Source organism: Mycena indigotica, assembly GCF_014461135.1.
Source record: "Mycena indigotica strain 171206Taipei chromosome Unknown Mind.scaff0007, whole genome shotgun sequence".
Classification (NCBI taxonomy): Eukaryota; Fungi; Basidiomycota; class Agaricomycetes; order Agaricales; family Mycenaceae; genus Mycena; species Mycena indigotica.
In genome coordinates this window covers 1,429,449-1,891,364 of record NW_023503006.1, presented here as the reverse complement: position 1 = coordinate 1,891,364, position 461,916 = coordinate 1,429,449, and the positions used below count along the sequence as shown (strand labels likewise).

The 461,916-nt window shown below is 52.1% G+C and overlaps 141 protein-coding genes across 141 annotated transcripts; 60 read left to right on the top strand and 81 right to left on the bottom strand.

Moving 5' to 3' along the window:
* Positions 1–661: 661 nt before the first annotated feature.
* MIND_00832400 (Smg4-UPF3 domain-containing protein) lies at positions 662–1,914 on the top strand (the record flags this gene model as incomplete). Its single annotated transcript, XM_037364992.1, has 5 exons — positions 662–933; positions 993–1,102; positions 1,154–1,249; positions 1,295–1,372; positions 1,424–1,914. The coding sequence occupies exons 1-5, from the start codon at positions 695–697 to the stop codon at positions 1,912–1,914; spliced, it is 1,014 nt and encodes a 337-aa protein (XP_037218234.1). The 5' UTR covers positions 662–694.
* Positions 1,915–2,694: 780 nt separating this feature from the next.
* On the bottom strand, positions 2,695–4,868 carry MIND_00832300 (Type I phosphodiesterase nucleotide pyrophosphatase; the record flags this gene model as incomplete). Its single annotated transcript, XM_037364991.1, has 12 exons — positions 2,695–2,979; positions 3,036–3,464; positions 3,515–3,576; positions 3,628–3,712; positions 3,759–3,816; positions 3,863–3,912; positions 3,961–4,047; positions 4,100–4,139; positions 4,189–4,206; positions 4,264–4,277; positions 4,326–4,416; positions 4,492–4,868. 12 exons carry the CDS (start codon positions 4,866–4,868, stop codon positions 2,695–2,697), a joined length of 1,596 nt encoding a protein of 531 aa, XP_037218233.1.
* A 959-nt stretch (positions 4,869–5,827) lies between these two features.
* MIND_00832100 (Cyclin-domain-containing protein) lies at positions 5,828–7,137 on the bottom strand (the record flags this gene model as incomplete). The annotated part of the gene is made up of 3 exons (XM_037364990.1): positions 6,130–7,137; positions 6,004–6,075; positions 5,828–5,950 (listed from the first exon to the last, which is right to left on the bottom strand). The coding sequence occupies exons 1-3, from the start codon at positions 6,865–6,867 to the stop codon at positions 5,828–5,830; spliced, it is 933 nt and encodes a 310-aa protein (XP_037218232.1). The 5' UTR covers positions 6,868–7,137.
* Positions 7,138–16,952: 9,815 nt separating this feature from the next.
* Positions 16,953–17,935, top strand: MIND_00832000 (Ysc84 domain-containing protein; the record flags this gene model as incomplete). Its single annotated transcript, XM_037364989.1, has 4 exons — positions 16,953–17,124; positions 17,175–17,240; positions 17,295–17,630; positions 17,679–17,935. 4 exons carry the CDS (start codon positions 16,953–16,955, stop codon positions 17,933–17,935), a joined length of 831 nt encoding a protein of 276 aa, XP_037218231.1.
* Positions 17,936–18,518: 583 nt separating this feature from the next.
* On the top strand, positions 18,519–19,402 carry MIND_00831900 (uncharacterized protein; the record flags this gene model as incomplete). The annotated part of the gene is made up of 2 exons (XM_037364988.1): positions 18,519–18,874; positions 18,925–19,402. Exons 1-2 carry the CDS (start codon positions 18,693–18,695, stop codon positions 19,400–19,402), a joined length of 660 nt encoding a protein of 219 aa, XP_037218230.1. The 5' UTR covers positions 18,519–18,692.
* Positions 19,403–20,607: 1,205 nt separating this feature from the next.
* MIND_00831800 (uncharacterized protein) lies at positions 20,608–27,884 on the bottom strand (the record flags this gene model as incomplete). The annotated part of the gene is made up of 22 exons (XM_037364987.1): positions 20,608–21,491; positions 21,539–21,698; positions 21,746–21,982; positions 22,033–22,173; positions 22,222–22,524; positions 22,570–22,869; positions 22,918–23,373; positions 23,420–23,579; positions 23,630–23,850; positions 23,909–24,014; positions 24,061–24,227; positions 24,281–24,489; positions 24,534–25,368; positions 25,417–26,160; positions 26,208–26,311; positions 26,357–26,527; positions 26,579–27,113; positions 27,151–27,199; positions 27,257–27,310; positions 27,358–27,603; positions 27,657–27,668; positions 27,715–27,884. 22 exons carry the CDS (start codon positions 27,882–27,884, stop codon positions 20,608–20,610), a joined length of 6,264 nt encoding a protein of 2,087 aa, XP_037218229.1.
* Positions 27,885–28,777: 893 nt separating this feature from the next.
* MIND_00831700 (Sugar transporter) lies at positions 28,778–30,750 on the bottom strand (the record flags this gene model as incomplete). Its single annotated transcript, XM_037364986.1, has 9 exons — positions 28,778–29,036; positions 29,083–29,393; positions 29,458–29,598; positions 29,644–29,926; positions 29,973–30,045; positions 30,089–30,225; positions 30,272–30,430; positions 30,479–30,604; positions 30,650–30,750. The coding sequence occupies 9 exons, from the start codon at positions 30,748–30,750 to the stop codon at positions 28,778–28,780; spliced, it is 1,590 nt and encodes a 529-aa protein (XP_037218228.1).
* A 97-nt stretch (positions 30,751–30,847) lies between these two features.
* Positions 30,848–31,384, top strand: MIND_00831600 (uncharacterized protein; the record flags this gene model as incomplete). The annotated part of the gene is made up of 4 exons (XM_037364985.1): positions 30,848–30,967; positions 31,021–31,120; positions 31,170–31,230; positions 31,276–31,384. The coding sequence occupies exons 1-4, from the start codon at positions 30,860–30,862 to the stop codon at positions 31,382–31,384; spliced, it is 378 nt and encodes a 125-aa protein (XP_037218227.1). The 5' UTR covers positions 30,848–30,859.
* Positions 31,385–31,404: 20 nt separating this feature from the next.
* Positions 31,405–32,150, bottom strand: MIND_00831500 (Rhodanese domain-containing protein; the record flags this gene model as incomplete). Its single annotated transcript, XM_037364984.1, has 4 exons — positions 31,405–31,687; positions 31,750–31,859; positions 31,902–32,000; positions 32,052–32,150. The coding sequence occupies 4 exons, from the start codon at positions 32,148–32,150 to the stop codon at positions 31,405–31,407; spliced, it is 591 nt and encodes a 196-aa protein (XP_037218226.1).
* Positions 32,151–32,572: 422 nt separating this feature from the next.
* MIND_00831400 (Beta-lactamase class penicillin binding protein) lies at positions 32,573–33,751 on the bottom strand (the record flags this gene model as incomplete). The annotated part of the gene is made up of 5 exons (XM_037364983.1): positions 33,658–33,751; positions 33,573–33,608; positions 33,034–33,522; positions 32,799–32,986; positions 32,573–32,752 (listed from the first exon to the last, which is right to left on the bottom strand). The coding sequence occupies exons 1-5, from the start codon at positions 33,740–33,742 to the stop codon at positions 32,573–32,575; spliced, it is 978 nt and encodes a 325-aa protein (XP_037218225.1). The 5' UTR covers positions 33,743–33,751.
* Positions 33,752–33,826: 75 nt separating this feature from the next.
* On the bottom strand, positions 33,827–34,503 carry MIND_00831300 (uncharacterized protein; the record flags this gene model as incomplete). The annotated part of the gene is made up of 3 exons (XM_037364982.1): positions 33,827–34,111; positions 34,161–34,298; positions 34,354–34,503. The coding sequence occupies 3 exons, from the start codon at positions 34,501–34,503 to the stop codon at positions 33,827–33,829; spliced, it is 573 nt and encodes a 190-aa protein (XP_037218224.1).
* Positions 34,504–34,922: 419 nt separating this feature from the next.
* Positions 34,923–35,283, top strand: MIND_00831200 (uncharacterized protein; the record flags this gene model as incomplete). The annotated part of the gene is made up of 2 exons (XM_037364981.1): positions 34,923–35,006; positions 35,059–35,283. The coding sequence occupies exons 1-2, from the start codon at positions 34,974–34,976 to the stop codon at positions 35,281–35,283; spliced, it is 258 nt and encodes an 85-aa protein (XP_037218223.1). The 5' UTR covers positions 34,923–34,973.
* Positions 35,284–35,436: 153 nt separating this feature from the next.
* On the bottom strand, positions 35,437–37,194 carry MIND_00831100 (uncharacterized protein; the record flags this gene model as incomplete). The annotated part of the gene is made up of 3 exons (XM_037364980.1): positions 35,437–36,316; positions 36,366–36,498; positions 36,558–37,194. 3 exons carry the CDS (start codon positions 37,192–37,194, stop codon positions 35,437–35,439), a joined length of 1,650 nt encoding a protein of 549 aa, XP_037218222.1.
* A 2,231-nt stretch (positions 37,195–39,425) lies between these two features.
* On the bottom strand, positions 39,426–41,156 carry MIND_00830900 (F-box domain-containing protein; the record flags this gene model as incomplete). The annotated part of the gene is made up of 4 exons (XM_037364979.1): positions 39,426–40,580; positions 40,627–40,711; positions 40,760–40,813; positions 40,870–41,156. 4 exons carry the CDS (start codon positions 41,154–41,156, stop codon positions 39,426–39,428), a joined length of 1,581 nt encoding a protein of 526 aa, XP_037218221.1.
* An 824-nt stretch (positions 41,157–41,980) lies between these two features.
* MIND_00830800 (p-loop containing nucleoside triphosphate hydrolase protein) lies at positions 41,981–43,064 on the bottom strand (the record flags this gene model as incomplete). Its single annotated transcript, XM_037364978.1, has 5 exons — positions 41,981–42,207; positions 42,260–42,309; positions 42,365–42,582; positions 42,632–42,793; positions 42,840–43,064. The coding sequence occupies 5 exons, from the start codon at positions 43,062–43,064 to the stop codon at positions 41,981–41,983; spliced, it is 882 nt and encodes a 293-aa protein (XP_037218220.1).
* A 119-nt stretch (positions 43,065–43,183) lies between these two features.
* MIND_00830700 (p-loop containing nucleoside triphosphate hydrolase protein) lies at positions 43,184–47,610 on the bottom strand (the record flags this gene model as incomplete). The annotated part of the gene is made up of 21 exons (XM_037364977.1): positions 47,311–47,610; positions 47,155–47,257; positions 47,088–47,099; positions 46,929–47,034; positions 46,652–46,881; positions 46,552–46,601; positions 46,184–46,504; positions 45,987–46,130; positions 45,374–45,933; positions 45,220–45,316; positions 45,016–45,170; positions 44,880–44,963; positions 44,713–44,827; positions 44,545–44,664; positions 44,337–44,492; positions 44,152–44,289; positions 43,986–44,101; positions 43,835–43,937; positions 43,484–43,787; positions 43,377–43,432; positions 43,184–43,330 (listed from the first exon to the last, which is right to left on the bottom strand). Exons 1-21 carry the CDS (start codon positions 47,593–47,595, stop codon positions 43,184–43,186), a joined length of 3,402 nt encoding a protein of 1,133 aa, XP_037218219.1. The 5' UTR covers positions 47,596–47,610.
* A 98-nt stretch (positions 47,611–47,708) lies between these two features.
* MIND_00830600 (Protein AIM2) lies at positions 47,709–48,862 on the bottom strand (the record flags this gene model as incomplete). The annotated part of the gene is made up of 8 exons (XM_037364976.1): positions 47,709–47,786; positions 47,837–47,851; positions 47,901–48,099; positions 48,147–48,204; positions 48,254–48,431; positions 48,494–48,523; positions 48,573–48,578; positions 48,626–48,862. 8 exons carry the CDS (start codon positions 48,860–48,862, stop codon positions 47,709–47,711), a joined length of 801 nt encoding a protein of 266 aa, XP_037218218.1.
* A 303-nt stretch (positions 48,863–49,165) lies between these two features.
* MIND_00830500 (uncharacterized protein) lies at positions 49,166–51,329 on the bottom strand (the record flags this gene model as incomplete). The annotated part of the gene is made up of 15 exons (XM_037364975.1): positions 49,166–49,447; positions 49,622–49,697; positions 49,757–49,858; positions 49,908–49,916; positions 49,970–50,020; positions 50,074–50,162; positions 50,215–50,340; positions 50,392–50,466; positions 50,552–50,623; positions 50,672–50,742; positions 50,795–50,859; positions 50,909–50,916; positions 50,974–51,076; positions 51,125–51,145; positions 51,196–51,329. The coding sequence occupies 15 exons, from the start codon at positions 51,327–51,329 to the stop codon at positions 49,166–49,168; spliced, it is 1,284 nt and encodes a 427-aa protein (XP_037218217.1).
* Positions 51,330–52,452: 1,123 nt separating this feature from the next.
* On the bottom strand, positions 52,453–54,740 carry MIND_00830400 (uncharacterized protein; the record flags this gene model as incomplete). The annotated part of the gene is made up of 12 exons (XM_037364974.1): positions 52,453–52,582; positions 52,627–52,662; positions 52,711–52,763; positions 53,081–53,329; positions 53,376–53,465; positions 53,513–53,731; positions 53,780–53,880; positions 53,929–54,005; positions 54,053–54,138; positions 54,191–54,328; positions 54,379–54,463; positions 54,526–54,740. The coding sequence occupies 12 exons, from the start codon at positions 54,738–54,740 to the stop codon at positions 52,453–52,455; spliced, it is 1,479 nt and encodes a 492-aa protein (XP_037218216.1).
* Positions 54,741–55,200: 460 nt separating this feature from the next.
* MIND_00830300 (uncharacterized protein) lies at positions 55,201–56,563 on the top strand (the record flags this gene model as incomplete). Its single annotated transcript, XM_037364973.1, has 3 exons — positions 55,201–55,515; positions 55,561–55,830; positions 55,883–56,563. 3 exons carry the CDS (start codon positions 55,201–55,203, stop codon positions 56,561–56,563), a joined length of 1,266 nt encoding a protein of 421 aa, XP_037218215.1.
* A 591-nt stretch (positions 56,564–57,154) lies between these two features.
* Positions 57,155–58,724, top strand: MIND_00830200 (putative glycosidase C21B10.07; the record flags this gene model as incomplete). Its single annotated transcript, XM_037364972.1, has 10 exons — positions 57,155–57,474; positions 57,524–57,724; positions 57,775–57,823; positions 57,871–57,891; positions 57,945–58,027; positions 58,081–58,228; positions 58,277–58,357; positions 58,405–58,492; positions 58,546–58,602; positions 58,651–58,724. The coding sequence occupies 10 exons, from the start codon at positions 57,155–57,157 to the stop codon at positions 58,722–58,724; spliced, it is 1,122 nt and encodes a 373-aa protein (XP_037218214.1).
* A 93-nt stretch (positions 58,725–58,817) lies between these two features.
* Positions 58,818–59,162, top strand: MIND_00830100 (uncharacterized protein; the record flags this gene model as incomplete). The annotated part of the gene is made up of 1 exon (XM_037364971.1): positions 58,818–59,162. Exon 1 carries the CDS (start codon positions 58,833–58,835, stop codon positions 59,160–59,162), a length of 330 nt encoding a protein of 109 aa, XP_037218213.1. The 5' UTR covers positions 58,818–58,832.
* Positions 59,163–60,313: 1,151 nt separating this feature from the next.
* On the bottom strand, positions 60,314–61,131 carry MIND_00830000 (uncharacterized protein; the record flags this gene model as incomplete). The annotated part of the gene is made up of 4 exons (XM_037364970.1): positions 60,314–60,610; positions 60,661–60,852; positions 60,906–60,921; positions 60,983–61,131. The coding sequence occupies 4 exons, from the start codon at positions 61,129–61,131 to the stop codon at positions 60,314–60,316; spliced, it is 654 nt and encodes a 217-aa protein (XP_037218212.1).
* Positions 61,132–61,646: 515 nt separating this feature from the next.
* MIND_00829900 (Hexose transporter protein) lies at positions 61,647–63,487 on the bottom strand (the record flags this gene model as incomplete). The annotated part of the gene is made up of 8 exons (XM_037364969.1): positions 61,647–61,893; positions 61,941–62,121; positions 62,166–62,307; positions 62,354–62,433; positions 62,481–62,859; positions 62,905–63,256; positions 63,305–63,330; positions 63,377–63,487. 8 exons carry the CDS (start codon positions 63,485–63,487, stop codon positions 61,647–61,649), a joined length of 1,518 nt encoding a protein of 505 aa, XP_037218211.1.
* Positions 63,488–63,743: 256 nt separating this feature from the next.
* On the bottom strand, positions 63,744–65,059 carry MIND_00829800 (uncharacterized protein; the record flags this gene model as incomplete). Its single annotated transcript, XM_037364968.1, has 3 exons — positions 63,744–64,565; positions 64,612–64,690; positions 64,743–65,059. The coding sequence occupies 3 exons, from the start codon at positions 65,057–65,059 to the stop codon at positions 63,744–63,746; spliced, it is 1,218 nt and encodes a 405-aa protein (XP_037218210.1).
* Positions 65,060–65,179: 120 nt separating this feature from the next.
* On the bottom strand, positions 65,180–67,350 carry MIND_00829700 (Major facilitator superfamily protein; the record flags this gene model as incomplete). The annotated part of the gene is made up of 12 exons (XM_037364967.1): positions 65,180–65,612; positions 65,665–65,720; positions 65,776–65,824; positions 65,870–66,003; positions 66,050–66,107; positions 66,156–66,259; positions 66,314–66,557; positions 66,605–66,749; positions 66,798–67,026; positions 67,079–67,104; positions 67,151–67,194; positions 67,241–67,350. 12 exons carry the CDS (start codon positions 67,348–67,350, stop codon positions 65,180–65,182), a joined length of 1,632 nt encoding a protein of 543 aa, XP_037218209.1.
* A 714-nt stretch (positions 67,351–68,064) lies between these two features.
* MIND_00829600 (Cytosine-purine permease) lies at positions 68,065–70,010 on the top strand (the record flags this gene model as incomplete). The annotated part of the gene is made up of 8 exons (XM_037364966.1): positions 68,065–68,336; positions 68,384–68,455; positions 68,520–68,684; positions 68,735–68,862; positions 68,911–69,101; positions 69,151–69,410; positions 69,457–69,886; positions 69,939–70,010. The coding sequence occupies 8 exons, from the start codon at positions 68,065–68,067 to the stop codon at positions 70,008–70,010; spliced, it is 1,590 nt and encodes a 529-aa protein (XP_037218208.1).
* A 308-nt stretch (positions 70,011–70,318) lies between these two features.
* Positions 70,319–70,867, bottom strand: MIND_00829500 (uncharacterized protein; the record flags this gene model as incomplete). The annotated part of the gene is made up of 1 exon (XM_037364965.1): positions 70,319–70,867. One exon carries the CDS (start codon positions 70,865–70,867, stop codon positions 70,319–70,321), a length of 549 nt encoding a protein of 182 aa, XP_037218207.1.
* Positions 70,868–72,536: 1,669 nt separating this feature from the next.
* On the top strand, positions 72,537–73,376 carry MIND_00829400 (Cyanate hydratase; the record flags this gene model as incomplete). The annotated part of the gene is made up of 8 exons (XM_037364964.1): positions 72,537–72,545; positions 72,596–72,674; positions 72,730–72,803; positions 72,854–73,006; positions 73,061–73,108; positions 73,157–73,192; positions 73,243–73,298; positions 73,346–73,376. 8 exons carry the CDS (start codon positions 72,537–72,539, stop codon positions 73,374–73,376), a joined length of 486 nt encoding a protein of 161 aa, XP_037218206.1.
* An 87-nt stretch (positions 73,377–73,463) lies between these two features.
* MIND_00829300 (Dienelactone hydrolase endo-1,3,1,4-beta-D-glucanase) lies at positions 73,464–74,974 on the top strand (the record flags this gene model as incomplete). The annotated part of the gene is made up of 6 exons (XM_037364963.1): positions 73,464–73,839; positions 73,892–73,951; positions 74,069–74,190; positions 74,231–74,531; positions 74,582–74,673; positions 74,720–74,974. The coding sequence occupies 6 exons, from the start codon at positions 73,464–73,466 to the stop codon at positions 74,972–74,974; spliced, it is 1,206 nt and encodes a 401-aa protein (XP_037218205.1).
* A 92-nt stretch (positions 74,975–75,066) lies between these two features.
* MIND_00829200 (uncharacterized protein) lies at positions 75,067–75,534 on the bottom strand (the record flags this gene model as incomplete). Its single annotated transcript, XM_037364962.1, has 1 exon — positions 75,067–75,534. The coding sequence occupies one exon, from the start codon at positions 75,532–75,534 to the stop codon at positions 75,067–75,069; it is 468 nt and encodes a 155-aa protein (XP_037218204.1).
* A 244-nt stretch (positions 75,535–75,778) lies between these two features.
* On the bottom strand, positions 75,779–76,386 carry MIND_00829100 (Mediator of RNA polymerase II transcription subunit 21; the record flags this gene model as incomplete). The annotated part of the gene is made up of 4 exons (XM_037364961.1): positions 75,779–75,867; positions 75,923–75,998; positions 76,045–76,142; positions 76,197–76,386. 4 exons carry the CDS (start codon positions 76,384–76,386, stop codon positions 75,779–75,781), a joined length of 453 nt encoding a protein of 150 aa, XP_037218203.1.
* A 50-nt stretch (positions 76,387–76,436) lies between these two features.
* On the top strand, positions 76,437–77,774 carry MIND_00829000 (uncharacterized protein; the record flags this gene model as incomplete). Its single annotated transcript, XM_037364960.1, has 2 exons — positions 76,437–77,313; positions 77,368–77,774. The coding sequence occupies exons 1-2, from the start codon at positions 76,497–76,499 to the stop codon at positions 77,772–77,774; spliced, it is 1,224 nt and encodes a 407-aa protein (XP_037218202.1). The 5' UTR covers positions 76,437–76,496.
* A 154-nt stretch (positions 77,775–77,928) lies between these two features.
* On the top strand, positions 77,929–78,852 carry MIND_00828900 (Bax Inhibitor family protein; the record flags this gene model as incomplete). Its single annotated transcript, XM_037364959.1, has 2 exons — positions 77,929–78,462; positions 78,514–78,852. Exons 1-2 carry the CDS (start codon positions 77,947–77,949, stop codon positions 78,850–78,852), a joined length of 855 nt encoding a protein of 284 aa, XP_037218201.1. The 5' UTR covers positions 77,929–77,946.
* Positions 78,853–79,124: 272 nt separating this feature from the next.
* Positions 79,125–81,234, bottom strand: MIND_00828800 (FAD/NAD(P)-binding domain-containing protein; the record flags this gene model as incomplete). The annotated part of the gene is made up of 10 exons (XM_037364958.1): positions 79,125–79,284; positions 79,332–79,370; positions 79,419–79,582; positions 79,628–79,842; positions 79,888–80,170; positions 80,218–80,338; positions 80,375–80,500; positions 80,549–80,715; positions 80,768–81,020; positions 81,068–81,234. 10 exons carry the CDS (start codon positions 81,232–81,234, stop codon positions 79,125–79,127), a joined length of 1,695 nt encoding a protein of 564 aa, XP_037218200.1.
* A 194-nt stretch (positions 81,235–81,428) lies between these two features.
* MIND_00828700 (FAD/NAD(P)-binding domain-containing protein) lies at positions 81,429–82,390 on the bottom strand (the record flags this gene model as incomplete). Its single annotated transcript, XM_037364957.1, has 7 exons — positions 81,429–81,554; positions 81,607–81,733; positions 81,774–81,975; positions 82,033–82,129; positions 82,174–82,187; positions 82,245–82,255; positions 82,302–82,390. The coding sequence occupies 7 exons, from the start codon at positions 82,388–82,390 to the stop codon at positions 81,429–81,431; spliced, it is 666 nt and encodes a 221-aa protein (XP_037218199.1).
* A 346-nt stretch (positions 82,391–82,736) lies between these two features.
* MIND_00828600 (uncharacterized protein) lies at positions 82,737–83,345 on the bottom strand (the record flags this gene model as incomplete). Its single annotated transcript, XM_037364956.1, has 1 exon — positions 82,737–83,345. The coding sequence occupies one exon, from the start codon at positions 83,343–83,345 to the stop codon at positions 82,737–82,739; it is 609 nt and encodes a 202-aa protein (XP_037218198.1).
* A 1,375-nt stretch (positions 83,346–84,720) lies between these two features.
* MIND_00828500 (uncharacterized protein) lies at positions 84,721–86,234 on the top strand (the record flags this gene model as incomplete). Its single annotated transcript, XM_037364955.1, has 5 exons — positions 84,721–84,965; positions 85,015–85,073; positions 85,123–85,141; positions 85,199–86,019; positions 86,071–86,234. The coding sequence occupies 5 exons, from the start codon at positions 84,721–84,723 to the stop codon at positions 86,232–86,234; spliced, it is 1,308 nt and encodes a 435-aa protein (XP_037218197.1).
* A 1,079-nt stretch (positions 86,235–87,313) lies between these two features.
* MIND_00828400 (uncharacterized protein) lies at positions 87,314–88,522 on the bottom strand (the record flags this gene model as incomplete). Its single annotated transcript, XM_037364954.1, has 3 exons — positions 88,048–88,522; positions 87,381–88,000; positions 87,314–87,328 (listed from the first exon to the last, which is right to left on the bottom strand). The coding sequence occupies exons 1-3, from the start codon at positions 88,484–88,486 to the stop codon at positions 87,314–87,316; spliced, it is 1,074 nt and encodes a 357-aa protein (XP_037218196.1). The 5' UTR covers positions 88,487–88,522.
* An 892-nt stretch (positions 88,523–89,414) lies between these two features.
* MIND_00828300 (MAGE domain-containing protein) lies at positions 89,415–90,821 on the bottom strand (the record flags this gene model as incomplete). The annotated part of the gene is made up of 5 exons (XM_037364953.1): positions 90,627–90,821; positions 90,486–90,579; positions 90,259–90,435; positions 89,947–90,207; positions 89,415–89,893 (listed from the first exon to the last, which is right to left on the bottom strand). Exons 1-5 carry the CDS (start codon positions 90,804–90,806, stop codon positions 89,415–89,417), a joined length of 1,191 nt encoding a protein of 396 aa, XP_037218195.1. The 5' UTR covers positions 90,807–90,821.
* A 9,584-nt stretch (positions 90,822–100,405) lies between these two features.
* Positions 100,406–101,671, bottom strand: MIND_00828200 (Metallo-beta-lactamase superfamily protein; the record flags this gene model as incomplete). The annotated part of the gene is made up of 4 exons (XM_037364952.1): positions 100,406–100,921; positions 100,971–101,073; positions 101,130–101,261; positions 101,313–101,671. 4 exons carry the CDS (start codon positions 101,669–101,671, stop codon positions 100,406–100,408), a joined length of 1,110 nt encoding a protein of 369 aa, XP_037218194.1.
* Positions 101,672–102,052: 381 nt separating this feature from the next.
* Positions 102,053–103,130, top strand: MIND_00828100 (Methylthioribulose-1-phosphate dehydratase; the record flags this gene model as incomplete). Its single annotated transcript, XM_037364951.1, has 8 exons — positions 102,053–102,121; positions 102,172–102,213; positions 102,262–102,308; positions 102,355–102,513; positions 102,575–102,680; positions 102,739–102,922; positions 102,973–103,007; positions 103,059–103,130. Exons 1-8 carry the CDS (start codon positions 102,068–102,070, stop codon positions 103,128–103,130), a joined length of 699 nt encoding a protein of 232 aa, XP_037218193.1. The 5' UTR covers positions 102,053–102,067.
* A 105-nt stretch (positions 103,131–103,235) lies between these two features.
* MIND_00828000 (uncharacterized protein) lies at positions 103,236–104,183 on the bottom strand (the record flags this gene model as incomplete). Its single annotated transcript, XM_037364950.1, has 5 exons — positions 103,236–103,510; positions 103,566–103,690; positions 103,743–103,836; positions 103,893–104,119; positions 104,167–104,183. 5 exons carry the CDS (start codon positions 104,181–104,183, stop codon positions 103,236–103,238), a joined length of 738 nt encoding a protein of 245 aa, XP_037218192.1.
* Positions 104,184–104,317: 134 nt separating this feature from the next.
* Positions 104,318–105,299, bottom strand: MIND_00827900 (uncharacterized protein; the record flags this gene model as incomplete). Its single annotated transcript, XM_037364949.1, has 5 exons — positions 104,318–104,717; positions 104,773–104,866; positions 104,919–104,932; positions 104,976–105,221; positions 105,277–105,299. 5 exons carry the CDS (start codon positions 105,297–105,299, stop codon positions 104,318–104,320), a joined length of 777 nt encoding a protein of 258 aa, XP_037218191.1.
* A 413-nt stretch (positions 105,300–105,712) lies between these two features.
* Positions 105,713–106,648, bottom strand: MIND_00827800 (Short-chain dehydrogenase/reductase family protein; the record flags this gene model as incomplete). Its single annotated transcript, XM_037364948.1, has 5 exons — positions 105,713–105,852; positions 105,895–106,181; positions 106,241–106,427; positions 106,484–106,543; positions 106,594–106,648. The coding sequence occupies 5 exons, from the start codon at positions 106,646–106,648 to the stop codon at positions 105,713–105,715; spliced, it is 729 nt and encodes a 242-aa protein (XP_037218190.1).
* Positions 106,649–106,876: 228 nt separating this feature from the next.
* Positions 106,877–108,659, bottom strand: MIND_00827700 (FAD-dependent protein; the record flags this gene model as incomplete). The annotated part of the gene is made up of 4 exons (XM_037364947.1): positions 106,877–107,741; positions 107,791–107,909; positions 107,958–108,249; positions 108,301–108,659. 4 exons carry the CDS (start codon positions 108,657–108,659, stop codon positions 106,877–106,879), a joined length of 1,635 nt encoding a protein of 544 aa, XP_037218189.1.
* A 1,067-nt stretch (positions 108,660–109,726) lies between these two features.
* Positions 109,727–111,038, bottom strand: MIND_00827600 (uncharacterized protein; the record flags this gene model as incomplete). The annotated part of the gene is made up of 2 exons (XM_037364946.1): positions 110,237–111,038; positions 109,727–110,181 (listed from the first exon to the last, which is right to left on the bottom strand). Exons 1-2 carry the CDS (start codon positions 111,018–111,020, stop codon positions 109,727–109,729), a joined length of 1,239 nt encoding a protein of 412 aa, XP_037218188.1. The 5' UTR covers positions 111,021–111,038.
* A 416-nt stretch (positions 111,039–111,454) lies between these two features.
* Positions 111,455–112,168, bottom strand: MIND_00827500 (uncharacterized protein; the record flags this gene model as incomplete). The annotated part of the gene is made up of 3 exons (XM_037364945.1): positions 111,455–111,762; positions 111,814–112,096; positions 112,148–112,168. 3 exons carry the CDS (start codon positions 112,166–112,168, stop codon positions 111,455–111,457), a joined length of 612 nt encoding a protein of 203 aa, XP_037218187.1.
* A 198-nt stretch (positions 112,169–112,366) lies between these two features.
* MIND_00827400 (uncharacterized protein) lies at positions 112,367–114,395 on the bottom strand (the record flags this gene model as incomplete). The annotated part of the gene is made up of 5 exons (XM_037364944.1): positions 112,367–112,576; positions 112,632–113,331; positions 113,383–113,842; positions 113,881–114,092; positions 114,142–114,395. 5 exons carry the CDS (start codon positions 114,393–114,395, stop codon positions 112,367–112,369), a joined length of 1,836 nt encoding a protein of 611 aa, XP_037218186.1.
* A 1,615-nt stretch (positions 114,396–116,010) lies between these two features.
* On the bottom strand, positions 116,011–117,251 carry MIND_00827300 (Hemolysin-III channel protein Izh2; the record flags this gene model as incomplete). The annotated part of the gene is made up of 7 exons (XM_037364943.1): positions 117,059–117,251; positions 116,987–117,008; positions 116,747–116,957; positions 116,630–116,684; positions 116,496–116,585; positions 116,242–116,449; positions 116,011–116,191 (listed from the first exon to the last, which is right to left on the bottom strand). The coding sequence occupies exons 1-7, from the start codon at positions 117,234–117,236 to the stop codon at positions 116,011–116,013; spliced, it is 945 nt and encodes a 314-aa protein (XP_037218185.1). The 5' UTR covers positions 117,237–117,251.
* A 1,710-nt stretch (positions 117,252–118,961) lies between these two features.
* Positions 118,962–121,152, bottom strand: MIND_00827200 (Glucoamylase; the record flags this gene model as incomplete). Its single annotated transcript, XM_037364942.1, has 9 exons — positions 118,962–118,984; positions 119,033–119,158; positions 119,206–119,491; positions 119,532–119,816; positions 119,873–120,301; positions 120,349–120,494; positions 120,548–120,599; positions 120,649–120,873; positions 120,925–121,152. 9 exons carry the CDS (start codon positions 121,150–121,152, stop codon positions 118,962–118,964), a joined length of 1,800 nt encoding a protein of 599 aa, XP_037218184.1.
* A 1,374-nt stretch (positions 121,153–122,526) lies between these two features.
* MIND_00827100 (Epimerase domain-containing protein) lies at positions 122,527–123,923 on the bottom strand (the record flags this gene model as incomplete). The annotated part of the gene is made up of 6 exons (XM_037364941.1): positions 122,527–122,584; positions 122,636–122,649; positions 122,690–123,372; positions 123,422–123,720; positions 123,769–123,842; positions 123,900–123,923. 6 exons carry the CDS (start codon positions 123,921–123,923, stop codon positions 122,527–122,529), a joined length of 1,152 nt encoding a protein of 383 aa, XP_037218183.1.
* A 480-nt stretch (positions 123,924–124,403) lies between these two features.
* MIND_00827000 (Epimerase domain-containing protein) lies at positions 124,404–125,760 on the bottom strand (the record flags this gene model as incomplete). The annotated part of the gene is made up of 5 exons (XM_037364940.1): positions 125,635–125,760; positions 125,505–125,578; positions 125,158–125,456; positions 124,979–125,110; positions 124,404–124,927 (listed from the first exon to the last, which is right to left on the bottom strand). Exons 1-5 carry the CDS (start codon positions 125,656–125,658, stop codon positions 124,404–124,406), a joined length of 1,053 nt encoding a protein of 350 aa, XP_037218182.1. The 5' UTR covers positions 125,659–125,760.
* Positions 125,761–126,277: 517 nt separating this feature from the next.
* Positions 126,278–126,836, bottom strand: MIND_00826900 (uncharacterized protein; the record flags this gene model as incomplete). Its single annotated transcript, XM_037364939.1, has 3 exons — positions 126,278–126,334; positions 126,391–126,645; positions 126,696–126,836. 3 exons carry the CDS (start codon positions 126,834–126,836, stop codon positions 126,278–126,280), a joined length of 453 nt encoding a protein of 150 aa, XP_037218181.1.
* Positions 126,837–127,116: 280 nt separating this feature from the next.
* Positions 127,117–128,514, bottom strand: MIND_00826800 (Actin-binding protein; the record flags this gene model as incomplete). Its single annotated transcript, XM_037364938.1, has 6 exons — positions 127,117–127,523; positions 127,573–127,658; positions 127,707–128,004; positions 128,055–128,175; positions 128,229–128,396; positions 128,446–128,514. 6 exons carry the CDS (start codon positions 128,512–128,514, stop codon positions 127,117–127,119), a joined length of 1,149 nt encoding a protein of 382 aa, XP_037218180.1.
* Positions 128,515–128,770: 256 nt separating this feature from the next.
* On the bottom strand, positions 128,771–130,374 carry MIND_00826700 (DNA polymerase; the record flags this gene model as incomplete). Its single annotated transcript, XM_037364937.1, has 7 exons — positions 130,263–130,374; positions 130,081–130,202; positions 129,870–130,036; positions 129,656–129,818; positions 129,550–129,605; positions 129,182–129,502; positions 128,771–129,131 (listed from the first exon to the last, which is right to left on the bottom strand). Exons 1-7 carry the CDS (start codon positions 130,363–130,365, stop codon positions 128,771–128,773), a joined length of 1,293 nt encoding a protein of 430 aa, XP_037218179.1. The 5' UTR covers positions 130,366–130,374.
* A 758-nt stretch (positions 130,375–131,132) lies between these two features.
* Positions 131,133–132,106, bottom strand: MIND_00826600 (uncharacterized protein; the record flags this gene model as incomplete). The annotated part of the gene is made up of 4 exons (XM_037364936.1): positions 131,133–131,158; positions 131,218–131,635; positions 131,688–131,785; positions 131,833–132,106. The coding sequence occupies 4 exons, from the start codon at positions 132,104–132,106 to the stop codon at positions 131,133–131,135; spliced, it is 816 nt and encodes a 271-aa protein (XP_037218178.1).
* Positions 132,107–133,565: 1,459 nt separating this feature from the next.
* On the top strand, positions 133,566–134,889 carry MIND_00826500 (Epimerase domain-containing protein; the record flags this gene model as incomplete). Its single annotated transcript, XM_037364935.1, has 7 exons — positions 133,566–133,589; positions 133,642–133,653; positions 133,712–133,785; positions 133,837–134,135; positions 134,183–134,314; positions 134,365–134,522; positions 134,554–134,889. The coding sequence occupies 7 exons, from the start codon at positions 133,566–133,568 to the stop codon at positions 134,887–134,889; spliced, it is 1,035 nt and encodes a 344-aa protein (XP_037218177.1).
* Positions 134,890–134,985: 96 nt separating this feature from the next.
* Positions 134,986–136,758, top strand: MIND_00826400 (SWI/SNF chromatin remodeling complex; the record flags this gene model as incomplete). Its single annotated transcript, XM_037364934.1, has 3 exons — positions 134,986–135,875; positions 135,928–136,243; positions 136,294–136,758. The coding sequence occupies exons 1-3, from the start codon at positions 135,016–135,018 to the stop codon at positions 136,756–136,758; spliced, it is 1,641 nt and encodes a 546-aa protein (XP_037218176.1). The 5' UTR covers positions 134,986–135,015.
* A 272-nt stretch (positions 136,759–137,030) lies between these two features.
* MIND_00826300 (uncharacterized protein) lies at positions 137,031–139,239 on the bottom strand (the record flags this gene model as incomplete). The annotated part of the gene is made up of 3 exons (XM_037364933.1): positions 137,031–137,628; positions 137,681–137,785; positions 137,834–139,239. The coding sequence occupies 3 exons, from the start codon at positions 139,237–139,239 to the stop codon at positions 137,031–137,033; spliced, it is 2,109 nt and encodes a 702-aa protein (XP_037218175.1).
* A 275-nt stretch (positions 139,240–139,514) lies between these two features.
* Positions 139,515–140,766, top strand: MIND_00826200 (uncharacterized protein; the record flags this gene model as incomplete). The annotated part of the gene is made up of 4 exons (XM_037364932.1): positions 139,515–139,820; positions 139,866–140,092; positions 140,145–140,449; positions 140,498–140,766. 4 exons carry the CDS (start codon positions 139,515–139,517, stop codon positions 140,764–140,766), a joined length of 1,107 nt encoding a protein of 368 aa, XP_037218174.1.
* A 1,922-nt stretch (positions 140,767–142,688) lies between these two features.
* MIND_00826100 (Glucoamylase) lies at positions 142,689–143,792 on the top strand (the record flags this gene model as incomplete). Its single annotated transcript, XM_037364931.1, has 6 exons — positions 142,689–142,838; positions 142,896–143,126; positions 143,172–143,217; positions 143,264–143,458; positions 143,504–143,599; positions 143,644–143,792. The coding sequence occupies 6 exons, from the start codon at positions 142,689–142,691 to the stop codon at positions 143,790–143,792; spliced, it is 867 nt and encodes a 288-aa protein (XP_037218173.1).
* Positions 143,793–143,834: 42 nt separating this feature from the next.
* On the bottom strand, positions 143,835–144,999 carry MIND_00826000 (MYND finger domain-like protein; the record flags this gene model as incomplete). Its single annotated transcript, XM_037364930.1, has 3 exons — positions 143,835–144,449; positions 144,498–144,784; positions 144,828–144,999. 3 exons carry the CDS (start codon positions 144,997–144,999, stop codon positions 143,835–143,837), a joined length of 1,074 nt encoding a protein of 357 aa, XP_037218172.1.
* A 156-nt stretch (positions 145,000–145,155) lies between these two features.
* On the bottom strand, positions 145,156–146,299 carry MIND_00825900 (MYND finger domain-like protein; the record flags this gene model as incomplete). The annotated part of the gene is made up of 2 exons (XM_037364929.1): positions 145,156–145,884; positions 145,937–146,299. 2 exons carry the CDS (start codon positions 146,297–146,299, stop codon positions 145,156–145,158), a joined length of 1,092 nt encoding a protein of 363 aa, XP_037218171.1.
* Positions 146,300–147,394: 1,095 nt separating this feature from the next.
* On the top strand, positions 147,395–150,207 carry MIND_00825800 (UDENN domain-containing protein; the record flags this gene model as incomplete). The annotated part of the gene is made up of 7 exons (XM_037364928.1): positions 147,395–147,835; positions 147,881–147,979; positions 148,033–148,220; positions 148,269–148,482; positions 148,530–148,868; positions 148,920–149,065; positions 149,118–150,207. The coding sequence occupies 7 exons, from the start codon at positions 147,395–147,397 to the stop codon at positions 150,205–150,207; spliced, it is 2,517 nt and encodes an 838-aa protein (XP_037218170.1).
* A 247-nt stretch (positions 150,208–150,454) lies between these two features.
* MIND_00825700 (MYND-type domain-containing protein) lies at positions 150,455–151,879 on the top strand (the record flags this gene model as incomplete). Its single annotated transcript, XM_037364927.1, has 3 exons — positions 150,455–150,577; positions 150,625–150,685; positions 150,735–151,879. The coding sequence occupies exons 1-3, from the start codon at positions 150,473–150,475 to the stop codon at positions 151,877–151,879; spliced, it is 1,311 nt and encodes a 436-aa protein (XP_037218169.1). The 5' UTR covers positions 150,455–150,472.
* Positions 151,880–152,000: 121 nt separating this feature from the next.
* On the top strand, positions 152,001–153,436 carry MIND_00825600 (MYND-type domain-containing protein; the record flags this gene model as incomplete). The annotated part of the gene is made up of 3 exons (XM_037364926.1): positions 152,001–152,117; positions 152,164–152,224; positions 152,274–153,436. The coding sequence occupies 3 exons, from the start codon at positions 152,001–152,003 to the stop codon at positions 153,434–153,436; spliced, it is 1,341 nt and encodes a 446-aa protein (XP_037218168.1).
* Positions 153,437–153,844: 408 nt separating this feature from the next.
* On the bottom strand, positions 153,845–155,292 carry MIND_00825500 (uncharacterized protein; the record flags this gene model as incomplete). Its single annotated transcript, XM_037364925.1, has 4 exons — positions 153,845–153,897; positions 153,948–154,641; positions 154,688–154,909; positions 154,960–155,292. The coding sequence occupies 4 exons, from the start codon at positions 155,290–155,292 to the stop codon at positions 153,845–153,847; spliced, it is 1,302 nt and encodes a 433-aa protein (XP_037218167.1).
* A 338-nt stretch (positions 155,293–155,630) lies between these two features.
* On the top strand, positions 155,631–156,667 carry MIND_00825400 (uncharacterized protein; the record flags this gene model as incomplete). The annotated part of the gene is made up of 3 exons (XM_037364924.1): positions 155,631–155,797; positions 155,856–156,334; positions 156,384–156,667. The coding sequence occupies 3 exons, from the start codon at positions 155,631–155,633 to the stop codon at positions 156,665–156,667; spliced, it is 930 nt and encodes a 309-aa protein (XP_037218166.1).
* Positions 156,668–157,406: 739 nt separating this feature from the next.
* MIND_00825300 (MFS general substrate transporter) lies at positions 157,407–159,254 on the bottom strand (the record flags this gene model as incomplete). The annotated part of the gene is made up of 11 exons (XM_037364923.1): positions 157,407–157,605; positions 157,659–157,716; positions 157,764–157,822; positions 157,876–158,106; positions 158,156–158,336; positions 158,384–158,424; positions 158,468–158,626; positions 158,673–158,792; positions 158,852–158,900; positions 158,942–158,997; positions 159,043–159,254. 11 exons carry the CDS (start codon positions 159,252–159,254, stop codon positions 157,407–157,409), a joined length of 1,365 nt encoding a protein of 454 aa, XP_037218165.1.
* An 838-nt stretch (positions 159,255–160,092) lies between these two features.
* Positions 160,093–162,044, bottom strand: MIND_00825200 (Peptidase A1 domain-containing protein; the record flags this gene model as incomplete). Its single annotated transcript, XM_037364922.1, has 7 exons — positions 160,093–160,595; positions 160,646–160,779; positions 160,828–160,986; positions 161,037–161,319; positions 161,368–161,562; positions 161,614–161,762; positions 161,815–162,044. The coding sequence occupies 7 exons, from the start codon at positions 162,042–162,044 to the stop codon at positions 160,093–160,095; spliced, it is 1,653 nt and encodes a 550-aa protein (XP_037218164.1).
* Positions 162,045–162,690: 646 nt separating this feature from the next.
* Positions 162,691–164,969, top strand: MIND_00825100 (Aspartic peptidase A1; the record flags this gene model as incomplete). The annotated part of the gene is made up of 11 exons (XM_037364921.1): positions 162,691–162,962; positions 163,009–163,103; positions 163,154–163,213; positions 163,261–163,308; positions 163,357–163,511; positions 163,559–163,664; positions 163,711–163,986; positions 164,034–164,107; positions 164,158–164,224; positions 164,277–164,282; positions 164,332–164,969. Exons 1-11 carry the CDS (start codon positions 162,745–162,747, stop codon positions 164,967–164,969), a joined length of 1,743 nt encoding a protein of 580 aa, XP_037218163.1. The 5' UTR covers positions 162,691–162,744.
* A 392-nt stretch (positions 164,970–165,361) lies between these two features.
* Positions 165,362–172,207, top strand: MIND_00825000 (ATP-binding cassette transporter; the record flags this gene model as incomplete). Its single annotated transcript, XM_037364920.1, has 39 exons — positions 165,362–165,754; positions 165,810–166,064; positions 166,118–166,294; positions 166,341–166,492; positions 166,542–166,627; positions 166,675–166,709; positions 166,768–166,823; positions 166,877–167,196; positions 167,229–167,432; positions 167,482–167,556; positions 167,613–167,632; positions 167,681–167,731; positions 167,776–167,840; positions 167,900–167,916; positions 167,961–167,992; positions 168,037–168,132; positions 168,182–168,207; positions 168,257–168,272; positions 168,316–168,387; positions 168,438–168,657; positions 168,716–168,745; positions 168,794–169,027; positions 169,075–169,127; positions 169,178–169,227; positions 169,282–169,622; positions 169,673–169,841; positions 169,890–169,914; positions 169,957–170,036; positions 170,135–170,410; positions 170,459–170,795; positions 170,842–171,073; positions 171,122–171,144; positions 171,194–171,319; positions 171,388–171,593; positions 171,642–171,687; positions 171,729–171,743; positions 171,805–171,966; positions 172,013–172,036; positions 172,082–172,207. 39 exons carry the CDS (start codon positions 165,362–165,364, stop codon positions 172,205–172,207), a joined length of 4,923 nt encoding a protein of 1,640 aa, XP_037218162.1.
* Positions 172,208–172,219: 12 nt separating this feature from the next.
* On the bottom strand, positions 172,220–173,062 carry MIND_00824900 (uncharacterized protein; the record flags this gene model as incomplete). Its single annotated transcript, XM_037364919.1, has 1 exon — positions 172,220–173,062. Exon 1 carries the CDS (start codon positions 173,045–173,047, stop codon positions 172,220–172,222), a length of 828 nt encoding a protein of 275 aa, XP_037218161.1. The 5' UTR covers positions 173,048–173,062.
* An 868-nt stretch (positions 173,063–173,930) lies between these two features.
* On the top strand, positions 173,931–174,496 carry MIND_00824800 (uncharacterized protein; the record flags this gene model as incomplete). Its single annotated transcript, XM_037364918.1, has 6 exons — positions 173,931–174,015; positions 174,073–174,147; positions 174,195–174,205; positions 174,266–174,280; positions 174,346–174,357; positions 174,410–174,496. The coding sequence occupies 6 exons, from the start codon at positions 173,931–173,933 to the stop codon at positions 174,494–174,496; spliced, it is 285 nt and encodes a 94-aa protein (XP_037218160.1).
* Positions 174,497–174,659: 163 nt separating this feature from the next.
* On the top strand, positions 174,660–177,596 carry MIND_00824700 (uncharacterized protein; the record flags this gene model as incomplete). Its single annotated transcript, XM_037364917.1, has 11 exons — positions 174,660–174,706; positions 174,757–174,991; positions 175,048–175,274; positions 175,323–175,349; positions 175,397–175,556; positions 175,603–176,070; positions 176,122–176,228; positions 176,288–176,705; positions 176,752–176,978; positions 177,029–177,321; positions 177,370–177,596. 11 exons carry the CDS (start codon positions 174,660–174,662, stop codon positions 177,594–177,596), a joined length of 2,436 nt encoding a protein of 811 aa, XP_037218159.1.
* A 345-nt stretch (positions 177,597–177,941) lies between these two features.
* MIND_00824600 (uncharacterized protein) lies at positions 177,942–180,123 on the bottom strand (the record flags this gene model as incomplete). Its single annotated transcript, XM_037364916.1, has 2 exons — positions 177,942–178,488; positions 178,544–180,123. 2 exons carry the CDS (start codon positions 180,121–180,123, stop codon positions 177,942–177,944), a joined length of 2,127 nt encoding a protein of 708 aa, XP_037218158.1.
* Positions 180,124–180,520: 397 nt separating this feature from the next.
* MIND_00824500 (uncharacterized protein) lies at positions 180,521–181,767 on the top strand (the record flags this gene model as incomplete). Its single annotated transcript, XM_037364915.1, has 4 exons — positions 180,521–180,823; positions 180,875–181,101; positions 181,148–181,443; positions 181,490–181,767. 4 exons carry the CDS (start codon positions 180,521–180,523, stop codon positions 181,765–181,767), a joined length of 1,104 nt encoding a protein of 367 aa, XP_037218157.1.
* Positions 181,768–183,337: 1,570 nt separating this feature from the next.
* On the top strand, positions 183,338–185,084 carry MIND_00824400 (Glycoside hydrolase family 5 protein; the record flags this gene model as incomplete). Its single annotated transcript, XM_037364914.1, has 8 exons — positions 183,338–183,429; positions 183,477–183,496; positions 183,546–183,628; positions 183,681–183,777; positions 183,826–183,990; positions 184,040–184,563; positions 184,610–184,658; positions 184,705–185,084. 8 exons carry the CDS (start codon positions 183,338–183,340, stop codon positions 185,082–185,084), a joined length of 1,410 nt encoding a protein of 469 aa, XP_037218156.1.
* A 2,547-nt stretch (positions 185,085–187,631) lies between these two features.
* Positions 187,632–189,627, top strand: MIND_00824300 (Fungal-trans domain-containing protein; the record flags this gene model as incomplete). Its single annotated transcript, XM_037364913.1, has 7 exons — positions 187,632–187,692; positions 187,746–187,910; positions 187,959–188,002; positions 188,056–188,084; positions 188,133–188,926; positions 188,981–189,514; positions 189,572–189,627. 7 exons carry the CDS (start codon positions 187,632–187,634, stop codon positions 189,625–189,627), a joined length of 1,683 nt encoding a protein of 560 aa, XP_037218155.1.
* Positions 189,628–190,161: 534 nt separating this feature from the next.
* On the top strand, positions 190,162–192,937 carry MIND_00824200 (Flavonol synthase; the record flags this gene model as incomplete). Its single annotated transcript, XM_037364912.1, has 12 exons — positions 190,162–190,451; positions 190,502–190,568; positions 190,617–190,829; positions 190,874–190,943; positions 190,996–191,038; positions 191,088–191,187; positions 191,232–191,433; positions 191,480–191,544; positions 191,720–191,794; positions 191,845–191,911; positions 191,949–192,610; positions 192,659–192,937. 12 exons carry the CDS (start codon positions 190,162–190,164, stop codon positions 192,935–192,937), a joined length of 2,133 nt encoding a protein of 710 aa, XP_037218154.1.
* Positions 192,938–192,972: 35 nt separating this feature from the next.
* On the top strand, positions 192,973–195,325 carry MIND_00824100 (Sodium/hydrogen exchanger; the record flags this gene model as incomplete). The annotated part of the gene is made up of 4 exons (XM_037364911.1): positions 192,973–193,281; positions 193,380–193,531; positions 193,583–193,789; positions 193,840–195,325. The coding sequence occupies 4 exons, from the start codon at positions 192,973–192,975 to the stop codon at positions 195,323–195,325; spliced, it is 2,154 nt and encodes a 717-aa protein (XP_037218153.1).
* An 821-nt stretch (positions 195,326–196,146) lies between these two features.
* MIND_00824000 (uncharacterized protein) lies at positions 196,147–197,674 on the top strand (the record flags this gene model as incomplete). Its single annotated transcript, XM_037364910.1, has 6 exons — positions 196,147–196,404; positions 196,452–196,479; positions 196,538–196,602; positions 196,655–197,151; positions 197,208–197,346; positions 197,396–197,674. The coding sequence occupies 6 exons, from the start codon at positions 196,147–196,149 to the stop codon at positions 197,672–197,674; spliced, it is 1,266 nt and encodes a 421-aa protein (XP_037218152.1).
* Positions 197,675–201,141: 3,467 nt separating this feature from the next.
* MIND_00823800 (uncharacterized protein) lies at positions 201,142–202,005 on the top strand (the record flags this gene model as incomplete). The annotated part of the gene is made up of 4 exons (XM_037364909.1): positions 201,142–201,288; positions 201,343–201,407; positions 201,460–201,509; positions 201,563–202,005. Exons 1-4 carry the CDS (start codon positions 201,157–201,159, stop codon positions 202,003–202,005), a joined length of 690 nt encoding a protein of 229 aa, XP_037218151.1. The 5' UTR covers positions 201,142–201,156.
* Positions 202,006–202,098: 93 nt separating this feature from the next.
* Positions 202,099–203,040, bottom strand: MIND_00823700 (uncharacterized protein; the record flags this gene model as incomplete). Its single annotated transcript, XM_037364908.1, has 4 exons — positions 202,099–202,573; positions 202,625–202,661; positions 202,712–202,958; positions 203,014–203,040. 4 exons carry the CDS (start codon positions 203,038–203,040, stop codon positions 202,099–202,101), a joined length of 786 nt encoding a protein of 261 aa, XP_037218150.1.
* A 107-nt stretch (positions 203,041–203,147) lies between these two features.
* On the bottom strand, positions 203,148–204,581 carry MIND_00823600 (uncharacterized protein; the record flags this gene model as incomplete). Its single annotated transcript, XM_037364907.1, has 1 exon — positions 203,148–204,581. The coding sequence occupies one exon, from the start codon at positions 204,579–204,581 to the stop codon at positions 203,148–203,150; it is 1,434 nt and encodes a 477-aa protein (XP_037218149.1).
* Positions 204,582–204,700: 119 nt separating this feature from the next.
* MIND_00823500 (uncharacterized protein) lies at positions 204,701–205,784 on the bottom strand (the record flags this gene model as incomplete). Its single annotated transcript, XM_037364906.1, has 2 exons — positions 205,513–205,784; positions 204,701–205,460 (listed from the first exon to the last, which is right to left on the bottom strand). The coding sequence occupies exons 1-2, from the start codon at positions 205,761–205,763 to the stop codon at positions 204,701–204,703; spliced, it is 1,011 nt and encodes a 336-aa protein (XP_037218148.1). The 5' UTR covers positions 205,764–205,784.
* Positions 205,785–205,935: 151 nt separating this feature from the next.
* Positions 205,936–207,793, bottom strand: MIND_00823400 (Acid protease; the record flags this gene model as incomplete). Its single annotated transcript, XM_037364905.1, has 14 exons — positions 205,936–206,036; positions 206,084–206,219; positions 206,267–206,339; positions 206,389–206,471; positions 206,517–206,559; positions 206,607–206,633; positions 206,683–206,922; positions 206,969–207,086; positions 207,128–207,143; positions 207,201–207,224; positions 207,272–207,289; positions 207,341–207,399; positions 207,452–207,520; positions 207,571–207,793. 14 exons carry the CDS (start codon positions 207,791–207,793, stop codon positions 205,936–205,938), a joined length of 1,230 nt encoding a protein of 409 aa, XP_037218147.1.
* Positions 207,794–209,067: 1,274 nt separating this feature from the next.
* MIND_00823300 (uncharacterized protein) lies at positions 209,068–209,698 on the bottom strand (the record flags this gene model as incomplete). The annotated part of the gene is made up of 2 exons (XM_037364904.1): positions 209,068–209,429; positions 209,485–209,698. The coding sequence occupies 2 exons, from the start codon at positions 209,696–209,698 to the stop codon at positions 209,068–209,070; spliced, it is 576 nt and encodes a 191-aa protein (XP_037218146.1).
* Positions 209,699–209,914: 216 nt separating this feature from the next.
* On the top strand, positions 209,915–211,167 carry MIND_00823200 (Epimerase domain-containing protein; the record flags this gene model as incomplete). Its single annotated transcript, XM_037364903.1, has 5 exons — positions 209,915–209,938; positions 209,990–210,063; positions 210,113–210,417; positions 210,466–210,597; positions 210,644–211,167. The coding sequence occupies 5 exons, from the start codon at positions 209,915–209,917 to the stop codon at positions 211,165–211,167; spliced, it is 1,059 nt and encodes a 352-aa protein (XP_037218145.1).
* Positions 211,168–211,923: 756 nt separating this feature from the next.
* Positions 211,924–214,142, top strand: MIND_00823100 (Carboxylic ester hydrolase; the record flags this gene model as incomplete). The annotated part of the gene is made up of 10 exons (XM_037364902.1): positions 211,924–212,216; positions 212,271–212,461; positions 212,517–212,581; positions 212,630–212,819; positions 212,868–212,937; positions 212,984–213,123; positions 213,176–213,303; positions 213,350–213,507; positions 213,559–213,809; positions 213,862–214,142. The coding sequence occupies 10 exons, from the start codon at positions 211,924–211,926 to the stop codon at positions 214,140–214,142; spliced, it is 1,767 nt and encodes a 588-aa protein (XP_037218144.1).
* Positions 214,143–214,982: 840 nt separating this feature from the next.
* On the top strand, positions 214,983–216,641 carry MIND_00823000 (uncharacterized protein; the record flags this gene model as incomplete). The annotated part of the gene is made up of 6 exons (XM_037364901.1): positions 214,983–215,043; positions 215,106–215,391; positions 215,445–215,633; positions 215,882–216,039; positions 216,101–216,395; positions 216,458–216,641. The coding sequence occupies 6 exons, from the start codon at positions 214,983–214,985 to the stop codon at positions 216,639–216,641; spliced, it is 1,173 nt and encodes a 390-aa protein (XP_037218143.1).
* Positions 216,642–216,712: 71 nt separating this feature from the next.
* Positions 216,713–218,137, bottom strand: MIND_00822900 (uncharacterized protein; the record flags this gene model as incomplete). The annotated part of the gene is made up of 5 exons (XM_037364900.1): positions 216,713–217,395; positions 217,445–217,501; positions 217,550–217,649; positions 217,698–217,749; positions 217,803–218,137. The coding sequence occupies 5 exons, from the start codon at positions 218,135–218,137 to the stop codon at positions 216,713–216,715; spliced, it is 1,227 nt and encodes a 408-aa protein (XP_037218142.1).
* Positions 218,138–218,209: 72 nt separating this feature from the next.
* MIND_00822800 (uncharacterized protein) lies at positions 218,210–219,006 on the top strand (the record flags this gene model as incomplete). Its single annotated transcript, XM_037364899.1, has 6 exons — positions 218,210–218,283; positions 218,332–218,427; positions 218,477–218,552; positions 218,608–218,794; positions 218,845–218,931; positions 218,981–219,006. The coding sequence occupies 6 exons, from the start codon at positions 218,210–218,212 to the stop codon at positions 219,004–219,006; spliced, it is 546 nt and encodes a 181-aa protein (XP_037218141.1).
* A 157-nt stretch (positions 219,007–219,163) lies between these two features.
* Positions 219,164–220,453, bottom strand: MIND_00822700 (Aldo-keto reductase; the record flags this gene model as incomplete). Its single annotated transcript, XM_037364898.1, has 8 exons — positions 219,164–219,327; positions 219,373–219,425; positions 219,476–219,778; positions 219,829–220,096; positions 220,144–220,158; positions 220,203–220,286; positions 220,336–220,360; positions 220,415–220,453. The coding sequence occupies 8 exons, from the start codon at positions 220,451–220,453 to the stop codon at positions 219,164–219,166; spliced, it is 951 nt and encodes a 316-aa protein (XP_037218140.1).
* A 385-nt stretch (positions 220,454–220,838) lies between these two features.
* Positions 220,839–222,100, bottom strand: MIND_00822600 (uncharacterized protein; the record flags this gene model as incomplete). The annotated part of the gene is made up of 7 exons (XM_037364897.1): positions 220,839–221,050; positions 221,111–221,146; positions 221,196–221,264; positions 221,308–221,622; positions 221,673–221,821; positions 221,872–221,998; positions 222,049–222,100. 7 exons carry the CDS (start codon positions 222,098–222,100, stop codon positions 220,839–220,841), a joined length of 960 nt encoding a protein of 319 aa, XP_037218139.1.
* A 1,293-nt stretch (positions 222,101–223,393) lies between these two features.
* Positions 223,394–224,738, top strand: MIND_00822500 (Lipase-3 domain-containing protein; the record flags this gene model as incomplete). Its single annotated transcript, XM_037364896.1, has 6 exons — positions 223,394–223,720; positions 223,784–223,886; positions 223,934–224,194; positions 224,244–224,424; positions 224,478–224,629; positions 224,698–224,738. The coding sequence occupies exons 1-6, from the start codon at positions 223,553–223,555 to the stop codon at positions 224,736–224,738; spliced, it is 906 nt and encodes a 301-aa protein (XP_037218138.1). The 5' UTR covers positions 223,394–223,552.
* Positions 224,739–225,404: 666 nt separating this feature from the next.
* Positions 225,405–228,396, bottom strand: MIND_00822400 (Fungal-trans domain-containing protein; the record flags this gene model as incomplete). The annotated part of the gene is made up of 15 exons (XM_037364895.1): positions 225,405–225,429; positions 225,473–225,506; positions 225,552–225,847; positions 225,900–226,015; positions 226,065–226,175; positions 226,224–226,279; positions 226,362–226,463; positions 226,511–226,652; positions 226,702–226,813; positions 226,862–227,085; positions 227,132–227,479; positions 227,527–228,000; positions 228,066–228,160; positions 228,209–228,222; positions 228,254–228,396. 15 exons carry the CDS (start codon positions 228,394–228,396, stop codon positions 225,405–225,407), a joined length of 2,292 nt encoding a protein of 763 aa, XP_037218137.1.
* Positions 228,397–228,688: 292 nt separating this feature from the next.
* MIND_00822300 (PHP domain-like protein) lies at positions 228,689–229,895 on the bottom strand (the record flags this gene model as incomplete). Its single annotated transcript, XM_037364894.1, has 4 exons — positions 228,689–228,936; positions 228,988–229,067; positions 229,111–229,696; positions 229,739–229,895. 4 exons carry the CDS (start codon positions 229,893–229,895, stop codon positions 228,689–228,691), a joined length of 1,071 nt encoding a protein of 356 aa, XP_037218136.1.
* Positions 229,896–230,013: 118 nt separating this feature from the next.
* MIND_00822200 (Zn(2)-C6 fungal-type domain-containing protein) lies at positions 230,014–233,226 on the top strand (the record flags this gene model as incomplete). Its single annotated transcript, XM_037364893.1, has 17 exons — positions 230,014–230,063; positions 230,106–230,157; positions 230,201–230,226; positions 230,272–230,297; positions 230,355–230,369; positions 230,418–230,794; positions 230,838–231,052; positions 231,097–231,159; positions 231,210–231,399; positions 231,457–231,561; positions 231,608–231,617; positions 231,675–231,766; positions 231,822–231,930; positions 231,982–232,203; positions 232,258–232,463; positions 232,516–232,647; positions 232,699–233,226. 17 exons carry the CDS (start codon positions 230,014–230,016, stop codon positions 233,224–233,226), a joined length of 2,418 nt encoding a protein of 805 aa, XP_037218135.1.
* Positions 233,227–233,931: 705 nt separating this feature from the next.
* MIND_00822100 (Lipase-3 domain-containing protein) lies at positions 233,932–235,147 on the top strand (the record flags this gene model as incomplete). Its single annotated transcript, XM_037364892.1, has 7 exons — positions 233,932–234,105; positions 234,158–234,260; positions 234,314–234,709; positions 234,758–234,803; positions 234,862–234,968; positions 235,017–235,061; positions 235,116–235,147. The coding sequence occupies 7 exons, from the start codon at positions 233,932–233,934 to the stop codon at positions 235,145–235,147; spliced, it is 903 nt and encodes a 300-aa protein (XP_037218134.1).
* Positions 235,148–235,255: 108 nt separating this feature from the next.
* On the top strand, positions 235,256–236,730 carry MIND_00822000 (BTB domain-containing protein; the record flags this gene model as incomplete). The annotated part of the gene is made up of 4 exons (XM_037364891.1): positions 235,256–235,486; positions 235,538–235,562; positions 235,612–235,750; positions 235,797–236,730. The coding sequence occupies 4 exons, from the start codon at positions 235,256–235,258 to the stop codon at positions 236,728–236,730; spliced, it is 1,329 nt and encodes a 442-aa protein (XP_037218133.1).
* A 55-nt stretch (positions 236,731–236,785) lies between these two features.
* Positions 236,786–237,414, bottom strand: MIND_00821900 (uncharacterized protein; the record flags this gene model as incomplete). The annotated part of the gene is made up of 2 exons (XM_037364890.1): positions 237,150–237,414; positions 236,786–237,099 (listed from the first exon to the last, which is right to left on the bottom strand). Exons 1-2 carry the CDS (start codon positions 237,397–237,399, stop codon positions 236,786–236,788), a joined length of 564 nt encoding a protein of 187 aa, XP_037218132.1. The 5' UTR covers positions 237,400–237,414.
* A 129-nt stretch (positions 237,415–237,543) lies between these two features.
* On the top strand, positions 237,544–244,478 carry MIND_00821800 (ATP-dependent bile acid permease; the record flags this gene model as incomplete). Its single annotated transcript, XM_037364889.1, has 42 exons — positions 237,544–237,555; positions 237,599–237,756; positions 237,820–237,913; positions 237,972–238,436; positions 238,489–238,569; positions 238,624–238,715; positions 238,770–238,820; positions 238,870–239,010; positions 239,065–239,231; positions 239,282–239,343; positions 239,393–239,461; positions 239,507–239,744; positions 239,793–239,820; positions 239,870–239,963; positions 240,010–240,035; positions 240,089–240,102; positions 240,148–240,179; positions 240,232–240,292; positions 240,341–240,624; positions 240,669–240,800; positions 240,857–241,039; positions 241,092–241,142; positions 241,187–241,255; positions 241,302–241,557; positions 241,604–241,994; positions 242,044–242,079; positions 242,129–242,151; positions 242,204–242,321; positions 242,372–242,544; positions 242,591–242,669; positions 242,722–242,762; positions 242,816–242,823; positions 242,874–242,945; positions 242,992–243,062; positions 243,116–243,339; positions 243,389–243,429; positions 243,482–243,497; positions 243,551–243,598; positions 243,649–243,665; positions 243,709–243,772; positions 243,822–244,229; positions 244,285–244,478. The coding sequence occupies 42 exons, from the start codon at positions 237,544–237,546 to the stop codon at positions 244,476–244,478; spliced, it is 4,884 nt and encodes a 1,627-aa protein (XP_037218131.1).
* Positions 244,479–246,884: 2,406 nt separating this feature from the next.
* On the top strand, positions 246,885–248,136 carry MIND_00821700 (Epimerase domain-containing protein; the record flags this gene model as incomplete). Its single annotated transcript, XM_037364888.1, has 5 exons — positions 246,885–246,914; positions 246,968–247,041; positions 247,089–247,387; positions 247,435–247,566; positions 247,613–248,136. 5 exons carry the CDS (start codon positions 246,885–246,887, stop codon positions 248,134–248,136), a joined length of 1,059 nt encoding a protein of 352 aa, XP_037218130.1.
* A 146-nt stretch (positions 248,137–248,282) lies between these two features.
* On the top strand, positions 248,283–249,195 carry MIND_00821600 (uncharacterized protein; the record flags this gene model as incomplete). Its single annotated transcript, XM_037364887.1, has 3 exons — positions 248,283–248,496; positions 248,552–249,090; positions 249,136–249,195. 3 exons carry the CDS (start codon positions 248,283–248,285, stop codon positions 249,193–249,195), a joined length of 813 nt encoding a protein of 270 aa, XP_037218129.1.
* A 214-nt stretch (positions 249,196–249,409) lies between these two features.
* MIND_00821500 (Flavonol synthase/flavanone 3-hydroxylase) lies at positions 249,410–250,963 on the bottom strand (the record flags this gene model as incomplete). Its single annotated transcript, XM_037364886.1, has 10 exons — positions 249,410–249,491; positions 249,533–249,748; positions 249,803–249,985; positions 250,028–250,093; positions 250,131–250,151; positions 250,204–250,390; positions 250,441–250,483; positions 250,535–250,660; positions 250,710–250,852; positions 250,900–250,963. 10 exons carry the CDS (start codon positions 250,961–250,963, stop codon positions 249,410–249,412), a joined length of 1,131 nt encoding a protein of 376 aa, XP_037218128.1.
* A 241-nt stretch (positions 250,964–251,204) lies between these two features.
* Positions 251,205–252,707, bottom strand: MIND_00821400 (Flavonol synthase/flavanone 3-hydroxylase; the record flags this gene model as incomplete). Its single annotated transcript, XM_037364885.1, has 9 exons — positions 251,205–251,499; positions 251,547–251,715; positions 251,768–251,829; positions 251,877–251,892; positions 251,941–252,132; positions 252,182–252,224; positions 252,272–252,397; positions 252,448–252,590; positions 252,644–252,707. The coding sequence occupies 9 exons, from the start codon at positions 252,705–252,707 to the stop codon at positions 251,205–251,207; spliced, it is 1,110 nt and encodes a 369-aa protein (XP_037218127.1).
* Positions 252,708–253,092: 385 nt separating this feature from the next.
* MIND_00821300 (NAD-dependent protein deacetylase) lies at positions 253,093–254,391 on the top strand (the record flags this gene model as incomplete). Its single annotated transcript, XM_037364884.1, has 5 exons — positions 253,093–253,114; positions 253,164–253,219; positions 253,273–253,320; positions 253,366–253,444; positions 253,496–254,391. The coding sequence occupies 5 exons, from the start codon at positions 253,093–253,095 to the stop codon at positions 254,389–254,391; spliced, it is 1,101 nt and encodes a 366-aa protein (XP_037218126.1).
* A 717-nt stretch (positions 254,392–255,108) lies between these two features.
* Positions 255,109–256,413, top strand: MIND_00821200 (BZIP domain-containing protein; the record flags this gene model as incomplete). The annotated part of the gene is made up of 1 exon (XM_037364883.1): positions 255,109–256,413. The coding sequence occupies one exon, from the start codon at positions 255,109–255,111 to the stop codon at positions 256,411–256,413; it is 1,305 nt and encodes a 434-aa protein (XP_037218125.1).
* A 389-nt stretch (positions 256,414–256,802) lies between these two features.
* Positions 256,803–257,644, top strand: MIND_00821100 (Protein kinase domain-containing protein; the record flags this gene model as incomplete). The annotated part of the gene is made up of 2 exons (XM_037364882.1): positions 256,803–257,400; positions 257,451–257,644. 2 exons carry the CDS (start codon positions 256,803–256,805, stop codon positions 257,642–257,644), a joined length of 792 nt encoding a protein of 263 aa, XP_037218124.1.
* Positions 257,645–298,148: 40,504 nt separating this feature from the next.
* MIND_00821000 (Kinase-like protein) lies at positions 298,149–298,979 on the top strand (the record flags this gene model as incomplete). Its single annotated transcript, XM_037364881.1, has 2 exons — positions 298,149–298,743; positions 298,795–298,979. The coding sequence occupies 2 exons, from the start codon at positions 298,149–298,151 to the stop codon at positions 298,977–298,979; spliced, it is 780 nt and encodes a 259-aa protein (XP_037218123.1).
* A 1,162-nt stretch (positions 298,980–300,141) lies between these two features.
* On the bottom strand, positions 300,142–303,267 carry MIND_00820900 (uncharacterized protein; the record flags this gene model as incomplete). Its single annotated transcript, XM_037364880.1, has 10 exons — positions 300,142–300,186; positions 300,232–300,285; positions 300,333–300,532; positions 300,585–300,642; positions 300,699–301,154; positions 301,206–301,231; positions 301,282–301,591; positions 301,640–301,797; positions 301,846–303,123; positions 303,168–303,267. 10 exons carry the CDS (start codon positions 303,265–303,267, stop codon positions 300,142–300,144), a joined length of 2,685 nt encoding a protein of 894 aa, XP_037218122.1.
* A 690-nt stretch (positions 303,268–303,957) lies between these two features.
* Positions 303,958–305,509, bottom strand: MIND_00820800 (uncharacterized protein; the record flags this gene model as incomplete). The annotated part of the gene is made up of 2 exons (XM_037364879.1): positions 303,958–304,866; positions 304,916–305,509. The coding sequence occupies 2 exons, from the start codon at positions 305,507–305,509 to the stop codon at positions 303,958–303,960; spliced, it is 1,503 nt and encodes a 500-aa protein (XP_037218121.1).
* Positions 305,510–305,790: 281 nt separating this feature from the next.
* MIND_00820700 (ADP-ribosylation factor) lies at positions 305,791–307,386 on the bottom strand (the record flags this gene model as incomplete). The annotated part of the gene is made up of 6 exons (XM_037364878.1): positions 305,791–306,074; positions 306,116–306,250; positions 306,304–306,541; positions 306,687–306,918; positions 306,970–307,150; positions 307,203–307,386. The coding sequence occupies 6 exons, from the start codon at positions 307,384–307,386 to the stop codon at positions 305,791–305,793; spliced, it is 1,254 nt and encodes a 417-aa protein (XP_037218120.1).
* A 368-nt stretch (positions 307,387–307,754) lies between these two features.
* Positions 307,755–309,935, bottom strand: MIND_00820600 (uncharacterized protein; the record flags this gene model as incomplete). Its single annotated transcript, XM_037364877.1, has 10 exons — positions 307,755–307,903; positions 307,958–308,044; positions 308,098–308,308; positions 308,362–308,706; positions 308,760–308,959; positions 309,014–309,092; positions 309,148–309,305; positions 309,356–309,421; positions 309,477–309,501; positions 309,549–309,935. 10 exons carry the CDS (start codon positions 309,933–309,935, stop codon positions 307,755–307,757), a joined length of 1,707 nt encoding a protein of 568 aa, XP_037218119.1.
* Positions 309,936–310,029: 94 nt separating this feature from the next.
* On the top strand, positions 310,030–312,019 carry MIND_00820500 (uncharacterized protein; the record flags this gene model as incomplete). The annotated part of the gene is made up of 6 exons (XM_037364876.1): positions 310,030–310,076; positions 310,126–310,405; positions 310,455–310,991; positions 311,041–311,172; positions 311,228–311,768; positions 311,823–312,019. The coding sequence occupies 6 exons, from the start codon at positions 310,030–310,032 to the stop codon at positions 312,017–312,019; spliced, it is 1,734 nt and encodes a 577-aa protein (XP_037218118.1).
* A 559-nt stretch (positions 312,020–312,578) lies between these two features.
* Positions 312,579–314,177, top strand: MIND_00820400 (uncharacterized protein; the record flags this gene model as incomplete). The annotated part of the gene is made up of 1 exon (XM_037364875.1): positions 312,579–314,177. The coding sequence occupies one exon, from the start codon at positions 312,579–312,581 to the stop codon at positions 314,175–314,177; it is 1,599 nt and encodes a 532-aa protein (XP_037218117.1).
* Positions 314,178–314,720: 543 nt separating this feature from the next.
* MIND_00820300 (uncharacterized protein) lies at positions 314,721–315,907 on the top strand (the record flags this gene model as incomplete). Its single annotated transcript, XM_037364874.1, has 6 exons — positions 314,721–314,815; positions 314,866–314,979; positions 315,047–315,086; positions 315,140–315,219; positions 315,270–315,443; positions 315,568–315,907. Exons 1-6 carry the CDS (start codon positions 314,793–314,795, stop codon positions 315,905–315,907), a joined length of 771 nt encoding a protein of 256 aa, XP_037218116.1. The 5' UTR covers positions 314,721–314,792.
* Positions 315,908–317,128: 1,221 nt separating this feature from the next.
* MIND_00820200 (Cutinase) lies at positions 317,129–318,094 on the top strand (the record flags this gene model as incomplete). Its single annotated transcript, XM_037364873.1, has 7 exons — positions 317,129–317,278; positions 317,333–317,521; positions 317,575–317,604; positions 317,652–317,759; positions 317,812–317,868; positions 317,921–317,979; positions 318,040–318,094. Exons 1-7 carry the CDS (start codon positions 317,177–317,179, stop codon positions 318,092–318,094), a joined length of 600 nt encoding a protein of 199 aa, XP_037218115.1. The 5' UTR covers positions 317,129–317,176.
* A 1,193-nt stretch (positions 318,095–319,287) lies between these two features.
* On the top strand, positions 319,288–320,964 carry MIND_00820100 (uncharacterized protein; the record flags this gene model as incomplete). The annotated part of the gene is made up of 1 exon (XM_037364872.1): positions 319,288–320,964. The coding sequence occupies one exon, from the start codon at positions 319,288–319,290 to the stop codon at positions 320,962–320,964; it is 1,677 nt and encodes a 558-aa protein (XP_037218114.1).
* A 10,464-nt stretch (positions 320,965–331,428) lies between these two features.
* Positions 331,429–332,748, bottom strand: MIND_00820000 (Peptidyl-Lys metalloendopeptidase; the record flags this gene model as incomplete). Its single annotated transcript, XM_037364871.1, has 5 exons — positions 331,429–331,492; positions 331,552–331,784; positions 331,843–332,294; positions 332,346–332,603; positions 332,661–332,748. The coding sequence occupies 5 exons, from the start codon at positions 332,746–332,748 to the stop codon at positions 331,429–331,431; spliced, it is 1,095 nt and encodes a 364-aa protein (XP_037218113.1).
* Positions 332,749–351,099: 18,351 nt separating this feature from the next.
* MIND_00819900 (uncharacterized protein) lies at positions 351,100–351,757 on the bottom strand (the record flags this gene model as incomplete). Its single annotated transcript, XM_037364870.1, has 4 exons — positions 351,100–351,198; positions 351,248–351,389; positions 351,440–351,561; positions 351,614–351,757. 4 exons carry the CDS (start codon positions 351,755–351,757, stop codon positions 351,100–351,102), a joined length of 507 nt encoding a protein of 168 aa, XP_037218112.1.
* A 1,044-nt stretch (positions 351,758–352,801) lies between these two features.
* On the bottom strand, positions 352,802–353,985 carry MIND_00819800 (uncharacterized protein; the record flags this gene model as incomplete). The annotated part of the gene is made up of 5 exons (XM_037364869.1): positions 352,802–352,884; positions 352,936–353,213; positions 353,373–353,553; positions 353,601–353,739; positions 353,806–353,985. 5 exons carry the CDS (start codon positions 353,983–353,985, stop codon positions 352,802–352,804), a joined length of 861 nt encoding a protein of 286 aa, XP_037218111.1.
* Positions 353,986–356,262: 2,277 nt separating this feature from the next.
* Positions 356,263–357,709, top strand: MIND_00819700 (uncharacterized protein; the record flags this gene model as incomplete). The annotated part of the gene is made up of 2 exons (XM_037364868.1): positions 356,263–356,412; positions 356,504–357,709. The coding sequence occupies exons 1-2, from the start codon at positions 356,317–356,319 to the stop codon at positions 357,707–357,709; spliced, it is 1,302 nt and encodes a 433-aa protein (XP_037218110.1). The 5' UTR covers positions 356,263–356,316.
* Positions 357,710–359,260: 1,551 nt separating this feature from the next.
* On the bottom strand, positions 359,261–360,751 carry MIND_00819600 (F-box domain-containing protein; the record flags this gene model as incomplete). Its single annotated transcript, XM_037364867.1, has 1 exon — positions 359,261–360,751. Exon 1 carries the CDS (start codon positions 360,692–360,694, stop codon positions 359,261–359,263), a length of 1,434 nt encoding a protein of 477 aa, XP_037218109.1. The 5' UTR covers positions 360,695–360,751.
* A 3,817-nt stretch (positions 360,752–364,568) lies between these two features.
* MIND_00819500 (uncharacterized protein) lies at positions 364,569–365,752 on the bottom strand (the record flags this gene model as incomplete). Its single annotated transcript, XM_037364866.1, has 2 exons — positions 364,569–365,626; positions 365,695–365,752. The coding sequence occupies 2 exons, from the start codon at positions 365,750–365,752 to the stop codon at positions 364,569–364,571; spliced, it is 1,116 nt and encodes a 371-aa protein (XP_037218108.1).
* A 5,017-nt stretch (positions 365,753–370,769) lies between these two features.
* MIND_00819400 (uncharacterized protein) lies at positions 370,770–372,558 on the top strand (the record flags this gene model as incomplete). The annotated part of the gene is made up of 8 exons (XM_037364865.1): positions 370,770–370,899; positions 370,946–370,956; positions 371,004–371,245; positions 371,295–371,847; positions 371,890–372,044; positions 372,091–372,138; positions 372,182–372,341; positions 372,388–372,558. 8 exons carry the CDS (start codon positions 370,770–370,772, stop codon positions 372,556–372,558), a joined length of 1,470 nt encoding a protein of 489 aa, XP_037218107.1.
* Positions 372,559–375,496: 2,938 nt separating this feature from the next.
* Positions 375,497–376,598, top strand: MIND_00819300 (Extracellular metalloprotease SMAC-06893; the record flags this gene model as incomplete). The annotated part of the gene is made up of 5 exons (XM_037364864.1): positions 375,497–375,582; positions 375,630–375,809; positions 375,862–376,222; positions 376,273–376,351; positions 376,408–376,598. The coding sequence occupies 5 exons, from the start codon at positions 375,497–375,499 to the stop codon at positions 376,596–376,598; spliced, it is 897 nt and encodes a 298-aa protein (XP_037218106.1).
* An 8,116-nt stretch (positions 376,599–384,714) lies between these two features.
* MIND_00819200 (Metalloprotease) lies at positions 384,715–385,762 on the top strand (the record flags this gene model as incomplete). The annotated part of the gene is made up of 4 exons (XM_037364863.1): positions 384,715–384,794; positions 384,843–385,010; positions 385,060–385,511; positions 385,572–385,762. The coding sequence occupies 4 exons, from the start codon at positions 384,715–384,717 to the stop codon at positions 385,760–385,762; spliced, it is 891 nt and encodes a 296-aa protein (XP_037218105.1).
* Positions 385,763–388,847: 3,085 nt separating this feature from the next.
* MIND_00819100 (F-box domain-containing protein) lies at positions 388,848–390,503 on the bottom strand (the record flags this gene model as incomplete). The annotated part of the gene is made up of 4 exons (XM_037364862.1): positions 388,848–389,838; positions 389,895–389,922; positions 389,960–390,362; positions 390,417–390,503. 4 exons carry the CDS (start codon positions 390,501–390,503, stop codon positions 388,848–388,850), a joined length of 1,509 nt encoding a protein of 502 aa, XP_037218104.1.
* A 4,607-nt stretch (positions 390,504–395,110) lies between these two features.
* MIND_00819000 (uncharacterized protein) lies at positions 395,111–396,200 on the bottom strand (the record flags this gene model as incomplete). The annotated part of the gene is made up of 4 exons (XM_037364861.1): positions 395,111–395,266; positions 395,322–395,553; positions 395,620–396,053; positions 396,114–396,200. 4 exons carry the CDS (start codon positions 396,198–396,200, stop codon positions 395,111–395,113), a joined length of 909 nt encoding a protein of 302 aa, XP_037218103.1.
* Positions 396,201–396,598: 398 nt separating this feature from the next.
* MIND_00818900 (Extracellular metalloprotease 1) lies at positions 396,599–397,720 on the bottom strand (the record flags this gene model as incomplete). The annotated part of the gene is made up of 5 exons (XM_037364860.1): positions 396,599–396,789; positions 396,841–396,919; positions 396,970–397,342; positions 397,404–397,580; positions 397,641–397,720. 5 exons carry the CDS (start codon positions 397,718–397,720, stop codon positions 396,599–396,601), a joined length of 900 nt encoding a protein of 299 aa, XP_037218102.1.
* Positions 397,721–398,750: 1,030 nt separating this feature from the next.
* On the bottom strand, positions 398,751–400,428 carry MIND_00818800 (F-box domain-containing protein; the record flags this gene model as incomplete). Its single annotated transcript, XM_037364859.1, has 5 exons — positions 398,751–399,527; positions 399,574–399,796; positions 399,845–399,939; positions 400,010–400,282; positions 400,342–400,428. 5 exons carry the CDS (start codon positions 400,426–400,428, stop codon positions 398,751–398,753), a joined length of 1,455 nt encoding a protein of 484 aa, XP_037218101.1.
* A 21,052-nt stretch (positions 400,429–421,480) lies between these two features.
* Positions 421,481–422,151, bottom strand: MIND_00818700 (uncharacterized protein; the record flags this gene model as incomplete). Its single annotated transcript, XM_037364858.1, has 3 exons — positions 422,002–422,151; positions 421,680–421,953; positions 421,481–421,629 (listed from the first exon to the last, which is right to left on the bottom strand). The coding sequence occupies exons 1-3, from the start codon at positions 422,113–422,115 to the stop codon at positions 421,481–421,483; spliced, it is 537 nt and encodes a 178-aa protein (XP_037218100.1). The 5' UTR covers positions 422,116–422,151.
* Positions 422,152–422,682: 531 nt separating this feature from the next.
* On the top strand, positions 422,683–424,452 carry MIND_00818600 (Metalloprotease; the record flags this gene model as incomplete). Its single annotated transcript, XM_037364857.1, has 6 exons — positions 422,683–423,237; positions 423,285–423,436; positions 423,497–423,661; positions 423,710–424,082; positions 424,130–424,208; positions 424,262–424,452. The coding sequence occupies 6 exons, from the start codon at positions 422,683–422,685 to the stop codon at positions 424,450–424,452; spliced, it is 1,515 nt and encodes a 504-aa protein (XP_037218099.1).
* A 350-nt stretch (positions 424,453–424,802) lies between these two features.
* On the top strand, positions 424,803–426,380 carry MIND_00818500 (F-box domain-containing protein; the record flags this gene model as incomplete). Its single annotated transcript, XM_037364856.1, has 4 exons — positions 424,803–424,910; positions 424,961–425,391; positions 425,457–425,679; positions 425,727–426,380. Exons 1-4 carry the CDS (start codon positions 424,824–424,826, stop codon positions 426,378–426,380), a joined length of 1,395 nt encoding a protein of 464 aa, XP_037218098.1. The 5' UTR covers positions 424,803–424,823.
* A 330-nt stretch (positions 426,381–426,710) lies between these two features.
* MIND_00818400 (F-box domain-containing protein) lies at positions 426,711–428,496 on the bottom strand (the record flags this gene model as incomplete). The annotated part of the gene is made up of 3 exons (XM_037364855.1): positions 426,711–427,523; positions 427,582–427,849; positions 427,907–428,496. The coding sequence occupies 3 exons, from the start codon at positions 428,494–428,496 to the stop codon at positions 426,711–426,713; spliced, it is 1,671 nt and encodes a 556-aa protein (XP_037218097.1).
* A 17,764-nt stretch (positions 428,497–446,260) lies between these two features.
* On the bottom strand, positions 446,261–447,219 carry MIND_00818200 (uncharacterized protein; the record flags this gene model as incomplete). The annotated part of the gene is made up of 2 exons (XM_037364854.1): positions 446,261–446,950; positions 447,013–447,219. The coding sequence occupies 2 exons, from the start codon at positions 447,217–447,219 to the stop codon at positions 446,261–446,263; spliced, it is 897 nt and encodes a 298-aa protein (XP_037218096.1).
* Positions 447,220–448,640: 1,421 nt separating this feature from the next.
* On the bottom strand, positions 448,641–449,955 carry MIND_00818100 (uncharacterized protein; the record flags this gene model as incomplete). The annotated part of the gene is made up of 5 exons (XM_037364853.1): positions 449,827–449,955; positions 449,734–449,783; positions 449,635–449,687; positions 448,920–449,591; positions 448,641–448,816 (listed from the first exon to the last, which is right to left on the bottom strand). Exons 1-5 carry the CDS (start codon positions 449,908–449,910, stop codon positions 448,641–448,643), a joined length of 1,035 nt encoding a protein of 344 aa, XP_037218095.1. The 5' UTR covers positions 449,911–449,955.
* A 3,868-nt stretch (positions 449,956–453,823) lies between these two features.
* Positions 453,824–457,496, bottom strand: MIND_00818000 (SNF1 kinase complex beta-subunit; the record flags this gene model as incomplete). Its single annotated transcript, XM_037364852.1, has 6 exons — positions 456,685–457,496; positions 456,096–456,637; positions 455,938–456,043; positions 454,263–455,489; positions 453,976–454,065; positions 453,824–453,920 (listed from the first exon to the last, which is right to left on the bottom strand). Exons 1-6 carry the CDS (start codon positions 456,738–456,740, stop codon positions 453,824–453,826), a joined length of 2,118 nt encoding a protein of 705 aa, XP_037218094.1. The 5' UTR covers positions 456,741–457,496.
* Positions 457,497–461,916: the final 4,420 nt, after the last annotated feature.

Sequence of the window (461,916 nt, the reverse complement as noted above, 5' to 3'; positions counted from 1 at the left end):
GTTCCTTCCTGACGGCGTCTACCAAGTGCCTCAATGGTCGTATTATTTTCCACATGTTTGCTGAAGACATTTGAGTTGTTGGACCAGAATAGCATGATGTACTGTACGGAGAGCTAATGTACTCGTGGATCTACCATCGGGATAAATGGGGCATCGATCGAGACCGTCCAGTCTAAACACAAGGAACGAGAGTAATTTTCGTTGCCTTCCAAGTTCCCACCCTGCGGGCTCTGACAAAAAGACGGATAACAGTTGCTGTGAACTGCATCTAACCCAGACCGCAGAGTCAACGCAAATCCTGAAACACTGAACGTTGGCGCCTATTTCCATCAGAACTCTCAAGTCTTAAAAAGCATCGACAAAGAAAATTGCATTGGAGGTAGTAGCGATATGGTAAAGCAAATGACTGGCAAGTGGAATCTAAAAGAAGGTGGTCAGTATAAGAATGAGAGGACGACGGAGGAAGAAGAAGAAAGTCAGAATTGCAGAAGGAGAATCATCAAGTGGACAAGTCCAATATGACTGTTGAGCTTGATAATGTGATATGTTGTTCATCAAGGAGAGAGCCTCAGAAGGCCAGGCAAGAGAGCAAGTACTCACCAGAAGTTTGCATCGTCGTGGTGAAAAGGAAAAAAAGTGATGACCGTGACAGTCACATTTGCTACTACGTCACGTTTACGGATCGGCTCCGTCAATGTCGACCTCCAAGCCTCCACCGACCAAGTCGCGGAAGGAGCGCGAGCGGGAGAAGAAGGAGCGCCAGTCACAAGCTGCCGCGACCGCCGTGCCGACCCCAACTGAACGCCTGAAGATCGTGGTCCGCCGCTTACCACCCAACTTGCCAGAGGAAGTGTTCTGGTCCAGCGTCCAAGAATGGGTCACCGACGATACTACCTCATGGAAGATGTTTTACCCTGGCAAGCTGCGTAAACGGTACATATCCCACCCCTTCGAGCGCCCGAATCATCAGAGAGTAACCACATCGCCCAAAGCCTGAACAAGGAGAGCATCTCCTCCCGCGCGTATATTCTATTCAAAACCGAAGAACAACTCGCCCAGTTCGCCAGAGACTACGATGGCCATCTCTTCCGCGACAAGGCTGGTGCGTTTGGGTATCATCGCTCTCGCTTTTGCTATGTCTAAACACATCTAGGAAACGAGGCTTATGCGGTAGTGGAGTTTGCTCCGTACCAGAAAGTGGCTTCTGAGAAGAAGAAGGTTGATGCCCGCAGTGGCACTATCGATAAAGGTGTGCTCATGTTTTACGAGCTCTAGCACTATTCAACGTTGGTAGATGAGGACTATATGTCGTTCCTCGAGTCTCTCAAACCTCCAGAAGGTGGCACTGAAACTTCGTCACTGGAGGCCCTCAGTCAGTGCAAGCAGATCCATATTTTAGGTCTCCGATTTAACCATTATCTAGTTGCCGCCAGTCAACCTCCCCCACCTCCCAAGACGACCCCTCTTCTCGAAGCTCTTAAGGCGGAGAAAGCCGCACAGAAAGAGAAGGAAGCTGCCGCCCGCCAGATCGCTCAACAGAAGCGCGAAGAACTGAAGAAGAAGAATGCTGTCCAGGCACAGGCGAACGGTGCACCGCTCAGCAAGAAGGCTGCGAAAAAAGCGGCAGCAGCAGCACAAGCAGCCCAAGGGTCATCCACCAACAAGTCGGGCTCAAGTGTGACCGCTGGACCTTCACAGCAAAAACCCACTCAACAACAAGGTCCCGCCAACAATAAACAACAACAACCACCCAAGGTAGCCAAGGGTCCCAAGACAGTAGCAGCACCACAACCTCCACCTTCTACACCCGCTGCCAACGGAAGTGGTCAGCCTCCAATTGTGATCAACGACTCTGCCGCCCCCAAAACGGACTCGTCCCGTGATCGGCATCGGACTCGCATCGCGCCAATTTGAAGCAGCACTAAGCGGTGCTGGCGTTGCACCTGGAGAACGTAAATCACGTCGAGAAAGGGAACGGGAACGAGTAGCGGCCACTTCCACAGCAGCAGCTGTACCTACATCAACTGCAGAAGAAGGTCCTTCCAGTCCGAAGAAGGAGAAACATGTCCGCCGCAAGGGGAGTGATGCCGGAGTAGCTGTATCGCCCGTCGTGCCCGGAAGCTCTACTTCATCCGTTCCAGCCCCAGTTATCATCCATCGTATCGACGGTGATGTCCAAATCCAACCACAACCACAACCACAGCAGCCCCCACAAGCTGGATTGATCTCCGTCAATATCCATGCCCTCACGAATAACAATAGTCGTGGGAGCGGTCGACGCGGTGGCCGAGGTGGTGGACCAATTCGCGGACGAGGCGGAAACGTTGTTGGAAATCGAGTCCATGGAGGGGGCTAGTCATCTCCTCTGAGCTGCCTTTCACAACTCAAAGTCGAACACGACTCCTGACAGCATCTGCAACCTCGATGATGATGACGTTACAACTTTCCGTCCCAACAACCCAGGCGGTTACAGCCGCATTTTGCGCCAGCAGTCGGGACGACAAAATGCTCGTGCCAATGCCTGCCTGCGCTTTTCCCCTGACCGCTTTTCGCTCTATTGCTTTCACGCCACAAGAACACAGTGAACAGAGGTTGTTCTTAGACATTCAATTAGCTGGTACATACAGTTGTGTGTAAAATCGTGCTATCGTATCGTATAAAAAACAGACGTACTTGTCTAACTTTATGCAAAATTCAAAAGTACTTGTCCCAAAACGCTGTAGATCCGTTGGTTGGCGCAACTTTGTCCACACCCAACAACCGCATGACTAAACTGTAGATTTGCACATTCTCGAACGGCTCCATCACATACGTGTCGGCAGACGTTGAATGCCAGCCTTTGTTAGGTCGCGATAAACCGAAAATGCGCTTCAAGTGACTTGAGCGACCTTGATGAAGAACTTTGACGACAGAAGAGAACGGTCCGTGGGCAACAAACATCGCCTGCATGGAATGTGCGGTATTGTCATAGCCGTGGTTCTGTTATCAAGAATCACTGTCAGCCTCCGAGAGAAACAAGAGTAAATATGACTCACGCCTTTGCTCATCCCCACATCACCCTCCTTCTTCGATGTCAAGACATAACCGATCTTGGGGACCACGTAAATCGGGGCAATGCGCTCATTGTTTGCAAAATGCCATCTTTTCGGCATCTCCGCCTTCGTGAACACCTCGAATTTCCGACCGCCATTCTTGGCCGACTCGGCACGTAAGAGCTCGAGATTGTGGGATACGTTGGCCGAGGCAGAGAACCGCAGACCCATTGCTGGCCAGCCGTCTTCGTGTTCTATCGAGGCGTAACCAGACGAGCCGAGAATATCGTCCATGTAGATGAGCTCTGGATGGCTTGTGTCCGTCATACCATGATCAGAAACGAACACGATGTCGACGATTTCGGTCAGGTTACGGGCCACAAGGGCATTATGGAGGTCTTTTGCGAAGATATCAACTTGTGCGAGGGTTTTCTAGATATTCAAGTTAGGGAAATCATGCCAAGTGATAATCGACTGCATACGTTCACGAGCGCAGACATTGGTCCTGCTTTGTGACCAGCTTGGTCTAGAGAGGGCTCGTATGCTGGATGAAGGCTCAGATGGTAATTGAAAGTTGCTTCCAAAAACAACTGACCCATAAGGAGTTGTGGTCGGGTTTCTAGAGGTAAATCAATCCACGCAAGAAGTTGGTCCAGCTTCTCCGCGAGAGGTACTTTGTCCTGTACTAATGATCAAATTGATTGAAATCCACTTATTGGTCCAGACCTTCCAGGGAACAAAATATGTTGAGCTTGCGCTAGAGGTAGTCTTGGGTGGACCCGGCCTGATTGGTCAGGCCCATATACTTCTAATACACTCTCTCGACGCACCACATCAGGTTAGCTGTGATGATCTTGGCCTTTCCAGCAGTCTCCCACATCTAGTTCTTCTGATCAGTAGAAGTAACCTATCAAATGAAAGGTCGTACTGGTTCGCCTAGCCACCATGTCGGATTCCAAACAGACGAGATTTGATTGTAGTGGAATTCAGAGTTGGAGATCGGGTCCCAGAAATTCTGGAAATATGAAGAAGATAAGGGATGGTTGGGACAAAATAACTGAGCGCACATTGCCAACAATTCCATGCGATTCGGCGTATAGACCAGTCCTTAGTGCTGTGAGCGTGAAGGTATACACGAGAGTAGAAGGTCCCGCACATTAATGCCCAATGATTTCTTTGGAACAAATTAATTATATCAGTTGGGGCGGGGAACCCTACACGGCGAGCTTACGGGAAAGTTAGAGTCTAACGAAAACACTTAGTGTTACATCGGCAAACACAACGAGAACCCACAGGAAAGATAGGTATGAGAGATTTGGCTCGGAGTCCCTGTTTGCTGATATCGAGAAGGTGTGGGGTTAGACCTCGGTCGAGGTAGTCTGCCCTATTGGATTTACGTATTGTCAGTTGGCCAAAAACGAGGCACTTGAGTTTAGACGCGTCAGCTAGAGGAGCTCACCGGAGCCCGTCGATGGAGACTATCAGCACCGTCCGCTTGAAGTCGTGCGTTCCATTGGACCGCAAACCGTCGCCGTGGAAGAGTAAGTTTGGGTGAGTGTCTTCTGGACGGTGGTTGTTCCGGTTGGTGAGGAGAAATGTGCGCGCCGTTACGCCAGTGATGAGTAGGAACATGAGCGCGACGGCAGAAAATATAATTTTCTTGCGAGACCAGCCACGGTCTGTGTCGAGGTCGTCAAGTTCGGGCTCTGTTTTCCAGTCTTCCTCGGCGGGATTGAAAGCATCTTCAGTGTTGGACAAGAGCCCTTTGCGTTCTTCTTTGTCCGACTTTCTAAGAGGTTTATAAGAGGCAGAGCGAGCTGAGCCTGAGGAGCTCATGGTCGGAGTCGAGAGCAAGCCTAATTGAATTTGAGACTCGGAGCGTGACCGCAAATCCATTTCCTCTCAACTTCCATCCGTCAGTAAGTCCAAGCTGTCTTCTTCTCGTGCTGGGTCTTAGCCATACGAATAGTGGATACATTACGCGCCTCGACATCATCCCTGCCCAATGGTGCACCACAAACTGCGTCAACATCGACACCTGGTGTTTCTCCAGAACTCGAACAGACTTTGTCCTTGCTCTCTTCACACCGTGCTGTCCTCGGCTACATACTCATCAGCCGCGGACATCCCGTGAGCATAGTCCGACATGCAGGCGTCGTCTTCGATGGCGAGCAGGGAAAGAAATATGCTGCAGCGATTGGCAAGATCGTAGAGAGCGTTCAATCGGGGCTGGAGGAGGTTCACCCTGGCGAAGGAGAATCGGTGCGCTCCTGTCAATTGGAATATTCTTTGTGATTATGACACTAAGTGCAGGAGGACTTGCGATTTCTCAGAATTCGGACAAAACGGCATGAAATAATGATTTCGCCTGGTGCGTGGTTTTCTGGCGCGAGTCGGCTTTTATCTGGCTCACCAGGACTTTCATTAGACGACAGATATCTTCTCGCCGTACTGCACGACCCCTCAACATGAGGTTTTCATCCGTCGTCTTCGCATTTCTCTGTACATCTATGGGACTATCTGTATCTACGACTTTGACAACCCGCAAACACTCTAAGGGGTTCACTTCGCTCGTCGTGGGACATGAATCATTAAGCCGTAAATCGCAGCCCAACCAAGACATAAACAGCTATTTTATAACTGGACCACCTTGCGTACAGGTGCATACTTGTCGCAAGTATTCTCGAAAATCGTGTCAATATCAATGCTTACTACTCCTCGATAATTCGCAAATGAGTTCCAAGTCAGTGAAGCGAAGACACCTGGTTCTACGCTAAACCTCAGCTCGCGCGACATTATTTCGGCCAATTCTTGACCAAGTTTCTAGCCCATATGCCAATCTTGAAGTCGCCCTGGTCCGATGGTATCTCGACCATTGCAAGATGTTCTAAACTCTGTCGCAGTATTGGGAGTTGAGCCTATAAGAAACAGTCAAGGCCAGAGACAACTCAACCAAGTTAGAGGGACCGACCTGGATTGCCTTTGCGACATCTGATGACATGTATGCAATCTCGTGCAACGAGTCTGAAAGTGCTTTCAAGTCCTAAAAGGTATTTGCTTCAGCTGACGAAACCAGAAAATAGAAATAAAAACATACATCCCGAGTAAGGGTCCTTTTCCCCTTGGCGACTACTTGAATTTGAGAAATCCATCTCCGGGCTTGATCATTCATTGCTTGCACAATGTCGACTGCTTCCTTCTCCCCATATTCACTCCCTTCCTCCATCTCAATAAATTCTTCACCACGGAGGGGGTCTCCAAGTCCAAACCATGCCTCCAACCTTTGCAGATACTCAGCAGCTGGGGCCCGTTGTGGTCGAATATATGAGAACCACAGTGCCTCCTTAGACCCTTCTTGTTTGTCCCTATTTGCTGCTTTGTGTATTTCTTGCAGGAATATATTTCCTCCATCCACACCTATAGACAGACCACCTCGAATTGCACCCACTGGAGCTGGTTCAATCTCCAGAAGCTCTTTCAATGATTGCCCCAAGTCGCTTGGTGTTTCTGCTCGTTGGCCAGGTGGCTGATAAGTTTTCCTGAACTGAGTGGTCCGCCCAAGAGTTTTTCTGGGAGATGGGAGAAGCAAGAGTTCATCATCTGTACTGAGTGCCATCCAGGTCTCCTTGGTAGTTCCCATATTATAGCCTATGAGATCAATGCTGCTGGAGCGGGAACGAGACCTTGCATGCATTGGGGAGATAGGATAGGAGATGTGGGCTGAAGCAGATATCACCATAGAGGAGGTTGACAGTGAAGGCAGAGAAGCAGGAGCCATTACTTTTCCATTGGGCACAGATTGAGTGATCACCAGCTGTGAAGAGCTAGCTGACATATCCAAGTTTACAGCTCGAAAAGAGAGATTCAAGTCCTGCTGGTGTAAGGGAAGCATTAATATAAATATGTCAGACTTGAGAGAGAGAGAGAGAGAGAGAGAGAAAATTGAAATATAAAATGTAGAAAGGAAAAGTTCAAGTTTTGAGGTGAAAGATATGGCATATTACAATGCAAGATGTAGCAAGAAGGTAGAATTGAAAGAGACTCATACCTTCAAAGTGGAAATGTAATAAGGCTTTAACCTGTTTCTATTAGTGTGGCCACTTTGTTGAATAGTGGTTATAAAGGAGTATGTGACTCTTAAGTCACTGTTGATCTAAATCACATCGATAGTGGCTAGCCCTAGGAAGCTCCTGCCAAGGATAGGATAGAAAAGAGTTTTAGGCCAAATTTATGGAATCCTCTTTTTAAGGGCCAAATCTAACCAAATCATTGAGACACAGTAAGCAGCTCTTTCCTATAAATGATGTTTACTGAATTTGACCTCAAGTGCTGACATGACTGACAAATCCAGCCATGTTTAGTAAACAATATCAGCCATCTATGCTGCAGGCCAGAAAACTACCATTTTAGACAATACCATAATGCTCTGAAACTATTTTTTACAGCTAGAAAAATGTTTTTTAAGGTCAAAAATGTTATGGATAATGTCAGACTGCAGGTCGGGCCATGCAAGGTCTTCTCCTAAGAATGCGCGCCCAGAACAGAACAGACGGATCGTCGGGCCCACGAGTACGGCGAGCGGAGTAGATTGAAACCGAAAGGGCCCGTTAACTCGGTCCCTTGTGCGGTCGGTAGTCGAGGGTTCGAATCGGGTCGTGTTGGGCCCGATGAGTCAGTGGTTCCTCCTTGTACGGAGAGAAGTAGTTCTTCAGATGATCTAAGCGATAGAGTACATGGTACACTATCGCGCATTATATATGCGGGTCCGCAAAGGGGTGATCGGACACCCTGGCCTCTCCTGCCTCTCCTCGCCCCCCGTTCCTGGCCGTAGAGGGGACGATCGTACATCCCTTGCAGGCCAAGCGCTACTCCTAACCTTCTAGCACTCCTCCCCAGTCCCCCTGGTGTCGAGTTGGGCTCGGCAACGGCTCAACACATCGTTCTCGGTCACGTGCTTCCCACGTGTGCGTTCCTCCTACTGGGGCACATGTTCCCGTCGTCACGTGCTGCGTGTTGCGGGCCCACGATGGCCCGACACCAGCGCCGGAGCAGATGGGCCGGGTCTTATCCGTGACAGATAAGACCCAGCCCATTTGCTTGGGTGCTGGTGCCAGGCCACTGAGGGCTCAGGACATGCAGCACTGTGACCAAGAATATCATGTTGAGCCTGATACTAAGCCTAACACGGGGCAACAGGGGATTGGGAGAAATGCTAGAAGGATTAAGAGTGGCACCTAGACCGGACAAGATATACAATAATATTACAATCGTTACCTCTACAGCCAGGGACAGGAACAAGGGAAGGAGCAGAAGAGGTTAGGGTGTCTGATTACCCTCAGTGGGGCCATATATATAAGGTGTGATAGTGTACCTATGTACTTTATCACTTAGATCATCTATTGTACTACTTCTCTCTATACAAGAAGGTGCCAACAACGCATTGGGCCCATTCGACTTGACTCTGACCCTGCCTGCTTCACTTGTGGGCCTAACAGACTGTCTGTTCTGTTCTGGGTATATGTTTCTAAGAAGGGCCCAAGTCCCCCGATGCCTGACCCAAAGCCTGACAGGCCCAGCACCAGTCCTACCTCAGAGGATGGGCTGGGTCTTATCCATAATGCTGGCATTGTATCTGTTCTGCCCTGGGTGTATGTGATTATTGAAGCAGCCCTACATAGCTCAACCCAAAGCCTGACATGGCTTACCTTAACTTGTCAAGTAGCATCCTCTGAATTGGTGTTGTTTGTGACAAAAACTCATTTAGGAACATCAAATATTTTGGCTGTAAAAATCTTTTTCCACTAGCCACGTAAGCAGTTTTACGCTGAAAAAACTAATAAACTAATAAACAATTTAAAACAAATAAACAAGGTTACAGCTGTTACCTATATTGATGAGAATGGCAAAAAAATGTATGCCTTCGTAAAAAAAATGGACCGGAGATATGTCGATCGTTTAGAGTACCCGAGACATCGCTTCCTCTGTTGCAGGCAAGTTTTTCTCAGCGAAGTGCTCGACAAATGGACGGCCTGAGCTATGTACGATGAAGTTGGCGACTGGTGGCAGGCTGCCGACTTGCCCAACTCTTCCCTTTCCCGACTCCCGAGAACTTCCACTGAGCTCAACTCATTCGGAAGATCAGAACACTTGAACAGGAACTTCCGTCGTCATGTAGCCTGTTTCCCAGAGCCATCGAGCCCTCTCCTTGAAGTCCTTGCTGATGGTTAGACCATAGTAGGCAGACAACGACGCGCAAATGAATACGGGCTGCGAAGTGGGTTGCAAGCTTGTTAACTTTAGGCAATGCCGCTACGCGACGTCTCGGGTACTCGAAAGGATCGACATATCTCCGGTACATTTTTTTTTACAAACAAGTATATTTTTTTGCCATTCTCATCAATATAGGTAACAGCTGTAATTTCAAACTACAAGTTTTACCACAAACTTTATTTACTTAGCAGAATATTTTTGAATCACAATAGTGATTTGGCTTAGGTATCACATGTCACTAACTAAGTTAAAGGCTCACCAGAAAAGAATCTGCTAACCTTACTTTGATGTGATATTTGAGAAGTATGAAAATTTCACTCCAGATTATGTTTTAATTAGTTCTTAGTGACCTGGAATTTAGAAATGTCCAAAATTGTCTTTTTAGAGTTCTGTAAGGGCAACCCCGGAAGGCCTGAGATCAAGGTCCTAGCAGGGGAGGATCCAAAGCGTGAACATTGGTAAGCAAATACAAATGAAGCTGACCTAGCAGGGGAGGATCCAAAGAGAAGAAACTCTAAGGGTCCGCCTGCTAGGTAGCTGACTATATACTGCTTGTCCGTAGCTGCCGCTGTCGGGCACAGAAGGCTTGGGCGGCGTCGCAGGCAAGGTCCCAGGGCGACCGTCGGGAGGGCGTTGACGGATCGGTGATTGTGCGGGCGAGATGGAGGGCCGGACCGGAGTCGGAACCGGAGTCGGACCGGAATCGGGCGCGTCTCCGGGCCGAAAGGGAGGTTCCCCTGACATCACCCCCCCCTTTGAATGCGGCGTCCCGACGCATAGACCGGAACGGAATCGAGTCGAAGGTCGCGGAGGCGATGTGTCGTGGCTTGCCAGGGTACTTACGATAGAACTCCGCAATTTTCTCCGGGGCGAAGACGCGGTCGAAGCGGACCCATTGGTCGTGCGATGCGTCGTAGCCTTTCCATCTGACGAAGTAGTTCAGCCGTTTATACCTCACCCTTGCGTCCAGGATTTCCTCTACTTCCCACTCCGGGACTCCGTCCTCGAGGTCCGGAGGGGGCTGGTCATAGCCAGGGCGTCCGTCGAAGGGGTCGTCCTGGGCGAGCTCGAGCTTGACGATGGGGAAGACCGGGTGGAGCTTCGAGTAGCACGGAGGGAGGTCGAGCTTGTAGGCACCTTTGCTGATCTCCGCGACTATCTTGAACGGTCCGAGGCGGCGATGGGAGAACTTTTCCGAGGGGCGAGTCGTCCTGATGTCAGAGGCATCCAGCCAAACACGGTCGCCAACCTTAAACTCCGGAGACGGACTCCGTCTCCGGTTGTAGTAGTGCTTGTACTCCTCTTTGGCCTTTGTGAGCGCGGCCTTGGCTTCAGCAACACCAGTGGCGATCCGGTCGCGGAACTCGTTCACCGACTCCATGGCGGAACGGACTCCGGGTTCGAAGCCCATGCGCGGGAGCCGTCCCGTGTCCGTCATGAAGGGGACCTGCTGCGTGGAGGAGTGAACATGGTTGTTGTAGGCGAACTCCGCAGCCGGAATCAGCTCATCCCAGTCGTCCTGCTGATAGTTGGTGAAGATCCGCAAGTACTGCTCCAACTCTTGGTTGACGCGCTCTGTCTGACCGTCTGTCTGCGGGTGGTACGCGGTGGACGTGGCGGGCTTGATGCCGATTAGACGCCAAAGTTCTCGGGTGAAGTCCGCGATGAACTGCGAGCCGCGGTCGGAGACGTACTTCTCCGGAGTCCCATGGTGCCGCCAGACATTCCGGTAGTAGAGGCGGGCTGCCCCTACTACATCGACCGTCGTATGACACTCCGAGAAGTGGGCGCGCTTTCCGAGGGTGTCAACGACGACCATGATCGCGTCGTACCCATGGGCTTCGGGAAGCTCTACGATGAAGTCGACGGAGACGGTATGCCAGCGTTCCGGGGGCGTTTCCGTGGGGTGCAGCTCTCTGTGGGGCAGTCTCCGGAGTGCCTTGGTGCGACAGCACAAGTCACAGGTCGCAACATACCGGCCGATATGGCGAGACATCTGAGGCCACCAGTAGTTCCGGGAGACCAACTCCAAGGTCTTGAAACGACCTGCGTGTCCGGCGACTCGGGTGTCATGGCAGAGCTCGATGATGCGTCTCCGGAGGTCCTTGTCCTTTGGTACAACGATCTTTCCTCGGAAATGGAGAAGACCGCCGGAGACGGCCCACTCGTCAGACCGCGAGGAGCGGGGGCCTCGAGCTTGACCTTGGACCTTAAGAAGTTGCCGGGCCGCTAGTGCGACGGGCTCCTCCAGGTCAGGCTCACCGGAGAGGGCATCACGGATGTCGCGGAGGAGTTCAGAGCCGGGACCGGAAACGGAAACGCCCTCGAGTGCGCGGACGTGGAAGAGTTCAGGCCGCAGAAGGACGACATCGGAGTTGTCGGAATCGACTCCATGGTCGGGTCTCCGGGAGAGGGCGTCAGGTCGACCCATATCGCGGCCAGGCTTGTGGTGCAGCGTGAAGTCAAACCGGGAGAGGTACAGGGACCACCGGGCCTGTCTCCGGTTGAGGTGCTGCGTCTTCCTGAAGTACTCCAAATTCTTATGGTCAGTCCAAATCTCGACAGGGTGCGCGGCGCCCTCGAGGAAGTGTCTATACTCCTCGAGTGCGCGGATGATCGCAAGCATCTCCTTGTCGTGGATTTCGTAGTTGCGCTGGACATCATTTAAGCTTTTGGAATAGAATGCTACAGGGTGCCACTTCCCGTCCGGGGCAGATTGTGAAAGAACCGCCCCCGTCGCATAATCAGAGCTGTCCGCCTCAAGTCGGAAAGGCCGTGCGTCGTCCGGAATCGCCAGGACCGGTTCCGAGGTGACCGTGTCCTTGATCGCTTGGAACGCGGAGGCCTCCGCGTCGCCCCAAGTCCATTGCTGGTCCTTCTTGGTGAGCACGAAAAGAGGGCGCGCAAGGGTTGAGAAGTCCCGGATGAACCTGCGGTAGAAATTAGCGAACCCAAGGAACTGCTGAATGTCCTTCTTGTTTTCCGGAGTCGGCCAAGCGGAGACGCCTGCGACCTTGACGGGGTCCATTTCGACGTGGTTGTGGGAGATGATGACTCCGAGGTACTCGATTGACGATTTTTCAAAGTCGCACTTCTCCGCTCGAAGGTACAACTTGTGCTCCCGGAGTCGCCGTAAGACCTCCTGGACAATCTGCCGGTGTTTCCGGAGGTCGGAGTGGGCAATCAGGATGTCATCAAGGTAGATCATGACGTCTCCGGAGAGGATAAGGTTCTGAAAAATGTCATTCATCATCGTTTGGAACGTCGCGGGAGAGTTTGTCAGGCCGAAATACATCACCAAGGGCTCGAACAGGCCTCGGTTAGTCCGGAAAGCCGCTTTCCACTCGTCACCTTCCTTGATCCGGACGTTGTTGAAGCCCCAACGGACGTCGAGTTTGGTGAAGTAATGAGCGCCTTTGAGCCGGTTGATGAGGTCGTTGATCAGCGGAAGGGGGTACCGGTTTTTGACAGTCATCGCGTTGAGAGCACGGTAGTCCTGGACGAAGCGGAGTCCGCCGTCCTTCTTCTTGACGAAGAAGACCGGAGACGCCATCGGAGACTTGGAGGGGCGAATCCGGCCCGTCGAAAGCCCTTCCTCGATGAACGCGTCGAGCTCGCGTTGCTCGAGGGGCAAGATGGGGTACACCTTGCAGTTGGTGGGCTTAGCGTCGGGGACAAGCTCAATGGCGTGGTCCCAGGCTCTCCGCTCCGGTAGTGTGTCGAAGGACTCCTTGTTGAAGACGTCCTGGAACTCCTTAGCCCAGTCTGGGATCTCGGAGGGCGGTGGGGCGGAGTTCATGGCGAAGGCTTCGGCCAGACGCTGTGAGACGGTGCTACCTGCGCGTATCTCCTCTGAGGGACGGAACGAGGTGTAGAAGATGCGGTCACCATCTTCGAGCTGGTCGTCTTCGTCGTCGTCGTCGGAGTCCGGCATCAGATCAGGCAGGCCGGAGTCGTCACCGGAGACGGAATCGTCTCCGTCCTCAGGGCCAGAGAGGTCCATAATGCAAACCGAGGGGAACGGGCCGGAGCGGAGACGCTTCTGAAGCAACCGGAGTCGCCGCGGCTCGGTCCGTTCGACGCGCTCTTCCTCACGGCAGGTCGAGCAATTGCGGGGGCACCGTGTCATCTTGACCTCCTTGGTTTCCCAATTGATCTCTGGGTTATATTTCCGCAACCAGGAGTACCCCAGGATGAGGTCTTGCTTGCCAAGATGGGTGATGGCCAGTTGAACTCGTTCGGCATGGCCCTTGTAGCGCAGGACCAAGTCCGCGATCTGTTTGATGGAGCCAGCGTCATTGGGGGTGCCATCGACATTGAAAACCGGAATCGGCTGATCGAGGGTGCGGACCGGAATGCCATTCCGAGCAACATAGTTCGTGTCAATGAAGTCAGAGGTGGCACCACAGTCGACAAGCCCAGAGAGCGAGAGCTGGGGCGCGCTGGTAGTGGACTCGAGCTCCAACGGGAGGTGGAGGGAGTTCGCCCCAGGGGCAGCGGCAACGGTGTACTGCTTGGGCAGTTTCTTTTCCCAGCCAGTGAGGCGGCGAAGGACGATGACCGGAGTCCCGGGCGGAGTCGGAGACGGGGTCGAGGCGGGGGCAGGAGAGGGTGTGTCTTTCGTTTCGGGCTCATTGTAGGGCAAGGAACTGCATTCATCATACAAAGAGGCAAAACGATTTATAGACGCGAACGAGGGCACACCAGTCACTCGTCGCGGGGGACAAAATCCTCTCCGGCCATCGACTCCGCTGCCGTCTCCGGCAGGGCAGCTGTGTCCGTGTAGCGGGCGATCAACTCCGCTAGCATCTCGTCACCAAGTTGTTGGATCACCTCGTCGAGGATGTCCATCGAGCGGACATCGGCGGGGAGGGGGCAATCCCGGGCGAGATGGTTTGGGTCGCCGCACCTAAAGCAGGCGCGACGAGGGGCACCCCAAGCCCTGGTGCGATCCAACTCCATAGGGACGGGAGCTGGAGGCGCCGGAGCGGGGGCGCGGGCCGCGGGTGGCACGACCGGAGCCACCGGGCGGAAGGGGGCCGGAGCCGGGATGCGGTTGACCGGAAACGGAGTCCGAATCAGACCGCCAGGCGTCTTGGGGGCGGCTGACTTGATCAGCTTGGCCCGGACCAGGGCCTCGTATTGACGGAAGGCCCAGGTACGCCAGCTAAGGTAATCCCGGAGGTCCGGGGGGTCGTTCGAGGACGTGATTCCGTTGTTGATCAAGGGGTCAAGTCCGTGGCGGAACTTGGTCACCTTGACCAGTGCGTCTTCGAATCCGGCGAGGTCCATCAGGTCCTCGAAGTCGTCGGTGTACTGGTAGACATCCTTTGTACCCATGTGATAGGCGGAAGTCTCCAGCTTGGAGAGAGCATGATCTTGCTCGTTCTCCTCGACGAACCGGAGTCGAAACTCAGAAACGAACGAGCCCCAGGACGGAAACGGAAACGGGGCTTTGCTTCCATGGCGCTCCGCCCATTGCTGAGCGGGTCCTTCTGCCATAAACGACATGGCATAGCGGACAGCCTTTTCCTCGCTCGCCTCTCCGTTGACCACGAAGGCCTCAGGGGCAAGGCGGGCGTAGGTGCGGACCGCGTAAAGGAACGCCGGCCGTTTCCGGTCGCCGTTGAAGGTGAACGGGGGTTTGGTCGCAAGACCAATTTTGAGGCGAGGTTGATGTCGCCAAAAAGGGCTTCGGAGTCGCCCTGGACCGGAGTCGGAGTCGGAATCGACGTCTCCGGCGAAGGTGTTTGGGGTCCGCCAGCATTATTAGCGGCGGCAGCGGCAGTGGAAGCCTGGTTGGTGAGTAAAGCAAGGAGTTAGGCTATCGATTTTCGCCTCGAGTGAGTCCAGCCGGGCGTCTGCGGTAGGAGTGACTCCGGACGGCATGACGGGTGCGGGGACCACAGGAGTAGAGGAGGAGGGGACAAGTGGCAGGGGCGGTGACGAGGGCGGAACGGACTCGTACTCCGAGCCTGAGTCAGCGCCGAACCTGGCAATCTTGTCTGGTTGATCCCGTAAGAGTTTCTTCTGCTGTAAGGGCAACCCCGGAGGCCTGAGATCAAGGTCCTAGCAGGGGAGGATCCAAAGCGTGAACATTGGTAAGCGAATACAAATGAAGCTGACCTAGCAGGGGAGGATCCAAAGAGAAGAAACTCTAAGGGTCCGCCTGCTAGGTAGCTGACTATATACTGCTTGTCCGTCGCTGCCGCTGTCGGGCACAGAAGGCTTGGGCGGCGTCGCAGGCGAGGTCCCAGGGCGACCGTCGGGAGGGCGTTGACGGATCGGTGATTGTGCGGGCGAGATGGAGGGCCGGACCGGAGTCGGAACCGGAGTCGGACCGGAATCGGGCGCGTCTCCGGGCCGAAAGGGAGGTTCCCCTGACAAGTTCAAAAATCTCAACTATCAGATTAGATTATCCTGACTCCATATGTGCACACTGTGCACATAAGTCACAGATGCTTTCAGCCGAATCATCCACATTACAGTCAAGTCCACAGATCAAGAGTATAATCGGTGCAGAGAGTCCATATCTACACTACAAGCCCCAAGGTTTCCATCCTGACCGTCTCGGTGACGCGAGCGATACACATTGTTCTACACAAACTCGGCCATAGGCATTTTCGACCATTTACCTGGTCCACGACAAACAAACTGATGACTATAAATCGCTCAGAATTGTCGCTGCACGGAAGTCAGAGAGCGAGGTGTCAGTACTCAAACATGTAGAGTCCCAATCCGATGCGCAAGAGGAAGGAAGCAATCATGTTGCGCAAATGGAGATACCTGCACTTACATTGTCTGCGAAGCAATTGGTACTAGCCTCAATGAGCACGTCGCCATTTGGTTTTGGGAAAGCAAATCCTTACCAAAAGGCATGGCTAGCCGACTATTTGGACAAGTTGCCTTGGGCGTGCATCTCCCTCTCCACATGTTCCAGAATATCTTGTTCCAACCCGCCTCGACGAAGCAAAGTTGATTAGACGCTGCTTAATGAGTCCCCATGTTGAAATTTACGACTTCAGCTAATCAAGTATCGCTGGTATGACTGACCGAGCCACCATGGAAAGGGACATCTGGGCGCTCGCCGTGCTCTGCTGTATGTCATTCTCCGGCGGCGTTGGTTTTTTTTTTATGGCAGCGCATCTCTGTTAAACAACTCCAAACACAACCCAGATGCCATATCGAAAGAAGATAGTGCGGAAACTGGGCAAATTCCCAGAGCCGATGTGGTCGAGCCGGGCGGAGTTCGACGATGGCAGTGTTGCCGGAGGGATGGTAGGACGGGCGACGTCGACGACTTCACAGCCCTGGACACATTGCTGAGGTCAATGCTGCATTATGATGCAAGCAGTCGAGTGGCTGCTGAAAGTTGTGGCGAGTGGATGGGTGGAGCGGTATTGTCTGAATCGCCCGCAGATGGGGACAAAAAAGACTTTTGAGGTTGAGTACACCGAGGTCTGATACTGCGTCGATTACGGAGGATTCAATGAGTGTTTTGTGTCCTTGAGACTTGAGTTTTTGTTTGAGTGTGTTTGAGTGAGTTCAAGTTGCTCAAATGATGTCATCACATTCCTCTTTCGGCGCCTGTCTTCTCTCCATCTTCCAACGACCTAACGAGCGCCTTGATAGGTACCCTACGAAGGAAATATGTCTCTGCTAGACAAATTCAGGAAGGGCGCGCAGAAGGCGGGCATACAAGCGACGGCATTCGCCCAAACCAGCGGAAATAAGATTGCGAGTGGGTCCAGAGACCTGGTGCAGGGCTTCAGCCTTCCAGGAGAAGCTGAGAAGGCAGCTAAGATTCTGGATAGCTTCTTAGGCACGTCTCTAACGTCTTCTGTCGTCATCTGTGCTGACTGTATAATGTAGCGGACCCTGACCGACCCGAGTCCGCACTCAACGCCATACCAAAAGCTGTTTTGCAGTCCGCTCGGGGTGCGTCTCAACGCTCTGCATATACTCTACAGCTTTCTTATTCTCACAATCTAGGTCTCGCTATATTCCAAATTCTGAAAGCCGGCTTCGTATTTTCCGGCAAAGCGGGCTCAGGCATTGTCATTGCCCGACTTCCAGATGGCTCATGGTCTGCGCCGTCATGTATAGCGACTGGCGGTGTCGGCTGGGGACTCCAAATTGGCGCCGACATCACGGACTTCGTTATCGTGCTCCGCAATGAGGACGCTGTCCGTGCCTTTTCACAGGGCGGCAATTTCACAATTGGCGGTAATGTGAGCGCGACGGCTGGGCCAATTGGAACTGGTGGCAGCGTAGAATCCGCCATTGCGACAGCGCCGACACCAATGTTCTCTTACTCGAAGTCTAAGGGTGTGTGCTTTCTTCTCTTTCATTATATATTCTCAAAGCTTTCTCCAGGCTTGTTTGCGGGGCTTTCGCTGGAGGGAACGGTACTCATCGAGCGCAAAGACGCCAACCGCGATTTCTACGGTTCTCCAGTGCCTGCAAGGGATATTCTCGGTGGCCGAGTACCACCTCCTGAGGTTGCGTCTAGGTTATATGAGGTTATCGAGGCAGCAGAGGGCCTTGATGAGACTGGGTTGCCGCAACAAGCATATGTACCAAACGCAGATGGAGGCCATGATCACATGGTATTTGACGCGGACGGCCACTGAAGTGACTAAGGATACACAAACGTGGTTTTCTTCTGTATGATAATCCAGCATCTGTAACAAGTGGGTTCAAGATAAGAGAGGATATGAGAAGCGGTGACTGTCACGGTGACTCATCCTCATCCACACCTCCAAGTCGCAATGCCGAAGCTCAAGCTATCATTTTTACTCGTTGCAATTCAACGGTGCTATGGTCTCTCTCCGCGTTTATATCAAGCCCAACAATCCTGGAAAACCTTTTTCTTGGTCAATATATAATCTTGTCGCGGTGAGAACTCTGTTCGCCATGCAACTGAGGTCAACGAGACTCGTACAACAAATTCTACGCGATCTAGGAACTAGAAGGAGCCCTCGACACAAGAAATCTTTAGTCTGGTTCACGTTAGACGCTCTTCTGGGGCGCTAACGACATGGCTGCCTGGTATCTGCTTAAATGCAAGCGACTTCAACCGAGATGTCCTGCACCTCGTCTGTGTCGTCCGCAAAGGGTTCAAAAGGGCTTTGTCGATTTATTGGTGCACTGCAAAAGCTGTCAGATACCTCCCTCCCCGTATGAGTCCCGTGGGTTTATTATTTCTTCGTGCCTCGAGGTTTGCACAGGATTGATCGATTTCCCTTTCTGGTGACTGGCAGTGTTGTTGGTTGGCGCACTTTTTCTTGGCGGGGCGCAGGCGCAGGGCGCGTCTCCGTATGGGAAGGAAAAGGCGCCTGGGTATATATATACGGCCTCTGCTCTTTCCATCGATTCTTCATTCCCCCAATGTCCAGCTCTTCTGCCGCACCCTCCTCTCAGCCCAAAAAACATCACTGTCTTAACTGCGACGCTTCTTTCTCCACCAACAGCCACTTGCGCCGCCATGAACGAACCCATACGGGCCAGAGGAACCACAAATGCCCTTACTGTGAAGCAACCTCGGCGCGACAAGACAATCTGAACGCGCAGTCGGGTGCTTTTCTTCTTGTCTGGTCGTCGCTGACAACAATGATCACAGTATTCAGTCGGTTCACATCAATCCGCATCCCCGCCAACCGAGAGGCAGCGGCAGTCGTCGACGGGGGAGAAGCGTCGATCCGGGCTCACCAGTCGACTCGTCATCGTCCGGGAGTCCGATCTCAGCTGGCAATAGCCCTCAGATGATGATCCCTTCTCCCCTTCCGCTAGTGCCCGCTCCATATTTCCCAGGCTCAACTGCATATTCAAGTCCGGCTGCTCCCACTCCTGTCACCCCATATGGCTATCGCCAACAACATGGCTCGTACGTCCCACAAGGGCATCAAGCTGGGTCATCTTCCGTTTATGCCAACCCCAATTCTCCTTACGGCAATCCGGCCCACCCCCAAACCGCATCGTACGCGCCTACTGCTCCCCCTCCGATGTACGGCAATCCGAACACCAGCTATGGCCACAACAACGTTAACAGCACTTCTGGATACACCTCTGGCACTCCATACTACCCACCGCCTCCATAGATGCTTCCCAACATGACTCACCCCTAACAACCAACCACCGCTCGTCCGATTTCTAGTAAACATCTGTCATTGCGCCCCATTTCTCTCTGATTTGGTCACTGTAACACTCCAACCCCTACTTTCTAGTATTTACTGCCATCTTGTATCCACACACACATTCTCTCCACTCGCGACAACAAATGCCTATCCATATAATGTAACCCCGAACATAACCCCTCGTATCATCCTAGCTGATTGCGCTCCAAATTCTCGGTGTCGGCTCAAAAGGTAATCTCCGAGGCTCGGAATCGCTCCGTTGATCCGCGCAGAATCTAGTCCCGGTGGGCGCAGTATCAACAGCAGTCAACAGCCAGATTGGCACTTCAAGTTGAGCCCTATCCTGCTATCACTGCTCCGCCATGGTGATGTACGTGCTGTGAATACGATCGGCGGCTGTCTCTCTCTCATTTATTATTATATGAACTCCGTTGCTTGACATCGCTGGCGCTAACAACCATTCGAATCTGCCACGATTGTACATAGTGGTGTTGGCTAGCGCTTGTGCCATCATGAAGGTGAACAGTCAGAGATCGTTCATCATTGACAAAGTTAGTCGACAAAAGTTTCATTCACAAGAGGAAAACACAAGGGAAAACAGAAACGAACCTCGAGCTATCCGCAATTTGTACTGCTAATGGATGTAGTAAGTGTCTCCCGTTTAGCCGAGTGAAGAACAAATTTCAACAAAATGATCAAATATGCCTGCGACATGAGTGCTTTCCTCTTCCGTATCGAAGCGTTCAAGCACCCACCCCATCCATGCAGCGATAATTTTGATTCGTTCGTTTCTCATGAACCAACCAGCGTGGCCAAGTTTGTGGGAAAAAGTATATCGTCCGTTTGTTGAAACAGTGTTGAAACAGTCTCAACCAGCAATGGGCGATTATAACACGAGATTTACCCAGTCCTGCGAGATGCAAAATCAACCCAGCCATGTTCTGGGTGATTCATAATCGAGGAGAAACTAATAGACGGCTTCAACAAAAGAGTTTGTATGTGAGTGAGTTACAAAGTGGTCTGATGAGTACAAAATGCAGTGACAACAAGCAAGTGCGACAAGAATTAGGTAGTGGGAGGTGGGGGTTGTGTAGACGATGCCGGTACTGGTCTCCGTATTTGTACCGGTTTGGATCCAGCGGCCGGGCCTTCAGCTTTTAGCCGTTTGGCTAATGAAGAGCCTGACGAATCGTCGGACCCCACGCTTTCTTCTCGGGGTCGCTTGGCAGCACCCGCAATAGAAAGCCCTTCGGGAGTGTTTGCACTTGTCGAAGCGGCAGCAGCGTTGGTGGAAGCAACAATAGCCCGAGCAGCTCCTGCTGCCGCTCCGCCCCGGCCCGGAGCCACGGTCCGACCACGAGTGCCTCTTGCAGCAACGGCCCCCCCCTTGGAGCTGCTCCACCCCGGTTAGCAGCAGGCGCCGCTGAAGTTGAAGCAACAGGTGCTGTAGGTGCTGTTGTTGAGGGAACAGAAGTAGCAGTTGACAGAGTTGTTGGTGAAACGGTAATCGGTGAATCGGCAGGGATGATGCCCTTTTCTCGATAAGACTGTAGCAAAGTCTCGAGATCCTTGACTTTTTTCTGCGATTTGACTAGTTGAGAGTCTTTTAGTTTCGCTTTGGCATTAGCTTCTTGCCGTCCACGATCCACAGCCGCGTTGATCTCCTCCTTGCGAGCAGCGGCCAACGACTCATCGTGCTTGGCAATCGCCTCCTTAATTAACGCGTCAACATTAGGCGCAGTTCCAGTTGCCCCGGCATTCTCCATCCTAGCAGCTTGAACAGCCGCCTGCATTTCAGTCTTGATCAAGTCCACAGCGGCCTTCAACTCAGCAGCGTGTTTCGACGACAGAGTCTCTTCCAATGCCTTCAACTCCGCCGTGTGCTTCTGGACAAGTTCTTCGGAGAGGGTGGCATCGGTCGTTGCAGGTTGCATTTCACTCTTGGTTTGGGCAATGGCAGCGGCGACTGCAGCATTCTTCTCCTCTGTGAACTTGGTCTTCTCCCGGGCCAAAGCCTGAGCACGCTGGAGCAGACTGTTATGCCTTTGGTCCGCTTCCTGAACTGATATCAGACCAACTTGCAGTAAATGGACAATATACATTCCTTAATCTTGGCTTCGGCAGCAGCGCGGTCCGTTTTCTCCTTCTCTAACGCAGTTTTGAGCTGCTCCACGTCAGGGGATATAGACGCAACACCAGCGTTTGCAGTTAAGGTGGCCTTTTCGTTTCGTAGGCCTTCCAATTCAGTATTCAACCGCAACTAAAGGATGATCAGTAGGCTAATGAGTCTGGAGTAATATTGCGCACGATTGTGGCCGCATCGTCTGACGATGTCACAGGCTCTTGAGAGGCTGCTGGTGTTGGAGCAGCCTTCAATGCTTCAACCTCAGCAGTCAACGAAGTGACTTGGGCCATCAAATCACTCTTCTCCGTTTGTAGTGTCGAGCGTGCTTGGTTTGCTTGACCCATGCGTTCCTTGAAGTTAGCGTTTATCCTGAGTTGGTGCTCTTTGTGAGTGCGAAGACTGCTCTCCAGGTCTCCGATCTGCAACGCTTGAGAAAAGTTGTTAGACAGGGAAAGAAAAAAAAACTCACCCGTTTGGTCGATGCTTCCAAGTTTTGTGCTTGTGAGCTTTCGATTTCCACCTTTGCCTTCTCTGCATCAGCAAGTTGAGCCTTTAGTCGCTCGGCCTCATCCTTGAGCGCTTGCATTTCTGCCGGATCGACACGATCATACTTGGATTTGATTCAGCGCATCATAGTTGGAGGGACCTCATCACGCACCTTGACCAGAAGTTGAGAATTGCGCTCCTGCCACCTGCGGTTCTCATCCTCCATCCGCTTAATTTGAGCGTCTCGCGCTTCAAGTTCCGCCTTGTAGGCGCGGTTCTCTTCTTTGAGAGGAGCATTCTCGCCCATGAAAGTCTTGAGCTTAGTCTCTAGTTCTCGGGCTTTCTTGGCATTATTCTCCGACTCGACACGCAAAGTAGCGTTGCTCTCGCGCAGAACATTGATTTGATTCGTCCGCTCGAGGAGTTCAGCGTGTTGAGCCTCCGAGGCCGCTGCTTCGACCGCCCGTTCACGTTCCTGAAAATATAAGAAACCTAAAATGCACCACAAAATCAGCGCTACCTCGGACAAAGTCGCCCGCACATCCTTGAGCGATTGGTTAAGATGCTCGTTCTGCGCCTTCAACCTCGTTGACTCCTGCTTGGTGACATTCAGTTGAAGTTCCACAATCTCTTTCTCGTGGCGCAGATAAGTCACAACGGAACGGAGTTCAGCCAGCTTAGTGTCTGCGTCCTCAGTCGAAGTATCCCTTTCAGCAGGTGCTGAGGCAGACGAATCAGCGGCTGCCTGGCGGATACGACTAGCTTGTGAAGTGACACTCTCAAGATGTTGATGAAGCACTGAATTCTGCGATGTCAGTTCCTGGCAGCTATAGCGTCTATATTAGCGTCAGCTTCCAACATAACGAACAACTTGCCGTCGATTAAGGTCAGAAAGTTCCTTGTCCAAAGTCTCCTTTTGCAACCCCCAGCTACTTTCGGATGACGCCAGTTTGACTTGTGCGGTTTCAGCAGCTGTTTGGCGTTCACGGGCTGTTGTCTGAGCTGTAGCAAGTTGCTCCTTCAAACTGTCGACCAGCTTGAACGAATCTCCATGTGCGATTACTTCCTGACGATATTTCGCTTCCGCAGCCTTGGCACGATCTTCAAGTTCTCGGATCTGATGCTCACGAGAGCTGCGGTCATTGGCGGAAGTCTGTTCAGAAGAACTGATTTCGGCGATGGTGTCCTCGAGCACTTTCTTGTCTTCCTTCCAAGCTTTGCGTTCTTCCTCCGTCGTTTTCAAGAGCTCATTATACTTGGCGGTAAATTGTGCGAGATCCTGTTGGACTGCCTTCAATCGCTCTTGGATGGAATCGTACTCGGACTAGCAGTTCATCAGCTTTTGTTTAGCCTTCGGAGACGCTCCAAACCTCGTGTCTCGCGATCTGGGCTTCAGTAGATGCCTTGTATTCGTCATATGTCGCGTTAAGACTGTTTAATGCCTCCTCGTTTGCCTCGGATATTTGACGGAATTGCTCGACATGATTGCGGGCATTGGCCAAGTCGACTTCAGCAATCTTCAGGGCCGATCTAAAAATTTCGTTGGAAATCACAGGTTTTCGGTGAACAAGAAATTGTACCTTAGTTCCGCGACTTCAGCTTCCAGTTGTTGTTCGCGTGGCAAATCCTGATCCATAGCTTGGGTGATACCAGTCACTGTGCTCGAGCGACGTTCATAGACTGAAAGTTTTTCTTCGCTGCCCTTCAACAGTCGTGTAAGCTCTTCCACGCGCTGTTCGAGATGTGTTTTGCTTGTCTCGGCTCCGACAAGGGACTCTCGGGTTTTGGCGAATTCTTGAGTCTACGCATAACATAAAATATCAATATATGATTATAGAATGAGGTCAGGTCAGGCTTACGAGCTTATCAAGGCGAACTTGCAACTCCTTCATCTCAAGCTCTTTCTGCAGAGAGAGGTGTCGGACCGATTCACGTTCCTTTGTGAGTTGATGCCGGAGATCCTGACTAAAGAATTTCAGCAGCCAACTCACGATAACTGCGAAAGGTTTACTTTTGTGTCTCGAGCATTTGCAGCTGATTTTCCAGGCGTCGTCGATCGTTTTCGCCGGACCTCTCCAAGTCATTATGCATCTTTTGAACGTTACCCATTAAGTCAGACAGATGCGACCGCTCCAACGCAAGAGTTTTATTCTCGTCGACAAGCCGGCCTTGGACAGTCTGTAGGACGGGTCATTGTTCGAGTCATAGGAGCATAGGATCAAGTATCCAACCTCCCATATTTTCTTCTCAGCGCGAAGATTGGCACACTCATTCCTCAGTTGTTCGATCCGGGCGTTCGCGGTTTGTAGATCCTCAGTTACACGACTGCACTCAATGTCGAGTCTGGTCCATTGGTCGAAAAGTTGCTGATTGCGCTTCGTAAGATCGTCAACTTCACGAGAACGGACGGAAGATAAATCCTCAGTCATTCGATGTCGTTCTAAGAGAAATTAATTCCAGAGAATGAAACGCTAGATGACACACCGTTCAACAGATCATTCTTGGCGCTGGCTTTGGCCAATGCGGCACTAAGTTGACCAACCTCCCGTTGCGACGCGATCAAGTCTTCCCGTAAACGAACAGAATCGACACCCATTTCGGTGCGATAGGCTTCAAATTCGCTCTGGACATCGGCCAGCTCCTTTGCCAAGTCTCCGGATGTTGGAGGTAAGTTGTTGCTGTCGAACCCATTGATCTCGGAGTGGATGCCGTTTGTGCTAGATCCACCCCGTTCAGTACGAGCGAGCAGAGCCTTATACGTGTCGCGTTCTTTGACGTAGGCTTTAATGATGTTTTCGCTGCTGGTTTTTTGACGTTCCAGCTGTTCAGCCAACTCTTGCATTGCTTCATGTGCCTCGCGAATTGCTTCCCCTTGTTCTCTCTCGATCGCTTCTCGATACTCCTTCTCTTCATTCTCCATCTTGTCGCCCAACTCCCGAACGACTCTGAGGAGTTTTTGGTTCTGGGCTTGGAGCTCTGGGATGGACCTATACAGAACAAGTTGATCGGTGATGACATGACCAATCGTCTCTGAGGCCATAGGTTCGAGGGCTTCAAGTTCAAGGTCAGATGGAAGAGACGTATTGTCGCGTCGGCCAATTTCACGCAACAAATGTTGGACTTGACGACCAAGGTCTGTGAGCTGCTGTTGGAGAACTTCATTCTCTCGAATGGATGCAGAGAACTTCTGGGAACTGTCCTGGGCTTGCTTCGCTTGGGTGTCGCGATCGGATATGGCTTGAGACAATTGAGAAGCTAGATGAGACGCTTCGGACTGGAGGCGTTCATATTCCGCGCGTTGTTGAGTGATGATAGGGGCCTAGAAAGGCTCAAGAAATGGCGATGAAAAAAAAAAACAGCGACGTACTCGTTCCTCGATTTGGGATAGAACTGCGGATAGAGTTTGGTCCATGCGGTCGTACTCAGTACATTTCTTGGCGTAGTCTTCCTGCAAACGGACATAGTCGGTGTAGACTTCGGTGAATGTTTTGCCACTCTTTTGTGCTTTGCTAACCATGGCCACCGTTGGACTAATGTTGACAATACCGTCGTTCAAGATGTCTGCTGCTCTTGGGGCAGGGAGATCGCCTCTACCCATTCGCTCCACCACTTCTTCAAGTTGGTCGACCCTCTTTTCTGCCTCTCCTCGAGCTACGCGTTCCATCCTGAGTTCTTCTTTGAGCGCAGCCTCGCGTCGATCTGCCTTGTCGTTAACCATTGCCATTTGATCTTCGATTCCATCGACAACCTCTTGAGTCCTGGCCTCGCGTGCCTGCATTGCCGCGACGAGCCTATTCAAGTGACTGGCCTCAGCGGCATAGTTGGATTCTTGTTCGGCAAGCTGCCCAGTGAGGTCTTGTACTCTAGTGAGCGCTTGGGTGAGCTGATGGGATTGGGCCGTATGCGCAGACTGTAATGATTTGAGAGTGGCTTGGGTAGTGGCGTGGGTTTGCGTTAAAGCATCGAAATTGGCTTGTAAGGTGACCAGCTCAGCATGTTTGGTCCGACGCTGTTTGGAGTATTCTTCTGACTTGGCCAGCAACTCCGCATTTGCGCGTTCAGCCTCAGATTGGGATAAAGCAAGTTGTTGACTCAATGAGTCGAGTTTGAACTTCGCTCGCATTAGACTCCAAAAGATCGTGAACGTATTGGGCATACCTTGACTGATGTTTCCGAAGACCGAAGTTCCCGCAATTGACTTTCCAGCGTTTGGTGTTCCTGTCGTGCCTCCTTGAGGTTGGCACGAAGGGTGTGAACTTCCTCTATTGCGCGTTAGATAGTGAAGAAGACGCGTGTACATGTCTCACCTTCCCTCTGACTACTATCCTGTTTGAGACGGCTAATGACGCCCACGAGGTCGCGTTTTTCTCGTTCCGTGTCATCAAGCTTATGTCTCAAATTTTCCACTTCGGTAGAAGAGGACGACTGCGACGTGGACAGCGTTGAAATCTGTGCCGATAAAGCGGCTTTCGCAGATGCTATAAAGACAATCAACAAAGGGGAGTTGTAGTTTTGGGATGGCGACACACCAAGTTCATCCCGTTCCTGCTTCACTTGCGCCAACTCGCGTTGCGAATGCTCTGTAGAGCCCTCTAACTGCCTCGAAATGCTCTCTTTGTCTTGCAGGGCCTGGTCCAACTCGACCTCCATCCTCTCCACCGTGGCCTGGTCTTCGTCTCGTTGTCGGACTGCGGCATCGAGGTCGGCTGCCAACTGAGCGAGGCGACGATACAGCGCCACTATTCCGTCATTACTTTGAGATTCAAGGCTTGCTTCAGGCAAGAGGGCGGAAAGCGCATCGACATCCAGGTCTTCAGGAATAGAAATAAGGAGAGTGTCCTTAGCGGCGCCAGGAGAAGAATGTTCGCCTTCTTCTGCGAGACCAGATGCCTTGCTTTTCCGACGAGTCTTCGCAGACATCGTCGCCGAATTATTGTTGAGTGCGACGCGACTCACAAGTTTGAAGTCAGTCACAAACACAAGGAAGAAGTGGCGATGCAGTGAGTTGTCTGTGTTTGGCAGCAGTGCTGATCGGATCAGACGGCCAATCTCAAATTTGCGCAACTAAAAAAATCTCGTATCAACACTATAGACGTGCTACCTCTGGATTCGCATGTCGCCAGTCCATTGCCTTTAACAACGCATACACGCTATGGAATTCTATCAGCTGACAGGCAAATAAGTAATTAAAGTCTAATAGGACGAACATGGTCAAGGTTGGTGCTGGGATGCCTAGTCGTCTGGCTTCACGCAGGGGATAGCTAGGAGATTATGAGAATATTGAAACGTAAGAAATGTGAGTAAATACCCGATAATGCTCTCAACCTCTGTCGGTTTCTTGGCCATTGCATCAACCAACATGGAGCTTTTGGCACCTTTCAAGGTCTGATATCTGGTCATAACATCCTGCAGTGTGTCCTCCGGAATTTCGAGACCTTTGGCCTTCCCTATTTCGATGGTCTCCTCGAATACTGACCGCGCGACGGAGACTGCTTCGCTCGAAGTCTGAATGAAATCACTTGTCCGCATGAGTGAAAGCGCAGTCAATGAATTCCTGTTGAATGCAGTCAGGACTCAGAATGCTTGAATCTCACTGAGGTAATATACCAAGCTGCGTTCCTGTGCACGGATTAGTCTGTTCCAGGCACTGGTAAACTTCGCCCACCAGATTAATTTAATCCATCGCTCTGCCCTGATATCTTCTTTCACAACAATCGTTGCTTTAGACTTGAGCAGAATATCCACCAGACCGTCGCGGTCTTTTCTTTGTCGTTCTTGCGACAATTTGTCTGTCCAATCTACTCCTACTCCTAAATTGTCGGTCCGCGTGAACATTTCCACGACGCCTTCCGCGATATTTACAGCCCCGGTCCATCCCTGATTAGTTTTCAATGTACAACGATATTTCGGAGTTAAGACCCACCACTGAAGTGATAATTGTTGTCTGAGGAAATAATTTATGCAACCCTTCTTCCTCTCCAAACCCGTTTTGAATCAGCAAAATAGTTGTTGTAGGTCCAATTACTGGTTTGAGTAGTTCCCCAATGAAGGCTTCGCATCCAAGATCGCCTTGTTGGCACAGATGACTATCAATTTGTTAGGATGCACCTCAGGTCCTCAGCATCAAACCATAAGAAAAAATGCGTCCAGATTGAGCAGCCTGGTCGCAGTTTGTATAGACTTGGTCAAGAAAATCGCCATTTGAGGTTCAGAGATCCATCGTTCGGTTTATGGCGCACCGGCATCGAAACGGATTCCGTCGTGGTTTCCGAACTTGTGTGTTCTTATGCTGAGCCCCTGTGAGGGTCGTACAGCCTGAGGCACGTGGGACTTGGAAGTCGAAAGTGACCTGCCTTTTCTCTAATGACTGCCGCATTCGATCGAGCGACAACGCTGACGCGGACATGTTTTCCAGCTGGAATTTATGAGAAATTTATTACAATATGTTTTTGAATGTGGGCGCACTCTGCAGGAGGAAAGCGTAGACAGATCCAACCCTAGACCAAGTACTTAGAGAATTTGCAAGGCCGACGCTAACCGTTGCCTTACGAGCCAAGTCCAAATATCAGCACGTCGAGCATGCAGTCCAGAGTGGTGATGGGCGGCGCAGAAGCAAGCGTTGTCTCACGCTTTCAATACTTGGATTGAAGCAATGCCAAATAGTAATATTATACGCCGTGCCGAGCACAACACCCGATAGAGCACTGGCAATGAATGGGGGCTTGAATCTATGTACTCGATAATAAACTTTGGGTTGCATCCGCGTTCTCATCATCAAGTTCCTCCGCATCTCGTCTCCTCCGTTTGGAATTTTCGCCCTCAAATAATGTTCCAATCTCCTCCAACCCTAATCCTGCGGTCTCTGGCAGGAATAACCACGCCCAAAGAGCCATAACGAAGCAACATCCGCTAAATACGAGGAATGTGCCATAGCGAATCGAATGGAGCAGGATAGGCGTCAGTTTAGATATTGTCAATGAAAATAGCCTGTGAAACAGTTTAGCGCGGATTAGCCCAGACTACACGCGCATACCAGCTGACTCCAATCGAGACTGACATGATCGTTGTCCTCAGATGGTTTGGGGCGACTTCTCCCGCAACGACCCAAGGCATGGGACCCCAACCGACATTGTAGAAAATTGCATAAAAGTAGACGGTGCTGATGGAAAAATAGCCGAGTGTGCTGGGGGCGGATTCTCCGGGATGCTCGGTTGGTGGATGTAGAGAACTATATATTCCCATCCAAGCCATCATCGCACTTTGTCCTAAACCGCCAACGATAAGAGATTTGCGGCGTCCAAAGGTCTCTACGGCAAGAGCCAGAACAGTCGCAACGGAGATAACCTAAGTTCGTTGTCAGACAGCCGTTCCTGAAGGCAAAGGCACACGCCTTGACGACCCCATATACGCCTATAGTCGGTGTCCATAAGTTCACAATGGGCACAAGCGAGGACATACCAGTTGCGAAGAGCTCTGATGTCGTCTCCCCAATGCCTAGATTAGCAAATATGATTGGAGAATAATAGTTTATTGCATTGGTCCCAGTTACCTATAATGAAGTCAGCTTGAACAAAATGTCTAATGAGCAGCTCACTTGCTGGAAAAACATCACCAATGGTGGGATGCCGCACCGTACTAACAAGCTCCGCGACTCCGTAACTGCTATCACTTGTTCAGCAAATGAAAGGTGCGTTCTCCCCGCAAAGTCGGCCTTGACCTCACGCATCATCTCAGCAACAGCGTCCTCATTGGCGTTGAGATTGTTGAGATAAGCAAAAGTGTCAGCTGCTTGAGAATACTTCTCGTTCTCGATTAGATATCGTGGAGATTCAGGTTGCATGGGAGTAAGCAGCAGGAACAGTACCCCCGGCACAATCCTGTCGCCATGTTCATAGAGGTTTATCAAAATGAACATGGCCTTACTGCATCGCAAACGGTATGCGCCATTGTCTTTCCGTTGGCTGAATGTTCTTCGAGGCGAAATAGTTCACCCAAACTAGACGCCGTGAACCCAGGTGAAATGAAGGAAAGTGACGAACAAGAAAGCATGATTCCAATGTTGTTCGCCAGCTGAATGAGACCCGTACACCTCCCACGAATGGTGCGCGGGGTCGACTCAGACAGATATGAGGGGACCAGGGCAGTCACCATTCCCACACCAACACCGCCCACAAAGCTAATACGACCTTCAGAAGATGGATTAGATGTGAATGAGTGCTTACCGCCCCACATAAAGCAATGGCAGGGCATATTCTCTGCTTGGACCAAGACCGACGACGACTTGTATCGCACTTCCGACGACAAAGATGAATCCTGAAGCAAGAAGGCAAGGCTTGCGACCATAACGGCTTGAGAATGGACTTATGCCGATGGCGCCAATACTGAAACAGGTTCATTCACAGATAGACACCAGAGAACTTGCCCCATACAAGCATCCGACTTGCAAAACCGCGACAATATTGCCAGAGATGGAGGCTCTCTCGCTTGGGGACATTTTATCAAGGCCGAAGTATTTCTGAAAGGACTCTAGAGCCAGGACACCACCAATAAGGCCGCTATTGGCAAGTTAAACTGAATTCAGGCTTTAGGTATATCATTACATATCATAGCCGAAGAAAACGCTGCCCATGGCGACAGCGAATGCAAGAAAGTAGGCATTGCGGTATTCCCTGATTTCGTCTAGTTGAGCCTTGAGGACCATCTACATGAAGGGAGAGTGAGAGAACGTGCCGTGGCAGGTCCGTTGTTGACGGTCCGATTTGAGTTCAACTTGAGTGACAGACCAATTTTGTTGTTCCCTAACCACTACGATGCCGGATCCCAAAGCTTCGTCTGGGCTCGTTGAGAGTCCAGAAAATATTCCTCCGCCGCAACTTGGCCCAGCATCAACAGGAAACCTTATTACGGACTCTTTCCGAGTGAGAAATTCGTTCAATGGCTTTCAAAACTTGGCTCATTTCGGCTAGTAAAGAGTGCATTTCACATCGGCGAAGTACCTTGCGCACGGAACAGCTTACTGAGCGGTATTGCGAGTGGTGTAGGCATTGGAATCATCCGAGGGATTTCCGTCAGTGAGTATAGCTTTTAAGAGCACCCAAATTTGCAGTTCACATCTGGAAGATCCCGTCGTTGCGGGAAACTGGGCGATGGGGACTTTTGCATTGGTCTCAACAGTCTCTTGGTGCGTCATCCGTCTTGCAGCCCATGAGACACTGAACTACTTTAGGATGATGTGCGTCAACAAAATCGAGAATGAGCAACAAGTGACGCGAAAAGCGATCCAGGGACTGCCTAAACAGCTTGGACTCAAGAAGGAAGAGAGTTCTAAAGAATGAGATTCAACTTGACATATTTTTCAACTCCAATCCTCTGCATTCTGCCATATTTCTGGGTCCCATTTCTCGACAAGGACAGGATCATCCTGATTATGAGAGTGAGGAGTGGTTCGGTCTGCGATATGATGACGCGCCTTGTACTTGAGTTGAAACTCAGTGAACCCATTTCGAAGGATTAATACCTCTTGCTCTCCATGTTGGGCTGGAATATTTAGATTCTGACGGATTTCCTCATATATCTGTTGACTCTGGCGTAAGTTTGCAAGAATACGGAAGGATCGTACCCGTGCCGCCTTTGGCCCACTATACGATTGTGTCAGCTCCATACTAGTCCATAGCTCAACTCAAGCGGGACAACGGCACACCGGACTTGCGATAATGCACAATGGAATACCATAGTCCCAATTTCCTTGGATTTTTGTGCCAGATCGTAAACACCAACAGAAAACTCTCGCGAAGGAATATTTCTAGCATTCTACCCTTCGTTCAGCCAGAGTAATGTGGATGGAAAACTTACCGTTATATTTCCGCCGACAAAGTCGTCATCGCGCACATCTACGACGAGATAGTCGACCCCGGAGTTCTTGCCTTCGGTCTTAATCAAGGTCGCCAAATCCTATCAACTCCGAAATCGGAAGCTGCGGGGGCCAAGCGTATCGCAACATACTTCGCTGGAGATGTATTTGACCATATGAGCTCGTCGTGATGAAGAGAGGGAGCGTGCGACTTGGACAAATCGTGACCGCGACAGAGAAAAGGGTGCCATCCTGTGTCATCCCTGTCACACCTCGATGAGCAGTTAACTGTACTGCAGGGGATATGTACTTTTATCTAGACAGATGGGATTTCGGGTCATAATTAAGGTTCGAAAAAGATGCCCCAAGTGGATCGTAGAAGGGATCTGTTGCATTTATAGCCATGCACCAATGTGAATGTTAAAAAAAACACTTGCAATAGCCCAGCAGCCATAATCGAGCACATCAAGGTTTAGAAGAAGACGCGGACAGTCACGATCCACATGACTTGTTACAGGGACCCACAACAAATTCGAGCGAAAGGGTTCTCTGGGAGTTGACTAAATGATTATTGAATTATGGCGAATGCTACGCAATACGAGGCTAACGAATTTACAACTACAAGGTACACTTCGGAGCTCGTCCCATTGTCCTTTATGACCCTCAACCTCCCTTAATGCACATCTGGTAGCAAAACATGGCCAATGAGATAGGGCGTGACCATCCCCGCCGCTATTAGCAACACACGCATGGACGGAGTCAAGTCTTTGCTCGTTGTCGGACCCACTTCTTCAGGAGGATGCGAATGTGAGACGGGCTGGAGGACCGTGGCAACATAGAGAAAGGTTCCGCCCTATAGATATGTTAGAGATGCCACGAGAAACAAGCGTCAGACCTACTGAGAGCAGGAGTGCGATGCCAGTCCAGCCTGCCTGTGTCGAACCAGCCGAGAAGAGCGAGAGGAAGAGATAGGAAAGAATGGCACCGACAGGTGTAGAAGCGGCAAATACAGCGAGGTGGTTACGGCAGTCTGGTCGTGGAAGGGAGGTGTTCAACAATGCAGTTGTTAACGCAAGAGACGTTGGGGCTACATCCCATAAGGAATCGACATACGGAAGTTGATGAAAAACTCACCTTTATGGATTATAAGTGCAAGAAAAACAATAAAAGAGAGGTCGCGGTGGCTGTCAGAGGTAGAGTCGGGCTTCGAAATGGAGCTGACGCCCAAAGCCAGCCCATCTGCCAAAGCGTGCACAACCAAACCGAAAGTCAATGGATACGCGCGTGCTCTACTCAATCTCGCATCCTCGGAAACCATATCGACTTGCATAAAACCCGCGCCAGGAGGCTCTGGAGCCCCAGGCTCAAGTTCCTCGCCCAGGTCGGCGTCAAATTCGACGGTACTCGGTCCTGTTCGGGCGTGAATCGGGAGAGGAATGTCGTTTCCATGGTGGGAATGAGCCCCTGGAGCGATAAGCTGCTCAACAAACAGCATGAAAGTGAAGCCAGCAAGCAGAGAAAGCGCGACTTGGTCGGTGGGCAGTCGGGAAGTAGGATGGGCTTCAGCAAGCGTGTCTATCCCCTCTGGAATAATGATTCCTAGTGCTGTCCCAACGAGAATCCCTTAGTTTGCTTGTCAGCGAGGGACGAAGCCGGCTCAACAAACGAAATACCAGAGCCAAAGGTGGAGAAACGTGAAATATGGTGTTCTGCAAACGATGTTCGTTGAGAGGGGCGAGCAGAACGCTTGCTACGCACTTGAGAGAGTAAACGAGAGAGGTATCATCCCGCACAGAAACGAGGCGGCGCCGAGGAGGACCGACATTACGATGAGGGCGAACATGGTCGTGTTGGTGACACGTTTGGGGTCACAACATTTTCTCTAAAGATTATTTCTGGAAGAACTATGTACTGGTACAAAAAAAAGTTACAAAACCCTTGATACTATGACTATCTGCAGGTCGTCCTCCTCTGAATCATCCGAGTCGTCACTATTGTACCCCAGTCCTAGGCTTGCCATCTGGTTGAGCTTATTGCGTTCCATCGCTGCCGTCCACTTGAGATGCTGGTGGCGCAGTACTTGGATACGAAGCGGGTCAAGATAATGCGGGTAACGGGCGCCGTGTACGTTGGCAACTACCTGCTGTCTCATTGCGCGCCGTTCTTGTGGCGAGCAAGGATCACTTGGAGGAGGTGGAGGGGGTTCGCTTCGCTGGACAACTTTGAGTAAATATGAGTAGATTAGGGCGAAGAACACCGACCAGGCCAGCCAGCGCTCGACACAACACGGTAGACACAGCAGAGAAGTAAAGATTATTCTCAGAGACGTCCGGGTCGCCGTCCAGGACGTCTCGAGCAGCGCAAAAAAATATCCATAGGCCATATAGAGCCATTTGGAGCTAATAATGGTTCCACACTGGTCTTCTTTAGCGGGTGAGATGCAAGTTAGTGCACATACTGCTCAGAGGTCATCGCACGGAAGACCACTTCCTCAATTAGATCACGGTGAGCAGGTCTTAAGAGTGAGTCATAGTCGTCAAGCATTACGTTGCGCTTGGGGGTCGTTGCAGGGTCGTATCGGTAGCTGGACAAGGTCGCCGACATTACGGGTCGTAACGGGTCGTCAGTTGTTCCACGCGAGGGGGAATTGAGGTCCCAGAAAGTATGGCATATATAGGGCCGGATCTGAGGGAGGTTTGACATTTCTTGCCATTGAGGAGGTTGGAGTGCCTGAATTCATTACCCGATTGTCTGAGGTCTACCTCGCGTGTCCACAGTGAACTTGATCGGAAGGTTTACGTTGGTGTCAATGGCTAGGAGGAGAGTCATTTGTGGCTCAAGGTGATGCTACCGAAAATGCGAGGCTCAATATCTCCATTGAACAAAACCATTATCAGAGGCTTGCAGGAGACCGGTCACCGGAGGTAAACTCTGGCTATAAGACTTGCGGGCGGATAAAATGCGGGTGACGGTAGAACAACGGATGAGGAGGTTTTGTCCAGGATTCAATGAGCACGTGTTGACTTTGTCTCAGACTCTCATCTCGGCCCGCTGCTCGCGCGCTGTGCGCCAACATGGGAAAGAGTGCGAAGTTGCACAAACGAACTGTACGCGCCGTTTGACGTTTGTAACCCCAGCTTATCAAATTTCACCCACTAGCAGAAAAAGACTGCTAAAACCGCATCAAATCCTGGCGCTACAGTCGTCAATAAGCCCCATGCTCAAGCGCAGACAGCGAAGAAAAAGGCCGTCTTAAAGCAAGGCCAGAAGTCCAAGGCATCCACGAGTCACGTTCTGGGCGGGGCAGACTACGTCGATCTCATGATGGGTAGTCGTAAACGCGCTCGTGAAGAGGCAGCCAGATTACCCCAAGACACTGAGTAGTCATTGGGTTGATTCAGCTCTCCCTGTTCTTCTATGGTACAAATAAACAGTACAACCCCACCATTTTGAATGTTTCAACTATCGCTAAAAGATGAAGAAGATTGAAGATAGCTGACTGGAAAGGCATCAAGCCAATTCCAACTCTGGTATATTCTATCGTACAATTACGTCTCCCAGACTAGCCCCGCCTTGACTGCGAGCAATTCCCTGACCATCGAGTCCATCGGAAGCCCTTGGTGTGCCAATCGCAATCCCGCTTCCATAGTTGTCGTCTCCTGGACCCAGATTGAGGTATGACTCTGGCACCCCTTTGATAGCAACAGCAGCAGAGTTGTTGCGCGAAATTGGCGAAATGCCTTGTGGCAAGTCTGGCCGGGTGCTCACCCGACCAGTTCCCCGAGTTGGGATGAGCCGAGCAGCGGCAGGTTTGGCGACATCGAATGTGGTAGTGGTCCCGGCTGTTGAAGGTTGGGGTGTACGCTTCGTATATGCAGATGGGGCCGTTGACGAGTTGCGATGAACAGTCGCGATTTGGAGTATGTTTTGGATGTCGACCGTGTTCATAGACAATCTGCTGTCAGAGCCTGCGCTGTTACGTCGCATAGCTGCTTCTGACTCAGGCTCCATCACTCCAGGGCTTCGTTGGTCTTCGGGAACAAACTGGTTCCAAGAAGATATGCTGGTGCGGACACTAACATTTCCGTCGTCAGTCATCGCGGACCTCCTCCATTTGTCGTTGGTGTAGATTGGATCGCGAATAACACCACCCCCGCCGAAGGAGCTGCTGATAGACCCCCGTTGCTCAATGAGATCGGCGTCACTCTTCTCGTCTGCGTTCGAATACCAAGTCTGAGTAGTTGGCATCCTCTTTTCGGCATCTGATGATGGCCATCGTCGGTTCAGGAGAGCAGGATCAAAAAGCAAGCTAGAGGCTCGTCTTCGTCGCCTGCGGACGCGCAAGAAATACCATAAAAGTAGCATGATTGCAAACACCAAAAGGGCGGCTCCGATTGCTATCCCAATAACAGCACCCCTGGAAGATGATTCAGGTTGCGAGCCACATTTATAACGTTCCTTCTTACTTGGGCAATCCTGTTTGGGTGACTGCACCATCGGCACTGGAATTTTGAGACTTGCCGTCATTATTGCTATCATTACCGTTGTTGTTCCTGTTAGATGCCAAGCAGTCCTTTGAGCTTCCCGAGTCGCCTGAAACTGCAAAAACAAGTGAGGAAGCCTAAAAAAATGCAATGACACAAAGAGAGAAAACGTACCAGTCATGAGAGCTGTTGTTACTAATTTGTTGGTTGCGGGATCGTTGAAGAGTAGGGCTACTTCATTGCCACGATTACTAGTCATGGTATACCGAGCCAAACCGTTGGCAGCGGACGAGGGGAGGAGTGTAGCTCTTCCATTTGGCTGGAAAGCGGTGATACTTGGGGGCCTCGTTGCGAACGCAACAGAGAAGCTCTCGCATTGACCGATGGAAGATGGTATTTCGAAAAGGTTGAGGGTGGAGACGGTGAGGGACGAAAGGCAAGTATTGGACCCTGTAGTAATATTCGGCGGTAGTACTCTTGTGACATCGGACACCTTGGAAGCTGGGCCATCTGGATTGTCGAGGGTCGCGATGAAGGTGGTATCTGCTGGCAGGGGAATGAAAGAAAGCGCTATGCCTGTCGAGTTGGACGACCCAGGGGGGATGGGAATTTGTATTGGGATGGCATTATTGACCAGAGGAAGGATAGTGAGAGTAGTTGGTACCGAGTGATTGCTGGAATCAGTCCCCGAAAACGAGATGGTGACTGGTGAGCATTGAACGATTGGGGAGAACTTGAATTTGAACGAGCCCTGGACGACCTGCGGACCCAGCGCTACCAGCACGGCCAAAGTAAAGGCAGACTTGAACATGAAATAAGGCAAAGACCCGGCCCTATGTCATGAGCAAGGTGAACGCCTGCGTGCGCACAAGGTGGACTAGCCACACAGAGATGGTCGTAGTCAGTAGGAGACGACTACAACTTTCAGTATGTCATCTTGGCATGTCATTGATGAAATCAAATCAATTTTTCTGGTTGCAAGCTTGTTCAAGAGTCTGGATGAGTGGTTACAAAGAAGACGGTCCAGACAGCGGTTCATGCAAGAGAGATACACAGCGTTGTCCTAAAATACGCGTCAAAACGCGTGATTGGCGCTCGAAATGAGTTCCGATTTAGATTCTGAACTCGCAGCATCCATCAATTCCAGGCTTGGTAACTACTTCCATGTTCCGGCCACTGTCTCGACGCCTCCACCGTCGCTGCACTCACAGTCTGGGCTACCTACCCAATTCTACATCCCCCATTGTTCCAACACTCACCTTCTTCAACTCTGTGACCGGTTCAGATGCTAAAATTCCAACATTCCGCGTTCTCGACGGCATCGGCAAGCCTGTAGACGGTGCTCAATTACCTGAGGTATTTGTATTCTCCCTCTCGATGGCCGCAGTAACTCAACCGGGTCATTCAGATCGACGAAGCATTCGCTAGAAGATTGTACGAGAAGATGCAACTTCTCCCCACCCTTGACAGTGTGCTCTATAACGTCCAGCGTCAGGGCAAGATCAGCTTCCATGTCTGTCTTTGGTTTACCACCAGTTTGTGAATACTGAATATTGCTAAGTAGATGACCTCTGTACGTACTGTTTCGGTCTGGGGGCGCGAACTCTGACAGTTCACTCGAAAGTATGGAGAGGAGGGCACAATCATCGGTGCTGCTGCTGCACTCGAGATGGATGACGAGTAAGTCACGAATCGGTCAGCTAGTTATCATACTAACAACCGGCTAGAGTCCTAGGTATTTCAAGTCAGAATGCACAGGTAGACGACATGTTTATCATACATATGCGCAGGTCAATACCGAGAAATGGGTGTTCTTCTTTGGCGTGGATTCAGTTTGGACAACGTCATGGCTCAATGCTTCGGCAACCAAGAAGACACCTCGGGGAAAGGCCGCCAAATGCCTGTTGTAAGGTCAAAGAATTCTCGTTACCGGCCCTACTCACGCGTCCACAGCACTTTGGTTCACCAAAGCACCACTTTCACACAATCTCTTCGCCTCTAGCCACACAAATTCCGCAAGCAGCTGGAGTCGGATATGCCTTGAAGCGTTCTCCAGATCGGCGTGGTCGAAATATCGCTGCGTGTTTCTTCGGAGAAGGTGCTGCCTCTGAAGGCGGTGAGTCTCTTTTGTAAAAAATAAAAATTATTTCCCAAATAATAATCAAAATAGATTTCCACGCTGGTATGCTGTTAGCATCGACGATTCCTTCTCCTACATTATTCATTGCACGAAATAACGGCTTCGCAATCAGCACACCCAGTTCAGAACAGTACTATGGCGACGGGATCGCCAGTCGGGGACCAGGATATGGTATCGATACAGTTCGAGTGGACGGAAACGACGTGTTAGCAGTTCTTTCTGCCGTTCGTGAAGCGCGCAGACGAACTCTTGAACAAGGACGAGCCGTTTTGGTGGAGGCCATGAGTTACCGGTCAGCATTTTCCTGTTTTTTATGTCTCCTTTTGATCCATTTTCAGTGTCGGTCACCATAGCACCTCCGACGACTCTTTTGCCTACCGTCAACGCTCAGAAGTTGAAGATCGCAAACGCATTGACAATCCCATCGTCCGTTTCCGTCTGTTCATGGAGTCTCAGGGGTGGTGGAACGCCGAAGAGGAGGAGACCCTCAAGGCGCGTCTGAAAGCTGACGTCATGAAAGCGTTCAAACGCGCCGATGCCCTGCCTCGCTGGGAATTGAGCGAGCTGTTCACAGACGTGTATGGAGGCGAAGAGCCATGGAACATCGTGTGTCTTTTACGATTCGACTTGGGTCATGTCTGATTCTGTTGCAGAAGGAGCAGCGTGAAGAGCTGAAAGCCTTGTTAAAGAAATACGGGGCAACTTGGGAACCCTGGAAAGCTGAACTAGGGAAGTTCAAGAACAAAGGAGCCGATTTGCTGGGGTGAAGGCGAGCCATCATAACTGTACATTGTGTAACTCTTACCTGCAGCAATCCTAAACTGGGAGTCGCTTGATGAACTTCAACGGAGTGATAGTTTGGGACCATGTTATACTACCCATCGAGCAAATAAGCCAACTTATTAATCATTGGAGTCTACAGAGTCATTCGTACCCGACCCCGCATCCATTGAGCCATCTGAATTACTTCCATCATCGTCCTCTTCCAATTCGTCATATTTTTCTTCCATGTACTCGACCTTGCAGTTCTCCACGAGCTCATCCAGTACCTTGTCCCTCTCTTTCCCGGGTCCGGGTGACCACCGCACAACGAAGCGAGGTAGAGGCACATGGTTTGCGCAACTGCACTTGAAGCCCGACCGAAAGGCTATCAGGTCCCTCAACTTCGTGCCATCCAATCCGAACAGCCGCACTTCCTTTAGATGAGGGAAGATCGGGATCCGGCGTCGCTGGCGTTTGCAACTACAACCTGAGTCTTCGTCTTCGTCCTCGTCCGAAACCACAGTTGCCTCGAACAAGATATCGAGCAACACGTGACGTGGACTGATCGCAGAGAAATCGAGCTCGAGGACGCGTAAAGCGGAAGCCGCACGGATGAGCTTGGCCAATATCTCCGCTTGACATTCGAGCGCTGCAATCCGGAGGGTGTGAAGCCCCGCCAGTTGGATGGGGGGACACTCTGACTCCTCCGTCAAGAGTTGCATGGCGCTGGTGTAGTCTTGATCTGGGAGGTCCATCGACAGAGTGGTAAGGTGGGGGAGGTCAAGCGTTTTGAGCATCGTTGTCAAGTGCTCAGGATCAAGGTCCGTAAGCGAAAGCTCTTCTAGTGTAGGGACGGAAATCCGACTATCGGGTGATTTAGATGCCACACGCGGGCCAGAATAGTGTAGCAGCAGTCGACGAAGACGAGGAGACTCTCTGAGCATCGCATCCCAGACATCGAATGGTGGTCTGATGTTGTCCGGATGCAAAGCGAGCTCCAGCGCGTCGAGTTGCTTCAGGTACGGCGAGTGTGCCCATGGCAAGTTGACGCCAATGAGTGACACATTCTTCAGCGAAGGGAGCACGTTATTGAATATCATGACCGGGTCGCGGTAGGTTGCGATGTAGAGGTTATGGGCCGTTCGGTAGTCCTCAAAGTGGTACAGCTGCAGCGTCTCCAGCCTGGGGGCAGGCCCACATGTAGACAAAGCTTGCCGGGCAATAAGTTTGCATTCGTCTGCGCGGACCTGTAAACAGTGTGAGAATCGATTCCAAACCTCGTGCGGTACAAGCTCCTGAAATAATCTTTGCCTCGATAGTGGTCATGGCTGCAGCACCAACCTTGAGATGAAATGCTCTCCACCGCGCAACATGAGGCGTTATTAATTCGAATATTGTCCGCATCTCTTCGCGACATAGGGTTACTCTAGCTGGTTTCAGTACTATTTGCCTCGCCCACGACAGAACAAATTACCCAGGAATGTGTTCCTCCGGCGAAACGGTGTCCACCAGAATATCAAGTGGATAACTGACGGCAAGCCGGTTAGTCTACAACTTCTCTTCCTGCGCTCAAAAAGAACTTACTTTGGCGAAGCCCTGCTGAGGAATGCCTCAGCCCTTGTGATATGGACTGGTTCACGGAAATGCAGCGATGTCCACAGAGAAGAAGTTCGGATTGCAATTTGCCGCCAATGCTGGCAAACTTGCGAGGAGATTAACTGGAAGTCAGCCGACGCAGTAGAGCAGTAGTCTTCATCTGGTCGAAGAAGGAATGGAGAGTCGCTGTACTGGTCAGCAGCGCCTAAAACAAATATGCGTGCAATGAGCTCGACGGGGAGGGAATGGATGGTCATAGCTGGTAACGAAACCATGGTCGTGGGATGGAGCAGGCTCGGCTTTAGCCTTGTATTCTTGTTACTTAAGGTACGCTGCTATGATCGACTCCGAATGCCGAGGCAGCAGAATGCTCTGCGTGTTGGGAGAAGCTAGTCGGACGCTACCTCCACATTATGTCCCCTACAAAAGATTTGCCATGTCCAGCTGGAATTTTTGGTGTGCCATTCCGATTTGCCACTGATCTACGAGAAAATTCCAGTTAGCCCGATTCCATAGATCTGGAATCTGAAATCTTCCTTGACGCGTTACTGCCGCCACCAACTTCCGATTCCGTCGCCAGTTTCCCCACAGTGTGCAGACTGCAAGTATCGATGATGCCGTACATTGTAACTGGTTGTCGTCTACTGTTCAGAATTTTTATGAACGGCTTCAAGCAAACCTTCCATCTCGTTTCCACCTCGCGGCCAGCCTATTCTTCAGTTCTCCAGGGATGCCACAGTCAGTCTTGAGAGGGCCGCAATGCGATTAACCGGCTCCTGCGTGGTCTGTCCCGAGACAGCTTCTTTAGGTAAAAGATGCAAGGTCGCCATGCCTTGGGCCGCCACACTCAAAAAAAAGCACCTTGCGGAGCGAAGGCTACATATGCCAAGTGGGGAAGACACTGATTTCATGAACCGTCAGTTTCGCTGAGCCTATTAGCGTATATTGGCAGCAGTACGGTACAAACCACTCGAAGTGGCGTTTAACAATATTGTACCTGCGCAAGGTTATCCCTCGAAGGAAATGCAAAAAAAGCGCACTTAATTAGCCTTTCCAGTTGTACAACACTCTCTCTCACTCATGGACAGATCCTTTGATACTACTTTGAGCGGTTTCGAACTTGTTCGTATGCACGAATGATATCTTTGGAGTCGTCAGGACTCATTTCCAGCGTCCGCATGGCGTTTCCGAGCGAGTTACGGCTAACGATGAGGTTTCCCTCTTCAGTGGTCGGCGTTTCATAGACGGAGTCTAGCTCCATAAGCGATTGTGGTACAATCTTGCCGGTCTTCAACAAGCCGTCTATATAGCGAGCGCCTTGTAAAGCTTAAAGGCATTAGTTACTGGCACTTCTCGCGCCGCAAGCAGAGGGAAATACCTTGATAGTGCGACCATGCTCTCCAAGCGCAGAAAAAGAAGGGGATATTACTGCGTTGGCGTGATGGTGAAAAAATTCTTGAGTCCATGACGAAAACATACATACGGAATGACGGCTTCAAAGAAAAGCAACATTAGCCTCAGCCACAGCGTCAGTAAATGAAGCGGCATACGAATGATAACGAATGGCGCCGTTAACGGCGCGATCAGAAGATAGGTCCAAAAGCCTTTGCTGTGTATTGGGATTCGGTTCTGGATAAAAGCTTGGAGGTTGGAGATGGCTTCTGGCGCCGAAGTGACTTTCGGCGCGTAAAGTAACGGAATCTAGCAGCCTGTTAGCACACTACTGTAATGCATTTTGACCGGTCTCCACCTTTAACTGAGCCAAAGCTGCTTCCGCCTCTTCTCGTTCTACGCCGACCAACCCACTCGGCGGTTTCGTTGGCGGTGCGTGTTCGACGTCTATGCGCTTCAATACTCCCTCCTCGAAATCTAAGCGATCCAAGAATCGTTCGCCGAATTCAAACACTCTAAACTAGAGCAAGCTCAAAACATATGCGTTCAAAGGACTGTCAACCTACGCGCACTGTTCCAGGTTTAGCCTGTCCCCATGACGTCCATGTCGAATCGACCTTGTAAACAGCCCATTTTACGATACCCTCCCGCGGAAGCCAGCCTGATTTCGGCGGTTCGATATGTGGTGGAGGCGGTGGCCGTTGCATTCGTAAGCTATAGTATGTTATTGGTGGTCGGCCACGAGTGAGAGGAAGAGCAGCAATACGCATGGAACCCCAACGGGAGGTCATGGTGGAGAGAGCAAACAAAAAATGAGGTTATGTCATTGATGGCGATGATTCTCAAAATATACAATAAAAATTAGACGACCGATAGGTAGCATTAGAAAAGTAGTTTTGGGTATGCCTGCCTAGCTTGCGAATTGTAAAATTCCCTGGTTTCGTTCGGGGTCAGACATCCGTTGTACTCGCACGGTTGGTCCTGGAGCGATGTTGTTCATATCTTGCGGAGTGATTAGAATATACTGCTTCTTGTCCGAGCTATTAGCGGTGTCGATCTAATCGCAAATGAGTAGCTGGTCTCGAGTTCAACAGCCAACATACCATCATTTTCATACTAATCCGTCGGTTGACAGCGTCCATGAACACATCGAACTCATCTAGCAAGCGATTTAACCCCGTGCAAACTGTTCAAGTTTGTAACAACGTACCAAGGCATCTAATCGGGCAGCCAATCGACTCCCAGAGCGAGAGCAACAAACATATGGTCGAGAAGGACTTCTCGCCTCCACTCAGAGACCGTGGGTCCTTATCGCGACTAGCTCCTTGAGTCGCCGCCTGATCGTCAGTTTGAACCTTGAGCTGGAGTGTTTCCTTGTCGTGGTCGAACATGACCTTGCCGTAGTAACCACGCTGTGACAGGTGCAAACTAAAGACAATCTTGCAGCGAAGAGCGATATGACGCCGGAATTCCTGCCATCGAGCCAAGCGAGCATTCAGTGACTCTTTGAGAGCCTATAACTGTGCTAAATACCAAAATAGCAAGATAAAAGAGTGCGTACCTTGTTTAGTGTCATCATTTGCTTAAGATCACTATCGGCCTTCTCAAGTCGATCCTTGGCCTTGTTGACCTCGACTGTCATCTCTTCGACCGTTGCACCTTGTCTATAATGGTGTCAGTCAAAGGGGAGTCGTTACAAGGAAGAGTCGCACTGTTTTTCGCGATCTTGCAAAGCCGCTTGGACAGAATGAAGATTTCTCTGGACTATTTCTGGAGAGCGCCGAGTTTCAACGCGCTCACAATACTGTTCTGCTTTAGCAGTCCATTGCTAGAAAGTATATAAGCGACCATAGTTCAACATTAGAACTGAGAGCAAACCTTAAACTCCTCCACTACCACTTCAGCTGCTTCTTTGGCTGTATCGACGCTTTTTGTTTCCTCCGTCAATTTCTTCTCCCAGTGAAAAACATCCTTATTCAGCACAGTGCGATTGTCGACCGCCCTCATGATTTTCTCCTGTAGAAAAATCAGCGGGGCGACAGGCGCGGCAGTGGTTGTATCACTTTGGCTGCTTGTTTCACGGTGTCAAACTCGTTTATCTCGTGCTGGATCTTGTCCTTCTCCGTCGTGAGTTTGATATTTTCTGCGTCGAGTTCGTTCCTCCGTGGCGCGATGGCCTCCGCCTGTTTGAGAAGGGTTGCTCTCTCTCCTTGCGATATCTGGTTGCGATGGCCTCGGTTTGGTGGTGACGAGAATGACAAGACAACACACCTCCATTGCACCTTGAATGGCTCCCATATGTATTGGGATGTCGGCGTTAAGCTCATTCTGCAATTGAGTTGCACGAGTCCGAGCTCTGTGTCGACGCTCGTCTACTTCCCGTTGTTGACGCTGGAGGATGTGTTAGTGATGGATCAAAATCTCGGAGCATCAGCAAACGTTGAGATGGTCAACCTCCTTCCGAAGAGTGGTCCATTGAGCAGTGAGGTTCTTGACCGACATTGTTGCTGTCTGATAATCGGCCTCGTGTTGGGCCTTTTGTTCGCGGTATTGTCTGGGTTGATAAACGGATTAATGAGTGAAATGCGCGGGAGAGGAACCCTGACTGGATTTCGAGAGTAGCTTGAGCAGCAAGCAACATGGGATTAACTTGCCCACCGCCAGCGGGAACTGAAGATTCTCCTCCCTCTCTAAATAAGCCATATCAGCAAGAAACAGTATAGGGGGACAATATTGACGCACTTCCAGCGAACTAGATTGAACCCATCCTTGGTCCACGCATAACCATGGCCAAGATCACGAAGCGTCTGCTCTCCTTCTTTGCGATTGGGGGCTAGGACGCGACTCTCAATAGACATCTTGTTTATCAATATGCGTAAGACATGGGGGTTATCGATCTGGCATATAACATTCAGCAAGAAAAGGCTTCAATGTAAGAGGATTGACCTCAAGAGCACGAAGAACGGTCAGAACACCGTCAGGAGGTTCCCCGTGACGATAATCGAAGAGATCGGGTGAAAACGTGTGGATAACCGTCTGAGGACTACACAACGCACCACGTCAGGTACAATTGAGTAGGTTGAACCGCACATGCACGCACTTTTTTGCATCTTGAAGAATTTTCTTCAGAGTGCTCAAGTCGCGGGGATGTGTAACCGCGAAAGAGGTCAATTGCTGGCCAAGCTGCTGACGCAAAAGTTGTCCGTATTCGGGTTTGAGGAGTTTCACATGTATCCCAAGCGGGCCAAGAGGCTTCTGACCCTGCCAGCGAGTCTGTTCGATTCGTTGAATGACTTCCTTGATATTGTTCCCATAGGCAGCATAGCGATCGCTTTCAGCTTTCTCGCAATTCTGGATGGCGCTATCGCACTGCATAATTTGTCCTCGCAAGTCGTTGGCTTTACGCTCAGCCATGTTGCCCTCCTTCTTGAGCTGACCGAGTTGTGTATCCGCATCGCTTATCTTTTGACGAATTTGCTCGAGCTCGTTCTCAGCAGCGGTCTGTTGTTCACGCGCTTTAATGATTTTGTCCTGCGTTTCCTGGCGCGCTGATTCGGTATCCGCCTGCAGTCGCTTCATTTCTGCATCGATCTGGTCCTGGTAGCCCTTGATAGTTGAGTCGACTTGTGCTATTTCTCGATTGATGCCCTTCATCTCCTCCTAAGTACAGAGAACGATTGAGTTGGGCAAAGCGGATCAATACGGAGACGGACATGGAATCGACGGAGCTCTTCTCCATTCGTGCGAATCTTTGCCTGAACCTCTTTCTTTTTAGTCTGAAGATGATCAGGACTGCCGATCGCATCATGCTCCTCTTCGAGGGCAATCATTGCCTCGTCAATCTCCTCTAGCTTACCCTAGAGTACAGCGTAGGTCAAACAAAGCAAGAAAAATCGTAGAATCCCCGAACCTTTGCAAGCTTGAGGTTCTCTTGGATTTTAGGAAGACGACGCTCCTGTTTGGCAACTTCATCTTGCTTGCCTTCCATCTCTGCTTGTTTCGTGTTGACATGTGCCCAGGCAAGCTCCTTCTTGAGTTCGTCTACTTTGCGAGCTTGATCACGAGCTTTCGTAGCTTCTTGGAATCGAGCTGTGGCCTCTTTGAGATTGGCCTTAAGATCTGGGATTGCCTCCTTCTTTTGGACGAGGACACGGCTTGTGGCACTGACGTTTGCGAGGCAAGCAGTGTACTCGTCTGAAAGCTGCGAAAGCTGGGTTCCACGAAGGAAAAACTATCTTGTGTTAGGTAATCCGCCAAGATGAATGGCAAATACGGTACCTTGTATTTATCTCCAGGAGAGGAAGCGCTAAGAAACTGCCTCGCCGAGTCTGTCCATTGAATATTAAGAGGTCCAAATAAGATGAAAGTGGGGTTGAACCTTGGGTCAGCACATTCATGGGATTGTCGACCTGGATGTTCATGTGGTCACAGATGGCCGCAAGCTCTTCCTTCTTCGTGCTGATAACGCGTCCATCCTTGCTCTTGATTTTCCAGGAGCTGTTCCCTTCTTTCGTGAAGCGACGATTGATAACAATGGATTTCCCATATTCTTTGGGTTTGTATGCCTCTTCGCCCTGGTTCTTGAGCACAATCGTGACTTCGGCAGCACTGTCCAACAACTTGAGAAGAAGCAGCCGCAGAAACGAGTGGCTTACTTCTGCCCTTCACGAATGAACGACTTAAGACCACTCCCACGACCGGTCGAAGCAGCCTTTCCGCCCAGCGCAACAGTGATGCCGGTCAATACAGCACTCTTGCCACCTTGCCGGTGGTGAATGTGAAGAACTTTTTGAAAAAAAAATGAAGCAACTTACTGCCATTATGACCTATACAGCTGGATGAGCACAGGAAAACACTTTTTCTTTGTGAAAAATTACATACCGATAATGAAATTCATCTGGGGCCCGAAGCTGAAAGTCAAGCGTTGGTGACACATGAACTGGTGAAGCTCAATGCCCTCAATGATTCCGAATTCTGCGACGCCCTAAAGAATAGCTTAACAGAGTCCCGCGAGCCAGGAAGTATGTAGCGACTTACGCCAGCAGTCTTCTGTTTGCTTTCGTAGTTGGCACGGATAGAGGCCCCAAATTGCTCTTCGAACTCGCGATCCGCTTCCCCAGAAGCTCCTTCATCATCATCCTGGTCCTCCTCAGATTCAGATTCGTCTTTGCGACGCGCCTTGCTTTTGGCGCCGCGTTTGTTGGGAGCAGGAGCAGGTGACTCATCATCACTTTCGTCGGTACGAGCGCGTTTTGAGGCCGGAGTGCCATCTACTGAAGGGGCTTCGTCATCACTATCCACCGCTGCTCTGCGTTTGGGCATTTTGAGATGGTCGTTCGGCGCAAGTCGCGTTACGTTGATAGCACGTGCATGGTCACAAAATCAATAGCCCCTATCTTTGACCATCCATTCCCAAATTTACTAATTTTTGGTAACTACTTCAGGTGCTTCTTAATGAACGCTAAAGACGTATCGAAAGCACCGTTTTTGGCGGCCACCTGTACAGGATCGGACTGGACATGCCAAGAGTTAGCAGCAGAGCAATCACTTCGAGGAAGCATACCGCATTGGCGCGAACCTGGGACCATTCAATTATTGTGCAAGACGAAAGGTAGAATGCAACTAACCGCAAAGCCGTGACCAACGCCGTTGAATTGACGTCTCAAATACCCCGGTGGATACTGGCCATCGTCAAGAACCGAATCTGTCTCAACAGCAAGTGCAGGCGTAAAACCGGTGTCAAGCTCTGCGTTGTTAATCTCGATAGGAACATGCGATTGCGCCTTGACGACCTCGAAGTCGATGGGTACATCCAGAGAGGAAGGGCTAAAGAGTTCAGTTTGTGGTCGCCTCACAAATGAGAATTGTCTTACTGCGCCGTGGTTCCTACAGTCACTGTGTTGTTCTGCACCAGTCGAACAGTGTATAAGCCTGTCAATGTTTGATGGAATGAACGGTCGTGGTCGGAAAAAAAGCGAACCCCCAAAGCAGTAGCCCGTTACAGCGATTTGTTTGACGCCACGTGATTTCAAAGCATTGACAACGGCGAGTAGCGGTGGGGTAGTTTGTGCTTCCCCATGGTTAACGGCCCATGCAGTAATATTCCCAAGCCCATCCGGAGGCAATGCGTCTCCATTTAGATAATCTGGAGCAAATGTCTGACAAGGACAATTTCAGCCTTTGTAAGCATGTAAGTATATAAGCAAGAACTTGAACGTACTGCGAACCCGGCTGCGGCCCACTGATCTGCCTTTTGCCTTGGTCAATGATAGCATTAGAACCCGCAACCGGATACAAACCAAGACCTCGAGACTCATGAGTCGATTACTCCATACCCTCAAACAACACTCACCAGATTGTCCGGAGAGGGAAGACCAAAGACATCCGTCAACAAAAGTACAGCGATCTTGGGGTCGAATTTCTTTTTGGGCAGCGTGACGTAGGTCAAGACACCGTTAATAGTGACATTCTTGCCAAGCGGTTGGACACCAGCAGCAACTTGGGATGGAAGATGGCTCTCGAATCCAAGTTGGGGAACAACGGCGGCGTAAACGGCCGAAAGGACGGACAGCAAAACGATGGGGAGCATCTTGAATGTCGAGAAGACTCAGAAAGAAGCAGCAACATGGGGTCCGAGCTTTATACGAGCAAAGCGAAACTCCCACAATCGGCTCGATGACGAACAATTTCTCCTGGGAGACAGATGGCCCAAACAAGTCGGGTCAATAGCATGCCTCTTTGCGCCGATGGCCCGGCAGAATCGTGAGCAGTATTATTTGATAGAATTGCGCTAGTTGTACACATGGTTGTGGGTAGTCAGTGCCCCGGTAGTCTACTGTCTCGATGTTAAAATTGTGGTTGAACCCACCAAGAATATACCAAGCACACACCTTTACAATTCGTCTCTCTTTGCTCGCTGCTTTGGTTCCTGCACATCGACCCTACCAACTGCTGTGAAAGCTTCCATTATTTCCGTACGGGCCGCTTCAGAAGACTCCCATTGGGCCTTGGGAATGCTGACGAGCTGCACGTCAGCCATTGCGCCAACTTGCCCCACATATGCTGCCGCCGGATGTATTTGAGCAAGCGTTGAGGGTGTTTGCAAGTATGATGAAGATGGGGGGAGAGTTAAAGCCAGGTAAGTGTGCGCGGCATAGTTCAAGTTGAGTGCCATCTGAGTAACTCAGTAAGGAGCAAGTTGTAATGAAGTGTGACGTCAGGCCTCAGGCTATTGGGAGAGTGCGAAAAGGTTGGGATCTTACACTACTACTAAACGTCGACTCCAATCGTACAGTAGAATATACATAGTCCTCCCTCATGATCATACCGAAAAAAACCTCAATCACACCTGCTCATGGCCTGCGGGAATATTTCTCCGCATAGCATGGGCCGCATGTTCATGATGGGCGCGAGCAGTAGCATTTCTGGTGCTCAAGTTAGATGATTCGAGGGAGGAAAAGAGGCTTCAGAGCCAAAGACGCACGGCTTGTTAACGGGGCTTTCGTCACCGGAATAAAGGAAAATGTCGTAAAAGGCGCAGCCGAATTGAGCGCCGAAAATGGGGGCGAGGACGGGACACCAGAGCCTAGAGATGATAAGATGTACGGCCACTGTTGCAGAATCCATCCCAATACCAGTAATGACTGCGAAGGAAATTGATCAGTATCACGTGGCGAGGACAAGAACAGATACGGACTTCCGGTATGTGTAAACGGCTCTTCCATAGCCCGCCATTGAAGTGAAGAGTCTTCGAAGAAGGATCAGCAACATGATACGCTCCAATCCCACCAGCTAGCCTACCTGGGACCTAAATCACGCGCAGGGTTGATGGCATAACCAGTTTCCATGCCAAGCGAGGCGCCAATGCCCAAAATGAGGACGAACAGGAACTGATCATCGAGTTTGAGCGTTGGGTCAAAGGTCTACGTGAAGAAACCCTACAAGAGGCGCGAGACCACTGGGAGGCGGAAGGTTGTTGCTGTCTCCGACAGCAAGGACCATGACCAAAAGAACTGCAGTAGCCAAAAACTCGGAGAAGAAACACGAGACATTCGTCATGTATGGGAGCTGGGGAAAAAGGTCATTATTCATCACACGCGGCGCAAGGGGATCGCATACCGCGTAAGTAGAAAAGAGGCTAGCGGTGCTAAGGGTTCGGATGTCATCGCCGCCTTCAAATGCGCTCTGAATCGGCTGAGTGGGATCTTAGAACGGAAGACTGAACATACGATCTGTAGTGCATTTAAGAAATGGCACAGAATAGACAGCAAAAACATACGCCATGATAATAATTCGCGTAAACGAGTGCTGCGCCAACCAGGCCGCCCATAGTTTGAGCAAAGATGTAGCCCTATCAGATATCAAGACCAAAAGAGGCAGAAATAGGTTATCACTATACCGGAACTTTCTTCCAAGGGAAACCGCGCCATGTTGCCAGTGCCAGGGTGACGGCTGGGTTAATGTGTCCTCCTGGGAGACGGTTTAATACCGATTCAGGCCGCCAAACAAGGAACAAATTCACCAGAATAGCCCCCGGAGACCCACACACCCATCGCTGTTCCGACTCCCCATCCTACGTTGATAGATCTGCCAACGGTGAGCTAATAATACCCAAAGGAATGATAAGATTACGCACAGATATTCCTAATAGCGTGATTAGATGCGTCATTGAGGGTCGGAGCCAGAGAAAGAACGACGTACACCTCTGCCGCTTGAAGCAACAGCCGTCGAGGTGGCCAACACAACTTGACAGTCGACTCCAGTGCCAAATATGACGAGGATACAGACACCTAGAAATTCGGCCCTGAAGGCATGTTAAGATGGACAACTTGAAAAGAAGAAATCATCTCACATGTATTCTCTCAGTATCAAGCTGTGGAAGTAACCTTGAGTGAGAGAAAACGATGTTAAGACGAAGCTAACCGATATTTTGACCACCAGTTGGGATGGATGGTGACGACGCCGTCGCCAGTATACGACTCAAGGTGCTCGATATGGTCCTCTTTGGTGGACGAGCCATGAGCGGATATAGCATCGGGGGCCTTGCTCATCGACATGGTGCAGAGAAGAAGAGTTGGAGCGAACGGGGCGAGCGCTTCGGGGAAGTTTCAAGGTGGTGCATATTTATATAAGCTGTGGTGGGAGAAGGATAACTCCTCCGCGTGATACAGTCAGCCTAATAACGTTGGAAATGGACATTGACGGCCTGGGCGTGCCAATTCGCTGAGCCGGCCTTATGATCTTTACGAGAGTCCCTTGAAGTGCATGATACAGAAGAATCGAAACGAGGTCGTGTTATAGACTTTTATGCGAAGCTGTCAAAACAGCGATGGCGGCCGTCACCAAAAAAGAAGTAGCCCGATATACGACCCAGAGTATGCGGCCAAATCCAAAATAAAAGCCATACGCTGTAGATAGCGAGCAAGCCCAGTACCAACGCGATTTCCTTTTGCAGTGTGGGGTAACGACGATCTTGGCGGATCAGACAAAAACTCTGGGCGATCTTGAACAAGAGGTCCGAGGTCTAGTGACAGATGAAAATTGAACGACGTCAAACGTGGCTCCGGAACCTCGACCCTCGCCAAACGTACCTTGAAGCGTGGCAAGAAGGTCCAGTTCATGTCGGTTATCTGGCTTAGCATTATTGCCGGGCCAAGTGGAAAGAAACCTTGCAGTGTCCTCTTCGAGAAATGAGCCCACACGACGGGGAGAATATCCGACCCACCTTGAAACATCTGACCTGCCGCGGCGTACAATTCACGGGTTTTCGAAATTTATCTATTGGAGATGGGACATCTATCTGGCGAGGCTGTTGTTTTCGACTCAGGTACCGGGATAAAAAAATGGAGACAGCGTCAGTGGGTCCAACCAGCTGACGACATTTGATTTTGGATGAATCTTGGATTTGGGGCGAAGGCAGGACCGCGGTGAGCCGCCGGAGGTTGGAGAGTGCCGTGAGTCGCTATCTAGGCATTTTGATGAGCGTCCGCGTCAGAATTCTCGTTCCAGAAGAAGGAGGATAGGATAATATCAAGTTCGGAGGGTCGGCCCTGCTCACCAAATGTAGAACCTCCAACTCACAGTTGGCTACCAAACGCTTCCGGATCTTGTGGCAGCTTGGCGGCCATCTCGTTCGATTATAAGCGCAAGCGGCCAGCAGACGCACTTCCCGAGTTGCCATCAGGTGAAGTGTTCGACAAGACGGCGCGATTCAATCCTCGAGGTATCGGCAAGTGTTCCGCTGTACACCCGCCAGTCCTTCTTCCAACGCACACCGCGATCGTTAGCGGATTCAAACCAGTCGCCTGGCCTAAGCCGTGTGAACCCTGGGTTGTCCCGTGGTCAGCATCACACCTGCGCGAAGCAGCTGTGGGTAAGATTGAGTTGCATCTGGAAAGAGATATCAGCAGAAGAAAACTTGCACGAGGAAATACTCGCTCGTGGAAGACCATAATCAGGCCGGCAGCAAGCGAGGTTGCTGGCTCGTGGTCCTGGTGGTGTTCAGTTGAGAAGTGTCGTGGCCATCACACCGGCACGTGCTATACTGCCTCTTTCAGCCAGAACGCCTCTGTCTAGATGAGGCAGTTCCAGGAGCTGCGATCGAGGAGATGGTGGGTCCAGAAGGTTCGTTGGCGTGAGATTGACTCCCTACATACTCCGATAAATGTCCTAATGTACTCAGTAAAGGCATCTCCGGCCCGGGCCGCCCCATCGACCAGTAGCCGGGAAAACGTCGGTTGCGAGAAAATTACTCGTCGCAGGTCGCATTTGCGGTTTGTTTGGGCTAGTCTAAAAGCGACTCTCATACCCCTAATCGCCAACGCCAAATCGACCCCCCTTTCTCAGCAGCCCACAAAACGGGTAATACATCTTCATCCTCCCTTAGCTGAAGGCTGACGAATGGACTGGAGAAGCGCCTGGAATCTGAAAATAGACTTTGAATCCTAGAATTCGTGTCTGCTAACACAGGCTCGCCGTTGTCAAGAGCCCAAGCACGGAGACGACAGTCGCCACCAGCAGCAAATAGGAAACGCCCCGAGGTATCGACAACTGCGCCCTACACCACGATCAGCAACTAAATCGATACTGTAATAAAACTGTACTAATTGGGTAGAGACTGAACCAACGTGGCCCAAGTATGTTATAACTGGTGCTGAGTGTGGTCGGAGAAATCTTGTGTCCATCATGCCTAGCTTGAAAAAGGTGAACAGCCAGACATTAGTGGCTGTCAGCGACGAACCCTGCCATCCATATAACCCACAACGAGCCCGCTTGAAGTGCCAGCGTGAATGGGATAAATGAACGTCGTTGTGCTCGCTTGTTGCGCCGATGAACGTGCACCTGAAGATGACCAGAGTGCTGTACTTTCTGTCACAATATTCGACGCGGGCTTGGTCGTTGCGATCCGCGTATCGAAGCGGAGAACCGTCCCGCCTCGTGTGCCAGACCAAATTAACCACTTGAATAGAAGGTCAAAACCCCGCTGGGATCCTTGAGAAGACGATACTTCGTGTGACGCAACAGAGAAGACGTCGCTTCCGGTTGCGAGATTACGGACAGCATTTCCGTGGTCCAAGTTGGCGAGATATGCGACGTTTCGCGCGGCACCTAGAACATCATGGGCACAAGATCTCAAAGCACTAGTTAACTGCGAACCAAGCGACAAGGAAGAGCCTTCTAAACTGGCGCAGCGAACGTCATACACATTGGATAAAGTCAATATAGACATCCGGCTATGCTTGCAGTTAGCTAAAAATCGAGGAAAAAAAAAAAATAATACTCAGGATCATCTTGAATGCAAACTTTTGTTTTGGGGGCAAACGATACGGCCACGCAGCGTGATTGGCTCGTGCAGATAGTGGAGATCTGGTGAGAGCAAGGTTGAGCAATATTCAAACATGGTAACAAGCTGACGTGCCTCGCATTTCGGTGCTGGACAAATATCGCCTGTCCAAGGCGCAGCCGCCTCCAGTTCATAATCATCCTGGTATGGTTGAAAATCTCTTGACCAGAGCCACCCAGATGTATCCCCAAGAAATTGTCGGGTGGAGCCAAGCTAATGAGTTATGAGTCGGACAATGTTCTATCGGCCAACACTAAACGGACACAAAAGGCTGAGATGGGGGAATCCACGTTGGAATGCTCAGGACGGCCAATTTGTGTGCTCGGGAAACGGGCTTGGAGGACGGTTCTGGGATTGGTTTTGAGAGAGGTTCGCCTAGGTTCGCCAAACTGCGAGTAAATATGACGAACCGCGCTTTTCGTTTCCTGCTCGCAAAGCTTGGTAAGCTCGCCGTGTTTCGTCCAAAAGAGCTGAAACTCCTGCGCGGCGCTATAGGCAGGCTTTGAATAGGTGTTGGTAGAGTCGGAAGATCCGCCACTATGGGTGCGATCGGTCGCTGAGAACCAACAGGAAAGTATCGATTGCGCTCTGCATCAAAATAGAAACCAGGAAGATCGAGAGGCATTCACTGATATCCAGTGCAATAGGGGGAGGGCAGACCACTCGACTGAAAAGAGGTCAAAATTTGTGTTGGAGAAACAGCAGAAAGAACATTGCGTCACGTCGTAACTTTTCTTTTCTTCTTCTTCCATCCGTACCACACGCTATCAAAGCATTTGAGGAGAGTCCCGACTTGAAACATCGCGGTTTTGTCCTCAAAACGCGCTCAGCTCGGAATCTAGCTCGATCGTCATTAGCAATCTTTTAACGGCGCACTAGCTTTTTCCTTCCAACACACCAGCGTGCAATGAAAGCTCTTGTGAATTTAAAGGCTAATGACAAGATATGATTTAATACGTACACCGGAAAATGACAAGAGCTACTCCTCAATGTCAAGCCATTTCCTTCAAACACAAACAACGACGTCAACGTTGCTGACGACCACGATATAACCTCAAGCTTGGACGACTCCCCACTCATTTCCTATGCCTAAACGCCGTCTTTCCTTGCACTCCATTTTCTCCCCAGAAGGATCCGCGAGCGCATCCAAACATCCGAAAAGCTCCCCTTATTCACACAACACACAACATGACGCTGCTTCCGTCAACAGTCTTGTGGATTCCGATACAGAATCCTTTCTCCTCGATGAAGACCCATTTGCTGATTTGTCGGCTGGTCCAGAATTACAACCATTATCCAATGCTCCTGAGTCGACCTCAGCTTCCACAATCAAACAACGCGCAACAGGTTCGCATCCTTCTTTGAGCACACTGGTAAGGAAAAACATCGCTGCCCCGCATGTAAGTCGCTGGCCCAGCATTATTCTCAGGTTCTCACTAGTTTAGATACCCCATGGCCACGTTGGCGCCAACCTTCCAGCAGAACCGTGGGATATTGCTCCAGCACCAGAACGCCCGCTCACTATACGCTCTATATCTGCTCCAACATCATCTTTACAATCAAGACCGGAAATTCTGCAGTCTCGATCCCTACCGAAACTTTTTGGTGACCAGGAGATCTGTTATGACAGGTCTCGACCATCGAAACCCTTACCTATCCAAACTCGACGCTTTCCTTCACCTCGATACGAATACCAGCATCCAATGCAGTCAATGGTGAGTCTTTGTTACGCCCAATGTCACTGAAGTTCCACTTAATACCATCTAGTCTGCAGACCCCGTTATGCCACTTGTTCCCCCAACTATCAACCCCTTTCCTATCCTTCCTGAGGTCGTCCCCTCTGAACCACTCTCTCTCCTCCTTTCTCAAACACTGCCAGTAAACTCTGACCAAAGCGAGGGCGAGGACGAGCTTGAGTTGCATCGTCTTGGCATTGGATTCGAGTGCCGTCAGACATTCGAGCCTGCGCTTGCGCGCAATGCATCAAAAAAACTGAAGCTGTCTCCGATTGTACTTCCTTGCCATAAACGAGGGCATAGAAGGACAAACGCTTTCCCACAACTTGACATCTCTTTGCCGTCAGTGCATCCTGATGTCGAAACCTCACCCGGCTCAACGACTTGTTTCGATCAAGAGTGGCCGACGGCATCGTTGATGTGCGATACATCCACAACATGCTCTCCCCCAAGTTCGTGGTCCGGCCACGAGAACGACTCTTCCATCTCTGACGATGTGCATCTTCCGTCGATCACAAAGTCACGCTCCGATTGTGGACATGACTTTACCGGCTCCCCTCGTCGCATCGTCAGTCGCAAGCCGTCTTACGAACTCGGGAAGGCGCCCGCACGTCAACGCAGCAGATTGAGAGATCTGGTATGGCGTCGTAAGACTCCGAACGGCGAACCCCAGGTCCCACTTGTTCGTCGACTCTTCTCGGGACCTACTTAGACAATCTGACTGCCAGATCTATACACTCTAGGTGTTGTGTCTACTGTAATACCTATAACCCAGTGTTACCCGTAGAGTAGCCGTTCAACTCGAAATTCGTGACGTCTGGTCACGTTGTGTGCCGCTTACTTAGCCTTCGGTCCTTACGCCGAATTCAACAACCTACACTGGCATCAACGATGAAAGCGCCAAGTCAACGGCAGGTCTGATTGCGGAGGGATTGTTGGTTTTTGAGGAGGTTGGTCGGTGTGGACTCTGTGTCACTTGACGTTGATCGCGTGCTAATAGCATCTCAGCTGCGCTCACAGAAAATGCGGTTGTACTTAGCAACGACAAGAGTCGACCGATGCTACTCCACTCGTTTCTTCGCAAGCTCAAAGCTGGCGGGTCACCCGATGTTCTGTACATATGGCCTTGTCCTAGGCAGTTCCGCGGTTGGCCTGTTGAAAACTCGGCGCTCTTTAGGGCATTGGTGGAAACTCGGCGCCTGTGAGTGCGGCGCAGTCTGGATTTGTGATACTCGAATATCTTCTGCATAACGACGGAATTCAGTTGTCGACGGCGACACTTCGGAACCTCTGGTCATCGGTGATGCTCCTCCGCGTGAACGCTCATCATCCGACTCGAAGAAGCGGTGGTTGTGGTGTTTCCCATTTTGGGGCATGCATATACGCGTGTTGCTGCCAAACTGACTGGCAAGCTCGATGGTATATAAGGAAATATTCATGGAAGCGCCTTGGACGATCCGAGCCCCCTTCAACCATGAAGCAATCCGTTGGACTCTTATCGCTTGTTTCCGCCATCGCACCGGTCCTTGCTGGGACCTATTCGCGCACTCAAAATATTGTCGGAACTGGCTTCTACAACGCGTTTGAGTTCGAAGCTATTGGTGACCCTACACAAGGCAGAGTGTATGCCCTTCATCTGACCTATCCAGTTGCGATTGCTGACAAATTGCAGTAACTATGTCGATAGAGCCACGGCACAGGCTCAGAACCTAACATTCGCCTCAGCCGACAAGTTCGTCCTTCGCACAGACGCCACAACAGTCATCGGCGACGGCAGTCCGGTGGGGAGGAACTCTGTTCGTATCAGAACAACAGCTACATATACCACCCATGTTGCCGTCTTCGATATTCAGCACATGCCTCAGGGCTGTGGGTTCGTTGTGTTCAGTCGCGAGCCTACCCAGTCGCTGATACGCACCGAAGCACGTGGCCCGCCGTTTGGGAAACTGACGAGGACAGCTGGCCTAGAGGGGTACGTTTACTTCTATGCGTTTGTGGGCTTTCAATGACGCTTTTCAGGGGGAAGTAGATATTCTTGAGGTGACGTCATGTCTCCAGGTTATCTTATCGAAACCTCATTCTGTACTTATCAGGGTGTCAACGATCAAGGCCCCAATCAAATAACGCTGCATACATCTCCAGGTTGCACGATGCCCGCATCTCGAGACCAAACTGGGTATGTTTTGTGGGACCAAATATATATATCTTCGGCCGCTAACCGACCATTAGGACAAGTTTACAACTAGACTGCGACACGAATGTGAACAACAACGTCGGCTGTGGAGTAAACGCTGTTGTCCCAACCAGCTATGGCCCCACATTCAATGCTAATGGGGGAGGTTGGTATGCAGTCGAAAGAACGAACTCATTCATAAACGTAACTTCATTCCGTCATTCTCAAAGTTCGTGCTGATGTTGGTGCAAGGTTTGGTTCTGGTCGAGGTCTGCTGGAAATGTCCCTGCTGATGTCGCCCAAGGCGGCTCAAGCGTGGACACATCTACCTGGGTATACCTCTTAGTCCAAATGCTGTCCACGCCTGACTGTTTCAAAAGGGAACACCAACTGCCAACTTCCCCTCCACAAGCTGTAATATTCCGGAATTCTTCTCGCCCAATAACATCATCATCAATCTTACCTTATGTTCGTGCCGGTGCATCATCATGCGTTGAAGTTGCTTAAGCATTATTTTCCAGGCGGTGACTGGGCTGGCTCCGTTTACCCAGCTTCGGGATGCCCAGGGACTTGCAACGGTCAGTGAAATCATTTCGTTGTCCGTCCCAATGCTAAGACAAGACTAGAATTCGTCGACAAGAATCCCACCGCACTGGCGGCGGCGTATTTCGAGTTCAACTCTATTAACGTTTATCAGTAAAGGAAGCCCATTCAAGTGTATCCAGTAGGCTACGTAGTAGACCATGTATATAATTTAAAATCGCATCATTACTCAGGCCATCAGTGGAATTTTGTTCCGAGCCACATCATGTCCGACTCAGACCATCCAGAGACTCTCGATGACTCTTTGAGTCTACACTCTCTCGCTTCCTCCCTCCCCCTCGATACCGACCGATCAGTGTCTTTCTCAGATACCAGCCCTAGTATCATGATGACGGTCCCACCCCATCTTCGCCGCAAGGGCGCAGCATTTCTCAGGTTGGAGGAAAGCCAAGATGAGCTCGTCAATACGAAAGTACGCAATGCGGTTCGGGCGCATGCCGCGTTGAAGAAGCAACTCGAAGAAGATGTCGCGTTGGAGACGGCGAGCGTTCAAGTTGAGAGCACTGGCAGTCACGCGCGCATGGTGGAGGACTGACACTGTGTGTATACGAGCACTAGTACTAGGGTGAAACCAAAATACTATTAGTACCAGTTACATCTCCCTCTGTAAAGTGACCTATCGTTCCACGTTTTGCTCAATCCTGGCCTAATCATACAGACTGATACATAAGCCCCAGAAAATGATACATCTTCTAGGTCGAATTTTAGTCGGATCTATGTTTTTTACATTAGAACTGGAAGACACTGGCACACCACACTCCACAGATACTAAAGTCACGGTCTGACTGACTGACTCGGAGCTCATGTGCATATACATAGTAGGCAACTAATCAAATGTTTGTCCATTGTCAATGGGCTAGGTAGACAATAGTGTTCCAAGAGTCATTTGCCGTGACTCTGACTAATCTGAATCTTGTCAAAACCCATATCTTCATTGCCAACCTATCGAGGTGTTCAATCTCAGTGCAATTTGTAGTGTCAGTGTAGTGGAGGTATCTTTTGGTAGTAAACTGGGACAATAGCAAGCCGTGTGGGTCTGTATTTAGAGGTTGGAACTTCCTTTATCCCGCCTAGCTCAATCGGATAGAGCGTCAGACTTTTACAGACCCTTGTTTAAGGCATCTGAAGGCTGCGAGTTCGACCCTCGCGGTGGGCTATGATAGTATAGTGGCTTTGGCCATAGATTTTTCTTTCTTTCTTTTCCTTGTCCATCGTGTGACCGCGGCAACGACATCATTAATATTGACGCATTCGAGCCAACCAGCGTAACGAATCTATCCTTGGCATCGAAAAATCACACCTTCCGGATCTTTGGCTAGTTGACTATTTCCCGACGGACTCAATCGTCGCTACGCAGATGTGTGTTTGAGTCACGGCTTGGCCGTGTGGCGATCCAATCGACTGCGTGCCATGTCGTATCCTTCTTGGGAGAAGGCATTTAGTTCAACTCAATAGCAGTTTGCGGGATGATATCTAAATCGTGATGCCCAGCAGAAATAGCACGCAAGAATGAGACCAAGATCCAAGAAAAAAAAATTCCCTGCTACACGACTGAAGCATGTAGATTGTACGTGAATACAATTTGGCAAAAGAGAGAGGTGCGCCTAGCGTTTAGTCCTTCTTCTCAATGTCCAATCCCCCAAGATTCCCAGCGATGAAAACGGCCAAGCGACAGACGGACTGCTCTCACAGCAGGAGACCAGCGAAGAGGCCAGCCGCGCAAGCGACGATGCCAGCCAAACTGGCACGGCTCATCGAGGCGGCGTTTGGTGGAGGAGTTCCGGATGCACCCGGGGGGGTAGATCCAGATTGAGAGGCCCCAGCAGCGCCGCCGGCCCCGCCAGCGGGAGCACTGGCACCGCCACCGGGGGCACCCGCACCACCACTTGCGCCACCAGCAGTGCTACCAAGCGCCATTGCCTTCGCTTGGTAAGCCTCGAAGCTCTTCTCCCCGGGTTTGGCATTCACGGCGAAGACCATGCCCTGTGGGAATACATTAATGCGCTGAAACTTGTGGGGAAAAGCGAACGCGCCTTGTTGCAGTGGGACACGGGGTTGGTTTGGGAGCAGAAGAACCAGAGAGCTGCGGAGGCATTGTTGACGGTGAAGCTCCATTCAGGGATGGCTTTCGCATCGGCCGCAACGGGCTGGAAGCCCGACGAGATACCCTCAATCGGGGTCGCCTGGCGGGTACAGGGGTCGGCAAAGGTGGACTGAACGACGCTCTGGAAAGAAGCATGTCAATAAAGACGTTGACAACCGTAGACAGGCGACGTACGTGGTTCTTGGACAAGCTAAAAGAAGAAGAAAAAGTCGAGTTAGAAAGAGACGAAGGGTCGAGTGAAGACGACGCACAATTGGAAGGAAATAGTGTCGCCTTCAGCAGCAGTTACGCTGTTCGGAGTGAAAGTCAAGGCCTGTTGGTCGCCGACCTTGACCACAATGTTGGCCGCAGACGCGACAGAGACGAGGGAAGCAGCAGCGGCAAGTGTGGAGAAACGCATGGTGTTTGTTGAAAGGGTGTAAAGGCGGAGAGCGCTGCTCTGACCGGTTTCGAAAAGGTGAAAGGGGGAGGGAAAGTGGAAAAAAACGCCGAGCCCGACCGGCTCTTATCTGGTTGATGAATGAAATCACGTGCTGTTATTGATGTTGCCATTGGATACAACCCTTTGTGTGGATCTGGATTCTCTGAGCCAATTGCGCGCCAATTACGGCGCGCATCATAAAGACAGCGACGACCATCCATTAGGATTTATCGAGTACAATACGGTCCTCTGGATACTTCACAGAGGCCGCAAGTACGTGGATCGGCAAACCTTGGGCTTGGCGAACCTCCTCCGACATCGGAACGAATGTGGACAGCAATGTAGCTGCCACAGCATCCGCCGTGAAGGACGAGTTGGTCAACCTGAGCCAAGTTGAGGCAAATTTGAGGTTGACGTGGAAATCAGTGTTCAACAATCAGACACCACGCAGGCAAACATCTGAGAAAGTTACAAATCAACAGTGCCCAAGCTACTTACTGCTTCTCGTCGTCCACATATACCTTCTCTGAACTCCCCCTCATAACCCGAATCAAATCCGGTGCGTCGGTATGCTTCTCCCCATCCAGTACTTCATCGATCTCCTCCAACGTCTTGCCCTTTGTTTCGACCCAGTACCACAGAACGAATGGTATTTCCAGCAAGTTCCATGCGGCGTTTATGATGTACATTTTCCATCCAATTGCTGCAAGCGCGATTGGGAATGAGAATACGGCCATCAAGCTTTTAAGGGTGAGTTCACGCGAAAAAATCAACAATCATCAACTCACGCAGTCCCATTGAGAGCAAGTTGGAGCACGCCCATCCCGTTGGCCCGAATCGCGTAGTTCAGCACTTCTGGGGGATAGACATAGAGAAGCGGTGTCCACCCAAAGCTGTAAGCTCCCATGAACAAGAAGATGCACGCGACCGTCGCATATATCCCTGCGTTATTCGTCGAGTTACCATATGCTGGGTGCTTCTTAGTAACGCTATCGACAGAACAAAGCACGCACTCTTCGTCAAACCTCCAACAAGAAAGAGGAATACCGTAAGTGTCGTTATGCTGATAACAGCTGTTGGCTTTCGTCCCAACCGTTCGACATAGTATGTGCCAACCAGAGAGCAGACGAGACAGAATGCGTTGAGAATGATATTCTAGGCAGATATCAATTTGTGGCTTATTCTTTGTGATCGTCCATACAATTTGGAGTTGGGTTGTTTGGTTTGTTATGCCTGCATTGTCGAGCATCTGGCCCAGATAATATGACACTATAACGTTCCCTGTAGCATCGTGAGATGTTGCGGAAGCGTCAAACCAAGATAGTCACCTGCAACAGTGCTAAACACAGCTACCGATGTGCAGAGGACGACACGTTTCCTCGCAGAAGGAGTCTTGACCATCTGCTTGAGAGACAACGGTCGGGGTAGACTCTTTTCGAATTCCAGTGTGTCAATGATTTCCTTGTATTGTGTCAACACGACCGGATCACTGACGTCCCCGTCCGCATGTGTAAGAGCGACAACCTTCAAGGCTTCCTCTGTTCGACCATGGTATGCAAGCCATCGAGGCGACTCGGGAATGAAGGGTAGAATAAGGATGCACATAATGCTGAAAGCGCCTTGAACGACCGAAGGTATTCGCCATGCCCATGTGGACTGCATAAACGACGTTCCATATGTCACTCCAGCCGCGATAAGACCGCCAACCTAGCCTTGCGTCAGAAAAATATTGCTAGGCCCAAGGACTCGCACATAATAAGCGTCGTTGAATATACCCAGCCCCCAGGCACGCCATTTCATTGGAAGCGTCTCCGCAAGGTAGGCCGGGCCGGTGAGGGCACTTGCTGTTGTGCCAAATCCGATGAGAATACGTGCCGCCACGAACATTGCTATATTCTGGGCAGCCGTTTGCAGAATCACCGCAACAAGGGTGATGACAGCAGCCCAGAAGAGCGCTGGCCGACGACCAAGAATGTCGGTCACCTTGTTGAACGAAACTCCCGCAAGGATGCCCCCGATCCACACTGATGCAGTGTTGAGCGAGGTCGTGACTGTGTTGAGCTCAAAGTAGTCCGTGTAAGATGAGAGAATATTCAGTCCGTTTCTGTGCCATCGTCAATGCTTTTCAAGGCGGCCTATCTCAGCGACGCACATCATAGAACCATCGTAGCCAAAAGTCTTTGCCCCATATTATTTGACTTCTCAGCGTTGGGAGAGGGCGTACCGTGGATGTGATAAGCGAACACCCAACCAGGAGCGCGCAAATCAAGGCAGACGAGTGCGGCACCCTGTTCTGAACGGGGAAAGGCAGAATCGTGCCAGAAAAAGCTCGCATAGTCGTCGAGGGAGCTGGGGAGAAAAGGCTGCCATTCCTGAGAAAAAGATCTAGGTTCTCTCTGGTTTATCGTGGTCTTTCTTTAGAGAGCTTCGATTCAGACGGGAGCAAGGGTCGGCAAGTCACGTGGCCATGATTTATTTCTGGATGATACCAAAATTGACCGCCATTTCTGTGGCATATTGCTCGATATAATGTGTTGGAAGTGCACTTGCACTTGTACAATTACTGGTACATCAATGTTTTCCTATCCTGCTTACATAGGCTCTTCTCCAACGTTGAGCATCCACCACCCAGAACGCGGCTGCAACGTATCGCTTCCTGCGCCGACCACGGTTGCTCCTACATGACCAGCAATAAGCTCAGTTTTCATCTTCACCTGCCGCTCCTGGTCGAAACAGAGCATGTTCACCCGCGCAGTCGACGCCGGGACCGTTGGTGAGATGAGTGGAAACCGGACGCCCCCCAAAACAAGAGGGACTTGATCTTTCTGGAGTCTCCCTTGCATATTCCGGAACGTTTTCGGAGTACCCATATCATAAATACGTTTGCCTTGCTCGTCCCAGAAGCAGAACGTCGTCAGCCATCCAGAAAGTGTCTTGATAGTCCTAGAGCCAAACCTCCCTGCCTGTTGGACGGCACGCATCCAAAAGTCTTTGCTTCCCTGAGCTTCAGGATGGTCAAAGCACTCAAGAATATGGTGGACCACAATCGTGAGAAGCGCTCCCCATTCGGCGGCCTCGGCCCCATACATCCCCAATCTCCCAACCCGACGTAAAATCTCTTCCCAATCAGTGCGCTCTCCTAGTAACGTCACAGAGGGAAAACCACAACCCATGCGCATGACGAATTTGAAGTATTGTTTCGTTGTCGCCATCATCGTGAGGGAGGCAGTCGCAGTGTCATTTGACGTCGTTGTGGTGAATTTTGGCAGGAACCACTCTGCGAGTTCCTTGTCAACCAGTTGCTCTTGCATCCGGTCAACGAAGAGACGGGCGAACAGGCCAGGAGGGAGGTCATTGAAACTATGAGGTGTAATGTCCAACACGACTTCTGTTTTACCCTCGTGGGCCACAAACTACGATGTGTTGGAAACCAAACTATTGAGTGAAAACGGTGCTCACAAGATGTCGCAGCTCTTCCGCGTGTCCCACAACAAAGAAGCTTAATTGCGTCAAGATAGCCTGCCAAAGGTCATCAGGCCTGGAAATGTTCAAGTTCATGCGTGATTTCCAATGTATGGCGTTGTACTCACCGAATCACTAGATGTAAGTCTTGTTGGAATGCGCGCATGACGCAATGAACAAAGCCGCCGCCGTAGACAACCACAGTGTCCTCGTCATTGAAGGAGGATGAGACGATGGGACGGGTTTCGGTGACTACTGGCTGTTGCCACAGCTGAGCCATTTGCACTCCATACTGAGGATGTTGTTCAAAGTACCCCTCTGACTCCCCGTCCTTCGAGTTTTTCCAAGCAGTCGATGCGGCACTGAGGATTTCACGCGAAGATGTGAAAGCCACGTCGGTGTTGGTCCCAACAATCTCCGGCTGGGGCTTCACTACAACAGGCATCGTGAAAATCGGAGGTCAGCTGGATCCAAGATGGGGGTTAAGGCGAAATGAGTTTGAATGGCCGTCATGGTTAAGGAGGGAGTCAAGCTGGTTGATCGCATCAAATATCTATGTATTACATCAACCACCAGGTTTATCTTCTTCAACACCAACTTCCTCGTCTTTCGCTTGGATATCAGTCTCCTCCAACGGGCCCTGCTCGCCAATGCGGATTCGGTGCATGAACATCGCAGATAGTAAGGCAAGGCCAGCAACAGGCACGCCTAACACGAATACGACCTTCAAGCTCCCAGTGTATGCCCTAACTATTCCAGGAATGAGTGCACTAGGCACTCTTTGGTCGGTGTAAATGGACGTCGGAGAGTCACGGATAATGGAAACAATGTCTGCGGGTGCCGCCGGCGCGTTCGTGTTGATGTTGGTCGAAAGTGTGGACGATAAGACAGGCGTAGCGACAGCCAGACCGATTGTGCCTCCCAGCAACTGGAAGAGCGTAGCGAGGGAAGTAGCTTGCCCGATCAATTGTATAGTTTTGGGCGAGTTGAACTCAAATCTGTATGGGGGTTGGACAACGATAAGGAGACAGGAAAACCCAAGGAACGAACTGCAGAGCAAGCAAAGCGGTTTGCATTCCAGTGCCGACGCCGAGGCCAACTATGAGCTGGAGCACTACTAGCTCAGGAGTTGATGTAGAGACGTCGATCGTAAAAAAGTACTCCGGAGCCGACGGCCACAAATATCGGAGACAGGACAAGAAGATGCCAACTGACGAGGGTCAGTCAAGCAGGTATACGATAGCTCAAAACGGACTAGAATTTCATCCATGAAATGATCTGAGCCGCGCCAAGAATAGCGACAGAAACTCCAATGAGGAAAGGCAGCAAATCCACCCCCGATTTGATAGCGCTATGCTCACGAGCGGCTTGATAGTATATGGGAATGTACTGAAACGATTAGAGCCGCCTAAGATGGCCACGAAAAAAAACATACGAAAGAGAACAGCAGGAAGCAAAAACGCAGAAGGAAAGTGTAGAGCATCATGGCGTAGCTGTTGAATGTTAAAAGAAGACATCAAGCTAGAAAGAAAAATGTCTACATGGACAATGAGTGGAAGATGGCGGTTGGGCTCATCGCTTTGTCACCGAGACGCTTTTCCCAGACGATTAGGGCGGCAGTCAGAAGGACCGCCAGAACCAGACACTGTTTTTATGTTTTAGTCGGCAGAAAGGACACTCATAATAGAAGAACCCTGACAATGATGACGGCCTTGTCGTTCCAGGGTTTTTGGTTGCCGCCCCATTGTAATGCCAGCACCAATGTTGTCAACGCGGACGATATCAACAGAACACCAATGAAATCCATCTCGGATACCTGGCGGAGAAGGTCTGGCCAAGAGCGTTTGGTGGGATCAGCGCCAATTGGCGGTGACGATTCAAGAAGGAAAAATACGCCGACAAGCGAGACAAAGCCAACTGGAAGATTGATGAAGAAGCACCATCTTGGAGCGCATGAGGGTTCTATGTTAAACGATGACTTGTTACCCACCTCCAGCTCAAGTTTGACGTGAAAGCACCACCGATAATCGAGCCGAGCACAACGGAAATTTGGAAGACGGCTCCGAAGATACCGAATAGTCGTGGGCGGTCTTCCAATCTCGTGACCTGGTACATAACTTGGAACATCGCAACCCCTGCTTTCGCTCAATCTATCGCCCCAAGAACGTAGAAGTTCCACTCACATATGCCTGCTGCACCCAGCCCACTGACAGTGCGACCAGCTATTAGATGGTTCATGTTCTGCCCGACTCCGCAGACGAGGGAGCCAAGCTGAAAGATGACAATAGAGATGAACAGCATCCACTTGGCAGAGAATATGCGGAGCAGTTGTCCATATGGCAGAAGGAATACAGCCTGTGCGAGCAGGAACGAGGTTGAAACCCATCCTTGCAACGTAAAGGCATCGAAATCCTGAGGAGCATTGAGTAAGCGAAGCAGATATACTGGTGTTGTGGATACGAACGGATGCAATGCGCGGAAGGGCCGTCGCTAGAAGACAATTCAAGCGCTGCATGCACAAGTTAGACATACACACCTAAGATTGTCTGGTCTAATGCCATTACCAGCACAGACAGTAACCTGCAAATATTGAGTTGGGAGTACGAGAAAATTTTTCCAAAATTACATCGCAGTGAATGCGACAGCCAGTCGTCGCCCAGTGAGAATGGTCATATTCAAGTTCTGCGTCGGCTGTTCGCCTTCAACAACATTGGAGGGAGTAGTGGAGGTCTCCATAAGGTGCGGGTTGTATCTGGGAGACTATTTGCCGGCTCCTGGTACTTAAAGGCTGAACAAACAAAAAAGTCCGGTTCCGATTCTGACTGGGTTGATGATGCCGCGACCAAGTCGAAGCGAGGCGTGGTAAATCAAAGTGGAACAACTAATCTCATGGGTCGAGTCGTACTGGCCTAGGGTTCAAATCGGGTCCGGTTCAGAAGTTCTCGTACCAGACGAAACACTGTGTTTGGCTCTTGATAGAAAAGCACTGCGTTTCTTCCGTTTGCTTCCCGATCTGTGGCCCGGGGGGCTCTGAGTCAAGACTCTTGCAGTCTCCGAAGTATGTCCCGTATACATCGTGGTGGCTGGAGTGGAACAAGGTAAAAGTTACACTAGTGTTACACTTGGCACGCAAGATTGATGCCGAAAGCAAACTTGAAGAACCTTTGCATCCGACCACCATGAAAGAGACCATCGGAGCGTTCCCCTCAAAGCCAGCCGCATACGCGACTGCATACCGTCTGTCCTATTCGAGCCTCCTCGGGCGAAATTTTTTCTGAAAACAACTGCAAAGCTGGCTGACCCCTTGAGATTGTGGGGAATGCTTAGCTACATTCGGCTTATCTGGGATACGGATGGCTCCATGCGGCGAACTACTAATAATAGCCTGAGCGGGGTTATTCTTAATGGACTTCAAGTCCGACATCCACTTGCCGTTGCATTCGTTCTGCCATGTCCTCGACCTCGCTGAATGACAAGGAGAAAAATCCAAGCCCAGAGCACGAGACAACAGAGGCCTCTCTGGATAATGCTTTCATCAAACGATTCCCATTCGTGGGTCGGGTGCTCAGCCGGCTGTTTGCTAGTGGGGTTGAAGCGAGGGGCGTCGAAAGAGTCCCAGAGGATGAACGAGAAGTCAAGAATATGTGGAACAAGTCCGTTGCTATCCTTTCAGCTTCCCGTCAACTGCTGACCGTCATTGTCGGTAGTTTGCTCATGTGGTGGTTCGCAGTCCGTTTGTGCTTGATCTTGAAGGCAAACCATCTCTTAGGTCTGTCAACACGGTCCTCACCACACTCCCCATTGGTGTTCTGGCCCAAGAATTCTTTTTTCTCACTCTCCCGTGCGTACTCAACGTACTCAACCGTCTGTCAATCATTCTGTATTGATTTTTTCTCTTCTTTTAGGCACGCAATTGCGACCATCTTCTGCTTCACCGCTCTCGGGGCCGTTCTCACATCCTTCATCTCCACTTTGGGCCCACGAACTGGCCTCCGTACTATGATCATAACACGTTACAGTTCAGGCTACATCGGCTGCACCATCTATTCCATTCTCAATATACTCACTCAGTAAGTCTCGTTCACTTCAAACGAAACGCTTCGACCGATGCAACATGTAGACTTGGCTTTTCTGTAACCGCCGTCATTTTGGGCGGGCAAACACTCGCTTCCATCAACCCGGGCACCCTACCGCTGGTCGCAGGGGTAGTGATCGTCGGGATATGTAGCCTAGTCCCTTGTTTTATCGGTGAGATATTCGCTAGTCGCAGAGCATGTAGTCTGGAACTCAGTCTAGGTTACAACATGGTTCATCACTACGAGCGTTATGCTTGGATGGTGCTTTTTGTCGTTATGATCATGCTCCTTGGCCTAGGTGCGCACGCCGGCTACGATATAGACGCACAGAAACCTTTTGAGGATAAAGGAAGAGCTCTTTCTTCTGATATCCTCAGTTTTGGTGGTATCGTCTTTGGCTCGGTGGCTGGGGTGGGTCTTGTTGCATTCTATTCAAGAACTATTGACACAGCAATCATAGTGGGCGCCTGTCGCTGCGGACTACAACTGCAGACTTCCAGTCAATACATCCACCGTTAAAGTCTTCACTCTGACTTTCTTTGGCTTGTTCATCCCCATCGCGTTTGTTGAAATTCTGGGAGCTCTCCTCATGACCATAACGAGTGAGGCATATACTGAAGCTTTCAAAAACGGCGGTACTGGAGGTCTTCTCGGTCAACTTCTCTCTCCGTGGCATGGCTTTGGCAAGTTCATTCTTTTCCTCTTAGCATTCTCCGTGATGTGTGTCCCCTCTCTGCCAGTTCTTGATCAACTTACACTTCCCTAGTGCCAACAACGTCCCCAACACTTACTCTGCAGCACTCTCCATCCAAGCACTCGGGCGTCCGTTCGCCAAAGTTCCGAGATTCCTGTGGACTTTGATCATTTTCATTGCCTACACCGTCGCGGGTGTTGCTGGTCGCGAGCATTTTGCCGAAATCCTTTCCAATTTCCTCGCTATCCTCTCTTACTGGACCGCCTTCTTCATCGTCATCGTTGCCGAGGAACACTTCCTGTTCCGGCGCCCTGGGGGTAAACTTGGAGGGTACAATTTAGACGACTGGGATGCGCCGTCCAAGCTTCCCCTGGGCATTGCGGGGGTGTCGGCGGGCTGTTGTGGGGTAGCGGGGGCTGTGGTCGGGATGGCAGAGGTTTGGTACACTGGCCCAATTGGTGTCAAGGCTGGAGCAGAGTTCGGTGCCGATCTTGGGTTTGAGGTGCGAGTTTTCTAAGCCGACCATTCCTTCCATTCTAAACCAGGTGATGTAGCTTGCTGCCGCATTTGCAGGCGTAACATTCCCTCTCTTCAGATGGATTGAGATACGTTATACCGGGCGGTAGCATCGTGGCGTTGTACATATTTCTCCAGATTACCTTGATCCGGCTTATACTCTTGCTCAAATATGTTCACGACCAGTTGCGACCCATCTTCCCAAACGGCTTCCGCATACTCTTGCTCCTTCGGATGCTGTGCATTTGAGAAACCCATATCCAGGTCATAGAAGCATTCAAAGTTTCGAGTTTGAGATTCTGACCACCAGTCTGCCTACAATACGAGGTACAGATTCCAGTCCGGAAAAATCACAATATGCACAAATATTATTATTAATAACGTAGATTTTGAAATACAAACGATGTTGTTCCAATAATTAAGCTTCCTCGCCTTCTTTCCCATCGACTGCGGGTGTGTCGTCCGTCGTAGGGCCTGCCTTCTCACCGTTGCACATAACCGACCCAGAGCCTCCAGCTGGCTCAGTTTTCTCATTCACGTCCGTCGGCGTCCCCTCCGAGTCTCTGATAGGTTTGGCGTTAGGCAAAGACTCCATCCAAGCCGCTATCTGAACCAAAAACTCGGGTTTTTCTGCGTAGGCCTGGTGCGAAGCAGTCCGATTCTTGTAGGGCCGTATGAGGGTCCTGCGGCGTAACAGGTTCGCCCATTCACGTTCTCCTACCAGCGCAATGGCGTGTAGCATCATCGCTCGATACTTCACTTGTTCAGGAAGCAACTCTTCGTTCGCCAAGTCGAGGAAATTCTTCCCGATCTCCACCCGATTTCTCACTATCGCGATCTCATTCTCTATATCCGTCATTTCGAGGGTGAGTTGCGTGAAGAGAGCCTGCATGGAAGTCGCGTATGTTGGCGAGCCCCTTGTCATTTCCACTCTTTGCGCATGACCAATTGTACAGGCGAGTTGCATGTCCGCTAGGTTTATTCGCTCCTCGAGAGCGAATATCTCCGGATCTGCGCAAATCGCCGTGAGATCACGAGTAGTTGATTTGTTACGCTCTGTGGGCTGCGTCTAGAATGGAGTTGGAGATAGAGGCTAGCCACGTACTTCTGCGCGGCCCGGGTGGGATAGTACCGGAGCTTCGGGGTTGTCGACCTCCAGCAAAATCCAAGTTAGAGTCTCGGTCGAGCAAAAAACGCCGCAATGTTTCTAGTTGGAGCTGATGAGGAAGGGAGACGCGGAAAGAAAATGCAAGTATGTACGGTCAATGCGATAGTTCCAACGCTGAAGTTTCGCGGTCGCGTTCAATGCATCCTCATATTCACGCTCCAAACGAATGTCGTCGTAGTTCAATTTAACGACCGTCTTGTAACTGCTGCGGAGACGACGAGCGAGGTCTTCGATGCGAGCGAGCGAGGGGGGGTGGCTGGGCCATGGTAAAGAGCGCTTTTGCACGTGAGGGTGGCGCCGCGGAATGGGTCAGGATGGGTCTCAGTCTCAGGTTGGGCCGGAGAAACAGATCATTTTGGTTGAAGATTGACAAGAACCGAGTGTAGACGATAAATGGAGACATATTTATCGACCTGGAAGGACATTGAGGATAAGTATACGCACTGGAGGGGAGATGGTCTGGGGAGAGGGAATGAAGGAGTATTTGATCGTTCTGATTCAATCGATCAGCAATGCTTTGATCTTGATGGTATGCGTGATGGTGTCACAACCACCGACTCTTTCTCTTAAACCACCATCTTTCAACCACTACCGCAGTATCATCATGAGTATGTCCGCAGCTCTTTTACTGTACTGTACTGGACTAACTATTCTCGACACTATGTTACCCTGCCCCAGTGGCCCTTGGCCGCCACTCACCACCACTCTGCACTGTTGGAACGTTTTCGACCAGGCGATAACTGGGCTCCTCGAGTCATCATCTTCGCCGACAAGGCTGTCACGAGTCCATGCAGTGAGAGCAGGGACGGATGGGCAGGCCATGCCATGCTGTGCATCTTTTGAAAGTCGAAAATGTCTGCACGGGTAGGATGTGGCCTCTGACTCTTCCGTGCGACTGCCTTGTACCAGCTCACAAGACCGAGGGGGTTCGCTCTTGGTACATTATACCTGAACCTTTACCGAAGACGTCCGCGTCACGACGGGATCCTTGAAAGCGTTGGGTGGTGGCTCGTCGGGGTTTCAGGTTTGACCCTTCACTTCTTCGACATGTTAGTTGTTTTGTACCTCGTGTCTGTTTGCTTCAAAATGTATCTTGCTTCGTGATTCCCAATTGCTCTCAGCTAAGACGTCGTCGGCTAATCTGTGATGTGAATCGTATCCTCCTTTGCAACTCTCATCATCTTCCTCGAGTGTGCTTATAATATTCTGCTCTGAGTCTACTGCAAACTTACTTCCGCTGGATCGCAAATGTACCAAAGCGGAGAACTCTCCGAATACTCACGATTGAAGTTTGGAATCTGTCGATATGAACGATTCAACAAACACAACCTTCTCTCAGCTTCCTACACTCGCCGGGTCTCGGACTCCCATTCAACCAGGAACCCTCTGACCGGCTCACGGGACTCCGCTCACAAATACATCCCAATTGCCATTTCCCAGGGTAGAGCGTCTTGGCTTAGTCCACAACATGTCTGCTGTGAGTGGCCTGTCCATCCCCCTCTCATCCAGTCATGAACGCAACTGCAGTCTGTCTCATCCACCAGCGCCCCGTACTCCGAGCTCCCCGCTGCAAACGTCAAGTTGTTCGAAGCAAAGGCCCGCAAAGGTTGTTCTCACGAGTAGAGGTCGTCGGTTTTACTAAATATATCGCGCTATTGTAGGTGCGACGTTCGATGAGATCGCCAAGGCGGTCGGGAAGGACGAAATCTGGGTCGCCGCAGCGTTCTACGGCCAGGTAGGCTATTTTATACGTACCATGAATATTAAACAGTTATAATCATGAAGGCGAAATTTGCGCCGGAGGACCTGCAGAAGGTGTCCGAGTTCCTGGGACTCGAGCAGGCGTCGCTCGATGCTGAACTTGGTGCACACTGGTGGCCTAACCGGGGACTCGGCCCGATGCCGCCGACCGACCCGGTTTTGTATCGGCTATACGAGGTGCGTTGGGCTGTGTACGGTGCCTTTTTTTCGTGGGATTGAGTAGGAATATAGGCGGTGCTGGTCTATGGACATGCCATCAAGGCCGTCGTTCATGAGAAGGTATTTTGGTTCCCACTGCCACCATCCATGCTTCTGAAAGGCGCTTAGTTTGGGGATGGAATTATGAGCATGATCGACTGCACTGTACGTTGTTCCTCGCTGTTGAGTTTTCTTACCAATGTGTTGTCGCTCAGGTCACCGTAGCGAAGAAGGAACATCCTAAGGGAGACCGTGTTGTGCTTACTTTCGAGTACGTGTCCGTTGTCGTGATTTTATACCAGCTAACAGGGTCTGCAGTGGCAAGTTCCTCCCGTACGCAAAGTGGTAGTTTTTGAATTGTGTAAATTTTGTACTCGATAAGATATGTATCACCGGATCGACCGGCAATCTTTTTCCGTGTTTACTTCTGCCCACCATGCCTCTTCTCCAATCCTACCTTTCGCTCGTGCGGATCCACCCGATTTCCACCATATCCAACAGCGTCTTTGGCGCCCTTTGTATGCTGTCTGCCATCCCATTTCTCGGCATCCCGTTTCCCAGTAGAGCAGCGGCAGAGTACTATGCGACCAAGAACCACTGGATTGCAGAGAACTACGGCGTCACGCCCCGACAGGCGGGGTATTTTGGCGCGGTGGTCAGGACGGGGGTCGGGCTTGGGGTGATTTATCCAACGACAAGACCGCTGGCGCTGGCGCTGAATGCTGCGATCGTTGTGAGGGGGACGGCGCTGGCGTGGCGCGACGGGAGGCCGATGCTGCCCCAGTATGGAATGTTAGCCACCATGGCTTGGTGTGCGCTAACGACGTGGAAGGGATGGTGAAGAGAGAATATGTTGACTGGTAGACAGCGGAAGCAAATTTATCATCTCAACCACCATGTCCGTCTGTGCCGACTGCTTCAAAGGTACCTTTATATAACTGTAATTACCTTCTACTAACTTCTACCAAGGTGTTAGACACGAAGGAGAACCAGAAGGAATGCGTCATCGGCGTTATCTGTGCTTAGACTGACTATGTCCAGGTGTGGAGAAGACCATCGGAGGCGTAAAATGCTACGTCGCCACCCCCAGTGTCCACTATCCCCAAGACAAGGCAATTCTCTTCCTTTCTGACGCGTTTGGCCTTGCCCTCTCCAACAACAAGGTGAGCCCACAGCCAAGAATGTCTTTACATTTCTCAACAGGAGATCTATAGCTCCTCGCAGACGACTTTGCTCGGAATGGCTTCCATGTACGTCTTCCTTGACCTCCCCTTTCGTCTGACGAGCCTATTCAACAAGACCATCGTCCCTGACCTCTTCGATGGAAACCCTGCCCCTACTGACGCGTTCGATCCCAAGCCTGAAGGTGTCGCGCCGTTCGACTTTATGAGCTGGCTTGGGCAGCATGGACGCGAAGTAACACGTCCGATCATCGACAAAGTTGTCAAGGCGCTCAAGGAGGAGGGCATCACCAAGTTCGCTGCGCCTGGATATTGCTTTGGCGGTATGTGCTCATTTTTTGAGTTCACCCCCGCTCTGAATCACCAACTCCAGCCCGCTATGTCGTCGACCTCGCTTTCGAGAACATAGTACACGTCGCTGCGATTTCCCACCCGTCCCTGCTCGCCATTCCCGATGATCTACATGTACTCGGCATTCTTCTCATCCAGCCTTTCTTTAATCATGGCCTAGAAATATAAAACTGACTCTCAGGCCCCGTTGTTGATCAACAACTGCACCACGGACCACGTCTTCCCCGTCTCAGCCGGTGAACAGGCTGACGCGATACTGGGACACGGAAACTTCACACCCGGCTACAAGCGTGTTTTCTTCGAAGGGTGCACTCATGGTTTTGCGGTCCGGGGCGACCTGAGTGATCCCAAGGTCAAAGCCGGCAAGGAGGGTGCATTCAAGAGCTGCGTCGAGTGGTTCAACGCCCATTTGTGAGAGAGTTGTATTATACGTTGTACATACAAGTAATATCCCAGTAGAACCCCCATCCGAGTTTAAGCCCTTCCGGTATGAGAGCAGTTTTTAGCTCAGTGATCCAAGTCGAGGACGATGTATGGTTTCTCCGGAGGGAGTTTTTCAGTGGTCCAATGTGCTTTCGCTCCATACTCTACATCCGTAATCGGATGAGTTGTTTGGTCGTTACGAAGAAAAGCGGCCAGTTCGACGGCCGCGAAGATGACCAACGTGAATCCAGTTGTGACCCTCAAAACATCAGCGTAGGTCAACGAGGCGATGGCGCTCTGCAGGGGAGCGAGGTCGACGGTGACTGCCAGGGGCAAAACGAGTCGTGATAATATTGTCTGGGATGATGCGAGTTCACAGGGAGTCGGGGTGGGCAATGCCAGGGGGAAGAAGAGGCTGAGGTACAGCCAGATGCAATGTAGGAGACCGACGGTGATGAGGCAAGAGAGTAGGATTGTCACGAATAGGTCGCGGAGGAGGACAGCACAGACTAGCCACGAATTTGGCGGTCGAGTCCTAACTGCCGTCTTCATGGTGTGCAGTAGAAGACTGGCAGGCCTAGGGGATTCCGAGATGCGAAAGGAGCAGCTTCATATAGCCTTCCGGCGAAATTAATCCCGCGTGCCGCCCCTCCAGGTTATTCTTGACGCGGAAGGCCTTGTTTGCTTCGTTGGGTCGTACAAATGCCGCGGTCTCATGCAACGATTATTCCCGCTTCTCAAACCGAAAATTCGCCGTCTAAACCTCGAAGTGGAGCAAGCTTGAACAACATAAACTTTAGGTTGTCGACCGTGGCTCGACAAGCCCATCATCGGTTGGTTGCAGCATGAATCGCAGAAGTCCAGATATCTCGGCATGCAGCTTCTCTGTTGTGGTTGATGTCAGATTGGGAAAACTCCCACAAAATGTGGGTTGACGCACTTGCTCGGGAAAGAGCTTGGATGTACTCTTCGTTCGCCACGGTCATCTCTTCGTCGAGGGTTTGTAACCGTTTGGCCTGGCAGAATATCGGACGACAAAGCCTCCTTCACAATGCCACACACCTGGTCAGCTTCCGGCTCTGGCTGTGGGAGAGACTGTATGAGGTATTCCACCTGTTTCGCCTTCACCATTAGGTCTTCCACCAGCTCCTTCTTATTCGCTGAACATAGATTTTGAATAACAAGACATATAAAATTAGAAAACAACGACAGACCATCGAATACGTCTGGCTGGTCATATTTCTCTGGCTTCCGCTCCTTGGTAATGGGAATCTGCTCGCTGACTTGCACGAAGTTGGCGCGGGAGGTGAGGTAGACGACGGTGCGGGACATGATTGTGAGCAGCTGTTGGATTTCATCTTGCAGTTGGGTTATGCGGTCCATGTGTGAGAGTTCCTCCAGCATGCTGAGAGGAAATCAGCCGCGCGTTGTTGTTCGCTTCCAAGTTCGAAGGCAAGGAAAGGCCAAGCGCGAAATGTCACACGTGTCACATAGAAACTGTCCTTCTTCCGAGAATGCCGAAACCGCCAAAAACGAAGCCCCTCGCGCCACTATCCATAGACCTCGCGGCTCGTGTGCCGCCAGAGCTACATGACTATGTCATTGATTTTTTACATGACCACCGACCCTCCATGTGCTCCTGTTCTCTCGTCTGCAAAGCCTGGCTGTCCTCTAGCCGATACCATCTCTTCCGAAATTCCACTCTACGGGTCACTCGCTGGAATTTTGAGAAATTTCTTCATTTTTCCTCCGCAAATGGAATACACGAGCACATCGGACGCCTTGATCTCGAGAGCCATATCATCGACGAAGTATTCCACCACAGCGAACCAACGTTGCAGTTCAACAACGACTTGAAGCGATTCGTCAATCTCCCTGCGGTTCATTACCTCCGTCTGCACTACCACCACGATGTATTCGCCTCGACAATCGGAAAGGCGATTACCGAGAACTTTGGGAATATAAAGGAGCTCGAATTCAGCTCTGTCCACATCGATTCGTTTGGCACCATCTTGGAGATATGTCAGACACTGCCTAGTCTCCGCAGGCTTGCTCTTTGCGGGTTACTTTTGATCGGCGACGAAGAGGATTCGCGCGAGGTTTTGATGGCGAAAGTCGCTGCATACCCCAACCTTCCCAATCTGACTGACTTCGTATTCGAAGCCCATCGGGGAAACGAAAATGTTCTCCGCTGGCTCTCGGCTCAACGCGGCCTTCGCCTCCTTGCAATCTCCAGACTTGCCACACGTGCCGAACGCAGCGTGTTTGCAGAGATTATCAAGGCAGTTGGTCCTCAGCTTACCCATTTGTTTTTGGGGCCCACAAATGCAGGTGAATAAACCCTTCGGGCTTTTTGTTAACGGACATTCTACTGACCATCCAAAGCAGTGGACCTTATCACAGCAACCAATCTGCAGACACTCGAGCTAAGGAACATAACGATTGCCGCGCCGGGGACCGAGTCAGTCGTCAACTACGTTTTCCCCACTCTCTCATCGCTGCTCGGACGTCGAGCCCCACCCGCGACTCTTCGAACACTAGTCTTGAACATCAATGTGGAATTTCAAACGGATATCGACACTATTCAATGGGACGAAATAGCTCCTCTGCTAGCTAGCGCAGACAGTCTGCGTCGCGTAGATGTTGGTGTTTCCCGACACAAAAAATCGCTGCAGGGAGTTATTTGCGACCAGAAGCTGCCCGCTCCCCGCCCATATTCTATTCGGGTGTCAGACTCTGATCCAAAGCGCAACCGGTTTTCTCTCGTGAACTGTTCCAGCACAAGTGCATAGTAGTTCTCATTATTCCATACTTATACCACCTACTCAACTTGTTTAATTATTTAATGCTTGCCGGTGGCTGCCGCTGGGCTGCCGATAACTTTCCATGCCGGAGTGATGACGTGTGCTGAGTTTGTCGCATTTGCCAAAATTGATTCGCTGATTCTTGCTCTTCCCCTCCACCATGCTGCGTCTTGGGCTCTCGTCGTTGCGCCCAACGGGCCCTTCTGTCTCCCGTGCGGCCCATACGAATATACGAAACTTCTCTTCCATTCGACCCAATATTCTCCAGGCCTTGCAGAAACAGCGACAAGCCTTTAGCTCTGCTTTCAAAGCTCCTCGATACACCACCATGGTGGAAACCAGCCGGCCGATATCATGGCGTCGAGTTGCCCTCATTGCGGGTGGTGTTGCCGGCACCGTCATCGTACTCGAAAGTGCCCTAAACCGCGAAACACGCTCTGGCCTCACCAACGCAGAGCGGTCGCTGCTCAATTCAACATTCATGTATACTGGGGCGGGATTGACGATTACAGCAGCGGCTGCGCGGGCCATGTTCACATCTGGCGTCGTTTACCGCATCATGGCGGCCAATCCATGGGTCGTGATGGGTGCCAGTCTCGCAGGAGGAATTGGCTCCATGATGGGTGTATTCTACACGCCACCAGAGAGCACTGTTCCCAAACATCTATTCTGGCTTGTGCGTACTCTTTTTTTTCTCAGAATGTTTAAGAGGTAACACGTTCTGTAGACCTTCAATGCCTTCCAGGCTGCCACACTCGCTCCTCTCTTCTTCTTCAGCCCCGCGATCCTTGCTCGCGCGGGTCTATATACTCTCGGTGTCGTCGGCTCTCTCTCATACGTTGGCGCCACCGCCGCAAACGACAAATACCTTATGCTCGGTGGACCTCTCCTGGCTGGTGTGACCGTGGTGGCCCTCAGCGGGCTTGCTCCCCTTGTGCTCCCTGCAACTTCTCTCCGCGCCCTGGCAATTACCGAGTCGATTTATTTGTACGGTGGCCTTGCCGTATTCGGTGGATTCGTGCTCTATGAGTATGTGACATTCCGACTTGCCGTCAATATATTCTGACTCGACTCCCTCAGCACACAAAAAGATCCTCATGCACGCACGTATGGCTGAGCAAGGTATCATGAAGCGCGACCCTATGAGGGAGTCGATTGGGCTCCAGCTAGATGCCATCAATATTTTGTATGTCCTCATTTGTCCGCCAGATGCTCTTTACTTAGCATCACCAGTGTTCGTCTTGTCCAGATCCTCGCGATGAACCAGGGAAAGCGCAAGTAAACCCTTTGATTCCAAGTAAAATACTGTATCCAACGCATGTCTGTGTATATCACCACCTAAAGACCTCCTCTGCTCCTGTTGGCTGCCCTTTCCTCCTTCAACGTCGAGATCTCCTTGAGGTCAACAACTTTGAAGGGCCAGCTGAACCAGTTACCCCCAGACCGCATATTTGACAGGCCTATGTCCTGCAAAAGTTGGTCGGTATACTGTGGCCATCTGCAGCGGGGGGTTAATAAGCTGGGTGAGCTGGGATCTCCGCTTACGTCCAAAATGCAATTAGGCTGCTATACGACTCGTTGACACTGTTGAGGCTGAGTAAGTTGTTTCATGCATATGGACAATGAACGCACTGCAACCAATCTGGGTACCGCAGATGCATCCACGCTTCGTCTGTTTTCGCGACCTCGTCGGCTTCCTCGGGTGTTGCAGGGACCCGCAGGCTTGGCTCGTTGAGAAAGTAGGACGAGATCCAATGGGCCACCACCTCCCATGTGTAGCCGATGTTTGTCGTAAACTGCAAGTTTGTTTCAACAACAACGAAAAATGGATAACTGCATACCACAGCGCCGTTGATCGCAAAGTCCCTCCGAGCAATATTCTTGCTCGGAACAATGCCTTGATAGATATGCGTGGCCCGTCCGAATTTCTCGGCAGCCGGACGGGCTTGCGGTTTGGCGCCAACCAAGCGGTGGGGGAAAAGAGTAGCTTCACTCTCTTCGTCGCCCGGAAATTTCAGCATCGTCGGGGCCATCCCAAGACTCTTTGCTGTTTGCTCTACGCTTTTGATGAGCGAGGAGTTTGATGAAGCATGGACCATACCATCAAACAGACTGGCCCAGGACGACTGGTACCCCGTCGCGAGGAGCAATATATCCGCAGGGATGCTGCGCCAGTCTGTAGTCACAACTGACACGCCGTCCTTTCCAAACCCTTGCAGCCGAGCGGGTACGACCACCTGTATCTTACCTTGTTGGACAAGCGCATGGAACCCGGTGGCGGACGGGACGCCTTCGTCGTTAACGCTGGTGCTCCAGAAGAGCGGGTGGAAGTGCTCGGGGCGGAGTGGGCCCCGGGAGAAGGGCGTTATGCCGGCAGCGAAAAGCTGTACTGGGAGTCAGCGAGCTAGCTGATGGTGCGACAGGCTTTTACAGAGGCGTATTTGAGCAGGACCCAGAATATCCATACGAGGCAGCTGCCCAGCCACGTGGTGTGGAAGAAGCGCTCCAGCCGGGTGTGGAGCACTCGGTGTCCGGCCATAATAGACAGCAATCTGTAGAGAAGTATTGGATTTCATGGTTATACTTACATAGAGAGCACCGGCCTGCTCTTGCGAATGAACGGCGGAAGCGTCGACGGGCTTGCTAAGAATGCGTCGGTTTTTTCGAAAACCACAGTCACATCGCAGCCCCTGTTGGCCAAACAGGCGGCCATACTTGTGTCGATTGAGAAAATGTGCAAAGTGGAAAGATAAGGGACACACTCTTGAGCAGACTTTCCCCCTCCCACGATAACAATGCTCTTTGTTTTTTGCTCGATTTCCGGTAGTCTGGCGGCGAAGTGTTTCGAGTGAATCACCTTCCCTTTGAAGTTCGCGCTCCGCGCAGCGGACTCGGAAAGAGCCTCGGGAATTTTTGGTGTGTCGCATCCCTAGCCAACGGTAAGATTTCAGCCTTCCTGAACATACTAAAGACTGGTTTACCCCGGTACAGAGGACAATCCGCGAAAATTGCAAGGTCTCTTGCTGCTTGGTAGAGACACTCTCGACGGTGACGAACCATTGCGAGGCCGCATCATCCCGCCGGATACTGAGTACTTCGACTTGATACCGAATGTGTCCGTCGAGCATTTGGCTGGCAAAATTTTGCATGTAAACACGCATGTCCTCTCCGGTGACGCGGCCCGACGCGGTTGCAGGCATTTCTAGCCCAGTGAAGTGGTATTCGCCGTGAACACTAAAAGGAGACATTCGAGCAGCTAGGAGGAGAAGAGAGAGACATACTTGTTGATTTGCAAGTCGGGATAGACTCGAGCTGAGGACCACACCCCGCCTGGGGTACTGTCCCGCGACAGGATTTGCACGTCTGAGAATCCGTCCTGGATAAGAGTGTGGGCAGTTATCAAGGCGGATGGGCCCGAGCCAATGATTCCGACACTGTCAGTGGCCATGTTTTGGGATGTTTTGGTGGAAGGAGGCATTTATACCAAATTTCTGCATATCAGGCCCGGTGTCATTTTTTGCGGCCTATGATCTGAATCCAATCGGAACGCAGACAAGAGACCATTCATATTCGGAGACATTGATGAAGGTTGGAATGAAAAAAGAAACACGGCCACGTGATCAATAAGTATGTCGCTATCGTCTACAAGTAACACCTGGAGTATGTGGGGGGAGGCAGAGAGCACGGCCAGTTTCCTCTCGCTATCGAAGCCTCCCATTCCGGAGCATGAGAACGGTACAGATCCATCCCGGCACGCGCATTCTCCGCCTGACAAGTTCTCGTCAAGCGGGACTGTGGAAGAAAGAAGGGTACCACATACTGGGTCAATTAGTCCCTCTCCACAGCGCCGTCGCATGAGTTGCCAGCAAAGCGTCTGTAAGCCGATTACCTGATTGGGGGTACGGAGCGCGTTTCGGAACGGCTGCGAAAGAAGAAGACGGATGAGCCTGTCAAAGATGTGGATTTGTTGACACCGGTAGAACCCACCTGATACAGAGCGACATCCCGCGTAGCCACAGCAGGATGCGGAATACCGAGCACTGGAAGTACATGTAAATGACGGACAGAATAGCGAGAAGGCATATGAGAGAACCCGAGAGATGTTCCCATATAGAATGCCCAACCACGATTTTGCCACGGAACAGCTTGGCCAAAGTGCTTTGCAAGACGTTGAAGGGGATCGGATCCTCTGAAGTGGGCTTCAAGTTTGAAAACATGTCAGAACTGGAACAAACTATAAACGTACTGGAGGAAAGATGCCAAGCAGTGATCCCAGTTTGGGCTGCCCGATAGTCCACAACTGGAACCGTTGGTGCAACAAACTTATCCAGTATAGTCTCGCCCTGGCCGAATTTCAACTCCAAGAAGTTGAGAGACGGAACCAGACCTGAAAATTGACCACTGAAAAAAAAATCGCGGGTAAGCGTGGAGGGACAAGAAATATGGTCTAGCACACACCTACGATGCGCCTATCAACACCGTTAGCTTGGAAAGAATTTCTAAACAAGCGCATACGCGACCATAGACGTCGTTCCACCCGGCCCAACACCGACGCAGACAGTGGAGAGCGAAAGGATGTGTTCTGGTGCAGGAAAGTGAGCCATAGGAGAAGAAAATGTTGGATTGACGGCTGTTTAAGGACCCCCTGGAGCCTTTTAACAGTTTCGTTGATGTGTCGCGCCTGCGCACGGGCGGGGATAGTTCCTGCTATTAGTCGGGTGCGACGCGGATGAGCATACCATCGAATGAAGAGACATGTATGGGCCCAGTCGGACATCTGTCTTCGTTAAGCTAGAAAGACAGAAAGGAATATTTTCCCCAGGGGTCATGCAAGCGCTGGCCAATAATCGCTTCAGACGAGAATGTTTGAGGTTCATCAGGTTTTGCGCAATGGATCACGAAAAGTTCGGGTGTGGGTGCAAGTAAGGTTGTGGACGACGACATCACAAATCAATTTGTGGTCGTATTTACGTACTTTTCCTTCTTCTGCAACCGTAATCTAACTGCCATTGCTTTAGCCTCCAATCTTTTCCATCGCTCTCTAGATCTGTGTCGTCCATTCTGACTCTGAGGGAAATACTCTCGATAAGTCCTCCGCATCAGAATTTCACTCTGGTTGACTGGAGGGTCCGGGAACAACAACGCTTCTTCTGCTGCACGAAGTCGCCCATAGATATAAAGCCTCCCTTCAATAAGAGCATACTCCGCCACCCGATGTCGAACGTTTTCATCTTCGACATTAGGGCCCCATCGAGTTTGAACTTGATGAGAGTGTGCCAAGCTATGGTCCCACATTTCTGTCTGCCGAACAGTGCTGAGCAGGACCATAAGAGTTTTGGGTGACGGGTACAAGTTGGGATGGATCGTTAACATCTCGTCGAGTTTCCTGCGAGCTGGATAGAAATCACGCAAGCCGCGCTTCCTCGCTTCATGCGCGATGAGCGCGTTAATGATGAGCATGCAACATCCAACCCATTTCTCGTCGATGTGGTGCGGTAATGAGCGGAGGTATCGTGTTGCCAGTGTCATTGCGGCGTCATGTTCGTCCATCAGCAGCATCGACCGGACGATAACCAGGGCAGGGTGCGCAAAGTCTCGAATGTTGGAGGAGTGGCATATGGAGCATTAGCATCCGAAAATGGGTTTCTTGGGCGGGAGATGCTGCGCTTCCAGGCCGTTTCATGTCCTTCAAAAATTCCAGCCACAAATCCAAGGGAATCGGGTCATGCGCCGCTTTGACTCGGTCCCAAGCGGTTCCCATTTGTTCATTCGCAGCAGATATCGCGTTTGAGCTTTTCTGTCTCAGAGTCGTGGGGAATCTGGTCGGCCAACATGGAGTCGAAGGAGTTGTGCGCTCCCATATGCTACGTTTCAGATTGCCAGTGAAAATAAGGAGGTTGTACGACTGGATAGAGCGGAGTCCTCCTTTATGAAGCTCATGGTAGTCTAGTAGGATCGGAAGTGAACCCGTCTGAGGGACAGCTAACAGGCGAATCGGGTTTGAGCGCGGGCAATTGTGGAGGGGTGGTGGCCTAGAAAGACCGGAGAGTGTTTAGACGACAAGAGAGCAGTTAGAGACAATTTACATGCGGGGACGCGGGCGAAGAAAATGGCGGGGACCTGGCAACCCTACTGGTCGCATGCATGGGCCAGTCAAAAAATTCTCGGTCACTTGATTATGAATCGTCATCTTCTCCTCCGCCGTGCTGGCCAAATTCGCTTCAAGGCAACCATTCCTCCATGACAGCCTCAGGCAGGCTTGGCCAGCATTCCCCATACACTTCGAGAACTGCTTTCTGAACGCCAACAACCTGGCCCAAATGCCCCACCAGCTAAACGTGACTAATTTTTTTTACCTCTTGCTCAGTTTGTCTTTACTTCCAGAAAAGCATTGTACTAATCCTAGTCTCTCCGCTGTTTATATGAATGCAAGTCGAGAGATACTTTGATCCAAAACCAAAGAAACGACAACAAGCAATACACAACCGGCTCCTCAGTCTTCGGGCCACAAAGGTCACCTTGTTCACCAATTCAACCGCCGTAGTTGCATACCTTCGAAGTTCGCCGTCATGCTCCCACCTGACCTCTACCGACATATGCGAGCTGATGAAGTCTGTGGCTTGTTGGAGGAGCACAGTGTCCTCCAGACCTGCTTGTTTGGCTACAAGAGGTTTGTGCTATAACATACCAGCTCTCACAAATCAGTCAGGAAGAAGACAAGGAGATAGAGGCAGCGGAAAAGATTGAGGATTCGGCGGTGCTATCAGACACCTTCGCTTACGATGAATGCACTACGTGAGTAAAAATCGTCCGTCGGACGTCATGAGCGCTGATCGCCTCCAGCGGAGCGCTGAACTCCAGCGGCTGTCGCTTTTTTATTTCAGTAGTGTATAAATACCTCGCATTGAAACATGGATAACCTCACCTCTACTCCATGGCCTCCCCTTCATTCCCCCAGCCTCACACGCCATCCGATGGGCAGCTCGAACGAGATACCGACTTGCTGATTCAAAACTTTCTTCCTCCACCTGGTCCACCTCCTGCTTACGCTGCACCGTCTCTCCCTCTCCCCTTTTGTGTCCCTCAAATCGCACCGTCATACGAAGCACCGTTTGCCAGGGGCTTTAACCCTGCAATCAACGCTGTGGGCGTCCCACAAGATGAATTCCTCGCTTTCATGTTAGCTTTAGCCACCCCCTGCACTCTCTACCTGAAAATATATCTGTAGTGATGGCCTCAATAATGCGATAACTGCTAGTCCCCCTCTTCGTGTCGTTGACGTTGCCGGTATGTTGTTTGTTTTGTCCAAGTTACTTTGCCTCTGATTACTTCGCAGGTAAAGTCATTGGGTTCATGTAAGAACGGCCTATATACAAGTCTCGCAAAGTGATGCTTAACAAACTATCTCTTAGCCCATATCATTGGACGATAATTGCGGGTGCAGTCATGCAAACGGTTGCCCAAACAGGAATGCATATCCTGTCGAAAACTTTGACAGACCGCTATCTGCGGGCCGCTAACGAACGGATTTTCCACCCTCGAAATTTATCTGTGCGCCTCTGTACCAGTGCTGCCATGCAAGAGATCGTAAAGCATAGTGGGAATGGAGCAGGGCCTTCGACACTCGACAAAATCGGACGTGGAGTCGGAACAGTCTTATTGCACGCGCCAATCCCCTTTTCCAGTCGCATCGTCCGCTCCATCGCTGACAGGCCTCCAAAAGTGCCACCTTCAATCAGCTCAGTGGGAGACGGCCAGTACATGACCTTGTCGACTCAGCGTAGACTTGCTGCCCTTGAAGGCCACGCTCTTCCAGTCAACTTCGAAGTGCCCCCTCCAGCCAAGCCCGCCGATATCATGGGCTCAATCAACCAGTTCGGTGTCAAGTTTGACACCTGGCGGACCAACAGGAAGGAGAGCAGAATCGAAAGCCGTCGTCGCGAACTAGCGCGAGTCAATTCAGCCCTTCAGCAGCTGGGCATCAATCCTGGACAGGTGCAAGGGCCAATCCAGGCAGGCGGCAGTACCCAATATCTCGATTGGAGAGACCGGCGTGAAGTTCGGAGGGCTGCACGCCGAGAACGCCGGCGGGAGCGACACGGGCCCGGCTTGATCGGCAGCTTGATCGGGCCGAAGGAGAGCCGTCTTGAGCGACGAGTGAAGAACGCCGACTTGCTCGAGCACTGGGCAGCGGACAAGGTGCTTTGGGTCGTCATCATGAACAAGGATTTGGGTAAGTGGCTGTTGGCGATGCTCCTTTCCATGCTGATGACAAACACCATAGACAAGACGATTGGCGGATTACAACATGCAGATGGCAAGGAAAATATGGAGCGCGTTGATGCTGAGACGTGGAAGAATCAAGTTTTGAAGGAGAAGGAGGAATTGGACGCCGAGTCAAGCGATAGTGAGAGTGAAGATGAAGATGAAGCCGACCGCAAACATTGACTGTTGGATTTCGGGGTTGGGCAAATAAAAGGCCAGATTACAGTGGTATTATAGCAATTTTTAGGAAAAAGAATGCCAACCTTCCACAGTAATAGATCTGCTGGCAACACATGACTTAAGGCCTCCAACTCTACGTCGGATTTATATCTGATCAGGGTCCGAGAAGAAGGGTTCACCACAAATATTTTAGATTGACGTCTTGGATGGGAATCGCGAAGCAAGATACAAGTTCAAGCGGACAAACACAAGGTACAAAACAACTACTATGTCGAAGAAGTGAAGGGTCAAACCTGAAACCCCGACGAGCCACCACCCAACGCTTTCAAGGATCCCGTCGTGACGCGGACGTCTTCGGTAAAGGTTCAGGTAGATGTACCAAGAGCGAACCCCCCTCGATCTTGTGAGCTGGTACAAGGCAGTCGCACGGAAGAGTCGGAGGCCACATCCTACCCGTGCAGACATTTTCGACTTTCAAAAGATGCACAGCATGGCATGGCCTGCCCATCCGTCCCTGCTCTCACTGCATGGGCTCGTGACAGCCTTGTCGGCGAAGATGATGACTCGAGGAGCCCAGTTATCGCCCGGTTAAACGGTTTAAAACGCTTGTGTTGTGATCACTGTAGCGAGTGGCGACAGAGAGAATCGACAGGCTGGCAGCCTAGATGATGTTGTGGGTGAAGGAAGAGGTACGGCATAGTCAGTTAACGACAAGAGATAGATCACCGGCACTCAGGATGATATTGCGAGGGCCCTGGGTACAGTGGCAGGTGGTGGTGCAAGTGGTGGTTCAAGAGAAACAGTGAGATGTGTGACACCGTAGTTGATCGATCGATTTCTCCTCCCATAACCTGGATTCTCATGGGCACTCGACCTTTCGTTGACACTGGCATCCTTATCTTACGGTTCAGCGCTATAGAAATATCTGATGCTACAGGCTGGAGTGGCATATGCATCCCATTTCATTCCACGATAACCTCATCTAAATCTTATCTTATCTTGCCGAAAATCGGGTATATTCGCAAGTCCAGTACAGATACATAATTAAACAAAAATCACCCAGAGAAACGTGTCGCAGTGTCTTATTTGGCAGTAAACTGAAAGGCAGTCAGTTTTCTAGCATAAAATAGTCAAAAGCGAAAAACTAACGTAGACGCAGTCGTCGAAGGAGCCATGTTGTGCAATGGGGCCGACGACAGGCGCATGGTTCGTGCTCGTGTTGATAGAGCACATCCTGTAGAATCCCACGGGCACGCCGGTGCTGACAAATGCAATGGCCTCGCCGTTCTCAGCAGCAGAATCGACGCCCTTGAAGAAGAAGAATTTGGTTGGATCTGTCGGTAAGATCTGATCCAGACTCTGAATTTTCTCCATAACTATGTGGGTATGACCTCGGATTTCGCCTTTCTTATTCAGCGTTTGGGGTGCTGAGAAATAGGTCTTCTGCGCGTTGGTGAATAAGCCAGTCTCGAAGTTGCGGATGTTCAGCGACGCGTTGAATGGAACATTGGCGTTGATGACGTCCGTATTCTTGGGGAAGTTGAACTTGGCGGAAGGCATCTTGTCGGCAGAGGGAATCAGCCCCATCGGAGTCGGGTTGCACGACCCTTCGCGGATTTGTTGGCCATTGGTGAGCTTGACACCGGGCAGTGTAAGCTTGCAGAAGTTAATCCAGTTGTTGGTAGTCGTTTGGGAGGCAGTTTGCCCGGCTACAGGTGGGTTCTGTCCGTTGTCGGCAAAGTTGTTGCAAATAACGTCCTTCTCAAGTGCTGTTGATGACATCAGCGGCGAGCGAAACTGAAGGGAACAGACCCACTGAGAGACTTTTGGGCATCTTGGTTGGTCTGGGTGGCCGCGTTATTGTTCCCCTTGCTCTGATTCTGCCCATTGCCAGCTTTCGGCGGCTGCTTTCCTCCCTGCTGCTTCTTCCCGCCCTGCTGCTTCTTCCCCTGTTGCTTCTTCCCGCCCTGTTGTTTTTTTCCACCTTGTTGTTTCTTTCCGCCCTGCTGCTTCCGTCCCTTCCCCTGTTTCCCGCCCTTCTTCTGCCCTCCCTTTTTCTTGTTCTGTTGGCCTCCTTGTTTCTTCTTCTCGTTCTGATTCTGACGAGCACTGATTATACCACGGGCAAGCTCCGAGTCATGAAAATCTCCGTCGATGCAATCTAGGCAGCCAGTTCCCCGTGGAGTAATGGGGGTCGCCGACGAGCAGAGCGCGACGATGAGAGAGAAGAGAACAGCAATAGAACGTGGGTGCATCGTGATTTCGTTGTTGTGATCAGGAAAATGAGAGGCTGGCGGTCGAGAGATGACACCAGGTCAAAACTTGCAATGAAAGGGAAAAAAGGGTAAAGAGCAGACGATCTCAGATCGCACAGAAGAAGGAAAAGACCCAAGTGGGACGTAGGGAAAGAAGGAAAGAAAATAAGCGCTCCCATGGCCGCTTGCATATAAATACATCTCGGTGTTCCGTGGTAAGTCTTGGCAGCACGGCTGACCCCAGACACAGAGTGAACACATCGACTTTCAGTTGTGAATGATCCCCGGAGGCGGTGATGGTACTAGTACTGCCAGCGGTCCGATGATAGATAGATGAAACCAGAGAATGTTGGCACAAAATATAGGCAAGTCCATGTGTCGCTTGACGACCACGAGGACCCACTCGCGGGATGTGATTTGCGTTGTGTGAGACGGGACGCTGACCCGAAAAAGGGATGAAAAAAACCGACAGCCCATCCCACTCAGTTTCCAGTTTGTAGTTGAAAGACCAATTTGGGCTCGCGTTGGAATGTTGAGTGGCTTGTAAAGCTTGGAAGGACAGACGATCGGCAGTAGGAAAGTCAAAGGGCATCGGGCATCCGACCTCGCTTGAAGACTCGAAACGCGGAGAACACGGCCACATTGGCTTCGAGTATTGAATGCGATGCAGGCAAATGTGTTGTGAGTATGATGAAAAAATCGACGTTTCTCGTTGGTTTCCCGTTTTGAGCCTCTTTTAGTCGACCGCAGCAGGATAGACTGGTGGAGGAAAGTAGGAGTTCGTGAGAGAGAGCATAATGATAAGTGATCACTACAATAGAATTACCTACGCGCTGGTGAGGTGTAAGTATACTTACAAAGGAATATGGTACCAACGCTAAGACTACAGAAAACAAAAAAATGGAACCAAGAAATGAAATAGACATAGTTACTTGATGTCAGCCAACTCTCCTCCAGCCGCCCGGGCTACTCCAGTCAACATCTTGTCCATCTGGGCCTCAGCATCGGTCTGCTTCTTTTGGGCTCGTACTCGAGCGGCGCCACTGTTTTCTTCGCCATCGTCATCGTCTCCAGGCTGTCCATGCTGAGCAACCATGAACTCTGCAACAAACTTGGCAACCGCCTTCTCGCCAACTTCGCTGGCTGCTCGTGGACCCCATCGCCATTCGTAAGTAATACCAGCTTCCTCATCTGCGGCAGCCACTCGCCCACGTTTCCCTTTGTTTGTCGCCTTTTTACCATCAGCTCCGGCACCAACTTGGGCACGGTCGATGTAGCCTTGTCGCATGAGTTGGGTTAGATAATTGTCTAGAGTGAGGGCATTTCCGGGGTGTGTCGAAGCAGCGGTAAACGGGATGTTGGTGGTGCCCGATAGGTTGAGGCGTTTGAGCATAACGCGAAGCTCCTCTGTTCCGAGCAGCACATAAATAAAAGCGGAAAGTAGAACTGCATCGACTCACGATCACCAACAACCCGTCCGCTCACGAGAATTAGCGCCAGAATCACGTAGAGAATACCCAATGGCGCTAATTGGTCCCCTTTGCTCCAAGCCAGCATCGTGCCATAGTTCTTGGCGCTGTATTGCTCTTCCTCGTCGTCTTCTGAAGGTGCGTCCTCAGCTTCATCTTCTAGTATCTCCTCATGCGTGACCGCCATGGCCTCGATGAGTTCATCGGAAAGCGTAGAACGGAGAATATATGTCTTGGAGCCCGCGGCAGCAGCTATGGGACATTGGGTGACTTTGATTCGCTGCCAATGACCATGAAACTGACCTTTCCTCTTGACACCCGCTGCGTTGCGTGCCTCCTCACCATCGTTAAGTTTTTCCTTGTCTGGATCAAGTTCTGCCCTTGTTCTTAGCTCTACAAGCCGCATCCCAAGGATATTTTGAAGGATATCTTGGGCCGCAGCAAAAACGCGTGCAAATGCTCTGGTATTAGAACCAAGAACTGAAAGCAGGCTTAAGACAACTACCAGCAGTTCCAAAAGCGCGACTTACCTTTCTTCGAAATCTCTTCACGCCGCAGGGGCATTCGCCTATGCTCGTTAAACATTGCTAAACGGACAAGCTCGTGGACCATCCGCTTCTCGTCCTAAAAGGCAGCATGAGACGGTTGCCAGGACAAATGACTATGCTCACATTTTGACCGTCATCGAGCTCTTGGTCGACCTCCATATTATCGTCGTCTTCCTGGTCGTCATCTTGCTCATCTTCGGACTCTTCCGCAGGCCGCTGCTTCTGAGAGCGTCTTGGCTGGCTAGCCTGCGCTTGGGATGCCTTGGGAGCCTTCTGCGACCGCGTTGTTGAGCCGCGTGCCATTTGTCGAAGGAAGAGAGTCACGGTGTGACGGGTGGCGATTGATCCCACAAACTTTCAACCATGCAACCAAATTCCTCGCTCCACGGACGTTGTAACTCTCCCTCCATGACTACATGATTTTACCTTGACCTCTCTTCACGATAGAGGCTATGCGCTGCTGTCTCGTTTTGTTGGAGACTGACGCACGTGAGCGCCCTCATATCTAATCTACAACTGATCGGACACTCATCTGGAACCTGGGCGACGGGAGAGCCCCTACCGCTTCTCTCGTCGCACCAGGTATGACTCCTATTTCTGTTTACTTATCCATGTATTAACCTACCGCTTCTCTCGTCGCACCAGACTGAATACATCATAATCTGTATATTCATTCACAGGTTATGGGCCCCGGCTGAAATCTGCGCAACAACAACTTGATTCAGCCCTCGTAAACTCCTAGCTAACACACACGATTAACACCAACCCGCCGTCGACAAAACTTCCCAACTTCTACCGATTCTAGCTCACATACAACCACGTTTCCATACCAGCACCTATTCATGTCATCAGCAGACAGCGAGAAAGAGTGGCGAGCCCTCAAGCTCACCCCTATAACTGAGAGCAGCGATGGCTCCAACAACTATGCAGAGTTTCGAACAAAGTCTAAGTGCAAACTAGATGCTGCCGGTTACTGGAAATACATCGACGGCGAAGATTACAACCCACCAGTGATACCAAAGCTCATCCCAAGTCAATCTTTTACTGGTCTTGACGCAAATGGAGACGAGACCACCATAACAACACGCGGCAACGAGGTGGAAGTGAATGTCGCAAAGAAAGCCGCTGAAGCTTGGTTAGTTCAGGACAAAAGAGCGCTGTCCATTATCGTCGAAGCAACCCCTGTCCCGAAACTCTATGCTGTAGAAGATTGCAAATCAGCACGAGAGGCTTGGATAGCACTAAAGGATGCATACGAACCCACGAATACGCTTCACGGCAATCACATTGAAAGGCGAAATCTCTTCATACATGTGCGGGACGAAGAATCCGATTTCCTGGCGAGTTACGATGCAAGAAAAGTACCTGCAACTCCGACGAGCCGACCCCGATATGATGCCCGACCATGAATTTGCGAAGTGTTTGGTGACGAACATGCTGCAAGACGAGAAGTGGCAGTACTGCCGAGACTCCCTCCTACAAGAGATGACGACCAGTGAGAAAGTAGGGAAGCCCATGAGCTCAGCAGCAGTCGTCACTCGCTTGCGGCAAGAGGAGACGAACAAGAAAGTTCCTATTCCGACTTCGGGGTCTAGCACGGAGCCCGAGAACAGCGCTGTACCAAGCGCATCATTAGCACAACCAGTTAACCAGACGCAGCGAAGATTCGACCGCACAAACCAACGAAATGACCGCCGACCTGCCCCTTATGACCGTCGCCGAGGACCAGCTGCTGGTCCAAATGCCCCCTACTCCCAGTCCAACCGGCTCTTCTGCGAGAATGTCGAGTGTGGTAATCCCATTGGCCACTCGCAAGCCGACTGTGTCGCTTACAAAGGGGGAAAAGAGGGTCAGTATCCACCAAATTATCGTGGCAACAAGGACATTCACCTGCCGCCGGACCAAAGGACCGCTGAGCGAAGACGTCAAGCCCGAATTTCCCACCATGCGAGGCAGCAAACAGGTGGAGGTGATCGATTTGCGGGAATGGTGGAAACGACAGTTTGTTGGAACAGGACGGCTCGGGGGAACTCGCTCGGGACGGGCCACTCGAGGAGAAGCAGATGGCGGGAAGAGAACAGGTTTATTAGGAGACTATATGACGCTTATATACCTACACAGGGGCTACGGTCTGGGCAGTAACCGGTGAACAACGCGGTACGCTCCGCATTTCAACACTCCCACTGAGCGTGACGCGCTGTGAGCTCCTTGTATTCCATATGCATACTAAGCTCCCACTGGTGCAAAGCTCCACCACCCAGGACTGCAGCATACCAAGTTGACGGCGGGGGGGGAACAAGTCCGGAAGCAAAGCAAGAGTTCGATTCCAGTCCATCGAGAGATTTATCATATCCAGCGCCATATGCGAACTCCAGTCGCTTTCGAGTCCGTCGGGACGTACGGCATGCTCGGCGCATCCGCAGTGGTCGGTTCGGGTACGGGGCCCATCGCAATCCCTCGGCGGGTCGATGGGTACAGAAACAATTCCAAGACGGGGACTTGCGGCGCTACCGGGCGCCGGAGAGGTCCGGCCGAAAGATCCGGGTTCCGGGGGGTGCCTTGCAGCATTACCGGGTTCGAGCGGGGTATCGGGGGTCCAAGAGCGATCGGACGGCGTGTGATCGGGCGGGCGAAACAGTAGGGCGGCGGGTCAGGGTCCTTTAGCTAGGGACGGCAAGGGGTACGGTGAGGCAGCGGCCTGAATGCAGGTTTACGCGGGGGATGACTACCGAGGTCGGGGGTTGCAGAGCTTGCGGGCGGCGTGGCAGCGCAGTAGACCGAGGCATACTCGGGCCGCGACAGACGTTGTTGCAGTTGTTGCCATCGAGGGCTCCAGCGACAGCAGGGTACGACTCGGAGGGCCGGTGATTAACGGCGGGGGGGTTACAGGAGCGGCGCAGGCAGGGCTGTCGAGGCTTTCGGGGCCCATAACCTGTTGGAACAGGACGGCTCGGGGGAACTCGCTCGGGACGGGCCACTCGAGGAGAAGCAGATGGCGGGAAGAGAACAGGTTTATTAGGAGACTATATGACGCTTATATACCTACACAGGGGCTACGGTCTGGGCAGTAACCGGTGAACAACGCGGTACGCTCCGCATTTCAACACAGTTGACAGTGAAGAGGAGGCCCTTGAGGTCCTTGGGAACGAGACTGTCGGCGTAGACTATGCCTTCTTCAGTGGACCGTTGGAGATCGAGGACGATGAAGAAGAACTTGAAGGTGACGTCTGGGTGAACGCCGTCAGTGTAGAGACGACAGACGCGTCGTCGACACGCACACCGACAATATATACCACGATACGGGCGCCTCCCGACATGTCTTCAACAACAAGTCGTTGTTTCGGGGATACAAGACCTTTCGCAACCCGGTGAACGTTTTTGGTTTCGGTACCAACCTGACTACACAAGCCTTAGGAAAGGGGGGCATCGTACTGGAAGGTACTCACACTGGCGACAAAAGATTCTCCATCAGCAATGTCCTCCACATCCCCACTGCACGTTGCAACCTCATTTCGGGGGCACAGTTGGATGTGAAGGGCGTCCAAACGGAGACGGGGGGGGGACGAATCCAGTACTTCAACGCTGAAGAAGAGTTCCCGTTTGCCTCGGGGGAGATTGTTGGAGGACTATACAAGATGAATGTTAGAGCGGAAGTTCCTGACGAAACCCCCGCGGAGGCAAATCTAGTCGAAAATGTCGACAATTCGACAAAAACTCCCGCGGGACCTGATTTGGGCCCAGATCTCATCAACGCGACAACGCCATCCGTCATGGCGGTACTTGGGACCAACAACGAAGAAGGGGCCAAGCAGGCGGTTTTTTCCACCGTCTAATGGGCCACCTCGACGTAAAAGGGCTCCAGAAAACGACACACGGTCTCCCTATCGACTCTACCAACATTCCTAATTGCCGGGTGTGTGCTCTAGCTAACATCAAACGACTGAAATTTCCCTCCAAAGCCTCAAACCGCGCTGAGCGCGTATTATTCCGCATCCATTCTGACATCTGTGGTCCTTTTCCCACCGGCTACGGTGGATTCAAGTATTTTATTACATTCACCGACGACTTCCGCCGTTTCGCATCTGTCTATTTTCTCAAGACCAAGGACGAGGCTCTCAAGTGTTTCAACGAGTACCGAATTGCCGCCGAAAATCTACTAGGAGTCAAAATCGTCTTCCTCCGAATAGACAACGCCTCAGAGCTTGTCAACGGCCAATTCAAGGAGTACTGTCTCCAAAATGGCATCTCCTACGAAAAATCCGTCCCCGACGCATCCCCGCAAAACGGTGTAGCGGAGCGTCTCAACCAAACTATCCAGAATATGACGCGTGCAATGCTCATCGATTCCTCACTCACCCACTGGTTCTGGCCATTGGCTGTCCAAGCTTGCGTGCACATCAAGAACCGCGTGCCTCATGCAGCAAACAACGACGGATCGACTCCTTTCGAAAGCTGGTTTAAGCACAAGCCTAATCTCTCCCACCTACGACCCTTCGGAGCACTCGTCACTGCGCGAAAGACAAATTCAACCGAGCAAATGAAATTTCTGGCAAGGGGCGAGGAGGGGCGTTTTGTGGGGTATGCGCGAGACTCCAAGGGTTACTTGATTTGGTTTCCCAACGCCAAAACGATTCGGCCGCGGCGAGACGTCGAGTTCCACGGCTTTCCCGAAAACAATCCATCGACCCCGATGTCTGCCAACGGAGAATTGTGGGAGGATGTGCCTTCAGAGATTGAAGAGCATTTCCGAGATCGAGAACCCTGTGCGCCCAAGGTGGTCGAAAGACCTACCTTCGAGCAACCGCTATCAAGCGAATCTGCCTCAGAGCATACGTACGTCGCACCGTTAACGGTGACGCAACACATTTTAACCTGTTTAACCAGGCGTCCCTCCACATTGGATGAGACAACTTTACAAAGAAGCGCGACACCCGAGTATGTGATAACACATGGGTTTATGCAGCTGACAAAAGTACAGGCCCGTAAAACGGATCCTTGACGAAGTAACAAAAGACATACACAACGAGTCAAGATACTCGAATATGTGCGTTAACGCACCAAGGATTCGTTAACGAATACCTAATTATACTTCCAGCGAGGATGTTCCAATGCCAGATGCTGAGCGATTGCCTGATGAACAGCCCATCGATGACACACCCCTCGCACAACGGAAGACGCCCAGAGTCCGCCGTGTTCCCGCCCGGCTCATAATCGAGCACGCGACATTGGACGAAGGGGGGGAGGACTTCATATTATCAGAAGATTACATTCTATCCGCCCTACTGTCGGGTGATGAACTCGAAATCGAGTGCGAACCGGCAGACCTTCCCGATCTAGCGCAAGCAATCGAGAAATCCGAAAGAATATACTCAACGCTCACGAAACCCATTGACGATCCGGACGCCAAAGATCCAAACTCCATACCGGAGGCCCGAGCCTCAATGTACTGGCCGCAATGGCTCATTGCCATCTTCGAAGAATTGGAATCTCTAAAGGCGAAAGGAGTATATGTCGAAGTCGAGGAACTTCCGCATGGTCGCAAAGCGGTCGCCTGCAAGTGGGTGTTGCACATAAAGCGCGACAGAGACGGACGCATCTCAAGGTTCAAAGCAAGGTTGGTCGCGAAGGGGTTCACTCAAATCCCGGGTCAAGACTACAATTACACCTTCGCTCCTGTCGCCCGCTGGGAATCCATCCGCTTCGTGCTCACGCTCGCCGCCATGAACGACATGGTCTTGCGCCAAGTTGACATCAAGACCGCCTTCTTGAACGGCCCATTAGATGAAGAAATCTATATGCGGAAACCGGAAATAGCAGGTCCTGGATTCTGGAGACTGCTTAAAGGACTGTACGGGCTGAAACAAGCGGGACGACAATGGTACCTCGAACTAAACTCGCGCCTTGAGCTTATTGGCTTCAAACGGGTGGAATCGGACTGGAGCGTCTACATCCGAAGACAACACGATGCACTCACAATCATAACGACAAGTGTCGATGATATGCTCATTGCTTCATCATCGCAAGCCGAGTCCGATGCGGTTGTTGCAGCGCTTGCAGCTCAATTCGAGATAACCGACAACGGCGAGCCAAACTTGCACTTAGGGTGTACCGTGGAGCGAGATCGAGCCAACAAGACAATCCATTTGCACCAAAAGTCGTTCACTGAAACCATTCTACGCGATTTCGGGTTCGAGAAGAGCAACTCCGTCCAAACTCCCATGGATCCAAGTACCCGACTTGTGGCCGCAACTGATGAGGAAGTCGCGAAAGCAAGAGATTTTCCTTATGCAGCAATAGTTGGCAGATGCATGTACCTGTCGACATGTACTCGCCCAGACATTTCCTACACGGTGCGCGAACTGGCTCGATTTATGGCACGCTACGGCCCTGCACATGTGACCGCAGCAAAGCACCTGCTCCGGTATCTTCGCGGGACAACATCACACGGAGTTCGTTTGGGTGGCCTGAAACAACCAACGCCCACGATCACTGCCCTTAGTGACTCGGATTGGGGAATGGGAGATGATCGCAAGTCAATTTCAGGCTTCGTGATACTCATGGGTGATTCACCAGTCTCCTGGAGCTCGAAACAGCAAGCAGTTGTGGCATTGTCGTCATGCGAGGCCGAATACTTGGCGACCACACACTGTGCTAAGGACATACTCTGGTTTCGCAACATCCTGGAAGAACTTGGATTCCCGCAGGAACAACCAACGTCACTATTTTGCGACAACCAAGGAACTGTCGCCTGTACTCACGATCCACACGCCCATTCGAAAATGAAGCACATTGCTATACGGGAGCATTTCATTCGCGACTGCGTTTTACACCGATGGATCGACGTGATGCACATCGCTGGCAACGAAAATATCGCCGATCTCTTCACAAAACCATTGCACCGCCTGATGCATTCGCGATGGGTGAAACTTCTACGACTGGACGCGCGTCAAGGGGGGGTGTTGGAGACTGACGCACGTGAGCGCCCTCATATCTAATCTACAACTGATCGGACACTCATCTGGAACCTGGGCGACGGGAGAGCCCCTACCGCTTCTCTCGTCGCACCAGACTGAATACATCATAATCTGTATATTCATTCACACGTTTGTCAGACCTGGCTTTCCTAAACCAGAGACTCTCTTCCAAAGGTCGACGGTGCGGGTCTCTGGCTCGAATCTTGACAGACTCCTTCAATCGTATCCGAATAGCCAACTTAACCGCTACATCGTACGCCTTGTCATTGAGATTCACATCATCGACGAGCGATTCGTTCCAGGTGCCAAACCAGCTTTGCAGTTCAACACGAATCCCCAACGATTTGTGCAGCTTCCTGCAGTCAGTTATTTGTGTCTATGCAAATACAACTCTTCTTTTGGCAACAGCATCATTACAAACTTTGGCAATATCAAAGAGCTCGAGCTGCATTTTATCGAAGTTGGCTTGTTGGGTGCTGCTTTGGCGATCCGCAAGTCATTACCGAATCTTCGTCGTCTTTCTTCTTGCGCCCTATTTTCTGCTGAGGATAAGCAGGACAACCTCCATGCAACACTGGAATTCTCTTTGCTTCCCAATCTCACCGACCTCGTCGTGGATCCCTCAACCTATGAAGGAGACTGGCTCTTTTGCGTTGGCTCTCGTCTCAGACCGGACTTACGTTTCCTCGCATTGTCAGAACCTATTGGGATTAAGCTTTTCGCGGAAGCTTTAAGCAGAATTGGCCCCCAACTCGCACATCTACATATACCTCGGTTCAGCCTTCTCGGATATGCGTTACTTGACACAATGTTTGCGTTTCAGCGATGAACCGTTCAAGATCAGTCAATCTCCACAGACTGCAGTTGCGCAGTATCTCAGTCAGGAGTTTCCATCCTTCCAAACACTCTCTGTTCAACTACGTTCTACCGACACTCTCCTCGCTTGTGGACTGACAAACTCCGCTAGCAAGCCTTGAGAGGCTCATGCATGAAATTTACGTCCAGCCCCCTCCTCGAAATTGACTGGTTGCCATGGGACAAGATTGACCAGACTACAAGTCTAATCAGCGTGGACTTCCTCTTTCCTAATCACAAACTTGAAGATATATCACACCAGGCCATAAGCGACCAAAAACTGTCGCTTCCGCACTCATATTCCACCCGCATGCTCGATCCTAATCTAAGACGAGTCGAATTCTCCTTGATTGGCTGCTCTCCGACTAGCGTACGACAAGTATTTTGTGCTCTCAGCCGTCCCATAAATTTTGATGAAATGCACGTGATGTGACGATAACAGGCGCTTGTCGACATTTGCTTTCTGCACTCATTTCACCAAGATTGTCGACGTACTGCTCTGCGTAAAATCTTTCATTCCTCATTGAGAGATAGGTCTAATGCCCGTCGTCATCAAACCCCAACCTGAGGTGGTAGGAAAGAACGCAGACGTCACATTCACCTCTGCTCGCGATATCCTCAGCGCGGCGTCGACTGCTTGGGTCGGCAGCAAGGATATAATGGCAAAAGGATACTTCAAAGAGCTTCCTAGGTGGGGTATTGTGCTTGCTAACTCAAACAAGCCAATCGTCGAAGAGAAGCGCCCAATTATATCATCATCTTTCAGCGCCAACCTGGAGCCGATCGCTGTTTACGGTGGCGGCTTTTCGCAGAGCATCATACGCGCATTTGAGCAGGACTTGCACCTGGTCATCCGGTGAGTTGACCCTCAAGTTGTTGAATTGCCCGGAATGATATAGACAAATATTAATGTTTCTTATCAGACCTGACGACCTGTGGCAGGCTATTTTGACCCAGTTCAGCTTTTTTGTGGTTGCTCATGCGGAAGAACTCCGCCATTTCGTGAGTTTTTCTAATTGTCGTGTTTGGTTGACCTGCAACGTTTCAACTAACAATCGACATCGCAGTTTGTTGCTCATCAAGGAAAGAAAGAAGTTATGCTGGACATCCGACCTCTCAGCATGGAAGATCTACCCCCTGGTCTTTTTGCCCGTCTGATGGTCAATAAAATGCAGGAACAAATTGTCGACAAAGAACTTTCTGATTGGTTTCTCCCCAACTTTACGACGACGACCCAAACTGACATCGCTACTGCCTCTCTCACGATGATGGCCACCATGAAGCAGTACTTCAAATTTGTGATGCGTGGCGGCTGCGGATTTCCTTCGGTGACTCTACTGGGGGAACGCGCTGATTGGGAAAACATTTTGCATCGCGTCAATAAACTCGACATGTATGGCTCCGAAACGGCCGAATGGGGGTCGCTTCTTACCGTCGTTTTGCAACACATTCTCCACTGTTTCGACCACCCTGACAGCCAAGAGAGCAAAGATTTTTGGATGTGTGCGGTTCATCAGGCAGGAAGGCTTGGCTCTGGGGACGCAGTAGAATCGATTTCTGGATGGTTGACCGCGCTTTGCTTCTGGGATGAGGATGGCCGGCGCCTTGTGGATCTTGCTGGCTCAACCGTGTCCGCCTCCCTCAAAGCTGTCCTCGGGCCTGGCCAAGTACCACTGGTCCTCGGCGGGCTCCAATTCCCTCTCATCCTGCCTAGAATCCCGACGGCAGCTGTGAGAGTCAACATGTCGTATCAGGACTATGCAAGAAGTGTTCAAGTTGACATGGAGCTCATTGCAGGCAACGCAGGCGCTGAAATAAAGGGAGAAGACTGTGATACGCTTCAGCCACGCTCCGGTTGGTGGATGCTGAAAGACAAAGAGGAGCCTCTGACAGCCTGAACACAAAATGGCACGATGTCACTATCTTTTGTGTCATGTGCCTCTGGACTCAAGTTCCTATGCTGAGGATTTGAAAGTGTACGATACTAAATCAATCGATTATTTAAAATGATAGAACAGAGTATATAGTGGTCAAGCAAGTCAGCCACAAGTTGATTGACCACACAATACTTGATCAGACTTCCGAGTCACTGTTTCGTGAGTTGAATCGGAAGGCGGGATTCTCCTGGTCCAAAAACGCCCACACGGCTTGCTGTTTCCATCCTTTCCCTTTCCACTCGCTGAGATCCACCGGAAAAGTACCATTACGAGCAAAGAGCGGAAGCAGCGATCCGTCATGAGCAAGGACGACGAAGACATCCGGGTTGCCGTCAAACAAAGTAAGCCTGTCGGCCGACTCCTGCGCTTGAACGTGATCGGCATTCCATTGTCCTTCGGCAATGCGTAGAAGCGGTCTCGTTTGTCCAGCGAGGTCAAATTCATCGTGGTTACTAGTAACTGAATTCGACGCGAAGTGCTCTACCGAGATGGATTTCCGGGACTGCTCCAAGAGGAAGCCTGGACAGGGATAGTGCGAGTGGAGGAGCTTAGTGGGACGAAGGACACCAGCATGATGGCAGGAGTCGCCGCCCATTAGAACAAAATTTGTCGGTGTTACACGAGCAAGACCGGCGATATGACCGAGTTGGTGCTGTCAGCGTCTCAGGGAAAGTAGTAGAGAGACAAGAACTAGCGCTCACCCCCGGAACATCGAGGAGATAAAAACTCCCGTCACCAAAGTAATCATGGGCCTTGAAGTCTCCAATCTTCGTTTCGAAGTCGATTTTTATAATCTTACGCCCACTGTCCGACTGGCGATCAGAGAAAAAGATTGCAGGGAACGATGGATAGGTACACACGCAATGTCACTAGGCAACAGTGTGCTTGCGGGATTCTCTTTGTGCGTTTCCAAGGACATTTCCTTGCTAACGATCAGGTCGGTCGACGATGGGAACCTTGACATGTCTCCCGAATGGTCGACATGCGAGTGACTAGACGATCGATTCAGTGTTACTTCGGATTGTCTAAACAAAACGGTCTACCTCCAAATAGCGGCTTGGATGCTGTTCTTGCTGATACCACTTGCTTCGATCAAATCCACAATGTCGGCATCAGTTTTGGGAAACAGTGCCTGGAACATCTCCACGACCGCTGGTGCACAGTTCTCCACGTCCTTTCGAGGACCCAAATCAAATAGAAGACGAGCTTTGGTTGAAGCATGTTCAACTAAGAATGCAAAAACAGGCGCGGCAAGATGTTCGTGGCCCGGTAAAATCTTGTCCAAGACGAAGCTGGCCGGCACCTTGACCTTGGGATGGTCACCGGGGGGAATGAGGTCGAACACCTTGACCGAGACGGTCGATGATGAGGGGGGTATTCCAAGGTCGAGATAGGATGACATATCGCCGAATTTTCGTGAGACCGGCGAGACCTCGCATTTAAATACTGAGCGTTATGATTTGCCATGAAATCGGGGATTGACATAGCTCGTATGAGTAAGTTGCAAGAATACGTTTCAAATCAACAGTGTGTTTTGTCTGCAACGAGAACTCGAATGGCCGGAATATGCGGATTTTCAACTTGTTTAAAGTTGTTTTCAACTGAGCCAATTGATGTTAACGTCGCTCGACAACAAGCCTCAAAGTAGTGAATAGCCCCATAGACAGATGTGCGCTTATGAGGCCTTGATCAGAGCTCTTCGCAGTTGGGGCAACTTACTAGGGTCTTCTTGAGGTCTTGGTCAAGAGCCAGTCACGAGCAAGTCCCGATTTAGAAACTTTCCGGCCTTTTGACGACGATGTCTTCGATAGACAATCCAGACGCCCTCGTGCTCTCTGACGACCCTCTTCACGTAGCTCAACTCTAATAATCCCATCTCTCCAATTCTTACCCGCTCCTCAGCCCGCCAACCTCATACCTGAACTATGTCGCAACTTTTATCAGGTCGGCAAACTGCAAATCATGCCTTGATCCAAGCTCGAACTCTCCAAGCTAGGATGGGTCACCGGGACTGGAGGGGGGATTAGCATTCGGATAGGGTTCGCAGGCTCGTTGGATGCTTTCGACATTTAATCGTGATTCTAGCAACACCGTCTACATCGCGCCTTCTGGCGTGCAGAAAGAACGAATCCTCCCTGAGCATATCTTTGTTCTCCCGTTTCCTCAAGTCGCGCCTTCGCCCCATACCGACCGCGTCTTCCTCCGCCGTCCCGCTCAAAATCTGAAAGAGTCGGCTTGCACACCGTTATTTTGGAATGCATTTGATCTTCGAGACGCTGGCAGTTGCATCCATACCCACTCCCAGCATGCGGTTATGGCAACCCTCCTCTGGCCAGGCTCAACCTTCTCTGTTTCTCATCAGGCAAGTCGATGTGTTCTCAGTCTGCATTGCGACTGATTGCGCAATCTATGTAGGAGGTCAGCATGCAGCCCCTGACAAGCGACTCCGCAATAACACGCTTGCATTAGATGATCAAAGGCGTCCGTATTGGTGGTGTAGGGCGAGCCCTGTCATACCTCGATACTCTCCAAGTCCCCATCATTGAAAATACTCCCAATGAGGAAGACCTCAAAGATAGTATGGCAGAGGCGATGAAGCAGTACCCTGATGCGGCAGGGGTTCTTGTGCGCAGACACGGCGTCTATGTTTGGGGTATGGCCGAAAAAGCTAGCGAGTTGTATCCTTTTCTCATCTTTACTTAGGGTCAGACTGGGAGAAGGCTAAGACGCAAGCAGAAGTACGAGGTCACAATCATATTCCTTGCGCCTCCGACTCACCCCTTCACTAGTGCCTCGATTATCTGTTCGAGATCGCGGTCAAGATGAAGCTGGCTGGTCTAGAAACAGTCTTGAATAAGTAGAAAAATAGAACAGTCCCAACTCCGTCATTCCAGTGATCGTTATTCCGCAAGTACACATACACACCCATGATACCATGGTTTCCATCCATTTGAGCCCCCAAATTATCAGCTTTCCAATATTCCAACACTCCTCCACCTCTCCCACAATGCGCCAACACCCACTGGCGCGCCAGGCTCTCCGCGGATGTCACGCTCTTCGAATAGGCCGTATGTCTGCCCAAATGCCAGGAAATGCGCAAACATGGAGTTGAAGTGGGGTTCGGCGCGGAGATGGAGGATGTCAGGGAAGTGGGCGTGGTAGAGGTGCGCAAATACGCGTAAAAGTTGGACGTAGATTTGCTTGACTGTGCCAACAAAGGCTTCGGGGTTGAATGGCTGGCCTAATTAGAGTAGCATGAGCGTAAGAGACCAACGATGGGCGAGCGATAAACGCACTGGACTTGGTAGGGAAGGTATTCTCGTCGTTGAGCAAATTTTGCACGGTCGACATGACGGAGTCGATGTAGGTCGGCGCGGAAAGCGACACTCGTTTGCGATCTTGCAACCAGGTATAGTTTAGTCTGCGGCCACGCTTCAATTTCCGGGTCTAAAGTAGAGAAGGGCAGGACTCACGACGGGCCACCCGACATTGTGGGGCACGATTGCTGTGTGCAACACTCGGTCAACACGCCGTAGAACTCATTCAAGTTAGTGTAGAAGTCGAACACTAGCAACCGACCATCAGCACGGAGTGGATAAGGAAAGAAGTAAAAAATGTGTGACCGTTAACCGCCACCCACTCGTTTGGATCAACATACTTGGGTTGTACTACGATGGTCTTGAAGTTTCCTTTGACGAGAGCAGCGTCACAGAAAGGCCGCGAGAGGTATAGTGGTTTCGGCCCAGAGGCAACACTAGGTGAGGATGGTTCTGAGCCGAACGAGTCTTTGCGTGTCAGTCCACCTCCCGTTGGGGTGGGCGAGCGTTTCTGGCGTGGGGGAGCCCTGTTTCTACATGTGCATTAGCTGGGAAACGAGAAAGAGGAGGGAAGATGGACTTGAAGAAGTTGGACATGACCGCAAGAAGCAAGAGACGATGGCGACCAAATATTGATCGACAACGCAATCTTGACTTTCATTCTGGAAGTTCTCTAAGACCCGAGCGCAGCTCGAGTTGTCCTGATTAGATTTTAACGATTTACTAGACTGCTAAACTGCGAGGATTCCCATTCCCTTCCACCGCTCCCATAACGCTCCAATACCCACAGCCGAAGACGACGAGCCTTTGAGATCCTTCATCTCCAGTAGCTCAAACTCGGCGCCAAAAGCCAGAAAATGGGCGAACAACGAATTGAAGTGGGGTTCAGACCGCAGATGCAGTATTTGAGCGAAATGAGCATGGTATATGTGAGCAAAGACGCGTAAGAGCTGGCGATATATGTGTTTTACGGTGGACGGAAAGGACGGCGGAAAGTCTTGACCAGACTTTGTCGGGAAGACGTTGTCGTCGTCGAGCATGTTTTGAACCCAGGTTAGCACATAATCAATATAGGTGCCAGCAGGCAGATGGACATGCTTGCGGTCTTGATTGATCCAAGTGTAATTTAATCTGGGCAACAATAACATGAGGAGAGAGAAGGCTGGCGGCCAGAAGCGAAACGCACGTTGTCCCAGCTGACATGGTCGGGCAAGTGTGTTGGGTACAAAACTCAGTAAGAACTCCATAAAATTCGTTGAGATTGGTATAGAAGTCGAAGACTGGTTGAGTATAAGCCATTTGAGAGCAATATATCAGGACAAATAGGCGTACTAAACACACACAAACTTGGTGAGCAATTGCTTCGTAAGAAAGTGACGAGAAGCGCACCTGTTGACGGCGACCCACTCCATGATGTCGACGTACTTGGGTAACATGACAATTGTTTTGAAGTTGCCTTTCACAAGTGCAGCCTCGACAAAGGGACTACAGAGGTAGAGAGGCTTCTGGGCAGGGGGTCCCATCTGCTTGGAGTTTGTATTGGCGACGGTGGGAGACTGTGTCTCCGCTGGAAACGTCGTGGATGTCGGGGTCATTGAGCGCTTGGGATTGCGCGGTGCCCGGGTCATCGACCGTCTGCAAATGCGGGGTAAGAAGCACACAACATGGTGTTTGCGAGGGAGTTGCTGACCCGATCGAGTTGAAGAAAGACATGTTGGGAGATGCCCAACGCCCGATTCAAAAGGTCGGAAAGAGCGCCGAGGGAGTCTCCCGCAGTCGGCGAAGGAGAAAGGGAGAGGAGAAGGAGCCTGAGATCATCACAGCACGTGCTAGCAGAAAGTTTACAGCAACGTCGATGTTTCGTGTGCCTGGGTCAAGACGTAAAAATGGCAATTATTTGGACTTCGTCGAAAGCATATCCCTCCACAAGATGCAGTTGTGTGCTCTCATTGGCTCGATACAGCCCACGTCAAAATTTTCCTGGCAAATGGCGGTACCGACGAGCACATTCAGGAAAGCCGACTGCCAGACTCAGCTTCGCGAACTCTTGGCAAATCGCCACATGTTACTGTGTTCAGTTCCCAGGCACCGGTGCCTGAAAGCGACGAGGCGCTACGAAGAAACGACTACCAAGGAATATCTCCATCTTTGTTGAAGAAAACTCCAGTTCTGCCCTCCTTCTCTAATGCTGTCTGGACAATGATTTTACACCCGTCTGACGGCGCCATCGTTCCAGCGTAGTTATTGATCGCCGTTGCGTTGAATCCTGTAGCGCTTAATGTTTGCAGTCAAGACATTCTCCACAAACCTGGACAAATCGACACCACACGGATACCAGACCCCCTCTTCTCTTCCTCTCGAGCCCAAACAACCGTCAAATTGTTCACGGCGCTCTTGCTTGAGCTATAGGCTGGCGCCATCGCTATGGGCAGTTTTGCGATCAGCTCCATCGACCCCATGCGAGAGGAGATGTTTAAAATTGCGCCGCCATTGTTCATAATAGGACGAATAGCGCTTGTGAGTGCTGCCGTGCCAAATACATTCACATCGAATGTCTCCTTCATCAGATCTGTCGTTTCGAGTCCGACTGCAGCACTATTTGGTCCCATACCGTTTCGTCAGCGGTAACAAAAGCAGATCAGCGATGACCCAACTTGTTGATCAACACGTCCAACCCTTCCATGTTATTTTCCTTCAGATATGTAGCGACGAACACAGATGCGTTGGCGATGGAAATCGCGTCAGTGATGTCGAGTTGCACCGGGACCACCAAAGACAATGGATGGATAGTAGAGCTAAATCCCGCAATAGCGTCTTGGGCTGCAGTCAGTTTTCGCGACCCTATACCGATTTGAATTTGCTAGATGGGAGGATATGACTGATAAGCAATTGCATACCCATAAACACCACAACATCCGGAGTCATTGCGATTTGGTGGACGGTGTGCATACCAAGCCCTGGGTCGGGATTGCCTTCCGGCTAGCCTCTAGTTGCTTATCGGCCTCACCTTGATTGGCTCCAGATACCAGAAAGCTGCGTCGACTTGGAATGTTTGTGGTCATGGGAGAAAGCGGAGGATAAAGATCTTTTGGTTAGATAAACAACTCCCAATTTAACAGAACATTTCCACGGTTCGATTGGGACTTCACTTTTTCCCCAACCCTCACCGAAGTTGTCCTATGTATTTACTATGAAGATAAGTATATATTGGCCAAAAAATTGAGTTTCAAGTCTGGGAAAATACTTGATTGATGTCTATTATAATTATTGATATCGAGTGAGGTGTTCATCTACAATGCGCCCGCCACCAAGTTTTCAAGACTCGCCCGCTCCCAGCGAGCCTCCGTGATGACGAAAGGCTCGGGGACCTTTACATCAGGAGTACCAAGTATCATATCTGCAACCGCCTTGCCGGCGAGGAAGGCGTGGGCCATGCCTTCGCCCGAGTAACCGGCGGCAATCCACTCGCCAGGTGCTGTCACGTCGGACTTCTTCGGCTCTGCGCGATCAGTGAGCGCGGCAGGTATCCGGCCGATCCAAGGCCGGAAATCGGCCGAGAGGCCGAGAATACCCGTCCAGACCTTCAGCACGCGGCCAGGGTTGAGCTCGTCTGACTCGGGCTTGTCGGGACGACCTTCCGGACCCCAGTGCTTGCCAAAGTACATGCTCAGCGCGCCACTCAGATAGCCGCCAAGAGTGAGATCAACTGGCTTGTGATCGTCCGCAACGCCGAGTTCTGGCAGGACAGTGGTAATGGAAGACGCATCGAGGCCACCGCCAAACATGAACTCTCCGTTGGAAGCCGGGAATTTGCCGCCAGGAATGGAAGCAGAGGCCGGAAGCTGTTGGGTGAGATAGTTGTAGGTGCTTGCGCCGGAGATGGTGAATGAACGTGTGCCCGCCCAGGAGTTGTTGGCCTGTGGGTTTGGAGAGTTGACTGGGAACGCGCCCATATTAGTGCCGGGACGATGGGCAGTCATATGGCCCCGGATAGGGATGACCTTGCCACGCAATTTAGGGAGAAGATGGGATGCCCAGCCGTTGGTCGCATGGACAACATTCTGCGTGCGAATCGTCCCTCTGGAGGTCTTGATGCTGTAGCCAGAAGCGTCAGATGTGATCTCGAGGGCGGGAGTGTTTGTAAAGAGCTGGAAGCTAAAAAGCACTCAATATTTAGTCCAACGATAGATGATTGAGGACTCACGTCTGAGAATGCTTGGAAAGAAGGTAGGACAGAACGCTCGTGACATAGCGGTAAGGGTGCAGGGCACCAGCAGTAGTGGTGATGGCGCCAGCAACAGTTTCGGGCGACACTTGAATTGACTAAAAACGAATTAGCACAACACCAGCGTGGCTAGTGAAAGAATTCACGTCAAGGTTATCGACGATTCGCCAAATCGGCCTTTGTTCGGGGAAGTCCTGCAAGTAGGCCTCGAGGTTGGCTTTGCCAGTGTTGAATTCCTCCTGGTCAAGATAGAGATCGAAGGTGTCGACTTTGCGGCACTGACTGTCTGCGCCGACGTCGACAGCTTTACAGACATTCAGGAACGCGTCGATATGGGAAAAGCGAAAGTTAATGATTTGCTTTGCGACATCGATACCATATGCTTCCTTCAGGTCTGAATAGTCGTTGTAGAGATTGGGAGTTATGTGACCGCCATTCCTGATGAGTTAGATTAGCTTCAAGACAGGTTGAAAAGAAGCTTGGGCATACCTAGCAGTCGCACCCGAGGTCGCATCTCTAGCTTCCAACATTACAATTCGCAACTGCTTTTTGGCAGAGGATTCAAGGAGAGTATGAACCACAGCTAAGCCAGTGACGCCGCTTCCAATGACAACAACATCCGAGTCTTGTGGCAAAGGATCGTCCTTGCCATGTTGTGAGATCGGAGACACAGGAATAGTCCAGTAAGGCGTCATCGGTTGAGCGACGGGAATGCCAGGCGAAGTCGCGATACGATTCGTGACCTCCTGATATTCCCTCTTGACCTCATCGATGATGGTGTCGAGGACAGCAGAACTAACAACGGCGGTGTGGACGGCGAGAAGAAGTAGAGAGAATGTGGCCCTCATGGTGAATCGAGGAATGGATAGAAAGGTCAGGGTGAAGGGAGTTTATATACTTGTGCATGGTATCCGAGGCGATGGATACGAGTTTCTTGGTGCTGCGCTTCCAGACTGCAAGTTTGGACCGACAAGGGTCACCATTGATGACGAGCACGATATCCTTTGTCATCATCTGATCCGCATTCCGCGACATCTCCTCACCCTACAGCAGTCCACGAGCAGTCCTCAGAGAAAACCAGTTTCACATGGTCATAAGTATGGACTGCGCATAGATCCTTTATGCCGTTGTTATGCAGGTGTCGTAGTTCGATATGGATTCCCTGAACGTAAAAGCGTAGCTCGATCGTGCATCCTTTGCCGCCTTTCACGACATCAGCGCACTGAACGAGATCGTCGTACCAAAAAGCTAAACGCCGATTTGCCCGCGTACAACCAGTTCCTGCGGACTGCGCAGTAGTGGGCCGAGTCGGGGTAATAATTTGGCTTGCTTACCTCATCATTTGTCTCTGACATTCAATCATCATCAAGGCGATTAACATCGTTTGGACAATTCAAGTCCAAGTTGGGAAGAGTTTCGGTTGCAAGATGCTTTAGTCCCATGATTTCTGGGAAGTCGTGCCTTTCGACATCGACAGAGCTGAGGGATGCGAATGTCGGACCAGTCTGGAATCTGGACTGGACTCGCTGGGCGATGCGCAGTATGAATCCTTGATGGTGACGAGCTCGAGGCGCGGCTGCGAATTGAGTGAGACCATACGGTGCAAAATGTGTACGAGATCAGCAACAAACAGACAAATGCGACCCTGAGTTCCCGTGCAGTACCGAAGACCGACGATGAATATCCTTGCGAACTTTGCATCTTCATGGTGACATTCGATTGCAACAATTTCAAGGTCAAACCGAGATCAGGGAGTGCAAATGCATCGATTAGGCGATCAAATTTACAATTCTTCTTCCTCTTGTTTCTTCAAGTCGAATTTTCAAGTAAGTAGGCACAGTAAACTCAACGATTGCGACATCTTGCGACGGGCCAGTTAGACGATTAGAGTACAAACAGGTTCAACGCACCCAATTTAGCAACGACTTTCAAGAAGCGGATCTTTCCGTAGAATCTCGCGCTCTGTGGTAAGTAGCCCTTTTGCGACAATTTTGGGCAACGCTTCTCGAAAGGCCTGAAATATTGCTTCGCAGTCCTTTTTCTTCGCATTCTCGGGGTCGCAGATGACCCATTTTACGGCGGTAACATTACAATGCTGCGTGAATGTGTCGTCGAGTGTTTTCATGAGCTCAGTGGGAAGGGGACCGGGACAATGCTTGGAGCGGGATAAATCCAGGAAAACCTGGACTGTAACGCAAGTGAGGGCGGGGCTTTTCGATGCAGGGAAAATGGTGGCAAGGACGAGAGGGATAAGCCATTTGGGCTCGAAATAGCCTTTTTTGTAGTCTTTCTCGACGCGAACCAATAGGTGGGTGAGCTTGGGTAATGGACCCGGTAACCCTATCTTTACTTCTAATGTTGGTTCATACTCTAAAACGTGGATGATCAGCACTAAAAAGACTCGAGGGATTTCACTTCAACACACCTGTCCAATCGTCTGGCATGTACTCGTTGTATGCGATGCTTTCAATGGTCGCCTTGGTAAGACACAACAATGCATAGAAGGCTTGGAGCACGTAGACTTTAGGGTCGACTTCGATGGAAATATGCTTAAGGCCTTTTATATAGCCTTCGAACTCGGGGAGGAGAAGAGTCGTAATAGATGTCGGATATTTTGGCGCACGGAAGTTGACGATCGAATTTGGCGTTGTTGGAGCTTCTGAAGGCGTATCCTGGGAATGACTCGGAGGTCCCACAGTTCTGAGATACAGAGTGGGTGCTGCGTTGTAAATGAGGTGCATATCTGACACCGGGATATTCGGAAATGCTTCAACTACAAGTCGACGGGTAGCGCCACGAGGACGAGAAGAAAGCCACGAAAGAATGATGGGAGCCCCTCCTGAGTGGAAAGGTTTGGTGAAGGAAGACATGGTCCCAATGAGGCAGACCTCCCGCACTGATGTCAACTGACCGAGAACCTCCTTCATCGTGTCCGAAAAAACTTCGCGTTCCGCTTCAAACTCGACCATGAGTTGAACAACATATGATACGAGGTGAGGAGACGCGCGAAAGTGTTTGGCGATGTCTTTCCAGTGCATATATCTTCCTCCCCTACCGCTCGTTTTTGTCGTAACCTTGAGTAGTCGATGGAGACGCTGTTGACATGGCTGGCGGAAGGGAGAAGCGACAAGGGAGCATCTTTCGAGGGAAGAACGGCTGGGAATTTCCGCAACTATGAGGTTAATGAGTTCGGGTGGAATGTGGACCATGAAGTTGCGAGCAAAAGTGTTGGTCTCGTGACTTCACTGCATGACTTGGATGATGACAACAAAATCGCGATAACGTGACTGAAGTTACAGGATGTGATGCCAAGCGACATACTGTAAAGTGTCTGACTTGAAAGTGTACTTGGCACAAGGCATTGTTCTGGTTCAGTAACTTCAGTTTTAGTTGCTACACAATCAGAATCGTCGCAGTGCCCTTGGTCTGCCGTTGATTTGTTGTTGAAACCTAAGAGTTCATCATTGTTCCAATAGGTAATCGCTGGGCGGCAGCCTGCCAGCCTTATTTTTATGCAAGTAAGTCTTGTATTCGCATAGTAGGTCGTCGGATACTTTCCAGACCCTCACATAACCAATGGTGACATCCAGTCAAGAAATTATAAGGTTCATTCGCCTTCCACTTTTCAATGAAGCCGCAGATTTTAGGACATATCATTGGATGCCGCTGAGCCCCGAGCCTGAGATGCCAGGCCATAACTAGCGGCAAACCGCGCATCTTCTTCTTCCTGCAATCGCCGGGCGAGAAGAAAATCATCGTCTTCTTGACGTTGGATGGCCGACTTTACATCCGGGTCCTCGTTCAAGTCATCCACGAGCTCGAACTCGCTCCCTTCCCAGTCCGACCCGTCTGCAGAGAGCTCCCACTCCTCCGAGACCACCGAAAAAGCGTCTTCATCAAGCGCGATGACCCGCGCCGGAGCACGAACCATCTCAAAACCCTTCGCTGCCCCTGCAAGAACGCAATATCAGTGCTGTGATCCTGTGTGAAAGTATCACCGACCCTTGAGTTTCCGCCTTCCTTCTACGTACCGTGCCATCTCCAGTATGTCTATCTCCCGCCTACTCTGCCCAACCTCAACGCCATCCTCGTTCAGCAGCTTGGCTGGAACAACGTGGTTCGACTCGTGCACGCCCAACACGGAATCGTTCGAGTCACGCGAGCGACGCTCAAAGCCGTCAACCTGGGAAGGGCAAAGGAAAGAGTGCGAGTTCCACTGGAAGCCATCGCGCCGTCCAGGGTTGCGTTGGTAGCGTGTATCGCTTAGGGCATGGTAACTCTCCTTCTGTAATGCAAGGTCAGGAAGAGATAGGCATCCTAAAGGAGGGAGACCAACAGGGAATTTGCGGACACGCATAGGTTTGAGTAGTTGAGGAAGCTCTCTTCAAGGCGGCTCGGTTGTGACCTTTGAGGGGTTGAAAAGTTGCGGACTAACCGGTGCCTTAGATATATGTCACTAGGGTCATGACTCGAACTTGAAAGATGTCCAAGTAATGTTGCGGGAGAGCACAATCAATAATTTGTGACTCGGAAAGCAGCGCTGAAGAAGTACATGTCAGATATCCAACTCTGATATTCGTTCACGTTCCTCTCTAGGAATGATAGGACCCAGGTCTACGACAGTATAGAATTGGAATGTCTTCGTTTCTGGGGCCTTGGATGCACCGGCTTTCGAGGGGCTCCCTCGTCCATCACGGTCCCCGTCGTTAGATTCCGACGGCGCAGGGTCATCCGCCCGATATGTATAAGACACTAGCATGTTGAACTGAATTCATGTCAATCGCAACTCTTTTGGTTGACTCTGACGAGGTCATGCTCACCTTGACATTCCCTCGAGCCTCCTTTCCAATCACCACTTCGCCTCCGACCACAGTCATGTTAGCTTTCTTCTCAAGCACTCCAACGGTCTTCGATCGACTTGTCGCGTTTGCCCCGCTTCTTGAATCTCCGCCCGGACGTTCTCGCTCCCTCCCTGGTAACCGCCCTGCAACACCAAACTCGTCATCGTCGTCCAATCCGAAGATTTCATCGTCTTCATCATCTTCATATTCCCAAGCTTCCGCAAATGCGGCGATGACAAACGAGTTGCTCGGTAACGACACAGCGAATGGCGGCCGACGGGACTTTTCCGGAGATGCACGCCCTGAAGACGATTGGGGAGCAGTTGGAACATGAACTCGCTGCACCGTTAACCGTACAGTAATGGGATCATAGAGTGGATTTGTTAGAGCAAGATGAAACGAATAGGTTTTGCCGGCATGCATTCCCCCCGCTATACGGTCGTCTTCTGGAGGAGCTGTCGCAGTAGACTTGGCCAGTGACCGACGGGCAGTTTCTGCAACAGCTGCTTGTTGGTGGGGAAGGGCAGCAGTGATGGCTGGGAGGTAGGTTGCAGCAACAAGCTTGATCTTGTACCGAACGGATTGCGCTTTTTGTTCTGGTTTTATGAGAATATGCGCACATGCTGGACAACGTTTCGAGCGCTTCGAGTGAAGAGGTATCCGTAATGGCTTCAAATCACTAGAGAAGCATTAGCACAACCGGATAACACGACCCAGAAGTTTAACTCACCTAGTCCGCAGCGACATTGCCCAGCTTGACCCCCACCGCTGCTCCAGATTAGCGATTTCGCTCAGGTTCTCCAGATGCCGCATATGCTCTACATCAACTTCCCCGCCACCCGTTCCGTGAGCGCTTGCCGTTGTGATATCCACGCGGCTTCGATATTCAGGCATCTCATCGTTGTTTGCGGACTTGTCTTTCTTAACGCTTGACCCAGGTCCACCCCGCTGACTTCGTCCAAGAGGATTGTATTTGCCAACACCGGGAATGTCACGCGCAAGAGCGGCAGAGGCGGCAGCTGTTATCGAGTTAGTCCGCGCTCGAGCGGTACTGGTGGTAGGGTGGGCAGCAGAAGGACCGGTAGATGATGACAGAGCAGTTGCTGCTCTGATAACAGGCTCAAAGTGCTCTTTCAGTCGCTCGAATTCCAGCGATTCAGGGGCGGAGTCTTCATATTTCTGCAGCTGCGCTATATAGTTGGTAAGTACAAAGGACGAAACATGCAACGGAACGTGCCTGCGAGCCCAGTCGGTTTCTCGAATGTGATCCCCACCTCTGCTGAGTCCCAGCGACAATGATTACAGTATAGAAAGAACGGAGGCTCGCCAACAGCGTTGATCTGGACGGGGGCCATTCCGTCTCCAGCGTCTGGTGGGTCGGAAGGAACTACAGCAAGAGTATTGCGACAATTTGGGCACATGAAGCAATTTCGGGCACATCTATGAGCGCACTAGTTCAGATGATGATTCTAGAATAAGAAGAGCAAACCTGTTCTTCTCAGCTCGGACGCTGGCGCTTGGTACCTCGAAGAGGCAGTTGGGACAATAGTACCCGCTGACCTCGACGGAAACACAACGATTGCATCGAACAGCATCACATTCTTCACAAAAGAAGAGTGTGTGTAATGGATGGAAACTGTGGGAGGAGGAGGGAAGGTGGGGAGGAGGAGGCAGTGTAGATTGAGAGAGGCAAGGACAATGGTAATGGACGGAAGCCATACGACGCGTTTGGTTGTGACACATCGTGGGCGTGACAAGATGTCACAGTACTTGGTTCTCTCCTGTTCTCTCCTCGAACCAGCAATACAAAATACTACGTTCTCCTGGATAACCCACAGAGACAAGAAAAATGCCACATATTCTCTCTCTTCCCAATGAGCTTGTTGGAGAAATATTCGCTGCCACGATGCCCAGTTTGAATCCCTCCTACCCCTTTCCGAATATTCGACCTGAAAAACACTCACCGCCGATGCTGCTCACAGAAATCTGCCGTCACTGGAGAGCTGTCGCTCTCAATACCTCTGCTCTATGGCAATCGCTAGATGGACGAAGCAGCCATTGGTGGTTAGTCAAGGAAGAACCACTAATTGGTCTCTGGCTCGAGAGGGCTAGGGGCAGACCAATTCTCCTTAGCCTGGGCGCTGTATCGTCCTCTAACCTAATGTCTCTCTTGGACCGATTCAGAACCATATCTCACCTTTATATCGGCCTGATATCGGATACGCCTGCACCCTTGGACGATGCTTTCGACGGCATCCTGCCACTTCCGGCTCTTCAAACGTTGCGTATTGAGCATTGGCCATCCAAGCCGTTTTGGAAGTCGGTACACCTTCCAAATCTCTGTTCGCTCGCAGTACAAGCTCCTCCGCGCCATGGGTTCTGCTCCGATTTTCTCACCCGAACGGTTTATCGCTCCGTCAGGACCCGGGAAGCTCCACCAAAGGGTGATTCAAAAATTTGGGTTTTTGAGGCCCAAAAATCGCGATTTCCTTGTCCAAAAAATGGGTTTTTGAGACAAAAAATCTGCAAACCTTCTTCAAAATATGGGTTTTTTAGGCCCCGGGGAGGTTCACAGGAAAGTTTTAGACTGACATGTGCACCAGCGTCTGACCGAGTACCAGATGCCTTTTGGGAGGGAAATCGCCCCAAAGAGTGTTAGTTCAAAGGTAAAAGCGGCGCAAGACACTTTTTGACACCTGCAAGAATTACCATTTTTAGCAAGTGTCACACGGTGACATGTCACAATCCTTCTTCAAAAATGGGTTTTTGGGGCCCAAAAAAAATGGGTTTTTGAGGCCAAAATCCGGAAATTTTTTGAATCACCCTTTGGTGGAGCTTCCCGGGTCCTGCTCCGTCTTCAGCGAAAAGCTGACCAGCTTGTGCATTTCCCTGTGTAACGATCCAAACTTCCTTTTAGTCGAATTGCTATGCGCCCTCCCTGCTGTCAAAGCTCTCAAAATCAAAGAGTTTCGATCCCGTAGCAGTCGATCGCCGCGACGTCGAGGAAAGCCAATTCCAAAACCTGCCATCAGCGTTCTCCTCAACAAAGATGTTCTTCCGCGGCTCGAGCAACTTGACATACAAAGTAATCTGATTCCAGAAACAACTGCATCGTTTCTTCAGATCCTTCAGTTTCGATCCTTACTTGACGCTCCTTTAAAGCACGTACATCTGGCTCTACAATATAGCCGCGCCCCCAGCAAGACGGTTTATCGCGAAGAAGCATTTTTCCTGAAGACGAGCGAGCGTGCGGAGTTGGAGACATTGAAAACCCAAGGATTAACCATGACCATCGCAATACTACGATCTTGACTTGTGTTAACCAGACAGTATTAGACCAATGATCTACCTACTGGTGCTATATAGCACTGACAGCATTTGCACAGACATCAGGATCAGAGTATGAATGCCTTAACCCCGTCAAGACCCCGTTATAATGGGAGCAAACCGCTAGCACCACACAAACATGGAAGATTTGGTGCGACGCGAAGAAGTAATCGAATCTTCCTGGGGCCCAACGCTCAGGAATCCGATTCGCACTATGAATCAAGATATTAGCCCCAGACAACATATTGAAAGCTCAACTGACTAGAGCAAACCCCCTCCGATGTACAAAGCACCGGACAACAGAATCCATCTCACGCCATGCTCCACCAAAATCGAATACAAGCCTTCGTGCAGGACGCCATGCAATGCTGGGATGACGCCAGAAAGACCTAGCCCTATGAATACTGCTGTCCTCGCGCCTCTGTGGGTTGGTCGAGAATATTGCGGATTGAGGACGATATAAGCAGCACCTGCGACCGCGGGTAAGAAGCGGCCGATGGAATCACAGAAATGTACCCATTCCGATAGCGGTTAATAAGAGCAAGTAGAAAGCCTTGACACGAGGATAGCAAAAGAAACCAAAATGTACGGCTGGGTAGAATGAGCCTATTTCGTTTCAGCTCCAGTGTAATCACATGATGAAGGCATACCAACTGTGAGGAAGACTATACCAGAGTAATCGAGAGCAAGGCACTGGGCGGATACCTAATAGGCAATTAGTTGGCCATACTTAATCAGATACAGCGAGGTTATTATAGCTTACTGACCTCCTTAGAATGACAAGCAGCGGTATGAAACGTCGCGCTAATTGAGAGGCAAAATATTGCCGAGGCAAGAAATATTCCGAGCATGAGCGAGTCCATCCAGGTGGTCGGGTATTGTTTCAAATGAACCTCTTGGAAAGTGGCCAGGAAGTAGACGAAAAGTAAAGCTCCGGCGAGGTGAGTATGGATATTCACTAGCGCATTGTCTGATTTTCTGCTGCGGACCAATAATTATGCGGAAACTTGCCCGTCTCGTTATGCAAGTCTGCGACCGCCAGTGAGATGGAGATTAGCCGCCACAGAAGGAGAGCTCACATCCGAAAACCGATATCATACAGCCGGTCCACCGATTCTGGATTCTGCGATAGCCACCGACAATCCACTCGTTGTCTTGAGCCCAGGCCGGAAGTTCGTGGAATGTGATTGTCGTAGTTGAGCTTCGCAGCTTATGTACTGGACCTGGAGTAGAGCCAGAGTTTCTTCGGAGACGCATCGTCGACTGGACACGTCCACCTCACCAGTAAAAGTAGAAGGAAAAGATTATGCCATCAACCACTTGGTCGGAAAGACCACTGGCCATCGTTGTGTGACACTGCTTGTGACGGCGTCAAATGTGCTTGGTCTTGGCTCCCAACCTGAACTCAGAAAAACGCAACCGGTTACAAATAACAAGACGACACCCTTTCATTTCATTCAAACTACATACGTTTAAACGATACCAAGTGTTCGAACTCGCTTTACACGTCTTCTTCAACAGAGTTGTATCTGCAAAACATTCAAGCTCCAAATTGCACATACGACGGTAGGACGCACCCTGAGCGGCCACGAGCCTCAAAGTTGACAGCGGCACGAGATCCTTGCTTTATTCCATTGTAGCCAGATCTGGATGACATTCCCTTCAACTTTCTTGAAGAACTGTGGCAAAGGAGGGCATCACCTGCCGCGTTCTTCGATCTCGATTCCGTTATAACTATGCTCTTCGTGTCAGTTACTCGATTACTACGCAGCCTTGCGAATACGAACCCGGAGCGGCCACGCGCCGCGATTTCTCTGCGATGAACATATCAGATAAAGCACGATTCTGAATCCAAGGTCAACTTGCTCTTCACGAGCTTCCTGCTTGACTCCATTGTAACCAGATCTGTCCGCATTCAAGTCGTTACATTGTCAATCGTCAATCTGACAGCGTACCTTCCACGTTCTTCAATGTTGACACCATTATAGCTGCTGACCGTCAAATCCTCATGTTCGAACCCAGCTCGAGCACGTACCCCGAACGGCCTCGCGCCGCGAGCTCTCTGTCAATGTGGTGAGTGGGCAGAAGCGGAGGGATACAAAAAACCTACCCAGCAGGAGCAGCAATGGCGACGGCAGAGAACAAGGCAACCACCGCTGTGATAAGGAGCGTTTGGAGGGCGCGAACCATGATAGAAAGTTGTACTTGGTGGTTTGTGCTGGAGAGAGTTGTTGAGAGACGAAGATGCGAGTTGCTGGCTTTTATGCGTCCAGCTCGCTGCATTCGCACCACCTGAACACTTTCACAACTGAGCAGCATCAAAGGTCTTGAACCTCGTCCCATATTCAACGGCGGCGACTACGTCTTCCCCGCTCAGCGCTCAGGCCGCATCAAGCTGCATATACTCTCGACCGTGACGTCGCTTTGCGCCGTGAGTTTCTTTTTTATACCAGCATTCAATCTTTCCTACTGAGTGCAGATTCCTTTAGTTCAAGCTTTTCACACAAATACAATATGCGAGATGGAGTCTGGCACCATGACCTCACAGGCAGCACTGCCAGCGACCTCGGTACATAGCAAATCACTCGACTCTACGACCGCGATAATACCTGTCCCACAATTCAAAAACGCGCCTTCTATCAATTTCCTCCAATTCAGAAACTTACCTGCGTCTCCCACCAACAGTCGCCTTCTTTCTGGACTTTTCTATGTATTCCAGCGATGAATCGAGACCCAACTGTGCATTCCCTTCCACCCTACATCATCCGTGTTCAGCGTAGTAAGTATCTGTTAGGAACAACACTTGGAGCGCTTTCAATTGGCTTGACAACACAACATCAGCAAAAAACTTATGTCCTTTCAGAACTCATTCTCGACTTGCATTGCTGACACGTGCAGATGCAGATAAGATAAATGATAAGATGCACATGATTACGGGTATTATATGTACAAAAATGCTTGTTGATTTGCCTCATGAACGGATCATCTCCACGTATCGTTGACCACTACATAGACGGATCAGCTTCTAATGCGCTCGTTGGCTAGGCACATACCTAATGTCCCATTCGCGGGTGACGAAACTGAGTTGTTTGGATCCGACTCCCAGGCGGTGAGGACACCGTTTGTCTTGCGGATATATTTGTACTCGAAGTTGGTCGATGCGGGAACAGTCAATGTGACTTGGAACTCTATCAGCGCCGGACAACAGTGGATCGTAACAACTCACTGGTCCACGTCGGGTAGTTGGCCGACGACAAGAGGAGGGCATTGTCGGGGCTCCAGTTTTGCAACGGGTCGATGGAGCCAGTGATGTAGATGCTCTCTCCAGGTACGGTCGTCGCAAGAACGTTGAAGGTCATGTTAGCGGTGGGCACGGGCGGGCCCGGCTTGCAGACCTTGGGAACCTTGAGCCCTTTAGCGCCCCAGCTGGCTGGAGAGACACCGTCGCGGGCTGCGAACACAGTCAAAGCCGCTGCATACGACCACGTGAGATCAACGGCAGACAATGGAGCCTATTGAGATGTTAGATTCAAGAGTGTAGGTAATACGGACTGGACTAACACCAGTGGCTCTGTCAAACTGTTCGGCCAGGCCGCCATTCGCAGGTGTGTATTTGGCATGGATAGCAAGCGTATCGTCCGCAAAGGTCTTGATAGCGGCAGTGAGCTTCTTGTATGTCGAGCTTGTGCACCCGTATGTGCCGACGGTAACCGAAGACAGGAACTGACGGAAGAAAGGCAGGGAGATGGATGTAACTTTAAGCGACTCCTGAGCTTTCCAAACGATGAGGGCATCGTAGAGCTGTTCGGCAACGACAGCAGTTGTTAGGTACCATGGCTTTAGGACGACATCAGTTTAGTCGAGCAAGCAGCAAACAATTTAACAAAACTGACGTTGCCTCCGAAGTAGACATCTTCCGGGTATCTTCCAGTCGCAACGGCGGCATTGGGGGCAATGCCTTTGTTGATAGCATAGATATCACGGAATGAGTCAACATAGACTTTGAGGCTGGCCAGCGCTTTGTCTGAGCAAGGCTGGAAAGTTGCTGCGTCACATCCAGCAGCAGGATCAAAGGTGTGGACTGATGCCAAAGCCGTGTTTGCGTCCTTTCCGGAGCGACCACCCCTAGTGTTGGCAGTGATGTAACCACCAGTCGGATTCCAGTACGACTGCAGGAAACAGAGGGCGTTGTCCGCTTGCGTGATGTAAGCTGAAGCGTTCTGGCCCAGTGCCTTTGCCAAGGCCGCACCCTCGCGAAGAGACCGATGTTGAACAGCAGTTGTGAAGAAAGAAGATGCAGAAACCTCTTCCCATAGGTCGAACTGTTATAAGGTTAGTACAAATAACTGTGGAGGAGAGGGTCACGCACCCCAGTCGAGTTCCAGTTTGCGACCACGTAGTCGAGATCGAGCTTTATGGCTGGCCAAAGGTTCTTGACGACATTCGCCGTGCTGGAAGTCTTGCGAAGCCAATTGGCATATGCTATCATCGCTGTTGAGCGAAGTGCTGGACCATCTAGACGTATAAGGTGAGCCACAGGACGGTAAACCGGGATATTTTTGCCATACCCCGTTGAGGTCTGCCCCAAGGCTCCGTGAAAGCGGTCAGGTCGATGTTGAACTACATCGCATTGATGATGATGATGCTTCAAGTCAATGGGAGAGCATACCTTAGGCTCACCCAAACCACCTGTGGTGACAGTCCCACTTGGATTTGACACCTGTTGAAGTGTCTTCTCCGCTGCGACAAAGTCTTGAATGCGGCCCAGGAGGCTCTTGTCTTTCCCGCTCGTGAACTGGTCAATGATGACCTTGAAGACCAACGACGAATCGCGGACCCATGTGTACAGGTAGTTTGGATCCGACGTGCTAGGACTAGCGATGACGACACCGGCCTGGGGTAAACATAAGCGCTCATCCTAACATCTAAACAACAGTGAGCACACCTTCGCGCCTGCCGCCTTTGCGCCTTTTGGCCCAATGTTGGCCAACAACCCAGCCTTGGCAATTGGTGACTCTTTTGCGACATACGAGTCGACAGCAGAGGGCTTCGCCAATGCCGCTCCATAGAGAGCCAACGCCGAAACGAGGAGCACACGCATTCTGGTCCGAGCGAGTTGGGTGCGAGTGTAAGAATAAGCGGCCCAGAAGGCTTCCTTATATACGTCTGCCATGGCCCGAGACGTTTGAGGATCGTGAATGTGGGGATTTGATCTCCACGCGAGAATGTCGTCTGGGGCAGCGTGGCTGGCTGTTCTCGTGACCGTTGGTCGATGTCGATCATATGTGGCGATGCATGGAAAGACGGCGAAGAAAGAAGCACGGACGGCGTTCTGTGTTCCGCTTCTTCTCCCGACGATGAGCCGTGGACACGTCTCTTCGTGTTGAGCTCGTCGAGCGCGAGGTGGTTCCAAACGAGCCCAAGATTACTGGCAACGGTGGAAGATCTGTCCAAGGTTGAAACCCTTCACATGTTGTGATGTCACCCGTAATCCCAAGCAAATTGTAAGCGAGGCTCGGCAGAGTTGATCTGGAGCCCCTGAATTCAAAGTGTTTTCCCAAATCGCCACAAAATTAGTTCCTTACAGCGCTGACTCTCTGTCTCTTACTGGTAGATAACTACTGCATCGTATCATATCGATACTTATAGCCGGCAACCTGATGAACAGCTTCCCACATATTTGCGTGTTGGAACGAACAGGAAGACTTGTGCACGAGTTCAAGGCAAGTCTATTGTTTGCATTCGAAGATGATAGGCTTCCCTAGTTTCCGGGAGCGCGCTGAGTAAATGGGTATCGGCGCTGTGGAGCATGGTAGCGAGGTCAGCTCTATGAACCTAGAAACTGGTCAGATCTATTCCAGATTTAAGAATGGCGTGCAAGTATAAAACTTGGAGGCGACACGATGACTTTGGTCAGACTACAATTTGTTGACTCTCAAATACTTACCACCAATCATGGTTCACACTCTTGCTGCTCTGATCGCCATTGTACTCGTTGCCAGCGTCGCAGTGGGGGCTCCTGCAGGGTAGGTTCTCCAAGTTTGACCTTGGGCCACGTTACTTAGATGAAACAGGAAAGTGATTGCTGCTCGCGGTCGTGGAGGGTATGGCCCGGCCATGTGTCCTTGTTATTTCCACAGCCGTTAACTAGCTATAACGGAGTGAACATCGAAGAACGCGGACGGTACTTTTGTCAGCTCGTCGATGTTGCAAGTTATCTGACCAGTGGCAAAGCGGAGGATACAATGGGGTCAAGACGGGAGTCCGCAACGTTGGCAATGAGTACTGGGAGTGTTGATACGTCAGATTGATTACTGATGCAGGTATAGGATCATCGAGGAGCGCGGCCGTGGAGGGTACAGCCGTTTTCGTCGTTCGGAAGAATGCTAATTCTTGGGCTTCAGATACAACTCTGTGAACGCGAATAACTGAGCACACGAGAGTTACCAAATCGTTGTACATATTCAAAGTTTGAAGCAGTTCTGTTATATTGACTCTGAATCGATCTTGCCTCTGATTCATACTCAATACCAGTGAGGCACCATTCTTAGCCAGTCGCCATAGCGTGGATGAAGACGGTGAGTGGGACGAGAACGCAATCATCCCTAAATTCGCCGTTTTTAGATGATTATTATAAGAGACAGAGATGGACTGACAAAAAGAAAACAGCCTGAGAATCCAGGCTGCAATGCCTACAACTTCTCAGGTACCTCAAACCTGTGGCCCTGGCTCGCCCAATGCCTTTCTATTTCGATGAACCGATCCACGGCATCAAGTATCGTCTCGCGCCAGGTCTTGAATGCCGAAATTGGATACCCAAACGACTCCTCGACTGGAGTCAGATCCACATCTATCTGATAGCTGGGCCAGCGAGGAACGGTCTCCGGATCGGCGAGGCGCGCGCGGAGTTCAGGTCTTTCATCGTGAATGAACTTGATAGCATCGCGGAAGTCGGTTTGTTCGGGTGATGCAATGGCAACTCGACGAGGGCGGGTTTCATTAGCTGTAGGAGCAGCAAGAGCAGCGATGTGGATACGGGCGACATCTCGAACATCAATGGTCCCCGGAAAAGTCTGGTAGACTTTGTTGTCTGGACGAAGGAGCTGATAGATATAGGCGTCAGATGAAAATGCTAGAGTAGAACCTTCCGGAGTTGGGACGATGGACTCGAAACCAGGTGCAAGTGGGCCAAATATCCAGGGTGGATTGACTGAGTGAAGATGAGAAGCTGCAAGACCATAACTATACGAGGGAAATGTACAGATCGTAACGTCCATCTCAGGGTGTTCTTTTGCGTATTGAAGAATGGCTTGTTCACTGAACTTCTTCTCGCCAATGTACACGTCGACTAGATTTCCTTGCAGAGCCTCCTCTCTGGTCAATGAGACCCAATCTATGTAACCATGAGCAATTTGGTTCTCAAAAGATCGTCATGGACCCGCCATCTGGCCCGTATTGATTTTCCGGAAAGCTGGCTATACTGCCTGTTGCAACAACTTTATATATTCTGGCTTTGGTTGCGGCGCGAAGGATGTTTAGTGAGCCGTCAATGGCAGTCCTGAAAGCAGCAATGCTATCTGCGCGACCCGGAAGTGGGGCTGCAGTATGAATTATTGCGCCGACGCCTTTGAAAACCTCCGTCAAATCAGCAGTCGCGATGTCGATGATCTCAACGGCTTCAAATTGCTGGTAAGAGGAAAATGCCTCATTGAGAAGCGAGAGCTTCTGGCCACGAGCGGAGCTGAAAGATAGGTTGGATTGACTTTCAGACATCTTAGTAACCACGCACCCTCGCACTGGATATCCCGCTTTGAGAAGCTCATGCACCACTACAGATCCCAGGTATCCCGATGCACCAGTGACCTGCATAAGAGGATCATCAGTCGTCAATTTTGAGATCCACAAGGGTAGCTAACTCACGAAGACCAAGGGTTTCGAGGACATTGTCAACAGTTGATGAGGGAGTCCCAAGTATACTTCACGACGTGGCACTTATACCGGGTGCTTAAGAAGAGCGATGGACCTTGACATCTTCTGTCGGTTCCTAACTAACGCTGACAAGACGCTGGCAAATGTCATTGGGGCGCTGAATCTTCAATTGCTCGTGAAACAAGCGGGATGGAGCTCAGGCTTTTAGCGCTGGAGTCGAGCCTCACGATGAGGTCAAATTGAGAAATGTGTTGAGTCCATGTGCGCTTCGTTTGACAGCAGTCCGCTCTTTTCGCTAGTCGACACCGACATACGCCGCAATGGTGGTACAGAATAGATTCGGGTTGACAGGAAAAATAAGTGAAAATAAAGGAGTCACGGCGTGACAATTGAAAGTCAGCGTGACAATTGAAGATCACGCCCCTGACTCACCTCTACAACGACTCGAGTTGAAGCTGCAAGATTCGAAGTGAAGGCTGTAGGTACGTACGTATTCTAGTAAGGTAACTTCTCAGGTACCTCAAACTTGTGGCCCTTGCTCGTCCAGTACTTTTCTAACTCAATGAAACGATCCACTGCATCAAGTATTGTCTCGCGCCACGTCTTGAACCCCGAAATTGGATACCCGAATGACTTTTCGACTGGCGTCAAGTCCACATCTATCTTATAGGTCGGCCAACGCGGGACCGATTCCGGATCAGCAAGACGGTCTCTGAGCTCGGGGCGTTCATCATAGATGAACTTGATGGCGTCGCGGAAGTCGGTTTGCTCTGGTGAGGCGAGGGCCACGCGACGGGGACGCGTTCCATTGGGTGTCGGAGCGGAAATAGCAGCAATATGGATACGGGCAACATCTCGAACGTCAATAGTCCCTGGGAAAGTGTAATAGACCTTGTTGTCCGAGCGAAGGAGCTGGTAGACATAAGCGGCGGTGGAGAACGCTGGGGTTGAGCCTTCGGGAGTTGGAACGATGGACTCGAAGCCAGGTGCAACTGGGCCAAATATCCAGGGTGGGTTGACTGAGTGAACTTTAGAAGTAGTAATGCAACACTGGAGAAAGGAAGGCATACAAATAGTAATATCCATCTCAGGATGTTCGTCTGCGTATTGAAGAATGGCTTGTTCACCAAACTTTTTCTCTCCGACGTATAATGTGAATGCATTTCCCTGCAGGGCCTCTTCTCGAGTCAACGCAACCCAATCTGTTAATCCATGAGCCTCAGTTTTGAACTTGTTGTGGTCAACTGACCATCCGCGCCATATTTATCTTGAGGAAAACTGACTATCGTGCCAGTCGCGACAACTTTGCGTATTCCGGCGGTGTTCGCTGCACGCAGAATATTCAGAGAACCGTCTATGGCGGTTTTAAAAGCCGTGACACTATCTGCGCGACCGGGAATTGGGGCTGCGGTGTGTATTATTGCGCCCACGCCTTTGAAAACTTCGGTATAATCAGCTGTCGCGATGTCGTCGATCTCGACAGCTTCAAACTGTTGATAACTTGCGAAAGCTTCTTTGAGAAGCGCGAATTTTCGTCCACGAGCGGAACTAAAACCATGAATTGGAATTGTTTAGACGCTGGAGAAAAATACACACCCTCGCACTGGATACCCTGCTTTAAGCAGCTCATGCACTACGACAGATCCGAGGTATCCGGATGCACCAGTAACCTATACGGTCGAGTTGTCAAACTCGCGAGCCTGAGAGCGGTTGCCGAGAGACTCACGAAAACCAAGGGCTTTGAAGACATCGACAGAGGCAAGTTTGGACTCCGCAGCGGAGATTTCGTGCGGGATACTTTATATACGCTGGAGTGTAAGAAAGGCCGCGGATGCCAGTGGGCCTTGTCATGAGGATCGCCCTAGGGTTACTAACGCTGACAAAACGCTGAGTGAGGCTTTCAAAGCGTCAATTGCTAATAGACTGAGTGTTCTGGAATCTGGAATCTGGAAGTTGAACATTCGCTTCGACTTACGGTAAACAGAGCATAAGCTACCATGACTTGCTCACCACCAGAAGGACAGTAGCGCGTGTGCGTGCAATAGAGAGTCCAATGAGCATCGCGACGGGATGGGCCAAGATCAGAGGAAGATGTTGGGGGTGCGCTTCTGTGCCAGTGGCTGGCGCTTGGCAGTAGGTTCGACCGTGCTGTGATAACGGCCTTCCCTTCGAGACTTGCGACATTGAGATATTGAAAACTAGTCGAAGCCTTGACCAAATGTGTCAAAATGAGTTATACATAGCTATGATGTGACACTCATTGTCGAATATTTCGGATTTCGACGAAACCAAAACGGGAACACAACAGTACGAGAATGCTCTAACGAAAATGGCAGATACATGATAAGCCAGTGCGTTTTCGGCGACCGTCAGTTGACCATAACGACTGTAATGTTATTCAGCTCCAACACGGGCGCCGGTCCAGCCTGCCAGTGTCCAATCTATGAGCCACACAGTTCATTCATGTAACAGCAGCGCATACCCCGATGAGATGAAGCCGCGCAACAGCGAGCTGCGCCCGTCCCGAGACAAAGAAGTTTTCAGTTGATGGCGCCGTCAACGTGAAGTTTTCATAACGCCCTCCACCCGTCTCGAGCGGAATCGTCGGGTTGAACAGCCCGGTATAAATGCAGTCGCCCAGCTGGCCCTGTGGTGAAGGGCACGTTACGCTGGAGGAGGTAGGACACGATAACAGACAAATGACCATGCCGACTTCGGTTGAACTGAGCAGTCCATTCTGTACATAGTCATGAGCGGTTCGTTGAAGCAAGCGGATTAGCTTCCTACATTGCGGATAACTTGCACTGTGAATGTGCCTCCAAGCTTGATATGGGCGCCTGCTACTGGCGCGCCAATGCGACTGCTTTGCCCCATAACAGAGGTTGCAGCACCAAGGGTGGTAACGAGGATCGAGAAACCCAACTTCATAGTGAGATTGTCGCTTACCCTCCGACCGGTGGAGCTATATATGCATTCTCGAGGTGAGACCAGTGCTGATTAGTTTGCATAACAATTGCGAAGAATGCTTTTCACGTCAGATTTTTAGCACATTCGACCAAAACGAGAAATTCAGAAAGCAACTTGACGTCCAGCGCGTTTGCTAGAGGCTGTCAAATATGCATAGGCACGCCGCGGCCAGTTCGTCCGTTTGATTCAGAAATTGATACAACTAGAAATATACTTCTCATATGTCCTCGACTGCGGGCAGCTAAGCTCCAAACGCATGGAAGAAGTCCTGGCTTTCATGACCCTCCTTCATCTTCACAATCGACGTTGCAAACCCATGTGTTCGTCCTTCGGCCTGGCGGTTGTACAGGTAGTGTTGAGCGTACTGCGGAGCTAACCGCGTTTCAGCCAGAGATGCTTGTTCGCCTATCCAGACATAAATAGTTGGCGATGCTCCGTTGAAAGAGCAATCCAGAAGGAATGCATCGGCAGAAGAGAGGGATTGCCTCGTCGCAGGCTCGATATTCTCGAAGGCAACTTTCCCAGAGGCATCGGAGACGCGGAATAGATGTGGCCTTGGGGCAACACCAGGAAGAGGCGGCGCAGGTGCAACATGGACATCCTCTCCAAACGCTGCAAGGAATTTGGAGGCACCGGATGTTCCTTCGTCTGCAACTTCCGATGAGCGAGTACTAGATGATGACAAGGCAAGTCGCACCGAAGACCTCAACATCGCAATGGCCCTGTCGGGGCTCAACAAGGCTTTGAGAAAATTCAGCAGCCTTGAATTTCTCTTTTCCGGCACTAGAGGAATAAGCACGAGAAGGACAAGCTTTATGGGTTATCCCGTACCTTGTCTTAGTATTGAATTGCCACACATGTGTACCCTTGTCCAGCACGTAGACATCGCCCTCGACAATGTTTGATGCTTTCGGAGCTATTTCGCGCACAACAAGATTGTTGTGGGTGCCTGATTTGAAGAGCTTGATGAGGTAGAGTTTATGAAGATTCAAGGGTGGAGCCTCAGAAACGTGGTGGAAGCCAGTGGCAACGCCTCCACGCACACAGACAAAGCGAGGGAAGTATGAGAGGAAACGATCGGATTCGTAGCCTTGCACTTCGCGATATTGAACCGGTACGCCATGTAGGTCTTGCTGAAGTCAGATAGCCTGATGATATGTATAGCAAAAGCGCACTCACGGTCATCGAGCTCGACAGTTTTGTAAGCAGCGGTGCCAGCTTCATCTTGAGTGGTGTCCTCGCCCAGCCAGAAATGGAGGTCGAACGAGAAGCTCTTAGCATCTGGGGTTGTCTTGTAGGTCTAAAAGAGGTTGCTTGAGAAATAAAACGGGATCCTGATGGTGAATGGCACACGTTGAGGACAATATAGGAGTCGCCATCATAGAACGACCCCAATTTGTTCTTGGGCCATTCAACGACCTTGAACTTCTCAATCCGCCAAATCTGAAGGCCCTCAGAAGTCCCCGCGGTTGCCCAAGCTGGCTCTTCGTCGCCAGCGGCTTCACGAACGCGCTTTTCGAGCTAGTTCCAACATTTTAACATTCGAACTCAACTCCGACTCTTTGCTTACATCGGAGCCCAACAACGCAATATTAGAATCCTTAATGTCGTATGTGGTCGGTTTCGTGAGGTGGGCCATGGTGGAGAGGAATGAAGGTGAGCGACATTGTAATCAGCGCCGAAGAGTCATTCCACGTGACGTCGACAAGCAGTTTCAATAGTTGGGATTGATCATGATTCAACTATGGTATGCGTTGTGCTTTGATTGGCTTGACTCCCGGGTCAAGCTTATAAGCTTACACATCGATGTCTATGCGTGATACAGCAAATACGTTTGAGCTATCAGCTCGATATGCACGTCAAGCAAGAGCAGTTTTGGGAGTTGGTGAGTTCGTTTATTCCGATGGCGCTTTCTTTGGTCTACCTCTACTTCTCCGTGAGGAGTTTGGTGTTGTTGGTTCAGGTTTTTTTATGACTTTGGCAAGATTGCGTTCTTCCGGCGGGAGATACGACATCCCAAGCTCAGAAAGCACCTCCTCCTCTGTGTCTGAGCGGACCAATTCCCAAAAACCATTCCCATTACCAGGTTCAGATTCAATTGTGTCGATATTGTCCCCATTACGGTTCCAGCGCCATAGTCCAAACTCGTTCAGATGCAGGCCAGCTTTTGATGCGCGCAGGCGAAGTTGGCGGTTGAATTCGGTATCACCCGTGAACGCAAGGAGCGCCGCGCCACGAGATTTTTGAGCGACCATACTGGATGTCCATTGATCAATCGATTCTCGAAAGAGACGGAGATAACTCACTTGATATCCAGCCGACGATACGAGCCTTCTCCGGCCTTGATAGCAGCGAGTCGTCGTTGCCATTGCATAGACCTATCGCTATTGGATGTTACCGCCTCGGGAATCCGCACAATTCCCTGCCATTTCAAGTCTCCAGCGGAGAGAGTTGCCGCAAGCAGACCACGGTCAGTGAGCGGAGGGAGAAAGTTGGTCTTGAGGAGCGGACGCGCGGATTTGGGAGGGGCACCACGTTTCTGTGCGGTTTGGGGGAAAGGTACATGAACGTGGTCCGGGTGAAGGATGATGAGGTCAATATCTGAGGAGTCCTGCGACCCTCGACGGCTGGGCAACGAAGTCAATTTCCCGTAGATTTGGATAAGTGTGCATACTAGCTGCCTCCAAGGATAACTTCGTATTTGGGAGGCACAGCGTCACGAATGAACTGCTATAAAGCCTTCAATCGTTTTAACCATCAAAAGTCGACAAAAAGCACACCACAACCGTTTCTGCCTCTGACCGGGATACTCGAGAAAGTTTGCGGAAATACTGAACGCCAATTTGTTGTTGCTTGGTCAGCAGTGCGAGGAACCGTGGCGTCGTCTGAAGTTGTTTAATTGTGGTGCACCCTGCCTCGACAAGGACTTTGGCCTTTGCTACCCTGAGCAAGTCGTCAAGGTGAGGAGATATATGGATCGAGGAAAAGACGAACCCAATGCCGGGAATCTGTTCCAGCTCTGACCGGGCCAATTGAGCTTTCTTCACGGCCTGAACAGCTCGTTCATCGACCTTCGTAGACAAACCCGACTTCCGAGCCGGCTCTGTTTCGCCCAAGAATTCTCTAATCCTACGAAGAATACCCGGACCAACACCTTTCAGCTACGATAGTCAGAGTCGCTTTCCAAAGCTCGCAGCGGGCTCACCGATTTCACCTCGTCTGCAGACTGTATAGGATAGTCCAACTCGCTAATGACGTTAATGGCGCTCGTGAATGCTCTGACTTTGAACGGGTTCTTGTCTGGATTCTGTGTCTCTTCGTCCTTGTCTACATGACCGGTATTGTTGGTTCCAAATCTTTGTAGGAGGAAGCTGAAAACATACCTACCAGCTCTCAGCATCTCGAGGACTGCCTGGTTGGGCCCGGCGGTCGAGTAGACACGAAATGGTAGCGAAAGTCGGCAGCGACTGCCGCATGCTAGTCGTTGCATGGAGAAAAACTTCAAGAGTGAAATGCGGTCACGCGATTGATATGATCACGACGCGTGGTCGAAAAAACAAGCATATCATATTCCTGCACGCAGAAACTACTGAATCTCATCCGGAGAGTACGGCTCCTCATAGTTCAAGACTCCTTTACGGCGCTGCATTTCGTCCACGGCATAGGGCTCCTTGTAGAAAATCGGTCCATTGCGACGCTCAATCTCATCGGGTGAGTAGGGCTCCTCATAGTTGAGAGGGCCTTTCGGGGCTCGCTTAGCAGCAGCTATAAACAGTAAACGTTATCAGACTCGTTGATCTGCGCCGGGAAACAGGATTCCACCAACCATTGCCAGCTTTGGCGGGAGCACCATTGACAAGAACGATGCAAGCACCACTGAGAAGAGCAGCAAAGCACCAGTCGAAGCGCATTGGGTTAAGTGTTGCGTGAGATGTGATGGGAATGAAAAAATGTGTTCGGGACACAAGTAGAAGTAAACCTCCCTTTTATACCTTTTGCTGCGAACCTGGACCGCAACAGTAAGAGAGAAATAATTGCATCAAATGAAAACGCCGTTGATCATCTTCCCTCAAATGAAACCACAAACAAGTTTGGTTCGGCTCGGGCTCGGAACCTCATCGCAGTGGCTCCACCGTCGAGGCATTGGTAAAATAGGCTTCAAGTCAATAATGTTTCACAGCGGCGTCCTCTAGTTCCTTTCACAACCCCAAGATCAAGTTCGATACTCCTTTCGCCGGCCCGCATATCCATTTAGAATCAAGCCAATTGCATCAATTCAAAGCCTACGGCCACCCAAAGAATTTAGCCCCCGAGGCAGCCGATGAAGGAAACAGAAACTTACCAAGCGGAGGCATCGAGAATACCTGCTCGAACTGCAACCGGCACCCAACACAATCATCCCCGAATGCCAACTCGACTGTAATCTCCGTCTGTCCGAGGCAGGGAAAGCGCGGGGTCGGCGGCTTCAGCTCTTGTCCGTCGAGATAACTGCGACCTTCCTGATCGGCATGGCTAGTGAAATTGAGCGTACCGAGGAGCGATATGCGATGTGGTTTAGTATTCCACGAGACACCGCTTTTGGACAGATCTAGATTCGGAGAACGTGTGGCTTCGACAAGCCACACTTGGATGGCCGTCATGTCTCCTCTTGCAGAATAGCTCTTGTTTCCTGCCGATAGCTCGGCCCGTGGAGAGACCCAGCCAGTGAGGTAACAAGTTGGCCAGTTGCTCTTCGTTTTCCAGCGGTATATCATCGAGTCCTGCGAAAGTTCCAGTCAGCCTGTGCCGAGAATTGCGAAGAAAACCAATTACAGTTTGACTGAGAACGACAGAGCTACTTGGACGATAGAACTTGTTGGGCTCTTCTGCACTAACACGAATGAACAAAGCAGGAAACACCATTTGAGGAACTGGCTCAGAATGAGCAAGTAGTAGGTTATGATCATACAAAACGCACATTTGAATCGGTTCTTCCGCATAATTTCGTGACCCTGTAGTAAGTTTGGCGAAGGAGTTACATTTTCGAAATGGGTTTCCACATTTTTGGCCCCCAAAAGGGTCTGCTGGTGCACAGGGGGGCCGAACAGCACGTCGATGTGGATAGCAAGCGATAGCAGAACGGTCAACATGGTAATGGAGAGGCCACAAAAGACCAAACGAGGACGGCTTCGCTTCTCAATACGTTTTGTGTCGACGTCTTCGTCGAGCATGAGAGGAGTATATTCCGCCATGCGTAGTCGAGAGTGAGTGGAGGAGTATTGGGGCTATTCACGTAGAGCTATGCTCTGCTCTAATCATAGACTCGGAGGACCGTTGTCGGGGATCATCAACATTATTATGTGCAAGACGCCGCTTTCACCCCTTGATATATCGGAGAGATCAAAGGACAGGTTCAAGTTAGTCCCGCAGATATCGACGTTGCGGGCAGCACCACCGGCATATCCCGGGAGTGAATGAAGCGCCAGCCATAAACCTCGGGATATGTTAGACCTTCGGTACCTCGACGAGATGAAGTTACCTGTCTTCAAGATTCCCTTTGGAGCTCTAGAAATCGCCCTGGCAGGCTTATTCTTCAGTTTCGTTCTCAATTTGTCCACAATATGGCAGCTCCATCAACGAGTGCAGCGATGCAGTGTAGATTCCGGGTCCTCAATGGTAGACGATAGTTCGTTCAGTATGTTCGAAGGTCGAGGCTTGGTTTGTTGCTCATGATAGCCCCAGCTTACAAGGGTGACGACTACCCTCATCAGCTCCCACTCGCCATTCCTTCCATCTTGTCGTCGAGGACAGCAAAAGATATGGGTTGTCCGACTTGAATGCGTATGCCGACTGGAGAACGACCGACTTGTTTCCCCGAAGTAACGGGTTTGTACATTTAGGACCCCAAGGTTAGCTCTGTTTCAATGCCATATTTTTGACGTTTGCTGACTGGAGCTACATAGGAAGAACATTCGGTGAGTGTTTTCAAATTGTAATCTTCAGAGATGCAGACAGATCGAGCAGGAGTCGCAATGTTCCACCAAATGCATTGTCTCCAGCGAATCCGCAACGCTATCGTGCAAGGAGACCCCGGACACCACACACGACATTGCCTCAATCTACTCCGTCAGGCAGTTCTCTGCGCTAGTGACACCACACTTGACCCAATGAATGTGGAAAGAGGCACGGATGGTTTAGGGGTCGTCCACGTTTGTCGAGATTGGCGCAAGGTCTACGAGTTTGTGGAGAGGAACCAGTTGGAGAATGTCAATGACACGAAGGGGTGGTAGTTCAAAGAATTCTGGCATGCAATGTCGTTGCGGTGCGTGGGCGAGTGAGAGTTTACGGTATATGTTCATTCCATCCCAACCCTTGGAAGCTTGGCCTCACTTCGAAGCTTGAAGGCGGAAGAACTGGGATGTTGCTGGTCAAAGGACGGGTGTGACGAAAAGAAAGAGGGTCACGTGTGACAAAATCTGTTGACTCTAGATCTAAACTTTGTCTAAACTACTCTAAATCAGAAACCCGAAAATTTACAAACCAAACCTACAAACGCTCCATGATTCCACTTGACGAATGCCAGCAAGAGCTGGAAGGTTCCGCTGACTGTCGTCCTATGCGAAGGGGGTGGATAAGCTGACCAACACTTGCCCTTGACATGCTGCCAAAGCTTCAGTCAGCAACGGCCCGACTCCCGCAACTAGCTCAGAAATGCATATAAAAGACGACTTTCGCGTCCACAGAGAACATCAAATTCCTTTCTTTTCCATCCCAATGTCTGCAAAAGCCTCTTGTTTTTGTGAGTACTAGTCTCTCCAAGTGACTGTCTGAGATCAACAATTGATTTATCTACTCAGGTCACTGGTGCCTCTGGATATCTCGGCTCTGTTGTCGTCAACGAACTCCTCGAAGCAGGCTACCCAGTCAGAGGGTATGGCCATCTCCCCCAGTGAAACCATCGTCTTGCTAATGCACAACATAGAGCCGCTCGTGGCCGCAAAGTTGCAGCCATCAAAGAAGCTTTTGCTAAATACCCATCGTTTGAAGCTGTTGAAATCGCCGATGTCGCAACTGCTGACTACACCGATATACTGGCTGGCGTCGGCGCCATTATCCACACCGCAGCCCCACTCCCTGGCCGTGTTGAAGGCGAAGCGGCGTTTACAAGTGCTATCGATGGGTCTTTGAACATTCTCCGCGCTGCCAATAAGGCTGGAATATCCAGAGTCGTGGTCACAGGCTCTACAGTGTCGTTCCCGGAGAACAAATTTGGCCCAGATGGTCAGTAAATCTCCACACAAAAAGCGGGTAATTCTTAGAACTACTAGATTGGGTTGCTGTGACCAAAGAAGAGGCACTCAAAGGAAGCGCTATTGAGCTTTACGTCGCCGAAAAAAAATATAGCGAGCAAGCCATCCTCGAGTTCGCGAAAGAACATGCGCAAATGGATATCACAATCTGTAAGTGTTTTGTCGTCCCACAAGATCTCCATTCTCATTATTGTGTCAAGTCAACCCGCCATGGATTTTTGGTCCCCTTGCTCCAGGATTTGAATCGCTCATTCCCACTCCTAATGGCGCATACGCATCTTTCTCTGCGAATGGTTTCGTATATCAGCTCCTTCGCGCGGACAATACAAGCTACCATTATTCTCCCGGAACAATAGACGTGCGTGATGTTGCTCGCATCCACATCGCAGCACTCTCTCCCCCTCACGCCCAATGGCACTCGACCCCGTCGTCTTGCGATTGTCTCCCCTTACCAGACCGACTTCCGAGATGCCATCAAATATATTCAGGATGAGCGTCCAGAACTTAGCAATCGTCTTGCTGATCCTGAGACTGTACCCCGCTGGTCGACTTATAAGCTCGATGTGGACTTGTCGCCGATAGAAGAGTTCTTTGGATATCCCATTTCGGCGTTCAAGACCTGGCGGGAAACCATTCTTGATACTATCGATCGGTTCATCGAAATAGAGAATAATTGGAGGGGTGCAGGTTACGAGTTTGAAGTTCCAAAGCAGCCACCGATGTGATTTTAATCGTAGCTTGCAAAATGAAATCTACATTTGCAGAAAAGATTTGCTTGCTGAGCGTGACGTCACCAACGTGACCGGTGACATTTCGCTTTCCTCTTTCGCGCTGACCTAGACGCGTCGAAAATGACGGATACTCAGAATCCAATGACGGCCCAGCTGCTTGAACAGTTGCAACGCGCGGCAATTGGAGTCACCAATGCAAATATATACCAAAGCACAGCAGCTAACGCGACTGCGTACCAAAAATTGACATGGGCCCCATCGACAACATCTTCAGCGCCAACGAGAACGGGCTCTGCCGCGCCGCAAATTTCCCAAAGACAAACCAGGGCACGAGCTAGAGGAGGAGGAACGGGGACATCTACCCCAGCGCAAATTAACCCACTCCACCTCCCATACTTTCCCCAACCACAAGTCCAGGTCCAGGTCCAGCCACCACCGCCACCACCTCCACCCCAACCGTCGTATCCTCCACCGAACCCAATCCCCACCCGAACTCAAGCGTACTATTCCAGTTACTCGTCACGGATGCGGACGGGAACTTCTCTACTCATGCAACCAATTATCACTCCCGGAGCACCCCAAGCAGGCAGCTCGACTAGTCTCCTCACTAGTCGTACCTCACGTCGCGGGGGAGTTGCTATCAACTATGCTGATCCGGGGTCGGGAGACGACATACCCGATGCTGGGGCTGGTGTGGATTCGGAAGACTCTGATTTCGTCAACGATAATGGCGAGGCCACTATCGCACCACGTCCAGCTGGCAGGTTAAAAACGGCGGGTAGAACGCGAGGAGTGGCGTCTGGAATGTCAGTGTTCAACCCATCGACAGGCGTTACAACGATCCAGCCCAGCGCGTCACCATTACCTCAGTTATTGTTGCGACCCGAAAAGGAAGAACTTGACCAGAGTTATCTTGGGGTGGTACCTCCATCGCGGTTTATTTCGTCGAGAAATGCACCGATGACAGCACATTCATATCTGTGTGTGGCTAACATCTTATTTGACTGTGAAAACAACTCATCCCTGATCTAGTGCTCCACATTGGCTCGAGAAAGCTGCCTCGCGTACTCTCGCCCCAGTTCCCATCCGTGTCGAACTTGAGACAGAAACGCACCGAATACGTGACTGCTTCGTATGGGACATCAACGACGACCTAATATCACCCGAATCCTTTGCGCAAATATTCTGTATGGACCTTGAGCTGCCTTCCGAGCTTATCGACACCGTGACAAACCAAATAAAAGCCCAGCTAGAAGAGCATGAAGCTATCGCACGGCTGGACATCATCAACGAAGATTTCGACCAAACGGAGGGCGACGATCTGGCGGAATGTCGGGTCATTCTCAGTGTCAGTCTTACGATCCTGCGCTTTCATTATAGAAATAAACCTCGCAACAGATCGATGTTCAGATCGGGAACCACCACCTTGTTGACCACATCGAGTGGGACCTGCTTTCGCCATTGACTCCTGAAGCCTTTGCCACGACCCTCTGTCGTGAACTAGGGCTGTCTGGCGAAGCGGTTCCACTAGTCTCGCATGCCGTTCACGAGGAGATCCTCAAGCATAAAAAAGACTGTGTTGAGTGGGGTGTCGTCGACAACTCTGGGTATGGCGTACGAGACAAGACTGGTCTTGGTCTCGGCTCTGTCGGCCGAGCGAAAGGCGGGCCGAAAGTGCTTGAGAGTGTGTGGCGGGATTGGCAGGAAGCGGACGAGTTAAGGACACGGTTCGAGGTGCTGTCGGCCGAGGAGGTGGAGAGGAGAGAAGTGGAGAGGGAGAGGGCGAGTAGGAGAATGCGGAGAGAGACATCCAAGTTCCAGAGTGCCAGGACTGGATATGGCAGGAGGACGAGGTTCGGCTGAAGCATGTATCGTGTTTTTTTTTGTAAGTACGCGGCGACAACCTGTATCCTTAGCTAAGACACTCTGCTCGGTTATCTTAAGAATCCATGCAAGAGAAAGGAAAACAATGCAGCGAATACGTATCGTAACCTCAGTCAAGCAGTTCACGTGATCGCGTTCGGACAGGGGTTGTAGTTGTGATTTTCTGTTCCATCGAGCTCCCAATTTATCCTACACGGAGAGGCAGTGAAAATTGGTTGTCATAAATTCATTAGATTGAAGTACAGTTTCAGTCATGATTTCCCTTTACGTTTACCGGCAGCTCGCCTCGTCTCAGTCTTGCTCCTCGTCCTGCCACTGTTGCCTCCATCGACAGTGGAAGGTTCTTTCCGAGTATGCTGACGTTGCGATCTCCGCAATTTTTGTGAGCCTGTGTCCGGTGCAACGGCTGGCTGGGTCAAATTTGAAGGGCCCGCTTGTTGTGATTGCTGCTGCAGTCGACTAGAACTTCGCACTCTTGACTTGAGCTTTGCCGGCGGTTCTTCATCTCCGGACGCCTCCAAGTTTTCAGGCCAAGCAATATTTGTTGGTGCTGTTGTCAACCCATTCTCTGGGGAAGCGCGGCGGCGTCGAGTCCGTTCGGGCGGCCTCGATGAACCTGGAACAGGGGCTGGCGACTCTACATCCATCTCCGCGTTGTCAAGTAATGCGAGATCAGTTTTGGGCTGAGCTTGATGATTAATAGTTTGCAGGCTCCCAGACGGGCCTGGTCCGAAACTTCGCATATCGTCAACTTCCTGAGATAGAACCCAGAGTCCCGGACTCTCGGATTCAACTTGCTCCACCACATCATCATTCTCACGTTGCTTTTTCACAAATCCTTCATCTTTCCTGGACGACGTATCTGGTCAATGCAAGAAGATGGTCGACATAGAGCACATACACTGGTTCCTTCCCAGCGAGTTCCGCGATCTCAGCTTCGACTTGCTCCATTAGAATGTTGTTCGAGTTGGTGTCGGACTGCTCGTTGATGGGTGCTTCATCTTTGCTAGAAGCTGAGTCAAAACAGAGAAAATGCTTGTCATGATTGACGTACGCTTTGCCCTTCCCCTTGTCGTGGGACGCGGACGCAGTTGGTTTATCACGAGAGAGATAATATTTGACCCCACAGGTAGGTTTCGGTGCTTTCTTAGTCTTTCCCTTCCCTTTGCCGCGTTTGGCCGGCTGGTTCGGCTGCCAACGAGGAGGAGGACGAGGATCGCCAACTTTACCGACACTCTCGGGTCGAACATCTATGATACTGTCACCTTCGTTCAACTTGGATCGCATAAATGCGAAGAAGTCGTCGCGGAGCTGCTCGCTGTTTGCAAGGCGTGCAAGATGGAACATGATGACGCTAGCAAATTCTACTGCTTTGTCAGCGGACATTGAAGTGTCGCCAAGCCTGCTCGTTGAGGTTGGATCGGAAGAAGGAAAGGTAGGGAGGCACGGTGAGATGAAGAGTGTGTTGGGGTGTAAGGCGTCTTTGACGACAAAGAAAGCATGGTCATCGCTTGAACCCATCGCAAAACAGGCACCCTTGGTATTTGAGAGCTGTGTCCAAATCTGCACGACAGGCTGCGTGGGAGCGTCAATATTGTGATCAACCGTCGGGTACTCGAAGTCAAAATGGAAACCCTGCGCGTGTGGGTTGGCTTCACGAAGTTCGTGTAGCGATTCCAAGTCTAGATGCAGGAGTTGGGAGATGAACAGGGCGGCGATGGATAGTATGGTTTTGATTTCTATCAGAAATAGGCCGATTTGGAGATCAGTGTAGGCATAGGTGGGGCCAAGTCCGGCAGCGACGCCTTTATGACAACAAAAAGTCGAAGGAAGTTCCGGATGAATTTTTTTGAGGGCTTCGACCACAGGATGAGCTTGTCCTGCTCGAACCCGATACTCGACGTCAGCTTCAGAACGAACAATCCAAACTGAATTGGCGCAAAGGGGACCGGCGCCCATTTGTCGCACATCATCCGGGGACAGTCGGATGCTCGACAAGTCTCCGTTGTGTCCTTGCAGGGACATGAACTCCACAATCCACGCATGGAGTTGAGGCACATAAACTAGATGTTTGAGGTCTTCCGATACTCTGCGTTCAACCTCGCGAGGAGATCGTGGTGAAGCCTGGCTCGTCATCATGGACGTCGCTTGAATCAGCCGGGGAGTCGTTAAAAAATCCAAGAGATTATCGGCATCAGCAAGAGAGTCAAGATCGTATAGGGAGGGTTCTGCAGGAGGAAGGTGATCGACCATTGCCTCCAGAGCGGTACTAGCTACATTTTTGTGGGGCGGCGTTGACGATTGGAGGGGAGAAAAAGAGGGGTCGGGTTCATCAATGTCGATTTGGCGGTTTAAAAGGCCCAAATCAAGGAGTCCAACGGGGTCAAAGTGCAGAAAGGCTTGGGCACCCAAGGGAGTTTGTGGCTCTGAGGGAAGGGTTTGTGGAGAGGTGGCTGCCATCTAGTTCGTGAGCTTTTCGAGGTGAGTAGCACTCACCCGATAAAGAGTCGCACGTCCCAAGCGCAATACTGTACTTACTGCTGTTGAAAGTCTATTGAGAGCAAGTTCCAAGCCGCTCAAAGCGTCGCATCTTGTTCAGAGCCGGTTCAAAGCGCCTTCTGCACGTTATCGATCTGCGTCAACAGTTTGTCAATGGTCACGCGACTGTGACATGTCACAGTCAAGCTGCTTTTAAATAACTCGCGACTCCCCCTTTGAACCACAAAGAACCACACATGCGCTCCCTGAAGGTGACTTTTGAGGACCACTCGTCTTTCCCTGCCATTCCTCTCCAACTCCCTCGGCAAACCGGTTTCTTCCAAACAATGCCATCCAACGTCGACGAAATCAGTATTCAACCTGGAGCGCTCTACAGGAATCGCTTAGGGGATGGTCGGCGCTGTCACACTACCCTAGACAGAGTTCGTCAGTGGGGGCGCGATCATGACGAGTTCGAGCCAATCTATGCTGAGGCGCGAAGCACTGACGGGAACATACACTTTTACCTACGACTACTCCCCAACGCGCAACATGCCACGCAGGTATGTTCATACGAATCAACTTAGCTCTATACTGACGACATCCAGGACCGCTCACTGCAATCCTTCGCCATGTATGAGAAGGCTGTTTGCGATGCGGAATTCCATGCAAACCATCTCCGAGCTATCAGAGGACACATTATACCCCGACATTATGGGATGTGGTTCATGGACACGGGGAGTTGGGCCGGACTGGTGCTATTCACTATCGTTCAATGGTGTGGCGTTCCTTACAGGGACCTGATTCGACAAAAAGAAGACAGCGAAGAGCTTCGGTGAGCCTATCAGTGTTAAACAACCATAGATAGTGTTTACCAGTCTGTCCAGAATTCTCGTTGGTCGCACTTACGAGCAGCTGCACGACTACGGGGTCGTCCATGCTCCTGGCGGCGACCCGACCAGGGACCCATTCGCCAAAGTCATGTTCGATGTTGCTAACCGCAAATCCAATGGGGGCTTGAGATGCTACGTTATAGACTTTTCGGAAGCCCAGGCTGGCCATTACTGTCAGCGCAAACTCCCGATCCTCCCGCTCGGGACTTTCATACCCTCGAGGCAGGTCGGCTGTCGGGAAGTTGGAGGATTGTTGTGTCTTTTGGATTTCAGCAATTACGCGGAACGTGACGATACTGGTAGGCTTGTGTTATCGTTGACTTCAAGTCCTTCTCAAGTTTCAACAGAGACCCCGGCACAGGAAGCTTTGGAGTGGCACACGCAGTACCACAATCACCATCCCGGAGTCGATAACGCATTAGCGCTTGTTGCGCAACGGGCTAAAATGTATGCCCCTTGGCCTGAGGTATACAAAGGAAGTTACAAACTGGTCAACCCAGAGAGCGATTACCCTGAAGTCGTCCCGGTGCCCGATGGACCTCCGCCAATCAAACGAATGCCCATAAACCCCACAAGAAAGCTCAGCTCGGGCTCTGATTCGAGTGATAGCCAATAATACTGGCTGAATCTTCACCTTGTACTATATCTTTACTGGCCCCGCCTCGACATGTCATCTCGCTATCTACCATCGTCACTTTATGCATGTATCCTTATCCATTGACCCCAAAATTTCACGTTTGCTCAAGAGTCAAGAATTTCGAGAGTGTTGGATCTGACTATAATTGCCAGCTAGCTATGACGAGGCCCGAGCTATAGCTAGCGATAGATAAGGTAGCGAGCGATGCGTGTGAAGTGGGCCAAATGTTTATGATCTCTGAGTTCCATGCATCATGATCGTGACTTTTGCGTCACGCTCACTTCAAGTTTGCGCTGACGGCGACGCGTCAAATTCGACGCGTCTTGCTTTTCCACTCTGCCGCGTTTCGAGCCCATAAACCATGGTCCAATATTACGCGGACGGCGCCCAGTTGCCCAACGCCGGCGTCGTAGCACCATACCGACCAGATTTCAACTTCAGCCAATTCCTGGTGCAACCCATACCGCGCGAGAACTACAACCTCCCGCTCAAGACCCGCAACATGCAAAATGCCAACATCGAGGCACACAACACGACATCTTGCAACGCTACTCAGGAGGCTGAAGATGACAAGCGAGGGACGCGAGATGTTGGCCCACCACTAAGCCTTTCTTTGCCTACACGTCCGACGAGATACACGAATATGCCGAAGATGAAGCTCTTTACAAGACTCTCAAAGAACAGGGCCCCGTCCCACTGATCTTCGCGCGACTCGTCGCCAATTTCAAACGACAATTGTCGGACGCAAAAGCCGCGGCACCCTCTCTCGAAGGATCTTTCGTTGGCAAGGCGGATGGACTTCGGACAAGACATGGCATCATCCCAGAGTCTATCATCGTGGCTGCGTCCCTTGGTTCCCCACCTCCACTCTTCACATTGACTCAGCGCCGCCTCGACGAGTTTAGCAAAGCACCCTCTTCTGTCCCAGTCCGTAACGTGCACCACCCAAAACTCGGCAACCGCCTCACCCAAACTTTTGACTCGGAGACCTTCATGAAGAATATTGGACTGCATACCACCTTCAAAACCGTCGAGGCTTTTCCTCTCGGTTTCGGCAACCTATTGTAATGCTTCGAAACACTGAAAATCATCGCGACCTACTTGGCTGGAAAGAACCCCCCACCCACATCCATTGCAACACACGTCTGCGACCACATCGACTGGATTCAAACTGAACTGCCCAACTACGGCGCCCATATCGACGAGTGGCTGCCCTGGTCTTGGTCCAGATTGATGGAGATGTTTTCAGCTAACTGCAGACACCAGGAGATAGAATACAACATATTCCGCGAGCTCTACAAAAACAGGATTGCAAACAAGTGTTCCCCAGCAGTGCCGCAAACCAAATGCCACGCCCCAGACCGTGTTTATCCCAAGGAAAGAAGATAACTTTCGACTTTGCATCGAAAGTGGCAGAACTGGTGAGTGTAAAGCCATTCCTCCTTCTCCCTTTCCCCTTTCTCTTTTCTTCTTGATGGGTACCCGGACACAAACGTCAGCTTAGCGCTTAGCGCACGAAGACGTCAGCCTAGCTTTTGAGCACGAAGTCGCCGACCTAGCTTTTGAGCACGAAGTCGCCGACCTAGCCTTTGAGCACGAAGTCGCCGACATAGCCTTCGAGCACGAAATATGTTGTTTCGCATTACATCGCACGAAGATCTCGCCTACAACACTATATATAAGAAGCAAGAAGAAAATTTGCTCACCAGATCATCACAGATCGCAAACCTACCTCCCGGTTCCCGAGCCTGCACATCTGACATTGAAGCTTTTCACCACACCGTCCAGTTCACCAGATGTAGTACAACACATTATATTTCTCTCTTCTTATCTTTTCGTTCCGCATTGCTCCGGTAGGGTGACCAACCAGCGTCGTCAGCCGCGCTACTCGCTTTGGAGCAATGCTCCTCTTGGGTGGTCCGTCACGGACCACCCAAGAGGCTACATCGATTCATTCAGACCCATCTATACGATCAATAGTGGTCTTGCATCCCACGCTGCTGTTGCGACTGGTCGGTACCCAGAAGACTTCTACATGGGTGGAAACGTTAGTACGTTTTATCATTTCAGCTTCCAACAACCTTAAATCAACTTGGTCACTAAATCAGCCATGGTATCTTACCACGGCCGCAGTCGCAGAGCAACTCTATGACGCACTCATCGTGTGGCAAGCGCAAGGCTCGCTCAGCATCACGACAACCTCACTCGCGTTCTTCCAGCAGTTCATGCCGACCGCGAATACCGGAACTTTTGCCTCGACTACGACTACCTATGCAACTCTGACTAGCGCCGTCAAATCGTTCGCTGATGGATTCATTAATGTCATTGCCAGATATACGGTGTGTTGTGTCTGCTTGGTAGTCAAGTTGCTGATACTTCGTCAGCCGAGCGGGGGCGGACTGTCGGAACAATATAGCAAGAGCAATGGGTGTGCGTATATTCTTGCCTTGGAGAACGTTTGTTTAAGTCAGAGCAGCACCAGTTTCTGCATCAGACCTGACATGGTCGTATGCCTCTGTCCTGTCCGCGTTTTCAGCCCGTGCTGGGACAAGACCTGCTAGTTGGGGCGCCTCTGGGCTCACGGTTCCTCCATCGTGCCAAACAAGCCCCGGAACTCAGCCCGCATGGGTCGCGGTGACATTCAACGTTGTTGCGACGACTTTTTTTGGAGGTTAGCATTTTATGCGTTTTCTCGATGTCGGTTGATAGCCTACAGAAAACATCTATATCACGGGGAACACCGATGGACTGCAGAACTGGGAAACGGATACCGCGGCTCTGCTTTCGTCGGTCAACTATCCCACTTGGAGCAGTAGGTGCCTGGTGGTATTTTGGTTCATGTCTGATTTCGTCCAGTTACGATCAATGTCCCTGCATCGACAGACATTCAGTACAAGTACATACGCAAGGTCAACGGGGTATTTGAGTCCTGGGAATCTGACCCGAACAACGAGTTCATGTCGCCGAAGAGCGGTACATTGGTCAGGAACGACCAATGGCGGTAAGGTTGGGTCCCAAACAGAATATACATGTCTATACCACATTGCTTAACCCAGATTTGTCTTCAAAAACTGCACCATCTCGTCAAAATAGTGCCCATACCGCTCCTCCGCGTCTGGCACATAGTCAAACGAGTGGTCGACCCCTTCGACAACACGGAGCGTGACTGGGACACCGGCCCGCTCCAGCAGCGCACCCATGACGCGTGATTCGGCACACGGAACGGCGGTGTCCAGCGCGCCATGCCACAAATATGTCGGGGGGAAGTCGCGCGAAATGTTGAACTGGGGTATGATCACGTGTTGGTCGCCGGGGACGAGTCCAGAGGCCAAAACCGCGTCGTGGAGCGCAAGCGCGTCGGATTCTGCCGGGTACTCTGCGAGGAGCGGCCGGAGAGATGCAGAGAGGCTGGGGCTGTGGAGGCCGGTGCAGTAGTCGAGCATTGTGCCAAGCTGTTGATACAAGCGGGAGAGCGGCATGCGGGGGTTGGCGGGCCAACCGGGAGTGGGGGAGTCCGCGGGGAGGTAGGCCAATTCGGATTCAGTGGTTATTGTCGTGTCGGAGAGATAGCCTGGGTAGAGGAGGTGGGCGAATTTGGCAGGATCGAGCAGCTCGCGTCCACGCGAAAATATTGCGGTTTTGGGAGTGAGGACATGGGCAGACTGGAAAGTTGAGTTGGATAAAGAGAAACGGGGGGAAAAGCTACGCACGAAAGCGTTGCCCAACATCGCGTATATCCCCAACACGGCTTTTGGCCTTGGAACGGCGTGGATTGCGGCGAGATAGGCGCAAGTCCCGCCTGCGCTAGTCCCAGCGACACCAATCCGCTCTGCATCAACTCCAAACAACTGCCCACTCTCTGCTCTGAATGATAAGTCCTTCTTGGACAAGAATGTGAAGATGTCTTTGACGTCATCGCCAATGTCGTGCAGGGTCGCCTGAGGAAAGAGCCGATAGGCAGCCGAGATAAAAACGATGCCCGATGCGGCCAGTCTTGCTGTTTGTTGTTAGAAGATGATGCAAGACTGGAGAAAACGAACTGGTTAGCCAGGTGGGGAACCAGCTTGTCCTAGTTCCGACCGTGAGGCCGCCACCGTGGAAGTAGATGAGCGCTGGTAACCGTTGACCGGGGATCAGGTCTTTGGGAGGGTAGACGTTGAGGTAGATTGGGTGGGAGCCGACAGTCTTGTAGCAGACGTCAATGCAGTCCATCGTGGCGAAGAGCAAGAAAAGCTTGTTCCGATTCGAAACATGGGTGTAGAGGATCAAGTCGTTGCAGGGATCAAACCAAGACAATTGACTGGTAAAGGTTACAACAACATATCACCAAGAGCGAGCGATTGTACATAGTATCGTCGAAAAAGTCCTTTAGCCTTTCGCACAAACGCGTTTATGCTCCTCCCAGTCCTTCCGCTGGTGGTCCAAGGAGCAGTATTTGACCAAACGGCATTTGCTGCACATCTTGGTTACCACCTTGGCCTCGACACTGCTCTCCGACCCTTCTGTACTCCCGTCTGGTAGTCGTTTCTCCAACGCATAACCATCTGAATCGAACGAGACGTCACAATCGATCCAATTACACATCTGCTTGCGTTTGACCCGCTTGCCGTACCGTCCCCCTCGTTTGATGTCAAGGACCTGAGCGTTTTCGACACCCCGTCTGGGGAAACGAATGATCTCACAGTCGTCAGTGCAGCAGGGGTTGAGACAGCCCGTGGGATAGTCAAAGAAAAGGTCTGCACTGGGGACATAGGAGCGGTGGGTGAAGATGATCTGGGAATAAGACGTGGGTTGGTTGGAGAACAAGATGATAAACCGTGGGCGCTTCTCGTAAAGGAGGGCTCGGAAGGTGAGGTCAATCTGTGGGAAGCACGGGGTTCGTCGTTGGCGGGCGAGGGTGTGGGATATTCGCATGTGCTCGTATTGGATCTGTTGCTCTATACTGGGCTTGCAAGTCCGGCCAAAGGTGTTTCGACAAATGAGCTTGAAGAAGGCGGTTACGTCGTCCATTTCCTGGCGCTTGAGATCGGTGACGATGATGTATATTTCGTCGCAGCCAGCATCGTGCATTCCCCGAAGAAGCATGAGTTCTGGGAGCTTTGTGATGCTGTTAGTCTTGGCCGTATCACACAAAGAACAACAAACTCACCATGGTGAAGACAATGGGCATTCCATTACGCTCCTGCATAGAACGATGGTGAAAGAGATGGGTAGTCCAAGTTCGATCGAGGGGGATGAGACGGCCAGTGTCCACTGTCCGACAGAAGATGTTCTCAGGCACAAAGTCGCCCTTATTCCACACAATACTCTGCTGATCATGGCCAGTCTGCTTTCTCTCCCTCGCATCTCTGAACCACTCGTAGTAAACATCTCCATGCCCATATCCCCGGTGTTCCAGCCAACGGTCGATGAGGAGATCCGTTGAGTCGTGAGACAAGGTAGTTTGCACCAGCTCAGACAGCGACAGCCGTGGTGGTGCGAAGAGCGAGTAGTAATGTGGGCGGGGAGGCATGGCTAGGTGAGACCGCGATCGTAGTGGTGGTTCAAAGCAAGTCGCGTTGTTTAGTCTTCCCATTTCAGGCAACCGGTGCCTTGTGTTTGACTCCCATGTCCGAACCCCCCTCAACAGCTTCGGCATATCTATTCAGCGATCGTTTGTACAGCTGGACACTCTAGATCTATAGTATGGGTTGACTGCTTCTTTCTTCGGGCGTTATAACATCAAGATGCGCAATCTGACGTTCTTGTCGACAACAATGGCAAGGAACTCCCCAACAAACTACGTTCCCCGCTCTGGGGACAACTACATACCGGATGCCTTTCCGAAATCCATTTCAAGTGCTCGCTCTTAGCTCCTTCCCAAACTGACGGCATGCTCGCTATGTTGGAACAAGATGTATCACCTGGCCGTATCATCACATTTGTGTTGTTTCTCACCAACTGCGTTTTTACAACCCCATAGGGTACGAGCTGGGTCAGAGTTCCTCAATCATATCTAATTGAGTCTTGACATCGAGCACGACACTGGATGAAGCGAATTCATATCTGATATCTTCATGCTGGGCTTTGCCTTTTGGGAAGCTTTACAGTCTTTGGTCATCCAATGTACTTGCTCCATCGACTTCTCTGGCAACAGAATATCGTCCTGCTTCAGTCTACGACTAATATATTGGCCATGTCGACCGCTTTCCAGTCATCGCGACAGCGTCGTTTCGTTTTCGCAACTTTTTCGACAGAATTATATCTATCTATTGTGCTCAGTTCAAAAGCGGCCAGTCACTGGTAGGGAAGTAAGTAACTGCAAAGAGAATTGCTTCGACTTGCAACCGACTCTTTTTTCTTGCCAATCACTTTGAACGAAAGGTTGCGAACAGATTCATGATCCAGAACACACCTACACATCGTTTAGTATGAACAATGACCGGTCGCAGTGCAGTGAGAGGGTCCAGAGCGAAGTTTGTGCCTAGTTGAACTTCCTGCGTAAATACATATTTCCCGTGTTTTCAACTTTTTATGGTGTACCTTGGCAACCGCCGGCCTCTGATTGATCTGGCTGATCAAGAAAAGTCTGCTTACCGCTTGTCACTTCCTCGGAGTCCCTCCAATAATGTCCCTCGACGCTGACGCCGCCCAACCCGTTCCCGACGTTCATTCCATGCTTGCCACCACCGAGGATGACGATGCGGACACAGCTTCCCAACGCTCCATTTCCCTTTCATCACCCGCGGTCTCGCCACGGAATTCACTTTCGAATCGAGCATCGCATCCATATACGCTCGACACCGACCTCAGCTCTGAGCCGGATGACGCGAGCATGTATACCCATGACGTCCCATTAGAGAGCCCCAACACGTCGGTTGCACCGTCAGTCATTGACGAGCCAAAGGACGTTCCAACATACCCGCCTTCCCCGCCGCGTGACGATACCGCCTCAATAGCATCTGTGGCCTCGGGCTCGTCGCGAAAGGCTAGGCCGGAGTCGATGATCGTTCTCCCCAGCGACATTCCTCTCATTCTTGGTATTGCTCTAGTCGATTTCAACCACATTGTGAGCACTCATTTCTGACACACATTCTCCGCTCATTCCTCTCAGGTCGGTCCGAAAATAGAGTGGTCAAAGGGCGAGATACTCGACGACGACGAGGTGTCCAAGATTCTTCCCTTCCTGGCTCTTCCAGACGGAGCCCACCTGGTATGTCTCAATTGGCAACTGCTATCTATCTGCCATGAGTAATCTGTCTACAGAGCGCTGAGGACTACTCATACTTCCACCTCGTTCCCAGTGGTCCCAAGCCGACAACCATCTTTGGCATCTCATGCAACCAACAAATCGCCTCGTCAGCGCTGCTTGCCAAGATGCCCGATGTGACACGCTCGACAGTCCAGAAGGCCGTTGTCGTTCTCGCCTCCAAACCCATTTTCGGGCCCATACGGTCCGTTGACGTGTTCTACCGTTGCTCAAAGTGTGACTCGTATTACAGCGACAAACTGGGCGTGGTTACGACCGCGTTGTTCAATCAACGAGACTTTAGCGACCTCGGAATTCTAGATGACTTCGCTAACTCGCTCGAGGGGTCCGTCCGCAGCCAGCTCACGGAGAGCGGGCTCTACATTGGCACCAACCTCCGCGAACTCGTCCACACTTTCCGACAACGAACTCTTGTTTTGGTTAAGGCACTCATGCTGCAAAGAAGGGTGCGTCTGACGTTACGTATTCTTTTCATTGCCTGAGCTTGGTATAGATTATGTTTTACGGACACCCAGTCGAGCGGTTATGTACCTACCAATATTCCTTGGTGTCGCTCCTTCCGGGACTTCTCCAAACCCTTGATGACTGTGGCTCTCCCCCGCTCGCTGCCCGTGCGCCAACACTGTCGCAGCCCACAACACTGCGAACGTCCGACCGCAAGAGTATGATGGCGTATACAGGTCTTCCGCTAGACATATTTGGCAAGGACGCTTTTTTCCAGCCTTATCTGCCGCTTCAACAGCTCGATGTCGCCGCGGAGACCAAGAGCTGGCTGTGCGGGAGTACCAACTCGATTGTTACGCAGCGGAAAGAGATTGAGCTGTTTGTCCATGTGAGCGTTTGTTTTTCAAATTGATTTGCCCAAGACTCTGATTGGCGGTAGACGGAAACGGGCAATCTCGAGTTCAGGGATCCGAAGCTCGAGCGGCTCATCGCACTGACGCCAGCAGACCGCAAGTGGATGGACGACATAGTGAAGGATGTGAATGAGGGCTGGAACGACGAAGAGGGTCGGCCATTAAACATGACGTATGTCAAGCATTATGACAAACAACATCTCTCTCTGACTGCATTGTGGAAGTAGATTCAAGGGCAGCGACGACTATCTCCGAACCAAATTCGAGGAATACATTTCAGCCGCGTTGTCCACCGTGCGGTACCGGGACTTCGTCGCCAAGGGACAAGGAAATGGCGTGTTGAGCGGAACAGGAAACGACGCAAACTCTGCAGAAGACTTCAATCCGTTGTGGATTTCTGAGTTCAAACATACGAACGCATACGAAGTTTTTGAGCGGACGACCGACCCATGTCTTTTCGACATTGTGGAACCGCGTCATCCTTGTAACGAGAAACCCTCAGTCGTGGCGGATATTGGACTTCGTTTGTCGGAGGGCATCCAGGAGTTGAAGATTGAACAGCAATTGGCACCTGCTCGCGAAGCCATGGCCAGAACGATTAGTGCTGGGTCCACAAACTTGTTCAACGCCTTCCAAGGGGTTAAGGAACGCTGGAACACCCAAAGGGAGTCGATATCTATTGCCGCCAGTGATGCTGTCAAACGAGCGAGCACGCCAATTGAAACACCTCCTCCGGTCAAGAAGGAAGATCTTCCGCCACAGACTGCTCGTCCGTTACTGCTAGCACGTTCGTCAACAATTGATAACAGCGGACCCACGCCATCACCGCCACCAAAATCTACTTGGGGCTCTTTTTTCTCTTCGAAACTATCCAACTTTGGGAAACGAGACAGTGCGGAGATGCCACCTCCAATTGTGACCACTCCCCCGCCTATCCCGGCCGATAGCCCTCACGCAACTGCTCCGTCATTCTTGGGCCGCTTTTCTCCCTCTGCCATCGCTTCGCCAAGTGTCTTCCCTCCAACACCTTTAGATCTTGCACCCAAGACTGCCATGCCTATCTCGTCAGCCACGTTGAATGCGACACCGACGAATACTTCACCGACCCAAATGCGCTCGTTGTCATTGCTGACACCGAAAGCTGCAGAGTCGCTGGTTGTGCCTCCTGCCACCATCGCCATTCCAGTACCACCGCCACCGGAGGAAGAATCGACTTTTGTTGTCGCCGAGACTGTCCCCATTGAGGAGCCAGTAGCGAAAAGTGGTATTGAGAAAGATGAGGATGACGAGCCGACTGTTGCTGTGGTTTTATGATCATGACTTGAAGCATTGTCCATGCATGTTGGTATTTATTTGCGAGTGCTGTGCTTGCGAGCGCTGTGCTTGCGTGCATGTTATCCTTATGTCGCATGGTTTTTTGATGGGTTGTTGCAGGCGACAAGTACTTTCTTACGATACAGCTATTTTGCGTAGAATTGAGGAATTTTGTTCCATAATGGCTCTTTGGCTAGCATTTGTGGACCCACAAGTACAGTCACGTGATCTGATTTCTCTTTACCAAGGACTCTCACTCCGATCTATGAGCTCGCCGTCGAAGAAGGTATATCTGCCGCTCGCCAAGCTCGAGAACTGCGCAAAATGTGGATCTACGAAGAATCCACGTTTGTGTGCTGCCTGCAACGAGGTGGAAGAACTCGATTGTGGTAGCCGCTTCTAAGCTGTATTCTATAGCGCACGTATTGCTCCCCCACTTGCCAAAAAGAAGACTGGCCGGTGCATAAGACTGCCTGTGGTAACTGCCTAGTTTCCGTATAATGCGAGCCAGTGATCAAGCTCAATAGGCAAGACGGACAAACTTCAGCTAGATGTCTTCTATCCGTTCATCGCAGCCCTCGCCGATTCGGCGCATGTTCATAACGCCAAGCCACAGCATCCGGCCTTGAGACGAGTCATTATCAACGCACCAAACCCAGACACCCGCCCCGTTGGCTTTCCAGACGGGTCCGCTGCACGGCTTGTGATGTTGGGAGAGAAGCTTGAGCACGATTCGCTGATAGGCTCCCGGACGTGGTTTCCCATGGCCCTCACGGACAAGACGCGGAGCAAGCTGTTCCGTCGAATTTCGCGTGAGGGACAGGTGCTGCCTATTCTCATGGCGATCTGCCTTACGTTGCTCACGGAAATCTACACCACAACAGCGGGCCCGGGTTCAGGGGACTCTGGGCCGCGTAGGAGGCTACGTCTGGCCTACAAGTCGTCGCCGATTGCGGATTTCGGCATCGTTTCTGGCGCGGCAGACGTAAAAAACCAGGATAAACTCGCGTATTGGGATGTCGCTGACCCAGATATGCCGCTTTTCAAAGGCCAAGACCCAAACGACCACTACTGGCTGTATTTCACGACCACACGCGGAGAGACGGTGACTATCGACTGCGCGATGTTTACCTTCAACATGTGTCTATGCGCCAATGTCGAGCCTTACCTGACGCAGTACACACCAGGACTACTATTCGCCCCGGTATATTATCATGAACGCAAGATGGAGGAGACAACTCCAGGTTTATATACCGAACGAACGAGGGTTTCCGTTTTGCGTAACACAGACCTTCACCGTGTGGTAGAGCGCTCGCTGAGTGGGTACAACGACCCAGAAATCGACCTCGTCCGCGACTTTATGCAGAATCTAGCGCGGAGAGAGATATTGGAGGAAGAGATTGACTTTTTGTTTCCGCTTGTTATTGTGCAGCGCTTGGCTCTGGCTACGGTGATTAAGCAGCGCGCATGGGAGGGGTGGCCGAAGCAAGGACCGGTGATTGGTATTGAACAGGACCCGGGAGAGTTTGTGGACAACGGGCTGGACGATGACGAGGGGTGGGCCAAGTACTTGAGGAAGTTCAAGAAGAGCAAGAAGGCTGGTGCGGGGAAGGAGGAGCTGAATGAGGCATTTAGGAAGTGGCAAAGAAAGCATATGAAGAAAGGCCAGTGACAGTAGCAGCTTTGAATTGTTTGCGAGAAGATAGTCTCGCTTGCAATCCTTTCTTCTGACCCGTGAAGACTAGCGAGAAGACGAGACAAGCTTTTGGCACCGTGAGAACGGAGACTCCCTCATGTCCGAAATGTCGATGAGTGCGGATTTCAAGGTCCATCTGCCTCTTGCGAAGCTCGAGAGCTGCGCAAAATGCAAGTCCACGAAGACGCTACGGTTGTGCTCCGCGTGCAACGAGGTCGGATGAATCAGCTTCGGGGAAATTTCTGAGACGCTTGGTGCAGCGCACGTATTGCTCTCCAACATGCCAGAAGCAGGATTGGGCTGATCATAAAACCTTCTGCGGTAAGCAAGCTCTCTAACTATCCGCTCAAATAACGAAGAAAATACTCAGGCAAAACGGATCGTCTTGATCTCAACATCTTTTATCCGCTCATTGGGTGTCTGGTCGAAATGGGCCATCTGAGAAAGCCTCAGACACATCCCGCGCTCCGACAATCTATTCTGAATGCGCCAAATCCAGGGAGTTTGCCAACACGCCTCCCCGACGGCTCAGCGGCCAACTTGGTGCATCTTGGCAACAGACTGGCTGGCCCGCACCAAGCGGGCAGCGCGATATGGTTTTCGCAGGCGCTCGACCAGAATGTACGGCTCAAATTCATGGACCGCGTCAAACGCGAAGGCCACGTTTTGCCCATCCTCATGGCGACCAGTCTCGCGCTGTTGTCCGAAATTTACACAACGCCTACGTCAAACGAGAAGAAGTCTCTGCGGGCCCGGCTGGCATATAGGTCCTCCCCAATTGCAGACTTTGGTATTGCTTCTGGGGCGGCCAAAGTCACTGCTCCGGACAGACTTGCATACCGTGACAAGTCGACCAACCCTAGTTTTGCTGGAATTCGCTATGGACAAGATCCAAACGATCATTATTGGCTGTACTTCACAACGATCCGCGGGGAGACGGTAACGCTGGACTGTGGAATGTACACGTTCAATATGTGCCAGATGGTCAGCACGAAGCCGTACTCCACTCATTCGATGCTCCCGCCGGAATTGCCATGGGTGCCTGCTTTCTTCCGCGAGCGCGACATGGACCGCACCACGCCAGATATGTATGTCGAGCGGAGGAGGATGTCCGTCCTCAGAAATCCTGCCCTGCAAACTGTGGTCCACATCGCCGGAACTGCGACAACCTACGACGAGGCCCAAGCCAGTATCATCTGTTCCTTTATGGAAACACTTGCGCGTCGGAAAATATCGCGGGAAGAACGCGAATTTGTGCTGTCTTTAACGACCCAAGCCCGCAATGAGCTGAAGACGGTGTTAAATGGACGGAGTTGGGCGAGTTGGCCCAAAGTTCCGGCAACCACGGTGGAGATGGACCCGGACGAGCTTATGGAGGATATGATGGACGACGATGCGGCGTGGGCAGAGTACCTCAAAGGGTACAAGAAGAATAAAAAGGCGGGTATGGACGAAACTCAGTTGGATCAAGCGTATAGGGTGTGGTCTGCGGAGCAGAAGGGTCGGCAGCCTTTATGGGCGTCCGTCATGTGAATAAATCATTTCTCCTCTATATTCTGGTACCGACACAAAAGAGACGGAACTGCAAGAGACTGTGGGTGTAATTCCAAGGCACAACTAGAACTGAAAAATACTCTTGTCTCCTTCTGAATGGCGTCAGTCCATTGTTCCTATGGTTTGTCTGGTCCTCTCCATGCAGGTGCCAACCAATATCCTGTCCATTACACCACCGTCCCTTGTGAAGATAGACTCTAAAGCACGTTTAAACTTTCGCTCACGACTCTTCTGCCTTCACCGCTAGCATCTCTGCAGTCCTTGAGGTTTCGCTCACGATCATCCATCAACATGCCCGTAGTACCCACGCAATTGCGATCACAGCCGATGCTTCTCAAGATTGCCGTGCTCTCGGAGATCGCTAATAAGCATTGCACACAGACGACGTTAGGTATTATCAATAAGCGGGTTCGGAGGAGGTTCTACGTGCTGGGCATGACCTGGACAAATCTGAGTGTTAATGATATACGATGCAAAGTACATAACAGACCTGGTGCTCCGTACAGAAGGAGACCAAAAAGCTCCCGCCGTGACATCTGAATCTTGTTGGTAGGATGATGTGCTTCTCTGAGCAATAACTCATACTCGGATGGAGTGATCCCTGGCACCACGTTTGGTTCAGGCTGCATCGGCGGCGAGTTGATGTCAGACTCTGTGCGCTCAGCATCGCGATCGGGAATGGGCAATGTGGTTGTGGGCTTTGTTTGGGCAGGTGTTATGATCATCGAAGGATCAAGCGCCAATTTGACATCGTTATGGAGGTCTGGATGAGGGGCAAAGTAAATAGCCTCCAGCAAAGTATCAAAGGTAACGTCCAAGCCTCGGAGGCAAGTACGGTGTGACATTGTATCTCCAGGACGCTGACGAGTGGAAGACATGAACGCTTTCACTTTCGATGCTGCGTTGACGAGGACGGCAAACAGGGAAAGTTGGTCATAGTCTTCGCGTTTGGTTTTGAGACAGAGTTCGAGGGGCTTGTTGGAGCCGGATTCGCAAAGAACTGGCATGTATTCAGCAGCACCAACAGCGTAATTGCGCCAAGTGTTGACCTGCCCTGTGGGCTCGAGATGGCGTTCAGATGGGGGTATCGCTTGGACTGCTCGACCGCTTGGACACGGGCCACGGGAGTGGATGATAAGGACGCGCCATTTTAATTGAGAAATGTCAAGCGGGAATTCTCCGTACTGGTATGACTGAGTAAAGAGGTCACAGCTCGAACAGAGCACATACGGGTAGGTTCCTTTTGGCACCAGAATCTTGGGCGTAACGAAAACCCCAATCTTTATTGCATTGCCATAGCTTGTCGGTTATCTGGTCAATAACTTCCGCAGTAGGAATAATCGCAAAAGAACCGTATGCGAGGCCAGTGTGCCACTCAGTCGAAAGCAGCATAAGGTTGCATCTCGCGTCGAGGCTGAAGTTCGCTTGTCGATTGAACTCGAGTTGGGCTTCCTAGACAGGCTGTTAATGTGTGGTAGCTGAACAAAGGTGGACCTATGTACAATGGATTCAGACTCCTTTACATTCTTCACATATTCTTTGGTGTGCCCATGCGGGACAGATCGTAGCGTGTTTATGAGATGGGCACCTTGCAGCCAGTCACCAGGTTGGCCCGTGACGAAACATCGTCGGTCTGTCGCAAGGAGCTTCCGGAGGATGCGTTCGTTTTGGAGCATCTCATCGTCCTCTTGTTGTCTGTCTGATTCTCCTGTCGACTCCGTTTTTCCAATGCTACCGTCAAAGAGGGGGTTAAGAGGAAGAGTCGCTGGAGGAAGGACGACTCCATATTGGCCATTTCGCTCTGCCTTCAAAGTCGGCCAGAGTTGTCGTGGCATTAGGAGGAGTTTGATCAGTTGTTTCTGCCATCAAAGTTATGGATTGAATATGTCATCCCTTCGACACCCTGAGTACTGCTTCACAATTCAAGCTCTTGCTCCCGTTGTCCGTGTTGTATCCCAATTTGCTCCCAGAACTTGCATGAACCTGGATGAACCGACTATGTTGACAGGCGGTGCACGTTACCGTGACAGGTCTGGACTCTTCTCATCTCTTGATCTGATAATCGTCGGCCCATTGATACGGCTCAGAAGGCGTGCTCCCGCACAGACACGCAAGCGACCGGTTGTCGCCTTACCTTTCCTTTTTCGTCACTCCTTGACCTCCAACCACCACCATGTCCGTCATCGACCTCTCCCAGCCTTTGTCCGATGTTCTCCGGGAAGGCACCAAGAAAGCCCACGAGGAGGTCGAGGTCAGCCCTGCGGCGTCTGCGATGCTCAAGGGAGAGCTGGCCAAGGAGGAATACGTCCGCTTTCTCATGATGTTATGGCACATTTACGAGTCCGTTTTATTTTCTTTGCGCCCCTCGTCGTCGCCATGCTGACTACAACGGTAACAGCACCTTTGAACGGGGTCTCGAGCGCCACCAGAACCACCCCGTCCTCGAACCGACATACAACCCAACCCTCCTCGCTCGCGCCCCCCACCTCTCGGCTGACATTGCCCATCTGCTGGGCGTTACCGAGTCGCAGTGGAAGTCCCACCGAATACACGCCCAATTAACGGCCAATGGGACACTGCCACCGGCATTGGCGACATATACCGCGCGGATTCAAGAGATTGCGGACTCGTCTGACCCGTCGGCGCTCTTGGCACATGCCTATGTTCGATACCTCGGTGATCTTAGCGGTGGACAGACCATTCAGCGCGCCTTAGCCAAGGCCTACGGCTTAACAATGGGAGGGGCGGGTTTGTCATTCTACTCATTCAAAGAACTGCACTCTTCGAAACCTGCAAGCATTGGGGAAATGAAGAAGATCAAAGACTGGTTTAGGGCTGGGATGAACAAAGGCGCTGGGGATAATATGGACGTCAAGGGTGCGCCATTTTCTCTCTCGCTTCATGCTCCATAATGACTGTCAAATAGCTGCGGTCATGGAGGAGGCCTCCCGCGTGTTCGAATTTACGGGCACGATATTCAAGGAGGTCGATCGCCACCGTGCAGATGCCAAGTCCCGCGTTGTCTTTGAGAATAAAGATGACGAGCCCAGAAGCTACCCGCTCGCCAGCGTCATTTCTGTCATCCTTGCCATCTGTGTCGCGCATTTCGCGCTGACTGTCTTCGGATTTACTGGCGAGCGCGGCTACGAGAAACTGGTCATGGTCGAGGAGTGGCTGGCGGGTCTCGGTGGTGTTCGCAAGCCAGAGTAACCGCCTTATTAGACGCCTCCACGCAATCGAACGGTATCTATTTCCACATTCCTGCCTAGACTACTCTGGCTCCTTGTACACTGCTTATTCGTAATCGCATTGCTTTCAGCGGATTTAGATTCAATGCCTCCGAAAACCTCGACTCTCCACGTAGTGCCGGGTCTTCGGCTTTTTCCAGTTGGCGAACCGTGGTTAGCATCGCGCTATGGCTGGTTTGCATCTATTCTGGGAATATTTCCCTCGCATCCGCGTGTCTGAACGCGTCATTCATGATGTTTGGGACAGTTTGGCCCACATCTTGGTGTTGGTGCTGCCTGAAGTGCTCTATTATGTTTACAGACTGTGTTTTGCGATCAAGCGGTCCCGTGATTTATAGATTTTTGTATATGTACTTGACTCGCGGCCGATGTAGCTCTGGAGGATCACGATTCCGTAAACTCTCTGTCCAAGTATTCTAGCGGAAAGACCGGGACATGACATCGATGGTCCAACCTCATCCAATCAATGTTCGTTCCGCTTCAAATCGACTACACAAATGGTTTTTAACCAAGAAATACACAGAAATGTACGGGGTACGGTATATATGCCGGGTCGTGGTTAAAACAGAGGCACCCGCTCCATTTTTTTCGCTGTCATCAATGCTAAGTGCGATTAGTTAGCTCATAATGTTAGTCTTTTTGTGAGCTGCAGTCCATCCCAGCTGCCCGTCTGTGCTGGTATGTGTAGGGTGGATGCCTGGTCATACCCTCTGCGTCTTGAGCCGCTTCACCTGAGTCATGCGCGTGACCCAGAAGCACGCGCCGCCGACAAACATCGCGACGCCAGAGAACACAATGGGCCGCGTCCAGTGGAAGTGGTCAGTTAGCAAAGCACCCTGGATGGGGGCAGAGCCGAGCGAGCCAAAGCTGCTTAGCGCAAGGGCCAAGCCAATTCGCGCGCTGACAAACGGGGTCAGAAAACGAGGTGAAAGAGAGAAAGGAGATAGACGGACCCGACTTCGTCGTCGCTCCTTGCGAGGGTGGAGAGCACGGCGAACGCTAATGATAGCCCTGCAATGCGGCGTGAGAGCAGGCCATATAGTTTACTTGTGACGCACAAGCACCAGAAAGAGCGCCGTATAGTACGCTGACGACAACTAACGACGCGCGGTCATGGCTATGTTAACTGCTTAGTTGTACGTAGTTGACGGGGAAGAAAGCAAGACGCACACTCCAAGAACCGCGAGAATGACCCCGCCCGTCATCAATCCACATGGGATCTGGATGTTATACGAGCCGTAGACATCTGCAAGATGGTTGCCCAAGACACGGCCAAATGCACTAGCGCCGTTGAGAATTGCAATGGAGTAGAACGCAAGGTTGCTGTCGACGGAATGCTGGACCGCGAACAGCTGCAGGTAAATCACAGGGAAATAGAAGCCCAAGGTGCTGATCAACGCGCTGGAAGAACATTAAAACGCTTCACATTAATGAAAACAGAGCCCTTCACCCAATAACCGCGAAGGAATACCCCAGATCGAAGAAGCTCTTCAGATTCGCTGGCTTCTTTTGGCGAGGAGGCAGACGCGTCCTCATTAACGCGTTTCCGATCAGGAGAAATCCAAGGACGATGTATCCCGTGGCACGGACAGTGCTCGCAAAGCCAATTTTGGGGAGGAGGTGGTTGATCACTTGAATGGGATTAGTGTGTATCCCTGAGAAAAGTCGGGATACTCACTGATTGGAAAGATGGTAGCACCAGTCGAACTTCCGCTCAAGCTACAAGCAGTTAAAAATAGCCCAATGTAAACGGTAAACACACCCAATTCCGGCCGCCAGTGCCCTCCGTTTCCGGAAATGGTGAACGTTGATTGAGACAGTTGGGACGAAAGTGAGGCCAAGTCCGATTCCCATACCGATTCCTTGACTGAGGAATATTTGGTAGTACTGGTGCTGTTTCGCCAACGACAACATGAACACGCTGGCATCTGATGAGCTTGGCTGGGACAGAGTAGATGAAAACACACGAGAAGACGAAGATAAGGCCTCCAAGTATCTCCACCAAGTGAAACTTGCCGCTATCGAACATTTTGCCAGAGACGACGCCGACGAGGAAGGGCATCATGAGCTGAACGCTGCCGATCCATCTGCGGAAATTGTTCGGCTAAGCGGTTTGACGCGCCGGATTGAATGAAGACAGACATACGCAATGCTGCTCGGTGTATGGTTTGACAAGTATTCACGCGTGTAGTAGTCTTTTGAAGGTTAGATGTGATCCCATGTCCGTAGATTGTACCTTGGTAGACACCAAAACTGTACAGGTAGCCGAATGTCGCGAACAGGACGAACCAACTGTGTTTTTGAGCGAGGCACGAATTGAATGAGCAAGCAACTCACGCCCCAGCGACGGTTAGCCATGCCTTGACGCCTCCGTCTGGCACTTGCACACCGGACGACTCCGGCTCCTCTGACCCCGACTCAACAACAATCAAGTCGTCCTTGGTGTTGTAGGACATTCTTGACGGGCCCTCCTCCGATCCGCGATTTATACTGCTGTTGTTGGGGTCCAGTAGCGTCGAGTCTCTCTCGGTTGGAGGGTCGTCGTTCATGCAAGAGAAGGAGAAAGTTGACAAGGAGTGGGGGAGTGGGAGCGGCCACGGACGAAAGAAGCGAGCGGTAACCGACTACCGGGCAGCTGGTTGGTTGGTGGAAGAAAAGAAAGCCCGGGTGTAAGTGCATCCCGCGGTCGGCATTTCTTTTTTCGTCATGACGGCGAGACTTCGAGCGAGCTAATCGCAGTCACTCCCATCTGGCAGCATCTGCTGCCATGATGGCTTTTACATTAGAAGAAGTCTTCTGCAGTGGAGTAGTGTGTAAGTTGTGGGATGAGCTTGTGTATTGCTGAGAAGGATTCCGAGGAGTTTGCGGCAGCTCTAGGCACTACCAGCAAACAAAAAAAGACAGCAACATTGACCCTTGAGTTGAATTATTTGTGGAGCAAGATGCGACATCGGCCGCGTCAGCAGTCCACAAGGCATGAACCTGTCTTCTATATTCGGTCGGACAGTCTATCACGGTCGGAGGAAGAGAAGATGACGGAGAAAGGTAAGGAAGATGGTTGTTTGAATGGCCAGCCGGTGTTGCGGCGTGAGACGCCGAGTCGGCATACCCATACGCACCACAAGATGATAAGCGCCCACACAAGCACATGTGGTCGCTCACTCTCAGGCTGGCCTGGAGGTTATGGCCTCATCTCCCATCACAATGGTCAAATGGATTAACACAAAAATACTTCGCAGCCCGCGAGTACAGTAAACACATATCGCCCATGCGAAAGAGAATATGTTGGTAATAATAATAGCAGAGAGTAGTCCGTGTCCGTGGGTCATGCTAGAAAAACGAGAGGACGGCAAACAACCAAATGCAACGACAACGGAAAAAACGCAATTAGCGACGTGGTCCTTCAAACGGATTGTGGTAGGGCACGTGCTCGGTGGGGGGGTCATAAGGGCGGTCTGGGTTGTAGGTAGGTGGATGGACGCCGTAAGGTTGAGTTTGTTGATACATTGGCTGCGTTTGGTACATCGGAGGGGCACCGCCGCCTGGCGCGGCTCCAGGCAGATGGAGTGGCTTGTAGGAACCTTTCGACGATCTCCGTCTGCGGATGATGAAGACCCCAAGGAGAATGAGAGCAAAACCGATGACGATGCCAGCAGCAATGAGGTAATAGATCGTGCGGTTAGTATCGGTACTGTTGTTGTCTTTCTTATTCGAGTCGTTGGCCGCAAAACTCGTCGTCGTGTCGATGCCGCCGAGACGGGTGCGGACAAAGTCAGCGTGAGCCTTGGCAGGGTTGGTGATGGAAAGGAATTGGATGTAGGGGTCGGCCTTCTTATCTTTGCTGTCGGCAATAAAGTCACCAAAGTCGATCAAGGTGTAGACGTTTCTCACTAGGAGAATGATGAGCAAGAAAAAAGAAAGAAAGATGCATTGGACATACAGAAGGCCATTCCGAAGATCATGTCGAAAGTTGGGTTCTTGCCAGTGTCGAAGGAGACGGGCTGGAACAGCCCCAGACACGCGTTCTTTCCACCAGCCGTCTTGCGAGGGCTGAGGCCGAACACTTTCGGATCGCTGCATCAACAGTAAGTTCCGCCGCTTCCGATCGGTGTCTTGGCTTACATGGACGAGTCCATTGGGTGGACGGGGTAACCGATGCCGCCGAATTTGAGCGTCACATTCACTTCCTGGGTGCAAGGCAGGTACCAGATTTTACCGACGGCAGGATCATTGACGAGCGACGAATCAGGGAACCGGCTGTACAACGACTTGGCAACAGCACTATTCAAGGGCGGGATGAGTGTTTGATAGGGATGACTGTGTAAACTCACGCTGGCACCTGTGGCAGAGAGAACCCGGTATCGATAATAACAGTGGCCTGTTTCTTGTTCGATGTCGAGCTGACCTGGGTAACGACAGGGATGGGGTTGCCGTCAGGGCCAATAAAGCCAAGCGGATCCAGCAGAACTTGGAAGTGTTGGTTGGCAGAGTTGGCCAGCGAGACTTCAGTGACTTTAAGCTTCGGTGCATCGAGAATGGCTGAGAGGTTGGTGTTGTTCTGGACCGTGAGTACCTCACCAACGGTAAGGTCACCACGGAACGAGCCTGATGGGTCTGGAAAGGGGCTTTAGCATCGTTCAACCATAGACAAAGACGTTATACCATTCAAACGGCCAAGGAGGAAGGTGATATAGTTGGGGGTAGCAGTGTTTTGCAGGAAGATGTTATCGAGCACTGTGTGACCAGTGTGCTCGTCGGCCGCAGCTTCGAAAGCTTGGTGAATAACGGATCCCTCAGAGGGTCCGAGGCCAATAAGGCCTTGACCAACCGGGTGGTCTTTGTCGGGAACGACTTGAACTACGGAGAACAATTAGAGCCATGACGTATCGAGAACAAAAAGCGGCGCACTAAAAGCCTGCTTGGGGATGGTGTACCCCGCAAATCCAACTGAAGCGAGTTGGACTGGGCCAGAAGCGCCACCGGAAGCGTAGTTGATCGTTGCAGCTTTGCCAGTGGAAGTGCCAGAGGCAACAGTGCCAGCCACCCATAGATCTGAGCTGGAGACATTTTAAGCGTAAAGAAGACAAGATGTAGACGATTGTGGCTCACCTTCCGGTGTCAATTAGAACCTCGAATGGAGCACCACCTATGGTGATGTTCGTTGAGTACTGCAGGTCGGCAGAATTGTCAACTGGCGAGGAGCCAGAAAGAGTTGACCGTGGCACGCGGCCACGGAGCTCAGGCGGGATTCGGCGCCCTATAAAGCTAACTCGTGTCGCGCATGAGAGGTCAGCAAGAAGAGCGAGTGCGAGGAGGGGAGTAGGTTGTTTTAAAAGCATGGCGGAGAAGGAGAAATGAAAGGGGGGAAGGAGAGAAATATATCTGCGCACAGCTTACACAGCCAAGAGCTGCATTTTTGATGGGAGATCAAAATCAAACGCAAGGACCATTATTGGCAAAAAATAATTGTCACAGAAAGTATAGGGAAAACGACCACTCTGTTGCAAAACGGGAGTAAGTATTCGTTGCAGGCGCTCTTTTCTTTCGAGCTGTAAGATGCCTCAGTAAGAACGTGCCTGCGACCCGTCGTCAGCGCCAAGCTGACATTTGGCGCTCATCAATACTGCGGCTGGTGATCTAACCCAAGTCGTGGGCTCAACGCAAGCTCAACGTTTGCTTGTTCGAACCAATGAATCATGCACAGAGCATGTAGGATGCCCAATCCTCTAGAGTATACGCTCTCGAGGAAATAAGGAACGAATATTCAGAGGTTGAGGGGTAAGATCAAATGAGACTAGAAATACATGAATCTACGTTTCGCAAAGTTCTAGCTACACTCTGATCGAGGCGAAGTCTTAGGCCGGTGAAAACTGGTGGAAAGTGGTCAAAACAGCCAAGACGCGCCAAGTTCAAAGCTGCACCGCTACGGTAACTTGACACTACTTACTTAGACAGTCGGAGAGCATTGCCGCCCCTCACGTGTCAGATCAATTTCGGCATTTCTTCTGGACATCATCCACCACGGCCAACTTGGTCGCTATGCGCTCTCTTCTACCACTCTCTCTTTTCCTAACCGTCCTTGACGTGCTACACACTGTCCGCGCTGTGGTTCCCTTCGAGGTTATCACCAGCAACAATCCACCAGCTCATCGACTCGGTCGTCGCGCCGTCCCCATATCAAACAATGGCAATGCAGCCTATATGGCTAATATAACACTGGGAGGAGTGGGTGTCTCTGTCATCCTCGACACGGGAAGGTGTGAAATGAATAGAATTCCGTGGTCTGGCCGTAACTCCTCACAGTTCGGACTTATGGGTCTCTTTCCCTGGCACTCCTCCGACAACGACCGATACGGGCAAGTCGATCTCGCTAAATTATGCTGTCGGTTCTGCATCTGGTACGCTATGTCGTACTTCTATACCGCTCTGAAATTAACCTTGGTTACAGGGACAATCCACAAGGCGGAACTCAAGTTCGACAACTACACTGTGCCAGATCAGGCCTTTCGTGCGTAATCCCCTCCTCATTCAACCGCTTCTTGACTTGGGATGCAGTCCAAGTCGCAGATTCCAGCTCCTTTTCCACCAATTCCGCCTTCAACGGTATGGAAATGTGCTGTTGACCTTGTAGACTCACTTATCATGACCCAGGTCTTGTCGGACTTGGTCCTAGTGACGGCTCAGCTATACTCGACAAGATTAAAGGCAACGCTGGCGAGACAATGCTTAGTCGTATCTTCCAGCAGAATAAGACTTCTTCAAACTACATTACTTTCCTTCTTGATCGCAAGAATGACCCTAGCGCGGTCAGTTTACCCATTTGGCTTCTTCCTAATGTCTCAATAGTTTCTAGTCATTTACTGGACAATTTACTATCGCAGAGACAGTGAAGGGACTGGAGAACATCACCAGCCAGACGAAGTTGAACGTCGAAACTGTCCATCGCCTGTTAGATGATCGTGAGTTGAGCTCGCGATCTCCTTTTCTTGGTTGAGCTTTCTTTAGAACAGCACTGGCAAGCAATCACCGACAAGGATTCAGTCATTGGACCTGACGGGACCACCCTTGCGATTAAATCTATTGTGCCGAAAGCTCCCAAGGGCCAACTTGTTGCTGTCTTCGACTCTGGTTTTACCTTCAGTCAAGTACCGCGTGAACTCTCGGATGCTATCTATGGACGTGTTCAAGGTGCTGTTTATGACGCTAAAAATGAATGGTGGACTGTCCCATGTGCCCAAGAACTCAATGTAACCTTCCATTTCGGAGGCGTCGCGTTTCCTAGTACGTCCAGTGCGTCTCCAATTGAAGGACACTCACCATCGATTTAGTGCACCCCCTTGACGTTGTTGATGACAACTTCAAGATTTTAGATACGGCCGGGAATCGTGTGTGCATCGGGGCCGTGCGTTATCTTCTCTTTCTCTATGTTCGCTGCTCAGATATATTCTCCAGTTCCAGCCGATTACCAGTGCTTTCAGTTTGTTCGGCAATTTCGATATGATCATGGGCATGACTTTCTGTGCGTATCCCGTCTTTCTCTCCGCAATATCACTCTTGCTTATACTTGATAGTGCGAAGTAGAGAGTTTATCGGCTTACCTTTGCCAATGTTGACCTACGTTTACAGATGCATATACCTTGATGGATTACGGTGAATGGATTGAACGCACATCCAATGACCGGGGCGATCCCTTCATGCAATTACTTCCTCTTACGAACCGCGCGACCGCCCATGCGGATTTTGTCAAAGTTCGTCTCAACGGTGTGGACACGACTGGCTCTAGCCAGTTTGCTCTTTTGCCCGCTTCACAGCAGCAACACTCACCTGTCTCTGCTGAGGAGAAGAAGAAGAAATACGAGGAGATGATCCTCAGTCGATGGCCTTATATCGTCACAGGCTCTCTTGTTGGGTTTATCTTGCTGGTCGGATTCATTATCTGGCGGTGTTGCTGCAGGAATCGGCGAGCGAAGAAGAAGGCCAGCGCTAAGGGCTTCTTTGAGCCTAAGAGCGAGACATATCTGCCGTTGCAAGTCCACGGACAGGGCTCTCCGCCAGCGACATCATCACCATACCAGCACCACCAGCAAGAGTCGCAACAGAGCCTGAATAGTCAGCAAGCTGCCTACAATCACAACCCACAATACTCCCAACAAAACTTTCACCAGCCCCCACCGAGTCAGTACTACCAGCAAGGGTATCCACAGCAGGGATATCAGCAACAAGGGTACCAGCAGCAGCAGCAGGGCTATGGGTATGCCAGTTGAAGAGGTGGACGACGCGAAGTCGGGACTGCTGTGCAGTTCCGAGTTGGTAGAGACCAGTCAAGTAGCATACGTGTATTTCATAATTTATCTCATCGCATTGCTCTGCACGTCGTTAGTTCTTTCTTCAAATTCAATTCAAGCATTTCTATTGGAAGTATCGGCCCGAACGGCCCAATCCTGGAATGTTTTGCCTACTAGCCAGACAAATGGGTCAACGAAGGATGCTACATAGAACGAAGTTACAGCTCAATCGCAACACGAAAGTCACACCCAGCGGCCTTCAATACTGTAAGCTTGTGGCTTGGATCTTTCAACGTGATAACTCGGAAAAAGTGGGATATTTTAGTCGTCAAGTGTGTAGTAAGCGTACCTTCTGAATCGCTCCCACCTGCATGGACTTCGGGGTTACTATCCCCCAAGCAGTCCTTGGCTTCACCACCCTTGACTTGCGTCTGTCGAACGACGTGAACTCACGGTCACAACACCTGTTGCTTCTTCCCGCCTACATTGCCGCACTCTCAGCATGCTTTCTGCTCATTTGCGTGGTCCTTCCTCCTCGAAACCTGTTCAAGCGCGTCCAAACAGACGTTTCGGACACTCAGATTCGTATTGGAATTGGTGAAATTTGGGCATGGCGCCTGGCCAGAGTAGTCGGATGTCTTGCTTTAGTAGGTGTGTCAATATCAGCCACCTATGACGAGCTGCAAGAGGACAAGAAGGCCCCGCCAGTGGGTCCCTCTGATTTTGAATGGTGGACTCGTTTGGCACTGCTGAACGGCCCATATGTGCGTGCCCAACCACTTGAATGAATTAGAACTTGTTCTCACCGACAGCTTTCAGGTTTATGCTCTATCTCTCTCCCTCCCAACACTCAGTCCAAAGCACTATCGGCAGAACCTCGTCCGCCATGCAAATCTGGTGCTGTTCGCGGCGTTTGTCGTCTACGCCTGCCGCGATTTGCTGCCTCTTGCGACTTTCACGCTCAGTCCTCTCGACCACGGTCCCAAAATGGCAGCCAAGATTGCTTTGGTGTCTTTCACCGGTGTCGTTGTCCCCTTATTCACCCCACGGCTGTACATTCCCGTTGACCCGAAGGTGCGTTGATTCTGAGGTTGACGATGCTTTCTTTTTTCATGACGACGGAACAGAATCCGCAAGCTGTTATCAATCCTGAACAAACCGCATCTATAATCAGTTTTGCGCTATACTTTTTCCTTGACCAGATAACCTTGTCTGCGTATCGCCAGTCGGGCCTCCCAGAAGAAGAACTATATGCGTTGTGCGATACAGACCGCGCGATATATCTGAAGGAGCGAAGCTTCAAGGTAAAGTCACATCTTTGAACGTTGTACTTTTTTTCACATATTCCAGCATCTCGAAGTCTTTTCTGGCGCCAAGCAGCGCTACTTGTTCTTCGGGCTTATGCGCATCTTCTGGAAAGAATTTTGTGTTCTTACCGTCCTCATCGTATTCCGTTCCCTCGCCAATTACTCTGGCCCTTTTGCGATGAACCGATTACTTGAGTATGTTCCTACCAACGCTTGTCACCTCCAGTTCAATAATGCTCCTTAGATATATCGAAACTCGTGATCAGGTCGATGGACACATCATGCGTCCCTGGGTTTGGATTGCGTTGGTTGGCCTTGGGCCTATTTACGGTGCGTCTGCTTGCATAGCTACGACGTACTTCCTCAAAGTTTTCCAGGCTCCCTGGCTTTTCAACTGTACATCTTTATCAACGTGAAGCAGCATTACTTCTCTCTCCGTGGATCGTTGCCTGAACTCACTTATCACTCAGACGCGAACTCTTGTACGGACGGAATCCATAGTCACTCAACTCGTTCTTGCGCATAGGTCCGCCAACTGTTCGTTGTTGGCATGGATTCGGAGGTTGACCCCATTTCCAGCTTGCGTATTCGCGTCAAGGCAGAAACTTCTAACGAGCAAAAGAAAGACCCGATATCTTCAAGTGATGCATCGACTTCTTCTCGAACAGATCGCGAGACGGTAGCTGCAGAGGACGATGCCTCCAGTTCGCAGCAAGATGAAACTGAGTCGACTGCTGTGCAACCCAGCTCTGCAAGCGCCAAATCTACGAAGAGCACAGGCACCGGTAGCTTGAAAAAGCCCGCGGAACGCCCAGGGGAGGAAAAGAAAGCTCAAGGCAGCATGGTAGGCAAAATCAACAATCTGGTGACTACTGATCTGTATGTCTCTCATTATTTCTGTGTCGATGAGCATCTGCTCATTTCTCTGCAGGGCCAATATTGGTAAATCCATTCGTTTGCCGAGAACGATCATGTGACTGCTTTGTCCCAGTCGAAAGTCGCGACTTCCTCGTGTTACTCGTTTACAACCCTGTTCAAATCATGCTCGGGATCTACTTCTTATATGTGTTGCTGGACTGGGCTGTGTGGGTCGGCGTAGCCTCGATCATTCTGCTCGCACCGCTCCCCGGATACAGTATGTTTTTCGATTCAACTGATTGTGCGTTTCATGGAGATGATAATAGTGGCCAAGTTGGTGCAAAATATACAGAAGGAGCGACTAAAAAGGACGGATGAGCGGGTCTCAAGTGTTAGCGAGGGTAATACTTGAGACTGGTCAAACTTCTCTCGAAAGCTTTTCTAACTTGACGTCCAGCTGTCAACGTCTTGAGAATGGTATTACGCTGCGATCGTACTACTTGATTGCTTATCAGTGCGTGCTAGGTCAAGCTTTTCGGTTGGGAGACAAAGATGAATAAGAGGATTGTCGATAAGGTTTGCATTGACTTTTGTTGTAAATAGGTATTGATCAGTTGCAGAGAGACACGGAACTCGTTTGGATCCGGAGACGTCGACTGTTAGACCTCGCAAGCAATCTAGTTAAGTAAGCCATTCCCTCCTTCTATTTCAGCCGAACTGGCCGTGCTCAACTTGGATGTACAGTTTCCTCATTCCGGTGTGTAATGGCACTACTCGTCCAATTGATAACCAAAATAACGTTTAGGTTATCACGATGGTGGTGACATATGGAACCTAGTACGTGTTTGCCCTTTCAGTTGCACCACACTAAACACTGGCAGTGTAAGTTCATCGTGCTGTGTTCTTATCATCATGAAACTGAGACAGTTCAGACACTCATCATGGGACAGCCTCTAACTGCGTCCAAAGTTTTCAGTGTTTGTTCTTGTCAATCATCTAAGTCTAGTGTCCTAACGTTTGGTCAAGAGCATGACAATCTTCGATTTCCTACGGTGAGTTTCTCAATGATTTACAGTAATTTGAAGTTGATCGATATGTAAGGGATAATATTGCCATGGTCTGCTTGTTTGTTGGCCAATCAATGTGCTGACGCTCCATAGATCACTGGTTGGATCAACAACTTGATGACTGGGAAAGTATCTCTAGATCGTGTTGATGACTTTTTGAAGAAGGTAAGGCCGAGAAAGGAGATCTTGCTAATTTACTCATCTTCATTCTCCAGACCGAACTTCTCGACACCTATAACACCAAAGATATACTGGTGTTGCCTACAGATCCTGCATCCCATGCACAAATTGGCTTCCGCAATGCGACATTTTCGTGGGCAACGGAAGATGATGAGCAGCACTCACGGTCAAGGCGGCAGTTCCGGCTCAAAATCGCTGATGAAGTCCTGTTCAAGCGTGGCAAGATCAACCTGGTGGTCGGGCCGACGGGATCCGGTGCGGTGTTTGAACGTATCGTAGTAGGGATCATCATTATTGACACGGCTGATCACAGGCAAAACGTCTCTGCTGATGGCCCTTCTCGGTATGATTCTATATAGACTGACTAGATAACATTAAACCTTATACATAGGTGAAATGCATTTTATCCCATCTTCTCCCACCTCGTGGTTCAATCTGCCTCGCGATGGAGGTGTTGCCTATGCTGCACAAGAATCATGGGTCCTCAATGAGACGATTCGCGACAATATCACCTTCGACACACCGTACGATAAGGAACGATATGCCAAGGTGTTATACCAGTGCGCATTGGAACAAGACTTGGTGCTGTTTCATGCGGGTGACCAAACGGAGGTCGGGGAGAAAGGTGTGCTCAAAGTTGACATCACAATGCTGCTGTTGACGCACGTCCAGGACTGACACTGTCTGGCGGGCAAAAGGCTCGTCTTACCCTTGCGCGAGCTGTGGTTGGTTGATTTTGCAAGACCCATATCTAGGTTTTATTGACGATCCACAGTACTCCAAAGCCGAAATTCTACTTCTTGATGATGTTTTGGCAGCTCTTGAGTGGGTCTGCGTTAATCAGCTCAGTTTCTTCCGTGATCTGACCAAAACACACAGTGTCCATACCGCACAACACATCGTCGAGAATCTCTTTGCTGGCGACCTCATCGAGAATCGCACTGTCATTCTCGTCACACATAATATTGCGCTAACGAAACCAATTGCCGACTTTATCGTTACTTTTGACGCTGACGGTTGTATTCAAGCACAGGGGACTGTCTCAGAGATAACCAAGCGCGCCTCTGTAGCAGCTCAAATCCACGAGGAGCAGAGGAATATTCACAAGCAACAGCAGGTGGTTGACCTCAAAATGCCAGGCGACACCAAACCCAATTTGACCGATGGGAAGTTGATTCTCGCGGAAGAGATACAGGTCGGTCATGTCAATGCTTCCGCTCGTATGTGTCATCATTATCGTTTCCGGGGCCTGTTAACCGGTGTTTCTTAGTGAAAATGTACCTTGTTGGCATGGGTGGAAAGCATCCCGTCATGTTCTTTGTGTTTTTCTACAGTGGGCTGTTTATCAACCAGGCACTGACGACTTTGCGGACATGGATGCTTGGGTGGTGGGCAAAGCAGTATGATGATAGGCCTGCCAACGAAGTCGACATTGTCTTGTGAGCTCTTTTCGGATGTGTGGTACACGCACTGCTAACATGTCACAGAAACCTTTCTCTGTTTAGTGCGCATGTTCGCTGCGATTGTGAATTATGGAGACTAATAGACGACTAGCTGCTGTTGCATTTGCATCCACTGCTGCGATGGCTATTGTTTTTGTCCTCCTGGTGTTTGGACAACTACGAGCATCAAAGGTGGTCCACCAGGATTTGATTCATTCTATCCTTGCTGCTCCCTTACGGCAAGTAGCCATTTCTACAAGTCATAACTAAATACTCACCATCGCGTCCAGGTGGTTAGATATCACCCCCGTCTCTCGCATCATTGCACGAGTGACGAACGACATCCGGGCAGTAGACGATGCAATCCCCAACCAACTGTGGCCCCTCACTAGCCTGCTCGTCTCCATGGTAGTACGATTCGGCTCAATCGTGTTATACGCTCCGGTGTTTTTCTTCCCTGGAGTCGCAATTGGGGCTGTCGGTGCTTGGATTGGCCAGATCTACATTGCCGGGCAGCTTCCTGTGAAGCGCTTAATGTCAAATACGCGCGCTCCAGTTGTCGCTCAGTATGTTTGTCTCTAAGACAGACCTTGGATCTAACGGAGACTCGTTAGCTTTGGGGCAGCAATCTCAGGATTAGTGTCCATCCGTGCTTTTGGCGCTGAGGAGAAGTTTAAACAGGAGTCTCTCATCAAGATAGACCGATACACTCGTGCAGCGCGCAATTTCTATAACTTGAATAGGTCGGTTCTTACTGGTGTTCTTCAGTTGTCATTTGCTCATCGCGGTCACGTGATGATTAGATGGGTCTCAATTCGCGTGGACATTCTAGGGGCACTCTTCTCCGCCGGGCTTGCCGCGTATCTCGTATACATTAAGCCGGCATCAGCAGGAGATGCAGGCTTCCTCATCAACATGGCGGTCACGTTTACTCAAATGTTGCTCTGGGTTGTGAGTCTGCGTCCTGTGTTTCTACGAGGCCTCAATCCTTTCCCAGGTCCGCTTTCTAAACCAGTTTGAAGTTGAAGGCAATAGTCTTGAGCGAATTCAGAGCTATATCGAGATAGATCACGAGAAACCAGCCACCCTGGAGGGCAAACCGCCTGCATATTGGCCGAGTAGTGGAGAACTCGTTGTCGAAAATCTCACGGCGAGGTACTCTGAGGATGGACCGGCGGTTCTTAAGGGGATTACCTTTCACGTCAAGGCGGGGGAGCGGATCGGTATTGGTATGTGTGTCGATGTTGTTTGCGGGTCTTATGGTTGACTTTCCAAAGTTGGACGGACGGGCTCTGGGAAGGTAACGACTTGAGCTGAACGCACGAAATGCGGCTGATGATGATGACTAGAGCTCTCTAACGCTGTCATTATTGCGATGCATACCAACTGAAGGTTCCGTTCGTTACGATGGCCTCGAGACGTCGAGCATGAACCTCGATGCCCTCCGCACAAGTATCACAATCATCCCGCAGGTGGTATGTTGCTGGTACATTTGCGTTAACGTTGTGGGACTCTCATCATCACTTTTCATGATTATAACCAGCCTGAGCTCCTCAGCGGGACGCTCCGTTCGAACCTTGATCCCTTTGGACAATACGATGATGCCGAGCTCAACTATGCTCTCCGTGCTGCCGGGCTGTTCTCTCTCCAGAGTGAAACAGACGAAGGACGCATTACACTGGATAGTACTATTGCTGCGGGTGGCAGCAATCTGAGCGTAGGGCAAAGACAAATTTTCGCATTGGCAAGGTATGCGGATCCTGCTCTCAGCTCGGTCTATTCACGTCGTGGTCGTAGGGCAATTGTGAGGAAGAGTAAAATTTTGATCCTGGATGAAGGTATCGTTTGTGATCTTTTCTTGTTCTTTTCTGACAACTCATTGAGCTACTTCGGCAATTGGTGCGGAATTGAATGGACATTGTATTTCAATGTTGTCTAATGTCTTGTGGTGAACTTGCAGACTACAAAACGGGTGACTCGAGCGCTTGTTATTGAAGTTGTTGTCTCATCATTGCTGGCAGATTCAATCATCCAAGCCTCTTTGCGCCGAGAGCTCAGTAAAGACGTCAGCTTGCTCACTGTAGCACATCGGCTCCAAACCATCATGGATGCGGACAAGATCGTGAGTCGTCATGTTTCCCGTTTCGAGTCACTGACGGAACCGTCAGTTGGTGTTGGATGCAGGAAACATCGTGAGTTTTGTCAGTAACTGTGGCTCGGACATTCAATCTTTTCAGGTGGAATTTGACAGTCCGAAAGAGCTTCTGAAGATCCGAGGTGGAAAGCTACGTGCGCTCGTTGAAGAGTCGGGGGACAGGGATGCATTATATGCCATGGCTGGTGCTACACGATCAAAGGAATAGAGAGACTCAGACTCACACCTCCACGCCATTGAATGTCTCCGTAAATACTTCAAAGTTCCCTGGCCCACTGCCAGGTCTGCTATAGACCGCAAATACGACTCTCTTGAACCGCCCCGCAAACTCTGGCTCGAGTAATATGTCGCGCATTTGCGTAGCAACGACTCGTGGGGGACATCCATATGCCCCACAGCCCATCGCACCCAGAACGAGGTACTCTTGTCCATTGCGACCTGCGATTCGATATATAAGCCGTATCTTTTCTTGCAGAAAGACGAGTGTCTCGGGTTTGGCAAAAGCAGTTTTGTCGGCCATCAACTCAGGCCGCGCGGGCGCTGCGACAGTGATTACACTGACAACTCGCCTTTCAGCGTTAGCTAGCTCAACACATTCATGGTCGAGATCATCCCGGAAAATAACGACGCCTGACGAGAACACGCCGGCGACACAGCCGGGACCGAGGTTCGGCCACGGGTAGTACTCTTTCTTGAGTGTGATGTAGAGAGTCGAACTGTAACACAGCGCTTCCTCTTGCGTCGTCGTGAGAAGCTGTAGCCACGGTCCCGCGGGGAGAATGTCGCTGGCGAGGTTGAGCACCGCAACTTTGCCTTTCGGGTCATCTGCGAGAAGTTTTCGGGAGAGCGTGAATGCGTCCGAGTTGACTATCTCGACGGGATGCGCCGATTTGAGGTTATCGGGAAGCGGGTCAAGGGGTGGAAGCTGGGAATTGATGAAAGTAGAGTCGGCTGAGGCGCCCTGGTGCTTATGGTCGGCAACAATGGATGGTGAACGATCAATTGTATCGCGAGCAAGGCGTCGACGGGCTTCCTTGTCCAGCGTCATGGTGGTTGGGAAACAACTCCCAAATCAAATGTGACTGATGCTGAGTTGAGTGAAGAGCAATAAGTTCAAATCTTTACATGCAATGACTACGTCGCATAATAAAATTGTCAACTTTCACTCTATGCGAGCGGGCAAAGGTTTGGGTCCTAACCGCGGTTAGAACTGAGTATTATTGTGGTTGGAGGCGTACCGGGCAGCAGACCCAAACAACGGGTCCAGGACCAAAATGAAGCTCTTCAGAAAGAGCTGAGACCGTCACGGGTGGAGCCTCACAGCGGGCGGTACGGGGAGGGCAGGTCCCCCCAACGACGATCTCTGACTAGCGAGTTTTGTTAGAGCATGGCTCAACAAGAAGGAAATCGCGAACGCATCCGGGCTTGAGCCTTGCTAAGACATTGCCTGGCATGAGGGACAAAAGGACAGAGGAGAAGTAGAGTGCCAATGCTTTAGTTCGCATCATGAGTTGCATTTAGGCCCCCCTCGTTGCCTGGCTTATATCCTCCGACCACTGGTCTCTCCCGTGGCCAAGATAGCTCCCGTCATTAAGTGAGGCCAGCGTTGTGCGCGCTGATTCCCGTTGACCCAGGTAGTTTTATGTGTCAGTGTTCATGGCAGTGTTCCGCATTCTTGAAAGGTTCAAGTTAGAGATAAAGAGGACTCGGACTCGTCGGCATACGAATTATAGAGTATGTACAGCCAGGATATAAATCGAACCGGCGTGCTGCATAAAAACTTTGACAGAAAGCAAAGACGGAGGTGAGCATGAGACCCGGACGCGATCCCGTGCTCTGACGTGGCGTGTCAGTGATGTATTCGTGACGTCATCAACACTCCCTCTACTTATAAGAACCACTCGTTCGTCGTTTGCAGCTCCAACATACCAATGTCTACCCAACTCCCATCCACTTACGATCCTGCGATGCCGATGATGGAGGAGCCAACGAGGACTACGACCGCTCAACCATCTGGTAAGTCGGGCAAAGCTAAACTTCGATGCTGCGTCTCTGACGGGCACTCCGACGCAGCTGCTAGTGAAATGCCCACTCATTCTGACATGGACGGACACCCGCCCATTGTTCCATTCAAAGAACGCGTAATAGGTAAGGGACTATAGGTTCACCCTATTCACATACTGAACATGGTCCAGGTGTCGCGAAGGTTTGTTGAACCTGAAATGACGCTGCCTTCCCTCTGAACTAATATGCACTCTCGCTACAGAAAACGCGGGGCACTGTGAGCAATCTTGCCTTTGTACAGATATTTGCAGAGAGCTGACTGTTGCTTTTTACTTTCTACAGCTATTAGCAAAGGTACGCTCAGGTTTTATCCTCAGCTTCATAATTCTGAGGACATTTGTAATAGCCCGAACTGAAGGAACATGGAGAAAAGATCCTCCAAGGGGAAGCCAGTGTTTACGATGTCCACGAACCTCCCGCGCGCACCGAATGAACGAACGACCTACGAAGAATTCGCCCATAATTAATGTAAAACTCGATGTATTTCTTGCACTGTTGAAACGATTGCATACCCTCGTCCATCAAATTTATCCTGATCGGCGCAATGGCCGAGATGCCGATCTGTGACTCACTTCGTCGCCTTTCCTCTTGATATCATGCCAGTGCCGGTCGTGCTGGCTCTTCCCCCGTACCCAGGCGACAGGTATGTGCTTTCTCATAGAAGAGTACCGGCATAGCTAACATCGTCAGCAGAATCGGAATACCTTCTTACACGGCTCAGCCCTCGCTTGGCGAAGAAAGCTTGTCGCGTTCCGCAACAGGACACGCTCCTCCCAGTGGGGAACATGTCACCTCTTCTGGAAAAATCTCGTTAACCTTCAAAAACCAGTTTCCGGATGTGCTTGTTCCCACATTTGCCCCCAATGAACTCATCTCAGGCACGATCCGAGTGCAGTCACCAGAAAGTGTTACCGAGGTTGTCTTGAAGGTACAACCAAGTCTCTTTGGCTTTCGAAATCATTTACTAAACTATCTCGCTATCAGGTTGCCGGGCGAATGGACTTGGCCGGGATACACGGTACCCGCCGACAAGAATTGGTCCGAGAATCTTACACTGTCTGGCACAACAACCTACGCCACATGTGCCCTCCTTCGATTCCTTTCTCTTTCATTTTCCCTTCGACTTTCACAGAGGAAGAATCTGGCGCCTCTTGTGCGCTTCCGCCCTCAATACTCGTCAAGCCGTCCGAACGACCATTTCTATACATAAAGTGCTCGTATTCCATGTCTGTTGTGGTTAGTACGGCTATTCACCCTAGATTCTCGCTATGGAGAGGGGAAAAAATGTAGGTTCTTACCGAAATAATAACATTGTTGCTGACTTGGTTCCCAGACTCGATGTCCCAGTTCATATTCATCCGAGAGCCTGCCCTTTGCGGCCCATCATGCCCAATCCAAGTCTCTTGGCCACCGTCAAATCGGCACCCGAAGAATGGCATCAAGTCCTCTGCACCCTTGGACCTAAAGTGCTCAGTCGTGGTATTCATTGTAGCGTATGTCACTTTCCAGACTCGTCAACAGCTTACTGACGATGCACAGCTTTTTATACCTTCTTCACAAACTTATGGGCTGCAGGATATCATCTCATTTCATCTTCAAGTCAACGGCCCTGTTAATATGCTACGCCGACTTGTCACAACTGAACGAGCCACTTCACCCACACCTTCATCGCCATCTTCCCCGAGTTCTCCTTCCTTTCGGTCTAGGTCACCTCGCATTCCAGCTCAATCTGCTCCAACGCACCCCATCCGTGTCTACCTTCTTCGACAGATTAATCTGGTTGTTCGAGGAGAGCACATAACTCGAAATATCCCACTCGGGGAGGGTGTGCTGACTACCCTACCGCCACCTATAAGCAGCGTCGCCCCAACAAATAGTGCACAGATCGACTGGGGTGGAGAAATCAGTGTGAAAACTGACGTAGATCGTTGGGATAACGACGGTAGTTGCAAAGGCGTTTTGATTGAGAGTATCAGCACTTTTGACTCCGGGCCGTTGTGGTTGAAAGTAAGATTTACTGCTATAATTCGATGGAGAGTGAGGTTCACGATTGAACAGGATTTTATTGTCGTTTCTATACCCCAGTGGGATGTCGAGCATCGGCACTCGATTACATTTGTCAGCGACACCTGGATTGATGATGTGGGACCAGGGGATCGCGTGCGGTGAAAGACCTGCCTTATTTTCTTGTCACTTTTCTTACTGTAGTGTAAAATCTTAAAAGAGTTGTTGTCGGCTCAACAATCTCGAATTCATTCAAAGAGGTCACATTGAAGGTCACAAAGCTGGTCTGCTTCAATGCGCCTTGTGTCGAACAGCAAATGCCTTTTGTACAAATAACATTCGAAGACCAACTCGCTTCAACTGGCAAATCCTCCTTTCAAGCTGGCCGACTGCGATTACCTCAGCATGACGCCCAGTTTCGACCCATTCCAACAGATGTGGAGGAACTTCGCATCTCACGCAACGCGCTTTACAAGAATCGAATTGGAGATGGTAGTCGCTGCCGTATAGATCTAGAGGAGCTCTGTGAATGGGGGCGAGAAGGTGACGAATTCGAGCCGATATATGTCGAAGCTTGCGCGACCAACGGAATGCGATTCTACCTGCGCCTCTTTCTTAACGCTCAAAACTCCTTGCATGTGAGTAACTTGTTTCGTACCAGATAACTTCTCATCATGTCTTCAGGATCGCTCTTTTGAAACGTATGAGATGTACGAGAAGGTTGTTCGCGACGCCAAATTCCATTCACTCCATTTGGGACCTGTGGAAGGGCACATCGTACCCCGTCATCACGGACTTTGGCTAATGGACACTGGTTTATGGGCAGGGCGGGTTATCTTCACCATTCTCCAATGGTGTGGCTTGCCGTACGCAGAAATCATCCGTGAAAAGCAAGACAGTGAAATGATCAAGTTAGTACCACAAAGCTCCTATTGACACACAAAAGTCTAACACAACGCAGGGTTTTCGTTGGTCGCGCTTACGAGCTCCTTCACGACTATGGGGTCGTTCACGGCGGAGACGACGATCCATTCGACAAGGTCATGTTCGATTTAGACCATCACGAGGCCACTGGCATCCTCAAATGTTACATTGCCGGATTTTCTGAGGCGCAATCGGGTCATATCTGCAAACGCAAGGTCCCAATTCTACCACTTGGGTGTTTCGTCCCGTCAAAAACTGTCGGTTGTCGCGAAATTGGCGGAATACTTTGCATTTTACACTTCAGCGTGGATCGACCAGATGGTTCAGACGGTGGGGTGCGGTTATTTTTTGGAATGTTACTGATCAGATTGCTCACAGAAACGACGGTGGAAGTTGCACTCAAGTGGCATAAGAAGTACCGCAAGGAGCATCCTGGCGTCAGCAATGTTCTCGCGCTTTACGCCCAAAGGGCTAAGCTTTACTCTAAGTGGCCACCGCTCTATTATGGCGCTTACGAGCTCGTCGACCCCGACAATGCATACCCCCAAGTTGTCCCAGTCTATGGCGACAGGATGCCCAGTTCGAGTACAAATGACAGTCATTGATGGGCTGCACCGTGCTATCTAGTTGTGTGCATCCTCTACTATTAGTATAACACCCATATAACGTTAAATAATCAACTATCAGTAGAACTGACTCGGAGACTTGAGTTATGTTATGTTAGTTGTGGCATCACTGGGACACCGCTTCTCCTTTTTTGGCCTTTGGATGACCACACCAGGTTCAACGACAAACGCGCCGCTGAGGCGCCATCATCAACATTACTAGTATATATATTCACTCAGGTAGACAGGCTGGGGGATCGTATGCGATGACGGAGTTGTACTTCCCTTATGTTAGTTTCCTAGTATTGTAACAGTTGCCTAATTTATAGGCCGAGTGTCTACTATCTATGCCTTCCCTTTGCCTTTTGAACGTTGATCACTCCCCTTTGTCATCAGCTTCTTTCTCCCCGTAGCACTGGTGCTGCTATTGCTGGTAGATCGAACGGAGACAGGAAGTCGTGGTTTTCGGGGCCGCAACTTGTGTCGTTGGTTCAAGTCCGGATGAGTTGACGTCGAAGAGCCTGCCACTGTTGCGGGGAGCACTGGAGCTACATCAGGCTGCTTTAGCGCCGAGCTTCGTTTCGCACGCTTCTTCGGTCGTTGTTCTTCATCGAAAACTCCTTCTGATTGAACGACATTGCCTGTTCCACTCAAAGATCCGCTAGCCGGAGCCTCAGGATCGTAAGAACTGTATCTGTCCCTTTTTGAGATTGAGAGTTCAGGATCAGCATGCGCGGGCAACGCTGATGCTGGTAGTAAGGAAGCGATGTCAACATTGTTTGTAGTCTGAAGCGATTGCAGTGAGGAATCGTCAACGGGAGCAAGGAAATGTCGATCCTTCGTCATTGCCATGACCATCTCGATCTTTTCCAGCCCCAATGAAACTTCTGGACTAATGGAAGACTCATCAGTTGGAAAGAGTGGAATGAGCTATACAAGATACGCACGCTTTCCCCTTCCCCTTGTCCGTATTCTTGGAGTTACGCTCTGGCATATGCCTCTTCCCATCGCCGGGGTAATAGTACTTAACACCAGCGAGCATCTTCCCATCAACATCCCTCCAACTTGCGGCTGAGCCGTCGGGTCCCTGGCTGTCGCCGAGCGCCGGCCTATCTCGTTCCGAAGTCGCTGTTGCAAACTGGTTGACATCATCAGGACCAACGTGCAGAAGACCATCTCTTGCTACAAGTCTCTTCGCAAATCGTTCGAAGAACTCGGCCCGGAGTTCGGCGTCGTTGGCGAGGAGTGCGGTATAGAACATAACAACACTCGCAAATTTCGTGGTATCCGCGTCAGACTGAGATACTTCCAAGTCTTCATGACCCGTTAACGATGGGAAGCTCCGTAAGCAAGGAGATATATAGAGTCGGTCGCTGAATACCGGATCTTTCACCACGAAGAATGTGTATTCGTCACTAGAGCCCATAGCGAAATATGCACTTGGTGTATTAGAAAGCTGCGTCCAAAGCTGAACTACTGGCTGTGTAGGACTGTCGATGAGGTGGGAAAGGGAGGGGTATTCAAAATCGAATACGAAGCCAGACGAGTTTGGATGTTTCCTTGTTAATTCATCCAGCGTGGTCTGACTTAGGCGGAGCAAGAGAAGGATAAAGTTTCCGGCAATAGAGAGCAATGTCTTGACTTCGATGAGGAATACAGCGATCTGCAAATCGGTGTAGGCGTAAGTCGGGCCCGGGCCGGCAGCAGTTCCTTTGTGACAGCAGAAATCAGAGGACAGCCAGGCACAGACCTTTTTCATAGCTTCAACCACTGAATGAGCTAGGCCGGCTCGGACTCGATACTCCACATCGGCTTCAGAGCGCACAATTGGGCACGAGTTCGCGCAGCGCAGCCCCGCGTTCATTTGATCCAAATCATCCTTGGTGAGCTCGATGGCCATCAAATTCTCCCTGCGCTTTTCTACCATGAATTCGACAATCCATGAGGGGAGGTCGGGAACATAGACAAGTTGTTCAAGGCGATGGGGCACATTGCATTCGACCTGACGGGGAGGTCGCGAAGAGACTTGGCCAGTGATTTCGGAGAACGCCTTGACTATGCGAGTGGTGGTGAGATAGTCGAAAAGATTCCGGACATTGGCGAAAGAGGGGAGATGGTAGAAAGAGGTTTGTGTGACAAAATTGGATTCATCAACCGACGCCAGATCTGGCAGTGGGAGAGAGCTGTCGAAATGAGCGTCGACTCCAGGCGAAACTGGGAGTTGGGGCCGGGGAGTTGAACGCATGACTAGATTGAAGGAGGGTTCATTGTCGTCCCACGGATCAGGACTTGAGCGCTGCGCGGGCACATCATTTTCCTGATCATCAAGATCACCTCCAAAGTCGAGGGAAAACACAGGAAAATCGCCGTCCTGATCTATTGGTCTACGAGCACTGACAGCACGCGCCTGGAGAGTGTCCTGGATAAGTTTCCGAAAAGTTTCGATGGTGGATAGGTCGCTGGTTTCAAGGATACTTTGCAGCGTAAGCAGGTCTTGCGAAGTGGATTCGTCTACTGGGAATGTCATCGTCAAGCTGTTGGTTAGTGCCGCAACGACCGACCTTATATGAACATCAGGTTCAAAGCGCAAGGATTAGACAGCCTTGAAGTTCTCTGCAGCCAATTCAGCTGAGTTTAAACAACTTAGAGGTGATATACCCACAGCCCAAGCGCCAGCGCATTACAAGTGTCAAGTGTTCCAAGCGTTGTGCAGATCAAGCAATGCTTGGGACTGGACAGCGAATTGAAGTGCTGGGTTTGCAGTCTCGTCGTTGTCCCACTCCATTCGTCGCTTTGACTCCTCAGGAATTTGGGGTCCCGGTTTACGAGCTGAGGGTAGGCTCCAGTGACGTGACGGTCACAAAGTTGCTTTTAAGTAAACACAACCACAGTTTTGACCGCCACCTTGCCGCCACCCGACGCTCATGCCACAAATAACCATCTCATTCGAAGGCTCGGATTTTCGCGCTCGTCGATGGAAAATTCCTCAACATACTGGCTACTTTGAGCCGATCCCGCCTAATGAGGCCGAACTTTATGTTCAGGCTGATGCAATCTATAAAAACCGTCTTGGGGACAATCGACGGCGGCGTGCAACGCTAGCTGAACTACGTGTTTGGGGAGCCACTCACGACGAATTCGAGCCCGTGTATGCGCAAGCGCAAAGTCGTAATGGCAGCACGCGCTTTTGCTTGCGACTAATACCTAACTCGGAGCATGCCACCCAGGTATGTTGTGCATGCCAAGAAATAAGGGAGCTTCTCGCTCATTGCTTGCAGGAATTATCATCAGAAATCTTACAGCGCTACAAGCGACTCCTTCGCGATGCCAAGTTTCACTCGACACATTTACGAACTGCCGGAGGCTACCTAGTTCCGCGACATTATGGGATATGGCTCATGGATACGGGCAACTGGGCGGGAAAGGTCATCGTCAGCATTACTCAATGGTGTGGTATAGCCTTCTCAGAGCTTGTGTTTCACCAGAAAGATACCGAAGCAGTGAAGTGAGCAGGACGTCTCTAATGTGTGCTGGTTCTGATTCCTTGCGAGGATTGCAATAGGTCGCACGTACGAACAACTCCACGACTACGGGGTTGTTCATCTTGGTGACCGAGAAACTCGCCCATTCGACAAGATTATGTTCGATGTTTCCCAACAGCGAACCACGGGCAGTCCCAAATGCTATCTGGTCGATTTTTCCGAGGCAACGGCAAGCCATATTTGCGAGCGCAGAGTGCCTATGCTGCCTATAGGCTCTTTTATCACCTCAAGGACAATTGGCTGTCGGGAAATCGGGGGTTTGATGTGCTCTCTCGACTTCAGCATCGACACGCCTGGTTATCGTGGTAAGTTTGTTTTAGACGCTTACAGTTCTCGATTGACGCCTAATAGGAAACCCCGTGCAAACTGCTTTGGAGTGGCACACTTCTTATCGCCAGAAGCACCCGGATGCCAGCAATATCTTTGCACTATACGCCCAACGTGCTAAATTTTACGCGCGGTGGCCCAAGCTCTACAATTTGGGCTACGATATAGTTGACCCAAGCAGTGATTACCCACAGGTTATCCGTCGTCAGAAAGGCGCAGGAACTACTTTGGCCGATATCAGAACTCCCAGGATCACCAATTACAGCTCAAATTCCAGTAGCAGCAGCAGCGATGATCCATGATGATAACTCGGACGAATCGTTTGTGATTTTCTTCATCACCTTCTGCCCGAGTTGTGCGCATACTTATAGCAAATGGACATGGACATGTACCGATACCTAATACCGATTCAGATGTGTACTCTGAGGCTCTAAAGTAACAACCAACCTGAATATGCTCTCGGTCGTTGAAGAGTCTGAATGAGTTGAATCGTGATCTCTTACTCAGCCCGAGTCTGCCCGAGTCACCGTGACGCTTCCCCTTTTTGCCTTAACAATGATGGCCTCACCAGACTCAACGACAGACGCGCCCCCGACGCGCCATCCTCAATACTATATTTCCGATGGAAACACTGTTCTTCGTATCGAAAATACCCTCTTCAAAGTACGTATCTAGATGCCTTACCTGCAAGAGCGTCATGATTGCAGGTTCATAGGTCAATGCTCTGTAAAGACAAGTCTACGTTCGACCATATGTTTTCGCTCGAGTCGTATACATACGACACAACTGCCGACTCCGCCATGAATGGACCACAAGAAGGGGAGAGCGATGAGAATCCAATCCTGCTTTTGGGAGACCGCGCAGATGAATTCAGCGCACTGATGTGGTCGTTGTATAGTCTGTGGGTGGAACTTGTCGTGTGCCGCGTTTTTTCTGAAACCTTCCAGACCGGCTGACATAGCAGTTTCGATGGGCATGCAAGCCAACGACGCACAGCTGATCAACCTGGCGCGGATTGCCCATAAATACCAATTTCGCTCGACAGAGGCTTGGGCCCTGGCAGCGCTAACGACCTATCACTCCAATTCCACCGGGACACCGAATGTACACAACCTTATCGAGATTACCGAGCTCGCTGCTCTATGCGAATACAAAGCTCTCCTTAACGCTGCCGTTGTTAAGTGGAAACGTCTGCTTAACGAAGGCCGCGCGGTTGCATTCGCCATCGACGTCGCCGAGCGACTCAACCTACGAACACTTATGGGACATGCTTATTACTCTATGATGCTCAAGGGGCGCGAGGTTTGGGATTCAGACACCCAGTTGCAGAGGCGGCAACGAGTCCGACTCCTGTCCGGTCACTACAACCTCTCCAAGGTTTGCGAGGAACTCCCCGACTCCCCACCCCGTCTCACTCACGACCACGCATGCATACGGAAAGGTCGTTGTCGAGGCGCCTTCGCGGCGTTATGGAAGATAATCCTCACGCCCAAGGACGGGTATCTGGGTGTTACTGGGCATGCGATGAAGGTGCAAACCGTGGACCTGGTCAAGAAAGTGACGTTAGCGGACAACATTATCAAAGCTCTTTCAGAGGGCAGCATTCATGTCGACTTGCCACCGGAGAATGGGGAGATTTATGAAAAGTGCATGTCAAATGCCGTCCAGGCGGCGCAGGATAAAGTAAAAGAAGTACAAGAACACCTCGTCCTTTGGTTTTCAGACGTCGTGTAACAGTGTGTGTGTGGTATACGCAGGTTTTCCATGGACTAGAGGCATTTGCCGTTGTCAGCAGTCCGATCAAATTCTGTTAACCACCGGCCCGAGCCAGCCAGATGACCTTGAAAACTCCCAAGCTTGGAGCTAACCACCATGTCGATGCTGAAGGTTCAAGGGACTAAATTTGTCGATGAAGGCGGAAAGGAAGTCATCCTGCGAGGGGCGGGGCTCGGCGGTTGGATGAAGTAGGTCCTATCAGGTTGCCTGACCAGCGCTTATGTCTTCATGATAGTATGGAGAACTTCATCTCGGGTGGGTTGATCGGTGTCTGAAGCATATTTCCGACCTCGTCGGGTGTTAGGCTATCCTGGATGCGAATACCAAATCCGAGAAGCACTTGCGGCCACCATCGGACAGGAAAAGTCTGATTTCTTTTTCGATAAAGTGGACTATCCGTTTCACGCCGCATGTAGTTCAAACTTATCATGAACCACAGTTCTTGGAGTACTTCTTCATGGACGCCGATGCCAAGTTTTTCAGCACTCTTGGATTGAATTGTATTCGTTTGCCGTTCAACTATCATCATTTTGAAGGTACAGTGTCGTCTAACTCGTTGGTTTCAACACGCTCATTGTTTGCAGATGATATGAATCCTCGTGTACTAAAGGAGTCTGGCTTCAAGCACCTTGACCGCGTCATCGAGCTGTGTGCCGCCCACAACATCTACACCATCCTTGACCTCCATACCGTCCCAGGGGGGCAGAACGTTGGCTGGCACTCGGACCACGGCGGACATCTCGCAAACTGTTCGTCCTGAACCGAACAAATATCATCTGCCACTGATTTTTCGTGTAGTCTGGAAACATAAGGATTTCCAGGACCGCACGGTCTGGCTCTGGGAGCAACTTGCTGCACATTACAAGGGAAACAAATGGATTGCCGGGTACAACCCGCTCAATGAGCCGACGGATCCGAGCCACAGACAATTCATCGAGTTTTACCACAGAATATTTGCCACCATCAGGGCTATTGACCAGGATCATATCATCTTCTTCGACGGAAATACCTGGGCGCAAGATTTCACTGCTTTTGGGGACGCTTATAAGCGATGGGACAACACGGCATACTCGATCCATGACTATTCACCCTTTGGATTCCCGGCAGCACACGAGCTATATAGTGGGACCCCGGAGCAGCGGGAGAGGATGCAGAAGACCTACGAGCGAAAGCGCGAGTGGCTGGACGAAAGGGGACTGTGTGTGTGGAATGGAGAATGGGGACCCGTCTATGCGAGGAAGGAGTATGATGGGGAAAAGACGGAGGAAATTAATCGAGTGAGATTTAAAGTGCTTGGGGATCAGTTGGAGATGTATGGAAAGGTACATCGTATGTGGATTTTGCGAAATGAAATATTGACGCCGACAGGATTGCCTGAGCTGGTCCATCTGGCTATACAAGGACATCGGGCTGCAAGGTTCAAGTTCCGTTTTACTAGAGGAAAGCTATCTGAAAGCAGTTAGGAATGGTCCACGTCTCCCAATCGACACCCTACATCACTCTCTTCCGTGACTTTCTCTCCAAAAAGCATCGCCTCGCGGTGGACCAGTGGGGCTCCGACGACACTCACGTCCGGCAAATCTACGCGCCACTCATCGAGCACTTGCGGAACGAAATCCCCGAAGAGAACCGTGAGATCTACCCACATCCGGCATACCGCTTGGGTGACCGCGCTGCGCTGTTGTCGCGCAACATTCTCCTGAGCGAGTATCTCGTGAAGGAATGGGCAGACCATTTCATTGGCAAGACGCAAGAAGAGCTGGACAAGATTGCGGCAAGCTTCAAGTTCGAGGGGTGCGAAAAGAGGGACGAGTTGAATCGTGTCCTGATGGAGTCCCGGTGAAAAGTGTGAAATAGCGGGATAGTGTAGAGCATTGGCATGCCATTATCTTGCGACCATATGCTATTGTTACACGTTAATACTCTGCAGGAAGGCTACCGCTTCCTTGACTCTGATTACTTAGCCTTGGAATTCCTCATTTGTCGCGCTCACGTGCCGCCCGTGATTAAAATAGCTTCCTCGTGTCACTTCCAGCATTCCCTACTCCGAGACTATTGCCCAGGCGGAAACCTCATCGGATGCAGCCCTGAAATCACTTATAGGAAAATAGAATACCGGAAGTAACACTTCGCCGGCGAGGCTGCGGAGGCCAACCTTATCAGCATGGACCGGTGTCGAGTTTATCCCATGCGATGGTCAAGCACGAAGAATATGCGGCCTTCCGGGCATCTGCAACACTCGAAGGAAGCCGATTCAGAACTTGAATTGAGTTCAACTGTGAGGGCAACGACTACTCAAGTAGATTGAATGGTAGATCGAGTTCATCCTCAGAGCATACGCCGTGTACTGCGGCCTAGATTTAGGGTCACTAACCGGGTCCGTGGTAGCTTTGGTCGAAAGATTGCGGATAGACGTAACGTCCCGATAGAATTTAGAAAGAGACTTGAAAGATTCGCCGCTATGAGAGTGTGATGAGTGCTTGCCAGTGGATTGCTTGTTGCTGGTTGTGGGATTGTTTCGACTGTCAACCAAGTTGATCTGTCGCATAGATTTGGTGGTGCGAGGGGGACTACGTACATAGTACTCCGGCGTCGCGGTCTTCATTCGACGGACTCGGGATGTTTCAAGTTCACGATGTTGGAGGAATGCACATGGCTTCCCAGAGGCTTCTTCAACAGGAAGACGTGAAAAACCGGCATCGGAGTCGTGTGAATGAAGTAGCGGTTTATTGAAGGAAAGATCTTGTTGCTTTGACCGTATTTGAGACTTGCACTTTCCGCACAGGCGAGTCTGGAAGCTGATGGTTCTCTTATTGAGTTTCCGATAGAGTTGCGAGTTGAATGCCGCTGTCAAAATCGAGCGCGTGGCTCTTGGAGGCAGCAGTTCTTCCAGTTCTTTGATGACCGAAGCGATGTTTCCGGGGACTCGAAGTTCACGCCGAGAGCAATGTGCTGGCTGTATCATGTTGCCGCTCCGCCAGTGTAGACTGCCGCCAAAACTGCTAGCCGGCAGTGCGTCCCAAGACTTCCAGGAGACCGAACCTTTCCGCGATTAGAGACGATCTTCGAGCTTATGACCATGGTATTTGCCTAGAATGCAATTTTGTTTTGACATATCCGCATTTCCTGGCACTCGCCTTCCGAATTCCGCCAGTGGCAGATCGCGAGTTCGCAACCCCATTGCCCCAACTTGTAAATTTCTAGCAATCACTGCCAATCAGACACCGAAATCGTGCATAAGTATCGTCAAAACGCTGTGTCTTGTCAAGAGCCTGAGAGTCGTTCAAGTCGATTTTTTTCTCGACCCACATACATCACTGATAAAGACAAGGCTTCAATTGAATTTGTTAGCAGGTCACATCATTCGAGGCCAAAAGTGGAAATACCCTCCGTTGGAAGCCGAGAGATGTATTGCTGCAAGATAGCCAGGAGGGCGAGTTGAAAGTGTGCGAGGAACGAGGCAGCGCTCACGAGGGACCTGAAACTTGAATTAACTCTTGAACTTGACAGAGCTGACTCGATGATGATGATTCTCCATCTGAAAAAGACATTGCCTCCGTATTGAACCTTAAAGATTGTCGGTACCGTAATACTCACGGCGATTGCGGGACCAGAGGGCGAGCGTTGTAAGCTTTTTGTCAGCAAAGTGGGTGTTTTGAGACGCACGGATATTTTACGTGTGATGGATGAGACGATGGAAGTCACACCTCTCTTTCTTTCGTCCGTCACTTGGAGTACATTCGATACATCTTGAAAACCGCTCCAACTCGTCCCCGATGGCTTATCGTCTCTAAAAAACCCATTTGGATTGAAAATTCACGACTTGCACCCAGCCTGTTAGCCTGTCTCGAGTCACAAGCAGACTGCGATGGTGTTCATCCCTTTGGCGCTCTCTCGGGTGTAGGCATGCCCCGTTACAAATATTGCCACTCTCCCCGGTGCTTCCGGTTGAGTCCGACCCACGGCGGACATCATTTGCGAGGCGCCGTTCTTTCTTCCAATGCCATCCTTTGAATGACTGGCCGCGGCTGCGTCCCGCTTTGCTAAAAATTTATAAGCACATGCATTCGCGGAGACGAATGATTGTCAACGACCTACCGTCTCTTCGTTAGGGAATGGTCGCTTTATAAACCCAACGGATCGTCCCCCTAATCTCACTATGACCAACGAACCAGGACCAAGTATCTTTACATTCGAGCTTCAAGGCAGCAAGCCCAAGGCCTGCGTGAACTGCAGGTATGTCATTTTCAATATTGGAACAACGCGATAATATCTAAACTAGGCGTCGTAAGATTGCACGTTGCCTTCCAACTTCCCAGAGCTTTGTCTCATCGGTTCGGCTTAGAAATGCGACGGAGAGCGACCAAAATGCGGACCATGTTCGCGCTCAATGGGCTTTCAAGACTGCGAGTATGTGGAGGAAGGGCCGACAAAGACAGAGCAACTTGAAGGTGAGCCATATCGATGCAAATATCTTTTTTAAAATATTCAGCATATTGACCAGAGCAAATTGCTGTCCTGGAAGCACGCATTGAAGAACTAGAAAAACCCCGGGAATTAAGGGCTTCGGGCACCTTTCAAAGCCCTGTAGTCGGCGGCCGTCGTGCAGCATCCCTTCCGGCTCTGTCTCGTGGCGGATCGCCTCGATTGGTTTATTCAACACTCTCTTGTAAGCGTTCTCATCTGCAGAACCGATTTTACCCTCACTATATCTCAGATTCCGAAATCCCATCACCTACCACCATGCCGACTGTTTCGGGGGTGAGTCCATTCATTCGGACAATTTGCGTCTCCAAATTCTGTTGGAAACCCAGGGAATACCTCTACCTGAACTTGAATCTCTGTGAGCCCATCCATTATCTACATGATCATATTGCTTAACATCGATCAGTGTTCACAACTTTCTACAACATTGCACTCTCTTTGGTTTTTTTCTCCACATCCGAAATTTCGCGGAAGCTGCCTTGGGCCGTAGCGGACCTCGTCCTTTACCCGCTTTGCTGCATGCGGTCCACCTTTGGGCAATACATCTATCTGGAAACGAAGAGCTTGTTGCCAACTACGAGGCTCAATACCTCTCCCGGACTTTGAGATCGGCCGTTGGAGCGCTTTCCACCGCGTCGAACAATATTCTACACGCTATCCAGGCAGAGGTACTCATATCCCAATACTTCTTCCGTACAACACGCTTTCTCGAAGGCAAATATCACCTCAGTGCCGCTGTTTCTTTGGTGCTCTCATCGGGTCTTCACCGACTTCGGTCTGCAGAAGTGGCGGCAGGCAACCGTGGGTTTTTGAGCGCTGCACCTCAAACTCGTTCGCCTACCGTGGACCCATTAGATGATATGGAACGCGTCGCAGCCTTCTGGACTGTGCTGACGATGAATAACTGCTGGACAACTGCGGATGGATCTCCCTCAAATCTGGCATATACGAGCTCTGGGTCTGATGCTAGAATCGATACTCCATGGCCTGTTGATCCAGTTAAGGCAATTAAGGTCTCAATGCCTCCCAGTTTAATCTATTTGCAGAATTCCGGGGTCGTCGAGCTCGAATTGAGCTTTGGTACAGTCAATGCATTCCTGGCCAACGTGCCAGACACGGCGACATCAATCCCTGCACTACATTCAAAGTCTGCAATCCTTTTCGAACGGGCTTCGCGTTTAGTGGATACATATCGACCAGGTAGACTGAAAGTTTCTCTTAAAGTGTCCTCAATCTAATCATGTTTGCATCGAGATCTGAACCCTAGTCAGTTGGCTGAGTTTTATGACTCCTTCAATAGCCTGGAGGCCCTGATTCATGGTTTTCTTTCCAAGCTCCCTGAGCCGAATTCGACCACAACTATGCATACTGCCCGCGAAGTCTTCTTGATTCATTCTCTTTCACGCGTCGCGCTAATCCAGCTACACAATCCTTTCGTCGATGTTGCCGGAAACAGTCACATTGCTCGTCGTCAAGCCCTTGATGCAGCGCGTGGGATAGTTGCAATTTTGACGTTGATTCTGCCCAATGACTTCGTCTTTGTTGATCCAATTACTGGTGTGAGTTTCCCGACATCAGCTCCTCTGGTGCAACTATTCACTTCTCTGTCGTTCCAGACTCTATTCATGGCCACTGCCCAAGTTTTCATAGGAGAACTTGACCGATATCGCCGTTCTCAAGCTGTTGGGCAAGTTTGGGATGGAGACATGGACGAGCAGCATCTAATGGATGCCGTTGAGATCGTTCTTGCCACGATGAACATATTCGCTCCAACTTGTCGACTGATGAGTAAGCTTTAGGGCCGAGAGCTTTGATTGTCGTTGACGCGACGCCTTTGAATTGTAGATTCTCAACTCCAAATAATGCATCGAGCGTACCACTCGGTGTCTTCTCGCCCTTAATACCGCTTGCCATTGGCCCTTTATGTTCTTCCCATCGTCCCAAGTACTCTACTTATCTTTCTAACTTGATATCTCGAAAAGTAGCTCGCCATGTTTTACAGTATTTCCACCTATTTCCACACCTAATTCCAGTGCTCACGATTATACTTATCGTCTCAAAGCTGTGAATGCTCGACTATATCTCAATGCTCAGTGGGTTTTCTTGACACGGAAGAGAATGCCGAACGTGGAAGAAGTCGCACATGTCTGTTCCGGACGACCACAACGACAGTCACTTACCTGCGCCGAGAATATTTACAATTGGATCCTCCTCGCGGTCGTTGTTTACGGGAGGCACTTGGAAGCGACTGAATTCGAATCAGCTTCGAGCCCCGACCTTCTTCAAGTTTCTTCTGATCCACGCGTCGTAATCCCTCTTGTCTCGCCCCAGTCGATGAATTATTTCGTGCCCTCCTAGCGCTCGGCAATCGCCTCGCCGTGATATCCATAAATCCAGGACCCTAACAGACCGCCCTCTTTTTCTCCCAATCCACAATGCCTGCCCTCGTCTACCCTGAACTCAAGCCGTGGACGCACGCCAAGGAGACGACGACCGAGCTCGATTATGCGCCTCTCGCTGTGCTTGATTTTGCCAAGTGGGACTTGCCTGGTGGAAAGGAGGAGTTGGCAAAGGAGCTGAACGAAGCCGCCCACTCGATGGGTTTCTGGACAATTATCAACCCTGGCATCCCCGAAGAGGCTCTTGACGCACAGTTCGCGCTGGCTAACACATTCTTCTCGCTGCCTCAGGAGGAGAAGGAGGAGGTCACCTTCATTGCTGGAGAGTAGGTTGCTTCTTTTCGCGAAGGAATAGCATTTGACCTGTCATTCGTAGGAGTTGCTGGGGATACCGACCCCCGGGAACTATCAAGGGGACAGAGTACAAGGAGAACATTGAGATGGTGCGTGTACTTGGACCTCTTCTGCTTCTCCAACTGACGCGTTTCAAGGTAAATCTACACAAATTCACTGAGGGCACGAACTACCCGCGACATGCTTTCATGAAGCGCTACGAGCCCTTGATCACCTCATTCCAAAAGCTGGTCCATGAAGCAGTTATCACCAAGATCTTCATTCTCTTTGCGATCATGCTGGAGCTGCCTGAGAATCACTTCACAGACATGCATAAGTTTGAGAAAGCGAGCGACGACCATGTCCGATTCGTGAGTTGAAAATCGGTCTCTCAGGTGGATGCTCAACAATGCAGATCAAATATCGAACACGAACAATCGACGAGGACAAGGCGGTCAACGACCAGTGGATGGCCGGCCATACTGGTGGGTTTAACTCCTTTGGTCTCGGGCTCCTTCCGATTCCACGCACCCGCAGATTTCGGCTCAATCACACTCTTGTTCCCGCAACCCATTGCCGCGTATGCTCCAACTTCTCCCGCCCCTACAAACCGCCGACGTTTATCTTAGACTTCAAGTCCGCACACCGGAAGAGGAGTGGAAATGGGTTAAATACGTCCCGGGTGGAATTGTTTGCAATGCTGCAGACTTAATCTCCATGATGACCAAGGTATTTCGTCTTTGACTCTTTCTTCACCGTCTGAACGATGCAAGGGCTATGTCAAATCCGCGATTCATCGGGTGATGCGGCCTCCACCTGACCAAGCCCATCTCGACCGACTCGGGATGTTCTTCTTCGTCCGCCCGACCAACGATGTTCTCATCAAGCCGGGTTTCAGCCCTGTTCTGAAACGCGAGGGCCTCTGGACTAAGGAAGACGAGGAGTTCAAGGACGAAGATGCTGCAACTTGCGGAGGTATGTCTTCTTTCTTGTTGGTGAACTGAGGCTGAGGGAATGGCAGAATTTGTGCTTGCGCGGATGCAGAACTTCAACCTCAGTCGGACGAAGGATCTGAAGGAGAAGGAGGTATTGAAAGTCAAGAACTGGGAGGTGTTGAACAAATATACATAGAACCAAACTGTTACAGTACCTTAAAATCATCTTGTCTGTCCTCCAGACGCGTTGGCCGTCGGCATCGTGACCGTGTGCTTGTGACACACTTTTCTTTCCGTTTGCTCTTTTTTGTTGCGAAAGCAGTTAGTCCCGCCCGACACTGCTGTCTGAAAGTCATGGCTTCCATGCTACAAAGGAGCTTACTGCGCCCGGCCACTCGGAGGTACTTTCTTATGCCAAAATTTTGTTTGGATGATCTAAAATTTCAATTAGTGCAATCCTTGGACCTTTGGCACGCCCAAGATTGCTGTCGACCCTTATTTCCCAGCACAGAATCATAGTAGGCACTTGTCCAGCTGCAGGTAATGACTAACTAGACAAGAAACCAGTAGCTGACACGCGATGGCGCGGTTTACGCTGGAATTCCACCAATTCCACATTCCTTCCCGAAGCACCTTTACCACCCGTGAACGACCTTCCCATCGAAACTCTGACGGATGCAGTGGCCGCTATTCCACCGCTGCAGCAAGGCGACTTGGCTGCACTGGGACTGTGTAATTGGACGCCGGCGGGAATGGTCCAATATTCTTTTGAGGCCGTCCATCTCGTGACTGGGCTCCCGTGGTTCTGGACGTTTGTCGCTGCTACTCTCTTCTGGCGTGTCACGCTTTTCCCCTTCGCCGTTGCTGGCATGCAAAATGCCTCCCGGATGAAACCAATCCAACCACTGATGAGGGTGCAAGCGGAGAAGATGAATGCTGCTCGGCAGGCCGGAGATGTTGCTGGCATGCAACAAGCATCGTTGGAGCTGGCCCAGATTCGAAAGAGTGCTGGGGTGACGACAGCGGGGATGATGGTCCCGCCGTTGGTCCAGTTGCCCATTTCTCTGGGCATGTTTATTGGGATCAAAAGTATGTGCGAGTTGCCTGTTATCCAGCTCGCCCAGAGTGGATTTGCCTGGTTGCCGGACTTGACTCAACCTTCGCCATATTATATATTGCCAATTATACTGGCAGCGAGCGGCAACGGGCTCATTATGGTGTGTCATTTCTTCTGTCTCCTCTCAAAATTTGACCCAGTCTTGTAGCTGAGCTCGCGCGATGCCGACTTGTCTAACGCGACCATTGCTCATCTCATGAACGTTTTGCGAATGGTGAGCTTTGTCGCGATCCCCTTCATGGGAAGTCTTCCCTCGGGCGTTCTCGTCTCTCTCGTCGTCACCTCTTTGGCTTCGATGGGACAGGCGCTTCTCCTACGGCTCTCGGCTGTCCGCGCTTTCTTTGGAATTGCACCATTGGATCCTAGCACCAGGTCCCAGCTGCCTACGCTTCGCGAATCACTGAAATATTACTTGCCGCCAAAATAGAGTAGAATATGCACCGTGTATTATAGCCACACTTAATGTTGACCCCTTGCACAAATAATCATTGTCTGCGGGCCGTGACACGTGACCTTCCCGCCTTTCTTCCTCTCGTCATGCTTGCTGCGCCGTCGCCAACGTCGACGCCAGTCCCTGAGGAAGAGGAGTACTACTCATCGTGGTCCCTCTTTCTTGTATGTCTACTTCTCATTCTCTCGCTATGGACAAGCTACTATCTCCAAATAAAACGCATACGCGCAGTTCATGAGACGGGCGTATCGATTATTGCTGGAATGGTAGTGGGGCTCGTGGTTAGGCTGGCGCCGGGGAGTATGATTAAGGAGATGCTGGTGAGTTTGAAGTACTTTTCCCGCAATCCAAGTTTTTGGCCAGCAATGCGGTTGTCGTCACTCCACTTGGACTCTTTTTTGCTGACGACACTCTCCAGACGTTTAAGCACACACTATTCTTCAACCTCCTTCTCCCACCAATAATCCTCAACTCCGGCTATGAGCTCAAGCAAGAGAACTTCTTCCGCAATTTTGGCTCGATCCTCACTTTCGCCTTTCTTGGCACGTTTATATCGGCAGTCGGCGTCGGGTGCGTGTTTACATTTCGTGTGTGGAACACGACTGATCACTTACAGAACAGGATTCTCGTGTATGTTTACTCGTTCCTGGGACTTGAGTCACTAGAATTTGGCCTTGTCGAATGTCTCAAGTTTGGTTCTACACTCTCTGCCACTGACCCGGTGACTATCCTCGCCATATTCAATCAGTATAAAGTGGATCCAAAACTTTATACTGTTATATTTGGAGAGAGTCTGTTGAACGATGCTGTCAGTATCGTCATGTACGAGTGCGTCACCACCTTTCTTCTCGCGTTGTAGAGACTCATATGCTACCCAGGACACTGACGCAGTTTCACGGCACAGAAGAGATTTTCATCAGCTCGATCTTCAAAGGCATCGGAATTTTCTTGCTGTCCTTCAGCGTGTCGATGGCGTTGGGTGTGGTCTTTGGACTTGGAATGTCACTCCTTCTCAAACACTCTGCCCTCCATCTCTATCCCTCTATCGAATCCTGCCTCGTTGCCCTTTGCGCGTATACGTGCTACTTCTTCTCCAATGGCTTGTCCATGTCTGGAATCGTCTCCCTTCTCTTCTGTGGGATTACCCTCAAACACTACGCCTACCACACGATGTCCCGTCGCACCCAGCGCGCAACAAAATACATCTTCTCGACTCTCGCCCAGATTTCGGAAAACTTTATTTTCATCTACCTCGGAATCGCGCTTTTCACCTCTGCCCCAACCAACGAGCGTGTTACGAGCTATGTGAAGCCCATTTTCATTACGATCACCACGGTCGCAGTCATCTTCACCCGCTATGCGGCAGTATTCCCGTTGTCGGAAGCGATCAACTTTTTCCACCGCCATGTTCGGGGCCAAAGACAGGAAGAGCTACCGCACTCGTACCAAATGATGCTCTTTTGGGCCGGTCTTCGAGGCGCTGTGGGAGTTGCACTTGCCGCTGGATTTACTGGCGAGAACGCCCCAACGTTGAGAATGACAGTGCTCGTTGTGGTCGTTTTGACAGTATTACTGTTTGGTGGGACGACTGCGAGGATGCTTGAAGTGTTGGGCATTCGGACCGGCGTCGAAGACGAGGCAGCGAGCAGCAGTGACGAAGAAGACCACGGACCCATGCGGTCTGGAGGGAGAAGGGGTCCTGGACGGTGGAGTCGTTTTGTTGACGAGGATCCAAGTTATCTCGCGAGACCATTTGTGGGCACTCGATATGCGTACAATCATCACCAACAGGAACAGCCGTATTCAACAGAACACGGAAATGGGGCTACACCGACCGGTGGTGCGGCTCAAGCTGCGAGGGGCGGAGTGTTTTCTTCTGCCTCGTCGGACTCTTACGATTCTGATGGAGAGGTATTGCCACTTGCGACAGCAGCACCTGCAGCAACAGGCAATGGATCCGCCCAGACTCCTCGTGCTCCTGTGGCTGGAGAAGATGGGAAATGGTTCCAGGCGTTGGATGAGCGATATCTTTTACCGCTATTCTCGAATGCCACGGCCAGTCGGACATTCCACGCACGGAGAGCACGGAGGACAGCTTCTGGGCACGCGGTTGGGAGTGCGGGTGTAAGCGCGGTTGGGACTCCAGCAGGAAGCGACGACGAGGGCGGGGCAGATGTGGAGTTTGATGATGGTGAGGTCGAGTTGGGCGTCCCGCTTGATCAGCGACGGCCGCGACCTCAACAGATCCAAACGCAGGGCGGGGCAGCGGGTTCGTTGGAGGAGAGCAGGATGGAGAGGGGGTTGGCATCGCCCATGTTGAGGTCGAATTCGAGTGGGGAAAGGGTAGATTTGGAGATGCGTTGATTGTATTCATACGTTATTTTTTTCCCCTCCTTCCCGTTGTAGATATCAATACGTAGAGTGATTAATACGAGTCGAGGCTACACCTACATGGTGGCGACCACATTGGCCGTGACAATCGTCGGAAAATTTGAAGTTTTGAGGCCAAAACAATCCAAAACACCTCAAGTTGAAGCCTGAAACCTTGCAGAAACCTGTAGTCTTGATAGAAAATTATACTCAACCTGGGAGATCCATAGTTAACACCTCCTTGCTAAGCCTTGCTGTAACTGTTGGAGCACTGGCGGAAGAAAAATCGTCCCCGTGTAACAAAGTTCAACGGATTCTGAATCAGAGTTAGAGTAAAGGGCAGAGAGTGCCATTATGGGTGGATTTCTGAGGCCGAAATCCTGGAATTTCTCAACCATGAGTGTGGGCTGGAACTGGAAAATTTGTTCATGTCGACAGGAAAACGCGATGGGTCATAGCTTCTCACGCGCCGACATCGTTGATCGACAACGACAATTAGCGCTCCGCTGTCGACATGTCCATTGTCCAATCTCACCAAGTGACACCAACTCGACGCCAACTCTCCAACATTGCGAGTTCAAGCTGTCTATAACTCGGCCTCACACCTTGCATGCAGCAACTTAATAAGGCGCCCTGATCAGCGCAGGCGAAAATCTTCGAAAACCGGTGTTCCGGTTTCGAGTTTCATGGAGAACAGATTGGCGCTGACGCTCGAACGGAGCGCCCATCTTCACAAGTATATACGACCAGTACAGCACCGATCCCCTTCCTCAAGGGCCCTCTCTCTCTCTCTACTCCCGCCCCCGTCATAGGCGATGACCTCCAACCTTACCACAACGCTATCCGCCACCAACTGGTCTACACAAGGCTGGAACCCTTTCTACTTTGAATTCCCGGACCGGAATCCGTGCTTTGGGTTAAAAGATGTTGCACAGTGTTCAGGGAATACGACGGACGTCACAGCGACGATGCTCCAGTTCCTTAATCTCACCGACTTCAACAAATATTTCGATGCGTATTGCTTGAATCCCCCAGACGACTCGTGTGCCTTTGGGTTCTGCCCCAATCCCGATGTACGTCGAGTCTGATTCATTACACCATTAGAGCTGATGGACCATAGGTTGCGTCGCCAACGGTGCGGTATTCGAGTGGGTATTATTCGCATCGGATGACGAGTTACTCACTCAGATTTTTTTCTTGATACAGCATATTTCACCACCGTCATGTCGGCAGTCTTGGTGTTGTACCTTCCGGAAGAGGTGGCTTCAACAGTGCGTTACAATGTCTACCTAATTTTCTCGGGAATGACCCCTTTCCCCCAAGTTTTTCTCCCAACTTCTCAATGTCTACTCCCTCATCATCGCCGCTCTTATTGCTGTGGCCAAAAGAAACCTAACCAAGCCACATACCGCTGTAGCGCTGGGCCTTGCATGCTCTCCACTAAGCGCCTACCTCATCATCTATGTTATCCGATCGTTATTTGGAGGTCTTACACGGCTACACAGCGTGTTTGGGAAAGGGATGTGGCTGCCGCGGCTTGCAGTCTTGATGCTCGTGCCCGTCTGGATTACCCTTCTGATCCTGACCTCCGTTCCCAACGGCTCGTGGCGGTTCCAACAGACCGCCTGCGACGCCATTGTCGCCAACCACCATATCCTGCAGACCTTCTTTGAACCCTTCCTCATACTCTCCCAATACTTCGCACCCTTCACGGGAACCGTGTTCGGGATATGGTTTATTACATGGGCGGTGGCGATTTACTTGCGCAGGAATGATATCTGGAAGTCCGGCAAGGGTAGATTTCCTCTCCTAAGGATGTGGTGCGTATTTCTTGGCCTCGCTGCCCGCCAAGCTCCGCAGTGAACAATTCGCTTAGGCGCAAGGTTGTGGACCACTACCCGTTCATCCAGTTCTGCACCGTCATTGCCATCCCGCATATCGCTTGGATCATCAACATAGAGATGGGTGTAGCGGTTATTCTTACCCGGGAGTCGTTCTCCTACACGTATGGCCAGGTAAGTTGCTGTATCTCTCTCATTTCCCGACCCAAACTTGATTCGTCAGATGCTGGCCCTTCTCGTCACCATCCCACCCATCATCCAACTCGTACAGCTTACCCCAAGGTTATTCTGGTGGTTTGTTGATCTAACGTGGGTGCGCTTCGTGAGCTTTCGACGGAATAAACCACGACACAATCCGCCTTTGGATCGGCGGAGTACAAACGAGTCAACCGATGCTGGTGGGGAGTACAGCGAGCTGCAGGACACGCTTCCACTTGTCGAGCCAAAACACCGTGTGTCGTTTTCCCAAGACGACGCCGCGAAATCCAGGGGGGTGCCATGATTTCTTGTTCTTTTCGTTTTTTGTATTAGGTGGGAAATAGATTCAATTGTTCGCTGTCGTTTGAGCTTTGCTAGTGCCCCAAGGCGGACGCGGCGAACTGAAGAATGCGATAAATGAAGTCACGCGATCATGTCTGATCGTCACGGCAAATCCGAATACGTCACGTCAAATTTCCGAATATGGGCGATCCGAGTGATGGAGAAAACGTCAACTCTGCTGCGTGTTGCACCGTCTGCTTCCACCACATACTATCCTCTCGCGAATCAGTTGGAACCTTTAGATATTCGGATTCCTTCGACAAGATGACTCGAAGGTTTGCCTCAGATACCTCCGGAAAACTTTTGTCCCAAGTTTCAACGTTCAATGTGGGTGGAGTGAGTCACTTTCGTTGTGCTTAGTGAGCCAAGTTACCCTCAAGGTACCCCGCATCCGTCTATATATAGAGGGGTAATGTCAAGGAGCGACATTGATTTTGAGCTCCCCCCTTTCTCATGACGATGGCCTCTTCAAGTTCCTCGTCGTTCTCGCACTCTTCACCGGCAGAATCTGCGGCTCTCCCGCTGTATTCACCGTCGCAGCCTTCACCATGCTACTCGATGGACCCAGCCCATGACGAGACTATTCTCGACGTTTCCCCGTATCTTCGCTCAACGCGTCTATTACCGACAGGGGTCTTCACCAAAGTCTGCGGGTCTGCGACGGTTGTGCTGCTCAACCAGGAAGCGGGCACCCGTATCCCCTCATATAGGCGGCGAGGCCTGGTCAAAGGGATGTTAATGCTCTGCCCAGAGAGCACAAGTGCTATCGCCCAAATTACACTGAAGGTGCGGAGACCCGATCGCGCCTTGGCTAAGAAAGCCGCTCAACAGAAATTCAAACTTGAGTATAAGGCCAATAAATGGCAAACACGAGTACTTGTATTATTATAAACAGGACAAACTTCAGTAAAAAACCGTAGCCCACTTAGCCTCATCTACGGATGCCCACCAAGCGCGATCCATCTGCACAGAGTTGTACTGCAGCAACCCCCAGTAGAACTCTCCGAATTGCGTTGGAATCACGACAAAATCTAGCGCCACACCAGCTTTCCGAGCGAGGAAATCCGAATCATGAACAAACCCAGACTGTAGCCCGAACAAGGGTTTAGACCGGTCCGCTACCAACACTTCAATGCAGGGCGCCAGGGCGCGACCTGCCGATAGTCAAACACCAATACAACATCTCCGCTTGAGTGTTGATCCAAAGCCATGGCAGCTTGACCGTATTCTTGCGATTTGCGCCGACAATATCGTAACGTACCTGCAAATGGACGACAAGCAGTGAGTCATCAATCAGCATACAAAAACATAGACTCACGCACAGTCCAGACTGGTCATTAGGGACCCCACCGCGTTCAAAAAGAAAGATGTCATTGAAGTAGGCTTCACTCTGCAGACCTATCGGACCTTCTCGCCTGAGTTAGGTCCTCACTACAAATGTGAAGTGGTGTTGCGAAGCTTGGTAAACCTTGACGGGACATTTTCCAAAGTGAAATTGAATTTTTTTCGAGACAGACGACTCACCACTGCTGGTAGCAAGTCGCAGCAGCTAAACGAGCCGCATTGAAGCGCAAAGTCCACGAAGTCTCAAGCGCAAAAGCTGAGGAAAAACGCTGGAAGCGGATGCGAAGAAACGCTAACCCGATAGCTGCGCGTTTTACTGGTAAAGGGAAGGGGAAGGAGTTGGCCGTCGACAGCGAGTCTGACGAAGGGCAACCAGCGACGAGAATGAAGCTTGAAGGGGCCAGAAGGGCTGCATTTGATTCAGAATGTACAGAAAACTGATTGATATTCTTATACTTACAATACCCAATGTCGTTGAATTGTGCGCAGCACGGATAGATTGAAGGAAAGGTGAAGAGAAGGAACGGCGAGTAAAGCTGAAATGCAGGAAAGAAAGATTCGAAGTGACGTGGGACGGTTACATAATCTGCTGAGGTAACATCCTTGGACAGCAATACGACTAAGTCGGAAAACCCTTCAATTTCGAGTCACAAAAAAAGCTGTAGGGTTAGGGTTGAGACTACAAATTTCATTACAAAAATAGAATCTCTCAAGGGGAAAGATCGAGGTCGTGAAACGCGGACGACAGATATTGATAGACGATTACATAAGTACTCGTAATTTAGCTCCAAGGGCGACTTGAGCTGACCACCTCCGATGCTGGCGCGTCGACGAACAAGCTAATTAATATTGCTTCCACTATCTGGCCGCCGCCGGGGTCCACTTCGCCACAGCCCTGTCCCGAGTCGATTAATTTCAGCTGTGAGTTCCCAGAGGTCTTCCAGCAGGGTGACTACCAGCACCCGCTGCCGCCCTCATATACCGCTCGCTTTCCGGGGTTCCCGTCTCTCTATGCGAAGGCGACGTACAATTTGGCCATATCGATTGTGAAGGACCGGAAATTGGGATTTCTACCGAAGACCAAAGTGTGCGTGACTATCCTCGGAAGAAAATAAAAGGCTTAATTTTTCCAGGATATATGTTCCACTAGATTATGTCGTCGAGAACTCGCCCCCTCGTGGTGTAACACACACGCCACAATCTGAGTTCATGTCAACCATAAAATATATGCCAGAGGAATGGCATCAGTCGTCTTTCACCATGAACACCCGATGCGATTCGGAGTTCTTGCCGATTCATTGTCAGGTATTCGTACCGTCTGTGCGAATATTTGGCATTGAAGATACGATTCCGGTGCATATACAACTCTCTGGAACCCTCGCTTCCCTGAGAGAGCTTGTAGATCCTCGCACTATGGCAGATGCTCCATCAAGTCCAACATCGCCTACCACTCCAACCTCACCACCATCACCATCTTCGCCCTCCAATGGTGGACCCGTACGTGTTTATCTGACACGAATGGTCACTGTCGACCATTTGCGGAAATTCACCTACCGTGTCCAGCGGACCGGGACCAATGGCCTCGTCCGCCCGATGCCGCCACAAGCGGACTTCAATTGTGACTGTGTCACAACATGCAGCAGCTGTGCGTCGTCTATCGTCGTACTCGACTGGGCGGCAGAAATACGTTGCGACCCGAAACAGGTGGAGGTCGGTGGGTTTCATGTCGGCTTGCTAAGCGTCAAGGTTCGTGTGACTCTGATCCACGCACGGATAAATGACATTGACTTCCTTCACCTGCAGGATTTCATCGTTGTAGAGCTGGCACCACCGAGCCCTCGATGCTCGCCATTGATCGGTGTGCAGTCGGCAATTCCGATAAGATTTGTCACGCAATCCTACATGGAGTCTTCGTAGCCACTTAAATGATTTTCTGAGCTGAAATCCTATTCTACATGTACAATAATCCCTCGGATACCAATGTATACACAGTCGAACACGGTCAAATACCTCCTTATTCTTCTCACGTGATCGCGATTTGCCGGACTCCGAGTCGCCGGACGTGACAAGCGTGACACTCGGTAGTATCGTTTGCCCGCCATGCTCTTCCAGTCCCTCTTCGCGGCGACCCTTCTCACTTCTGCATTCGGTCAAGACTATTCTGCCGCTCATAATACCACGCCAATAGTCGGGACTTGGTCATCAGGAACGCAACGCGTAGTCCCGGGCCCAGTGCGTTAAATTACCCCTTCCTCTACTTAAGCTTGTTAACGTTGCTCTCGCAAGGGCTTCGCGAATCCCGCCCAAGAAACTTTTACTTATCCCCCTACCGCGGGAGTTGGCTTTTCCTTGTAAGAAATGTCTTGCCGGGTGTCGTTATCGTTGCCTAACTGGCTTTCCCAGCTCTGACGATGGCTGGTATGAACTTGCACGGTACCGCTACGTCGCCAACGGTGTGTGACCCGTCGTGCTCTCATGAAATTCTTCTTAACTCGTCATGTCGCAGGCTCGCATCCTGAATGCATCGTCGGCACTCTCGTCTGGGCTCACGGCAACTACAATCTCCTCGACAATGGCTCCATCATCCTCAATCCCATAGGCGACGGCTACCAACAGGTGCAATCGCCATGCAACAAGGACAACTCCAACTTCCTTCAAAACTATAACCTCACGGAGCTCTTCGTTTCGTGGCGCATTTACACGGACCGTACATTTGGGCCAAAGCTGCATCTGTACCAGTGGGATGGCTCGCCTGTGGCGCCGCTTTTCCGACTGTCAGAAACGCCGAATATGTTGCCCAAGCAGAAACTGAGGAATAATGAGGCCCATACGGTCACTTCGACGAGCGACGGGTTGATCACGGTCCAAACAGTTGTGTCCCGAGCATCACAGAACAAGAAGCGACATTCGGAGGCGACAGCGAGAGGGTGGCAGTTCTGGAGGTGGTAGTTTCCATTCGTTTTGGTATTTCGCGCAGCTACAGTCTCTTTAATTACTCATGGATATTAATGGTTAGATTTTTCCAGGCCAACTTGTTTATAACTAGCCTCTCTCCTCCACGAGCCTCTTCAACTGCTCTAACTCCCTCTCCTTTTCTATCAACCTCAGTTTCCATTTATCTTCATCAGCCAGAAGATTCCGCTGTGCATCTTCGAGCCTGTCAGCCTCCTCTCTTTCCATTTGTTGCGTAAACTCCGGAGTACCGCCTCTGCTTGCTGCCAGTCCCTGCATATGGGCCAGATGGAACGGGACAGGCTTCCTGCGAATCTTGACGAGCGGCGTGGGAGGATGTTTCGTGAGCGTGTCCAGAAACGTGTTGAACGGCTCGTTGAAGACTAACTCGTCATATTGCCAACTATGCACCGGACCAAGCTTGACCGCGACATCGAGGGGTGGGATTTCGGGCTCGCCGGGTGCTGGCCAGGGATGCAGCTTCAGGTGGTGGTAGAACGTGATAGGCTTCTCTGCGGCGTCGGCGACGAATGTTATCTTGATTTGGATCTCGAATTCACCCCAGCTGCAGCGAGTTAGAAGAAACAGAGCGGGTAAAAGCAACCGCGACGCGTACCCAGTCTCCGTCACCTCAAAAGGCGGTCTGTCAATATCTACAATGTGATTAGTTCAGTCCAGACAAAGTGAGGATCATAGCACGTACTTCGCACTGGGTTTGCATACGTTTCGTGCAACTTGAACGTCACCCGTTTGATGAAGTACCCCAAGTCGTCCGCTCCGCCCACCATTGTGCTCTCTGGGTCTTGGTCAGCGGCGGTGGCGGCGCTTCGGACCGCGACAGTCCATGTATGCGTGTGGTCTGGCGCAGTCGCAGCAAGTTGTTCGCGTTGTTTGGGCGTAAGCACCGACGCAACGTTGCCATAGATGATCGGACGGTGAATACTCAGGTTCTGGACTCAGGTATGAGACAAAAGCAACCAACGAAAGACAGTGAGCAAACCCGACTTTCATTCGTTCGCGTGGCACGGACATGATGGAAGTGAGAGGCAGGCTGGGAACGGTCACATGATGATTCACACCAGCATTTATTACAAAAGAGATATTTATGTAGGACCATAAGTAAGTGCTCATAAGGGATACTACAGTAACGAATCGAGAGAAGTGCCAATGTAGACTTCGACGCCATTTATTTGTAGCTGTCGATAGCCGGAAAGAGACGCAAATGGTAGTCGCAAACTGGCCAGTTCAGTTAACTTGACCACGAAGCTGAGGAAGTCCAGACAATGAACAACCCCTGCCTGCGCAAGCACATTCCTGTTTAACGCGGCCTGGGCAACAAGTTCGAGCACCGATGTGAGCGTGGCTTGATTAGCCAGCGTAAGCTCATCATAACCAATAGCGAGTTTTCTTAGACGCGGAAGGAACGTCTCTCGCGCCGCTAATCCACTGAAGAAAGCTTGCGCAAAAGGTAATGTCGGACAAGAGAGGCTCAAGTCCTCTAGCCAGCGCAATGAAGGTAAGATCTCCTGGCAAACATCCAAGCACTCGTGGGGGAAGCCAACTAGGTTGACATGCATTGTGGCGAGCGGAGGGATATCCGAGCGGCGCATAAATGCTCGCAAGGTGCGCTCTTCCAATTCCTCTGTCTTTAACGTGTCGAGTTTGGGCAGGGTGAGAAAGTGGAGTAAATGGAGAGTCTCTTGACGATCTAACCGTTCTTGCTCCATGACAGTGAGTCGTTGGAGATTGTGATGAATCAGCTTGTCGCGTGCTGGATCTCTATGGTCTTCGAGGCCAAGAGTGACATCCAATGATACAAGATTTGGGATGAGGCGTAGCACTTCGAGCACTTCATCCAGAAAATAGTCGTAACATTGAAAGTCAGTGAGTTGCTGCCAAGGAAGAGTTATGTTCGCGGGTAGGATTTGGTCAACATGGACCTGGGTCAACTGCGAAGTGTCAACGAAGACGTCTTTGAGGTCCACCGGTTCCGCATAGATTTCATCCTCCTCGTCCTCGACGGTGATTTCCAATTCTCTCAGAAAACGCATTTTGAGTGGGAATGATTTGAGGAGTGCAAGGTTTCTCGCAGTGAGGGTAAGGGATAAGGAGGAGATGTGATGTGCATGTCGCTGCAAGCTGGTCATGAACTCTGGGAGGTCCACACGGGCCAAATCACCGCCCAGGACGATTTTCAGCGCGCTTCCGCGATTCGGGCGAAACCAGGTTTCTAGGAGCTCGCGTAGCTCCTGATCATCCCATTCACCTAAACACAGTCGTAACGAACGCCAGAGCGCAGGAGTCGAGGCCGCGATGTGGGCCCACGTCCGACAAACGCGGGTCAGAAGCAGCGGCGCTTCATATATATCGGCCCACGAATCCTCCGGGAGGCAATGGACAAAGATTTCCGATGTTAATTCAGGTGGGAGGGTTAGGATGGGATAAACTGCTAGTTGAGAGAGCTTGGACTGCACTGCGAAGCGCGATACTTCTAAGTCATAGAGCACTCGTCGTTGTAGATCGATTTGTTGGTTTATTTGGTGGAGTTCAGCACGGAGAGCGGAGGTGGCCATCGAAGTCGAAGGCCGACCTTGTGTCTTACTTTTGACATGCCAGTGGTCACGGCCTGGTCACAATGACATATAAAAATTTATAGCTGCATTGATCCTGCAGAGCACCAGTACACTACCATTCATATCAGCAGACCGTCGCCTATCGCAGCCTCTCTCATGACTTCAAGCTCTGTCCATGAGGGAAGCTCATAGATCATCGGCAGGTCGTTCCAAAAGTTCATCCTTGCCTCGTTGTGCTTCTGTTTGAGCTCAAATCTACATCGGGTACACGCATGACCAAGGTATTGCCATTGCTCGTAGTCCCAAAACTGAAGCGGCAATCGTTGGCAATCGCGGCACTGGTCGTTTGCTTCGTATAGCGCATTCAGGATAGCGAAGGTGCATTCTTGAGGCGATGTGGGGCATTGCTTGGGAACCTCGGGGTCACCTAGTTCACGAACAATATCCCAGGTCGCCCCCATTTGCTCTTCGGACCCGCGCAAAAAAGCTCCCTGGTCTTGCGTGCTCAACTGGTAGATCTTGCCGTCGGCGGCGCGGAACGGGCCGGTCCCCACAATTTTAAATTCCGTCGATAGATGATAAAAGCTGGTGGGCAATGTCCAGGTCGCTTCTACCTCCCTGGCGAGTAGGATGCAGGAGATGTAGAACTCGGGGCCCATCGACTCGGGTTTGGTCCAGGAGATTATATTCGACGGGTTCTCGTCTGCCTTCTGTGTCGTATATTGAGCAAAGTCCCAGCTTTCGAGGCTGGTCACGAAATATGAGCTGAAGTGTACGAGTGCACGCTTGTGGATAGAGTCGACAGCATATTTTTGTCCAAGCCGAAGGCAGCCACGGAGAACTTCGTAGGTCGTGCGCGCGGGAAAGGGCAGGAAGAAGCTGTCAGTGAGTGGTCAGCAGCGTGAAGCATCTTCGTAGATCGGCGACTCACTCTACAATGAACAATGCTTTTAGAAAGGGAGTCACTTCCTCTGCATCATCATGGAGTTTCACCAGAGGCAGGCCCTCTACCGTCTCTGCTTCAGCTGGCTGTGGGAACCCCAGCATGTCGTGAAAAACTGGCGAATTTCGTGCCATCGTGCCTCGATATACTTTATACTGAGTGGCCCCTGCTTGGAGGACGATGTTTCCGTCTTCGAACCATAACTCTTCGCAGCGGTGTGTTGTGGAATCGACTTCCATGGAGTTCTTGTGATGATGGTTAGAAGTAAGCCGAGTGACCGACTATTGTCCTTATCATATCGCTTATGTCAGTCAGTCGTTCTGGTCCGTGTTTATGATTTGAATATCAAGGATACAAGAGTCGCAGTTAAATTCGAGTTCGTTTGAGTCCTTGGTCAACCAATCCAGCTAATCAGTTGGCTTCTGCGTCCGTGAAGGGTGTGGTCGCAAGTCCAACCTGACTATTCGTGGTATCATAAACCGAATAGAAACGTTGAAGGAATCCGAATCCGTCTAGAGGGTAGATTAGCGTGAATAGTTCAAGGCAAAAAACCACGAACTGATGAAATCGAGACCCTGACCACTTGGACTGCCTAGATCAGCAGTAATGAGATAGATCTTATCCTCCTCGCCTCCAAGGGTCGAGTTCAATGAGCGAGGCCAGATTTGTGCATTTGGCGTCAGTTCAAAAATGGTCTTCGAACGTTAAGCCGCTTTCATGAGAAGAATATCAAAAGTCGTACCCCTCCAACTTCGAAGAACAGACTCTGGAGGTCCTCAAATTGACTTTCGGTGAGTGTCAGCAGACCGGTGGTGCTAGAGCAGTTTAGACTCGAGATGGTGAGCAGCGAAGAGGCGGTCTTACTTGTCAAGTTTTGCGCCAGTTGCTTGTTGGTACGCCTGGAAGGCATCCGTCGCCAGGAGAAGTAGTGTGGTTCCGGTATCAACCTTGGAGATGTGAAACGAGTGGACAATCAGCAGGAATCATCGTACTATACCAGCCGTAGAGCTCAAAATAGTTGAATCGTTGCCGTACCTTCAAGTTGGCTCAGTAATTTTCTTTAAGGAGCAATAAACCTATACGTGATACTCTGGTCAATTCCCCAATATCTGAGCGTTGGTTAGTCGGGAAATCAATCAAAAAAACCCAAGATCTTACTGGCTAGCGGGCGAAGTCGAGGTAATGGGCACAAAAGTGACATCTCCAGTGGTCTTGGCTGTGTCCACCCCGCCGAAGTCGAGCTCGCCATTCACAACAGCGTCAGTAGAAGCGGAAGGGACGTAAGAAATCCCAATAGACTCCGTTGCAATGGTTCCTTGAGCAAAGAGATTGTCCGTGACAGTAGGAACGCTTGATACACCGCTGACAGTAGTGCTAGTGAGATCGACTGGGCCAATGCTACCATATACGTAAGTTAAGCCAAGGCAAGATAGATTAGGCGCACCCCAAGATTCCATCCACATCGTCGAAGCCTTGCGCAGTAGATGCAACACCTATTGACTGGTTCTCGATAACGAGGGTTGGAGACAGAGTGACTTGATCGGTATCTGCGGCGGCGGCAGCTTAAGCAACATTGTTTGCAGAAGGGAACGGTGGATTGTACATTCGGTGCCGCTGAACTAGAAAAAGGAAATCAGTCAAAAGGTTGAATACGAGTTCTAACTATAAATACTGACCGACCCAGAGCCATAGCTAACGTTCTAGAGACTTGTGATACTTATTCCTACTCTGGGAGAATGATACATACGACTGCCTTGCGAGTATCCTGAACGCCTCCCGTCAGTGAGATGAATGTCATGCGGAGAATAACACACACCGTGCTCGTAGAGGTGGGGGTGTACTTCTTGCCAGCCCCAATCCAAGTATTGGAACTTCCTGTCATGAGAAGTAGTGAGTTTTGATCAACCATTCGTCTCGAGTAACGCACCAGTGTCAATGAGTAGAGTATAATCTGTCGCAGGAGACCCAACCCCGACACTGATGGTGTAGGTCACGGCTACAATCCTCCTGAGCCGTTCAGAAGGAAGAGACAGTTGCGAACCAAACCTGCGTCGGTGACATCGACCGAATCGGAGCCATCCGAGCTGGCGCCGGTGGCGGCACCTCCTCCCCCATGGCCATGACGGTGGCGGTCCTTCGCTTTGTGGAAAGCAGCAGGTCCATGGGGAGAGAGGCCGGCCAGCAACTTCTGCGCGCGGGCTCGGTCCTTTGCGAGAATGTCTTGCGCACCACTGGATGCAACACGCGCGGAGAAAGGAGCAGAGAACATTGGAGGGTTGGTTGGATCCTGAGAAGCGTGGGCCACTTTATACTCCTCCAAGGCCTGTGGCTGGCGTCATATCAGGGTTCTGTTCGGACGGCGTCATTCGAGTTGTCTGGAACACGCATGATAATTTTGGGGGGAGAGATAGCTGTAAATAACCTTTGGCATAAAATTAGCCGTATCCAATCTGAGGAAGAACGAAAACCTGGACTATCGGTCAAAACCCAAAGTGGTTGACTCGCATGGGTCAGGGTGCTTGGATGTTACTGTAGACGTCGAACTGGCAGCAGGTATTGAAGTGGGAGTTAGTGAAGGCCACTATGTAGACTGCAGAAGCTCGCCCACACTCCAAGTCATCGTGCATCATAGTTAGAAGAAGCAAGTGCCGAATTTGGATTTGTTGACGTCAAGAACGCGATCACGTGAGTGACTGATTTATGGTCCGCTATTCAAAGCTACCATGAATTCTCCAAACCTTGCCGATATATTACAGCTAGGCCTCAGCTCAGGCTTCAACAAAATCGCGTTCATCCTGATCCTATCAACAACCAACCCAGGTATTTATTAGTATTATGCAGAGTAGAGGCCTCGGAATAATCAACACCAAGGACACCCTGTTACTGCTCAAAACGCACCACACTTGAATATTTTGTGGAAAACCACTTTGACCAGTCGGTGATTAGATGCGTCCTGTCGAGGAGAAGTTTCGTCGAGCAGAAGTAATGTGCGATATCAGGACCCTCGTCCAATGTGTTGTGCCTCGAGATCTCTGCCAATCCAATGCAGCGAAGCTATGGTGTTGGGCAATGTGATGCTTTGACAAGTCGAGGTTTTCATTTTAATTTCTTGGAGGTGATTATTATCCCAAATGCCCAGATAAGCAGAATCATACCATTCTGGGAGTGATGATTTTCAAGTCGCATATGAGAGAAACACGAGATTTTACTTCCCCACGATTCATGGATCGTCTATGAAAATCAGCCTTCTAATGTCTCTATTGGCCTGTGTCTATGCTGCTCAGTCTTTCCGCCTGGCAAAAAACGTGCACATGGGCAAGACCAGGGACGCTTTGCAGCCGCTAAGTTTCGTGAGCGCTAATCCAATGGAAGATATGATTACGAACGGGAGGATTAACGAACCACGCCGTTTCCTAGTCCTCTTCCTTCCACTTGGAGAGGACATACGCATGCACGGGAGCGCCAGCCTTCCTCACCAGCGCTGGTTCTTCTTTCGTCCCAGATTCCGACACGATCATCTTTTCCCGCGTGACGCCCCAGTCGCTAGTCCTCCAATGGCGGTGGTGGAATCGATGAGCCGGTGAAGCCCCAGAGGCCGTCTTGGTCAATGCGGGCTTGGATAGATGGATCGATCAAGCTAGGATGAAAAATGGGAATTTTAGTCCAGACAAGTGTATGGGTAACCGAAGCCGGAACGGAGTATGGCCAGTCGTTCGTGATGACACTGAGATATTCACTAGGCATGCTCGGAGAGAGATAGGGAGGTGAAAGGCTGGTAGCGGTTGACTGAAGGTCTGTCAGTGCAGTCGCAATGGAAGGTATGTCGTCTTGCGGAAAGGGCGGACCGAGCAACGAAAGCGTATCTGGCATGCCCCATTGCAAGCGACGATTGACGAGATAATTGACTATTCTTGCAACGCCGATGTGAGTGCCTGGCTTATAGTGTTCAGGTTCACGCACCCATTGAGCCATGTTCTATCTTTATTCCTGCCACCCAAAGATTATAGCGCTGCTGCAGAGCCTTGTGGCGTTTGAGCAGTCCAAGGTCACCGGAATTAACAAAGGCGCGAAGCTGTTCCCATGTAAATTGTGCAGGGTAGTGAACTCTCAGTTCTTCTCGAGTGGGAGGGCCAGTTCCGATAGGCACAGCAACGACCGTCTTCGCTGCGGTCATCAGCAAACCAAGCGCGTCACACCGCGTCACACCGTTCTCAACACCCTTCGACCACGATAAGCAGATGGCGGCCTACAACGGGCAGAAGATGTTCTATTTTGAAAGCCTTACCAACCAGGCACTGGGATGCGCCTTCCAGTTCGAGAAAGCCCTATATAAGTGATTGAGGCCAACGTAGATGCATGAGCAACTGCATTGTGCAAGCGAGTCTTCTCGATGACCCAGAAAACTCTTGTATTCGTAAGTATTCTAACCACTCCACAAGCGGAAAACCTCATCTAGAAGTGCTAGGTTACTGGCGCGTCGGGATTTCTTGGCTCAGTTGTAGTTCATGAGCTGCTTCAAGCCGGCTATGCAGTTCGAGCGTTGGTTCCCTTCTTACTGTTCAAGGATAAGTCCGCTGAAATTTGATAGGTCGGCTCGAGGAGCCAAGGTTCCCCTTCTCCAGCAGGCCTTTGCTCAATACCCGCAATTTGAAGCCGTCGAAATTGCCGACCTCAGGACCGCGGATTACACTGAAGCTTTTCAGGGAGTGAATGCTATTATCCACACAGCAGCTCCCGTCGCTGGTCGGGTTGGTTTTGACAGCGAACTGGCTTTTAACAGTGCTATTGATGGATCGCTTCGTATACTCCGCGACGCAAGTAAGGCTGGAATCAAGAAGGTCGTTGTAACTGGGTCGATAGTCACGTTTCCTAACGGCTCGTATGGCTCTAATGGTCAGTGATGTCAGTGAATTCTATTGCAGCTCATACTAACACTTGTAGATTGGGTTGGCGTGACGAAGGAGGAGGCCGTCAAGGGTAGCCTGTTCGATATCTACATTGCAGAGAAGAAGTTTGGGGAGCAAGCAGTCCTCGAATATGCCGAGCAGAATCCTGACATGGACATCACTATTTGTTTGCTTTTTGCATCTTCTGTCGAGCTGTTCTGACATTAGCTCAGTCTGCCCCACTTGGATCTTTGGGCCTCTTTCACCTGGCTTCGAGTCCATCGTGCCTTCTCCTGAAGGTGCTTTTGCAGCCTTTTCCACCAACGGTTTTGTCTACCAACTGCTCCGCTCGGATAACAAAAACTACCATTACTTTCCTGGCTCCATTGATGTGCGAGATGTGGCACGTATTCACATCACTGGCCTCACCGCACCCACTCCGAATGGCTCTCGTCCCCGTCGGGTTCCAATCGTCTCCCCATACCAGACCGACTTTCGCGAAGCCATACACATTATTCACGACGAACGACCTCAGCTGAGGGAGCGTCTTGCCCATCCAGATACAGTACCTCGTTGGACAACGTACAAATGCGATGTGGACTTGGACGCGCTCGAGAAATACTTTGGCTATCCGCTATCTGCGTTCAAAACCTGGCGTGAGACGATTCTTGACGGAGTAGATCGGTTCATCGAAATAGAGAACTATTGGAAGGGCAAGGGATTTGAGTTCGAGGTGCCTGTTGAACCGCCGGTGTAAAGACAAAGATTCGAGAAGTACTCACAGTTGTACTACATATCCATACTTGTTTTTTTTACTCTAGGTCGAGTCGTCGTCACGTGTGAATGTCACAAAATGACTGGTTTCATCTGCTAGCACTTCCACGGCCTTTCGAGCGCTCACCTGGGAGACAATTTTTTCGGCTTACCGTAATACTGAACCACGTCCGGATCCTGCTTGACTGTTTTGGCCACTTGCAAAGCGACTCGGAGCGCGTGAGCAACTTCAAGTTGGACAATATCGCGAGACAACCATGACACACTCCCTTTTCGCAACCACTCGATGTCTGTGGCTATAGGCAAACAGAGCAGTGAGTTGTCATCGTCAATTAAGCTGTGTCTCCTCTCATCTCACATAAAGCTCCGTTGCATGGTGAATCATGCAACCTGAATTCGACATATAGCACATAAACCACGCGCTCATCTCGCATATGCATTTGCGACCACATCACCGAGGCGTGTCACCGTGTCGCATGGCTCGAAGTGATCTGCATCGTCCATTCTCCCACCTTCCGGAGGGTCCAGAGGCCAGAAAATAAATGGTTCTGGACGTCTGCGACGACATGGCCAAGAAGATCTACCTCCGCTGCGGACTACCCCGCATTTAAGAAGTGCGGGGTAGAGAAGGGTTAGAGAGGCAGGACGGATTTGACCGCTTCGGCAGATGTTCCCGAAATAACTCTCAGACTCGATGGCGGGTGCCAATTCTATCAAGGGACCCATGATTCTCTCATGAATGGGCCGACAGCAACATCTCGCAACTACCTCCGACGAGCCTTCTTTTAAAAAGAGATGTTGCCAGTCGTGGTCTTTACACCGAGGTTCCCCATACTCTCCTCAGGCAGCCCGGCACGCAATGCTCCTCTCAAGGGCTCTCATTCCTCTTGCGTTGGCCTTCCTGACTGCCGGAGCTTCCATCGAGTCCCGCGCCAGTGCACCCAAGGTTACACTCGACAGCGGGGTGTTCACAGGCAAGGTCGGCTCTTCAAACACACAGAGCTTCCTCGGAATCCCCTTCGCACAACCTCCGTGTGTGACCATTCTAGTTGTCCGCTCGTTAATGATGCTCAACTTTCACCCTAGTGTCGGGCAACTGCGATTCCAACTCCCACAGCCGATCCCAGCGTATAACGGAACACATACAGTCACCTCCTTTGGACCCGGCTGTCCACAGCAGGCATTCAAACTACCGATTGTCGATGGGCTACCGCAAGAGGTCTTGGATTATATAACGAACACGGCGTATGGTATTATATTCCCATCGGATGAAGATTGTAAGTCTTTGTCCTTGCGGAATAATATGCAAAGTTGGTTGACTTGCAATTGTAGGCCTGACTATCAATGTGATCAAGCCAAATACCGCAACTTCGTCGTCCAAGCTCCCTGTTGTCGCCGTTCGCATAGGCTTCTCCTGATCTTTCGTTTAGCTGAATGCAATCTAGTGGATATTCGGTGGTGGTTTTGAGCTGGGGAGCCCTGCGATGTACGACGGAACGGCTATCGTTGAACGCTCGATCTCCATGGGCGAACCCGTTGTCTACGTGTCGATGAATTATCGCGTGTCAGCTTTTGGCTTCCTTGCAAGCAAAGAAGTACGCGCCGCAGGTATCGGTAATCTTGGCCTGCAAGACCGTATGTTCTCCCTCCACTTTTTGCCCCCCTGTCTGATTTGTAAGAAAGAACGGCAAGCGCTGCGCTGGATCCAGAAATACATTGGTGCTTTCGGAGGCGACCCGACAAAGGTCACAATGTGTGTTGCTTTCCGCGTGTGTGAAGTGTTGTTCAACTTGGTTTAGCTGGGGCGAATCCGCAGGTGCCATCTCCGTCGCGTTGCAAATGATCGCCAACAACGGCAACAACGAGGGGCTGTTCCGCGCCGGCTTCATGGAATCGGGCTCACCTATTCCAACCGGCCCTCTCGAAAGCGGACAGAAATGTTTGTGCCGAGATATTCGTCTGTCAGCCTCATTAATATTGACATGCATCAGACTACGATGCCATCGTTAAGCAAGTTGGCTGTTCAAGTGCCGCAGACACTCTTGCTTGCCTACGGACAGTCCCATATGCAACACTCAAAGCAGCACAGGACGCTTCACCCGGTATTTTTGCCTACCAGGTGATATCCCAACCGTTTGAGAATGCAGGCTCATGTTTTCTAACAGTCACTCGCACTCGCATGGCTGCCTCGGGAAGACGGCGTTTTCTTGACCGACAACCCACAACGGCTCGTGCAACAAGGCAAGGTCGCGAATGTCCCCTTTGTCACCGGCGACTGCGATGATGAAGGCACACTGTTTTCGCTATCGACGCTCAACATCACGTAGGTTTCCGCCTCTCCATAATATTATTGCTAAACCTTTATTCTGCACAGGACGGACTCACAGTTCATCAACTGGGTCCACTCCAACTGGGTCCCGCAAGCAACAACCGCGCAAGCTAATACCTTTTCGTCGCTGTATCCTTCCTCACTCAGCGACGGGTCGCCTTTCGACACGAGCATTCTTAATGGACTCACGTCGCAGTTCAAGCGTATTGCTGCCTTCCAGGGAGATGGCGTGTTCCAGGCTCCCAGACGATTTTTCCAGCAGTCGCAGTCAGGCAAACAGAAGCAGTGGGGTTTCCGTCAGTATTTTCTCGTCCCATTGAATGCCCTATTGAACTCCCGTATTTCCAGTGAGCAAGCGTCTCAAAGCCGTTCCCTTCCTCGGCTCGTTCCACGCCTCGGACATCCTCAACGTCTACTTCGACGGCGAGCTGACCGACTATCTCATCAATTTCGCCACCAGCCTCAACCCGAACGGACAGACGGTGCCGAACTGGCCGGCGTACACGACCGCAACGCCGAATCTGATGACATTCCTCGATGGGCTGTTCCCAACCACGATCACACAGGACACCTACCGCGCAGACGCAATGGCGTTCTTGACGAACATGACGCTTCAATTCCCGCTTTGAGTGGGTGTTGTATTGTAAAACACTTATGTACCACTTATGTATGAATATCTGAGCTCACAAAATCGCGTCCAAGTTGGAACTTAATTCAGATCAGTGACGTAACAACTTGAAAAAAACCTTCTGCAGTTCCTACCACTTTCAATTTGGCATCGGAACTCTGGGAAGGCGGAACTCAGGCTGGCAGGAGTCTCGGGAGCGTACTCCACACCCTGCGCATATTCAGCTCGTCGCTGACATCGAGGCCGCCTCCAAGCTTTTATAGCTTACAAGAGAATATGAACTCTTTGCCGCATTTTCTTTTCGATTATCCTGGGTTTTAGGCGTTCTTAATAACCGGAATACTCCTCTGCTGACAGTGCCTCCAAATACTAAACAGATACTTGAATTTGTCTTCTGTTACTACTAGTAATAATCAACTTGAATACTATTAACTACCATGGCTCTGCTGCGGGACCGCAATGACTGAGAGTGACATATTATGTGGAGGTCGAGCCGATCAGCTACTCGGGAGTCGGCCTTATGCACTTCAAGTTCATAGCCGAGCGATCGCTGATGACTATGTACTTTTCGCTTACATAGTGTCTATAGTTGCTCAAAATCCTGCATACCGTGCGCACTGCACAGTAGCTTCACGAATAGTGCAGCTAGCGGATCAGCCATTGCCACGATTCGGCTCAGTGACCGTGACGATCATCGTGATTGCCGTACGGCGTGACAAGCACAATCTCTCTCTCCGAACTACATCGGCACTCTTGCATGCATCGGCACAGTCGAGTATGGGTGGGCATAAAAGGCCCCTCTGGTCTTTACTATTACCATCCAGCCTTTCTGCCCTCATAAATGGACGCTTTCGGCTTACGCAAACATGCTCTACTCTGTGTGCAACTGCAGCGCTACGGTGGTAGTATACCCAGGCTTTCCCTCAATTGCTCGCTTTCTAACTGCGACTGCTTCCTCACCCAGATGCTGTTTCCTCCATCAACCAATGGTCACGTATCGCGTCCCGCTACTCAGAGCTCACCATGGCGGACTACGAGCTCATCGACTCTGTTTACACCACCGCGCAGGATGAGCTGCTTGTCCAGCTAAAGTCTCTCAACAACTTGCACGGTGCACCGCCTGCTGACACGGAGACACGTATCGAACACGAATTGCACACTATTTTGCAGAATGGCCTCGATCTTGTTCACCACCTACTTCTCTTTACGGTCGCCCCGTCCGCCCAGTCGCGGTTCTGGACATACAATATGTATGCACTCTTACCACTCCTTGACTCGGACATGAACTTAGACTTACCGTCAGGCTCGGTCGCTTTCACTTGCGCCGCGGGAGGCTTGCAAGCGGAGAGGAACGCGCACATCACAAGCAGCGAGCCCTTGAGGCCTTGATTGCGGCCATGTGGCCAGTGCTGAAAGAATCCGAGCTCTGGGTGAGCCCTCCGCACCCCGCCCATGTCCAGCTTGTCGCTGACATCGACGCTGCTATTGAACTGTAATTTTAAAAACAAAAAACGCATGATACTTGGTCGTACAATCTTCTATGTGTGTCTTAACCAGCCCAAATCCGTCATCGACCACTTTCGCCACACGCAAACGTCTCAATCGGTCTGAGGACATGTTGAGCCGCCGTGCGTTGGTTCATCACAAGTCACTGATCATATCAGCGTGACCAACGTGTTTGGCCACCCACTGTTTTGGAACCCTTACAAGCCCTTGCAAGGATGTTACAACACCTTGCAGACCTCGCAACCTCCTACAACGACCTCTGTCAAGCCGGGGCCACATGTCCGCTGACACACAATGGTCTACACGAACGTCCACCATCACCGCCGCCCGCCGCAGAATGGACGACTCCCGCGTCCGCGCCGTGCTCTGCATGCGATTACAGCGCTTCAGTGGTACTCAAACTTTACTTCTACCTCCTTCTCTCTTTTTCTAAAATATTTTTTTTGCCGCCAGATGCCGTCCACCTCATCACTCCCTGGTCGCTCTCCGTGGCCGCGTCGAAGGAGCTGTCGGCAGACGACTACGCCCTCATTCAGTCCGCATACACAGCCGCAATAACCCTTTCTTTGCGTCAGAAAAGCGAGCTCAAGCGGCTGGATGCTACCCTGGCTGCGACGCCCAGCGCGCGGGACATGATGACAATTGTCGACTACGAACTGCATACGCTTTTGCGGGATGGAAGCAGCTTGGTACAACAACTCCTGGTATCTTCAGTAACGCCTGAGGCGCAGTGCTGGGCATACAGCATGTACGTTCTCAAATTTTTCGATGGTTGACTTTTTGCACGTGACCAACAAACAATATTGACAGGTTGGGACGATTCCACCTTCTCAGCGGCTTGCTCACAAACGGAGGGGAACGTACTTACCACAAGGAGTGGGCCCTTGGAGCATTCATTGAGGCGCTACATTTTGCGAAGGAGCTCTGGGAGAACCCTGCATTTCCTGCTTATGCTCAACTTGTTGCCGACATTGAAGGTGCCCTCAAGCTGTAGTTCTTTTGCAAAAAAATGTACATTATTATCTCCTGGGCTACACAATCCAATTTACATTTACTGTCTCTCTCTCAGCGTGGGCGTACCAAAATCCACCGACCCTCGACACCTTCCTTCTTCGCTACGTTTCCTTTGCTCTGCTCGCTCTCAAGCCAACGGTCAAGCGCATCCGAACTCAGGTTGAGTTGTTGTAATGATTCCTCAAGCCCAGACACATCCTCGTCCACTTTTGGTGAACGTAAAAGTAAGGAATGCAGTAACCACGCCTTGGTGTCCGAACTTGAATCTGTCTGCGATGATGCGGAAATCGAAATCTCGCGATAGACCGTTCTGATAGTCCGCCACGCCGTTTCGCGCGCCTTCACGCGGAGCGCCTCGACAAGGTGGACAACAGCCTTCTTCGCGAGTGGGTCCGACATGGCCATTGGTAACTTGAGAAAACTAACACCGCTGAGTTGATCGGCTTTTGTGTAGTTGCCAGCGCGCAGGTATCGAGCCAGCTGGTTTACCCAGCGTCGCTCGGGGCAGTCGAATGGGAAGCACGTGAGCGGAACAGCTTGGAGGGCGGTATGAAATGCGGTTTGGGAAGGGTATGATGTTACAAGATGTTGGAGGAGGCAGATGAGAGTGAGGGCCTCAGGTGACGATACTGAAGCCGGGGTGGTCGAGAGGTACGAAATGACGATAGGAACAACGGCAGAAATGTGGCGAGCCGAGTCAAACAGGACGGAGAGATAGAGTGAAGTCGAGTAGACTATTGAGGGATTAACTACATATGCCTGGAAGAGGGCAGATAAACCCACCATCGTCGCTGAATTTGTCTGAACGCTTGGAGGCTATGATTCCTTCACGAAGTTTGCCTAGACATAATTGAGAACGAGATGCTCGCCGTGTCTACATGCACTCACGAAAAAGTATCAGTAGATTCTCTTGAGATTCAATTCGCTGGCGAGTCTCGTTTGCACCTTCGTCTTCTTTATGAGGATATTTCTTCCAAAACGCATCAAGCTAGTAGACTCAGATCAGATAGCAATACTAGTAGGCGAGCTGACGAACCTTCCCCTGGATATATTCTCGATAGGCTTCCTGCATGTCCCAGTCCTTCAGACTACACGCTGAATCCATAAGTGACGGCTTCACATCCAAACAGAAGTTGCGCACTCGTCTCCATCGCGCTCGATCCCACCGCTTCGACTGACAGACGCGACGAGGTCCATACGTCTGCCCGGACTCGAGTTTGGCGTCATGGGCATTCGCGACGGTGTTCTTGGCGGCACAGCGAGAAGGTCAGGTGACGGCGTAGAGCGGGGAGTCTGAGGTGCAGGTGCATGTTGGGGCACGGACAAGAAGTTGGAACTTTTAGAGTTATTTGAGGTCGATGCGTCGCGTCCACGTCCCCGACCACCCCGACTGGCGTTTCTGACACCGCCGCGGCCACGTGCACTGGGCGTTGGCGTGGTTGGCCCGTCGGAGCGCCACCGCGACGCAGAGGCCATCGTGAGGCGGAACCAAAAGCGGATTCGCACGTGACCGTCAGAATCGATCTCGTTCACCACCACGCACCATCCATGACTTCCAAGGCCAGCGGCGGTGGAAACAGCGGCGGCGGGGGAGGCGGAAATGGCTATGCAGGTGCTCCCAAGTCCGTGTTTACCTTTTACTTACGGCTGGCTGCTAACTGCAATTCGAGGTACATTAACGACTTTAGCAAGGCTCTTGCAGGTGAAGTCCGGGTACTCCTTGCTGAAGTTGGACAGTTGAGAGATGAGCGACGCGCTCTGCAATAGTCAGCCTTCGCTCCAAGTGCAAGTCCTACACACTAAAACAAACGTCAGCGAGATCGCGGAGCTCATGAGCGCCAAGTCGAAGCACGGTGAAGGCGGCGAATACATGCCTGAATGGCGTCCCACAGTACGTTGCTTGCTGCTGTTTGTCTTTCATTACATCTGAAGCTTCCTTTTCACAGCCAGAAGAACCCGCACCTCCCCCACCCGAAGAGCCCGGCCCCGCAGCAGCCCGTCCTGGTTGGCGTGTGGTGAATAAACGACGCGACAGAGCGCTCAAGGCCCAAGCAATGCGGCCACCATCGCCCAACTCCGTCCCTCCACTCGAGCCACCAAAGCCGAATGTCCCTGCTTGGGCTCAATGGCGGCGTATGACTTGTTTCGTTCTTCCAAAGCCGATATCTGACCCAACACAATAGCCAGCACGGCCTTTTCCCCAGCGCCAGTCCCAGGCACAGTTGCTGCCCCGCTTCCCAGTGCTCCTCCCCCAAGATCGGGAATATTCGGTGTGTTTTCCTCGTGTCTTTCCGACAGAAACATGCTAAATATAGCCAGGTCCCCCAACGCCTCCGCCAAAGTAGTCCCTTTGTCTATCGGCGCTTATGCCAGCATCCAACGGCTACAACCAATGGGTCTTCGTTCTCTTTGTTGTCAGAGCGACGAATGTCACATTCAGTAGAACGCGCTTCTCGATTGTACACCAAGCTTTCTCTAAACAAAAAATGTAATTCTATTGTACTACGAGAACCACCGCCAGTTTGCGAACCAAAGAATGGCCAGAAGGAGGGACGGAAGAATCACTTGGACTGGTCGTAACCGTTTCGCCTTTAGAGTGAGTGACGAAGGCGGACCATTGGCACCTGCGGCATCGATGGCGGCAATTTCCTCCTCCGTCAGAGATGCTAGCAAGGTGTGAGTGCTAGGCAAATTGTGGTACAAACACGAACGGAGATCTCCAACGGCAAGATACTCCTCCATGTGTGCCTTGCTTGAACTTGTCCTTGGATAGTCGTCAGGAATCATCAAAGCAAAATTAGAGACAACACGCACGTAACAACAATGACTCCCTTGCTCTTCACCCAAAGGAAGATAACCTGTGTCGGACTAATACCAAGACGCTTCGCGGCCGCCGCAACGGGTGCATCGACTGGGCCACCCGGATACCGCGTAATGGGCGCAAGCGAGCTATAGGCAGCCGTGACAATCTTATGTTTCGCAGAAAACTCGAGGAGGGGCTTGAGTTGCGTGTAGTTGTACGGGCTGAAGCTAATTTGGTTCACGGACGGCAGGACGCGGGCGATCTTGACGAGCGATTGGAGTTGGGGGAGGTCGAAGTTGCTGACGCCGATGCTCCTGCAATACGGGAATTGAACGACTGTAACTAAAAAGATGATAGAACGCACTTTGTGAGCCCACTCGCTTTGGCCTGCTCAAAGCCGCGCCAGACGGACTCGACGTCGGAGACAAGGCGAGGAGAATGGATCAGGTAGAGGTCGAGATAATTTATTTTGAGCTGCCATTCGTGAGTGGGTGCTGAGCGGAGAGCATAGCCGAATACCTTCTCTAAACTCTCCTTGAGTGCGTCCTGAGCGTCGCCACGCCAATACTTCGAGGTGATGTACAATTCAGAGCGCGCAAGCCCGCTCTCGTATATCGCCTTCCCCATCGTAGCTTTAAGGCTTCAGCTGGGCGGGGGGCGAGAATATAGACAGACAGACTTTCGGTTCCATAGACTGGAGAGTGTTATTCGGCAACATAGAGTATTGCCAACACATACTTTGGGCCGTATCCAAATGCTCGAAGCCAGCCTCCAGCGCCAAAGTGACGATGCCGGAGACGTCCTTGCCTTTGTTCACCGAGCCTGTCTAAAGATCAGCAAACGTTCCTCCACCCACTTCCCGTTGACGAACCCGTCCCGAACGCGATAGTCGGAATCTATACCCCCAGCACTTCAGCCGAGTATGTAGACGGTGAAGAGCAGCCACCCACCTCGTTCCCGTCGTTGAGCTTCGCGTTTGCAAACGGCATGGTGGTAGTAAGCAGGACGTGCTAGCTGATGCAAATTTCGTGCGAGATGGTGTGCGTGTCAAATCAAGTCCAAAAAACATCAACTAAAGCATTGTCCATGTCTCTGCCTGAGGGTCGAAGATATGCCAGTCGTTGTTGGGCGCTTAACGCGAGATGAGGGAAGAAGGAGACTGTCCTCAATCAGATCATACCTCGTTATATTTTGGGACATAATCGTGATATTCAGTGTTTTACAAACAACAACGTAGGTAGATGTGGTCCTTGACTGTTAGTTTGTACAACTTGGTACAGCTCGGATAAGCTCGGGAACACCCCGATGGATAAATAAATTTGGCCGTTGCCACCAGTGCGCCGCATTGCGCCGGCCAGGAATGAGTCGACAAGCTTATGCGCTCTTGTAGCCGTACACTGGCCCGCCATCCTCCCGAAGGGTCACTTTAGTCATCGCGATGTTGAGAGTGCCGGTTTGCGTTTGGCCATTCGTGCCGTTGTATCCGCCGCGGGAGGTCACCGCTCCGTTCGAGTCACTCAGCGACGCATTGAGCGCGCGCAGGGTTTGTCGTGAGTTGAGCGAAGCGAGAAGGGAGTTGGCAAAGACTGGAGCATGGAGGGTAAGCGGCGAACAGGGAAAGAAGAGGATCAGGAAAACAAACGTACGACGCGCTTTGACGAACTGGATGCCAACCCAGACAACTATGTCAACTCAGCAAGTCACTCGAAATTGAATCAGAAAAGGACATACAGTTAGTTCTCTCCACCTGGTAAAAAGCCAGTGTCAAGACGCTGAAGATGCTGGTAATCAGCCCCGTCTCTGTAAAGAATGAGCGGACATAACAGGGTGGGCAGAGATTTACCAATGGTCCACATGATGAGCTTATCAACTAACGCACTGGTTCTCTGAAAGCCTTTCGACCGGCTGGAAAGCAACAACAGGACGAGTGAAAGGGTGATGACATTGTCGTTTATCAGATTGACGATCCAGGGTGTGAGCAGTAGCCAGCCATATTGATTGAGGAACGAGGGGATGTTCTTTGCCCCAATGGCAAGTGTCGTCGCAGCGATGGAGCCCACCAGGTAAGCCCCGCCCGTGATCCATAGTAAGAGGGGAATGATACGGACGAAACGGTTGCTTGCGAGACTCCATATACGGAAGGCAAAGAAGGACTGCACTAAAAACCAGTGAGCATCAGAGGAAATATAGGACAAGGGATCCGCATACCCAAGGTCGTGATAATCGCGCCAAGAACAACCGACAACGCCAAACTAACAGGCATCTTTCCCAGTAGACTTCTAGGATTCCCGTAGTTGATGACAGCATAGAAATAATTTGCATGCCCAATGGAAGCCGCATGAGCGAACTCGAACATCCTGCTCAAGGTGGTGAGCCACGCAGGGGCCATAAACGTCTGAGAGCTCACCAGACGAAAGCCACCATTCCCTTCAAGGTCCACGGGTCATCTGGGAATCGCCCGTAGTACAGATATGCTTGAACGGTCGTTATTCCGAAAAGGACGTATGAGCAGAGAGTCCCGATGAGAAGAGCGCCTAGAAATCATTCAGTGCAGTTACAAGTGGGATTGCGGTTCATTGCGTACCAACGGTCGGCGCGGCATCGAAGTGCGCCAGTGGATTCGGAGCAGCGGACATTGCTGGAAGCGGGAAATGAACGGGAACTGCGAAGAAAAGACCGGAGGGTTAGGCCGGGAAAGACGAAGCCATAGACACCCTTCCGGCCATGGGTTATAAGTCCAAGATTGGCCCATCAGTAATCCGATAAAAAGATGGCATCTGTGGATCTAGACTGGTGCCATGTGAGATTTACCGTTTACGCTGTGTCCTTCGATTGATGCGTGGAGACGGAGCATGCATGATACAGCCAAGTTGGAGCCAAGTCCCTTTTGCCATCATAAGTGAGCAGGCCGTCGCAGGCCATCGAGCAACTTGCGAGCAACACAGGTGTCAGTTGCCGATGAGATTTGTCTTGTGGAAGGTCGATGTTTCTCAATGTTTTCTCCGGGGCAAGCCAGCGGGAAGCCCAGGGCGTCCGGGCGGCAAACGGCGAACGGCGAACATAAACAGCGAAGCACGCTGAGATTGGCTAAGAACTTTGGTATGGGGTAACTACAGGATTCATATTATAGGCGAGGCGCATTATGATGACGACGGTAGAGGCGGGGTCGAAGGAAATCAAAACCATTTCGATGACGTTGCTCCTCCGCCTTCTTTTATGGGCAACGCGGCAGAAGCAGCAGGATAAGTATATGATCTTGATGAAGATGCCACTGGCAGTAAGTAACCCAAGTACTTGTGTTGGCCTCTGTCCCAACTCCGGAGCGATGGTTCGGCAGTAAGTAGTTTCGTTTGAGCACTTGCGCGATGAGATATGGTGAAGCGGAGTAACAGAAAGGTAGCAATTCTTGTTGACATAGGACGTGGAGCTGCGTTGTTCGAAATGGTTCGAAGTGAAGATCGGGGGAGCTGCGAAGAGAAGAAGAGAAGATACCAAATCAAAATATGCTGGGAAGCTGGCATTGCGTTTTCCGAAATGTTAGTTGCAGTTTCACAGTCTGGGGGGCATCGCCGTTGCATGTTTCGGCGAGCGGATAGACTCCTGCCAGCAGGGTTCAAGGTGAAGAAAGTGGTCCTGAATCGGTACTATGATGCTTTGCGGTGCTTCTTGAGCTTGAATCCCACTTGCGGGTTTTGGTTTCCGCCTTGCGTTGTCGACGAGGAAGTTCATCGGAATGGAGGGAGGTGCAAAGAATCACAACGATGACGATGACCCAGAATCAGTCAAATTTTGGGAAAATCATTCGGTTTCACTGCAAATCAATTGCACAGCCGCATCGTGCGGACTTTGCGTGAACCATAGCTTCCGCCGCCCGGGACAAGACTGGGGCTCGCGTTGCAGAAAGCTCGCGCAAGTTCAATTATTAACCGTTTAAGCTAGCGCCATGTCAAAAATGGCCCTGGTTCTTCCGCGCTGCGTCGTTTGACCCCAAGCAATCTAGATCCAACCATCACTCTGCCTTCTTCCGCCCTCATAAAGTCGTTCGTCAACTCTTACGGGCACAACAAGTGCCGGGGCACAATCGAATCATGCAGCCCTTGTTTTTCTCCCTTCTCCTTGCCACAGTGGTTGCCAGTCTATCGACGTTCAGCATTCCGCAGACAGTCTTTGACGACCTCGTCCTGTACACGAAATACTCGTCTGCCGCTTATATGCTGTACTGTCCTCGACCGCTGGGTAACCATTTGATTCGGACCGTATGCCCATCGCTTCTTCAGCTACTGGCGCGAGCTCACTGACATCTGGTGGTTTCTTAACAGTTCGGGTTTTTCAACACGCATGCTTTTATTGCCCGAGATGACGCACGTCAAGAGCTGGTGGTGGTTTACCGTGGTACCGATAGCATGAAGGATGCGTTCACCGGTATGTGATTTGCTTCCGTTAGACGCCATGAACCCATCCATCCGTAGATGCTGAGATTCTCCTCCTGCCAATCGAAAAAGACTTGGCTGGAGTCAAGGCGCATCGTGGATTTCGCAACGCCCACAACAGCATTTCCGAGGATGTACTGGCTACGGTCGCCGCACAACTGCAGAAATTCCCTAGATATAGTTTGGTCGTCACTGGTCATAGTCTCGGTGGCGCCGTCGCCTCTCTTGCCGCCCCCTTTTTGAAAAGAGGCTTGAACGACACACTCGGTCTCAAACCAAAGATCAGGCTCTTTACTTTCGGTAAGCCCAGCCCGGTTATCGACGCGTCCAATCAACTCACGGTGGTCAGGCCAGCCCCGCGTCGGGAATCCCGAGTTTGTGCATTATGTTGAGGAGCACATTGGCGTTGAGAACATATTTCGTGCTGTGCATAGGTCCGGTATGGCCCACTTCCATTACTCTGGACTGCAGACAACTTTCACAGATTATATACCCAAGATTCCGCGACTCTTCGTCGGTTACCAGCACTTGTGAGTCGTCTATCTCACCAAAGTTAGGATAACTGACATTATTTTACTGGCAGCGCAACAGAATACTGGCAGTTTGAGACATGGCCGCCTACGCCTGACGATGTAACACGTTGCGTCAGTGGCGAAGACCCCTCCTGTAGTGCTTCGACTGGCTCTGGACTTCCTTTCCCCGATCTGGTTTCCCACGGCCTCTACTTTGGTCAAGGTCCGTTTGTTTGTTTTTTCTTTCTTTCTTGAAAACGATCGAGTTTATACTGAAAGTTGAATCCACAGTCATGGTACCACCGAACCCTGGACTCTGCATCGGAATTTAGTTTCCTTCGGCGTAGAAGCGCCTCCTTCAACTCGTTGTCTTGAAAGCTGTTGTAATTCCATTGATGCAATCGAACTTTTATCATCACTGATACCTCATCTCATCAAGTACTCAGTCAGCCATCCTTCGTCGTTCCAACCAAATTCGTTCAGCGGCCGCATATATCTGAATGGCGCGTTGAAGTCAAACCGCGGGTATGACCCAGCTCGTCGATGTCAATGTCCACCACGGCTTCCTCAAAGCATACAACAACGTCGCAAAGGGCGTAATCGCTACGGTTACTGGTAATACATCGACCCGCTTCTTTTCATGCAGCCTCACGAGAGTGTCAGACGTTGTGTAAGCGGCGAGGACACGACATGCAGCGCTTCGATTCGTTCGTTATTCTGTCGCTTTCTCAATACGACTCACAGCATTCTTCAACAACCGGCGGCATCAACCCTCCACACACATTGTACTTCGGCCAGCGTGAGTCGTTTTGTCATTCTCCGCGAAGGATTCTAATGTGCTCGTGCTAGCGATGGCGTTGAATCCGCTTCTTTGCAAGTGATTTGTGTATTTCTTGAAGAGGTCGTGTTCTTGCTGTGCCGTTGTCTGTTAAAATGTCTCAGTTTCACGTCCTGGTGCTCATAAAATGTCTTTACCTGCTTTTGTGTCGTCGCATTGCTTACTGCAGACGATTCCAATTCCCACTAAGATATATTAGCTACACTTCAATTGGGGGAAAGGGTTAACCTGTGTTCCGCAGGAACTTCGCTGGAGCTCAGATCTGCAAGAAGGATGAGTGCTTTAGACAAAATTGGCTACTACGAACCATTCTGCACGATTTGATCGATCGTCTCATTTGCACCGATCGCCTGTAGTGCCATGAATAATTCTGGATCCCACAATAGTGGGTCAATATCTAGCTCTGAATGCGTTGGTAATCGTCCCAGATCTTCTGTCCGTAGTGGCATGTAAAACTGATTGTCGATGGCGGGAAATGTGGTATTGTTTGCATCGAATGAAGGCTCTTCGTCGCCGTCTCTCGAACGCTTGAGTGAGGCAGGCATCTTTCCAACTTCAAGCATCCCCTCCAGAATGTCCACCAGCCGACCAGCCGTTTGCCATCTGATTAGATTGCGTCAGATCCCAACCAATCATGGGTATATTTATGGGTTACCGTGGTTCATACGTCCGGAGTACATTGAGACAACGCAGGATATTCTCGTCCACCGTCGCGCGCGAGCGAGAGAACCCGCACATGAGCAGCACAGTGGCAGAATCAAACATTGCTGACTGAATTCAGGATTAGTCCTCGTGTTGTTCACCAAAGAACAGCGGTTACTGAGACGTGTGGAAGCCAAAGGAGACCTGGACCGTTTTTGCATTGAATTTCCATGACATGGCCACATGAGCGTGCGGCGTTCCAGCAAATTGTCAGCGAAGGGAAGGAGTTCTATCATAGTGTGAGTTCCAGACGACCACAAGAATAGTACAATCAGACCGCTGATAACGACGGGCTTTTAGGTTGTATGAACGGGCGATGTAGATGGATTTGCGCTACCAACCAGCCGGTCAGTTACAGTATCTGCCTTTCAATTTGGTAGAGGAGATTCACTATGCTGTGGAGATGATCAATAACCTGATGCCACTGGGGAAGGTGAACAACAAACATAGTACAACGTGTAGAGGGTGGCGGATTGATTCATGCGTATCGGGTTTGGCTGGCTCGGATCCCATCGCACTACTCAGGATAAGAAACCCATCCATTCTATTGACACAGTGGAATACTTGCAGTCTTGGGGTATAGAATCGACCCATTGATTGAGTGCAGAGCTGTACCGTGGCGCTTAGCAGAAGCAAACGCCAATGATAGTACCCACTCAAGCCCAGCGACCATTTGTTGACGACGTTGCAGATCCTTCGTACCATGCTATTAGGAGTATGAGGAACGGTGTCAGTCCAAGGGCAGAACGCCATACGATTGCATTATGAATTTGCGATTGGATGTCGAGTAATTTTATGAGCGAGGTATTATAGGGGCGAACAATTGGATCTTCCCCTTCCATCGGTACTGGGTAGTCGAGGTCGACACTAGGAATATTAGATAGTGCAGCATAATCATCTCAAAAAGCAACCCACTGCGTCCAACAAGCCCCCCGAGGACGTCCCAGCAAAGTGCTCATGACTGCGTCGGAGCAAAGCAGCAACCAAAAGACTCGTTTGTAAAGCTCCGCGTGGACGGTGTCTCCGTTGGACCGCATTTTCTTGTGCGCACCGACGTCAGTGGCCATTCGTAGGCCTGCGCCAACAGTCGTCCAGCACACCTCCGGTGTTGACGAGGCCCCAAGATAGAGAGACGCTAACTGGTGAGATAAGACAAAATATGTAAAATAGAGCATGATCACAAACACTAATGAGCTGAAGTTCGTATAATGTCGCGCAGGTCACAAAACTTGTTGGTATAGCGCGGACCTGACTCCACCATCGCCAGCCAGCGCTGCCAAGGTCGCCCGTCTCTTCAAGTAGTACTCGAGGGTCGTCCGAGAGCTTTGCTCCGATGGCACAGACAGCAAGCACAACAGATCCAAATTTTTGGTCAACGAGATGCAGTCCGGCAGAAACAGCACGATGGAAGGTGGGAGCGTGCAAAAGAGAAACAACCGGATTGACGTGCAGAAAATAAAGCTTAACGAGCGAGTCGAAAAGGTCGGGCTCCGGAAATATCTGTGGCACGTAGATTTCAAACGGTACTTCCCACTAAAGCGGGTGAAACAGGTCCCGGATGTCACGAGGAAAATACATACATGTTTGACTCCCCAGAACTGCGGACGAGCCCATTGGATTTGAGGCGGTATATTCTGGCCAGTTGCGTCCACTTTCGCCTGGATCAGTGCTTTAACGAAGTTGATGCTACTCGACCGCCCGTAAAAACGATCTGTTGCGACGTTCCGAGCGAGTTGGCGCAGCCGATATGGTACTTTCTCGTCCAACAAGACTCCATCGTCGTCATCACTGTCGATCGAATTCCCGCTCTCGTCGGTGGGTCCACTCATGTCTGTCGTTCCGGAAGATGATTCAGGAGATGGGTATGGCTGTGAGGACGCGCTTTCATGTGCTGAAAGTGTGGTCTTGATACTGAAGGCTTCTTCTAACCTCCTCGCGTATTGGGCAATTGCAAAGAGGACCTGATAATTTCCGGCTGCGTACTCCTGAGAACCTGACAGGATGGCAGATATGTGCTCTTGCGCTGAGCGGGGAGGAATAACAGTTGTCGGAAGCTTCGCGTTGGTCGAAAACACGTTAGTTTTGTGTTAAGACTAAGAAAACCAAGGGAGTCACACACCGGTTTGGGTGGTGGCGGTAAATAGGCATGGGTGCATTCAGACCCAAAAGTGATGCAGTTAGAACACCGTCTGCCCGGCATCTCTGCACTGTCACCTAGAAATTGTTCAAGTCTCGGGCGGAGAGGTCGGCGAAATGCAATACATCGAGCTGCCGTTCTGCGGTCAAGCAACGTCAATGACGATATACACAACCGACTTACCTTTTTGCCTCCGGCAGATGTCGCAGGCATTCGGAAGCCTCCGGCGCTTTGTCTTAGGAACACGAGGGCTTGTTTCAGCAGCTAGAGGAGATGACCGGGCTTTCTGTAGGGGAGACTGGTTAGCCGACATGGTGGACGGGGGAAAGACAAGAGATGTCAATTGTCGGATGAATCGCCGCGGCCGTTACGTGGTTCCAATGACCAAGCTGATTTGTTGCGTTGCTCACAAGTTGATCAGACACTTCGTTACGCCACTGGACCAGCGAAGATCGACCATACTCGCAATTACTGAAAGATTTACAGACCCTTCATTCAATCGACTGTTCGGGATCGAGGAACGGCGTTACTGTTCAAAGGGGAAGTAATAGAGTGGAGCGATAAGATGGAGAGCTATGTAGAGGGACGGAGATGTATCGCGATCGTTATGTAACAGCAAGCGATGAAGCTTTCTTGTCTTTTTTCCGTTTCTTTTTCTTCTGCAACGAGCCATCTATGTCATTTTTTCCAGGTATGGGTAGCGAGCCATCTCCAACGTCGTCAGAATCTCGGGTTCGTTTTTTATTCTCTGCAGCGTCCCGCGGAGGTAGGGATGGTGGATCCACATCGATTTCTTGTGATGGTACAACGAGAATAGGATCAGAGAGAACGGCGCGATATGTTTGGCGTGTTTCTAAGAAGTATTTCAGTCTATCATTGTCCAAGGTTGTCGAGTGTTACTAACGTGCACGTAGAACCAGAGCTTTGGGCACCTTCGTCGAAGCAGCCTGTGCAACGTCTTGAGCAACGCCGAGAAGCGTTATTCTAATTGGAAATCAGTGAAGTTTGGGCTTCAATAAAAACCCACAGGTTAGCCGCATCTTTTGGCGCCCGCAAATCAGCCTCCGCGACGACTCCCCCGCTAACAAGGATGCCCTTCCCCTTCGTTATGCGTATAATCTCTTTCCCGTTCGTCCACCAGTTTCGCTTTGCTGGCACTCCCTTGTCGGCGGCCCCGGCTTCCACCATAATCGCATCGTGTTCACCACCCAACGCCCCCACATAGCTGATCTCGAAAACCACACCATTTTTCAATGCCCCACGAACCAGCGTATGCCTCATGCGAAAATCCATACGGAGAGTCAACGGTACTGCGATTATATGCGCAGTAACTGGGGACGCGACGGTATGCGTCAAACAAGCGAGGGAAAAAGTGTTTTGTGAGGTCGGCATGAGTGCAATCAAGTCGTATGGCTTGAAAATATGTGCATTGACAAGCGTGAGTCCCATTGATTTCTCGCTCTCTTGGTCAAGGACAATCGTGAGTCGTTTGAGAAAAACAATCCCTTGACGGGGTTTGAGTTTGGCTAGCAGAGGTTCAAGAGTATTTGCATGTGTTTGAGGATGAACAGATGAAGCCACCGTTTGGTTGAACGCTATTACGGTGTATCCTACTGCGACAATGGGCATTAGAAACGAGATATAGATGAACTCACAATGAACGAGCACATCGACACGTGTCTCGATGGCAGCTATCTGTCCTGGGGAGTACACAACATCAACGGGAACGTATGGTTGTTTCCCTTTGTTCTTTTTGTTGGCAGTCGACACAGGTTGTGGGAAGTGAATAGGGACGTTGAGGTCAAAATACATCACGCTGACAAATGGTTAGCTTGCCGAGGACACTCATCTCCTTCGGCAGCACATACGAACGCAATTACTCAGCCCTTCTTTGAACGTGGGCCACTTGCTCTTCAAATAAACACCACGAATGCCCGCTGCAGGCAAGGAGGATAGGCCACGCAAGAAACCAGGCAGAGTGTAAGCTTGATCAAACCCGGATCACTTTCTCACTTGCTTTAGTCCGACTTCCTGTGCAGAATGCCGACGTCTCAAGCTGCGTTGCGACAAGAATGTAAGAACTATCACTACACTCAACTTTTGCTCGATCTCTCCAGGTTCCTTGTGGTAAATGTGTGTCGAGGTAATGTTGCAGCCTTTTTGCGTGCACTTCGTTGATTCATTGTAGAGGGTGTGGTCCTATATGCCCCGACGGTGTGTCTACACAGCTCATTGGAGGAAGTGTAGATTAATTGTGTCTTGAACGTCCAGGTCAATTGGCTTCTGGTGCGTCCAATCGTCTTACACTATGTAACAACACTAAACCCATTCAAGGGAAGGGCCACCGTCTCGTTCTCGCTAACACAGAAGAGCTCCATGATCGCATTGAAATTCTTACCTCTCGCATTCGTGAACTCGAGAATGGACTACGCGCGCTGAATGAATCTTGCACCGAGCGTCCACACCCTCTTCTTAGCGCTGAACTTCTCCAAATAAAACACTCCTACACAGCGCACCATCGCGAAAACTTGGGTCAATCTCGTGACAGCCAAACGGCCTCCTCCTCTTCCGACTCCCCGGGTTCAGATAGAGGCACCACCGACTCTTCCGTTGGTCGAGGGGAGGAAGAAAACCTCATAGATGCTTTTGGGACTCTTACTGTTGGTCCCCATGGTGATTCGAGTTTTATTGGGCAAACAGCTCGAACCGAGGTCAGATTTATCAGAGTTATGTGTCTGACTGAGGCGTCTATAGTATCTTGTGTCCGCACACTCCAAACCCTTGACCAAGACTAATCCAGCCTCATTCCCCACCACAACTCCAAGGCTCCCCAAACGTATTACCGACCTTTCTTTCCCAGACTGCGAGGTTACAGACAGTGACTTGGCGAGCGAAGTATTTGGGTTTTTACCCCCACTCAGTGAAGCCATTCGACTCTGCGACATCTATTTCGAGCATGGGGCGTATCTGTGTGTTCCCTCGACTTTAGTCTCCAGCTTTTGATAACCTTTAGCTCATTTACTCTGCAACGAACTGAACTTTTGGATGATGTTTTAGATGCTGTATATCGTGCTGGGTGTGTTGCCTGCTATATAGAGCATATTGATGCCTAATATCGCGTTCCAGGTCTTTCGCCATGATGCGAACTCATCACTCGCTATCCCTCCTCTTCTCGGTCTTCTCGATCGCCACTCTCTTCGACTCTGATCAAGAAGCATATTCGGTCCAAGCCCAAGAATTTCACTATTTGGCGCGTGCGGCACTTGCTCTGTCTTCTCCTGTGCGGCATACGACCCTTGCGGCAGTTCAGTCACTGGTTCGTTCTGCTGTCCGTTTTCGCAGGTACCTCTTCTCATTATTTTTTAACCTATAGCTACACATGGCACATTATGTCGATCTCAGTGACTGGGAAGGAGATACCGCAAGCACAAACGCTGCGTGGCTTTATATGGGTACCGCCATCAGGTTATCCTTCGGGGTATGTTTATCCTATTGACGGACCTACATTCTGATGCATGACTCAGCTTGGGCTGCGTTAGTGAAGCTGTCCCATCCCATCCTCACAAGCATCCTCACATACTTTCATATTAGATCTTAACAGTAGCCGTTGGAAGCTCACCGAAGAGGCTTCTCAAAGACGAAGTCGATTGTTTTGGCAACTCTTCATCAACGATACATGGATGGTTTGACTTCATACCAGAACCGCTTTGCCGGTCGCTGACCACTTTTGTGTGATAGAGTTTCTCATTAGGCCGTCCTGCAACGATCTCGACAGGCACTATCGACTGTCCTCCCCCTGCTGACCCTCCAGAAGTTACAATGGAAGATAATGGAAAGGGCGGAACTTGTAAGCTCGGTTTATTCTCCGTTTAGAGGGCTTATCTTGTTGCTGTTGTAGATTTCTCGTGGTGTTGCAAGTATAGCGTGCTCATGCACAATGTTGTGTCATCTGCCTTTGGAGTCAAACCACCAGCTTACAACACTATCCTCGAACTTGATCGCAAGGTTCGCGATTTCTTCATTCCCACCGCTCTTCGCCCTACGTGCGGGGTGGAACATCCGCCAGTGCCGAACCATGTATACCTACAGCGCTTCTTAGTGCTACAAATGAAGGAAACCAGTAGGTTTTCTATATCTGATCTTAGATACTTTGTCTGACTCCCTCAACTCATAGCTCTCTTGAATCTTCATCGTGCATATTTTGGCCAAGCACTTACGGAAAAACCAGACGATTTGGCTAGCCATCGGTTCATTCCGTCGGTCATGGCTACTTACCGTTCTGCTTGGAGGCTTATTCGTGGGCTGGTGATTTTATGGCGGGACAATCGCCATCTGCTTACAAGAATGGGTGCTGTTTGGTCACCTGCGTTGTCCGCCGGCGTAAACTGCTCCATCATCATTGTGACCTAGTATTGTATTGACCGTCTTTCAGATTGTCATGTGCATGTTACTTGTTCGTTCGCCTACCTCCAAAATGGCAGCGTCTTCGATGGAGGAGTTGGACGCGCTGGCAACCCTGTTTCAAGATGCTTCTAACACATGTCGGTTTGCCGCACAGATGCTGGTATGATTTTCTTTCCTCGACATCATCAAAGATTCTAAACTAGATTGACAGCAACCGGTGCTTATCCTACATCGTAAGGCTCAACAAGCGCTCGATGCGAGTGTCCCTCATCTCAATCCTGAAAACCCATGTAATGTTACTCCTGCTGATCTCGATCGACTTGGTGGAAGGACGCATCTGATTGCAGCTCCTCCGAGCGGTATATTAGCACCAAGTCCATCCAACTCTTCCGCTCACAGTCCGACGACCGGCTCTCGATCAACTCCAAGAGACCTTGCCAGTATTGCAGACGGTACACCCAATTCTAACAACACCGACGAAGACATCGTGATGCACCCTTCAATTGCGGAAGACATGAGGAGCTTTGATTTGGGCGAGCCGTCGTTGTTCTATGGTGCAACGTTCCCTCCCCCAGAAGAATTGGGTGGTGTGCCCTTTAATGGTCTGACGTTCACGACACCACCACCTCAGGCAGGGTTCGGGAGTGGATTTGGGATGGGTTTCCAAGGATACGGGGCTGCCCCACCAGTGGTGTTGGATGCGACTTGGCAAAGCTTTGTAGAGCAGCTTGGCTTTTGAAGATTTGTATCTACCTCACGCATGTTGTATATAATAATCGACTGTAATCCGCTTGCGCTGTAGAAATGAGAATTACCATCGTCACGTGATTGTAACTGTTTCCTCTGCTGACCATCAACATCAAACTCGAGCACTTGTAAAGGCTACTAAAGCATGGAATATGCAGTGCTCGTCGCCGGCTTTTAGTGAAGATTAATACTTGTAAACAAACATTAGCACGCGCCGGGGCCGAGGTGAGTTTGCCCATCTTCAAGTTCGTCATCCCAAACCGTTAACTGAGCCTCTCATTTAGAGCTTCTTATCGGCAACAGTCAACCAGACGTGCTGAGAATCGATTAAATCACTGCTAGCCAATGCCGTTTTAAAACAAGTCTGTTTCTTCATCGCACTTGTGCTCCGTATAAGTAACTTGCGAGTCGCTATCATCGATTGCTTTGGGTGGCTTGAGAACAGGGAAAGCATGGTTACATCCCTTGGCTCGAGATCCGCTACTTTGGTCAGTTCATGAAACGATTCTGGTTCCGTGTGGGGACTGACATCGCCCCATGCACCGACCTAGCTTAGAAGCGCGGCTTCCCTGCTGCTGATTGGAGCCCGGGCCACGCTATTCGGGCGATGGTCCCGTATGTGTCCCTCAGAACGGAGCCATAAAACCCTTCGCGTTTGCTGCGATATAATTGTCGTTTTCAACAGCTTCCTGTTGAAATGCATCTGTCGCTTGTCTCTCTCGCCTTAGCACTTGCGACGAGCGTGGCTGGCCTCTCGCCTCGCAGCATATCCAACGAACTCTACGACAACTTTGTGCAATACACCAAGTATTCCTCGGCAACATACCAGCCTGTCTGTTCGAAGCCACTCGGCAACCAATTAATACGATCTGTATGCTGCCTCTCTCCGCGACATAGCGATAGTTTTTCCGAATACTTTGCAGTTCGAGTTCAATAATACTCGTAGCTTCATCGTGCGCGATGATGTCCGCAAAGAAATCGTAGTTGCGTTCCGTGGCACCTGGAGTCTGGCGGACGTTATCACCGGTATATGCAAACTCCTTCCTCCTCCATATCTTAGTATGCTTACCAAATGAAAGATCTCGAGATTCTCCTTACGCCGCTCGTTTCGCCTGGTCTGGTTCAGGCTGTGGACGTCGACGTCCACTGGGGCTTTCTCGACGCCTACAACGATGTTGCCAAGGACATCCTTTCCATAATCACCTCACAACTCTCGACTCGCCAGTATCGTTTGGTCGTGACTGGACATAGTCTTGGGGGCTCAGTCGCCTCCATTGCTGCCGTGTCGCTCAAGACCGCCTTTCCACATACCGACCTCAAGTTATTTACCTTTGGTCATTCATGGTATGGTTTGAGTTGGAGATTGCGTTCTGATTGTGTTTTAGGCCAGCCTCGTGTGGGGAATTCAGAATTTGCGACGTATGTGGAGGATCTCCTTGGGACAGAGAACATCTTTCGGGCTGTCCATACATTTGGTCCGTGCCTCTCTGAAGCGGGTTTACTAGCTCTAACGTAATACCAAGATGGTGTTCCTACTATCATCCCACAGGCTTTAGGATATCAACACTTGTATGCTTTCCTGAATTGCTGCAAGACTTCACTGATTGACTCGAATGTCTCTCCTCAGTGCAACGGAATATTGGCAATATCTCGACCCAATCCCTCCCACGCAGCCCAGCGACAGTGTTACACGTTGTGTCGGCAGAGAAGACCCAGCTTGCAGCAACTCTCTTAGTCAGCGCTCTAGTATTCTCTTCACTATCCTTGCTCAACTGTTTTCAGTATCCACGGGCATCAACGTGGCTCATCCCGTGTACTTTGGCCAGGGTCAGTTTAGTTCATTGTCCTTCTTCGCAAGCAAGCCTGACGTGTCCATGTTAGTCATGGCAATCGACCCGACGCTTTGCATCTGAGACCGTGTCTGCCGTGGCGAGGTGTTGAAGTTGTACTTTATTCTCAGGTTTTCGACACATGTAGAAATAGCAAGCGTAATCACGATGACGTACACCTGCGCTCTTTCGATGTTCCACCCACCTCCCACTGGAAGCTCAAGTTCACATGCAGACACCACACCAAGCGAGACGTTGCTGAAGCGCAAGCGCTCTGATAGCCAGTCCACTCTTGCCGGCTCTCCGGGAAAGTTTCAAGTCCTTGAAGGCGATCGAGAAACAGCAACGTCGAGGTATCGCGATGAGAACTATTATCTGGAAGATGGGAGCTGCATTATTCTGGTTCAGGACACCCTCTTCAATGTGTGTTATGCTTTCATTACGTGCTGCGCATTGTACTGACAGGAGGCCAAGGTGCACCGAACAATGTTGTCCAAGGGTGCGTTGGCTATATTGGGGCTGGCTGGCAACGATTAAAGTACCACAAGATAACTCCCTGTTCTCATCCATGTTCTCTCTGCCGCAGGGGCAGCACGAGGCGGAAGGCCGCTCCGACGACAATCCTATCGTCTTGATGGACGACACTGTCGCTGAATTCCGACACTTTCTTTGGGCATTATACGCGCTGTAAGCCTCTTCCGTGTCTTGAAAAGAAAGGCTAATCCAATCACAGACCACTAGAGCTGCGGGTTGTTCATTCCGAATCTGCAGACCTCACCCAGCTAATGGGCATCGCGCGGATTGCGAACAAGTACTCCTTCAAGAGCATCGAGACCTGGAGTCTGGACGCGATCCAGGAATACGTGAACCACAAGCCGTCTCCCATCATCACTTCTATTCCACCGCCTCATACCTACGTGTTCTCTGCGAGCTCTCCAGAGGGAAACAATGCCCCACGCCAACTGACACAACTGATACGCCTCGCACAACTATGTGGCCACGATAAGCTGCTCAGCACGATGGTGTCGCTGCTGCGGCAGTTGATGAGCTCGTCGTTGCAGTATGCGTATCTGGCGATGACGCTGGCAGACGAATTGGATCTGAGGGTGTTGAGAGGCGCTGCATACCTGGAGGTCATGCAGAAAGCTGTGGTAGTCAAGCGGACAAAAATAGACCCCATAAAGCGCAGACCGGCAACGATGATAGCTGGACCGAGTGTGGCTCAGTCGACGGACGATTTAGATTCTGCGACAGAAGAAGCGAACGAAGGCGACGTGGACGAGGAGGGTCGGCTGGTGGTTACTCGAGCGCAACAACTCAGGCTGTTATCGGGCTACTACCGACTCACGAAAACTTGGGAGCGACTGCGAATCACGCCGCCGCATTTTGACCATGCCCCGAGCTGTTCAGCGACATGGCATCAGCATGGATGTACCCAGAGTTGGCTCGAGTTTTGGAAGGACAAGACAAGGGGTGATGCAGTGCTCTCTTTAGGTTTGGCGGACGTGTTGGGGCGGCTGAGGCAGGTGCAGAGGGACTACGATAGGTGGGGAAGTGCAACTTACATGCACCATGATTGTCGAATGGCGGCGAAGAGGAGCATCACGGAAGTGCTGAAGCGTGTAGAGGAGGCATTGCCTGATTTTTTCTCGGAAGCGGATGATTGAGGTTACACTATGCTACAACAGGAACAAGTACAATCTAAATTGGGGGTCAATTGAACTATCTGCGACTTTTCCCCTTAGCTCTTGTCCTTTTAGCAGCACGCGGTGGTGGTGGTGAAGGGGGGTCATTGTTGGTGTCGTGGAGAGATGTGTCGAAGCGGAGTGGACCGTGGTTCCATGGTCCAAGGGTTGTTGTGCCACTTGCGTTAGTGGTGAGCATCATGCCTTGCATGAGGGCGTCGATGTCGGTAGGAATAGTGTAGTCTTCTAACCCGGCTTGAGAACCACGGAGCAGCGCTTGCTCAAACAACTCGTCATCTTCAAGCTCGGCGATCTTGGCACGCAGGTTGCGCAAGATCCGCTCGAAGAGAACTATGAAGTATAAGGTCAAGTCTCTCAGCTGCTTGAGGTGACAGACACACTTCGTTCCTCTATAGCAGTGGTTGGTCGTGTAATCAACGGATCAATATTCGCCAGCTCTTCTTCACGCGTTGCCCGGCCCAGCTCGAGACGGTCGTTCCACTTCCGCTCGAAGGCCCATTGGTCAAGTTGCCCTTCGCTGTCCGACAAGCTGGTTTGGTCGGGGCCGTGAATGCTGCCCACCGAGCTTATCGGCGAAGGCTCGCGGATGACAGGGTCGGCGTATTCGGGATTGTTTTGGACTCGGGCCATGGTGGGTAAGAGCAAGAGACTATCAAACGGCGCGTCACGAAAACGCGTCAACGACTTGTCAGCAAACGTGACTCCTTTCCCACTCAATGATTTTCTCCACCTCCGCGTGGGACCTTGGGCCAATTTCGATCCTTTAGCACCTTTATGCCAGCTTTGGTTTGTTGTCGGAGGACTCGTTGAGCAAAGTGAAGTTTCCTAGCAGTTCTCTTCCTGTCCCATCATATCTACCGAGCTTGCGATTCCCGCTGCTCACGACGCATCTCCATTCATCACACTTTTCCGTATCTCTGCATCATTTGAATTCATTTCTTACCGGGACCGCCATCATCTAACGAGTCAGCCGTTGATACAAAAAAAGTACATTCACTTTGCAACCTCACAACCCTCTTACTGATCCATGGCTTTTCTTTGCCCTTCCAGCGTCTTCGACTTGAGCGACGCTTGTGTGCGTAGCTCATGGGCAGTCATCCTACCGTTCGCGGTTGCGGTTCTTTTCGCCGTCTCCGCGCTGCCCGTACCCCCTTCCTTCCACCCTCACCGCTCCGTTCTCCAAATTTCTAACCCTTCATGAGGCGGAGGTAGTTGTGGATGTTCAGATACATACCGAGGATATTGAGGTCGAGCCAGCCTCGCTCTGGCGCGCGCGCATCTTCGCCTTCGTTGGCGTCCTCCAAACTCTCGCCTGGAGCGGCCTGGCCTTTGTTGTTTTCAACCAGAAGGATGAACCCACGACAACCAGCCTGATTCAATTGGGATTCCTTGCAGGCTCGTGGCTCTACACTGCCGTCCGGAGTATCGCGTCGCCACCACAGACCGCGCCTTACGACCTGTTTGTCATTTATACCCTCCAGGCGATTGGAGCCGCCGTCGTTCTCGGTGGTCTACTCTTCGACAATGCATTCGGAGGAGCGTCGTTGCCGTCACAGGGCATTCTTGTTGGTCTGGGTGTTTACGCAGCTATGACGGCGGTCATGCTGTATCTGGTGGTGGAAATGCCTATGAACATTCCCTCTACGCGTGTGGACAAGACTGACATCGTGCATTTCTTTGTTTCTTCTTCGGACAAGCAACTGTTCTGACTTGCTATAGGGAAAAACTGTCTCTCCTGAGGACTACACCACGATATCTCAGTGGATGACATTCAGCTGGGTATACCCGCTGGTCAAAAAGGTCTGTGAATATGAACTTATACCTTCTATTCATGTCCTAACCGCTCATCCGCAGGGAACACACAATACACTGAACGAGATAGATGTTTGGAACATGAGCCCGACCATGCAATCGTTGCCAGTTTTCGTCAAGTTCCAGACCATCTAGTGCGTTGCAATTATTCTCCCTTGGCTTCTTGTGCTTTATTGACAATCAACAAGTCGAAGCACCCTTCTGCGTCGTGTGATCGCGGCCAACTCTTTTGACATCATGTGAGTCCAAATCGCTTTTCAATTTTGTCTCTCTCATCCTCGGTGGCAGCATTGATTTTATTGTCACTATCTTGGGGATCTTCTTCGAATATGCTGGACCATTTCTGCTCAAACAGCTCCTCGACGTTCTGGAACAAAAGAATCCGTCGCCCAGAGATAAAGCCCTTGCGCATCTACTGGCCGCGTTGATGTTTGTTTCTGCACTATTGAGGGGAGAGTGCAATCTTCAACATCTATGGTTCAGCAGGCGGACAACAGCGCGTGTCCGGTCCCAGCTTATGGCAGCGATTTACGACAAGGCGCTAAAAAGAAAGGACTTCAGCGGAGTCGTCAAAGAAAAGGAGAAAGATGATGGCAAAACAAAGGCCGAATCCGCTGGGAAGGAAGAGGAGAAAGCCAAATCGAGCGCAGGTAATGCCTGGTTTCTCTCTCTCTCTCTGGCTCTGGTAACAAGTTCCAAGATGTCGGTAAAATCGTGAACCTCATGTCCTCCGACGCAGAAGATCTCTCGTTTATTGCGTCTGTGCGTATTTCTAATTTCATCGGACTCCTCTCATTCTACCTGCCTTCAGTCAATCTACATGCTTTATGGCGCACCATTCGAAGTTGCCATTGGCTCTGTTTTCCTATACCAACTTCTTGTGCGTTGCGATTCAGTCATTCCCCGCCTGGGCTGAGAAATTCAGGGTTGGAGTGCATTCGCGGGCTTTGTTCCCCTGTTCGCTATTATGCCCATCAACAGGCTCCTCACCGCCGTCACCGTCAAACTTTATGAGGGCAAAAAGAAGGCTGCAGATAAGCGGATGGCGCTGGTAGACGAACTGATTGCAGCTGTCAAGTTTATCAAGTTCTTCGCGTGGGAGGATCGGTGGACGGAACGTGTCATGGAAGCAAGGGAGGAGGAGATGGGCTTTATGGTGCAGCGTCAGCATCCTTGTCTTTTCGTTTGATTCTCGTTCAACCTTCTTGCAGAACGGCTCTACACGACTATTTTCAATGGGTACTCGCGACTTCAAAACTCATCTGGGTTTACTCAATGACATTTATAGAGTATGGAACTTTGGACCACTGGCGCATTCGCTTGTGTCGTTTGCTGTTTATGTGTACCTGGGCAACGAATTGACTGTTGCAAAGGCCTTCACGGTTCATATTTTTCTGATCTTTCTTTTCCTGTTTGACCCATTTTCAGGCCCTGGCTATTTTTTCTAGCATCCGGTGAGTGATTTTATTGGCAAAAGCTGGACTATATGCTGATTGAATGCCAATAGAAACCCGCTCAATAGTGTGTAGCACACTTGTAAGATACCCATAACTTAACCTTGTGCAGTTGTCCCAACATACATCGTCCATCTACTCCGGGTGAGTCTACGCTTCTCGTTCAAGTTTATTTTCAACTCACGTGCGAGGTTAGAGTGCTGTGGCGCTGAAGCGGATAGCAAATTTCCTCGAAGAAGACGAGGTTACTGAGCAAGGTGAATGCGTCTGTTCATGGGATAACAAATCACTAATCCTGCCAAAAGTTTCCACCATAAAGCAAGACTTCGCGGCAGCAACGATTGTTCACCAGGGTCTGGGTCTTGAAAATGCGACCCTCGAGTGGAATCAAGTCAAAGAAGATGACAAGACGACCACTGCAGCCAGCGTCCCCAAATCCGCCGCCTCAAGCGTTGCAGATGTTTCCACCCTCGCCGACTCTGAGATTCGCGACCATCATTTCGAATTGAAGAATATCTCTGTATTGTTCCCAGAGAACAAGTTGTCTGTCATTACTGGCCCGACAGCAAGTGGGAAAACCGCTCTTTTGGTCAGTCGTTTGTTATCAGATCTGCTTGAATTGATCAACGATAGATGGCACTAATGGGTGAAATGAGCCTTCTTCCTGGAGGTCGTATCATCATGGCCAAGGACTCGACGGTGGACGAGCATGGGCATACACACGGCATTGCATATGCAGCCCAAACTCCTTGGTTGCAGCATCGGGTCTGTAATAGTGCTTCTCCATCTGCCTTGCCTCATCCATTTCATTTGTCATTCAGTCAATCAAGGACAACATCCTTTTCGGTTCTCCTATGGAAGAAGCTCGCTACAAGGAAGTTGTCCGTTGCTGTGCCTTGCAACCTGACTTTGAGGTGTTGGAGGATGGAGATTTAACCGAAATTGGAGTGAAGGGAGTTTCGTTGTCAGGCGGCCAAAAGGCAAGAGTTGCACTTGCTCGGGCTGTAAGTACCATCCAACATCTGTTGGCCTTTGGTGATCAACTAAAACAACTAGGTATACTCGAGGAAAAGATATGTTTTGCTCGATGATCCTCTCAGCGCTGTGGTGAGTGGATCGAAAATAGCACAGCTTGATAACAGTCGATTCAGGACAGCCATACCTCGCGATTCCTCTATGAAAATTGTTTGCGAGGCCCGTTGTTGGCTACCCGGACGGTGGTATGACAATCTCCAACTCTGCTCTACTCCTCTAATCAGACGAAAGGTACTTGTAACGCATCACCTTGAGCTTGTTCTTCCTGCGGCACACCATCTTATCCGCATGCTCGATGGTCGAATTGACGCGCAAGGCACTGTTGGTGAACTACGCTCCCAAGGTGTTCTCGAAGATATCAAACACGAAGCAGCGGCCGAAGCGGAGAAAGAGGAACAAGCCATTGTTGCGGAAGCTGTTGATGCAACCGCAGATACCACAGCAGAGCCCAAGAAACCGCGCAAGCTTGTTGAAGACGAACATCGAGGTTTGCATCACCCTCATTTTGCTTGTCGTATTCTGACAGGTAACAGAGGTCGGGACGGTGAAATGGAGTGTCTACCAGGCGTATCTCCTCGCCTCAGGCTATTGGGTCTGGATTTTGCTTGCCGCCTTAGCCACAATGCAGAACGTTCAACGCGTCAGCGAAAAGTTGTGGTTCAAGTTCTGGGCCGCTGGTTACGACGCAGCCCCGAATATGCATATGATGCAAACCCAGAGCGCATATGACGGTGCAGCCCAGGTTTTCCTTCTCCCTTCAGGCAATTCTGCCGTGCACGTGACTTCGCTTCCCAATGCGGCAACACACCCCCTATTTTATATCGGCGTCTATACAGCCATTGGAGTCGCTGGGGTAGCCTTACAACTTCTAGGGGGGTGGGTTCAGTACACCGGTGCTCTTGCAGCCTCGCGCGTTCTGTTCAAGTGGATATGCTTCTCATCTCAAATTGTTGAAGCTAATTGAGTTTTCCAGGAAGCTTCTTTTCACTGTTACACGAGCTACCTTCAGGTTGTTAACTACAATGTAAGACGTCTCGATACACGCTGATATGTTATAGATTCCATGACACGACGCCTCAGGGTAAGGAAGCCTGAGCGTGTTTTCGAATCCTGTCATTCTAATCTTAGTCTAGGAAGGATCCTTAACCGATTCAGCAAAGATTTCAACACCATCGACGGAGAGTTGTCTGGATCACTGTATGCGGTAACATCGTCGCTGTCAGCTTTCTTCGTCTCTATCATCACAGTCGCGTCAGTATGTTTTTCTTTCTCATTGCACGAGGCTGACTGCGGGCGAACAGAATTGTTATACCTCCCTTCCTCCTCCCAGCCACCTTCCTTTCTATCGGATATTGGTGGCTTGCGAATGGTTATCTCAGCACTGGACGAGATCTGCGTCGCATGGAATCGAATAGCCGTTCACCAATCTTTTCGGACTTTGGCGAGCTTCTTTCCGGCTTGGTCACCGTTCGCGGTATGCCATACCACTCGGTATCATACCCGTCTGATATATTTATTAGCCTTTTCGGCTGAGAAGCGTTTCATGCAAGGCCTGCACCAGCGCATTGACGAAATGGCCAAGACGTGGTATGCCTTTTGGTATGTTCATAGCTGTGTTGAGTTCGAAGAGCGTGTGTCGATGTGGTTCTAGGATGAGCAGCCGCTGGTTGTTGATCAATTTCGATGTCCTTGGTGCGTGATCATATTGCATCCCGCTTTCGCACGCAGAGCTAATAGTTTTCTAGGTGGTGTTGTATGCCATATAAATACGTGTATTTACCGGGAGATAATCTTCACTTATAGGCCGTCTATTTGACGACACTATTCACAATTCTCGTCGTCGACGATGCGGGTCTTGCAGGTCTTGCGATAACGGTTAGTTTCATGCACCTTTCGGACAATTAGACTGATTATTCTCCAGTCTGCTCTTACATTCAGTGACAGCGTTTACTGGACTTGTCGCTTCTGGACAGAATTGGAGCTGAATCTCAAGTTCGTCCACAGTCAATCAGCCTCGTTTTCTATCCTGAACTAATCGCTTCAAGTTCTGTTGAACGCATCTCCGAGTATCTTGACCTTCCGCAAGAACCCCCGGCGATTGTCGAGTCAAATCGACCACCAGCATACTGGCCATCGAGCTCTGCGAACGACTCTCTTGTTGTCGCGGAGGATGTTCATTTGAAGTATGCGCCCGACCTTCCCTCGGTTTTGCATGGCGTTTCGTTCAAACTGAAGGCCGGAGAGCGAATTGGTCTAGTTGGAAGGACAGGTAAGTTACACTTGGCTACATTCTTCATTCAGTCTCAATATTTTAACAGGAAGTGGCAAATCTACGCTTGCGATGAGCTTATTGCGTTTTGTAAGTACATATCCTTACGGTCCAGCACGATCTGACTCACTTCGGTATGAAGGTGGATCCATCGAGCGGTTGGTAGAACATTTCGTTGCCGCATTCTGGCTCAATTTTTTTTTTGCAATAGGTAAAATTGTTGTTGATGGGGTGGATATCTCCAAGATTGGTATATACGGTAAGTTTGGCTAAACGAGTCGATATAACTTGCTAAGCCTGTTTTGATAGATCTCCGTTCGCGAATGGTATGGACCCACGAATAATTCTCGTGACTGATATTGTGTGAAGACATTTATTCCTCAAGACGCTACCTTGTTCTCTGGAACATTGCGAGATAACTTGGATCCATTCGGTAGGTCTTGTTAGTCTGGACATAACCGTCGAGCTGATGACCAGGTTAGGGGATCACGAAGACAGTGTCTGCATCGATGTCCTTCGTCGCGTCCACCTTTTGACGCGGGGCGACACTCCTTTGCAAGGGCAATCTCGTGTTGCGTCCACCGCCGGCTCCCGCGAAGTCTCCCGTCCCGCTTCTCTTCACGAGCACGCGGACAACTCGGAAACACTCTCCACCACCCTGACCAGTGTAGATGGCAAGCCGACAACGCTCTCGCTTGACACGCAGGTCTCCGCCGGTGGCTCCAACTTCTCCCAGGGGCAGCGGCAGCTCATCGCGATGGCGCGCGCGCTTTTGCGGCGCTCTGCCATCGTCGTCATGGACGAGGCCACGAGCAGCGTCGATTTCGAAACGGATGCGAAGATCCAGCAGACGATCAGGGAGGAGTTTGCCGGCTCTTTGCTCATCACTGGTGCGGTCCTCTTTCTATGTTTTGACCGGCAGAAAGAATTGAATGCTTGGCGCAGTTGCTCATCGCCTCAAGACGATCATCGACTACGACCGCGTTATGGTGCTGGACAAGGGCAAGATCGTCGAATTCGACCGGCCGTCGAGTCTTATTCAGAGAGAGAGTTCGGTGTTCCGAGGGATGTGCGTCAAGAGCGGCACGTTTGCGGAGTTGGAGGCTGCAGCGAAGAGAGCCTTTGAGGCGCATGGATGAGTGAACGATTACTGGCATGTTGTAGGGTTGGTATCTAATATCAACAATGCCCGTGAACAATGGCTTGGAACTCAAGGGGAGCGATCCCAATCTTGGGCATATGATGCAGGATTACAGAGCCTTAAGTATCCTGCTGTTGACCTCTTCCACCACCACCACGGCTTCCAACTTCCCCCCATTCTGCCTGCCGTCAAAGGGGGCCTTAGGTCTTCTACCACTTCAGATGCATCTTCAAGCAGCATACCCGCCCCTGCGACTCAACAGTAACCGGTTGTGAACTTGTGATCAGAACAGGAACTATTCGGCGGAAAGAGAGGGTCCCCAGATGCGTCCTCTGTTCTTTTTCGCTGCGAGAGAGCGCCAATAAACTCGCTCAAGCATATGGTGAATCACAGAATCGTGACAGTCAGCACATACCAGCCCGGCAAGAAGGGGCCCTTCCGACTGTTTGATGAGCTTGAAGATATCCCACAAGCAACGAGGTGCTTTACTTGGGAATGAGTTAGATGAGTTGGGCAGAGGTGTCCAATGTTGATACCGGGCCCCGGCAAGTGGCGCGGTCGCACAGTCGGGAGCGCGAGCAGAGGGCCTCAAGTGTCCATGTATTGTGTCTGGATAGTGTATAGATTCTTTAGTACACTATTTCCTAAGCTAGCTGCTGTTAACTTGAATTTGATATTTTCAAATCAATTTATGGCAACTCTTTACATAGTATCCTGTAGGATGGTCCTCTGATTTATCATAGATATGTATATGTATCCTACAGGATGGACTCGGAAATATATATGATATATCCTACAGGACCGTCATCTGCACAGAATTGGGAACATATACGCCGCTCAATACATGTATATATATGGTATTAGGTTCAAGTTTGTATGTACTTACGCCGCTCAATTACATACGAAGTTCGATCCTGCCCCAAATTCTCAAGTCTCATGATATCGATATTTGTTCTCAGCAACTGGTCGCGACTCGCCGATCAAATAAGTAACACCCACCATATATGGAGTTTGCTGGCTTGTGCAGCTGTCAAGCAAGCTCAAGTTACACCGCGATACGGCGCTGCCCGTGTGTGTGTGGCGCTGAGCTTGAATGAAATCCAGGTCCAAACAAAGATGAGCAAGCACCTGGCTGCTCCCGCGTGTGGTACAAAAGCCGCCAAAGGGCCACGGCGGCCTTATCCGCGCAGCCATGTCTCCGCCTGCAATGCCAGACTACGTGCTCGATCCCGACGCCGTCCTCAAAGATGCCAATGTCAAGTGGAGATACGGCAAAGTCCCCGACTACGGCAGGACGCGCGCCGACTACCAACGCAGTAAGCCAACTCGATTCTCGTCGTTCAGACTTACTTTAGCGCTATCATCCAGCCAAGACAAAAAGCCACGAGCCCGGCAGCGTCGCCTCCATCGTCGAGAACCTCGTCAAGAACTGGGAAATCGAGCAGTCGTACAAGCTCGATCTCGCCGACTGGCGCACCATAGATCCCGCCAACTACAGCTTCTCCGTCAACGGTGGGCCAGAAATGTCCGCAGCGCACATGCTTGAAGTGGGCTCGTACAACGGGCTGCTTGCCCCGAACGCCTTCTATGGGCCGGCGCAAAACGACTTCAGGTCCAGCCATGTGACGTTCAAAGCGATGATGCCGACGTTTGCATGGGAGGTGCTCGAAGTGTACAGCGGTCCGCCGCACGTCGCGTTCCGCTGGCGCCACTGGGGCCAGATGAAGAACGACTATTCCGGCATCAACGAGTGGGTCCAAGTTGTTGGCCCGGGACAATTGTGCTGATACCTCGATAGGCAGGGCGAGCGCGTTAAGATCAAGGCTCATGGCGGACAACTCGACATAGAGGGCGTAACAGTCGCACTCGTGAGCAGCGACTTCAAGCTGCAGAAAATCGAAACTTGGTATGACCCGAACGAGATGTTTCGTCAGATGGGGAGTTGTCCGATGGCGTCCAGAAGTGAGAGCAAGTTGTAGCTTCAGATACTCAATGGCAAATGTTGTGGAAAGACGATTGAGTTGAAACGAAACGTGATCGTGATTGATTGTGACCGCTGATTGTGACCGCTGTCACATCTTTCGGCTCCCCCAAATTTCTTTTTGTTTTTCTGGTCAACTCAATGCCATCCCTGCACAGTTTGCCACTGCGCCGTCCTACTTTAGAGCCCAGGAACAGTCTAGAAACCTGCTTGGTGAGCTGCGGCTTTGTCCGGGCATCTTGCAGCAGGCTTACCAACCTCAGTAAGCCGTGGATTCCCAAGCGGTTGCAAACCGCTCAGTCAGCAAGCCAACACCCAATAATGGCTCTACACCGCGCTTAGGGTATATAACCCATCGTGGACGATGACCATCGACCAACAACCCGCATTTCCTCGATTCAAAAGCCAAAAAGAAGAAACGTCATGTCGACCTCTGTCAAACCACTCGTCTTCGTGAGTTCTTCGCCCCAAGTGGCGCTGGCTTCATGCTCATGGTCGTGTTCCAGGTCACCGGTGCTTCCGGATTTCTCGGCTCTGTCGTCGTCAACGAGCTGCTGCAAGCGGGCTACCCAGTTAGAGGGTAAGAACTTGTCTTCGATAATAGCCTCATATAACTGAATCACACAGTGCTGCCCGTGGGCGGAAGGTAGCCGCCATACGAGAAGCCTTTGCGAAGTACCCGCAATTCGAGGCTGTCGAGATCCCCGACCTCGCGACTGCTGACTACACTGACGCGCTCGCGGGTGTTGGCGCCATCATCCACACCGCCGCGCCGATTCCTGGGCGCGCCGATAGCGAGACGGCTTTCCGAAGCGCTGTTGATGGCTCACTCAACATTCTCCGCGCGGCAAACAGCGCTGGGATCCGCAAAGTGGTCGTCACTGGCTCCACCGTCACGTTCCCCGAGGACTCGTTTGGTGCAGATGGTGAGTCGACTGCCAACGCACAGTAAGAATCTCATCCGCGATAATAGACTGGGTGGCTGTGACCAAAGAGCAAGCTCTTGAAGGAAACCCCTTCTTGCTGTACATCGCAGAGAAGAAGTTCAGCGAACAAGCCATCCTCAAATACGCTAGCGAGAACCCGGAGATGGATATTACAATTTGTGAGTTGTCTATCCCTTTTTTTCGTTTCTCATAGGCTCCATTCAGTCAACCCACCCTGGATTTTCGGCCCTCTCGCACCAGGCTTCGAGTCCATTGTGCCCACGCCCGAGGGTGCCTTTGCCGCGTTTTCCACGGATGGCTTCGTCTACCAGCTGCTCCGCGCAGACAACAAGAACTACCACTACTCCCCGGGCACAATCGACGTCAGGGATGTCGCCCGCATCCACATCGCCGCCCTCTCCGCTCCCACCCCGAATGGCTCGCGTCCTCGCCGGGTTCCCATTCTCTCGCCATACCAGACCGACTTCCGCGAGGCCATCCAGTTCATCTACGCCGAGCGGCCCGAGCTGAGAGCGCGGCTCGCCGATCCGGAGACCGTTCCGCGCTGGCCCACGTACAAACGGGAGGTCGACTTGACGCCGGTGGAGAAGTCGTTTGGATTCCCCGTCTCGGCGTTCAAGACGTGGCGCGAAACGATCCTTGACGCAGTCGACCGCTTCATCGAAATCGAAAACAACTGGAAGAGCAAGGGCCTCGCGTTCGAGGTGCCCACGGAGCCACCAATGTAAAATTAAAGTACTTGCAGAGAAACGCTTAGTGTGTGAGGCTTATACTACCTAGAATGTAATAATTCCATCAACTCGTCGAAGGCGTTGAGATCTTGAGAAGTGCCGCGGCGTCATGTGACCGCTTGTGTGACGCGCTTGGTTTACTGATGACCGCAGCGGAGACGGTCGTTGCTGTGCCTATCGGAACTGGCCCTCCCACTCGAGAAGAACTGAGAGTTCACTACCCTGCACAATTTACATGGGAACAGCTTCGCGCCTTTGTTAATTCCGGTGACCTTGGACTGCTCAAACGCCACAAGGCTCTCCAACAGCGCTATAATCTTTGGGTGGCAGGAATAAAGACAGAACATGGCTCGATGGGTGCGTGAACCTGAACACTATAAGCCAGGCACTCACATCGGCGTTGCAAGAATAGTCAATTATCTCGTCAATCGTCGCTTGCAATGGGGCATGCCAGATACGCTTTCGCTGCTCGGTCCGCCCTTTCCGCAAGACGGCATACCTTCCGTTGCGACTTCCGCTGCATTGACAGACCTGCAGTCAACCGCTACCGGCCTTTCACCTCCCTATCTCTCTATGAGCACGCCGGGTGAATATCTCAGTGTCATCACGAACGACTGGCCGTACTCCGTTCCGGCTTCGGTTACCCATACACTTGTCTGGACTAAAATTCCCATTTTCCATCCCAGCTTGATTGATCCCTCTATCCAAGCCCGCATTGACCAAGACGGCCTCTGGGGCTTCACCGGCTCATCGATTCCACCACCGCCATTGGAGGACTGTCTCGAGGCTTTGAGCGACTGGGGCGTCACGCGGGAAAAGATGATTGTGTCGGAATCTGGGACTGAAGAAGAAGAAGCGCTGGTGAAGAAGGCCGGTGCTCCTGTGCATGCATATGTCCTCTCCAAGTGGAAGGAAGAGGACTGGGAAACGGCGTGGTTCGTTAATCCTCCCGTTCGTAATCCTGTCTTCCATTCGATTAGCGCTCACGAAACTTAGCGGCTGCAAAGCGTCCCTGGTCTTGCCCATGTCCACGTTTTTGCCAGACGGAAAGACTGAGCAGCATAGACACAGGCTAATAGAGACATTAGAAGGCTGATTTTCATAGACGATCCATGAATCGTGGGACAGTGAAATCTCTGATATCTTGAAAACCATCACTCCCAGAGAGATCGACTGCTCCCAGAAGTGATTCGATTTATTTGGGCATTTGGAATAATGAAAAGATGGATAATGATGGCCCACAAGAAAACCTCGACTTGTCTGCTAGTATTCACTTCAAGTTGAACTTGTTCAGCATATCCTTTAGATTGATAACGTTGTGGACTCGGAGGGTCGGCGTCAAAGACTTCAAACTGGAAACATTACAGCTCTACGTATATGCGAGTGGTCCTACTTTTGGGCTACACTCGTTCTATGCTTGCGCCATGCGCTCACCGTGAGACCCGGCTCCTGGGCCTCCTTCGCAATCCCTTCACGATATTCGATGCCGACACGCTGCAGGACCGGGCTCTGCGAGAACGGCACGAGGGGAACATCGTCGTGCGCCAGAAGAAAGTAAAACAACCCGAGACGGTCATAAACACGCTGATCCTCCGGGGGTTGGACGACGCTGCGTCGAGGAATTACATTATTTACACTCTGTCCACGATGAATGATTGCTCACCGATGAAGAGTTGCTTTATAATATCCACCAGATAAAAACTCCATGCAATCCCCTAAATTGATCACCATGGCGTTCTCGATGTGCCTGACCCAACGCCATTTGCCGTCCTTTCCGAGGAACTGCAGGGCGGTGACGGGCTGGCTGTAGAGCACTGTGATCGAGCCGATGTCTACAGATCCAGGACTTCAAGTCAGACGTCATAACACAGTGTACGGATGCGTCTACTCGCCGGTATGTCCCTTAAGCCACACGTTCTTGGCTTTCTGCTCGTCTTCTTGTGATCGCCGGTAGCTACAAATATCAGGGAGAAGTTCTTCCAAAAACACACCATACTATTTCATAAATCGGACTGTTGGGAAATTAAGATTGGCTCAGGGTGGCAGACTCGACACGGACCATACGTCTCGGAAGGAGACTCGAACGGGTGTATGTCGACAAGCGTGTCCTCCGGCAGCTCGAGACCCTTGGCAAGCATTCGGAGGATGGGGTGGATGACGTCAAAATGTGTGTGGCGAGCCAAGGCCTCAATTTCCGGAAGAAATGGACGCAATGCTTCAGGGTGCTCCCGCAACGTTACCTGGTGGTTAACTGGAATCACGAAAAGCCGGGCGGAATAACGCGTGAGATATGCAACTTACTGCCGAAGATCTCGATTTGGTCTTTGACGCCGTTGTCGATGTTCTTGATGAGTAGCAGTTAAGAAATCGCGAGAGACAGTCGAAGCCAGCATACCCAATATTGGCGTGGTTTGTAGCCCTGAAAAGACCCAGTCGTCTTCAAGTTGGACGAGTATTTTTGCTTCTGCTCCTCGGAAACACCCGTAAACGCAAGGTTTGCGATGTCGAACATCCGTGCCGTCTGGCCAGAAAAGATCAATGAAGGACTAACAATACGGAGGATATCTAACCTGCTCTGCGGTCCAACCGTGGTTGATGACATAGAAGAATCCCTGGTTGTGCATCGCGTCACATACTTTCTTCGTCAATTCTGCCTGGCTATCCGGGTCTGAGGCTTTCGAGAGGTCGATGACAGCCAAGTCCGCCCAATCCACTGCGGAACGTCAAAGATGCTCCACTGCCCAATTGAAGAAGACCCACGATCTTCATTGGTTACGGGAGGTGGAGAAAACGTGGCAAGCTGGGGTCGAATAATGCTAGGCATGGTGGGTGTCGTCTAGGTTGGAGACAGGTTTTTGAGTGAAAGCAGACGTATAATCTCTCGTTCTCAGATTCGTCGATCGGGAGTCGCGCAAATGATGCTGGACAACAAAAGACGTTCTTCGGCAATACAGATAACGGTTCTTATTACATTGATTTCTTCTGCACCTGCATTATGGTTAATAAGCGAGAAATATATAAAGAAGACGCTCGACCTCAGTACCCCCCGACTCCCGCGGCAGTCTTCAATTGAAATGTTGCACTAACACGCCCTGGACCGTTTCCTCCTCAATCTTCCCGCCTGGAGCCGCTGTCAACCGACTCTGTCCATATGCACTCGTCCTGCTTTTGCGCCAGGCTTCCATCGTGATCACAGACCCACCAGAGTCTTGTGGAATGCCTTGGCGGTTCTCGGTACCGACACGTTCCAGGACTGGGCTCTTTTGAACCGGTATAAGAGGAGTGTCATCGTGAGCCATGGCGAAGTAGAAAATTCCCAGCCGCTCGCGAAGACGTTGGTCTTCGGGCGGCTGAACAACGCTGCGTCATGATTGAGGTCGCTGGGGCATTCATTGTAGTCCACGTACCGGTGGATGGTCGCTTTGTAGTAACCGCCGGAGAGAAACTCCATCGCATCTCCAATGTTGATGACCATGGCGTTCTCAATATGCTTGATCCAGCGCCATTTTCCGTCCCTTCCAAGAATCTGAAGCGCAGATATCGGCTGACTATAGAGAATCGTAACAGTACCAATGTCTTTACATAGGTAGTCAGAAAATGGGCGACGGCTTCGGTATATAGTGCCCACCCGTATGACCCTTGAGCCAAACATTATTGGTCTTTTCCTCCTCTTCAATAGTCCGAGGGTAACTGGTATTGGTTTAGCCGTCATCTTGAGAGATGAAAACGGGTCAAACTATTTCATGAATCTGACTGGTGGAGATTTCAGTTGCGCGTGAAGAAACAAAAGTGGAATCGCACTGTAGGTCTCCGAAACGGACTTGAACTGATGAAGATCTACAAATGTCTCTTCTTCCAGCTCAAGGCCTTGAGCAAGCATGCGCAGAATAGGATGGAGAATGTCGAAATGTGTATGCCGAGCCAAGGCATCGAGCTCAGGGAGGAATGGACGAAGAGCCTCAGGCTGCTCCCGGAGCGTAACATCACGATTTACTAGTGAGAGTTGTAGATTGTTGGAGAGAGAGAGAAAGGAAGAACAAACTGTTGAATGTGTCAATTTGGTCATTGATACCGTTGTCAATATGCTATTCCGGGACTGAGGGAAATGGCCTGTTCTTCGCAAGAAACGCACCCAATATTGGCGGGGCTTGTATCCTTGAAACGAGCCGGTCGTCTTCATCGTGGCCGCGTAAGCCTGTTTATCCTTTGCAGAGACACCACTGAAAGCAAACTCAGCAATGTCGAACGCCCTCGCGGTCTACCTGTAATAAGCCTGTGTTTTCACAAAAGAAGAAGAAAGAATTGAACCTGCTCGGGAGTCCAGCCATGGTTGACAACGTAGAAGAATCCCTGCGTCCGCATCGCTTCACAGACTTGTGCCGTCAATTCTGCACGGCCATCCGGGTCTGCAGCCTTGGAGAGATCGACGACAGCCAAATCTGCCCAGTCCACTGTGATATTGATCATCGTCTATTCGATACACCCAGCACGGTGCGGCGTTTACGGGCTTGTTTGGTCGTTGGAGGAACGGTGCGCGTGGCAAGATGGGGGCGAATAATGCTCGGCATGGAGGATGTAGTGAGAAAGACGGGAGTAAGTGACGGCTTATGAGAGATCTCTGGTCATGGGGGTTCGTGAGCGATAAGTCTTGATGCTGAGCTGCGAGTGAGAGTGGTCGGCGCTAAAATAAACAGCAGAAGTTGTCCAAGATGGCATTCGGCATGGAACGGGGGTGGTGGTGACAGCCTGAGTCACACTTGTCACACTTTGGCGCCTTTCGCTGCGGCGCGCCTAAACAGCGTCTTGACTAAATCTGAATCATCTTCGTGCCTTTAAAAGCCATCCACTCCTGCGCCGATAGCAACATCTCCCGCTGCCCCTCATGTCGAAAAGCAACTCCGGTTCCCCGTCACCCGAAGTGCGCAAGCTTGCCGACTTGATTGCTTCAGACAAATGCAACAAGATTGTGCTCATGGTATGTTGACATGCATACCTGCAGGCTGTTTACCTATTGCCTCGTGAAGCTCGGCGCTGGTACGCTAGCTCAGTCTGGGCGCTGTTCCCTCTAAAGCCAATTCAGGTGTGAGCACTTCTGCGGGTATCCCTGATTTCCGTTCTCCAGAGACAGGTTAGGTTTGTCGAGGCTGTTTGTTTGGCGCTTATACTGCTTCAGGTCTCTACGTATGCGGCTGGACGAACTCAAGAGCGTTTACTTATCATCCATAGGCAAATCTTGCTAGATTGCGACTGCCATACCCCGAGGCCGTTTTCGATATTGGTTTCTTCCGGAAGAACCCTGAGCCCTGTCGCGTTCTCTCTTGAGTATGATCTTTCCCCATACTTATCTCATTTGCAGTCTATACACTCGCCCATGAACTCTATCCAGGCAAATTCCGTCCAACAATTACCCATTCCTTCATTCGTTTGCTGGCGCAACGCAATCTTCTTCACATGTGCTTCACGCAGAATATTGACACACTTGAACGTCGGGCCGGTGTCCCGGACGAGAAGATCATCGAGGCCCACGGCAGTTTTGCGACACAACGCTGTATCGAATGTCACCGACCATACGACGACGACAAAATGAAGGCCAAGGTGCTCGCCAAAGAAACGCCCAGATGCGAACGAAAAAGCTGTGGCGGCCTCATCAAACCAGATATCGTCTTTTTTGGGGAAAGTCTTCCGGATGATTTCATCGCCGCGATACCGAAGGTTGCTCAAGCGGATCTGCTTATCGTCATGGGCACATCGATGACAGTACATCCATTTGCTGGGCTTGCGGAACGGACTACGTCGGCATGCCCACGAGTCTTGATTAACTTGGAGCGTGTTGGAAATATCGGGAGGCGGCCCAAAGACACTGTCCTTTTGGGAAAGTGTGATGAGGTCGTGCTCGAGCTATGCAAGGCACTTGGATGGGAGAAGGAGCTAATGAAGTTGTGGGCAAAAACAGAAATCAAAGAAGTCGGCTATATTGTGCCAGACGAGGTCGACGAGACCGACTTCAATGAGCCAGAAGCAAAGGTGGAAGTGAAGACGGAGAATCTCGTTGAAACCATCACCGAGGCAATTGGACGGCAATTGAACATAGATGAGAGGGACGAACACTCTGAAAAGGCCACCAATTCGCCAAAGAAAGTCGCAGATGAAGCCGAAGGGGTCCAACTTGAACAGAAGGATCCGGAGGGGGTGGCGAAACTTGAGGCGGAGACAGTTCCTAAAACTGAAGAGGAGAAAGAACCTAAATTGTAAAATATTTACCTGAGCTATGCTTATTTGTAAAATTTTGCCGAAAGAAGCCACTTCCACAGATTCGCGAGCCTAATTAGAAATTTCCTCTTTTGGTCATCTGGCCAAGATGAAAACGTGTTCTTGTTTGAGCACATTTGAGAGCTGGTTACATGAACTGAATAGAGTAAAGGCCCCGAATTAGGTAGACGTGTATGCCCTCATATATCATGATCAACTGAGTAAGACTACATACATAGGTGCTCAGCGGCGGGAAGTCGGGCCTAGTTGAATACTACGTGATTGTTGACACTCGTAGGCCAGATTAGTAGGTTATAGGCGCGTGAGGAATGCGCTGGAACGCGCTGAGTGGCTACGTGTTGCGGCGCAGAGGGACGCGTCATCCACTCGGAGAGGCTGTGCAGCGCTTTCTGCAGGAGTCATCGTAAAGAGTGACGGTCACCTGCGTGACACTCTTGTCTCCTCCTTCCACTACAGCCTTTTCTCTGGCGCAGTCTCTGCTCCAGCGAACCTGTGAGTTCTTATCCTCAACCATAACCCCAACTTTGTTGTGCTTGTCGTCGTCGTCTCGCGAGCGCGATCTCACATATACCCACCTACCTACCTACCCATATCAGCCACACAAGGGCGATGAACAAGGAATCTTCGCGTTCCTCTTGGATCTCTGCTGCGGGACCTTCTGCAGCAAGTCCCCACAGCAATGAATGGCGCTCGTCGCCCATGCTGTCTTCAGCGGCCGGCGACGACAACGAACAGTTTGAGCAGCCGCTGACTATCCATGGCAGAACAACAGAGCCCACTTCAACCCATCCAAACAACACCATTTCCTTCCCAAAGGATACGAGCGCATCGTCAAAGAGCCAGGATAACCCTTCCTCGGCTGGTTTCCGTCCACCGTCACCGGCCCCTCGTTTCAATGGCTTTTCTCAGAATGCTGCGATGAACACCAAGAGTTTGCCGCCGGCGCCGCCGCGGACGACCATGCCCGATTTTAATACAATCTGCAACAACTATCTCGCCATGTTGCATACATCTCCTGAGCAACAACAACAAGCTTTGCAGGCTGTCGCTGAGCTGGCTGGTACCAGTCCTCTATCCTCTAGCCAGGGTTTCACTTCTGACATATCCACATTAGCATCTCCAGAGTACCAGAGCCTTGGCAACTACTTCCCTCACTCGTATGAGAGCCAGCCTCTGTTTGGCGATGACCCCATGAACGCCGACATGAGCACCGACATGGACTATCTTACGTCTCCTCAACTCGATGAGCTTGCTACCAGCCCTATGGATACACCGTATAGCGCTTTCATGCCTACTCCGTCACTCGATATGGTTGGCGAGTTTGAGGAACCGGCTATTCTAACAGAAATGGAGAACGAATTGGCTGATCAGCTACTTTCCTGGCCTGAGGATGGCGGTGATGCGGTACCAACAACTGACAAACTTCCGACGCCGCCTCCCACTCTCCCTCTAGACCAGATGTACACGTTGAGCCCAAGCGAGCCAACAATAGACTTGTTCAACTCGCCTCTTCCTCCCCTCACTCCAACCCCCTCAGCTTCACCTTCTATTCCCGCCTCTCCTCCTCGTCGTCGTCCCCGCACCATTGCCAACGCTACTGGGACCCGCAAAAACATGACAACCCAAGCAATGATACCATACGATGCCCCAACCCAGACGCGGACCTACAAGACTGTTAGCGCTACATCGCGAAAAGCTGTTCCAGCTGGGTTCCTTCGTTCCAAGAAGCGGAATCGTTCCACTGCGTTTGGTGACGATGACCATGACGACGGCCGCCCAGCATCTCCGACTCCAAGCGAGGTCGAGCTCATTGAGCACAAGCGAAGACAAAACACGCTTGCGGCGAGGAAGAGCCGGAAACTCAAGTTGGAAACCCAAAAAAGGCTTGAGCAAACAGTGGCAGATCTCGAGGATCAGGTTTTGACATGGAAAACTCGTGCTTGTGCGGCACGAGATTTGCTGAACGCCAATGGCGTTCCTTTCCAGTTCGACGAGGCGGATTAATTGGGTGTATGAAACCCAATTTGTTGTGTGCCCAACAATCTTCGGCGTCTCCCACAAACCCCAACTCCCCACCCACTTGTCGAGCGCCGTCGTATCCTGTCCACTCACCCCCCCCTACTTATTACTTACTTTGTGTACGTCGTTGTAGCTGTAGATGGACATGCCTTTGTACTGACCCGTTTGGGTCAAACCTCATACCATATTTCGCGAGTGCGAATTCAACAATAGCAAGTGCCTGGTCTTGAGTTAAAGAAGAAGTTAAACATATATAAGATTCCAATCCGAGCCTGAACCGCAATGTCGTCGCTTGTCCAGTAGTCTGTTTGTGTGTACATGTCTCAATAGGAAGTCATGTGATGTGTGGCCACCCTTCTCAGAAATAGTCAAGAATGAATGGTGGTTCGTCGAGCTCCGACCCCGAGGCTGAAAACTTGAATGCACGAATCCACGCGCCGCTGGGGGCATGGCCCGGTGACATGGATAGGGTTGACCTCGACGGCGAACGTCTCTCCGCATCCGAAAAAGCATTCGTCCATACCACAAAAGACAACGAACGCGTGTTCAAATACTTCTACAACCTTACCAACCAGCCCATGACCCACCTAGCTACGCGCGAGCTGCGTATGATGCTGCTCGCTGGTGAAGACATTTCCGTAAAAGTCGAGGGTCGAGTGTTCACCTTTAGAGGCGACCTTGAAGGGTTCGTCATGCCACGCGAAAGTACACTTGACCTGGGATCTCCCAAGGCCACGAAGCGTCGCTGGATAGAGCAGCTGCAAAAACTCGTGTCCAATATGCACGACAAGGGCATCCTCCACGGCGACATCAAGCCCGCAAACATTCTTGTGACAGGCAATGGGGAACTTGTCTTCTGCGACTGGGCGGCTGCACAATTCAAAGCGGAAGCAAAAGCTCCAAACGAGGGGACAACCGCATACCAGAGCCCATGGAGATGTCGCCAGTACGAGCTTCCGCTTTGTGAATCCGGTGCGTTTTTGTGTTCTCATTACTAGTACCGTCAAACTGAACCACAACAGACGACCTGTACGCCCTCGGCATATCAATCTGGGAAATTTGGGTGGGCCTACCGCCGTTTGATTCAGAGAAGTTGAAAGACTTTGAATATTCACTTGACCATGAGATCGCCGATGGACTCAAGCCTGACCTTGCTGCCGTCGACGACGAGGATGTTCGCGGCTTGATAGAAATGTACTTAAATTCACAGCCATAATGTGATATGATGCTAGTGGGCGTCGTTTCTTCTCTTAGATGCAGTCAGTACCAGATCAAATAAGCAGAACGCGAAGGTGTTGTTGACTTCCAAGTGCTGGAATAGTGGTTTAAAGGCTTAATTGCTCGGCCATAACTTGAAGCGTTGGCGCGCCATAGATAGTGGACGCCAAATATAGAATTTACAGTGAGTCATATGATAGCCTCCACAACTCTGTTATTGGTACATTACCCACGACGACCCAAGTTTTGAATGGAATCTGTTAACTGGTAGGTAACCATTAAGCCAGTGCTACCAGTTAACATAACATTTAATCTGACCCACATGGGTTGGAGTTAAACTGTTAAACCCTGGGTTCAAGAAGCCTTTTTCTTCACCTTTTAAACCTTTTATTGTGGTTGATAAGATAAGACAAGGAGGATATAAGATGGTGATTGGATCATCAGATCTTGATGCTGATGTTGATTGACAGTGTGGAGTTGGATACAAGGCAGACAGCATGTCACTGCAGGAGTTCGGGAATAAACGGCCCCCGTTTCAATCGATTATATGGCTAAAATCAATGTACCAAAAAAAGTTTTTTTTTATACCTCTATTTGTGCCCAAAAAGGTTCACTTATATGATCCAGGGCCCTGATATATGTTATATAAGGGCATATTCACCATATCAGTGCATTTTTTTGGCACAAATACAAAACAAATTCTTTTTTTGATACATTGATTTTAGGTGTATAATTGATTGAAACGGGCGCCGTTTATTCCTTAACTCCCGCAGTGTGTAAAGGCATGACTAAAGTATGATGTCATTGCCTCTCGTATTAGGCATGGTAAACATATGGTAGTAGTGTATATAAGTAGAGTAGATTTCATCTTGTACCCAGTCTTCAAATTCCATCATCTTTACGATATCTTTTCATGGTGCTTCAACCACATCTCACTGGGCATGTTTAGGCACGACATTGCACTTGACTTTGACTTTTGTAGTACCACAGCACTGTATGGTTGAGAGGGCTGTGGGCTGTGGGCTGTAGGAGACAAGGAGGGGAGCTGGCGATTTCACACTGGGGGGCGGGGTTAAACGAATCACGCTACACAGGGCTACCAGCCTGTATTATAGTAGTGTTCAATACATCACATTACATCCCATTTCATTTCAGTATTCCCAAAGCAAGTGCCATTCGGAATGTTATCAAACAGGACAGTTTTATTGTTGTACACATTCAGTCTCAATTCATGCCTTGGAATCACTGGATTTTAGGACAAAAATTTGATCAAATGCGACAAAGTGAGACACAATGAATATCACTACTGTCCCATTCTGCGGGAGTGAAACATAACGCATCACTGTTCTGGTGTTTCGTTGCAGTCAGTTGAAACAGGTGACCCGTAACGGTTCTTCTGTTTCACAGCTAAACTGAGTCACTTTTTTTTTTTTTTTGAGTTTAAAATAAGTTAAAATTAAGTATGAAAAAGATCATTGCATTCTACAAGTAAACTACTTATCGGATTCCCCGAACTGCACAGATTCAAGTGTGCTCACATCTTCAGTAGGTTCTGCAGACTCCAACCCATTCACATCTTCAGCTGCACGGTATAAAGAGCCTCCAGCTTCTGTTGACACTGGCTCTCTGAATGTTGCAGCAATAACCTCTGCCAAAGGTATATCTGCGTCGTCGTTTGCATAGCCATCAAATTCAGCTTCTTGAATATCAAGACGATGCTCAGCATTCGTGATAACGCGATCGAAGTTTGGCGGCGCCACATCGCTTGCGGATCTCCTCGGCAAGTGTCGGGTCCGAGCCAAGATAGCTCAGCAGTGCAGTCTCGCTAGCTTCACCGTGGAGACATTTTTCAGAGAGATCCCATTCCGTATTGGGGATTTTACACCGATGCCAGCTCTAAAAATCAGGTTCAGATACAAAGGAGTATGAAATGCAAAAGGACTCACTTTTTTAATGAGCGTGCGTCCCTGGGAAGATGAAAGGTATTGAAACAAATCAACAACAGGCTGGACGACGCTATCCCGAAGCTCGCCGATCTTGTTCGGGAAGTGCACATCAGGTGGCGCAATACCCTGAGCAATGAGCTTGCGGGCATGGTCGACAAGAAAGGCCTGAGCCTTCTGTTTAAGAAAGTGTTTGATGGGGCGATTTAATCCAACGTCACAGGGCTGGGCGATGGGTGTGCATCCGCCGGGGACATAGATCAAGATGATAAAGGGGGCTTCGTTGAAGACAAAAGTCCGGAATTCAGTACCAGTGTGTACCGGATAGATATCAATGTAGACCACCATCTTTTGGTCTGGTCGTAGACCATCTTCAGAAATCACAGCTTTCCGCCATGGCTCAAGAGTGTCAAGGACCCAGATTTTCATCGTGTAGAAGGTGGAGTAGTGGCTGTTTTGTTTCTCGCTCTTGGCTGAGGTGAACAGAATTCCTGATTTCTTAGCTTCCGACATTCCTAAGGCAGCGGCGCTAGGAAGACTTCGATCGGTTTGGCCATTGAAGATGACCTGGAATGGCAGCACATCTCTGTGCTGGGTGACCGTGACCATCAATGTGTAAGCACGTTTCTCATCTTTCGCTGCAATATCGACTTGCTTCCCACCAGTATCGTGGAATGTGCGGTTGCTTGCAGGTACGAGGACAACACCGGTCTGGTCCGCATTTATGACAAGCTGTAGATTCCCGTCAGTATGGTTAGCAAGCCGAAGAAACTGCTATCACCTTCGATGGGATTTTTTCAGCCTTGATTGCAAAGCGGAGACGGAAGAAAGTGCGGAGGAGCTGCTGAGCAGCATCTTCTGGTATCTTGTGAGCCGCGCGTGTTCCTGCTCGAGAAGACCAATTCATAACGCTTGCCAATAGGTCCTGTGTAAACTTTTCCGAGCACTTGAAGCCACGTTCAAGCAACTGAGGTGCAGAAGCTTCAACTTCCGCTCGTATCACTGCCTGGGCGATGGGTACATTCACTGGGGCCTTGGAGTCGCGGATAGAACGCAAGGTGGTGGAGATAGCATCGATGACACAAGGATATGGGGTGAGCATCCCAGCACGACCAGTGCCCTGGATGAATTTGTGAGACTGAGCTCTTTCTAGTGTCTTTGCCGTCCATTCATTAGTACCCTTCTCTCGGTACCGGGACAGAGTGCCTGGATGCAGCTTCGCAAAACGCCCATCCGGAAAGCTTCGCTGGAGCTGTCGAATTGCTGGTCATAACTCCCAGTTGCTGCGACGGACAGCACGGTCAATATCATTCCAAAGTGCAGGGTGGAACCAATTGGTTTCTTTGGGCTTCGCCGCCTCCGTGATGCCACCCCGGGAACCATCTCTTCCCTTCTGCCATCCATCTCGGGTCAGGACTCTTGACATGACCGCCGAGTCAATCATGGTAGCTGGGCGCTCAGCGGCAACCTGAGCTCCCTTCATAAGCACTTTGGCTGCATCAACAACATGGCCACCATCTTGCTCCCGCTCCTCTCGTTTCCGCTTGCGCAAGTTCTGTTGTCGAATTGTAGCCAGCGCTCTTGCTCGCTCCTTGGCCACCAACTTCTTGTTTTCTTCCACAGCCACGATCTCATCTCGCTTCTCCAACCACTTCTCCCGCTCTTTGGCCTGGTAATGGGCTTTTGCTTCGGCTGTATCCCAAGCTTGCTTGAATCCAAACTGAAGAAGCGAGCCTTGCGCGTTGGCACCCACTTTTGGCTTGACATTCGACGTTGAAGGAGTGGGTGCATTGGATCGGGTTTGGGCATGGGAAGCAAGGGAAGCGGTCTTTTGCGCAGCTTCTTCGATCAGAGGAAGGGTAGGACGAGTAGGAGGGACACGACTAGTGTCAGAGTCCTCGTCATCCGATATGCAGGTGATAATGCGAAGCTTTTTTTCGAGCTGGAGCTTTATCGTCTGAGTCAGATAGTTCAATGGGATCACTCGGGGCAAGCGATAAAGATGTCGAAGGAGTGATGGGTGGAGGTGGACGGTTCAAGACAGTAGGTGTTGAGGAAGGCTGGCGAAAACTTGGACGGCATCTTAGCACCAGAGTCTTTTGCGGCATCGACAAGCCGTCCTAGCCATGCTGATGCCCATGCTTCGTGGTCTTTTGAATCCATTTGCTTGAAGATCTTCCCCAAGAATGGAATGAGAGTCAAGACTCCTCTTCCCCGCTCTCGAAACCGGATAATGCCACCATTTTGATAGAGCTTGAATGCCACCTCCAGAGCACGGCTTGCGGCCGCAAAAACCCCACCCGTCCTCAACAATCTCCGGGTCAAGGTGGAATTGCAAGGTGTCTGGATCGTCTGTGGCTAGCTCGGGAAGCGTCGTCGGGAGATGTTGGAGTAGATCTTCAAGGTGCCTGACACAATTCAGGATATCGCGCGGGGGACCTGTCGATGGCTTTGAGATGTTTGCTTTGCTGATATGTCGACGCGTCATTGAGTATTTTTGCAGGGTAAGTAGGGAAATGGAACTTTCAGTAGCTAGTATGAATTTATAGCAGCCCGGTTTGTCTTCAAAGTCAAAGCACATTTTAAAAATTACTATACGAAGGTGACAATGTTTCAAGGAATCAAAGTGCATGATGCATAACGAGCCAACTGTTTCCTGTTGCAGTTGGCTCGCGCAGCGTGACGGCCAGCACTACGTTTCACTCCTGCAGAATGGGACAGTATTTTGGTCTTATTCTATACCATTTGGGCCCACCCATTTCTTACTGGGCCTCAAGTTGCATGTGAGCTGTGCACGATGCTGCTGGCTGCCAAGGACAACTTTGTGAGAGTGAAAGCCTGCTGCCAATTGTAAGGGCAACCCTGGAGACTCCGACGAAAAGCCTAGCAGGGGAGGATCCAAAGCGTGAATAAGACTACAGGAAATACACGGAGGGACCGACCTAGCAGGGGAGGATCCAAAGAGAAGAAACTCTAAGGGTCCGCCTGCTAGGGCGCCAACTATATACTGGTCGTCCGTAACTGCCGACGTAGAGCGCAGAAGGCCTGAGCGGGCGTCGCAGGCTCTGTCCCAAGGTGATCGTTGGGAGGGTCTTGACGGATCGGTGATTGTGCGGGCGAAGGAGGCCGTGGACGATGGTCGGGGTGGGTCGGAGCGTCCGAGGGGGCGCCGGTCGGATGCGCCTGGATGCGTTCGGAGGGTCCGAAGGAGGCCAAGGGGGGTTCCCTGACATCACCCCCCTTTGAATGCGGCGTCCCGACGCATAGTTCGGAAGGGCAAGGAGTCGAAGGTCGCTGAGGCGATGTGCCGTGGTTTACCTGGGTACCTCCGATAGAAGTCCGCAATTTTGTCTGGCGCGAAGACACGGTCGAACCGAACCCACGAGTCGTCGCGGGCATCGTAGCCTCTCCACCTGACGAAGTAGTTAAGACGCTTATACCTTATCCTGGCATCCAAGATTTCCTCGACTTCCCATTCGGGGACTCCGTCCTCTAGTTCGGGGGGCGGTTCGTCGTAGCCGGGTCGTCCATTGAAGGGGTCGTCCTGAGCAAGCTCGAGTTTAACAACGGGGAAGACGGGGTGGAGCTTGGAGTAACGCGGGGGAGGTCGAGCTTGTAGGCACCTTTGCTAACCTCTGCGAGCACCTTGAACGGTCCGAGGCGCTTGTGGGAGAACTTCTCGGAGGGCCGAGTTGTTCTGATGTCAGAGGCATCTAACCAAACCTTATCACCAACTTGAATATTCGGAGCGTCCGATCGTCTCCGATCGTAGTACCGTTTATACTCGTCTTTGGCTTTGACGAGCGCGGCCTTCGCCTCGGAGACGCCGTTCGCTATCCGATCACGAAACTCGTTCACTGACTCCAACTCTGAGCGGGTGCCCGGCTCGAAACCCATTCGGGGGAGCCGGCCAGTGTCCGTCATAAAGGGTACCTGTTGAGTGGAGGAGTGAACGTGGTTGTTATAGGCGAACTCAGCGGCAGGGATAAGCTCGTCCCAGTCGTCTTGTTGGTAGTTGGTGAAGATTCGGATGTACTGCTCGAGCTCCTGGTTAACGCGTTCGGTTTGTCCGTCGGTCTGCGGGTGGTAAGCCGTAGAGGTAGCCGGCTTGACGCCAATTAAGCGCCAGAGTTCGCGTGAAGTCAGCGATGAACTGCGAACCACGGTCCGAAATGTACTTCTCGGGGGTTCCGTGGTGTCTCCAGACGTTCCGATAGTACAAGCGGGCAGCTCCGACCGCGTCTATTGTCGTATGGCATTCGGTGAAGTGAGCGCGTTTCCCGAGGGCGTCAACCACTACCATAACCGCGTCATACCCATGGGCCTCGGGGAGCTCGACGATGAAGTCCACAGTGACGGTGTGCCAGCGCTCGGGGGACTTCGGTTGGATGTAGCTCCCCGTGCGGAAGCCTTCGGAGGGCCTTCGTGACGACAGCATAAGTCGCAGGTCGCGACGTAGCGTCCGATATGGCGGGACATCTGTGGCCACCAGTAGTTGCGCGAAACCAACTCCAGGGTCTTGAACCGCCCGGCATGTCCGGCGACACGCGTGTCGTGGCAGAGCTCTATAATGCGCCTCCTCAGGTCTTTGTCTTTGGGGACTACGACCTTGCCGCGGAAGTACAGGAGGTCGCCTGAGACGGCCCACTCGTCCGAACGCGATGAGCGGGGGCCCCGAGCTTGACCTCGGACCTTCAAGAGTTGCCGAGCCGCAAGTGCGACGGGTTCCTCTAGGTCAGGCTCACCGGATAGCGCTTCCTTGATGTCGCGGACAAGTTCGGAGCCAGGCCCAGAGACAGTGACGGCCTCAAGCGCGAACGTGGAACAGTTCGGGGCGTAGGAGGGTGACATCCGAGTTGTCGTCGGAGATACCGTGGTCAGGCCGGTGGGAGAGAGCATCGGGACGGCCCATCTGGCGACCTGGGACGTGGTGCAGCGTAAAGTCAAACCTGGAAAGGTACAACGACCATCGGGCTTGCCGACGATTAAGGTGTTGCGCCTTTCGGAAGTATTCCAAGTTCTTATGGTCAGTCCAGATCTCAACCGGATGCGCGGCGCCCTCGAGGAAATGCCGATACTCCTCGAGTGCGCGGATGATCGCGAGCATCTCCTTGTCGTGAATCTCGTAGTTGCGCTGGACATCATTTAAGCTTTTGGAATAGAACGCTACAGGGTGCCACTTCCGGGGCGGATTGTTGTGAAAGAACCGCCCCCGTCGCATAATCTGAGCTGTCTGCTTCAAGTCGGAAAGGCCGAGAGTCGTCCGGGATCGCTAAGACAGGTTCTGATACGACCGCGTCCTTGATGGCTTGAAAGGCGGCGGCCGGCGTCTCCCCAGGTCCATTTCTGGTCTTTCTTGGTGAGCGCAAAGAGAGGTTGCGCTAGGGCCGAGAAATCCCGAATGAACCTGTGGTAGAAATTAGCAAACCCCAGGAACTGCTGAACGTCCTTCTTATTTTCGGGCGGAGGCCATGCGGAGACTCCGGCGACCTTAACGGGGTCCATTTCGACATGGTTGTGCGAGATAATGACCCCCCAAGTACTCGATTGACGATTTCTCGAAGTCGCACTTTTCCTTGCGAAGGTACAACTTGTGCATCCGGGCCGCCGAAGGACCTCCCGGACGATCTCGCGGTGCTTGCGGAGGTCCGAATGTGCGATAAGGATGTCGTCGAGGTAGATCATAACGTCGCCTGAAAGAATGAGATCCTGGAAAATGTCATTCATCATCGTTTGGAACGTCGTGGGGGGAGTTTGTCAGGCCGAAATACATCACCAAAGGTTCGAACAACCCTCGGTTAGTCCGAAAGGCCGCCTTCCACTCGTCTCCTTCTTTAATCCGGACGTTATTAAAACCCCAGCGAACGTCGAGTTTGGTGAAGTAACGAGCGCCCTTGAGCCTGTTGATAAGGTCGTTAATCAATGGAAGGGGGTACCGGTTCTTAATCGTCATCGCGTTGAGGGCGCGGTAGTCCTGGACAAACCGAAGCCCTCCGTCCTTTTTCTTAACGAAGAAGACGGGGAGGCCATCGGAGATTTCGAAGGGCGAATACGGCCTGTGGCAAGTCCTTCCTCGATGAACTCGTCAAGTTCGCGCTGTTCGAGGGGAGAGATCGGATACACCTTGCAGTTAGCGGGCTTCGGCGTCGGGGACGAGTTCGATGGCGTGGTCCCAAGCCCTTCGTTCTGGTAACGTGTCAAAGGACTCCTTGTCGAAGACGTCTTGGAACTCCTTGGCCCAGTCCGGGATCTCCGAGGGAGGGGGCGAGTACGGGCGAAGGCCTCTGCAAGGCGTTGGGACACTGTACTACCAGCGGGATCTCCTCAACTGGGCGAAAGGAGGTGTAGAAGATGCGGTCGCCGTCTTCAAGATGCTCGTCGCCGTCGAGATCTGGTGAGGGCTCCGGAGGGTCCGGAGCAGCTCCGAGCTCGTCGTCAGCATCATCTGGGCCAGCGATATCGATAGCGCAAACAGTGGGGAAGGCGCCCGCAAGTAGTCGTGATTTAAGGAGTCGGAGCCGCCGAACCTCGGCGCGTTCGGTCCGCTCTTCGTCACGGCAGGTAGAGCAGCTGCGGGGGCAACGACTCATTTTCACCTCCTTTGTTTCCCAGTTGATCTCGGGGTTATGCTTTTTGAGCCAGGAGTATCCGAGTATCAGGTCCTGTTTCCCAAGGTGGGTTACAGCCAGCTGAACGCGTTCGGAGTGTCCGTTGTACCGTAGAACGAGGTCCGCGATTTGGCGAATAGACCCAGCATCATTGGGGGTGCCGTCGACGTTGTAGACCGGGATGGGTACTGAGAGATTTCGGACTGGCACATTATTCCGGTTGACATATTCTGTGTCGATAAAGTCCGGTAGCTCCGCAGTCGACCAGACCCGAGAGGGAGAGCTTGAGCGCGTCGCAGTGGACTCAAGTTCAAGGGGGAGGTGCAGCGAGTTAACGCCAGGAGCGGCAGAGATGGTATAACTGCCAGGTAGCTTTTTCTCCCAGGCAAGTCGGCGAATCCGAACGGGGGGCTTCGGAGGGGGCAGAGGGTGCGTCTTTCGTTTCGGGCTCGTTGTAGGGCAAGGGAGTTGATTCATCATACAAACAAGTGAAACGATTTATGGACGCGAACGAGGGCACACCAGTCACTCGTCGCGGGGACAAAATCCTCTGCCAGAGCCTCCGAATGCGCCTCCGCTAAGGCCGCAGTATCGGACAACCGCGCAAGCAGCTCTCCCAGCATCTCATCGCCAAGTTGCTGGATTACCTCGTCGAGGATGTCCACATGGCGGACGTCGGCGGGGAGCGGACAGTCCCGAGCCAAATGGTTGGGGTCGCCGCATCTGAAGCAGGCTCGACGAGGGGCACCCCGAGCCCTAGTACGATCCAGCTCCATAGGGACGGGAGCCGGAGGTACCGGGACGGGGGCGCGGGCCGCGGGTGGCACAGGCGGGGCCACCGGGCGGATGGGGAACGGAGTTGCCGAACGAGTGATGGGGAAGGCGCCGCGGAGCTCCCGGCGGTCCGCGGGGTAGCCGTTCCCTTAATGAGCTTCGCTCGCACCAGGGCTTCATATTGTCGGAAAGCCCGAGTGCGCCAGCCCAGATAGTCACGGAGGTCTGGGGGTCGTTCAAGAGGTGATGCCGTTGTTGATCAAGGGGTCAAGTCCGTGGCGGTACTTGGTTACCTTAACCAACGCGTCTTGGCCAGCGAGGTCCATCAAGTCCTCGAAGTCGTCGGTATATCCGTAGACGTCCCGCGTTCCCATGTGATAACCCGCGCTTCCAACTTAGCGAGCGCGAGGTCCTGTTCGTTCTCCTCGACGAACCGAAGGCGAAACTCGGAGAGGAACTGGCTCCACCGAGGGAAGGGGAAGGGGTTTTTGCTCCCATGACGCTCTGCCCATTGCTGAGCAGGTCCCTCCGCCATATAGGACATGGCGTAGCGGACGGCCTTTTCTTCGCTCGGCTCTCCGTTAACTACGAAGGCCTCCGGGGCAAGCCGAGCGTAGGTTTTGACCGCGTATAGGAAGGCGCGGCCGCGTTTGCGATCTCCGTTAAACGCAAACGGGGGGTTTGGTCGTAAGACCAGTTTTGAGGCAACAGTAATGTCACCAAATAACGCATCCGTCGGGGGGCATTCGGAGATGCCGGCGGCGGTCGGGAGCTGCCGGAGGTGGTGCGGCAGCGGAAGCCTGGGAAGCAAGGTGGGTGAGGATATTGGTGAGGTTGTCTAGTTTCGCCTCAAGTGCGTCCATGCGCGCGTCAGCGTCCGGAGCAGCTCCGGTAGACATAGCGGGCGTAAAGACGACAAGAGCAGAGGAGGAGGGGTCAAGTGGCAGGGGCGGTGGGAGGGGGTACGGACTCGTACTCCGAGCCTGAGTCAGCACCAAACCCGGCAATCTTGACCGGTTAATCCCGTAGAGAGTTTCTTCTGCTGTAAGGGCAACCCTGGAGACTCCGACGAAAGCCTAGCAGGGGAGGATCCAAAGCGTGAATAAGACTACAGGAAATACACGGAGGGACCGACCTAGCAGGGGAGGATCCAAAGAGAAGAAACTCTAAGGGTCCGCCTGCTAGGGCGCCAACTATATACTGGTCGTCCGTAACTGCCGACGTGAGCGCAGAAGGCCTGAGCGGCGTCGCAGGCTCTGTCCCAAGGTGATCGTTGGGAGGGTCTTGACGGATCGGTGATTGTGCGGGCGAAGGAGGCCGTGGACGATGGTCGGGGTGGGTCGGAGCGTCCGAGGGGGCGCCGGTCGGATGCGCCTCGGATGCGTTCGGAGGGTCCGAAGGAGGCCGAAGCGGGGGTTCCCCTGACACCAATAGGAAACACTGAGGAAGACACACAGCAAGTCAACAGGACTGGGCTGTAGATTCCAAGGATGACAAGCATAGCTATTGTAAGGGGAGCATGTGATGTGACGGCTGTGACCGATCACATGACTGGTCCGTGCGCAGATAGCCCTGTACTTAAGTAGTTGGCCGTGGGGCTGTTCCCCCGGCTTTAGTATCAACTAGGCACCTGGACCCTCATCCCCTGACAGCATACCAAAGCCTCTACATCGACTCTGGCACTCTTCTAGCCCCAGTTAATCCTCTCTATCTCCTATATTCGTCCTCACCCTACTGTGCTTGTCTTCTCTCCTCCAATGACGACTCCCGGCGTCCCTGTTGACCTGTATTCATACTCCTGCTCCTGCAGAGCAAAATTACTCGCCTCACCGACCATCTCGACCGTCTTGAGTATGGTACGCCTGCTCCACTCCCTGCTCCCCCTTCCCCTGGTCCTACATTCCACGGCGTCTGGGATGGCAGTCGCTGGGTTCTTCCAACAATCCCAGCCCCTACCCCTGCTGTCATTGCTGCGACCCACACTTTCATACCACTTGCCGAAACCTTTCCCCCTACTGCGCCCAACACTGTCACGCGCTTCTCTTGTACGCTTGTGGTGCCTGACTTGGCCGTCGGGCATATCATGGGTCATGGCGGCAAGGGTCTCCACCAAGCTCACGACACTTCCGGTGCTTAGTTGCGCGCATACTCTGATCGCGCTGCGCCTGGTGAGCGCTGGGTCTCTATCCGGGGAACCGACCAGCAAATCGGTGAAGCGCTTATTGCACTTGAGAAACGGTTCATGTGTAAGCGTGTCTGTGCGAAGAAGCAACGTCAGTCACTGTCTGCTGAGGGACCTGCCCCCCTCCTCCTGTCGTGCCTGTGCCTGTGTCCCACGCCACTAAGATGGACGTCGACCGTGCTCCGCACCACTCGTCCCACTGTGCCCCGTGGCCAGTCTCAGGTACCCCGCACCCCCACTGCTGCACGTCCTGCCACTCATCTGAGGGCTTCGACTGCCGCCAGTGTCAGGGGAACCTCCCTTTCGGCCCGGAGACGCGCCCGATTCCGGTCCGACTCCGGTTCCGTGGTCCGGCCCTCCATCTCGCCCACACAATCACCGATCCGTCAACGCCCTCCCGACGGTCGCCCTGGGACCTTGCCTGCGACGCCGCCCAAGCCTTCTGTGCCCGACAGCGGCAGCTACGGACAAGCAGTATATAGTCAGCTACCTAGCAGGCAGACCCTTAGAGTTTCTTCTCTTTGGATCCTCCCCTGCTAGGTCAGCTTCATTTGTATTCGCTTACCAATGTTCACGCTTTGGATCCTCCCCTGCTAGGACCTTGATCTCAGGCCTCCGGGGTTGCCCTTACAGCAGAAGAAACTCTCTACGGGATCAACCGGACAAGATTGCCAGGTTCGGCGCTGACTCAGGCTCGGAGTACGAGTCCGTTCCGCCCTCGTCACCGCCCCTGCCACTTGTCCCCTCCTCCTCTACTCCTGTGGTCCCCGCACCCGTCATGCCGTCCGGAGTCACTCCTACCGCAGACGCCCAGCTGGACTCACTCGAGGCGAAAATCGATAGCCTAACTGAGGCCCTTGCTTTACTCACCAACCAGGCTTCCGCTGCCGCTGCCACCGCTAATAATGCTGGCGGACCCCAAACACCTTCGCCGGAGACGTCGATTCCGACTCCGACTCCGGTCCAGGGCGACTCTGAAGCCCTTTTTGGCGACATCAACCTCGCCTCAAAATTGGTCTTGCGACCAAACCCCCCGTTCACCTTCAACGGCGACCGGAAACGCGGCCGCGCGTTCCTTTACGCGGTCCGCACCTACGCCCGCCTTGCCCCTGAGGCCTTCGTGGTCAACGGAGAGGCGAGCGAGGAAAAGGCTGTCCGCTATGCCATGTCGTTTATGGCAGAAGGACCCGCTCAGCAATGGGCGGAGCGCCACGGAAGCAAAGCCCCGTTTCCGTTTCCGTCCTGGGGCTTGTTCGTTTCCGAGTTTCGACTCCGGTTCGTTGAGGAGAACGAGCAAGATCACGCTCTCTCCAAGCTGGAGACTTCTGCCTATCATATGGGCACAAAGGATGTCTACCAGTACACCGACGACTTCGAGGACCTGATGGACCTCGCCAGATTCGAAGACGCACTGGTCAAGGTGACCAAGTTCCGCCACGGACTTGACCCCTTGATCAACAACGGAATCACGTCCTCGAACGACCCCCCGGACCTCCAGGATTACCTTAGCTGGCGCACCCGGGCCTTCCGTCAATACGAGGCCCTGGTCTGGGCCAAGCTGATCAAGTCAGCCGCCCCCAAGACGCCTGGCGGTTTGATTCGGACTCCGTTTCCGGTCAACCACATCCCGGCTCCGGCCCCCTTCCGCCTGGTGGCTCCGGTCGTGCCACCCGCGGCCCGCGCCCCCGCTCCGGCGCCTCCAGCTCCCGTCCCTATGGAGTTGGACCGCACCAGGGCTCGGGGTGCCCCTCGTCGCGCCTGCTTCAGGTGCAGCGACCCAAACCATCTCGCCCGGGATTGCCCCCTCCCCGCCGATGTCCGCTCGATGGACATCCTCGACGAGGTGATCCAACAACTCGGCGACGAGATGTTAGCGGAGTTGATCGCCTGCTACACGGACACAGCTGCCCTGCCGGAGACGATAGCAGAGTCGATGGCCGGAGAGGATTTTGTCCCCCACGACGAGTGACTGGTGTGCCCTCGTTCGCGTCTATAAATCGTTTTGCCTCTTTGTATGATGAATGCAGTTCCTTGCCCTACAATGAGCCCGAAACGAAAGACACACCCTCTCCTGCCCCCGCCTCGACTCCGTCTCCGACTCCGCCCGCGACTCCGGTCATCGTCCTTCGCCGCCTCACTGCCTGGGAAAAGAAACTGCCCAAGCAGTACACCGTTGCCGCTGCCCCTGGGGCGAACTCCCTCCACCTCCCGTTGGAGCTTGAGTCCACCACCAGCGCGCTGAAGCTCTCACTCTCTGGGCTTGTCGACTGTGGTGCCACCTCCGACTTCATTGACACGAACTATGTTGCTCGGAATGGCATTCCGGTCCGCACCCTCGATCAGCCGATTCCGGTTTTCAATGTCGATGGCACCCCCAATGACGCTGGCTCCATCAAACAGATCGCGGACTTGGTCCTGCGCTACAAGGGCCATGCCGAACGAGTTCAACTGGCCGTCACCCATCTTGGCAAGCAAGACCTCATCCTGGGGTATTCCTGGTTGCGGAAACATAACCCAGAGATCAATTGGGAAACCAAGGAGGTAAGATGACACGGTGCCCCCGCAATTGCTCGACCTGCCGTGAGGAAGAGCGCGTCGAACAGACCGAGCTGCGGCGACTCCGGTCGCTTCAGAAGCGTCTCCGCTCCGGCCCGTTCCCCTCGGTTTGCACTATGGACCTCTCTGGCCCTGAGGACGGAGACGACTCCGATTCCGGTCTCGATTCCGACCTGCCTGATCTGACGCCGGACTTGGACTCGGATGACGAAGATGACCAGCTCGAAGATGGTGACCGCATCTTCTACACCTCGTTCCGTCCCTCAGAGGAGATACGCGCAGGTAGCACCGTCTCACAGCGTCTGGCCGAAGCCTTCGCCAAGAACTCCGCCCCACCGCCCTCCGAGATCCCGGACTGGGCTAAGGAGTTCCAGGACGTCTTCAACAAGGAGTCCTTCGACACACTACCGGAGCGGAGAGCCTGGGACCACGCCATTGAGCTTGTCCCCGACGCTAAGCCCACCAACTGCAAGGTGTACCCCATCTCGCCCCTTGAGCAACGCGAGCTCGACGCGTTCATCGAGGAAGGGCTTTCGACGGGCCGGATTCGCCCCTCCAAGTCTCCGATGGCGTCTCCGGTCTTCTTCGTCAAGAAGAAGGATGGCGGACTCCGCTTCGTCCAGGACTACCGTGCTCTCAACGCGATGACTGTCAAAAACCGGTACCCCCTTCCGCTGATCAACGACCTCATCAACCGGCTCAAAGGCGCTCGTTACTTCACCAAACTCGGCGTCCGTTGGGGCTTCAACAACGTCAGGATCAAGGAAGGTGACGAGTGTAAAGCGGCTTTCCGGACTAACCGAGGCCTGTTCGAGCCCTTGGTGATGTATTTCGGCCTGACAAACTCTCCCGCGACGTTCCAAACGATGATGAATGACATTTTTCAGGACCTCATCCTCTCCGGAGACGTCATGATCTACCTTGACGACATCCTGATCGCCCATTCCGACCTCCGGAAACACCGGCAGATTGTCCAGGAGGTCTTACGGCGACTCCGGGAGCACAAGTTGTACCTTCGAGCGGAGAAGTGCGACTTTGAAAAATCGTCAATCGAGTACCTCGGAGTCATCATCTCCCACAACCACGTCGAAATGGACCCCGTCAAAGTCGCAGGCGTCTCTGCTTGGCCGACTCTGGAAAACAAGAAGGACATTCAGCAGTTCCTTGGGTTCGCTAACTTCTACCGCAGGTTCATTCGGGACTTCTCGACCCTTGCGCGCCCTCTTTTCGTGCTCACTAAGAAGGACCAGCAATGGACTTGGGGCGACGCGGAGGCCTCCGCGTTCCAAGCGATCAAGGACGCGGTCACCTCGGAACCGGTCCTGGCGATTCCGGACGACGCACGGCCTTTCCGACTCGAGGCGGACAGCTCTGATTATGCGACGGGGGCGGTTCTTTCACAATCCGCCCCGGACGGGAAGTGGCACCCTGTAGCATTCTATTCCAAAAGCTTAAATGATGTCCTGACCATAAGAATTTGGAGTACTTCAGGAAGACGCTGATAAGCCGCAGTCTGGGACAGACCAGGAAACGACTATTTTTGTCGATTTTGTTGCTCAGCGCACGTCTCAGAGTTGACATGAGTCCCGAATGGTCAACTAGGGAATTACCTGCACAAGAACCAGTCCAACTCCAGTCAAAATCTATCAAATCGCTCTCAGTGATTCCAAAATCTTGACTAGGAAAAGTTCGCAGAGCCCGTTCTACGCTAGAATCTATCCAATTCTACGCAAAATACCCAAAGGGAGTGTATTCTAAAAGGCATATTCGGTTTGGCGCTCGGTGGAGACTCGAGATCGACTTCTCCTAGATAAGGGACACCCCTATCTCTGTTGGTATCGACGACTGACATCATTGGAACGTGGTTTCGGATCATGCTGGAGGGTCGAGAGTGCCAAGGGACGGTTAAACGGCGAAAACCTACTCAATTGACTGGGGCCTGGACCTATGATCAACAGCGACTCTAAAACACTGTCGAGGAACAGATCATCTGAACATTGGAAATGCGCCAGGAGAGTTGGGACAACCACCGCTGAGGCCATATGCACAAGATACGAGTTATGGGTGTCAATCGAAAGCTGGGAAGCAGAGCTATCCACTTATCCTACTCAAGATCGAGGGATTCTTCACAAGCAAAACTAGATGGTCGCGAACACGGAAGATTTACACAGGTCATTGACTCCAATACACGCGATACCAGTCATCTGGACCTGGATTTTCGACTCTGGGCCGTATGGCAAACGATACCTATACAATTATGCACATGGACTACTTTTCTTACTCGAGATTTTCCCTGATTCTATCAATTTCTGTTTAGTATTTATATCTCTGTTTTGTATTTGGCAGGTTCACGGATTGCCCCGCTCTACTAGGTGTATCTGGGGATCTAGCTCGTCAATCTATCTTGCTAGCTCTTTCGAAATAGTATCATCGCGTCGGAGGGATTATTGGTTGAGGGTTTCGGTTGCTGAATACAAGAGTTCCGGTTGCTGTTTATTGGGTTTCGGTTGCTGGTCGAGAGTTTAAGGCAGTTAGTTCCTGACTCGAGACAACTCAGAGGGTTTAAGGCAGTTAGTCCTGATCCAACGAGTATAAACTCTCCGGGCATCGTATTGGCGCTTCTCTATTGCTGAGTTTCGTCGATAGTACGCTTTGGGGGCACGACAAATCAACGTTTTTCGCAAGAAACTCGTATCTACCCTACAACCTTACACATCTGTGCCAAGGCTCTGTTCACAGGGGCCTGTACTCGCACAAGGAGTTGACGATTTTTTGGGTTTTGTGACTTTTCCTACTCGACATTATACATCTTTCTCTCTACGACAAGTGGAGTTTTGGTTGTTTTTGTTGGTTTGGTTAGTTAGAGAGCTCATTTGCAGTCCCCACTCCGCACTCATCATCTGGGGCCCACCGCGAGGGGTGATCGAGTATTGCTGAAACTTGGTTTCGTGCAATTTGTGACAAGCAAGAAGAAAAGCAAGCGCCCACACGCTTGGATCGAACGTCAAAATACCACCAAAAGGGAAACAGCGAGATCTAACTGATTCCCAACCGAACGATTTTCCGAATTTACTACGCGGAGTTGGAGAACTGAGACCGACACCGTTATTCGTACCAAAAACTATCTGCGAACGCGAAACCGAGGACTACCCGTAACTCGCAAGGCGATCGAAATCGGACAATCCCGACAAAATCGACAAAAAACTCAAGCATCTTCGTCGAAAAGACCGACTCAAGCATCAACACAAAAGCGCGTTCAATCGAAATCTACAACAAAGCACAAAACCAACACAAATTCAGCAACTGTCGAAGGAGAACAACAATCTCCGACACCATCTTCGCCTCTAACCGACTTATCAGAGAGCGAAATCAACACGAATCGGCTTAACGAACCTCCGATTCAACAAAACAACGAAAAACATGGACGATGGAAATGGTGGAAATGGCGGGAACGGAGGCGGCGCGGGTGGCGCAGGTGGAAATGGAGGTGGTGGAGGAAGAAATGTTCAAGGAGGAGCAGCGGTGCGGTTCAAGGTGCCTGAAACATGGGATTCCGGTCGTCCTAGCTTCGATGGAAAGACTCCTGCCAAGTTGGAGAAGTTCCTAGAGGAGTGCAAGCGAATCATCGTGCAGGGAGGCATCGACAACGACGCGGAAAAGAAGGAGACGGTGCTGAGGTATCTCGATACTAAGCATGTGAAGGAAGCGTGGCGGAATCTGACAGCGTTTGCTGGAGGAGACTTCGATGGGTGGAAGGCGGAGATACTGAAGATGTATCCGGAGTTGGAGGAGGTCAACGAAGGGTCGAGGAGACGCTTGAAGGAAATTTGTGCCGAGGCACGGGGTGCTAGTCGTGAAGATCTGGGTCTAGTGATTCGATTTTGTGCATTCTTTTTGGCAGAATCCGAAAAACTGCTCAGACCACCATCGCAAATCACCAACAAAGAGTTGGTATCGTCGATTCTTGGTACGCTCAGCGATGATTTTGCTTCGGCAGTCGAAGTTGTGTTGAACCAACCAAATGTGGCAAATATCTTGGGTCCGAACGCGAATGCGGGAAACCAAAACGCGGGAAATACTCGAAGAGGCGATAAGTGGAACTACAAGGACGTCTTGAAGGTAGTGGAATGGTTGGCGAACAATTGGTCTGGACGGGAGGCAGATGCGATGATGAGAAACGACTCGAAACCCTCGAATTTGCTCTCGAGCTCGAAAAGCGGAAACTCTACGAACGATATTAGAGTGAAAAACGAAGTTTCGCGATCAAATGGAGAGTTTCGCCTTAGAGATAAACGCGTTAAAGGATGTTATGGCCGTTAGGGATAAGCAACTCATCGAGACGATGAAGCAGTTCCATCAGGCTACCAAAGTAAGTCCAAGGAGCATGCGCACCCTCAATCGGGACCGCCACAACGCGAGTATCAACAAGGAGGAAGTCGTGGATATGGAGGACAACAGAGTGGAGGGGACCAGTGTCATTTCTGTGAAGAGACTGGACACATGGTGCGGGATTACCCAAAGAAGAGGATGTTGTTGGACCAAGGGAAGATCGTTATGGAGAATGGAGGCTTGCGTCTACCAGGAGGTCAATATATTCCAAAGTATCCTGAGAATGTCTCGAGATATCAACGAATTCTCGACTGGTATGGCAAAGGCGGAGGGAATATTGTGTCAGGAAATGCGCAGACGAACCTTCAGTCGTCGTTTCTACAATGAATATACTCCCAGCGAGCAGTATAATTTGCTGTATGACACGAATGAGGATGAAATCCGTTCATTGAGGGCGCAAATGGCTGCTATGACTAGACAATATCAATCGAATAATGTCTCAGCTCATGAACCAGCAAGATTCTCGAACCAGCCGGGGCGATCCAATCGTTTCCACAAATCCTACAACGAGATTCAGCGTCGCAGCAAGGGATAGGAGGTAGACAACAGCAGAGAATGGGGGAAACGGGGCAAAAGAGTGAAGCGTACCCTGCGTACCTTCAAGGGCCTGCTCAACCAGGCCTGCCCCCGGTCGATCCGAACTTTCAACAGTTCATGACGATGTACAATATGGTTCAGGCCATGCAGAACCAATCTGGATCCAGTTCGCAGTCCGCGAATCAATCGATGGAGTCCCAATTTGCGAATACGCATTCGGGAAAAGACTCTAACGCTGGGGAGGGACGAAATTTTTAGATAGTTCGAGGAAGGAGACAGGGAGCTGGCGAAAGAAAGCTCCTGAGGCAACGAAATCTCCTGAGAACCGATCGAAAGTTGCGAATAAGGAAAAGGAATCGTCGAAGAAGAAGGAAGATCGAAGGAAAAAGGATGATCCTGTCGAGTCTTCGAGTGAGGAGGAAGAATCTGAGCCGGAGGTGCTGGAGAAAGAGGATGTGCCAAAGAAGAAACGCAAAGCTCGATTCAGAGGGGAAGATTCTGAGGACGAAAAGTTGGAATATGCTGCCAGGATGGTACCCAACTCGGAATCGCCCAAGCGAGACGAACAAGAAGCGAGATGTAGAAGAGAGGGCGTATAAGTTGGCGACGAAGTTCGACGACCCGCATATAATTAAGCGAATTGTGGAAAAAACAGAAAATACAGTCGTGACGATGTTACTGTGGGCGATTTGATCTCTCTTTCTCCAGAATATGCGAAAGCGATGCGGAAATCGACGAATCGGACTCGGCAACCTATAAAGCCAGTCTTGTTACATGGGAAATTGGATGAAGGATCGGAATACCCGTTCATGGAAGATGAGAACGTTGAAGTTCGACTCCAAAATGACGCGGTAGACATCGACGAACTGCCAATGGTGGACTCGTTCTACATCTCTACTGAAGAGGATAAGCAATACGGAATACAGGAAGGCTCATACGTGAGTACCGACCCATATCTCCAGTATGTGGCATCCCTCCCACCGGGAGAACCGCCCAAGCAAGTCTTCTCAGGGAAAGATTCGGGCGTCGTTGAGGGTTGTGTGGCCGTTAGTCGCTGCACGAGAGCGTGTAGAGTGTGTTATTGACAGTGGATCGCAAATTGTGTCGATGGCATTGTCGGTAGCGGAAAGATTGGGGATTCCTTGGGATCCTGACTTGCAAATCTACATGCAAAGTGCGAATGGGCAACTGAAGAAGTCTGCTGGGTTAGCGCAAAACGTATGCTTCTTGTTTGGAGACATACCCGTCTATCTGCAAGTGCATATCATCGACCAAGTGGCTTATGAAGTTCTGCTCGGACGACCATTCGATCTCGTAACGGAATCCAAGTTAGAAAACTTCGGAAATGGGAACCAAATGCTCACTATTCGCGATCCTAACCGAGAGCGAAGGTGTGTGATACCGACTCAGGCAAGGGGAACCTATTCTGTGGTGTCGAACTCGAAACGGGTCGAAGAACCTGGGAAGGATCCGCCTGCTCAGAAGGAAAACCGAGAGCATAGGGCCAAAGTCGAGGTGGAATCGGATTTTCAGAACTCGTCGAGGAACTAGTGGGAGACTGGGGAGGCGAAGAGCTGTGTGTGTGGATGGGAATTGATGAAAAGGGCGAGTTGCGAGTGGAGGGATACATCGAACCTGAGGATGGGTGTCGATTTGAGGATGAAGAACTGCAATTGGCGTACCTAACAGCCAGTAAAGAGTCGAAATCCATGTCCAAGGACCGAAAGGCAAGGGAGCTGCTCGAGGAGTTTGTCCAACAGCGAGTCGACAACTCTGCGCAGAGTAGGAAAAGTGGGCGAGTGGTAAAATTCGAGTCTGAATTGGGTGTCCATCAAGGACCAGACAAGGAAGTTAGAGCGGCGGTAGAAACATCTTATCTGGGGAACGTACATCAGCATGAGCCATCGGTTCCTTGTCTGAAATGCGCCGACCTTGGATTCGATCGAGAGAGAAATGGTTCGTCTGTGGAAGTTGGAGTCGAGATTATGGATACGTTCGCTGGAAAGAAGTATAAACCGGTTGCGTTGAAAACGAGGCCAGTTTATGGTGAGCTTCCAGAGAAATATCGCATAAAGAGGGAAATCATCGGGGATCCTTTGGCTGAAATGCCTAAGTTATCACCAAATCCGAGTGAATTCGTACCTACCGGGAGGTATACGCAGGAGAGGATGGAAATTATCGATAAAGTTCACAACACTGGGTTCTTGAGGAGCGAGGAAATGAAGGTTATTCATAATTTCATGATGCTTCATTGGCCTGCGTTCGCTTGGAATGACGAGGAGCGAGGAACTTTGCGACATGATTTCTTTCCACCTGTTGAAATACCGACAGTCGAGCACAAAGTATGGATAGAGAAGAGTATTCCGATCCCGAGAGGACAACTAGAGGAGTTTTGTAAAGTGATTAAGAAGAAAATCGACGCGGGCGTGTACGAACCGTCGAACGCTTCATATCGCTCAAAGTTCTTTGGCGTTCTCAAGAAGGATGGAAAGAGTATTCGACTCGTTCATGCCTTGGAGCCGTTAAACGCGGTTACGATTGCGATTCAGGAATTCCACCTGCGACGGAAGAGTTGGCAGACCACTTTTCGGGTCGAGCGTGTGGAGGAGGAGTTTGGATCTGTACTGGGATATGATCATAGAGACCTTGCGGAGACCTCGCGGGACTACACAACGTTTCAGTCGCCCCTTGGAGCGTTGAGATTAGTGAAACTTCCTCAAGGATGGACGAATTCCGTACCGATTTTCCATGACGATGTCAATTTCCTCTTGAGAGAAGAGGTTCCCCATGTCTCGATGCCATATATCGATGATGTACCTATTCGAGGACCAGCAACGCGGTACGAGGATGAGAACGGAGAAGAAGAAACGATACCTGAGAATAAGGGGATTCGTAGATTCTTCTGGGAGCATATGCAGAACGTGAATCGAGTAGTTCAGAGACTGAAATACTCAGGTTTGACGGTTTCTGGCATGAAGGCGGTGTTGTGTGCGGGATGAATTTGTGGTCGTAGGCCATACGTGCTCATCACGAAGGAAGAAGGCCGTCGACGGATCGAGTAGGAGTCACTACACAATGGCCTCCTTTGAAGAATGTCTCTGAGATAAGACAATTCTTAGGAGTCTTGACGTATATCAAGCACTTCATTCAAGATTTCCATATTATGAGCAAGCCGATGACGGATATGCTGAAGAAAGGGGTGGAATTCGAGTGGGGAGAGCTTCAAGAGGCTTCTATGGCATTGATCAAGAAGGCAGTGGCGGAGTGTCCAGCGATTCGACCGTTGAATTACTCAGAAGGATGGACGACAGTGATTCAGATCGATAGTTCGTATAAGGGAATCGGAATCGTGATCTACCAGTATCATGAGAACAGTCCCAAGAAACGATATTACTCAAGATTTTCATCAATACCGCTCGACGAGAGACAGGCGAACTTTTCTCAGGCGAAACGAGAGCTGTTTGGTATAAAGCGAGGCTTGGAGCACATGCAATATTGGATTTTGGGCTGTAGAAATCTGGTGCTTGAAACGGATGCGTCGTATATTAAGGGAATGCTGGATAATCCTGGCATGGGCCCGAATGCAACGATAAATCGGTGGATTGAACAGATTCTCATGTTCCATTTCGAGTTGAAACATGTAATCGGCAAGACCTTTACGCCAGATGGACTCTCTAGACGAGACAAAGTACCGGGAGATGAAGAGTATGAGAATACCGATGATGGACCCGAGTTGGTGAAGCCAGGTGTGCATAAAGATTGGGATTATTCGATTCCTCAACCGAAGGAGTATGATGATTTCAAGTCGGAAATTGACACGAGAGGTGGATTCTACTTCGGAGCGTTGGATCTCGATGGGCACGACACAATGGAGAACGAAGCCTGGAGGGAGCATGGTCAACTTTGCTTGGATACCTATGTGGAATCAATGGATGAGGCAGAAATTATCAGGGACACTTATCGCAGAGAAGGAATTGAGATGCCACAGTACATTTCATCGTTCGTGCGAGAGCCTGAGAAACTCCTACCGAATTCAGTGTTCAAATGGGATGCTAAGAAGAGGGAACCATATCCTGAAGAGCATCGGACGACAGAAGGAGTACGGGCGGATGAAAAACCGAGAGTTGGTTGAGAAGTGGCTTCAAATACCAAGAAGAGACCGACTGGATTCACGGATCGGGCGTTCAAGCGTTGATAAAATACGCCGGAAGTTCTTTCTGAGTGAGAAAGGAGGGCTTTTCCGTCGAGATAAGGATGGGATGCACAAAATCGTTGTTAAAAAGGGAGATAGGATGTACGCGATGCGTTCTGCACACGATAGTTTGGGTCATCGAGGAGCGTATGCAACGAAATCCTTGATTGAAGTCAGATTATGGTGGCCTCAGATGGATCGAGACGTATCTTGGTATGTGAAAACGTGCCATATGTGTCAAGTTCGTCAGAGTACGATGATTCGAATACCGCCTATACCTACGAAGACTCCGAGCTTGTTCCAGAAAATCCATACCGATGTGATGGTCATGGGAGCGACTTCAAACGGACACAAGTTGGTCATTGCGGCGAGGGATTCATTGAGTAGATGGCTGGAAGCTAAGGGCTTGAGATCAGACACGGCGTCGGCGATTGGGATGTTCTTACCGAGAATATCATCTGTCGTTGGGGTTGTCCTGCTGAATTGGTGACGGATAATGCGCCCCAGTTTCTCGCGGCTCTTGAGTGGCTCGGAAACAAGTATGGCATTACTGGAATCAAGATTTCACCCTATAATTCGAAGGCAAATGGACCTGTGGAGAGTGGACATCGAGATGTTCGACAGTCGATTGTGAAAGCGTGCGCTGGTAACCCTAACAAATAGTTTTATTTCTTGCCTCAAGTTACTTGGGCGGACAGAATCACCATTCGGAGAGGATTAGGCTGCTCACCCTATTACGCTGCGACTGGTTGTCATCCGATTTTGCCATTCGACATCGTGGAATCGACATGGCTGGTCGAATACCCAGGGAAAATCATCAGTACCGCTGAGTTGGTTGGATATCGAGCGAGAGCGTTGGTGAAACATCGAAGTCATGTTCAGGAGATGAGAGATCGAGTCTCAAAGGAGAAGTTAGAAGCTGTTCGACGATATGAGCGCATCCATGCTGCTACTATCAAAGATTATGACTTCAAACCTGGGGATATTGTCTTGATTCGCAACACTCGCATCGAGAAAAGTCTGGACAAGAAGGCAAAACTTCGTTATCTTGGACCAATGGTGGTTGTTAGACGGACAATAGGTGGATCTTATCTAGTATGCGAGCTAAATGGAGCTATGGTACCAGGAAAGATTGGCGATTCCGAGTAATACCCTATGAAGCCAGGGAGAAGATTTCTTTCTCAAAAGACATCGAAAAGATGATCGACATGTCAAAGGAGGAACTGGATGAGCTCGCAGAAGGCCGAGAGGATGTGGAAGGAACGGATTTGCAGTTTGGAGACATGGATCTTGACGACGAAGAGTCAGAATCTGAGAGCGAAAAGTCAGATGACGACGCTTAAGGATGAGGATTGCTTCAAATCGGAGAAGGAAAAGTGTCACAACGCAAGAATACATTCGTTCGAGGTGTGAAGACATAGTACAGTTCAAGTAACGACCGGACGGCTGATCTGGAAAGCCTTGGAAACGAGTGTGGGGGGTATAGTACTATGGGAGAAGGGATTTCGATGGGCAGTAATGAATTTACTTGCGGCCGTGGGAAGGACCGTTGGGAGTTGCGAGACGAGCATTTCCGCGGATGATGGCCAAATACTGAGACGGATCGCTGACGAGGAGAAGTCAGAAATCGAGCACTATGACGAGACTGAGAGGGACGGACGGAAGTTTGCTATCAACCTTCATGTTGCGGTCCTTCGCGAGGTCGAAGAGTGTTTGGTAGCGACGAGCGACTACTTCATGACGAGTCACGGGCATATGCCATACGCTGGACAGCGATGAGCACTTGCTGCTGAGCGAGTTCGAGGCAGGCGGTCAGCTGCTTATTGGTGATCCGGACTTCGGTTCCTTGTGCGAATTGATCGAGAAGTTCTTGAATGGTCTTGTACTCGAGATCAGCAGGAGCGGAATCGTCAACCGGATAAGGATTGGTCAAAATCTGGGAAATTCAAGTCAGAAACTTCAAATCTTGTCAAGGAAAAGTTACAATTCCGGCTACGGCAGCCAGGGGATCTGCGAAGATGCGAATCAGCGATAGAAGGGACATCGGACAGAGTTTACAGACGGTTGGGAGGTCCTTGGGGTCTTTCTTCTTGAAAGATAAAGAAGAGATCGGCGCAGGGGTTTTGGTGGACTCGTCTATGAGCTTGGGAGAACTGGCCTTGTTGCGCTTCTTCTTAGAGGGACTCTTGTCGGTATCGCCAGAGCCTTCCTAGATAAGAACGCACCGAGTCAGGGAGATTGACGATGATAACGTTCGACTCAGAGTCGAAGAAGAGAGAACGAACCTCTTCTTCTTCATCTTCGGGTTCAGGGGAACGCTGTCGCTGGAGTAAATCAACGTTCAAGGAATATTCGGCAAGGATAATACCTTGTGAGACTGGTTACCGGTCGAAGAACGAGTGTTCTGGAGTGATGATGAGTTGCGGAGGAAATCCTCGACGGAGAAAAGTGAAACCGGAGTGTTCTTGGACGAAGATGTCTGTCACTGATAAGATAGTGTCGCTTCCGCTTTGGGAAATGATATTACCTTTTTGGTCTCAGGGGTCTTTTTCTTGGATTCGTCCGCTTTGTTGCGATGAGCCGCGAATGTGCGTGCAGACGCGTCGATATGCTGCATATGGGCGATACAAGTGTTGGTGTCGCGGAGATGTTGATCGATTTTGGCGGTCCACTTGCCGTCGTTGCGAATATTGTTCTGAATCGCATGGAGTTTTTGAAGCGCATGGGGAAGGTCTTGATAGATCAACTGGCTTGCAGCCAAACGGTCGCGGACCTCTTCCTCCTTGAGCTGAGGAAGCTACGAACGATGATGAGTACCATTATTCCGACTAGGAAAAGTGACGACGCACCAAATACCGATACAACAAGTGAATTTTACGGACATTCTCGTCGTTGGTACGAATGCGCAAGTCGGAAACGGTGGTTATGAACTCGTGAACGTCGGCTTCGAAGTTCTTCTGGAACTCCTTCCTCGGGTTCGCGAGGGGCATACATCGAGTCTGCCATTTGGGGATCAACTGGAGACGTCTGAGGGTTCATATCGTCAGTACTTGAAGGAGACTGTGGAGGAAATGCTCGTACTGGTCGAGATTGGAAAGGAGCGAATGTCTTTGGATAGAGATGCGAGAGAAACTGGAATGGGTTATCGAACCAGGACATCTTTTATAGGCGATGGCTTATTGCTGGGACAGCAAGATCTTAAAAATGGGGGAGATGGGCTCAACGTGGTGCACGTTTTGGCACAACATGGAGAACATGGAGCGCAGCATGGTTGTGGACCGCAAAAGCATGGTTCTCTCGAAAGAGCGAAACACTTTGGCGATCTGGATCATGTTTCCACCCTCAAAGATATGCTATTACTGTCGAGATCAGGCGTATACGGGGTTTTTTTTATAAAAAGATCCCTTGTAATTAGAGTATTAACATTTTTAAAAAACATCAGTGATTTACAAGTTTCCCCCTCATTTTAATAGAATCCACGCTGTCAAACTCCGTATCTTTCTTGGCACCTTGGCATCAACATTTTTTTTTGTCTTTTTTGGCCTTTCCCCCACACAGTATTTTCCCCATACTTAAGGAATTTTCCACACGTCAGGTCCTGGGCCTTATAGCTACCACACTGCCCACCCTGACATGGCTTTTCCACTTTTTAAACCTTTTTTTGATCTCTCATTTCCCTATATAAAACCTGCCTTTTGGCAGGGGCATAAATTAGAGGCATTTTTTAAAAACATTAACACTGGTAATAAGAAGACCTTTTTAAAAAAAACCCCGTGTACAGGTGTCGAGATTGCCACTTTCTTATGAAATGCAAGCATGGAGAAGGATATACCCGGACCTGGATCTTAGGCAGGACTGCCAAGGCAGCCTGATCGCAGTTTCTGGAAACGAGATTTTCGGTATCAACCAAATCTTCGAGTAGGAAAAGTGCCGAAACAGAGGAAATCAAGGAACAACACGCCCTTTGTGATTCAAAACACTACTGTAACGACAGGAATGATTGTAAACGACGGTAACGACAGACGAGAAGTTGGATTAGGGGTTTGCTATGCTGAGATTGTCAGGCGACATGATCAGTAGGGCAAGGGCGGAAAGTGTGAGCCTGCGTGGAAGGGCAGGTGGAGCAAGCAGGAGCGTCAGGAATACCCATTGGGATGAAATGGATCACCGGGAATGATCTCCATGCTCAGGGATCGTTTCCAGTGCGGGCATATCAGTGAGAGAGGATGCAGAGGACACGGGAGAGTCGATCGGGACGTTCATGATCGTAGTATGGCCATATTCGTTCATGAAATCGTTATCTTGGGTAAAACCAAAGAGCGATGCCTGAGGGAATCGGTCAGATGGATGAGAATGGACGATTCGCAGAGGAAAATGACCTGGGAGTGAGCAGATTCGAGTCGAGCGAGCAGCTCAGACGCGGAATTGTACTCGTTCTTGAGGGATTCGACCTTTTTACGAACCTGCTCACGACGAATCTCGGCCTTGTCTTCGAGTTGGATGCGGGAGTAATGAGCAAGCTTCGAGAGACGCATGGTACTGGGGTTCTCGTCGAAAATGGCTTCAGCCTGATGGAGTTCGTCATGGTTGAGTGTGGAAAACAAGCTTTGGATGCCACATTCGAGGAGTTTTTGGGTTTTCACGCGCATAGCGTCGAGGAACGTTTTGAGATGACCGTTGGTGCGGAGTTCCTCCCACTTGCGAAGTAGGACGAGGGTCTTGGCCATCTCTTCCTGCTCATTGGTCGTCTTCTGATGATCTTTGTTGACAAGGGAAAGTCAGAAATGACTTGTCTCTGTCAAGGAAAAGTCAAACACACCAAGAAATGCCAAATGAGAGTCACGATTGAGACTATAAATGACATGGAAACCTTCGAGGGTGGAGAAATCGCAGGTGTCGTCGATTTAGACCACAGGGGATGCAAGGGAGACCAGCCATGAGATGGACACAGTCGCGATTGAGGACCTTACAACTGTTGCATGGGCCGATGAGCTTTTCCTAGTCAGAAAACTGCAAGATTTCGAGTAGGGGAAGTGACATACTTCAAGACTCGCACACATTTTGAAGATGGAACGATAGACTTCGTCCACGAAGATGCCGCTATAGAGGATAGGGATCATGGGCTCGTTGACGTGCCGAATACCGCTGTCGGACATGGTAGAGGGTCAAGGCAGACTTTTCTTAGAGAAGGAAAAGCTTTTATTCGACAAAACCATTACAAATTCGACCACACAACATCAAGAACGTTATCTAGGCGACCGATCGGCACTGTAACTGCTGGATTGCTGAAAAGAAGACATGTGGGGAGTTGGATGCGATGGAAAATCTGCAGATCTTGGACAAAGATTGTTGATTTGATGAGTTGGAAGGAAGCTCAAGGTCAGGATCGAGTCGAAATACTCAAAATCTCTCACTGCGGACTCTTCTCAGATGAATTTTACTTAAGATTCGGACGAAAAGGGAAAGCAATGTGATGTATTGATTATTTTGCCGGTCGTAGAGTACAAGCAAATTACTCTACGCCGGCCGCACTGTGAAAATACAAAATTTTTATAGTCCGTAGACTTTCGACCCGCCAACGAGCTCCCAACCGTCGAGAAAACGACACCGGAGACCAGACCGAAGGGGTCTCACCCAGAACTGGATGGACCCGCAGCGTTGGCATCGGGTGGAGCGTCGACCATCGTCTCGTCGCCTTCGCTCTCGTCGACTTTGTCCTTCTTGTCGTTGGTATCTGGGTCCAATCTGTCTCTACGATCGATGGACTTCGACGAATAGTCAGCACCTAGAGGAAGAAAGGGTTAGAAAGTGAGATTTAGAGGAGAAAAGGTGGACGTACGCTTGGTGGAGTTGGCCAAGAGAAGCTGGTTGAGAAGCGCGGTCGCAGATTCATCACCAGGCTCAAGGAGGAAGCGTTGCTCGAGTCCCTCGGTTGCGGTGCTGAACAACCGCATCGAGATGACGCTGGAAAGTCTCCATCGAGTACTTGACGGAGTTCATCGCCAGATGATGGGCCTCGCGAGTCTGCGCAGCAAGATCGAAAGCCTGCTTCAACTGGACCATCGTCGTGTGAGTTTCGCGAGTCGAAGCTTCGATGAGCGGAGTCAAATGCTCGATGATCTTGAGCATCTCGCCCGAGGAGCGGACGTGGTCGCAGAGGTGGCCTTTCTTGTTGTCCTGCGTGCAGTGATCGCAAGGAACACCGTAACCCAGAGGAGTGCAGTCGCGGCGGAACATCATGCAGATGAAGCATGGCCACGCTGGGAGAGGCGAGTCCTGGGGAAGGACCTGCTTGAGGAAAGCAACAGGGACCGGAGGAGACGACACATAAGTACGGCTCGAAGGCCTTCGACTGAATTGTCGACTTGCCAGGGTTGGTCGTGACGGGGGAAGAGTAGTGTGCCACCATGGCCGACCACGAATGGACAAGCTTTTCCGTCACGCGGGACACCACAATGCGAACGCGATTGTTGGGAGTGAAGGAAATAATGTCGCGCATGAAGGCGAGACGAGGGTGGAAGATCCGAACAAGCGTTTGGTTGAGCTTGTGGGTGTGAGCGGGGTCGGAAGCGTCGAAAGGAGCGTTTTCATCAGCCGGGCGGTAGCGAAAGTACCCCTCCGCGTCTGGAGTCAACGCCTCGTTCTTCTCTTCCTCGATTTTGCTGACGAACTCGAGCACCGTGTTCTTCTCCGCAGCGAGTTTGGTCTTTTTGGCGGCGGGTTTTTCTGGGAAACAGCGGTTAGTGGAAAGAAAAAGAGTGTAAAGTGAAGATACGTACTCGGGCGATTTGGAGACAGGCTCCTGAGTGACGGTCTCGTCCTCAGAAGACTCTGCTCGTCCCCGTTTACGAGTCGAAGCCTTGCGCTTCCCTTCTTTCTTGACGGAAACTGGATTTGGGTTAGCGATGCAGGAGATTGGGAGAAAGAAAAAGACGAACCAGACTCGTTCTGGTCATCTTCTTCTTCCTCCTCTTCCTCTTGATTGTCGTCGTCATCGTCACCCAGAGCCGGAGTCGTCGCTGGAAGCAATGTGGATGGGACTGGGAGACTTGGGTGGAGGTTGCTGTTTCGACTTGGGAGTAGCGGTGGTCTTCTTAGGCTTCGGTCTAGGAGCTGCGGCAGGCAGGGACTCCTCCAAAGTGGGCGTGTTGGAAGGAACTTCGAGGGGCGGAAACCCAGGACGAAATCAGGGTTGGAAAGGTCCAAGACGTAGCCGGAACGGTCGAAGTTCTACAAACAAAGTTAGCCGATGAAAGAAAAAGGGAATTGAAAGGGATACGTACGAATTCCGCCTTGACATGGGCGAGAGTCAGGAGAGAGAGCTCGCGGTTGACTTGGTTGGAAGGGAGATGGTCGCGGAATTGGATAACGAGCTCGAGGAACAAGATGAGGTCGAGGGACACCTTCGCTCCACCGTTGTCTTCCGACAGGCACTTGGTTTTGTGGAAAATATAGCGCTATAGAGGAGGAGTTAGAGAAATTGGGCAAAAAGGGGATGACGAACCAAGTAGGGGATGATCAGGTTAATGGTGGAGACCGCCTTGGGGATGTTACTCGGAGCTTCGACGACGGCAGGGTTCTTCTTCACGGTTTTCGAAAGGGCCTGGATGAATTTGATGCCGTTCGGGGTGTTGAAGACCGAAAAACAATTGTTGGGGACGAGAGGATTGATAGGGGCAGGAGAGGAGTCGCGGGCAGAAGCGCTTTCGACGAGGAGGCCTTTTTGCTGGACATGGTGGGCGAAAGGAAAGAAAGAATGAGCGAAAAAGGAGGGGCGCCAGGCTTAAATATTGAGAGGAAGAAGCCGTGAAGAAGCGTGAAGAACAAAACGTGACAGTGAAGACGCTTCTGAAGCTTAAACTGTATACACCGGCTCAGGGAAATTAAACGTCTTTGTGCGCAGTCGCGGAACCGCTCGAAATGGTTAGCAGCCCAAGGGTCTGGGTGATTTGGAAACCCGCGGTGGAATTAAGGAAGCTTGCGAGACGGAAAGGGCCGACCGGGCGCCTGAACGGAAGCATTTCTTTGTCCGAGGGCAAATCGGTGATCACGGCAACGCCTTTGCTTGGCAGAACCAAAGATCCGACAGAGAATGTCAAAAATTTGAGTCCGAAGTGTCGATCCATGATCTTCGCTGACGGCGAGAAGTGAAAGATGGAGAGAATTCATTGATGTTGTTGAATTCGAGTATTGCCAAAGACGACTGGGGACAGTCGAGATTTAAAAATGGGGGAGATGATAAGCCGCAGTCTGGGACAGACCAGGAAACGACTATTTTTGTTGATTTTGTTGCTCAGTGCACGTCTCAGAGTTGACATGAGTCCCGAATGGTCAACTAGGGAATTACCTGCACAAGAACCAGTCCAACTCCAGTCAAAATCTATCAAATCGCTCTCAGTGATTCCAAAATCTTGACTAGGAAAAGTTCGCAGAGCCCGTTCTACGCTAGAATCTATCCAATTCTATGCAAAATACCCAAAGGGAGTGTATTCTAAAAGGCATATTCGGTTTGGCGCTCGGTGGAGACTCGAGATCGACTTCTCCTAGATAAGGGACACCCCTATCTCTGTTGGTATCGACGACTGACATCATTGGAACGTGGTTTCGGATCATGCTGGAGGGTCGAGAGTGCCAAGGGACGGTTAAACGGCGAAAACCTACTCAATTGACTGGGGCCTGGACCTATGATCAACAGCGACTCTAAAACACTGTCGAGGAACAGATCATCTGAACATTGGAAATGCGCCAGGAGAGTTGGGACAACCACCGCTGAGGCCATATGCACAAGATACGAGTTATGGGTGTCAATCGAAAGCTGGGAAGCAGAGCTATCCACTTATCCTACTCAAGATCGAGGGATTCTTCACAAGCAAAACTAGATGGTCGCGAACACGGAAGATTTACACAGGTCATTGACTCCAATACACGCGATACCAGTCATCTGGACCTGGATTTTCGACTCTGGGCCGTATGGCGAAAACGATACCTATACAATTATGCACATGGACTACTTTTCTTACTCGAGATTTTCCCTGATTCTATCAATTTCTGTTTAGTATTTATATCTCTGTTTTGTATTTGGCAGGTTCACGGATTGCCCCGCTCTACTAGGTGCATCTGGGGATCTAGCTCATCAATCTATCTTGCTAGCTCTTTCAAATAGTATCATCGCATCGGAGGGATTATTGGTTGAGGGTTTCGGTTGCTGAATACAAGAGTTCCGGTTGCTGTTTATTGGGTTTCGGTTGCTGGTCGAGAGTTTAAGGCAGTTAGTTCCTGACTCGAGACAACTCAGAGGGTTTAAGGCAGTTAGTCCTGATCCAACGAGTATAAACTCTCCGGGCATCGTATTGGCGCTTCTCTATTGCTGAGTTTCGTCGATAGTACGCTTTGGGGCACGACAAATCAACGTTTTTCGCAAGAAACTCGTATCTACCCTACAACCTTACACATCTGTGCCAAGGCTCTGTTCACAGGGGCCTGTACTCGCACAAGGAGTTGACGATTTTTTGGGTTTTGTGACTTTTCCTACTCGACATTATACATCTTTCTCTCTACGACAAGTGGAGTTTTGGTTGTTTTTGTTGGTTTGGTTAGTTAGAGAGCTCATTTGCAGTCCCCACTCCGCACTCATCAACGCAGCACCTCAACCGGAGACAGGCCCGGTGGTCTCTGTACCTCTCCCGGTTCGACTTCACGCTGCACCACAAGCCTGGCCACGATATGGGTCGGCCTGACGCCCTCTCCCGGAGACCCGACCACGGAGTTGATTCCGACAACTCCGATGTTGTCCTTCTGCGGCCTGAACTCTTCCACGTCCGCGCACTCGAGGGCGTTTCCGTTTCCGGTCCCGGCTCTGAACTCCTCCGCGACATCCGTGATGCCCTCTCCGGTGAGCCAGACCTAGAGGAGCCCGTCGCACTAGCGGCCCGGCAACTTCTTAAGGTTCAAGGTCAAGCTCGAGGCCCCCGCTCCTCACGTTCTGACGAGTGGGCCGTCTCCGGCGGTCTTCTCCATTTCCGAGGAAAGATCGTCGTACCAAAGGACAAGGACCTCCGGAGACGCATCATCGAGCTCTGCCATGACACCCGAGTCGCCGGACACGCAGGTTGTTTCAAGACCCTGGAGTTGGTCTCCCGGAACTACTGGTGGCCTCAGATGTCTCGCCATATTGGCCGGTATGTTGCGACCTGTGACTTGTGCTGTCGCACCAAGGCACTCCGGAGACTGCCCCACGGAGAACTGCACCCCACGGAAACGCCCCGAACGCTGGCATACCGTCTCCGTCGACTTCATCGTAGAGCTTCCCGAAGCCCATGGGTACGACGCGATCATGGTCGTTGTTGACACCCTCGGAAAGCGCGCCCACTTCTCGGAGTGTCATACGACGGTCGATGCAGTAGGGGCAGCCCGCCTCTACTACCGGAATGTCTGGCAGCACCACGGGACTCCGGAGAAGTACGTCTCCGACCGCGGCTCGCAGTTCATCGCGGACTTCACCCGAGAACTTTGGCGTCTAATCAGCATCAAGCCCGCCACGTCCACCGCGTACCACCCGCAGACAGACGGTCAGACAGAGCGTGTCAACCAGGAGCTGGAGCAGTACTTGCGGATCTTCACCAACTACCAGCAGGACGACTGGGATGAGCTGATTCCGGCCGCGGAGTTCGCCTACAACAACCATGTTCACTCCTCCACGCAGCAGGTCCCCTTCATGACGGACACGGGGACGGCTCCTGCGCATGGGCTTCAACCCGGAGTCCGTTCCGCCATGGAGTCAGTGAACGAGTTCCGCGACCGGATCGCCACTGGTGTTGCTGAAGCCAAGGCCGCTCACTAAGGCCAAAGAGGAGTACAAGCGCTACTACGACCGGAGACGGACTCCGTCTCCGGAGTTTAAGGTTGGCGACCGTGTTTGGCTGGATGCCTCTGACATCAGGACGACTCGCCCCTCGGAAAAGTTCTCCCATCGCCGCCTCGGACCGTTCAAGATAGTCGCGGAGATCAGCAAAGGTGCCTACAAGCTCGACCTCCCTCCGCGCTACTCGAAGCTACACCCAGTCTTCCCCGTCGTCAAGCTCGAGCTCGCCCAGGACGACCCCTTCGACGGACGCCCCGGCTACGACCAGCCCCCTCCGGACCTCGAGGACGGAGTCCCGGAGTGGGAAGTAGAGGAAATCCTGGACGCAAGGGTGAGGTATAAACGGCTGAACTACTTCGTCAGATGGAAAGGCTACGACGCATCGCACGACCAGTGGGTCCGCTTCGACCGTGTCTTCGCCCGGAGAAAATTGCGGAGTTCTATCGTAAGTACCCTGGCAAGCCACGACACATCGCCTCCGCGACCTTCAACTCGATTCCGTTCCGGTCTATGTCGGGACGCCGCATTCAAAGGGGGGTGATGTCAGGGGAACCTCCCTTTCGGCCCGGAGACGCACCCGATTCCGGTCCGACTCGGTTCCGACTCCGGTCCGGCCCTCATCTCGCCCGCACAATCACCGATCCGTCAACGCCCTCCCGACGGTCGCCCTGGGACCTTGCCTGCGACGCCGCCCAAGCCTTCTGTGCCCGACAGCGGCAGCTACGGACAAGCAGTATATAGTCAGCTACCTAGCAGGCGGACCCTTAGAGTTTCTTCTCTTTGGATCCTCCCCTGCTAGGTCAGCTTCATTTGTATTCGCTTACCAATGTTCACGCTTTGGATCCTCCCCTGCTAGGACCTTGATCTCAGGCCTCCGGGGGTTGCCCTTACAGCCAGCGGGCCAGCTGGGCATTCGCGACTGTCTTCTCCCCTCTTCCCATCTACCCTACCCCTTCAGCCCGCCGCCGCCACTACCCAACCTATACGGGCCGCGGCTCCCACTCTCCCTACCCCACAGCCTAATCCTACTCCCTTCGCACCCTCGGTGGCTATGGAAACTCCGTCGACGTTTACCCGAGTCTTGCATACCCAAGGCACCTCTCCCATGCGGATGGATACCAGTGTGGCTTCCACTCCCATGCAGATTGACGCGGTAGTACACGGTCGGCAGCGCAATCGACAGACGGCCCAACGAGGGGTGTACCTGCACGATCATCGCGTGTTATAGGCGACAACCTCTATTTCCCTGGCGACCCCGAATACGAGTTTGCAGAACCCTACACTCCGCCTATCCGTCAAGGCAACGGATCTTGAGGAGGGGTTGGTGTAAGGGGAGCATGTGATGTGACGGCTGTGACCGATCACGTGACTGGTATAGCCCTGTACTTAAGCAGTTGGCCGTGGGGCTGTTCCCCCGGCTTTGATATCAACTAGGCACCTGGACCCTCATCCCCTGACAGCTATGATTCAAAAATGTTTAGATAGGAAAAGTTACTGAGAATATATAAAGTTCTTCTTAGCCCAAAAACTTATTGAAAAAGATTAAATATTTTGGACAAAAAAATTAATTCCAAAACTTTATATATTCCCAGTAACTTTTCCCATCTAAATATTTTTGAATCATGGCAGTGAAGGTACAGGACAAAAATGACTACTGATGGTCACACAATGAGTGATACTATAAGTGAGTGTCATACAGATAAACCAGTGGGTTTACAGAGGGTTGAGGGCCAACTCATTGTTCAAGACAAATTCAAAGGGTTTATTATATCATACAAGAGCACACTTGACCTAGAGCTCCCAACTACTACCAAACTTCAGTAGATAGAGCAGTTGGAGTCCCTCATGCATAGGATGTATAACAAGGACATCATTCATAGTGACCTCAAACTTAACAATCTTCTCATTACAGCTGATGAGCAACTCATTCTTTGCAACTGGGCCACTGCACAACTCAAAGTGGAGGCAAAGCCACCAAAGGAGGGAATGACTGCATATCAGAGCCTGTGGAGGTGCGGCCAGTATCACCTACCACTTGATCTGGCTGATGACTTGGGAGTAATAATCTGGAACATTTGGGTTAGTAAACTGTCATTCGACCCCGATAGCGACTTGGAAGAGAAGCCTCTACACACACTGATTGCTAATGGACTCAAACCTGACCTTGAGAGTCGATGCAGTCAAAGACAAAAACATATGTAGCATAATCAAGATGTATCTGGAATTGCAGCCTAACGTAATCTAGAAACCTTTGAAATATGCTTGTGAGATATTGTCAGGAACGGCTTGACAAGAACAAGAGTATTTGATATGGCTTGCTAAAAATGTACAGTGCCGCATGAATTATGAACCTATCTTGACTTCATCAGGCAAGCACCTCAGACTGAGTGTGTCTGGCAGTGCCAATACCAGAACAACATAGACATGAGGAGGACCTACATATCAACTTCTGAGAATGCTACTAGAGGGGGAAAGGGACAGCTGATGATGATGACTCCAAGGACAGTAAGAAAAGGTACAATGGAAGTGGAAGTCATTTCTCCTAGCTTCAACTTGAAGTTTCACACTCCACTGGCACCTGGCAGTGTCAAACTCACTTAATGAATTCCTCACTGATGTAAGGGCAACCCCAGAGGCCTGAGATCAAGGTCCTGGCAGAGGAGAATCCAAAGTGTGAATATTGGTAAGTGAATACAAATGAAGCTGACCTAGAAGCGGAGGATCCAAAGAGAAGAAACTCTAAGGGTCTGCCTGCTAGAGAGCTGACTATATAATGCTTGTCTATAGCTGCCACTGTCAGGCACAGAAGGCTTGGGCGACATCACAGGCCAGGTCCCAGGGCGACTGTTGGGAGGGCGTTGACGGATCGGTGACTGTGTGGACAAGATGGGAGGGCCAGACCGGAATTGGAACCGGAATTGGACCGGAATTGGAGACATCTCCAAGGGGCCAAAAGGAAGGTTCCCCTGACATTACCCCCCCTTTGAATGTGGCGTCCCAATGCATAGGCCGGAACAGAATTGAGTTGAAGGTTGCAGAGGCGATGTGCCGTGGCTTGCCAGGGTACTTACGATAGAACTCCGCAATTTTCTCCAGGCGAAGACACGGTCAAAGTGAACCCACTGGTTGTGCGATGTGTTGTAGCCTTTCCATCTGACGAAGTAGTTCAGCCGTTTATACCTCACTCTTGCATCCAAGATTTCCTCTACTTCCCACTCTAGGACTCTGTCCTCGAGGTCCGGAGGGGGCTGGTCGTAGCCAGGATGTCCATCAAAGGGTTCGTCTTGGGTGAGCTCAAGCTTGACGATGGGGAAGACCGGGTGGAGCTTCGAGTAGCACAGAGGGAGGTCAAGCTTGTAGGTATCTTTGCTGATCTCCACAACTATCTTGAAAGGTCCGAGGCAGCGGTGGGAGAACTTTTTCGAGGGGCGGGTCGTCCTGATATCAGAGGCATCCAGTTAAACACGGTCGCCAACCTTGAACTTTGGAGACAGAGTGCGTCTCTGGTTGTAGTAGTGCTTGTACTCCTTTTTGGCCTTAGTGAGCACAGTCTTTGCTTTGGCAACACCAGTGGTGATCTGGTCACGGAACTCGTTCACTGACTCCATAGCGGAGAGGACTCCGGGTTCAAAGCCCATGCGTGGGAGCTGGTCTGAATGAACAGGAGAGGATCCAAAGAGAAGCAACTCTAAGGATCCACCTGCTAGAGAGCTGACTATATACTGCTTGTCCATAGCTGTGGTTGTTGGGCACAGAAGGCCTGGGCAGCGTCACAGGCAAGGTCCCAAGGCGACTGTTGGGAGGGCATTGATGGATCAGTGATTGTGAGGGCGAGATGGAGGGCCGGACCGGAGTTGGAACCAGAGAACTAGTATATTGTCTATGAGGTTGCGAACACCAGAGTCCCAGTTCATAGTTCTAAGTCAATAGCCTGAGACTGGCCATTGTAATTTGTTCCTCCCCCATAGAGATTTCTGAATCAGCACTGCTACCCGGAGTCAGAATTGGGCTGCCATAGGTCAAGCATACCAAGCCGAGCACCATGAAATGCTATGAAAGCGGCTGGTTTATGGCAACAGTCACAAATGAGAGCACTGGATAAAACCCCTCATGATCAAAAACCCGGTGGGAAAAAGTACATAAGTTCTCCCCTGCCCTATCAAAATCTCCGGCGTCCACCACAGAGCATCCAGAGATTCATGTTGCCAAGTCCAAGATAATGTTTCACATCCTAAGCAACAATCAAGACATGATTGGCACCAAGGGTAGATCCTTGGCGTTACAGTAATCCCATATCCCTCAAGCACCCTGCACAGCTGTTGCCCAGCAGTTGGGTTGTAGTTGGGAAGAGTGCCAAGGAAGCTCCAGAGTTCACTAGCAGTGTTGGGGCAGACTCAGAACTGATTGTAGTCGGGGCTCAAAGAGAATGTTGCCTACAAGAGCCTGGTGGTCGGTGTTGTCTAAGCCCATGTTGTCAGTCATCTACTGTGATGCCAAAACACTTTATAGCAAGGTACAACAGAGACCTGTGAAGCTTTAAGCAACATAATCAGCATGTTATGCACCATGAATTATTTCTTGATTATATATGTAGCCTGAGAGCGACCTTATTCCCACTGCTCAACAAAGTGCGGACCAGAGGTAAATGTTAAAAAGTTTAAGTATACTTATCCTCCATATGATCACACAGTGCTAACAAGGTGCCGCCATGTAGAAGCCCATGTCCAAACCTTAGAATTAGTAATTTGTGGCCCATTATTACCTGCGTTAACATTTTAAGAAATCCTCTAGTTTTCTTCTGAAACAATGCATGGTGGATGCAGAACGTGCCCAGGCATTGTGGGAGTTCGGCAATAAATGGTGCTTGTTTCAATCAATTATATGCCTAAAATCAATGTACTAAAAAAAAGAATTATATAATATATATATATATATATTTATTTATTTGCACCCCCAAAAATTTGTCCCAAATTGACTTGCTTATCTAAGAAATAGGTGCCATGAATGGGGGCGGGATTGGCAACTGATTAAAAGCCCCCTTTTCTTCCTCCATTATTAAGTTAAAACAGACTCAGTTTTTGTCATCCGGTTTGGGGCAGATCAAACACCCATTTTAAGACCAGTTTTTGCATCAAAATGGGACCAAAAAATACTTAAAATATTCACTTATATGATACATATCAGGGCCCTGTATTATATCTTTTGATGCCAGTTTTGACACAAAAACTGGTCCACAAAAGGGTGCTTGGTATACCCCAAAACCAGAAGACCAAAACCAAGTCTGTTTTGGCTTGATAATAGAGGAAGAAAAGGGGGCTTTTAATTGGCTGCTGATCTGGTCCTCATTTATACTCTAGCACTTATTTCTCATATAAGCAGATGAATTTGGGACAATTCTTTTCTGGGTGTAAATAGAGGTACAAACTTTGTTTTGATACAGTGATCTTAGGCATATAATCGATTGCAATGGGCACTGTTTATTCCCGAACTCCCGCAGTGAGGCTCCAATGGTGGACTCTGTGTCAACAGTGACATAACACGTTACTTGTATGGCAGTCCAATTGCACATTTATTTTTTACCGCGCGCACTTGATGTTCCGCGCTCTTTTAGGCCGGATTTAGTGGTTTTCCCGGTAAATCACAGATCCCAAAAAGATGGCGCGGGAAAAGTGTCCGCGCGCGCTCTTTTTGGAAACGCGCGCACTCTTTTGCCCAAATGCGCGCTACCTTAAAGTTTGCACAATCCTTTATGGGAGCAGATATGTATGTATTAGCATAGATACTCATACTCTCAATGCCCCCCCTGGTTGAGCAGCTCAGCTTGAAGCTGACCATAGATCTGGATAGACACTGTATGGTTGCCATTGTCCATGAATATGTACTAGCCAAAGCTTGCAAGCCTGTCATAACTAGTACTAATTCCTGATGATTCAGAACTGAGCATCACTTGCTATATATAAGGGCATCTGCACAGTGAAATAGCCCAGACCGTTGACAGCAGGGACAACGACAGGAGCAGGGCCTGGGGGATTAGGTGAAACAACGCTGGCAGGTGGGATGATGATCTTGTTTGCAGCCATTGGCCAGTCGAAGATTTCATTGTGTAGATGCCCTTAAATATATAGTGAGGGTCTAGGTTGCTGCTGGTATTCCTGGCTATGGGTGGCCTCAAGCTGAGCTATGGAACAGAAAGAATTCCACAAATTTGAAGGTAGCGCATTTTCTTTCATTTGGGCAAAAGAGTGCGCGTTTCCAAAAAGAGCGCGCGGACACTTTTACCGCGCCATCTTTTGGTATCCGTGATTTACCGGGAAAAGCACTAAATCCGGCCCAAAAGAGCGCGCAACATCAAGAGCGCGCGGTAAAAATTAAATGTGCACTTGGACTGCCATATACTTGGATGTGCCACCTTCTTTCTCACCGTCTCATCTAGGCTCTCATCACTCAGAAATAGTCCAAAATGACTGGAGGTTCGTCAAGCCCGGGCCTTGAATACGACAACTTGGAGGCCAGAATGAACGCGCCGCTGGGGGCATGGCCCGGTGACATGGACATTGCTGACCTCGACGGGGAGCAATTCTCCGCGACCGAGCATGCGATCGTCCGCTCGACCCGAGACAACCAGCACGTCTTCAAGTATTACTACAGCCTCACCGGCGAGGATTTGACCCCACGGATTACGCGCGAAATGCGTATGATGCTGCTGGCGGGTGAAGACATCTCCGTGAAGGTCGAGGGCCGACTAATCGTTGGCGGCATACTTGAAGGGTTCGTCATGCCCCGCGAAACTGTCCTTGACCTAGAGCGCCCCAAGGACATAAAGCGTGGTTGGATAGGGCAACTGCAGAGTCTGGTGTCCAATATGCACAACAAGGGCATCCTCCATGGCGACATCAAGCCCACCAACGTTCTTGTTACAGCCAGCGGAAGACTCGTGTTGTGCGACTGGGCGGCAGCGCAACTCAAAGCGGAAGCAAAAGCTCCCAACGAGGGGACAAGTGCATACCAGAGTCCATGGAGATGCCGCCATTACGAGCTTCCTCTCTGCGAATCCGGTGCGTTCTCATTACTGTCAAACTTACATTCATCTGAACCACCCACAACAGACGACCTGTACGCCCTCGGCATATCAATCTGGGAAATTTGGCTCGGTAAACTGCCGTTCAGCCTTGAGCGGCAGGAATATTCGCTAGAACAACAGATCGCCAATGGGCTCAAGCCTGACCTTGATGCCGTCGACGACGAGAACATACGCAGCTTAATTGAAATGTACCTGAACTCGCAGCCCTAACAGAATCAAAGCTTCGTACTTTTTTGTTGTAAACTGGCATGTGCTCAAAGTCTTCTGTATGATCATCAGCTGCGCAAAGTGCTCACTGAATCGCCCAAGAACCAGAACCATTGTCAGACGCTGATCTGTGGGTCCACTGGCAGTTTCGGCATCTGTTCGACCTGCAGAAACGAGGTGGTGCACTATCGATTTTTATTCATGTGACCTTTGCCAATTGTTAGTACTTCTTCTGTACATTGTGTGCGGTGCGTAAATCGCGCGAAAACGGCCGCCGGCGGAGAAACATTATCAGCTTCCCGCTTTGCCGGGTACGATGAGATGTTAATAACATTGTCAACCATATGGCAGACTGGACGAAACAAGATAATTTTACCACAGTGTCTGACAGTCGCCACACAGAAGCTATGAGTATTGCCACACTCGCGGTACTGGTGAGGTAAAACAATTATATCAGTGTCCCCCATGTATTGGTACGTACTACTACCCACGGACCCACAGACCCATGGGTACATACCCACGCCATGGACTACTATATAAGTGCTCAGTGCAACGTCCTAGTATGTTACAGTTCAAGTTACTGAACCCCACCAGGCCTGAAAACAAAGTAGCGGGAAGGTACCGATGACAACATACCTTGCTTTCTCTAGTTCTTACAATTTCATTAGAATGTGCCACACAAAAGAAAGAGACTACAAGAATTGCAGGACACAACCTCGTCACAGCTACTATGTGGACGTTCCATGCCCCGCTGCCCAGGCGCGTATGCTGCTTATGGGTTTTCCTGCAGCCATGTGCGTGCCGAATCCGATCGCGCCGCACTATGGCTTGGTCGGTGGAGGATTGCGCACGACCGATGCCCTCAATTGCCCAACGTGCACAGGACAGGTCGTCTACAGTGCGTGATTTTTCTACTTAGCATTCGTTTCGGACTAAGGTTTGTAGCCTAGACTTACTGCTCATTCACTTGGAGATGGGTGCGCTACAAGGCAACTATCGGTATCATGTTAATGTTTGCAATGAACGCGTGTTTTGGACCTGGATATCATTGTTAATTTTCACAAGTCATAACTTGATGAAACATTGCTGAATGTTTGGTGCATACATACATATCAGGTACCAGACCAGAAAACTTCCACTTATAGATCCACGGAAACCAAGTCCTTTATCCAAAAATGACCACAAATGCCACAGCGACGTTGTCCCCATCCTACGCCCAGTCAGTTTCTTGATGCCATGAAGAACAGACACGAACTTTGATAGGCGTCATATGCATCATCCCGAACCTGGCCCTATTCTCATTTCGCGCCTAGCAAGAGCTTTAGAGTTGGCGAGAACAGCAAATACTCAACACACCAGTATGCTTTTCCCAGGGATCGTGACCCCGCACGACATAGAACACGGCACACCCCTGCGGACCGCGTCTTTCAGCTCTTCCCGCAGTTTGCGCGTCTCGTTCCGATCCTCGCCCCCAGTAATCAGTGTGGCCATATCACTTCGGATAAGCGGCGATGCGAGTTCTTCGCGTTGATTCCTCGTAGGGAGGCCGAGGAAGGCTGTGACCCGTTAGAAGCTGGCAAAACATACAAGGAAAATCGAAGTATGTACCTAACATTTGCGGCGACACAAATGTGATCTCCCGTTTTTTGAGTTTAAATATCATGATCTGGAAGCATTTTAGTCTCGATTTCCTTTCCTCATGTTTGAACAGACAAGACCAACCTTGCTATACGTGTGTTGGAAGATGGCATATTGGTCTTGGAATTTGCTTTCTCCCGGACCGTTTAACGTGGCCTCCGCACCAGCAATCACCTGTTTAGAAGACGAAACGCCCTCGAGTCGCGTTCCGCTGGCCCCTTGCTTCCCGAAAAGACCCTTCAAGAATCCGCTTCCTATTCGAGGACCTTTGTCCAAACTGCCGCCCAGAACCGCGCCAGCAGCACCAGATATGGCTGGTACAGTTGGCTCTGGCGCTTGATCGGACGGATTACACAAGGCCGCCATCGCAGGTGACATGTCCACCGGTGGAAGAGGTTTCGATGCATCTGTGCTAGAGACGCCTCCAAGTCCCAGACCGAGTCCCTTTTCGGTCGCAAGGAGCCCAGTTACATTTGTTTGTCCTCCAATGAAGTAGACAATCGCCCCAGATGCGTCTCGAACAGGAATAATACACAGAAGCTATGAGGAATTTAAGCCAGAGACATAAGACGGGTCACATATAGCACGCACACAGTAGAAGGGCTCCCCGTCTCGTCCTAAGAAAATATTCAGTCATCAAACAAATCACTGAACAAAGCCCACTGACTATAATTCAACAATAGTTCGGTACACCCCTTTCCAGAGTTGAGCCCATCTCTTATTCTTTGGACACTAGCAGGAGGCGTGCCAGGTCCCTGCAAAAAGCGGCAATTTCGTCCGATGATTTGACTGCGCGGATAACCCGTAATGGCCACAAAACCGTCTGACACTAAGACAATCGGGTGGTCGGGTAAACGAGGATTTGTGAGAACAAAGGTGTCGCCCAGTCCTTCGCCGGCTTGGGCGCCTGCAAGGTTGAGGTTGGCCCGGCCGAGAGCGACATGCGCTTCTTGAATGATCTGGTGTTTAATGAAACGCTATGCAATTATTGTGAATATTGGATTAGCAGGAAAAAAGAAACAAACCTGGAATCCATCGTTGTACATCGACTCGAGCAATTGGGACTGTGTTCTGCCTAACCCGGCATCTGCAGCGAGGACCTGCTGGAGGACCGCCCGTAATTCTCGTTTGGTCTCTGGCGGCAAAAGCAAATCATTGTTGCTGGTGCTTGAGATGTACATATCTGAGAAAACAATCAGATCTATTCCACAACGACGATATTGAAACTGACCTCGAAAGACTTGACCCACATTACGAAGGTCTTCCATAGCATGCCCAAGATACCTTGTATCGGTCCATAAGTCAAGCTCCTTCGCTCCATCACCCCCGTCTCGGATAAGGAATTCGCGAAACCGGTGTCTGGCTAATGGCTCCATGAGCATCCGAGCAAACGCGGTCGGGCTCATCATGGCGCGCAACGTGTAATCAACATCCTTCTGCACCAGTTCGTTAGGTAGCGCAGACAGCCCGAGCAGGGCATGGTGCTTGATGGCGGGTGGGAGTGATGGGGCGCTCCTGTTCGATACCAACCCGCTGCCGCTGCTGTTTGTTCGCCGTGTCATTCCAGCAAGACTTCCTTCGCGGTCGCTGCTGCGGATGGAAGAGTGAGACCGATGGGAAGCAGGATAACTTCGGGGTGGAGATTGAGGGCCGCGTCGGCTTGACTGAGAATGATTGGATAAATTTCTCGCATATTCCGAGGCCACAGCCGAGATGGGAATATGGACGGGCACGAATGCAGGCTCCGGGGCCCACTGGGCCAAATCAGCGTCTGGCACCAGCTTCTCTTGGGCTTCTTGACTCGACAACTCGTCGCTTTCTTGTTTAAGACTGCCGTCATACGTATTCACGTCATCTTCATCTTCAGATGATTCAAAGTCGATCAACGAGACATACGACGGTGAATTGCGGACCCTGAGGGGAGGTGACTTCGCAGCAGGTTGTTGAGGAGCAGATTTTCGTCGCTGACGTTGCTTATAGGCACTTGGGGGAGCAAGACTCGTGGAGGGTGTAGAGGAGGAGGGCTTCGCTGGTAGTGCAACTGAGGTAGCGCTGACGGTATGACTCTTCGTCAACGACGGAAGATATATGGCGCTGGATGATGACGATATCGGTGGTCGATCGTCACTGTTGCCTTGTTCGCCTTTTTGAACAACGTCTTCAGCAGAGTCTGAGCGGGAAGAAGACGGAGGAGTGGGCTCTTGCTGGACAACAGTCATTGGACTTTCGGGGACAGCGGGCAGGGGAGCTGTTGGAGCCGGAGACGAAGGAGGCGGAATTAATGGTGAAATGGGACCATTACTGTCGGCCGGGTCCTTTTCCTTGCCGAAGTTACGAGCAGACCAGGAATGAACTGGTGCCGAAGCCCGTTTCGAAACCATAGGGCTGGTGAGTAGCGATTGCCTGCGGGATGGAACATGAATGTCGGCTGAAGGCGGTGGCGTAATGTAGTCGGACTTGACCGGCACCTGAATCAAGAGCTTGCGACTAGGGTCCGAGCTGAGTGTCTCTACGAGAACGTGAGCGCCAAGAAAAAGGCATTACACGAACAACCTGAAGAAGACATCGCGAGTTCAGAGGGATCCGACATGCTGACTGGTGAAAGTGGAAGGATGAGCGCGTCGGAATCGTCCGCTGAGGGGTCGTGGCCCATGGGAAGGTGGAGGGGGTTACCACGACAAACGGACTCCTTTTTCAACTCGCGGCATCTTGCGGATATGATCGAGGTTTGGAATGACGACTGGCCGCTGAATTTGCATTGCCAAACGATAAGGATGAGAGGCTAGAACGCTGACGGTTTGCAGCCAGATTTTTTCGGGGTGTCACGACAGTCACGCATTTCTGTACTTTCTGCCAACTCTCTGCTTGGTTCTAGCATTCGATTCCTAGCTGAGTTTCGTGTGGAGAAACTTGGTCTTATGATTCCGTCACTGAGGATGGAGCCTCCAGTCATTCATTCCGAGACCCTTCCACCTCGGCGAAATGAACTGACGCTGTGGCGATCGGGAGGACGCACTGACCAAGTTGCTGACCCTCGCTGCTAGTACACTCCAGGCTAAATTAAATTATCGTGGACCATCTCGAGGCTGTCTACGGCGTTTACAAGGACTCCTCCCGCCAAGGCTCGTGCGGGATGCAGAGTAGTATGAGACGCAAACATTTTATCTGTTGTCAAGATACTCAATATTGTTAGTACCTTCTACGAATGTACAGTGAATGGCACTTGAATCCGAATACGCATGTGGCTATTTTCTTTGGGCAGGCATTGGGGAAGAGAGCACTGGCACGTTGCTCTGTTGCGTTAAGAGAACCTTGATACGGTGGAAACGCCGGTGCGACGATCTTAATCATCCGACTTCGTCAAACAGATTTGAATGCCGGCGTCTTGGAATGGTCGAATTCGTTCTGGAGCAGAACTTGTCCACGGCGGCTCGAGGCCGACGTTATAGCGTACAAACAATTTCCTTAGAGAAACGGTTCGCAGCCCATCCGTTTGAAGGTTAAGGTATTGGACCATACCCTCCTCAGAAACAAGCTCGCATTTTCTGAGCGTTAGATTCTGCAATTTGGGGCAGCGTCTGGTCTCCGCCAGACGTTCGAGCACCTTATCGTCGATTTGCGGATCTACTTGGTTGTCTGCGATCTCCAGAGTGAGAAGGCTTGGAGGAAGGGTAGCCAAAATGGTTAGGAGGCCTTGCTTTGGCAATCCCGACGCAAATCGAATGACCTCAAGCTGCGTGCTTGATTGAAGGGTGGAAAGTAGGTCGTCGACGTTTTCAAGTAGGATGTCGTTCTCCGGTTCATCGAACCAAGGTTCTTCCTCCTTGTAGCGTAATATCAAGTAGCGCAGTTCAGGTAGTACCAGATTCGGAAGCAGATGGAAATGGCTGGACAAATGAAGCCTATTCAGGTGATTCAAGAGAATCTTTATATTAGGCGATATGGCAATAGGCATCATGATGTCCCAATGCTCCAACTTCAAGATGCAGACACGAAGCTCTGAACATTTCGTTAAGAGATTCGGGAGTTTCTCAGCTACCGGATGATCAGGCATATGTTCCGATATCGTCAGGTGAGTGAGTTTCGTCCAGTTAACGTGCTGTTGTAGATTTTTCACGACGCAATCGCTGAGGGTGAGTTTCCGGAGAGAAGCAGCGCGCAGAAAGAGTAAAGATTGCCAAGGACTCGGCGTTTCCCCGTTCGAGTGCACGAACTGTCTGATTTCGATAGTCACGTCTTCGAGGAAGGGGGTCTGGGGAAATAGGTGCCAATTGGTTCAACAAAACAAGAGGGCATTTTACACATATCGCCTTGCATCGAGGCGCATACGAAATCAAAAGATCGAGGACAGAAGAGTGGTTGTCTGCCAGTGGGGATCTAAGACTGGGTTCCCTTTGGAACGACAAGTAGAGTGGGCGAGACCCAGCACGGTCCAGCCAGAGTTTGATGCCATCAATTAGTTGCATGGTTCTGGTACTGTGAGCACTGCGCGACATGGCTGAAGGCGCAGGTTCAACAACGTGAAGCCGGGACCATAATTCTGGTGTTTCGAGAGCCAAAGAGCGCCACTGACTGCAAATACGGCCCAACAATATCGGCCCATCGAACGTCTTCATGCCGCAATATTTTTGTCGCGAAAGGAATTCCGTGAAGATTTCGCGGAGCACATCTTGGGGAAGGCGCCGAATGGGTGAAAGGAGAGCTCTATGGGCAGTGATATGTGCCATGAGCTCTTTGTGTTGCACATCCAATCTCAGCATTTTTGTGGCAAGTGTTTGTGCACGAGATATGGGCTCGACGAGAAAAGACCGGATTTCCGCTGCTTCACTGTCGGTTGGACATTGGTTGGATCCGAGTAGTGTCGCGAAGGGAGATAATGTTGGCGTTGGGGACATGATGGGTAAGTGGTGGACCCTGAGCGGTCACATGACACCTAGGGAAAAAAGCTTGAATTGTTCCACAAAGAAAATATTGTCAGCGCAGATATGTGCCGTTGGCTCCAAACGAGCATGAGACCGAGAATATCCAACGGGAGTAAGTATATGCATGCAATTACCCGGTTTATATTCCGTCCAATGACCTTTATAAGTACTAGTATGCACAAGCCACGCGAAGTAAGTCCAATGGAGATTGAAGGAAATACTGAAGTAGTTGTCAGCCGTTGAGCTAGTCATAGCTAGGATATCCCAAATGAAAGCACTTGATCGTTCGTCATGATGTTCGGTAACCGTTTCTTGTCGGGCAAGACCATCGCTCCTGCGCTCATTAACACCTCTGTCGAGTAATACTCCGCCCATAAACGGCCATCCGCAAGAAACGGGTTCGCGGCAAGAAACATGGCAAAGGTTGCGGTTGGGTCCAAGGTATGAGTGGCAGGGGATGGTCCAGGAGCTCCGGCTACGAGTGTTTCGGCGGATGAGATGGGGCTGGAATTTGTCTTCTTATGATCTTTTGTGGTCTCTGGAACAGAATCCAAACGGGGTCCATGGAGGAAGAGGAACGGATTCGAACACGCTCGATCGCCCAATGGACCATTTGTATCCAAAAGTAGGTCATCGTCAAGTGGAATGCGCGAGTCTTCGCTTGCGGGCTTTTCGAAACGTAGTTCTCGATGCCGTCGAAGATGATGTTCTTTCCTAAAACAGAAAGATCAGTCGCATACTAGTATATGAAGAATTTCTCGACTCACCCTTCTGTCGTCCATGGATCGATAGTATCGGATATGCCAGGCGGATGTGCGTATAGTGGTCCCAGGACGGCAGCTTGATGTCAGCGAATTGCTTCAGAAACGTTTCAGATGGCGTATGGGCATCTGCTTCCGCTCGCTCCAGCCAAATTTCCAGAGTGTTCTCCAGCAGGCAGCGCTGGTTCGTGTCGATCGGGCAAGTTTTGTAATAACTTGGAGGGTCTGGTGGACTCGGTTTCCTCTAAAGTGGCTGCTGAATTGCGGCTCCTTGCATCTCTCGCGCCGAATCAAGGAGCCAGAGAAATGCTTCATAAAAGTCTTCGCTGGGCGAAAATGCCGTCTTGAGTTGGCTTCCAACGAGACGCAGGGCGTGCCCTGGTGCATACTTGCGAAACTCGTCTCCCAGTTGTGAAAGATCCGGAGCCGAGGACAGCTCTGTCCGCGTCACAATTCTGCAGCGGAATCAACGTCGCGAATACACAAGAATTGGGAAATCCTTTGCGGCGCGCCGGTCCTTGTTGGCACGGTCTTCTTGCAGAAGAGACAGAGTGCGGGACTGTGCGGGTGAGCTCATCGCTGCTCTCTGACATTCTCTCCAAGTCTGTGCCATTAAAAACCCTCAAGAATGGGTCAACATGGTGATTTTCTATGTCGTGGAGGCCAACGCACCAGACGAGGCCATCCGTTCCCGATAGGAATGGCTCGAAGAACGCCGGGAAATACCGGAGCTTGGAGCACCCTACTGTGTCCCAGCACATTATGTCCACGGTCTCAGCCCTGGCCGTCTTGACAGGTACTTCGGCCGCTTCCACAGCGAATCCAATCGTCGGAATCGTGACCATAATCTCTCCTAGAGCAAAGTTTTTTTGAGTCAGAACAAGCTCCCAGTCAGAGGGTTCTACCTGTCGCCATCCTCTTCAGCAGCTCTGTCTTGCCGCTCAAGTCAAGGCCAACCATCAGCACCTTGTACTCTGCACCAGAAGCTGGGTGAAAAAGCCATTGGCGGAAACGGCGAAGCACAGCGCTCATGTTCCGATAGCGTATTGACGCATTAGTATCGGAGTTATAGCCTTTATATAGGGCCATATTCGTCGACGTGTCCGATCCAGCATCGACTCACAGTCGCTCATGGTCGTTCTGCACTGGTTGGACGCGGTCATGTGACGTGCAATGTAGCGTCAACACATACAAACATATGGAACCCGGTTGATTACCGTTTTTATACACAGTCTAAGAGTGAATTCGAGCGTTTTCCGATCTCGGACTCGAAACTGGGCACAAATTTACCAATTACTTTAATTCGATGCAAATTTCATTCCATCGTTACTAGTATTTCTTACCCGCCTTACAAGTTCTTTGGAAACGTTCAAGCTTGTTATTTGAAAGCAGATGTACATAAACGCATAGGGACTAATCCGACGCAAAGATCTATCAGTAATGTCCTTATTGCATCTTTAAATGTCCCCGGGCTTAGTTTCCGGCGCCTTCCAGTCCTTCAACCACTCTCTAACAAAGAAGATCATCTCCTCGTGGATCTTGCGAATCTCCTCCGGCTCCTGCATCAGGTCGAGCAGGCCCCACTCATCGTAATGATGGACGCCGCCTACGAATGCTTCTTTAGGACCGCACAAACATAAGAAACACACGGAACACACACCTGGGATGAGCTTGAACGGCCGCAGCACCGTATCCTCCCGCTCAAAAGCATAGTCGCTGTGTGGCGTCGCGGGGCGCCATGGGTCAACTTCAAATTGTTTGCGTCAATACGTGCAGGTTTTTACAAGAGCACCGACATACTTTCACCATCTATGATTGCCAACCGATCTGCGGCGATGTCGAAATCTCCTAATTCGTTGACGACCGTGACATTGGGCATGGTCGGGACAACAAAGTGTTTGCCTGGGGGAAAGGCCTGCCTGCAGATTTTGGCTTCGTAGTTCAGTGTGAGCAGCTTGGATACGATTCGAGGATAGTCTGGGTCCGGCGGAGCAGTTGCGAAATAGCCCCACTGCGCGTGTCAGTGAGCAAAAAAGAGTAATAATTACTTGAAGAAAGACCTACCTCTGTGCAGACTTGGAACAGCCATAGCCTCCAAGTCTGGTCGATATCCGCGGCCTCGTATTGCGAGTCATCCCATGTCCCAAAGCACTCGTCAACGGTTGCGGTTTCTGGGCACCGCGACACAACATTCTTCTTGATGTAATTCGCGTAGTTGACGATCGTGAGGTCGACAGCGAGTCCATCGGACAATGTCACAGTTCGCTCGGGAGCACCAAAAGGCAAGTCGCTGAGCGAAGACAGCCCATGACCGAACGGCGGTTTGTCGAGTGCTTCACAGAATTCGTCGAATTGTGTGGAGACAAAACTTGGGTGCCAGCATTGTGCTTGCCATGACCCAAGGGGACTCTATTGGTAGTAGTTTTGTCAGCAATAATTATTGGGAATAGATAGATACGCACCTCAAGTACCGAAACAAAATCGTCATCATGACTCAGCTCCCCCAGTCCGAATAGGGCCTTCAGTGGGCGCTTGAAGCGCGACGTAATGACAGTGTCGATGGCTTTGATCGCATTCTCAAGATGTCCAGAGCAAACGGGGTCAGCATATGTGCGGATGATCTCCATGTATTCCCAGTTCATGAGGGTCGCGTGGGTGACGCCTGGATCACAGGCAAATATGTAAAAATACGCGTAATAAAGCTCAGTTGACTTACCGCTGGAAGCAATGGCGCCATATACGAGATCAGGGTAAAGAATCTTCATGTGGGCAGCACGAGCACCAGCATAAGAGCCCTGCAATACGTGTTTCATAAGCAAAGCTTCATAAGACTGAGGAGTGTGTACGAACACCATAATAGATCCAAGGCGTATTCGGTGCGGTCAAGTCCTCGTCGATGCCATTGAAGCGGACGTTTGCCATGAAGTTAGCGCTGTCCTGAGCAGATTGGGCATTGTTCAGCCATCGCAGGTTGTCAGTCGTGAAGTTTGCTACTGGAACAGACTTTCCTGGGAGAAATTAGCACGGCTGGGGGAGAACTTGAACTGGATCCACAAACCATAGTAACGATGCTCCAGAACGATGCCGATGCCGCCGGTATGCCTGGCAAGAATGTCCATGATTCCTGGTTGGAGACAAGTAAAGTATGAGCCAACGAAACATTTCCAGAGTTATCCGACCTGTGTTGAGGAAGGTAATTCGGTTCTGCAAGACATTAGTATGAGCACAGTAGTCGAGATGGCCTCACGCACCATCCCGCTCGTCTCTCCTCCATCCAGCACAAACACGGGGCCACCGCTCCCAGGCTTGTAATGCCGCGTATTGACCCAAAAGCGCTGCGGCCATGTCGCATTCACAGACTTGTCAAAGTGGTCCAGCGGCTGCGTGAACCACTGGGCGCTGAATCCTGCTTTGGTATCCGCTTCCTCATTGTCCTCATCGTCTTCCTCTTGTGGGGCGAAGCCGTCTGTGGGGCCTTGGACGGTGAATTTCGGTGACGCTCTAAGTTTTGCGGCTGCTTTTTCGAGTTTCCAGAGGTTCACGGCCTGGGCGCCGAGGAGGCGAACCTCGTCGAAGTTGCGGGCAAGGGAGACGCTAGCGCAGACCAGGGAGAGCAGAGGCAGGACGCGTAGCCTCATCGTGGGCGGTAGTGAGGGTCAGCAAGCATGGGATGTGTGATCTCAGACTGATCGCCGAGTCAGGCTTGTTTTGAGCCGCCACCAACCACCCAACATGCGCTACAGTGTCCCGCGGTCGCTGTCCCCCTCACCCGTGCGACGGTCGGTCTTCGTTGCTGAACGAGTCTAGTAGTCTAAAACCATTCCCTAGAGACCCCCGAGAAAGCAAGGGGCGGTCGACCTACGGCCTCAACCTCGTCAACTACTCTGATTCAGACGACTCGTCTGACTCTCTGGAGGACACCGACTCTACGTCTGACTCAGAAGTCGAAGCACCTCCAGAGCCTCCACTATCACCAAGCCACAAACTGAGACCGAAGGCCACGCCTGAGCAGCGGCACGTTGCAGAGACAATAGCCGCGATCAGACTTCGCACACGACACCACGACCCTTACGAGGAATGGGAGAAGCAGACACGGAAGGATGCATTCGTGCGTGTCCTTAACTTTTCTTGCCACACGATCTGAAGTGAGTTTATAGCGCATTGCTCGGAAAGACCATGCTGCATTGCAATCAAAACTGCTCAGTGAGCGCGACAAGTCTCACACTCAAGAGGAGAGGCGGCTTGCGGCAATACACACGCGTCAACTCGCCGAAGTGGAGGGGATGCTGAGCTCGCTGAAGATCCAACAACAGAAGGAGGAAGACACACTGAAACGAACTTGGGAAGAGCGGGATAAGGCACTCTGGGCACGGATAGATGCTGGAATCAAGGTCGAAGAGGACAAGGTGCGAGTCAAGCTTGAGGCAGAACGGAAGGTCAGAGAGGAAGCGGAAAGGAAGAGGTTAGAAGAGGAGGCTAGAAAGAATGCGGAGGAGGAGAGGAAAAGGAAGGAACAAGAAGAAATAAAACGGGCAGCGGACGAAAAGGAGCGCTTGCGAGTAGAACAGGAAAAAAGGCAACAAGAAGAGGAGAGGAGACGTGCCCAAGATGAACAGGCCACAGCTGACGGTCGGAAAACTATTGGACTGACGACTGCTGGCGAGGATTGGAGGACAGCACGCTCTATACTTATGGTATGTGTTACTCAAAGCTACCAAGTCATATTCAAACAAACCATAACAGACAATAAAGAACAACACCATGAAGCCTATCAAAACTGACAAGGCCCGTCGGTCCATGTGGGGAGAGTATAGACGAAAGATAACACCCAAGATCGGGCAATTAACCAACGACTCTAATTCCATCCGCGACATTGTGAGCTTGAATCGTCAAGTCACTATACTATGACTTTTGCTAATATTTTGGGTAGACGATGTTCATCCAGTCTCAAATCATGCTCCCAAATCCACCACATCCGCCGATGTTATATACCGGCCTCTGCTCCTCCCTCGCCAAAGCTATCCTCTTACAAGCCGAAACCGAGGTGACGGCTGAGAAGAAAGCGGCCCTTCCACTTGCGCAATTAACCCACGCCCTCCTCGAAAATCTTCCTTCTTTCCCCGAAGTCTTCTTCGCGAAACTCGTCCAGCGCTGTGGCCCGTGGGCTATTCCGTCAGTACTCCCCACCACAGATGTGACGGGCGAGCCCTGGAAAGACGACGATGAACGCGCCAAGGCCATGGGCTACCGCCGAAGTGTCGAAGACAACGTCCCACGAGAACCGGTGGGCGAATACATGCTGCGGGTTGCTGGGATTATGCGGGTCTACTTTGCCGTATTGAAATTACCACCCAACAATGGACAACCGCTGAATCCATTGTTTCAAATGCCACGATTATGGGTCTGGTTGGCTAGGCTCATGGGCAGCGAGAGGATGCTGGAGAGTCCAGTAGCAGCTCAATTAATCTATAGTACGTGCAGATCTGACCTTGGATTTTCATTAGATGCTAACAGAAGACCGACAGCTGCGTTGGACGTCCTTGGCTCATTTGCGCTCCAGGTTTGGGGCCACCAGTGGGTCAAGCTGCTCGAGTTGGTTTACGCTGGAGCGACAGCCGGTTACTCTGCGGATAACAAACTCATCGGAGGCTCGTCTGCCGAAGGAATCGCTGCCCGTAGTCGTCTGAAGATGGAGGTGGAACGAATTATGGCTGGGAGGTGACAAGGGAGTGGGATGGAAACATTTTTGTATGCTTACTATTTTGTCGCATTGCTTTCGGTGTTTTATCACATACGCGGTGCTTTGAGACTCCGTTCTCTTCGTTATGGTCATCAGTGCTGACGCGCGCAAACCTAAGCTGGCAAATATTCTTATCGAAGTCGATTCTGGTAAAAGCGTCCGTGACTAGATTCGACTGAGATACTTATTGATTTCAATACGAGAGGTGCTTATCGGTTCTCCCATACACGCCGACAGCAACCCTTGATTTCAGGCCATACTTCTCAGAAGCACGGTCACCGAGCTAAGTAGTCCAATCACCTTGAACGTCCAGACCTAAATTTGATTCTAGCAGAATGAAACGTTCGGATATAGCTGTAGATAGAATGTTCAAACTCCGCGATGCGTCTCCCGCGACGCGTAAGTATGCTACTCTAGAGAAAAGGCCTGAGCAATGGATTATAATTTTGGACCGAAGGACTGGTGCTGACAAACTCGGCGCCGACAACCGCTGATCGGCGTTCGGATTTGATCGGCTCACACACACTCTCCCTCTCTCATCATGGCGGTTTCGCCGTTCGCGGCGAAACTGTCCACCAACTTCGTCCCCTGCGACTCTGAGCTCGAGGAAATCAGGGGGTACCTTGCGGGATACTTCGCTAAGCTGGCCGAGTTGGACAGCCAAATCGCACAATGGCAAGCGAAGATCGACGAGCTGGCGGCCACGCGCGATTGCGTCAAGGCGGTTATTGGACAACATGCTGCACTTATTTCTCCAATGCGACGCGTACCTGAAGACATCCTCAGAGAGATTTTCTTATATTGTCTTGCAGCTGAGCCCGTCGCACTTGTCGATGCACGGCGGGCACCGATGCTTTTGACGCATGTCTGCGCCTCTTGGCGGCACCTTGCCCATGCCATGCCCGCTCTCTGGAACTCTATACATATTCCCGGCGGCAGCTTCTCCCAAGCTGGTGGCCTCGGTGATATGCTCAGCTTCAATGCAGAAGTCGTTGCGCCATGGTTAAACCGCACCAAAGGCACTTCCCAGTTGCTATCCCTGTCTATGTCTTTCAAACGCCCTAATCAGACATGGGGACTACTCCTCAACGAGGTTTTCCCTCGTATCCGCCGCTTAGAGCTCAAACTCGAATCTGGCGACAATTCGCATATGCACTTGTTCCTGCGGCAGACGAGTCGGGAGCTTCCGCATCTTGAATGTCTCAAAATAGATACCAAAGAGGATAGCGGGCCAAATTTCTGGCCGACGACGGCACTTCTAGGGATTCCAACACTTCGTTCTGTCTCTCTACGCATCCGGGCAGATCCAATGAAGCTTCCACTCCCATGGGACCAGCTTCTTGAGCTCAACTTGCGGTGTTTCTTCAGTGCTACCACCATCGCTGCTGTATTTGTGGGTGGTCTATCGGTGGCTGATGCACTCGATCTTCTTCGTCGGTGTCCACGACTGCGAAAATGCTCCCTACAAATCACACGCGGTGGCCAGTTTCAACCTCGCTCGCTCGCTAACGCAATCGAGTTGCAAGATTTGGCTATTACCGACGCCATTTTCTTGCCCCAGCTATTAGAGCGCATCGATGCTCCGAACCTTCAACGACTATCCTTATCACCAAAAATTGGGCGGGAAGATGATGACCGGCCTGCTTTCTTGAACGCCATACAACCACACGCAGCCAACCTGACAAGCGTCGACTTCGTCATCACCTTGTTCAATACCCAAACACTGAGGTCTTTCCTTGCTATGGTTCCCGTTCTTCGTGAACTTGTTCTCAGGAGTGCAGCAGCCCGGAGCGAGGGCGTTATTGGTCGGGAGGAGATCCTTGAAAACAGCATCCTCGGTAGTCTCACGCCAATGAGCGCTCCGGATGCGAGTGTGTACTGCCCCCTCCTCACCCATGTCGAGTTCGCGTCGTGTGCTCAGTTCTCGGACTGGAAGCTCGCGGAATTCATCGAGAAGCGGATGACCTGCGAGGTTCGGCCGACACTGCGCTCTGTCATCGTCTCGTTTGAGCGCCCGATGCTGAGGGACATTATGCCCCATATTTCACGCTTCTTTGCGGCGGGCCTACGGGTGCAACTCGAGTGGTCGAAGAGCATTGCGTGGAGGTATGATCCTCATGCGGGTTTGTGTGATTTGTAGCTTCTAATGTGTATAAACCAATGCATTGTTTTTCGTGGAACAAAGATATTGGATTTGGAGCTCGGAAACGCTTGCAACTGAGGAGAACTGTTTTCCTTCGAGTTGAAAGTGTTGAATTACGTTTGCCCTCGACTTTCTTTAACTTGTTTTGCAGATTTCAACCTCGAGCATTCATAACTTACTGTGGTGTAGACAAGTTCTTTTAGGCTGTTCTTGGTGAAGATCAGATGGAAAAGCGATGACTAATTCTGCTCTCGAGGCGCAAGTATGACGACAGACCACGCAGGACAATCATCGACAAGGACAATCACCAGGGGTTCTCTTGTTTCAGGACCATGAAATGCAAGGTTTGCGGAGAAGTGGTGCAGTTTTTGTCGATGTTTAGTGACATACGCGGCGGCAGATACCTCTAAGGTGAGTGGTTTTTTCTCTCTCTGCTTGACATGGAGGATTATTGAGGAATAATAAGATGCCGTTGTCGTTGTCTTGGCGGCTGACATTTGACATTTGTCCTGTCGTGAATCGTGATGGGCGTCACACGCTTTTAACGTCTTGGTCCCGTCCTCTTCCTCGCCCGTTCCCTCCGCCCCCCAGCGCCGCAAAAACCCACAAAAAATGCTCCCCATGCTCAAAGTCGGGTACGTACAAGGTCTCGAAATACTTTCAGCGCTCTCATCCACTTCCATAGTGCACTCCTCGCCCTCGCGGCTCCCTACGCCTCCGCCCTCACCATCTCCTCTATCACTGGCAACTTCGTAATTGGTGGTACCATCACAATCAAGTGGAAGACCGACGCTACCTCGTATGTCTTCAGCGATATTTTGTGCTAATTCGGTTGCTGACTGCAATCTCTTTTTCTTCGTATGCAGGCCCTCCACCTTCTCGGTCGAGCTCCTGCACGCCTCTTTCGTGTGTCTCCTCTCAGAAAGCTCAATTCTGGCATATGTTTATGATGTCCTCAGAACCAGCAATATGCCGTAGCCAACAACGTCGATGCTTCTACTGGGTCCAAGGACATTGAGCTCCCCGTTGTGCCTATCGAGTATGTTCCAACTTTCCCGGAATCTTTCCAGAACTGAGCCACGTTACCAGCGATGGCTATACAATCGAATTGGTGGCCATTGACAACATCAACAACGTTTTCAGCATCAGCGACGACTTCCCAGTTGGTGCGGAGAACACCACTGCCTCTAAGTCTGTCCACGCCGGTCAGGTCAAGACGACATTCACCCCTCTCTCGACCGCTCCTCTTCCTTCTAGCACGACGTAAGTTCTCCTTTTTTTTCACGTCGCTTGTGGACGTTGGCATGATGGAACTGTGCCTGGTTCCTCATTTCTTCGCTTCCGTTACAACTCCCTTTTATCATCCATGAACTAATTTCTTCATTAGCGCGCCCCCAGCTGGCTCGTCTACTACCCCCTTGGCTGGAGGAAGCAGCGCACAAAACGCGAACTCCCCGCCGCCATCAGGCTCTCCCTCCCCCCTCCCCTCCCGCAAGTGCTGCTATTCCTGTGGCTGCTGTCAGTTACTTGACTGGCACCCTTGTTGCTCTCGGGGTTATGGCTGGGGTTGTTGCCCTCTAATCATGTGTTGTGTACAAACCAAGCAAGGCGGACGCAAACTCAGTCATCGTCCTGATATATCCCACGCCCTCCCGGCCTGTTGTTGTTACCCCCCTCCACCTCTTACTCGTCGTTGTCAAACAGACTACATACTTTCGTTTATATAAATACTTTCTTTTTCCTCATCTGCAGTTGCAGCGAGATCCTTGAAACAAAATAAGGGTCGGTGACCGATTAGTCAGCCTTGGACATTTTGCCTTCGACCTGCATGATCAACAAGTCATTTTCTATCACTTGTCCGTTGGTTGCGGCTGCAATCGTCCGGCGAAATCCACAAAGCACTCGGTAAAGCACACCGGCTCAAGACTTCTTTCAGCGGCGGCGATCCAGATTCGAATTGAATGATCACTCCACTAGTCTCGTCTGCACCCGCTCACCGACCTGCCAAAATTGCCAGACGCAGCACTGGGCACATGACCCAGCCCTTGTAAGCGCATTTTTCGCTTTTTACTCGCTCAGAACCATGTCTAAAGGCAAATACAGGCTCATATCCAGACGAGGGCCGCCACTGCCGATCTAAATCGACTCCGAGTGGTGGGTATCTACTGCCAGTGGACACAGAGTCGTAGCGAGGACAACCGGCTACTGTCGTATCCGAAGCGCTTGGAAGGGCTGTGGGGAAAGCGTCTGGGGTCTGCATCCGTGTCGAAGGCTTCCCATGGACTGAAAGCCCGTCGGGTCTGACATCTGAGAGGCGACACGATTCTCTTTCATCGTGCTCTGTTGCAAGGCTTGCTCGCCATGCGTTGCCCTTGTGGCAGCGGTCACCGGCACGTAATACTGGTCGCAAACGAATATTCGGATAGAACTGCTGAACCCCATTCCTTCACCCATATCTCAACACTCAATTAAACGCCTCCACGTTCCTGTCTTCTGCACCATCACGCTCAAATTACGCTGTCAACTTGCAAGGACGGGTGCAATGGATGCAAATTATTGACAGTGCCACCGACACGCGACTCCAAAGTGCCTCCTTCTGCATGATTCAAGTCTATTTGCTCGGGAATCCGGGAAATGCGATAACCGATGCATTTTTAGAGGACTGGGAGCAGTCGGAGCCAAACCTCTCCAGAAAAAGCCTGTGGTTCTCTTGTTTCGTCGCCTCCATGTGGTTCTCGACTTTTTTTGCGTCCTTGACTCTCCTCTGGAGTCCTGTTCAGCTCTTTTTCGACCATTCGCACTTTCGGGGAAACCGTCCAATCCCAAGTCACGCAACCAAGCTCATGATGGCTTTCTGCACCCGTCCTCACCTGATCAAGTACCCCCAGTATTATTCCGCCTTTGTGGTCTCAGGCTGCGGCACTGAAATCATATAAAAACGCTCGGCAAGACGCAACTACTCCAACACGTCTAGTTCCACTCGACTGTTTTCAAGAATGTTCCGCACTTTGGTCGCTCTTCTTGCTGCGCTCCCGCTTCTCGGTTTGGCCGCCCCTGTCGCTGAAGAACGCGCCGCAAACGCGTGTACCGACGTGATCGTGAGTGTAGCGCACTCCCAGCGTTGCTTCGTCGTTGACCCTTTGGCTGTATAGGTCATTTTTGCCAGAGGAACAACGGAGCCAGGGACCATTGGTACCATCGTTGGCCCACCTCTCCAAAGCGCGTTGCAGAGCGCCCTCGGCAGCAAGTCGCTTACTTTCACCGGCGTACCGTATGCGGCAGATATTCCTGGATTCCTTGTCGGTGGTGACCCTACTGGTTCTGCGACCATGGCACAGTTGGTAAGAGAATTTCCTCATTCACCTTGCAAAGCCTCAAGCTTATTGTATTCCAGTTGACCAGCGCTGCTAGCTCTTGCCCCAATGTGCGCATTATAGATTCATTTGTCAGGCGCTGATGATGTTTTACCAGGCAAAACTGGTCACTTCTGGATATAGTCAAGGCGGCCAGCTGGTGCACAACTCGGCCAAGTTGATCTCCTCTAGCGTTGCGGCGCGCATCAGCGCGGCTGTTATTTTCGTGCGTCCTCCTTCGAAGTAAGTGCCGCGCACAACGCTAAGCTGTATACCAGGGCGACCCCGATAACGGTCAAGCCGTCCAAGGCATCCCGTCCTCGAAGGTCGATGTGGTTCGTCCTAAGTTCACACTTATGATACCCTTTTGAACTAAGGAAACAACAGATTTGCCATGTTGGAGACAATATTTGCCAAGGTGGAGCTATTATTCTTCCCGCCCATCTGTGAGTAGCTTTTTCAGCTAAGGAGTTTCAAAAACTTGGAGGCTGACATCGATTCCGTAGGACCTACGGAGCCGACACCCCGGCTGCGGCTTCTTTCATTGCCGCCAGAGTTTAAGTTTGGAAACAGAAGGGATACTTAATGTACTCGTTGAATTGTGATCACATGACCGCGTCTGACCTTATTTGCGCCACGACACTCGACGGAATGGTTTCCATTGATGTATCAGCCTCTGAAACTTGTGATACTTATGAGCCGCCGGCCCTTCCACAACCGAGTTTTTACACCGTCTGACGTCGGATTCAAGTTTGCGTACTGATTCAATGCCCGGTCCCCGGAGGCCCCTGCCAGTGGGCCACTCAGCGTCTCATATAGTACGGACTCCGGAGTCATACCGATACAAGCGCTAGCGTCTGTAGCGAGGCCGCGGGGTATGTGCGCAGAAAGAGTGCCATTGGTTCGGTCCACCACTCCCAGATGTAGATGCCGCAGGTGGGAATCAAGGCCCATACTCTGAACTTCTGACTCGGAACCCTCTGAGAGAATGTCTCATCCAAGCACCGCCAGCACCGTATTCAGGTACATGTGGCACAACACTGGCCTCCACTGGCAGAAGTTTCGACCAATTTCTGCCACCATTCAATGAATCTATAAATGCAAAGCGATTCTTCAAGCGAATTGAACTGGTACTTCCACAACGCGACACTGGCACCTACCGATTCAACAGTACGGAGAATGGCGCAGTGGGTCACCATGGGTGCGACACGGTGTTGAGGATAGTGTTGTGAGGACTCGGAGGGGTCCCCACTGATCAAGATATCGTTCCATAGGACCGGAGTTTCGTGCGAGAGCTGGCGCCAATAACGGCAAACTCTGCCAAACAGCAGCGGCGCGGCGCCGGCGCCGGCGCCTCGTTGATGCAGAAAACGGCACCATGTTCCGCGGGCAGACATGCCAGGAATACTTCTTGCAGAACATAGGGCGGGAGACGGCGGATTGGTGCGATGAGTGGCTTGTGCCAGTGGGAGAATATGTAAAGGTGGAGAGAAATGCGCGTCTTCTTCAGACCCTCGAGGACCTTGGTGGCGGGGACTGGCGGCGATGATGATGGCGGTGTCGGGCTCAACTAGTCGAGAGCCGCGATACTGATAAGAGTGTGGAGTGTGGTTGTTTCCTTATCATTCGAGCAGTATAAACTGTCCAGTCCGTGTATGAACGGCGTTTGAGGAAAAACAGTCATCATGATCATGAGCGCTCGTCACACCAGATTACGTAGTCAGGTGACCATATATTTCTCACAACAAACGCCCATGTCGTCGGTGTTTGCTGCATGGCTCGGGACGAACTACTGCCCAACAGAAGATGAAGTTCAAGATATCAGGGCCTTTCTCGCTGAGTCCCAGGCTCGTGTGGACTCCCTCAACGAGGCAATCGCGAAGCTACAAGAAGAGCGCGACAAGCTTATGGAGCACATTACCGCCCACCAGGTCCTCTGCGCACCTATTCGCAGACTTCCCCCCGATGTTCTGCGCGAGCTATTTGCTCAGTGCCTTCCGGTTGGTAGGAATTGTGCGATGAGCGCCCGCGAAGGGCCAATCTTGCTGGGCCGAATCTGTAGCTCGTGGCGCTCTTTGGTGCGACATACCCCGGAATTGTGGTCGCGGCTTCATGTTGTCGAGCCACCACTATCAACATGGTACGGGGCGGTGTCACACAGAATTCAAAGTGCCAAAGTACAGCAACGCCTGCAGGCCATCAAGCTCTGGCTTGACCGCGCTGGATCCCTCCCACTTTCTATTTCGTTCCAGCGAGACGGCGAAAGAGGCACCAACAGCGCGACAATGACGCGCAACAACTCTACTCTTTTGCCTTTTCTTGCTTCCTATGTACCACGATGCACGAGCCTGCACCTTGATTGCCCAGCTGTCTTATTTGACGAGTTGGCGCATATTCCCTCCGAGCAGCGGGTTATCATTGAGGACATTACCCTCCAAGGTGGCTGGAGCATAGATCGTACATCGTCATGGGAGACACTCCGCGTTCTTGAGTCCCCCACGCTCAGACGCCTCACACTTGCATTTTATGAATGCATTGTGCAGATGGAGAGGCTTCCTGTCAACTGGGTGCATCTGACCTTCTTGAAGATAAGGGATCCCTTCACCAGTGGACTGGGACATAAAGCCAAGATTTCTAAGGTGCTCTCCGGATGCTTCAATTTACGCACCTGCGTGTTGGAGCTGTGCGATTCAGATGATATCGGTACTGGCCTGGGAGGCACGGTCGCCATACCACCGTCGAAAGCTGTCCTTCCGCATCTCCAACACCTTCAGCTGTCAACTGATTTTTCCCTGCTTCCACACCTCGTGCTCCCCTCTCTGCGCCATCTCATTTTGCAGCGGGAGGATGATGGGTATGCTCCTCCGCGAGACGATTGCCTGCTCGACAATATCCAACATATTCTTCCCACCCTGGCATCTAGTCCGCGGCTCGAAACTCTTCGCTGTGCATTGAAGCTCCCGGACGATAGCCTGATGGACTTACTTGCGGCCCTTCCTTCTACGCTGCTCACGCTTGAACTTGTTGACAACCCTGCGGACCCGCAACTTGACGACCCCGCGCTCGAATATATTGCTAAATCAGGTTGCTACCCCGAGTTACACACATTGCAGCTGCGGAAATGCGAGAGTATTTCCGAGGAGGGCATCATCGCGTTTCTGCAACTACAAGTCACGTCAAATTTGCGCGAGCTGCACATTGAGTACGACACGGGTATCGTGCCCCCACGCCGGCCTGGGGCTGATGCCCTTGCCCAGCAGCTTCAGCCGTTTAGAGCGGCGGGGACCGAGATCCGCGTGACACGACGACGCACAGGCATGTCAATGGTCTTTTCTCCATTTTCCGGCATGTCCCATCTGCTGACAAAGGCGGAGCGTGAAGCTTTCTTTGAGCTGGGCAGCAGCGGTCCGGAGGAGATTATTGATGATTGACTCTTTTATCTGAGTATTTTATGGCACTGATACCACAGTGCGAGGTTTAGTATCCATATTATAGATATGTGTCTACTGTTGCATTGACAGTCCTGACTCCACATAAAAGAACTCCTCGCTTCTATTATTATTGGAGTGTACTAATTCCTCATCTTGTCCGTTGCCTCACCTTCCCCCAGGGTCCCAGTGGGCTATACTAGTATTACTCCTCCATGTATCCAACTAGATCCAACCGGGGCCAAGTTGATAAGCATGATCAGCTCAAGAGCATTTAGACCCATCACTCACCCCAAGGATTCTAAAGAAAACTGGAGCATTTTTAAAATTTTTAATGAAGGTAATAATAGGCCAAAAAAGGCATTAGGAAAAAGCAAAACTCACTGTAGCTAAGGGGGGGGGAGGGGGGAGTTCTATAACACAATATAGTCAATGTAGTAAGTATCTTGATTGAATTTGTAGCACAAATGTAGCACTTTATATACAGCTTGACACATACTGTAGCACTATGTAGCACATATATTTATACAGAAAACCATGAAAATATTCACCATATGTTGTTAGGGTTATACTGGTACTAGTGGTACCAGGGTATTGCCATAATATGAAATATCAAGGTTTGTAGTATATGTAGTAGATGGGTCATCTTTGTAGCCTTTATAGTCCATCTCCAAGCTTTATAGTTATATATTGTACAATGCATATATTTAAATTTGCTTGATAATAAAGCTCTGTGCTCACTTAACAGCTGTTATAATATTCTGGACTGTGTTACTCAAGGTTAAATCCCGCATAAGTGAGTATTCCAAGCACACTCTTTAATAGGATGAAAGACAATACAAAATACTGTGCAATACAAAGAAGATATTTTTACTTATTTCATAAATGAGCTATTTATATTCATGTTTATTTGTTATACAAAAGAATACATTTCTGCCATTTTCAGAAAGATTGTCTTTATATACACCTTTGCTAGCAGATGTCAGGGGAACCCCCGCTTCGGCCTCCTTCGGACCCTCCGAACGCATCCGAGGCGCATCCGACCGGCGCCCCCTCGGACGCTCCGACCCACCCCGACCATCGTCCACGGCCTCCTTCGCCCGCACAATCACCGATCCGTCAAGACCCTCCCAACGATCACCTTGGGACAGAGCCTGCGACGCCGCTCAGGCCTTCTGCGCTCTACGTCGGCAGTTACGGACGACCAGTATATAGTTGGCGCCCCTAGCAGGCGGACCCTTAGAGTTTCTTCTCTTTGGATCCTCCCCTGCTAGGTCGGTCCCTCCGTGTATTTCCCGTAGCTTTTATTCACGCTTTGGATCCTCCCCTGCTAGGCTTTCGTCGGAGTCTCCAGGGTTGCCCTTACAGCAGAAGAAACTCTCTACGGGATTAACCGGTCAAGATTGCCAGGTTTGGCGCTGATTCAGGCTCGGAGTACGAGTCCGTACCCCCCTCGTCACCGCCCCTGCCACTTGACCCCTCCTCCTCTGCTCTTGTCGTCTTTACGCCCGCTATGTCTACCGGAGCTGCTCCGGACGCTGACGCGCGCATGGACGCACTTGAGGCGAAACTAGACAACCTCACCAATATCCTCACCCACCTTGCTTCCCAGGCTTCCGCTGCCGCACCACCTCCGGCAGCTCCCGAACCGCCCTGGCATCTCCGAATGCCCCGACGCGGATGCGTTATTTGGTGACATTACCGTCGCCTCAAAACTGGTCTTACGACCAAACCCCCCGTTTGCGTTTAACGGAGATCGCAAACGCGGCCGCGCTTCCCTATACGCGGTCAAAACCTACGCTCGGCTTGCCCCGGAGGCCTTCGTAGTTAACGGAGAGCCGAGCGAAGAAAAGGCCGTCCGCTACGCCATGTCCTATATGGCGGAGGGGCCTGCTCAGCAGTGGGCAGAGCGTCATGGGAGCAAAACCCCCTTCCCCTTCCCTCGGTGGAACCTATTCCTCTCCGAGTTTCGCCTTGGTTCGTTGAGGAGAACGAGCAGGACCTTGCGCTTGCCAAATTGGAGAGCGGGGTTATCACATGGGAACGCGGGATGTCTACGGATACACCGACGACTTCGAGGACCTAATGGACCTCGCCGGATTCGAGGACGCGTTGGTTAAGGTGACCAAGTACCGCCACGGACTTGACCCCCTGATCAACAACGGCATCACGTCTTCGAACGACCCCCAGACCTCCGTGACTATCTGGGCTGGCGCACTCGGGCTTTCCGCCAATCTGAAGCCTTGGTACGGGCGAAGCTCATCAAAGGGACCACCCCGGGACGCCTTCGGGGGCTCCGCGTGGCGCATTCCCTATCGCCCGTTCGGCAACTCCGTTCCCCATCCGCCCGGTGGCCGCACCTGCGCCACCCGCGGCCCGCGCCCCCGTCCCGGCACCTCCGGCTCCCGTCCCTATGGAGTTGGATCGTACTAGGGCTCGGGGCGCCCCTCGTCGAGCCTGCTTCAGATGTGGCGACCCCAATCACTTGGCTCGGGACTGTCCGCTCCCCGCCGATGTTCGCCATATGGACATCCTCGACGAGGTAATCCAGCAACTTGGCGATGAGATGCTGGGAGAGCTACTTGCGCGGTTGTCCGACACCGCGGCCTTAGCAGAGGCGCATTCGGAGGCTCCGGCAGAGGATTTTGTCCCCCGCGACGAGTGACTGGTGTGCCCTCGTTCGCGTCCATAAATCGTTTCACTTGTTTGTATGATGAATCAACTCCCTTTCCCTACAACGAGCCTGAAACGAAAGACGCACCCCCTGCCCCCTCCGAAGCCCCCGTGGATTCGCCGACTTGCCTGGGAGAAAAAGCTACCTGGCAGCTATACCATCTCTGCCGCTCCTGGGGTTAACTCGCTCCACCTTCCTCTTGAGCTTGAGTCCACTGCGAACGCACTCAAGCTCTCCCTCTCAGGTCTGGTCGACTGCGGAGCCACTTCGGACTTTATCGACACAGAATACGTCAATCGAAACAACGTGCCGGTCCGAAATCTCTCAGTACCCATACCGGTCTACAATGTCGACGGCACCCCCAATGATGCTGGGTCTATTCGCCAAATCGCGGACCTGGTCCTACGGTACAACGGACACTCCGAACGCGTTCAGCTGGCTGTAACCCACCTTGGGAAACAGGACTTGATACTCGGGTACTCCTGGCTCAAAAAGCATAACCCCGAGATCAACTGGGAAACAAAGGAGGTGAAAATGAGCCGCTGCCCCCGAAGCTGCTCCACCTGCCGCGACGAGGAACGGACCGAGCGCTGCAGGTTCGCCGCCTCCGACTCCTTAAATCGCGCTTGCTTGCGGGCGCCTTCCCCACCGTTTGCGCTATCGATATCGCTGGCCCAGACGATGCCGACGACGAACTCGGAGCTCCTTCGACCCCTCCGGAGCCCTCACCAGATCTTGACGACGACGAGCATCTTGAAGACGGCGACCGCATCTTCTACACCTCCTTTCGCCCAATCGAGGAGATTCGCGCTGGGAGCACCGTGTCCCAACGCCTTGCAGAGGCCTTCGCCCGTAACTCGGCCCCCCCGCCTTCGGAGATTCCGGACTGGGCCAAGGAGTTCCAAGACGTCTTTGACAAGGAGTCCTTCGACACGTTACCAGAGCGGAGGGCTTGGGACCACGCTATCGAACTCGTTCCCGACGCGAAGCCCGCTAATTGCAAGGTGTATCCGATCTCCCCCTTGAACAGCGCGAACTTGACGAGTTCATCGAGGAGGGACTTGCCACAGGCCGTATCCGCCCTTCGAAATCTCCGATGGCTTCCCCCGTCTTCTTCGTTAAGAAAAAGGACGGAGGACTTCGGTTTGTCCAGGACTACCGCGCCCTCAACGCAATGACGATTAAGAACCGGTACCCCCTCCCGTTGATTAATGACCTTATCAACAGGCTTAAGGGCGCCCGTTACTTCACCAAACTCGACGTTCGCTGGGGGTTTAATAACGTCCGGATTAAAGAAGGAGACGAGTGGAAGGCGGCCTTTCGGACCAACCGAGGGTTGTTCGAACCTTTGGTGATGTATTTTGGCCTGACGAACTCCCCCGCGACTTTCCAAACGATGATGAATGACATTTTCCAGGATCTCATTCTCTCAGGAGACGTTATGATCTACCTTGACGATATCCTTATCGCACATTCGGACCTCCGTAAGCACCGCGAGATCGTCCGCGAAGTTCTTCGGCGACTCCGAATGCACAAGCTGTACCTTCGCAAGGAGAAGTGCGACTTCGAGAAATCGTCAATCGAGTACCTGGGGGTTATCATCTCTCACAACCACGTCGAAATGGATCCCGTTAAGGTTGCCGGAGTCTCCGCATGGCCTCCGCCCGAGAACAAGAAGGACGTCCAGCAGTTCCTGGGGTTTGCTAATTTCTACCGCAGGTTCATTCGGGATTTCTCGGCCCTAGCGCAACCTCTCTTCGCGCTCACCAAGAAAGACCAGAAATGGGCCTGGGGAGACGCCGAAGCCGCCGCCTTTCAAGCTATCAAAGACGCGGTCGTCTCAGAGCCCGTCTTAGCGATCCCGGACGACTCCCGGCCTTTCCGACTTGAAGCAGACAGCTCAGATTATGCGACGGGGCGGTTCTTTCACAACAATCCGCCCCGGACGGGAAGTGGCACCCTGTAGCGTTCTATTCCAAAAGCTTAAATGATGTCCAGCGCAACTACGAGATTCATGACAAGGAGATGCTCGCGATCATCCGTGCACTCGAGGAGTATCGGCATTTCCTCGAGGGCGCCGCACATCCGGTCGAGATCTGGACTGACCATAAGAACTTGGAATACTTCCGAAAGGCGCAACACCTTAATCGTCGGCAAGCCCGATGGTCGTTGTACCTTTCTAGGTTTGACTTTACGCTGCACCACGTCCCAGGTCGCCAGATGGGCCGTCCCGATGCTCTCTCCCGCCCGGCCCGACCACGGCATCTCCGAAGACAACTCGGATGTCACCCTCTTACGCCCCGAACTGTTCCACGTTCGCGCTTGAGGCCGTCACCGTCTCTGGGCCTGGCTCCGAACTTGTCCGCGACATCAAGGAAGCGCTATCCGGTGAGCCTGACCTAGAGGAGCCCGTCGCGCTTGCGGCCCGGCAACTCTTGAAGGTCCGAGGTCAAGTTCGGGGCCCCCGCTCATCACGTTCGGACGAGTGGGCCGTCTCCGGCGACCTCCTGTACTTCCGCGGCAAGGTTGTAGTCCCTAAAGACAAGGACCTAAGGAGGCGCATCATCGAGCTCTGCCACGATCGCGAGTCGCCGGACACGCCGGGCGGTTCAAGACCTTGGAGTTGGTTTCGCGCAACTACTGGTGGCCGCAGATGTCTCGCCATATCGGACGCTACGTCGCGACCTGCGACTTATGCTGCCGCACGAAGGCCCTCCGAAGGCTTCCGCATGGAGAGCTGCATCCGACCGAAGTCCCGCCCGAGCGTTGGCACACTGTCACTGTAGACTTCATCGTCGAGCTGCCCGAGGCCCATGGGTATGACGCGGTTATGGTAGTGGTCGACGCCCTCGGAAAGCGTGCCCATTTCACTGAGTGCCATACGACAATAGACGCGGTCGGAGCTGCCCGCTTGTACTATCGGAACGTCTGGAGGCACCACGGAACCCCGAGAAGTACATTTCGGACCGTGGCTCGCAGTTCATCGCTGACTTCACGCGAACTCTGGCGCTTAATTGGCGTCAAACCGGCTACCTCCACGGCTTACCACCCGCAAACCGACGGACAAACCGAGCGCGTTAACCAAGAGCTCGAGCAGTACATCCGGATCTTCACCAACTACCAACAAGACGACTGGGACGAGCTTATCCCTGCCGCTGAGTTCGCCTATAACAACCACGTTCACTCCTCCACTCAACAGGTACCCTTTATGACTGACACTAGTCGGCTCCCCCGAATGGGTTTCGAGCCAGGTGCCCGCTCAGAGTTGGAGTCGGTGAACGAAGTTTCGTGATCGGATAGCAAACGGCGTCTCCGAGGCAAAGGCCGCTCGTTAAAGCCAAAGACGAGTATAAACGGTACTACGATCGGAAACGTTCGGACGCTCCGAATATTCAAGTTGGTGATAAGGTTTGGCTAGACGCCTCTGACATTAGAACGACTCGGCCCTCCGAGAAGTTCTCCCACAAGCGCCTTGGACCGTTCAAGGTGCTCGCAGAGGTTAGCAAAGGTGCCTACAAGCTCGACCTCCCCCGCGTTACTCCAAGCTCCACCCCGTCTTCCCCGTTGTTAAGCTCGAGCCCGCTCAGGACGACCCCTTCGATGGACGACCCGGCTACGACGAACCGCCCCCCGAACTAGAGGACGGAGTTCCCGAATGGGAAGTCGAGGAAATCTTGGATGCCAGGATAAGGTATAAGCGTCTTAACTATTTCGTCAGGTGGAAAGGCTACGATGCTTCACACGACTCGTGGGTTCGGTTCGACCGTGTCTTTGCGCCAGACAAGATTGCGGACTTCTATCGGAGATACCCGGGTAAACCACGGCACATCGCCTCAGCAACCTTCGACTCGCTGCCCTTCCGTATTATGCGTCGGGACGCCGCATTCAAAGGGGGGGTGATGTCAGGGAACCCCCCGCCGGCCTCCTTCGGACCCTCCGAACGCATCCGAGGCGCATCCGACCGGGCCCCCCTCGGACGCTCCGACCCACCCCGACCATCGTCCACGGCCTCCTTCGCCCGCACAATCACCGATCCGTCAAGACCCTCCCAACGATCACCTTGGGACAGAGCCTGCGACGCCGCTCAGGCCTTCTGCGCTCTACGTCGGCAGTTACGGACGACCAGTATATAGTTGGCGCCCTAGCAGGCGGACCCTTAGAGTTTCTTCTCTTTGGATCCTCCCCTGCTAGGCTTTCGTCGGAGTCTCCAGGGTTGCCCTTACAGCAGATAGAAAGAACATCTTTCAAGAAATAGAGAAACACATAGTAAGTTCAAACCTTTCTTTTCCCATAGAAACATCAACACAAATATCACCTTTTAGTATATATTTCCTTTCAAAAGAAATAAGATATTTTATCTGAATAATCAAAATGATTTCTTTTCACCATCTTTAAGTACTAGAGAAAGACTCTCTTTTCATCACAATGAAGGAGCAATTAAAAGACTGCCATTTTGTCCAACTTTCTATCCATAACAAATTGTGATCTTTGTGTTTTTGCAAAAAGGCCAATTGAAATGAGAGCTTTTGATATGCCTTTTTGTGTTGCACAAAGAACAACTTTTAATGACACACAAAGACATTCAGAAAGATTGTCTTTCTGTGCCTCTTTTGGACAATCACAAGGAACATCTTTATGATTGCCCAAAAGGGGAAAGGAATACCTTTCAGTTTGACTAAAAGATTAGCTTTCTGTCAGGACTAATAGGTGAAATATGATATTTCTGTGCTACCCGAGGGTATACCACGGGGTATACCATAGGGTACACATTGCGGCTTAGGTCAGGCGTATACGGGGTTTTTTTTAAAAAGATCCCTTGTAATTAGAATATTAACATTTTTAAAAAACAGCAGTGATTTACAAGTTGTCCCCTCATTTTAATAAAATCCACGCTGTCAAACTCCCTATCTTTCTTGGCACCTTGCCATCAACATTTTTTTTTATCTTTTTTGGCCTTTCCCCTACTCAGTATTTTCCCCATACTTAAGGAATTTTCCACACATCAGGTCTGGGGCCTTATAGCTACCACACTGCCCACCCTGACATGGCCTTTCAACTTTTTAAACCTTTTTTTGATCTCTCATTTCCCTATATAAAACCCGCCTTTTGGCAGGGGCATAAATTAGAGGCATTTTTTAAAAACATTCACACTGGTAATGAGAAGGCTTTTTTAAAAAAAACCCCGTGTACAGGTGCTTAGGTAGGGTTACCTTGGATGATGACACCATACCCTTCCAGTCTATGCGTCGAGACACCACATTCAAAGGGGGGGTGATGTCAGGGGAACTCCCTCTTTGGACCGCCACTCCGGGCGCTCCGCTCTTGGCACCCTCCGCCTGCTGCTCCGCCTCACCACCCTCCACAGCCTCTGTAAGCAGAAAATGATATATTGGTATATAATAGGAGTCATACCTGGTACAACAAGAGAAGAGCTGAGAGCCCCTCTCATTGACCAGGTCCCAGTTACAGTGAGATCAAGACATAGATAAGATATGATTAAGAAGTTACCAGGAGAGCTGCGTCACTCTCTGACAGCCTCCCTTGCCTGCACTATTACCGATCCGTCAACACATTCCCAAGGGTCACTTTGGGACAGGGCCTGCGACGCTGCACAGGCCTTCTGCTCGGAGCAACAATCATCCTTGGCGCGTCAGACACGCAGTATGGCAATGAATGTACAGATTATCTTATATTTGGTCTGGTGCGATGAGAGAAGCAGTAGGGGCTCTCTCGTCGCCCAGGTTCCAGATGAGGTGTCCGATCAGTAAGTAGATTAGATATCTGAGCCAGCTTATCTGGCACGTGCATCAGTTTCCAACACAGTATATAGTCAGCACCCTAGCAGGCAGACCCTTAGAGTTTCTTCTCTTTGGATTGTCCCCTGCTAGGTTGGTCCCTCCATGTATTTCCTGTAGTCTTATTCACACTTTGGATCCTCCCCTGCTAGGCTTTCGTCAGAGTCTCCATGGTTGCCCTTACACTTGCCCAACCTGAACACTAAATTTGGTGGGCAGCATTTTATTTGGGTTTTGGGTAAGAATACTTGCCCAACATGTAGTATTTAACTCAATTCAAATGCCATTTTTAACATGACATTCAATACAAAAATTTCAATTTCTAATTAGGCAGAGAAATCACCCTTTTGGGACGTCTTTTCGCTTAAATCTGTGTGACATGCCAAAAAAAAATCGTACCTGGACCGCACGGGTAAAACCCGCGCGGGTATGGCCTACCCATGCAGTTGCCTAAAAATATCGTTGGGCCTGATTCGTTGGAGCTGAACGAGTTACACTTGTCAACGTCGGCTGTTCCTCAGGCTTCCAGAATCCAGAGGCGGTTCCGACGCTGGGTTGTCAGAGCAGAGTACTTACTTATTCGAGGGCCACACTGGCGAAAGTTGACGCTGCTCGCTCAGCCGCGGCTTACGCGATCCGCGAAGGCCGGTGATTACGCGGACTCGGGTTGGTCAGCCGCAGTGCCTTCAAATAGGCCACCGAGGACTATGCAAAGCCCATCTAACGATGCGTCCCAGTCTTGTGTTGCTGGCAGTGCTTGCCCCCGCTTATGCCGCGTTCCCCACGTCGGTGTTGTACAACTCGCCGACAGGGCTCTTCCTCGAGAACATCGCCGTCCGGCCCAACGGGAAGCTGCTCATCACCTCCGACGCGTCCCCCACGCTCTTCTCCCTCGACCCGCACGCGAAAGACACGTCGCTCACAGCGGTGCACACCTTCTCCGGGCCGAACGGGACCGCGCTGACCGGGATCGCTGAATACGCCCCCGACGCGTACGCCGTCGTCGTGTCCACCCTCGACCTCACCACCCGCACCGCGCAGCTCGGGAGCGTCGCGATCTGGCGCGCCGACTTCTCCCGATCTCCTCCGACGTTCGCCCCCCGCGGCCAACATCCCGACGTCCCCGCTGACCAACGGGCTCTCCGCTGTCCCCGGGCTGCCCGGCGTGGTGCTCGCGGCGGACTCGGCGCTCGGCGCCGTCTACGTAATCGACATCCGCGCCGGCACGGTCCGCACGCTCGCGCAGGACCCCGCGCTCGGCCCGGCGCCCGCGAACAACCTGGGCGTCAACGGCCTGCACGTGCACGGCGGCTCCCTGTACGCGACCAACACCGCACAGGGCACCTTCCTGCGCGCGCCGCTCGCCGTGCGGCCGCCCGTGAGCGTCGCGCTCACGGGGCCGTGGGAAGTGATCGGGACGTTCGCCGGGACGCCCGGCGCTCTCGCGGGCTTCGACGACTTCGCGATCGACAGGCGGGGCCGGGCGTGGGTGACGGTGCATCCGGGCTCGCTGTCTGTGTTCACGCCGCTCAGGAACGGCACGTGGCTGCAGGAGACGGCGGCCGGCGATGCGCAAGGGGATGATGGCGTGTTCCCGTTCCCCGGGCCGACGTCCGCTGCGTTTGCGCGCGGGGGAGGGAATGAGGGGCTGTTATATGTGACCAACGGCGCGGGGCAGGTAGTCGTCGTGGATACGAGCAAAGAAATATAGTATCATAATTTGTGCCGCCTACTTACTACGAAGTATCCAGGTGATCCAGGGTGCATAATTCATTGTTGATAGGGCTATCATGATCCACTACTCATACTACTTAGCTAGTATTGCTCGGGCTTCAATACTCACTCCGCTCAAGTTCACAAACTTGAACCGTGACAAATGTAACTCGAACCAAATGTAACTCGAAGTAGTAGTTCAGATTTCAAGTTCAATTTTACAAAGCAACTTGCACTACTTGTAGTAAATTTGTGGGCGCACTGGCAGCGCTGTCCGACACACTTTCAGGGAAGTTCTTCGGGGTAGGCGTTGTCCACAAAGTACGCGTAGTTATCCGCGTTGAATACGCTATACAGGCCACTCGTCAGCACGGAAACAGGTGATTGGTAATAGAGCTGGAGACATACGCGTTGTGGGGGCCGTGCCGCGCCAGATCCATGGCGAGCGCCGAGCCGGTGACGATGGTGCGGGTGGGGCCGATGAAGTTGAAGTGCGACGCCTCGTAGACGAGCGTCCCGACCTGCGAGCGGCGGCCGTGGAGCGGCGCGTCGAAGAACCGCGGGCAGAGGTACATGATCAGGTACGGCTCGTTCGTCCACACATAGGCGTGCGCGTCTTGCTGGTCACATGAGCAGTCAAACTGGAGGACGACGGGTCAGCGGGCGCGGCAGCGGGGGCACCAGGGCAAGAGCACCCACAACGTATTCCCCAAAGTTGTTGTTCTTCATTCTGGCGATGAGGCCGGCCACGCGGGCGAGCCGGTCCTGCGTCTGAGCGCCAAACCATGTCGTCCAGCGGGGGGTTGCGCGCGGGTTGGCGATGAGGTCCAACAAATAGTTGTGTGCGCTTTCGACGGAAGCCTGCGCAGCCAGGGCAGCTCTTTGGATGATTACCTGCTGCTCCGGACTGCAGCATAGGTAGTTCAGGCGTTTGGTGAGCCGGGTTTGGGCGTGGCACGTGCCTGCCGGACTGCGCGGCGGGGTCGCGGTGGGGAGGTCCTCTGGTTTAAGCTCGATATGGGCGGTAGCGAACTTGTTGTTGGCCTCGATGGTGGCCACGGTACCAGCCGCGTCGACGTAGGAAAAGACGTTCGGGGCGACGATGGTGTACTTCCCAGTGCCTGTTTCGGTAAAATTGTATATCTTGGACACTATCACCGCTATGTCAGAGAACGGATGAGAGCGGGAAATTCAGTGCGCACCGTCGTGTTTGATGTCGATGAACGTTGCAGGACGCATTGTGACGAAAGAGTCCGCCCGGTTCTCCGCGAGGACCGCCTCCGGGTCGTAGTCCATGCGGACACCGATGGACCCGGGCGATTTCCCGTCGGGAGTGCTGATGCTGAACTTGTTCACATTGCTGGACACCAAGACCGTGTGTGGGTCCAAGAGCAGTTTGATTTCGACGTCGCCTGTGTTGATGATACTGCTGACGAGGTGAAGCGGCCCTTCCGCGGAGTCTGCGCAGGGGCACGTCAGTTAAAATGGGCTGGACGGCACTAGTAGCTGGAACTGACAGGTAAGAGCCAAGTCCAGTCCGACCTGCGCGGCGCGACCGGTAGCAAAGGAGAGGGCAATGAGCGTGGCAGAAAGAGCAGCTAGCATTTTTGTTGCAACTTGAAGTTGATGAGCCTTTGGAGGGTGTGGCCTTCTCTTATATACTGTCTCCGAGCACTCTGCGCCTGACCTGCCTGAACGCGAAAGCCGTAGAGGGACGCACCGTGCCAGTGACCACAGGCCGAAACGCCATAATCGTGATGTTGTAGGGCCAACGCCTGCCTGATGTCGAGCGTTTTCGTAATGAGAAAGAGACTCACCGACCGGGGGTGGCTCTGAGACTTCCAACTACAGTTTCTTCCGCGCTGCCGCCTCCAGGCAGCGACCTGACTCACCTGAGGCAGCCAGGAGATTTGCGTCAGCTGCCGCGGCAATGCGAGGGGAGGCCCCACGGGCGCGCGCCGTTGCCGCAAAGATGCGACGGTTAAATGTCTTGTAAGTACAAACAGTGCCGGGATTGGCGCTTTGCGCATGTGCGTGTACCGTGGAGTACTAGTGCCAGGTTGGCAACGGAGTCGTCAGGGTTGTTGAAGCGCTAGGCGCAGAGAGAACTACATGAATAGATGATCGGCATGTGCTGGCGTCATATGTGCCCAGATCGCCGGCCGCTGTGCAGCCCGTGCTGCTGGGTGACGTTGCATCCACTACAGCTCGCTGTCGGCATCACACCACAGAGCAACGGTGGTCCGAGAATGAGAGGTGGATGCATTGAGTGAAGAACGGGAAGTGATGGGTGTCACAGGTGACGATGATCATGATGCGAGTGACCGACCGACTGTGACGCCACGTTTTCAGCCTCACACACAACATGAGTTACCTGCAAACCCCGCTAACAGACCGTCTGGACAGCGCCTACTGCCCCAGCGACGACGAAGCAGCGACAATCCACGGTCTTCTTCGTCAACAGCGCACCCGACTGGCTGCGATCGAGAAGGACATCGCAGCCACCACGAAAGTGCTCGAGGACCTCCAGATAGGGCTCCAACCATTTCCGTGTACAAATGTTTGTACACGGTAATAACCGTTTTTATTTTCATTTAGTTTACTATAGTATGTAAATAGTAAATAAATGAAAACAAATGGTTTAAATGGTTATCCCCTAATAACAATAGCTGACAGGCTCATAACCATGTTACTACTAGGAATATGTCTGGTTACCACATGCATACTAGTGTAGAACATACATCCTACATGAATATGGATAGTTGCAGCATTTGTAGGCCTCCTCTTCCAGGAGTCCATCACATGATCCAGCATCAAATAAGTCAAAGGCAATGAATCTTGACCTACATGCCCATCTAGAACAGTATTACAAGTGAGAAAATGACATCCTTCACTTAAATAAACCTTATAAACTCAGGTATGTACCATAAAATTGTTAATTATTCTATGTGATTATATTAGCATTTGTCAGACTGCGGGTCGGGCCGTGCAAGGACTTCTCCTAAGAACGCGCGCCCGGAACAGAACAGACGAATAGTCGGGCCCGCAAGTATGGCGGGCGGGGTAGATCGAAACCGAAAGGGCCCGTGAACTCGGTCCCTTGCCGTAGTCGGTGGTCGAAGGTTCGAATCGGGTCGTGTCGGGCCCGATGAGTCGATAGCGTCTCCTCGCACGGAGTAAGGTAGTTCTTCAGACGATCTAAGCGATAGAGTACAGGGTACACTATCGCGCATTATATACGCGGGCCCGCAAAGGGGGTGATCGGACACCCTGGCCTCTCCTCCTCCTCCTCGCTCCCGTTCCTGGCCGCAGAGGGGACGATCGCACATCCCTTGCGGGCCAGGCGCTACTCCTGACCTCCTAGCACTCCTCCCCATTCCCCTGGTGTCGAGTTGGGCTCGGCAACGGCTCGACGCGTCGTTCTCGGTCACGTGCTTCCCACGTGTGCTTCCTCCTACTGGGGCGCATGTTCCCCGTCGTCACGTGCTGCGTGTTGCGGGCCCGCAATGGCCCGACACCAGCGCCGGAGCGGACGGGCCGGGTCTTATCCGTGACATCACCCCCTCCCTAGGAACGACTCGTCTCGAGTCGGCGTGGCTCGGTCGCCCCGGTTTCTCGGGTTTAATTTTGACTCTAGCTCGTCCTTCCAATCGCAAATTCCATCCAGCCCATAAGCTTAAGGTAAGCTTCGGCTGCGCATTTTAATCTCCGTGGCTTCTGACGCCTCGTGGCGTCCGCAGATCGATTCTTCCTGTCCATCAAGTGTTTCATCGCGGTCACGTGCGGTATAGCGTAGGTCCTTTTCAATTCAGTTGCGCGTCCTTTGTTCGTATTGCTTGCGAGTAGGCTGTGCTGCGCGCCTCGGTCGAGTTCGATATAGAACGCGTTCGTTCCCCATATAAGCCGGAGCTTCCCCTTCTAATCCTCTTTATGTCGTCCCCCAACTTGTACCGCTCCGGGTTATTGCCCCCTCTCAGTTCTCAGATGGTTCCCCCATCCTCAGAGCCGGGTCGTCTGTTCGTCCGTTTCGCCTCTATGTCCCTCGTCGAGTTTCCTGCTTCCTGGCCCATCGCGCAAAGGGCGAGACCCGTCGTACCGGGAGTCGTTCGAGCCCCTGCGCCTGTTGGAGGACTTGCCCCCGTCTCAAGCCGTCGACTATTCCTCCAAGCTACTCCCTCTGCTGGCCCCCGTAGTCCGTTCACATCGAGCTCCCGCTCTCCCAGTTCCCCCCGCAGCGCCCCCGCGGCCGTCGTCTTCCCGCCGAATCCTGTGGCAGTGCGAATTCGACCGCCTAATGAAGGCCGGTTTGTGGCAGCCGCTGGTCTTCGGGCCCCATCACCTCTATTTCGGTGTTCTGTTCGATGCGTTCCCCTCCTCCTTCGTCTGGCGTCGCGAGGACGGCTCTCTTCAGGATGTTCGCCCTTTGTTTGGACAGCTGGGCCGTGGCCTCCTTGCGCACCTCCTCGCTGCCGACGCTGCTTCGCCCCAGTGATTCGTTTTTTCCCGTCTGTGGCGTTGGGTGGTATGTCTCCCTCTCTGTGCGCTTTCGGCCGCGTGCTGACTGGCTCCGTTCAGCGCCTCATCCTTCACGCCTTGTCTTGCGCCGCTTCTGTCGGTCTCCCTTCCTTCGTCTCAGATCGATTCCTCGTCCTAGCCCACGTGGCCGCTTTTCGGCGTGTTTCCCGAAGAGAACGTAGCTCGGCCCGATCGCTGGCCCGACTACTGGGTCCTCTCCCTCCATCTCTCGTGCCGCCGTTCCTTCATGCCGACCGGTGGTCGTCCTTCATCCGGGTGGTTTCTTTGCCCGATCCTCGGGAGGAGTTTGCCTTCTCGGGCGGCCCCTCGTTGGATGAGGCGGAAGCGGGTGTTTCGTTCAGCTTTCTCCCGTTGGCGGCCTGGTTGGATGATCAATTCCCGAGCACCGAGGGTGATCCGGAGGATTCCGAGTCGACGGCCCCGGTTATGAAACGCGTTCCCCCTACTCCGGTGGTTCGGGCGCGGTCTTCGTCTTCGATGGAGGTCGACGTGGAACGGGATGGTGCCCCGCCGGTTTCGACCCTACTTTTCCTACCTTCCGACTCGGGTTCGGATTCGGATGTGGAGGTGATCGCCGGCCCTCGTCGTTTGTCTTCGGTGGGGATCGACGCCTCTGAACACGAGTCGGCTACGGATGCCCTCGACCCTTCCTTCTCCCCGGCCGTGTCGCCTGCCCCGTTGCAACGGGATTTCGGCACCCCCTTGGCCCCTCGTCTTGAATCCACTGGACAGCTGGCGCTTTTTCGAGGGGAGCCCCCTCGTCAACCGGGAACAGTGATCCGATCCCTTTCCCCTCGCTGTGAGTATTGCATCGCCCACGATCGTTTGTGCACCGTGTGGGGCGTCCCAGATAGTTCTCCCCAGAAACTCCCTGGTCCCGTGCGTCGGGCTTGTGACGCGTGCAGCCCGCTCCATCGTGCTTGTCTGCGTTGGCGGTCTTTTGCAGATGCGTACAAGGCTCGCTCCGCGGCTCTGCACGATTTTTCCTTCGAGTTTTGGGAGCGTCAGGTCGAGGATGGCGAGTTTGCGCTGCTACGTCCCGATCCCCGCTTCGCTGATCTAGTCGGGCTGTCCGCTTCGGTCCCGTACCGGTCCTTCTTGTTCTCCTATTTGCCCCGATCAAACGAGGATCGGTTCGGGCGGAGCCCGACCCCGACGGTCGGGCCTTCTTCGGGCCGTCGTCGCCGCCCGGTCGTCCTTTCGTCAGCGTCTTCTCGGGACTCCTCCCCGTCCCCCGTGCGAAACGAAGTTCGCACCCTCCGCCGTCTCCCCCACCATCGTCAAGTCGGCCCCCGCCGAGGCCCCGCCCCACTTTCCCGCCGGCCGGCCTCCCCTGTCGCGGATCGCTCATTAGGAGAGGCATCGTCCCGGTCATCCGTTCCTGCCGGTGAGACCCACCCTCTTTCTTATCCCACCATGGGTTTCCAGGTGCCTTCGTTCCCTCGAGTCTCCCTGTGGTTCGGGAGGGGATGGGACTTGGATCGGGCCATTGCCGAGTCTCGCCGGTTGCATGGGGACCCGTCGGTACCCGCCGATCAGCGCTTGTCTCCGTTGGGCGTGCTGTTGCTGCAACAGTCGGCGGTTCATTCGGCCGACGGGGGGCTTCCCGGATGCTCGGACCCGCGCACTCGCGGAGTTGTCGTCGATCGTTCCCTGGACGCGACCTCCGGTTGGTAAACTCGCTGGAGTCCCTGACCGCCTCGGGGACGTCGCCCGGCGTGTGCCGCTATCTGGGCGCCATTCTTCTGGCTATCCACCGGTCCGAAGGAGAGAGGTCGGGATTCTGGGAAACGCCGGAGGGTTTAGAGCGTCGGGCCGCTGAACGAGAGGTATATGCGAATGTGTGCCGTCAGGACGGCCTGAGCTTCGACATGATGGACCTGGATTAGGCTTCGGCGGGTCGTTGGTCGTCTTTCGGCGACCTCGGCCGGAGTTCCCCGTCTACTCGGGTCTCGGCGTTCGGGTATCCTCATCCTCTCGTCTGCTGTCGTCGTTCGCGCGCCCTGTCAAATCGGCCTTCTCTCATAGGGCGCCCCCGTGGTGGTTCGGACCGTATCGTGTTTTTTTTTGTCTATGTATTTGACTTTTTTGTATTCCTTTTCGCTGTCTTGCAATCGATCGATTCATCTTGCGCTCGTTCGTTGTTGTGATGGAGGAAGAAAGAGATTTATTACTGGGGACAGAGGCCCCGCCACAGATTAAGTAGAGCAGATTACGAAAGAGATAAGAGCGGCACCCAGGGCTCTCGTGCGGAGGGAGGTGTGCCCCATTTCATCAGGCAGAGTGTGCCGGTGGCGCGGGGCGGTCCGAGACGATTCGGACCGGGGGTTCGGCCGCACGGGGGGGGGGCGGTGAGTTGTTGAGGCGTCGGGCGCTTTGCAGCGGGCCCGGCGCCATGGGCCGGGCAAGCGTGTTCCATGTGCCGATGGTGCTCGTCCAGGGAGACCCGCCTAGGGGTACCCCACTTCAGGGCGGGCTCCTTTCTCCCGTAGAGGACGCGGTTAAAGACCACGGGTTGGGCTTCGAGAGTGCGCCCGTATAGGTAGGCAAGGGAGGCGATGACGATAGCCACGATCGTAGCCCACGCCGGGAGTGCGATAACGGTGGTAGCGTCCATTCTGTTGCGGGTGTAGGGGGATCGCTTAGATTCTGTCAGACTGCGGGTCGGGCCGTGCAAGGACTTCTCCTAAGAACGCGCGCCCGGAACAGAACAGACGAATAGTCGGGCCCGCAAGTATGGCGGGCGGGGTAGATCGAAACCGAAAGGGCCCGTGAACTCGGTCCCTTGCCGTGGTCGGTGGTCGAAGGTTCGAATCGGGTCGTGTCGGGCCCGATGAGTCGATAGCGTCTCCTCGCACGGAGTAAGGTAGTTCTTCAGACGATCTAAGCGATAGAGTACAGGGTACACTATCGCGCATTATATACGCGGCCCCGCAAAGGGGGTGATCGGACACCCTGGCCTCTCCTCCTCCTCCTCGCTCCCGTTCCTGGCCGCAGAGGGGACGATCGCACATCCCTTGCGGGCCAGGCGCTACTCCTGACCTCCTAGCACTCCTCCCCATTCCCCTGGTGTCGAAGTTGGGCTCGGCGACGGCTCGACGCGTCGTTCTCGGTCATGTGCTTCCCACGTGTGCGTTCCTCCTACTGGGGCGCATGTTCCCCGTCGTCACGTGCTGCGTGTTGCGGGCCCGCAATGGCCCGACACCAGCGCCGGAGCGGACGGGCCGGGTCTTATCCGTGACAGCATTTTTAACTGTTTTTAAATGGTAATAAATGTTTACTAAATGTTTTCTTACCATTTCCATTTAGTTTACCTGGAGATGTAAACGAAAACTAAATAGTTGGAGCCCTAGCCTCCAGACGGCTTGCATTTCTCTCCAGCGCGATATACACCTGCATTCCTCACTCGTCGCCCCCATCCGTCGCCTCCCGCCCCATCTTTTGCAGGAGATATTCCTGGCATGCCTACCTACAGACCACGGCGCCCTTTTCCACACCGACAAGGCGCCGCTGCTATTGGGCATGGTGTGCTGCTATTGGCGCCAGCTCTCACATGGCACCCCCCTCCTGTGGAACAACATCCTGATCGGCGGGGACGACTGGTTGCCCTCCTACCCTCAGCACTGTCAGGACAATGAGCACCATGGTGCACCACCGTTCTCAGCACCACTCAGTCAATGGCTTGCACATTGCGCCAGCCCCACTCCGATTCATTTTGCATTCACAGATCCATATTCCTCCCACTCAAACATCCCCTCCCTTACAGCGTGTGTACTGCAGATGATCCGACGTCTGCGACCCCGTCTTCAAAGCCTTGAGATTCGAGGCAGTAGTTCTCCTGTTTTTAAATACATCCTGTCCCAACAACCAGACAGAATGTCTTCCTTAACCCATCTCAGTCTCATTGGTTATGGTCGTGAAAAACACTCTATTTTCAAGAAGGCAACTATTCTGCAAAACCCCCATCTCAGATCTGTTTGCCTGGTTGGGGTTGCCAGGGATCCACTTATTATACCTCTTCCCTGGGCTCAATTATCTGAACTTAGGCTTATATGTCATTCTGTTTGGGAACACAACACAGACAAAGGAGGGGCAACTATAGATATACTATACCAAATTCTCTCTTGGTGTCCTCTCTTGACTTGCTGCCACATTGCAGTCACCTCCTCTCGCCCATTCACTCAGATTACTTCACTCCCACTTCCAAACCTACAAGAACTATTTATTGGTTGTCTCAGACGTTACAGGTTCACATCTGATATTGTACAGCTACTGCATATTCTGGTCATGCCCAAACTGGTGGCTTTTGGAGCAGGTGTAACTATTGACTACTGGCATCAAATACCAAAGGTCCTAAGAGTGGCTGGTGAACAGGTGGCTGAGTTCCATATGGCCTTGATTGATACACCAATTATACTTGCAGCTTTGGAGGAGCTCCCACCACCCACAGTGCTGCAGCTGGTTGCTTATGAGGATACTACCATTGGTCGAGTGAGGCTTGGAGAGTGGCCACTAGATGAAACTTTTTTTAAGGTGCTCAAGGAGAGAAACCTTGATCATCATCTGCACCATCTGCATCTTAAGGCAGTATTGCCATCTGGTGTTCACTCATTGAGAGAAATGGCACCCTTCCTGAATGCATGCCCACCCTCACTCCAAACACTCAACCTGCACTTTCCAAAACCACAGGCTGAAACACCACAGATCAGAGAAGAGTGCTTGAAATTGATTCCACAGAATATATATATTTATGTTGAGTGTGACAATCTGGATTACAAAGAAAGTGTAGCATCTACACCATCACTAGAATAATTTGATTCTAGACTACTACTCAAGGCTGTATTATAGTAATGTATAGTACTTACTATAATATACATGGTTGCTACTCACACTTGCTAATATTGCTATAAGAAGGGAAAGTCAGTGATATATGAGTTTCTGGAATTTCACCTCTCACATGATAAGCTATTTTTGTATAGCATAACTATTCCTTAAGGTTCTGAACCTCATCCCTGCTAGTGATTGTCATGGGCTACCCATGGACTTGGCTGGGATGACTTATACCTGCACCTGCCAGTTAGGTATAGGCCTTGGGTAGCCCACAATTCCGTAGCCCTTTGGGTGCTTCAATAACCTTTGACCGGAAACGGAGTCCGAATCAAACCGCCAGGCGTCTTGGGGGCGGCTGACTTGATCAGCTTGGCCCGGACCAGGGCCTCGTATTGACGGAAGGCCCGGGTGCGCCAGCTAAGGTAGTCCCGGAGGTCCGGGGGGGTCGTTCGAGGACGTGATTCCGTTGTTGATCAGGGGGTCAAGTCCGTGGCGGATCTTGGTCACCTTGACCAACGCGTCTTCGAATCCGGCGAGGTCCATCAGGTCCTCGAAGTCGTCGGTGTACTGGTAGACATCCTTTGTGCCCATGTGATAGGCGGAAGTCTCCAGTTTGGAGAGAGCATGATCTTGCTCATTCTCCTCGACGAACCGGAGTCGGAACTCAGAAACGAACGAGCCCCAGGACGGAAACGGAAACGGGGCTTTGCTTCCGTGGCGCTCCGCCCATTGCTGAGCGGGTCCTTCTGCCATAAACGACATGGCATAGCGGACGGCCTTTTCCTCGCTCGCCTCTCCGTTGACCACAAAGGCCTCAGGGGCAAGGCGGGCGTAGGTGCGGACCGCATAGAGGAACGCGCGGCCGCGTTTCCGATCGCCGTTGAAGGTGAACGGGGGGTTTGGTCGCAAGACCAATTTTGAGGCGAGGTTGATGTCGCCAAAGAGGGCCTCGGAATCGCCCTGAACCGGAGTCGGAGTCGGAATCGACGTCTCCGGGGGTGGTGTTGTTTGGGGTCCGCCAGCAGTATTAGCGGCGGCAGCGGCAGCGGAAGCCTGGGTGGTGAGAAGAGTAAGGGCCTCAGTTAGGCGGTCGATTTTCGCCTCGAGTGAGTCCAGCCGGGCGTCTGCGGTAGGAGTGACTCCGGACGGCATGACGGGTGCGGGGACCACAGGAGTAGAGGAGGAGGGGACAAGTGGCAGGGGCGGTGACGAGGGCGGAACGGACTTGTATTCCGAGCCTGAGTCAGCGCCGAACCTAGCAATCTTGTCCGGTTGATCCCGTAGAGAGTTTCTTCTGCTGTAAGGGCAACCCCGGAGGCCTGAGATCAAGGTCCTAGCAGGGGAGGATCCAAAGCGTGAACATTGGTAAGCGAATACAAATGAAGCTGACCTAGCAGGGGAGGATCCAAAGAGAAGAAACTCTAAGGGTCCGCCTGCTAGGGAGCTGACTATATACTGCTTGTCCGTAGCTGCCGCTGTCGGGCATAGAAGGCTTGGGCGGCGTCGCAGGCGAGGTCCCAGGGCGACCGTTGGGAGGGCGTTGACGGATCGGTGATTGTGCGGGCGAGATGGAGGGCCGGACCGGAGACGGAACCGGAGTCGGACCGGAATCGGAGGCGTCTCCGAGGGGCCGAAAGGGAGGTTCCCCTGACAGTGGATAGCAAATAAATCTATAGGAAAAAAAAAAGCTTCCCAGATTGTGGCAAAAAAGCTTGCCTGTAGGGTGGAAAAATAGAACTTCTTTGGTCACAAGGAGCCTTTTTGTATTATAATATTGACTGTTTTTTTTTTCTGACAAGATTGCTATTCTATTTATGGGGTCTTTTTGAATCTTTTTCCCCAACAAATAAAGGTGTCCCTTTTTTGGCAATTATTACCCTCATTAAAATTTTTAGAAATCCTCCAGTTTTCTTCTGAATGCTCAGGGTGAAGGTAAGGACTCTGAAGAACATGTGATCTAAAAGTACATGATGTAGACCAGGCTTACACAGAGGCAATGGTATTATACTTAAGTTATATCTACAATAGAGACAAAGACCACTGCCGGGGGAACATTTCCTTTAGCTCCCTGGAAACACCACCATCTCCAGTTCAACTCTGCTTCCACCTCTGCCAACTCCATTAGGTGCATCACTGCCACTACCTGGCAAGTGAACCCTTAGAGTTTCTTCTGCTTGGATTCTCCCCTGTTAGGTCTAGTGATTGTCACAGGCCACCCGCGGACTTGGCTGGGGTGGCCCGTACCCAACCCGTACCCGCACCCGCACTTGGCCCGTACCCGGAGGCATGGGTGCAAGTACCCGTCAGTTAGGCGCGGGCCTCGATCCCGCATGCCTGTAGCCATTCTGGCACTTCGATGAACCGCTCTACGGCCTCCCGCATATCAAAGATGTGTCTTTGGACACCGCAGATTGCCTAGCAACAGCCCGGCACAGGCATCGGTAAGCCGGCCGGCTCCGGCACCTTAACACCCGAGGCCCGCGGGCCCAAGCCCGGGCCTGGAATTTCCGAGGGGCAGGCCCGTACCTGCACCCGAGGGTACCCACGACGGGCCACCTCACCCGTGACAATCACTAGTTAGGTCAGCTTCATTTTGCTTTCCATTAGTACTGGCCAAGTACAATTATATTATGTTTGAGAGAGATGATATATTATAATCATAACATGATGAATTTATGCAAACAAGTCTGCCTGAGAGGGGGGAGCTTGTCGGATCCCAATCACCAGCACTGGTGTGCTGCACGCGCGGCTGACCAATCCATGACTAATATCTCCACGGGGCATCTTCGCGCACGTTATGACACCTAGGGGAAAATGTGCCCTATTGCAAGCTCCCTTATTATATTCAGAGCCTCAACACAATAATATATTTGTAGTATAGTATAATCATATTCAGATGTGAAATATGATTATGTTGTGAATATATTTAACTATGATCTAGTATGCATACCTGTATATAAAATTAACATCGTTGTCACAGGAAGATTTGCTAGACTGTGAGGGTAACTTTCTTTCAGGCCTCTTTAACTCCCTTTGGACCTATAGGGACTCTCAAACAATCAGGGGCATTGCTCTGAGGATTAAGTTAACTAGTGCCTAGAAGAAACTTGATCAGAGGTCCTACACTATGTTCAGCTGAGTAATCCCAAAGTAAGTACTATAAAAACTTATGTCTACTATAGTAGTAGTAATGTATTGCTTCATGGAATCACTACTTATATAATGGATCATATATCACATTGATTCACCTGAGTATGTGACTGCATATCTAAATCAGATGAAGTTTAGTGATATTAGTAGGCACACAGATTAATAATATGATGTAATATAATATATCCAAACATAATCACATTCAAGTGATTGACCAAAGGCATAATACTTATATTTATAATACTCTGAAGGTATTCAATATTTAATCGACCATGATATAATTATGGCCAGCAGTGCCCAGCACTACATCCTCCGTTGAGAGCTCCCACCCTCGGCAAGCTCTGAGTTTCCAATGGATAAAGACCATCATCAGTTCTGGAGGGAGAAGGAACCAGAAACCCTAAGGTGCTCAGAGTGGATTGCACGTCTTGGACTCTTCGTTGCAGTGCTCCACGGCGGCTGCAGCCCACGTTCCTGATTCGCGCTGGGCCAATCAGTGATTAGCTCGCTGATCGGGAGTTGGCGCCGCGTGCCGGCAGCCGATCAGCCGCACCCCAGCGACACCCATGAATATTGGAAAATCGCCTGCAGGTTACGACTTCGCGAGCGAGCCCGGACGCGCTCATAAGGCGGCGATCCCGGCCAAGCGCCGCAGCGACGATGCGTGTCGCCCCCCTCCTCGCGTTGGCCGCTGCTGCCCGTGCCTTCCCCACCACGCTCGTGTACCAGTCCCCCGCCGGCCTCTTCCTCGAGAACCTCGCCGTGCGGCCCTCCGGCGAGCTGCTCATCACCTCCGTCTACACGCCCACCCTTTACTCGCTCGACCCCCGCGCGAAGAACGCGTCCCTGACGGAGGTCGTCACCTTCCCGAACGCGTCCGCGCTGACCGGCATCGCGGAGTACGCCCCCGACACGTACGCCGTCGCTGCCGCCGTGCTCGACCCCGCGACGGGCGGCGCCGTGCCCGGCAGCGTCGCCCTCTGGCGCGTCGACTGCACGTGCTCCCCGCCGCAAGCCAGCCTCGCCGCGCGCATCCCCGGCTCGCCGCTCACGAACGGGCTCGCCGCCGTCCCCGGCCTCCCGCACACCGTCCTCGCGGCGGACTCCGTCCTCGGCGCGGTGTACGCCGTCGACATGCGCGCCGGCGCCGTCTCCGTGCTCGTGCAGGACGCGCTCCTCGCCCCGCCCGCGGCGGACGGGGCGCTCGGCGCGAACGGCCTGCACGTGCGCGGCGGCTTCCTGTACGCGACCAACTCCGCGCGCGGCACCCTCCTCCGCGCGCCGCTCACGCTCACTCCACCCCACCGCGGCCGGCCCCGGCCCGGCGCGCCGCAGCTCGCGGTCGGCGCGTTCGCGGTGCTCGGCACGCGCCCGGCCGGCGCGGACGGCTTCGACGACTTCGCGCTTGATGATAAGGGCCGCGCGTGGGTCGCGGTGCACCCCGACGCGCTTGCGCTCTTTACGCCGCAGCGGAACGGCAGCTGGACGCAGGAGGTCGCCGCGGCGGGCGTCTTCGTGCAGCCCACCGCCGCCGCGTTCGGTCGCACCAAGGCCGATGCGGGCGTGCTGTATGTGACGACGGTCGGCGGGCAGGTCGTCGCGGTCGATACGCTGGCACGCGCACGGAAGTAGCGTCTGCAATAGTCATACTTGGTTTTATCCATGTTGATTTACTTATGTTTGGAGTGTTCAAATTTGCCCACAATGTTTTTCTTTACTTATTACCATTTGTAAACATTTGGCAATAGAAAATGTTGGAGACAGTCAAAGATCTAGAGCTCCGTCGGATGTGCCAAGGTTCAGAAACGTAGGCCGGATGCACCCGGATATGCACGTGTACGCGTCACACCCGATGACTCATCACGACTTTCTCTCTGCGCTCCACCACCACTCGTTTCAGCGCTCCGCGGCAGCCCCAACCGCGCAAGGCGCCAATGTGCCACCCGCGGGAGCGCAGTGGCTCAGGGCATCACCTGCGCTGTCCACACTTTGAAGACATTTCGCCCAGCAACGCCGTGTGCCTGTGGGGCCCGCCCCACCGCGCCGATCCTGCCCTTGCAGACATTCCGCCCAGCGACCGTCACGGTGACGCCGTGTGCCTCCTGTGGGGTACTATTTATCATCACGCCAGGCACGCCGTCGAGTTTTTCACGCCATCTGATGCGTAGACTTGCCCACGCCTGCGGTCGGTGGCGCGCAAACTTACACTGGAGTCCGCGCCAGGTCCCCCGCACGGTAACGGTACCCGGGTCCCGGGGAGAGTCGGCCTTCAGTGCACCATTCGCAGCTAGGGTCGCAGACGGCCGCCGAGCTGGGGGACCCGACGCGCGCGGGCGGTGGAGGCGCGATGGCAAATTGGGTGGAGAGCCACGCGCCGGCCCTGGTGGAGACATCGCGACTCCGTGTTTCGGGTCGCGGTCACGTTGCGCGCACGCACCTTTACGTCAGATCGCCATCCGGGCAGACTTGGACTCGAACTCGAGTCTCGACGGGCGATGCTGACGCGGACTCGCTCGGGCTGCGGGACTGCAAGTAATAGAAAACGCACGCGACGGCCCTATACCGCGACGGGGCACTAGTACTGGCACGATTTGCGGCTTTGTGGCCACTTACGCGAGCTGTGGAGGTGCGATGGCAAATTGGGTGGAGAAAACGCGCGACACTGGGCATCAGCCATGCGCCGGCCCTGTTGAAGACATCGCAGGCCCGTGTTCCGACCCATGGTCACGGTGCGTCCGTTCGACCGAGAGTCGGCCAGCCCGCCATCCGCGCAGCGGTCGCACGCGAAGATGCCGACTTGCTCGGGGCGTCGAACTGCAAATTGGGTGGAGAGCGCACGCGCGGGCCCTGCAGCAGCGCGGGGTCGCGTTTCGAGGAAACGGTATATAAGCGGGGACCGCACCCTCCAAAGCCGCATCGACTAAACCAAGTCTCATCGACCCCAAAAACTCATCGACTCACCAAAAAGACCCCCCGGCCCACCACAAAATGCTCGCTCTCTCCGCCGTGCTCATCGCGCTCTTGCTCGCCGCCAGCGGCGCCGCGCACCCGTTGGACGGTCGTCAACTCCGCCTCCCTGGTGAGCCCGACTTGGGCACGCGTCAGCTCCGCCTCCCGGGCGAGCCCGAACTGGGCGCTCGTCAGCTCCGCCTTCCTGGCGAGCCCGACTTGGGTACCCGCCAGCTGCGCCTCCCCGGCGAGCCCGAGTTGGGTACGCGTCAACTGCGCCTTCCTGGCGACCCCGACTTGGGTGCTCGTCAACTGCGCCTCCCGGGCGAGCCCGAACTGGGAGCTCGTCAACTCCGCCTCCCCGGCGAGCCCGAATTGGGCGCTCGTCAGCTGCGTCTCCCTGGGGAACCCGAATTGGGTTCTCGTCAGCTCCGCCTCCCGGGCGAGCCCGAACTGGGAGCTCGTCAACTTCGCCTCCCGGGCGAGCCTGAATTGGGCGCCCGTCAGCTCCGTCTCCCGGGCGACCCCGACTTGGGCACCCGTCAGCTCCGTCTCCCCGTCGAGCCCGCGCCGGGCACCCGCTCTAACGCGGCCGCGATTTAGCGTAGTACTTGTACAATTCTGTATTGAACTGCAGTTGAAATTGATTAAATTATGTGTGCTCTCTGCTCTGCGACCACTGAGTCTTGCAATGGTTCCGCGAGGGTGGCCGGTGCTCTGCACCCGCGCCGCCATTTTTCCCACGGCGCTCGTGTACCAGTCGCCCGCCGGGCTCTTCCTCGAGAACATCATGATCGCGGTCCGGCTTCCCCACCTCTGTCCTCTCGCTCAGCCTGCCCGCGCGCCAACGCGTCCTTCCGCGCAGTCCACATGTTCCCACATGCATCGTGCCTCACAAGTCGCGCCGGAGTCAAGGGTACCGCAGATCATCAGCTGATGACATCAAGTCACACATGTCACAAGTCACACATGTCACATAGGGTAGGGTGGGTTACCAGGGTAAAATTTCACTTTTGGACTTGTGTCTGGAGAAGGTTCATGGACATTTAGGAGGATTAGAAATGCACAGTTATATGTTTTTAAGGACTTGTTGCCAAAGAATCTGGAATGTTTAGGGGCCTATATCCCAATCGGGAGAGTTTGATGATAAGTACAGTGCTAAACAATAACATGTAAGCATGACATTTACATCTGCTTCTTTTCTTCCCATATGGTATTTCTTGAATGGCCCTGGCATAGAATCCAATGAGCCCAGTGCTGTGTCCTGTACAGACACTGATGACAAACAATTTCCTTTTTGGGAAGTCACATGGCTTAGTCATGCTTACGTCAATAGGGTAGGGAGGGCTGGCTTGTACTTTTTCGACCCGATGTCTAGGATTTTTTTTGCAAGGTATCCTTGGCCGGAGTCGGACTCCGGAGGCGGCCGGACGCGCTCGCCATCACCGCCGCATGCACCAACTCCACCGCGCGCACGGAAGAACCCGCGAGCGTCGTCCTCTGGCACGTCAACCCCTTCCACCCCGGCCGGCCCTCGTAGCGCGCGCGGCCCGCCTCCCCGGGGCCGGGCTGACTAACGGCCGCGCCGCGGTGCCCGGCATGCCGCTCGTGCTCGCCGCGGACTCCGCGGGCGGCGCCGTGTGTGCCGTGCACATGCGCACCGGCGCCCGCCTCCTTGCCCGTGCGCTCAACGGGCTGCACGTGCATGGCGGGTTCCTGTACGTCGTCAGCTCGGTGCGGGGCACGCGCCGCTGACTGCTCATCGCAACGAATCAGTCTCTGTCACGCGCCCGTTCGAGGACTAACGCACACTCAGGCTCGTTCGACAACTTCACGCTGGGTGCCTGCGGCCGCGTGCATACTGTGCATCAACTGTGTATTACTGTCCAAATTGTGCATTGATTGTGCATTCAAGGCTTGATTGTGCATTGACTGTGCAAACTGCGGATTTGACTGTGTGTGAAATCCATGCAGAAGCGCTAACACAGAATCCAACTGGGCCAAAAGACCACTATGACCAGATGCTGGTCATATGTGCTTCCACTATATATAGCTGGTCCACACATTTTGTATGCGTGTAACACTGTGCATGCAGGAACAATAGAGTTTAGTAATAAACTTTTGACATGAAATGACTTATTTCAATTGTTCTTGACTGTGCATTGACTGTTTCCTTACTCTGTAGTTATTACAGAAGCCTTAATCTAAGATTATACAGAGAAGCCTGGACTCACAGAGGCCTTACTCTGAGGTTATATGGAGAAAACCTTGGATCTGAGGTTATGCCAAGATTATGATTTCTATTTTCTTTTCACAGTAGCTTTACTGCTTTGTTCTTTCATCTTCTCTTATTCCAAAAGAAGACTCAATCAACTAACTTGGAGTATTATTTAATATTTGGGTGTTGTCACATGAACTGAACCCTAAAATCATTATCAATTGATAACACCAAATCATACACTCTATGCTACATATATTAATTATCAATTACCATGTATCTTGACTATGCATTTCGCTAACAGCTGTACACTAGAGAAGAAAGACTGCCTCATTGTAGCAAGAGGTGGCAATAGTATGTAAGTGGCTGTGGGAAGCAAGCAAACAAAGATAAGGTGTTAGGTGTCAGGGGAACCCCCACTTCGGCCTTTTTCGGCCGCACAATCACCAATCTGTCAAGACCCTCCCAACAATCACCTTAGAACAGAGCCTGCAATGCTGCCTAGGCCATCTGCACTCTATGTTGGCAGTTACAGATAGACAGTCTATAGTTGGCGGCCTAGCAGGCGTACCCTTAGAGTTTCTTCTTTTCGGATCCTCCCCTGCTAGGTCACTCCCTCTGTGAATCTCCTGTAGCTGAAAATGGCCTTGAGTTGAGCATTCTTTATATAATAAGTCTCTTAATCACTTGTGTTATATGGTTTACCTTATTCCATTCTAATACAGTCAACACTTGCTGTACTACCTGACTTACTCCAGATATAAGACCAATGGCTTCAAACCAAAACCATAATTTTGTTCTAATCAGCTGGTCAATACCAGAGTAGCTGTGTATATTTGGTGTAATATGCTGAATCCAGTATAAAACACAGTAGTTGAGATATGGGGGAATATGACCTTCAATATCCAAGTTCTGTTCCTGATTGGACTTATATGATGTCAAAATTTTACAAATATTAAACTTGAGCTCTGTTTGCAATACTTGAACAATCTGCTCAAGAATGTAGGTTTCAGCTTTTACTGAACTGCAACTAAGGTCTGGATTCTGCAGTGCCATAGATGGCTGCTTGATAAACTGCTTGAATGACAAATGATAAATCTGCACAAGGCCAGTGGTGTCATCTAGAGCTGGAACAGATATCACTGCACTTAATCTCATTAGAAGCTTATGCAGTTTTTCCTTGTTCATATCAAGTAACCTGGCAAGGTCACTCAGTCCAAGAGGCTCGAAAAGGTTGAGCACTACATATAATATATAGAGCTGTTGTTGATATTGGTCTTTTCTCCATTGCTCAGCTGTTCCTTTTGGCTGTCGAATAGCAGCCAGGACCACACTATAATAAAGTGCATGCAGATCTTCATATCCTGTTTTTAGGGCTTGAAGATATTCTGCTTGCTCATCCCAGCTATTTCCACTATCAGGTTCATCAATATACCTAACAGAGGTAGCAGCATATATAAATAGACCAGCAGTATGATCTAAGATATAGCTGATTGCAGCTAATCCCTTTGACTTGTCAAACCAGTTCGGTGAGTCTATGGGCAATGAGTGATAAAGATATCTCTCAATATCTCTCTTTACAATATGCTGCTGTAGTTGGTCCAGCTTAATCTCAAATGCAAATTCCTGAAGAGGACCATTCATAATTTTGGCAGGCACTTGTGGTCTACCAGTTAGAAGAAACCGAACATATGGAGGTATTTTATCTCTTGCAGCTGTTAACCAAGATACCACAATTTGTCCTTGGTCCTGTCCACACTCATCAAGAGCATCAAGACAAATAATCCAGAATGGCTGCACTGGTTGAGCTATCTGCAGCTGGCTTAGAATCTGTACAACAAGTTTATTGAACTGGTTTAGAGGATCTTCATTTAGAACCTGAAATTGATCTTGATTCAGTGAGTCTACCAGCAGCCTTTTAAAGTCTAAGTTGTATCTTGCTAGTTGATAGGCCAGAGCAATAGGTAGACCCTTATGGTCACTACGTCCAGCAAATCGATAGGAGAAGAAAAAAGATGCAGCAAGAGCATTATGCTCTTCTGCCAGTTTTATTGCCACACTTTTGGCAATTGTGGACTTCCCACACCCTGCAGACCCAGTAAGAAATATAATCTTGCTTGGATATTGCTGCTCTGTCAGTCGATCAATGATCTCTTTGATAACCTCAACTCGGGTTTCTGCTAAACAAGAATTAGGTGTATTGTCAGCATTATATTGAGCCGCAATATAGCTCTGATCTAGCTTGTCCAAGGCCTGGTTCATTTTGGCTTAGTTTAATAATGAGCATATATATCTTTGCACAGACTATAGACTTCCTTACTCTCCGTGTCAATTTTGTATATCAGCTTAGTTAATGCTATAACATTTCCATTCTGTATCTTAATGGTATCACATTTCCTTGTTACTAAAATAAGTACATACCATAAATTGTAGGAGTTCAGTATAAAGGTTTTTCTTGATCCGTTTGATTTGGATTGAGATGCTTGAGCTTATTATTGTATATCTCTTCTTCTGGCTCTTCTGCAGGAGAACATCACACTCCTTGAGTGTAGGCTCTACTTTGCTGAATTCAGGTATTATCATTGCCAGCAAACCAAGACTAATAGCTCATACCTCTTAAGAAGAGAGACTGATTGTTGAAACTCTGCATCTGGTATCCCATCTGCCTGAATGCTGCACACTGCATTTAATTGGCTGATTAAAGCTGGTAGCTCCTCTTTGTTGTCCTCTGCAGTCTGTCGCACAGCTCAATAACTCTGCATACACTTCTAGACAGTGCACACCTACCGAAACCAGATTCAACAGGCCCTCGGCTACCTTGAGACAGGCAGTAATTGCTCCACCTGCTACCGGAATTGCAGGTGTAACCTGGCTTGCTAGCCCAATGGCCTTGCTAACAACATCAAGGGTAGGTTGAGTGGGGGCCGACATCGTGGTGCTGGAGAAAGAGACGATGATTTTCTCATGGCTGTAACACCCGTGAGTCCGTGACTGTGATTATGATATTCTCCCGAGCGGAGGCCGAGCCTCTGACAGTTGCTGGAGACAACTTGACAGTTGCGTCCTTGTGATGCTGTGCGCGAAGCAAACAGCTGTTAAGCAGCCAATGTATGCAACAACAGCACTGCCAGTGTGACTCACTTGCACAGAGTCAACATCGCAAAGCCGGAACAAAAGATGCGAACACTGACAAGTGGTCCACTGGCAGTATCACAGTGCCAGTGTGTTTGATTGAAGCTCATTTGTCAGTGGTGGGACCCAGATGTGTACGCGCCATCGTTACTTACTGTCTAGGCGATCTAACGGTTTTTGCAGCCTGAGGATTGAAGGCACTGCCATGGTTTGTGCAAAGTGGAAAACATGTCGTTACACCGCGCACGCGAGACGTGTGGCTCCCCCACTGGTTGACGCCGGAATCATTGGCCAGCGTCAGGCGCAGAGCTTGACGGGGTGGTGTGCGGTCGAAGTACAACGAGACGAATTGAAGGATGGTTCCCAGTGTCTTTGGCAAGTCGCATACCCTCTAAGAGTCCTAGTCGCCTCCAGCTCTGAGTGTATAGTGATGTTACCGGATGGACTCGAGAATGGGTGATGCTTGGTTAAGACTTGAAAGTTAAAGCTGAGATCCCACTGAGCATCCATCGTACCTGCAACATACACTGGCACGCACACAACACACGCGAATTCCGAGCTTTTGCTCTGAACAGAATGAACACGGATTGTACTATCTCCGTGTCAAAGTTCATGATAGTTATTTTCCGAACAATAATACCAAGCAACTCGATAACATACAGATAATTTACACTTGAATCGTTAGATTATTGCGTACAACAGTCGTGAAAAATGTCGTTAATAGGTACAAAGTGCATGCATAGATGTTGGCGGTCGCTGGGTTCGAATCTATATACAAAGCGGCGTGGTGGGTGTCGTATCGTCGTGTCTCGTCTCGGGGATAAGTAGGGGCAAGTAGTCAATTCAGGAGGGTCGAATGTCGCTCTGGACGCGGTAGATGGTGAGGACGGCGACACGCCCATCGATAGCGATTCCGTGGTTAACGCCTAAGATCCGTTTAGCACTCAGGAACGAGTCAAAAGCTTACAGCCACATACCTTTCCTTCCAGGCTCCAACAGACCCCACTCCCATTGCACCTCCGCGCGCCACTGCAGGCGTTGTCCCCCGGTTCCTGGCCAGGGCCACCCTCGTTCCTCGACCTGGTTTCCATGCAGAGCGCGGAGAGCTTGTTCTCCAAGATGCTCGTATGGAACCCAAAAGCTTGCGTCGGAAGCGGAAGCAGCGAGGGCCTGTTCTACGAGCCAATCGCGGCCCAGATCATAGCCCCGCGCGACAATCGTGTGGTGGCGGGTGGAATCCTCTTCCTTCGAGGCACTGAAACGAGGGTAAGCGTTTGATGAATGCGGATTTGAGGCAAAGGAATGATGGGTCATCTGCCTATCCCGATATGTGTTGTCCAGACTGGCGTCTGCAGTGTCTCGACGCAGACAACAAGATCGGGCTGGCCTGCCACAAGAATGGAGCGGCACTCACCCGATGAACCAGGCGCCCGTATTTCCATCAGTCCCGTTCTGTTTCCACGCGCGAAAGTGCTGGCCACCGGCAAGACTCTCCCAGCAGGTGCCCCAGCGCGGCATCCGGTAGTGTTGGCGGAAGAGGAGCTCCTCTGATTTACGCCCGTTGCCGTCGCCCAGATTCGCAAGATGGAGATTCCCTGATTCGTCAGCTGGGCCGCAAAACAAGGGAAACGGTAGAACACACCAATATGCATGCCCATGCATTCCGGCGCATACCCGATGGAGCTGGCGTAGAGTGTGAAGCCCTCGTCGGTGAGCACGAATGGGTCGGAGGCGCCGGAGATGATTACGTTGAGTGGCTCGCCCCGCGTCTTGGTGGTGAACTGAGCAACAGACGGGGTTGAGAAGAGAAGACAGGAAAAGCGGGGGCTTTCAGGTTGGAGACGTACGTCAAGCATTTGGCCACCGCCTGGCCGGGGGTCAATCCAGCCGCGGCCAGCCTTCGCGAAGTCTGTTGTGTCACTGTCCGCCACGCCGAAGGGAGCCTGGGCCAAGGTGGGAGACGCGGTAACTTCTTGCATGACGAGGCCCAAAACGAGGAGCGCAGTCTCGCTCCATCGAGGCAGCATGGGGGGCGAGGCTCGGGCGGAAGGGGAATAAGAGAAAAGAGAGAAAGGCGAGAGAGACGGAGAAGGTCGTAAGCAAGATCGTTAAAGCGAGCGGGATGCCGCGAAGCGGCAATTGGTAGCCGCCCTTTTTTGGCAACTGTCATCAGCGGATGATGTCATGCACTGTCAGCACACGCTGGAACAGGCAAGTTCTCATTAAACGCGTTGACCGTGTGCGACTGAAACCGCGGGAGCATTTGACACTGAAAGCAGGACGCCGCCGCGAGCAGCGCAGCGCGGGACGCCGTCAGCGATTCCCGGTGGGTATCTGCCGCATGTACACCAAATTGATACGGTACATACCTAGTGGAGCAAGTTAAACGCCACTTCGGAGCGATGCCCGTGCTATCTATAAGTCAGCGGCAAGAGGCAATACTACCTCGAGTTGTTACACTGGATTATATTAGTCCAAGGTCGAGTTTCAATGGGCTCACTGGCAAGATTTCAATATATATGCGGGGGTATACCAGTGACTTCCATAAGACTTCTGGGACCTGATTATGACTGCCGTCATCGCAAACGTTAACTTGGGCCCTGGAGTGGCCGATTCCACTGAGTTACGGCGATCCAGAGCCTACTCAGCTGCGATCCGCGACCTAGACTTGCAGAAGCATGATGTTGCATCCTTTGGCGCGGACGCCGGAGCGGATGACATGCTTATGTCCGCGCAAGTCCGTCCGCCGGCGACTCATCTCGAGAATCGTGCAGTATGCTGCACCGCATCGGTGCCTATGTTTCCATCTGCAGTGCTGCTCCCAGATGCATCCGCAATTTGTGTGGCCTCGGCTACCGCCAATCTGCATGCACACACGGGTGTCGGGTCAGATGCACTGCTCACCGAGCATATGGCATACGCGACGCGTAATCTAATCTGATGCGCAAATCAAGAACCCTCCTGGTTTTTACTGCGGCTCCCACGTGATTCCGTACCCGTCTTCTCCGCCGATCTTCGGGGGTGCGTTCTATTTTACACATTTTTCTCGCGTCAACGCGTGGTCAACGTTAATGGCGAGTCTGGATGCCCGTCCTACATAACGTTGCTGCATATCATATCATATCAGACATGTTCTGGCCCCGTACTGGGATCTCAGACTCGTTTCTCCGTGGCGCCGCAGAACTCACATCCATGCGGACAATCTTCGGCTGTGCATTAAGCGTAATCTAATCTGATGCCATCACGCATATCACCATCAGTCCTCGGCCTCGGTTGGGCCTCGGGGAAAGTCGGAAGGCGGTGTAGCCGTATATTGGGGTTTGAAGGGGCTGGGACAGGCATCGACGTCAGTGTGGCGCAAGATTTCTGCAGGCGCTCGTGTCTTGTGAAATATTTATTGTTGTGGGTCCACGGCCAGTAATCATGTTCATCTTCCCGATTCAACGGCTCAGCTACATCTGAATCTATATATGCAGCAGAACACGTACATCGGCCAGAACCCCGATGCGGGGTGGCAGTCGACTAAGGCGGGATGACGGCGACGAACGCGGCATTCTGGCTGTCGCGCAAAGGTGAAAGGTCGGCGAAATTTTGGGGGCTATTGGGGGCGAACGAAATTTTTTTTTTTGTACTCGGATATTACGCGTTATCGCGCGGTGTACCTGAGCCAATCCAACGTGCGCCGCTTGGCGGTCCCTAGGGCAGTCCGCTCCTCGGGCCTGTTTGCGCTCCCATTTACCGGGCCAAGAAGCCTGCAGGCTAGCGACGTGGAACGTGTTAATTTTTACCGGCCCTCTTTTCTCCCCACGGGGTTCGCAATTGGACTACCACGACTTTCGTTATCGCAAAAATGGTGGCGATAGCGATGATGCCTTGATGACGATCCTATCTATCTATGCGACCTAGACTTTTTTTTTTCACATGTGAACTGCACTCGAGTTAGGAGTACTGTTCAAGAGGCTTGTAGCCTGCAACCAGCGTCGAAAACAAAGGAAATAAACACGTGTTTTCTGGGTATCTCGATCCAACTTCTCGAGGTCTCGCCCTGAATCGCCGTTGCTTCGTCCAAGAACATTTCACATGGCCGGCTTCCTCATGTTCGACGTCTGTCTCGCAGCCTTCGGGCCGGGGGATTCTATTGCCCGTGTGGGGAACGAAATTATCCTATCGGGTCGTTACGGGTGCCAAAAGCCAGATCGTGCCGGAGATGGGGTTGATCCATTGTGTCACCTTGCCTCTTTTTCACGAACCACCACCCACCTCTTTTTACACCGCCTTCCTCTCTTCCCGCCCCCACATAACCCGCCTTTTCTCACTCTTCCCCACACCCCCACGGGCGAGAGACACACACCAGCGACATGACTACACAAACGAATGGCAGTGCTGGCCATCCCAGGCCGTACAAGTGTCCATACCCCCTTTGTGGGCGCGCTTTCAGTCGGCTGGAGCACCAGGTGGGCCTCGTTCCTCTTTTCGCCTCCTTTACCTCCCCTTTCTTTGTTCTCGCCATGTTTGCTGACCGGGCTTTTCCTTCTCTGACTCCAGACCCGACATATACGGACGCACACGGGCGAGAAGCCTTTTGTGTGTACCTTCCCGCTCTGCGAGAAGCGTTTTTCGCGCTCGGACGAGCTGACACGACACTCGCGCATACACAGCAACGACCCCGCGCCCGCGAAGAAGAAGGCCAGGAGTAGGGCCAACAGCGACGACGAGGCGGACTACGCTAGGACGACAGCGAGGGGCACGGAAAGTGGCCACGAACACCGCTATGGAGACGGGTATAGGACGTCTAGCACGGCCTTTACCACTCTCTCGAGTGTGGCTATGGACGAGTTATATGCCCTCGAAAGGGAGGAGGCGCTGAGACGAGCAGAGTACGAGGCGAAACATGCTGCAGCCCTCCGGAGAGCAGAAAGCGAGACGACACACCACCATGACTACCAGCAACAGCAGCAACAACAACAACATCGACTATCCAATGCACGAGAGCGGGAAAAGACAAGCAAGAACCACCGTAGACTGAGCGGGCCTGCGTGGCAGATGACGCCAGCATCCAGAGACCCTCCCGTGTTGACTGTGCCCCCAACCCCAGCCCATTCGAGGTCCGCCTCCCATATCGCATCTCATCCATCATCGTCCATCAGTAATGAACGGGATCGAGATCGCCAAACAAGCGCTTCTCCCCAAAGCGAGGACTCGGAGCTGCCATTGACCATGCGCAGAGGGAATTGGCATCATCCTACGCCAAGTACTTCGCCTTTCCTTGGTCCACTCAGAACTCTTACTCTCCATTCCCGTGCCCCCAGCCCACCACCGCTCTCCTTAGAAACAACTCCTTCCGGGACCCCACACCCGCAGCATCTTGCGCATTCAGTCCGTCTGGCATTTGGAATGACCCCGATTCATAGCAATGCGTCACCGACGAGTAACTACCCGCCTCCGCCGTCATACCAACGCACGACATCTTGGCCATCATTCCCGCCTGTCTCCGCCATGTCCACGCCCACGTCCGCGTGCACAAGTACCGGCTGGAGTAGCGGGACTGGAAGCAATGGAGCGAGTAGCGCAAGCTCAAGCATGCCCAATTCGAGAAGCGCCAGTCCCCCAATACGGTTAGCTCCGCTGAAACGCGATGAGCCCTCAAGTCCGCCCAAAATCAAGAGTGATGGGGGTGACCGGCTAGTGCACAGGGTCGAGTTGCCTGGGTTCAGCGAGTTCGAGGCTGCTTCAAGAGGGGAGGTGTATTAGGTGCCCTTTCTTCGCTTCATTATTTTTCTTGATACTTTTGCCTGCTTGCTTTCGACTTCCCCCTCTCATCCTATCTCATGACACCCCACGGCCGGATCCCCTACGATACATACTCTTTCTTTTTTTCTTTATCTTGATGCAGCACATTCGACAACGACACACCTACATAATCCTTCCCCACTTTTTACCCGCGTTTCCGTCGCCGTTTCACTGCGTCCACGCCGCTATTCGCTTGCGCGGCCCACTCCCACTTTACTCTTTTTGCCCTAGATAGACCACACACACTCCACTCCGTTTTCTCATAGAAGCCCCCCTGGGCCAGTACGTATGTATATAGTATATAGACTCGAACGCATAGTTGCGATTCCATTGGCGAGCATTTTGTGCGGGCCAGCAGGTGAAGAAGCAGTGGCGTTGGCGACGGCGACGGGGGAGGCGGCGATGGGTATTGTTGGCCCCACCCAAGCCCTTCCCACCCCACGTTTCGGATTCCGAACGAGATGCGGGGCTCCATCGGTCAACTGCCACCGAGCCACAGTCCCAGCGCCACAAATAAATTGCAGCCAATTAATTGCAGCTTTTTCGTGCGCGCGGAGGTGATAGAGATTTTTATTTAGCTTCCTTTCTGGTGGCGCATCGCATCGCGAGTGCGACTGTCCGCGCCGAGCTGTCGGGGCTCGTGTGCCCGTGCTGCGATGGCGTAAGAGGACGACGTGGAGATGCGGATGCAGCTTTGCCTCTGCTTTTCTTGGCTGACGGGGAAGTGACGGGGTTACACGGTGATTAGATGCGCAGACGTGGGAGCGAATATTCGGCGACAAAACTTCGGAGGAATAAATATCGAATACAGGCTTGGGAGTCGCCTGTGGCTGATCGTGTGCCAGTGTCGATCCAGATCCTAGATGCGAATTGTTGAATTTAGATGTGCGTTCGAGGCAACATGAGGAGTTTAATAAGTTAATAACATCACCGGCGCCGGGCGGACACCAGCGCAGACTCGGAGACGAGGGAGCGCCGGAGAAGGGGCGAAGGCAAGTGAGAAGGTAGATTTTGCAGAGAAGCGTCGGCGTGACGCACAACGGGCGATCACGGGAGATAAGATAACGTCCAGCGCAAATGGACAAGCCATGTCGGTGTCACGGTCATCGAGCACACAAAGGGCGTCGGAGTAACATCGCGGGATTGCGATCGCCTCTTAGTTAGTAGTGGGCGATATCAAGGCGCTCAACGTGCTCAGGCTCTGTCCATCTATCGAGCAAGAAATCTTCTGGGGCAGGACGGAGCTGGAGAAGCGCGGGTAAGCTAAGTGGGTAGCTCGGAGAAAGCTCGAGCATGAGCATGAGCTCATTCGGATTTCGAACGCGGCGGTCCACTTCAAGTTGAGGCCACCCCAGAATTTTAGATGTTCGCTGGCTGGCAGGCATTTCGGTTGCCACTAGATGTCGCCACAGGCTTCTGAACTTCAGCGCGACGGCGAACACTGGGCAGTAGACAAAGATAAATATTTTGAACGACCTGGTCTACGGAGTTATCGATACGGCTTATAAGTTATCAGAGAAAATCCAGGCTCTGCTGGAGCTCGCGAAGTAGGCGTGTGTCCTCCGCTGACATGCCGCCCGAAAGCTGGACAAGGAGTTGCCTCAGCTTCAGTTCGTGTCGCAGACCACGCGAAACTGAGTTGGCGACACGGCGACGGAGGCCGTCCAAGAATGGGCGGAGAAGAAGCGGGGACAGCATGAGCAGGTTAAGAGATTCGAGATTCGGGAGGAAGTCGGCGCGGGCGAGGAGAGCGGCGAGGGCCTTCATCTCGCGACCAGTTGCCTTCAGCGATTTGACGGTCCAGTTTCGTACGGAGGTACGAAGGATGGGGGACCGGAAGACCTCTTCGAAATCCGTATAATATGAGTTTGTGAGCGATAGAGATGTCACGTTGGCCGAGGAGCGAAGGAGGCAGCCTGGAATTAAGACACCTGCGTCGTGATGATCGAAGTTTGCAAGCCCCAGGGTGGTCAGATGCGGGAGGGACAAATGGCGCAGGAGTGCACAGGTATCCGCACCGAGAAGATGCAAGGTCGTCAAAAGGCGCATTTCGATGATGTGCTGATTGGCATTCGCATCGTTTGAGAGGTAACTTTCGATGACAAGTTCTTCGAGAACTCGCAGATGGGGGAGTAGGAATAGGACTTGTCGGCATGATGTAGAGTGGAGGATGGTGAGTTTCTGCAGCTGGTGCACCGGGAAGCCAAGGTTGAGAACTAAGTTCGGGTAGCTGATAGCCAGTTCGCGGAGACGCGGTGCATTGGAGAATGTCTGATACACATGATACTGTGTCGAAGTATCGATGTCTAGAGTAAGCTTGGTCAGATTTGGGAGCTCTAATACTGTGTCGGGGGAACGGAGCCTGAAACTTCGGAAGTCGTGGCCATCCCTGTCCGCGTCAGATAGGTCGGCCTCTGTCCATTGGCGGCAAGAATCGAATAAGGCTGGAGGCAAGGAGCACTCCGCGCTGCCGCGTTCGTCGATGTAGACCACGATCGGAAGCCCTTGGGTGCGTTTCAAGAAGTGATAGAACAGCGGGTCATGATAGTTAGCAATCGGAGCCCGGAGGATATAGCAGGTCTTTGTCCAGAGGTGAGGGTCAGCAATGGCCACGCTCCGCCACATCTGACAGACCGCGGTGATGCTGAGGAGCGTTGCATTCACTTCTGATAGGATAGACGAGGACACCGTTTCGCGGAAGATGTGGCAAAGAACTTCGACGGGGAGTGTGTTGACCGGGTAAACAAGGCTCGAGAGCTTGACATGGATGGAGTTTCGACGGGATTTAAGCTGTAACAGCTGCTTTTCGAGTGTGCCAATCGTTTGGTCGATGATTCCTGCCTCTTTCCGAAGCGAATTTATCTCGGAAGGGCTGAGCGTGGGCTGAGCGACACCGTGCGGGAGCTGTCCGCTACTATGAGCAATGGTGGCCTCATATTCCCGCATGATCGATAGTTTCGGTGCGCAGATGGGATGTATTCCACGATTAGGACAGAATCGTGGTCGGCTTCAAGTTTAGAATATGTGTCACAACGAAAGACCTTCTTCTCTTGACCACCACCGCAAGCTAACATTCTTCACCCACGCTTTCATCTACTCTGTCCCCGACACCAAGCCGCAGAAGAACTCGCACAAAACATCCTCTATCCGTCAGTGAGTGTCCCATTCGAACACACCAAACAAATTTTCTGACTCGTTGGCAGGTACGAGGCGAAATGGGAGAAACGTTGACGCGCTCCAGCCACTCTCGTGCCCCCTCTTTGCGTGTGTAGAGATGAATGGTGTGTTTAACTGCCGGCTTCGTTCTCTCCCTTTGCTGATGGGCAGTCTTCGCAGTCAGTAGTTTTGAGACTGCAGCCACCTTGTGCTACAGCCGATCTCGAGCGGCGGCGCTATCCGTTGGAGCTGAAGTGGCATTGAACGCGTTGGATGGGTCTGGCTGACGGGCTGACGGTGTGTTGTTGTGGCTGTCTCTTTTTCGTCCCTCTAGCTGACAACTTCTTTCTTCAAGTTTGAGTCGACCGCCGCGTTTAGTGTTGTCAAAGAGCGTATTTTGGCTTCGCTGGTGTGTTTCCTGTGCCTGTAATCTGAGCCAGTACTAATGCCTTTTCCTGGCAGATGAAATCGATGCCTATGTCTTGCGAGACTCCCTACCGTCACTCAAACTTGCAACCTCCACACGTTTGGGACCTTCTTTCGAGTGCATGGCTTCAAAAGCGGTCCACATAAGTTGGTCCGCATTCAATGCTACCGCTATTCGCCATGTCCCGCATATCTCTTGATGGAGGAGCTCCCCCCATCTTCCCGCGCGCCGGATCGTCCAGCATGTCTTTGATTTGACAATTTGGCCGCGAATGGACGATTCAGATTCGATATTCTGCTTTGCCGCCGATTTGGTACTTCAGAGGGCTGTTTGCTCCTCGAACGTCCCCTCTGGTTCGCGTTATATGTCTCCGCTCATCTTCCAAATACTGAAATTTCTCTGTAGGGTCTTGACGATTATGATATCCAAGTTCCTAACCCACACGAACAACAATGTTGTGCGCTTTACGACACTCAGTTTTGAAGGGCACAAAAGGCGAAAATCCTCACCATCTGCAAGTCCCCTGGCATTCTCCCTTTCAGTTTTCACGATTCACTTCCTCCGAATCCGCATGAATGGGTCTCTTTCCCTCACTTTTTCCCGCCACGTCACACCCACGTTGCCCTCAAGCGATTTTTGCCTCTCCACATATCATCATATATCGCTCTTTCCACCGTATCTTCTGGTCAATGGCTATACTCCCGTCATGAAACATTTGTGTCATCCTCGAAATCGGACATTTCGGCACTCCTGGGGTCCGTTTTCGCTACCTACCGCATCTTCAGCAAAGTGGACCCGAGATCTCCGAGGCTTGCTGCTAGAGCTTCCCTAACTGTATTCAGTTCTTGAGGGCGACCTTCTGGTGCAACCACGGGTTCTCACTTTCCCATTTACGGGGTTCAAATGGTCTTCGCCCTCTTTCGGCCGATATCTGGGGGGATGGCTGGGGCACATTCTGGCTGGGACCCAGGGCACCGAAGAATGCTTAGCATTTTGAAGCTGTGGTACTACACAGTCTAGGTCGCAGATAATAATCGCGCGGAAGACGGACATTGACTTGCGAATGGACAATGTCTGTTTCTTTCTGACAATTGTGCTGCTAGCCCCATGAACGACTCTTCATATATCTTCTCTTTTTTACCACTTCGGATATGTTTACCTACTTCCTTACCGCCTTCTTTACCTACTCGCAATATTATTTAATCTACTTACCATGGACATCGTCACATGCTACTGCTGGTAGGTTCTTCATATACACGATCAATGTCTTCTCGTGAGTTACTTCCCGACCCACAAAAGTCGACACGTCGATGGTCATCGTGAAGGTTTTGCTCAGGGAACAAGCTGGAGTTGGAAAGCAGTGTAACTTGAATCCCTCGCCGCCTCCCCAGCTCCATAAGCTCATCCTTGATGTCCAGCTCTTCGTGACCACGCTGGCAGTGCATAGTGAGTGTTTGTAGTGTGGGCGGGCACGCGTGGAGGAACACCATGACGCCGGTGTTGCGCAAGTGTGTTGAAGTCACATGAAGATACAGATGAGCCAACTTCTCGGTGGCGCGCGTCTCGAAGAAGCTCACGTCCAACGGCCATTTGTGGCGGGGGTGCCCGGGCCAAGTGCATTGGCGGGCAATGATCCGCAAGACGGTCGGCGGCGGCAGCTCAAGCAGCACGGCCTGCATTGTCGCAGACCCAATCCTGTCCACGTCGAGTTCGGCGACCTGCTCGCCGGCCATCATGATGAAGAGTGGCATTCGAGAGTCGGATATCACGCGGCTGTCAACTTCCCACCTCCCAATCTTGACTGCACGCAGGACGGGCGTGATCAGCAGATGCAAGAGCGCATGAATATTCAAGGAGTTGTCGAGGCTTCTTGGTTCCCTGCGCATGCAGCCCACGAAAAACTCTTCTAGATGATCCAGCCTCAGGGGATTCGTATGCGTTAACTGGCCGGCGAGGGTGACCCCGATATGACAGTGAGTTAAGGAAGGACACCGGCGCAGGATTTTGTAAACGTCATCGAGGCTCAATCCTCCCTTGAGACTCGGAGGCACAGCGGCACTGGCAGCAGCTGGGTGGGCGATGAGACGAAGCTCCGATAATTGACCCCAGGGAAGTGGAATATCGAGTGGACTTGTGTATCCCATAATATTAATGGCGACCGATTTGAGATGAGGGTGCTGGAGAATGGTCGCTGTTTCGAAGACGCTACGCAAGGTGCCATAATCATGGTGGACAAAGGAAACGTGCCTCAAGGCCGGCATTTCGCTGGGCTGCTGGCAAAGGAGGCTGGCGAGCAAGGTTCTGTCGCAGCTATCGACAGCGAGACTCTGCATACGCCCCCGCAAGTCGAGGATTGCTCCGCAGATGCTTGCGTTGAGGGCATCCGCTTCCCGCACGAGGGACTCTGTGTCGGCATCGCTTTCCACTGGGCTCATTCTCATAATTTTTTTCATGTACGAGAAGTGGATCGGAGTCAACGCGGAGTATGCAAACCATCGAGCGAGCAACTCAGAGAACCGCGGGGCACCAGTTATCCCATTGGTCTTGTGGCAAGGATAGAATTCCGAGCCAACGTCGTCGGTGACGAGCAAACTATTCCATAAGAGCGGGGTAGCATGCGAAAGCTGGCGCCAATATCTGCACACCCGGCCGAAAAGCAACGGCGCTTCAGCAGCATCGAAAATGGGGTGGCGGTCTGTCGGCAAGCAGGCAAGGAAGATCTCTTAGGAGGTACGGGGGAAGACGGCGGATGGGTGCAAGGAGCGAGTTGTGGGAGAAGATGTATCGCCGTAGTGCATACCGCTGCTTTTGCAAGTCCTTCAGCAGTTGAGTGGTCCTGATAATGTCGGCGTCGATCAGCGTCAATTGAGCGCGAGGCTCGCGAAGCAAGGCGTCTATTGCGGAACGCTCCTCATCGCCGGGGACAGAAAAGCTGTCCAGTAGGTGTATAAACGGCGTTCGTGGAAAGGTCATTGTTTAAAAGGAAGGGGTGTCACCGGTGACTCGCCGAGTGACAGTCCGAGCTGACTCACATCAATCTTCCTCTTTCGTCTTCCAGTCACTGGTAGTCAGATACCATTCGTCAAGGACACGATCTTCACCATCCACACTTGTGCTGAAAGGTGCATGACACAGTGACTTTACAGCCCTTGCAAGCTTGTGATTGACATTACTTAACGGGAAAAGTACCATACAAGAGGCAATCTATGATCTCATGCCAAAAAAACTACGATGTGCCTAGGCCTTCTTTCGTGTGTCAACCATGACGACCTTCCCGTCGACGGTAGCGACATACAACACTCCTTCCAGTGCTTTGCGGCGCGCGAGCGCGACGGATGTCGGGACGACCAAAACGCCAGGCGGCACGACAGTCTCCTCCTTCCAGCTGCCTTTCTTCTGCGGAGTGAACACCGACAGCGAGCCCGGGTGGACCGTGACCCACACGCGGCCCGTGTCGTCGATGGCAAAGTCGTCGAAGCCGTACGAACCCTCCGGGACTGTCCCGATCACCGTGAACGGGCCAGTCAACGCGACGGAGCCGGGCCGGGTCGCAACTGGTGCGCGGAGGAGAGTGCCGCGGGCAGCGTTGGTCGCGTAGAGGTACTTGTCATGCACGTGAAGTCCGTTGATGCCGAGGTTGGCCTCAGGCGTGGGGAGAAGGAGCGCATCCTGCGTGAGGGTGCGGACGGCGCCGTTGCGCATGTTGATGGCATAGACAGCACCGAGAACGGACTCAGCCGCGAGGACGACCCCAGGGAGGCCGGGGACAGTGGAGAGGCCGTTGGTGAGGTGCGAGGCAGGGAGACGCGCAACACGTGCGACTTTGGGCGGGGTGCACGTGAGGTCGACGCGCCAGATGGCGACGCTACCGAGCTGGGCAGCGCGCTCGGCGGAGTCGATGACAGACACGACGACGGCGTACGTGTCGGGCGCGTACTCGGCGATGCCGGTTAGTGCGGTCCCGTTCGGGCCGGAGAAGGTGTGCACCGGAGTCAAAGTCGCGTTCTTCGCCTGGGGGTCGAGCGAGAAGAGGGTGGGGGACATGACGGAGGTGATGAGCAACTTGGAGTTGGGCCGGACGGCGATGTTCTCGAGGAGCAGTCCCGAGGGCGACTGGTACAGCACCGTCGTGGGGAACGCCGCGTAGGCAGAGGCAAGCAGCGCAAAAAAGAACAAACGCATGGCGGCTTTGCTGCCTGGGCTCAACAGACAGCGCCTATTTGAAGCTCGGACACACGCCCGTTCAACCGCAGCTGACGACCCAACCACCCGTAATGACCGCGCCCCGCGCATGGCTTTATAACGCGTCAGCTGCTGTCAAACAGCGACTGAGCGGGACTTCAGCCCACTCTCATCCGCGCACGTTCCGAGTGAGCATCACTTGACGTGGCCTTGACGCAGTCTTGGCGAAGATTGGACATCACCTATTAGTAAGTATAAATGATCGGAAAACCGTGACGGCTCCGCATGGGACGCTTGACGAACAAGATCGAGACTCGCAGCATGAGATGTGCAAACCCCATAAGCACTGATTCACATGGGCGGGAATTTTTTGGGACACCCTTTGCTCGTCACTGATTTTTTTTTTAGGACAGCTGACCAAGCTGCTCAATCTGAATGCTTCTATTTGGTGGGCGGAGTTTATATTATAGTGTATATTGTTGATGTTTCGGATTTAGATGACATGTTATTTATTACACTAAGACATGACAAGATGCTTTAAATTTTATTTTAGTCCAGGTCCCATTTTTGGAACATTCTTTGCCCTGGACACTCCCTATATACCATCTGTTAGAGATAACCCGCTTCCTTGCTGGCTTACACGAGAGCTGACCTGTAGATAGTCATAGTTTGTCCTCCTTGCACTATAGACGAAGTACAGAGGCAAACCGTAAAGACCGTTACCCGTTACCGCCCATTATCCACCCTGGCAACTAATAAATTCTTTGTTTAAACTCTTAAGAAGAAACTTTTGATTTTCATCAATGAACTAATTCTTTCTTTATGTGAAAACCTGGATATAAACCATTGATAGTTTTCCTTGTTATAAGGTTAATCTCAAAATCTCTTGTTTTCGCCACCTTTTCGCCACCTTTTCTCACCAATCTTGTGTGCCATATTGCCTATATATGTGCCAGTTACAATACCAATTTCCTTTCCTTTTCACTTTTCTCTTGTTGTTCTGTTATTATATATGCTCTGCTCACAAGATATCCCTGCTACATTGGCTCTGGCCTGAATGGTATCTGGATGGTCAGGCCCAAGCACACACATATACTGCTGAAGAATCTGTGCATAAAGCTCTTGGGCTTGTATATATTTGCCAAGCTGACTATATGTTGCTGCTAGATTAACCCTGGCCTTAATAGTATCTGGATGCTCAGACCCAAGCAGATAGGTGCACTTTGGGAGAACCTGTTCTTGAAGCTCTTGTGCTTGTGTATGTTTACCTAGCTGATAATAAGTTGCTGCCAGATTTGACAGAGCTAGAACAGTTTCTGGATGTTCAGATCCAAACAGATGAGTCCGCTGTTGCAGAACCCACTTCTCGAGCCTTTGTGCTTTTGTATATTTGCATAGCTGGCAATATGTGGCTGCTAGATTGGACTTGGCCTGAACAGTATCTGGATGTGAATGCCCTAGCCAAGTAGTACGCTGTTGCAAAACCTGCTCTTCAAGCTTTTGTGCTTTGGTATATTTGGCCAGGTGATGATATGTTAATGCTAGATTGGCTCTGGCCCAGATTGTATCTGAGTGTTCTGAGCCTAGCAAAGAGGTGCGCTGCTGTAGAACCTGTTCTTCAATTTCTTGTGCTTGGGCATATTTGCCTAGCCAACGATATGTTGCCGCCAGTGAAGCCTTGGCCCAAATAGTATGGGGGTGTTCAGATCCCAGAAGATAGGTACGCTGCTGCAGGACCTCTTGTTGAAAATCTTGTGCATAAGCATATTGGCCAAGCTCACAATATGTTTCTGCAAGCCAGGACCTTGCCCAAATGGTATCAGGGTGTTCAGACCCTAGAGTATAAATACACTGCTGTAGTACCTGTTCTTCAAGCTCTTGTGCTTGTCTATATTTTCCTAGCTCACAATATGTTGCTGCTAGGTTGGCCTTAGCCCAAACAGTGTCTGGATGTTCAGAGCCTAGCAGATGAGTCCACTGTTGCAGAACCTGTTCTTCAATCTCCCATGCTTGGATATATTTACCTAGTCGGTGATATGTTGCTGCAAGGTTAGCTCTAGCATGGACAGTATCTGGATCTTCCAACCCAAGCTGAGAGGTGCACTGCTGTAGCACCTGTTCTTCAAGCTCTTGTGCTTGTGTATATTTGCCTAGCTCACAATATGTTGCAGCCAGATTAACCTTGGCTTGAATTGTATCTGGATGCTCTGATCCCAGGAGATGGGCACACTGCTGCAGAACCTGTTCTTCAAGCTCTTCGGCTTGTATATACTTACCCATTTCATGATAAGCCCAACCCAGCCCCCATTTAGCCTATATTGTTTCCAAATGATTGAACCCCATTTCTATTTCTAGTCTCTGTACAAGTAGTTTTCCCAAGATTTCTGCATTGGCAGCAAAACCAGCCTGTATGTATATGGCTTGGCATGAGATCTGCATTGGCTTTGGTATCACCTCTGGTATTGAAATAGCATTTCTTAAATGCTGTGCCAATACTGGTTTGTCCTCTGCTTTCTGTGTCTCTGTAGCTGACATTCCTAACAGGTTTACTACCAATCCTGGATAATCCTGTGATGATGATACTAATACTAGCTTTGTCCACTCATGTACTAATGGGTGGATATAATAACCATCTTTCCTTAGAGTAATCAATGAGTAAGCTTCAATCTGTCTGAGTATATACGAGTTTGGTGGGAGTGGGACTCGCGCCAGTCCCACTCCCGGGGATGATTGACACCGGCTAAGGCGTTTTGGTGGGATTCGAGCGTTTAAAGTGGTGTTTGGTGGGACTTGACGGATCACCACAGTTGCTGAAATTTGAATGACTTTGATCGGGTTGCGGCGCCCGGCCGCGACGGCCGGGGTTTTTCACCCCGGACCCCAACCAGGGCGTTGCCCTGGACCCACCCTGCCGGGGGCTTCGCTCGCCGCGGGGCCCGCTGCGCGGAGCATTTAATATCTTTTTCTCACTTTTTCTCTATTTTTTGCATTTGAAAATAACATCTTTCACACTAGATTGCGGCGCCGGCCGCGGGCGGCCGGGGCTTTCCACCCCGGGCCCCGACCGGGGCTTCGCCCCAGACCCCACGCTGCCGCGGGCAGCCGCTCGCCGCGGAGGCCTGCTGCGCAGTGCCATGATTGATTACATCTGTCATTTATTGATTCACAATCAATCAAATGTGGGCTGAATCCCACTGGCGTGCACTCAGTCCCACAGATCAGGTGGGAGTGGGACTGGCACGAGTCCCACTCCCACCATTCTCGTGTACCCTCAATCTGTCTCATTGTTTTCTCAAACAGAAGCCCATCCCACTGCTTATCTTCATCGAGAAAGTGGGACAATAGCTTGATAGCCAGTGACAATGGCTTTGGTTTCTCCCCTGGCATCTCTAAGTTCTCCCACTCTGTCTCTTTCCAGTGATATCTTGATGCATTTTCAAAGAGGGCTCTGTAATTTGACTGTTATGTAGCAGGGAGCACACTTGCATGAGCTCTTGAGCAGTTGGAGGAAGATTATCAAAGCTAATTTTCCAAGTAGTATAGACTGTGTGCTTGTAGTTCCAAGCTTGCTGAGTAGGCTTCTCATCCCAGTATTTCTGCTTGTTCTTGTTATAAATTTCAAGGTATTTCCAAGGGTTCTGCTGCAACTTGGGAGAATGTGATATAAAGGCAGCAGCTTGTGCTAGTGCCAATGGGAAGCAGTGCATTTCCTCAGTCCTGTCATACTGAGCTTTTCATTATATTTGATATCATATAGTGCTTACCTTTGCAAGCTTCTCTGCTGCTTTTCTATTATTTATTTGTGCAATAGCACAGATAACATCAATTGCTTCATCCAGTGCCAAGTTAGATACATTGATTGACTTTTGGTTTGTATGCACACCCACTTCTGGATTTCGTGATGTGATGAGAATATTTCCATGATTACACTCTGGAAAGTGCTCCCAGAGATTGAGTGTGACATCATCAGCATTATCAAAGAGGATCAGCCATTCAGTAGTAGTCCCAATAAGCCATGTATATGCAGCTGCCTCTGTGACCTGTTGATTTTTTATCCTGGCAATTTCTCTGTATCCTGCCTGAATAGCATTTTTGTTGCTTGCATCAATTTTGAATTGGTCTGTGAACCTATACAGATATCAATACAGATATCTGTTACTCAAGGAAGTTGGACTTGACCTTTCACCTGAATCTGCAATAAATTTAAGTGCTGTTTGAGTTTTTCCTATCCCACCTAGACCATGCAATAGCACAATCCTTGGGCTTTTTATACTGGTGTCTCCAAAGAACTCTGTCAGTTTTGTCAAAATATCTTTGCAGCCCATAAAGCTATGAAAAGGATAGGAGCATCCATGATATGGCTCTGATACATATATTCTCTTAGTTAATAAGCCAGTATTACAGAGTAACTCACTATCTGTGCTTAGGCTTCTCCAATAACTTCAAGTTCCAGTCAATCATCTTGTTCATTGGTAGAGCAAAAGACCTACCCTGAAGGCAATCCAGAATAATATGTGTTGAAACTATCAGTAACAACAGGTCCTCCTCCACTCCCCCCATAGCCACCTTGGTAAGTTCCATCTCCACCTGTTCCCCCCTGACCACCTAGTTATAGATTATTATTTTAATACTTCAGCATAGTTTTGTATACCCCTAATATGAATGTTTGCATTGTTTAATGTGGAGCCCATTAGTCAAGGGATAGACTTGGAGAGTGGGTGGGACAAATGCAAGACTGCCGTGGCCAGAAACAGCATTCTTATACATTGCATGATACATTGGCATCTGCCATTCTTGATTGTTAAGAACATTTATTATAAGCAGGTATAATTATAAGCTTAAGAGAAGCTTGATCCATATCCCTGCTGCTTTATGCCCATTTTATAGCAGTGGGGCAGACTATTGTCTTGTCCCTGGAAATGGTCTCATACCAGTAGACACTCGGTACGAGCACACTGCTGTAGTATGGCCATACCACAATTCCAGGATTCCTGTGTATCAAAACAAAATTTAACAACTGAAATCACTTATCAGCATCTGTCCTTCTAAGTTCTTGATCTTCAAAGATATCAGATACATCATAAATAGGTGGAAGTTTCCAGAACCGGGTCTCTCTCCTACTTATAGTAGTATGTAGCAACTTGTTGAGTCTCTTCAAAAAACTTGCCCAGTTATTTGGCCATCAGAACAACCGCGATAACGATCGCCGCCGCGTCACGTGCACCTCGCTTGCCTCTTCCCTGACGATCGAATCCGATGCAGCAAGTAGAACGCGTGCCGCCGCTGCCCGCGCGCCTGGGGCTCGCGTGCTACAAGTGCTTCAAAGAAGAGGACGTTCAGGTGTCGAGATGCACGGGGTGTTTGCGTGTCGGGTACTGCAGTCGGGGTGCGTGCTTGGCCTGTTGCTTCGGGTGTCTTCTGACTTCCGGTAGAGTGCCAGAACGTATTCTCCCTCGTCTGGAGCCGGGAAATACACACTGATATCCACAGGCTGACTGGAAAACACACAAAGCTTTCTGCAAAGCAACGAAGGCGCTCGAGAATGACCGCGGGGCCGCGATGACACTACTCTTCCCTCTGGCCGATGCGCCGAGCACTAATCTCGACTACCTCCACAACGCGAGCGAGGCGCATGCGGCCAACGTGCAAGGTTTCGTGCAGCGGTCGATGGGCCGGGAGCTGAGTGTCCCGGAGCGCAATTTGGTCGGATGGGAGCCAAGATGCATGGCCTGGTGTGTTTCCTTCCCTCTTTCTGTCTCAAGCTAAGCAAGATGTTTTCAGCACGCGCACGGACCAGCTCATTCGCATCGAGTTCACCGCCCGGACACGAGCGAGCGGGGGCGCTTCATCGTCGTCTACGACAGCTAAGCCAAGGCAGCTAACGCCCTGTGTTGAATGCAATGCAAGCTTCTGCTGCTCTGTGGAGCACTGGACCGCCGCCAGGGCACTTCATCACGCGCCACTCCCCACCGAAGACGGGCACTCGCAGTGCGAGCTGAATAAGCTGGCCCGGGGCGATGCGATGCTGGAAGCGGCTCTGGCAGGGTCGCATGACGGCGTGTTCCGGTGGGCGCCGGAGCGGATAAAAGAGCGGTGGGAGTCGGTGGTGAGGAAGGAGGGACGCGGGAAAGAGAAGGGGTCGGGGAGGACACGGTGGGAGGACGAAATCGCGGATGAGATGCGCAAGGCGGTGGGTGTCCCGAGCGAGCGGCCTATGGGGCCGTGGGTAAGGATGGCGTCAGATGCGCTGTGCATGCCGATGACCATACTGTGGGGGCTGGAAACTCTGAACATCGACGACGAGTGGACAAGGAAGCATACGCTTACCATTCATGTATGTCTTCACAGTTTCTTTTAGTCTGCTAATTGTCTACAGATCCTAGGCGCAACGATGATCGAAGTAACCGCCGCAATGGTGTTTGAGGAGATCTTGCACCGGCTGCCAGAAGTGAAGACGCTGAAGCTGCTACTTTGCGGCCCGGAAATGCAGAGCGGTCGCGCGCCGAAGGTCTACCCGTTAGACACCTGCCCGTGCGTGCTCATAAGAAGGCCTTGCTCAATATTCATTTGATGATAGCGAGTGCGCTCGCCGCGAGCGTAAACGCGTGCACGAGCATACCGCAGAGTGCGCAACTCACATTTCAGCATCTAAACCTGAGCTTTCACAGCACATACCACGGCTACGTCGCGGCTCAAGGCTCCAAATACGAGAAACCGGACCTCGCGATCGCATTCAATGCCGGGGCATCGTCCGAGCCCTCGTCACGCGTAATGTGGGCGCCGACGATGAAGCTGCTTGTCGAGAAGAAGATCAAGACGGTGTTTACCGTGCGTCCTATATATTGTGGTCATTCGCAGAGCTGATACTGGCCAGTCGTACAACAGCGAGGAGGCACACGGCGACGCCGCCGCATTGCGCGCGGCAGGGGCAAAACTGGCCGTAGAGGCAGAGCGAAACGCGTGGGGGAGCGCAAAGCTGATACCCGAGCCTGCAAAGGTGTATGGGTTTTACAGCGCGAGTGGGTGGGTCTCTGGTGCGTTTTAAGACGTGTTTGTTTTGCTAGTATTATCCAGTTAATCCATATCTGGGAGATCATTGAACGGAATCTTGAATTTTGCAAGAGAGTTCCCAAAAACGCTCAAATCCCCACATTTAGTACTAGTAAAATAAGCATCCTGATGAGGTTATTGTGTTCATCAGGAAAATGACAAAAGGTCTAATGCAACTTATTTCACTTATATAAGGCCAAAAAGTTTCAATAAGGTATCATAAGATCCATAAGACTCATAAGATCTTATGCGTCTTATCTTAGCTAGGTCCGATTCTAATATAAGTTGAATAAGTTGAATAAGATGTCCTAAGACAAAAAATAAGATGCATAAAAGACAATTCATAAGTGCCCATAAGACACTATAAGGCTGCATTGACAGACCCTCAGAATGGACAGGAAGCAATAGAATAATCCAAATATATTGCAGCAGTACTACTTGAATACACGAAGCAATACAATATAATATCCCTTCATTCCAAACCTGGTGTTCGCCAGTCGGACCGTTCGCCAGGCGAACAAAACACGGACCGGGGCAACAACGAGTATGCACCAGCAAGATCATCTTACCGAGTAAGCTGGCCGTCAGAGGTTGAAGGTGCCGAATATGACCCTGACTATGCTGCTTATTCAGAATTCTGGACACAGAGGACGAACGGACCTACCAAACCCAAAGGCGGACCGCTGTCACACGCGTCAAGGACGGAGCAAATCGAGGCAACGATTCCGACAACGTTGGGCACTGGGGAGGAAGTAAGTCAACAAGCACCTTGAAGAAGTGGTTTACGCGATGGACATTAGAGCACGAATGTGTGGTTCTAGGACGTGGTTAGTCTAGCAGACAATCTGCACAGCGGCAAACTCACCTTGTGTTCGGAGCTGGACCACAATGCGTAACCATTCGTCAAGTGAGAGGGAAAGCGAGGGAGGAGGGAGCTCGCAGTAGCGCGCGGGAGCTGTGGACCGTCATACACCTTGCGCAGGGGCAGCTCGTGGTCGCTGGGCCGGAGGTCGTGGAGGTAGGCGACTTCGCGTTCGGGTCTTCACGTTGGGGCCTTCGCGTTGGGGCCTTCGGTGATCCACTGCTGGTGATCAGTAACCACGGGGGCTCTTTCATATACGGTCTGCGGAGCTGGGCTGGCAGGCGCAAGGCGGAGCGTGGCACCCAGTCCGGTCGGGGTCGAAGCTTCCCTGATATGAGATTGGCCAGTGCGAGAGCGTGGCACGCACCTCTAACCCTCACAACGGCTCCTGGTAGGCCCAGTAGTGGGCAACGGCGGCGGTAAGACGCCACGAGTGGGCGGATGTGCTTGCGGGCTACTATGTGTCGTGTCAGCAAGGCAAGATCGGCTGCTGAACGTACACGGGTGACCAGTGGAAGGTGAGGCTGGCAGCGGGTTGTGGGGGAAGGGAAGCAACCAGTCGATGAGGCTGTGTTTTTTCGTGTCTTGGATTCTGATCGATCGCGTCATTGATTCACGTGCTGATCTCGCGACTTAGACGAAATTTAGGTCAGTAAGCAACTCCATGAAACCCATTCCTCCAAACAAACTACCAGATATTGTCATGGCTTTTCAAATATCAAATATGATATACAAGCTCTCATAGTAAAAATACTGTGTGAGGGAACTTAAGCTTGCCTATTAGTAGGGTTCCAGGGATATGTCTGGGATGGAGGCTGGGGACATGCCTGGGAATGTCTAAAGCTAGGCAACACTCTAAGCATCTGTATGGTCATGGTTCAAAGGTCCACCCTGTCAGCTTAAAAAAAGGACTTAAGAAAGATACATAAGAGGTTACCAGTAGCGACCTTTTATAAGATCTTACAAAAGACATATAAGATGCATTTTATCTTAGAAAAAGTCTAATTCATCTTAGAAGGCACTTAGAAAAGATGCATAAGAGCTTATGGAACTTTCATAAGATCTTACAAAAGGCATATAAGATATATAAGATGCTCTAAGATCTTAGATAAGTTCATAAGTCCAATAAGGTAATATAAGATCTTCTCTAAGATCCCTCTAAGATCTTGTCATTTTCCTGATGTTCCTTCAGTCTCTTCAAATCCCTCCCCCACTGACCCAAATCTTTGTGTTATCCATTGTATAGCTACTAAAGAACTTTCACCCTTCTCACCCAATTTCAAGTTTTTTTCCCAGAACAAATTTGTGAGCGCGAAAAATCATAGAACAGTTTATGTCACGAATGACAGCGTGACATACTGTGACCCTTCTCTTCTCCGACAGCCATGTCAATTATCTTGCGATTATCTTGCAATCATCCTGAGCTCTGTTTTGGCCCGTTCTCCCCGCGTGCACTGTGTGCTTCCGCAGCTTGCACAGGAGCTCAATGTCTGCGACCTTGTGAACCTGCCGTACGTCTTGCCGGGTTCACGCTGCGTTAACGGTTAGACTTATTAGAAACTGTCAGGAAACTGCTCCGACGCGCAGCCCGGAAATCTTGGGAACTTCAAAATTTCCATAAACAACCATTGGCATGATGCACAGCATCCTTGCCACGCGCCGGTGGCAGCGCTGGATGTCCGAAGACTCTCACTCTTCTCCACAACACCAAAGCATACGCTGCCCGTTGTGGCCGCAGCCGCTCTTTGAACTCACTTTGCACGAGCACAGCGCTGGGGCAGAGCAACCTGAAAAATGGGAATGGTCAGTTGATGTCATATACGGGAGCCTTCATAATTATCTCGGCAACATCTTCGAATTCTCTCAATCTGTGATCAACCATCATGGTCCATGCACCGCAGGCAGGTCCGCAGCCGCAACTTCCCCCCAGAAGAACTCGCTGAGCTTTTCGATGAGCTTGGCGGTGTGTCTCAGGTCGCTTCAATGTTATTGTGTATAAAACGGACTGCACGGATGATAAGAGGTCACCCCCGCTGGGCTCCTTCCTTCTTCTTCCTCCTAGCGGCCGACCATGATCACTTTCAGCGTTCTCGCTCTTGCACTCAATGTCTTTTCCGCTCTTGGTCACCATTTGCAGCCCGTGTCTCGCGGACTCACGTGCGTATCCCTGTCATAAACTCATAGTATAGTGGTTGTCGCTGAAGCTTGATTTCTAGCAGCCGTGGTTGCGCAACGGAAATCTCCGCTGCGCATAAGGATGCCGTCGAGGCCGACTTTGCTGCCCGCCGCGCAGGACTTGCTGCGAAGAAGGCCGCTGCCATTACCATCCCGACCTATTTACACGTCGTCCGCCACACAACGACGCTTGCTGGAGGCGACATTCCGTGCGTTGACTTCGCCTGTCAAAATTATTGCATGTTCTAATACTTACTGTAGTGACTCGCAAATCACTGCCCAGATGGCAGTGCTCAACGCCGCCTTCGCGAACACCTCTTACACTTTCCAACTCGTCGAAACGACCCGCACGACCAACTCCAGCTGGTTCCGGCGTGCCTCGCCCTTCGGTGATGGGCTGCTCTACCAAAACGCCATGAAGGCCGCCCTTCGCCGCGGCGGTCCGGAGACACTGAATCTTTACTCGGTCGGATTCACAGATGATGAGGGCCTGCTGGGCTACGGCACTTTCCCATCGGAGTATGAGGAGGCTCCCCAGGATGATGGTGTTGTGTTCCTGTATAGCACCGTCCCCGAGGGCACGCAGGAGCCCTATAACCTCGGTGGAACGGTTCAGCATGAGGTATATCCATATTTTGGCCGTCGTCGTCGTTGTCGCTCATGCACCACCAGGTTGGGCACTGGGTGGGACTCTACCACACCTTCAACGAGGGAGACCTTGCGAACACTTGCGACGGCTCGTCCGACCTCGGTCCGTTGATGCTCCGCTCTAATATAAACTTTGAGATGCTGACTTAATATGTGCAGTCGACGACACGCCCATTCAGCGCTGGCCGACCGGCGGCTGCCCAACCCGCTCTGACACCTGCCCCGAGGTTGACGGCGATGACCCGATCCACAACTACATGGACTACAGCGACGATATCTGCTACGATAACTTCACCCCCGGCCAGGTCGAGCGCATTGCCGCGCAGCTGAGTGTGTACCGCGGACTCTGAATGGAGGGCACTAGGGTATATACTTATTGGATATTATATTGTAGGCATATATCTGCCAGTGAGATGTAGTAACTGGCACACAAACAACGACCAGCACATCAAATATTAATTTACGTGAGAGCCATTTCAGTTCTTCCACAAATTGATTCCATCTGCCACACGATGACATGGTGCGACCCGTGTGCCACGAGCCCCAATATAATTGCGGCTTGCCTTTGCCCCTCATCATCCCTGCATCTCGAGTGTGCTGCAACCAAACCACCGTTATCCACACTTGCAATGGTCATCAACCTCCACGATACAGGCACTACCACGGTGTACAACATCTCTGGTAGCAATTGCTCTGGGTTATAGCATCAACTTGAAGAGCTTACTCCTTTGGCAGGTGGAAATGGGGGCCCTGGTGGCCAGGGCAGTGACTTGGGAGGGACCGGGGGAGTTGGAAATGCACCAAATATCACTATCAAGTAATGTCCCCACTCTCCTGCCATACTCACTCTGATGTTTGGCACACTTGAAAAGCCAAGGGTTCAGAGATATAGAAAGACAGCGCAGAAAGATCTTGGAGTGGCTTTCACCCATCAATTTTGCACCAAGACATCAAGAAATCTATGAAACTTGTCAGCCAGGTACAGGAGAGTGGCTAGTACAGGACCCTGCATTCATAGAGTGGGTGTCTGCGTCTGAACTGAAAGCACTTTGGTGCTTTGGCAATCGTAAGATATTAGTATTTCTTTCATGGCTTAGCTGATGGGCAACAGCTGGTGTTGGCAAAACAGTTCTGATGTATCAGCTTGTTTTCTTGCTTGTCAAAAATATGCTTATTGTATTCCTAGGTCTAAGGCTATTGAGCATCTTTTCAGAGTTTACACTGATGATGACTCAGTGGGCATAGCCTATGTATACATCAACTACAAAGAAGCTGAGATACAAACTATCAAGAATCTTCTCGGTACTCTCTGTAGGCAGTTGATCCTCAAGACAGACATCACAATAGCAGAAAAGCTTTATGACCAGCATCAAGACAATAATACTAGACCTTCACTAGCAGAGATGAAGTCTCTACTTGAAACTATTATCTCCCAATTCAGTAGTGTTTATATAGTGATTGATGCTCTGGATGAATATCCTGAAGGAGAGCAAACTGCACTTATAAAAAAACATTCATCTAGGCCAACAAGGAAAGCTGATGTTGTCATGTAGACCACACATCACTCCCATAGACTCTTTGTTTATGCCAATTCACATAACAGCAGAGCAGCAGGATATAAGAAAATATATTTTTGCTCAGATATTTAACAATAGACATCTTTCCAGACTGTTATCTGGTAATATTCAGCCAATTGTTGACAAGATTACTTCAAATGCTCAGGATATGCAAGTAGTTCTACCTGAATTATCAGTAGTAGATATTAACTGCAAAAATTAGGTTTCTACTAGCAAAGCTACAGGTTGCACAAATAATGTTAGCAGAAACATTGCAGCAACTACAGGAGATGCTTGAACATGTGCCCCAGACTCTCAATGAGGGCTATCTACAAACAGTGCATAAAATAACCCAGGAATCAGCAAGACAAGCTTTAGGTTGGGTTGCATTTGCAAGACAGCCTTTATCAGTGATACAACTGCAAACAGCTGTGGCCGTAAGACAGGATATGACAGAGTTGCCTAGTCAGAAACAAATGATACCAATCAAAAGCCTTCTAGAGTGGTGTCATGGTCTTATTACTATGGATAGTGAAACAGGGGTTATCCGACTAGTACATTATACTACTCAGGATTTCCTGGAAGGATATTTTCCAAATATGAATGTTATCATCACTCAAAGCTTATTAACATATATGAAGCTCCTACTCCTGCAAAATACTTTAACAAGAGATCCCTATGCCCCTTGGATGTCTTTAGGAAATTATTGTCAATACATTCTATTTCATGGTATAGGAGAAAGTGAAAGACAACTCACAGATGAAATGATCAATTGTTTTGGATCCCAGCTATCAACTATCAGTTTCCATTATCAGTGGAATATTGAGCCTTGGAAGACTGTTTCTAGATGTGGCCATATTACACCTATGTGTCTTGCAGCAGCTAGTAATATGATACACCTGACAAAATCAATACAAAGCCAGAATACTGAGCAAGAGGGCCTTGCAACAGTGTATGCATCATTATTTGGTCATACATTAGTTTTGGAATATCTGGCAAGCAAGAAATATAGATTGAACTTTTCTCATTTTTCCTATGGACCTGCACTCCATGCTGCAGCATATGGTGGTCACTGCAAGACTATTGAGTATCTACTCAGGCAGGGTGTTCCAGTAAATCAGACTGGAGGGAAGTATGGAACTGCACTACATGCTGCAATAAATCAGGGACATATAGAAGTTGTCAAGTTGCTACTCAAGTCAGGTGCTCATGTAAATATAGTTGGAGGACAAGATGGAATGGCCTTACACAGTGCTGCATTTTGGGGTATAAAGGAGATCATTCTGCCCTTGCTCAGCTCAGGTGCTCCAATAAATACAGTTGTAGGAAGATATGGAACACCACTACAGGCTGCTGCATGGAATGGCAGAGTAGAAATTGTTCAGCTACTCCTTGATGCAGGTGCTGAAGCTGATGTGATTGGAGGAGAGTTTGGAACAGCCCTGCATGCTGCTGCAGCATGTGCAGGACCAGGAGGAAACAAGACTGTCCAGCTTCTACTTAATTCAGGTGCTCAAGTAAATATAGTTGCCGGACATTATGGAACAGCTTTACAGGCAGCTGCTCATTCTGCTTATGGAAGATTTGAAACACTACAGCTTCTGCTGAACTCAGGTGCTCAGATAAATATAGTTGCAGGAGAATATGGAACAGCCCTACAGGCTGCTATATATGCAAGCTTTGGGTTTATAGAAACAGTTCAGTTTCTGCTGAACTCAGGGGCAGATTTGAATATAGTTGCAGGAAAATATGGAACAGCTCTGCATGATGCTGTAGCAGAGGGAAGAAGAGATATAGCTCAGCTTTTACTAGATTCAGGTGCTCAAGTAAATGCAGTAGCAGCTCCATATGGGACACCCTTGCATGCTGCTGCCTATTTAAACAAAACAGAAACAGTCCAGCTTCTGTTTGATTCAGGTGCTCATATAAATGCAGTTGATACTACATATGGCTCTCCACTGCATGTTGCATTGCTCCAAAACTCTGATGAAATAGTTGTTATGTTGACCAATGTTGGTGCAAAAGATATTAGTCCTGATCTTATAAGACAAAGTGGTCTATTAACATTTTTATTGTCCTTTATTTAGTTAATATACTCTGGTATTTTAATCAAGTCATGTATTACATGTCACACTGTATGGGAATAGAGACCCAAAAGTTGCAAATATAGATCAACTAATGATTGGCTAGTACTAACATAACTATTGGACTGCTGTGGAAGTGTGGAATGTCTCTTACATAGATTTTCCATATGAGGCAGTTTCCGCTTTAGGATGCCCATCATCAATATTTGATGTGGCTATTTGTTTGTAGTCTACATCATCATTTAATAGAACCCCTCACACCCCAACCACCACCGAGTTCGCAACCAGTGCCGAGATTGCTCCACTGAGGGCAAGTTGCTAGTGAACATCGAGCCCCCGACCACCAGATTCTTGCATCTTTCAAGTCCCCGAGCCCCCGAGCCGAGGTTCACGACTGGAGCGAGTTTCTGCGATTTTATATTCACTTTTGCTTTCACTCTTACATGAATTCTTCCACTCTTTTCCCTCCGAATTCCTTTCATTCGTGCTACCCCAATCCCGGACATATCGACCGTTCTTCTGGCGAACACTGCACAAGCCAATACTTCCACACTGCCACTATGGGTCATTTAATAAAAGTGGTCCATATAGTGAAAATACACAACTTTGATTGTGATGATCTGTGACACTCTCTCATGATTGTATGCTCACACAGTAAAAAATTGGCTCATTTGGAACTTTGTCATGCCTGTCATTCCCCATAACAAGCCTACAATATATCCGACTTGGTCAAAATTGCCTTAAGAACTTCAAAGACTTAGCATTATTTATTTATTGTCCCCACACAGTATAAGGGCGACGAGCGTCCAGACTCCTCACATATCGCGCTGGTCACGGCACGTGACTGTGTCATGCGGCTGCGCATATAAGCGAGCCAGTGTACCAAGTTTGGAGGCAATAGATGCAGTATGTATGGAGATAAAAGCTAAGAAACGATAAGGAGATATGTCTGATAAGCAAAAAAGCACCAGTGGTAATTGCACCTGTTAATCCCACATATCTCTTCTAATTAGAAGTGAGGCTACACTGGGGTCTCACTTCTAATTAGAAGAGATGACTGCAAAATAGCCATGCTGCAATAATTCTCAAATATCTTGCTGCAGCACAGGCTCTAAGTTTCCCTCTATGCTACTAAGTCCTATCCTATGCTGCTATAGCTGCTATAATTGTCCTGGTATCTGGGTCTAAGTCCAAGTGTGACAAAATCGCGCATTTGTCACGTTTGTCACACTATGTGACATGAGTAGCATTCACCCCAAAATGAAATTTTCCGGGTAAGTAGCTAAAGACTGACTGGTAGTCACATATGTCACAGAAATAAACCTGTTGTAGTATGCAGTGAGAGGTATGAGAAGTGGCCAAAAAAGGAAATCTTTGGCCAAATATGATTATATTATTTTATGGACATAATATATTATAATCATATCATATTCAGAGCTCCAACACAATAATATATTTGTAGTATAGTATAATCATATTCAGCTGCAAAATATGAATATGTTATGAATATGTTCAACTATAATCTAGTATGCATATCTCTTGATATATGCTGCTAGAGAAGAAATTAACAACATAAGATACATGCTGGATTGTCACCACAACTTCCTTTTGGGTCTCTCTAATTCCAGCCTTGGATACATAGGACTCTCAAAATACAATCAGGGGCATTGCCAATAGTATTAGGTTGGCCAGTAGACACTTGATGAGGGGTTCTACACTACATTTAATAGGGTCAACCCAAAGTGATCACTCCTGACCCTTGTTCTTACTAGCAGTAGTGTATGAATCAGCATATATGATAGATAATATGTGACATTTATCAGAAGTAGGGCTAACTCAGACTAAGATTAGTACTATCACTGAGTAGATGGACTGAGAAAATAGCTGTGATCATCTACCTTACTATAGTTGAATATTCTGTGACTATAATATAGTATAGTCATAATATATAATATATTCAAACATAATCATATTCAAGTGATCCACCAAGGGCATAATATATTCATAATATTCTGAATGTATTCAATATTTAATCAACCATAATATAATTCTGGCCAGCACTACATAAGACAGCACTTTGAAGAAAGTAGTTGCTAGTGAGACGCACTGGTATGTCGTTACGCAAAGGACACCACTGTAAGCATCCCCCTTCCGTCTAGGAACAGCACCAGACCCAGGACATCGTCCAGCGCCAGATCATACGTCCCTCCGCGCTCCGCGTCCGGCTCCACGCAGCGCGCCGCCTCCCCCTCCAACTGCAGCACGTGGTGCCGCGCCTGCCCGGCGCCGTCGAGGAAGACGAGCACGAGGCGCCGGTCCGCGAGCGGGGCAGGCGCCGCAGCGGCCGCCGCAGCGGAGGCGGCGTCCGTCGGCGCGGGCGGGGGCGGGGCGAGCGAGACGAGCTGCAGGACGCACCGGCCCGCGGTGCCGGCGATCTGCGCGAGCGGCGTCGCGCGCAGGATGTGCCGCGCCGCGGGGGCCGGGGCGGCGCGCGCGCCGAGGGCGGCCTCCGGCGGCGGGCAGAAGTTCGTGAAGGCGACGTCGGCGCCGGGCGCGCTGAAGCACCGCCACGTGACCGCGGCGACGCCGAGGTTGGGCCGGCGCCCGAGGACGAGCGGGTCGAAGGAGAGGACGCGGGAGGACGGGAGGCGGACGTCCGGGTCGTCGGCGTCGGCGAGGCGCGTGTGGTGCGCAGCGGTGAGCGCCCGGCGTGGCTGTGGGAGCGGCCCGGCATCGAGCGCGGCGGTGAGGTCGACGGTGTCCGTGATGAGGTCCGGGAAGCCGCCGAGGCTGCACACCCGGAGATGCCCGAGCCCTTCCGTCTGGGGCGGCGCGGGGAGGTGCGCATATCGCAGCCCAACGAACCCGCTCGCAGCCTGGAAACGTCGTTAGCCGCCTGTTCTACCTTCTGCGACCAACTCGAAGACGCACCACCTTCGCCCACGGGTGCCCGATACTGCGCACGGCCGCCGCGCGGTCGAGCGTCCAGAAGTAGATGCGCGAATTCGTCGTGGCGCCAATCAGTGCGCTGCTGAGGAACACGTCGTCGTTGGGCTCTGCGTCGGGTCGGAACGGCGGGGAGACAACCGGCGCCAGGCGCACGTGTGCGCGGTCGGTGTAGTCGAGCAGCAGCACCGCGAAGCCGATGTCATTCCTATCCTTCCCGTCAGCGGCCTGCGACTGTCATTTGGACCTGGCATGTACACACCCGTCGGGCGGCCGGACCGTCCCGCCGAGCATCGCGCGCCCCGGGCCAAGGACAACACACCCCACGTCCTCGCGCTGCTGGAAGTGGGGCAGCGCTACAAGGCCGACCCGCGCGCCGCTGCGCACATCCCAGCAGGCCACGGCGTGCGTGGCGTCCGTGCTCACGGCCAGATACGTCCCCGGGACACACGTGATGCTCCCCGGCCCCGGCTGGCCCACGCCGAAGACGCGCGTCCAGGCCGGGCGCAATTTATCGGAGCGCAGGTTCTGCAGGAGACGCGCTGCGTGGCGCACGGTGGCCTGCAGGTCGGCGAGGGGCACGTGGCACGGGTCGAGTGTGGGCATAGGATGGAGCTCGACCCGTTCAATGCGCGAGATGGCGTCGAGCCAGAGTGAGGGGTAGTTTTGCAGCACACGGAGGGCACAGCAGGTCTGCAACCGCGTCAGCAGAATAACTTATAAGGGGGATGAACTTGGGGCGCAGACAGCGAGGAGGCTGAGCAGGTCGCAGACATCTAGCTCCTGCGTGAGCCGCAAGAGTACGTCGTCCGGCCAGGCCAGCAAAAGAGTCGTCATAATGAGGGGCGAAGACAAGGAGGGATGACAGTATGTCACTCGCGCGTGACCCGTGACGGAACGCGCTGTTGAGTCACATCGCACGTCACCGTGACGGTGGCGGTGGGGCTTCTTACTTGACCACCATCCCGACCGCGCATCCCCTCCGGAGAGCGGCGTCTTCTGCCCGTACACGCTTTCGGCCCTCACCCCGCGCTGCGCGCTTGGCTCAAACTCGACCGACACGGCCGCGCGATCCTCGAATGTCCATGTCAGCAGCCGATTGTTCGCTGTGGCTATATTCGCTCATGCCGCCCGCGAGCAATTTCTCTGGCCTGCCGTTACGCTCTATAAACCACCAGCTCAACGACAGGCCGTTACGCGTTCCACAAGCGCTCGTCCCGCTGCTTGCACCCGCTGCGATGTGTCGCCGCTGCTGACAACACACCGATACGTATCAAATATACCCCGTTGTGTTCCGATGTTGTGGAAGCCGAGATTGGCAATTGCGCAATGTGGGCCCATGGGTCACGGGCTGGGAATCCTGCTGGAGTTGTGTCTATGTCTCTCCTCCGGCCGGTTCAAGGTGGAAGTCCTGTCCACCGCGTCCTTTCTGGCGGCGGCTCGCTGGCAGATTCAAGTTCACCTTGTCCTTTGGCAGCACTACGCCGCCACGATCCCGCTATCAAACATCCCTATCAGCGACTCTCTGATTATCGCGGGGGCACTGCTCTGGCATCGCATGGCGCACGACGAGGTTATCAGGCCTGCGCATCAGGAGGGCGTCCTTCCCGAACAACCATCATCAGTGCATCATGGGATTAGCCGGGCGAGAGGCGAGTGCACATGGCCCGAAATAGCGTGCCCCGCGCCAGCCCGGGACCCAGTGGGCACCCATCCGGCTTCTGTGTGCGCTTGGCGGCGTGTCGCTGGCCGCTTCTTGGATACTTCGCGCTGTGTTATCTCTGTGCGCCGCGTGTGGTCGTGGCCGCGTCGAGGTATAAAGGCGGGGGATTGGGGACGAGGGAGGTCACCTCTGGTCTTCCGCCTTCCTCCCTCGCCCGATGATCGCCCTCAACGTGCTTGTCCTCGCACTCAGCGCCGTCTCCGCTATCGGCAGCGAGCTAGCCTCTCGCGCGCCCAAGTGCGTTTGTCTGCTTGTTTGTCGTTGTTGTTATTCAAGTTTCTGAAGGCGTGGATGCGGGACCGAGATCTCCCCAGCGCAGAAGGACGCCGTTGAGGCCGACTTTGCCGCCCGGCGGACCGCGCTCCCCAAGAAGCTGACGGCTGCGATCGTGACCATCCCGACATACTACCACGTCGTCCGTCGCGGTACGACGCTTTCGGGCGGCGATGTCCCGTGAGTGTGGGCCACCCCATTAACGATGAATCTAATCTCTCCCTCCCAGTGACTCCCAAATCACCGCCCAGATGGCCGCGCTCAACGCCGCGTTCGCCAACACATCCTACACCTTCGAGCTCGTCAACACGACGCGGACGACGAACACCAACTGGTTCCAGCGGGCGTCGCTCTACTCGGACGGCCTGTCGAACCAGAATGCGATGAAGGCCGCCCTTCGCCGGGGCGACGCGGGCACGCTCAACCTCTACTCGGTCGGCTTCACGAGCGGGAGCGCGGCGTCCAACGGGCTGCTCGGCTACGCCACCTTCCCGTCGAGCTACGAGGACGCCCCCCAGGACGACGGCGTCGTCTTTTTGTACAGCACCGTCCCCGGGGGCAGCACCGCGAGCTTCAACCTCGGCGGCACGGTCCAGCACGAGGTCGGCCACTGGGCCGGGCTCTACCACACCTTCAACGAGGGCGACCTCCAGGGCACGTGCAACGGCTCGTCCGACGAGGGTGCGTGCATTTTAAATGATTTTTACCCTCCTTCTCCAGATGCTGACGCGTTCTCTGCAGTCGACGACACCCCCGCGCAGCGCAGCCCCACCTCCGGCTGCCCCGCGCGCGCGGACACGTGCCCGAGCCTCCCCGGCGACGACCCGATCCACAACTACATGGACTACAGCACCGACGTCTGCTACACCAACTTCACCCCCGGCCAGGTCGCGCGCATCAGCGCGCAGATGGGCGTCTACCGCGGGATCTAGGCGTCTGCCGAGGGATCTAGGGGGCAATTGAGAAATGGGAATTTGGGAATTTACTGGGTGTTGTATGTATTTATCGCCACTGCCAACAAAATGACATTGTGTACTCTGCACTACTTACTGAGACGGCCCAGACGGGAAGGATCCGTTTTTTCTTTTCTTTTGCGTTGCCCCGCAGTCACTGGTTGACTGCTTTGGTAACTGGTCCCTCATCACAACTAGTCCTTCGCCAACAGGGATAAAACTCTTTGTACATCCGGAAATGGCATTAACAGTCAGTCCCTTCTTAGTAGTGAGCATAATCATACCAACAGAGTAGAAGTAGCACTGGCTGGACAGTTGTTCCCATAGAATAGGGCTCAATTCTATAGAAGTATGTAGGATCTAGTTCCGTTCATTATAACACTACTACTGTCCCATTTCGATCAACAGATGACCAGTATATACTACTATATAGTTGGTGCCCTAGCAGGTGTTTCTTCTCTTTGCATCCTTCCCTGCTAGGTTGGTCCGATGGTCCCTCTATGTATTCCGTAGCTTTTATTCATGCCTCTCCTGCTGAGCTGTAGTAGTAATATCTTTGGAAATATTCCCCAGTTGTAACCAGGGTTACCAAACCCTTGGTTTAAGAAACCTTTTTCTTCCCCTTTGAAACCTTGGCCCTGGTTGATAAGATAAGACAAGGAGGAGATAAGATGGATGATAAGATGGTGATTAGATAATCAGATGTCAATGCTGATGTTGATTGACAGTTAGTAACCCTACAAGGATTGATAAACAATCCAATATGAAGATGGCAAATCAAGTTTAACAGTGTTAATTGATACAGTGTATGCTACAATACTGACTAGAAAATTCTGTTAAACATGTATAAGTTCAGCAGAAACAGAGTGAGCAGGCTGACTTACCAAGGGAAAGGGGAATTTGACATTTAACTAGTTAAACACATATTAGCAATAATCAGGTTCCAAACTCAAACTTAACTACCTGAAGTTTCCTGTTAAACAACATTAAACCAGCACTGCAACACTTATGAGCTTGATAGAATAATATCACATTAAGTTTTGCCCACAACCTGGACCACTCTGAGTATATGCAGAAGTGGTGGCTGCCAGGGTGCTTAGGGCTGACTTGATTTTCAGGACACATCAGTTTGTATCCCATAACACAATCAGTAATGAAGCCGATGGAAGTACAGTGACTTGCAGCGCCAATCTGGAAAGCGGAACAGGTCTTAAGTGCTTTGCTGGCTTGCTTGTGACTAGTGAATTTGCACTTCAGTGGCTTTGTGCACACCTTTTGAGACCAGGCTAGTGTCAGCATGAGCAGTGTTTGCTGGTAGGCCGATTTTTGCTCACAGTTTCTGCATAAAGAAGGCCTGTGCCAGTGCCCCAGTGGGAGACAGGGTTGTGAAGGGGGTGGCAGCCTGTCAGGCTTTAGGTCGGGCCATGCAAGGGCCGGGCAGCAAGGCTTCTTCTAAAAATGTGCGCCTGGAACAGAACAGACCATAAGAACTTGGAGTACTTCCGGAAGGCGCAGTACCTGAATCATTGTAAAGGCAACCCCGGCACCTGTTTAGCCCACAACACACTGTACATTATCAGTGGTAACGACACAGATTGCCACTGATAAGCCCCAGCATTATCAGCAATTCCCCAAGTGGCGAATAATTGTTGGTGAAGGGGGTGAATAATTGTGAAGTCCAAGGCAAAATTTCTGTAGGGGTGAATAAAGGTGAACAATACAATCCAGGCCATTTTCACCAAGTCTCCCGGAGTCACACTATGTGACATGTGACACAACATCCCAAAAAGGAACTTTTGTCAATAGATAGTAGAGCTGGTAGTTTTAGTGACTATGTGATATGGTTGTATACTGCAACATAGAGTGATACATGACAAATTTCCAAAAAAGGAATTTTTTGCTATTGGACAGTGCAGTCATCAGAGAATGTCACAGATCGTCACAAAACCTCCTGATGCTCTCTCCTGTCGGTCTGACCACGGCATCGGGCCAGGCATCTCCAAAGACATCATCCTCTTTCACCCTGAGCTCTTCCATGTTCACGTGCGCAAGGCTGTCACTGTCTCTGAGCCTGGGTCCAAACTCGTCCACGACATCAAGGAAGTGCTATTCGGTGAGCCTGACCTAGAGGAGCCAATTATGCGTGCAGCTCAGCAACTCTTAAAGGTTCAAGGTCAAGTTCAGGGCCCCTGCTCATCACGTTCAGACAAGTGAGCCATCTCGGGCAATCTTTTGTACATCCATGGCAAGGTCATAGTCCCCAAAGACCAAGACCCAAGGAGGCGCATTATCAAGCTATGATACGTGGAAACCAGGCGAGGAGGCCCGGAAACACTAGCGCTCAGATGAGGGTCTCCAAGATAACAACAAGACCCTTGGCTGGGGTGATTCCGCCTAGACTACGCGTACAGGAATGTAGCGTGTAGAGAGAAGAAAAAGTGTGTGACCGTCACCGTAAACCCTCCAGGTTTACAATACGTGAGTCGCTGTACATGCCGGGCGGTTCAAGACCCTAGAGCTGGTTCCACGCAACTACTGGTGGCCACAGATGTCCTGCCATATCAGACGCTACATCGCAACCTGTGCCCTATGCTACCATACAAAGGCCCTCCGCAGATTGCTACATGGGGAACTACACCTGACCGGAGTTCTCCCCCAAATGTTGGCACATTGTCACAAATGGACTTCATCATCGAGCTCCCCGAAGCCTATGGGTATGACACAGTCATGGTAGTCGTCGATGCTCTTGGCAAATACGCTCACTTCACCAAGTGCCATACAATGGTAGATGCAGTCGGAGCTGCCCAGTTATACTATCGGAACGTCTGCCAAAGTACATTTTGGATCGTGGTTCGCAGTTCATCGCTGACATCACACAGAGCCACCAGTGATCACAATGTAATTTGGCCACCAGGTGGCTCCCGGGGGTTACAAAGTCTGAGTACGTAGGGGCGGCCATACACCAGCCATTTGACATATCCATAATAATAATAAGGCCTAAAAGTCCTACATCTGGGTACCGGCCGACAACAGAATCCATAACTTGAACATCAATGCTCCAGAATTACATATATGATATGACTGTGAGTGTTCCAGCTCGATCAAGCAGAACAACCAGCCCTAGTGTCTCATCCAGCACCCTGCCCCAATCTGCAAATATGCAGCGGTCAGGCTGCAGGCAGCGCGCCGCCTCGCCCTCCAGTGGTAATTTGCGGTAGTTGGGCTGCCCATTCGGGTCAAGAAACACCAGGGCGAGATGGTAGGGGTTGATGCTGTCCCATTCAGGGCCACGGTCATCGGGGTGGTGCACTTGCTGGACGACGTAGCGGCCGGACACACCGGTGAAGTGGGTCAGCGGCTTGGACTCGTGGGAAAAGCATATAGAGCGCAGGGGTCCCGCTCCGGAGTCGCCATGGTCAGTCGTTTGTGCGCAGCCGCCGCCAGAGAGCGCGGGCGGCATTGGCCAGAAGTGGGTGAAGGAATACGTGTCGCGGGTCCCGCGGACTCTATATGCCCGGCAAGATACACTGAGGATGTTGTAGTCGGGACGCACGACCAGCACTTCGTAGCTTGCCACACAGTTGATGCTGGTATCAAGATCGTGGCTGATGGTGTGCTTGTGCTCGTGGTCGCTTTCCTGGATCGCCTGTCTCGTTGCGCAGCGATCCAGCGGGGCAGAATTGAGGTCCAGCAGGTCCAGCGTCATGTCTCCGCATTCCCATTTAATTCCGACTCCCACCAGGCACCGTGACATGGGGAGTTCGGGGTCGGATAAGTGGACGCCACGCAGAAGCCAGATGCCGTTCTCCGTATTCAAGTCATGCCACGGGCTGGGAGTTCGCTGGACATCTTGTTCTGGGTCAAATGTCCAGTAGTGAATGCCCCCCGGAGTGATGAACCCAAAAAGCTTGTCGCTGAGGAAGAACTCCCAGTTTACAATTGGTATGAACTCGGCGTCCTTGACTGGAGGGGACCGAACGAGCTCGAAATGGACATGCATTTTGTCCGTATAGTCCAAAATGAGGATCGCAAGTCTAGCATCCTTATCATTATGTCTGGCAGAAACAAGGTCGGAAAACGAGGGCAAGTTTGAATCAAGTTCGCGACTCACCGGGTTGGGAAGCGCTGAATTGTGCCCCCTAAGAACGCCCGCAGCCCGCTCCTCAATAGGCACACATGAATCGGCGGCCTTGAGGACAAAGGACCGGATCGTAGTTTCGCAAACGCGCTCACCGGTGCGCACATTCCAGCAGACCACGACCGTGATGTCGTCGGCCTCGTCCCATACGGCGGTGACCACGAGATATGTCCCCGGGATCCCGAACAGCGATCGGAATCCCGGATTTCCTGCGTGGCCGACCGAGAAAACGCGTGTCCAGGTGGGACGCGGCAGGGGGGAGTGCCAGTTTTGGAGCAGCCGGTTTGCCTGGCGGACGACGGTTTGCAGTTGGGAAAGCGTTAGCCGGGCGAGACGCTCCATGGGGACGGGAAGAGGGTGGAGCTGTACATGCCGGAGGCGTGCAGCGGCCGAGATCCAGAGGGTGCGGTGGTGTTGTAGCGCATGGAGGGCATTGCACGTCTGTGGCAACACGATCAGCTTTTGACATTGGCCCGTGCATGCCGGGCTACATACTGCCAGAAGATTTATGAGGTCGCGGACGTCCAGCTCCTGCGCAAGCCTCAGGAGGACGTCCTCCGGCCAGCTGGGCAAAGAGGACATGATGGGAGGCGCTAGGCCTTGCGTACGCCGTGACAGTGTCTTCACTGGCTATATATAAGTTGATCCGATGGAGTTCTTCGCATGATCTGTGATTGAGAATGAACAAATGTCGGTCGCCCTGTCGGCGCTCCACGTCAATGTGGCGTCTTATTGATCGGCATTGGGCAAAGAAGCGAGCGCAAAAACACGAGGGCGTCGTGCTGACCCTCTCCGAGTCGACAAAATTCAACTACGCATACGCAACCACCGTCACCGTCCCTGTGCGGTCCAGCACCACCACGAGGCCGAGCGTCTCGTCCAGCGCGAGCCCCGCCGCCGTGTACGGCGCGCGGTCCGCGCGCATGCTATCCGCCGCCGCGCCTTCCAGGTGCAACACCCGGAACGCGGGCCGGCCGGCGGCGGCAAGCCGCACGAGGCCGAGGCCGAGCGGGGTGTTGGCCGGCCCGCGACGGCGGACCCACCGGCGGAACAGGCCTCCGTCGCCGGCGCGGCGCGCGGGTGCGGGGAGGGACAAGAGTTGGAGGACGTAGCGGCCGGAGCCCCCCACGACCTGCACGAGCGGCTGGTAAGCATGCTGACAGCACACAGAGGTAGCTGGCGCGTTGGTGTCGCTGTCGCCGGGGGGAGGCCAGAAGTGCGTGAACGCAGACCAGCCGCCGCCGGGCGTCTTGTATCCGCGTGCCGACACGCCGAGTACCCCGTGATTGGGCGGCACGACGAGCGGGGGGAAGTATGACACCGTCCGCATGTCGAGCGTGAGTTGCCATTTTTTCCGCATGGTCACGCATTCCGGAAAAGGCAATTCCTGTGCTCGTGACCCCGACATGTCCCGCCTCACCCGCCCTTTGGTAGAAAAATCCAACTTTTAGTATAAATAAGAATGTGTCATAAACTAGAAAAATACAGAAAGAAAAAATAATATTGTGGAGGAGTCCGAGGCACGCAGACCCAGCAACTCGTCCGTTGACCTTGCGCGAGGCCGGGGCAGCGGCACCGGCTTCTCACTCCACCCTTCTCTCTCCTCCTCCACTACCTCGGACGACAGCGCACATAGAAGGGTGGCAATGGGCGTAGGAATGGGTGTGGGGGAGTGCAGAGGGCGGGAATGGGTGCTGGGGAGGGAAAGTGAGTTGCCAAATCTGGGTAGTGGCGCCAGCTTACCCGATCTTGTCCTCGACCTGCAGCTGCCAATACTGGGCCGTTCCGCCCAATCTTTTGAACAGCTCCCGGGATGCCACCCCCCTTCCATCCTCGTCTATGACCGGGCCTGCCGACGCCGCCGTTCCCGTGCATCGTCCAAGATAGGCAACTGCACGGGTAGGCCAAACCCGCGCGGGTAGGCGGGTTTTACCCGCGGGGGTACGGGTACGGGTCAGCGAGGCCGCTACCCGTAGCCTCATGACTCAGCTGGCTCTACTTCTGGAGATTGCTGCCGAGGTCCTCGGTTCGACTCACGCTGTATTTGTGCTTTTTATCACATATTACGGCTTTGACTCACCTTGTACCTCTGACACATCCTCATCAGTGACCGGTGACCCATGGGTAAACCCGTACCCGTACCCGCGGGTACGGGTGTGGTGGCTGTGCGGGTAAGGGTATGAGTAACGCCTCGGATACTCATGGGTTTACCCGTGCAGTTGCCTAGTCCAAGACAAGGCACTGGGTAGGCCAAATCTTGTCCTGCCCACCCTGGGCTCATTTCTCGGTCGATTCCCGCCAAACCGCGGCACCCTCCTTGGATCCCCCGTCGGTTCTGACAACGAGAATACCGTGGGCAGTGAACGCCGCGTTCCTGCTAGCCGCCACTTGCCTCCCCGGACTTCCCTTGTTTACCACGTGCCCAAATCCCGCCCGTTCTTCGCCAAACTCCAGCTTTTAGCTCGAGTAATCACCCTCTCCAATCGCTGAAGTTTTCAGCCCGAACGGGCCGCCCGCTGTCTCCCGCCGTCCCGCCCGCCAATCCTGCCCCCAAGGCCGGACTTGGCCGGAGTTCGCCAATCCTGCGCCTGTTCGCCCCCCAATTCGGCCAGTATTCAGCGGCAGCGAGGGGAGGAAGGTTAGAGGGGAAGAGGGGGAAGAGATGGTGGAAGGAGCGGAATTTGTTGGTGGCATGGCACGCTGTCACAGCTTGTGTATGGGGAAAATGTCTTTGGAAAGAAAATATTTATCACAAAGTAGTCACGAGGATGCGCCCGGCGGGAATTTCCATTTTGGGATGCACATGACCATGCGGCAAAGGCAAGACCTGATGCAGATAACGGACGCCCCCGGGATCTACCGAGAACGAGCGTGTCCACACGGGCCGCGGCACGTCAGATTTCCAGTTGAGAAGCAGCCGATGCGCTTGTCGGACTAGTGCTTTCAGGCGCGCTGGCGGGACGCCGGCGATGCGCTCGGTCGCCGCCAAGGGCAGAGGATGGTGCTGCACGTGCCGAAGGCGCTGCGCCGCGGCGATCCAGAGGGCGTGGTAGTTCTGCAGCGCACGCAGAGTGCGGCAGGTCTGCAGGCGCGTGAACAACAGGATTCCGCAAAAAAAAGAAGAAAGGATTCCGCAAAGGAGAAGCGCGGCGTACAGCGAGGAGGTTCATCAGGTCGTGCACATCGAGCTCTTGCGCGAGCCGCAGCAACACGTCGTCGGGCCAACGGGCCAAAGATAGACCCTGGAGGCATGATGATGATGGTTTGTGGCAAGGACGGTGCCGGCATGTGACTGTGGTGTGACTGTGGCATGTGACTGTGGTGTGACTGTGGCGCCATCACCCGCGTGATACGGTGATACGCGACACCTTTAAGACCGGGCAGGGCATGGGCCGACAGCTTCTCGATATTGGCTGCGTTTAGGTGACGATGAGACGAGCTTCAGTTCAAATCTACATGCAATATCATTGTCCGATCATACAAAAAAGTCTGAACGAGATCCCACGGTAGACCCCCATCTGCGCCCGATGGGCCACGCTAAATGGCCGCGACACGGCCGCAGGGCCGCAATTGCACAGCCACACGGCCGCAGGGGGGCCGTACGGACGCCTCTGCCTCATTGGGGCATAGAGCTGAGGGTGGGTTGGTTAAAGGACACGTGTAGTACTCAAATATATCAATCGGCACTCAGTTTGGTGCAGAGAGACAACTTAAGTGTGGACTTGTCGCGGCCGTACAGCGGCCCTCTTCGTGTGGCTGTACCTCCATGGCCGCAGCCATTGAGAATTTTGTCGCGGCCCTGCAGCGGCGGTGTCGCGGCCATGCTGCGGCTTTGTCGCGGCCATGCTACTAGTACAGCCATGTCACAGGCCGCGCCAGTCACACTGCCGCGCCGACGCAGCCCACCGGGACACTAGTACTTCAAGTTGTCACGAATATACCATTGCTCGTATACACCAACAATCAGCTCGAAGCTGAGCCACAGGCATGTCCAAATGGCCGATCTGCTCCGGCGTGAAGCTGTTAGGACTGCCAGACCCGAGGACTCCTCGGGTCAATGGGGCAAAGATAAACTGGCGATTGACATGGTGGTTTGAGGTCCGGCAGGACCCCCGACAACCCCCTTAGAGGCCGAAACCTCGACCGGGTAAAAAATTGAGAAAATTTTGAAAATGCCGGGGGTAAACTGGGTAAAAATGGGCCAAATTTGGACCAAAGTCAGGGGTGTGACACCGGGTAAAAATGCGCAAAATTTCGAATGCCTGAGGAAGATACTGGGTAAAAACCCCATGGTCTCAAACTCCCCTGCCGTGTATATCATTATCCTCTGGCTGTCTTGTTGCATGTAGTTCGAATCCCATTCCTCCAGCTTTATTTTGCATATTTCTACTATTTGCTGCATATGGACTCACCCCTATTACATACACTTCCCGAAATTTTCCTCAACCTCTTACAGACGTTAGCGCCGGCGTGTCGGGAAATATGATACAACATCTGAATCGTGTGAGTTTCAAGATAAAGCAGAAATTATGAGAATCCGTCCTACTTCGTCCACATGGTCAGCACAGAAAGTCTCCAATTACATGTAGGATGCAACAGCGAGCATGCCGGCTCGGTCAAGGACCATGATGAGCCCCAATATGTCATCTAACGCCAGCCCTTCGGGAGGACCGCGGTCGGCATCCAGGCAGCGCGCCGTCTCGCCCTTCCAAGGGAGTTTCCGGAACTGGGATTGACCATCAGAGTCGAGGAACACGAGGGCGAGCCGTCTGTCCCTAGTCTCATCCCATTCGTAGCTGCGGCCGGCGGGATGGGCGACAAGCTGCAGGACATATCGCCCGGACACACCCGTCGCATGCACAAGCGGCTTCGAGCGGTGGCAATGGCATATCGACCGCGGAGCCTGCGGCCCGGAGTCCCCCGTCTGGGACGATGGGCCTGCGGTTTCTGACATTTCGAGGTCGCTTACGGCGGGGACGCCCCGGGGTGTGGGCCAAAAATGCGTGAAGGAGAACGAGGCGTTTTTGTGGGATTTGAAACCGCGCCAGGAGACGCCACAGACGCCATAGTCCGGGCGCATGACCAGTGGGGAGTAGTGCCCGACACTATTGGTATTGAGGTTAATGTTGTGGCGGAGACATGCCTCACGCTCTTTTTCGCTGAGCAGGATCCGCTGACTGGTGGAAGGCCTAGGGGGGGTTGACATGGTGTGAAGTGCCATCGAGGGCAATGCTGTCCACGATGGCATGTCCACCAGCGGTGATAGTGAACATGCGGAAGCGTAGGAGACCGTCTGAGGAGACGTGGGCGGATATGAACTGTGGATCCAGGGGGCGTTCGAAACTCTAGAACAGATCAAGAGTGAGATCTTGAGATGACTTTCTGGGGACAAGCACGAACCATGCTCCCCCATGGGTTGGCGATGCGTCGCATCGTTGACTCGGGATCGGGGTCAAATGTCCAGTAGTAGAAGTCCAAGCTTGTAGTATACCCAATAATCTTGTCGTTGAGGAAGAATTTCGCGGGGCTCAGTGGCGGGACTATGCCAACTGGGGGAGATATAAATGTGTCGAAACGGATGTTGGCCCTGTCCGAGAAGCTGAGTACGATCACAGCGAGGCTGAGCAGGCCCCTGAAAAAAAAAGGGGTCATGGTATGAGTATAAATCCGCCAGTACTAGTAATTTGCTTTTACTTACGCTCTGTCTGGCAGACGCACCGTGGCTCCCAGCATTGCCCGCCCGTCTCCGGTCACACACGGCGGGGCAACGATGAGGTGAAGGTGTGGGACATCGGTCTTGTCAACACACTCCCCCGTCCGCGCGTCCCAGCACGAAATCGCGTGATCGGAGTAGCTGACGCTAGCCACGAGGTACGTGCCCGGGATGCAAAACATAGCCTGCTTCCCGATGTGGAAGGAGCGTGTCCAGACTGGACGCGGTGCGTCAGAGTGCCAGTTCCGAAGTAGCCTGTTTGTTTGTCGGGCTAGTGTTTGAAGCCGGGCGAGCGGCAAACTGGATATGCTCTCGTCCTGCGCGAGGGGGAGCGGATGGAGCTGGGTATATCGAATACGATGGACTGCGGCGATCCAGAGGGTGCGGTAGTCTTCCAGCGCGCGCAAGGCGCGACACGTCTACAATCGCGTTGGGTCGTCAGCTTCGAGTTTGCAGGGGTAAAAAATGCATGTGCGTACTGCCAGAAGGCTGAAGAGGTCGCAGATGTTCAGCTCCTGCCCCAGTGTGAGGAGCACGTCGTGTGGCCAGCTGGCTAAAGAGGCCATGAGTTGGCAAAAGAAAGACACGTTGTGTCACAGGTCACGCGCGACGTCAGATGACTCCTCCGTGACATTCCGTCACTTGTCACACCCTTTTTCTTTTGACCCAGACCTTCATGGCGACGGTTCTGAGCCCCTCTTAAAGTTTGCCGCACTGGCCGCACGACCTGCTCCTGCGGCTCGTGAAAGAGATGGATTTCTGCGAGATTATGGATAAAGTATAAACCAAGGTATCATGTATGAACCTTCTTGCAACCTTCTTGTGCCCGTAAGAAGTTGCTGACGCCAATTTGCAGACCTGCCAAGTTGTGTTTCGGTGACGAGTAGACGGAACTCATGAATAAACGCAATATCATGATTATAGTCCGTGATGCAACAGTCTAACAGTCCAGTTCACCATCTACTCAGATCCCACGGTAAACTCCCATCTGTGCGTGCATGCGCTCGCGCTGGCCAGGCGTGAAGTTGTTCTGGCAGTCCTCGGTGCTGTAGTCCATGTAGTTGTGGATCGCGTCGTCGCCAGGCAGGTCAGGGCAGCTGTCCTGACGCTCGGGACAGCCGAAGGTCGGGTAGCGCTGCGCCGGGGTATCGTCGACTGCAAGATATAATTCAGCATCCTCACAAAAGGCGCGAAGGACCGACGCACCCAGGTCAGACGAGCCATCGCACGTCCCCGAAAGATCTCCCTCGTTGAAGACGTGGTAGAGGCCCGTCCAGTGTCCGACCTCGTGGTGGATAAGCGGCAATGACAACGAAAAGCCTGAGACTAACGAACCTCGTGGACTAAATTTGTACCAAAGTTGTAAGGGTCGGTCGTGCCGCCGGGGACGGTGCTGTACAGGATCACGACACCATCGTTCTTCGGAGCATCTTCGTAGTCGAACGGGAACGTCCCGTAGCCGAGCAACCCGTAAAGGCCCGCGGTGCCCTCCCTGAACCCAACCGTATACACATTGAGCGCCTTCGCGTCCCCGCGGCGAAGGGCGGTCTTCATTTCCGTCTGGTTGCCGATGCCGTCCTCGTAGTTTGAGGCGTATTCGAACCAGTTCTTGTTGGTCGTGCGGGTCGTCTCGACGAGCTTGAAGGAGTAGGATGTGTTCGCAAAGGCGGCGTTGAGAACGCGCATTTGATCAGCAATCTGGGAGTCACTACGGGAAGCATTAGGACACTTCAGTGCAACTTCAGTGGGATGCGCATAGTTTGACGCACGGAACGTTGCCGCCGGAAAGCTTCCGCGAGCTGCGGACGACATGCACGTATGTCGGGATGGTTACCCGCTTGGGCTTTTGCGCATCGGCAGCAAGCTTAAGCTCCGTCCGGCGCGCAGCAAAGTCGGCCTCAACGGCGTCCTTCTCCGCGGTGGAGATTTCGGTGCCACAAACACGGCTGAAAAGAAAAACGCAGCAGCTTCAGCATCGACGCTGAAAGGAATTGCAAAGCACACACGTGAGCCCGCGGGACGCCATCTGGCTGCCGAGCGCGGAGACGGCGCTGAGTGCGAGGACGAGTGCGCTGAGGGCGACCATGATGGGCCTGTGGGGAGTGCCAGTGACCTGCTCCGGCCCCACTCCGGCTTTAAAAGTACGGATGAAGCCAAGATGAAGCAGCCGGAGACACCGCCAAGTGCAGTCTCGGCAATCTCATGATAACATCGACTAAAAAACCGCTGCCAGAACTGCTGATGAGATGATACAATGATGGGATAACGGTTGTCCAATCGCGGGGTTTCGTGGCCGTTCGCAAGCAGAGGCAACTTCAAGGGCAACTTGAAGCAGGTTCATCGGCAGACGCGTCGATTGATTGACAAGACTTGGACAGGGCCGCCGGGTTACCGGTGGGAACCAGCGCGGGGCAGCGACAGGTTGCAAGACCCAAGACCCCCGGATGCTCTGGCCGACTTCCTCTAGGCTGAAAATGACGGCCCTCCCAAATACACGCAAGTTCGTGGAAAACACTGAGGCGGCATGCGAAAACAGTGTCGCAGCGCCGCAATATCCCCGTCAATTTGAATTTTGGAGTAACCGATAAGCGCGTGGATGGATGGAGGGGTGGCGGGGCGGGGCTCGGGCCAGGCCCTGAGGAAGGTCGAGCCGGGCCTTGGCCGGGCCCTGCCGAAGCGTAGGCCGTGTCGTAGGGGCAAAGTGTGGGCCAAAACATTCTCCAACATCTCGTCGCCGTTGGCGGTTTGCTGATCGGAACAATGTGAGGCGTAAAAACCAAACACGTTAGGTCACGGCTCATGCGCATTGTGACGCGACGTGTTTTCTTGATCTCCATCACCGTTGCTTTCTCGAAAGAAGACTCATGAGGTTGGCCACGGTAGCCTCTTTCATGAGCCGCAGGGGCATGTCGTCCGCCCGTGGGCAGTGGTGCAAAGACAAAGTGATGATTGGCATGGACCTATGGTGGTTTGACCGTTTGAGGTGAAGAGAGCGCCGGTGTGCCACGGCAGATAATGTCGTCAATACAACATCTGGATTCTGAATCTTATGAGTTCCCAAATGAAGCAGAAACTATGTATGAGGATCAGTCCTACTTCTGCACAGAAGTCATCAATTACATGTAAGATGCTACAGTAAGCATGCCGGCTCGATCGAGGACCATAACGAGCCCCAATGTCTCATCCAACGCCAACCCTTGAGGAGGACCGCGGTCGGCGTCCAGGCAGCGCGCCGCCTCACCCTCGAAATGCAGTTCCCGGAACTGGCATTCACCATCAGAGTCAAGAAACACGAGCGCGAGCTGTCTGTCGCTAGTCTTGCGCCATGTGTAGCTCGGGCCGTCGGGATGGGCAACAACCTGCAGGACATATCGCCCGGACACACCCGTCGCATGCGCAAGCAGCTTCGAGGGGTGGATATGGCATACCGACCGTGGGCGCGGGGCATGCGGCCCGGAGTCGCTCGTCTGGGACGTCGGGTCCGCCGTTTCACAGCCTTCAGCGCTGCTGCAGCCGGAGAGGGGTGCGGGCCAGAAATGCGTGAAGGAGAATGTGGGGCCATCTCTGTCGGCGTTGAAACCGCGCCGGGAGACGCCATAGACGCCATAGTCGGGGCGGACGACCAGGGGAGAGAAGTGCCACATGCGGTTGGTGTTGAGGTTGTGGCGGAGACATGCCTCCCGCTCTTCTTCGCTCAACAGGATCAACTGACTGCCGGAAGCGGGGTCGACAGAGTGCGAATCGACGTCGAGGGCAATGCTGTCCACGATGGCATCTCCACCAGAGGTTATGCTGAACATGCGTAGGCGCAGGAGACCGTCCGAGGAGACGTGAACGGATATAGACTGTGTATGAACGGATATGGACTGTGTATCCAGTTGGCCTTCGTAAAGCTAAAACACATATGATCAAGAGTTCTTTCTGAGGACCAGTACGAACCATGCTGCTCCATGGGTTGGGGATGCCTCGTACTGCCGATTCCCGGTCAAATTTCCAGTAGTAGAAGGCCCGGCCTGTGGTAAACCCAATAAGCTTGTCGTTGAGGAAGAAATTGGCGGGGTTTTGCGAAGCTATGCTAATTGGGGGAGATATAAACGCGTCGAAACGGATATTGGTATTATCGGCGAAGTCGAGTACAATCACAGCGAGGCTGGGCATGATCCTAGGGGGTGATATCAGCCGCCTACGCGGGTAACCTGCCTTGACTTACCCGTTGTCGGGCAGACGCACCGTGCCTCCCAGCATTGCTCGTCCCTCAACACTCATACACGGGTCGGCGACGACGACGACGAGAAGGTGTGGGAGCTTAATCGCGGCAACACGCTCCCCCCGTCCTCATGTCCCAGCACGAAATTGTATGATCGGAGTAGCTGACGGTGGCCACGAGGTATGTGCCAGGAATGCAAAATATAGGCCCCTGTCCTATGGAGAAAGAGCGTGTCCAGGCCGGACGCGGCGCGTCGGAGTGCCAGTTCCGAAGCAGCCGGTTCGTCTGGCGCGCCAGTATTTGGAGCCGGGCGAGTGGCAGACTCGATATACTCTCGTTCTGGGCAAGGGGAAGCGGGTGCAGTTGGGTGTAGCGGATACGGTGAACTGCGGTAATCCAAAGAGTGCGGTAGTCCTGTAGCGCGCGCAAGGCGCGACACGTCTACAATCGCGTTAGGTCGCCAACTTCGCGTTTGCGTGGGTGAAAAGGTATGTGCGTACTGCCAGAAAACTTATGAGGTCGCAGATGTCCAACTCTTGCCCCAGTCTGAGGAGGACGTCGTCTGGCCAGCCGGCTAAAGAGGTCATGGGTTGGCAGAAGAAAGATACGTTGTGTCACGGATCACGCGAGACTCCTTCGTGATGTGCTGTCACGTGTCACACTCTTTTCGACTCAGACTTTCATGGCGACGGTTCTCAGCTCCTCTTCAAGTTTGCCGCACTGGCCGGACGACCTGCTCCTGCGGCTCGTGAAGGAGCTGGGTTTCCGCGGTATGGGCAGTATATTGTATCATAAGTATTTTATACAGTGATGTTCATAAGGCTTAAGGCCTTAAGTCATAAGCCCTTACATAAGAGCTTACATTAAGGCTTAATTGGTGCCTGTCAGAAGCCTTAAGGGCTTAATGTCACATGTCACATCACACAAACTATTTTAAAACAACTGAGATGTCTTATCTTACTAGTGAAACTTGATATACAAGGGAAAAGCAGAGTTTTTTCACAAAATCTTAAAGCATAACTTTACATATGGGCCAGGCTTATGGCTGCAACACATACTACAACTGACCTACAGAGGGGTAGAGCTGCTACTAGTAATTCCAGCTAGTATGTGGGTAGCGGAGAGCATAATGTCAGCCTAATTGTGGTGGATCATTAGCTGTAGCTGCACAGAGGGCTTTCTGAAAATTTCCTTTTTAGGCAATTAAGTGCTTAAGCCCTATGGCTTATTTAAGGGCTTAAGGCTTACTTAAGGCTTAATCGATTTTAGAGCCTCAAATTAAGGGCTTATGAACATCACTGATTTTATATCTTTCCATATTTTTTTCATGTATTTTCTGATCCATGTTTTCATAATTGATTTCATCTTCATCTCACCTAGTACAACTTTAGGAGAGCCTGAATGCAACTTTTATTTGCAATGACAAGCCATAAGTAGGCTGCAACATTTTCAGTTGCAACATTTCCATTTGCTACTGCAACCTGAAAGTTGTTGCCTTCAACTTTCTTATTTAAATGCAAGATCAAATTGACACCTACAACTCTGGCTGCAATCACTGTTATTGTACTAAATAACATCTCAACCAAAAACCATGACGGCCATTCTCTGGTGCTGGATATAGTGTGATGCCGACGACATGGCCCTCATCAACACACTCCGCACGAACAAGGTGGCCTTCCAGACAGACAGCAGCTGGAAGCCCCAGGTCTGGCAACTCTGTGCGACAACCCTTGCTGCCTCTCCTGGCGCAACGAAGACAGCCGCCAAGTATCAAGATCACTATGGCGGGCTTACATCAGCAAAACCCAATTTTTCTGGGCCATCTGGTGCATCTGGGTACTCTGGGTGGTCTGTCCCCAGATGTCCAGAGAGCTGCCTGGCTCTAGACAGTTCCAGACATCTCTCCAGACAAGTCCTAGCCAAGTCCTAGACAGGCTTAGGTGCACATATACATAATTCTACTAAGAGCCTGTAAATGTTAACATCTAGATCATACATGGCCACAAGTGAACTGATTTAGTGCACTTTATCTCCCACCTGTGCAGCCCAGTAGCCACCGTGAATTATCGGGTCCACCCCGGCGGGTTGGAGCAGACAATTCACGGCCGTTTTTCTCTCTCCACCATAGTAATGAATAATTAATGAAAAGCAGAATGAATAATTACGAGTTCCAAGGCTTTTTCTCTCTAAGTCCATCGGGTATAGATAATTATGAACAATTCTGGCACTATAGGACTCGGACAACAAGATGTGACACTGGTATGTGACATCTAAAGGCTTGTTATACTCATCTATATTATACTATATATATCTAGTTTCAGCTTCCATGCTGTTACACACTGTTATATGAGGTCACAGGTGTGACATATCTCCCCAAAAGGAAATTTTCGCCGTTTGACTGTATAATCATCAGAAACTGTCACACATCGTCACAAAATCAAAGTTGTATGTTTTGACTATATAAACAACTTTCATTAAGTAACCTATGGTAGCAGCTCAATAAGTATGTTAGCACTGACCCATCACTAGCTCATGTATAACTGATAGGCCTCTATATCCATACCTGCTTGAGCTAAAAGCATGAATCAAGTACTAGCAGGAAGGGTCTCAAAAGCATTATTGATTCATAAGGTATTTGGATTACTATCATTTGATATGATGGCAATATTGACTATTCAGTTATGAAAAATTGAATATTTAGTACTTTAAAAATGTAAGGTGACCAACTTGCAAGTTTGGCTACTCTAACATAAAGCTCTGGTATGTATGCTCCGAAGTCCTAGTGAATATGGCACCAAGAATGTAATGCATTCATTTATCAGTGGCCTTTGATCTCCATCACCTCTGAAAGATAAGCATATATCACCAGCTAGCCTTGGTGGATAAAGCTGGGAGAGAGTTCATTGGGAAGATATACTATCCTACTATCTTTTGAGCTTCATCAGCTATGTTTTTCTTTATCATTATCTTCATTTATTCCCTCCCAAGAATACCTAAATACTAAGTGGAGCAGTATTTTGCTGATATCTTGGGACTACATGCATGGAATCTTATGATCCAAGTTGATATGGAACCATAGTATAGTCTACCACATCTCTATCCATTTGTAACCACACAGCAACTGTGAGGATCAGTTAATTCCCTGAGACCTTGGGTGCTATATATTCTAGGATGGAGATAAGCTAAAAGGGTGAGGACACCATTTTCTGGGAGGTGCATGAGACCCCTACCTGTAGATCTCAAATCAATGAGATTTGCAAAGGCCATACTATGGTGAACTCATCATTTTTGGGTTAGATAACACTGATAATGGTACTGTGAGAGATCCACATTAGCTATAAGGTTGATTCAAGTGCTGGACAGGTTTATTTGGGGGTCCATACAATCCTAAATTCATGTCTTAGATCATACTTGAAATTAATTTCTGACCAGTTGTAATAGCGAAGACACTCTCTTTTGCTCTATAGGTACCTACCCTCTCTTCAGCTACCGTCTGTAACACTTGCCAGAACCACAACTAATTACAGTACAGAGTCTGAGTAGACATCCAAATACCCCCATACATGCATCCAAATGTCCAGTGCTCAGTCTATAGACCCCACCATTCATGTAAACCAGTTCTGCACTCAACTCATCTCGGAATATTCACTCTAATTCAACCTCTAAGAGTATATAGAGATCCATCAGAGTATGTGGGTAGATGTATACACTTCATTTGCCAAGTTTTACATATTTGATCTATAATCAACTAGCAGATTACATCTGTATTACCGATATGATGTGCAGTACTATTCATTATTATAATGGTGAATAACAAGATTCTCCATTCATATAATATGGTGTGGGAAATTGAAGCTCATAGGGGGACCCCTTGGTTTGTTTCCTACCCTTATACCATTGGGGATCCCTCACTTCTAAGTGAGTTATTGGGATATTAGTGCAATAAGATATATGTCATATATAGAGGTAGATATGACACCTAAAATTATGGGGAGCTCCTATATCTATAATGGACATCCATTATAACATAGCACAACTTAGATTATGCTTATCCATGGATTCCCCAGTGAGATATCAAGTGATCATTGAGTTTGATCAAATTTGACACATGAAAACTAGAGAAAAACGGTGTAATATCATAGTCTCAAGATATAAGACCATGATCACATCAGATCATATGAACACTAGGTTATGATCTACCTACCAGTACAAGAATCATCTGACTTGATGCAGGATTGGTAGAGAGACTGCAGCATCAATGTAGGTGATGAAACATCATCAGATGATATAGCTACACTAATGGCATTTGATTGTGCAGGATATTGATCTTATTACTTAGGCACCCTTGGTAGTGCTTCAATCACCTTTATAGGTTATCTACTCAGTGATATTATCACTGTAATCAGTGTAGATCAGCCAATCATTGGTTAATGCCAGCACAATTATTCAGCTGCAACTATAGGTCACTTGATGAAAGTTGTTTGTATAGTCAAAATACACAACTTTGATTTTGTGATGATCTGTGACATTTCCTGATGATTGTACAGTCAAACGGCGAAAGTTTCCTTTTTGGGACATCTGTCACTCTATGTGACACATGTAACAGCGTGACTCGGGCGCTGAGTCCAATCCAAGTCTCTAGAGGCTTGAATTATTCATTATTATTCATAACATTGTACACCTGGATGATAGCCTCTTCGTGACATCACATACTAGTATCACATCTTATTATCCGAGTCTTACCATATCAAAATTATTCATAATTCTTCATACCTCTATGGACTTAGAGTGAAAAAACCTTGAAAGTTGGAATTATTCATTTCGCTTTTCAATAATTACTCATTACTATGGTGGAGAAAAAAACAGCCGTGAATTGTCTGCTCCAACCCGCCGGGGTGGACCCGACAATTCACGGTGGGTACTGGGCTGCACAGGTGTTTATCTCAGTAACTAGTTGTGGTCAATGAATCGATGAAAATCATTAAGTGCCAAGATTAGCAGATGACGTGATTGATCACCATCAAGATCCGAGTCACGAAAAAAACCGACACAGCCCCATCGATGGTTGCTTTCCTTCCCCATGTCGGCCCCCCACGATTCCCCTCCTCCTCGACAAACACTTCCCTCCATCCTCTGCAAACAAGGTCACAATGGGATGGTGAGTCCTCTCATCTACGTACGACTTCCGCTGATGTGCCATCTGAATTGAGCTGGACTGAAGACTCACAGGCACGCCTGACCGCCATTTCCATCTGCAGAGTGTCCCGGTCCGCTTCCGTATCTTGCGCTGACGCTTTCCCAGTGCTGCAGTGCTCCGCATCATCCATCACGACCATCGATTGCAACCAGTCGCTGTTCTCGCTCCCTCGTCACTGGGCATGCCGCGGTGTATAGAGAAGCTTTCTGGTGTGTGCTTGTCCCGCGCTTTCTCACCACCCAATTTACTATTCTGGACAGAGTTGCAATGTGTGGGTCATTGGCACTGTCCCGGTCATACACGCAGAGGGTCAAAGCCTGGTGAGCATGTGTGACGGAGAGCTGTCGAAGGCGACGGCTAATTCCGACAAACAGAGGGAGGCTCGTTGGTCGGACGAGCGAGATAAGTGGGATAGGTAGTAGATTGACTGAGGATACAGTAACTACGGACAGGGTATATATACGAGGATCAGAAACAAGGGGTAGAGTAGGGACAGTGCAAATCAGCACAAGATGTGGTGATGAAGAGGAAATGCGTGTGATGGTAAGCTGGAATGACAGTCGTTACAGCGTGTCCTTGTAACATTGCAGCTCTTTCTAAGTAAGCTTCTAGTGATTCCGTCCCAGTATGGTCCATTGCCTTTCTTCAATGCCACGATGGTCGAGCATGGCAATGGCAGTGCAAGTGAGGGAGCAGCATTGTCGGGGATGGTTGGGATAGCTAGTCATTGGGGCCGGGTGTTGCACTGCCGCTACGATTGTTTAAGCCAACAATATTTTATACTATCTGTATTACTGTAGTACAGCCAAATACACTGATTTGCCCTGATTTAGAACTATCTGTTTGGGTCTGTGGAGGGGATCTAAATTTGGACTTAGCCTCTGGGCATAGACGGGCTCTGGGGATCTGGGATATCTGGAGGGTCTAGGTATAGAATATCTAGAATTCTCCAGAAAAATGTGGTTTTCCTGATGCAAAAGCCTGTTCAACGAAGCCCGCAAAGCTATATGGCGCGTCAGGGTTTGGGTGGGATGATGGGGTGAAGATGGTAACCATAACCGACAATGTCTGGATGAACTACATCATGAATAAGGTGCATGGTTGTTGAACTAACACTGTACTCGTTGCTGATTACCCTCCAGAAAAATGGCTGGGCCACAAAATAGCAAAAAAAGCCATTCGTGCTCTACAACGACATCCGGTTCCTCGTTGATGGCATCGTGGCCACCGACGAGGGTGCATTCCACGCCAGCACCATCCTGACTCCATCGACAAACAACCCCATCATCCCTAGCGCCAGTACGGGCACCGATGCAGGTTCGAACGACACATCTGCGCCCAGCACACCATCCTCCCCCTCCCCAGACAGTTCCACAGACACCTGCGCCGCCTATTCGCGCGCCTGTCTACAACGACGCCACCCCATTCTCTCCATTCACCGAGCCAGCATCAAGCCGCAAGTGAGCGGCTTCATCATCTCCCCAGAAGTCTGGCCGACGATCACGACAACATCATCCTAGTTTTTCTGTGGAGATGGGCTCAGCTGGGTTAACAATAAGATCTTGCAAGGAGCTTTCTCAATGGATTGAGGAAGTGGTTGCTGATTCGTCCTTCTGCACCATCATCCTTGCCATCATAGACTCAGATGAAATTGTGAAGTGCACAGATGGCGGAGATGAGTTGGGCCTGAGTCTTGACAGAATCCTTGGGGGCACCACCAGTAAAGATACTCCAGCGATGTTTCAGAATGCCAAATATCCGCTCGACTGCATTCCGAAGCTGAGCATGCCGCAGATTAAATAGTTCTTTATAGTTCCGAGGGTGCTGGTTCACGTTTCCCCATTCCTTGAGATGGTAACGGATATTGTGATATGGGGTTATTAGAACATCACAGAGCGGAAACCCAGCATCTGCAATATAGAACTTGCCCAGGGGAACAGCAAAGTCACGCTCACATGCATAATTAAAGATGTGTGAGTCTGATGCACTCCCTTCCCAGCCTGCAAGCACATAGACAAAAATAAGTGCAAAATTGCAGGCAGCTGTCAGGGGAACCTCCCTTTCGGCCCGGAGACGCGCCCGATTCCGGTCCGACTCCGGTTCCGACTCCGGTCCGGCCCTCCATCTCGCCCGCACAATCACCGATCCGTCAACGCCCTCCCGACGGTCGCCCTGGGACCTCGCCTGCGACGCCGCCCAAGCCTTCTGTGCCCGACAGCGGCAGCTATGGACAAGCAGTATATAGTCAGCTACCTAGCAGGCGGACCCTTAGAGTTTCTTCTCTTTGGATCCTCCCCTGCTAGGTCAGCTTCATTTGTATTCGCTTACCAATGTTCACGCTTTGGATCCTCCCCTGCTAGGACCTTGATCTCAGGCCTCCGGGGCTGCCCTTACAGCAGAAGAAACTCTCTACGGGATCAACCGGACAAGATTGCCAGGTTCGGCGCTGACTCAGGCTCGAGTACGAGTCCGTTCCGCCCTCGTCACCGCCCCTGCCACTTGTCCCCTCCTCCTCTACTCCTGTGGTCCCCGCACCTGTCATGCCGTCCGGAGTCACTCCTACCGCAGACGCCCGGCTGGACTCACTCGAGGCGAAAATTGATAGCCTAACTGAGGCCCTTGCTTTACTCACCAACCAGGCTTCCGCTGCCGCCGCCGCCGCTAATAATGCTGGCGGACCCCAAACACCTTCGCCGGAGACGTCGATTCCGACTCCGACTCCGGTCCAGGGCGACTCGAAGCCCTTTTTGGCAACATCAACCTCGCCTCAAAATTGGTCTTGCGACCAAACCCCCCGTCACCTTCAACGGCGACCGGAAGCGTGGCCGCCGTTCCCTTTACGCGGTCCGCACCTACGCCCGCCTTGCCCCTGAGGCCTTCGTGGTCAACGGAGAGGCGAGCGAGGAAAAGGCCGTCCGCTATGCCATGTCGTTTATGGCAGAAGGACCCGCTCAGCAATGGGCGGAGCGCCACGGAAGCAAAGCCCCGTTTCCGTTTCCGTCCTGGGGCTCGTTCGTTTCCGAGTTTCGACTCCGGTTCGTTGAGGAGAACGAGCAAGATCACGCTCTCTCCAAGCTGGAGACTTCCGCCTATCACATGGGCACAAAGGATGTCTACCAGTACACCGACGACTTCAAGGACCTGATGGACCTCGCCGGATTCGAAGAGCGCGCTGGTCAAGGTGACCAAGTTCCGCCACGGACTTGACCCCTTGATCAACAACGGAATCACGTCCTCGAACGACTCCCCGGACCTCCGGGATTACCTTAGCTGGCGCACCCGGGCCTTCCGTCAATACGAGGCCCTGGTCCGGGCCAAGCTGATCAAGTCAGCCGCCCCCAAGACGCCTGGCGGTTTGATTCGGACTCCGTTTCCGGTCAACCGCATCCCGGCTCCGGCCCCCTTCCGCCCGGTGGCTCCGGTCGTGCCACCCGCGGCCCGCGCCCCCTCCGGCGCCTCCAGCTCCCGTCCCAATGGAGTTGGATCGCACCAGGGCTCGGGGTGCCCCTCGCCGCGCCTGCTTCAGGTGCGGCGACCCAAACCATCTCGCCGGGATTGCCCCCTCCCCGCCGATGTCCGCTCGATGGACATCCTCGACGAGGTGATCCAACAACTCGGGTGACGAGATGTTAGCGGAGTTGATCGCCCGCTACACGGACACAGCTGCCCTGCCGGAGACGGCAGCGGAGTCGATGGCCGGAGAGGATTTTGTCCCCCGCGACGAGTGACTGGTGTGCCCTCGTTCGCGTCTATAAATCGTTTTGCCTCTTTGTATGATGAATGCAGTTCCTTGCCCTACAATGAGCCCGAAACGAAAGACACACCCTCTCCTGCCCCCGCCTCGACTCCGTCTCCGACTCCGCCCACGACTCCGGTCATCGTCCTTCGCCGCCTCACTGCCTGGGAAAAGAAACTGCCCAAGCAGTATACCGTTGCCGCTGCCCCCGGGGCAAACTCCCTCCACCTCCCGTTGGAGCTTGAGTCCACCACCAGCGCGCTGAAGCTCTCACTCTCTGGGCTTGTCGACTGTGGTGCCACCTCCGACTTCATTGACACGAACTATGTTGCTCGGAATGGCATTCCGGTCCGCACCCTCGATCAGCCGATTCCGGTTTTCAATGTCGATGGCACCCCCAATGACGCTGGCTCCATCAAACAGATCGCGGACTTGGTCCTGCGCTACAAGGGCCATGCCGAACGAGTTCAACTGGCCGTCACCCATCTTGGCAAGCAAGACCTCATCCTGGGGTATTCCTGGTTGCGGAAACATAACCCAGAGATCAATTGGGAAACCAAGGAGGTCAAGATGACACGGTGCCCCCGCAATTGCTCGACCTGCCGTGAGGAAGAGCGCGTCGAACGGACCGAGCTGCGGCGACTCCGGTCGCTTCAGAAGCGTCTCCGCTCCGGCCCGTTCCCCTCGGTTTGCACTATGGACCTCTCTGGCCCTGAGGACGGAGACGATTCCGATTCCGGTCTCGATTCCGACCTGCCTGATCTGACGCCGGACTCGGACTCGGATGACGAAGATGACCAGCTCGAAGATGGTGACCGCATCTTCTACACCTCGTTCCGTCCCTCAGAGGAGATACGCGCAGGTAGCACCGTCTCACAGCGTCTGGCCGAAGCCTTCGCCAAGAACTCTGCCCCACCGCCCTCCGAGATCCCGGACTGGGCTAAGGAGTTCCAGGACGTCTTCAACAAGGAGTCCTTCGACACGCTACCGGAGCGGAGAGCCTGGGACCACACCATTGAGCTTGTCCCCGACGCTAAGCCCACCAACTGCAAGGTGTACCCCATCTCGCCCCTCGAGCAACGCGAGCTCGACGCGTTCATCGAGGAATGGCTTTCAACGGGCCGGATTCGCCCTCCAAGTCTCCGATGGCGTCTCCGGTCTTCTTCGTCAAGAAGAAGGACGGCGGACTCCGCTCGTCCAGGACTACCGTGCTCTCAACGCGATGACTGTCAAAAACCGGTACCCCCTTCCGCTGATCAACGACCTCATCAACCGGCTCAAAGGCGCTCGTTACTTCACCAAACTCGGCGTCCGTTGGGGCTTCAACAACGTCCGGATCAAGGAAGGTGACGAGTGGAAAGCGGCTTTCCGGACTAACCGAGGCCTGTTCGAGCCCTTGGGGTGATGTATTTCGGCCTGACAAACTCTCCCGCGACGTTCCAAACGATGATGAATGACATTTTCCAGGACCTCATCCTCTCCGGAGACGTCATGATCTACCTTGACGACATCCTGATCGCCCATTCCGACCTCCGGAAACACCGGCAGATCGTTCAGGAGGTCTTGCGGCGACTCCGAGAGCACAAGTTGTACCTTCGAGCGGAGAAGTGCGACTTTGAAAAATCATCAATCGAGTACCTCGGAGTCATCATCTCCCATAACCACGTCGAAATGGACCCCGTCAAGGTCGCAGGCGTCTCCGCTTGGCCGACTCCGGAAAACAAGAAGGACATTCAGCAGTTCCTTGGGTTCGCTAACTTCTACCGCAGGTTCATTCGGGACTTCTCGACCCTTGCCCGCCCTCTTTTCGTGCTCACCAAGAAGGACCAGCAATGGACTTGGGGCGGCGCGGAGGCCTCTGCGTTCCAAGCGATCAAGGACGCGGTCACCTCGGAACCGGTACTGGCAATTCCGGACGACGCACGGCCTTTCCGACTCGAGGCGGACAGCTCTGATTATGCGACGGGGGCGGACGGGAAGTGGCACCCTGTAGCATTCTATTCCAAAAGCTTAAATGATGTCCAGCGCAACTACGAAATCCACGACAAGGAGATGCTCGCGATCATCCGCGCACTCGAGGGGTATAGACACTTCCTTGAGGGCGCCGCGCACCCTGTCGAGATTTGGACTGACCATAAGAATTTGGAGTACTTCAGGAAGACGCAGCACCTCAACCGGAGACAGGCCCGGTGGTCCCTGTACCTCTCCCGGTTCGACTTCACGCTGCACCACAAGCCTGGCCGCGATATGGGTCGGCCGAGACCCGACCACGGAGTCGATTCCGACAACTCGGATGTCGTCCTTCTGCGGCCTGAACTCTTCCACGTCCGCGCACTCGAGGGCGTTTCCGTTTCTGGTCCCGGCTCTGAACTCCTCCGCGACATCCGTGATGCCCTCTCCGGTGAGCCAGACCTAGAGGAGCCCGTCGCACTAGCGGCCCGGCAACTTCTTAAGGTTCAAGGTCAAGCTCGAGGCCCCCGATCCTCACGTTCTGACGAGTGGGCCGTCTCCGGCGGTCTTCTCCATTTCCGAGGAAAGATCGTCGTACCAAAGGACAAGGACCTCCGGAGACGCATCATCGAGCTCTGCCATGACACCCGAGTCGCCGGACACGCAGGTCGTTTCAAGACCCTGGAGTTGGTCTCCCGGAACTACTGGTGGCCTCAGATGTCTCGCCATATCGGCCGGTATGTCGCGACCTGTGACTTGTGCTGTCGCACCAAGGCACTCCGGAGACTGCCCCACGGAGAGCTGCACCCCACGGAAACGCCCCCGGAACGCTGGCATACGGTCTCCGTCGACTTCATCGTAGAGCTTCCCGAAGCCCATGGGTACGACGCGATCATGGTCGTCGTTGACACCCTCGGAAAGCGCGCCCACTTCTCGGAGCAGGACATGCACCTAATTTTGCGAGCAAAACTGGGGCCACTGTCCACCGTGCTTTGCGCGCAAAAACTGGGGGAGGCTATAGCAGGATTGTGACATCCTCTGTGACAATTGATATATCATGTATATCTATTTGAACTTGAAAGATATGACTAATCTAACTATATAAATAAATCAAGAAATCACTATTTTTTCAGGCCGAAGACCCGGATTAACATCAGGGTGGCTATGTGACCCATAAAAGGGATATTGATTGAAATAAAGGTCAAATTGATGGTTCATCATACAATAGATATAATTATTGATCTCCATCAAAAATCGTTCCACATTGATCAATTTATCTTGATGCTATCAGCAGACATTAGATAACCTACTAAAACAATGAAATACTAATAAAATAATCTTTTTGTTCAATGTGACATGAGTGACAAAATGACCTCCATGCTTTGTCATGGGCAACTGCCCAATTTTGCGTGCAACACCGGTAAGCAACTGCCCTGTTTTTGCGAGCAAATTTGAGTGAATGGGCTGCTCGGAGTGTCATACGACCGTCGATGCAGTAGGGGCAGCCCGCCTCTACTACCGGAATGTCTGGCGGCACCATGGGACTCCGGAGAAGTACGTCTCTGACCGCGGCTCGCAGTTCATCGCGGACTTCACCCGAGAACTTTGGCGTCTAATCGGCATCAAGCCCGCCACGTCCACCACATACCACCCGCAGACAGACGGTCAGACAGAGCGCGTCAACCAGGAGCTGGAGCAGTACTTGCGGATCTTCACCAACTACCAGCAGGACGACTGGGATGAGCTGATTCCGGCCAGGGAGTTCGCCTACAACAACCATGTTCACTCCTCCACGCAGCAGGTCCCCTTCATGACGGACACGGGACGGCTCCCGCGCATGGGCTTCGAACCCGGAGTCCGTTCCGCCATGGAGTCAGTGAACGAGTTCCGCGACCGGATCGCCACTGGTGTTGCTGAAGCCAAGGCCGCTCACTAAGGCCAAAGAGGAGTACAAGCGCTACTACGACCGGAGACGGACTCCGTCTCCGGAGTTTAAGGTTGGCGACCGTGTTTGGCTGGATGCCTCTGACATCAGGACGACTCGCCCCTCGGAGAAGTTCTCCTACCGCCGCCTCGGACCATTCAAGATAGTCGCGGAGATCAGCAAAGGTGCCTACAAGCTCGACCTCCCTCCGCGCTACTCGAAGCTCCACCCGGTCTTCCCCGTCGTCAAGCTCGAGCTCGCCCAAGACGACCCCTTCGACGGACGCCCCGGCTACGACCAGCCCCCTCCGGACCTCGAGGACGGAGTTCCGGAGTGGGAAGTAGAGGAAATCCTGGACGCAAGGGTGAGGTATAAACGGCTGAACTACTTCGTCAGATGGAAAGGCTACGACGCATCGCACGACCAATGGGTCCGCTTCGACCGCGTCTTCGCCCCGGAGAAAATTGCGGAGTTCTATCGTAAGTACCCTGGCAAGCCACGACACATCGCCTCCGCGACCTTCGACTCGATTCCGTTCCGGTCTATGCGTCGGGACGCCGCATTCAAAGGGGGGGGTGATGTCAGGGGAACCTCCCTTTCGGCCCGGAGACGCGCCCGATTCCGGTCCGACTCCGGTTCCGACTCCGGTCCGGCCCTCCATCTCGCCCGCACAATCACCGATCTGTCAACGCCCTCCCGACGGTCGCCCTGGGACCTCGCCTGCGACGCCGCCCCAAGCCTTCTGTGCCCGACAGCGGCAGCTACGGACAAGCAGTATATAGTCAGCTACCTAGCAGGCGGACCCTTAGAGTTTCTTCTCTTTGGATCCTCCCCTGCTAGGTCAGCTTCATTTGTATTCGCTTACCAATGTTCACGCTTTGGATCCTCCCCTGCTAGGACCTTGATCTCAGGCCTCCGGGGCTGCCCTTACACCAGCAAGAATATTCTGTCCAATGAAACCCTTGCGGTTACGATACCGCGGCATTGCCCCCGAAGGCACCCAAGCAGAGAAGTGTGAGCCATCAATTGCGCCACGACATTCACGGAAGTATGGGTAGAATTTCCGGGTGGCTTTGATTTCTGGTAGGCTGCTGTTCGGTGGTAGATGGATGTGTTTTGTATAGAAGGACCCAGTCAGGCAGTTAAGAATAGTGTGGACGGATTTGCTGATGGTTTCTCCACCCGTTGAAAGTGCTCCTGGAGGACATGCGAGCTGCAGCCCACCCGAGCGAAGTACAAGAATGTTGCAAGTTTCTCTATGGCTGTAACATGCTTCGAATTCGTAAGCCCAGAATGCAGTTGGAGTTCGAATAGAAGCCAAAGAAAGACATGCTTGGCTATTCCCAGCTGGCGATAAAAACAGATGTCACTGCCAACAAGAAGCTCATCGACCCAGATTTGCCCTGTAAGCGTGGACGTGTTCAACGGGATGGGGTTGGTGAGTGTCATGCCAAATGAGACTGTGAATGCAGCAACCATACACACAATAGACACCAGCACAACACGCCGTCGTCGCGCTGTGCCAGTGCTTGCTTCTTCTTTTCCCTTTGTTGAGCCAATAGGGCATGTTGTGTGGCGCTGGACGCGTCACGGGAAGACCTGGACGTGTCACGAGAGGGTCCTGAGGGCATAGTGCCAAATCCGGGCCGAAAAACGCGCGTCAAAAAGGGGAGGGAATAAAGAAACGAGCCTTTTGATCTACTTTAAATACATGACTAATATCATTTTAGACACTTCCGCCCACTTCCCGTGATGCACCTTGATGGCCTATCGAAGACGTGGGAGACTGCCTTGCGCTAGTGGAACCCGTTGCCAGATTGGCTACGGGTTCGAAGCCAGTGACACTGAGCAGGGCCTGCACTACTTTTCAACCCAGATGTCTCAAGCCTTGGCCACTGCTTTCTCAAACAAGTCCTGTTCCTGAATCAGATCTATCTGGGCTGCCTGCGTGTGTGGGCGCAATCTCTTTGACAGATTTCTTCTTTGTTGCAGCGTCAACAATGACTTCGTATTGATGTGAATAGCTGCAAACATTGGCGTCAAGCACCACCACGATGGAGCCGACTCACGGTAAAACCTTCTTCTCCATGTACTCAACAAACTCCTTTCGCGCGCTTGTACGACATCGGGTCGCCCGTGGCCATCGAAGTAGACGCCCTTCGCATAACGCGAGAGTTTGTAACCAAGTTCTTTGAGCTATGAAAGTCGCTGTTGTTATCGAAATCGTGTCGTTGATCTTGAGCTCAGGCAGCAGAAATCCGTTCACATAACGGCGTAGCTTCTCAGGCCGAATCTGTTCTTTAGTCAAATAAAGAGCATTGCATAGCGAGGGATACAAACCCGGCCTTCAAACCCGCCCTTCTCGACCGAAAGCTCACCTTTCTGAAAGCAGCGCAGCCCCCCTCTTGACATCAGGGTTGTTGAAATGCGAGGCATGCTTTCCACCCTTGCCCTGGCCGTTTTCTGGCAGTTCGCCTGTCTTCACGAGGATGTTCGCAGCAGTAATGAGTTTTGTTGCCCAATACTCTGTCTTGTTGAACCGCTTGGCGATACAATGGCTGGCGGCGACGGTGGGCACAAGTTTGTGAATCGATTGGCGCAATTTTAGCTTGTTGGGGCCGGGGACAACGCTGAGCTTCTCGACGAGGTGCAAGCGTTGCAGAGCTAGCTTTCGTCGCTCGTCGTTGTATGCCACAAGTCCATGATAGAGGACCAGTCGCTCCGCAAGCTTCGAGTCAGAGACAGCAGCGGCTATTTTCTTCTTCGTCAAATGTTTGGTGTGGTATTTTTTGAGGGCAACAGACAAACGCTCGTGCTCGCGCGCAAGGTCTACCACCGAGCTGCTCTCGTCGTTGCTCTCCGCCCGATCTGCGCTTGGTGCCGCATTCATCTCTGGTGAATCTGCTGTCGTGTTGCCAGCCGAATGGGACGGTACAGTGTTTTCAGTCGTGACCACCGACTCGACGTTTGAGTCAAGCATTTCGATGTCGGAGTCATGCTGTTCGGACGCGACCATGCTCTGGCAACTCGATGTCGTAGTTGTTGTTGGTCAAGTCCGGGTGGGGATGAGGTGGTGGGTGTCAAAATCTGTAAATGCGCGGAGAGCGCAGTAACCTCAGTCTCCCGCTATATGGGATCAAAGACTCTATTAACTACCTGTAAATGCGCGGAAAGTGCAGTAACTAAGTACAGTAAGTATTTATATAAGTTAATTAAGTAAAGGTAACATACCCTCAGTCTCCCGCTATATGGGATCAAAGACTGAGGGGCAACGGAAAAGAGGTGTCAGTATATATGTAAATGTAATGTACCTGCTGACACTCCCGGAACTCCCATGGAGATCACTATCACGGGCCGGAGGCCGGGGCGGACCGCCATCAATTCCTGACACCCCCACTCGACCCAGGCCGTAGTCCCATAGCTAGACAGAATTTGTAGTACTGAGCATGGGGTAGAGACTTGGTGAAAATATCTGCCACCATATCTTCTGTAGGATACCAAACAACTTCACACTCTCCATGACGGACCAAGTCATCTCGGACAAAACTATATTTTCAATTTATATGCTGTGTTCGAGCTCTATATTGAGGATCTTTGGAGAGAATGATAGCTGCACGATTATCACATCGTAGTTCAGTAGCTCCCTGTTGTGGTTGACCTATTTCTTCAAAGAATGATCTAAGCCATGCTAAATGTTGTCCAGCATTAGCAAGTCCAATAAACTCGCTTTCTGTAGAGGATAGAGCTACAAGACTTTGTCTTTGGCTTGACCACCCAATAGCTGCTTTTGCAGAAAGAAATACATAGCCTGATGTTGACCTTGAAGTATCTCTGTCACCATTCCAGTCTGCATCTGAGTAGCCTATGAAGTTTAGATCCATGCCTATATCAGATCCATCATATGTCAGACCCCAATCTTTGGTAGTCTTCAGATATCTGAGAACTCTCTTGGCTGCCTCCCAGTGGCATCCTTTTGGATTTGCACTATAACAACCCAAAACTCCAGCAACATATGCTAAGTCAGGTCTGGTACCTAGCATTGCATACATGATAGACCCCACATACTTTGATATGGCATAATTGGTCCATTTTGAACAAGCTGTTTCTTGTAGATTGTTTCATCATTTTCAGGATCTATAATAGACAATTGCTGTCTTGGAGCCATAGGTGTTTTGGAACCATTTTGAGTATCCTGCATTCCATAGCGCTCTAAGACCTTGCTAATATACTGGGCTTGACTTAGACGGATCCGACGCTGTTTGTGATCTAACTAAACGTTTGAATGCAGGCCAATCAGAAGCTCCAGCCAATTTGACCTTAGAAGTCTCCATAGCAAAAAACCTAGATGGTGCAGAATATTTTCTAAATGCTTCTAGCTTCAAGAGCGAGCAGTGAGTCTTGATAAGAGCAAGTATGTTGTCAGAGCTGTAGCGCTCCGGGGCCCATAACCTGTCAAAATCTGTAAATGTGCGGAAAGCGCAGTAACCTCAGTCTCCCGCGTATATGGGATCAAAGACTCTATTAACTACCTGTAAATGCGCGGAAAGTGCAGTAACTAAGTACAGTAAGTATTTATATAAGTTAATTAAGTAAAGTAACATACCCTCAGTCTCCCGCTATATGGGATCAAAGACTGAGGGGCAACGGAAAAGAGGTGTCAGTATATATGTAAATGTAATGTACCTGCTGACACTCCCGGAACTCCCATGGAGATCACTATCACGGGCCGGAGGCCGGGGCGGACCGCCATCAATTCCTGACAGTGGGGCAGTTGGCTCTGGCTCACTGCTGTTTACTGCTGGTGCCGAGGTAGCTGCGGGACGGGGTTGTATAGACCAATAAGCCAGAAGATTTTTCTGGAAATAATCAATGTCTGTACAGTGTAAAGTGACCGCAAATTAACATACGATGGGTTTTGGCTGCGCTGATGTCCCAGTTTTTGTCGTTGTCCCAGAGTCACCAGACGGCGCTGAAAGCTGAATCCAATACAGTTTAGTGGATGGAAGGGAAGGAGAGCAAGTTTCCGCACCTCAGACTTTGGCATACACAAAACGGCCCGTGCTTTCTTTGTTATTCCTGTCCTGTCCCTCCACTGACTTGTTCGAGATCTTGACTCCATTGGGGCACTGGCTGGAATGAGATCGCTGTTTTCGCGACGACGCTTCCGTGATTGAAGCTGCCATGACCAGGTCAGCACACCGCAAATCCATGAGAAATCGAGGCCATGCACCTGGTCATCCGTCAAGAATCTGCGCTTCTTCGATGGCAGCTCATGGTCTGATGCGACAGTGCTTCCCTTGTCAGAATCCTCCACTTCCTCCTCCTCCTCTGGTATATAAGCAGGGTCTTGAGCCTCGAGACACGCGTTGGCCGTGTCGTTCTTGGTCTTGACAGCTCTGAGCGCGCCGCGACACCGTCTTGAGATGGCGGGCATGAGAAGAGAAGTCAGCAGGTTGCCGGGCGGGCATCATTTTTTCGGCGTCCGTCCCCAAAAAAAGTGAAACACCGTGGGAAAATTCTCACCAAGACGTAAATCGTCATATTTTTGCATGCTGAGTTCGACAAAAATAGTTAAAAATTCTACAAAAATTCTCCCGGCCGTACCGGCTGGCCTAAGAGAGGTGACTTGGTGCACTGTATGTTCGTCAAGGTGAAATACTACTAATAGTGGTGCCAGGTGAGGCTTAGAAGTTTCCCTTCAATATCCACTATCTCAGCTAAATTTTATAGTATAGGATACTTTTGATGGCAGAGATGTCACACTTTGGCTGACTGTCACACTAGTGTCACATTGTTTACAAACACCCTCTTCCCAGAATGCCTGTTTATAAACAAATAAAACAGGGGTGTTTCTAAACCAGTTTGTGATGGCTTCGACACCGTTTCTCTTTACAGCAGTTTTGGCACCGGTTTGAGGAGAGTAGCTTACAAGAAATGTGATTTTCACATCTTAAATCTTGTCGATTCAAAATTTCCCATTGGGTCCCAAGATAGAGTAGAATTCATCAGGATCAGTCCTACTAGCTTCTGGAAAAGTCATCCATTACATGTAAGACACTACAACAAGCATCCCAGTTAGATCGAGGACCATAACGAGCCCCAATGTCTCATCCAACGCCAACCCTTGAGGAGGCCCGCGGTCGGCATCGAGGCAGCGCGCCGCCTCGCCCTCGAGATGCAGTCTCCGGAACTGTGATTGACCATCAGAGTCGAGAAAGACGAGCGCGAGCCGTCTGTCCCTAGTCTCGTCCCATTCGTAGGCTGTGGCCGGCGGGATGGGCAACGACCTGCAGGACATATCGCCCGGAGACACCCATCGCATGCACAAGCGGCTTCGAGGGGTGGCCATGGCATATCGACTGCGGGCCCTCAGGCTGGGGCAATAGGTCCGCGGTTTCGGGGATTTCAGCGCCGCTTACGGCGGGGACGGCCGGGGGTGTGGGCCAGAAATGCGTGAAGGTGAACGAGGCGCCGTTTTTGTTAGACCTGAAGCCGCGCCAGGAGACGCCGCAGACGCCATAGTCGGGGCGGACGACCAGCGGGGAGTAGTGCCACATGCTGTGGGTATTGAGGTTGTGGCGGAGACACGCCTCCCGCTCTTCTTCGCTGAGCAGGATCAGCTGGCTGGTGGAAGGGTCGAAGTGGTGCGGCCCGCCATCGAGGGCGATGCTGTCCACGAGTACGTCTTCCCGCGGGGTGGTGCCGAACATGCGGAGGCGCAGGAGGCCGTCCGAGACATGCACGGATATGGCCTGTGCGTCCAGTTCACGCTGGGCAATCTAGAACAGATTCAGAATGAGTTGATTTTGCCAACAGGGGCACGGACCATGCCGTGCCACAAGTTCGGGATGCGCTTTACCGCAGCCTGTGGGTCAAGCGTCCAGTAATAGAACGCCCGGCCTGTGGTGAACCCAATGATCTTCTCGTTGAGGAAGAAATCGGTGGGCTTGTGTGGAGCCATGCCAATTGGGGGAGATATAACCGTGTTGAACAGGATATTGTTCATATTCGAGAAGTCGAGTTCAATCACAGCGAGGCTGGGCTTGCTCCTAAAAAAAACAAGGGTCATGATGTCAGCCATACGGCCCATTACACTTGTAATTGGCTTTTGCTTACCTGTCTGGCAGACGTACTGTGGCCCCCAGCATCGCCCGCCCCTCGACGCTCACACACGCGGGGCCAACGACGAGGCGAAGGCCTGGGACCTCGGTCGTGCCAGCACACTCCCCCCGTCCGCGCGTCCCAGCACGAAATCGCGTGATCTGAGTAGTTAACGGTGACCACGAGGTACGTGCCCGGAATGCAGAACATGGGCCACTTGCCGATGTGGAAGGAGCGTGTCCAGGCTGGGCGCGGCGCGTCGGAGTGCCAGTTCTGAAGTAGCCTGTTGGTTTGTCGGGCTAGTATTTGAAGCCGGGCGAGGGGCAGAGTGGATATGCTCTCGTTTTCCGCGAGGGGGAGCGGGTGCAGTTGGGTGTAGCGGATACGGCGGACTGCGGCAATCCAGAGGGTGCGGTAGTCCTGTAGCGCGCGCAAGGCGCGACACGTCTACAATCGCGTTGACTCGTCAGCTTCAGATTTGCATGGAGGAAAAGGTAAGTGCGTACTGCCAGAAGGCTTATGAGGTCGCAGATGTCCAGCTCTTGCCCCAGTCTGAGGAGCACGTCGTCTGGCCAGCCGGCTAAAGAGGCCATGCGTTGGCAGAAGAAAAACACGTTGTGTCACGGATCACGCGCCGTGACGCGACGTCTCGGATGACTCCTGCGTGACAGCCCGTCACTTGTCACACCGTTTTTCGACTCAGGCTGACGCCGAGGCTGATGTCAATATTAATCCCGCCACCGATGCCGACGCCGATGCCGACGCCGACGGCAACGCCGACGCCGACAACAGCACGTCGCACGCGACGTGCTACGCGCACCCGGCGCCCGTGATCGCGCATGTCGTCGGCACGTCGGGCCGCCACGTCCTGCAGCTCGTCGGCGCGCCGCACACCCGGGGCCCCGAGGTTGCCGGAGCGGCCCGACAGCTGGCGCTGCTGTTCCTCGACCGGGCGGACCGGCCGCAGCTCCGCATGCTGCCGCTGGAGGGTGCGGCGGCGCGCTGCAGTGATGGCCTTAGGGGCCCTAAATGCACCTTTTGTATGGTTTAGGGCCTATTTAGGCTTAGGGCCCTAATTTAGGCCCACTTGTGTAGGGCCTAATATTCAAAAAAGGAAATTTATTTCTATTGTCATTCTGAGTATTGTATTATGAATATAGTATTCAACCAATGGATAGACATGAAAGTTGGTTAGTACTGCTCTAAGAGGGCATTAGTAGTAGTAGGCAGCCAGCAGTATATCAACCCTCCTTAGCATACTATTTTATATCTAATCTCAAAGCCACCAGCTGATAACAGAATTCTTTATTGATCATATTGGCAACCCAAAATCATTATATCCTTTTCTGTAAGGGAGTTTTTATTGGAAGGTAAGATGTCGCATAATATTTTGATGCCATCATAGGGCTTAACTAGGGCCTAAATAAATTCCTGGTTCAATTTAGGGCCTAACCTTAGGGCCCTAATAGGCCCTAAATCCTTAGGCCCTAAAACCCTAAGGCCAACACTGGCGCGCTGTCTGGAGTACGACCGCTGTCCGCCTTCCCACGTGGTGCGTGGGGCGTATAGCATCGCGTTCGATGATACGCTCGGGCTGGTGATGTTCTTGGATGCGATGGGAAGTAAGTATTCTACATGTGTGCATCGACAGGAGTTGAGTGTAATCGGAATACGATCTCTCATTCAATAACAGTAAACAAGAAGTTTGAATTCAACTCAGACGCGCGGCGTTCAATCGAAGAACGGGAGGATGCCTGACACGTGCGCTGGCAGGTCGACCTCCGGCGCAAACGGGAGCTCGGTTGAGAGCCCGTGCACCTTCCCGCCGATCTGCAGCGCGATTAGCAGCCCCGGGGCGGCGATCAGCGTTGTGGTGTCTCCTGCCATTGCTCGGTGACGCTCCCTTTAAACAGACAAGTAAAACACGCACCCCAGTCCCCGTCGTCCCGCTGCCACCGCATGCCGCCGTCGCAGGGGCCGCCCGGGCCGAGCTGGAGCACGTGCACGCCCTGCGCCTGGAGGGCGGCGACGGCGAGCGGGGTGCGCGGCGCGTCGCGGTGCGCGATGTGCAGCTGCCACGTGCCCGATCCGCGCGTCGCGGCGGTGGCCCAGAGGAGGCAGACGTACGGCGTGTCGGCGAAGGGCATGCTGTAGGCGGCGCCGGGGGTGCGCAGCGGGGGCGAGCGCTCGTCGGCGAGGCCGGTCTGCGGCTTAAGTAAGTATTCATTGAGGAGGGGAGGAGGGCGGCGCACCCCGACGAGCCCGCTGCCCTGTGGCACCGGTGGCAGAGAAAGCTCAGAGTCAACTTGAAGCTCCGACTCCGACGACTCGGAGTCAGAGTCCATCGTGCTTGAAAGGCCGCTCATTCGCCGTGGGTTGTGGGCGGGGTTGTGGTTGTCGTGTGAGAGAACGCGATGGCGTCACTAGTGACCGAGCGTGCTCTCAATGGTGGCGTCAGCCTTCTTTTTTGCTTCTTTTGGGGGCAGTTGGGGGGCAGGTTTAGCGCCTTCGAGAGTAAGAGAAGCCCACCAAGTATGGCGTCTAGGCCAGAGTTCGACGTGGGAAGATAAACAGCAGGCAGACATTGGAGGGCGGGGCTTGGGCGAGGCATCGACCGGACACGACGGCAGGAAAGAGGCAAAAAACACGCGGTGTCACAGGCACGAGAATCTCCCCGGCAATCATCTCGCGTGACACTGCGCTGTCACCTCTTCGCACCTCTTCACTTCACCACCATGTCAGTCGGCTGCGCATGCCCCATTGGCCGGACGACGGGCTCCTGCGCGCGAAGGCGATCGACGTGACCCACCCCATGCCAGTGGGCGTCATCCGGAAACAATACCGGTACCGGTGGAGAGAGAGGGAGAAAAAAAAAAACACCAGTGACGGCGGGTCACCATGCGCGTGGGCCGTGACACAACGTGTTTTGTCTCATGTCCATTCCTGACGGTGATTGGCGAACCGGACGGCGGAAAGCCTTTGTCTACCGCGCGCAACGACGACGAGTACTTTCCTCCTGCCAGGCCTACGCTGGCCCACCGTCGCCCACCGTCCTCCGGGAGGGCTCTGGGCATGGACAGCAGCCATCACCCATCCACGCGCACGACGAACGCCAAGACTTGCGCGTCCCGCCCCGTCTTCTGCAAAACCCTCATCCAGATCCTCTCGGCCTGCATTTCCGCCGCTGCGCTGTCTCAACTCTAACACTCATCTACGGAACGGTCCTCCAAATCCCGGGCGGGACATCGTCGTCTGCAGACAGAGAGTCGGCCAGAGCACGCCAGAAACCGGAGGTCAAGCCCGCTGTTGCGCTTCGTTTATTGCCCACGGGTAAACAAGCCCGCTCACTGAGACCGGCCGCAGTCCTGGCCAAGTCTGTCAAGCCCCAGTCTCGAATCCATCGCCGCGTCTCCCGACGAACTGTCCGGCGTGCTACGGCCTCGAAGCGCCGCGATTGGTCATCCGTGTCAACGGCGACCGTGACGATCGTCGGCAGGGGATGTAAACACGAGATTGCCGGGACTACACTTGGCAGCCTCGTCCCGCTCACTGGCATCGCCGGACCTATAAGAGCCGGGGTAGTGGAGACGAAACGGGTGGTCTCACCATGATCGCCCTCAACGTGCTCGTCCTCGCACTCAGCGCCGTCTCCGCGCTCGGCAGCCAGATGGCGCCTCGCGGGCCCGGGTGCGTGTTTTTGTGGTTTTCCTTTCGACGCCGTTGCTGAGTTTACTGCGTTTTGTCCAGCCGTGTTTGCGGCACCGAAATCTCCGCCGCGCAAAAGGACGCCGTCGAGGCCGACTTTGCCGCCCGGCGGACGGGGCTGGCTGCGACTGCGAAGAAGCCCAAGTCCGTGACGATCCCGACCTATTTCCATGTTATCCGCGGCGCGTTGGATGACGGGAACGTCCCGTGCGTCGAATGCGCATCCCACGAACGGTGTTCTAATGCCTTCCCCAGTGATTCCCAGATTGCTGAGCAAATGCGCGTCCTCAACGCCGCCTTCGCCAACACATCCTATTCATTCGAGCTCGTCGAGACGACCCGCACGGTCAACATAAACTGGTTCGAATTCGCGTCGAACTACGAGGACGGCATCTACGACCAGACCGAGATGAAGACCGCGCTGCGCCGCGGCGACGCCAGAACGCTCAACCTGTACTCGGTCGGGTTCCGCGAGGGGACAGCGAATATGTTTGGCCTGCTCGGCTACGGCACCTTCCCCTTCAGCTACGAGGAGGCGCCCAAGGACGACGGTGTCGTGGTCCTGTACAGCACTCTCCCCGGCGGCACCACGGAGCCCTACAACCTGGGTGCGAATTTGGTTCACGAGGTCCGCTAGGCTTTTCCTCGTCGTCGTTGTTACTCATACTCCCCAAGGTCGGCCACTGGACGGGCCTCTACCACGTCTTCAACGAGGGAGACCTTTCGGGCACATGCGACGGCTCGACGGACCTGGGTGCGTCCACTTCCTCCTCCACAAGTCGTTGAGACGCTGACCAGTTTTCACAGTCGAGGACACCCCGGCGCAGCGCTCCCCAACCAACGGCTGCCCCGAGGGCAAGGACACCTGCCCCGACCTCCCCGGCCTCGACGCCATCCACAACTTCATGGACTACAGTACCGACGACTGCCTCAACGACTTCACGCCGGGCCAGATCGAGCGCATGCACGCGCAGATGGGGGTCTACCGTGGGATCTGAGTAGTTTTTGGACTGGACATTATTCAGACTTTTGTATCACGGACAGTAATATTGCATTTATCCAATGGGTTTCGTATACTCGCCACCTAAATACAACTTGGCAGGTCCGCGTCAGCAAGCAAACAGCCCCCCTTTTGCCAAATGAAGAGAGTTACGAGTACAAGCCTAAGAAGGTTTATACATAGTTTCACAGAAATCCATCTCCTCCACGAGCCGCAGGATCAGGTTCGTCCGGCCAGTGCAGCTCAGAACCGTCGTACAGAAAGTCTGAGTCAAAAAAGGTGTGTGTGTGTGTACGGATGAGTCATCCTTCCGATCGCGCGGCTGTCGCGCGTGATCCGTGACACAACGTGTCTTTCTTTTGCCCACTCATGATCTCTTTAGCCAGCTGGCCAGACGACGTGCTCCTCAGACTGGGGCAAGAGCTGGACATCTGCGACCTCATAAGTCTTCTGGCAGTACGCACATACCTTTTCGCTGCGAACTTGAAGTTCAATGACGATTGTAGACGTGTCGCGCCTTGCGCGCACTGCAAGACTACCGCACCCTCTGGATCGCCGCAGTCCACCGTATCCGCTACACTCAGCTCCATCCGCTTCCCCTTGCCCAGAACGAGAGCATATCGAGTCTGCCGCTCGCCCGGCTCCAAACGCTGGCGCGCCAGACGAACCGGCTGCTTCAGAACTGGCACTCCGACGCGCCGCGCCCAGCCTGGACACGCTCCTTCCACATCGGCAAGTGGCCCATGCTCTGCATTCCGGGCACGTACCTCGTGATCACCGTTAGCTACTCCGATCACGCGATTTCGTGCTGGGACGCGCGGACGGGGGCGTATCGTGGCAGGACCGAGGTCCCACACCTTCACCTCGTCGTCGCCCGTCCGTTTGTTGGCGTCGAGGGGCGGGCAATGCTCGGGGCCACAGTACGTCTGCCAGACAGGTGAGCAGAAGCCAATTACAAGCGTAGCCGTATTGGCTGGCATCATGAACCTTGTTTTTTTTTAGGAAAAAGGCCAGCCTCGCTGTGATTGAACTCGACTTCTCGGATAGGACCAACATCCGTTTCAACACGTTGATATCTCCCTCAGTTGGCATAGTTTCGCACAGCCCCGCCGATTTCTTCCTCAACGACAAGATCATTGCGTTTACCACAGTGCGGGACTTCTATCACTGGACGCTGGACTCGGAGGCTGCGGTGCAATGCATCCCCAACTTGTGGCACGGCATGGTTTGTGCTCGTCTTGACAACATCGACACATTCTGAATCTGTTCCAGATTGCCCAACATGAACTGGATACACAGTGCATTGTCGTCTATGTCTCGAACGGTCTCCTGCGCCTCCGCCTGTTTGGCACCACCCCTCGTGGAGATGGACTCGTGGACAGTTTTGCCCTTGATGTCGATTCGGACCCTGTCGATCCCGCTTCCACCTGTCAGCTGATCCTGCTCAGTGAAGCAGAGCGTGAGGGATGTCTCCGACACAACCTCAATACCAATAGTATGTGGCACTACTCCCCACTGGCCGTCCGCCCCGACTATGGCGTCTACGGCGTCTCCTGGAGCGGCTTCAACGCCAACAGAAATGGCGCCACATTCTACTTCACGCATTTCTGGCCCACACCCGTCCCCGCGCTAAGCGGCGCCCAAATCTCAGAAACCGTGGACCCATCGTCTCAGGCGAGGGACTCCGGGCCACAGTCGATATGCCATGGCCACCCCTCGCAGCCGCTTGTGCATACGACGGGTGTGTCAGGGCGATATGTGCTGCAGATTGTTGGCCATCCTAGCGGGCGCAGCTACGAATGGGGCGAGATCAAGGACAGGCAGCTCGCCCTCGTGTTTCTCGACTCTGATGGTGAATCTCAGTTCCGGAGACTGCATCTCGAGGGCGAGGCGGCGCGCTGCCTCGAATCAGACCCTCGATGCTGACCGCGGTCCTCTTCAAGGGTTGGCGTTGGATGATACATTGGGGCTCGTCATGGTCCTCGATCAGACTGGGATGCTTGTTGTAGTGTCTTACATGCCAGTGTAATGTATTACTTTTCCAGAAGTAGGACTGATCCTGATAAATTCTGCTCTATCTTGGAACCCAAATTGAACCGACAAGATTCAGATGTGAATTTCATATTTCGATTGAACGCCCGAACTTCTTGTTCCTTTTATTGAATGAAAATCATAGATCATATTCTGATTACCCTCAATGATGCACAAATGTAGCATACTTAACTAACAACTCGCGCCAGAACATTTTTTTTTTGTTTACATATATGAAACCACCGTCAGCGTCCCCATCGCATCCAAGAACATCACCAGCCCGAGCGTATCATCGAATGCGATGCTATACGCCCCACGCACCACGTGGGAAGGCGGACAGCGGTCGTACTCCAAACAGCGCGCCGCCTCACCCTCCAGCGGCAGCATGCGGAACTGCGGCCGGTCCGCCCGGTCGAGGAACAGCAGCGCCAGCTGTCTGTCCGCTCCGGGGACCTCGGCGCCCCGGGTGTGCGACGCGCCGACGAGCTGCAGGACGTAGCGGCCCGACGTGCCGACAACATGCGCCATCACGGGCGCCGGGTGCGCGTAGCACGTTGCGTGCGGCTTCCCGTTTTGGGTTCCGGCGGTGTCCTCGTCATCGCCATCAACATCGGCGTCGGCGTCGGCGTCGGCCGGGCCGTCGGCGTCGGTCCGCGGCATTGCCTCCGGGGCCCGGAAAAAATGCGTCGCCGTGATCTCGGGCCCGCTGTTCGCACTGAACTGGCGCCAGCCGACGGCGCACACGCGGTACGCGGGCCGCACGACGAGCGGCGCGTTGTACTCCATGACGTCGTACTTGGCGTCGCCGTACGGGCGGAACACCGCCTTCTCGTACTCGGTGTCGAACCGGACGATCGCCTCGAGCGCGGCGCCGCGACGGGGGACGCCCCGGTCGGCCCGCAGCGGGACGGTGTCGGTGAACGTCGCGGGCCAGTCGGTGAGGCTGAAGATGCGGAGGCGGCCGAGTCCGGGACCGGCACCGGTACCGGCAGGCTCGGGCAGGTGGACGTAGCGGGAGATGGAATGGTACGGGGTCATCTAAAACGGGATGAGTTTGTCAAGGTAAGTGTTCCAAATCCACAAGGCCACCACGCACCTCATCCGCCCACGGGTTGGGAATATTGCACACCGGCGCTTCGGGGTCCAGCGTCCAGTAACAGATCCGCGAGGCGGAGGCCAGGCCGAAGAGCGTTTCACTGAGGAACAAAGACTCGTCCGTGTGGGCGTCAGAGTCCGCGTCCGAGTCAGAGTCCGAGTCCCCGGTTAGCCGGAACGGCGGTGACATGATCGGCTCGAAGGTGACATGCGCTCGGTCGGTGAAGTCCAGCACAAGAACGGCGAGCCGGGTACTAGTAGTATCGTCTCTGGAATTCCACATGAGCTACACATTCTTCGTCCAAACTGCAGTGGGGAGCACGTACGCGTTTGGAAGGACCGCTATCCCTCCGAGAACGGCCCGCCCATCGTCCCGTAGACCTGAGGCGACCATGGATATTCTCAGATGCGGGACGTGAATCGCGCCCACACGCTGCCCCGTCTGCGTGTCCCAGCACGACACAGCGCCGGTGCCCTTCTCGACGAGGACAACAAGATGTGTCCCCGGAACACACAAGATCTTCCCCGGCTTGCCAATCTCCAATACGCGCGTCCACGTGGGCCGAGGCGCCTCGGAGTGCAGGTTCTTCAAGAGCCAGTTTGCCCGCCGCACGACCTGCTGGAGCCGCGCGAGGGGCACTGTTTCAGTTTCGGCTTCGGTGAGGGGGAGTGGATGGAGCTTGACACGCTGAATAAGCGCCACCGCGTCGAGCCAGAGCGTGCGGTATTCTTGCAGTGCACGGAAGGCCCGGCAGGTCTGCCAATGGCCGTCAGCAAGCGAACGGGCCCCTTTCGTCAATGGAGAGGTCCTCACTGCAAGAAGGTTGATAATGTCACAGAGGTCGAGGTCCTTCACGAGCCGCAGGAGCAGGTCGTCCGGCCAGTGCGCCAAAGAGGAGCTCGGAACCGTCGCCATGAAAGTCTGAGTCGAAAAAGAGTGTGTGACAGTGATTGCATGTCACGCAGGAGTCATGCGAGACGTCGCGCGTCACGGCGCGTGATCCGTGACACAACGTGTTTTTCTTCCGCCAACGCATGGCCTCCTTAGCCGGCTGGCCAGACGACGTGCTCCTCAGACTGGGGCAAGAGCTGGACATCTGCGACCTCATAAGCCTTCTGGCAGTACGCACTTACCTTTTCACCCCTGCAAACTCGAAGCTGACGAGTCAACGCGATTGTAGACGTGTCGCGCCTTGCGCGCGCTAGAGGACTACCACACGCTCTGGATCGACGCAGCGGAGCGCCTGCAGCACGTGCAGCACCATCCGCTTCCTTTGGCAGCGACCGAGCGCATCACGAGTCTCCCTCAAGCGCGTCTGAAAACACTGGTCCGCCAAGCCCATCGATTGCTTCTCAACTGGGAGTCCGACGCGCCGCGTCCCTGTCTGGACACGCTCATTCTCGGTCGGTGCTGGCGCGTACCTCATTTGCATTCCGGGGACAAGTATCTCGCCGTCATCATCGGCGGCAGCTATGAGCGGGTGATCGTGACCTGCTGGGATATGCGCTCGGGCGTGCGCGCCGGCGAGACGGCGGTGGAGCACTTCCGTCTCCTTCAGGGGCGTGTATGTGCCCGGCCCGACCCCGATCGGGCGCTGTTGGGCGAGCAGTAACGAGAATAGTAGGAGTGGGACTCACCAAGTAGGACTGAATCCTACTTTGATGAGCCCAGTCCTACTTTGATATGATAGATGGCATGTGGACGCTGCCAACAGTGCATAGCCGAGTGATAAAACGACACTCAAGATCACAAAATCAATCAAACACAAATGAATGATGCTCCGCGCAGCGGGCCTCCGTGGCGAACGGCAGCCCGCGGCAGCGTGGGGTCCGGGGCAAAGCCCTGGTCGGGGTCCGGGGTGGAAAACCCCGGCCGTCGCGGCCGGCGCCGCCACCCCGTTAAAAAAGGTGCTTATGACATTGAAACAGCAAACAAGTCGCCGGAAGGAGGTCCCACGCTCCGCGCAGCGGGCCCCGCGGCGAGCGAAAGCCCCCGGCAGGGTGGGTCCAGGGCGAAGCCCCTGGTCGGGGTCCGGGGTGGAAAACCCCGGCCGCCGCGGCCGGCGCCGCAACCCTATTGATGCGACAGTTGTCGATCCATCAACGTGTGGTTGATTTGCGGGAAGCGAGTCCCATTCCGGGGCCGCGGGAGTAGGACTGGGACCCATCAAAGTAGGACTGAGTCCTACTGTGCGAGTCCCAGTCCTACTATTCTCGTATATACTCCTGTTGGGCGGGAGGGGGGCAAAAATATTTCGCCGCTCTTAGGGTGGGCGGCTCGGAAGCGGCTGGTAGGCGGCTCTGCGGAAAATGAGTAGACAATATCTTTGTCATTACTTGACATAATAACGACATGCCTGCGCCGTTCGATAGCCCCCGACGAGCCCTTTCGAACGCGCTATCAAGGGGCTCGAATGGTGGCTTCGTCGTCGAGCAATGGCCTTAGATTTTTTGGGTGGGCGGCTCGGACGCGGCGGTAGGCGGCTTTTTGCCTGGTTTTCGCCGCCCTCTTTTTGCGGTGGGCGGCTCGTGGCAGTGCTGCGGCGGCTGTGGGCGGCTCTTGCACAATTGAGCGCGGCTCTTGTGTGACAGAGGGCGGCTCCCACCCAAACCAGGTGGGCGGCGATGAACACGGCCGCCCACCCCAGTAAGCGGCAGCTGCGGCCCCGCTCTCTTCCATTGACCTCACTCCTCGTCACCACAAGGCCGTCGCCTTCATCGCTGGCCACTTCTCCGGGTCGTGAACGCATGTTGCGTTGCCGGGCCGTCGTCGTCGTCGCCATCAACGTTCGCCGGCGGCGTCGACGCTGACAGATGATCCATCGATGATGAGTCATTCTCATCACCGCATCTTGTCTTCGCTCCACCACCTTCACGAGCGTCATTTTGGCTGCCAACAACAACGTCAGTGCCTACAGCACAGGGGCCGCCCGCCGCCGCCGCAGCTTGGTGAGCGGCCCGGTGAACCGTGACTAGTGCTCGATGCTTCTCGTCAACAACGCCACCGCGCACTCCTGTTCCTAGCAAAACTCACAACGGAGTCATCCATCTGTGTTCGCTGGTGTCTATGGTTCGGCAAGCTGGCTCTCACTCTAATCTATGGCGGCGAATGGTGCGCGGCCCAGTCTGGCAGTGACTCGGAGCAGCTCGGCGAGCAGTGCGCGACGCCGGGAAGGGCAACGATGGCTAGTACGCCACTAAGTGGCAGCTGCATCGACCTACGTCCCCGTTGTCACGCGGTGTGGTGTCCAGCGCATATGACCGCCGCGCCGCGCCGTCTTCACCGCACTCGTCCTCGCTGCTGGTTTGGCAACGTGCTCAGCAGGGGAGCAGGCTTCCCTGGTATACGGACTTTCTCGTGCGCGTCAAGTCAAGCTGTGCTGTGGTCGTGTCCACCCGCAATGCAGACCCGGATCTCCGCCTTTGCGCGGCCGCTCCCGTAGGCAACGTCCCTGGCCCCTGGGGACATCCCGAATGGTGGGCGGCAGCATGACGTGGGTTGGGCGGCTAGGTAGGCGGCTTGGAATTGGTGGGCGGCTCGGTGGGCGGCCTGGAATTAGCGAGGGCACGCTTTCTGGGTGAGCGGTGGATACCACTAAGCGGCAGCTGCATTTTCTTGCATCGACTTACGTCGTCGTCGTTACGACCACCGCGCCTCTTATCCGCGCTCCTCCTCACTGCTGGCTGGGAAACATGATTAGCGGAAGAGGACGCTGCCCAAGCATACAAGCTGTACTGTGGTGGTCTGCTCGCGGCACTGCAGACCCGGATCTGGAGATGGTCTGCTGGCTGACAGGACTCCAAGTCGTAGATGCCACTCGAATCCTAGATGTTCTCAACGAGCGGTGTTCTCGAACGCAACACAGAGAAACTCCCCGGGCTTCCTGAATCCTGAACTGCGAGTATCCTTGCGCACCGTCAACGACACCCTCCAAGCTCCCGCGTGCCCACAACCCGCCTGCCATGGACGCAGAGCCCACCGTCTCAGTGTGTGACGCATACCGCACTATGAAAACGGCTACCGGGAAGGCTCGATGGCAACGGCGCAAAAGCGGCGGCTGCGACTCCCTTGCATCGACCTATGCCCTCGTTCGGAGTCGTCATCGCGCGACGTGGTGTCCAGCTCACATGAATGCTGCGCCCGCCGTCTTCGGCGCGCTCGTCCTCGCTGCTGGTTGGGCGATGCACTGTGGCCACTTCCACGGGGCCTCAATCATCCTTGGCCCGGGCCCCGGTCTCGTTGGCCCACGACTCCTACTTGGGCCAGCTTCGGCAAAGACGCTGGTGCTGGGCAGTGGCCCGGACTCGAACAGCCTCGATTAATCGACACGCTTTTGGCGGAATGGAACTGGCCATATGAATGATGAACGGCTTGGTACGGGGCTTGCGGTAGTGTGCGACGGTGCGTTAAGCACTGGCAGTTGCTCCCCTCACCAAATTGGTGGTGTCGATGACCTAAAATAGCCACTGTGAAACGAAGACTACAGCTGTTAGAGTAACATCTTCGCTGTTGTGTAGGATATATAAAAGGCTATTTATCCCTCTCAAAATTCCAGATTATTTTTCTGCAAAAATCAGTGCCGCCCACCCTTGCGCGGCTCAGTACAGCAGCGCCGCAGGAAGCCAGGGGCCGTGAAAAAGTGCAGTATTACACTGTGGCGTCATTGGGTGCCCTACCCGCTCACAGGCATCCATGTTTAGCGCAGTTTGGATGTCCTGTGGTGACGGAGAGAGGTGGTGAAGACTTTGTGTTGGAGGGCAGCTAACACATTAACTGGTTGAATTCTTCAGTCTTACTGAGCATATTGCTTCAGTAAGAGTCCTATATAACAATATTGTACACCAGTCATATCAATTCCTGGGCTACATACCAAGAGTAAACAATCCCTAGAAAATATTGACATTACTTAGAATGGAAATAGCAGCACAATGACGACAAATTATGTGTTGGGGTCTTCACTACGATGTACAGAACACCCAAGAGTATGCAATCCAACAAAAAACCCAAAACCTTAAAATCGAAGCACTTCGCCGCCCACCCTGGGCGGCGCTCTGGGCGGCACGCTAACATGGCCGCCGCGGCCCTGAAGGCAACAGAGACGACGCCAGCTGTCAGAGTGAGTGTCTGGCACGCAGATCTATCGTCTAGTGCTGCATAACTGCAAGGAATGACACTTGGCGCCAACGCCAGTAGCGTTGATCGACGACGGTGGGCGGCGAAGTACATGATCTGACGTCATCATGTACTTCGCCGCCCACCCGCCGCCCACCTACTGGTGTGACTGCCGCGGCAGCGTGACAAAGGTGGGCGGCGATGGGGCTAGGTGACGCGGCGGTGGGCGGCTGGTGGGCGGCGGAGGGCGGCGAAATATATCTGCCCGCGGGAGGGTTGGCCAGTGAGTGACCGCAAAATTCGTATGAACCTGGATTCAAGTTTAATGTTTTCGTGGCAGGAGACTAGCTGTCCTCATCGTGCACATCGCAGACAGCGCACATGTCCGCTTCGAGACCGTGATTTCGCCGCCGCTGGCGATAACCAGAAACCAGGACCTCTTCCTCAGCGACACGCTCTACGGCTTCGTCGACGTGTCACGCATATATCACTGGAGTTTCGACCCAGCGGAGGCGGTGCGATCAATTCCCAATCCCTGGACCGACCTGGTATGTGTTCTTTTCTGCGCAGTCCCATCCGGATCAATTGATGCTGCTGCAGCGAACTGGATGGTTGCTCCGCTATGTCCACCTACCCGACCGCCACTCCGGCACCCTCGGCCGGCTCCAACTTCTCGGCACCAGCGAGCACAGAGAAGCTATCGTTGCCAGCATCTCGCTTGACGGCGACGTAACTGTGGCCACACGTCAAGCCATCCAGCTCGCCGACACCGAGCAGGCCGCGCTCCGAAACAACACGCTCGACACGCAGACCGCGTCATGCTCCCGCCCGCTCGTCGTTCCGCCCAACCACGAGGTAATTGGTGCATCCGCACGCGTCTACGCCACACCGAGCGGCGGCTCGTCCACATTCACGCACTTCTGGCCTGCCCCCGGAGCGCTCTCCGGCGACACCAACCCGCCGGCCACTTCGGCGTGCTATCAGCATGCATACCAGCTGCGCTTGCAGGTCGTCGGGGTCTCTGGCCGCTCCATCCTCCAACTCCTGTTCCGCCCGGCGCGCGGCGACGCCGCCTCGGACGACACGCCGCTCAGCCTCGGCCTCGTGCGGCTCGATGCCGCCGGCCGGCCCGGGTTCCGGGTATTGCACCTCGACAGCGCGGCACCGTACAGTACGGCGAAGCTGACGCTGGACGAGACGCTTGGCCTGGTGGTGATGCTGGACCGCGACAGGACGATGACGGTGGTTTTGTATGTGTAGTTGAATTTATTGGGAGTGGGGTAGACTTCTACCTACTGCTGCTGAATAAGACGCCACATTGACACTGAAACGCGGGAAACCGGGGTGTGGGTGGGAAAGGTGTTGTGTGACCAGTTGTGACTTGTGTATTACGTAATTCTGACGAGTGCCCTGCCCGGTCACGTGCCTTATCTCGTTCCAAATTCCTCACAATATAAGCCGCAGATAGTCTTGAACTCGTAATTATATGTGATCAACACAATATAATATTTGTTAAATATTCTGGATGAACCCCCTTGCGGTGGGCTCCAGATGAAACGCGGGAAACTGGGGTATGGGTGGGAAAGGAAAGAACCAAAAGAGACACTATAGATGTGAAGGGAAAGGAAAACAAAACACTCACTCTACAACCAAAACCAAACTAAACCAACCCAACAATCCAATATAGTAGATAGCTCTTCCAATACAAATGTCGGTAACATGTTCGCGAGTGTGTTCGGCAAAGTATATGACTGTGGCAACCCAGGGATATTCGATAGTGATGTGTTTGGGTAGTTAATAATGTTGTTCAGTCTTTCCGCGCAGCGGCAAGGGTCGTGGGAATGATAGGTACGTGTATATAGTGGTCGCAATTCAGTATTGGTCCGACGGCATTATCGGTTCTTTATCTATTCCAGCTGGGTGAGCGCCTTCCTTTTTCATCACCCTCCTTTCATCTCCTTCAGCTATCTGTTTCCACCATGCGGTCGAACAGACTGACCGCGCCACGCAGGGCGCTATCGTCCTATTTGAGGTTCGTATTCCATTTCCTCCTGTTCATCTTCCTGATTTCGTCCAGGTCTCTGCCCAGTCGTTCAAGGGTGTCAGGGGAACCTCCCTTTCGGCCCCTCGGAGACGATCCCGATTCCGGTCCGACTCCGGTTCCGACTCCGGTGATCGCATCACCGCCTCCGTCAGGCGCATCGCCGCCCCCGCCTGGCGATCCCCCTGGGACCTGGCCTGCGACATGGCGCAGGCATACTGCACGGAGCAACGATCAACCTTGGCGCGTCAAGAGCGCAGTATATAGTTCCGCTACCTAGCAGGCGGACCCTTAGAGTTTCTTCTCTTTGGATCCTCCCCTGCTAGGTCAGCCTCACTTGTATTTGCTTACTTCTATTCACTCTTTGGATCCTCCCCTGCTAGGACCTTGATCTCAGGCCTCCGGGGTTGCCCTTACAGCAGAAGAAACTCTCTACGGGATCAACCGGACAAGATTGCTAGGTTCGGCGCTGACTCAGGCTCGGAATACGAGTCCGTTCCGCCCTCGTCACCGCCCCTACCACTTGTCCCCTCCTCCTCTGTCACTCCTGTCGTCCCCGCACCTGTCATGCCTTCCGGAGCTACTCCTGACGCTGACACTCGGCTGGATGCACTCGAGGCGAAAATCGACCGCCTAACTGAGGCCCTTACTCTTCTCACCACCCAGGCTTCCGCTGCCGCTGCCGCCGCTAATACTGCTGGCGGACCCCAAACAACACCACCCCCGGAGACGTCGATTCCGACTCCGACTCCGGTTCAGGGCGATTCGAAGCCCTCTTTGGCGACATCAACCTCGCCTCAAAATTGGTCTTGCGACCAAACCCTCCGTTCACCTTCAACGGCGATCGGAAACGCGGCCGCGTTTCCTTTACGCGGTCCGCACCTCGCCCGCCTTGCCCCTGAGGCCTTTGTGGTCAACGGAGAGGCGAGTGAGGAAAAGGCCGTCCGCTATGCCATGTCGTTTATGGCAGAAGGACCCGCTCAGCAATGGGCGGAGCGCCACGGAAGCAAAGCCCCGTTTCCGTTTCCGTCCTGGGGCTCGTTCGTTTCCGAGTTTCGACTCCGGTTCGTCGAGGAGAATGAGCAAGATCACGCTCTCTCCAAATTGGAGACTTCCGCCTATCACATGGGCACAAAGGATGTCTACCAGTACACCGACGACTTCGAGGACCTGATGGACCTCGCCGGATTCGAAGACGCGTTGGTCAAGGTGACCAAGTTCCGCCACGGACTTGACCCCTTGATCAACAACGGAATCACGTCCTCGAACGACCCCCGGACCTCCGGGACTACCTTAGCTGGCGCACCCGGGCCTTCCGTCAATACGAGGCCCTGGTCCGGGCCAAGCTGATCAAGTCAGCCGCCCCCAAGACGCCTGGCGGTTTGATTCGGACTCCGTTTCCGGTCAACCGCATCCCGGCTCCGGCCCTTTTCCGCCCGGTGGCTCCGGTCGTGCCACCCGCGGCCCGCGCCCCCGCTCCGGCGCCTCCAGCTCCCGTCCCCATGGAGTTGGATCGCACTAGGGCTCGGGGTGCCCCTCGTCGCGCCTGCTTCAGGTGCGGCGACCCAAACCATCTCGCCCGGGATTGCCCCCTCCCCGGGACGTCCGCTCAATGGACATCCTCGACGAGGTGATCCAACAACTCGGTGACGAGATGTTAGCGGAGTTGATCGCCCGCTACTCGGACACAGCTGCGCTGCCGGAGACAGCTGCGGAGTCGATGGCCGGAGAGGATTTTGTCCCCCGCGACGAGTGACTGGTGTGCCCTCGTTCGCGTCCATAAATCGTTTCGCTTGTTTGTATGACGAATCAATTCCTTTGCCCTGCAACGAGCCTGAAACGAAAGACATACCCTCCCCTGCCCCCATTTCGACTCCGTCTCCGACTCCGCCCGCGACTCCGGTTGTCGTCCTCCCGCCTCACTGCCTGGGAAAAGAAATTGCCCAAGCAGTACACTGTCGCTGCCTCCCCCGGAGTAAACTCCCTCCACCTCCCGTTGGAGCTAGAGTCCACCACCAGTGCGTTGAAGCTCTCCCTTTCTGGGCTTGTTGACTGTGGTGCCACCTCCGACTTCATCGACACGAACTACGTCGCTCGGAATGGCATTCCGGTCCGCACCCTGGCGCAGCCGATTCCGGTCTTCAACGTCGATGGCACTCCGAATGATGCTGGCTCCATCAACCAGATCGCGGACTTGGTCCTATGCTACAAAGGCCATTCCGAGCGCGTTCAACTCGCCGTCACCCATCTCGGTAAACAAGACCTCATCCTGGGGTACTCTTGGCTGCGGAAGCATAACCCAGAGATCGATTGGGAAACCAAGGAGGTCAAGATGACGCGGTGCCCCCGCGGCTGCTCCACTTGCCGCGAGGAAGAACGCGTTGAACGGACTGAGCTACGGCGACTCCGGCTGCTCCAGAAGCGACTCCGCTCCGGCCCGTTCCCCTCGGTCTGCGCCATGGACCTTTCTGGGTCTGATGACGGAGACGATTCCGTCTCCGGCGACGACTCCGGCCTGCCTGATCTGACGCCGGACTCTGACGACGACGATGACGATGGTCAGCTTGAAGATGGTGACCGCATCTTCTACACCTCGTTCCGTCCCTCGGAGGAGATACGCGCGGGCAGTACTGTCTCGCAGCGCCTGGCTGAAGCCTTCGCCAGGAACTCCGCTCCCCCGCCCTCCGAGATCCCGGACTGGGCTAAAGAGTTCCAGGACGTCTTCAACAAGGAGTCTTTCGACACGCTCCCGGACGGAGAACCTGGGACCACGCCATCGAACTCGTCCCCGACGCTAAGCCGGCCAACTGCAAGGTGTACCCCATCTCGCCCCTTGAGCAACGCGAGGCTCGGCGCGTTCATCGAGGAAGGGCTGTCGACGGGCCGGATTCGCCCCTCCAAGTCTCCGATGGCGTCTCCGGTCTTCTTCGTCAAGAAGAAGGACGGCGGACTCCGCTTTGTCCAGGACTATCGGGCCCTCAACGGATGACCGTCAAAAACCGGTACCCCCTTCCGCTGATCAACGACCTCATCAACCGGCTCAAAGGCGCTCGTTACTTCACCAAACTCGGCGTTCGTTGGGGCTTCAACAACGTCCGGATCAAAGAAGGTGATGAGTGGAAGGCAGCTTTCCGGACTAACCGAGGCCTGTTCGAGCCCTTGGTGATGTACTTCGGCCTGACAAACTCTCCCATGACGTTCCAAACGATGATGAATGACATTTTCCAGGACCTCATCCTTTCCGGAGACGTCATGATCTACCTGGACGACATCCTGATCGCCCATTCCGACCTCCGGAAACACCGACAGATCGTCCAGGAGGTCTTGCGCCGACTCCGAGAGCATAAGTTGTACCTCCGAGCGGAGAAGTGCGACTTGAAAAAATCGTCAATCGAATACCTCGGAGTCATCATCTCCCACAACCACGTCGAAATGGACCCCGTCAAGGTCGCAGGCGTCTCCGCCTGGCCGACTCCGGAAAACAAGAAGGATGTTCAGCAGTTCCTTGGGTTCGCTAATTTCTACCGCAGGTTCATTCCCGACTTCTCGGCCCTCGCGTCCTCTCTTTGCGCTCACCAAGAAGGACCAGCAATGGACTTGGGGCGACGGGGAGGCCTCCGCGTTCCAAGCGATCAAGGACGCGGTCACCTCGGAACCGGTCCTGGCGATTCCGGACGACGCACGGCCTTTCCGACTCGAGGCGGACAGCTCTGATTATGCGACGGGGGCGGTTCTTTCACAATCCGCCCCGGACGGGAAGTGGCACCCTGTAGCATTCTATTCCAAAAGCTTAAATGATGTCCAGCGCAACTACGAAATCCACGACAAGGAGATGCTCGCGATCATCCGCACACTCGAGGAGTATAGACACTTCCTCGAGGGTGCCGCGATCCCGTCGAGATTTGGACTGACCATAAGAATTTGGAGTACTTCAGGAAGACGCAGCACCTCAACCGGAGACAGGCCCGCTGGTCCCTCTACCTCTCCCGGTTCGACTTCACGCTGCACCACAAGCCCGGTCGCGACATGGGCCGACCTGACGCCCTCTCTCAGAGACCCGACCACGGAATCGATTCCGACAACTCCGGCGTCGTCCTTCTGCGGCCCGAACTCTTCCACGTCCGGCGCACTCGAGGGTGTTTCCGTTTCCGGTCCCGGTTCCGAACTTCTTCGCGACATTCGCGATGCCCTCTCCAGGTGAGCCTGACCTGGAGGAGCCCGTCGCACTAGCGGCCCGGCAACTCCTAAAGGTCCAAGGTCAAGCTCGAGGCCCCCGCTCCTCACGCTCCGGCCAGTGGGCCGTCTCCGGTGGTCTTCTCCACTTCCGTGGGAAGATTGTCGTGCCCAAGGACAAGGACCTCCGGAGGCGCATCATCGAGCTCTGCCATGACACTCGAGTCGCCGGACATGCCGGTCGCTTCAAGACCTTGGAGTTGGTCTCCCGGAACTACTGGTGGCCTCAGATGTCTCGCCATATCGGCCGGTGCGTCGCGACCTGCGACTTGTGCTGTCGCACCAAGGCGCTCCGGAGACTGCCCCACGGAGAGCTACACCCGACGGAAACACCCCGGAGCGCTGGCATACCGTCTCCGTCGACTTCATTGTCGAGCTCCCGAGGCCCATGGGTACGACGATCATGGTCGTCGTGGACACCCTTGGGAAGCGAGCCCACTTCTCCGAGTGCCATACCACGGTCGACGCAGTAGGAGCAGCCCGCCTCTACTACCGGAATGTCTGGCGCCATCACGGGACTCCGGAGAAGTACGTCTCCGACCGTGGCTCACAGTTCATCGCGGACTTCACCCGAGAACTCTGGCGTCTAATCGGCATCAAGCCAGCCACGTCCACCGCGTATCATCCGCAAACGGACGGTCAGACAGAGCGCGTCAACCAGGAGTTGGAGCAGTACCTGCGGATCTTCACCAACTATCAGCAGGACGACTGGGATGAGCTGATTCCGGCCGCGGAGTTCGCTTACAACAACCACGTCCACTCATCCACGCAGCAAGTCCCCTTCATGACGGACACGGGACGGCTTCCGCGCATGGGCTTTGAACCCGGAGCCCGTTCCGCTATGGAGTCTGTGAACGAGTTCCGCGACCGAATTGCCACTGGGGTTGCCGAAGCCAAGGCCGCTCACTAAGGCCAAGGAAGAGTATAAGCGCTACTACGACCGGAGACGCACTCCGTCTCCGGAGTTCAAGGTTGGCGACCGTGTTTGGCTGGATGCCTCTGACATCAGGACGACTCGCCCCTCGGAGAAGTTCTCCCACCGCCGCCTCGGTCCGTTCAAGATAGTCGCGGAGATCAGCAAAGGTGCCTACAAGCTCGACCTCCCTCCGCGCTACTCGAAGCTCCACCCGGTCTTCCCCGTCGTCAAGCTTGAGCTCGCCCAAGACGACCCCTTCGACGGACGCCCCAGCTACGACCAGCCCCCTCCGGACCTCGAGGACGGAGTCCCGGAGTGGGAAGTAGAGGAGATCTTGGACGCAAGGGTGAGGTATAAACGGCTGAATTACTTCGTCAGATGGAAAGGCTACGACGTCACGACCAGTGGGTCCGCTTCGACCGCGTCTTCGCCCCGGACAAAATCGCGGAGTTCTACCGTAAGTACCCTGGCAAACCACGGCACATCGCCTCCGCAACCTTCGACTCGATTCCGTTCCGGTCTATCGTCGGGGACGCCGCATTCAAAGGGGGGTGATGTCAGGGGAACCTCCCTTTCGGCCCCTCGGAGACGATCCCGATTCCGGTCCGACTCCGGTTCCGACTCCGGTGATCGCATCACCGCCTCCGTCAGGCGCATCGCCGCCCCCGCCTGGCGATCCCCCTGGGACCTGGCCTGCGACATGGCGCAGGCATACTGCACGGAGCAACGATCAACCTTGGCGCGTCAAGAGCGCAGTATATAGTTCCGCTACCTAGCAGGCGGACCCTTAGAGTTTCTTCTCTTTGGATCCTCCCCTGCTAGGTCAGCCTCACTTGTATTTGCTTACTTCTATTCACTCTTTGGATCCTCCCCTGCTAGGACCTTGATCTCAGGCCTCCGGGGTTGCCCTTACAAAGGGCATCGCTGCAGCTGGTTATGCTGATCTCGTTCAGCTCCCTGACTCCAGCTCATATGGCTGCATCTATGCAAAAGATGTGGGTAGCATCCTAGGGGGGGTAATGCACAAGATGAGGGCAACTGCTTGGAAATTAAATTAAATAACACTGTTTTCTTGTTGGTGGCTGCTATATCAAGGTATCAGTGATGGGATCAATGGTATATAGGTATGTTGATCAATGTGGAACGATTTTTGATTGCCATCAGAGCTTTTGATGACTGCATCTTGCTACATCAACCTTACTTAATCGATTATTAATTTTTTGGTCCCTGGGCTTATAAGTCCCAAATATAATATTACGAATATCCAGCCCAAAGAAAAGGTGATTTATCTTCCTAGATGTATTTTTATATTAGTCATATCTCTTGATTCCAGTGAGAAATTCATGAAATACATCTGTCACAACATCTTTTGCATTACCCCCTTGGGATGGTACCCACATCTTCATAGATGCAGCTATATGTACTGCCGACTCTTCCCTGCATCTCGAACGCGTCCTCACCCATTGTCTGTCTTCTCGGGTCTTCGATCCGGACGCTTTCACATCAACATGATTACGCTTTGATGCACTTGCTACGCATCAAGTCGGCTGGCCCGACTTCGCCCTTTCTTTGCTTCTATATGAGTCGTTAGAGTCGACTAGAAGCCTGTTTGTGTTGTATTTTAGTCGAATTTTGAATGATAGTGTGGGCCAAGATGCCCGTTTCTTGTAGTTTTTCTGGTATGCATGTGAGGATCTCAATCCCCGACTCCCCGCGTTGCATCTGACGGCGCCACTACTTTTGTGACTGCCGACCCAGCACCATCCCGCTGGAAACCTCAACTTGTCGCCGCTGACGTCGAGGTAGTCTTCGATGTGTCGGGGCAGGCCATCTTTCCAGCTGATATCGCTACTTCTACACAAAAGATGTGGATAATTGTAAGGGCAACCCTGGAGACTCCGACGAAAGCCTAGCAGGGGAGGATCCAAAGCGTGAATAAAAGCTACGGAAATACACGGAGGGACCGACCTAGCAGGGGAGGATCCAAAGAGAAGAAACTCTAAGGGTCCGCCTGCTAGGGCGCAAACTATATACTGGTCATCCGTAACTGCCGACATAGAGCGCAGAAGGCCTGAGCAGTATCGCAGGCTCTGTCCCAAGGCGATCGTTGGGAGGGTCTTGACGGATCGGTTGGCACATTATATACACCAGCTGTAAGGGCAACCCCGGAGGCCTGAGATCAAGGTCCTAGCAGGGGAGGATCCAAAGCGTGAACATTGGTAAGCGAATACAAATGAAGCTGACCTAGCAGGGGAGGATCCAAAGAGAAGAAACTCTGAGGGTCCGCCTGCTAGGTAGCTGACTATATACTGCTTGTCCGTAGCTGCCGCTGTCAGGCACAGAAGGCTTGGGCGGCGTAGCAGGCGAGGTCCCAGGGCGACCGTCGGGAGGGCGTTGACGGATTGGTGATTGTGCGGGCGAGATGGAGGGCCGGACCGGAGTCGGAACCGGAATCGGACCGGAATCGGATGCGTCTCCAGGCTGTCAGGGAGGTTGCCCTGACACATTCAGGCAGGTCACAAGTGTAAAGCCCCCACCACTGGATGTACCTTCTCCCCTCTTCTGGTCAACCTAATTGACTTTGAACAGAGTTAACTCAGTATCTGCCAATGGTCGTCGCCCTCCATCGTCGGGTTGCCGCTTGCTTCGGAAGCATCGTGTCGCGTGGCCATCCTCCTCAAGGGCCAAGGCCAAAAAGCTTTAGGACAACCCACATCATGATAGCACCAAGGGTGTCACAGATAACACCCAGCTCATCCACTCTGGCGCTGGTGTCGGGCCACTGCAGGCCTGTAACACGCAGCACATGACAATGGGGAACATGCACCCCAGTAGGAGGAACGCACACGTGGGAAGCACGTGACCGAGAACGATGTGTCAAGCCGTTGCCGAGCCCAACTCAACACCAGGGGACTGGGGAGGAGTGCTAGGAGGTTAGGAGTAGCGCCTGGCCTGCAAGGGATGTATGATCATCCCCTCTGCAGCCAGGAACGGGGCGAGGAGGAGCAGGAGAGGCCAGGGTGTCCAATCACCCCCTTTGCGGGCCTGCGTATATAATGCACGATAGCGTACCATGTACTCTATCACTTAGATCGTCTGTCTGAAAACCTACCTTTCTCCGTGCAAGGGGATGCCAACGACTCATCAGGCCTGATACGACCCGATTCAAACCTTCGACCACCGACAGCGACAAGGGACCAAGTCAACGGGCCCTTTTGGTTTCAATCCGCTCGCCGTACTTGCGGGCCCGACGATCTGTCTGTTCTCTTCCAGGCGCGCGTTCTTAGGGGGAAGTCCTTGCACAACCCAACCCGCAGTCTGACAAAGGGGCGAAATCCAGGCTATGTCCAAGGATGAGAGTTACAGCGAGGACAATAATTCTGGACCAGAAACGTGCATTAGTGCTGCATCCGACATGGACAGGCCTACAATACATGCACCCTTCCAGTGACGAGTGCAGCTACGAAGCAAACCCCATCCTCCGCCGCCTTCTCCTAGGACCCAGCAGCGGGATGGTGTACATCGTCATCCCAAAGCAAGCCCCCCTACTGGTTGGTCCTGATGACTGCCTCTGAGTCGGTCGTGGGACCAAGCACGACTTAAGCGGGGGGCTTGCTGTCGAGCACTGAGGTTGACAATGAGTTTGCAATAAGTGGAAGAATGAAAGGTGTACATGTGTTGTCACACCCGGGCCTTTTACTCTCACAACCTGTCATGTTGGATTTAAAGAGCTATTGATAAAGCCTACTACGCCTGTGTTTTCTATGCTGGCTTCCAAGCTTCAGCTTCTTTTTCATCTTCTAGGCGACGATATAACTTGAAGGCAAGGGGGGTGTCATTATTCGGAAATCGGATATACCATCAAAAAGCCTTTTAAGGGCCTTCTGGGACCCCTCCTCCCCCTTACCATATTGGGTGATATATTCCTATGATCACTCATCATGTGACCATATGATGCAATCAAAAGTGGTAATAAAATTCATATTTCTAGTTAAATTCATCAAAATACTATTACTTATTGTTGATATATAGGACTTGAGCCCTCACACAGTCATTAGTAGGCCATCCAAGGCTATATGTAATCAATCAGCAATAATAAATTTATAATACCAGTCACACTGTAGTCACACTCCACCCTAAGGAAGGTGTTGAAAGCCTTCCCAGAGCAAAGTAGTAGGCATTCTGTATTCTATGCTAAAATACTACAAATGTGGTGCAAAGTCAACCTCAAACCTACCAGAACCCCCCCAAACTTTTACATAGCAAAAGTTTTTTTCACCCTCCCTGGGACCCCCCCTACCCCCACACTGCAGGAGTTCGGGAATAAACGGCCCCCATTTTGATCGATTATATGGCTAAAATCAATGTTCTAAAAAAATATTTTTTTATACCTCTATTTGTGCCAAAAAAGGTTCACTTATATGATCCAGGGCCCTGATATATGTTATATAAGGGCATACTCACCATATCAGTGCATTTTTTGGCACAAATAGAGGTGCGGTGCAAAAAAAATTATTTTTTTTGATTTTAGGTCACCTTGCTTTGCAAGGTCCCTCCCCGGTCTATATTCGCCACATCATGATGTGTTGATGGGTCTGCAGCCAAACAACACCAAACTCGACCCGAACCAAAAACCCCCAAACCTCCGTAGTTTCCTCGGGGAATCTCTTCACTGCCACTGATTTGTCACCGGACTTTTGTCATCCTTATGATTCTGATGGTGAATGATAGTATCTTGAAAAACTCCTAGAAAACTATGAGATACACTTGTATATAGCCTTATATATCAGGAGTTCATATGAAAATAATTCTAATTATACTTTTTCAGTCTGTTGTCCCAATTGGGAAGGAATCAGTGAGATTAATTTTGATGATCTGTTGTCTTGGCTCAGTGTGGATTAGGTTAAAACAGAAGTTATCTGATGGATTTGATGATATCATAGTTCTTCTATGCTTGCACTTCATCCTTGATAACATTTTTGGAAAAATATGCAAAGTCCTGAGAATCCTTTATTCTATATGATAGAACTACTGCAATAATAATAATCAATTCAAATGGTATTTTAAGTGTAATATTTAATACAAAAAATTAGAATTAAAATTATTTTATGATTGGGAAGTTTTTGGTATTATATCCACCTAGAAATATCATAAATTACTATTTTAGGCATACGAATATAAATAAAATGACATGATACACATCTGAAGTCAGTGTTAGTTCGAATCAGGTCATTTCAGGCCTGATAAGTCGGTGATGCCTCCTTGCGCAGAGAGAAGTGGTACAATAGATGATCTCAGTGATAGAGTACAGTTGTACACTATCACACCTTATATATGCATGCCTGCTAAGGGAGTGATTGGACACCCTTGGCCTCTTCTGCTCCTCCTCGTCCCTGTTCCTGGTTGCAGAGGGGACGATCATACATCGCTTACAGGCTAGGCGCTACTCCTAGCCTCCTAGCACTCCTCCCCAATCCCCTTGTACTGCAAGTTGGGCTTGGCATCAGCCTAACATATTGTTCTCAGTCACGTGCTTCCCATGTGTGCATTCCTCCCTACTAGAGTGCCTGTTTCCCATTGTTACGTGCTGTGTGTTGTTGGCCCTTGGTGGCTTGACACTAGTGCCAGAGCAGACGGGCCAGGTCTTATCTGTGACATCACTCAGCTTATGTTTTATTGTCACACACTCCCTCTTTATTGCTCAACTTTCATGTTTCCCTTAACTGTAGTATTTCAATCAAGTGTCTGTGTTACATGTTACACAGCAAAAAAAAACTCCTTGACAAAAAATCACTAAAATTAAAATCAAAACTTTCAGCCTTTTCAGGCACAAAAAAATTAAAAATTGGCAGACAGTTGACACTTTCCAATTGTTACTTTGAGTGCAAGGGTATTGTGGCAATTTACTTAGGCCACTAGGAATTGTCAAAAAATTCTCCATTCTATTATTTTTTTTGTGCTAGAGAGCCTCAGTGCTAGGGCTAAACAAACAAATGGAAAAACAATATGACACAAGTTTGTTTATGATTAAAAGCTGCACAATAGCTAAAGAAAGGACCAAATCAAGGGAGGCCCAAAGCAAGGTCCAAGTCGGCAAGGCCGGCACCTAGTGTATAATCGATCGAAAAGGGCGCCGTTTATTCCTGAACTCCCGCAGTGCCATGGTCCGTGATAAGCATCTTGACACCCCCCTTGCTTGAAGGAGGATTCGCTGCAATCCAGTATTGTCGTCACTCGTCTGGGCTCGTTAATATACTTACACCCTTTTCGGCTCACTTGGGATTATTACCGTCCACAAAAATATAACCATTGCTTACAAGACCGCCAACTGTACAACTTGAACACTGAGGTGTCTTGAATCACATGTACTGTACATATCACACCAAACCCCTCGCCGGCACATTCTCCTTCCCACCCTCCAAAGAAAAGCCACGCCGTCTATTCCTGCCTTTACTTCCATAGGACTTGTTGGTGTCGGATATCAACGAGAGACTGGACCGCGTAGAACGAGCGAGAGAAATTGCGTTGTTGTTGTTGTTGTTGTTGTTGTTGTTGTGGTTGCTGCTACTCAGCGGAGAGGTAGTCGGTTGCGGACCATGAGCCTGCGCCAGAGCGATCTTCTTGAGGGCATTCTTGACAGACACTCGGAGGAGCTTCAGATTCGCCTCCTTCTGCGACTCCAGCACCGCCTTCGCCTGGTCGGTGACGTCGACTTCGAAGTCTTCGGCTACGAGCAGCACGTTGCGCAACGGAGATGTGCAAGGGTCGGCGTTGGCATCGACAGGAGCAGGGCTGGCTTTCTTGCTGCGATGGGCGTGTTTCGCGGCATACAGACGCTGGGCGGTGATGTGGTGCAGGGTCGGCGAGGACTGGATGTAGCTGACGGGTTCGCGGACCGGGCATTCGAGGTGCGCGTCGGTGTACTGCGTGGCATAGAAGGGCGCGACGGGCTTGAAGCACATGGTCGTCCGCCGGGCGAAGAACGTGGAGCAGCGGGCGCTGGGGGACGACGTGCGTTTGGCGGGGCGTCTGCGCGGTGCGGCGAGGGCGGCGGTCTCCTTGGCGAGCTGGCCCAGAGAAACACCGAGTCAGTATATGGTGCGTGAAACGACAGTCGGTATTGGCGCACCGTATTCTCAGCGTCTCGCTTCTCCTGCTCCAACTCCACGACGGGTCGGCCACGCGTCGCATAGTCGATTAGCCGCGCCACGCCAAAGGACGCGAGGACGGCGGCGAGGACGACGGCGAGGCAGAGAAGGAGGCGCTGCTGGAAGGCGAAAGTCGTGGTCTGGCTGGGGGTGCGGTCGCGGGTGTCGAGCGAAAAGAGCGTGGGCATGGCGCGGCGCCAGGGCTGTTATCTGGGTTGAAGGAGCGGCAGGATAGCTTGTGCGGTGGAAGAAAGGAGGGGAGGGTGGCCGAGGTGGCGGTCAAGAGGAAGAAGTGTGATGTCTCTCTTTCAAGTTGATCGTGATTCATCTCAACTTGCGCCTCATTGATATCCATGGCTCGCATAGCACTCAAAGCACTATGGGCAATGAAGCATTAATGAATATGCACCCTTGGATAACGCAGATAGCCATTTCGACACTAGTACTACGTATGGACAGTGCATTCAAGTCAAGCCTTTGAAATTCTCAGGCTTGTGCTTAGGGCTCCAACTATTTAGTTTTCATTTACACCTCCAGGTAAACTAAATGGAAATGGTAAGAAAATGTTTAGTAAACGTTTATTACCATTTAAAAACAGTTAAAAATAGTAATATAATAATATGAAATGATCAACAATTTTATGGTACATACTTGAGTTTATAAGGGTTATTTAACTGAAAGATGGCATTTTCTCACTTGTAATACTGTTCTAGATGGGCCTGTAGGGCAGATTCATTGCCTTTGGCTTATTTGATGCCAGATCATGTGATGGATTCCTTCAAGAAGAAGCCTACAAATGTAACAACTATCTATATTTATGTGGAAGGTATGTCCTACACTAGTGTGTATTTGGTAGCCAGATATATACCTGATAGTAACATAGTTATGAGCATGTCTGCTATTGTTATCAGAGAATAACCATTTAAACCATTTGTTTTCATTTATTTACCATTTACATACCATAGTAAACTAAATGAAAATAAAAATGGTTATAACCGTGTACAAACGTTTGTACACAGAAATGGTTGGAGCCCTACTTGTGCTTCTAACCCTCCACTTGCGCATGCCCTTGACTCAAAAACTCAACGTGCATGCCTGGCTCCTCTGCTACACACCCCCAATCTTTGCCAACATCCAACTTTGACTTCTCCGCGTTCTCTCAAGAAGTTGTCAAGAAGTCCTCATTTCCAAATTCCAATGCCATATTCTACCGTTTCACTGGCGGCTGTTTTTGTCCCAACCCTGCATACAGGGCCAACATTGGCTATCTCGGTCACGCCCTTCTCCCGGGAAGCTTTTGAGGGTATCCTCCCTCGAGACATGGCAATCCACAATCATAGCGTTGTCACGCTCAATCTACTGTCGTGCTCAGGCTGTGAAATGCGTGCTTGATTGTTAAGTTAGGTCCGTTACAGCCTGCCTTGCTTGACGTGCCTTCAGTGGCCTTCGGACTAGAGGAAAGATGGGGCTATGTATGGCCGTGTCCGTCGGTCAACGCATAGAGTGCAAAATAAGTACTTGGATGCTTTTAGGGTTCAGACAAACGATGGCGTGCTCCATGAACCCCGAAACGCGCCGACAGCAATTGCAATTTGCAACGGCGGCACCATTACCCGTCCTCCTCCTCCTCACTGGAGCCTTCCTCCTCCTCCTCCTCCCCTTCCCCCACCGCCGGCCAAATCAACACGTCCTCCTCTCTCCGCCCCAGCGCCGCACGCAGCAGCCCCCTCTCCCCCGCGCCGCGCCGCATCCGGAAGACCGCCGAGCAGCCCGCATACACCGTGTCTGTCCAACAGTCCATTAGCCTTCAATTCATCCCCAAATAAAACACGCCTCCCACGCGCGAGGCAGTGAGAGGCGCGAGGCCAGCCCGCAAAAGGAAACTTACCATTTTCGACGCCCCCGCGGTTGCATATCGCCACGAGCGTCTCCCGGCCCGCCGCATCGGGCGTGGCAGCCGTGTTCCGCACCCACATCGGGCGCAGGCGCTGCGCCCAGAAGTTGAGCGTCGACAGGTCATGGCTGTGCTCCGGATACTGCCGCGAGTCGAGCCACGCGTTCAGCAGCACGAGCGCGTCGGCGCGCTCCGCGAGGGCGTAGTCCGCGAGCTCGTACGGCCCGCCTTCGGTCGTCCACGCGTGCGGCGGCGCGGCGTTGAGGTCCATGCAGATCCCGACCGCCACGCGCGCCGACTGAGGTGCGGCCCGCCCCGGACCCGCGAGCGGGATGGTGAATGTGGCGAATCCATTCCCTGCAGGCGAATCAGAACACAAAGGGGCAAGAGATGGTAGCCCACCCGGCCGGGCCCACGTCTTGTCGACGGGGTACAAGTTCGTCTTCCGCGTCCCGCCAATGCACGCCCCGTCCGGCCCAAACAGCACCGCGCTGTTCGCGCCTGCCGGGCCGGGCTCCGCGCCGTTCGGGTCCAGCCTCTCGGGGTACCCCGCGAGCACCGCGCACCCCAGCTCGCGCGCGAGCGCCGCGCAGAACACGCCCGTCGCGCCCGTCCGCGGGGGCTCCAAGTGCGGCGCGATCGCGCGCGCGTCGGGGAACGCATACCCTGGATCGGTCAGCGGCTCGGCAGCGCCCGGCGGCACACGCACCGGTAAACGCGAGCTCCGGGAAGCACACCAGGTCGACCGAGTGCGGCGGGATTCTAGCGCGTGGTTAGACTGAGTTAGTACCGGAATGCGTAATGATACTTTCTGCAGAGCTCCTTGGCGCGCGCGATGTTCGCCTGGACGTGCCCCAGCTGCGAAGCGCGTCAGCCCTGGAATTGCCCGCGGCGGACCCACCTTCGGGCGCAGCTGCACGAGCGCAACGCGGATCCGGGGCGCGACACGCATCCCCGCGGCATCGCCCACTGGCAGCGGCAGCATCCGCAAATCGGTAAGTACTCGACGTCGTGGTGCGGAATCAACCGCAGCCCGCGCACGTGCCGCTCGCACGCTGTCGCCCCACTCCCTCCGCCCCGGTCCCGAAAAGGCAGTTTTCGCTTATCAGACACTGGCAGGCGCTGATTACTCCGCGGATACCCCCCCGGAAAACTCACAGCGACTCCACTCCAAAGTTCGGACTGGAAGTAAATATGGTGATCCGCCGGCCACACTCGCCGCGCTGCGATCGGCGAGTCAGCCCCAGTGCCCAACACGGCCTGCTTCGTCGAAGCCGCTCCACCTCAGGCGTCGCACGCCCATGGGAGCCTCGGGGGCAGTGGCACAACATTCACCCCTTCCCTTCTGGGTCCTGCCAGTGCCTTCACGCGTGCGACCGTGGCCTGGCCCAGGCGCGCCGCTTCCTCGCAGGCTCTGCCAGTGTCACCTGGTTCTAGCGTCGGCGGAGTTAGCTGCGCTTTGGCCAATGGCACCGTGACGTCCCTGGCCCGGGGCCGGGCCTGCCCGAAGCGGAAACCCCGCACATCCGCTGACACGCGAACGCACTGGTTGAAGTCTGGCAGCAGATGGGCATCCCGACACGATGCTTACATCCCGCACGCAACACGCATGGCCCGGGCCCCGTCCGATTCGACGCGTATCCCCCCCTTTGCAAAGCAGGCAATAGGGTGTTCATGAGCCGCCAGGTGAAATTGACGTGATGGGCTGGGCTTCCATCACTGTCAATCGAGCTCGGCTGTCAGGGTCCATGGGGTCCTGGTTACTCTGTGACTAGAGCGCCGGCAAGACTGCCAAAAAGACACGGCAAGGACGAAGAGCTGGGTGAGCAGGACTCAGGCACGGCAAGGGTTGGGTGAGTGAGGGGGATCCAATCTGGCAAACAGCCGGAAAGTGCTAGAATACCACCGCTGGCTCAGTCGAAGAGCTCCCAATGGAGTCCGTGATGCGACATGGCAGGAAGCGGACCGATGATCCGCGTCGGCCTCTCGCCCTTGCCGCAACCTGACTTATCGCTCCGTGCCCGCTTTGCCGCCGCCGACTGATCACGACTGATCAGTTCCTTGATGGATAAGTGCCGACAATCAAGATGCATTTTCCACGCTGAAACAGCCTCATTGTGAGCATTTCTCGGCCGTTTTATTCACAAGTTATGTCCTGACGACAAGTTTATGGGTATTTCCCTCCAACTTTCCACTGTAAAGGCGGGGCATCATCAGGTTTAAACTCCGACTCAATCTCAATCATGTCACATCAAGACCCCATGTGCGGCCAGAACAGCCGCGGACTGATTCAATCATCAATCAATGTCAATCCATCATGACAAATTGACCTGGCGGGTAATGAACACCGTAAGGCAAGGCGGGACTCGGAGCTGTGTTTCTCTCCCGAGCTACTTCCGGGCGTGGCCTCGCGCTCGTGAGTCGTGCTGCTGGACGATGCGCGCTGCCGCACGGACGTTTTCACCTCCCGGGCTCGCTGGCGTCCGGACTCCGGCGTGGAAGCGTCAGCCGCCCGTCGTGGCGCCGTCGCGTTTCGCGACCGTTATCGTCAGGGCTCAACAGTGTGACCAGCCGAGCGCCTTCGACGCCTGCCAAACGCGGGCTCCGGCGGTCAGGGCAATCAGCATCGAGTCCCCCTATCGCGGGCCGCCGCCGGCCGACGCCCGATCGGCGATGCCCACCGCCGACTGCCGGTGCGCGTGATTGCTGATTGCGAGGAACCGCCGCGCGTCTGATAGATAGATCATGTCGACCCCTGAGCGACGACGACGCCCGACGCCGCTGCCCGTAACACCGTGAGCGTTCGGGGGCAGTACGCGTTGCTAGTAAGGCGCGCGGGGAAACACGAACTCGCGGCGCGCGCGAGATAAGACTGCCGAGAGCCGAAGTACTCGGCGCTCAAGCCTCAAGCGCGTTGCCAATGCACACGTCTGCGCGCGCCAATCTCCGACGCCATCATTCCCGCCAGTCACCCATGTCGAATGTCCATATGCATGCATGCAGCGGCGGGCGCGGGACCAATCCTAATTTCTCATCTCGATATCATGCGCCGCATCATTTTACGTCCGCGGACGCATCCGCGCCTGACAATCATGTGCAATTCCGCGCTCGTTGTCGTCTCGCTTCGCGTTTCCGAGTGCGGCTAGCCCAGCACCCCGCCGCGTGACGCGTCTGCGCATAACCATGTGGCATCGCGGCCCCTGGCCCTGGGGACGCCCGGCGATCCCGGGCGCGCATCGCCAAGCGCGGACGTAGGTGGGCTTCCATTCTCTGTGGCTCGATGCGCCCCCATCTGATCCCGCCGCCGCGCCGAGCACGCTGGCTGTGCATACCCATAAGTACTTTTCGTCTGCCCCAGGGCCGACCCAACCCAACGACAACGACAAGCCCCACCCACGGCCAGCCCCGCAAACGCCGCCGGATCCTCGTACGCGTATCCACCGGAACAGCCCCCAGCCCCCCGCCGGCGCTAAGCCCCCGCCACTTGCCCGCCACCAGCACCGAGCACCGGCATCAGCACCAGGCCCAGCACAGCGGTAACGCCGCCGTCTTGTTCTGGTCCAACTCGCTCTGTGATCAGCTCCCCAGTGTCCAACAATCACTCGGTAGCGAACCTGGCCTCTGATACCCGGCGATTACAAGCCAAAATAGCAAAAAACCGCCCAGCGACCATTGGCCAGGGCTTCAAACTAGGAGGATTAGACGCCACTAATTCGCATTCAACTAGCGCTCGAAGATGGAGACAAAACGGAATCTCTACCAGCACCGAGCACCGGCATCAGCACCAGGCCCAGCACAGCGGTAACGCCGCGCACACCTTATCACAATCACGGAGCCAAATCAGCATCAGTCAGTCAGTCGCTAACAGTCAGTCGCTAACACACAGCTTAGCGCGCCGCTGACCGCCCCGGCGAATCGTCGGCGGCGGGCGTGCCCAGCGCCGGCGCTAGTACTTGTGTGCAGATCGCCCCTGCCAGGGCCTTTGAAATCGAGTACTCGTTGAAATTTGGCGGTCCCGGTAGCTACCGCGCGCACCAAGTAGTTTATTTACTCGCTCCTTTCCAATCATGACCACGCGGGTCCTTACTTGTCGATGCCCACTCGACCTCCGAGTCCGACAACGCCAGCATCACGAAAAATCACAATTTCTCTGCCAGGCAAGGGGCCCTTGAACGGCGATTTCCAGCCTCCAACCAGGCGCGTCCTCGTAAGTATTAGTATTTGATGTGACATTTTTGTGACAGAAGTTACGAGGACGAGCGCCTGGCAACACATGGCGTTGCACTTGTTTGGCACCTGGGGAAAAAAATGATGATGTGCCAAGGTGCCAAACAAGTGTAACGCCAAGTGTTGCCAGGCGCTCGTCCTCGTAACTCTCACAACTTCTGTCACACAAACATGTCACATCAAATACTTACGAGGACGCGCCTGGTTGGAGGCTGGGCGATTTCAACTTTCGCGGCGTGCGCCGGTGGAGTCTAAGTAGTTCAATTTCCAACAAGCATCCCCCATCTGCGACACACCAAACCGCAAACTTGAACTCGCAAGCAAGCAAGGCATGCCAAAAAATCTATCTATAATCTCGTATGTGACCACAGCCGTACGTAACAAAAGCCGACTCAAGCCACCTACACCTACGCCGAACAGAACAGAACAAGGGCACGTGTGTATGTATATGTCAAGAAGTAAAAGAAGGGGAAATAGCCGTCGAGACGGAATGTATGGAATGGAGCGGATGAAATATGGACGGAAAATGAGATGAGATGGAATGAGAGATGGGTGACAGGAAAAATGAGATGAGATGGGGCGGTCCGTGGGTTACGATGCACATTTTTTCGCTTCTTCTTCTTCTTCCTTCGTCTTCTTTCCTTCGTCGTTCTTCAGTCGTCGTTACATCGTCAGGGAGGCAGGCATCGCTTTTCGCAGTCGGGGGATAAGAAAAAGACACAACAAAAACGGGAAATCTCTATAATTGGTAAAAGGACGGTCGACGGCCTGTTCGCATATCAACACACGATTAAAAAATACCCCAGGAAGAGAGGAGACACACCTGCGCGCGCCGGCCGCCCGCCAGGGGAGGGAGGGGAGGGATACAAAGAGAGTCGGATCGAGGAGTCGAGTTGTTGGATACAGATGAGCTCTATGATGCGGGCAGAAAGTCGAGTCGGGGTGGTCGTAGTCGAAACAGCCGCGAGGTGGGGCGGAATACAGAAAAAAGAAAACGGTCCGGTCGAGTCGAGTCGCGTCGTCGGCGGGTGGCATCACGCCGCGGCCCCCTCCGCCGCGCCCGCGCCCGCGCCCGGGTCCGCCGGCTTATAATACACCGTCGTCAAATACTTCTGCCTGTACCGCGTGCTCGCGCCGACCGCGATCATGCGGTCCTTGATCGAGCTCGTGCACAGGTGGTACAGCACCGCGTGCGACGGCGTCTGCAGCACGCTCGGGTCGTCCGCGATCAGCGGCGTGCCCCCGTTCGCGTGCGCCGCGGCCGAGGCGGGCGAGTGCTCGCGCGGGGCCGGCGGCGCGAGGTGCCCGTTGCCGTTGCCCGAGGCAGAGGCGGCGGCGGCGGTGCCCGACATCGCCGCGAAGCCCATCATCATCGAGTTGCCCGGCATCGTCACGTCCGTCCCGCTCGCCGTCGTCACCCTGAGCGCCGGGCTCTCCCGCCCTCCCCCATTGCCATTGCCATTGCCCCCGGCCCCGCCCGCCGCCCAGCTCGGCGCGGGCACGACGAACCCCGTGTTCCCCGCGCCCGTGCCCACCCGCGGGATCACCACGCCCGGGCTCGGCCGGTTCAGGATCAGCCGCTCGAGGTGGCGCGGCAGGTGCGTCGCCGCGGGGATGCTCGGCTCCGGCGGGTACGCCACCGCCGCCCCTCTCCCCTGGTGGTGGTGGTGCCCGTTCGGCCTTCCCCGCTCGCGCTCCCTCGCCGCGAGCTCCTCCTGCACCGCCGCCACCGCGCCCGCCCACTCCTCCTCCTGCGCCTGCGCCGCATACAGCTCCTCCGGGATCTCGCTCGTCCACACCACCTTCCGCTTCGCCGCCCCGGCCACCGCCCCGTTCGCCGCCGGCGTGTTGTAGCTGTAGTTGCCGCCCCGCCCGCCGTCCGACGACCCGTCCACGCTGTTCGCGTCCCAGAAGCTCCCGTCCGGGTGCCCCACCCGCACAGGCGGGACCACCACCGGCGGCGCCGTCAGCGGGAAGCTCGGCCGGCGTTTCTTCCTTGTGCTCCCCGCGCGCCCCACACTGCCCGCCCCTGCCCCTATCCCCGGCGTCGGCGCGGTCGGCGTCGGCGCCTCCGGCACGGCCGCCAGCCCGAGCCCGAGGCCGGGCCCCGCGGTCGTCGCGACGGGGCTCACGCTCGCCGTCGGGCTCCCGCCCGCGCTCGTGCTGGCCGGCGCGGGCACCGTGACGTAGTTCGTGATGAACCCCTGGTCGTCGACCGCGTTCGCGGCCTCGGCGGCGGGCGCGACGAGCACGTTGCCGTCCACGACGAAGCGGTAGTGGTGCGTCCCCGGCGGGAGGTGGATCGTCACCGCCCAGGGCGCGCCCGCGGCGGGGGACCTGCTGGTGGTAAGTATCGTGTATCGTGTGGTGGGAGGAGGAGAGAGAGGCGGAGGTGGAGGTAGAGCGAAGAAGAAGGGGTGCCGTAAGCCGCCCTGCCCTGCCCCTGCGAAGGCCCAGAACCATGCGCCCCGTCAGTCCCACCGCCACACGCCGCCGACCTATCGCATCGGGAAATCCCGCTCCAACTCTCCCCAGGCGTGGCTTCTGGCTTCTTGGATGGGATGGCGCCATCGCAGGGAAGCGAACAGGGAATGTGATAACGGATAAGGCAAATAAGCCGACGGAGGCCTCCCAGCCGCGGCCCACGCCAACAGCAGCGACAGATGGGGTGGGTGCTGTTGTCAGCGCCAGCCGCGGCGACGGAGGGAAACGATGACGCAGTGAGACTCATGGATTCGAAGCACACAACCAAGTGGTGGAGGGAAAGAAAAGAAAAAACACACACCTGCGCTCCAACGGCGTCCTATTCAGCCAATCCCCGTCGCCCGCGCGGATCAGCTCGACCTCCGCGCCCTCCCCGCGGTACACGATCTCGATCGGCGTCAGCGCCGCTGCCCGCCATCAGCACCCCCATCCTACCAAAAGGATAAAAAAAGCACGCACGTCCCACGATCTCGTCGACCATCGCCGCGACCGCCTTGCTCCTCCCGCCCTCCGCGCCGCCGACGCCGTCCTCCTCGTCCTCGCCGTCGCCGTCGACCTCGCCGTCGCCCTCCGCCGCGCCGACGTACGCCGGCCCGATCGTCAGCGGGATCGTCGAAAAAATAACTTCTTCTTGATATGCGCTCGCGGCGCTGTTTGTGTGGTGGTGGTAGTACCGCGGCTGCGGCTGCGGGTTCGCCTGCTCCTGGGCGCGGGCGCGCTCGGACGCGGCGACCATCGCTGCGCGGTGCGAGGCGGTGCGCTGCCGCTCGCGCTCCGCCTCGTCCAGGTGTGCGTGGTGCGACTGCGACGCCGTCGTCGCGGGCGACGGCGTGCGCGTCCGGGTGCGCGACGGCGTGCGCGAGCGTGACCGCGACGGCGTGCGCTCCCTCGACGGGCTCCGACTCCGGCTCCGGCTCCGCATACCCGGCGTCGGCGAGTTCGTCGGCGCCCTCAGCCTTTCCTCGTGGCGTGAGCGGCTCCTCGTCGGCGAGCGGCCCCTTCTGTCCTATGTCAGCCATGCCCTGCAAGGACCACCAAAGAGACACACCTTTTCTCCTCCTCCCTCTCCCGCTCCCTCTCCTTCTCCGCCCGCCTCCTCGCCATCCCCGCCTGCACATGCCTCCCATACCCCGTCTCCGTCGCGCCCTCCTCCCCGTCGCCCTCCTCCTCCCCGTCCCTCCGTCTCCCGCCCGGTATCGCAATCGCCGCCGACCGCTGCTGCTGACCCCTCTTCCCCCCAAAACTTCCATTCGCATTCGCATTGCGCCCCTCGCGGTGCAGCAGCGCCCGCCCCCGGTCCACGAGCCGCGTCGACGACACGCGCAGCGGCTTCCCGTGCCCGTGCCCGTGGCCGTGGCCGTGGCCGGCGGCGGCGTCGGGGCCGGGCCCGAACGTGTTCAGCCCCGGCAGCTCGATCGAGCGCCGGTTCGGGCGCAGCGCGAACGGCTCGCGGCTGCCCGTGCGGCTCGGTGGGGCGTGGGGGTGGTGGTGGTGGTGGTGGTGGTGTGGTTGGTAGGGGTAGGGGTAGAGGAGGAGGGGGTGGTGTGAGGGGTCGAGGCGGTGGTGGTGGACGGCGACGGCGACGCCGGCAGGCGGGTCTTGCTGGGCGACGCCTTCTCCCTCTCGTCCCTGCGGTGGCCCCGCCCGGTATGCGTGCTCGTCCGCGGCGTCGCCGGCTGGCTCTGGCTGCGGCTTTGGCTTTGGCTTTGGCTCGTGCTGTGCTGGCTCTGGCTCTGGGACTGGCTCTGCCCCATGCCCACAATCGGCGAAAGGTCGAAGAAAGAAAGGAACGGCCGCGCGTGGGTGGGGTGGGGGGGCGTATGTATACCCCGCGAGAAGAGGGCAGGGAAAAACGAGGGCGCTAGTCTCGTGCGCGTGACGCGTGACGGGTGCCGTGTGACGGAGATCACGAAGAGCGAGCGTGATCTGGATCTATCCCCGGCGGCCGGGCTTCTGATTGATGGTGATGCAATGATGGCGTGCGCTCGCCGTCGGCGGGCTGGATGCTCGCGTTTCTGTGCGCGGTCGCTGGGCGCCCCTGAGGCCACCCGGGTCGCCGGTTGCCGGTCGCCGATCGTCCGTCGTCCATTGTCTATCGTCCGTCGTCAGGAGGGAGGAGGCCGGCCGGGGGGTAGGCGACGGTCGACGGTCCAGGCCCAGCTCCACCCCGATCGGTCGATGACGACGACGACGATCGGCAGGCAATTATGCGAATGCGAGTCAAGGTGTGTGATTGTGATTGGATTGCACCCGGCACGGCGGCGGCGCACCAGTCGTCCTTGCCTTTCGTTGTCAATGCCGTTCCGGTACTCCTTGCCTTTCCGGTCCTGGTTGTGTAAGTATGTACTGCAGGAGGAGACGACGCTAAATGCGAATGTGCATCTCCTTGGCAGAGATCCAGCCGCTCCACTTTTTACACAGTCTAAGTCTGAATCCTGTGCATAGCCCACACCAGCGCGAATCAGGCACCCTCCCACCGCCCTCTCTCCACTCTACTCCGAAATACGAATAGTGGAGCGCCGCTGCCCTCTCTATTCCGGGGCGCTGCTTATGTACTCCCTCTCCTTCTCTACTCTGACCTTATCGACCCATTATCCAGCACACCGGGATTCAAAATCAGCCCTCGGGCGTATCGGCCGTCCCCTGCCATCCGACGTATGATCGGCCGTCGGCCGCCCCCTCCGCTCGGCCGTCGGACCCCGCCTCCGAGCCTCCGCGTCCACGTCCTGTCGCCCGTGGGCGTGGGCCCGCCCGCCCATATCCGGCGAATTTCCGCTTCGGGCGGCGGCGGTTCGCAGGCTGCCACCCGTTTGGTTCCTTCTGTGTGCAGACGCTGCCTTCAAGTTGGGTCCTGCCACGAAACGGACGGGACAGGGATCGCCCAGGGCCTGGATATGTGCGTGATCCTGAAGGTAGGGAACAGCCTACAGAGGAGGGAAGGAGGACGGAGATTGGGAGTGAGTGGCCGGGCATCACAGAGTTAAGCTCAGCCCTAGGGACTCGGGCCGTCGGCGTCCTAATCTGCACGTAATACAATTAGCCCTGGCTATTTGCAGAAATCTGCGGGTCGCGTCCCGACTCCCGACTCCCGAACATCACGCCGCCTTTTGCGCGCAACAGTACCCGTCCAGGGCAAGCACCGGGACCGGCAACACTGCAGCACCCGGCCCAGCGTAACTCAGGCTGTGATCACTACGCGCCTCCATACCAATGGCACGACCACATGGCGCGCGACACCGCGTACCGCGTACCACCACCACCACCATCGTGCATCGCATGGCAGCGCCACGAACGACGCGCTGGCCGACGGCCAACACCGCAAGTCGCGTAATTATAAGCCGCCCAACAATGTGCACAATAGCAGTATCCGCCGCCGCCGGCGGACGGAAGCAAAGCGGGGATTGCGATCGCGCCGTGCCTGTGGGCGGACGCGCCCGCCGGCCCGGGCACTTGAAGCGCCCACAGTTCACAATTGATCAACAATTCGGCCGATGTTCAAATCCACAGGGAGTGGTATGTAGCGCAGGGCGGCAGGCCGGAGCTTGCGCGAAAATCTAGAGCGAAGACAATCGATATCGCGTGCTATCTCCATCTCGCGAGTGGAGCGTTGGACGAGCTCCGCGACCGTGACGATATCGATATGAATACCCGTCGCAACTGCCCGCGCCCGGAGCTTGCAATTGCTCAGTGAGCACAGAACAATACGCGCGAATGAATGCTTACATACGAGCGTGTGGGTCCATATGTATGCGTATCGCGTACGCCCCGGCGCGGAGCTTGCACGCACAATTATCGCACTCGTAAAGAGACAGCCGATGCCCCCGGCCCGCGACAAGCTCCGGAGGGTGTTGCTATGGGCGGCGACGTCGACGTCATTGTATGTTATGCGATGACGAGGCTCGAGGCCGGAGCTCGAGGCAACCGCGGAATCGGGCAACCTGCAGAACAAAAGAAAGTAAAGTTTGCTCACTGACAAGAAGAGAATTTGCACCTTGGGCGGCAGAAAACTCCCAGATTCCAACTTAATCTGAATCTGGCCGGGCGGACGACGCGCCGGAGCTCGAAGACGCTGGCGAGGAAGTACTGAACAGGTGCACTCGCTGATAAGCAGCTTCCCGAGATCCAAGCGCGCTTTTTTTGGAGCATTTAGGCTAATATTACCGTCGCAATCGACACAGCCCTGAGCACTGCAACGCTGCCAGTGCTGGAGCCTGGAGCACAAAAATAGTCCTTATCGCAGAAAAGAATCGTCACGGCCGGCGACAGACGGCTGTCGCAGGTCGCCGGAGAACGTGCCTACGGACAGGACGCAGAGAAGCGCTGCAGCCTGTGGGACCGATCGAGCCACGTTTGCTGGGTGCGAAATCAGAACCGTTAATTTCAACCGTGACCGTTCTCACCAGCGAGTCTATCAGAAGTCGATATCCGTGCCGAGCAGGCAACGGCTCGCTCGAGTAGAGGATTTGGGTTCTGGACGTGGGCTTCTGAATGTGTCCGGGAGGATGGTCGCTCGAGCGATTGTACAACGGGGGCACAAAACTTGGGTGCAATCCTGAGCGTAGAGCTTGAACAGGACAGTTGAAGGCTTCAGGCAGAAAGATCATGATACATGCAATGGAAGCACAGACAATTTGCAAAACATCTTGAGCTTGTTCTTGTGCCGAACGCGCCTCAACAGCGTGCTTCTTGACAACATTGAATTCGCACTTGGAAGAATCAAGTAAGCTCTGAGATTTGTTCTTGCTAGCAATGTAACACAACTGCGTCCGCATAGGGTAGAGCACGGGTTCGGGTCAACCCGGGCGGGTCATCGGGTACGGGTTGGTCCGGGTCCGGGCTCGGGTCAGCCAGTGGTAGTACCCGGAGTAACCCGGACCCTGATCCGGGTAACCCGGCGGGTTGATTCAGTGTCTGCCTTCTCTCTTCTGCACCACCACCACCGATGACCGCATGCATACACGGCCGGGGAGCAAAGGCCTGAAGCTAGGGCAGGGTGTGGGGAAGAGTAGAGGCCGGGAAGGGGCGCTGGAAATGGAAGGTGAGTGGCCAAATCTGGGTAGGAGGCGCCAGCTCACCAACTTGTCCCCCACCTCCCAGGCCTAATTCTTGCCCGTTCCGCCCCATCTTTGGGGGAGCGTCCGGGGCGCCTCCTCCCTTTGATTCGCGTCTATCGCCGAGCCTACCGATCCCGCTGTTCCCGCTCGTTGGCCGCCGCATTGCCAAGAATGCACTGAATCTTGTCTCGCCGACCGCGCGCCTGTTTCTCCGTGAAATCCCACCAAACTTTGCCCATACCATTGCCTCGCCCTACGTTCCCAATGACCCGAGAACGGCAGACATCCACCGACGTGTTCCTGCCCGCCGCGACGTTCCATTCTCGCCCTCCCCCCGCCGCCAGTTCTCGCCCGTTTCGCTCCAAGACGCAGCGTTCGGCGTGCATGGGTTGCCTCTGCGATCTCCCAAATTTTCAGCCCGAACGGGCCAGCCGTTGGCTCCCGCCGCCCCGCCCACCACTTCCTGCCTGCTTCCCAGCCCGCCCCAGTTGTGCCCGTTCGGCCCGATATTCGACGGGAGAGGTCGGCCAGACCACCTCTGCGTTCTAGCCAACTCCTGCGCCCTCACACAGCCGCCTTCCTGCCCATCGTCGTCCGCCCTCCCGCAAGTCAGCTCGGCCAACCTGTTACATGCCCCGGTCGGGAAGCGGGCGCCGAGCTGGGTCGGCGTGATGTCACACGCTGACGTGTGTGCAGGCCGATCGAGCGGGCAGCCTCAGTCCCCGGCCCGCCTTCCCGGTATACCCGTGTGTTGACCCGGACCCGCTCATACCCGGACCCGGAAGGGTCAGGGTACGTCAGGGTCCGGGTCCGGGTCCACCGTAATGGACCCGGACCCGGACCCGTGCTCCACCCTACGTCCGCATCGGAACAGTCGGAGCGGCCTGAAGAATCACAGGCAGAGCTTAAACATTTGAAAATGGATGTTGCTTTAAATTTCCAGAACGCACAGCACCAAACCCAGTGGCGCATTTCTTGTCGCCAACTTGCGCTTCTTTGAAGTACGAGCAGGCCGCCAAGCCCGCCGTCGAAGCGCATTTGCCAGCGCAGTTGAGACATCGCTGTCGGTCGCACAGTCAGAACCGCCACCGCGACACAGCCGCCCGTGTCCGCGTCTTCTATCGCCGGTCAAGATTCCCCCACGCTCAGGGTTCAGCCCGCCGCGCGGCGTCCTAAACTCTGAGGGCGTGGGCACTGGGGCCGCGCCGCAGATAGCGGTGGGAAAC